Consider the following 564,598-nt stretch of genomic DNA (forward strand, 5'->3'; position numbering starts at 1 on the left):
CCGCAGGGCATCAGCCCCTCTGCCGCGGCATCGCGCCTGCAGCCACAGGCACGCAGCGCCGTGGATGTGGGGATTGAGCCGGAGTCGGGGACCCGTTCTCATGTCGGGGGGCTCAGGGCGAACCCGGGGGGCGTCATTGTGGTGGCCGGACGGTCAGGGCCCGTGGCCGCGGTGCTCGGTGGCGGGGCTGGAGTGCCACCTCCCGGGGGAGCCGCGACAGAGACGCGGGCGGCGCGGCCCCTGCTCCAGGCTTTAATGAAACCAGTCCGTTAACGAGTTAATAAAGTGAGGTAACGGCACGCGGGGAGGGCTGCCGGCACCCGCCACACTTAACCCACCCGGTCAGCTGCTGCGTGCGCATGCACCCATGGCACCCACACCAACCCACCCGTGGCACCCAACCAGCCCCTTGTGCCCCCACAGCACCGCTGCCCCACCAACCGGGGTGAGAGGACGGGGCCAGGGTGGCATGGGAGCACTGGGGAGGCTGCAGGTGGCTCTGGCCACATGCACTGACAAGGCAGAGAAACGAGCAGGGTTCGGGGTTCCCCAGTGCAGGAGCAGAGGCACAGGGGGGCTGGGTAAGGGGGTGCAAATCCCATGGTGCAAAGCCCAGAGAGGGCTGCACTGGCAGCAAGGGGATGGCCACCACCGAGCCCCCCGGGACCCCCGGCTGCCCCAGCTCAGCAAACTTTGGCACTACCATGATCCTGCAGGGCTGGAAACCGGCCCCGGCTCTGGGGTCAGGGCATGACAGGAGTCATGGACAACAGCCCCCCAGCTGATCTGTGCCTCTCAGTCCATAGAAGGGATGGGGATATGGACAGCACTGCAGGACCAGACAGGGAAGGAATCCTCTAAGCAGGAATAGGGTCTGGGATACAAGAGGGAGAGATGGCTCTTTGGGACCACTGTCCCCATTGCCTGTGCTGCATCCCTTCCTCCTCCACAGCCTCTGCCCAGCCCTGAGCCCCCGTGGGCAGCAGGATCCAGCCCTGTGTGCTGGTGGAGGGAGCTGCTTATTGCCTATGAGCCCCATGGGTTGCTCTTCCCGGGGATATTGCATATTAAGACATTATTGCATAAATATATATATGTCATCTATATATATATTGCCCTGGGAGCATGCACGGGCAGGCAGAAGGCTCTGCTGTGCTTCTAGAGGTGCAGCCAGAGCTGCAAGCAGAGAAACAACCCAGGCAGAGGAGGGTGAAGGGGGCAGACCCCTGTTACCCAGCCTGAGGGGGGCCTGACACAGTCCTGACACAGGTAGAACCACAATGGGTCTTGCCCCAACATCCCTTCTCGGTCCCAGTAGCAGGAGGGAGAGGGAGCCTTGCATAGCTGGAGCTGACCCTGGCTCAGCTCTGGGGCACCAGGCTGGACCCTGATGAGGAGCTGGATGGGGCTCAGCCTGGAGCATCCCCACCATGGCTGGGGAGCACTCAAGGGCCCAGGAGCTTGGGGGTCTCACCCCTGAGGAGGGGCAGGAGCATCCCAGCAGTGTGGTCTGGCCATGGAGCAGAGCTGCTGACTCCCAGCCCATCCCGGTGTGGGCGCCCCACTGCAGCCGTGCTCCCACAGAGGAAGACTTGGTTCAAGTAACGCAGTGAGGGCATCCCAGCACCCATCCCGGAGGCTGCACGTGGCAGGATCCATCCGCTGCCACCCTGCTCAGTCCATGTTGGTGCTGGCCGACCTGGAGATGCTGAGGGTCTGCGCAGAGACTGAGATGTCCTCGTGGTCCACGGGGCTGTGGTAGTCGGAGGTGATGTCTGGCTCGCAGGGGGGCACCTGCACAGCGGCCAGGCTGAAGGAGTTGATGGAACCCTTGCGGAGGCACTGGGAGTAGAGCCCAAGCAGCAGGTCCAGCTTGTGCTCGATGGACTGTACCTGCAAGGGTGGGCAGAGCTGGGGGGGTCCATCCCCATGGAGGAAGGACACGGGGGTGCCGGCTGGGGATGGTTTCAAGCTCCCGGGGGTGGCCCCCTCCTGACCTGTCTCTCCACCTTGACCACACGCCCCATCATGCTGAGCTCGTCCACCAGCTCCGTCTCCAGCGCCGGCTTCTCCACCTTCTCCCGCACCTTCTTGTCCACAGTGAGGGTGCCCCTGCCCACAATCTGGTCCACGCTGGCAGGGAGGGAAGGGGCACAGCTCATCACTCCCAGCGGGAACTGAGGGAATGAGGCCATAAGGGGCTCTGGGGACATGGTCATGACTAGTGATGGGTGACCCAGGCAAGCCTCGAGGGCAGCTCACCGCATCTGCAGGCTCTTGATCCTGCCCAGCATGTCCAGGTGACCGGCCGAGTACTGCTCGATGACATCCTTGACGTCATAGGGACGCAAGGTCTCCTTGAACTTCCTTTTGGCCACCAGGAACTTCAGGATCCTGCAGGAACACGGGGCTGGCACTGGGGAACCCCAGCGGGTCCATGCTGGGGGGGAGGGGGGAGCACTTGCGAAACACCAAGGTCCTGACCACTGCCCCTTTGGGATTGAGCCAGGATCCATCCCTGCTCCCTGCCTGGCTTGGGCACCACCATGGGCTGGACCGGGGCTCTCTGGACAGATCCACTCATCCAGCTGGGAATGGCAGCGCAAGCACTGGGGGACACAGGAGGGGATGGCCTCACCTGACCGCCCGGATGAGGGTCTTCACGGCTGGCATGATGTCCTCGCAGGTCAGGTCGCAGTGGGAGCTCTTCTCCTCGCCGCTGTCCTCCAACGGGCAGTCAGCTGTGGATGGAGCAGAGACCGAGGGCTGCAGAGACCCCTCTGTCCCCTGAAAAGCCTGCACCCCCCTGCATGGCCCCACATCTACATGTGGAGCCCACCAGTCCCATGGCTCACCCTCGACTGTGGTCCGCGGCTTGAGCCTCAGGGATGCTCGGAAGCGCGTCCGGTCGTTGAAGCTCCAGCTCTTCTGCACCTTGGTGGGGCTGGAGGCCTCAGGGAGGTCCTCGGTGCTGGGGGAGCGGTGCAGGGGGGGGCCGAGGTGCTGCCTGCCCCGGCTGCCTCGCTGCGAGCTGCTCAGCCGGATCCGCTCCTTGATGCCCATCCTGTTGCTGTGCGAGAAGAGCCGGGCGGGCAGGTCAGTGAGGGGGGACAGGGATGGGGACAGGGCAAGGAGCAGATGGATCCCTGCTGTGGAAATACCCGGTGCCCACACGGTGGGGGTGAGGTTGGGGGTGTCTGTGCCGAGCTCATGGAGAGTCCCTGGCACATGATGGGCACAAGGTTTGAGCTGGGCTAGGGGCAGGTGATGCCGTGTTCCCATGAAGGAGCGGCTCTGGGGTTACTCCTTGAAACACCTTTTTTTCTCCCCAGAAGCAGAGAAAGGAGACACAGAGAGGGAAGGAGAGAACAGAGAGGTATGGTGATGGGGAGGACACAGCAGAGCAATGGCAGAACAACCGGCCCGTCCCACAGGGAGCAGCGCTGCTCCTGCTCCATCCCTGCTGGCACGGAGGCACCCAGCCAGGCCTCTTCATCCTTCTCATCCTCCTCCTGGCTACACCACCTGATTCAGGCTCTGCTCCAACGGGCGAGCAGAGCAGCCCCTGCCTGCCCTAACGCAAGTTCTGATCCCAGGTCCAGCCAGGGGAAGAAACAGGCATCGTTTATGGAGGACCTACACAAAAACACCACCTGGAGCTCCCTTTCGTAGGATGCAGGACCACAGGCACACCTTGGGCCATGCAAGGAGGCCAAGCAGATGCACAGCCCCTGAGCAGAGGAAGCCAGAGCCTTTGGGAAGCCTCCTGCATCTCCTGGGGCAGGAATCCCAGGGCAAGTCAGAGGGAAAGGGAGGGTACTCCCAGTGCAGGTTACTGGTGAGCTGGTCCCAGGCAGGGCTGCCACAAGCCCCTGCAGTGGGTGTCATGCGATCCATGCCGGAGCATGGGAAGGATATGTCCTGGGGGACAAATGAGATTCAGTTTATCCAAGTGCCCTGTTGATGGCCATGGCAACCCCAGCACGGCCAATGGACCACGCTCATCCATGCTGCATGGGAGGGGAAACTGAGGCAGGGGTTGATGTGGGGACACTGGGGACAGGCAGCTCAGCACAGGCCATGCACAGACCCCTCTGCCATGCAGAAGAATCAGCCTGCAGCCTCTGACCCTGCTGGCTCAAGCCCTGGCCCCTGCTCCCTGCAGCCAGCACAGGCACCATGCAGGATGCTGTACCTCCGTCTCCAAGTGCCCCACGTCCGCAAGAGCCTCCTCTTGCCACTAAAGATGGGGCTGGAGGGGCAGGGCAAAGACACAGGAGAAAAGAATTAGCCCTTGGTCAGGAGCATCCCAGGCCCCAGTGCTCCAGGCATGACCCAGTGCATGGGTGCAGGGGCCCAGCCTGCCATGGTGAGCATCGCATCACCCACTGCACCAGCCACGGTACCCACTTGTGCTGTGGAGGCAAGAAGCACGAGTAACACTGTTTGTGTAGGTCCTACATAAACACTGAACGCCTGCCCCGCAGGGGAAGGGCCGGTTTCCCAGCAGTGGGGCTCTCCCAAAGAGCCATTTGGTGCTGGCACGTTACCTGAGGCGTAAGCACTTGTGAGGCTGCACATCCTCCTCCTTCCAGCTTGGGGGGTGAATGGGAGGCACAGGAGGTTTGGGGTGGTTGGAGGGATGGAGAGGAGGAGGTTGAGCAGGGCAGGGGAGGAGAGAGAGAGAAGATGAGATGTTATGAGAGGTGATGCTCACAGAGGAGATGGGGGCTTGGCCCCCCCCCCAGCTGGGATGGCTGGGGGGGGTTCAGTCCCTCCCCTGCCAGCTTCTGAGCCCAACAAACCCATACTCACCTTGGGTCTGGCAGGAGCTCCAGGTCCCCCAGCCCCACACCTCGCTGGACCTCCCATAGCCCCTGCTCCATCGTCACAGGGGAAACCGAGGCACGAAGCCTGCCTCTCCCCACCTAACCCTGACGCTGGCCCGGGTTCTCCTGGCACTGGAGCAGCTTGGCGTGGCTGCTGCAGGCACGGGAGCCCCCTCGGACGGGAGGAGCTGGGTTTGCTCTCGCCTGGCTCTGCAGCAGCCCCAGCCCCACGGGCTCACAGCACTGCCCCCGCAGGACCATTTCCAGCCTCTCTGGGCTGCCCTGCGCAGGGTCCTGGTGCCGCGAGGGGGAGAGGAGCGGCGCCAGAGGCTTCCCCGTGGCCCAGGGGGAGTCCATGGAGGCCGAGCGCGGCCCCGCCGGAGGCAGCGGCAGGAGCGGGACTCTGGGTTGATGCTGACGAGCACCGCGGTGGCACCGCAGGAGGACAGAGAGGAGCAGAGAGAGGGCAGAGAGGGGAGAACACGGGGCTGGGGCTGCACCCTCCTACCTGTCCCCTGAACAAGCAGCGGGGCTGGCGCTTTTCTGGCCAGGGGTGAAGGGGTGATAAGGCGGTGGGGCTCCGTCCGGCAACTTTTTCACCTCTGAATTCCTAAATCCTCCGTTGCGGACTCGGTGCAAATGCTCAAAGATAAGGACCAGTTCTCTGAGGTTGGGGTTAAATAAAAACATGGAGAAATTAAACCTTCCAAAGCAAAGGAGCTGAGCAAACCCAGGCTGCGCAACACCAGGCTGCCTGCGAGCCAAAGCAAAACTAGGGCAAAAGAAGCAGCAAAACCCAGCACTTTTCTTTTGAAAGACGGTTTCTTAACAGCTCCGAGCGCTGCTGCTGGCTCCTGGGGTGACAGAGCAGGGGCAGGGGTGCTGGGAGCCCCCCCGAGGGGCTGGATGGCTGCGGGCAGTGATGGGTCAGGCAGGGAACACGCAGGACAAACACCGTGCCACGGCGCGGGGACAGGGGTGCTCGCCTCCACCTGCCCCGGGGGCCTGGGCGCTGCTGGAGCAGCCAGGAGGGGCGAGCTCAGAGCTGGCTCTATCCCAACCCCTGGCACAGCGGGAGGGGCCGGTGGAGCCCCCGTGGTGCCCGCACTGGGATTGCCCCGCAGTGGTGCTGGGGAAGCCGCATCTCCGGGGTTGGGACCAGAGGGAAGCGCGCGCGGCTGGTGAGAGCCTGTCCTTGAACAGATGGAGTGAAACAGAACGCGTCTGTCACTGCGAAGGAGCTCGTGGATACAGCAGGGGCAGGACGTGCAGGCAGGGTAGGATGTGCAGGCAGGGTAGGATGTGCAGGCAGGGGCAGGACGTGCAGGCATTGTCGGATGTGCAGGCATTGTAGGATGTGCAGGCATTGTAGGATGTGCAGGCAGGGTAGGATGTGCAGGCAGGGGCAGGACGTGCAGGCAGGGGCAGGACGTGCAGGCATGGTAGGATGTGCAGGCAGGGTAGGATGTGCAGGCAGGGGCAGGACGTGCAGGCAGGGGCAGGACGTGCAGGCAGGGTAGGATGTGCAGGCAGGGGCAGGACGTGCAGGCAGGGGCAGGATGCGCAGGCAGGGGCAGGACGTGCAGGCAGGGGCAGGACGTGCAGGCAGGGTAGGATGTGCAGGCAGGGGCAGGACGTGCAGGCAGGGGCAGGATGCGCAGGCAGGGGCAGGACGTGCAGGCAGGGGCAGGACGTGCAGGCAGGGTAGGATGTGCAGGCAGGGGCAGGACGTGCAGGCAGGGGCAGGATGCGCAGGCAGGGGCAGGACGTGCAGGCAGGGGCAGGACGTGCAGGCAGGGGCAGGACGTGCAGGCAGGGGCAGACCCTGGTGAGCTTGATGTGATGGGAACACACAGGGTATCTTCAAGCATCAAGGCAAAATCCAGGGGCCCCAAGAGGGGAGAAGGTGACATGGGCAGGGCATGGGGCTCCCTGCCAGACCCCCACGTCCCTCTACTCTGCTGCCAGGCTCAGAGCCAGCTCCTGGCTGGCTGCAGCTCCATTCCCTCAGCCAAGAGGTCCCGTGGCACCATCCTCTTCCTTATGGTGATGCTGGAGGAAGGCTATGGATGGGGCAAGAGGGGACAAGGGTGGGATGGATCCTGGAGGATGGTGAGGATGGAGGAAGGAATCCCAGCCTGTTTTGTATTAAAAGAGCCTTAAAGCTCATCCAGTTCCAGCCCCTGTCACAGGCAGGGACACCTTCCACTGGAGCAGCTTGCTCTAAGCCCCTGTGTCCAACCTGGCCTTGAGCACTGCCAGGGATGGGGCAGCCACAGCTTCTTTGGGCACCCTGTGCCAGCGCCTCAGCACCCTCACAGGGAAGAGCTTCTGCCTTATCTCCAACCTGAACTTCCCCTATTTGTTTGAACCCGTCACCCCTTGTCCTGCCCCTACGGTCCCTGGTGAGGAGCCCCAGACTCCAGCAGATGCTGTGCTCCAGTGTCCCGGGGCTGAGCGAGGCTCCAACCGCGCTGCTCCGCCCCACAGAGCCCTCAGCGGCTGCACGTGGCCCCTCGTGGCAGGGTGTGCCCAGGCTGTGGGGCACCCCATAGCCCCACAGGGATCCCCTGGGACACCTGCAGCCCTCGGCCGCGCTGCCTACCTGAAGGCGGGCAGGAGGCTATCGTAGTAACACCAGGTGGCCGTCAGGTACGTGCGGTTGATGTCCGTCGAGTACAGGCGCCAGGCAGCCTGCAGGAAGCGAGGAGAGCTCCTGAGCCCCTGCCAGCCCCGCACATCCCTTGGCCACCACAGGCAGAGCCCGGCACCCAGGAGCCACCTCTGGTGTTCAGTGTTTGGGTTCCACCTGCAGCAGGCAGGGGCAGGCAGAGCAGATGGGGTGGGGGGAGAGTGGAGCATCCCCGGGAAGGGATTCGATTGGATGGGATATGCAGCCCTGTGCTACCTGAATCAGGTTCGCAGCTGGAGTCCTCCTCTTCTCAAAGTGCTTCTGCCGATGCTGCTCCTGCACTTTCAGGGCGAAGCCAGAGCCCAGGATCCCCTGGGGATGGGAAAGAATGGGGTCTGTGGGTGCCAGCAGAGACGGGGAAGCTCCCACCACAGGGGTGGATTTGGTCCCTTTGTCTCCATTTCTGTGGGGCTGGAGGCACAGGGACCTCTCTCTGCCCTACTCACAGCGGGCAGTGCGAAGAATGAGATGCCGAGCAGGGCGAAGCCGGCCGCCAGCATCCGCCCCAGCCACGTCTGCGGTGTCTTGTCCCCGTAGCCAATGGTGGTGAGGGTGACCTGCCCAGGGGCAGAGCAGGAAGAGGCCTGGAGGGAGCTCCCCCACCGCAGCCCCATCCCACCCTCCTCGTCCCCTCCCGGCACTGGGGGGCCGTGGCGGCCGAGCTTACCGTGCCCCACCACAGGGAGTCGGCGTAGGTGGCAAACTGAGCATTGGCATCCTTCTCAGCCAGGTAGACAAGGAAGGAGGCGAAGATGAGCACCAGGAACCCGATGTACCAGGCGGTGATGAGCTCCTGCTGGGGCACGGGGGGTGAGAGGGGCTCGGGGGCTGTGTGTGTGGGGCCGCACCGGGACCGCACGTCCTCACCTTGCTGTGCGCATAGACAACAGAGCCCAGAAGCTTCCAGGTGCCGCCGCGCCGGTCCATGCGCACCATGCGCAGGATCTGCAGGAAGCGCATGCTGCGCAGCGCCGACGTGGCGAAGATGTTGCCCTGCGTGCCCGCAGCGATGACGGCCACCGAGGCCACGCAGACGATGAAGTCTGGGGACAAGCAGAGGTTTCCCCACCATCCGCAGCAGGGGCTGACGCTGCCACTCCCCGCATCCCAGCGCTCCCACCCCGAGCATCCCGGTACCTATCACGCAGAAGGGCTTCCTGGCGAAGCGGAACCGTCCCCGCCAGCCGCGGTAGCGGCAGCAGCAGCCGGCGGCCCACACACGGATGATGTACTCCATGCCGAACACCACGATCATGACAAACTCCTGCCGGGGGAAAAGAGGGACACGGGGGTGAGGTGGGGGGTACTCGGCTTTGGGGGGGGCAAAGTGAAATGCAGGTGTTGAGGGTGCAGGAGGGAGAATGGTGTCGCCCTGACACAGCCGCGCTTGAAGCCATCCCCAGGGAATCAGGGCAGCGAGACGGGAGCCGCAGGCGCCGAGCCTGTGTGAGCAGCCCCGGCTCCTGCCTGTGCCAAGCTCGTACCGAGCTGGGTCCTTTTCCTCCACCGTCAGCATTGTCCTCCTGCCTCTCACACACTGCTTACTCGTGGAAAGTCACAAGGACCTTCCCAATTTAGTCTCCATCACTCGGGAGAACTCCGGCGTCAGCTCTTTGTGACAGTTTGGGGGAAAGTTGCCTTTTTTAGCCCCTCCTGCCCTGCCTTTTCCAGCCGTTTGTACCTGTCTGCACCAGTGGCAGTGGTGGGGCTCCCTGAGCTGACAGCTCCTGTCACGAACACCAACGACCAATAGTGATATCTGGGCTGGGAAGGGGTTGGAGGGGTTTTGTCTGTGATCTTGTCTTTTAGAGCGTAATGGGGGGGGGGGGGGACGGGGGAACGGACACACCCCAAGCACAGCCCTGCTCCCCACTTACCAGGATGAAGAGGCACTCGTTGGCCAGTTTCTGGTGCTCCTGGATGGTGGAGAAGACCGACAGCACCAGGCAGCTGAAGACGAGGAGGAATCTGGAACGAGAGCAGGTCAATGTGGGCATCAGGGCAGGCTGCTCACACTGGGGACCCCCTTGTGCAACCCCGGGCATGGGCTCGATGCATGATGCCCCCCCTGACATCACTCCCACTGGTCCCCCCATGTGATGGGGACCAGCCTTGTGTAGCACCCGCACATCCCTGGGCAGCAGCAGGAGGAGGACCAGGCTCCAGCAGCCTCATGGCTCAGCGCCAGGCTCTGCTGCAGCCTCTGCCCAGGGAAACCAACCACTAATTAAAGGCAGGGAGGGAAGACAGGGGTCCTGCACCACAGCAGGGTGCTGCTGCTGCAGAACAGGGACCAGAGCTTTTCCTGACAACTCCCAGCATCACTGCCACTGAGGGGATCCATTCCTGAGAGCTAGCTTAAGGCACAAGGGGCTTTGGCCCATTTAAAATAGAGAAGGGGGGGGAAGAAAAGAGACTGAAGCTGAAGCAAATGAAACTCCAAAAATACATTTTTTCCCCTGATCCAGCGATTCTAAAAATAGAAATAGGAGGGTTTGTGCCACCAGCCACGTGACGGCGCGCTATGGGCCACCACTGCCAGAGCCGGCGCCAGGATGGCACTGGGGCACTGGGCACTGGTAGCACCAGGGTGGATGGGGTGAGGCCGGCAGGACAAGTGAGGCAGCCTTGGCACGATGTCCTCAAGCGGGTGAGCACCCACCCTGCCCACCCAGCACCATCTCCCCAGTGCCCATGGGACCCATCAATGGTGTGGGGGGCACCCACTTGGGACCCCGCTCCCATCTCCTCTTGTTGCTGACATGGAATTTAGAGCCAGACCTGGACCAGCTGAGGGGTGAAACCAGACCTGACCAGCATCCCTGCCCCACTGATGGGGGGAGACCCTGGTTGATGCAGGGGAGAGGAGAGGATGCTCTGTGTTCTCTGCACACCCAGACAAGGGGGTAGCACCCAGCTCAAACCCCAGCCTGAAGGGGACAGGCAGGTCCCCTTCCCCAAAACCACGAGGAGGGGAAACAGGAGACGGGACTGATGGAAGAGAAACCCCGGGAAACAGGAGAAAGGCTGGATCCAGAGCACGGAAAAGGGAGAACCGGAGCAACACACCATGAGCGAGCTACAGGAAGGATGGGGCTGAGGGTACCGCAGGCTAAACACCACCCTGCCCTCGCTGCAGAGGACGAGGCTCCTCTCTCAGGCACTGCCCATCTGCAAGGCAGAGGCTGGAGCCAGTTCCTTCTCCCTCTGAATTATTAATGGAGCCCCTTTCCTCCAGCACAGCAGTTCTGCGTTAACTCCTCCAGCAGCCGATGGCACAGCCGGGCACATGAAGCCCCTGTCCTGCCCGTGCCAGCACAGCGGGCAGGGGGGCCACGGGCAGGGAGCACGCTGCCGGCTGCTGCTTCCCAGGCACCGTGGTCTGAGAGCAGCCCCAGAGCTGGTGAGCAGGACCTCAGCAGTGAGGATCACACAGTCGGGACTTAGCAGGCAATTGCATGGGCAGCGAAGCAGAAAAGGCAGGAATCTCCCAGCCTGCAAAGATTTGTCCCTCTCACCCCAGCCAGGAGCAGGAAGGGGGGGGTCTCGGTACCTGGGATGCTGCTCCCATGGGATGTGCTGTGGGTGACCCTGCCTTGGGGAGCAGCAAATCACAGTTAGCACCAAGCTGAGGCCCCCACTTCTCACCATGAGCAATGGGGCTGGTTGGTAAACCCGTGCTGCAGACACTTTCCACCCAGCCCCCGGCATCTCACAGGATTTGGTGGAGGATACAGGCATGTGAGGCCCCTTGGGGCAGGCTGGGAAAGAAACTTTCTGGGAACACATCACCTGCTTGGAATTAAATCATAAGCCTGGGCAAGCGCCCCGTCCCACTGCCGGCAATGCGTAAGCAGCTTAGCGAGAGGGTCAGATGCCTGAAGGCAGTGATGCCAGCAGTGCCAGGCTTCCCACCCACCAAGTGAGGCCAAGAACCCAGGAGCAGCACCAGGGAACATGGGGATGGTGCAGAGATGGTGGGGCAGGAGCCAGCAGCATCCTCACTGCCTCCCTGCTCCCCTGCGCCAGCATCCCATGGGATGCAGGGAGCAGATGCTGTTGTTGCTGAGCCGATGCATCAGCTCTCCCCAATTAAACTTCCCAGCTCCCAGCAGCCCCCTCCCCAAGGGGTTCCCACCACCATCCACACAGCTTCCCACCGACACATGTCCCATACAGAAGGGGACACAAGGATGGGATCCCTCCGGCTGCTCTCACCCCAGAGGGAGCAGAGCCTGGCTGCAGGAACATTCCTCCCCAGAATAATTAAAAATCGATGGGGGGCCTGGCTTGGAGCAGGCGAATCTCCTCCCATTAATCTTCATTACAATGGACTTTGCCATATGCTGCTGCCCACCCCAGCAGCGTGATGCCAATGGAGATCCAGGTGAGCTGGGAAAGCTGCTGAGCACAGGGAAGTGGGGCCAGGTCAGCAAGGAGCAGAGCTGGGCATGGGGGCAGCAACCAGCACCCAGTGCCCACCCAGACACCCCTGGGCTGCAGCCTGGTACAGCCCGGGAGAAGCTGTGCCACGGCACCACGGTCAGTGAAGGCACCGTGATGCTCAGAGCACGTGCAGTGGGATGGGATGGCACAGGGCAGCCCAGCTGCAGCCCCAGCCCCAGCAAGCAGCCAGTGTCCAGGCTTGGAACAGGGGTGACACTGGGCACCCCTGTGTCCCAGCAGGGCTGGCCCAGACCCCGTTTCACTCTCCCCCTGCGCAGGCAGCATAAGGGAGGCTCACAGTGAGCCCAGCAATAACTCAGCAGAAGGAAAATACCATGTGCTGTAGGATAAACAGCTCAGCCAGGGGATGAGCGAGCAACAGCCTCCTCCCAACGGCACAGCTCCCTTCTCTGCCAAACCTGACCCCATCCCGGTGCTGGCAGCAGTGCTGAGTGCCCACCCGGGCTGTACCCACTGCTATGCCACTGTGGGAACCCCGGAATCCCAGCCTGGTTTGGGTTGGAAGGGACCTCAAAGCTCCTCCAACTCCAACCCCTGCCATGGGCAGGGACCCCTTCCACTGGAGCAGCTTGCTCCAAGCCCCTGTGTCCAACCTGGCCTTGAACACTGCCAGGGATGGGGCAGCCACAGCTTCTTTGGGCACCCTGTGCCAGCGCCTCAGCACCCTCACAGGGAAGAATTTCTTCCCAGTATCTACTCTAAATCTCTCTCACAGTTTTAAGCCATTACCCCTGGTCCTCCCCATACATCCCTTGTCCAAAACCCCTCTCCAGGTTTCTTCTGGCTGTTTGGACCAACAGTGGCCAAGCCCAGCTCCAGTGGGATGGGGATGAGGACGCAGATCGTGCTTTGCTCTCCAGCCTCCCCAGCCCAGAGGCTCAGCTCCCCGAGCACCGTCTGCAGCTGCATAAACACAGTTTATAAATCCCCATCCCTCTGCGCAGCAGCCCATGGGCAGAGGTGGAGCAGGCGGCCTGTCTGCCCCGCGGGATATAAATAACCGGGTGTACTGAGCCTGTTTGCGCCCGTAACCATGGCACAGGGTCCATCCCGCACTGCAGAGCAGCAGCAAAGCACCGAGCCCTTCCCCACGGTCAGGGAAACCGGAGCTGGAGCCAGGAGCCAGCCCAGCACCGCTGCGGCACCGGCACTGCCAACCCCAGCACATGCTCAGAGCAGGGTCCACGGCCTGGTTATTGTCCATGGGAGAAGGAACGTGCTGCTCTGAGTGCCCTCCTCACCCCAGAGCCAGAGGTGCAGCAGGACAGCGCCTTTCCAGCACCCTGATGCAGACTAAAAGCAGGGCTGGGATGAGGAGCGGGCTGCAAACCTTCTCCTGCCGCCCAGCAGCACCCACAGCAGCAGCTCCAGATGACATCCCAAGGCACGCAGCAGCCAATGGCCCCAGCGTCCTTGTGCTTTGACAAGCAGGAGCCAAAGCCTGCAGACAGCATCACCCATCGCCCTCGCACTGCACAAGTCTGCACCCCCCTGTGACTCCCATCACCCCGCTTCACTGTCCCCACGGGGAGCTCGGTCACAAGGCTCCTGCGCACAGTGCCAAGATGCTCACACGGAGCGGCCGAGATAGTTTTGCTCTTGAATCATCTGGCAAGGAGCTGGCTTAAGGAGGGGAAAAGGAACCCAGCGTGTTTTCAGCTGCACCTTCAGTGCGTGGTGGGCTTTGAGCCCCCGGAGAGGGACTGGGGCTGCCCCCAGCTCCAGCACCCAGGGACTCCACAGGGAATGGGGAGCTTTGGGGGACAGGTGCATGGAGAGCCCCAAGAAGTCGAGGCAGGCTGAGACCCCAAGTGCACTGCACAGAGGGCAGAAGCACCCATGGGCAGACAGACGGTCAGGCCCAGGCACTAGCTCAGCCCCACTCCAACCTTCATCCACACAGAGTGCTGCTGAACATCACCTCTGCATCCCGCAGCAGTGGGGCATCCCCCATCCTCAGGTACCCAAACTGGCACCTCCTGCTCCGGGCTGAGGAGCAGCAAGAGCGGAAAGGGGAAAAAAAAGAAAAATAATCAATGCCCAGTTTCATATTGCGCCAAAGTCTCTTAATTTTATGCCCTGGTAACACTGCAGCAGGCTGGGAAGTGCTGCGCCGGCTTCTCCTCCCGCTGGCGTGTCCCCCAAATGCAGCTCCCGTTTCAAGCCCGGGGAGGTGAGCAGAGCCAGCCCCGCGAGCAGGACCCCTGCTCAGGGCACAGCCTCCCCAACCCCTTTTCTCTGGGCCATACAAGAGCAGCAGCACAGCAGGAGGCCACCAACCACACCAGCCCCTGCGGGAGATGCAGTGATGGCACGTTACAACCCAGAGCAAGGGGTGAAGAGATTTCCTGCAAACCCTCTGGGCCATGGAACAGCCCCGGATGGGTTGGCAAAGGGTTGGGATGGAGCTGCTGCAGACAGCGACCATGGGAGCAATGGCCAGCCTGGCGGGGAAAGCGCCCTCTCACTGCCCAAGTGGTGATGGAGGGATGCGGCGAGATGAGGGGAGCACGGCACCACAGCCCTCCTCCCTGCAGCAGGGACAACAAGACCCCTCCTGCACACCACAGCCCTCAGCCGGACCACAGCAGGACCGGAGCACCGGGAAGCTCAGGGACAGACCTGCTGTCAGCAGCCTGGTCCCCGGCCAGTGCTTGGGGGGGACCTGCCAACTGCTGCCCTGTGCCCATCAGCACCCTCTGTCCCTGCCAGCTGGGATCCCCATGGCTCCGAGTGAGGAGAGCCCAGTGCTGGTGCCTGGCATTGCTCAACCAGTGCCAGGGCTGCCCCAGGACCCAGCTCCCAAAACACACACGGGGACTTGACAGCACCAAATGCAAGAGCAAGGGTGCCACGAGCACCCCCAGGCTCTTTGCTCTCATCTTCTCCCTGCCCCGGGTACACGGTGACACTTCCACAAAGGCAATGACACCAAGTCAACCCAGTGGCACCCAGTGAGGTCAGGGTGGCAGGCAGGGGCTTGCGGGCTGTTCCCGGTGCTGCCAGCTCAGTGTTCCCTAATTTGCTCCAGAAGCTGTTCTTCATTAAAGCGTTCCTCTAGGAACCGGGGAAGTGCTGAGCTGCACTTTTGGTGCACCCAGCGGTTTCATAACCATCGACACCAGCTCCCAGACCCTGGCTCCCATCAGGGAGCCCCCTGGGGACCATGCTGGGGGGGGGGGGGGGGGGGCTGGCAGATGGCCCCAGCGAGCCCGGCTGCAGGGAGAAGCCTCAAAGTGCAGCAGGAACAGCTCGAACTGAAACCTGTCCAGTGCAGCTCCCAGCTGCGGGACAGCCCACGGCCGGGCAGCACCAGGCTGGGCTGGCAGTGCTGCCTGTGCCAAGGGCAGAAGCCTGCAGTGGGTCCCCAACAGCCCCATGCACAGCACAAAGCAGGAACTGGGTACGAGAACAGCCTTCCCCTTGGCTTAAGAGAAAGGGATTGGGAAAGGAAGTTTTCATTTTGCCTTCTGGCTCTAAAGCCTTTAGGTTAATGCACTGGTCACGCTCCTGCATTTGCTCTGCAAGCTCCAGGGCTGGAAACTGATTTCAAGAGGACAAGGCACAGCTCTGAAACCCCAAGTGTCTCTCCATGGTCAGCACAGGGTTAGAGGGGATGGTGCTGCCTAGTCAGCACCACACACCTCAGCCACGGCTCGGTCCCTGCACGGGCACCCACATTCACAGCGTCCCCTTCCTACAAAGGCTGCAGCATGGGAACGCACAGGAATGCCCCGCACAGGACCCTGAGGGGCCGTGAAGCCCCAGCAGCAGCTCTGAGCCCATCGGGCCAGAGCCCAGCACAGCTCAGGGGCTGCAGACACTGTGAAGCCACCAAACCACCCTGCATCAGCCCAGCCCCAAGTGCTGGGCACAGGAAGCTATTTGGGATCAGTTCTCCAACCAAGAGAGACTGGATTTGTCCTTTAAACGGTACCAGCTCACCCCTGCTCCGTGCTCCTGCCGTTAGACTGCTCCGGGGAGGGAAGCGCGTTGCTCATCAGCAGGTGTTCCCATCCTAACAGCTCTCAGCCCCATGGAGCCAGGCAGCGCTCAGCCCTCAGCATGGCCCTGAGCTCAGGCTCCATCTCCCCCGTGCCTCGGTCTCCCCTCACGTAGGGGTAACACCTCCCTCCTCTCCTTGGCACTCAGGGCTCACGTCCTGAGGCACCCAAGTTCCTGAGAACAGTGCCCTGCGCTGCTGTACACAGAAGAAACAGCTACTTTGGAGAGCCAGAAATGAGCCACGCTGACAGCAAACGGCTTCACGGAACATTCACCCACATCTTGCACCCACTGTGTCACCTTCCCGGCTCTGAAGCCAGCGAGTGACGCAACCCCATATCCTCCGAGTGCTCCACAGGCTTTGTTCCTGCTGCAGACCGGGCATCTCTTGCCCCCACAGAGCAATGACTGTCCCCTACAGCCTGGTGCAGGAGGGACCTGAGGCCCGGTGATGGGAGCAGACAGGTCTGATGTGGCTGTTCCTGGGGCAAAACATGCACAGGTTGGGAGGAGGAACTAGTGGAGGACACTAGGACACATGAGTCTCAACTGCGAGATGAGGGCATCTCTCTTCCAGCACCTACACCAAAGAGTCTGGTCCCCCTCCTGCAGCGGGAGGTTTTCGCTGCCATCGTTAATTCCCTGCAGGAAAAGCTCATTTGAGGGCAGGATTTGCAGCGTAGGGATTCTTGTGGAAGCTCAGGGCAGGCGTTACAAATGGCCCCCGAGCTCCTCTCCCGCTCCCCCGGGAGCTGAGGTGCCCTCTCAGCCAGTGACTAACTCATCCTGCCGCCCCGATGTGCTCACCTCGGCAGGACCCGCTCTGCTGCCTCCTAATGAGCTCCCGCACCCCGGTAACGGCCCAGCTCGGAGGGGAGGGCAGGAGGCAGGCTTGGCTCACGGTGGCACAGGGGGCTGCGCACGCAAGCACACAGAGGGAAACCACTTCCCCCGCCATGGCTGCAGGGGTGTCCCGGCAGTGTCCGGTGCAGTCCTGGGCTGGAGCATCCAGAACAACAGCCCCAGCATGGAGCCTCCCCTCAGCCCTGGGGGAGTTGTGGGTACCCCAGCTCCGCATCCCTGCTCCAGCTCTCAAAGCAACCCCAAAGGGCTGAGTTTGTTACTTAGCCCTGAGCTGCGCGTCGTGGAGAAGCTTCTTTGCAAAACCCATGGGTTGTCCAGGGAGCAGCGACACAAACTGCATGGAGCCAGGGCAGGGAGCAGATGGGGCCCTGGGAGCATCCCAAGCTCCATCGCTGGAGAGGGATGATAAAGTGCAGGGGATTGACAGCGGCCGTGACCCAAGAATGGGCACAGCTCTTGGGGTACAGCAGCCAGCGGCTGCAGGGACAAGGACACCCCTTCCCCACCTTCCTCCGTCCCATCCCGGCACAGCTCCGGGGGTGCCGGGCTCTGGCACTTCTGCCGTCCCAGCACTCCAGGTACACAACAAGACGAGGAGCCTCTTCCCACCCGGATCTATGCGGTCAGACTGTGGGGAGCTCTGCCTTTAAGGCTCAGAGAACCCGGCAGCAGCCGAGGGGGCAGCGGGATGTGGCCCAGCTCCGCGCCGGTGCCGCCGGGAAGGGGCTCGCTGCACCGGGGACACCAGGTCCCATCCCCCGGGACGCGCTCAGTTCCCCGCAACCGGAGCCGGTGCCACGGATCCACTCGGTCCCCGCTCGCCCTCCCCCCGGGATCCCGCAGCGCGCTGCTCCCATCGCTCCGACCCCGCTACCGGGACGAGCGGCTGGAAGCGGCACCGGCGGCGCTTCCCCGCCACCAAAACACGGAGAAACTTCTCCGGTGGAGCCCGGGAGCCGGAGCTCGGTGCGGGGCTCGCTCGGAACCACCCCTGCCCGCGGCTCCCCGCGCTCCCTTCCCCTCGGGCACGGGCACCAGCAGCGCCCGACCCCGCGTTCCCCCGGGACGCCGCTGCCCGCCGCTCCCCGCCCGCCGGCACTCACATGAAGACGTGGTAGACGAAGGCCCACCCGCGGGGCCGCTCCAGCACGTTGTACAGGCAGTTCTGGAGGCGGCGGCGGCAGCAGCGCGGGGACCCGGCGGGGCGGGGGGCGGCCCCGGGGCGCGGCCCCGGCGGCAGCCCCCGGCGGCGGGGCGGGGGGGTCCCGCCGGGCTGCCCGGTGCCCTCGGTGCGCACCGCGGTCAGCGCCAGCACCGCCCGCCGGTCCCCGCCGCCCTCCGCCCCGGCCATGGCGCGGCCCCGCTCAGGGCACCGCCGCCCGCTGCATTCCCCCCCCGCGCTGCCGCCGCTCCTCCTTTGGACGCGGCGCGCCCCGGTCCCGCTCCCGGTGCCACCTGCCTTTAGCTGCCCGCCGCCGGGCCCTCCCCCGCGGGGCAGGCCCGCCCCGCCGTACCTGGCCCCCGCCCCCGGGACGGGGCTGGAGGTGGGGGGAGAAGGAGCGCGGGGCCGCCTCCATCGGTTTCCCCGGTGGGAGCTCCGGTCCGGTTGCGGGACCCTTCCCCGTGAGGGTACTGGGGAGCGGGGACTTCTGCTGCCCCCCAGCAGCGGGCAGCGAGCCCCGGCCACGGTTGTGGAGCACCCCGGGAGTGAGCACCCCAGACCACGGGGTGCGGAGCATCCTGTGAGTATCCCAAGCCATGGGGCATGGAGCAAGCATCCCAAACCAGGGGGTGTGGAGCACTTCGGGAATGAGCATCCCAAATCAGGCGGTGTGGAGCACCCTGGGATTCAGCTTCCCAAACCCCATGGCATCAGAGATCTCTGGCTGGAGCACCCCAGGCACAAGCTCCATGGGGCAGCTGGCACCGACGCGCCCCCCCTGCTGCTTGACACAGAGCACCCCAGCCCAGGCCACCCCTTTCCTTTCCTTTGCTCAGGGGCCAGGAATTGCTGGGCACACCGAGGTTTAGAGAGACACCAAATACCTACAGGTGTGTTTCCCAGCGGTTTTCCCATCTGCCTGATGCCCCTCCACACAGCCTCCCATTAACCACTGGGGAAACTGAGGCAGGTGCTGGGAGTCCCTTTCCAAGCAACCCAGGGGCAGAGGAGTCCCGTCCCTGCTGTCCCCGTGCACCCTCTGCACCTTTGCAGCAGCGGGGTCCCCCCACCCCCGCAGGGCTCACTCAGAGCAGAGCAACCTAAAGCCTTTGGTTGGTGAATTATTTAACGTGGTGTTGGAGATCCTGGCACGGGCCCTCTGAGCACTGCGGTCTTGGGGAGCTCTGGGGAACCGCACCATAAAGAGGTTATTTTAATAGACAACAGCAAATGTTATTTACTGGTGCACAGGGACTGGTGCTGGTGAAACTCGCCCCAGGAACCAGCCCGCATCCCCTCCCAGGATGCTGCCCCATCCTGCTGCCACTCGGCCCTCACTGCAGCGAGAGCCGTGTCCATGGAGGCTGCGATCCTGTGAATCCAAGCCCAGTTCTCCCCAGGGAAGCTGCGGGGTCTCCTCTGTGCTCCCCTCCTGCCCTCACCCCCTCTGCTGGGAACGCAGCTCCTGGACCATGGCCCTGGCTGCGCTCAGGGTGCCCCCGGAACGCCTCGGCCCCGGCAGTGGGAGCACCTTGACCTTCACCGGCTGCCTTCGGTTCAGCGTATGCCCAAGGTTTAGGTTTCACCTGGTGATTGATTAAAGCCTCCGGGCTGCGGCGGGGGCAGAGGGAAGGTGACCTGGAAAGGACTGCGGCCAAGGTGGGCCCTTGCTGGAGAGGAGTCGGGGCGGTTGTGGAGTTGTTTCGTTGCTGCTGTGCTCCACCACTGGATGGGGAACATCCAGGCTGGTGTCCCGGGGAGGCACCGGCGGAGCTGTCTGTGGGTGAGGAGCTGCTGAAGGATTCCGTTTTAAACAAAGACGTCACTTCTCTAAACTGTGCCGGAGTCCGAGAGCTGCTCATGAATTAGGGGAGAGGGTTCGTCACCACCAGCTGCCCTCCCCGCTGCATCCGCTTTGGGGCCATGGGGTTGGGGGTCACCACATTAATGCCCACCCCTGCCTCCCAACCCTGGGAACCACGATCCATCGTGGGGCGGGGAGGGTTTGGGATGGAGCCAGGGAGCCTGAATCCGCACGGTGCTGACCCCTCCGTCAGAACCGGCGGAGGTTTTGGGAAGCCACCCCGGGGTCCCGCAGAGCATCCTTCCCATGCGGAGCTAAAGAGGATTCCCGAGGCCGGGCGGTGGCGAGCGGGGAGGCGGTGTGCTCAGAGCCTGCTGCCCCCTCGGGATTGAGCTCCGGTTCCTGGCACGGGCGGGAGGCCGGGATTTGCATCCACAGGATTTCCAGTAAGTTTTGCAGTCCTGGTATGCGGCTGCAGGGCCGCGGGCTGGGAGCGGGGCAGGCGGGAGGGGGGCGAGCCCGGCACCGGAGCAAAGCCTCAGCCTGGCGCCCTGGTCGTGGGGGGACGCTGGGGGTGGCATCGCGGTGGGGAGGATGCGGGCAGCCCCCTCCGTGCCAGGGAGATGGGTTCGGGCCTTGGTGGCCGGGACAGTGAGGGACGGACGAGGCCTCAGGGGACCCGGTGCTGGCGGTGCCCCAGGAGCCGGCGAGCCCCGGGGACAGCAGCAGCGGTGGCGGCGGCACGGGGAGGCTGCAGAGCACCTGCTTGTGCTGGGGCTTGGCCCCGGCCCAGCGCGATGAGCTCCTGGCTCGGTGCTCGCACGCGCTCCGACGAGCAAGAGGCTGGGGCGCTCCGAGGGCTCCATCCCGCCGGGGGAGCCCTGGGGGCCAGCGGGGCTGCTCGGCCCGGCCCCGGCGCTGCAGCCCCGGCTCTGTCGGCCCCCGCCTGTGCTGAGCCCGCGCTCGGAGCGGAGCCAGCACGGCGGGGAGCTGGGGCACGGCCCAGCGCGGCCCCGCGGGAGGAACCGGGACGCTTCCGCCGCAGCGCTGCCTGCAGGGGATGGGTCAGGGCCTCGGCCCCGCTCCCCAGCTCCAAAGGTGAGGCAGGAAGCGGGTTGAGGGCTTCAAGAGAGCTCTGCACCCCTGGCTCTGCGGCTCCAGGACACTTCACACCCAGATTCCTTCCGCGAAGATGCAGGAAATTCCCGCTCCAGCGCTGCTCCCCAGGGGCACGGCTCCTGCTGCAGGTGGGAGCCCAGACCCTGCACCGGGAGAGGCTGCGAGAGGGCAGCTTCACCCCCGCGCCTGGGCGAGGGCTGGCCAAGCACCAAACCCCACCAGCGCCAACCCCAGCCGCGCGGCTTGTGCTGAGCTCATCAGCCCTGAGGAGAAACGGAAACTCAAACCGCTGCTTCCTCATCAGCTTTCACCCCCCCCCCCCGGCTCCCTGGAGGCGTCTTGGCTCTGCCACCTCCATCAGCATCCCCTGCAGAGGGTCCCACACGTCCCTCAGCCCTCGGGAACGCGCCCGTCCTCCTCCATCGCCCCCCATCACCCGATTTGCCATCAGGCTCCCTCGGAAGATAACCAAAGTCCTCATGCAGGAGATCTGGCTCCCGTTAGCACCCGAGGTTCACCGAGCTGGGACAGACAAACGAGGTCAGCTCTCTCCAAAACACGCTGCTCTCTCCCCCTGAAATACTTTTTCAAAGAAGCGAGGGCACTCTGGAGCCTCACAGAGCCTTATCTCCATTATTAGCTACACATTAACACAACCGGCATTTACTGCCCATTAAATTCTCACACTCCAGGGCGAGATCTGTCTGCGACCATCGAGGCGATACCGAGCGGGTCAGAAGCAGCGTCGCCGTCAGCTAGAGACAGAGACTGTCGCCGGAAACCTCTCTCCTTCCAGGCGCAGCGCCTCACTGCCGTTCTCCGCCCCGCAAGCGGTTTACTCCTACTGCAACGTGAACCATTCCAGCCCATTCCCAGCTCAGCGCTCACGGGTGCCCTCTCGCGGCCGGTGCCAAGCACGGAGCTTTCACGGGAGGTTCATTTTCCCCCTCCAAGTTCATCATTTCCATGCACAGGAGATGCTCCTCCAGAGCCCTGCCTCTGAATGATGATGCCTGGGAAGGCGCCGGGCTGCAGCATCCCGCTGCTGGCTCGCAGGCACTGCAGGGCCAGGGAAAACACTTAAAACCAAGTAAATGAACTCTTACAAAGGCCAGGAGGTGCAGCCCGTGCAGCAAGGTCCCACGGCCGACTGGAGGAGCCAGCTCCAGATGAGCAGTTTCCAGCAGTGAAGGGCTGGAGAGGAGTTTTCCTTCCTCAAGCAGGACAAAGGGCACCCAGGGCTGCTCCTCACCCCGGGTCCCTGGGCACTGCGGGGGAGCGCACGACACAGATGGGCCAAGGCTCCTCCTCCCTGTGAAACCGCAGCACGCTGAGTGGCCCCAGCAGGCACCACACGAAGCTGCTCCAGGTCCAAGTGCCAACTGTGTCACAGCGCGAGGCTCTCAGACTCACACCCATGATTAGCTAAGACCTGAGTGAGACTCAGTGACCCAGCACCACTGGGGTACTCACAGTGTGTTCAGTTAAACCTGCCCCAAACCCCTTCCCTGCTGCTGGATGAGCAGGGAAGCTGCAGGGAGAGGCAGTGCAGCCACAGCACCCGCAGCTGAAGGCCTGCACTCAGACACTGATCAGTGCATGGAGCTCCCCTTGCTGTGGGAGGCAGCCACAGAACAGCCACCTCCCCATTCGAGCCCTCATCCAGCCCACCCTTAAACACTGTTGCTGGTTTCACTACTTCAGTGGGGTATTTTCCAGGGACTGAAGATGCTCTTTGCCTTGGCAGGTTGACACCAGGCCCTGGGCCTCAAAGAAAGCACACACGTTATCTTACAAAGGAGATTTATTTCATTTTATGAAGCTTATATTACATGCAGGGACTGCAGCTGGTACAACAGTTGACAGCAGGGCTGGGGTTTGTCCACACTTCCATTAGTGTTCCTGGAATAAACCAGGCCAAATTAAAGAACCTTTTGCCCTTAGAAAATACAGTCATAATGCAAGGAATGGGGTTTATTTGTTTTCACTTTAATTACTCCTCCCCTGCTCCCTGCCCTCGAGCTGCATGTAGCCAATGCTCTGGCTTACCAAAAAAGGAGGCAGGAGAGGAAAATCTAACACACACATTCCCCCCACTCCCCTAACAAACCACTGAGACGGGAGGACTGAATCTAGCTCTAGTCAGAGAGAAAACACAATACTGGGAATGAAGCTCTTACAACAAACCAGATGCAGCACCCTTTAATAATCGTACTAGGTAAAAACGTTTTACACGTCGTTGTTCAATGAGATGCTACAATCTCCTTTTGACGAGTTCTCTTTCAGGTTTTATAGGTTTGAACAAGCAGCTGAATACACAGAAATTTTGATTTCTAAAAATAAAAATATTGCATTCTTGGCAGTGTCTGTTGGATATTCCCTCATACCCACCAGAGGAAGGTGTACAGTGCACCGGAGAACGCAGCCTACTATAGGCTTAATACCGAGTACAGAGACACAGAAGCAGATGTATTCACCAGACCAGGGCGGGATGGCACATGTCAAGCTGGTACGTGCTCCTTCCTACACAGAGACAACTTGCTCCAAGGTCCCTGCTCAGTCCCCTGTCACTTGTGTGGCTTGGCCATCTGAGGTCTGGTTGGTGGACTGGATGAACATGGGCTGGGTGATGTCCTGGCCTGCAGGCATGGTCACTTGCTGGATCTGATAAAGTTGCTGGCAGAGATGGAAGGAAGGGAAAGAAATGACTGTCAGTTCTCATGACATCCAGCGCCAGCTCCCTCTGAGCAGAACATGGTGCATTAACCCCACAGATTTAGAGGTGGCCTTAACAACAATTCGCAGGTCCAAGTAAAATCCATCCCCCTGAAAAAACAGGCCATGAAATCACTGCTAGACATTTGCTGCTAAATCCTAACAGTCATCCTGTGAATTTCTGATCACAGAATCCCAGACTGGTTTAGGCTGAAGGGATCTTAAAGCTCATCCAGTTCAAACCCCCTGCCACAGACAGAGACACCTTCCACTAGAGCAGGCTGCTCCAAGCCCCATCCAACCTGGCCTCTGTGCCCAGACTGAGGTGGTTAGGACTAAAACAGATCCCACTCAGAGTGCAAGGGACTGGATTAACTGAGAGTGAAGGCAGTAGAACACCGGGAATGCATCTGAATTAAGACTGGCACAGCATCCACTTACGCTGCTCCTGGTCAGGGCTCGCCAGCAGTAGCAGGGTTTTACCAGGATAGGCAGATTTGCTAGAACATGCAGACTTCTGGACAGTCTTTCTAGTCCTTGACTTCAAAAGGGTGTAGTACCCAGGGACTCCAAGTTCTTACCTGTCCATCTGTGAACTGGCTGAACTGCTGCTGCCCTTGCTGGACTTCTGTCTGCGTTATCTACAAGGATAAGAAAAGGATGATCATTGACAGCACTTTGCAGAGGGTCAGAACCCCACTAACAATATTGTGCTGCTGCTTTTCAAGAGCTTTTAGACTCTTTCAAACATCATTACCCCACCACGTGGTAAGATACAGCTTATGCCACCAGCCCAAAATCATGCTGGTGCTAATGGCAAGTCAAGAACAAAGGACAAGGGATTCAGGCCTTACAAACCAGACACAAGCATCTCCTGACTTAGAACGTGGCCTTCAGGATCACAGAAAAGCAGCAGCTTTCCTATCCTCTGAAGGCAGAGAAGAATCCCTTAAGAGACCAGCCTCAACAAGAACATGAGAGAACCTTCTGGCAGCAACACTGGTCTTGATGTTTCACCTCTGAAACAGCTTTCCTGAGAGGCTGCACAGCTGCTTCTCCCTCACCCGGCCAGAAGGAGCAGAAGTATAAAGAGAAGGTTGATGAACTGGAGTTTTACTGGCAACCAGCTCAGAAGCAGCGTGAGCTTTGTACAGTGAGACACACACACACACATACATATATGCATGCACCTTTCCCGTACAGGTAAAGGAGGCTTCCTCTACGCTCCTTGCTTCATTACTGTGATGAACGTAAAGGGAAGAAAAAGAAATGCAGGAGACCTAGCCCAAGAGTTGGTAAATTCAACTGGGATTTGCAGTTTCAGGAGCTAGGGAACAACACTTTACCAGTTCATGTCAGCCCTGCTGTTCCCGTGCATACCTGCTGTGCATTGGTTGCAAGCGTCTGGATCTGCCCCTGGACTACCTGGGTGCCTGACACAGGTTGGGCTAAGCGGATATACTGCAGCTGGCCAGCATTCAACTGAACCTGGAGACAAGTGGAGGGGGCAGGGAAAGAAAATTAAACAGGTAACTGTAACCTAAAACACACAAACCTCCCTTCTCGTTTCCACAACAGGAGCCAGAGTAACAGATGACACCGGGAAGCTTCGCTTGATTAACGGTTTAGATGAGTAACTACCACAGACCCTGCCAAGCAAGAGCGAGCTCCACAGAACTCCTGCACATTCCTAAGGTAAACCCCTGAGGAAGCCCAACGTTACCTCTTGGTCCAGAACGGGGGTGGTCAGTTAGCAGCTGAAGCACATTAACTGCTCCGTTTCAGAGAGCTTTGAGAACACTTCTTTTTGGTTATGAGAACTGAATTACTATGATGTAGCACTTCACATAAAGAAAGCTGCTAGGAGCTAGCTGCACATAATGACACTCCTATCATATCCTGCCAAAGAAATATTACAGAATATATGGGATATTTTCACATAAATAAAGAGAGCAGAGATGACAAAACCCAAGGATATATTTGGAAGCTTTTAATGCAGCTCTCTGCCAATATACATCAACCCCCACCTGGCAAAGGCCGGCACTTTCTGTGTTGATGCTTTGTGTACAACACTGAAACACAAATTTATTTCCTACAACCCTGATCTTGCAAGGTGAGATGCTTGGGGGTGTGGGATACGAAGACATTGTCATCATGCTAACCTGTGATATAAACAGCTAATACACATCCGAGAAGCAATAAAAGGGTCACAGTATGATTGATACTACAGTTGAGTTTTTCATTTTGTGTTATTTAACTTCAGGACTTTTAGATGTCTTAAGGTTAATTATATACAGAAAAAGGTTTTGAGTTTTCTTCATTTTACAAAGGGGAAAGAAGGACATACAAAATACTTCACAAACCACTCACTGACCAAGATTCAAGTGCCTAGAACTCAGTCTTGACATTTACACAGAGGCTGCTGACTTCACTAGCCGTGGCTAAAAGCTCCAAGATTTTTTCAAGAGCAAATAAACTGCACATGAACATCAACATTTCAATAAAGAATTTGTTTCTGCACTGAGATCTGCCAGCAGATTTTGTTTTTCACACTGGGGGCTTCCTGCTTCCATTTTAACTACACCATGAACTGAATGGGTGAAAAGCGATTCAGAAAGCGTTCCATCAGCAGTGAGAGCCCGCTCCAAAGCCCAGCGAGGTCTGGTGAGACACTGGTTAAGTCTCAAACAAAATTAATGTAGTCAAACAAGTGATGACCATTTCACTGACACACACACTTCCTCCCAGGTTGTCTCAGTTTGTAAGCCACCTCTCCACAGGCAACCCGTGGTCCTAACTGGTAAATCACAGCAGAGATGGGCACATGGGATTAGTGCATGTGGGAAACCAGCAGAGAACATTGGTGAGATTCTCTCAACACTCCTGCAGTCGCCAGAGGCAAGACCAGCTTCATGAGAGTTGTGAACTGTCACATTAGTGTTATGAAAGATTCTTTGCTAAACCCTAACACATACCAGAGAGAAAAGGAACTATGAGAAGACAGTACTAACTACAAGAAGAAAGGAAACCCAGAAACCCAAGGGAAAAATCAGACAAGCACAGCAGGAAGAGCAGAATAGGCAGCAGCACTGAAGAGACCAAGGGCTGAAATTCTCACGAATCAAACAGGTCAGGGCATTACAAAGCATGTAGCAAACACACAGCTCCATGTCCTATTTTACTTCACTCTCTGAAGTGAGCAATGGGAAGATGCTTCCTTCAGCACAAACTTGATTCTTCAACACGTTGCGATTACGAAAAATTCTCTTTATTACAGTGCAAACAGCATCCCTGCTAGATCCAGAAGTGTGAATTGTGACTGTTTCATTAAGACACTGTTCCAAAGTTGCTCTGTTTTGGAGTCCTACAACTGTCAGAGACCCAAGTGCTCCCAAAGACAAAAGATACTACACTCAGCAGTGTAAGGAGCTTCTGAGGACCAGCTACATACTCTTAGATGCTCTCAAGCAAGAGGAAAGTAGAAACACATGCTTGGCCAAAAGCAGACACTAGAGAAGAGTCTCCAGTCTCACACTCCTAAAACGTGGGACCACTTGCAATGGGATCTACCTATGCAGAGAACAGCTCTTTCAGCAGGTTACAGCCCCCTCACTATAAAGAATCCCTTCTCCTAGTAGATGTCCAATCCTCCTCCTTTTAGTGAGTTACAGAATTCACTGGAGACAGCTGGAAAACAAGACTGAACTGTTCCTTTTACTGCTGAACCAAAGGAGAATGCTGCAATGTTCAGTGCTGTTCTAACGGACTCACTGAGGCTGGAGGTGGAGATCTCTTTCCAAAATGCTCTGTAGAACAAGTATCTCAGAGAGACTTTCATAAGAAAGGAAAAAAGATGTAAAAAGAAAGGTAGAGAAGATCACAGGGAAGAAAAAGGTCGTCCATAGTAAAGCACTGTATTTGACAAGCAATTCGCTTCCTTTCTGACCAACACCTTAAGCCAAGCAGCAGGAATTAGCTGGAGACTTCAAGAGGTGAAAAGAATTTGGAAGTGGGTAGGAAAAACCTGGCAACACTCACAACTGAAACTTTCTTCAAGACGCTGTGACAAAGCACAAGCGCTTCCAGCCATAGGGAGTGAAGCTCCACAAGTCTTGAAGAGCAGCACTGCTGTGAAAGCTCAGCTTAATAACAGAAATCAAAGGCAAAGTGAAATGTTGGTCTTGGTCACTCGCTCTGACCTTTGGCTGCTGGTTAAGTACACACAACTGCACAGATTTTTCTTTAAGAGGTGTGAAATTTTCCAGATGGGAACCAAAAGACCTGGCTTTGTTGTGAATGGAAGTTACACAGAGGGGGGAAAAAATGTGACTTTTTTGACCCACGTGTTTACCTAGGACACATGCCAGAATGTCACTGCTGATGGTGGGTACTCAAAATCCCTTTCTTACAGCCACAGCAAGTCTATATTGATGTGAAAGTGAAGAAGTATCTTCTGGCTTTGCAAAGCTGTTCCTTCAACCAGCCCAAAGTACTTGTAGAACTACTTCTTGTAGAATTTTATTAATAACTCACAGATGGCACCTCTCCCACTCAGTCTGCCCAGTCATGACTTCAGATTGCAGAGGCAGAACCAAGTAAAGGCAAAAGAAGTCAATTATGCTTTATTGAAACCATGCTGGAGTAAAGAACTGAGGTTTATCCAGGAAATTCTTATTGCTTCCTAATCGTAGCCATTTCACTCAGGGGCAAGTGCTGGGGGTGGGCAATGTGCCTACACTAGTGGGTAGATTTATTTCCCTCTTCATGTCACACCTGGTTAGTTTTCCTCTCTAAGTGCAGGAAACACACCACTCAATCCAAACTTGCTCTTCCAGTTAAAAAAGCACACGTCTGCAGTCTCGTGCCAGAACACCAGCAGACAGTTTGCTCTCAACACTGTGAGACATTTCTCCTGGCAAAGCCTTACCGGGATTTGCTGGATTTCTCCTGTGTTGGTGATGATCTGCTGCATGACTTGCATGGTCTGCCCCGTCCCGCTCTGAGCCTGCTGGCTCTGGCCTTGCGGCTGGGCCTGCACTATCTGTACCTGCTGGCCTTCTCCGACCTGCATCGTCACAGGGGTGGTCTGTATTCAAAACAAGGATAAGGACCAAGCAAGACTGAACATGAGCAAAACAGCCACAGCATACAAGGATTACAACAGACAGATTGCTTCCCAGACCCACTGTTACTTGTTGATCCATAAATCACCACAAATGGAAGCCAGGATCTAGATGATCCTTGTTAGTGAGGTATCTGAACACCTGGTTGTGAACAGAACACACACTTTTGGCCTATACTCGCTGTTCTGAGCAGTGAGAGCAGGACACTGCAGTACACACATGGGTGAGGTGAGGGTTTCACCAGCTACACTGACCTGCAGAGCCTCTGAATGCTGCTCATGGCTCACCTGCCCTTGCTGAGGCTGGGCGATGATGATCTGTCCTGGCTGGATGGTAGTTGTAGACGTGGTGGTCTGCTGTCCTTGCTGTTGCCCCTGAACCTGCACTGCAGCAGGCTGCTGGGCAAGGGTGAAGTAATACTGCACAGGCTCAGCTGGGGTCACAGCCTGACGTACCTCTTCCTGCAGCAGAAGTAAAAGCCAGGTAAACAGGGAGGGAACAGATCCATATCCAAGCCCTCCCCAGCTGGAACATCTGCCCCCTAAACACAATCTATGGGAAAATACCTTTAATACCTCGTTTGAAACAGTTTAACCAAATAAATATGAAATTATAAATCAAAACAGGGTTTCCTTATTTAGTCCAGCTATGGGGGTATCAAAACCATTTCCAGTACCCTCTGTATAATATGCAGTCACCAATTTCATTAAGAGAAGCAAATGAGTAAAATTACCATAGCCGAAATCCACACAACTCCTTACCAATGAATTCTATCATCGCCTGTTACCTTAACTCAGAATGAATTGCAAATGCACCAGAAGACTTATGAAGCCTCATCCATTACCAAACCCTTGTCTTAGCCTAACACAAATCTCAATCTAGCTCTGACATTAAACCCCTGGGAATAAAAGCCACGTACTTCATGTACCCTGTTGTGCCTTTATTTAAATCCAGCTTCTCCAGAATGGTAACAATTTCATCTTGTACCATAGCTTAGCAGCCTGATTCTGCTGGTGGCGGGAGTATCTCAACAGTGTGAAGAAACAAAAGGCTCTGCTCTAGCTCACTGTCAGAAGCACAGGCTGATGCTGCTGGTTTGTTTTATTTAAGTATGTCTTTAGAAGGGAAAATCCCCTTGTGATTAACAGAGTTTTAGGCACAGAAGTGGATTTTCAGAGCTGATGTGAAGTGCAAGCTGTTAACGCTTAAGAAGCCAAACTCTTAAGCTCCTCAGAGGAGCAGCCAGATCCTGCACACATGGAAGCTGCGGACACAGACGTTCACTCCATGGCAGAAGGCGTAAACAATCCTCTCCCAGCCACCTCGAGTTCACAGCTGAGAGTGTAGGATGTTTACACGTGCTACAACATGGTAGTTCGCACTTACACCAGGCTGCTTGGCTCCCCTGTGTTAAATGAGGCTTGTTCATGGGTTACCTTCAGTATATCCAACTGGACAGGAGAAGAAAAATCCACATTACACAAGATCAATACATGTTGGCTAGACGGGCATCAGGCTTGAGTAAAAGCCTCTTTGCTTAGATGCAGGTCTCTCAGAGACAGCAACTAAAGGAAAGACTTACTATTGGGAGGTTTTTAACAGCCTACAGAAAATCACCCCCCAAAGATGAAGCTGCTCACAGTTGGCTGTAATCAAGATGCAACTTCTAAGCTTGGCTCTCAGAGCAAACATTGATACTATCCCATGGTACTGCACACCACTGCAATCAGATACTCACCACACTTCCTACATATGGGAGCTTGCTGATTATTCCCATTTGCTTCATCAAATCCTTTGGGGAGGGATTAATAACAAATTTAAAATATATATGCAACAAGCCATATCTCAGTCAACCACAAACTGCACGCATAGGAGAGCTGTGTCTGCTTCTGTATACCCCAGTCCTCAGACATGTTATTTCTAGAGTGCTCCAACCCTTCATTCCTAGCTGAATCCCGTAGCAACTAAAGCAACTGAATACTTCTGTAAGCATCTATTCCAGGCTAAGCTGCATTTGCTACAGGCAAAAATGGCTTTAAATCCAAATCTGCTTGAACTACATTGTATCACATCATTTACATATTTTATTTTCCAGCCATGGCTTCAGTTACCAGAGCAACATAACAGTGATGGTTTCATTCCCAGCTCTTCCACGTAACTACCACTAACTTGTCAAACAGTGGCAGAGAGAAAACACAGACTGTGCCCCCAGGCAGAGGTGCAGGCTGCGAGCCTACGGGCAGCCACTTTTCAACGCTCTTGAGGCAAAGGAGTGTCTTCCACTGCAAAGTCCTAACTACATTCTTATCAGGCAGCTGCTTCTTCATTAAACTTCCCTTCCAACAGAAGCATTTCTCATGACACAGCAGTGCTCACAGCCAGTGGATGTATCAGTGACAGACAGATCTCTAAAGCCTTTTTCAAACCAAAACCCAACAGTGTTTCACTGCTGATGCTGTGCAATCCAAAAGACTGATGTATCATCAAGACACGTTAACCAAGCAACCTACATGCATCTAACGCACTACTAAAATACTTCAGGCATTCATTTGAATACAGAACTCGAATGTTCCATAATCAGAACATTCTGATGCGAGTCAAAAAACTCCAGCAAGAAGATATGGGCAATGTTCTCCCTCCCAAACATGGAGTACTTCTAAAAATAGCTCTACAAAGTAGAATAACCAAACGAAGCACCTAAAAGAACTGAATCTGCAATGTCAGAATTAACCTGTGCTATCTCAGGCTGCTTACAGAGCAGAACAAACCAAACGTGGGTTTTCTTTCACCCCCCGTGAAGTGAAGCATCATGAGCAGCTGTGCAGGCTATGCTTCATTTTTGATGTGATACAGAACTCATGATCTTTGGCTAAATCATCTCTGCTGCAGGGAGAAAACAGGGAATGCGGGGAAGGAACTGTGCCACGCTCCCGTATGTGATGCTCCCTGTTATGTGCAGAGCAGAGCTCCAAGCACACCCAGAATGAAGCCTTGGGATGCTGCTCACTTTAATCCCAGCTGACTGCAGCAGCAGCATGGCCTGTCCTGCCTAGACTGTGACACAAAAGGTGTTTTCCTTGCCAGGAAGATGTTTTCCAGCTTCTCCAGTGGCACTCACTTGGGAAGCTAAAGGACCACTTTGGATTTTTTCAAGGACTAACACACTGCAAACCTTCCAAAGCAGCAGAAAACCAGTTGAAGGAATTGTAACAATCACTGAATTGGTGACCTTTCAGCAGCAAAACACCACATTTTTAGGTGAAGGAGAGAAATGAGTCCACCAGGAGCTGTGTCTGAAGCAGCAAGACCGAGCTTCAACCCCACCTCATTGCCTTTTCAGCACTGTCTCAAGCATGGAGGGAAACAAATGCTTTGTAAAGCAAGCAGCTTGTGAAATTTCAAAGACCCTGTGCTCAGATGAGTGTGGCAGCCTGCTGCTGTAAACATCCGACTGAAAGCTCCCTTAACACCTTAAAGCTTCCAGTCAAGGATGTTTACAGTAGCCAGGACTGCCCCAAAGGAAGCAGAAGCAAAGGAGCCTTTTTCTCCCTTTACAAGTTAAAGGATGTAGCTTCAGCACACTTTCTAAAGTTAATTCTTTAACACTGGCAATATTGGGCATGAGAATTATTTAGCAGTTTTCGTCCCCATGTCCGACTTCTGTCAATCTCCTCTCAAGCTCTATTTCTACTAAAAATCTGAAGAACACGAAAACTACTGTAAATACACATGTAAAAGAGAGAGGCACAAACCTCATGTTTAATCTGATCCTGTACTGTTTTATCAACTCTGTTTAACTACAGACTGAAGTCACCCCAAGGAAAGGACAAGCCATAAGGCCTGTTTGTGTCTCACCTGCCGCTTTGGAGGTTTCAGTTCGTCTCTTGGAACAATATCAATAAGAAAGTCAAACTGGTCAAACTTTGTAATGGCCATGGCAATGTCATTCCTCTAGGAAAAAAAAAAACAACAGAGAAAGACATTCTTCAGCTTTAGAAGTCAGGTTTGCCTCTGGATAACTAAAGTTAGAGCTTGTTAACTGAGTCAAGTGAGGCCTCCAAGATGCGCAATAGAAGGTGCTTTTACAGCCGTCTACTCACCCACCAGGCCCCATCAGGCTGTCTACAATATTACAGCTGTAATTCACCACTGAGGGCTCATGACAACCACCATAAGCCTTTTAGCACATTAAAAAACAGGGCAAATTCTTCTAAAAAAAAACATTTTAAAACCCCAAAGTGAGCTAAAATGAAGCTTTACTGGATGGGTGCTCCATGGAGCAACGTCTGCAGAGCCTCTGAGCTAGGCAGGGATTAAAAGAAAGAAAAAAATTAAGTATTACAGGATCTTATTCAAGGCAGGGGAATCCCAAGAGATGCTGAGAACAAGCTTCAGCATGTGGATGGGCAAAATGGGCAGAAGAAAGCATGAAGATTAAAACGCACTCAGCAAACTGGCCAAACATGTATCAGAAAAAGGATGTGCAAGAGCCAATGAGCTTCTGTGAAAAACTGGCAAGGTAAATGTCTGCTCCAAGCAGCTTGTAACTTTGCTTTCATACCGTGCCTGAAAAAGAAATCTAAAGAATAGCATTAGGTCAAAGCATTAAGGACCTGCATAAACAGTAACCCAGCAATAAGCCATCACTTAAATGTATATGCTTAAGATCTGAAAGAACCCCCATGATAAAAAAGCTGAATTTCTTAATAAAACCACAACAAAAGAAGTACTGTGTCATTTTAAAACCCCTGCAAGCCTTTTTACAAAGCTGGGCTAATTGAAGAAGCTGTTAAAAGTCTCATTAGCGGAAGATAAATCTGTAAAGCATATATGTATTATATATATACATGTATATGAACAAGATTTGAGACACAGATGCCCATGCTGCCTGATGAGGAGGTGAAATCTGAAAGACCATCAACCTTCTCGCTTTGTGCTAGTTGACATTTCTAAACCTCACACTGACTTTGGCATTTAACTGCCAAAGAGTGATCACACACAAAGCCTGAGAGACTTCCTTTGTTCTGCAGGCAGCACGTGTTACAGAAGTGTCTTCACCAGGAAGAAAACTTGGCCTGAACAGACACAGCTCCTGTTCCATTCTCCCTGCTGAAAACTGGCTTCAATCCAATCTCCTCGGGAACACACTTCCATAACTCGGACCACTCCAAGTTTTCTTCCCAAGTACTTGATAAGCAGCAACTGCATTTCTGCAGCTGGACTGACCATGTGGAGAGCAGCTGCTGGAGAAGGCAAGACAGCAACAAAACCTGAGACAATTCAAGGTCTTGCACATTAGGATCAAGTTTTAAGTACAATTCTGAAATAAATGGACCCATCCAAGCTTGAAAACTGTTAAGAGGAGGTGCCCAAGTCAGCACTTCTACTTACAAAGCATCTTCATCATGGAATATCTATCAAACACATCCTCTGACAGTGACTGTGTTAAAACCTGAATTAAGCAAGTAGCATTAGCCCAGTTTACTGAGGATTGAGTGGCTGGATGCCAATAGGACAACTTTGGACTGAAATCAGATGTGTCTCTTTGCCACCACAGCAATCTCAGTGCCAGGGTACAGGAGCGTGACATGGTCCTGAATTTCTCACCTCTGATCTGAAGGCCTGAACTGATTGTTGGTGTAGTTTCAATTCTTAACCTTAAAGAGTTACAGTTTACTCCTGAACCACTAAAATATGACTATTATTGAGGGCCCCTCAATCCAGAAGAAACAGTCATCTGTCCCAGAGGAGGGTTTTTTTGTTTTCATCTCAATTTAGACATACAATCATCTACAAGTTTACATTAGAACTACTACTGAAAACCCAATCAACCCCAAGTTGACCACCACAGCTACCCAAGTCCTCACAGCAGGTCAGTTAGCTCACAGCTGCAGCTCTGGTTTGGTTTTGCTGTTGTTGCTTACAGCATTTCGGTTGCACTGCGCCCTGTACGTGGTACACAGGTTTGTACTGGTAAACACAGACACTAAAGGTACTGTCCACAAAACATGCTTCATATTATGGAAACAAAGAGCTGGGAAGTTGGTGAAGCAGCTGAAGGCTGGGTGGGAGCAGCTCTGTTACCTGCAGCGTCCTGCGCTTGTTATCCTCTGTGTGTATCCACGCTCGCAGAGTCAGTTCTGTTATAAATATCTGGGCAGCCTTTGCAAACAGCACCGGAGCTTCTGCGCTGATCATCTGCAATCAGAGTCCCAAAGAGTCACCACATGCCAGTTAAACACACTGTGAACAGGATTCGGCATCTAAAGTTTGCCATCCAAGACTGCTTCCTCTGGTCAAATGTCAGCTCCATGAGGTCATGGAGACCCTGTCAGCCTTTAAAGGATGACTATAAAGAAGATGGGAACTCCCTTTGCACAAGGGGTCACATGGAAAAGACAAGGGGTGATGGGCACAAGTTATTCCCAGGGAGATTCTGACTAAACACAAGAGGAAAATTTTTCCCAGTGAGAACAACCTGGAATAATCTCCCGAGGGAAGTGGTAACTCCCCAACACTGAGCACTGTTAAGATTCACTGGACAGGGTGCTGGGCCATCTAGTCTAGGTCATGCTTTGCCTAGTTAGGTTGGACCAGATGATCCTTGAGGTCCCTTCCAACCTGGGATTCTAGGATTTGATGGTTCTATTGTACTTCGTTATGGCCAGTAAACAGCATCAGTGCACATTCACCAAGATGGTGTCGAACAGCAGCTTCTCCTAGCAGTGTCCTGGCATGTACATAAGGGATTTGGCAACTGAAGAGGACAGACTGAGGGCTCATTGTAAAACCTGGCCCTCACTTTATCGTTACATTTCTGTAGTTTGGAATGAACACCAACCTGCTCTTCTGCGACTCCGTAACTGCTGAAACTGCAAAGGAGGTTTGGAGGCCTGAGCAAGGACTCTGCCTCCTCTCCAAATTCCTGTTCCTTAAAAAGTCTCTAGCTCAAGTTTACTCAAATTAAGCACTTTCATTATTAGCTGGCTTGGCATTCCTGCTTACTTCTAGTACAGCCTTCTGATTAAACAATGTTCCAGGCCAGAAACTTGCCCTGCCCTACAAATCTCCTCTTCCTCTTCATCAGCAAAAATGTGGCACTCATTTGGTTCAGACACAGATCTGGGACCTCAGGCCTGGGTTTGTTCCCTTCCCAGATGAATGAATGGCTCGCTTGTACAGGGAGACAACACACACCTCCTTCAGGATCTCGTTCAAGTGTTAAAGATTGTCCTAACAGAAGGATGGTGTCAAACTGGGAAAAACAAGAAGGCAGTGCAGCTTTCATCAGTGAATGCACTTGTTATGGTCATCAGTCACACGTCAAGGGCTCAGCTCCAATACCGGTATCACACCCCTGTAACCCGCCTGAAGTACTACCTGTTTTTTCCATAAAACTTGAAACTGTAGAGCACAGGGTTAAGGGCTATCACTTCATAAAGCTTTATAGAGGGAAGAAATGGGAGAAACACAGAGGACACATGAGCAAAGACAAGCAAGCGCTAGAAAAAAACAGGAAATATCCAAAATTACACAGAAAACTGATCTTTACCAGCAGAAAGCAAAACTGACAGAGTCTTGCAAAGCTCCCAAATCAGTCTGCTTTCCCAGCTCTGTTTAATTACACACCAGCTACTACTGCATTCAAGGCAACTGTTCGAGTGTGCTTTAAAATAATAATAAATAATGCTGGTAAGAAATAATGAATTGCAAGGAATTGCTACAATATCCACCAAAGGATTAGCAAAAGTCCAGAAAAACCCATGAGTCTACCTTCACATCTTCATCTAGTTTCATTATCTTCTTAATCCGAGCCAGAGGGAGTTCTTGAACCCTGAAGTCTTTCTGCAGAGAGATGCACATTTGAGAGACACTTTACTGACACTTAACTTAAAACAAAGGTAAAATACAAGATGTCAGAACAAGTCTGAATTGACCAGAACTGGCTAACAGATTTATACAAATAACTTATTTTCTGTGAGGCAGAGCAGATTCTCCTCAAGCCTGAGAATTCTCATCTGCTTTTCTGTATTTGGTACTGATAGAATTCTGTTAAATCTCCTGTCAGACATTTGTATTTACTATTTCATCTCAAAGCTGCAGCCATTCTGCAGAACAGGATGTTTCTGATGTTAGACATTTCTGCATCTATTTATATTTGAGGCAACTAATTCAATTAAGTGTCTTGGGACCCGGAACCACTGGAATTTACCAAAAGCCACAAGAGAAAATGAAGGCAAACAAAAGCTATGTGGGGGCCACAGGATGAAATCTTCTGGGCTTTATTTCCACTTCCCCATTGCCCGATACCAATTTTGGTGTTAAAAACCTTGCAGAAGTCTCCTCCATAGAAATCTCTTTTCCTGTTTTTAGCTGGATTTCTCACTGTTTTCCAGCATCTGTTGCTCACTCCAAGTGGTGCAGCGCTGGGTTCAGGGATGGAGAGTGAGTGCTGCACTGAATACTCCTGCTCTGCTCAGCTGTTAGCACGTACCCAACAGGAGCAGCACTGGAAATACCATGACATGTCCCTTGGAGAGATCCTCTCTGCAGAGCTCTCGGGGTGAGGGAAACTGCTGAGCTTCACTATGAGCAGTGCTCTGCCTCCTCTGAAGGGACAGAGAGGAATACAATAATACAAATCCACAGTGTGCTGTACCAGGAGCCTCTTAAAGAGTGAGAAAGGCTGAGCTGATGCACCACTGCATCAGGAATGAAGGGTCCCTTCAAACAAAGGGCTTTGAAAACACATCTTCCCTTCTTCACCAAAATGTTATAGAAAACTCCTTTCTCCAGGGAAGGAAGCACTGTGAGACAAGGCAGTGAAAGAAAAGAGAGAGGAAAATCCAGAACTAATCTGAGAGGTGGGGACATTTCCGCCTGGTGGCGTGCTGAGGGCTGCCTCATCCATTGCTGATCACAGAAGTTTGGAAGGATTTGGGGGCAATGAGAAGAGGGCAGCCAGGGCTGGGACCTGTGTTTGAACACAGAGCGTGCTCAAGGTGGCATTTTCAACCAGTAACCGTCACACAAGCAGTGTAAGGGGCTCCAGGGCATGGAAACACATGCTGAAGAGGGGGGTGTTACATTTTTTGGTTTAGTTTTTAACATTTTTTAAAGGTTCTTTCCTTTTTCAAGAGCCTGGTGAGCTTTGAGCAAGCCTTACAGACAGATGAGGACAAAGTGTCTTGTCTGTGAAGCTCTTAACAGCCTTAAGCACATCAACTTCTATGACGAGCCGAGCTGCAAGCAGAGCTGCACAGGTACAGCACCATTAACATCTTCAGGGAGGAAAGGCAGTGGGAGAAATGAGAAAAGAATTAAAGCTCCTTTATTCCTTTAAGGCAGACAGGCAAACGCCACATAAATCACCGTTAGCACACAAGCATGGTGGGGAAGGGAAGCACGACCAGCACTGGCCACCTCCCAGCACAACAAACCTCACACACCAATTCTTCATCTTTTCTTTTTCCCAAATTAGGTCTCTTCTAACTCCCCACAGCGCTGGGAAGCTCCTTCCAGCCTGGTTCTGTTTCCCATTTCTCCAAGCCCAGGCTAGAACCCTTTCTGCTGTGGTGGGCAAAGAAGAGGGAACTCCGGTTTGGACTTCAAAAGCAGCTCCCATGTTTTTTCCTCTGAACTGTAGCTACAAGTGGCACATGACACAAACCCAGACAGAGCGTGCCCCAGAAAGCAGGTTTCCATCAAACAGCTCTGACCTCTACTATAGAGCACATGCAGAAGAGGCTGGAGATGGAAATGGTGAGACAGTTTTAAGTTTACTTACGTCCACATCCATGGGATGCCAATACATTTCAGGATTTATTACACATGGATGTTTCGCAGTTATCCTTTTTCCTTTCCAACTACTGTCCCCAGTGCAATATTCCTAGCTTGCAATGCAATAAATTCACACGACAGTTAAAAATGAAGCTGCCCATACTTGATAAGCTGCATAATAAACCTCTTTCATGTGGGGATGAAGACAAACTACAGCTCTTGAACACAAGAATTCGCTGTGCTCAAAGAGGAAAGTCATTAATTCTGGTTATACATACAAATTTCTACATCTGTTTCTTTAATCAACTATCTATGCACAGCCTGAAAAAAGCAGCTTATCTTCAGGCTGGGGGATTGGGGTTTTCACTTTGAAAAGCCCGTCTTCCACTGGAGCTCTTTTGTTTTGAGCTCCATTAGAAGCATTGGAGTGTGCTGTCAGGACCACTGTATCACACAGTACGATATCAGTCTCTCTTGAAAAGTCACTTTTATTATATGCCCTTGTTCTCAGGCACATCTCTTTTGGGGATGGAAAAAAATAGAAGCCACTTAGTCCAATTCTTCTTCACAGCCTATACAGGATTTTTCTAATCAGATGTCTTTAAATTAATAAAGCCTGTGATAACCATGCACTTGGCATTCAAGTGATTTTCAGATTTTTCAGGCTTGTCAAAGGAGATGTTTCTAGAAGAGGGCACAAGAGTTCTACGCAACAGCCTAAATCTCAAAATTCATTTACAAAATTGGAACTGTCATTAGCCAAGTGTTTGAATTTCTGAAGGGGAAAGGACTAAGCGGCATTTTGGACAGTAACATCTCCCAGGGTGTGCTGACATGGCCTGTCCTTCAGCACAGACAATGCTGATTCCTCATTTACATTGGAGTGTGAACAGTAGTTAAACAGCCCATGGAGTATAACCCAAGGTGTATTCTCAAACCCTTCAGCCTCTGGAAGCTAGAACAGCACATGGCAGCTACACACCATGTAGCTATTTTAAAATCACTTCCCTTTCCTTTGCAAACAGCAGATAACTCCTCTGCAATTCTCCAGGCAGCAGCCATGGTCCTCAGGCAGCCTGTTAAAAGAGCCTTCAGAATAAGCTCTGTTGTCTGGCTCAGTCCAGAACGAGCTGAAGGTACACCTGGTGCACATCATTTTGCTATGAGCCTGAGCCAGCCCTGAGGTGTACACAGCAACTGGATCCCACGAGCAGCAGGGATTTTCAAGCTGAATTATCTTGCTCACAGGCATTAGCAGGCACTTTTCAGCATCAGTTCTCCAGGAGAAAGGCAATGGACGAGGACACTCACCACAGTCAGGTTGCGTATCTCCTCCATGACTCGCGGCCAGAAGGACTGGAGGCTTTGCTGGGCATCGCTGTTCCCAGCTGTGCCAAAGCCACCGTCCGCAGACATCCTGGGAGCTGGGAGAGAGAACAACACATGTTAGCAGTGAGGGAGGGGGGGAGGCAAAGGCTCCCCGAGATCCCCCCAAGCCCCAGGAACACAGGAAGGGGGGGATGCATGCTACATCATGCTACAGCAACAATGCAGACACTCACAGGCTCCAGAGCTGCGTTTAAAGTTTTATTTATTTTTCCAAAGATTGAAAAAGAACATTAAAAAAAGATATAATTGAAACAAAAAAACAGTCTATTCCCCTCTCGGAGCTCTGCGTTTCCACAAGGAGTTACAGAACATAACTGATGCCCAGTCACAGCTCCCACTCCAGTACACACCTATTGTAAAATCATTTTCCTCTTGCTTGTGCAGGATGTGGCAGTAAATCTCCTTCAAGCTGAAACCAGAATGTCAATGTCAGCCTGATATTATAGTTAAGAAGTGAAATGAAACAGTTGATTCTGTGCCTATTTGAAAGGTGTCAGTTTTTGTGGCTTGATGCTAAATTTACAATACCTCTTCTCCTTGAGTACAATCAACAGGAGGAATTAAGAGTCTGTATAATGCAGAGTGTCAAAAGCACAAAGTGAGATTTAAAATTCAAATCTTAATTGAAACAATTGTAAAAGCCCCACAGCTGTCATTCAGTGCTCTGCAAGTGCAGGCTGCTCAGCAAGCCTGGCTGTTATTAAATATACACTGGACGTTGCCTGTGCATGAAGATGTGTATCGTTGCAAATACTGTTATTCACAGTGTGTATCAGTGGCAGCAGGAGAAAACAGAGCGACAACAACAGTGTTCAGGCTTGCCCCGTGCCTGTGCTGAGCTGCAGGGGGTGGAGTGCTCAGGACACACAGCATGGATCAACCTGGCCCCTTGGTGACCAAGGTGGCACCAGCCCCTGTGGCACTGCCCAGGCATAAGGCAAGTTCCAGCTGACACAATTCTTCCTCCCCCCATAACCTCCCTGACCAAGTTGTGCCTCTCTGACAGGGAACTCTTAGGACAGCTCTAGTTAATATTAAAATGAAGTCAGATGCACACCTTTGGCACCCCTCGGAACACCAAGGGCAGTCTTGCTGGCCTCCTCCGTGTGACAGCAGCGCATGGCTCTGGCAGGATTCCCAACAGGGAATGCAGCTTGGAAGGACAGAGCAGACATGCCAGAGGCACGCACAAGACCTGCTGAGACACAACCCAGCAGGACCAGACTCGGTGCTTCCCGGGCACTGGAAGCATCCTGGTGAATGCCAGCAGTCACCACGCACCACTCAAGTGAGGCTCTGATGTTAAACGCTCTTAGGGTCACCCAGAGCAGCTGTGAGGCTGCCATGAACGACAAGCACACACCATGTACAAACAGTGTCTGTGTCTAACAGCAAGAGAAAGGTGCTACACCTTCCATAGGGAAATATCTCCAGATATGCAGGTCTTTCTGTGTCGCCATGTAATGGAAAAGGACCCAAGAGCAGATTTAGCTTTGACACAGACAGGCATAATTTCCATTTGCTTTGGATTCTTGGATTCACTGTGTCAAGGTTGATTTCAGTCCTTCCTCAAGCCAAAGGGAAGCAGGGGTAACTTACAACACACCAGAACACTGGTGATACTACTGGCAGTTGGCTGCTGCCTCCCAAAATCTACTATTCCAAAGCAGTGATGATCCATAAAACCCCATTATCAGCTCAAAGAGGTGACTGTCAGACAATGAGCTGGTTCCCTCCTGCAGCCCGCAGCTCCCCAGGCTGCCTGTGAACAGCTGCATTTCTCTTTCATCAACCTGAGGAGAGGACACGGAAAGTGTGGGAAGAGCCAAAGGGGATTCTGACAGGGGATGACAAGGAGGAGGTCAGAAGTGCGCATCTGCAGTCTCAAAGCAAGACAGGAGGAACTCCAAGTAAGGAACCTATGGAAATAAGTGACTGACAAGTTGCTTGATGACTCTCCCAACAATGATTTGCATTATAATACTATCCACCTACAAACTCAAGTATTTCATATATTTATAAGAAAACAGAGAGAGATATACGTTCCAATGAGAGTGTTAAAGTGGCATTTGATGCTTCCCAGCTTCCCCCTCTTGATCTGCATTGTCAGACGTAGACAAGAAGTAGTTTAGCACCTAAACAAAAGCTAATCCTTGAAATCTGCTTGGTACTGGCAGTGTTTCAACACCAACACTAGACGGGGTCTTTTCTGCAGCTGGAGATGCAATTCACCCTGCAGACAAGCCACAGAACTTTTCAAGGCTTTAGTTAAAACTACAAATTACTTAATTCAACCCACTTAAATGCTGGACTGGAACATAATGCTCCACAGAACCCTACGAAATAACAGGTTGAAAAAAAAAGGGAAAAGCTAATGGAGCAAACAGGAAGAAAATTCCACCACCACCACTGCTTTACTTCCTACCGCAGGCAAAAGCAACCTTCTTGCATTAAATATATCATAAATCCCAGACTGGTTTGGGCAGAAAAGGACCTTAAAGCCCACCCAGCTCCAACCCCTGCCACGGGCAGGGACACCTTCCACTGGAGCAGGTTGCTCCAAGCCCCTGTGTCCAACCTGGCCTTGAAACACTGACAGGAATGGGGCAGCCACAGCTTCTCTGGGCACCCTGTGCCAGCGCCTCAGCACCCTCACAGGGAAGAGCTTCTGCCTAAGAGCTCACCGCAGCCTCCCCTTTCTCATACGCCTCCATGGTACTCATCCAGACTTCAGGAAGAGCTAGCAATGGTTTACTCCAGCCATCTCGAGTTTTAAAAGCCCTGTCAATGAGTACAAAAACCTTCCTTTCTTCAATGTAAGCACATGACTGGTTCAGAGCCACCCCAAGGGACAACTGCTGCTTTAAGTGACTGTTTAAGATAATTGTTAGGAATTGTCAGAGTAGAAACACGAGTCAGCAATAGGCTGATTGTCTGAATAACTTATAGAATGATATCACTATAAACTCCAAAATAAAAGCCTAAGCAGGTTGAAACTGCTCAGAACATACTGGAGTATTTTCTTCCCATTAAAAGAGATACACAAGTGTCCTTGAAGGTGCTTGCAAGCACTAAGAAAGGATTGTAAGAAAAAGAGAAGCCAAACCATCATGCAAAACTACAGAGCTGGCTCTGGGAGACAAACTAATGTCCACTGAACCCATTCCTGAGCACTTAGGTAAGTTCCTTTACAAGGGGAAGCTGTGTTCTCGTCTTTTAAGAATGCCTCGTATCAGGATTAGTGCCAACAAATACCAAAGCATCCAACAGAAGATAAGCCCACCAAAGCTGAAGGGGGGCAGTTCCTCTGCTTTCACACTATTGGTGTCTAAAACTGATCGTCTTTTTTGATATGCAGTTTGCTGGTGACTTTTAGAGCTTCCTTATACTTTATCCTTCCTCCTCTGAACATTTCCTCATCAGCCCCATAAGAAGGGGAGAAGTGCTTTGCGGATCCCTGTGCTGCGCTGTGGATTAGAGAGCAGACCAGCAAAGCACAGCCAAGAACCACCACATCAACACTCTGCAATTAGAGCCTTGCTGCTCACCAGAGCACAACACCCTTTACCAACATAAAATTCACAAAATCCCGGGGCAGCTCACAACCGCTGAAATGCTTCAGTGCATCGGAGCACAAAGCACGAGGACACCTCTGGTGTCTGTGGTTTATGTGTTTGTGGTTTTTTCTTTCTTTTTTTTTGTTATTTGGATTTTAAACAGATGCTGGTTTGTGCTCTTTAACGCTGTGGGAAGGGGGAAGCAGTCCAATGAAGCTCTCTCACCCTGGATGCCTACAATCTGCAAGCTTGTGCAAGAACCTGCTATTGAAAACACAAGGTACAGTATAATCACAAATAAAACCTTGTAATTCCACCTGGAGGAGGTACCCAGGGCTTTTTCTCTGCCAAACCCATGGCCTGGAGGAGCCCACCAGCCCCAGGAGAGCAGGAGCTGCCAGCCCCCACCATGGGACATTGCCAAGCATTGCGGGTGCCGCTCACTAAGGGAGCTTGGGAACCAGAGAACAACGTTCCCGATGAGCCAGGGTCATGTCGCAGCTTCTGACGTGCCTACTTTTAAGTTGTTCCCAAGCTCGCCTTGACTAAGAAGCCAACCAGAATCAGCTGGGTGGAGAGCAGATCCAAATGAACTTTATCCAAATATCCAAAGGGATATGCAAAGGGTGTGTGCCAGGGGCAAGCACTGAAGGGCCTCAAGGCTCCCGATGAAGAAGGCAGTAACTCAGTAACATCATCAAGTACCACAGGCTCTGGTAATATCTGAACCGTCAGCTTCTTTGCATACAGAACTGTTGCATTCCCATGACTTACGCTATGGGAAATAGCCCGTTTTACACCACGCAGTATTACATGGCAGAAGCAGCATATTCCATCCAAGTGTCTTAAAAAAGACAGCTAAAACTGAAGGTGGAGGCTAAAAAGAAAGACAGAAGCTCAGGCAAACGTTTTGCCTCAACATCCTTAGATTATAGCTACAAATCAGGGTAACACATAAATATTTGTGAAAACTGACACTGCAAAACCAAATCCCCTGCCAGAGGGGAGACTGAGATGAGCTCTTAGGCAGAAGCTCTTCCCTGTGAGGATGCTGAGGCTCTGAGTAGCAGCCCCATCCCTGGCAGTGTTCAAGGCCAGGCTGGACACAGGGGCTTGGAGCAAGCTGCTCCAGTGGAAGGGGTCTCTGCCTGTGGCAGGGGTTGGAGCTGGAGGAGCTTTAACGTCCCTTTAACACAAACCCATCTGGGAATCTATGACTCTACCACCATACAGATTCACCACCACATGGACAATGCTTAGAAGGCTCTCACACCACAACCCCCTCTCCCCCTCCAACTCTTCTTAAATACTCTCGGCTTTGCACCATCCACTATTGCCCCAAACTCCCTACTTCATTATTAGGAAGTAGTGCTACAGGAGACAACAAGCAATGGAGTTCCTCTTTGGTTTAATGTACCACCTTCACCAGCCAAGAATAAACCCTGAAGCCACAGCACCCAGAAAAACCTGGGAAGCCAAAGAATTAAATACAGATCCATAGAGCTGAAAAGTGACTATTGTGAATAAATCTGAATTCTGTGACGCTTCAGTCTGATGTGCTCTCCAAACAGCAGCGTTCCAGGGTGGGAGCCTGTCCCTCGATTTACAAGGGAAATGTGCAGAGCCACACTTGCATGTCTGAAGAATGAGCTCTGTGTAGCAGTGAGCACCAGACACCCGATCCTGCTAGGATCAGAAGGAACAATCTAGCAACCAAGAACTAGTTTCTCAAGAATAATAATTATGGGTTTATATGAACTTAGTAACACATTTCTGTAAATGTGAGGAGTCCCCAGTGCAGGAGAAAAAGCCAATGCCTTCCTGAGATGCTGCTCGTTACTTCAGTTACAGCAATTAGCTACCTGGTATCCAACACCTGACTTGATAACAGAATATCACAGGATATACACAGAGTTGGAAGTGGACTACCACAGAACTCTGCTCTCAGCAGCAATCACAGTGGCTGAACCAAACTGAAAGGTTGTCTCTGCAGTGCAGGTCAACATCACTTGGTTTGTATGTATTGCTGTCTTAATTCTAAAACAAACCTTTGAGTTTGGACCTTTAATGGTCTAAAATTGCTTCCAGAGGTATCACACCTCGATTCACTGTACAGTAGTTCTGCTTCAAGATCTACTCAAGTCAACATAGATAATTTCAGGTGAGTTTCTTTCATGAGACAAGGTCAAATTCATTTCCAATACAGTTCCAGTAGACACATTCAGTAGGCACAGGCCAAGCAGCATCAGTGCAGAGCTCGGCTACAATACAAAGATGGCAGAACCCCAGCCAAGAGCTACTTTTTCTTGCTTTGGTGGTGGCAGTGATGGTGTAAGAATGATTCTGAATTGCTTGAGCTGTGAGAACTCACCTGACTTCTGACACAGCAATGAGAGCAGGGTCTAAGCTGGGCACACCACCACTGTCACCCCCTGCAGAAGGCTTCTAGCCAGGGAACATGCGCTGCAGTTACAGCCCCATAAAAACCTGATGAAGAATTGGCACCAGTGGCAGGAGCTGAACCAACCAAGCTGGAAATCCTCCTATAGAGGTCTGAGAATTAAACAAACAGCAGCACTGTGGTAGATGGAAGAGCCACTGAGAAGCTCTGTGCCCGGCCCTGCTGAAGCAGAAGGAAAGACACAAGCTGCAGCACGCAGGGATCCACATTACGACACATGAGCCTTTGGCTCTCGATGTCTTGAATGATTCTGTGAGAACTAACAGTGAACACATCCTGGGAATGGGGCTTGGAGAGACCCCAGCTGGGGTGCGCCGTACAAAGGGGTCAAACACCTTCCAAAAGGAGGAGCTGCTTCCATGTACACAGCCTGTTGAGACCCAGCACAAAACTTGCATTATTATTCCTAATTCATCGCCTGTACATAAACAGCTAAACCATAGGCCCAAAGCAGGTATCTTAGACTGGACACTAGCTTTATTTATGCAAAAGATAGAGGGAATCTCTTTCATTTCTATAAATACAGCTGTAAAATCTAATGCAGCTTTCAGGTGGTGGACAAAGGTGCTGAGCACAAACCCAGGCAAGTCTGCAGGTCTGCTCAACCTTTCAACTTGTGAACAACCATTTGCGGAGGCTGTCAGTAAAGCAGCACAATCCAGCACATGAGCTTCCTTCCAGTGGGTTATTCTAAGGAACTTTTGCAATTACTTGCGTTTATTTTTATCTGTTCCCTCTTGCAGTACCACATACACACAATCCACTCAGCACATAGGTGGTACCAAGAAAGGGTTGATTTCAGCTGATAGGAGAATCATTCTAGACTGTTGGATAAGGGGTGTTTTGCAGGTCTCTCTGAACGTAAGCAGGTAGTTAAATGCTGCACCAAGTTACCTACAGAGGGTACCAAGTACTCACTGCTAGGGGGTTTTATGAGCAGGTTGCAAAAAGGGTGTTTGGGTCAAGCTGATCTTGCCTTAAGGCAGGGAAAAAAAAACCCAGACGTCTTTAGGTGCCTTCCAGCCCTTTTTCCTATGAATATTTAGCAGCAGATTATTCCACCTTCAAAGTTTGAACATTAGCCCCCTAATACCGGTAACGCATTACTGCCATTTTCATTCTCACGAGGTGAAGCATTTGATTTAAGCCCAAATCAGTTACAAATCCCGGGATCTTCCAACACCTCCAACAACCCGTTAAACCAGCGACGTTGGGTTTCAGCAGCCAAATCTGCTCTGCACCACTCCCATGGCTCAGCTCCTGCTAAGAGCACTGCAGTCTGTGTTGTGCTGGATCACACGACTCCTACTCTCCCCTTCTCCACCCTGGTACCTACAGCAGGAATTCTGCTCCTCCCGTCTCCCATCCCCAGGCGCTGGGTTTCAACAGCCTCTCCACTACCCACTCAATGACAGCATCACAGAATCCCAGCCTGGTTGTGTTGGAAGGGACCTTAAAGCGCATCCAGCTCCAACCACAAGCAGAGACACCTTCCACTAGAGCAGCTTGCTCCAAGCCCCATTCAACATGGCCTTGAACGCTGCTAGGGATGGGGCAGCCACAGCTTCTCTGGGCATCCTGTGCCACAGCCCCACGAACAAATACCACCAGAGCTGAAAATTGCCACTAGATTTGGAAATAACTGAAGCACTTTCTGAATTCCATTTGTAACTGAAATTTTGTTTGTATTTCAGGCAGTAGCAATTCCATCATGCAACATACACATTTCCTGCTCTGGAGTGCAAGCACAAGCAAAATGCCTGTTCAGACAGCAGGGATTACACACGCTCAGCACGGAGATTTTATCTTTCTAGTTGAGACTCTGAATTTAAAAATAGTTCTGCATTAAATTAGAAGTTCCTTGATACAAAGTCTTCTTAGCGCCCTCCCGTTTCCTCCTGCTCCTGACAGCCATGGAAGTGGCTGGAAGAGCTGAGCTGGGCACTCACTGTAACCTACTGTCACACAGGGACATGGGTGGCATCTGGAGCAGATGTGCATCATCTACCCCTGCGCTGACACCCGGCTGCTGCAGCACTGTTAGGCCAAAGGTACTAAACCACTCGGTTTAGTGCAGTTGAAACCTCACATGTTTCTTGGTCTTCAGCTGCATTTTTAAGGCTCAGCCACCACCGTGCTGCTGGAGAGGGGAAGGCAGAAAGAGTGACTCAGACCACAGCAGGACAGAGCAGGTACAACCCAGAGAACCCTGAGTGACAAACAGGAGTTATTCACAAGAACTTGAGATGGTCTGAAAGCGGTGAAAGGCTGAACCAGCCTCTAATATCTGCAAACCTCATTATTCTGGGTAGAAAAGTCAGATCTACCTACTGCTTTGAGGGGGCTGCAAGGTTATTGCTCTATAGGGGTTATCAGGGATACTGTTCTATAGGGTTTATTCTAACATGCAACGTTCCTGTTACTTTCTTTACTCACTGTTATCAGTTAAATAATGCAAAAGCGAAAAATAATTCTTTCATCCAACCATAAGCTTTTCACCTCCTGAGCTCAGCAGATCCCATTTAAATGGAGCCCAAGTGCACTCTCTAAGGCTGATGGGGTGGCTCATCAGGCCCTTCTTGCCTAAGTAGGTATTTTTATTTGCTGTATTACAAATCTGTAAATCTCTAACCCTCTGCATCATCTTCATGGAGGAAAAAAGACAAAGTGACCCATGTGGATTTATCAGGAAGCAACCAAACAGGAAAGCAACTTACAAAGTGAGGTCTCAGCAGGAAGAAAACCTGACTTTTTGAGCACAAACCAAAGAACTTCCTGTAGCTCCTGGGCAGCTCTGTCAGGTACCCTGGAGCTGGAGCTGGCTGTCAGTGCCCCTGTCACAATCACAGTTTCTGACCCTCTGGAACACAATAAAGTGCCTGCTTTACCAAAAGGTACTCATGAAAGCATTTAAGTGAGCAGCCATGCAAATGTAACTCACTTGCAACACGGGCAGATCAGTAAGCCCTGAAATTAAGAAACCATGTGCCAATGCTATTAAGATGCAGATGTCACCCTGCATTATAGAAATGTAAGATCCCAGTCTGATTAAAGCCAATAAAATCACTCCAACCCAAAGACACGGCTTGAGAGGTGACCTCCTGCAGGCAGCCAGCACCCTCCGAGCAAGGCGCACACACATCATCCTCCTCCTCCTCTTCCCACTCCAGGCCATCGAGGTGCTCAACCCAGCGCTTTCCCACATAAGCTTGTCCTTCACACCTCCGCTGCCTGCACTGCCAGTTAAGTCAGTGCAAACCAAGCAGGGAAAGTCCCTTCACCAAGAAGATGCTCCCGTTTTCTGCGCCTGCGCTTCCAGCCAGTACCACTGGAGCCCAGGGATGGAGGGGACACAGTACTGACTGCTCCGAGAGGCAGAAAATGGGATCCAAGGACCTTCCCCTATGGCACTGCAAGAAAATTCAGGAACTGGCATTATTTGTTACTAAATCCCTTTCCGGTGCTACCAGAGGCTGTAGGCTTTACCTGCTGCTCTTGACCTAGAAAGATCAAGCAGCACCCATTTGTACATGCCGCGAGCTTAAGCAATGAAATACGATAAACGCTGGGTGTAATGAGACTTCTGGAGGATTTCTTTTTTCATCTTGTGCTAGCTACAGATTCCCTCATGTTCTGCCACCCCTTCAAATCATGTAGCAGCTGAATATAGCCTCATTTCAAGGAAAAAATCAAAAGATACCTCGTTTTTGCTTAAAGATGCTACCATTGACCTTCACACAGCCAGTAAATCCCCCATCCTGGCCAAGAGCCTGCGGCAGGAGCTGCTGCTCTTCCATAGACATACCGGAGCTGCCACCATTATTAATAGATGACTTATGGTGACGCTTCTCATTCTGCCCCTTCTCAGACTGAAATATGTCCGACACCATCAGGAGCTGGATAAGCTTTGCCTGGGCCAAGGTGATGCTGTTCCTCAGCCTTAACTGAAATTAAACCACCCACAATAATACTTGACGACTGTGGCAATTCAAAGACCTTTCAGGGTGAGGTTCAACCCCAAGATGCAGCCCTTTGTTAGGAGCTGACAGCAGCATGAGATGAGGTTAACATGTGCCTTTCCTAACATCCACAAAAACAGGCTGCACAATGGAATCACCTCTCATTTGCTACACTTTTAAGGTCAATCAGGGAAGGAATAAATAGGGTAAGAGCAGGACTGAGAACACTGGAGCACGTCACCAGCTCACCCTGAGGAGGCAAGGACAGCACCAGCGCTGCTCAGCATCTCAGTGGGAGCGGAGGAGAAGGAATGTCTGCAATGTGATCCGGCTCCTTGCTGAAAACTAACTTCAACCCTAACCTACAGCCTACCCCGCGCTCCTGCTGCCCCCGGCCACCGGCAGCAGCTTTTTGCCACTCGGATTCTCCCTCCTTTTATCTCCCATTCAGTCCAAAGTGCCATAAACAAACTTTGTCCTTCGCTCTCCAAACTCGGAGCAGCGGGATTTCAAGGTCACTCGTGCTACGAGGGAAGGCCCAGCCCGGGCTCTGACGGCGACACCGGGCAGGAGGAGCCCGGCCCCACCAGAGTTCGGGTGTCACCGGCAGAGCCGACAAAGCCCTTTAGGCTGGAAAACTTGGAAGCTAAGGCACACTCCGACCCGGTTCCTGCCTGTCACCGCCGGGCTGCGGGGCTCCCGTGACCTTCAGCGCTTATTTGCAATCAGAAAGGAAAACAAAGGGCTGCTTATGCTTGCCGGAGGGTTGGCGGGGGTTTAGGGGTGATGGGGGGCCAGCTGCCTCCCAGAAGCCGCGCTTCTGACCGGTGCCCGCGGGCGGCTCCCAGGCAGCCGGGCAGCCCGGCCAAGGGCAGCCGGGGGAAACTGACCCACCCCCTCCCCTGGCTCGGCGGCGGCCCCGGGAGGGGGAAGGCGCTGCCATTTTGTGTGTGTGTCCCCCCTCCGGTTATCGGCCCCGGGGCGGCGCTCCCCCACAGCGAGCCCCCTGCCATACCCACAGCCCCGGGCAGCGCCGGGGGCTCAGCACCGGGCTCCGACCGCCGCCATGTACCGGAGCCTCCCGCCGCCGCCGCCGCCGCCCCCCCCGGAGCTCTCGGGCTGCCACCCCCCGCCGAATCCGCCTCCTCCCGCCGCACAAGGCCGGGGCACGGAGGGGCCGGGCAGGCAGCCGCCGCCACCGTGGCCTGCTCGCTCATCACCGGGCCGGGCCACAGCCGCCCCCCGCCCCAGCAGCGCGGCTCCGGCCGCCGCGACTGAACTCACCGGGTCGGGGCCGCCGCGGGCCCTGCCCGCGGGTCGGTGGCGCGGGAGCGGCGGGGAGCGCCCTGCCGCCATGGCTTTGTCTTTGAGCTGACCCCTGCCTGCCGGGACTCCACGTCCCCGCCGGACCGGGACGCCGGCCCCTTTAACAGCCGCCGCTCAGCCTGCCCTGCTGCGCCCGCCCCGCCCTCTCCCATTGGCTACGTGCCGCCGAAGGAGGGCGCGGCCCCGCACGCTTATTGGCTGCCGCCGGCGGCGCAACCTCGCCGTCCACTTCCTGTTTTAAAGTTACCTTGAGAGGCGGCGCAGGGGTCAGAGCGGCGCCCGGCCGCGCGCTCCCCGCCCCGGCCGCCTCCTATTGGCGGGAGGGCCCCATTCAAACACACGGAGGGGTGGGGGGGCGGCTGCTGATTGGCTGGCACTCCTGCCACTCCTCCCGCCGCCGCCACCGGCGGGTCACGTGCACGGCGCGGGCGGTACCGGAATCAACCGGGGCCGCACCGGTGCATCGGACCCGACCGCGCTGCCGCCGCTCCCCGTGCTGTCAGAGCCTCGGGGAGGGGACGAACCGACCGGCAGCGAACGTCCGGTGGGGCGTCCCGAACCGGCACGAATGCGGGCCCCACGGCCTCAAGAACAAGCTGGGGGCCGGGAATATCCCCTCAAATCGGGGTCCGCGGGTCGGGGGAGAGCCCGGTGCCGGGAACGGCGAGCTGCCGGTGGCATCTGAGCCCAGGAAGTTACCGACGCTCCGAAGTACCGTTGGGATTAACGCGGAATAAAGAGCAAAAGAGGGAAAAATAGCGCGGGGCTGAGCCAGCGCTTCCCTGCTCCGGCAGGTTACCGGGATCTGAGGCCAGGAGCGAGGAGGGATTAAGTAACAAACCACCAGCAAGACCTATTTTTATACGTAAATGGTTAAAATGTGTCTTAAAACAAATAATAATCATCACACTTGGTAACCTTTGTGCTCTTCCCAGTAATGACTGGTGGAAAAGTGGAACCCCCGGGCCCCAAATGAATTTTGGGAACACTGTGGTAAAGGATTCATTGCAACCGCTGCAGCTCTGGAATCCCACAGGGCATTAAGTGTCCCGGCGTCGTTGAGCTAACTTGGGAATTGCCAAAATCCCACTTGAAGGTTTCACTGCAGAGCCAAAGGGAAGGGAACGCTCTAACCCCGGACCTGTCACATTCTGGGACCTGCGGCACTTCCAGATAAGCCCCACGGGCTGTTGGGGTGTGTGGGGAGAACAAAGCCACTGATTAATACCCAGTACAGAACAACACAGGGAGCAGCTGGGCCGGGCAAGGGGCTGTCTCAAGACTGACCCACAGCCGGGGTGAATACACCCAATTCCCAGGCTTCACTCAGAGCAAACAGCTCTAGGTGCTGCCCGGTGCCCATGAGCACCCCTAAACACCAGCATCTCACAAGTGCCCTTTTAAGAGCAACACAAGCCTCAGGGCAGTTACAACAGAGCGTGACATCAGGTTGTCACCAGCGCAACCAGAACCTAAGCGACAGCTAGCTGTGCCTGGAGCACGGTGCAACTGAGGACAAACAGACCCAGCAGAAGTAGCCCAGTCCAAACCCATAACCTAATTTGCCAAGGGCAACAGCAGCAAAAGGTGTTTGATGAGCCAGGAGTCTACTTTCTGGATGTAGGACTAGAAGAGAAGGTACCCACGTGCTTGCTCCATATTGCCTGCACTCAGCTACTGAGACAGACAAGAAGCATTTATTCCTAAGGACATTGAGAAAACTTCACTCAACCAAAGTGTTTCAAAAGTCAACATGAAGAGTCACACTGCACAAGAAGTAGCCAGTGGTAACTGTTTTCTATGAGCAGCCTGCGAGAGCTCCAGGTTCTGGCGCCAAGCCCTGGGACACAGCACAGCCGACCTGAGGATAAACTGGTGCTGCCATCCCAGAGCTGTCCTGTGCCCCAAGCCCCAAACACCTGCACAGGTAATCCCAGAACGGTTTGAGTGGGAAGGGACCCTTAAAGCTCATCCACAGGCAGGGACACCTTCCACTGGAGCAGCTTGCTCCAAGCTCCTGTGTCCAACCTGGCCTTGAACACTGCCAGGGATGGGGCAGCCACAGCTTCTCTGGGCGCCCGGTGCCAGCGCCTCAGCACCCTCACAGGGAAGAGCTTCTGCCTAAGAGCTCATCTCAGTCTCCCCTCTGGCAGGTTCAAGCCATTCCCCTTGGCCTGTCCCTACATCCCTTGTCCCAAGCCCCTCTCCAGGTTTCCTGCAGCCCCTTCAGGCGCTAGAGCTGCTCTCAGGTCTCCCCTTCAGGAGCCTTCTCTTCTCCAGGCTGACCCAGCCCAGTTTTCTCAGCCTGGCTCCAGAGCAAAGGGGCTCCAGAGGGTGAATGGACCTGACTGAAACCTCAGTTCGTGCCCTACTCCTACTGCTTTTAGCTCACAGCACTTCACTATCCTTGGGGACATTTATGTCATTTTCTCAGCTCAGGGAAAAGCAGAATTTAGAGACTGTGTTTATGTGCATGTATTTTCACAGCTCTCTGTGCCACCGGGCTTCAAGCACAGATTAAACAATCCCTCAGGTGTCTACCGGAGACTCACAGCTCATCTGCAGCTGAACGGTAACACGTGGCCTCACCGCTCTATCAAACCGAGCTCTCCCACACTGACCCCTGTGCGCGCCCTGCAGGCCCCGGTCCCCTCCAGTCCGCGCGGGGAAACGGCTCGGTTTCCGGTCCTCTCCCCGGTCCGCTCCTCGGTATCCAATCAGCGCGCAGCTTCCTTCACCCACCTCCCACAGCGCGGACCAATCAGCGGGCGCGGTGCTGCTGTGCCAATCGGCGCGGAGCCGTTGGCGGGGATGGTGGAGAAGAGGGGGGGAAACCCCTGAGGCCGCCCCCGCCCCGCGCCCCCCTCACGGGCCGCCGCTCCCCCGCTCTCTGCACTCACCGGCGCTGCCGGTGCCGCGGCCTCCGCCTCGTCCGCTCGGCGCCCGCGCTGCCCCCGGCCCGGCTGGAGGGAGGAGGGGGGAGGGGGTCACGTCCGGAGCAGAGCGAGCGCCCAGTGGCCGCTAAACAAGATGGCGGTGGGTCCGTGAGGCGGTGGGGCGGAGGCTCCGCCCCTTTCCCCTGCGCGGCCGCAATGCGCAGGCGCATGACCCGCGGCTGATCTCGCGAGACTTACGGCGGGGCGGGAGCCGCCGGGGGCGGGGCGGGCCGGGCCGTGAGGCGGGTCCCGGAGCAGGGTCGGGTCCGCCGGGCTGGGCGCAGCGGGAGGGCCCCGCTGGGGCGCGGAGCGGAGGGGAGCGGGGCTGGGCTGGGCTGTGCCTCGGTGTCTCCGAATCCCCGGCTCCCCAGGCCCGTGCCCCTTGGTCTGGCGGTCGGAGCTCGGCCTCCCTCAGCCCAGCCCCGCGGGGGAGCTGCTTCTCCGTGAGCCGGGTCTCGGCTCTCCCGGCGGGCTCCGTGCCTGAGCGCTGTCCAGGCTGAGCTGTCCAACCCTCCTCGTCAGCCCCCAGGCTGTCATCGCATGGGAACGCTCTGCTCCCGTCCTGCCCGAGCTGGAGCCGCCTCAGGCTGCAGTCCCGCTCGTTCCCCAGGGACCGCACCCCGGCTCCGGGGCACGTTACACCGGAGCGTGACTCACGCTGCTCCAGTGCTTTTCCCATGAAAAAGCCCGTCCTGAGCAGCGGCTCCATCTTCACCTCCCTCCGGTCCTGCTGGTGCACAAACCTGGTGCGTCCAGTTTACAACTACAGCAAGGTTTTGCCTGTCAGGTGCTTTACACGTCATTTATATGGGGAAAAGGAAAGTTGTGTCCTGCTGCGCTACCCTCACCTTTCCACAAACTCAGCAGTATCTGCTGGTGGAGTTCCTGATGGGACAGAGAAAATCCCTGCTGCACCTTGTGAACAGGGCTCAGAGCAGTGATTTCTGCTGTGGGACATTTGCCCAAAGGCAGGAAACGGGACACATTTCTCCTCATGCTGTGGGTTTGGAGCTTGGCTGTGTTGGCACTGAAGCGGGAGAGATCTTGCAGCAAAGGCCTGCAGTTTTATCCAGAGTCTTGCAACTTTATGATCTCAGGGCACTTGCAAGCCAGCCAAGAGAAATAAAAGCTGTGCTGGAGCTGGGATGTTGTTTTCAATGCTAATTCTCACCGTGCCGGAGCCAGCCTGGTGATGGTGGTGCCGCTCCAGGGCGACGATACGTGAGGCCCCTCTTCAGAATGACTCATTTCTAAGTCAGTTACCCGGCACTGCTGCTGACTTTGCTGCTGGCCGCAGCTGTGAAACCCTCAGCTCTGACTCCTGCAGGATCCAGGCCCTGCTCGAGGGGGTCCTGCACAATTCCTCCACTCTCCTCCCGCTGAATCCCGCTGTGTGCCGCTGCTCCGCGCTGTGATCTCCCTGTCCCCCACCTGCGCTCTCGGCTGCAGTGATTCATTGTCTGGAGCCGCTCCGCTTCCCCAAGCAGGGTCACAGCCATCCTCAAGCACAGAGGGCTCTGTGTCAGCCTGCCCAGAACGGGGAGGAGCCAAGGAAAACAAGAAAGCGGGGAAAGAAAAGCACTTTTCCTGTCTGCTCTATCAGAGCTTGCACAGGTTTCTTTGTGGTTTGTTGCTTTCCTGGTACCTGCTGAGGGAATCCCTGCGGAGCTGCACCACAGCTCCAGGAGCTGCGCTGGCTGCGTCCCAGGGCCGCTTGTGGAAGGGTTGATGTTTGACTTTCAGAGCAGAGGGGGCGTGCCTGACCCCCCCTCCTCCTCGGCTCAAGCCCATCCTGTCCCTGGGACTCCGGTTACAGCCCATCCCTGGACTCATCCCAACCAAGCTGTTGCTTTGGCGCAAAGAAAAGTGTCAAAAGAAAAACCTTGGTATAAACGGTTTATGGGCATGCTGCTTTGTGGATTCTGGGGGGAAAGATGTTATTGAGAGCCAGATTTTGAGGCCTGTTAGTTTTTACCTTCTCTAGAGCCCCCAAATATCTGTTGTGCTCCCTGTTTCTCCCAGCCCAGCTCCAACTGGGGACCCATTCCCAGGAAAGCACCCACATCGTGCCGGCAGCAGGGAGCGGATGCAGCTCCCAGGAATGGGATTCAGTGCAGCTTGGTCAGTACCACTGCAGCAGGGTTTCCCAGGCAGGAGAGACCTGGAGAAACCTCTGCCAAACACATTGGGTTTACCCAGCCCCAGCATAAAACATGTTCTCCCCATAACCCTGCTCGAGGTGCAGCCCTCACCCCCCAGATACCCAGCCCAGATCCCTGGGGCCACCCCAGACCCCCAGGCACTTCTTCCCCCTCCTGTGTTCTGCTGCCCATCCCATCCACGTCTCACTGGGACAAGCAGCCACCACAGCACAGGCAGATGCTGGCCCATGAGGTCTGCAGAATCCCAGGGTCACCCCTGCAGGGACAGCAGGGTTTGGGGTCCTGTGACAGCCGGGCTTGCACCCACAGCCAGCACACTCACCCCTGTGCCACATGCTGCCGGTAGCACCGCAGCACCACCAATCCTCTTATGTGGGGCTTTACCAGGATAATCGCATTAAACCTTCCCTTTCGCCGGCACAAACCCAAGACGCGAAGGAGAAAGTGGTGAGGAGCTGACAGAGCAGAGAGCTGAGCTCCTTGATGGGTTGACATCAGAGGTGGGATCCCAGCACAAGACCAAGTCCGGGGCTTCTGTCCATCCCAGGGGATCAGTTCAAGCCACCAAGTCCCTCCCAGTGGGAGGTCAGTGAGGGATCCTGGAGCAACCTGCCAAGGGAAGCGGAGACCCAGAGCCGGTCAGAAAGTTCCCTACCAATCGAACTGAAAACTTTGTCATTCTTGTTTTATTATTGTCATAAACTTCACGTTTTACCACCAGAATGTGGCAGTTGAAAATGATGCATTAACAGGAAACACTTGTCTCTCCTGAGACACGTTTCGCTGTCTCTTGCCCCCAGATAGCCTGTTCCCAGGACTGACGCTTTCCCCACAGAGCTGGAAGTTTGCTCTGATGAACCAGCCTCCCCTACTGAGATATTTTCAGCTGCTTTTCCTAGCCATTCCTCCGAAGGCCCCTCAGACAACCTCTCTTCTCCTGACTTTGTTTATATGCTTTGACTTCTGTTAGGAAACCATCTCCCTACTTCAGCGAGGTTTTATCCAAGTTTCCATATTTAGTTCTTTCAGCTATTCCTGCTCTCTATCCAGCTTTCCCGTGCCCAGCACTTGGACCCGCCGCATCCTGGCTCTCCCCGGTGATCCCTTCCCTTCCCACAGCTGGACTTCCCTTTCCCATCCTCTCTGCACTGTGGGTGCCCATTGAGCACCCAACTCACCAACCCACCCTGGGGACACTGGCCCCGAACAGCCCAGGCCCTGACCCCACCACGGGGGCTCTGCCCATGGGGACCGGGTGGTTCCCTGCACGGGTGGGCCCGCGGCACGATGAGGATGGGAGCCCATCGCTGGGGAATCCAAGCCCAGAGGTGGTTTAGGGAGGGACAGAGTTAAAGGCAGTGAAGGAGGATTTCCTCCCAGCACGTGGCTCCTTGTCAGCCTCAGAGGCAAGACAGGGAAAGCGCTGGAGGAATTTACCACGAGTGAAGAGATGCTGCTGAGAGGGAAAGGAGTGTTTGTGTGCGGGGAGCCAAGGTGAGTCCAAGGGCAGCGGGAGAACTGGGGCTGCCTCTGCTCCAACTTCTTCCTTCAGAAGGAGCCAGGGCCACCCTCTGCTCCAGTGGCAGCTGAAGGGGCCGGAGGTGGCAGGTTCCTGTGTTCCCAAAGGAGCAGGAGCTGAGCAGGGACCGGCAGCAGCGCTTCAGGCCTGGCTGGGGGCTCCCGCTGCCCTGTGGACAGCCTTGGGGTCCGGGTGATGGGCCTTGGGTCCGGTCAGCAGCTCTTGGGGTCCAGTTGGTGGGAGAAGGGTCAGGGTGGCAGCTCGTGGAGTCCAGCTGATGGGTGCAGTGTCTGGCCGGCTCCTGGGGTCTGGCCCATGGCCGTGAGGTGCAGCTCTTGGTGTCTGTTTGATGGGCTCAGGGTGAAGCTGGAGGCTCGGGGGTGCGCCTGGCAGGTGCAGGCTGCAGCCGCCAGCCCTCGGGATGCACTGATGGCTGCGCTGTCCGGACCTTGGCTTTGGGGTCGAGCTGGCAGCTCCTGGTGTGCCCCTGCGGGAGCGGGTGCAGGCGGCAGCCCCCGGCCGCGCTCTCGGGGGGACGCCGGCCCCTCTCCGCCGTCGCCCGTCGGGGCCGGGCCCGGGGCTCCCCCGCCCGCCGCTCCCAGCAGCCCGCCGGGGCCGAGGGGAGGAGCGGGCACGGGCGGCGGCGGCGGCAGCGGTGAGTGAGTGCCCGCGGCGGCGGAGCGGGGTTGGCGCTCCCGGAGCCCGGCGCGGCCGCGGCACCGGCTGGGTCCGGCGGGGAGCGGGGCCGCACCTGCCCCGAGCATCCCCCGGGAGCGGGGGAGGAGGCGATTCCGGGGATGCCGTCGCGGCTGCGGTACCACGAGGAGCGGGATGGGAGCGCCGGGGATCGGGGGGGGGCGAGGGAACCCGACCCCCGGTGGGACAGCCCCGGTGCTCCCGCTGCACCCCACGGCTGCGGGCAGGGCGCACCCGGGACCCCTAAAACACTCCCCAGGCTGCAGCCGGGACGGGAACACCCCCAGAACATCACTGCACTGCGAGCATGGGGGCTGCGGCTGCGCTCCCCCAGTCCCCAAGGGCTCCCCGGTTGGGTGCTGCCGGGGCCGGTTCACCGCCCCCCCCTCCCGGCTCGGGGCAGCGATTCCCAGGCAGCGGCTCGGGAACGGGAGCTCTTTCCCGTGCCATCCATCATCCCCGCTGAAAGCCCTTTGACGTCAACCCCGTCCCGTGCACGCTGGGGAACCGGGGGTCGGAACCGGTGAAACGGGGGGGTCCTGCTTTGGGGAAGTGGCACCGAGCAGCCAGCGCTCACCTCTCCAGCCGGTGGTTTCGGCCACGGCTTTGGCTCGGCTTGGTCCATGATCCATGATGCTTCGGGCAGGTGCTGTAGGGAAATCCAGGACAGAACTGGTGAGGAGGAGTGAAACGATGCCCTGGGATGGGCAGAGGGGCTGCGCTGCTCCCTGCATACTACAGCCGGGGCTATTACAGTGGGTGGGGAGAAGCCTGAGAGCAGCGTGGGCATCGCTTATTCCAGCTGTAGGGAAGCACTGGGGTGGGCATGGGCCTGGCCAGCCACAACAGTCCCTAAAGCCAGGGCCACTCGTGGGTGCTCACGTTGAGCTGCAGAGGTGTCCCCGTGGGAAGTGGTGGCCGTGCTGGGCTCTGTGATGGCCAGTGCCTGCTCCTGGGGGTCCCGGCAGGACAGCGAGCAGCCCTTGGAGGCTGAGCAAAGCCCTTGGCCCTGGGCTGAGTCGCATCACTTGGTGCACAGGGAACATCCCGTGGGGCTGTGCTGCTCATTGCCTTAATGTGCTGAGAGCAGGAGCCTGCAGGACCCCTAGGGCCACAGCACGAGGATGGGCTTTGCTTGTGGGCCGTCCCTGCACTGTGGGACGCGGGGCTGCCTGCCCAAACAGTGCCCGAGCCAGGTAGGGGCTGCTCCCACGCCTCTTGTCAGGCCCCAGCTCAAACATGTCCCTGTTTCCCCCTACAGCAGCACCCCTCGGAAGCCAGCCCTTGTGCTGTGCTCACATCTCTCCTGAAGAGCGCTGTACATGCTCCAGCACCCTTTGTGAGGGCAAACTCCTGCCACCTCCCATGTCCCAGGTGCTCCTCTCTGCAGTCACAGCGCTCCCAGGCTCGTTTCATCCCCATTTTCAGCCCCATCCTCACAGCACCGGTCACAATAACCTTTACGGGATATGGACAGGGGATGATGAGATCACAGCATCTTGGTCTGCTTCTTCCATGGCTCCTTGCATCCCAAGGCAAGGGGCAAATCCCCCCCCAGTTTCCCCACATAGTCCAGCTTCATCCTCCCACAGGTTCTGCTGCCCCTCAAGCTGAGCCAACCGGTGCCACCGAGCCCTCCACCGGCTCTCTGCTGCTCTCACTGCAGCACAGCCTACGGGAAGCATCACACTGATGTAAGAGACACTTTAAAGTTAGGAAAATGCCTAATTTTCCTGCCTGTGAAGCCCAGGCCGTGTGGCACAGTCTCCTCGCATCCATTTCAACTCACTCCAAATGTTCTGTCACAGCACCTCAAATAGCAGGAAACAGGCTGCTGTAGTAATGACTTGAAAGTGCTTCCGTGCAGGATTGACAGCCCTGCTGCCACTGTGCTCACTGCCTGCCAGGCCCACGGCTCCCAGTGCTGGACCATGGTGGGAGCCTCCCGGCTCCTCACCCTTCCTGCAGACAAAGGAACTCCAGAGCTGGAGTCCTCAGCCTGCATGTGGGGACTTGCACCTATTTTAGTTGTTGGGTGGTGAGTGACGCGCTCCAGGGTCCCATCATCCCATCCTGCTGCTCTGCCAGGGATGTGGGTGCCGGTGCTGCTCCAGCCACGGGCAGTGCCAGGCTCCCGCTGTCTCTTGGCATCGCTCCGGCTCACAGAAGCCTTCCCACAGCAAGTTTTCTGCTTAAGAAGCTTTGCTGGAATAGTGCTGTCTTAGCATTTAAAAAGCAACTTTTTCTGCAAACAGCCTGGTCCACCCTGACTCCCACTGGGAGCAAGCTGGGACCTGCGGCTGGACGTGTGCTGGGCAGCGCAATTGGACCTGGTCAGGCAGAGTCAGGGCTGCTGGCACCAAGCTACGATGGGGCCACATTTATCATCCTGTGATGGACGTGCAGCTGGGGAGATGGAGGGTGGTGGTGGTTTCAGTCACCCATTCTGGAGCTGCAGGTCCTGGGTGCCTGCAGTGTTGGGCACCTCTGCTGCGGGCAGGCTCCAGTGACCACAGTGCCTTAATGGGACCCCGAAAGGACCCCAGAGCTCTCAACCCCTGAAAGGTGAAGAGAGATTTGCAGGTGCAGAAAGGGGAGGGAAAGAGGGGGCTGGTGGAAGGAGAGTGGATGCTCTCTCCAAGAGGAGGATGCCGGTAGGAGCAGTGGAAAGCAGGAGCTGACAGCAGCCGTTCCCCTGGAGGAAGCAGCTCCATGCAATATTGATGGGATTCACACACACAGACAAGCTGTGTGAGCTGCATTGCAGAGCTTGGAGCCGTGCAGCCGGGAAGGCAGCAGCTGCTGGGAAACGGGAAGAGCTCCTTCCCACAGCCCCTCCGTGCTGGGGAGAGCTGCACCAGCCCCAGCGTGGCAGTGCAGGGCAGGCACGAGGCTGAGCCCAGGAGATCCCATCCCTGGTCCATACTGGGGGGCACCAATGGCCCTGGGCTGGTTTCCTACGTCCCCACTGCCTCCCCATGGAAGTGGCCCAGTTCTCAGGGCCGCACGCCTGCAGCATCGCGCTACCCAAGGCTGCTGCTGGTGGTGGCCATGTGCCTGCTCGGGCACGTCCCCAGCAAGGTTCTGCTCCCTCCCAAGCTCCGCATCATGGCCAGAACCAGCACCAGGGTGCAGCCAACACAGAGGCACCGAGCTCTGCCCTGCAGGAGCCTGTCCCTGCCACGTGCCTGTGGGATGGGGCTGGACAACCAGGGATGTGCCAGTGCTTGCTTCAGTGCCATGAGCCCTCGTTGCCAGACAGGTGACCTGGCAGAGCTGCCCGTCCCTCGCCGCAGATTTTGCTTGGTGGCTTTTGCTCCTCTGATGCTTTTTCGTTGCCTTGGAAACGATGGGATTCGGTGCAGATCTGATTTAACCGGGCGGCAGACGTCACACAGGGAAAGGGACGGTGTCAGGGACATAGTCGTGGGCGTCTCAGAGGCCCCAGGATCAGGCCACCAGGCAGGGGCACGTGTGTGCCACCAGCTCCCATATCCATCCTCCCACCCGGTGAAAGATGGCCACGAGGTGGGTGCAGGAAGGTGCCCTGTTCCTGCCTGTCCTGCCTGGAGGGACTCAGTTCCCTGTCCCACTGCTCCCGGATGGAGCCAGGAGCATCACTGCAGCTGGAGTGGAGGTGACAATGAGTTACCGTGGCCAAGATGCATCTGGACACAGTAGGGATGAGGAGGACACCTGCTCCTGCATGGGACAGTTGGTTCTTCTGTGGCATCGAGGTGCTGGAGATGCGCACACAGGGCTGCAGCTCCGGTGGTCCTTGCTCTGGGTCCCAGTGGTGCTCCCAGTCCATCCTATGCCCAGGAGCAGTGCAGGGGAGAGCAGCTGGAGCAGAAAGGCTGCTCAGACCTGACCTGCTCCTGGGCTTGAGGAGCACCATCCCACTGCTTATCCTGGAAGAGAGGTGATGCATTGCTTGTGTTGCTGGAGGAGCTGCTCGCCATGAAGCCATCTCTCAGCCCTTAGGGACACCCACAGGCCACAACATCAGACCCTGTCACTACATCCCACCAGCAGGTCTAGGGGGAGGAACCAAGCTCTTCAACCACAGCAGCACTTCCCATGCCAGTGGATATCATCCAGCTGCCTCAGACACACCGCTAAGCTCCTCTTTTCCTACAGATGGAGCCTATTTGGACCCATCCTTTCCACAGAGGTTGTGCAGGAACTTTAGTGTTGTGTCTGCAGCAAGCGTCAGCCAGAATCACTGCTATAACCTGCCTGAGCAATGAGATGCTCAGCTCCAGTAGCTGGAGTTGCAAGTTCTCAGCTCACGTGCCCTGATTTATACCTCTTGCTGGGCAATTAAATCTCTATGAGCAGCTGCCTATCAAACCTGGAGCAATTAATGAGCATTAAGTACTTTTAGGGAAATAACCCCTTGCTTTACTTGCTAATATCAAGGAGGAACACATGCTTGTGAGCAGTGCTGCTGCTTGCCCAGGGTGCTGTGCCCTGCTCAGGACTGGCAGGCCCCACAGCAGCAGCCATAGGGAGCTTCTCTTCCCCCCAAACCGATGATTTTAGGTCCTACCTGCTCCAGATGTCAGCAGCATTGCAGTGCTCTCCCTCCCTGCTGGAGGCTGCCCCGCTGCTGGGGCTTTTAGACCCCATCTCTGCGTGGGAACACTGACCTGGAGGGCTTTGAGGGAGCACAGAGCTCCCAAACTCCCTCTGCCTCCTTCCCCTGCAAGCCACCAGCTCAACCAGCCCCACCATTCTCATTTATCACCTCATCCTCCTCCTCAACCCACCTGTGTGTGGGCTCCCGCTGGGCTCCTCCCTCCTTCCCCAGGGCCTTTGCCAAAACACCCGATTTTTTGTAGAATCATGGAATGGTTTGGGTTGAAGGAACCTCAAAGCCCATCCAACTCCAACCCCTGCCACAGGCAGGGACCCCTTCCACTGGAGCAGCTTGCTCCAAGCCCCTGTGTCCAACCTGGCCTTGAGCACTGCCAGGGATGGGGCAGCCACAGCTTCTCTGGGCACCCTGTGCCAGCGCCTCAGCACCCTCACAAGGAAGAGCTTCTGCTTTATCTCTAACCTTCCCCTGTTTCAGTTTGAACTCGTTACCCCTTGTCCTGTCACTCCAGTCCCTGATGAAGAGTCCATCCCCAGGATCCCTATAGCCCCCTTCAGACACTGGAAGCTGCTCTAAGGTCTCTACGCAGCTTGTCTTCTCCAGGCTGAACAGCCCCAGTGTTCTCAGCCTGGCTCCATACGGGAGGTGCTCCAGCCCCTGAGCATCCTCATGGCTTCCTCTGGACTTGCTCCAATAGCTCCATGTCCTTCTTATGTTGAAGACACCAGAACTGCACCCCTTGCTGCAAGTGGGGTCTCATGAGAGCAGAGCAGAGGGGCAGGATCACCCCCTTCAACCTGCTGGTCACCCTCCTTTTGATGCAGCCCAGGATATGGTTGGTTTCTGGGCTCAAGCACGCACTGAAGCCAGCTCATGCTCAGTTTCCCATCAATCAACACCTCCAAGTCCTTCTTCTCAGGCTGCTCGTTACTGGTCTCCAGTTTTCCCATCAATACTTTGCCCCTCATGTCTATTTCAGTGGGACATTTGGGGCTCTTACAGCCCTGCATTGTTGCTCACTACACGCAGCTGCAGAGGCCCTCCAGTCACTGGAATGCACCAGTCCCTGGGGTCCCCTGTGACCCCCAACCCTCCATGTCCTGCTCCCCACTTTTCCCAGCCCCACCATCACCCGGCAGGTCCATGTTGTCCAGTTGGAGGGACCCAGCAGGGTCATTGGGCACCCAAAGCCCTGCACAGGGATGTCCCCAGCCCGGGCGAGGTGCATCCCACCCCGCTGGACCCCTCTGCCCGTGCTGGGGCCAGGAGGAGAACTGGGTCAGGGATGTAACCATGGAGATGCTGGAGGAGATGCTGGAGGAGATGCTGAAGCAGCGGCACAGCCCCGCTCTCCGGAACCCTTTAAAGATTAACCAGCCCCGTCACCTCCGTCTCCGGCCGGGGATGGGTTCTGGAGCTGAGCCTCGGCGGGGACAGCGCTGCCCGCTCCTCCCGCACGGCCGCAGGGCGGTAAGGTGCCTCCCTCCCCTTTGCCTTTGAGTGCCGGTGTGGGGAGGGCAGGGTCCAGCCCCGGCCGCCTCCAGGGGCTCGGGGGCCGCAGCAGCGATTGCAGTGCAACAGGGAGCACGTTTTGCTGCCGGTTGTGCACCGGCGCCAGGCGCTGGCTGCGGGCAGGGGGGGATGCTACAGCCATGACAGCGCTGCTGGGTGCTCCCGGCGGCTCCGTGCATCCCACCCCCATCCCGGCCCGCTCCGGAGCCGGGCCCGGCTCGCTGGGGACCGCGGTGCTCGGGGCCGTGTCCCGGGAGGACGGTGCGCGGTTTCGGTAAGCGCCGGTGGCTCGGGATGCGTGTCCGTGGTGGGGAAGGAGGGGACGTGCATGAGAGCCCGCTGCCGCGGGAGCCGCGCGGCCGCGCCGAGAGCCCCGGTGTCGTGCAATATAGAGATAAATAAAATAGAGAGCCGGGGTGATGGGAAGCGGGTGGATTCCCTGGATCCCCCACCCGCTGCTGGGGCAGGGAGCAGGGGCAGCCCTAGGATGGCTGTGCCAGCCGGGAATGCTGTTGCGGTGCCGAGGCCGGCTCGGTGCTGGGAGCCACGGGCTCTGGTGCTTGGGCACGGTCTTGGCCAAGCTCATCCCGGCAGCGAGCGCTGGCACCTCCTTGATCTCCCCATCCTGCACCCACCAGCAGCAGGTTGTGGTGGGAGAATAGGCGGTAAAACCATGGGCATGGGAAAGAGCATCCTGTGGGTTGAGGAGCGTGAGGGCCGCATCCTTTGCGGTGGCTTATCCGTGCGTGTGATGCATTGGAAATGATCCCATTAGCGCTCCGCTCTCCTCATCTAATTTGCTTCCACCAGAGCCCGGTGCTCTCCTGGCAGCTGAAGCGCCAGAGGGGAAAACAGCAGCAGGAGCCCTTTGTGTTTCCTGGCCGGGGCTGGGCTGTGCCGCAGCTTTCCTTGCTGGAACACCGCTTGGGGAGGCCTGAGCCAGGTGCTGCACCCGCCGGGCCCCATGCAAAGGGCTGCGTGTTTCCTTAGGCACTGCCTAACGCCAGGCTTGCAGGTGGGGAAACTGAGGCACGGGGTAGGGAAGAGGCGTGGAACATGGGGAGCGCTGAGCTGTGCTTGGGGCAGCGGGTGGGATCCATTCCCTGCAGCAGGAGCTTCCTAGAGAAAATCCCCCCTTGTGAGGGGCTGCAGCAGGTTTGGAGCCCGGAGGGGGCTGGAGAGTGGCCCTGGGCATCAGAAAATGCTCATCCCAAAGGGCCTGGTTCTTCCTCGAGCAGGCGCTGAGCACAGGACAAGTGCTGCTGGCTGCTCTCGCCTGGCCCCGCTGGCCATGGGCACACGCTGTGTGGGATGGCTCCAAGCGGGCGCTTGGCCCTCAGCAACGGCTTTGTCCAAAGGGCCCAAACCCTCGGGGCAGAGCTTGTTCAGCAGCAAATGGAACGTGTGCACAGGAGGGGAGCGTGTGCTGCTGCTGGGGGCACCCCAAATCCCACTGGATCGATCCGGGGTCCTACTCAGCACCGAGCACCAACGGGGATGAGGAATGGAAGCGGCGCCTGAAGGAGCCTGGGCAGAGAGGGAGAGAAAACACCAACCAGGAGGGAAACGTGGGCTGGGTGCTGCTCTCTGGGAGCCCATCAATGATGGCAATGACTGATTACTAATTGCCCCTGTTACATCCGTCCTGTAACTGATAAATCCATGAGCTCAACAGTGCTGGAGCTGAGCCCACGGCTCCCCTCAGGGACTGTGCCCCTGTGAAGCTCCTTTTCTGGGTGGCAAGGGGCAGCAGAAGCCCCCTCCTTGCCCTGCTCCCCCATTCCCATCACTCATCCCTGCATTCGCAGCCATCTCTCTTGAAAGAGAAATGTTTTTCCAGGCGCTGCCTCCATCCATTATCATAAACTGGCTTCACTTGGCCTGGAGTTAATAATTCACCTTTCTTCAGAAGATGGATGCTCCCCTCCCACTGGAGTTTAAATATTCATGGAGAAGGGAAGGCAGCAGCTGCGGGAGGTCTGGCTGTACCTGAGCCTCAACGTCCCCTCCTTCCTCTGCTCACCGGGCATCACGGGCTGATGGGGGTTCCTGCACCCATGGGTGGGGAAAAATGGTCCCAATGGGTCGTGATGCCGGAATTCCATGGCTTTGTCCCCCCCTGTCTCCCCCGCAGCTGATCCCTGCCAGTGGCTGACCATGTTCAACGGGGATGCGGCCGCCGGCGTGGGCAGGAGCGTGGTGCGCAGCTCCAGCATCAGCGGCGAGATGTACAGCGCCGAGAAGAGCGCGCGCGGCAGCGCCGACGCCGGCACCGCTGGCACCACCAGCAAGAAGCGGCGCTCCAGCCTCGGCGCCAAGATGGTGGCCATCGTGGGGCTGTCCCAGTGGAGCAAGAGCACGCTGCAGCTGAACCAGACCGGTGAGCGCTGCCCCCCCCGCCCCGGGCCCCTCAGCCCCTGGCACAGTCCCGGCTGCCCAGAGCTACCATGGAACCAACTGGGCCGGGAAGACCTTTAAGGTCAAGTCCAACCCTTGCCCCAGCACTGCCAAGGCCACCACTAACCCATGGCGCTGAGGGCATCATCTACACAGTGTGTGGACACTTGCACGCTCTGTGTCTGATGAAGGCACCTAAACTTGCCCGTTGGAACCCCTTCCCTGGCACACCAGCACTTCTCCAGGTGCCAAAACCATTTGCAGACCTGAGGTGGGGAGGTTGTCTGGTCTGGCCTCAGCTCCCCCTCCTCCCGGTAACAGCCATTCCTGGCCACAGGCACGGAGGGATCTCGGAGAAAGGACTTGTCAAACAGCCTGGCTCTGGGAAACATTTAAGTGCTTAAAATAGCTTTTTAAAGGGCGCGGGAAGCGAAAGCTCAGTTTAGTGCCGGCTTTTCCTCTTCTGCTTTGTTATTCCCCTTCTTGTTGGCATTTTGTGATTGGGAAATGTCCTATAAAGAGAGGAGGTAAAATCTGGAGCCCTCCAGCCTTGCACGTCCAAGGTGCTTCTGAAGGGGTATCATTGTCCCCCAAACCCAAGCAAGAAGTGATGGAGCCAGGCAGGACCCAGGGAGGGCAGAGCCGGGAGGCCCCTGCTGTGGGTACCCAGAGGAGCAGCACCCACTCTGGGGGGGCTCCCAGGACCAGAAAATCACTTCCACGGGGGCAGCCCTGAATGTGGAGACAAACCCGCCTGCCCCAGAGCACCACGGCACCGGCACACACAGGCTCACACGGCAAGAGTTGGGGCTGCCGGCGGTGCCAGGGGGGATGCTCGTGCCACACTCCTCCTCCTGCCATCTGCCACCGCGTGGGACGTGCGGCATTGGGGACAATGTGTCTGCGGGAGAAAGGGAGACATCAGTGTTGGGGCTGTGCCTGCTTCTGGCTTTGAGGGTGCCGGTCCCCACTGGCACAGGGACATGGGCACACGTTGATGGGGCTGCTGGAGGCCAGGCGGTGAGATGCAGTGGGCTGTACCAGGGAGCAGCACACGGGGATGCTCTGGCCATACACAGTGCTCCGGTTCTTGTGCCTGCTTTGATGGGTCTGGGTGCAGCCGGCGCTGCCCAGGCTCACCCCTGCCTTGATTCCAGAGGGTGGTCCCAAAAAGCTGCGCAGCAACATCCGGAGGAGCACGGAGACTGGCATTGCGGTGGAGATGAGGACCAGGATCACCCGGCAGGGCAGCCGGGAGTCCACCGACGGCAGCACCAACAGCAACAGCTCCGACGGCACGTAAGGCACCGCGGGGTGACAGGGGCTGGGGATCCCACTGCAGCCCCGGCTGCCCGACGCTCCATGAATCCCTCTGCTCTCCCTGGCACAGGTTCATCTTCCCCACGACCCGGCTGGGTGCCGAGAGCCAGTTCAGTGACTTCCTGGATGGGCTGGGGCCGGGCCAGCTGGTGGGACGGCAGACACTGGCCACGCCACCCATGGGTGAGCCAAGGGGTCCCAAATCCAGCCCCACGGAGCTGGGCAGTGCATGAGGATGCTCCAGTGAGGGGGAGCAAAGTGGCTGGTGGGATGTGACCATGGGGGTGGGTGCCGAATGCGTCTTGTCCCTCCTCCTAGGCGATGTCCACGTTGGCATGGCTGACCGCAACGGGCAGCTGGAGGTGGAGGTGATCCAGGCAAGGGGACTTATCCCGAAGATGGGCTCCAAGTCCATCCCTGGTAGGTGCATGGGAAGGGAGTGGGTGCGGGATGGAGGGGGAATGATGGGGACGGGATCAGTGCTGGGACCACACCGGAGCCTGCTCTCAGCTGGTGTCTGTCACCCGTTTCCCCATGCAGCCACCTACGTCAAGGTTTACCTGCTGGAGAACGGCATCTGCCTGGCCAAGAAGAAGACCAAGGTGGTGAAGAAGACCTGCGACCCCTCGTACCAGCAGCCTCTGCTCTTTGAGGAGAGCCCCCAGGGCAAAGTCCTGCAGGTGATGAACTCCCCCCGCACAGCTCCCTGGGGGGGGGGGGGGTATGAGGCAAGGGCAGGGTGTAGGAACCCAGCATCCTCATTGCTGTTCTTCAGCCTCCCTGCTCCCATCATGGCCGGTCCTTCATGCTTGGACATGCCGAGTTTGCCAAGATTTCCTCAAAATCCCCACCCGCTGAGCAGTGCCCCCAATGCCTTCTCTGCCCCACAGGTGATCGTCTGGGGAGATTATGGGCGCATGGACCACAAGTGCTTCATGGGGATGGCGCAGATCATCCTGGAGGAGCTGGATCTCTCCAGCGCAGTCGTGGGCTGGTACAAACTCTTCCCCACCTCCTCGCTGGCTGACCCCAGCATTGGTCCCCTGACGCGCCGCCTCTCCCAGTCCTCCCTGGAGAGCTCCACCAGCCCCTCCTGCCCATAGGGGCCGGTTGGTGGGGGAGGCTGGGAGGGGAAGGGAGCCCCTGCCCCAGCAGAACTGTCACTGGATGCTGTAAATATCCTGGTCCTCCCCCACCCTTTTTCTTTCTCTCTTTTCCACCCTCCCTCCCTGCTCCCCACACGCTCCTCCCTGAGCACATCCCGGGATGTTGGAGATGGCCGAGGGCCGAGCGCTTTGAGGCAGGGGGAAGGAGAAGCAAACCCCCCCCTCCATGATGCAGACCAAGGGCTGCGGCTGCTGTCCCATCCCAGGACTGTTCCTGCACCTCCTCCCGTTGGGCAGGACTCAGAGCGATGTGGTTCTGTCCTGCCCACCCGGCGGGAGCATCTCGGGCCGCTCCATCCAGCGCTGCTGGAGCAGTGCAGTGATGGGGTTTCTTTTCCCTGGATTCCATTCCCTGCCTCGGAGGCAAAGCTCTTCAAAGAGGAAAACAAGCACTCGGAAAGAAATCCAACTCAGCACTACTTTTGTTTTCCAAGGAATGTAGCATCTTCTATTATGTAGCTTGCCACGTGCTGACACACACTCACTTCTCTGCAATATCCAAGAGGCTCCGGACTGACCGGACACATCTGCCAGTCACTTCCCATTTGTTGGTTTTCTGACATGAATCCCACGACACGAACAAGCACTTCTGTGGCCACTTTGCTTTATTTCTGATTGTTTTGTTTCTGGTAGTAGCATGTAGCCTGTGACCAGTGACATTGCCAAAGCAAGAGAGAAGAGAAGGTGCACTCACCTCACCTGAGCACACGCTGGTTTTCTCCTCGTGTTTCTCCACTGACCCTGGTCTTGTACGGCCAAAGCAAGACCTAAACTGCAAACTCTGCAATGCCTCACGTGAAAATTCGAGTCAGGAGAAGGTGACCCAATGGAGCAGGAGCTCTGTGATGTGGTCTATCGCCTGCCTCCCAGCCCCTTCCTCCTGTGAGGTCTGGGATGCTGTCGCTGGGTCCAGGATGTTCTCCTTGGCTCTGGGATGCTCCTCTTGGGTCCAGGATGCCCTCCTCAATACTTGAATTCCAAGTAGGAGCTGAGGGTTTACCAGACCCTGGAGCCAGCCCTTTCTCTAACTCTCAACTTGTTGGTACACTACAGGGGAACATCTCAACAGCATCTTCTGCTGATCTGGAATTAGGGTGACTGAGAGGTTACGAACAAAGGACTGGATGCTTGGAACCTGTGATCAGGATGAGTGTTTGGGGTTCTTTCTGTTTGTATGTTTTGTTTGTTTGTTTTTAAGCAGCATTTTGGTTCCCTCCACGGGACCGGTTCTTGTAGCAAAACCGAGAATTCCGGAAGCTTTTTTTGAAGGTGCCTATGAAATTTGCTGAAAATACTCAGGGGAGACACCACTAAAAACTCTGGTTTCTTCATAAAATACCCTTAACGCAAGGACTGGCCTGAAGGATCAGTTTCCAGAAGAGAAAAAACCCAGCACACCAAAAGAGGAGCGGTCCCGAGACTGGAAGAGGACAAAAGGTTAACGGGGAATTTCTGCCACGCCGATGGCTCTGACCTTCAGCCTTTACCACGGCTCAGCCCTCAGCACAGCTGGGATTTTGTACAGTTCTCTACTGGCGAAGTGGAGGGTTTCCAATGCACAGAGCACAACAACCCCAGCCCGTGGTTCTGGTGCCACCAGGGCCCAGGAACCAGCTCGAACCCGTGGCCACAATGGAACAAAACCAAACCTGAAGGGAAGGACTGTTGTGATGGAGGTGATGGAGCCGTCCCCTCTGCAAACCCAGCCTGGGTCGGCGGAACGCCGCGGCTCAGTGCCTGGTTTACCCAACCCCACCACAGGGTCAAGCGGCTGTCGTGGACTTTGGGTCTTTACCAGCTCAAAATCACTGCAGGCCTCTGAGGAGAGAGGAGGTTGGATGCTGCTGACGGGGGGGATGGAGAGGGGTCAGCTTCAGGCTCCCAGCAGATTCAGTCCTCGTCTGCTCGGAGCAGGGCGCCCGGATTGCTGAGCTCTGAGGCACGGGACCGCGGGATGCACCAACAGCCCCGAGTGCTTTGAGGAAGCAAACTCGGTGCCCTGACGACTGCAACGGGAACAAACAAAGGACTGAACACGACGTTCCTGCCAGAGCACGAAGCAGCTACATGAGGTCAACAGTGCCTGGATGAGGCTAAACCCTCTCTGCCCTGGCATGCTGGGTTTTGAATCTATGTGAGGGAAGGCATCCTAAGAGGCAAAGCTTTCTGCTCTTCAAGTTAATGGTATTGCTTTTGCTTTACCAACTCTATTCCAGTGGAAAAACCCACCTGGGGCAGGATAACGACCATGTCCTGCAGAAGGGGAACAGCACCATGGGCAGAGCAGTGAGCTCTGCCGGTATTTTCTGCTCACTGGCATGGATGCAGCATCCCTTCCCCTTCCACTCAGAGCTCACTGCCTGGGAATCCCTCCAGCGAGCTGCAGAGCTTTAGTGCTCCTCTCTCAGCAAGCAGCATAGAATAATGGAATGGTTTGGGTTGGAAGGGACCTTCCAGTTCCAACTCATCCAGCTCCAACCCCTGCCTTGGGCAGGGACACCTTCCACTAGAGCAGCTTGCTCCATACATGATGCTCTTCTGGAGACACATAACAGAAACAGATGAAGAGCAGCAGGAACAGGAGGTGCCTGAGGTCCAGCAAAAGGCTCACTGGTTCTGCACCAGCTGGAAAACCTGCCCTTGCTGGAACATGGAAAATCCGTGGGAAAGAACATTCTGGAAAACACACCAGGGAAACCCCAATACTTTGGCTTCTGTTCCACCATGGACGCAGTGAGGATGCACTGGAGGGTGACAGCGCAGCTCAGCAGAACAACCTGGGCCCTGGCTCGCTTTCAGTGCTGAGTCCTCGCTTGCTGCAGTGTGATGGGTTCATGGGAACAGCAACTCCTGCTCATGGAGAGGCTGCCCAGGTGGGGCTTCCGTGCCAGCGGCTTCACGATTGTCACTCACGAGACTGAAGCCCATCAAGACCTTCAGTTCTTCACCTCCAGCATCCGGTCCCCTGGGAGCTGCAGCCCTCTCTCTTTGCTGGAGAAGCCCCTTGCACTGGTGTGTTAGAACTGAGATGGGGCGAGCCTGTCCATGTCCCCACATCGGCTCTTCCCGGTCCTCAATCCCCAGGCCACGCGTCAGATGCTCTCCCTCCCCGAAAGAACACAAAGCCTGGATGCGCGGTTGCTTCCTACATGGACACAGCAGAAATCCCGCAAGCTGCCGGACCTCAGGTTGTTTCCTGGGGGATTTTATTGCAAAGGGCATTTTTTAGTGGTCTCGGATTTGCAGACGGCGGCTGCACTGACTAGGGGGGAGGCATTAGGTTATCCCCTCTCTTTTGTCCATCATGAAGGGAAATTCAAACCATTTGTCTTTCCAGATGTTTTGCCCTAGAAAGAGTAATTCACATTGAACTGACTCAGCTTTGCAGCCTGTTCTATACCCAGCACCAAGTGAGGAGCAAGCAGCACTCACCTGAGACAAGACCTTACCATAGCACAGCTGACAGGAGATGCTGGTGTCAGAATCAAGGCACCCAACTTGAGTAATAAGGATGGATTTTGCCAAAACTGCCTTGAAATGATACTTAAACATCCCTTAAATGCTAGAAACAAGAAATCACAGCCACACAGCAAAGCACAGAGAGCACTACGGGATTTCATGCCCAGGCCTGAGTTATTCCTGGGTTTTCTACAAGCCCAGAACGGGCTTCATTTGCCAAAGCTGAGTGAAAATTTTCTGGGACATCAGCTGTGGGCTCAGAAATCAGCTCCTCTTCCACCAGTGTCACTGCACATTGCAAGCACAGGGGGAGGACGCTCAGACATCGGGTTCCTGACATCCAGTGAGACCTGACCCAGCTCTCGGCCAGCAGTGACAAAACCAACCGCAGAGCAACGGTGAGAGAGGGAAGCGTTCCCACCACGGGCACCTCCAGCTCTGGGAGCTTGGACCTGGTCCCCGGAAGCAGTTAGAGATGCAGCTCCTGGTTGCAAACACAAGACCAGGCATTCCTGCAGGCACGGCTCAGGATTCCCTTCCCTGTGCAGTTTGGTGCCCGTGAGAGGAGTTAACACCGTGAAACACCTTCGCTTGGTCAGGAGGGACTGCAAATACTGGGCAGCAGTGAGTAGTTTAAGGGTGTTTCCTGATGTAAGACCATTCACAGAACAGCACCGGTGATGGGTTATTAAGCATAAAGGTTTCACCTTCTATTTTCTTCCAGCTGACTCAGACACTTCTTCCCAGCTTGATGTGAAATGCTTGGACAATGCACGCCCATAAAGCTCCTTAAGGAGTGCATTTGGTGACCGAGTTGGAAAATCACTGCATTTTAAAGGTCAAGGAACGGTTTTCAGTGCTCCTCAATGCCTGAACTCAAAGTCCAGATGTGCTTTGCCTCACAGACTGACAAAGATATTAACAGATCTCCTTGATTTCCTTTGGGTTCTTATGCCTCCAGAGTGAGCTGTAAAATTACCTTTGGTAAGAGCAAGGTTTGCATCCCCTGATGTGCCAAAGGCATGGTGGCCCGTTCCACAGTTTCTCCTGCAAAGCTGTTTCAAATGGAAGTCTTCCTCCTACTTCATGTTCACCTGGGAACACCCCAACCCTTGACTGGTTGTTAGAGGTGCAAGAATTATGGTTATGAGCTAAAAAGAAGGTTGAAAAGCTGTAGAAGAGACTTGCTAGGGGGAATGAAGAGCCTGTGGTGAGCATGGCTGGAACTGGGGGGAATGATGTGCTATAACAGAGCACAGAAGAGACGGTGACCAGATGTGACAATGACGCTCACCTCATCCGAGCTGGTCTGTATCTGGGGTAGATGAGGTTTTAGAAGCAGCTTGGAAGGAGGTGAAGAGCCTCAGTGTGTGTCTCACTGCCCAAATAACCGCCACACTGTTGAACCCCGACCCTCTGCCTCGGGCACCGCCACCAGGACACGGCACGGGAGCATCTGGGAACCCAGGAGAAAGCAGCGCCCTGCAGGAGCTGCCACCGAGCCCCAGGAGCCGGTGCGACCGCCGTGCCTGGGCCCGTGACCAGCGCTATACCTCATCCTTTTGTTGTTCTTTTGTTCTCCTCCTCCTTTTTCTCTTTTTTTAAGAACCAGAGCTTAGTGCACTCAATCACATTCAGGTTATTTTCTGTTGTAACTGTGCGATGCAGAGCAATCATACAGGGTGTGCTTGTACCACCTGCCCCATGCTGGCTCCTGCGAGCCCAACCGCCGCTTCATTCAGCACTTGCACTATTGATTGCTGAGCTAAAGGGCAAAGGAAGCAAGAGGCCAGAGTGGGAGGGATGATTCCATGGACAGTGGGTGCCCCCCCGTCATCTCTCCTGTTACAAAGCACGCAGATAAGCAGCGCTCAAAGGCTGGTTGCAGCCCTGCTCTGCTGCGGTCCTCCCCTCCCGTGAAGGGCCGGTGAGGTGACGAGCATCCCTGACGTGAGGAGCTGAGGCCAGTGCTGCTGCTCGTGGAGGGGCACCAAGCCCTCATGAAGCCTTCGCCTGCAGCGTGGACGGAGAGGGACCCTCGGAAGCAGGCAGAAGGGGCGTCCCACCAGCAGCACAGGTACTGAGCACTGACCCCATTTCCTACCACAATTCACTGTGTATGGATCTGCTAGAGCACCGTGCTTGCTAAAGGAGGGCATTTTGTGTTAATCCTTGCAGTGAGAGCCGTGGAGTGATGCGTGGTGTCCGACGGAGCAGCACTGCCCTCCCCGTACCCGACCGCCTGGGGACCTGCTGCGGACGCCTCTCGAATGTTCGCACTTTGAAGTCGGTGGCCTTGTTTTCTTTAAAGGGCTTGATCTTTTCATGCAGTTAAAGCTAAATGACCTTCCCCATCACGTTGTCCTAGTGCCCACCTCGAAATGAAGCTATGAACAAGCACCGGGATCATCTGAGCGATGATCCGGGACTCAAGAATCTGTCATTAATCTCAGAAGTTTATACCTCAGATATGAAAGCATCCAACTGAACTGGTACCGACACTTGGGAAGCGGCAGCTCCAAGTCTGAATTGACGCTTGTCCTTGAATTTGGTCACTGACAGCAGCAGACAAATAACACACGAAACCCCAACCGCAGAAGCACACAGAGAAAAGCACCGAGGAATTTTTGAGAAGCACCTGAAGCATTCACCCCATCAAAAAAATCAGAATTTGTATTCCCAAACCACGCGTGGGAGGGGTGATTTTAACCTTTTAACCTTAGAAACCTTTATACACAGCCTATGCCTTTGAAACTGCATTAGCTCCCTAAAAAGAATGAGGGGCATAAATGGGTCTGCTACTGTTAAAGGCACAAGGCAGATGCAGCCAGGCAGTCACCACAGCCCCTCTCCAGGCAGCTGCCTCAAAGGTAGAAGGACAGGGATGCATCAGAGTGATAAAACCAAGCACGGACACGGGGTTCTATGCTACTTCACATCTTCCGTGCTAAAGTCCCCCCAGGAGAGCCCCGCTGGGTTGGGAAGTTGTCAGAACTCCATTAGCCACAGTCAGCTGCTATCAAGAGCTGACCCTTCAGTCTGTAAGGGAAAGGGCAGCAGACACCTCACCGCTCGAGGGGCACACATCAGCCCCACAGCTCTGTGTGCATCCATCACCCAGGGGGAAAGGCAGAGTCAGGGCAGGACAGGCACAGGACTGACACTCACCCCAGTAGCTTTGCTGGAAGCCAGGATGTCAGCACACGGATGAACACCTCCGGCTGCCCTCACTCGTGTCTTGCGATAAACTTTGCTTTGATGACAGATTCCATTACATTTAACAGCTCCACCTTCCAATAACCGCCACAGAGGGGTGGACTAGGGGGTCCTTAAACCCAGTTCCATGTTCAAGACAAGGGGACGGGCTTGTGATGGAGACTTGAGAGTGGGAATAGATTTAAAAAGCAAATGGCAATTTTATACCTGTGTTCTGTAATGTTTTATATGTGCGTGGTCTTTCTTAATGTAAAACTCTTGTATTTTTGTGGTTTATATGCAGCAGGACTGAGGGCTGTGAGGGTGCACGCTGTTTTGTAGAATATTCTTAGCCAGTTTTCCCCAAGGAGGGAGACACTCAAGTATTCACCTTTTCATTGGCTTGTACCTGCATGTACAGTATCGGGGCAACAAGTGAAGATGATTAAAGCCAGCTTGAAAACTTTCTTCTGTGCTTGAGTTGAGCTCCTCCAAACATCCACAGCCCAAAATCACTTGTGCAGCCTAAAAAAGTCAACTCCCCCCCCCCCACCGAACAGATGAGCTGGGGAGGAAGGGAAGAAACCCTCTTTTCAGGGAAAAAAGAGCAGGTTTTGACTTGAGGAAAGCACCACCACCATTGACATGCAAGCAGAGTCCCAGCAGCTCCTCCCTCCTCTGCAGCTGCACATCACCATTCACAAGCAGAAGGGAAACTGGCCTCGGGCTGTGGCCTTTAGGGACTCCTGAAGCCCCGGCCTTCCATGGTCTCAGAGTTACCGCTTCCTGTAAAAGCTTTTGGATGGGCCTTGGCCAGGTTTTGCTGAGCAGGGCTGTGAGGCTGCAGCGCCAGCATCCAGCTCTCCTGCGGGCACAGCAGCAGGAATGCTGCATCCCCCAGCTGAGCTGCGAGGCTCTCTTGTATATACAAGTGTCAACTGACCTGACTGTGCCCTGCCGAGCCTGGTTCTCTGCACGCTGACAGCCCTTGGCTTGCACAGACGCTGCTCTCTGCTGACATTTGGGACACGGCCCTGCTCCAAAGCAGATGGAGTTGGTGCGATTTGGACGAGAGGCTCCAAAGCCCACACCTGAAGTGAACAACTCCCAGCAGTGACAGCAGCATTCAGCACAATCTGTTGTGCTGGTGAAGAACACGGGAAGCAGCTGAGGTTTCACTGCAATGTTTTATTGGGAATTTACATATACACAGGGTAAAGCAGACTGCAGAAGTCTGACTTCTTGCTCACGCTGATGAGTTGAAGCAGTTGTGTTCTACTGAAGATGAGAAAAGAAATCTGACCCACCTACTACTTATGCCTAGATTAAAATGTCAGAAGCCACCTGGGAAGGGGGACTGGGATTACACAGGAACAAAACCATAATAGGAAACCAGTATAAATTAGGATGTCATTTTAAAAGAGTAAGAAAAGTGGCGGCGGGCTCTCAGCCCTCCGTAAGTTACCTCTCGAGTTAGACTGTTAAAAGTTAAATACTTCAATACCACATTTTAGACAGAAAAGCCACTCAAGTGCGAGTTTCACATTCCACAGCTTGCCCCACGCTGCGCGAGAATCCGGCTTGCTCAGGGGGGAGGGAGAGGGGTCTTCACAATGACTTTGGTTCCAACGAGGGTTGGCGAGCCAAGGCCTCAGCTCTGGAGAACTCCGCTCAAGGCAGGAGGTAGCAAGGCTTGCCTGCCCCTGGGCTCGGGTTCAAATCCAGTTCCTCAGCACCAAACCAGGTTCCCACCCCTCTGCTAACCACAACCCCTAATACTGACATTGAAGTGACTCCTAGGAGGCCTGACACCGCAGGCAGGATTAAGTGCAGACTTCCCAAGTCCCTCAGTCACACCTCCGCCAAGATACCCTGCAGGACACCAAGTGCTGCCCAGAAGCATTGGTGGAGGTTTGTGCAAGGAGGGGCCCGCCCCAGAAGTGTGCATTGACTGTGCTAAATACAGGGGAGCTCATGTTCTGATCACTGAGGTTTCACCGTGTCTGACAGTGTCGAGGCAGAGATGGGTCTCGGTTATGGAAAGAGGCTCAGGCTGAGCAGGCAGCCAGAAAGAAAAACCCTGAATGTCTCATGGAGCAGTTTTGAAGAACAGAACAGAAGGCAGAAATGGTCACAACGCAAGGGCTCATTTCCACATCTGAGTGCTGAGGGACTGATTGCTTCCCTGGGCACCTCCTCCACCCATTGACTGTCCATATCCCATCATGCCATTAGCTCCATAGAAGTTCATCCCAGCCATCTGCTGGGTCATCTGCAAAGAGGAGCGGAGAGGAGTCAAGGCTACGTCAAGGACATGGGTAGCCCACAGCAGTCAAAAGTAAAACTATTGCTCCCCAACACCATCACAGGCTTAAGGCAAGTTCTAGAGAGCTATGGTGAACAGAAGTCACTGGCTCCTCAGGGGTACAGCCGTTAGCAAGCTGAGGGAGTTTTCCTTTTAGCTGCCATTGCACCGACTTTTGATCTCCACCAAGCACCAAGAACTCTGGACAAGTTACTCCTTTGCGATCCCTCACCCAACTGCAGGAGCCAGGCTATGAAAGCCCTGAGGTATCCAGTAACAGGCCAGGTTCAACCACAGGAGCCTCCCCTGCCCTCCATCCACCTCTGCTCTGCAGCAGATCAGTGCCTTACCTGAGCAATGTTCCACTGAAGCTGCTGTGCCGGCTGCACACCATAGACAGGCTGGGGAACTGCTGCCATGCCAGCTACGTAGCCAGCCTGCTGTGCAGCCATCATCCCATTGGGAACACCAATGACAGCTGCCTGCACATTACCCACATATCCAGCTGGAATGGCCATGGGAGCCACCATCCCGGCAGCTCCAGGCTGGGCCATCATTCCCACCGACGGTCCCATCATGCCTCCCATCATGCTGCTGGAGGGGGCTACTCCTGGAAAGCTAGTGTATGCTGCTGCAGGATATGCCATCTGAGCTGGGGCCATGAACATTGCTCCTAGAAGAAGGCAGAGAGGTGGCCAAGGGAAGAACTGTCAGGGGATTAAATGCCAACCTTCAAATCAGGGACTATCACAACATCCACTTGGCCATGACACCCAGGCTAAGCTGCTCATTATGCTGCTCACCAGATCTCAAGAAGGACCACTTACCTTCCCACATCTTTCCCTGTCAGCTATCAGGACACCCCACCCTCTCTGCACTGACGTACTGCCGTTCAGCAGCTCTATTCTGAGATCTGTTACCTTGCGCAGGCAGCTGAGGTGTTTGAGAGCCGTACAAGGAGAGGATGGAGTCTTTAGAGAGCTGCTTCTTCCCCACTTCCTCCCCTTTGCTTCCTGGCTCAGGGAACAGATTCAGGTTTTCAGGAACAGAACCAGCACTTCCAGAGGTTGGCATAGAGCCAGTGACCTGAGACAGAGACAGCAAAAGCACATCAGCCACGTTCAGCACCAGGTAAGACAGATCCTCATCAAGCATCAAGCACTGATGTTCCCCACTCACCTTCCTGGAGTCAGAGTTTGATCCCACCGATGCAAAAAGATCAAGATCCTTCTCTAAGCTGCTCGGCCTGCCGTTTGTCACTGTGCTTGTCACAGGAGCATCTGGAAGAGACCAAGCTCTGACGGACGTTCACACGGATGGCCTCGGGCTGAGGGCAGCCTCGTTGCCAGCATGCCACTCAACCCAGCGGCCTGACCTGTAATCTGCTGCAGCCAACACATGTTGCCAGCTCTTTGCTTGCCCTTTGGTGCTGAGAAGGAACTGGCTCAGGACCAAGGATGTGCACTGTGCTGTATCTGCCCTATTAACCTCAGAGCAGCCAGGAGCCACAGTGTCTGGAGATCACCACAGCAGCTGCTGCACAAGCACAGGCACTGTACCGGCAGAGAGGAAAACAAGGAAAACTGTTTCTGCTCCAGCCTTCAGCACTGTGCTTGAGTTGCAGTGGAGTAGTTAATAAAACTCTAGTGTTCCCATCAGCTATTGTTCACCTGACATGGAAAGTTGAGTGCTAAAAGCACTCACAAGATCAAGGCTGGGGTGTATGGTCATTGTAGCACCTGCAATAACGTTGGAAAGGCTCTTACCAAGTCCTAGCAAGTCCATTACTGGCTCAGTAGATTTAGGAGAACTTTTTCTAGACTGCTGTGCTTCTTCTTTCTTTTGAGGCTGGGGAGAAAGAACAGCAGAGGCCTTGGTCACATTATGGATTTACTCTGATACATTAAAGGTTTTAATGAGAGATTAACCCTTGAAATCCTTGATCTTCCAGTGCTTTCAAAGCAAACAATTTAAGTATTACACGGTTGGTTTATTGTCCCACTGTGTTGGAGCCCACTGCCAAATTCAAGCATGCTCTAAACTAGGAAAAAAGGAACAGCTCAAGCTGGAAAGCTAAGCAAGGAGTAGGTGGATTCCAATCCTCTGCGCTGCAAGGCAGGACACATCTGCTTAGTATCTGGTTGATCAGAGAAAAACAAGCCACTACCATTAATGTGACTCAATGCACCCACTGCTGTGACTGGGGGCAGAAAAAATGCTTCCATATCAAGCTGGATTACCTCTGTTCTGCTTGAGAGAAGTCTTTACAATTGATCCATGACCATGCCTTTTGGTCTTACCATTTTCACCTTCTCAAAGATGATAGGTTCCAGTTTTCTTTCTGATACTGGTTCATTACTCCTTTTCCATTTGTCATCCTTTTCTTTCTGGAAGGAAAAAAAACCACTAACGTGAGGGTCAAAACTAATGTCATTTACCAAGAGAAAGTTCACAGAGTTCAGAGTTACTACTCTATAAAGCCAGAGGATAGAGCTAAAGAGCTACATTTGAAGCTAGCCCTGATCTGAGGAAGGTGCTGGCCTTCAAAGGTCCCCTCCAGTTTAAATTCGTTCTCCATAATGAGTGACTGCAACCAGCCCTGGAGAAGAGATTAGTCACTAATACAGGAAACATCTAAACTCTATTCTCAGAGGCACTGCTTACTCATCAGACAGACACACACATCTTAACATGCATTCAAGCTTCTGCAGAATTGATTAGACACTAACCCTAAAAGCACTGATGTCAATACTTCGGTCCATGTACTTCTTCTTCTCATATTTATCCCGAATGAAGCTCTCCACAGCTCTGCAAGCAGCTTGTTAAAGACCAATGATTCAAGAATAGAAGACTTACATAGATTATTTGACATGTGGATACAAGGTACAGGCTGTAACTAAACTAATGACTGTTTAAAGAGCACTTCCAGCAGTAACTTTCTTAAAATAATTTAGCGTTGGTTCCAACTACTTCAGCTCCTCAATTTTTGCCCTTGAATTATTCCAAGCATGACAGTGCTATAAAAGGTACATCAAATCAGGGCTTAAATTCCTGGTGTATTTTCTTCCCTGATGTCTATTTATTTCAATCATCATCTAAGAGCATACATGTCATTAGCACAAATCAGGCAGAGAAGTGAATCCTGCGTGTACAAAAGCACCTCAGCCACCAGCTTAAGCCACAAATGATGGCAGAGCTGCTCCTGTGTTTCTTTAGGGTCACATCTGTGCTATACTCCTGGTGCACTCAGTACCTACAAACCCTCCTGTAAGGCAGAATTTTTCAGAAGTGTTAAACCTTTATATCTGCCCCCACTGAGACTTTAAACTCCTCAGCACTTTTGACAGCCAACCTTCCTATCTGCCACATAAAGTGCATCTCATGCCATAGCTCCAGGTTGTAACATTCATGTTCCAGTTCTGCATCCTTCGAGCTCAGAAGCAATCCTCCGAGCTCTCTCCTGCTCCGTTCCATAAGCACGCAGCCACGCTCACAGGGTGCCAGGCTAGGAACTCAGTCCTCATTCTCACAGCTGATGCCCAGGCACATAAAGTGAAACCTCCTGTGCAAGGAGTGCAGCTGCAAAGCTACAAGATGAAAAGGCTCTGTGTTTCCCCAGCAGCAAAGGAAGACAGGATGCTGATCCGTTTGAGGTCTCCTGAAGTTCTCTGGCAGGTAGGCTTCATAAAGACGATTTGCTTTGCCATTTCCCATCTCTTGTATGCACTGCAATTCAAAAGGATTCTTGTTTGTTTCATAGACATTAAAGCTCTTACATATGCTAACACACCAGGCTACCAAGCAAGAGTCTATCTGTGTTAACTGGGAGGTACATGTAGACTTCTGAAGCCTGTTCCACACATGAAAGCCACCCTGCAGGGTTTCAGTGCCAACCTCCAGGCTGGGAATCCCTGATGCTGCTCCTACGATCCCTCTGTCCCATACAACTGGTCAATCCTAAGCCCCACAACACAGTGTTTGTCTGAAGACAAGATAAATATCACATTAGGAACCTAAAGTCACTCTGGAAGTCCAGGATTTGTCCTCAAGACCACCTCAAAGAGGAGGTGTGCAGCAGCTCCAGACAACAGCAGCTTTACATACACTTGCTGAGCATTTGTCCTTCCCCCTGATGTTTGCTGAGCCTGAAGTGATGGCATTTTCCTTCCCAACCTAACCTAGCTTGGAATCTTCTTCCTGCTTCACTTCCCACAGCTTTGGCCTATTCAGACTTTCACTTCCAGGTTTATGAAGCCCCCCTAAGAGAACACCACTGCTGATGTTTCACTCACCTGTATCTGTTCTTGTGTCCACTGGTCCAGATTGACAGATTTTACCCTGGATATATGAACTCCTAGGTTCCTGTGGATCCCAGCACAACGAATACAGATGAATACACCGATGTTCCAGGATGCCCATCGTGGCCCTGCAAAGAGACACAAGTGTTTCATACCATGAAGTTAACCTGTGGCTGCCTTCAGCAACTGAGAAACTGGACCAAGTGAACTGGGATTGAGGTGTTTACATTTTCATCCCCATTAGTAACTGGAATTAAACATCGGTGGCATGTTTAAAGGTTGTCTCCCAATCATATACTTTTAGAACTGGTATTTTATTGCCCCCCTCTTCCATTCTGAGAGCTCTACACAAGACAGACAATTCTAAGGGGAGGAGGGAAGAAAAAAAGGTATCTAAACCACCCAAGACACTACAAACCCCTGATTTCATCTTGCTTAGCCCATGGAATAGTCATATCAATGTAAGTCTGTGCTCCTGCTTTAGCAATGGAGAATCTTTCCTGGAGAACCATATTGCAGTGGAATCAGCTCCAGAATACCCACTACTGCTCTAGGAAAAGCAGCGTAAAATACTCAGCACTTGACATAGGGATTGCATCATGAAATCTTCTGCTACTCTTATGCAGGAAGCTACAGCTGAGCAAGGAGAGCAGCACAAAGCCCAGAACCTTGGCCACCAAGGTGCAGAGCCAGTGGCAGAAGGCAGGCTGCAATCCTGGCCCAAGGCTGAACAGTTCACTCTGCAGTTTCTACAGCTCTGAGCACCCCAACGGGTTGCATGCGGCTTGCACGCAGGCAGGAGAGCTCCGAGGTGCGGAAGGGAAATCATGCCAAGGAGAAAAGACACAAGGGAAAGACTGCCAGGCTCAGCTTTACTCACTGCAAACAGCTCCCTGAAGGAACCCCAGCAATGCATTGCCCAGAGGACAACAGGGGTCATAGGGACTCCCACCACTCGCAGCTCCCCCCCAGCCAGGACCAACAGCCCCTGGCCAGCAAAACCCTCAGTCCTGCTGAAGGAAGACCAGGAACATGCCTCTCAGTGCAAGACAAGCAGGTTTTTAAACTAAATCCTCCAGCTAGAGCTGCCATCCAGGGGCTGGATGTCACTGTCAACGGCTAACCGGCCAAAGAGGCACAGCAAAGCCACATCCTGAAAAATGGAGCTGATAGTCTCCAATAAACCATGCCAGCTCTTCCTACAGGCATCACTGCAGATGAGTTATTCTGTCTTTTCTTGCCACAGTTAAAATAGCAAGCCTCAAAGCTAATGAGACTGAGGTGGGAGGGGGAAGAGGGGGAAAGTGTAATTTCAAAGCTCTAAAAAAGCAGCACTGCATTTGACTCTCCTAGATATGTTAGATGGTTGTTAACAGTTTCCTGGCAAAGTTCAGAGCACCCCAAGGGATTTGGGGCTGCTGAAGCAATTGGTGGCTCATGGTCCCCTTCAGGGCAAAGACATGCACTTTCTAACTTGCCTCCAGAACCTACCCCAGCTAACGCATGTTATGATTTTAAGAGTGTCTCTTAAGCCTTCTGGCCTGTCCTGCCATTGCCTTCTGCCTTGTCACTAGAAGAGTGGCCCTTGAGAATATTTAATGAAGATTATAAAAGTCACTTTCCAGCTTGGGAAGAACTCTTGGTGAAGACACTCTTACCTATACCTCAGCCCCTTTATTATACCTACCAAAATCTAGGACTAACTGCACCAAAGCAGGGGCCCATACATTTAGCAGCACCTAAGTAAGGCACAGGAACAAAAGGCTTGTTCAGTGTTACACCTGTAACAATCCAAGGCGAAGCCAGGACCCTGCTCCTTCATTTGATTTATTCATGGAGCTCTCTCCCAGTGACACCCTGAAGCTCTAACGCAAGAATGCCAGCAGGATTAAGCACAGGAGTCAAGGTTAGATTTAAACTCTAGATATATTTAGCCTTTGTAGGACTAAAAGGATTAATAGGCAGCTAGATACTACATCAGGCTGTAGTAATCAGCTCACTGGTTTATCACATGTGCTAGCTCAAGCCACTGCAACCTCCCACCCTGCGATGCCACATAAGAGAGTGACTCAGTGTAGAGCCTGTGACACCCATCCTGCTTCAGCCTTACCTCATCTGCGATGCAGGACCTGAAATAGCAGGAGCTGGGTACAGGAGGAACAGCTGACTGATGCTGCAGCTCCCAGCTCTGGAAGACTCCAGGACTGAAGCAGCTTCCTTATGCCAGTGAATGTTTAAGAGGAAAAAGGTACAGGCTTTCAAAAACCCTCCTGGCAGCTAGCATTTGCTTTGGTGATAAACATGTATTACACAACCCAGGGTAGGTCTCTTCACTGATGCTATTCCAGCCAGGGCTTGGCCATGCTCGCAGTGTGCTGAACTGGTGTCACAGCCTTCCTTCTGGCTCTGGACAAAACTCCAAGCCTGCAGCTACCTCTGCAGTCCTGCAAGGCACATGGATGTGAACTCTATCCAAAACCATGGTGTGTTCAGATAGAACTAGTAATGTCTTTAGCCCAGTTCCACAGCCCTGTATTCTATCAACACTGTGATAAAAAGAGAAAAGAGGAACAAGACATGGCCAGAGTGAAAAGCTGCTTTAAGATAAGGAGCTGCACAAGAGAAGCACTTCCCTCAACAGCAGCAGAGGGCTGACAATACACCAGGGTGAGAGTCATGCTTCAATCATCAGCACTGGTCAGAGCAGTGGCTTGTTAGCAGCAGTGTGAGGCAGGTGAAACTTGTCCTGCTGAGTGAAGCTCCAAATAACTCCATGCTCATTAAAATCATCAGTTGGTGTCTTGGGCTGTGATGGACATCACAAGGTTTCTACTGCTGAACACAAGAGTCTCCCAAGCAAGACAGCCTGTCCTAACCGGGCTGCCAGCCAGGAAGCAGAGACGTCCCAGTTAGGTTGGGTCAGATGCAACATGCAGAGGCACCAGCCCAAATACATGCCCTCACTAGACCTTCAGCTTTGCTAGTATCTAATCCCCCAGTCATTAAGCTAAACCAACATTTTTACCATCTCCTTTCTCACAAAGCACTTTGTTTAGGGGCAAGAGGGAAGGGTGTTGCTGCACACGTAAACAAGCCTCCCACTTCCCTCTTTACAGGCCACAATGATGGAGCTTGCACTAGAAATCAAATGAGGAAGTGCCCAGTGAAGAACTTTGTCCACTCAACTTCCCCAGCTTCACATGCCCTTCTCAAGGTGACTGCCTGCAGAAAGCCCCAGGTGGTATTTACAGATGTGCGTGCAGTCAATGTTGGAGCTTCTAACTTCCCACAGGCTAAACCAAGCTGAAGATGTACCAACGCTCCAGTGACAGAGCATTGACAGAAGGGCAAAACCACCTCAGCAGACGTTAAGGGTAAAGTTTCTCAGAGAAAGCTGGTTTTATCTCAGTGAGCAGTGTTTATCAGCATTCCTAGAGCGCTATCTGCCCTTGCAGCCTTTGTGCACACCCCAACACTCACCACTAATTGCGTGCATAGCACACCACAGGGAGCACTTTACCCTTTGGGTTGAGTGATTCATGGAAACTAAGGCTTTAGGACAAGGCTAACAAGCATTCAGCTTGTGAAACCACTAGAAACATGAAAGAAATTGGTCCTTGCATGAATACTCTTGCTAATGTTATAAAAATAGTTCCCCTGAGGAATCATTTTATCCTGTCCCTACAGCCACCAGATGGCTTTGGAGCTCAGGCCTAAAGTCACCTCCATATGCAAAACTGGGAGTTTGCTGCAATGACAACCAGCAGTTGCTTTTTTTTCAGTGTTATGGCTAATTTTAACATCCATGGTAAGCAAGTTACTTGGCAGTGACCCGAGCCGGGCATAGCTTGTTCTGTGCTGATTTAGTACCTCGTGCCCCTGTACATCACCCCATCTGCACACAGATCCTGTGTAGAGGATGCCAACCACCTGCAGGTGAACATGAGGTCAAAGAAAATGAGTTGTAAGAATCGAACCAGATTGAAGAGCCCAGCTACACTCGGTTCTGGCACAGTAGTAAGGATAGATCAGACCACATTGGGATATCTTCCTAGCCTGGCAGGGGTTGCTGGAAGATCACGAGCTTAAAAGCACCTCCTGCTCAGTCAGCTTTCATTTGAGAAAGCTGCACTGAATACCTGAGTGTATTCCTGAGCGAGGATGCGCTGCCATCCAGCAGAGACTGGAAAGCCATGTGCAAGACACTCAGCTGCTCCATCAGTGCTTCCATGAGCCTGTTTCACAGCCTGGTTTATATCCCAGGCTGTCAAAATAAACCCCGCATACCAAGCTGCTCATACTGGCTTAAGTTAGCATCTAAGCTGGCATCATTAATGCCTACAAGGGCTGCCTGAATGATCTGCCCTTATGAAAAGGCTCCAAATTCCCTTTAAAACCCCAGCACGGCATGGCTAGGCCATTTCACATTGTGTCTTAGTCACTTGCTGAAAGTTCACACCCTTAAGTGGTTTTAATGAAGGAATCCCGAAGGGATTCACTCCTCACCCTTTATTCAGGAATTAGACTTTGGCTGAAGCTACCCAGGCAAGTTTCTTCTGTAATAACCCTCCAGAAGGCATTTAAAAATAAAACAGAAGTTGGCTGCAAAGCCTCTGATCTTCTGAGAGGGGGGGGTCAGGGAAAAAGAGCTGCTTTCATGGGCAGGAAGGAGGGAGCACCGCTATTCAGAGCCTGATGAAATATTCTTGGTGCAAACAACCCTTTGCCTCGCGGGCTCCCTGCCTGGGAGAGCTCCAGCAAAGCCCAGCTGTAACAGAGAGATGCTCCTGCTCTGCCCATTGAGCCCAGCTAACACTGCTACATGTGTTGGAGCAGGGCTCCCTACAAGCAGCCCCTCTCAGCACTCGCAGGGGAAGTGGATGTGGGAAACTCTCCTTGGAGCCGGATAATCCCTGTGAGATGACGGTCACATCCTCAGTGAGTCAAAGTTGAAAAGCTCTACTTTTTCAGAGCCAAATGAGGAACAGCCAAGTATCCAAGAGCTGCCTTTGACTTGTGGTTTCCTTACTCTGGAACGAGGTTGCTTAATGACTTACTGAAATGCATTCTGCTCATAGAAAAGCTATGACAAAGGCTGTCTTACAAAACAGCTTCCTCTGCTCTTTACTGTAGATGTCTGTTCTACAGTCAAATGTCCAGATGAGCCTGGGGAAACAAGGTAAGCTCTGCTAGTGAGTGAAAAGCACAGAAACTCAACTTCAAGAGCTCCAGATTACATTATTTAGTTATTAAATAGCAATTTAGTTATTAACACATGCTAGTTAGTTACTGGCCTGAGCATGCACCCCAATGCAGCACTCATGGCCCTACCCCAGATCTGGACCCGCGTGAAGCACCACTACCTTCCTACCACTACCCCCAGATGTAGTACCAGACTAAGCTATTTGTGTAGCTTTCAGGAAGCCATTGGAACCCAGAGAAACAGGGATGCTAAAGCCAAAATGCTTGGTAGGAAGGGAGCTTGATAAGGGTATATGCCTTGTCAAGTAGCTTAGTGGTTCAAAACTTCAACTTGATGCCACCTTTTGGAAGAGGAAAGGGCTGGTTTGGAGGTTTTTCTTTGTCTTAGGTTTGCTTCTGGTTCTTCCCCCTGCCCCCGAAAAAGATCACTGCAGTAATTATAGGCTTTAACCAGTCTCTGCAGAAAAAAGGAAGAGAAAGAGCCAGAGACATCTATAGGGGTTGAAAATACTGCTTCCAACAACAGCTTGGAGCTTTGCCTTCAAGTCTTCTTGGCTGTATTAGCAACAATGGGTATACCCTCTCCTCCAAACCATAATGTTTGCTACAGGTACCTTACTGACCAAGTGAGACCAAGCTGACCAGTGCTGTGATTCAATAGTCTGCTGATGAAGGAGTTATGGCACAACAAGCTTTCGGTGAATATGAGCAGTATGGTTTATATTAATATTAGTTTGGCTGGACCAAACCAACTAGGATAAGCTACCTCCCCCATTCCATGAGAAGTCATCCTTCCTTAACTGCACCTACTCTACCCCAAGCTTTTTATCCTGCTCTTCCTGCTTCCCATCCAATGTTTAACCACCTCTGCACAGGTAGCTTCAAAGTTCTCCCCCTCTTTCAGAAAACAGCAGTTGAAGAACTCAGACCTGGCTTTGCATTTGGTAACAAATGGTTTCCCACCCAACCACTGAAGTCAGAAGGGGTTGATTTGGGCACAGAACCCACAGCTCTCACAACACACAAGGGATGAAGGGAAGAGTCAGACAAGCCAGGAAGAGCACAGGGCAACCTTCACCGTGGACAGAGATCAGTCCTCGCTGGTGCTGCCTGCGCAGGAACCTGCCATTCCAACGCCAACACAACTGGATCCAAGGAGCCTGTTGGATAGATAGGACTGGAAGAGTAGAGGGGAAGAGTTTGGGAGAAGAAGAGAATCAAACAGAATTAGCTGTACATTACACACATTCAGCCCAAGCTCCAGAGGCAGAAATGCAGAGAAGAATCCAGTTAATCTCAGTGCTACTCGACAGAAGACACTTCAATTTACTGGAAGCATCTGAACACTTCGTCAAGTCCAGCTTGCACACATTATACCACATCCCTCCACATCTACATTGCAATTTCAGCCTCCAGACTCATTCTGATGTTCAGCAGTGCATCTTCTGACAGATACTCAATAGTCAGACTGCTTGAGAGTCTCACCATCTCTCACACACGTGAAATCACACCACCACAACTGCCCCAAGAAGGCCCTTTGCATGAGGAATGCACAGGTAGAGGAAATCCCCCTCTCACTCAACAGCTTCTTTTAAGGTGTTTTGTCCAAGCTATGAATACAAAGGCCTTCAAAAAGAGGATTATGATAATCCCTCACTCCAGCTTCTAGTGAAGACACTGCACCACCTCAGCCATGCTGGGCAGTGCTGAGGGCTGAGCTGCACCACTGCAGCGCTGCCAGGACTCCACACAGGACCATTGCTCTGGATCAGCACCACCTGTATGGTGACAGCACTGAGAGCTGCACATGAAAACAACCCAGATGAGGAAATCTGCTGTTCTGTTTGTGCCTAACACAGCTGGACCGTGTCCTGAAAGGCTGCCACTGAGCTTCCAAGTCCTGTTTTGATCAAGTAATGAAGCCCCCCCCCCCCCAAAGATCTAAGCTCCACTGCCAGAAAGCAGTCGAGCCACGCTCTGCTTAGGCACAGGATGTACTGCTCACTACCTGCCACACATCACCCAGTTTACCCAGTTACTTTGGGCCCAAAGTTTGCAATGCAAAGAGGAAGAAGCAGGCAGGGATCTCACCCAACTTCCTCCACAAGAGCCTCTAACCACTGCAGTTTCACTGTTGTAGAGGCAAAACACCCTGAGCTTGCTTTCCCAGTCATCTTATCCTTCTTCCCAAATGCAATGACTTGGATCCAGGACATTAACAGCTGTCTAGGGAAGCCAAAGAGGCTCATGTTTCTGCAGTTAAAGATATGAATTGGACTAGGAATCAGTTGTACACACTGCTTGATGGTAAGCAAGTAGTAACAAGAACACAGAAGACCTTCTCCCTAAGCAATCATGCTGATGAGGGTAGAAGAGATGGATAACACTCAGCTGTTTACCAGCAAGAGCATGTTTCCTATACTGACCCCAGAGTGCAGGGCCCAGCCAATAGCCAAGAGAGCTGATGCTCCTGAAAATGTGACTTTTACTCTACCACAGAGAATGCCTCTAGAGCATGAAGTCAAGTGGGTCCATACCAGCCCTGCAGCTTATGCTCACAGGTACTGCAATCTTGCTTAGTTCTGCATATAGAAGAGGGGGAAAAGACAGTAATGAAACCCAGCAAGCAGTTAGGTCATTGGGAACAGGCATAATGGAACAGTGGGTGGCATCTGAACAGTCTCTGCCTATGTGTCATGCTAGCTTTGAAACGCTCACATCAAGCAGGAAACCACTTCAAAATTCAGTAACTTCAGCAGAAAAACAGATGGTCAAAAGCCAGGGTTTTATTGTCACTGTCCTGATAGGTGCTGTATGAGCTGCCAGTTCTTACTCTGCCTTCAAGCAGCATTCTTTGTGTGCCTCAAAAGCAGCATAGCCCGAGCAGAGCAGCAGGCAGCTGTAGAGAAGAGCAGCCATCCTTCCAGGTAGGCCTGGGACTGCTGACAGGAGGCATCTGGAGCTAGCAGCTACCACGTGGCCTCTCATTAGCACACACTTGCAGTTTTAGTTATCAAGAAGCCATACATCAAATAAAATGTGCTCTTTGCTGGAGTACACCTGGGGCTCATCTCCATATGCAAAGCAGAACCTTGCAGTTACTTTGAGCAGCAGTAAGAACATCAGGCCTTTTTTGCCATCATTGCTGCAACCCAGTTCCAGTGCCTTGCTGGGAGAACACCACATTAAGCCATGGGAACCAAAGTGCAGCCCAGTTTGATGCTTAGACTGGCACCAACTACCAGTTGCATGCCTGCCTGAGAGCGAGTGCATCTACCCCTCCTGTGGCCACAAACTCCATCTGCTGCCCTCGAGGAGATTCCCCATCTCCATGAATCCCATTAGTATAGTGGGTAATCGTTTCGCCAGGCACCTCAGTGCAACAGAAGTCCACTCTTCCTGACTGATGCAGCCTTGCTTCCAGCTTTGGTGGCAATGCTGAACTGCAACACTTGGACTTTAATGCATAACTAACTGGGATACTGCACTTCCAGGATGTCCTATGAACAGGAGAAGCTACGTGATCACATCAAATAACCTGGAACTGTGAGGAGAATTTGTTTCCCTATTGTGTACACTACTGTCTCATGCCTCAGAAGACAAGATAAGCAGCTATTCTTGCCCTTGGCACTGTTGTTGGGTGCCAAGAGATAAGTGATTTCCATGCGAGAGGAACACTGTGCTCTCTGCCAGCAGCACCACCTTCAACCTACACAGTCAACCAAAGGCAGTTGTGAACCACGTCTCAAAGTAAGGCAGGTTGTTAGGATGAGGTTCCTGTGTCCGAGGGCTCCTAGAGCAGGGCTGCAAGCACATCCTACCAACATCACGTTAATGCTGTGCAGCAGTGCTCTCTCCAGTTTTTAGAGGTCACCCTGAGGTGAGTCTCCCACATGGACACAGAAAGACCCTGCTCTTAGTTCATTTATTGCAGCTCTCAGGAAACAAGCCTCAAGTTCAGATCCCCAAATGATTATAAAGCTCATTAAAACAGGATTTTAGCAAGGCACGGGCATAACCTTAACTCTTTCACTACAGGAAAGCAAAGCATTTCACAGCAGCAAACCACAGAAGGGGATCTGGAACAAGGAACAGTTGTTCCATTCATTTGTTTTGTCTTCTGGAATTCAAACATCCGCATCTGACTCTCCTTTAGGAAAGATAAGGACTGGATCCCAACGTGCCTTGAAAGCAGCGGCAAAGGAAGCACAGGGCAAACATCTGAAATTCCTTCAGTGGTTCCAAGGCTCCAGTTCCTTCCTTTCCCTTCCACACTGCACCTCCAAACACAGCTCCGGCCCGGGCCCCAGGCACCAGGGCTGCTTCCCAGGATGTGACTCCTCGGCGGGGATGCCCTCCAGAATTACGCAACGCGGCCTCCAGGTTCCTCTGAGCACGGGACCCTCCGGAGCGCAGCTCCCACCCGGAGGAGGGGTTCCCACACCGGCACTTGGGGCCCAGCAGATGAGCTCCCACAGAGCGATGGGCAAAGGGGGCTGGAGGCCCGCGGGGCCGCTCCGGGGCTGCCACAGCGCTGCCGCGGCGCGCACCGGGAGCTCAACGCGGCTGAGCCCAAGCCTGCTCCTCTGCTGGGGGCTGCAGCAGGCACCCAGCGCGGCTCAGCCACGGGGGAACCGCCCCCTCCTGCCAGCCCCAAACCCCCGGCCCCACCGCAGCAGCCACAGGCAGCCCCTGCCCGCAGCCGGCTCCTTCCCTGCCCGCTCACGGGGGGCCGGAGCGCGGAGCCATCACCCCCTCCACGGCCCAACCGGGCCCGTCCCTGCGGCGGCCCCCAGGGAGGGGGGACGCGGGGGGCACCGTGCGGCCCGGCCCCTGCAGGCCCCGCCGAGCCCGCGCGGAGGCGCCGGTACCTTTGGCCTGGCAGTCGGCGCAGAACTTGTTCTCCTCCTCGGCCAGCAGCGCCGCCAGCACCGCCTGGTACCGCTCCACGTCGCGCACGGTCTTGCCCGTCATGGCGCGGCCGGCGCTGCCCGCCCGCGGGTCACGGCGCCGCCGTCCCGGGCTCCCGCTGCTTCCGGCTTCCGGCCCGGCGGCGAAGGGCGGGGCGAGAGGAGGGAGGGGCCAATAGGCGGGCAGCGCGCGCTTCATAGCCTTACCCCGCCTCGCCCTCTAGCCGCTGATTGGCTGAGGAGAGGAGGCAACGCCCGCGGGAACCAATCGGTGGAGGCGGAGCGGGGGAGGGCGGGGCGGGACGGGGGACGGCGACTTATGAATGGGCAGGGTCACGTGACGGGCTGAGCCGGGGGCTTGGGGGACCTGGGGATGCGGGGGTGCAGGTTGTGGGGTGCAGGTGGTGGTTTGGGATGCAGGTGATGGTTTGGGATGCAGGTGGTGGTTTGGGATGCAGGGGGGTGGTTTGGGATGCGGGGATGCAGGTTATGGGGTGCAGGTGGTGGTTTGGGATGCAGGTGATGGTTTGGGATACAGGGGGGTGGTTTGGGACGCAGGGGGATGGTTTGGAATGCAGGGGGATGGTTTGGGATGCAGGGTGGTGGTTTGGGATACAGGTGATGGTTTGGGATGCAGGGGGGTGGTTTGGGATGCAGGGTAATGGTTTGGGATACAGGTGATGGTTTGGGATACAGGTGATGGTTTGGGATGCAGGGGGATGGTTTGGGATACAGGTGATGGTTTGGGATACAAGGTGACGGTTTGGGATGCAGGGGGATGGTTTGAGATACAGGGGGATGGCTGTGGGATAGAGGGGGTTGTGGGATGCAGGGCGGGGCTGGCGGCTCCCTGGAGGGGGCAGCAGGAGGAGGAAGCCAAAAGCAAATGCTCTTTTGGATCCCACAGTAAAATTAATGGGACAAAGTCTTGAGTCTTTTGGACAAGATGGAGATGATGAACTGAACCCCAGTATTCCCATTGGAGAATGGGAGAAGGGGCAATACAGGAGAAGCTGCAACCAGATGAGCAATTGCATCAAAGGGAGACAAGAAATACGTCACTGTGTAGTAACCTGAGAGACACTGCAAATTGCGTAATTCCTCCAAAAGTGACACTCGTGTCCCAGAAAGGCGCCAGGCCAGGTGGCAGCGCTGGGAAGCATCTGCCTCGGGCACAAGCAGAAATATCCCAATGGCTGTGTGAATGGTGAGGAACCAAATTTAGATGCTCTGAAAACAAGGAGCTCTCAGCCAGGCAACGAGAGGGTTTTTGTCCCAAAACACCGGGTTTTGGTGGAAGTGCTTCCAGGAGGGGCTCTGGGAGGGTAGAAGCCTGTCGGCCTTCCCAGTGCCAGGCTGGGACATGGGGAGACACAACTGGAGAGGAGATCCTAGCCCAGTGGTGCATCCCCAGTTCTGGCTGGTCCATAGGCAGGGATGGTCCCCTGCCCATAGGGAGGATGTGGACCCCCATTTTGCTGCCCCTGATCTGCAAAGGGGTGCAGGCAGCAGCCTGCCCACTGCTGGGGGGCCACTGAGCTCCCCCAGTACCAATGAATCAGTGTTCAGTAGCTCATTGTGGAGCCTTCAAGCCCTCCATGAGGAGGAGGAAGGAATCACTGAGATGAATCATTCCCATATTCCCGTGGAGTTGGTGGGGGTGTGTGTGTGAATCTGGGGGGTGGCTATGGGGAGCTGTGTATGGGGGGGGAGGGGGGGTGTTGGTGAGGAGTGGGGCATCCATTCCCCCATGTTCACAGCCTCATGTCCTGCCTGCAGAGAACAGCCAGTGGCCCCCCCAGCACTGCCTCCTCTCGTCCCAGTGCCAATCCAGCCACAGGCAGTGGGGGTAACCTCAGCCCCAGCCCTGGACACACAGTGCCCCATGGCCTGGCATGGGCAGCACACTGGGGACATCAAGGGGACACCCTGGGGATGCCCACGCGGCCGTCCCGGCTGGAGTCTCACCATGCAGCTCCACCAGCAGCTCCCCAGCTTGTCACCCTCATCTCCCAGCCCCTTGGTCTGCATTAAAAGCCCCTTTGTGCCACCCGTGTCAAATACCTCCACCACCATCCTGCCTGACCCTCCACCTCCAAATCCTCACATCTACCACTGTGAGGTGTTGCTGCCCACGGCAGGGGGTCGGAACCGGATGACCTCAAGGTCCTTTCCAACCCAAACCATTCCATGATTCCAGGACTCAACGGTTCTATCGTGTCAAACCCTCCAGCGGGGTCCAGCACAGCACAGCCACAGGCTCACCTGAGCAGGGGCGGGGGCCGGGGCTGCCGCCTGCCCTCATCCCACTGCTCCATATTCATGAGCCCCTCCTGCTCCTGCTCCTGCTCCTGCTCCTCCTCCTCCTCCTCCTCCTGCCGGGGTCCGCTGTGCAGTCGGGGCTGGTGCCGTACCTGAGCGCAGCCGGACGCGGCCCCGCCATGGCCGGCGGCCCCCCCGTGCTCCAGCTCTGGCTCCTGCTCCAAGCCGCCTGCCTCTGCTTGGCCCAGATCGTGAGTTCTTTGCTCGGTCCCGCTCCGCGCCGGGCCGGGATAGGGGACGGGGAGGGCACGGGGAAGGGATAGGGAGGGGATGGAGAAGGGATAGGGAGGGGATGGAAGGGGACAGTCTCCATCTCCCCGCCATAGACGCTCGCTCGCAGTGCTGGGACTTTTGCTTCTTTTCCCAGCGCCTTTCCCTTGATTTTCCCAGGAATGACCCACTATGGGGGGTGCAGCAGCACCCAGCCGGGACCCCCAGCTCTGACCCAACTGGGATCTCTCCATGACGAAAGCTGCCTCCAGCCCTGCGGGCCAGGGCCAGGGCTGGGATGCACTTGGGGTTGTTAGTTGACCGGTTGAGTTTTCTTCTCCCCTTGGGCAGCAATGGGGACTCTGCTCCTCCCCTCCCCAGCAGCCGCCGATCTTGTGCCTCCCATCACCTGGATAAATGCTTATTCACTTCTGCTTTGCCGGGTTGAGGGGGGCTGAGAGGGGATCTGACCCTCTCAGGGCTGTGCTGGGGTTCTATGGGTCTTGCCGGGGGGCAGTGAGAGGGACACCAGCAGTGGAAGCACTGGGGATCCCAGCAGATTCTCCCAACTCACCCAGGGGCAGCAGCAAAAGGATTGGAAAGGAACGAAGAGAAGGTGTCGCTCTGCCCCTCGGGGCCAGCGGGCAGGCAGGGTTTCCCCTGGGATCGCACCGACAAGAGAAAACTCTCCCTGCCTTGCAACTCCAAAAATCAGGTGTTTAGGGAAGATTTCGGGATAATATTCCCATGTGGCTCCTGAGCTGCCTGCTGGCACAGACACGGCACAGATGTGGTACAGATGTGGTACAGACAGGGTACTGACAGCATCGCTGCAGAGAGCTGGAGCAGCTCCCTTCCTCTAACAGCCCCCCGGGATGCCCATGGGCTTGTGGTGGCAGGGTCCGGGCAGGGGAGCGGGCTTTGATAGGAGCAAGGGAGCTCCTGGAACAAGGATCCAGTTGGAAATGCCTCTGGCAGGACAAAGGTGCCATTCACGGGTGCTCCCAGGGCCGGGTGCTCGCTCCCAAGGTGAAGCCAGGGCTCTCCTGGCTCCATGAACAAACCAGCATCACCCCTCATCCTGAGATAAATGAGCCTGGAAGGAGGTGGCGGATCGCAGCCATCCTGTCTGGTTTCATTTCCAGGAACACCAGGATTCGGTCTCCGGGACTGGAGTCTCTTCCCCCCCAAACACCCCGTCAGGATAACAGAGATTCCTTTGCAAAGCCGCTCCTGTGGAGTCCTGTGCAAACCTCAGGGCTGGGGCCAGGCTGTGCAGGCTGAATGGTGCTTTTGTGCGCGGTGCTGCGGGCAGCGAGCCAGCCCCGAGCAGGCAGGAGGGAGCCCACGGAGGGGCTCGGGGTCCCCGTTCCATAGGTTCCATAGCAGGGCACCCAAATCCTACCGGTGATCTTAGAAATCCCAGTGCTGGGCCTGAGCCCCGGGCTGAGAGGGGCCATCACCCCATCGAGACCCCGCACTGCTGGGGCAGGAGGGAGCTGTGAAGGGATAGAAACCGGGCAGGGGATGGGGAGCTGCTTGTGCCTCTGTGGGGCAGATTCCCTGGAGTTCTCCATCCGTTTCCTTGCTGAGGGCACAGCCAGGCAGCTGGGGCACACCTCGGATGCCTTGGGGTGCTCGTTCCATCCCAGCTCGCCGGAGATGGGTCCCCATCGAGCTCTGCGCGCTGGGCTCCCTCCGACCCCAGCGTCTCCTGGGGTCGGTCTGATCCTTCCTGACGGGGGTCCCATCCCTTTTTCCCCTTAGCGAGGGCCTCCGGGAGAGCCCGGCCCGCGAGGCCCCCCCGGTCCCCCAGGAGTGCCGGGAGCAGATGGCGTTGATGTGAGTACGGCCGGGAACCTGTGCAGGCTGGAGGGAGGGAAGGAGGGGACCTGCAGCACAAAGAGGGACATTGTGTCAGGCAGAGGCGCTGTGGAGGGCAGGGAATGCCGGTGCCGTGCGGTTCCTGCGCTGAGCTGCTCCTGGGCTGGGGCACATGGAGCATCCCTGGTGTTGCTGGTGGCCTGGGTGGCAATACTGGCATGGGGGAGCCCAGCTCCTGCACCGTGGCTCCATCCACCTCCCTGGGACAGCAGCCTGTGGCTTCCTGACCACCTCTGGAAACGGGGCCTGGAATGGCTTTTGGGAGCAGAGCGCAGGGAGGTTTGGGTGCAGGATGCTCAGGGCACCCCTGTGTGAGCAGCAGAGGATGCTTGGGGAGCCTGGGTGAAGGGCTCAGCCCATTGAGGAGCTGGAGCTGGGGGGCTGATGGGGATCAGGACTCCCAGGTTGGGTGTCCACAGAGCGGACCTATGGCCAAGGGCCGTGGCAGGGGGCCGTGGCTCCAGATCCTGCCCAGAGGCTCAACAGAGGGATCTGTGAGCAGCAGAAAGGGCCCTTTCTTGCCCCAGGCTGTTATTTTAGTGCTATTTCCACCCGGAGCAGCCGCAGCCCTCCCTGCACCCAGCGCAGCCCTCGCCTCTACACACCAGCCCCATCCGGATGTGGCTCCTGGGCTGAGGGTTCCAGTGTGGGAAAGGGGATTGGGGATGCGGGTCCCAGCCCCCTGCGCTGCCTGGTCAGGCTCTGTGGGGTAACGGACCCTTTACAACCTTCATCCCTTTCCCCAGGGTGACAAAGGCTCTGCCGGAGCCCCGGGGTCCCTGGTAAGTATCCCCCCCCCCCCCCCCAAGTCATTGACGGTCTCTCCCTGCCTGGAGGAGCATCTTTCAATCTGCCCCTTGCCTCTTCTCTTTTAAAGGGTGTCAAGGGGGAGCCTGGAGCCCCTGGTCCAGATGGGCCCGCAGGGAAGCCAGGCATCGATGTGAGTACAGCCCCCGTGTCCCCCCTGGGTTGCAGCAGGGTCTCAGCAAACTCCTCTTCCTCCCTGCATGAGCATCCTTTTATGTCACATATAAGAAAAAGCCCCAATCCCTTTGTGCAGGAGCTGGAAGCACCTTTTGAGTCACAGCAGGAAATGCAGGTAGAGCTGGGGCAGGGCTGCTGCCTCCCTCCTGCACTGCCCAGCTCCAAAAGCACATCCCCCTCCATCCCACATGGGCAGGAGCCGTGCCAGGAAAGGCACGGCACCAACACCCCAACATGGAAAGGCTTTTCCTTGTCCTGCACTGCAGCCACTGCCCTGAGCCCTGGTTCAGCTCTCCTTTCCTCCAGAACAAACCTGGAGCAATCCCGTGCCCCAGAGCCACCCCCTTGGTTTCAGAGTCCTTGGGGTTTTGGTTGTTCTTCAATAATAAATGAATAGAATAATAACTGTTATTATAAGCATGCATTATTCATCAGGCTGAGCTGCCTGGGAGAGCTTGGCTCCTTTGAACACTGAGCCGAGCCAGGGGCTCTCTGGGGATCAGCCCCTGGGTGATGCTCAAGCCAGCATCCAAACCCCAGCACGAGCAGGGGCTGGGGGGCAGAGGCCTGCAGTGACCTCCCGCTGTCTCTCCTCCTGCAGGGCCTGACGGGAGCCAAAGGGGAGCCAGGACCCATCGGCGGGCCAGGAGTTAAAGTGAGTGAGGAGCTGCTGCAGGGCTGTGCCCCAGGCTCCCACCTTTCCCCATGGATCCAGTGGGGCTTGGCCGGGCTGGGACCAGCCCCACACTGTGGAGGGGATGCACAGATGCAGGAACTGGGTGATGGAGCATTTGGCAATGAAGGGGCACTGAGGCTGGGTCCGGGGAGGGGTGGATTTTGGACGCTGAGATAGCAGTGGAGCTCGGGAGCACTGAGAGGAGCAGCGGAGCAGTGGGGCTCGGCAGGGCTACCCCCTCCTGTTTCAGCTCCTGACTCTCCCCTTTTGTCCCTGTAGGGCCAGCCCGGACTTCCAGGGCCACCGGGGCTCCCCGTGAGTATCCATCTCTCCTGTGGGCACCAGTGATGCTTCCACTCCTGGCTCCGGCAACCATGAGTGGGGTGGGAGCGGAGCAGGCATCCAGCCCTCCTGCTGCATCCTTGCTGGCAGGGTGGGCATTGCCCTGCTCAGGGCAGGGATGCTGCTGGGTTTGGGGGGGGTGGAGGTTTGGACCAACTCTTTCTTTTTGTTTCAGGGTCCTTCACTGCCAGGACCACCGGTAAGTGCTGCTTGTGTGGGGCTGGGGCACACAGGATTCTGCTTGGAGTTGCACTGGAAGAGCTCAGGTCTCAGCACCCCACAGCAGGAGGCTTGGTTCTCAATCTCTGTAACTCAATGAACTCCTGTCTTCTCTTTAAGGGGCTTCCAGGCCAGGTTGGGCTGCCAGGAGAGATCGGAGCACTGGGACCCAAGGTAGGGGGCAGGAGGGGGCACAGGAAAACCTTAAAACTCCCATCTTGGCATCAGCATCCACTTCCCTGCACTGCTGGGCTCCTGGCATACACAGGGGTGACCCTGTAATGTGGGGGAGGGGGATCCTACAGTGGGAATAGAGGGTGATGGAGCAGCCAAGTCCATTGGTGCCACCCATTTGCTCCCAGCTCACAGCCAGGGGATGCCCCAGTTCCCACTGTGGGTCTCTGGTGCTCCATCACCCTCTCCATCGGTACCTGCCGCCTCCCACCCCTCCATCTCCTCACTTGGGCTTGTTCTTTCCCAGGGTGACCCCGGACCCGACGGCCCGAGGGGCCCCCCAGGCCCTCCAGGGAAACCCGTGAGTACCTCCCCAGTCACCAGCATTGGCTGCAGGGGGAGAAGCTTCCACCTGGGCCCGGGGCTGGGACTGGGCTCCGCACACACCTCCCCGTGCCCCCTCCGTCCAGGCAGAGCATTCGCTGCAGCACAGCGCTGCTGTTACACCGGCGGTGCTGACCGTCTCCTTCCCTCCAGGGCCCCCCGGGACACATCCAAGGAGTGGAAGGCAGCGCTGACTTCTTGGTGAGAGCTGCCATTACCTTGTCCCTGCGCAGGGTAGTGGCTGCTGGGAAAGCCCTGGCCCGAAATGCAGCCACCAGTGGCACGGGGTAACGGGGCTGATGGGGCAGGAGGAGCAGGGTCCCCAGCCAAGGCCATGCTGCGAGCGGAGGGTCCCCTGTGCCAGCGCACAGCCTGGCTGCGGCGCAGGAGCCCGTCCTTCCAGCTCCCCTCTGCGAGCTCTGGGGCCTTTCCCAACCCAACTGTGCTGCTTCTTCCCACCAGTGCCCAACCAGCTGCCCACCAGGACCTAAAGGCCCCCAGGGACTGCAGGGACTGAAGGTAAGGGAGCCCTGGAGGTGCCAGGGAGTGAGCAAGGACCTCCTGTGTGCTGAGCAGAGCCTGCCCTGCTCTGGGGCATGGGAAGCTCGGGAGCTGCCCTGGGAACACAAGGACAGGCACACAGAGCCCTGCAGCAAAGGTGCTATGGGAGAGGTCCCCTGCAGCTCCCCAGTTCCACCCAGCCCCTTCATTTGGCCCCTGCCAAAGCCCCAGCCATGCAGCTCCCTGTGCTGGAAAACCAGAGCATTAAATCCAGTGAGCAGCCCCACTGCATGCCCTTGGCTGTGGGATGCTGAGCCCCACCATGTCACCAGCGGGCACCCCAGGGTGGGGTATCCTGGGCACCGTGGCTCCGGGTGATGGGGCCATCAAGGCGCTGCCTCAACCCTGCTGCTCTGCCCAGGGATGCTCATGATCTTCCTCTTCATCCTTAGGGTCACAGAGGCCGCCCCGGTGCCCTTGGGGAGCCTGGCAGGCAGGGCGGGCAGGTGAGAGACCTCTCTGGCAGCTTCCCAGCAGGAACCAGGAATGCCTGCCTCTGGGAATGCTGGGCTGGACCAGAGGGCAGGAGCTCTGGGGAGAGAAAGGGGGAAAGAAGGAAAGTGGTGGGAGAGGGAGGAGGGAGATCGGGGCTGGGACATGGAGGGCAGACAGGGTGATCTTCCCATGGTGTCTTCCTGGATGGGGACACCCTAATGGGTCCCAGTCAAGGGGGCTGTGAGTGCCCAGGGTGGTTTGTATCCCTGCTGCACCCCAACACTGACCTTTCTCCATTCCTTGCCAGGGCCCCAAGGGTGATGTTGGTATCTCTGGAGAACAAGGAGTCCCAGGGCCCCCGGTAACATCCTTCTCTTTGCAGCTCTACTTGGTTTGTGCTTGGCCCCAGACATGGGGGGGGTCCTGAGGATCCCCTGCTTCATCCCATCCATCTCCCTCCTCCCAGCCATGGAGCTGCTACCAAGAGGGTGGCAAAGCCACATCCCAATGGAGGCCCCCACAGTCAGCACACATTCACATGGATAACTCGACATCCAGGGATAAATCTCTCCTGTACACTGAGCCCTTACCCCTCCTGATTGGGGGTACCCCATCCAGCTCACTGCAGGGATGCGGGGATTAAAGCTGTTTGCTCACACTGAGCACTTTGAAGAGGAAAAGCAATTAATGGCCTGCACCCTCTGCTCTGGGAAAGGGCAAAACTGCTTTGAAGCCAAGAGCTTTGGCAGGGGAATTGGCACCGGTTTGGTCCCACTGCCATCATCGAAGTGACAACTGGAAAGGTGCCTGCTGGGGGGCTATGGAATGAGGGGGCTGAAAGACCTCAAACACCTCCAAACCCGCTGGTTTCCAGGACTGCTTCTGCTCTAATTGCACCTTCCCCCAGGCTGCTCCTGGGGCCGTTCCCAGCTAAACTGGCTGCTGTTTCCTTCCCACAGGGACCGCAGGGCTTGAGGGGTTACCCGGGCATGGCAGGACCCAAGGGTGAGGCGGTAAGTGCTGGCTCCGGGGTCAGGGCACCCAGCTCCCCTGGCCGTGCTTCCCAGGAACATCACCAATGCTGCTTGGCCACCTCGGGGAGCTGGATGCTGTGTCTGCCCAGTGGGATCAGACCCGACTGGGCTCCGAGCCTGGGATGAGAGGAATCGATCCCCTTGTGCTCTCTTTGAAGGGTCCTGCTGGATACAAGGGGATGGTTGGGACCATCGGCGCGGCCGGGCGGCCGGTGAGTGCCCTCCCTTGTCACCAGGGGCCGTGGGGCAGGCAAGGATCCCCACACTTTGCTGCTCAGCCCTCGTCTTTCTCCCTTGCAGGGTAGGGAAGGCCCCAAGGGACCACCCGGGGACCCTGGTGAGAAGGGAGAGCTGGTAGGTATCCCATCACAGCCCGTGCGATGCCAATGCCCCTTCTCCCTGGCATGGAGAGGGGCCCTCGATGAGCAGCTCCTCCCTCTCCCAGCTCCAGCGCCTGCCCCAAGAGGGCGGCTGAAGTGACACTTTGCTCCCTCCTGCTCTAGGGTGGCCGAGGTATCAGGGGCCCCCAGGGAGACATTGGCCCCAAGGGGGAGAATGTAAGTACAGCCGGTGGCACCCGTGCCCACATCTAGGGCTGAACCCCTAGCAAAGGGAGCTCCGTCCTGTTCAGGGCTATCCCGTGTCCTTGCACCCTGGCTCAGTACAAGCCTGGAGCTCTCCTTTCCCTTCCCATCCTTTTTTTGCCCCCACCACAAGCCTTTGAGTCCCCCTCGGAGGTGTCAGACCCAGCAACTCCTCCCCCTTTTGCAGGGTCTCCCAGGCATCGATGGCAAAGACGGGACCCCGGGTATCCCAGGAGTGAAGGTGAGACAGCAGGGCCTGCGCTGGCCATGGGGAATGGACACAGTCATAGAATGGCTTGTGCTGGAAAGGACCTTAAAGCCCATCCAGTTCCAGCCCCTTGCCACGGGCAGGGACACCTTCCACTGGAGCAGGTTGCTGCCCCTTGTACCAGTGCTTGCTAGAAGTAACAGGAATGGCGAGCGGCATCCCAGCCCTTGATGCGGCATCTCCTGGCCAGCGAACCTCATCCCCACAGGGTCAAGGGCAGTGCCCCACCTCGGCCAGGAGCCCCTGTCCCACCCACGGACACCTCATTGCTGCGCCTTTCTCTGCCATGCAGTAACATCCTGTGTCCCCCACAGGGCAGCGCGGGACAGGCCGGACAACCGGGAATACCGGGACACCGGGGACAAGCTGTGAGTAGGGGACGGCGGGACCCAAGGCAGATCTCCATTACCGTGGGGTGCCACCCCCATGCCCAGGCAGTGCTGGCACCCACAGGGATGCTGCCCCCATTGCTCTGCAAGGGGTTTGATCCTGGCTTTGTCTCCACAGGGCTTGCCAGGCCAGCCGGGAAGCAAAGGGGGCCCAGGAGACAAGGTGGGTCTGGGGTAGCAGAGCTGGAGTAAACCCCTTGGAGCACCCATGCTGCAGCCCCACTTGCCCTACATGGTGCACTCTGACCACCTCTGTCTGCCTTCACAGGGTGAAGTGGGTGCTCGGGGCCAGCCCGGTGTCACCGGTGCCCCGGGGCAGATGGTAAGTACAGAGATGTCACCGTGTTCCCCCTGGCACAGCCCGGGGTCTCTCTCCTCCTCTCTCCTGTTCTATTTTCCCCATTTGCTGTCAAACAAAGCAGAGTTGGGCACTTTATCCCCCAGCCCTCCTCTTCCCCCTGCCCCACAGCAGTACCCTCATGGGGAACCCCCTGGGGCCATATCCCCAGTACCCTGGTCCAGCACCTCCTTGGCCATGCAGTGCAGTGGGAGCCAGGAGCACATCCCTGGGGCAGGACGAGGGGCAGGTGATGATGTGCAAGAGCAGCAGCTCCTCTGGGACTTTTCTTTCTCCCTCCTAGGGTGAGCTTGGACCTCGCGGTGAGCAGGGACCTCCAGGTGTCCCCGGGGTGAAGGTGAGTCCCTGGGGCACTGTGGGGATGGGGACAGTGCCAGGAGCTGCCCCTGACTCTGCTCCCTTCCTGGTTCTCCGCAGGGTGATCGTGGAGAACGTGGCCCCGTGGGTCCCGCTGGGGAGCAGGGGAAAGCGGTGAGTCAAGGGCTTAAATTCCCATTGAACGGAAGGTGAAACAGTGGCAAGTGCACTGTCTCTTTCAATGGGAAGCTTCAGGGCAGGTTGGGAACTGTGGGGCAGCCAGAGCTGCTGGAGGGGATGGGGAGCTGCCCAGGCATCTCATTCCCTTGGGAAGGATGCTCTGATGGGAGAGGGGGTCTGCCCCCCACCTCTTTTCACTCATTTTTCTCTTTTTCCTGTGTTACCCTCACTTCCAGGGGCCAAAGGGCGAGCAGGGTCCACCGGGGATCCCAGGGCCCCAGGGCTTGCCAGGAGTCAAAGGAGACAAAGTGAGTGCTGACTGCAGGGGCCGGGCTGCCCTGGGCTCCAGCTCAGGGACACTGCATTGACCCCCCCCCTTCTCCTTTGTCCAGGGCTCCCCAGGGAAAATCGGCCCCAAAGGCAGCACTGTGAGTACAGCACCCTCCTGCCCGGGGTGTGTGGGGGGTGTCACTGACACCCTGTTGGGCAGGGCTGGCACCCACCAGCACCAGGAGCTTTCTCCAACAATAGCCCAGTGTCCTGATCAAGTTCTTGGTGGAAGGAGGGATGAAAGCAGCTGCGGAGGAGGTGGGTGCTGATGGTGAAGGTTCACATTTCCCCATTGCCTTTCCTGCAGGGAGATCCTGGTGTTCATGGACTTGCAGGACTGAAGGGAGAGAAGGTGGGTTCCTACAGGTGGTTCCTGGATGTGGGTCTCCTGCCCAACATGGCCCCTGACACACCAGCATCGCACCCCAGTGTGCTCCATGGGGTGCCCATATCTCCCCCAGGCTGTGTCTCTAAATTCATGCTGTCTCCCCATCTCATTCCTTGTGTTCTGTCCCTAGGGAGAATCAGGAGAGCCAGGACCAAAGGGACAGGTGAGAGATGGGGACTTGGGACCAACCTGTACCTTCCTGCTGGGTGGCTCTGCGGGACCCTCAGTGGAGAAGATCCTCCTGATGAAGGCAGCAGTGATCCACGGAGCTGGTGCATGCTGCACACTGGTGGCCTGAGGAAGTATTTGCTCTGGAGACGGGCTTCAGTAACCGCGTTCAGCCCTGGATTCAAGTTCAGACCCTGCCTGGGGCCAGATCCCGGCTGCGCTGGTTGATGCTGGGAGCGTTCAGGGTCTTGGCACAGGGCCGGGCTCAGCTCCTGATGCCTCTCTCCATCCCCCCTGCAGCAAGGCATCCAGGGAGAGCTGGGCTTCCCCGGCCCCACAGGGGACGCTGGTGCCCCCGGTGCCCAGGGCTACCCGGGCCCCCCCGGGCCACGAGGACTCATCGGGGAGCGCGGGGTGCCCGGGATGCCCGGCCAGCGCGGAGTGGCGGTGAGTACCCCAGTACACACAGTACCTCAGTATCCAGGTACCCCAGTACTGCAGTACACACAGTACCGCAGTACACACAGTACCGCAGTACACACAGTACCGCAGTACCCTACTACCACAGTACACGCAGTACCCCAGGACTGCAGCAAACAGTGCACACAGTACCCCAGTACACACAGTACCTCAGTATCCAGGTACCCCAGTACTGCAGTACACACAGTACCCCAGTACACACAGTACCGCAGTACCCCACTACCACAGTACACGCAGTACCCCAGGACTGCAGCAAACAGTGCACACAGTACCCCAGTACACACAGTACCTCAGTATCCAGGTACCCCAGTACTGCAGTACACACAGTACCCCAGTACACACAGTACCGCAGTACCCCACTACCACAGTACACGCAGTACCCCAGGACTGCAGCAAACAGTGCACACAGTACCCCAGTACACACAGTACCTCAGTATCCAGGTACCCCAGTACTGCAGTACACACAGTACCCCAGTACACACAGTACCGCAGTACCCCACTACCACAGTACACGCAGTACCCCAGGACTGCAGCAAACAGTGCACACAGTACCCCAGTACACACAGTACCTCAGTATCCAGGTACCCCAGTACTGCAGTACACACAGTACCCCAATACCACTGTAGACACAGTACCCCAGTACCCCACTACCACAGTACACACAGTACCCCAGGACTGCAGCAAACAGTGCACACAATACCCCAGTACTGCAGTACACACAGTACCCCAGTACCCCAATACTCTGGTACCACAGTACATACAGCCAGCCCCTCCTTACCTACCCCACCGTGCCGTGCTGCCACCGACCTGCAGGGAAACTGCCCCGACCCTTCCTTACTAACTTGTTGCTCTGGGAAACTGCTGTTCTGGTCAGGAGCAGAGCTGCTCCATGAGCAGTCCAGGAGGGCTGAGGGCTGAGCCCAGCACCTAAAGGGGATTAAAAAGAACCTGGAGAGGGGCTTTGGACAAGGGGAATGGCTTTAACCTGCCGGAGGGGAGACTGAGATGAGCTCTTAGGCAGAAGCTCTTCCCTGGGAGGGTGCTGAGGTGCTGGGGGATGGAATTTTTCTGTATAAGCCTCATTTTAGACTTGCAAAATGGGGCTGCAGAAAGTTGACACCATGAGCAAGCTGCACCATGAGCTGAGGCTGGAGCACATGCACTGGGACCAAATGGAAAGTAAAGAAGGGTGGGAACACCATTGGGTGCAGGGAGGTGTTGTGGACCGGGATGGCACCAGCTTTGTGGGTACAGATGGTGACAGGAGCAAACTTCCTCTATGGCATGTGCCTCTTCTCGCTGCTGGCAGGGCCGGGATGCTGGGGACCAGCACATCATCGACGTGGTCCTGAAGATGCTGCAAGGTGAGGGGGTGAGAGGGGCACTGCCAGCTGGGTGCTGCCGCCCCATCCCGCCCCACATCGGCCTCTCTCTGCCCTACAGAGCAGCTGGCAGAGGTGGCTGTCAGCGCCAAGAGAGCCGCCCTGGGAGGAGTGGGTGCCATGGGACCCCCCGGGCCTCCTGGTCCTCCGGGGCCACCCGGTGAGCAGGGTCCACACGGACCCATGGGACCTCGAGGTGTCCCCGGCATCCTGGGTGCTGCTGGGCAGATCGGCAACATAGGACCTAAAGGTAGGTGGCGGGTGGCCATACCCACACCGTGCCGGGCAGAAATCCCCCGCGGGGCTCCTGCCGCCCTCGTGCGCCAGTTCAGTCCCCGCGCAGGGGCAGCCCCTTCCCCTGCCAGGTCCGTGTTTCCTGCCGCAGCTCCAGTCCTTCCCTTCCTCTTTCTTTCCCGCAGGGAAGCGAGGCGAGAAGGGGGAGCGGGGAGAAGCTGGCCGCGGCCACCCAGGCATGCCGGGCCCCCCGGGCATCCCAGGTAAGCCCCTGCGCCCCGCTCGGACAGGGCGGGCAGCAGCATCCCTTGTGCCCCTTCAGCAGGGCGCTGGCAGCCGCGGGCTCGGGATTCCCTGCCCCATCCCTGCAAACGGGTCCATCCCCCACGTCCCCCGCCTGGAGCAGCCCCCGCTCCCCGCCTGACGCCCGCGCACCCCTTGCTCTCGCTTCCCACGCCCCGTGCCCGGCTCTGCCCCGGGCTCGCAGCGCGCCGACGGCCGCTCCCGTTGCAGGTCCCCCCGGCAGCCCGGGCCACGCTGTGGATGGGAGGCCGGGCGAGCGGGGCGCGCCGGGCTCCCCGGGCCTCGCGGGCCGGCCGGGCCTCCCCGGCCCCACCGGGCTGCCCGGGTTCTGCGAGCCGGCCGCCTGCCTCGGGGCCTCGGCCTACGCGGGTGCGCGCATGGCGGAGCCGGGCGCCGTCAAGGGCCCCGCGTACTGAGGAGGCACCGGCGCCGTGACGGACCTGGGCAGCAAACCCGCGCCGGGGCTGGCAGCGGCGACCGGGACACTGCGGACCCGTAGGGACGGCCCCTGCCCGGCCCGGCTGCGGGAGCGCTGGGGTCGGGGTCGGGGCCGCGCCGGAGGGGAGCCGCAGCCCCGGGAATTTACCTGGAGCAGGTCCGGGGGGGGACAGGGAGGAGTAACGAGAGGGCACCCCGCGTCCGTCCGCATCAACGGGCTCCGTTACCTGCCCCCTCTGCCCGTCCTCCGTTCCCCGTGCCCCTTCCCAGAGAAATAAATCGGCTTTTCTACAACCCCTCTCACTGTTCTGTCCTGTCCTGCTCGGTGCTGCACCGGCTCATTGCCTGCTCCTTCCCCCCCCCATTCTTTTCTTTGTTAAACAAAACATTGTGGTTTGATTATTTAAGAGACTCACCCGAACCAGCCTTGTCCCCGCAGGGCACTCGCAGAGCTGTAAATCTTTGTAAAATAGGATTATTTTGTAACTATGAAGAGAAAACCACCAACTTTGTACAACTGGACAATAAAACTGGGATGGATTGTTAATGAACTGAAATGACGCGTTGAGTCCTTTCAATCAAACCAAGGCTATGCTGGTGGGGGGTTATTATTTGAGGGCTGAAGCTGGTTTTCCTGTTGTTTCAAGCCCCTCGTTGGGTGTCTCAATTGCTCATTCCCATCCCTGGGGACAATTTTAGCCTCTCAGAAGTTTCTTTAGCAAAACCTCTTCCTTTTCTCACCCTCTTGCAGCAGTGCAAAGGGGATTTGCCACACCTGATCCCCCCACCATGTTGGAGATGGAGCAAATTTGCCAGCAATGCACCGAGTACCTTCAAATGAGGCCAAGTGAACCTGATTCCCCTCGCAATCAAGTAGCCAGAAAGCTATTAACAGCGTTGCAGCTGGTATTGATCTCTTAATAGTTAAAAAGGAGGCCTGTGGCTCCAGGAGGATCCGCAGGTGTCTCTCATTACTGCCATCGACAGCAGCAAGGATTAAAGCTGTGCAGCGGGAGCAACGGGGCCTCGCTTTGTAACATAAATAGAAATCAATTCAGGTTTATTAGCAAAGCATGTTGGGTTTGGCAGCAGAACAGGTCCTGGTGGGAAAGGCTGGTGGATCCCTCCTGCGGCACTGAGCATCACCACCTCCACCAGGGACATGGCAAAGCATGGCCAAACCAGGGCTCAGGCTGCTTTGGCAGTAGGGGGCTAATCCTGGCAGGGAGGAGGCCCAAGCCCCAGTACTGCTCCCTCCCCCTACACTGGGTATCAGCCATTTTTCCATATGGATCCTTAGTTTTCCCCATGTCTCCAGACTCCCCAGAAGGGCCCTGCACTTGTTACCCACTTAAATTACCTTCTCTGTGCCCTTTGCAGACCTCTGCCTTGCACTTAACGTGCAATCAGCCAACTTTAAGGGGCCTGTCCTAACACAAAAATGGAAGGCACTTGCAAATGTTGTATTTGCAAGCTGGGATTCAATCAGGGAATTGAGGTGGTTGCATATTAATTACAGGCCAGACTCTGGTTGTTTCCAACGAGTGGCAAATGCGCTCCGAATCTGCCTCTTCATCAGAGACCTTATAAATATTCATCCCATAAACAGCAGCTTGAATGCCGTTAGAGACAAGAGGGATTGAAACCCAAGTATCTGTGGAAATGAAACAGCTGGAAAACATCCAATCCCTGCCCCAAACAACAACAAATCATTATTAGGAGAGGTGAAGAAATAGCCTTGTTGAGCACTTGTCTGCATTCGTGGGCAAGTGAGGAGATTCGTCCTGATTCTAGTCAGGGAGGAATTCAGGTTAGCAAACGCTTTCTGGGACAGCCCTAGGCTGAGGCGGTCGCGGCTCCAGCTGTGCAGCACATCTGGGGCCGCAGCACGAAGCCGCTTCAGCTCGTTTGAGCTTTCCCCCACGAGAGGGAGCTGCCTGCCCGCGAATTCCCCCTTCCCAGGGCGCACACGAACAGAGCGGGTTGGGGGGGCTTGGAGCGAGCTGCTCTGATGGAGGTGGCCGTGGCCGTGGCCGGGGTTGGAGCTGGAGGAGCTTTAAGGTCCCTTCAACCCAAACCAGGCTGTGGCTCTGTGAAGAGGGTGACCCCCCCTCACTCAACCCCTTCCCACCTCCAGGATGAACACGGCAGGAGCACCCTGGCAGAAGGGAACCGGGGGGCAGGGGTTTCCTGCAGGGACAATGGCGCAGTGAGGGTCCAAGGGTTGAGAACTGAGCTGTGCTCCTGGAGCAGGGATTGGGCACTTCCCATGGAAAGAGCAAGGGCTGCCAGAGGCAGGGAAAGTGCCACTATGCCCATGGGGGGTCCTGGGCTGCTCGGGAGGATGGATGCAGGGTCCTCTGCAAGAAGCCCAGGGACTCCTCACTGTTGCATCCAAGTGTGCACATGCCCAGGAGGGCTGGATGGGATGGAGCAAGCTCTTCAGCGCTGTCAGGGACACGGCTATTGCTGCCCCTGCTGCTGTTCAGTGCTAATTGCAGCAGTGGCCAAGCTCTCCCTTAGCAGCTTTGACCTTCAGCGGCTCCCCAGTGCAGCCAGGAGATGCAGCAGGACCAGCACAGCTACAGCCAGGCTCTGTGCAGCTTCAAGGACAGTGCCTGGGCAGATTAAGAAGATCAGGGTTTAATTAAAGTGCCAAGGAAGCAGCTGTCTGGAGCTTTTGCTCTTTTCTTTCCCACCTGCTTTTCCCTGAATTGGATATTGTGGGTCTCCTGTGGCTGGGGCCTCAGGGAGCAGGCTCAGGTCCTCATCACCTTGCCTGTCCCACCATGACCAGCAAAGGGCCTAGGGGCTTCTGATCTGCAGCTCAATCTGTTCACTATCCCCAGACGTGCAAGCACCAGGGACCAGGTTACAGCCAGTCATGACTTACTTTCACTATAGAATAATGTGTGGAATCATCTGCAATTATTCCAAGGGGTTTAAGAACCTGATCCCAAGCTTGTCCCTGCAGCTACAAGGACTCCAGGAACTCGGAGTCAAGCAGCATCACCTGCCTTTCATGGGATGAGAAAGACAAAAGAAACAAAAGGAAATCAAGGCAGATCCTTTTAGGTCACAGCAATTGTCCCACCAAACCTGCCAACCCCTGTAAGGTCACAGCTTTCCTTCTCCTCTGGGGCAAATAAAGTCCAATTCCTGCAGTGTGGAATAATGAGGGTGCCTCTGATTATTGCCATCCCAGGCTGGTGAGGGCAGCAGTGCTGGCTGCAGTTTGCATTTGGAGAGAGGAGGCATTGCCTCCTGCTTGCTCATCTACGGTCACCCACCAGCATCATCTCACATCCCACCAGGGTGACATTTCTGAGGCGCAGGGGCCACCGTAGGTGCCCGTGGCATGAATAATTCAGGCAATGAGAGAAAAGTTTCCTTGAGCAAACTAATGCATTGATTAGACCAAATTGCTTCCCTTGCCCTCGAGGAGCTAGAAACGAGCTCATCACCGTTTGTTCTCTCTTGATAGGTGATTAACCACATGCGAATATAAAACAGAGCACTTGGGGCACGTAAATTAACAGCTGAGAACTAAGTTAATTATTGGAGGCGCCATAAACCTGCTTATTTTTATTCTTGGGTTATTGCTCGATGTTTTTGCCTCTTAAAAAGAGGGAATTACTTTGAAAATGGCTTGTTCTCTGCTGCTCCTGAGCAGGAATACCGGATACAGCTGGGGCACGCAGGGTAAATATGCTCCATCAGCAATAAATATACAGGGGAAATAAATCTCCCCTCTCCTGCAGGGAATGATGCTAGCAGCCTTATCCGTGCCCCAAGGCAGGACAAGCAGGATGCCCAAGGGCCATGCAGGCAGCTGGAGGAGCTGATCCCGCTTCTCCAAGGAAAAGGTTAAATTTGGACACTGACTGTACCCAAAGCAGCAATGAGGTTGTACCAGAGCAGGGACACAGCAATACGGTGTTGCAGGGAATTGACTTTGTTAATAGCCCATTCATTTAAATGTAAATGCTGAGCCTGGCTGGTATAATGAGGCTGGGAAATCTTTATTAGAGAGCAAAGCCAAGGTTTATGGGTGAGCGTGTGCAGCAGTGGGGCTGAATGTGAGACGGGCTGCAGGGCAGGAGTGTGCTGCATGGGGGGGCTCACACCAGGCAGAGAGCTAACACACTTCATAGAATCACTATGGTTTGGGTTGGAAAGGACGTGAAGATCATCCAGTTCCAACCCCCTCACACTGGGCAGGGATCTGGGGTTAGAGGGATGCTGGAGGCGAGATGTGAGGGGTTGCCTCCTGCCCCTGCTTTTGCTCTGTGCCTGTCCCACGGCTGATGCCGGTGTCTGGAGCAGGTGGGGAAGGAAGGTCACAAAGGGTTGTGGTCTCGGGCAAGGTCACCCAGCCTTCAAGGGGTGCACGTCCCTCAAGTCCTCCCTGGGGATTGGGGCTGGAAACAGCCCCCAGGCAGATGTTGCTGCAGGAAGCTCCTCGCAAGCAGCCCCGTTCCTCTCCAGCTCCAGTGAATGGTGCCCATGGTGGCACTGGGCCACCAGCGCAGCGAGTGCTGTCCAGAGAGCTCACTCCCCGTCAGAGGGGTCCTGCCCCGGCGCTCCCACACCCGGCACAGGGGGAAGGAGCTGACAAAAGGCCGATTTAATTACTGGAATTGTTCTGATTACAGCCTGCAAACACTGTTATCTTGTAATTATTGCCAAGAACATGCCATTAGTGCATGATTAAACACAACGTCTTGTGGGCTGCTAGCTGATTGTCTGATGCCTTATGAACTTAATTACCTCACGCAGATAGAAAGCGACTGGGAGGAGGGAGCATGGCAATGGCTTGGGAGGGGAGCTGGGGCACCCCACAATAAGGGGACCTTCAGCTCCCTTGCCTGATGCTCAGCTCATGCTCTCAGGTGTACTCATGATCCCAGCCCTTAAACAGCCCCTGCAAGCCTCAGCCCTTTTCTTGCTGTTAGACGCCACCTATCCTGTTTTAAAGTTCATCGTCCTGAAGCAGGCAGCAAACACAGGGCACCACCTTTCTGCCCATGTCTCCTAGGGTTCAAGAGTCTCCATTCAGCAGAGATAAACCCAAGACTTTGCTCAGTACATGCTGATGGCAAGGTGGCATTGTGGTATATGGAAACGCAGGAGAGTCCAAACCAGGCTGTGTGCACAGCCCGGGAGGATGGGTGCAGGATGCTAATCCTCACTCAAGCACTGCTGCTCCAGGACACTGCAGGCAAAGCAAGAGGAGACCCTGCTAATGGTGGGTAAAGGTTCTGCCTGCAGCCCAGCTCCTCCTCCCTGGGAACCCTCAAGGACAAACTCAGCGGTGCCTCGCAGCAGCCTCCAGCAGCTTGGTTTCCTTCCAGGAACATTCCAGTGTCCGCCTGCTCAGGGACCCCTCAGCACCTCTCTCCCGCTGCTGCCCTGCCCCGGTGACAAGGACGCACAAACCAATGCTGACATCTCATTAGCAGGATTAATCCTCAACCTCATTCCTGTCTCGGCTGAGAAATTGGCACTTCCATTTGCCAGCGCTCTGAGCCTGGCTGCCCTGGCCAGGGATGCTGCAGAGGCACTGAGCTGCCCTGGCTCCAACTGAGAGCACAGCAGGGAAACAGCCACACCTCTCTCCTGCTTTCCCTCTCCCTCCTGCCCTGGCCAGCCCCTGACCCCCTTGGTAATCCCATTTTGTGCTACCTACTTGCAGAGGAGCCTCCACCTTCCTCCAGGGTCCGCACCCCCACAGCGGCGGGGTCTCCCTGACCTCTTTCAGGCATTCCAGGCACTGAACTCGTGTAACCACCCAATGAAGCTGCTGCGGGTGCTCAGCACAGGCTCTGTCGGCTGTGGGACAGATCCAGACCCTCCTAATGGAGCTCAGCTCCCTGCCTGGCTGCATTTATAGCAGAGCAGCCCTGCGGCTGCAGCTGGGATGGGGAGGTGCTGCAGTGGGTGCTGCCCACCCTCAGGTGCTGCAGGAAAGGTGTTAATGCCAGTGATTGCTGCCAGGCTGATCACCTGCATGGAGGCTCCCACTGAATCCCAGCCTGGGTTGGTTTCGAAGGGACCTTAAAGCTCCTCCAGCTCCAAGCCCTGCCACGGGCAGGGACCCCTTCCACTGGAGCAGCTTGCTCCAAGCCCTGTGTCCAACCTGGCCTTGAACACTGCCAGGGATGGGGCAGCCACAGCTTCTCTGGGCACCCTGTGCCAGCGCCTCAGCACCCTCACAGGGAAGAGCTTCTGCCTAAGAGCTCATCTCAGTCTCATTTTCCCCCTGTTTCCTCACCCTCTGCCAGAGGCACCAGAGTGATGTGGGTGAACCATCCTCCGCACTTCCACAGCATGAGAAAAACTCCAAATGCGAGTAACAAATCGGCCCCATGGAAGGAAAAGGAAAAGGGGGAACACTTTGGAAACCGGTCTATTAGCCCATCCTGAGCGCAGTAAAGCATCCATGAATAAAATATGAAAAGCACGGATTTTTAATGGCTCATAAACATTTAATCCCCTCATGCAGAACATATATATATTTTTATATCCAGACATATGGGCTGCAGAGGCCTCTATTTATGGAACTGTGGTCTGGGTAAGAAGCCTGCTGCAGGGCGCATGCAGATCACCGGGTATGGAACCACTGAGCTTGTCCCATGCTTGTCTTCCCACAGAGCACAGCAGTGCATGGACGAGGATGCTCATCCATCCCCATGCCCCTGCCTGCTCCACTGAGGTGCTCCCGGGATGAGGGCTTACATGGCACTGGGAAAAGTCCTTGGCGACACGACCCATGTCGCTGCTGCAGGGCTGGGGCTGCTGCTGGGGCTCCTGCAGGGTTTACTCCATGTAACTCAGGGTGGGAGCTGCCTTCCTGGCCTCAGAAGTGCAATAGGGGTGATAATGGAGAAGAGCAGAGGCTGTAGTGAAGCAGCCCTGGCTGCGGGGGGTGCTGGCCCATGGGATGTGGGGCAGCCCTGGCGTGATGCTGGCTGAGCCCTGCTATGGCTCCGGCTCCTGAGCAGTGCTTGCATTTCCCTTAAAAGATGATTTCCACGCAGTAAGTGCTCCTGTCAGGCGGCCCTGGTGTCAGATCCAGCTGATGGCTCGCTCAGAATGCCTTTTCTGTGCCTGCTCCTTCCCTCCCTTGCTCATTTTGCCCTTTAGTTTGGCAGGAAAAGGAGAGAAAATCCCCAGCAGATTTGCTGCTTATAGAGTCGTGTTCAACAAGAGCAAATCAATGCAATAAACTGAGCGCTGTGATTCCGGGCCTTGAATAAACAAGGTCCCAGGCAATTTAGCCAGGTGCCTGTCATGTTGAGGCACCCTCCGGATCACCGCCTCCAACGAAACCAGAATGTCTCCTTGCAGTAGTTAATCACAGCCCTTAATTTCTCATCTCTCTTCACCCCAGTGATGCACTGGGTGGCTTTGGGTCATCAGCAAAATGGGCTGGAGGAGGCATCCCAGGGCTGGTGTGTGTGGGCAGTGAATTATGGGGAGGCAATGGGGACATAGAGTGAGGGCAGGGGCAGGGTGGAGCCTGGCTGGGCTCCGGGAACACTTTGAGGAGGGCGATGCTGCCCAGCCAGGAGCCAGTGGGGCCCTGGGTTGGGTGCTGCTGCTGAGATGCTTTATCCTGTGTGCCCAAATCCTTGCTGGCGTGGCATCGAGCTCCTTGAGTGTGGGGTTGCAACCATTCCGTGCAAAGATGGTTGGACCTGAGCCTCGGAAAGGGGCACTTGGCAGAACCAGGTTTTGCTTCCCTGAAGTCAGTCCCCACCACCAGCTCCTGCAGAGATGTGGTCAGTGGTGTTGTGCTCAAAGAGGCCGTGCACTGGCTTTGCTCCAGGCACACGTGCTGTATGAGCCAGCAATGGGTTGTGAATTACACCAACAAAAGGGAACAACTCTCACCAGTTACCAGCTTACAACAGCTTTTAACTGGTTCTTAGCCTGGTCTCCAGCAGGAGTGGTAGCCATGGGAGCAGATCCATCAACATCCTTTGGGTCTGGTGCTGGGCACATCACCCTGTGACCATGAGCATCCATTTGCTTATGTTTCCGAAGCCCTTTGAGATGCACAAATGAACGGTGCTGTAGAGAGGCAAAGTGTTATTAAACCCACAGACAAGCTGACAGTCACCAGGCCCGACTGTTGCAATGGCTTATTTCTCATTGATGGCATTAGTGGTGCTGAGCTCCCAGCCAGATCAATAGCCTTGACAGTTTCATCACGTCAGGTCACGTCAGCTTTCATTGCCAGAGGTATGTTTTCCAAAAGAAACTCATTTCTAAACCCAAGAAGTAAAGGTGTTGCCTGCATCTTATACACCTTCTGCTCCAAGGTGAGGTCTGGGACGGTATCTGGTGGTGGGACCCACAGCAGCCTTGTGGGTCTGTGATAAATCAGGAGGCATCCCCCATTTCAAAGCTACAAGCAGGGAGAGATCACTCAGCAATTGCCAGGCTTGGTCTGTCTTGGAGCTGGTGGCATCAGCTCCATCGGACACGGGGGAAGCTTCTAGAACCTCTCACAGAAGCCACTCCCCTATCCCCCCCCCCCAAACCCCTGTCATCCAACCCCAACACACTGTATTTAGCAGTCACACTTCAAATTGCTGCCTGAACTAAAGGACTGGATTGCAGTTCAAAACCAGACTTACTGTGCTGGGACCTTGATGGGGACCTGCTCAGCGGGGCTTTGGAGACATCTTCTACTGAAGTCTCTCTGCAGGGGCTTTGCAGGGGTTTGCTGCAGCTGTAATGGTAGGTGAGCCACGATAGGAGTGCAACGGTAATAGGGGTGCAATAGTAATAACGGGTGCAGTGGGGCAGCCCCCTCCCCATGGCACACAGCAGGCAGTACGCTCAGGCTCGCAGCTCCAGAATGAAGATGGAGATGCCCAACAGAGCTGCAGCATCCCCCAGCTCCCTGCAAAAGGCAGAATGCTGCCCCAGGTTTTCCTGCCCAATGCTGGGGTGAGGGAGGAGCAGGAGCAATTGGTCTTAGGCAGCGGCTTTGCTTCTTTCTCCTGTAAAGGGGTGGCAGGAGCCCTTGTAAAGGCTGCTGTGTGCTGATGATCCGGATCCTCCCCCTCATCAGGGCTGTGCCATTGTCTGGGCTTTACAAGGTCCTGATCTCCCCTCAAATCTCCTTGTGTGCATGATTAACCCTTGTCTCCATGCCTGTAGAGATGGATTTAATGAGGATAATTAGGAACCGGTACAGAAAACCCGCTCAAGCTACAAGCAGTGCCAGCAATACCCCTGTTCCTTTTTCTGCAGCAGGAGCTCCCGAAGCACCAAGCAGGGCCCTGTTCCCTGCCCCTGTCACAAACAAGGTCCTGTGGCCTTACTCCTGGAAATACCCTTGGGAGCAACACACTCTTGAGCTGGACCTCTCCTGCCCCAGCCTGGTGCTTGCCAGCATCCCATGGGCTGCCGAGAATGAAAGGATCAGCGGCACCTAATGATGGCTCATCTCCTGCAGCACCCTGGGGCTTGGCCTGCCTGCAAGCCTTCAGAGCTCCTCTGGGGTTCATGGGCTCTTGGAAGGCCCCGTAGAGTCTCCCATTAAAGAGAAGGATGCTTTGGCCTGGTTTTCCCGGATGGATTTGTGCTGCACGAGCAGCCTGAATTCCCCTGGGGACTGCAATCAGATTTGCTGCTCTCATTTCTTCCTTCTCAGTGCCTGTGTGCCCCAGGGGGTCACTTTGAAACCAGAGGCTGTGCTGGGAGAGAGATTGGAAGGGGGGTGCTGGTGGAGAGAGTAATGGGCACCCAGGGACATGGCAAACAGTTTGATTTCAGTGGTCAGCGTTATAGGCACAAAGTATTGGGGAGGTCCAAACTGAGAGATGCTTCTTCTCTGTCCACTGATGGTGGCTCCTGGCTCCATCAGCCCATCTCTCCGTCACCTCTGGGCTGACAGTGCATTCCCAAACTTGTATTGCAAAGAGAGCATCTTCAAAGACACTGAATCACCTCTGCCCACTGTTACACCAGCTTTTCTTCCAAGCTCAGCTCTCTCTTGTTCATTTCCAGTCAGTATTTTCCCCTTTGCAGCTGCAGAAACACTAACATTTTGAAATACTCCCATTCCCTTTGCCTTGTTTATTTATTCATTGCCCGCATGGAATTAAATCCTGGATGTGTCAGCTGCAAAGCCCATGCTTCAGACACACAATGGCCAAAGGTGCTTGAGGAGGCTCTGGGATGTGTAAGAATATTTTTCCCCAAGGATTTGGCTCAGGATGGAGCTGGATTTTCATGGCTTGCCTCAACGTGAAGAGATTTGCATGTGCATAAATACTGATGCAAACTCAGGGCTGGTGGCCCCAGTGTTGGCACCACTGTATTGGTGGGGGGGAGGCAAGTGAGAATGGAAACAAACCGTGTCAACAGCATTGTAAGGAAAGAGAAATACAATGCTTCCGGTAAAAATCCATCTTTCCATAGAGATGGATTGAAAGGTGCTCTGCTGCTGGGATAAACCCACTCCCTATCTCCAGAGAGCAGGCACAGGGTTTCGTGGCACTGTAAATCCAGCTTCAGGGCTTCTAGCACCAGATAAAAGCCTCTGTGCCTGTATGACATAACACACTGATCCCATATATATTCACTCTGCCAGGTCCTATTTGCTCAGGCGGTTTGGAGAGGCTGGGTCTGGGTGACAGCTTCATGCTCGATCGGTGTCACAAAGCTGCACAAAACAGGACGACATTTCCTGTGTCTGCTGAGGGCAGCTCCTCGTGGGCTGCTTTGCCTCTCAGTGCCACAGGTTCACATCCTGGTTTGTGCTGAAAGGATCTCAAAGCTCCTCCAGCTCCAGCCCTTGCCACGGGCAGGGACCCCTTCCACTGGAGCAGCTTGCTCCAATCCCTGTGTCCAACCTGGCCTTGAGCACTGCCAGGGATGGGGCAGCCACAGCTTCTCTGGGCACCCTGTGCCAGCGCCTCAGCACCCTCACAGGGAAGAGCTTCTGCCTAAGAGCTCAGCTCAGTCTCCCCTCTGGCAGGTTAAAGCCATTCCCCTTGGCCTGTCCCTACATCCCTTGTCCCAAGCCCCTCTCCAGCTTTCCTGCAGCCCCTTCAGGCACTGGAGCTGCTCTCAGGTCTCCCCTTCAGGAGCCTTCTCTTCTCCAGGCTGCCCCAGCCCAGCTCTCCCAGCCTGGCTCCAGAGCAGAGCTGCTCCAGCCCTCTGACAAAAAAAAAAAAAAAGTATTTGAAAAGAGGGAAAAAAAAAAAAAGGCATTACAAAATAAAAAAAAAAAGGGGGGAAAAAAAAGTGGTACTTAAAATCCGGGGGTTTTGTCTCTAAAGATAAGGGGTGGGGGCCGCTGGGCTCTGTCTCCCCCACTCGCCAGCCCTGCAAACTTCGGCATCTCCTCCAGGCAAAACAACCGCAGTGGGGCCCTGCCCCGGCTCCGTTTCCATGTGCGGAGGTGGGACAAGCCCCACGCTCACCAGGAGCTCTTTTGCACCCAGCTTCTCCCACCGCAGGGCGCTTGTTCCGCCCTCAGCACGGCAGGAAGGGAGCCGCTCCGCAGGGCTGAGACATGGCTGCTGCCGCCTTGCTTGCGGCGGATTCCCAGCAGTAAAGAGCAGCGAGGACTGGATTGATTCTGTGCAATCTCCACGCTAGATGCAATTATACCTTATGATCTGGTAAAAGCCAGGATTTATTTCCTACTTTGATAGGCAGCCTTTCTCTTCCTCTAGTGTTTTAGCCATAAATCTCCCTCTCTCCCATTACATTTTATCACCATGCAAACAGTTTGGGGAGAAGGATATTTTAAACCCTGAATTAACACACAAATGTAGCACAACACCCTCCCAACAAACACTCAAGCCCCATGCCCTGCAAGAGCACAGAAACGGGGAGAAAAGTAATTGTGCATTAATGTTAATTGAAACAGAGAGGGCCCCACTTAAACCATTCTGAATATACATCAAGTGAATAAAGAATTAATGGAACTTACTAAAATATATATCCTGACACAGAGCCACCCTTTCTTTTCTTTGGCACCATTAACACTGTTGAAATGTTTTACATCCTGGGAAAAATTGTCTGTTTGTGAGGGAGACTTAACCCGTGACTCATCAGATCATGGCAGAGCATTCCCTTTAATAGTTATAATAAAAACTCTTACATTTCTTCATTATGAGGCTGGCACAGGGTGCCCAGAAAAGCTGTGGCTGCCCCATCCCTGGCAGTGCTCGAGGCCAGGCTGGCCACCACCTCAGTGCAGGATACCCAGTCATGGCTACATTAGATATATATTATTATGTATATGCTCTGTCCAACCTGGCCTTGAACGCTGCCAGGGATGGGGCAGCCACATACAAATATATCAGACTTTTGTCTTCTCCCCTCCCCAGAGTCCCTCTGTGGAGCTGGAAGAATTCCTCCAGTGGAATGTAAAGAGGAGCTTTCCCGTGCTGAGCAGCCTTGCCAAAGCCTTTCAGCCAAGCCTGAGCAGCCCAGCAGAGCCAACGACGAAGGAGCAGCCAGGACCCAGCGTGCTCCGGCACCTCAGACCCCACGACATCATCTCCAGGGGTTCTGGGCTCCGGGCTGCCCCTTCCCCTCCATCCCCCTTTACCCAGTGGTTTCTCCCCCGCTGCAGGGTCCGTCCCTCCGCAGAGCTGCCCGGGGCTCCAGGGCAGGGTCCCGAGGCTCCCCCGCACCGGTGTTTGCGCGGAGGGAGCGCCCCGAGCTCGCTGCTGCCGCCCCAGCTCCCGGCGCTGACCTCGGCACCGCAAAGCGGCGGCTTCCCGGTGGATCCCGGCTCCACCGCTGCTGCTCCTGCAGGGCAGCCCAGGGGCGCTCCCCGCGCTGCTGCCTGCAGCGCTCCGTGGGCCCGCAGCACCCTGCGCTGCCCCGGGCTCCCCCCGCATCCCCAGCTCCGGGGTACCTCATGCAAGCATCCTGCCCGTGCGTATCCCTTTGAAGCAGAAAGAAAACAAACCCCAACCAGGGCACTCCAGGAGCCTGTTTTATGCAGCTCATTGCAAGGCTGTGGTAGCCTTCAGGTGCCTTAAACCAGCCCCACCACTCAGGGTGGTGGGTGTAAACTGCGTGATGAAGCCGATTTCTCCCTGCTGTAGGCATGGGCTGCGGAAAATCAGGCACTGAGGGGCCTGGTGAAGCTTCCAGCTGAGCTGGAGTGTGACCACGATCAATGCCTTTGCTTTCAGGAGGCAGAATGCTGCACTCCAGCCACCTCCTCCGCACCTCTTGCCTCCGCTGTCATCTGGGAGGTGCTTGCTTTCCAGAGGAGGGTGTCTGAGCCACCCCAGCCTTCTCCTTGCCTGGCTGCAAGAATTCCATCCAGGCAGCTCCAAGGATGCTCACAGCACTGTGCATCCAGCCAGCTCCGTCCCTCCTGGAGCTGGGCTGAGTGCAGAGCAAAGCACTGTGTCTGTGGGCAGCAGATCCCAAACTAAGGCAAAATCAGCCATGGTGCAAGGTGTGCACAGAAAATCTGGATCTTTGCCCTTCCAGGGATCTGTAATCTGTCCTGGGCAGTGATGAGAGGCTTATTCGCCATGTCCTCTCTATTCACCCCTCGAGCCAGTGTGCACCCTGCTGCATCCTGCCTGGATGTAGGCTGTGATGTGCTGCACCAGCACGGGAAAGCTCTCGGAGGTGCTTGATGAGCACAAGCCTCATGAAGCCCCACCGCAGCTGAGGGTACAGGGCAGACCCCCGTGCCCAGGCAGCCTGGCAGGCAGGGTTAATGCATCTCTGCATGCAAAGGAGGGGGCAGCTGTTCCCTGTTTGCACATGGAATAATGTTGACTGGACTCCCGATGCCAGCTTGCTGCAGAGCTCATCAGCCACCAGGCACTGGGCCTCAGCACATGCTGGAAGGGGTCAGATCTTGGCGTTCCCAAGAAACCCCATTCCAGGGGTGCAGTATTCCTGCACCTTACTCTGTCGTCATTTACCCTGCATCAACCCCCAGCCCTGGCAGCGCTGTCACTTGCTGTTGTCCTCTCTTTGGGCAGCAGGCAACATCTGAATGTGGTCCCTTTAAATCGCTCCGTGCTGCCAACGTAATTTTGCTCCCATCTGTTTGCCAGGGGTTTTCCAATGGAGGTCGCCACAGCCCAGCTCCCACTTGGCAGCACCGGCCCGCTCCTAAGCCTCTCTGCCCATCATTCGGTGCAGCAGGGGCAGGTGCTGCGCTCACTGGGCACCCCCTGCGCGCCCTGTTCAGGCTGGGGAGAGCTCATGGCTTTGCTGTGAGGAATGGTACAGGAGGGAGCTGCTGCTTTGGGATGTGGATGTTCCCTGCTTTCCTTCCCGTGCTCCCGGAGTGAAACGTGTGCCAGGCCGGCAGGGCTGGTGCCGCCTGAGCCGTGGGTAAGGGAATGGCATCAAGAGGCTGCCACACGTGTCCCACTGCGGAGCATGGAGCAGGAAATGATGAAAACCAGAACATTTGGAAGCCAGAACCCTCGGGGGGTTCAGTGCCAGCAGGAATGAGCTGTTCCCCGCAGCACTGAGTGATTCAGACCGAGGTGAAGGCAGAGCAATGCCTGGCTTTGCCCATTGCAGCGCTCAGCTCCTGCAGATGTGACTCTGTGCTGTTAATCAGTGCTTCTGTGCCCGTTTTTGGCTCATTTAACATCGCTCGGGTGGGTCATGGAGCATGTTCCTGAGCCATTCCCATGGCAGCTTATGAAGCCCCTCTCAGCTGATCCTGTTCCTGAGCCCAAAGCACTCCAGGTTAAAGCAAGCTCAACCCTGTCTGCATCACAGCTCTATTTCTTCCTGGCCATGCAGATGTGACCCTGGGATTATATTCCCAAGTCCCTGGGCTGGCTGTGTTTGTCTACCTCTTGTTTAAAAACCATGGCGAAAGGGATGCTTCATCTTCATTGTCTGATGCACAGCATCAAACAAGGCACAGGCCTGCATGTGGCTTGTGAGCTCTTTGTGGTGCCTGCACAGGTTTTAAATAGCTCCTTTCATGGTTTTGATGTATTTTCTGGTGGGACAATGAGGTTACGCGCAGGTAAACTGGCTGCTGAGCTCCTGCAATTACAAGGCTGCCCCAGAGTGCCTATCATTTGCTACAGCAATGTTTTCTGGGCAGCCAAATAGTGGTGGAAGTAGGAGAAAATCAATAGCTACAATCCCATTGGCTTGATTGCACCGATGAGCCACGCTTTCCACTGCAAAAACTCCTCTAACAGAAAATCACTTCATGGAGCAGAAGGTTTCCAGTTGGGCAGAAACCATTCGGCGTCCGGAAGGGGGGAGGTTCAGTGTGGAAAACTCCAGTGAGCTTCTGAGGCTTTTAAAGGCAAACTCAGTCAAAACCACGCGATGAAACGTGCAGGGCTGCGGTCCCCGTCTGCTTAACCCAGCTCCTCACTCGCTGCTCAGCAGCACTGCCGGGCTGGAGTGTCAGCAGGGAGGTTCTGGGCAGTGAGAGCAGAGCGCTTCCTACTCAGAGGGACGTTTGGGGTCTAAATCCTCAGCAGAGCTGCTGCAGACAATGATGCCTCGCTCCTCATGGGGTTTCTGCTGCTCGTCAGCCTGGTGAGGAGCAGGGCATCAGAGGTGCAAGGGCAAAGAGTGAGGAAGGAAGACGCCCTGATGGTTACCCCTGGGAGGACCATTGGCTTTGGATGTGAATTAGCCCTGCTGCTGGTTGAGGTTACCCTTCTCATGGCTCCGTGCCTCAGTTTCCCTTCTTGCTCTGTCTTGGTTGATTAAAATGTGAATTCTCTGGAAAAAGAGCAGTACCTCACTCTGTGAATGATCCACCCGTTGCAGCATCCAAGTACAAGTGAAACTCTTCTCTGGTGATTGATAGCCATGTAATCAAGAAACTGTCGCTGGACTATCACTGGGCACTGAGATACGGCAAAACAGAGCGGGTGGATCTGGTAACACAGGGGGCAAGGCAGGCAGGGCCCCTCCTCTGCAGCAGCTCTCTTATTAAGTCTCTTTAGGGCCTGAACCAAAGGAGAGTTATTCCCCCACAGGTCAGACTTGGGGTACTCAATCTTTTCTAAGCTGCAGTGCCCAGGCACAGAGCCAGGGAAGCAGCCCCAGCTCTTCCAAGGAGGCTCATCAATGATGCAGCAGTAACACAACCTTAGGGTTATTCAGAGACTCCACTCATTCACCACTGGGGGACCCATTCATCCCTCAGAGCCCAAAGGCTGGAGGGATCGGGACAGAACCAGCCCAGGATCTGATGGTCTTCAACTCCTGGGGATAGGGAACGGGCTGAATAACCTCAGTTCTGCTGGGGGGAGCACCAGCTCCGCTGTGCTGGCATTCCCATCTCCCAGGCTATTCACGCAGCACACATCACTGGTGGCGATGTGGTGGACCTGGTGATGGTGACAGCCATAAACCCTAAGGCTTTCTCTGAAGACAGGCTGGCACTGCTTCCTTTTCCCTTGCAAAGGAGGCATGGGGGGTGAAAGCGAGCGTGTGGCAGGGCTTCAGCAGAGGATGCAGGGCATGGCTGAGACAGCAGGAACAGGAGGCAGAGATAGCTTTTATGGAGAATAAATCACTGTTACGACATGTAAATGAAGATCGCTCTGTGCGGGTGGCTTTTCCCAGGCACCGCTATGGGATTAAGACCCAGACATTTAGAAATCAAAGGGATCTGGATCTTCTTTTAGTATCTATCAGATGCTCTGTGCTGGGAAATCTGTTCCTGCCCAGGCTGAGCCCAGCAAACACCTCCTGTAACAGCCTTGGCTGCGTGGGGATGGATCGCATCGCACTCCTGCTCTCTTCCCACAAAATCTATTCCCAATACACTGCTGACTAATTTCCTGCTTGTTTCTTCTCTGCAGCTGGAAAGTGGCTGAGAATAACCTGGGAAGGCCGGCTCGCCTTTCAGATGGAGACCTTGGTGAGCCAAGCAGGCGTCCTGGGGACAAACCTATTTAGAGCCACTCAGTGCCATCGGATTCACAGCAGTGGGTAGGAGCTGCTGGTCAGGGGAGGCAGCGACCAGGATCCAGTCACAGTACGAGTCCTGGGATGCACACGGGTGTCTCTAATTCTCCATGAACCAAAGAAATAATGACAGCTCCCATCCCTCACCGTGGTTAATGGCTACACTGACGTTAACATCAGGGAAGAGCAGGGCTGTAAACCCTGCCCGACCTTATGCTTTAGGGCATCTGCAAGGCATCAGGAAGGGTATCATCATACTTGGTATATGTTAAATAAGTTATTCATGATAGTGATGCGTGTCTGGGTTGGGGTCAATGGAATTATCTTCCTAAGTCTGCGCAGAGGTATTACACCTTCTTTGCAGTATGGAAATAAAATGCTCCTGCTCAGTGACAGAATCAGCCTCACTAATACTGCAAAGCTGCTTAATGGCAGATTTGCCTCCTGTAGCAGACTTGCAGCATCAGGAGAGCCCAGCTCGCCTCAAACGCCAACTGTGCTGAGCTCAGCTCTGCTGGTGCCGGGCACCACGAGCCTGCAAGAGGATGTCCTCTGCTCAGAACCGTGCAAGATCCCCCCTGCCCAGCACAGCCCCGCTCGTTCCTTCTGTTCCCTTACAGGGAAGAGCGGTTTCACTCCTGCATGGACACCCCTCTGCCCTCTCAGGCTGGGCCCTGCAGCACTCGGGGTGCCCGAGCCAGGCAGCTGTGGTAATACAGGTGCAAGGTAATCTGCACCGTGTGAAACTTTCATGGGGACATTACAGGGACCGAGCAGAGCCCATCCGTCACCCAAATTATGTTTCTGGCTAAGACGGAGCCATGCACGTTGGATGGAGCTGGGGCCGCAGGAGGGGGCAGGGGATGGCAACATTACAGGTGGGTTTGGTCACCGTTCCTTTCTCAAGATAAAGCTGCTGCAATGAGGCAGCCACAGGGTAAACATCAGGTTCCCTACGTAGATGAGAGAGCAGGAATCCCCTGCCCATGGGATAGAGGGGATGCAAGGGGGTTTGGGGGGCCCTAAGAAGTGGTAGATGATGCTCCTTGAGCTGTTCCAGGGAAGAGGCCTCTGCCTCTGCCTTGGGTGCCCTTTTGCTGCCTCTTCCACTTAACCTTCTGCCAACCTTATTCCTCTCTGAAAGGTGCAAACACGCCCCTCCAATTTTTGAGGCTTAATTTAATAACCCTGTTGATGTGCACTGAAAACCTTTAATGGAGGGAGGCAGGGGATTGCTGCATAGGTGAAGGATTTCTAAGAAGCCAGAGCGATGTGCTCACTAATAAGCTGAAATGACTGTTTAAAAGGGCAAATGGAGCAGTATTTCCTGAGAGTAATTCTTGGACACTGCATGCCCCTGCCTCTACACAGCCTTATCTCTCCATCTTCAGGCTGAAGGGCTAACATACCCTTATATTTAATTTATAAAAGGAGCAGCAGTAAATCGCAGCTGGGAGAAACCACTGTTGCAGTCCTTTGCTTTCCTGCTTGTACTTTACTGTGCACACAGTCATTACTCAGGGAGTTTTCCATGGCTTGTTTTCACTGCAGCCTGGAGTATTTTAGGGTGGCAGATGGTTGTTTTAGCTAAGTTTTAGCTTTGGGGGGTTTATTTTTAAATACAAAAATCCTAATTAAAACCATCTCCTGAATGCCTGGGACGAGGCAGCCGCTGCCACTGGGGCACAGACCTGGCTGCGGGCAGCAAAGGCAGCTGGGGCACTGCAGTGATGCGGGAGGTGGAGTCCCCCCATGATGCTGGTGGTGAAGTCCTCAGCTGTCCCTCACCTGCTTCCCAGACCCTTTAACCCACAGCTCCCATCTAAGAGTGTCCGGAAGAGCCTTTTGCAGGGGCAGAGATTTGCCCTCATGCACAGGCAGCCTCTGGCATTGCTGGGGCTGGGGGATGCAGAGCGGTGATGCCTGGAGCCACCAGCCAGGACATGGAACCACCAAACCCCTGTCTGCATCCTCATCTTCTTCACCTTGTGCTCGTGTGCTTCACGTCCCCACCACGGTGGCTCTGCTTCCAGCTGCCCACCGGTGGTGGACACAGGGCAGGTTCTGCTGGGCTGCACCAAGTACTGTTGTGAGAAGGCACTCCGGGCCGCGCGGCACGTGCATTTTAAATTGCCCTAAAAATGACTTGGCTACAGACTTAATGAAGTGTTAATATATGAAACCCTCTCATTAAAAAGCCAAACTGCAGCAGCTTGTGATGAGTGGCTGGTCAGACTCTGAACTGAGACCAATTAGATATGCAAAGTTCTTCCAGAGTCCTTGGCTGCCGTGCTTGCCAGCCCTTCCAGCTGCCACAAGCTTCTCTTGTCATCTTTTCTTCCCCCCCGATGACTTTCCCTGGGGAAGAACAGGGGCAGCACAAGCGGATGCTTTGTGCCTGCTGGTTCTGCACTGCTGTGGTTTTATCAGATGTCCTTGGGCAGGGATGGAGTGGTCCAGGGGGAGATGTGGCTGGAGGGCTGCGTGAGAGCAGAGCCCAAAGGGCTGGGGTACACCCAACCACACCAGGGGACTCCAGGGATCCCATCCTCTTCTGCCATCATCCCTTCCTGCTTCACGTCAACGTGGTCCCCACGGTGCCTGGCTCCATATTGCCATGTGCCTGTTGAATAATTCATTCCCACTGCCCCCACAGAAGATGAAATAGAAAACACTGTTATTTGGCTTGGATTTTATGTTCTGTTTCCCAGGGAGGGCAATGGCACATTTACTTTTACTAGATGCCATAAAACACACTCTGAAATCCTCCCTCACCACTGTTGGAGGTGGGCACACGGGTGAGGGCACAGCTGCCCGGGCTCCTTGCACAGGCACTTGGGATGCTCCTGCTCACCTGAGCATCACTCCAGCACCCTCTTCAGTCATCCAGCTCTTCCAGGCTCCCTTCATTTGCTCTCTTTTGCAGGCAATTAAATTGCCTGTTCTCAAATGACTTTTCCCTTCTCCTGTTTTTAATTACTCAGGTCTTTGCCATTTGCATAGGCAGTGACTTTGAGAGGCTGAGCACAGCTTGTCCCTCTGCAGAGCCTCATCCGTAACAGCAACATGGCCAAGAGCATCAGTAGGAGTCGGCTTTTCAAGAGTTAGGAGGAAAGCTGGTTTTGAGGAGGTAGCTGTAGACACAACCTGCTCCTGGCAGGGCTCTGAAGCCCCCAGGCAATAGAGGGAAATGGGGCTTACGAAAACAGAGCTGTGATTCTGCCTTCAAATCACTTCATCGCAGTCACTTGCTGCTTCCCCACCTGGGACTGTCGGGCTCTGTGCAAATACAGATGACTCCTGACCACTCTGGTGAGCAGCTGGCACTGTGTTGAAATGAGTACAAGTCTGTGGCCTGCCTCACCTTGCACTGAAGCTGCTTTGCCTGTTTCTGGTAGAAGAAGAGAGAAATGCATCAAACCCCATGGCTTTTATTTCCTCCTGCACAACAAGAGGCAGCGGCGGGACCACTGGCACTAACAGCATCCTCTGCAACCCAGCGCTAACACACATTTAATGACACACAAAGGGAGAGGAATAATGTGCACGAAGCAGGCACTGGCTGCACATCCCACTTTGCAGGCCACTAGAATACGGGAGCAGTGAAAGAGCCTGAATCCAGGCAGAGAAGGCAGATGCTATTAGGATGAGTCTCCAGAGAAAATCAAGCCAATCAGTGAGAAATCGATTCCCTTCTCCCCTCCTGAGAAGGTTTTCAGACCTGTGTATCCCTGTATCCCTGACAGCAGGAGCCCAGAAAGCAGCAAGGACAGGGGTTATACACACAAATCAGGACAAAGTGGCTCTGTTATCTTTAGATCTAGCGCTTTAAAGACTTCCAAGTGCTGGGTGTGCTCAGCCCAGCAATGGGGACATCACTGTGTGGCTCATGCAGAAATGGAGAGCAAGAGGCGGATCCCTACCCTGCACAGCAGCCCTTCCCCAGGGAATGAAATCCCAAAGCGGTAAAAGGGAGTTAGAGGACAACTTGAACAACTTGAAGCTGATGCTCAGAAGTCTCATGGCAAAGCCTGATGGGTGGTTTGAAACACCTGCATGGCCCCTCATGGCCATTTCCTGCCGTGCGTGGGATGTAGGTGTCTGTATCTCCAGAAATCCCAAGGGTTTTGCTTTCCACATAGCTGAGGAGGCACACAGGAGAAAGACCCAGCGACCATCATGGCTGGGAGCTTAGAAAGGGAATTAATTCATTGTTCTTCAAGACCATTTTAGGTAAGATAAGCAGGCTCAGGTTAAACTGCAGCAATCTACTGCAGTATCTACTTAGAGCAGATAGAAGGGAAGATTCCCACCTAAGAGAGGCTTAGACAAGCTCTTTAAGTCCTTTCCTCTGTGTTTTAATAAATCATAACATTTATCCTGTGCAGATCTTGCACCTATGCTCCCAGGAGCTGTCCTAGCACGCTCTCCCGCAGTGCCTAATGCCCCATGACATCCATTAGCACCGGGCTCAGCGCTCGCAGAGATCTGCTGCTGTGAACATGGGGCATTAAGCACAGAAACTGTTGAGGTTTCTCACCCAAGTCCCTTCTGAAAAGGGAAATCTCAGCCCAGGCTCTCTCTGGCTTGTGGCCTTTCACTGTGAATGGAAACAGTGAGAGGGTTTTGCTGAGGTGCCGGCATCTCGTCCTCCTCCCACCTCCCCCTGCCTCCAAAAGCCTGTCCCCCAGGAAGGAGGGACTCCAAATGTCATTGTCCGCAATGAGGACACCTCCACAAGAGGGATTCAGGAGCCCCTTGTCTACTTGATGTCCCTTTTCTAGGAAACCCACATTAAAAAACCCCAAACGCCTAAATCTAAACTCAAAAGTAAAACCCCCTGAACAAATCCAGTGAAGAGAGGCAATTCCTCACTGCTCCTTCTCAGCCAAAAGACTTTGTAGAGGAAACTTCTCATGACGGACACGTGGCTGTACTACTGCTGACAAGAAAGCATTGCAATGGGTGTATTAAAACTGGCATCCTGTCAAACTTCCAGCTCCTGAATGATTGTGCTTTCCTCAGAGGATGCACAGAAGCATTGCACTTGAAAATTACTGTTCTCCTCCACTGGAGAGCCAACAGGTCTAATTATCACCCAGCTCTGCTGAGGCCGGGTGGCATGTCAGCGGAATGCTATGGGATAATTAAAGTCCCAGCTTTCTCCAGCAGAAACAAGCAGCTTCTCATTAGAACAGCTTTTCTCAGCTTCTGATGCCTGCTCCAGACGTAGGAGTGAGCAACCTGCCACGTGTCGCTGCTGGGCTGGAGCTAACCCCAGATCCACCCCAAACTGGACAGGCAGCAAAGAGAAAAGCCCTGTCTGCAACCAGAGGTTGGGTGGCAGTAGCAGAGGTGCTCTCTCTTCTGAAGAATAACTCTCTCAGCGGTACGTGCATCACAGGCTCCCGTGGTACCCACTCAGCGTTCCCATCTGCAGACCATAGCAGCACTCAATAGTGCTTGACCGCGCAGCATCTGAAGGCAGCTGCTGAAGGTCCAACTTGGGCCATGGCCAGTGTCTAACTGGGGTAATTATGTTCTGTTCCCAGTTTAAAAAGCCTCTATACATTCATGGGGATAGATATCTGTGCAGTGTGCGTGGGCACAGATAGCAGTAACAACAACAATTAGGTTAGCACTAGCAATGCAAAAGCATTTAAACCTTCTTGCTGCATACTGAAGCAAGTAATGCACTACTAACCGCCTCTCCCCCAGTACTGGAACATGTCTGCATTGTATTACAACTGTAAATTTGCTCTGGGGTGTTGTAATCCCATATCCTGCCCTCCAGCCCAGGCACTGCATCCATCTGATAATGCTTGGAATGGGGCAGGGAAACTTCTGGCAGCGCAGGGCCTTAATCGGATAACACGGTCCTGTATTGCTGGAGGTTACCCCTCTGGCCCTGGTCATTAGCAGGTTTTGAGCAGGGAATGTGTGTTACAAACCTCCTCAGGTGAATTAACTGAGGGCTTTTTGTGCTTCAAATCTGGAAATGTTGTTTAGAAAGTGAAAAAGAAGCTTAAAAAATTAGAGATATCTTCAAGAGCCAGTGAGAATAAATCATCCCTTTTGTCACTCCCTAATTGCTTCGCTTTAGATGAAAGTGTTTTTCTCAAAGAACCATGGCACAGCACATTTGTGAGTGAAAGAAACACAAATCAAACCGAGCACTACAGCCAAACCTCAGAAATCTGCCCCAAAATGTTCGGGCACGTTCCAGTGCCGTGCTTTGATTTGTTCTGGACTGTCAGCAGGATGCGAGCTGTCCACAGCGCGCGCAGCCCAAACCAGGCACCACCAGTGCGATGGGAGACCTGGGAAGAGTTTACTTCCAAAGCTCACGAGCAGCTACAGCTGCCAGATAAATCCCTCCTGGTTTTTAAACGACAGTAAGCAGTTATTTACATGGAACATGTACATTGGTTTATGTGCCCGTGGAAGAGCGCAGCCGTTATCCCCAATGAGCTGATCCAGGTCTGTGTTTCCATAACCAGCCGATGGGGTGGGCAGGCAGCGTGCGCAGGGCGACGTAGCACCAGGGATCTGATTAGTTTTTATGACTGTAGTAACTCCACGGGTGGACCCGATGCTATTAAAAATGATGAAAGTCTTACCTCTGCGATAATTATTTTCCCTTTGAAAGCACATATGGCTGCGTGCCGGCACACACCTATGGCTGGAGATAAAAGGATGAGCCCAAGGGATTAACTCTGAATATCAAATCTGGATTTATTTTGTCATTTCACTTTTAAGCCATGAATTTCACAGCATTTGGGGGGTGTCACAGGGGAGGGACCTCTGCACCATTCACCCTGCTGGATTCCCAAGGGCTCCATCCTTCCTGTTGCCCGCCTGTCAGCACAGAGGTGACCCACAGACCCTGTGCACCCCGAGGCCATGGTGGGGACTTGGTAACTGTTGTGGCCCTGGAGCCCCTGTCCCTGCTCCTGCCATGGGGCAGCGTGACCTGGCACAGCTCATGGGGCACTTCAACCCCTCCATGGGCTCTGTGCCCGCCCTGCCCCATGCCCATGGGTGGATCATTCTGTGCCTCTGTCCTCTCCTGCCCTTTTCCCATAGCAAAACTCCCCGCGCAGGAGCAGGGACTGCCTCCTCTCCCACGGCCAGCGCCGCGCAGCCAAGCTCTTGGCTGGGACCGCTGGGATGAGCCTGATAAGGAATCATAATCACTACCAAGTCCTTTGGCAGATACAAAAGCAGAAAGCATTTGTCCTAATTACATCGCTGTGAAAGAGATGGGCCGAGGCGTTTCTGGGCTGCTCATGGAACGGAACAGGCATTAACGTGCACAGCAGCTGGAGGCCGGAGAGGGAATTGCGGGGCGACAGAGGCAGACGGAGCTCTAATGCTTTCAGCTGCCTCTTTAACCCAGCTAACAAGCAGCAGCTCTGGCATTTGTTGTGACAGCACCAGCCCCTTGCTGGGTCGGGGAGCGCAGCGGCAGTGACAGCCCCACCTCCCATCCGCCTCCTCTCTGAGGGGCTCAGAGACGTGGTGGCAAAGTGTGGGGCGGTCACTGGACACGATGGGGGTCTCTGCCCCCTGGAGCAGCTCCTGCACGGGTCAAAGCAGCCCCAGGGCTGCCACTTCCCCGTTCTCTCCTCCTGGTCCATCTGGTTTCTCTCGGACTCTGACGGAAGGACCCTTTGCTCAGCTCTGAGCTGCTCCCACGGCCAGCGCTGCTCCAGCGGTGGCAAATCACTGCTGCAAAAGGCCCATGGATGTTATCGGTACCCACCACCACCTCCCGAGCACAGAATGGACGGGGTCAGCAAAAGCTGCGTGGCCGGTCCTGGAAACCCATCTCAGCTGGGCCGACCTTATCAGGCCCGGGCACCACGGACCGACAGAGACCCCCCGAGGCTGCCGTTTATCTGACGATGCTCTGGGTGAGCAGAGACAGGAGAAGGCAGAAGGATTCGTTTTCAGCTCCCCTGACCCCCACTGCACTTTGGCCCCTGTCACAACAGTTACTGATGAAAGATCATTGCTAGCAGATTGCAGGACTGGGGGGACCGCGACACGATGCAGCTGCTGCAAAGGCAGCTCAGGTCACTGCCTGCAAGGAAACAGAGGAAGAAAGGAGTGAATCAGCATCACCGAGAGCCCTCAGCGAGGCAGAAGCTAAAGCTCCAAGCTTCTGCAAACTGCCACTTCTCACCCATCAAGCGGTGAATGCCCCAGGGCCCCTGGACCCAGGGACTCTCTCAGCATCTTCTAAGGGGGCCCAGCAACAGCACCTGGCCTAAAAGACAAAGTTCTACAACCCAGCTGTACACATTAAACTGTGAGCACTGAATACAGTGCTGAGTCTCATGGGTTTGGATGAAGTCAAGGGTAAAACACTCATTAAATTACCTGACTAGAAGTAGGTGTTCTCATTTGCAAGAAACTTCTATTTCTTGATTTCCTTTTGCACATTAACACAGCTATTGCCTTGTCTTTACACTGCAAATGAGCGCAGCATCCCTTTTGTTAATATTTAATAGCAGCCTACAGCAACCTGCTACGAGGAAGGAGGCAGCATGTGGGTTGGCTTTGCCTGATTTATTATGTTATGCCCCTGCCCAGCTTCAGATCCTCTCTATATCATGGTGTGATCCATAAATCTGCCAGCAATTGTGGTTATTTGGTGTGTCAAGCTTCTGCTCTTGCTTTGCTTGCAAGCTTTCAGGAGCTGGTGTGCACGGGGCGCTGTTATTCCTCCATCCCTCCTTATCAGCATTGCTGCTGGAGTTATTTATTGCTCTCCGTTGAGGGTAATTGCCAGAAAATGAAGCTCTGCCTGGCTGTGCCAAAAGGAAGGGAGAAGGAAGAGGGGATTTAGCGGAAAGCGGCGGTTGCTGCGTGGTGAGAGCCGGCTCCCCCCGAGCCCTCGGCAGGTCCCTGTCCTGATACGGCAAAGCCTGGCTCCTCCTGACCAAGCCGCGCTGCGCTCCCGGTTAGAGCGCTCGCTCCTCCAGTTTGATCTAAGACACCCGAAGCTCTCTGGGGTTTCAGGCAATCCCGAATTCCCAGCCCAGGGAAGTTACCGGGTTTCGAGAGAATGAGCTCTGTTACAAGCTCCTCCATGCTCTACATCTGGCTGAACTCCACCACTAGAAGGACACTGGTGTGCAGAGCCACATCCCCTCCGTGCCCCCTGCCCAGCTCACCCAGGGCTGCCCATCAAACACTGCCCTGCACCCCAACAGAAACCACTGCCCTCTCATCTCCTCTTTGGAAAGATGTACCCAAGGCAGAAGCACTCTCAAAGCTGCTCGGATTCTCTCCATGGCTTTGCACCAGACCCTGGATATCTCCATCCTTCAGCACCCATTGCTATAAAGCCCAGCAACTCCCTGTAAATCCCTCCCCAGCCCTAAGGAGGAGCAGAGGCATGTGTTTCTATTTAGAGCATTGAGGAGCGCGTAGATGTGATCTGCATGAAGTTTTTCCCTCTTGGATGTGCGTGGTTGGAGGTTTTCTTACTCTTAAGCACCAAGAATAAGTTAAGAGAAAACAAGAAATAAACCAGAGAGGCCCCTTCCTATGGCAGGGAGGGACTGGAGCCCGGGAGGGAGGGTGGATGTGGTCGGTCACAAGCTGGATACCAAGGTAAGGGCTGGGGGAAGCTCATTCCCTGCTGCCTGGTGACTGCTGGGGATCTCCCCGGGCCGTGGTGCCGGCTGAGGTGTCGCAGGTTACACGTTACCAGGGTCCCCCCCTTGCCCCAGGATCCCCAACACTCGTCCTGCCCCCCCCATTTCAGCCCTAAGTGCTCTGGAGAGCGGTTGACTCTTAAGTGTTCCCCTTCGCGTTCTGGTCCAGGTCCCATCAAAGCTGCTTTGCTACCTCCCTCCTGCAGTGGGATAATGGCTTTCCTCTATTAAAAACAAATGAGATTCTCTTGTCAAAAGCTAAAACTGCAGGACTTTGTCACCAGTAGATCAAAGGACTTGCATTAGTCCCATTTTGAAGTGCTCTTTACAGCTGGATGACAACAGAAGGACTTCTCTGCTCCCTGCATTGTGCCTATTCACCCTCTGAGGGGTTTTTATGCTGATGTCTCTGATCAGAAATGAACTTCTCCCGGGGGAGCTATTGAAGAGATACTAAGATGCTATTAGGACATCACCTTCCCTGTCCTTTAATTTGCAGACAGAACTAACAGAGGAGAAAATCAGCTGGTGCAGTGGAAAAGACCCCAAAGTCAGCTGCCAATGGCTGCAAATACAAGATGATGCTAAAGAAAGTCTCAGTGTTAAGCACAAGTACCTGAAATGTGCCTCTGCTTGGCAGTTTTCAGATTATTTATGGCCTTTAATGCAGAACAAGCCTGCCTGCTCCGCAGGCTGCCCTGTCAGCTGGCTCGCAAACAAGCTGACAGGAATTGCTGTATGAATAACACATGGAAACAGAAAATAAGACGGATAACACAGGGCAGAAGGGAAAAGAGAGTCACCATGTGAGTGATTCTGCTGTATTGCCACCTGTCCTGCAGCTGAGAGCAGCAGCATCCTCCCGGTATTCCTGTCACTGCTGCAGAGCTGCACTGGCAGCGGCGTACCACAACCACCTTGGGCAGCCCCTCAGTGACCACAGATGTGCTTTTTAGGATGTCGTGGAAAAACATCCCCTCCAGCCCGTTCTCCCCTGGCCTATTTCCCCCCTCTGGGTTGGAATGTGACACTGTGTTTGTCTCTCCCCATGCTGAAGCCACCAGCTCTGCTGGATTCACGAGCCTTTTCCTGCCATCCTGTGCTGTGTTTGTCACCCTGCTGCACTTCAGCATGTCCCTGTGCTGCTCAGCAGAACCATGGCAGAACTTGGACCACTATTTTGTTATGAAACACGGAAAAGGGCAGCATTTCAGCATGGGAAAACCCCTGTGAGGTCCTGCTGAAAAGAGATCTTCTTGAAAGCTCGTGAAAGGGTCAGTGGGCAGATGAGGTTCCGTGTGCATTTAAGGTCAGAAGCTCATCATCCTTTGGAAATGCATTCTGTCACCCTCCTGTTATTGCCTTAAGGAATCCAGAAAGCATAGGGAGAAGCTATCCACGCACTTAAACATCACTCTATGCAGGAAGCAGGGGGATTAGATGCTCCTGGTGATGAGTGGTACTGTGCCTGGCCAAGAGCACCTCTGCAGTGACATCCCCGGCATTCACACAGTTAAACCCCACGTCCTTGCCTTAGCCAAGGATCCAGGCCAGCAGCACAGTTCAGAGCCATTTTGCCATCATCCCTCACACCTTGCAGCACCCTAAAAAGCTTTAAGCTAATGGAGAAACCAGGCAACGGGTCATCATCCCGCAGTGGCAGAGCAGGACTGAGCCTGCCTGGTCCCTAAGCCCAGCCCTGCGCTCCAACCAGCACAACCCATGCCCCTGTTCATCCAAACCACACACTGGCCTCACAACCAAAGCCATGAGAATTATTGTGCCTATTACCAAAAAAGCATCACTTAATTCTGTAAGTGATAGTGTGATAGCTTGTCGTGGTTTAAACCCAGTCAGGTAATTCGTTCGCTCACTTCCCCCCCTTCTTTCCCTCCCCCTACTCCCGGAGGGACGGAGAGGAGAATCAAAAAGAATGCAACTCCCACAGGTTGAGATAAGAACAGTTTAGTAACTAAGGTATAACACAAATCACTACTGCTACCACCAGTGATAATAATGATAAAGGAAATAACAAGGGAAGAGAATACAACACCTCAGCACCAGCCGACCGATCACTCGCCCCCCAACCCCGACCAAGCTCCGACCGATACCTCCTCCAACCCTGCAGTCTCCCAGCCCTTCCGGCTCACTCCCAGTTACATCCTGGGCATGACATGCTGTGGTATGGAATACCTCTTTGGTCAGTTTGGGTCAGGTGTCCTGTCTCTGCTTCCTCCCAGCTTCCCCTCCTCCCTGGCAGAGCATGAGCCTCACAAAGTCCTTGGCCAAACCAAAACATCGCTATCAGCTCTGTTCCCAAGCTGAAAGTCAAAACACAGCACTGCACCAGCTACCAAGAAGGGGAAAAAATGACTGCTACTGCTGAACCCAGGACATAGCTACAAGTGTCTTCCAGCAGAAAGTGCTACAGAACAGTTTTGGACTGGCTATCACAGCCCAAAGCGCTGCAATTCGTTAATGTTGTTGATTCCCCCCCAAGCATATGTTGCAATGTGATTACATCCAAGTAAATCTGTTTGTCAAACATTAATAGCCTCCTTCCATTCTATTACTCTTTTTGCTAGCAGCACAGCTATTGCATATAAATATTTCAAATCATCTCACTCCATAAAGCCAGTCCAAGGGCATCACGACCTGATGGTTTCACATTGTTATTGGCATCCTTATTGGAGGCTGCTGCGTTGGCAGGGGGCTGCCCGAAGCAGGAATAAGGATGCAGTTAGAGAGCAAAGGAGGGAAGCCAAGCACAACAGCCCCAGAGAAAACGGGTATTGTGCTCTGTTGGTTCAGCACTTGTAATCAGTGACATACTCCTCTGTTTGTACTAATGATGGGGATATGGAAATAATCCTGTCCTATGGAATAGCATCCTCTCTCTCCTTCCTGTCCCCATTAGCAGTTAATGTTCCAGAAGCCCCTGGCCTAACCTGAGATAATGCTTTTCAGGAGACCTTGAGTCAGATCAGGGATGTAACTGGGATGCAACTGGGGGTTGCCATCCCTCCTGATGCAGGATCCCCTCTTACATGCTGGGAATGGGATGGGGGACGGGGGGAATTCCTTGGTTCAAGGGGCTCAGATCCTTGAAGGCCACCCAAAATAACATAATTATTTTGCAATGCCCAATTTTGACTCCCGAGAGCTGACGCTGCCTGTACCGATAGCAGGAACCTCAGCTGCACTGCTTCCCTTGCCAAATTACTCATTCTTAATAACAGGGTTTAATTGGTGCTAATTAATATGAAAGGCAACAAAGCAAGAGTTCCAGTAGCCTCCTGCTGCTTTATCCCCTCAGATTCACTGGTGGCAGCTTAATCTGCACTGATCAAGGCCATAGAGACAGCACCGGCTTCTGGGGTTGGATGTCCCACGGGCTGAGGTGCGGGACCACACGTGCAGAGCTGTAGAGGTACCTGTGGTGAAGACGTTGCTGGTGCCAGCACGGTGTGTCCTGAAAGCTGGCCAGAGCAGGGGCTGCGGTGAGCTGGTGTCATCCTGCGTGCCTGCAGGTGGAAAACAGAACGCTTCCCCCTCTGCCTCAGGAAGCAGCAGCTGGATTCGTCCCCACGCTGAGGCAGCACTGCTGCGGGTGCTGTGGCCCCAGTCTGGCAGACAACAGGAGTGGGTATGCAGAGTCCTGAGCCCCGGTCCAGCCCTGCCAGGATGAGCTGCTTCAGATGCAGGTAAAGTAAACTACAGTCCTTGCAGGAGTTAGTTACAGGCTGTAACTCGGACACAGGAGGGAATGCCTTCCAGACTGGATGGGTCTTGGAGGGACGGGATTCCCTAATGCACAATGTTTTGTCCCTGTCTGTGGCAGGGGGCTGGAACTGGATGAGCTCTAAGGTCCATTCCAACACAAACCAGTCTGGGATTCTACGATTCCTGCTTCTCTAGAGAAGGGGTAGAAAGAGGGAAACGCTGAACTCCCCTCCAGCTTGTTGTCAAGGCCTCTCTGCTCTCCTAAGAACAGAAATCATGTGTTTAATCCCTTTCTCCTTGCCTCACCTTAGGAGCTGATAGCAATTGCAGCCACAGAGCATCACACGGGTTCAGAGGAACTCATGGCTTGAAATGGATTTGACCATGTGTGAAGGCTGTTCTGTACTGTTTATACAGGTCTGGGATGAAAGCCACCATCCGTGTCTGACTCTCCATTCCTGGATCCATCCTCTGGAGCAGTGGCCCCAAACCCAGGCCAGGAGCCAGGCCCTGGCCCTCGGGTCCTGCAGGCACCGACTCCATCTGGAGCCTGGGCTATGGATCAAGGATCTGCCCTTGCCTGAAGATCCATCCGTGGATCAAAGCCACCGGTTGCTTCTGGGCCATTGCCTGGGGCCGTGCTGGGAGCAGACATCTGCCAGCTCTGCCAGGAGGGAGCTGCATCCCTGCTGGGAATGGGAATCCGCCCACTCGCCCCTCACCGGTTTCCTGTTGCCTTTGGTCACATCCCCTGCTGCCACATCACTTGGTCCGAGCGCATCTCCAGGAGCCTGCTTTGTCCCTGCTCCCCCTGCAGCTTCTGGGCACCAAGCCTGGAGGGATGCTCGGAGAAGGGCTCTGCTGCGTGCGGAGGCTGGGAGTCAGGCTGCATGTGGTGACCCCCAAAACCCAGTGCATCGGGTCACAACTACCCCCATCCTTTCCACAAGGAGCAGTGCAGAGCCTAATGTGGGTCTGAGCATGAAGAAACCTGCCCCCACAGCTAACTGCAGCTTCCCAGTACCCTGGACCAGCTTCTTGCACGTCATTAATTCACAAAGGCTTTATAACTTACTTCTTTTTTTTCCCCTCCAAAGGCTGCTGGAGCTTATCAGGAGATGAAAGATCGAAGGAGATGCATAATGAATGGCCTGGCTTTATCCAAATTGTTCCATTCTGCCATCACATCTGCATTCTTCAGGTATGGCTTTAATTCTTTAATTACAGAAGAGCCACAGTGGAAAGAGCCTGATTAACAGTGGAAAATTAAGGCTGGGCTGGAGTGGGAGAGAAGGATCTGTCAATACAGTAATAAGAATATAAAGTAGTTTGATAGAAGAGGGAAAAGTAAAGAGTAGCTTCAGCTTGGCAAATAGATCTACCTTAATAGCCCTATATCCCAGGGTATTTCCAGGAGGATTTCAAGAAAGCCTGAGGGATCCCATGAATTAAAAGGCCCCTTTGCAGGCTGAAATTCCCCCCTGCAGCCTGGGCAAGCTGAGGGTGATGCCCACCCTCTCCTCCCCCCAGTGCCACAAGCCTGATGGGTCCGGGTGAACCCCGCAGCATCCCAAAGAGCAAGGCTGACTTTTCACAAGGTCTTGCAGACATCCTGCTCTGAATGTGGATTGCACAGGGCAGAGCAAAGCTCTGGGACCGAGAGGCCGGGTCTCTCCTCACAAGTCGTTATTTCAGCTTCTAGAAAGGAGGGACAAAGGAAAAAATCCCACCTCAGCTCAGGAGACAGGTTTTGCCAGCAATTATCCAAGGACCGGTATTGATGCCAGCTGCAAAGACAGCTCTTCCCCTTGGCTCTCTTCCCAGCCCAGCACATGTCCATGGAGCACAGGGGCAGCAAACTGGGACGGCAGCGGGGAAGCAAGAAGTCAAAAAACTAAAGGGAATAAAAATGAGGATCTGAAAGGACCAAGCAATGGAGCTCCAGCCTCCTGCAGGGCAGAGAGCAGCCAGTGCAGCCGGGGGGGTACAGAACACCCTGTTCTGGGCTTCCTCCTGCTCAGGGGCTTTTGTTGCCCCTGGATCCCATTTTTCAAGCTTACCTTTGTTTTGCCCTCAGGGTTTCCTGGGTTTGTTTTGCTGGTTTGTATCTGAATGAGGGTTTTCAACAGGTTAAAATGTAAATCTTGGAGCAAGGGAAGACCGGCAGAGGTTTGAAGAAGAAAAGCAACAGTCCCAAGGGTTTCAGTGCTCCCTTCCAGCAGCTGGTCAAACCAGCTGGAGGGTTGGGAAAAGCTTTGGGAGCAATCCAGATGTTATTTCCTGTGTTTTGTTTGGGAACCACCCCGAGTGTTCTGCGCTGCCACTCAGCATGGAGGGGAAAGGATTTGCTCATGGCTGTGGGACACGGTTAAAGCTCCCAGGGCACTTGGACAAGGCAGTGACATCCTACAATTAACAGCCAGGCACCAAGGGTACACAGAGCCTGGAACAGTAAATGTACTGGTAAGATGATAATGATTCATTATCTCACCTGGCTACAAGGGGAATCATTTTCTCTTTACTGGAATAACTAAACCAGCTTCATTTATAGCAGTTTGCTGTCACACAGCATCTTAAATCCAAGCCCTTTAATTTGGCTGACAAGGACACGAGGGTGGCTGAAGGACTCCCCTGGCATTGCTCTGCCCACCCCCACAATCCCCCTCCATGGGATTTTCATATGCCCAGTTCACAGACACCTTCCACCCACAGCCACAAATAACCCCCAACCTCCTCTCTGCTCTGACAAATACTTCTTCTGGTCTTCCAAAGTCTGGGAAAATGAATTATGCATTTCCCCCCCTAGCACTGAACTATTTCTCCTTTTAGTGCTTGGAACCCTTCTGAAGAGGCATCCTGGCTGCTGCTCCCCTCCTCCCTCTGGATGCAAGATCCCAGTTAAAGAACACAAAGATATGTCATGCTCAGGGTTTTCACTGAGGTGCAGATTTACTGTGGTTGCTGCTCATCCCACAGCTCCCTGTGATGGATCTGGTATCACTCGTGGTCGGATGAGGATGGGAGGATTCTGCACAATCTCAGCATCCTCCTAGGAGATAAAACCAAGTGTGTTTTACCCAAGGCCTCGGTGTAGCTCAAGGAGATGCAGCATAATCCACTGCAGCTCAAGTCCCGGGAACCGCTTCCGACTTCCGCTCTCTGCATCCCTTTGGCATCCCCTCATGCTCCTCATCTTCCCAGCCCCCCAGGTAACTCCAGTAACTTTTCTAAGGTGCTTTAACTGCCCCCAGCTCCCCAAACCATGGCTCTGGAGGCTCTTTACAGCTGTTCCATACCAACCTCTTCTAAGGTTTTCAAATCCTCCAGCCAAGAGCACCTTAGGTGCAGGAGCGAAACCCTGAGCACCTGCTTCAGAAAGCTACAGAGCAAGGTAAAACCAAGCTCAGTTTCTACTGCTCTGAGGGCTGAGGAGTGAAATCAGCGCAGCCACTACACTGCAATTCCTTCCTCCCAGTGCACCAGCCTCAGGGTGAGGAGGAAGAGCCATCCCTGCCCAGACACGGACCTACGGACCCCAGAGCCAGTGGCATCCATCAGTACACTGCACTCCACCAGGGCTGGAGGCTGAAGCAGACAGGAGCAGTGCGGCTGCTTTCTCAAACTGAAACAATAAGCACAATATTTGCTTTCTTCAGGCTAAACTCTGCCAAAAAGCAGAGGCAGCCAGAGCCGGGAGGAGGCTGCAGAGTTGAAGAGTTAATCACTCATTTACAAAGCACTGATACAAATTGCTGTTAATTAGCTCTGTAAATGCTTGTTGGGCGGGTTAAATGAGTACCTGCTGGAAGGGGGGAGATGCACCAGTGTGCTTTAGGCATTTATTTCTCTGCAGAGGGTTTGGGAGCCCTGAGCAGCCCTCTCCCACTGGGACACTGCTTTTCCATGCACCTTCAGCTTCTGCTGCCTCCTTCGTGACTGGCTGATGTAGGACAAGTGGCTGTGGGGGTATGTACAACACTGCATGCACACAATGCCCAGCGCTATGGGATCTGGGGCTGAGCAGCCCCACGGTGCTCATTTGCACGCTGAGGATGCCAGCAAGAACCCCAGAGGATGCACTCTGAGGAGGACACTAAACCCTCTGCAGGAGACTCCGGCTCCAGAACCCAGCAGCAATGCGATGGCTGGCAACTGGGGAACCACCACCCGCACGGATCAGGTGGAGAAGAGGGAATGTCTCACCTGGGAACTGCAGACACTCAACAAGCAGCTTCCTAACATGCTCTCAGGGACTGACAGACTGCACGGCTCTGGCAGGGGCACGGAGCTCTTCCGTCCAGGCTGATTACAACAGCAACTAAATGACTGGTTTGTTGCCTGGCTGTGCCTTTCTCTAGGGCTTAAAGAGATTGAAGTTTTGCTCCCTTGCAGATGTTTCAGTTTACAGCCTTGGCTTTTAAGCTCCAAAACACCTCATTTGGAGTCCCAGACACAGGAGAAGGAACTAAGGGGGGATGGAAGCACAGGGTTGTCACCCCATGGTGTCACTCTGAGCAGCATCATTCCACCTTCCTGACCTTGGGTGTGGAGGAAAGGCACAACAGGAGACACAGAACAACATATTCAGTGTCCCTTTCCAACGAGAAAACTCTGCCAAAGTAACTTCCAGCTTAAAAAGAGCAAGTGAGAAGAGAGGAGGGCACCAGAAGGGACAGCACACGGATGTCACAGAATCCCAGACTGGTTTGGGCTGGAAGGGACCTTAAAGCTCACCCAGTTACACCACAGTGGGTCCCAGCTGGGAGGGAAGAGCTTGCTGATGGCAAAGGGGTTTGGTCTTGCCTGAGTTCTCCTCCATCCACTGCTGTGGGGCCTTCACAAGAGCTGGGGCACGAGGCGAGCATGTGTGTGTATGAGCAGGTCGGCATCTGGAGGGCCCTAGAAGAAACCTTTGGCAGCTCATGAAAAAGGCACCAGGGAATGTAAGAAAAGCAATGCAAAAATTTATATTTTATTTGAAGTCAAAAATTTAAAATAGCTTTCAAATTCAGTAAATGCCTGAACACGAGGGGAAGCCTCATATACAGAGACAGATAAATTAAACTGGATATACTGCAGACAAGCTGGTGTATGTATAGATTACATATGTACACTTGGATGTAAACCAGATTTATACATTTTATTACATTTACAAAAAAAAGCTGATCTTCCACTACTGTTTACTACAATAATGAAAAAACATTTACATTGTGTTTTTTACCTGTACAAACTTTTGATTCATAAAAATATATCTCTGTACAAAAGAGGGCTTTTTTTTTTCTTTTTTAAATTATTTTTTCTTTCTTTTTTTTTTTTTACCTTTTTTCTTACCTTTTTTTTATTTTTTATTTTTTTAAGCTAATGCAAGTTCTGGGCACAGGGATGGAGAATGTCACCTATGGGGTCCCAGCCAGCTTGCAAAACCATGGGACAACACCCCGGGACAACACCCCTTCCACTTCCTTTGTGGCTTGGGCAACAGCAGAAAATGGAACTGAATGGGTTGAAAGCAGCAAGCTTGAATGGAGCCTCCCTTCTCTCTGCCTCGGTGGTAAAACATCGCAGGTTTGTTTTACACACCTTGAACCACGCCTCTCCTTGGCCCTTCCACTGAATGAGGGGGATTCAGCAAGGTCTGGAGGGCAGATGTGGGATCTGCTGTTGGGGTGGGTTTGAGTGGAGACAGATGGGTGTGCATGGGTGTGGGTGCCTGGTCCCCCAGCTGTGTTATGGGGACAAGGGCCAGGAGAATGGGCTGTGGGCTGGCCAAAGGCATGAAGCGCAGAGTAACTGAGGCTGGAAGGGACCTAGGGCTCAAACATGGGCTCTGAGAACAGCCCTGAAGGCAGGAACCAGCTGTGGAAGATGCAAGCAAAGGAACCAGGGAATGTCCTGGTTCTGCCTTCACTGCAGCCACTCAACTGATGAACTGCAAGGCTCTCCCTTACCCTTCAGCTTGCTCTGGGGTCTGTGTCCTGCAAACCGGAGATGCCCAGCGAGGAGCGGGCACTGCTGCCACCCAGCCTGGCTACCCCAAGGAATTCAGTCCCACAGCCAGCTGGGAGGTGGAACCCTCTCCACTGCTCTGTGCATTCTGTCTCCCTGACTGTCCCCTGCGAGCAGGGCTCTCGCTCTTGCACCCACCTCTCAGGACTAAATCAGAGCACCCTGGCAGGCTCCGGGGAGCAGAGACGGCAAGTTCAGGCAGGCTGCCTGCTCACCTTCAGGCTGTAGGATGCTGCTTGCTCCAAGAGTGCCAAAAAACAGACAGAAGTAAAAAAAATACAATCTGTTTATACATATACACACACAGAGTGAAAGAAGGAACAAATGAGGAAAAACCCTGCCCTGTGGTTTTCATTAGACAAAACCTCAGCTAGGGGAAAGCCAGGTTTGAATGCAAACGTGGATGTAAACACCACCCCATTTGTTTTCATTCTGTTTTCCCATCAAGTCTTCTGTAAGAAGCAGCTGCTGGCTGCCACACAGTGCTCTACAGCAGCACCACATCCAGCTGTGCTCCGTGGCTCCAGCCTGGCCTAGGAAATTGTGACTCAAACTCAAACCAAACAGAGCAAAGCCCAGAATCAACAAGAGCAGCTCCCCTCTTTAGGAAAGTGGAGGACGGCGCCATCTCCAAAGCATCACTCTCATCAGGGAGGAAAAATGTCAAGCTGCCTTATCTGCTCTCATGAAAGCCAAGGCAACCTTTCTACCCCTGGGAAATAAAGGAAACAGCTTTGGATAGAAATTAAAACTCTTATTGCATTGCCATTTGGAGGATCAATATGGAAAGGGCAAAGGCTTTTGAATGCTACTGGGGGGAAATCACTATTTGTTAGAGTTCTTTCTAAAGAGGTTTTTGTCCCTTTGTGTCTGTCAGCAATTTCCTCATTAGGGTGTTTGGGCACAGCTAAGATCAACAAGCTGCTGGGACAAGGCCAGAGATAGGGGACATCTCCTCACCAGCCCCGAGAGCTGCCTGAAATGAGAATGGGGCAGAAGAAACCCAGCAAGGATGCCTAAAGGAAAATTAAATAGAGGGAAGAAGAGGAAAGCTTGCAAAGGGTCTCACTGAAACGGGCCCATTGAGAACTTCCTCTGCAAAAACCCTGGGTTAGAAAAGACAACGAAGAAATGAACCACAGAGAACCCCCAAGTAAAGACAAAGCAAGTGCTCATCCTGTCCCACCCTGGTGCTCACCACAAACCCCACTCAACACCTTGTGCACTGCAAACTGCTTTTACCTCTGCGCTGCCCAAGCAATTCCCAAAGTGGGTGCAGTTGGTGGGACCCCACAAGCCCCACTGCTGCCTCCAGGAACACATCACCACGAGCAGGCGGTAAGAGCCCTCCCATCACCTCACCTCCCAGGTCCTCCACTTCCCCACGTCTTGACATCGGGCTGAGACCCATCAGCAGGCTGGGAGAGGGTGGCTGTGCCGGAGCAGACCTTTGGTTGGCTTTGTTATCCATGGCAGGATGAAGAGGGTGGCTGAGGACAACAGAGGACAACGCAGCAGTCTCTCAGAGCTAACACAACATCCAACGAGGTGTAGCAGCTTCTCCACAGCCTCAGCAAGGTTGGGAGGAGGAAGATGGGGAGGGAATGGATGGAGACTCGTGTGGTGAAACACAATCATCCACTAGACACCGACCCTGGAGGGATCTGGGGCAATGGGAAAGGAAGGGTGAGAGGAGAGAAACAGCTTGTTATTACACACAGAAATGCTAGGAAAGCCTGCAACGGCTTCCTTATCTAAGAACATTCCAATCTAGAAGTGCAGTTACAGTCATAGAATCCCAGACTGGTTTGGACTGGAAGGGACCTTAACGCTCATCCAGTTCCAACCCCTGCCACGGGCAGGGACCCCTTCCACTGGAGCAGCTTGCTCCAAGCCCCTGTGTCCAACCTGGCCTTGAGCACTGCCAGGGATGGGGCAGCCACAGCTTCTCTGGGCACCCTGTGCCAGCGCCTCAGCACCCTCACAGGGAAGAGCTTCTGCCTCAGAGCTCATCTCAGTCTCCCCTCGGGCAGGTTAAAGCCATTCCCCTTGGCCTGTCATTGTCAGAAGCCCACAGGGTACTTTGGTTTATCAAGTTATTTCTCTGTGCCTCTGCAGTAAATCTTTTAACCCCCTGCTTTACCCTCCTGTGATCCCCGTGCAGAGCACCCTGGCTGGAGTCACACAGTGAACCATTTCTGCTAGAGACGCCTTTCCCCCTTCCCCCAGTGACTGTTCTCACCATGGGCCTTTTGGATTTGCTTTGCCACTGGTGCCCAGGAGGTCCTGCCCTGGGCAGAGACAATCTCCTGGGCAATGTGCACCACTCTGGGTGCTCCTTTGAGCCCCTGCTCCACCAGAGCATTTCCAGAGGACGCACAGGAGGAAGCGGCGGCAGCGCCGCACTCACCACGGAGGGGACGGCGCTATACGGCTGTGCACACGGTGCTGACTGTGAACTCCGTCTCGTTGGCCATGATGTCTGTGGGCTGCAGGTTCCGGTCATACATTGGGTTCTCAAACGTCGCTCGGACGTTGGTGTTTTCATGGCCAGCGTAGCCATTGAACGGGACTTTTGGTCTTCTCCTGCAGGATGCCAGAGAGAAAATCCAGAGGTCACAGCTACTCCTGCGGGAGCCACTGAGCAGCCCAGACGTGAAGTCAGCGGGGAGGACAAAGCTGCTTCTGGAGAGGGTAAAGGCAGAAGGGATCTATAGAAGATGTTGCTCTAGGTCTGTAGCACAGCAGCTCCTTGGGCTTTGCTGTAGCCCACAGCGTGCTCCCTCCTCAGAGCAGCCGGTCTGCGTGATGCTTTGCAGTGCAGCGACGTTTCCACAGCAATGCATTGATCAGGAGAAATCACTAATTTACACCATATGCAAAGCCAGCTTGAACGCTGAAGGATGAAATTTACTTTGCCTTCTCCTACTTAATGTTGCCACAAATCTTATTAACGGTCATAAAAGCCCTCAATGCTCTCTTCTCCCGACACCCTTGCCCCTCCATGCATGCTTGCTCCATCATTTTTTCACTTTCTGAATTCAGTGAGAAACCAGACCTAGGGGAAGTGCTCTTAAGACAAGCTCACAAATACTTCTGCCAGCCCCTTGATTTTGTTTCACCTTCTGGCATCATTCCTGAAACCCACCTGTGTTTGTAGAGATAAAGCACAAACCCTGCAATAATCAGGGCTATGAAAGGCACAAGAATGGCAGCTGCCACAGAACTGCTGTTTGATGCAAAATGGTGTCCTATTGATTCTGGATCATTTTCCATCATGCTGATGTCTGAAACACAGCAGAAGTAAACACATTTCACAACAGCACTGTAGGAAATGAGGTTTGCTTTGAGTTACAGGTTATATCCTCAACAACAGAATAAGGGGCAAGGTAATCAAAAGCTTCTGAGCTGATTTGGAGATCCAGCCTAGCTCAGGCACCATCATTTATTTAGAACTGCAATAAAAGAAAGATGTAAATAGTTTTATCTTACCAAAATGCTCAAACTTGGATGCTTAATGTTAGGCTTTACGGGAGACTTTTAAAGGCTGCAATAATGAGCATCTAATTCTCTGTAAAGGTGACAAGACTCCAGAGTCAGGTTCCAAAATTCCTAAGATACTGCAAAGCTCAGCGCACATTTGGAGAGGTATTTAGGAGCTTAGGCCTTGGGCTGCCCAAGCCCAAGTGCCTCTGTGATTTCTGAAAGTCAGATGGAGACACTTCTGGTAGCAATGGGACCTGGGCTTTTGGGTCTGGCATTCGGCAACATGGAGAAAAAAGGCCCAGGTGCACTTTGTGGCTCCAAGCTCCTTGTTTTTCAACAGAAACCTCTATTTCCCCCCTGGGGTACAGAGATTTGAGGGCACTTGACTGAGTGGCTGGGTTGGGTTCTACCAGCTCCTCTTCCGAGAGGAGTGGAAAGGGTTAGGTTAAACCTGATGGCTCAAAACCAGCTAGAAAGATGTGGCCCAGCAGGGCTGATAATTAAAGCCAGGGACAGCAGAAATGTTCCCTGTTTGGAAACCTCCACTACAACCAAAATCCTCCTTTCAGCACTCAAGGGAAGAAGCACTGAGTAGAGGAACTTTACCAAGTCTCTGAAGGCCAAACTGCCCGAAGCCTTTGCCACGCACAAAGCCCTGGTACACAAACGTGCCACTTGAAGACTCTGACGAGACCTGCAAGGCCAGGAGAGCAGAAATCAACAGATGCGTTCAACACCTCCCTGGGTTTTTAGCACCCATCTTAACACGGTCTCCTTCAAGTTCATGCATAGCATTATTGTGATTCGATTCCCCAGAAAATTGTGGCATTTCTCAAGAAGTCTGACTGCCCAATAACTTGCTAAAACTCTCACATCTCAAAGGAAGGAAACTGGGGTGAGAAGTTGGCTCCATAAGGGAACATCAGCTCTTCCAGCTCGATGTTTAACAGACATAAAACGTTAAAATGGGATTAATCATGTTGGTTTCTCCTGCAGCGTTATGCAGAAGATTTGCAGGTTTAAAACTGCAGGGCAATAAAAAGCCATACAGCTGCAAGGGAACACGAAGAGCCAACTGTCATGTCGCGTGCTGGAAGAGTGCCGCATGTCCCCTTCAAGCAAGCAGGTCACTGAGGACAGCAGCCTCATCTTGCCACCAACTAAGGGAGTTATTTCCTCAGCTTCAGCGAGAGAAAAGCTGGGATTGTGACAGCAAGGGGAGAAGTGGTGTGGGGGGAGCTGGTGTCTGAGGAGCCCGTGCACTTACGTGTCCATCTAGAGCCCATTTATCGTTTTTGAACTTGTTGACAAAGATCTCCACTGGCCCCGTTATTTGGTAAACCTGCAGAAGCAGGTGCACGTCTTCTTTCTTGTAAATGCCTGAAAAACAAGTGATTCTCATGTCTAGATCACAGTGATGCTACTTGAGTTTCAAGTACCTGACTCTCTACATGAGAGAGTAATCACCTCATCACCTCAGAGTGGACAACTCCTCCGCCTCCTACCCGTACAGGTGCTGGGAACACACCATGAACACACAATCCCATGTCCACCCCCCAGGATATTAAAGGTATTTTACACATGGGAAGAGGCTCAACTATTAATGCTTAGGTTATGTCACTGGATCAGTAACAATCTGGTGCTCCATGGAGGCCAAGACAAGGAGCACTCGCATCATTTAACCTTGTTTATCTTCAACTCCAAGTCCACCACTCCAGCACAGAGGGAATGGATGATGGACTGGGCAGAGCTGCCTTTCAGGTAGAGTCAAAGCAAACTGAGGTACATGAGTTTGTTTGTCTTGGTCCAATCAAAAGACTGGAGACTTCAAACCGGGGTGGTTCTGTACAGCTCTACCAGAGCATCAGCATCAGGCACACAGCTGAGCACGCTGCCCCTCACTCTGTGACTGCACTTTTACCACGTGTAGATCCCTAGAGATGTCTACATCAACTCCCTTACCAGACACCAGGAGCTCCACGCCACTGTGGTCTATCAAAGTGGCATTGACTTTACTGGTGGCAGGGTCGAAGCTAGTGACAGACAGCATCGCAGGCTGCTTCTTCCCCAGGTATTCATAGGAGCCTTTCCAAAGGGAATTCTTTGCAAACACATCAGCAGGCACTGGAAACCACAACAATTGGGGATGCATCAAAACAAAAGCAATACCATTTATTTCCATTTCTCAGAAATCAAAATAGAGCAGATTTCCTTCTTTCTTTGAATTCACAAATACATATTCAAATATCTCAAATCCCACCCACTCTCTGTGTTATTATCCCTGAGTACGAAGAGAAGGAGAGGAGAGCAAACAAGCTGATGACTTTAATTCTGTTGTTTTGACAAAAAATGACACCGGAGTTTTAAAAACAAACCAAGCCCCAAAAGAATTTCTTAGGAAAAGCTAATAAAGCCCCTTTTTAAAAAGAAAAGGTGCCATGTAAACATCCTGGAGGGCTCGGATCTCCAGAGTGCCAAGGGGAGGGCAGTGGATGGTGGTGCCTGACTCCTCCTGTCCGCTCTCCATGAGCATGGCTGGGATGGGGCACGTGGGCTGCTTGCACCAGCCCAGCAGTGTCAATACCCACAAGGAACAGCCGGGTTTCTGGACAGGAAGGGAGGGCCCTGGTAAGGGTGAGATCGAGTGCTAATGTGTCCCATGGAGGAGTGAGCCCTGCTACGGTACCTGACACCCTGGTGAGCGGCGGGTCCCGCGCGGTGCCAACCGGCCTTCCACTGGGGCGAACATCAGCTGAGAGAGGGGGGACAAACCACAGCTGTGAGTATCATGGCATCACGGAATGCTCTGTGTTGGAAGGGACCTCAAAGCTCACCCAGCTCCAACCCCTGCCACGGGCAGGAACCCCTTCCACTGGAGCAGCTTGCTCCAAGCCCCTGTGTCCAACCTGGCCTTGAGCACTGCCAGGGATGGGGCAGGCACAGGGGACTCCTGGCCTGCTGGTGCAGGTCTAAGAGGTGAGCTGTCTTCTCTGGGGCTGCAATGCTCCCCCCTGCAGAGGAGCAAGCACACGTGAGAGCAGAGCTCTCAGCGCTCTTACCAAGGCAGATGGGTGGTTTTCCTGTCCAGCTGCCATCTGCTTTGCAAGTTCGATGCTCGGATCCTCCGGTGAGGTAGAACCCGCTCTGACAGGAATAGATCAAGGTGTAGCCCAGAGATGGCAAATCCAGAGCACCGACGTTAGCGTGGGAGGGGGTCTCTGGCTGCTTGCAGTGGTGAGCTGAAAAGCACAAAGAAACAGATGAGATTCACCACCCAGCTGTACGCCAAGGCAGAAGAGTGGCACCGCGACGTCAGCAGGGAAAGAAATCTCTTAGAAAAGCTTCTGTCAGCAAAAGCTGTCTCTGCTCACGGAGGGACACGATGCCACGCCTGGACTTTTCCCAGCCAGATGAATTAACGAGACAGCTTCCTGTGCTTTGTGGCTGCTTTGCTCTTTCTGGCTAAAGCTCTCACGGGATCCTTACCTCAGTTCCAGCTTCCACAAACAGAAAATGAGGATTTTTGACTTTCATTGGAAAAATGTCAAAACCAAGCGATGTTAAGGACACTTTCCTCCTTCCTTTGAACTGCGTCCCAAGTCTACCTGAAGACTAAAAACTGCCTTCAGGGGACATTAGACCCAGTAAGTTAAGCCAGTGACTGGAGCAAGTGTGCTACAGACCTGGTTTTGCACAACTCCTCCTCATGGGATCACTGTTCCAGTAATAATTTGCACCCACCTGCCCACAGGATCACACAGTGAGTCCTCAGAAGCGTGCCACAGTCATCAATTCCTGTAACTCTCAATAACTTTCACGATGTGGCCACAAAAATCAAAGCTAAGCTTGTCCAGCTCCCTGCCACCAGACTGAGCATGTGCCCACACTGCTCTACCAGGTCCTGCTGAAGACAGGCCTTTCCTTGAGGACCTACAACACAAATCACGGAGATGGGAACCTCCCTCACTGTAAAACTGCCCTGTCTGTAGCTCTCAAGCTGCTCATGAATGAGAACAAATCCTCAGCAGCCTTCATGGGGCATTATCCTCACCCCTGCTTTACAGAGGATGAAATATAAAGCCAGGCTAACCCAAACCTGCGTGGTCTGGGACCGCAGCCCAGCTCAGAGATGGAGCTCAGCATGCATTAGCAGTAACTTCATCCAACAACGTGCTGTGGGGGGAGAAGGCTTTACACAAATCCCAAAAGCAACACCTCAGCAGACCTTGCTGGCACGGGTAAGCCAAAACCATCTTCTCTTTCAACCCCCCCAGCACCCCCTCTCCCCTCATGCTATGTGCCAGAGTTGTTGCAGCTGGTGTCTCAGTTGGGCCGCTCAAAGAATAAGCACCTATGGGGTTTGTTAGTGGAAAAATATCTCACCAATAAACCACCTCGCAAGGGAGAGGCAAAAGCTTTTTAATACTTAGGATACAGAGGCCGTGATGGATATTACCACTTAAACACATTAAATTAAACTCCTTCTGGTGTAGCTGGGAAAAGATGATAGATGGCTTAAAAGAAAGAGCAACACGTTATTAAAGATGAGGAGAAACACCGCTCTGCTCGAGAGCCCTTCTGGCTAAATGTTAACCTGGGTCCCTGGAGCGTGAGCTCACATCTCAGCCATCAAACGCGTTTCCAGAAGCACAAAACAAAGTTTCACCTGAAACTACGCCTCTGAGGAAGGAACAAGTCAGAAGAACCCATCTGCGATCAGCAGCGGCTGCTGGTGTGGTCACGTCGGGACACACCAGGCTGCGCCATCCCCCTTTTCTTCAAGAACCTGTTTTCCCAGAGCTCCCCCCAGGCCCCAGCAATTTGCACAGTGAAGCACAGAGCCACGCAAGGCACAGCGCGGGGAACGGCACCCGTTTCCCTTGGCCAAGCCTCTCCCAAGACTTACGGACGCAATCGGGCTGCACGCCGCTCCACGTCAGGTTGGGGAGGCAGGTCCTGGTGGTGGAGCCCTGCAGCAGGTACCCCTTCTGGCACTTGAAGAAGATGATGCTTCCCACCTGTTACAAGGGGAGACAAACCTCTGAACGCGCCAGCACAACGTGGCTCGCCCGTGACCGCAATACAGAAACACTTCTATCACTTTTCCATCTCCTGCATGCTGGAGAGGGCAGTCACCTGCTCTCTGCTCTCACTGCCCTGCCAGCCTGCTGTTGAAAGCTCCCAGAGTCCCTGGAGAGCTGCAGCTTTAACTGTGCACGGAGTTCCCCTCCTTCAGTGACAGGCAAAGCTGCTCTGCCATTTAAATATACCAAAGCCAGCATCAAACACAGGTGCTATTAGAAAGGGGTGTGATTTCTGTCTCTCTGGCATGCACCTCTCAGAGTGGCACCTCTTGTCAAAGTCACAGTTACAGTGTCTCAGTACTAATTAAGCACTAGAATTAATTCATTAAACCCCAGGATTAAGATAACTAATTAGCAGAAAAACTGAAAGATCCACTCTGGAGGAGTAGCCACATGAATCAACTATCCTGGCCCAGTCACAGCAGGGAAGGGACATCCAGGGGGATGGTGGTGGAGGATGGAGACGGAACACCCTGAGGAGTTGCTTTGTTTTTTTCCCTCCTTTCTACTTGATTTCATACCATAGAGGAGCTGAGATTAAGAAAACCACCTACAGAATTTGGTCTGAAAATTAATGGAAATTATGTCTCCAGTGTGAATACTGATTACACCAATAGCTATTAATCAGCACCGTAATTAATATCATAAATAACACATCGCTAGTTAATCCCAGACGAACGCGCTCTGGGGTCTAACAGAGCACGCTGGGATGTCCTGCTGCAGGGAGGACACGTTAATCCATGCCTGGACTCAGACGTGGGTAACCACAGCAAGGACTGGGGTGCAGCTGCGGGACCCTGCTGCCGGGGCAGTACCTGGTAGCCCTGGGAATTGTTCTGCATCCCGAAGAGAGGAACGCCGGGGTCCGCGCACGTCGTGAGGCTGGGGTCTGCAAAGGAAAGAACAGAGCCAGTGTTCTAGAGGGGCTGTGGAAGCCACGCCAGAGCTTCCCTTGCTCTCCACACAGGATCGTGCTGTGCCTTTGCGACAGGACAGAAATACCTTGCTACTGAAGGAATACACAGCAACTATGGACAGTACATGGATCTTTTTGTTTCTTAAATCCCTGCCTGCTGCAACACGAACTAACCAGAGGCACTCTGTCACCGGGGAGAAAACAAAAGAACAGAACTCTTGTGTCAGGAACAACTCTTCCTTTCCCCTGACCTATACATGAGTGAAGCACCTGCTCACGAGGGCTGTGCCTTCTCCTGCACCCAGGGCTGCGGTGACCTGTCCTCTCCATGCCCTGGTCATTGCCTTCACCCTTCTGGGCTCAGCTTGGCCACTGCACCTTGGAACCTCGCTATCCCCGAGTGATAGAAGGGGCCTGGAGATTTCAATGTACCTCAGACACATAATCTCTCTTTATGCCTCATTTGGCCTCAATGTATCAGAAGATGAACACACACAATTCAGAGGAATACCTGCTGCCACCCCTCTATAGGATCTATCACTTTCTTTTCTTCCCAGCGCATCGACAATAGCAGGGCATCAGTGGAATTAAGGAAGAGATGCGTTGTCATTATTACAGCACTCCAAACTTCTGTCTCAAAGGCAGTTCAGCAGCAGCAGGTTCTCTGCTTCCTGGGATCACAGGATTGAGCTAATCTGTAGTGCTAGCCACAGGGATGCTCTGGTACCCAGCCAGGGGTAGCTCCCTTAGCAGGGAGCTGGATCTCAGAGAAATCAGATGAGAGTCTGCTCTGGATTCCCAGCCTTCCTTTTTCAACTTGCTCAACAGTGCTATGAGAAGGATCATGAGCCCTACAACAAATTCCTCTCTAAATAACTCAAAATACTCCTATTAATAGGACTGTGCAAGACAAGAAATACACTAAGGAAAGTTTCCACAATCCAACAAAGCAGGACAGAAGCAGCTGGTCACTATATCCTGCAGCTATAGCACACTGGAGCACAGTATCTGCACCTAAAGGGCACGGTGGCTTATTTTTATGCCTTTATTCTTTATGATCTGACTAATCAATCTCTTCACACTGCAACATTATGCACTTGTTGGTGCTGTTCCCAGGTCCTTGGAGCTGCAGTGAGTAACTAACAAGGGATACAAAATGCGGCCAGTGTGGGGCTGTGAAGCACAAGCTAATTCATCTTCCATCACTCGGTCCTGCTGAGCTTTGGTCATTTATCACTGATGCAGTTTCCATGGAAGCCCCCCGATAAATCAGTGTCTACAATAAATAAAGAGCCCCCTCGCTGGATGAGGTAGCAGGTGATGGATGGCAGAGGGTGGAGGGCAGAGCTGGCTGCACTGGGGGGTCTGTAGCTCTGGTAGTCTAATGGATCTCAAAACTGGGTGAGATCTGAATAAATACAACACTTTGTGTTCAGCTGCTTGTGTCAGCACTGACTCTGCAGGTTAAGGTTTTGTAGACACCTGAGTCTTCTCCCTGCTCATAGTTTGTTTTAGGGAGACAAATTGTAAGTGTGTTTCAGCAGCAGCATGAACAGCTGTATTTACTGGCTTCAATCCCAGACAGCTGGTTTGGGTTGGAAGGGACCTCAAAGCTCCTCCAGCTCCAACCCCTGCCACGGGCAGGGACCCCTTCCACTGGAGCAGCTTGCTCCAAGCCCCTGTGTCCAACCTGGCCTTGAACACTGCCAGGGATGGGGCAGCCACAGCTTCTCTGGGCACCCTGTGCCAGCGCCTCAGCACCCTCACGGGGAAGAGCTTCTGCCTCAGAGCTCATCTCAGTCTCCCCTCTGGCAGGTTAAAGCCATTCCCCTTGGTCTGTCCCTACAGGCCCTTGTAAAAAGTCCCCCTTCAGCTTTGCTGTCAGACCCTTTAGGCATTGGAAGGATTTGCAAGTAAGTGATGAATCATTTAAAGCCAGTATTTACAACACTAGGCAGGTGCTCCCAACTCTTTGTGCGTGAGAAAGCTCCCAGTGAAATCAGTTGGGAACGTGGAGGTCCTGGCCACGAGTCTTTTCACATTCCTCTAACTGGTGATGTACTGAGATGAGCTGGAGTGGTTGAAACGGCAGAGAAGAGCTGGAGATGTGTTTCTGCCCCCAGTGCCCCCATGAAGGGATGATGGTGGTGTTCAGGCACACAGTTCAGGTAACAGCACACAGCCCATGCAGTTTATCTCCACAGGAGCCATGGAGTTCAAGAGTGCAGCCAGAGGTTTAAACAAGTGAAAAATGCTGTGACTCATGATGATTATAAACTTCCCTGGGGCTCCAAAGGGTTCTGGAAGCCCCAGAAAACGGGCACCTGAAGAATGTGGCCAAACTGCATTTTCAGCCCCATTGCTACTATCGATGGGTTGGAGGTTCCCAAGGAAGCCTGGAAGCAGCACAGAGCCCAGCACTGTGCAGCCAGCAGCCCTCACACCTTGCAGCCCAGGCTGCAAGTGTTAATCTGGAAGTCCTGCAGAGACACTTCTTTGCCCACTGGCTGGCCAAGGAAAGTGCTGAGCAGGAACAGGGAGGAGATCTTCTTCCTTGGACGCCCTGGGGTACTGACCACCATGAGGGGCAGGAATGATGGCGACAGGCACTGAATTGAAGCAGCAAGCCTCAAACGTCACCCCTGTGCATTCTGAACGCAGGGGGAGCAAGTGCTCATTTCTGCAAGCCCACGAATGAAACCCAGTTTTGCTACAGACGGAGAAGCGAGGTGACCGCCCAGAGCTCTCTTCACGACAGAGAGGTCTCCCCTTACCTATGCAGCTGGGCTGGGTCCCGCTCCACGTCCCGTCGGACTGGCAGAACCTCCGGGCTGATCCCACCAGCACGAGTGGGGCTACGCAGGAGAAGGACACGGAGGAGCGGTACGTGAAGCCTCTGTCCTCCCTCCTGCCCTGAGCAGGTATCCCCGGATCACCGCAGAACACAGCTGCAACAGGCAGAGACAAGCGGATTGCGATGAACCTCCGCAAGACCGAGCCACGTTAATAAGCTAATGATGGGTCTATTAATGGGCCAAACCTTACCACTCCCTGTCATCAAGCTCTGTGCTTGCCTAGGGGATTAGCCGCGGCAGAAGGCATTGCTGGCTACTTTCCTTGTAATTCTCCCTTTTTGTCAATTCCTGTTCATTAACTTCCACCTTCTTCCCCATCTTTTTTCTTTCTTTTTTTCCCTAACAGCATGCTTAGCTTTAAAATGTATCTCTAATTGCACGATGTCAAATTACTGGAGGGTTCCGTGTCACACAGAAAGCCCACTAATTATACAAGATCCAGGGAAAGGTGCAAGGAACACAGTGAGGGCTTTGTATGATTTAATATGAAAATGGCTATTGTGCAGCTGCCAGCCATTCAGCCTAGAGAAGAAACTCCAATCTGCCTTTAACATCACAAGACATTTAACTATTTTTTTTGCATTAGCTATTGTATCAAGCACACAGGTTTCACCCAGCCAAAGCTCTGCCTTCACAAAACATTCCCAACTTCTGCTGCAACGACACAGCGCCTTTTGCCAAAGTTCTTTTTCCTATGGCCTCTGGCTCTTTCAAGAGCTGTGACTGCAGAAGACTCAGTCACCGGGGAGATACATGGACCAACAACCAGTTGTAAAGATGCCTGGTGGACAGGAACACGCAAGATGGAGACCAGAGATGTCAAAGAGAGGGCAACCAAATGGGTTTAAAGCACAGCCCTGCACCCAGTTCATGCATGAGAATGCTGGTGGCTGCCTACTCACGGAAGCACTGAGGGATCTCCCCGCTCCACGTCCCGTTCCCCTCGCAGGTCAGCACGGCGGGCAGGGAGAGCTGGTACCCCTCCAGGCAGGCATAGCTCACACTGGAGCCCCAGCTGAAGTCCGAGCCCACCACTTTCCCATTGGGAATGGCTTGTGGGGATTTGCAGGTGATAGCTGAAAGAAAAACAAAAGCTCGTCAGTTCTCGTCACTTCTCAGCATCGTTATTTCCACTATCAAGCAAATCCACCTAGGATCTAAGTTACTTCCTGCTCTCAGGACAAGAGCATCACCTGGCACTGGCCTAGCAGGGGCTGAACAGACTTTTCCAGCTGTGTGCGCAGCTGTAAACCCCATGATTTCACTTTGAAGTCTGGACTTAGCCACACCCCAAATCTCCAAGGCAGATTTCTGAGTCAGTGCTCATTTCAAGGCAAGAATCTACTCTGACTCAGTGTGAAAACTCATCTAAGATGCCTTGAAAGATTCATACACTTTGGACAACCGGGCTGAGCTTCAGATTAGCAGCTGAATCAACAACCAGTCTGTATTTCATCCGCTCTAGGGCGTTCTGAGGTGACATTTTTGCAGCACTTTGCGTTCCAGCTCAGGGGAGCACTGGGAAAGATGCTCAGCTCATGCAAATTGGCCTGGCCTCCAAATGAGACCCTGGCCCCATTCTGCATTATTCCTGCAACATTAGCTCAGTGGAGAGGATGAAAGAGGAATGTAAGAATTGCTCTTTACAGGCTCTGGAGCGTATTTGGAAGTTTCTGTGTGGTCTGTAGTTATATCAGAATCATGACAGGTGAATTTTCCAGACTGCCAAAGAAGTACAGAGATGCTGCTACAATTCTTATCTACGCTTTGTGGGTAAAACACTTATGGAAGAGATCCAGCCTGTCCTGCCACTGCTCTATTATTTCCATTTCCTATCGCTGAACTACAGACGCAATCTCAGAACTGAGAAATAATGAAAGGAGTTGGAAGAAATAATTTTCAGACTTCTGGAGGATGCCACAAAGTGGCTGCTTGCAAAACACAGTCTTTCACGTGAGTTTGATCTGGGGTTTAGCACGGAGTAAGTCACTTTGCTCTCCGTGCTTCACTTTTCCTTCTCTATCACAGGGATAACAGCAATTCTTCCTTCCCAGGCACACTGTGATTACTGATAGACCTAAAGAGAGCAAGGTGTTCATGCTATGTTGAGGAAATTGTGCAAGTGCCATAAACACAGGGGACAGACTGAATGACAAGACCAAGCAACAAGCAGGTGGGCTCCAGGCACGCTGCAGTAGCTGCTGCCTATCACCGTGTTCCAAGTTACAAGAAGTCTGTGGCCTGTGAAACTTGTATCCTCTGATACTGAAAACAACCAATCTTACCCTTGCAGGCAGGTTTGGTGCCATTCCAGGTTCGGTCTTTCGTGCAGGTTAGAGAGGATGCCCTGTCTGACTCCATCATATACCCAGGTGTGCACTGGAATACCACAGTTTTATTGTAGGTGAAGTCAGTGCCCAGCCTAATGCCATTGGCTGGCACACCAGGGTCACCGCAGTTGATCACTGCCAAAGAAAAAGAAGCATTTCTGGCTGATCATCCCTTGTCTCACACTTCTAAGATCTGCAATAAGTACAAACCTGAGGGTTCTCAGTGTTTCAATGCAGGATGTAACCCCCTCATCATGGAGAAGGAAGTATTTGTTGCACAGAAGATGTGGAGAGTAGCACTAGCTATGGAGCAGGCTGGGCTACAGCATAGGGAGAAAACTGTTTCTACCCAGTGGACCAAACAGTGGTCTTAATGGCACACCAAGCCCTTGCAAGATGAAGTATTGACACACATGAAACATTAAAGAAAACCTGGGTCAGATCTGGGCTAGGTGGAAGAGAGTTTGCCAGTGGCATCCCTCTCTCTGCCCTAGTTACTGTCTCTTGTGTAAGACCACATTTCCATCACCCACGTTCCTGCTGCAGGCACCTGTGGGTGGGAGCCATGAGGAAACACAACGCGCTCACTGGGGGCTCTGAGCAGAGGCTCTGCCCACACGTGTCCCAGTACCAGCAGGCAGGAGTGCTCACGTTCAGCAGCAGCCCCGCAGAGCCCCTCCAGGCAGGCTGACATTTACTCATGAGGTTATTACAGCGCTCCCTTCATCCAACTGGAAAATAACAAACCCAAAGCAAGAGCTTTCCATTAGGTACTTGCAGAGGCTGCAGGCTGAGGTAGTTTTAGCTGCTGTCAGTTTAACAGAGCTCCTTATCACACATGTGTGTGTGCACATCTACAGCGAGCATCCAACGTGCCCTGACAAGCCGTCCCTGGAGCCTGGCAGCATCACTCACCTCATCTTCCAGGAATCATCCCAGCGCTCACCTGTACACTCCGGACTGGTCCCAGTCCACGTCCCGTTCACCGTGCAGTGCCTGCTCAGCACTCCCGTGGAGTAGTAGCCTTCCCGGCACTGATAGATAATGGAGCTGGAGAAGACCAGGCCGTCATTAAATATAACCCTGGCGTTGCTGGGGGTTCCCGGATTCCCACAGGATATCACTAGAAAGCAGAATGGCAAAGTCGTAAAACACCCCCAAAGCAAATGACAAGGCTGTCACCCTGCAATGGACTGCTCTCAATCAAAGTGAGATTAGCTGCAAAGCCCCTGGATCAGCTCAGACAGAACACGCTATTCCATGGAAAATAAGCTATGCCAGTCCAACAGGATCCCAAACACCACTGGCCAGCCTGGAGCAGGGCTCTGCTTTGGCAGGCAGCAAGTCCCAAAGCTCCGTGCACCATCCCGGCCAGGGGACTGAAATCAGAGCTCCGTTCCTGCAGCCGGTCAGTCCCGAAGCACCAGCCCTGCTCCTCTCCCGCACGGATCCTGCAGCTCACCACCAAGCAGCCTGGGAGTGACCTCTTCCTGCTCCTCCAGGCTGCAGGAAGAACTTGGGCCCATTTTTTCCAGGGTCTTATCCCAGCTCTCAATATCACATCCGGTCCTACAGCTTCCTAAAGCAGGTGGGGGCCAAGCCTGGAGTCTTTCCATCTTCCAGGAGTTTGGAAGCCTGGACCCCAGTGAGCCACTTTGCCTCTGGCCCCTTCACAAAGCCAACAGCTTTGTAAAATTCAAAGGAATGGAAGCAGGAAGGGAGCCTGATGATCTCCCACTGTGGCACTGCTCCCTGCCCAGCTACAGCCAATTATGCTTTCAGAGGAGGGAGAATGCTGTGGGAATACAATTACAGGTTTGTCAGTGCCCAAGTTTTATGCCTAAAGTACATCAGCAATAAAAAGGCATGGCAGTGAATGCTGGTGCACAAAGCCCTGTCATGACAAAATAAGCACCTGCAGTAATTGCACCCACCCTCATTTACTCTGAAATTGCAGGACACAGAAGAAAATCACATGAACAAGGCAAGGCTTAAACCACAGATCCCAGCTCTTTGACAAGGAAATTCCAATCCCACCCCTCCCCAGCAAAATGCCACAAGCCCTGCGGAGCACTGGCCTGTGCATGCAGAGGGTGAGCCATCCCTGCCCTCCCTGCCACAACCCTGCAGTATTCCCAGCTACGCTCCATGGGGAGATGCAGCTTCACGCCACAGCAGGGAAGCAATGAGCAGAGGCCACCAACGCAAGGAGAGTCTTCTTCTGCCTTGTTGCTTAGTTTGCTGACAGCCTGTTAACAGAGGAGCTTGTTGCAGGCGTATCTGTCTGACAGGAGGAAGCTAATAACCATTCTGGACTGTGTGCACATAAGCTCTGCGTGGCTCTGCCATCATCCGAGGTGCGCTCTTGTTACAGATCTCTCCTGCAGCCAACGTCTCTGTGATACACGGTGTCATTTCCAAGAGATGCTGGGATAAAAGTCAGAGTCTATCAACTCACAAAAAGCTCTAAACTACTGTTTCCCTGCCTGCTCATACGTTCCCTCCTGCCCAACCTCCTCTGCTTGTGCATGGGGCCAAACACACGCAGATGACCCGAAAATACGATTTTTGTGACTAGAGGGACTCATGGGAATGGTTTAATTGCAGTGTGCATCAGCTGTGACCTGTACAGGGTAGGTATAAAAGCAGCCATAAATGTAAGGATGAAAGGTTTGAACTTTTAAAATCGTAATTTAAATACAAATAGGATTTAATCACACAAGTGAAGAGTAAGGGGGTGAATAATTCCCTTTGGCTTCAGTGGCGGATGTAAAATGAATCAAGCCCCAAGAAAACTGCATTTAGCTCTGGTTTTTGAACAGGGCATAAATCCTAAAGAGCCTGAAGTCCCACGGCCATACCCACTCCCATCTCCTTACAAATCTCAAACCCAATCACATTTAAGCCGAAGTCAAAATTGAAGAAAATGATGTGAAAATCAGCAGCATCAGATGGGGATTTCTGCGAGTTGCTGCTGCTTTACCAGGGCAGGGCTGCAGGAGCGATGCTCAGCTGAACCGACTGATGTGACAGGGGAGGTTGGACTCTCTGCTGCAGCAGGGAGTGCACAGAGTGCTGAGACCCGACCCATCCAATCCCATCCCCTCACCCAGGGCTTGGATTCTGCCACGCTGCAGAAGACCCAACAGAGAAACCAAAGGGGACCAGACCCTTCACACCCCAGCCAGCACACACATCCCCATCCGTGCCAAAGACCCAAGACAGTCTGTAGTGCACCAGCACAGACCTCTGCCAAGCTACGGTGCACCACCAGGCACTCCTACAATGCCAAACCCCACTGAGCTATTTCAGGCATCCCTGGGACTTAAGAGATTGCTATAGAACTCCCCACCGAGGACAGCCAGAGCTGCTCCCTGTGATCCTGATGTTGCTGGGGGGAAGCTGGGAAGCTACAAAGTGGTCTCTGCTATATAAAACATCACAAGGCTCAGAGGTGCTCCAGAGCTCAGCAATAATTCATTTCATTCCAGTCCACACAGCCTTTTTTCTGAAAAAGCTCGTTAAGATTCGCCCCTTGCCATCCTTTGCTTTTTTCCTACATGTTTTATAGTGAGAAACTGCTGGGAGCAGGGAATTTCTCTGCGCCCTGTTCAGCTCGGAACCAGTGATGCTCAGGGTATGGTCAGATGAGGCCACTGAGCTCTCCCCATTATCCACAGCAGCATCATCCAGAGCAGGGCAAGGGGCAAGTGCTGTTACCCACTCTACGCTTTCAGTTCCCCCAGCCCTGCCCAGCAAATTCCTCCCTGAACACCATGCGAGGGGCTTGTTTCAGGGCCCTTCTTTCACCCACTGCCAAGAGAAGGCACATTTCTGCAAGGAGCAGCAAGCCCTGCTCCTCAGGAACTGCAGCAGGGAAAAGCTGAAGGCTCATGACTGCTATCAGTGCACGTCTGACTGCGCTCGAGGTGGTGTGTGATGCGGTGTCCTCTGCATGCTCCCCTCCTCTGACCCAATCTTTATTACCAGTGGTACTTCTTTGGGGCTCTGCTGCCATCTGAAACCCTCTCCTAATGATGTCTGACACATCAGGCACCACCTCCTGCTGGAGTAAGACACAGCTGAGAGCCTTTGGAGTTTCAAAGCCTTTGCTTCAGGGCTGGTAATTTCCATGCTGTTTAATTTAACCAGTAACTCGTAACCCACCTAACTATGCAGACAGAGAAAGGAAAAAGCAGCTTAGACCCAAATCCCAGCCTTGCCACCTCCCGTGTCCTCAGCAGTCAAATGGGAACGAGACAAAACTCAGATTCTTTTCCCAGTGTTATCACTTAAAACAAGCACAGTTCTGTCTGCTGAAGCTGCCAAAGAGCAGCCAGAGCCCCATCCCATCCCACCTCATTCTGGATGCCGTTTTAGTTCACTTGGAGAAACAATAAACATGATAAAAGCAAACACCCTGCTCAAGTTCTCAGAGAAGCAGGGAGCACAGCAGAGTGCAACTGATGAGCCCCACTCCTGCTCTGCCCCTCAGTGAGCACAGATGGGCATCAGGAAGAAGGAGAAAGAAGGAAAAAAGCATCTAAAATTTCATTTACACTTTAAAAGCTTGCTGTAAATTAAAACAAATGAGGCCTGGGAAGCTGCTCTTACTGGGGACAACAAAACCAGAGCTATAAACCAGACTGGAGCAGGAGTCCCAGAAGGAGTCCCTGCAATTAACTCACTTCCAAACCATTTGTACGGTTTGGAAAAATCAGTTGCGACTTCTCCCTGCTTGCCTACCCCTTTGGATTTCTTCACCAATGTTCTAGTGGGTAAAAGGCACTGGGATTAAGAGCCCACGAGCGTCAAGGTGACCCTCCAACAAGTCTGCTGCTCCCACCTGCACGATCAGAGCTGGACTGGTCCTGGTGCAGGAGGAGACGGTCAAACATCAGCCCCTTGACTCAGAAGTCAAGCAGAGGCTTTGTGGTTGAAGCTATGAGAGCAGCACGCTCGCTCACTCTGCAATGGGGAGAGCAGCTCCTCTCTCCTGTTTATGCTGTGGGTTTTGCACCACGTCCTCTGTCTGCCCGGGCTCCTCAGCCGTGGGTCCGTGTCGGGGCTGAGCCCCTCTGTGCTCCCCCAGCAGCAAATCTACAGAGCAATTTGCACCGAATCCCCTGGGCAGGCGGGTGCCAGCAACCTGTGGAGCCCCATCAGGGTTGATTTGCCTCAAACACGAGCAGCAAACAAGTGGCTGAGTCACAGACCTAATGCACCAGAGCTGAGTGGCTCTGGGCTGTGCCGGAGCTTTCCATGCCATTCCTTCCAAGCACCTGCCTGGGCACTCCAGCTTCATCTTCAACTGCCCTGAATTCAATCCCCAAATTAATCTTTCCTCTCCCTCTCCTACAAATACCTGCTGCAGAGTGTTGAATATAACCAAGTGCAGCAGAACACCGCCTTGTAGTGCTCGAGACTCGCTGTGAATACAAATGAGAAGCCCAGCACATGGTTTATCACTGTGAATTACTTCTCTATATTGGCCAGTCAGCACTTAACATTAAACGACTACATTATAGGTATGATGTTATTATTATGCATAAAGAATGAAAAAAATTCTTCCAGGGATCTGTATCTTGCTGCCTCCGGAAACCTGATGGGTTATTTCCCCTGAGATTAATGAACAGAGCCTTTCCACTGAAAGAACAAGAGAACGGAGAAAACCCAAGACCCGAGTGTATTAATAACATGATTTAGTGTCCTTTCAATCAAGAGCTCCATCAATTTGGAATGTATTTCCAATTCGTTTATAAACTCTGAGCTTTTAGCTTTTGAAGCAGCTGGAGAGAAGCACTTGCCCAGGCCTCCTTGCCCTGGGTACCCGCTTCATTGCAGCTTTTGTTCTTTCCCCAGTTTGTTTTTAAATGCTTTTCTGTAACAGCCGCAGTGAGCAGCAGAGCTCAGAGAATCCAGCTGGGGGATTATTAGATTGGATTGTAGGGTCTTACTTGATTCCTTCAAATGGAAAAATAAGGGGTTTGGGGCTTTCAAATACTAAAATATGCTTACTGGATTATAATTTGCCTTTTGCATTTCTGCTTAGGGTAAATGACTCCTGCATGGGCCAGTTCCAGCTCTATCAGAGATGTGAAGCTATTGGCATTTCGCATTCTGCTGAATTTCCTCAATAAAGTGATACTGAATTAGTCCAGGATACCCACAGGCTTTAGGCCAAACTGGAGCATTTCCAATCATCAACCTGGATACGTGATGTAGACCAAGAGACGCGATTCCTGCAGCGAGCCCCTGGACCTGGGGATGACTGGATGTGAGGACCAGTTCCCAACAGCTCTTCCTACTCTCCATCTCAGCCCAGATGTTGGCACGAACCTGAATGGCCTGAAACCCTTGCAAAAACGTGGCACATCCTGTAGGCTGAAAAAGGCCCTTGTGAGATGTGACCTGCACGTGCTTGGAAAGGGGAACTCTGAGGCTCCTCGACACACGCAGCATTTGGAGGACACGACGAATAACAGCATTATTCTCACTGCACCAGGCCGTCCCTGACAATCGACCAGAGCGTAGCTGCCGTGACTCTGCGGTAAGGCTGGGGACAGGCAGTGACACAGGAAGGGGATGTGGGGTTGGGAAAGTACCTTCGCATTCCGGCTGAGTGCCGCTCCAGGAGCCGTTGGCTTGGCAGGACCTCTCGGATGAACCCCGGAGCACGTAGCCGGGCTCACAGCTGAACCGGACCACGCTGCCCACGTCAAAGTCATCTCCCAGCCCAATGCCGTGAGAGGGGATCCCTGGGTCTCCACACAAGCCCTGGCTGCCTCCTGTGAAGAAGAGAGCACAGTATCAGCAGAGTAAGCAAGTCACGGGGCTTGTCTCTTCTTCCCTCTCAACTGCATGTGCTCAGGGGGCCAGCGCAGAGGCTTGGATTGTGACTGACTGCATTCACCTCTGCCTGGCTCTCAGCAGTGGGGAAGCTCCAGGTGAAACAGCCCCCGACCCCAGGAGCCTGCTGGTTTTACGCTGCCTGGAAAACACGGCCATAACTCCTGCATCTCAAGATGGAGCCCTCACCAGCTTTCTGCAGCAGCTGCTCCAGCAGGCAGCAGCTCCACTGCCAGCATCAGTCATGTGCATGGTTCCCCTCCAAGCAGGAATTACGACACGTTCCCAGCCACCTCAGCACGCCCTACTGTATCTGCAGAACAGGAAGCTGCTGGGTTTGGACACCGAGGCAGGAGGGATCCAGCTGAGAAACATCCGCTCGTACAAGTTGTGAGCACTCGGAGCTGCTGGCGGGGAGTGAGGGGACAGGAGGGAGGCAGCAGCTGCAGCGGACGCCTCGCAGGGGTGCTCTGCAGCAGGCTGGAGAAATGCCCACGTCCCCGGGGCCTGACACAGGCTCACACCGTGTAGGCTTGCTCTTGGCTTCCTTGCTAACGATCTGTGTAAGCACATCCACCCCCAAGCCAGGAAAGACTATGTCTCTCCTGCAGCTGGTAATGAAGCTCCTGGCTCCTGGACCTTCTGTGCCTTGCTGCAGGTACAGTCTTTGCAGTGTTATGTGTAATATAAAACATAATGAGTGCATCCATCATCTAGGGAATGTGCTTGTTTGTAAAGAGAAGGGGGAGAATGCTCCAGGTTCACCATTTCCTTTCACGTAATGACTTACATCAAAGTCTTTTGTTTCATCTTGCAAAAGCTGCTGTCACATCGTGGGACCTTTCACAGACAACGGAGAACCTTTGGCAGTAGATGAGCAGAGCTGTATTCTGCCTCTTCACTGCTTTTGTCACTGTATTGCCTGAGTTTGGTGTAAAAGAGGAGCCTCTTCCCAAGCCCTTGGGTGGAAATAGAGGTTCTGAGCATTCACCTGGCCCCAAGTCAGAGAGAGGCTGTCAAATGCCATCAGCCTTGGTCTATAGCTGCCTCCACGAAGTCATTCAGAAAAATCCCACACAACACATGTCAGTAGGAACGAGTCAGAGTAACACTGAATGCTTCCAAAAATCCACCCCCAAAGCTGACGGGAGAGACAGTGAAAACCACATGGGGAAAAGCATGAATTAGAGCAGAAAACCCTTCCGAGCAGCTACAGCTCAAGGAGCCTGCAGAGACAGCTTCCAAATGGGAGGATGGCTGCTTGATTTCCTTCTCCCTTCCACAGCAGAGGTTAAACTTGGTCAAATGGAGCTGCTAAATCTAAGTGGCATAATTAAAAATTAACACTTGTCCCATATGCTTTGCTCCAGCAAAGTTCTTTCATCTGCCCCATGCTCTCCAAGGAACAAGCGACGGGATGGCACAAGGAGGGCTCTGCACAGCATCCTGCACCCCTTCTTGTGGAGGCCATCAGTGGAGATCCCAGCACCCTGACTTCAGGAAGGCTTGGCTTTTATTGGAATGCATGAGAAAGGTTGCAAGGACCAAATTTTTTGTGTTAGATACATTCATCCTTTACAGACTCTGCATGGAGAAAGGTGTAAAGCAGCAGGCTGCAGGACACCTCCCACCACAAACATTTGCTGCAGTGATTTACTTCTCATCTTGCAAGCTGAGTGGTTTACTCTCTGCCAGTGTTTATCACCCAGCTTGCAGGAGCTGAGACGTGAGGATTTTCAGACTCTTCCACAATCTCCCTGTGTAGCCTGTGCTATTTCTGCAGCTCAGCAAAGCACGTCAGGCTGCCCGCTCACAGCACAAAACGGGGTAGTGGAGGACAGGAACGCCCCATCCCGTGCTTCCCAAAGCCCCCCTCACCTGAGCAGTGCGGCAGGGACCCGCTCCAGCGCCCATCCAGCTGGCACATGCGAGTGGCGTTGCCGACCAGGGTCCGCTTCCCGAGGCAGCTGTACCGCACCACCGAGCCCACGGTGTACTTGTCACCCGAGATCTGAGCGTGGGGTGGGGAGCCCGGGTGGCCACAGGAGACCACTGGAAGAGACAGAGGCAACAGCTTCAACCACGAGGAGCTGCGTGCGATGCAGCAGGTACACAGCAAGGTACTGCATGTTTGAGGGTGCTGCATGGGTCTTGGCAGCGTAAAGCCACTGTCTGCCTCAGAGCCCTTCTGCAGACATGAGCTCATCCTGTCCCAGCTGACAGGGGTCCGTGCACAGACACCCAGTCTTGACACCGACAGGCATTTTGCAGGCTCCTTCTTAAACACGAGTATTTCCATGCACACGGCCTCCCACCCCTGGCAGCACCAGGTCCTGCAGCACAGAGCTGCAATCGATGCCGTGTCACACCTGAGCAAATTCCCTTGGCAGATTCTGAGCACTGCTCACTCGACCACTGCTCGTAAAATACCACCACTAACAATAATTAATAGGTTTACTTTAGCTCAGTGATCAGAGCGGAGACAGGGAGAGGCTGTTGACAAATACACTGACAGATCTAGGGGCTGTGAGACACGTCTGGATGGGGATGCTCAGTGTAAAGACCATGCACCACTTGCTTTCTGAAGGAAAGCATCAGTAATGGATATCTTCTCTCCCTCTGCTACAATCTAAAAATACCAGTGCTGGCATTAGGTAGAAAACATGATGTATGCTTCAATAAAAAGGAGAGCTTGCCTATGTTTGGGCACGAGGGCGTTGAAATATACTGGTGCAGAGCTGTGGCTAAAACCAAGGGCGCTTTGCAAGGAAATGGGTTTGATAGCTAATACTTAAACTCACACTGTAACTAACAATTTAATAACAGATACTCCAGCAGCGTCAGCTAAGCTTAAACCTGGGCTGATTTGAGGGTTTTTAAAGGATTTATATACACAGGGGGAGAACTGCTCCTTCCGATGCGTTCGGCTCTGCTCCCATGTCCTTACTGGGCTCGCTCTCCCACTCCTCAGAGGGGATCAGCTCTGGTTTACTCCCTCCTCAGCAACAGGCATGAGCCAACATCTGCAACCTCAGCTTGTCTGGCACCAGCCTTCTTAATTCCTGCTTTAGGGACTGCCTGGCAATTTCAGGTGCCCAGCTCTACACACTGTAAGGGGCTATGGGATTCAGCACGGAGCACATTGTAAGCTCGACACAGAAAACAGACATGCAAGTATCTCTTTTTTTCCCCAAACTATTAAGCCCATGAATCCCCATCATCAGTTGCAAAACTGACCTGAGCTTCCAAAGCTTTGAGAATGCCCACAAATCCTCCGAGTCAATGGATGCTCAGCATTTTAAGGAAGGAGATCCCTTTTACTCAGCTGGAAAGCTGTGGACTAAGGGAGCCTGAGATCTCACGCTCCCAGGTTTTAGAAGGTAACTACCCCCAGGAGCCCTGCGGCTGTGGTAACACACTGTTATCACTTGTCAGTTCCCCATGGCCTGTGCAGGGTGCTGCGGATGTGAGAAGGTGGCATGCTGCTAACAAAAGGAAAGGAAAATGTGCCGAGAGCTACTGTGTATGACTAGGTGTTGAAGGATAATACAAGAGAAAACAGAAACAATCATGGCTTTGGAACAGCTACACTGGTTTGAACTTCAGGGGCTCCATTTCCGATTGCTGTAGTGATTTGTTATGCCACATAAGGAGCTCAGAGCTGCTTTGGTCTCCAGGACACAAGAGCTGTGCTGGCGGTTGCTCCGCCACTGGGCAGCCCCACTTCAACTCTAAACACACTCTGGACCTCACCTTCCCCCCGTGTAAGACAGGGACATCACCACCAACACCCTTCAAACAATGCATGGACCGGGTATTATCACCACAAGTATTTCCTGTCTTTGTATCCTACTGGAACTACCCCTTAAGCCAAGCCATCACCCAGAACCTCCCAATTCTCTGCAAACCCCAGTGGCAGAAAGGGCCAGGATACTGTAAGAAAGGGGGAAAAATGCAGAGCAAGGGCCAGGAAGCAAATCCTCTTCAGTACCTGCTCTGCAGCAGAGCAAAGCTGCATTTATTTCACTGTCACATGCTCATTTCCCTCCCCTAAAGCCTTGGGGATGGGTGGGTGTATGGGAACTCAGCCGTGCCCTGTCCTCAGGGTAACAGCATGCAGCTCCCCCTGAAGGAGCGCTGCGGAAGTTCTGCTGCCCCTATCCCCCCCCAGTACTGTCACTGGAGCTGAACAGAACCAGTAAAAACTCGGTGGGAGCTGAGGGAACCATCTCTAACAGCGTTTCTTCCCTCAGACCACAAACTTTCCTTCTGCGGGCAGGATCCACAGGCCGTTGATGCTGATGGAAGGATTCCCATGGATTTCAAAGGGCTCTGGATCCAGACTTCTCACATAAGGGTCCAGCTAAGCATCAGAGAACTACATGGGATGAAAAGCTGTGGTGGATGGGAATTATTCCAAAGAACTTACAAAGACACTGTGGGAGGGCACGGTCCCAAGTGCCATCCCCCTGACAGGTAAGGACATGAGTACCCAACAAGTAATATCCATGGCTGCACTGATATGAGACAGTTGTTCCAAAGCTGAATCTGTGAGGACCACTCGGCTGCACTTGCCGGATGCTGTTTTCCAGGTGCCCGGGGTCAGTACAGTTTATGACTGCAAACAAACAACAAAAAAAATACAAAACAAAGGGTGTAACAAAGAACAAGGGATTCTCCAAAAATGAGCAGGCAAAGGGGAAAACTGCAAAGCACATTCCACAAGTGAAGGGGCTGCTCAGCAGCAGAGCCCTGCTCTCTGGCCCCAAACTGGGACTTGCAAGTTAGGAATAACTGATTTCTTGACTGACACAGCAACAGTATCGAGAGATACTGGATTGGAGTACAGAGGGAGGGAGTGCAGGGAGGGAATCTGGCAAGTGAACTGGAGTGCTAACACCAATGGAAGCAGTAGGGCAGCCCAGAAGGAGAAAGGGCTCTGCACAAAGAGCATGGTGTTTGCTTTGAGTGAACTGGTTACCAGTGTGACCTCTGCTAAGGGTCTGGCCTGACAGCCTTGTGTCCTCCTCACTTATAACACTCACTTGGAGGATGAAACCCTTTACTATGAGGGTGGTGAGGCACCAATACACATTGCCCAGAGAAGCTGTGGCTGCCCCATCCCTGGCAGTGTTCAAGGCCAGGTTGGACACAGGGGCTTGGAGCAAGCTGCTCCAGTGGAAGGGGTCCCTGCCCGTGGCTGGGCTTGGAGCTGGAGGAGCTTTAAGGTCCCTTCCAACACAAACAAGTCTGGGATTCTACACACAGCTGAGCAGGGTCCAGTAACAGCTCTGAGTAAAGCCCACAGGATAATCGTGCTTGTTGCATAAGATTTACACAGGCCACAGAGCTCAAACATCATCTGTACATCCCTGAGGAACCACGACATTTGCTTTACATGGATTTACAACAGTGTCAAGCAGGACTTTAGAAACCCAGAGTAACCAAGAGAGTTCACTGTGCCCCATCCAGGGCAGAGGCACACACTCACCACGACAGGCGGGCAGGCTGCTGCTCCACTGTCCATTGGCCAAGCACTGGGACTGAGATGCTCCTTCCAGGCGGTACCCAGTGTTGCACACAAACTTGGCCACATCATTCAGGTTGAACTGGTTCCCTTGGGTCAAGCCATTGGCAGGGTTGCCAGGGTGGCCACAAGTGATGGCTACAATTAAAAACCAGAGATATTATGTTTTTTGTCTGGATTATCTATTGGAAATAATTCCCATGAAATGGGATCATCCCCCCCAATCAACCCTGAAACTCACACCAACCAAGGATTTGTGGCCAGCTCTGTTGGAATACTGAATCAAGTTGAGAGCAGATACCTTTGTTCATTTTACTGGCATAAGAAATTCCCTGAACCACTCTAAGCAGCTGAGTGCCAGCATCCTACTGACTTAGACTGTAAATCCCTAGAGCTCCTCTTCAAAAACCCCAGCTACTGCCATTAATCTAGTGCCTTACATTACCCTGGGCATCACACAGAGTGATGAAACCTGATGTCTTCTTCCCTCTCCCTAGCGTAAGTCGGATGTATGCTCACTGCAGTATAAAGTAACACCTGCAGGAACAGCTAAGAGAGAGGAAAAATATGAGAAAAACCAGGTTTCCTGCAGATGGCCTAAAAAGCTTCAATCTTCTTGCTTTAAGTTTGCAGAACTTTGGGGAAAACCCTTTATTTCTAAATCCCTGAAATAAGGGGTTTGTGTAGTTCTTGTTTCTGTGGTTGATGTGAGTGTGGGTCAGCGACAAGGTAGAGGGTGAAAGGGAACTGGTCTAAGCTGCTCTGACATCACTCAGGGATGGTGCAGAGGCAAAGGCTGGAGCAGCAGTAAGCACGGGCAAGAAGGAAATTCACAGTGGTTTTGCCTGGGCTGCTCTGCTGGCACCTGGGAAGAGATGGGTGATGCAGGGAGGATGCAGCCCCTGCCATGAGCGAAGCCCAGAGACCTTTGCAGCGAGTTCCACTGCACACAGGAGAAGTCAGGACACGCCACGCAGAGATTCTTGGCTGCTTAAGGAATGTGACATCTTCTGACAGCAGAGGACAAAGCAATATTGATCACTGCCACGCTGAAACAGGGTAATGGTCCATCAGTGGAAGTCCAGCAGCTCCGCTGTACAGCTGCCAAAGCCAGGAGCTAGAGGGAAAGATGTAATTCCCACAGAAGATCCATAACACATTTGACTGCCAGGGCTGGACTGTACCACAGGGATGGGAATTTATTCCTCATGCAAGCTGGTGACAGGTACAGGTCTGAAACACATGAAGCGCTCCAGCCTTTCGGTGCTGCAGGAAGCAGACGTCAAACTCTTCGAGGTGCTTCTAAATATGGTTATACATGCTTTGAAATAGGTGATGGATTCTGTCCCAGAAAAAAAGGCTCCCCACAGCTGGCATGGACCAAAAAGGCCCATTCACACAGAGGAAGCAACTGTAGCAGGCTTAAAGAGAAAATAGCAGGACAATAGGAAATGATAATGTGCTAACACACAGTGTCCTGAGCTGCTTCAGAAGCAATAAAGCCTCCAGGCATCTAATTTCAAAGCCCAACAGTGCTCTGCTTTAATGACATGAAATTTATGTTATCCATAAGGCCTAACGTAGCGCAGTAACTTCAAGGGCAGCTGCTGCACATGAGACACCTCCACACATCTCTGCACAAAAGCTTGGTGGGCTTCAGGTACCCGAGCCAGGAGCCAGCACAAAGCAGAGCCAAGCAAAGGAACCTGTTCTGGTTCAGCTGTCAGAAGACAGATACAGATGAGCAACATTCACTGCCTTGGTTCTAATGGGTTTGGTCCCTCCCAAAAGAAACAAGATGAGCCATGCAAATGGATGTTTAGAAAATCCTGCATTTCCATCAGTCTGCCTGTCAGCAGGAGGGACCCATCACTATGATTTCCTGATCCAAGGTTACTGTGTATATAGGCAGGAAAAAGTGAATTGATTTTTTTTTCAACAGAGCATCCTCAGACATGAGAGTAAATTCAAACCTCCCGACGGACCCAGAGCCAGCCTTTCCAATAATTCTTTTCCTAAAAAGCTTGTGCAGAATCACAGACATCCTCCAAGTTCTGGAGTCCCTGCTAACCTTGATGAGTTAAGTCTGTGTGTTATTTTTAGGCTGGAATCTGTGTATTCATTGATCGGTCATTCTGCACTTTGTATCCTGCTGTTACTATTGTGCCTCAGCACATAAAGCTCTAAACCAGACAGGAGAGATTGGAAGCAAACAGCTGGAGAATCATGATACAAAATGCATGGATTGTACCGTCCAGTGATAGGAAGATGCTTAAACTTATTAACACCTAAATGCACCAGAGACTTACTTCATTAGCTCATTTAGTGGAAGGATAATGAGCAGGTTGTACAAGGTGACTGGCGATCAGAGGAGGAGAGAGACAGACGCGCAGAGCACGGGTCTCAAAACAGTGACTGTGCAGTGCTTGGTGGGGCTACATCTGCCTTCAACCTCCCCTCACCCTGATAAAGGGTGGTCTCCTCAGACACCAGACCTTCCACTGGGCTCAGCTGCCCAGAGAAGCTGTGGCTGCCCCATCCCTGGCAGTGCTCAAGGCCAGGTTGGACACAGGGGCTTGGAGCAAGCTGCTCCAGTGGAAGGGGTCCCTGCCCGTGGCAGGGGCTGGAGCTGGAGGAGCTTTAAGGTCCCTTCAACCCAAACCATTCTATGCTGGAAAACAGGAAAGAGAAGTGGAATTCAAAAAGCAGAGGAAAAAAGTAAAGCAGCCAAAGCTGCAGCGCTGCCACTGCAGCATGCTCACTGCGTGCGTGCAGGGCGACCCAGCACAGCCCGGCTGTGCAGACCCTCAACATCTTTACACGCGCTCGTCCTCTGGCCGCCGCCAGGGCTATAGGAACGGGACAACGTACTTACGCACACAGACAGGCGTCTTCCCGGACCAGCGGTGGTCCTGCTGGCAGATCCGCACCGACATGCCGATGAGGCGGAAGCCGGGGTTGCACTGATAGACCACGCTGCCGCGGTAGTTGTAGTTCTCGCCATTGATCTGCCCGTTGACGATGGGACTGGGGACGCCGCAGTGCCCCGCTGCAGGAGGCAGACAGGAGTCACCAGAGCTTGCTCCTGAAGGCATCGCACGCCACCCGGAGCCCGAGCTCCAGGCTCCGCACTTACAGACGAAACCGGAGCAGCAGCAGAAACAACAAAGCATTCTTAAAGCTCTTCGGTCTCAGAACACCTCACATTACTGAGCACGTAAGGAATCAGTCTGCTGCCTTATTGTATCTACTTCGGGGTTGTTTAGTCTGGAGAAGAGAAGGCCCACGGGGAGACCTTACTGCTCACTACAAGTGCCTGACAGGAGGTTGTAGTGAGATGGGGTTTGGTCCCTTCTCGCAGGTAACAAGCGACAGGACAACAGGAAACAGCCTCAAGCTGTGCCAGGGCAGGTTTAGACTGGACATTATAACAGTCTCTTCACCGAGAGGGTGCTCAGGCATCAGAACAGGCTGCCCAGGGCAGGGCTGGAGTCACTGCCCCTTGAAGTGGGGCAGGGTAGATGATGCCCTTAGTGACATGGTTTAGTGGTGGCCTTGGCAGTGCTGGACTTGATGATCTTAAAGGTGCTTCCAACCTGCTCGATTTTATGATTCTACAGCTTCAGTAGCGCTGAGTCCTCACTCAGCTTCCTTCTTGAATCAGCACCTAAAATCCCTACTCCCTCTCAAAGCACAGCCAAGACTCCTTCCCACCCACCATCCCGGATCCTCCACACGTACCCAGACATCTCACTTCTGCTCCACTCCAGAGCCCGTTGGCCATGCACTCCCGCACCCGGGAGCCCACCAGGGTGTAGCCGGTGTTGCAGGAGAAGATGGCTGTGGCCCCGTAGCTGGTCAGCGTGCCAATCTTGTTCCCGTTCGGGGGGGTCGGCAGGTCTCCACAGGAGATAACTGGGAGAGATCCAAAGCACAGGACGTGAGGGCAGGCAGGGAGCTGTGGTTTTTATAGAGCAATGCACTCAGTGACACCACCACAATTACTACCCAAGTCAGAGAGGGGTAGGAAAGCTTACCAAACAGTTACGTGGATAATCAGCCCGGAGGTCTTCCCACAGGAAGTTTTTAACACGGGAATATTCCTATTACTAACCCATTGCTGGATACAGGCAGGAAGCCTGACTTCCCGCAGAGCCACAAACGGCGCAGGATCTCCAACCAGAAACTGGAACACCAGCACTGGCCACCCAGCTTCGTGTCACACCATGATTTGTAGGACAGAGACCAGAGCCACAGAGGGCACCCCCCCGACCCCTGGTTTGTGGGTGCAGCTGGAGCCTGGCAAGGAGCTCCTGCAGGTGCAGCTCCCAGCCACAAACTCCAGCTCATTATTTTATCTACCTTAAAGCCCTGCAAACCCTCCGGAGCTTTTGCACTCAGCAAGAAATCAAGGGGCTCACGCTGGGTGCTTCTGACCCCAGCGCATTGCCAAGATCCTGTCGGCTGAATTTAGGTGGCAATAACACTGAAGAAATACAACGAGGTCAGGCTCGTGCTCCTGGAGCTGCCTGAAGAGCTTAGCAGGGGTAAAACTACATCTGTCACTGAAGTCAGCACTTGCATCTCTAGAAACAAAAGGAGGCAGGAGGGAAGGGAGAGCTGCCATTCTGGAGGAGAACCTTCCTGTCTCTATTGGCATTTAGAGAGAAAAAACTTCCACCTTTGACAAGAGATCCAAAGCACAGCGGTCACGTCAGAAGAACTGAGGGAGCTGCTTGTTTGCCAAGAGTGTGTTTGATTTACAGGTGACACTGTTACCCTTAAACTTGGCATTTGCATAAAACTGCAAGAGGTCAGGTTTTAAATCAGAGTTCTTCATTTCATTTCTTAAAAGCAAACTTCAGAGCATCTGGCAGCAGTGACAGGTGAGCTGCTGGGACCCGACAGCAACAGAGGAGCTGGTGTGCTGGAGCTCTTGCAGAACTGTTTATCAAAGAATCCCAGCCTGGTTTGTGCTGGAAGGGACCTTAAAGCTCATCCAGTTCCAACCCCTGCAGATTTCTTGTCAGCCCCTTTGGGCACTGGACGCTGCTCTAAGGTCTCCCTGGAGCTTTCTCTTCTCCAGGCTGAACAAGCTCAACTCTGGTTTAGATTCTTGGTTTAAGAACTCCCTGCATCCAAACTCTCTCCTACCAGTGCAGCTCTGCAGCCATGCTCTCAGATGCTGCCAAGAGTGGCCAGGGCTGGGATGTGTTTGCAAGCCAACAGCAGGGCTTGCACACCCCCCGGAGGGTGAAGAGAAACCCCATCCCCTGCCAGGCACCATGTGAAGGCGCCTGCCCCAGTGCAGCTCCTGAGCTTCACGGCTCTTACTTTTACAGGTTGGCATCGGTTCTCCTATGCTCCACTTCCCGTTGGCTTGGCACTTGATGACCCGCTGGCCCGTGTAGTAGTACCCAGGGTCACAGATGAGCATCAGCTGGGCGTTGTAGTGGTACTGGATCTCGTAGGTGAGCCGCCACCGGCCATGCTCAACTGCAATGCTGTTGATATCGGGACAGGTGACAGCTAAAAACCAGATGTGGTGAGTCAGGGAAAAGAAATGAGACAGAAAGAGGTTAATAGGTGTTTGACTCCAGGGACTGGGGCATTTCAGCAGGGGAGCTGGCTTTTTAACAAGGGGGCCAGCATTAGCATCTCTGTTAGAGGTGGGAAGCCAAGACACCATGAGAGGGGACATCAGACAAAACCTGGTGCAACCGTGAGGCAAAGCTGTCATGCCGGAGCTGGAAGATGTTAATAAAGGGATCTCCCAAGCTCCCCGTGGGACCGCAGCACTGCACACACTCACCTACACACTGAGGGGGCTGGTTGCTGTTACTCCACTGCCCCTCCTGCAGGCACTCGGCGCTGGGCTCCTGCCCGGGCTGCAGCTGGAAGCCCTGGTTGCAGTGGTACACGGCTCTGGTACCCACGGTGTACTCCTTGCCGAAGACAACGCCGTTCCTCGGGGCTCTGGGAACTCCACAGGAGAGAGCTGGGAAGGAGGAGAGTTTAGAAAACCAGTGCCGAGAGATCAGTCAGCTCCCAGGTTTACCACGGATTTGGGGAAGCCAGATCCCAAACTCTCCTGTTTACGAAAGCTCCAGCCCCCAGTGAGCCCCAGAAGCTGCAGTGAATGCCCATTTCCACAGAGGATCAGATTTTCAACTCTTGTCAGTGGGGTCACAGCAAAGCCAATGCTGAGCACCAGTTTCTACTGGAAGAGACCCTGGCTTGTCCTTTCTATAATACCTGTAACACAAAATCCACCAACACAGCATCCAGACGTTCTCACACAGAGATAACGGATTAGACAGCAATAACATTTTGTATTTACATCCCACAGCAGCAACAACCTGAAACCCTTTCCAGCAGCACTTTTGGATTACGTAAGGCAGCAAATTGTGTAATTACGTTGTGGCAGAAGGAAAGCTAAATTTAGCCTTGGGCTGAGAAGGTAAGGGGGAGGGAATTCAGGGGAAGCAACTGATGAACAGGCACGATGCCAAACGCCTGCTCAAGATGGCAGCACTTAGGAGGAGATGCTCTGCACCAGTGCTGCTGAAAGCCTCAGTTCTGCAGGCAGGAGAGGATCAAACTGGGCAGAATAGGTCACAGACAGGGACAGGCAGGTCACAGAAAGATGAGCAACAGCCAAGTACAGAGAGCTCAGAAGCACGCTCGTCTGTGCTGCAAGAGTTCCACGAAATGAGACACGTCCTTTTACCCTCTTCTCCACGTCTGGGAACAGCAGTGCCTGGAGTCTGTCACTCAAATCTGTTTTCCAGCATTCAGGAGAGCTGGGAAATCAACCCCAGACCTGGGGCTCCAAAAGCACCACGCAGGCTCCCACCCCTCTCCAAGGCTTGAGGCTTGGGCTGGAGAGGCACGGGGTGGCAAAGGGGAAGGAGCAGCCTGGACCTGTGAAGCTGCCACTGTGAGACTGCCAGCCTGGGGGCTGCCAACAGCCTCTGTGGGGCACCGAGATGAGCAAAGCAGCGATTTGGAGGCCAGCACCTACTCCAAACAGCTGTCTGCATTCAGAACTGCTCTGGAGGAAATGCACTCCTTCCTGGAGCAACCCACGCTGCTCCCACTCCACTTCTGCATGAACCGGCGGCTGAGCCTATGTCTCCTGAGCCATACGCTGACACTTGAACACACGTTCACCTTCCTGTTATTCCCTCTCCACACAAATGAGGGCTAGAAACCCAGCAACCTTAGAAAAGTGACCTTCTGGTGACATGGATCCCACTGAGGGCTGAAAAGGAGAGACCTGTGAGCAGCACCAGCACAACCTCCAGAGCTTTCTACGACTCAAGGTCCAAGATGCTTTCATCCCACTCCTGCTCCAAGAGTCGGCCAGAGCCCCAGCCTGGAGCACAATTACACAGCCCCTCGCAGATGCTGGTGTTGCTAATAGGTGTGAGTAATTCAGCAGGCTCGTATGAGCACAACCAGGCATATCCCTGGTTGAAATGATAATCACATGTATGTCACTTCATTGAGCTAAGGAGCTTGGCAAATCTCTCTCCAAGGCTGGGTGTCTAGACAAGCAGCCACGCTGAATACCAATTTCATTCAGAGGCAAAGAGGGGGCCTGGGGAGCCCTACCCTGTCACTTCCCTCCAGCCATGCTCCGATGATTTCCTGATGTTGCATCCAACCAAAAGGGCTTGTAGGAAAGCTGCTCCCTTCCCATGCCGCTGCTCCACAAAGCCTTCCCCATCCCCTGCTGCAGCCTGATGCGTCGCCACAGGCACCGAGGCACCGAGACTGAAAGCTGGAGCCATGGGTGCTGGGGCCTCTGCCACCCTGCACCCACGGCAGGATCCTTCCTTCCCTGCAGATCTGACACCCTTGAGCAGAATGTGGCACTAGTAAGTTTGTATTTACAGAGCCCTGCACAAAGCAGAACAGCCTCATTTCTGGGGTGGCAATAAACTTGACATCTGCTCCAAAGAGCATTTCTGAGGCTCCAGCTGCAGGTACCGCCATCCACCAGGACCAGAGACCATGAAAGAGTTGTTCCAGGGAAAAGCAAGCCAGCATTTGGCTTGGAGAGACCCATGGAGAGTGTGGTCCAGGGGAAAAGGCGAAGGAGCACTTAATGGTACAAAACTCTGTCTGCAGGAGGATGATGTGTTTGGAAAAGGAACAGAGGCTATGCAAGCAAATCTGCAGCTGGGATTCCAAAAACAAAGCAGCTTAAAAATAGGCAGCAGAGACAGAAAAGGCGTATTAGATCATCTTGTGTTCTCCCTCATTGTGCCAACGCAAGATTGTTCCCTGCAGAATATTCTCTGCTGCTCCCACAAATGTCAGCTAGGACGGAGCACGTAGTAAAGATTATTCAGAGGGGATGGGGAAGAGGATTATGTCCTGGCAGAAAGGAGCGATGGGAAATGCCATTTAACGGGACCACGTGTCTGCAGGCATCCCAGCTCCCCTCCTGACTCTATGAGCAATTTACGCAGTTACAGAGCGAGTTCCCAAACCTCTGCCACGCGTTCCCGGCCACCACAAAGGATGAGAAATTGAGCTCAGCCCAGGACCAAAGGTTGCCAGCTGGCTTTGGGAGCAGCGGGGGGAATAAAGAGGATGCTGGATTCCATGCAGGCGAGGTGGGAGCACGAGCAGAGCCAGCCCTGGCTACCGGAGGCCGGGGGGGGGAGCTGCTCTGCCGTGAAATCCCCGACAGCTCCAGCTCGCTGCCACTCGCCCGATTCCATCCCGAAGCCCTTGGTAAGCACGGGCCAGTGTTAAGATTCCTGATGCAAATACAGGGAAACAGAAGAGGAGGCGACTTGCCCAAAGGGGCTGGCTCAGCCTCAGGATCTAACGTGACCCAGCAAGCTCTGCTTCCACTCTTCCAGAGGAACCTCAGCACCAAGATCCTGACCAAGCTGCCCCATGTGGTCAGTGAGGACACACACACTGCTCCAAAGCGGAAACCGGTGTGAACTGGCCCCCAGGTTCTTCCTGTGTTGGCAACTGCTCTGGAGTGGCACCAGACTGTGCCCGTCGAGCTCCTGACATGTCACAGGTTCAGCTGGACCAGAACAGCGCTGGGTGGGTTTAGTGCTTCTCATGCAGATCCCATGGGAAAGCCTCTTCCCACCCCCCCCATCCCACAGGAAAGGCCTGCGGTGCTCAGCATTCCCAGGCCAGGTAGGGACAAGCCACAGATGGTCTGGCTCCAGCTCCCTCCCTGGTGCCTCAGGAACTAGTGCTCAGGGACTCATTTCTGCTTTGAATCATTCTGTCTGGTGATACCTCATCCAAGCACATCCCCTCTCTTACCTCCTCCCCACCTCTGTGTTTCAAACCCATTCCCCACATGCCACTATACCTCTTGGAAGTGAATATTGATTTTGGAGCTGAACACAGGCCCCCGGTGGCATTCCAGCACACCAGGACAGTAAAGACCTAGCAGCATTTGTACCTATTCCTGATTACAGGATTTTCCTTAAAAAGAAGCATTACATCAGAGAAATTCCCTGCACTGGGCTAAGGATTCGGGAGGCACAGTTGCCATGACAGCCCCTCGCTCCCGCAGGTCTTGCTGTGTGCTTCATCTGCTCATTCCAGTGCTCGGTGTTTGTCCCCCTCCACGTTATCACAGAATCACTACTGGAGCTTGTGCCCAGCTTCCCAGTTTCCCCTTGCAATGGGGCTGGGTGGCAGGTCCCTGGTTTACTGCTTTCCACTCACCTCTAAATAAATACAGCCTTGAGAGGGCTCCAAACGGATATAAGCACCCACAGCACAAACCCACCCATTAGAGGCAGGACCGCTTCCACCCCTGTGCAACTTCCAAAGAGATGAAGCGATTCAGGAGCACAGAAAGGAGTTTTTCAAGGCTTTTTGGTGCCTCCCACACTAAATAATCCTGCTTTTCCTTACAGCTTGCACTGAACAACAATAAAGAAACTGCAATGAGACTGCCTATGCTGTCTCTGTTCCCTGGCCAGTTTCCAGGGAAGTCAATGCAATATTAATCCCCAGCACTCGGTCCCCTTGGAACACGGATGAATGTTCAAAGACATTGAATGGCTTCAGCAGAATAAAGATGGGCATTTTATCAACACAAATGAACAGGGAGGACTGGCGGATTGAGAAGGTGCACTCAGAAAGTGAAAGCAGTGAGGGAGAAGAACAGCGTGGAAGCAAAGCCCCTGGGGCACGGAGCCCTGTCCTCCCCGCTCCCACGCCTGGAAGGAGCCCTGTGCTAGGTCTGATATGTCACGAAGATCACAGCTCATTAGGAGGACATGTGGAAAGAACAGCCCTGTGCCTTCATCTTAGATGAAGCCAATGGAAACGAGGCACCATGTGAATGCTGAGAAACTTCTCATCCCCTATTGACACGTGCAGACCTAAGAGGGCACTTCCAGAAATACCAAATGAAATTCCAGTCACTAAACCCCAGCAGGAGCCGTGCTCCCGCCAGCCTTTCCAGGCTCTTCCAAGCAATGGCTTCTCCCATCCTTAACTGAGGCTTGGCTGTGTCTTTACTGAGCGTTCCAGCACCTCTACAGCGGTGGCCTTTACACAGATGCTTTTCTTCTCCCCCATCCCAAAGGCTCCCAAAATAGTCACTGCCTCCCCTCCTTGCCTGCCTGTTCCCAAGGACTTGGATACCCCCCATGCCTCCCTGCAGCTCCGCGCCTGTTCTCAACAGGGAATTACACCAGGTTTTAACTTCCACCGCGTTTCCCTCAGTCCTCCCGAAGGACGCTTCCCTGCTCTCACCTTGGCACAGGGGGATCGCTTTGTTCCAGTGGAAGTAGCCCTGAGGGTGCTGGGCACAGGTGGTGGTGCTGTGACCGACGAGCCGGTAGCCGGCGTCGCAGCCGAAGCGGAGCGTGCTGCCGGGCTGCAGCCCCGTCTGGCTCAGAACCAGCCCGTGCGCCGGGGCCCGCGGGAGGCTGCAGTATGGGGCTGAGGGGAGGGCAGAAGGAAAGAAATCCATCACTGCATGGGCAGCAGCAAGGCAAATCCCCTTCCTGTTCCCAGGAATTACAGCCTGCTTCCCATACCCTGAGGCTGCAGAGAACGTGGGATGGATAAACACAAAGCCAAAGGGGGAAGGAGTGCAGGGCTACTGTCCAAGTTCCACTCAGCTCTAGAAATAAAGACTAATTCCTGATAATTAAATATTACTTAATTCATTTACTGAGTAAAGTCATTATTTATTTACGACATCCTGGCAAGTTTTCAACCCAGTTTTATAACTTCCATTAATTAAGATTTGCTAAGTTTCAAGCTACAGTAATCCATTTTAAGGAATTCTCAGCAAATATTCAGTATCCAGCAGCAGGTTTGTGCTGAGTGAGCAACCAGGTCTCCCCAGCCCTGCTCCTGTGAGAGCAGTGGCAGAATGCCTGAGCAGCAGCACGATGTGTTACAAAGTGCAAATGCTGTAACACCATCAGCCTCATGCACCAGCAGCTCCTAACACAAACCCCTAGGTTTTGTGATGTTCATCTCCAAACATCTCAAAATGGGCTCACTGCAAGGACACAACAATTCAGTAACATAGCAGTCTTTATGGTGGATTACCCAGGATGGGTCTCATCCATCCAGAGCCACGTTGCCTATGGCTGGATGTTCTGGTTCTGATTCTTTAGAGTGGTGGAGGAAAAGCCACAGCCTCGAGGTTTCTCCTGGAAGAAAACCTGCCTTCCCCAGCCTCACCAGCTCAGAATGAGCCCAGATTTGGGAGCCTTCCCAGGCACTGGCAGCTTCTGCCCACACAGATGGCCCATACCCCTCTGCAGCCATTTCATGGTGATCCCTGGCTGCAGAGATGGCCACGTTCCTGGCAGAGCCACCCAGCCTCTTCCATGTGCTTACCAGAGTAGCGGATTTTGAAGCCTTTTCTGTTGTAGGCATGATCAGAGGACCAGCGGAGATAGACTCTGTTCCCGCTGCTGGTGACGGTCAGAGGGGCTGAGTAGTTCCCACTCAGTGACAGGAGCAGTGGACTCTGGCCAGAGGGACCTGCAAGGAAGGAGGGAACAAGTCATGTCCCAGCAGGCAACCACAGGAGCATCAGCACAGCACTTGCATTCTGCATCTGGTTACAAAGCTGCTGCACTGTGAATACTGACAGATCCCCTCTCGGTTCATGGGCCCCAAAAGCCTGGTCTGCACGGCTTCAGGGATGAGAATTCCCACCTTCCCAACTCGCCCCTTCCCACCAATCTCTGCTACAATTTCTCCCAGGAGCTTGCTAACTCCTGCCACTTTCAAAAATGCTTTAGATCCATCCAAAAATCAAATCATTGATCTTTCCTTATCCAGAGAATCAATGAGTCTTAAGAGGAGCTTTCTTTTAAGTCCAGCATAAGGTTACAGGTGGAGTGGTGGAAAGCTCTTTGCAGAGTGTTTTGGGAACAGAGATTAGCAGCTAAGAAAACTCTGCCATCTCCTTCCTCCCCCCTCCGTCCAGTCAAACCAGTGAGTCTCTTACCATCAAAGATTTCAAACTCATCATACTGCTTCTCGCTCAGGAAGTACTCAATGGTGAGGGAGATGTTGTACCCAGGCTCTACCTTCACCACCCAGGAGCAGGTCTGAAAGTGAGGGTAACTCCCCAGGAAGCTCTGGCTGAGGATCACGCCGGTGGAGTCCGTCAGGACCTCATTCATCGGGCACTGCACTGCAGGGAACACAGCAGAGAATTCACTTTCCTGGTTTGCAGAGGAGGGAAGGGAACACAAGATGCTGTGGCCGTGAGGGTCTGCCTTGGGTTAGGTCAAGATTCAGCGCAACTCCCACCTGCGCGCATCCACTGCACACCTTCACCCTCCCAGAGGATCCCCAGACCCTGATGCATTTACTCTCCACAAAAAGCATGCCGTGCTCCCACAAACCCAAGCAACAGCCCCATTTAAAGGCAGGGGCTAAAAGGAACAAAGCAAATGAACAGTTTCAACTGCCGCTTGCATCGTTCCACATCTCCCACAGAATGAATAATGCTGCAGCCACAAGACTATTCTCAAGTTGCAAAACACTCCCCGGGGATCCCTGGAAACTATTATCTGCCTTAGAACAAGGTGTAGAACTAAAGGCTCAACCCAGGTCACCTATGGACTTGTTAACCAGGACATAAGAACTCCAGTTCCTTTCTCTAATCACTACACCCCACTGAGCTTCTAGAAACATTTAATCCAGCTGAAGACACTACACAGAGAGATCAGCAAAACCATCCCAGAACAGGAGGCGAACACACAAAGCAAGCAAAAGCATAAAAAGAAAGGGATCTTTATTTATCCACAATCGTCACTTAAGTCCAGTGCAAACACTATACTTGGATTAATAGAAAAAAGCCAGAAGTACCCAGAAAGACCAGTGTATTCTTTCCAAATCCTTAATCCCATCAGTGATTTTTTGACCTCCACAAATTGGTGGCCAGATGTAATTTAAGCAGTCCCTTTACCCCCAGGCTAACAACCACCAGTAAATAATTGAATGACCTCCCTTTCTATCCTTCAGTTCATGCTATTTCAGAGCGAATAAAGCTATAGAAAAATATCCTATTATATGGTAAAAATGTTCAGATAGCAAGGAATGAAGGACATGAAATAATCACGGCTGGAGTGAACAGAAGTACCAGCAGGAATCCAGAGGATAAATAAGGCAACATGGCAGCATGGAAACATCTCTGGGAGCCCTCCTGAGCAGCAGCAAGGTCTACAATGCAGTGGGCTCGGGGCTTATCATTCTTCTCCCATGTAGTACATTCTATGGCACTAACAGAGAAGCTGCTGCTGCAGGACGGCCTGGCTGGAGGGGCTCACTCCGCTCCAGCCTCCTCTTCCTCTGCCTGTTCACGGATCACCGGCAAACTCTCAGCACAGAATTCCTCCCCACCTCGCAGGGTAAGGACGTCTGGGTGACTTACAATGACTGGTGAAGGCAGGCAGATACACATGGAGGGTCAGACCTCTCCTCAGCCCTTTAAAGGAGGTACAAGCTCACAGAGGTGCCTTGCTACCCTCCTCGCAAGGTCCTGATGGGTGGTTTTGCACTACTGGGACCCTCGAGATCTGAGAATTAACCCCAAAGATGCAGTATGTGCAGGGAAACCTCCTCTAGCTGCCACCCAGCTTGCTCCCTCCCATAGCCCATTTTGCAGCAGTCTCAAGGTAGGGAAGCTCTGGGTGCCACACTGGGCAGTCCTGCCTTTACCTTCACACGTGGGTGGAGGTCCTTCAAACTGGAGATGGGTGCCCAGTTTGCAGGTCAGGATTTCATTTCCAATCAAGGTAAAGCCAGGAAGGCATCTGTACCTCACCACATCACCTGCAGATAGAAACAGAAAACACTGACCCAAGAGAAGGATCAAGTCATTAAGGCTGAACCTTGCTCTGGGTACCATGGGGCACAGAGACCTCTTGACCATGCCTCTGCCATTGAGCTCTGGCATGACCATGCAGAAATAAAAGGGTTAGAAAAAGCCTGCTGGAGCCTCGGTTGGGAAGAGCTGCTCTCATGCTGCTAGACTATGATGATTTGTGTGAGCTATTTCAGGTGGAGGGAGCAGCAGGGAGAAAAGCTGCTTTAAAAAAAAAATCACGGCTACTTCACTGGTTCCAGAAGCACTTAAAATGTGGATGGAAGCGTGAGCAACAGCAAAAACCACACAAAGCACAGCGCAGATGGGTGAAAGGTTCTCATAAAAAGACTAAGGGCCTCTAAGCTTTCACACAATGCTTTGTCTGAGCCACCTGAAAACTGCTATTGTGGCAAAGACTTCTGAACGTTTCCAAACAAGCTCGAGGCTTTCACAAAAGCCAAACCACTTCTGTACTAACAGGGAGGAAAAGCCTCAGGACATCAGATCAATCTGACTCGTTGTGAATGCTGGGTGTTGAGCAAGGGCATGCAGAACCCAGTGTCCTGCAGAGTTACACACGTGAAGATACGGGGTGACCACACAAATGGGTCTTCCTGTGGGCATCCCCATCAGTGGATGTTGGGGGCAAGGAGGGCTCAGAGGACAGGGAGAGGTTACCTATGTTAAACTCTTCATTCTCAGTGATGATTTCTGCATTGGGAACGATGGTGGGAGGCTGGCATCTGAAGAGCTGGTAGGCTGGAAGAGCAAAGAAGAGTACCAGATGTTAAGCTGGGGGCGAAGGTGGCCATGGCCATCTCAATGTGAAGCATAATGGACATCAGAGCAAATCCCCTCCACAAGCGGAAGGAATTGGCAAAACTGCAACCAGCCCTTTCCCCCTCCAAACCCGACAGAGATGGAGCGAGGTACTTGCGCTCCAAAGCAGCTTCCTCCAGTTTCTCACACCTGAGAGGAAACAGATCTTGGTCAGCCCGTGGAGACGGAGGTGCCCAGACTCCGTTACTGCATTTGGATGAACATGGAACAATGCTGATGGGTGCTGACGCGAGGCACCTCTTGGAACACTAAAGGGGAAGATCTTGGTGATCTCAGTGGAATCAGGTCAATCACAGAGGAGGGAGAGTCTCAGACTGCTCCAGCACCAAGTAGATGACAACGATTGCTCAGAGAATTTCATCCTTGCGCCCTGTCCTTGACTGGAGATCACAAAACTCACAGATTCATTTTGAACTTGGATTTATTCATTAACTTCTCCAAATAACTCCAGGAGTGCTCAGGGGTTCAACTGTAAATCCTACGTGCTCCTGCAGTTCACAAAGTAACCTGTGCAAGGCTGACACCAGTGCCTCATGGAAGGCAGAAGAGAGCAGACCCTGCACTCTTTGCTCAACTGGGTGTTTCCTTCATGGGTACCATGGGGCTAAACAGGGAGAAGAAATCCAGCTGATGAACAGGAACAACTCCTTCTGGCTCCTGCACCTGACCAACACATTGCAAATAGTAGATGTGCCACCAAACCCAAAAGATCAGCTCACACCGAGCAAAACAAATGCACCACTTACAAGCATGTGTGTGCATAAGGCTTGAGCACTGTGCTGTGTACTGGAGAAACACACACGAGCTGTGAGCACCATTAAATAGAAAATATGGGACTGGGAACTAAATGAATATTAATGAAAGACATTTTCTGCTATTTGCTCAGCACTTCCCTGCATCTTTGCTCCCCCTGCTCCTGACCCTGGACAAGCAGAACTTCCTCTGAAATTTATATCAGCCTTTTTATTTGAGATCCTGGAGCTCAAGCTGCCACTGAATATTAATTCTTACTAACTCCCCAGTGCTGAACTCTTCACACCACAGCAAGGCTGGCAGCACCGTGGGGAGGTTTATGACATGTTTTACACATGGACAGATGATGTCCCATCATCCTCCCCTGCATTCCTTACCCCTTAACCTGGGGAAGGAAAATGCTTTCCCAAATGGCATCTGGAAAAAAGGGATGTTTGGAGATCCAGGGAATGGGCTGGAGGGGACACAGGAGCTTCTGGTTAATGTGAGGGATGGGCTTATGCATCCCATGTGTGCAAGTTGGGTAGAAGACAAGCAAGTGCTTACTACAGTGAGCTAAACTCAGCTGGGATGGGGGCAAAGGGAAGTGCCAGGTCTAATTTGGACAGTTGGCCCCTGGGGGCAGGAGAGCCAGCAGGAGAGGGGAGGCAGCAGGGACACAGCAAAGAGCCACCCCAGGAGGGAACGCGCTTATCTGGAATCTTTTAACCGGATGGCTGACAGCGGGGGGAAGAAGGGAAGGAAACTGCAACAAGAATTGAAATTAAATGCTATCTAAAAAAGCACTTGACAGCATCTGCTGCAGTGGAAAGCCAACCCAGCATTTACAGCATTAAACTCTCCCCTAATGGAGCGTATTTCAACAGAGAGCTGTGATTAACATGGCTTCGGCATATGGGTGATACAGCAGCAGTAAAGCTCCTTTCAACAGCACATCCATTTGTTCTCACCACGACAAACCAGAGTCCTTGAAACCACAGTGGGACCCCCTGAGTTACTGTGCCACATCCCATCACACTCACACATCACTGGCACCTGAGCCAACCCGTCTCATACCAGGTGCATCAGCCTCATTTTTCAAGGGATGCTACTGACTCTTTAAGCTCTGTGAATCACTCTTTTGTTTCCATTCCTCCACCCTAAGGAAACGTTTCTCTGCAGGCATTTGAAAGGGCAGTGGTACTCTGACACGGTGCTGATCATCGCCATATGGGAAAAGACAATTTAAAGCAGAAGGAGGCCTCTCCTATGTCCTAGATCTACCAGGATGCAGACACAGAAATGAAAAAGTACACTGCTGCAGGTCCAGAGGAAACTGCATTTCCTGCAGTTACATCCCAAAGTGATGACCAAGATTTAACTGACTGCACTGCCTGAACCCTCTTCCCACACCTTTCCTGGTGTGCAAGGCACCACACGTAGAATGAGAGCCTGGGAAGGAGGGAAGAATGTCATCCTGGAGGCAACCACCTCAGTCACTTCAGTCTTTGGGGTTAGGCTTTGTACCAAAGCCCCATGTATACAGGGAGCAATGAGGCTGTAAATGACACTTCAATAAAAGGCAGAGCAGTTGCCAGCGTGCCCAGATGGTGAATGGGTTACAAATGACTGCAGAGTACCCCGATCCCTACCAGCACCAACCCCAGACCTTCCATGCCTGCGGTGGCTTTATACCCCACCTATCAGCTAAAGAAACACCAATATGAAGTGCTATCAAGATCAGAGAACAGCAACATATGCTGATGGGCTCTAACCACAGCAATGACAGTATCTAATTCATATTACAAAGGGAAGCATTCACTGAGCTGCAGCAGTGTTTATATCCTCCTCATCTCTGAGCCAAACTGCCTCAACCATCATTCTTTGCGTAACTGTTACATCCATGCCATTGTCTGGCAAAATAAAGCTTACAGTGTTCTGCAACGCCAACCAATTCCCTCCGAAGCCTAGCAAACATCCCTTACGTTCAGCCTACCCATGTAATGTTTGTCTTCCAGAACCCAACAGAAGCTGAGCTGTTCTGCACAGGTTCATGGTGTAACTCACGCACGGCTCCGCTACGTGGTTGCCAGCAAATTACCAAAGCCAGAGGAGGTCTCCATTTGCACATTCCAAAATCCCAGCACTGCCATAGGAACTCGTTAGCTAATCTGATTTAAAGTGGGGCTCTTGTTTAGTGGTGGAAAGCAAATGCTCTCATTTCAATGTAATACCCAACATCTCTCTAATGTGAGCTGTGCTCACACCAAAGAATCCCCAGGTAATGCAGGGATTTATGGGAATCCCTTTCGACCCCAGAGAAACGGAGCCACCTCGCAGGTGGGGCACAGCTACCGTTTAAAACAGGCCACCAAAATCACAGAATCAGAGAATCATGGAATGGTTTGGGTTGAAGGGACCTTAAGCTCCTCCAGCTCCAACCCCTGCCACAGAGGCAGGGACCCCTTCCACTGGAGCTGCTTGCTCCAAGCCCTGTGTCCAACCTGGCCTTGAACACTGCCAGGGATGGGGCCTCAGCACCCTCACAGGGAAGAGCTTCTGCCTAAGAGCTCATCTCAGTCTCCCCTCGGGCAGGTTAAAGCCATTCCCCTTGGCCTGTCCCCACAGGCCCTTGTTTGAAGTCCCTCTCCAGCACACGAGAGAGCATCCTCCTCCCAGTCACCTTTGCTTGCCACAGGCAGGACAATAAAAAAGGAATCTTCTCCTCCCCAGAACTAGTCCTCCCCACAAGCCCCTCAATACCCCATGCACAGGTATAAGGCACGTGCTGCTCAGGAAGCAATACAGACCATAGAAATAAATGGCAAAGATCCCTCCATTGGCTGCATCACTGTGGAATTTCATCAGGACCTGATTGGAAGAGCTTTGGGCTGATTTCTTAGCAGAGTTGCCAGTGAAGACACCAAGCTGTGGGGCTGTTTGCTGTGGACCATCCCTAAAATCGTATGTCAGAAACACAAGAAAAGAGCATTATTACATGTCTTTAACGGTAGGCAACAACCAGCCTCCTACACTGCACGCCCAGGAACTCCTCCACACTCTTCCTCCCTTGTCCTCCCTTTTCTACATCCTTATTACAGCCTCAGCAGCTCCCTGCACAGTTGAGCTGGACACCCAGGCCCCCTCCCTGCTCCATTACAACCAGGATCATCTCTCTGGCAGTGCAGTGCTCACCCAGCAGCCAGCTCCAAACACCAACCCCATTTTTAAGTCTGTAAGGCTCTGGCAGTGAAGAAATCAGTGCTACTTCATTAAGCACATCAGAGCTGCACCCATTTTACATCAGAGGTCACAGTTCCCAGATACTGCTGTTTAAAAGGCCAGTTCTGGTTCTAATGCCATCCTGGCATTCCCTTTGCAGCCTGGGAAGTGGCTTGAATTGCAGAGCTGTGTATTGTGACTGCAAAAAGAAAACCCAAAGAAGACACTGGTAACTGTGAATGATTTCCCAATGGCTTTTTCTTCATTCAGCCTCTATCCATACAGGTAACCACAGATAAAGTGCAAAAGGAACAAAAAATGAGCCCCATTGAAATGCCTGTCAGAGAAAGCAGCAGCGAAAGGCAATTCCTGTTATGCAAGTACAAACAAGATTAATTTCATCTAACTTCAGCCTGAGATAAAGACCCCATTCACCAGTCATAAAGTGTCTTCTGTAAAGGCCCTTCGGCTTCCCAAGAGATGTTCCCTTATCCCATTGAGCACAGCATTTTGGAGATGAAGGGACAGGCTGATGGCCCAGCAGGACACAGGGGCTCCTGCTGCAGCCAGGCTGTGGCTCAGCTCAGCGCCTGCTCAGGGTTACTGAGGCAGAAGCACTGCAGGGGGCTGATGTGCTTCATTTTTAACTGACGACCACAGAGATGAAGAGCAACAAAGACCTACAAGGTCTGACAGGTGCTGCTGTAAGGCCAAAGGTGGGACTACCTGTGAGCTGCACAACACGGAGGCAAAAGCACCACGAAAGTGAAGGATTCCTGTACAGACTCCCCTCCAGAGCCCAAGGGTGACATTTCCACCCCTTGGTACGAGCAGCAAGTGACCATCCCCTTCACTGTCCTTGCCCTCCCTGCCTGTATCTTTCAGGAAGGCAACATCAACAGTGTTTGGAGACAGTCTCCTGGCCATTTTGCCAGCCCCTTGCACCACATGGTCTTTAATCCAAAGGCTCTATCTAGCATCCAGCTTAAAAAAATTCCACATCCTCACCCCAGAAGATGCTCCGGCTCTCAAACACACCACAGCAGTGGGTGCTCTATTTATCAGCAAGAGCATCTTTCTGAAATGGAGCCTTAGTAGTGACTCCAGTCAGTCCTCACACCTCTGCTATACCCACCAAACCGTGATGAAATCGTTGTAGGGCTCTGTCTGCAGCAGAGTGAAGTTGAGATGGATTCCGTATCCCACGGGTACTGTGAGAAGCCAAGTGCAGTCCTGGGAACTGGGGTACTGGTTGGGGAAGCCAGGAGAGTACACTGTACCATTTTGGGTGGTGACGTTCCCCCCACAAGGCACTGCAGGTAATCAGACAGAAACACAAACCTCAGGAAGAAGCAGTAACTCTCAAAGATCCGCTATTTCCCATTTGTCCTTCAGGTTTCTGGATGAGAAAAGACAGCAATTCTGGACACAGGAGGATCCAGCCCCCAAGCCTGCCCCAGCTTGCCTCGAATAATTCCTATCTGTCACAGCCCCATCACACATTTTCACTTCATCCCATTACAATGAATTTATTAAGTGCCTCCGAGCCAAAAGGAGCCTGGCAGGGCTGTTTGTACAGCTGCAGGAGCCAGGTGTGCAAATAAACTTCATCTTACACCCTAGTAAGAGTCTTTGGGTTCCACCAGCTGCCTGCACCCATGCATGGAAAATACATCTCCTGATGAGATCACACCAGTAGGCAAATCTACCCACTTGTTCATACAGCATGGCCTGGACCAGAAGCACCGAGCAGCTGGCTTTTCACAGAGCCCATCTGAGCAGGGGGGAAATGATGATTTGCATGACAGCAGCATCCAATTCATTAATCAAGATGACAGTTCTATTGCACGAGGTATCTTCCAGCTCCAAATGAACTTGTAGACTAAAGAGAGGCAATCAGAAACAGCCTGGGCAGTGGCAACCTGGGACAGGGAGAGGACATCCTGCTGGAGCAGTGCAGGAGGGCCACAGCAGGTCCCTAGGTCTGAAAGTCCAATGTACAAACACCAGCTTCTCGACCTCCCTGGTGTGGAAGTTCAACTGAAATGATGGTAACATCTGCAGCGGGTTACTGCAACCTGCAACAACTGCAGGCACAGGTCTAAGTGCAGACAGTGTCATCTGCATGAGCCAGCACCACTCCAGAAGCCATGTAGCTGTTTTAACCCAGTCCTTGGCTCCAGCTCACACACTCTCCCTCCCCACACACCTTATTAATTCAGGCTCAGTGCTATACTAACAGAGCAAGACACGCTCCTTTCTGTGCAGGACCAGCTCCACAGGCTTCTGCCGCCCTGGCCCTGACTTGATGTGCCAGACGTAAGGTTAGAGCCAAGCTGTGGCTCCGCTCTGCTCGCTCACATGGTTTGTCAAGCTGAGATGTGTATTTATGTAACTCCCTACACTCATTTTCTGAAACAAACACCCAAGAAACCTGCGAGGGCACATCCTTTCTGCCCTGCAGAGCAGCAGCAGCCTGCTGATCACTGGAGAGCCTCCCTGGAGTGGTGCTGGGAACCTTGGCCTCCGTGCATTTATTTCAGCATTACAGCTTCTCTTTTAATTAAAAGGGCTTTCAGCTGTGACCTGCGAGGGAAAGGTGAGCTGGTTTGCCCAAGGCAGCGAGTCCTCCCTGCTTCTGCTGTGTAAAAACGGATCATCTGAGGAAGCAGCTAGAAAAGGAGAGTTCTGCACTGCCTTCAACAGCACTAACAGCTCACCAGATGTGCACACAGAGAAAAGCAGCAAATGGTCCAAAAGCACCTAACCCCTTACCCCTCTCTGCTACTGTAGGTGCTGCACAGCAAGAAAGCTACTTAAACACAGTAAAGAACTGGACGGTTGTAGCTGGCAGAGCTAATGCCTGAGGGAGATAAAGGCACAGTCCTGTTACCACAGAGAACTGAAGTGGCAAATCTTCACTAAGGAGCCCAGAACTTCTTCAGGGTTCACATGGAAACCTTCTGCATGAAACCCCACAAACCCCAGTCCACTGGCCCAAAGGATGAAAGGCTGAAACAACCATGCTGGGGTTTGAAAAGAGAATCTGGACATTTGAGCTTTGATGCCTAGAATGCAGATCCACTCCTTCAGCCTGCAGTGTCCTCCCAGCACATCCACGCTCTTCAGAAAGGAGACCAGACAAGGCTACTGCAAAACTCCTACCTGGACAATTTTGGAGATGTTATCACTGGTACACTAAGGAGACTGGATAAGGACACAACCTTCCCACGCTGAGAGTCCCCAGAGCTGCAAGGGGACTCTATTTATATACCAATGCTAAATCAATGGAAGCTGGACACTGCTGAAGAAATAAGGCAGATGAAAATTATTACACTGACCCTGGACAGCTTCGTGCTGGAAGCACAGCTCCCACTGGCACCAGCACTGAGAGCCCTCACCGGGAGCACGACATTCAAACACCTCCTCACAAGATGCACCTCGCTTCTGAACTGTTCAAACTGCTCCTTCGGACTAGGCTGCAATATGCTGAGTATCAGCTCATCAAGAACACACCTCAGCACCTCGGTGCTCATTCCCAGCCTGCCTCCAGCAATGCTGCTGCTTCCAGAGAAACTTGCAGCCCAAGTACAAAACAACGACTCAAAAGGAGGCCAGAGCAGTGTTGAAGGTCTTTCTCTCCCTACAGATGTGGGTGCTCTCAGGGTGACCCAAAGCCATACCTTCACACCTGGGCAACGGGTGGTCCCAGTTCCTGTTGGTGCCGTGCTGACAGGTCAGGACCGGGTGGCCGATGAGCTGGTAGCCAGGCAGGCACTCGAAAGAGATGGACTGGCCAACGTTGTAGCCGGCTCCTCTCACGACACCGTTCGCAAAAGGCTCAGGGTCAGGGCACTCCTGCAGCTCGTAGGCTGAAAAAAAGCCCCAAAATCACAGAATCTCAGCCTGGTTTGGGTTGAAGGGAACTCAGCTCCTCCAGCTCCAACCCCTGCCACGGGCAGGGACCCCTTCCACTGGAGCAGCTTGCTCCAAGCCCCTGTGTCCAACCTGGCCTTGAGCACTGCCAGGGATGGGGCAGCCACAGCTTCTCTGGGCACCCTGTGCCAGCGCCTCAGCACCCTCACAGGGAAGAGCTTCTGCCTAAGAGCTCATCTCAGTCTCCCCTCTGCAGGTTCAAGCCCTTGTTCTATCCCTACAGGCCTTTGTAAATAAGGAGGAATGTTTCATACTTTGTATTTTCTCCCGAAAGCAGGAACAATGCACTCGTGTCCTGCCTGGCTGCTTCCTCCTCATACAACAGCTTAATCGCAGCGGCTACACTTGAACAAACCACGCACACATCTGCTGAGGGAAAACCCTGCTGCAGGAGCACTGGGATGTGCAGAGCCCGTGCCCACACAGCCACCCCGTACTTCCCTTCCAATTGGAAAACCTGCCTTGGTTTCCACAAAACATGGACAGCCCTGATGACGAATGCAAGTCAATGAGTTAACGTGTTCCACTTGGCATTATAAGTGACTGGTCAGCCTTGCTAGAGCTAATTTCCATAGCTAATTTCCATGAGATTACCCGGAGTGCCTCACAGAGCACATCCCTTCCTCCGTTGTGCAGCAGCCCATGAATTATGTGGTGCAGGGACAGGACAGCCAAGACAAAATTAATGTTTTCAATTAAGTATGAGTAGCAGCTTTTACTGCTGCTTCTGGGGAGGGAGGCAGTCCTTTGTCAGTCCTTGGCTGCATCACATGCTGGAGACACACGCTCCATCATTCCCACTCCTTGGATCTCAATCCCAGGCAGTAGCTGGATCACTTGACTCTCAGCTGCTGCCCAGCAAAGCCCACCCTGAAGTACAGGACCTGCCCGTGGCATCCTTTGCCCCTTCATATTCGCCTATGCCAAGGACAGGTGGACAGAGAAGACGACTGCTCAGGACAGGGCTGGGCTGCAGCTAAGAATGCATCTGGACTTCAGCTGAGACTGAAAAGCAGAATTCCAGAGCAAACTCACGGCTGCTGAGGACTCTTCTCTTTGCACAGCAGAGCCAAGATGGAGGTGAATCTGGCTGGAATTAATTCAAAGGCATTTCCCTGTCACAAAGCACTTCAGGAACATTTGTTTTCTGCCGCAGGCAGAAATCTGGGTGAACGGATCCCGGATGAAGCACGGCCTTCATGCAGCACCTTCCCACTCACTGGATTAAGTCCTCACGGAATTAGCTCAACAGAATAGCAACAGCCGTGAACCCAGTGCCCTCCCTCACTGTCAGCACCTGGGGACAGGATCGGCCCGTTGCTGCTCGCGCCGTACCCTGGTATTCCAGCTTGAAGCCTGGCTTGTTCTGGGAGTGGTCGCTGTGGAAGTACACGGTGGTTTCGTGGGACGTGGAGAGGAGGGAGCCGGGGAGCTCGGTGCCGCTGAAGCGCCCGATGACGTTGCTGGTGTCGTAGGGCCCGTTGCGGATCTCAACAAAGTCGTGGTTCGGCTCCGTGGAGAAGTTCAGGAACTGGACGTGAGCACCTGCACGACAGGAGGGAACGCTCTGCCCCTACAGCCACAGCGGCACCGCTCACCCACTGCTGCCCAGGACAGCCTGGTCCAGCAGCACCAGTGCATTTTCCATGCTGGAGGGAAAGGGTCCCGTAGTATACAGGTCCTGCTTGTTTCAGACAAGCTGAAGCTATTAATGCCTGCAGCTCCACGCTGCTGGAGCTCCTGTGCCTGCCTCTCCCCCTGCCTGACACCACCCAGATTAGGAAGGCAAGCACAGAGCCACACGGATCACCTCATGCCAAACAGAGCGCAGCCAGCTGGGATGGCAGGGCTGGGATGGCAGGGCTGGGATGGCAGGGCTGGGATGGCAGGGCTGGGATGGCAGGGCTGGGATGGCAGGGCTGGGATGGCAGGGCTGGGATGGGATGGAAGAGCAGGGCTGGGATGGCAGGGCTGGGCTGGGCTGGAAGAGCAGGGCTGGGCTGGAAGAGCAGGGCTGGGCTGGAAGAGCAGGGCTGGGCTGGAAGAGCAGGGCTGGGCTGGAAGAGCAGGGCTGGGCTGGAAGAGCAGGGCTGGGCTGGAAGAGCAGGGCTGGGCTGGAAGAGCAGGGCTGGGCTGGAAGAGCAGGGCTGGGCTGGAAGAGCAGGGCTGGGCTGGAAGAGCAGGGCTGGGCTGGAAGAGCAGGGCTGGGCTGGAAGAGCAGGGCTGGGCTGGAAGAGCAGGGCTGGGCTGGAAGAGCAGGGCTGGGCTGGAAGAGCAGGGCTGGGCTGGAAGAGCAGGGCTGGGCTGGAAGAGCAGGGCTGGGCTGGAAGAGCAGGGCTGGGATGGAAGAGCAGGGCTGGGATGGAAGAGCAGGGCTGGGATGGCAGGGCTGGGATGGGATGGAAGGGCAGGGCTGGGATGGAAGGGCAGGGCTGGGATGGAAGAGCAGGGCTGGGATGGAAGAGCAGGGCTGGGATGGAAGAGCAGGGCTGGGATGGAAGAGCAGGGCTGGGATGGAAGAGCAGGGCTGGGCTGGGATGGCAGGGCTGGGCTGGCTGGGTAGGGATGGGATGGCAGGGCTGGGCTGGGCTGGCTGGGCAGCCCCAGTTCTGCATCCCCAGCAGCACACGACTGCTTCCTCAGGAGGAGGAGTTAGTTCAGGAAACCCAAGGAGTCAGCACTTCCAGGCGTGCAACGCTTCCACCTCCTGGCAATGAGGCACCCTCATGGGGCTGGCCTGGAGAAGAGTTGAGGTGGAGGTGTGCAAATATCTCTCTTAGTAACGGCTGGGGAGATCCTAACCTTGGGTGTGCTGATGCCTCCTGAACTCTGGCTGAGGTAGGATATAACCTGACCCAGGCTTTGGGCACCTGTAGCACTTACAAAGGGTGCTGCAACAGGTCATGTCTTAAGGCTGTTACAACTGGGAGTAGTTAAGACAGGGAAGTACACAAGCACACGAAGGGAGGACGTTACAGCGGTGTGTCCTGACTGTTACACTCCATGGTGACCTGCAGCCACATTACTTATCATTTCACAGCACCATATATGTGCATTTTCAATGGCAAGTGTGATTAGGCGGTCAAACAGTAATTTCTGTAACTCATCTTGGCCTCTAGCACTGACCGTGCCCAGACTGAACAGGGACAGTATCTTCCCATCACCTCTCTTGTGACAGCACCAAACCCAAAGCAGCTGTCTCACCAAAGCCCACAGGCAGCAATATCCTCCACGTGCAGTCCAGGTTGCTTGGATAATTTCCTGGGAACCCTGGGCTCAGGAGCACTCCTTCCATCTCTTCTGCTGTTCCTCCACACTGGGCTGCAAGATCAACAGTGTCAGTGGTCAGGATGGCTCACGGGTCTCTCGGGGTGCTGGTCATGGCCAGCTGTGTGCGAAATAAAGCTACTAGAAACCAAGAAGGGAAACAGGAAAGCCTGCTATGGAACTAGCACGGAGCTTGCCAGGCACTGCATGGCCGCATTAGTGATGCACGCGCCTTTCTCCTGCCCTCTGGAGATGAAAGCCTGAGCCCAGAGATTCAGTTCTGACAATCCCAGTGGGAGAGATGTGAGCTGCAGGAGAAAAGCTGGACGCTCCTTTCTGTCCACAGCCACCACAACAGCGCACACCACGCACACAGCACTGCTGGGAATTTTTAACCACCGAGAAAACCGACTGTGAAGAAACAGTCTGATCCTGCCTTGACTCCAGTTACTGCTGCTGCTTTTTCTTGTTAACCGATCTACCTTGACTGCTACAACTTGTCAATCTCTGGGCAATTACTGGGAAATACAGAAGAGAGGAAACACTGGAGGAAACAAATTCCCTACCAAGAAGCAATCCACAGATGACAGCACAAAATACGTTTACAAAAGGCTTCCTATGAAATTTAAACACAGACAGCATCTTCTCATGCTTATCTGGATGACCTCTACCTTGTTATGGTAACACCATCCAACCAAGTGCACCCAGGTGTACTCCTGCTCCTACCACGTTCTGACAGGGAAGGGGCAGATTCCCTTTGTCAGATATGTCATTATGTGTGTACTTGCTACTAACAAGGTTTCTCCCAGAAGATTTCTCTTTCTTTTTCCTCTTAATGGCTCTTTAATAGAACTACTTCTAAATGATTTAGAAGTCAAGCATCTGGATGAAGCGGACCAAAGGAAAATCAGCACATGCTGCCAGGGAAGCAGGCTGTCCTCTGCGCAGGAGAACAACCATGTGGCCTACAGCCAGCCATGCTCCGGACACTGTTGAGACAGATCAGTGCATGGTTAATGCAGGACAATGAGCACCATTAGCACTGGGTGCTGCATTTGCCCACAGAAGATGATGGTCGCTCATGATAGTCTTCACTTGGCTGCAGAGATATGTTTATGCCCCCCTGAAGTTCATAGAATCACAGATAGGTTTGGGTTGGAAGGGACCTTAAAGCTCCTCCAGTTCCAACCCCTGCCATGGGCAGGGACCCCTTCCACTGGAGCAGCTTGCTCCAAGCCCTGTGTCCAACCTGGCCTTGAGCACTGCCAGGGATGGGGCAGCCACAGCTTCTCTGGGCACCCTGTGCCAGCGCCTCAGCACCCTCACAGGGAAGAGCTTCTGCCTCAGAGCTCATCTCAGTCTCCCCTCTGGCAGGTTAAAGCCATTCCCCCTTGTCCAAAGCCCCTCTCCAGGTTTCTTGTTGACCCCTTTGTTGGTCACCCACTGTTGGATGACCTCTCTCAAGTCGAGCCTGACACAAGCTGAGGGGTATGAGCAGACGGGTGGCTGGGTGTTTGTAGCACTGCACTTGGCCATCACCACCCAGAACAAGGCATCTGAACTAAACCGTGCTGGTGTTTACACTGGGGCAGTACCGAGCAGGCACAGCTCAAGCACACGAAATCCTACTGAACTGATTAAAAGAAAACTTGAATCACGTAGTGATTCAACACAGGGATCTCCTCCATGCCGGGCTCTCCCACTTCTAATGCTGAGCTTCTGATTTCTTTCAGAGCAGCTCCCACGGGTATGGGTCCTTTAGCTCAGTCATTCTGCTCTATATGTCTCTGTATTTATTCCTGGTCTCCAGATCATCAGATAAAAGAACTGTTAGCTCTTATAATTACTTTAAAGCAAAATGATGTAAGCTAGAACAGCAGGAGCCTGAAATAACTGTTAACTAAAGCTATTAAATGCATAAATGTCTCTCTTCGAGCAGTAAAATGTGCAATATGAATATTAAACATCCAGATTGGCTAAAAGCAAACTACTGAAAAGAATCAAACAAAGCCCAGCAGGTTCCCTTCACCCTGTGCCTCTTCTCCAAGGGCTCCCTTCCTTCACAGTGGACATGAGCAACAACTGCAAGGTTTTTCCAGAACGTATCCCCATTTCTCTAACTCAGACCTTTCCCCTTGTTTCCGAGGAGAGCACTGTAAATACCTGCTAGGTATGACAGAAAAGGGTCCTACCGATGCAAAGCGGCGGCGGGTAATTCCAGCGGCGGACAGTGCCCGGCATGCAGGAGATGTGAGAGTGGCCCTGGAGGAGGGGAAAACAAGCTCAGCATTTGGAGGGTCTCCCAGTGTTGCAGGCGTTTGCCGTCATCCCCTGCCGGGAGCGGCGGTACCTGCAGCGCGTAGCCCGGCTCGCACTGGAAAGAGACGACGTCGTTCACCAAATAGCGCTCCCCGATCTTCAGCCCGTTCCCAGGGACAGGGGGCTCCGGGCAGCTGGACAGACCGACGGCTGTGAAAGCAAGAGGGACATAAGGGCACTGCAAGGCAAAGACCGGCTCATCCTCAATGGCGCATGTATCAGAGCACTCACCATGAGCCCTCCCCATCCACGGTCCATATCTATCCTATGCCGTATGCACCCTGGTTATGGCAGCAACCGACAGAAGATTGGAAAGGATGCAAGAGGGACCTATCTGCTGTCCCTCGCTTGCAGTATCAAGGGCATAAGTAGGTGCTGCTGTATGTAATTTGTCCCCTTCTGGGCAGAAGCAGCACGGTTTCATTCTACAGCCCTATTCTTCCTGCTCTCGATTACAGACTGAATTCACCATGAGCTACAAGCAGCAGTAAGCACGGCCGGTCCTTGAGGTGCCTGTGGAACCGCCTGCAGGAGCCTCACTCAACCCATTTCCATTTGAGCCACATTCACAACCGGGAGCACCCCACTGCAACCCAATTAGCGACGGCCACTGTCACGTGCTGGGGCCGTGCTCTCCTTTACCCCCCCCCCCCGCCTTCCAAGGGGAGATGAAAGGAAGAGCTGGAGTCTGCAGACACCTCCCTCATGCTCTGCACCAGCAGCTGCCACTAACAGATAACCTTCTGCATCGCTGCAAGGGCTAAAGCTTTGCTGAGACTCCGCGGTCTGCAGGCTGAGCTGAAAGCAGATGAAAAGAAGAAATAAGAGGAGATGCGGATTCTCCTCCAGAAACTCAAGTCAGGCTTCCAGCAAGAAAACATGCAGTCCCTCCCCATACGTGCCTGTGCTGCTTGACCTCCAGAGAGACAAGAGAGAAAATAGCTTTAAGCAACGTCCTATTCAGATCAGCAGGCACTGAGTTTCATTCAGCCCTAAATTGTTCTTGCTCTGGTTTGGCTTTTGAGCATGTAGAGATAAGAGCTTTGCTGGAGGAATTCAGTGAAGGAACAAGGGAAGCAAAGAAACCCTGGTGGCTCAGCTCATGTCTCAAAACTTCCTTGCAGCACCTCTAACTGAACAAAGGCAAAACCTGAGGCTCAGAGCTGTGAAATTCCAATTGTACAAGCAAAACAAAAGAATACATCCTTCCCAGCTGCCCTGAAAAGCAACACTGTTCGTTTCCTCAGCAAAGAAACCGAACAAGCCTGATAATCCCAGACCTCATGAAAAACCTGAACATGATTGCTGCAACGGGGTGATAGGATCCTCATAGACCTTATTGATCGAAACAGAAATGGAGAAGAGACAGGGTCACAGCAAGAGAATTTCTCACCCAACATCCATTTCTGCAGCTCTCAGAACGCAATCTGGGGCACGCTTCCTCTCTCCAGTCTTGCTGGTTGGGTCCTTTAGCACTAACATGTGAGGTGTCAATCTGCAAAGCCAGGAGAACCTGGGAAGCCTCGTGCCAGCTGGCACTCCCTGAGCACACAGCCTCTGCAGGCCAAGATCTGCGCCACTGCTGTGGAAGTTTTACAGAACTTCCAAGCCTGTTTGCTGCCTTGGGCAAAAATAAACAGGACACTGGCTGGCTTCAGAGACAAACACGAGATGTGCGATCAGAACCAAGCATCACTGTCCAGCAAGAACAGTTATGTTTGCATTGCCTCAAGGAAGATGTGTGAACGGAGACAGCAGCCCCAGCACATCTCTCATCACCTTACCATCACTGCTATGAGCAGAGCCAGAGCATCACCACGCATCAAGCAGCCCCTGAGGGCTGCCCAGGGACCAGCCTGGCTCCTGCCCCACCACACCTGCATCTTCAGCACACTGCAAAATGCACGAGCCTGCTTGCTCTCCTGAGTGCCAGCTAAACATTTAGTTTAGATGCCCTGAAAAGAGCCCGGAGCTCCCACTCTGCACCCGCTGCTGTGCTGTCGGGGCTGCTGCTGCTGCACTGTGTGTGAATAATTCAAGCCCTTGGTACAGTACCACTGGTGAGATAACAGCCACCAATCACTGCGGCCCACTGCAACCTGGCTGTAGCACACCTTTCCTGAATCGGCATCTGCTCCAATAGCAGAAATCGAAGCACAGACATGAGGAAGAATGCATTTTTGGCATCCTTATCCAACCCTGCAGCACTCTCCCAAGAGACTCTCTTCCCTGTCATGTCTTCCAGTTCTACTCTTACCACTGACAAGTTCTTTTTATAAACACAGTCTCTGGGTATCATCATATGTAACTGATGCTCTCAGGTCTGTGCACCCAGGAACCGAGAGCAACACTGCAGGGACCTGCTGGAAGCAAAGTGCTGCCGTTCTGTCAGGGTGTCAGCATAATCCACGTGGATGAACCCACTAAACTGTCCAGCACAACAGAGGGGAGGAAAGGCATCAGTGCCTCCCCCCCGGGAGCCTGATCTCAAAGCTTCCCATCTAGCTCATGCCACCTAAGCCAGCCTCAGCCTATGGTGTCCTGGGCTGTACAGACAGGAGCACAGCAAGCAGATGGAGGAGTTATCTCCTCCTCTACCCAACATCCATTAGACAGCACCTCAAATACTGGACCAAGTTTTGTGCCCTACAGCATAAGAAAAGCATTGATAAAGTGGACCAAGTCCAACAGAAGAGCACCAGGATGGCCAGCGGCTGCAGCACTCGCTCAGTGATGAAAGGCTGCCCAGTGCTTTGCAATCTCCATCCTTGGAGCTTTTCCAAGCACAGACTGCATAAAGATGTGTAAAGTGAGTAATCTTGTTTTATCTCATATCTGACCCTGCTTTCAGCAGGAGGCTCAATGAGATGACCTCTGAGGTCCCTTCCAGCTGGCATTATCATATAAAGATCTGTCTAGCTCTGCATGCTGTGTCCAGCAATGACTGATACTGAATGCAAGGAGCAGGCAGTCCCTCCCAGCCTCTGGCAAGCAGCATTTCAGGCACTTCCTGAGCACAGATTACAGCGCTGTGTTGAACAGGAAAACTCCCCATGAATTTTTCATAGTTCATCCTCCACCACTCTCCTGCCCTACAACACACAAACCAAACAGGTGCCTCAAAGTGCATCAGCAGCAGGATGAGGGTCACTCCATGACCCCTCATCTCCTCTACTGTGCCTATTTGATTCTCGATTTCATGTTTACTCCCTCTCTGCAACTCGAGAGCAGGGAACCACGTAATCATGGGCCTTAAGGCTCACCACCCCTTTCCACTAAACAGCTTCCACTTCTACAAGGCAATGGCTCCATAACCGTTTCCCCATCACTCAGAGGAACCGCAAGATCAAGGCTGAATTGCTCTTACTTTTGTATTCCAGGTGAAAGCCCGCAGCGGAGACACTGATATCCGAATAGAAATGCAGATAGAGCTGGTTTGAAGTGCTGTTCAGCAGCGCAGGCACTGTAGTTCCTGGAAAAACAAGAGGTGCACAGAGATACTGAAGAGGATTCTTTTTTCCTCCTCCATGTCCTCGGAGACTAGCTGCAGAAGAGGCTGAGAACAGAAGTCCTTTAACTTAACAAGCTCTCTTGGTTTTCATCAGGTTCTAATGAGGCCAATTGAGAAATACCCAAGGCTTCTCTGCAATGGCCTTTTCAAAGCCTGCTGCTGAATTTCATCATGTGAAGTTTCACCACTTACAGACCAGAGAGATGAAAAGCATCAAGAAGGGAACTGGCGATGAGGAACAGTGTGGGTGGAGCGCAGGTCACCTGTGAGGTCCTGATTCCTTCTCCCACCTCAATCCCTGGACGCTGTTGCAGCACCAGCTCAAGGCAGCTCTATCCCAAACACAAGCAGTGGGAGCAGAGCCTGGCAGTCTTTGTGCACGACCTTTCCCCTCACCAACCTCAAAGGACTTGTAGCACACGCAGCTCATTAAGTAAGTAAGAATCAGGGCCATCAGCTTGCACGTGGCTCTGCTATTTGAATGTTTTATAATGCTCTTGGGCTGCTTGCTCATCTGTGCTTTGCTGAAAGCCACCGGCCCCACTGCTGGGCAAAGCAAAGGTGGGTTTTAGCTCTTCAACCACTGACCCTGCCAAGCGCAGAGGTCTGAGCTGTTCCCACCAACCCAGCAGCGCTGTGGGAACTCCCATTGCAGGCAGTGGAAGTGCTCCTGGGTTTCTGAAAAAACCCCAAGTCTAACCCATCGGTTTTGTGTGCAAGGCTGTATCAACATTTTCTGCAGGAAGACAGAGTCAAATTCCCAACTGAACAAGACAAGAGATTCCCTTTAAGCACACGCTTAAATCTACTCAAGTTTCTGAAGCACTTAAGCATACGCTTAATTTTAGGGATGTGCTGCAGTCCAGCTGATGTGAACAGGAATTAAGCATGCACTGATGGGCTTCCCCGAACGTGATGCTGACCACGTACCAGAGAAACTTCCCAGCATGGTGGCTGTGTTATCTCCTCCATCAAACACTTCCAGGGAATCCCAGTTCTGCTCAGTAACAAAACTGATCACCTGGATCTAAAGAGAAAAAAGACAAAACAGTACAACTGCAATCTTAGAATCACAGAATAGGCAGGGTTGGAAAGGACCTTAATATCATCGAGTTTCAACTGAAAAGAGCTCAGTGCCCTGCAAACCCTGACTGCGCACACACGCGTACACGCATATGCAAGTGCATGCACACACTCGCACACACGCGCTCACACCCTGACCTCTGACCATTCTGTGTCCCCCACTCCCCATTTTCCTGCAGTGCTCTCACCCTGTGTTCACTCCTGCACTCCAAATATCCCTCTTGCATTTGCCCTGCTAAACAGCAAGGAAAAAATACATATTTAAACATGTAATAAAACCCCTCAACTCCATTACTTCTGCCATTTTAACCTTTTTCCTCCTTGGTTTCTTCTGAATAATAAAGCAGGCTATAAAGTTCCTGCAAAGTCTTTCCCCCCCGCCAAATAAGTGCAGTTCATCTAGCTGAACTTGCAGTGACCCCCCCTCCAAAGCCATTACTGGCCACACTGACCGAGTCAATACCTTTCCCCCGTATAACTCATAATGATGCCCCTATTGTGATTTACATCATTGCAAGAGAACGTGGACTGAGATGGTGCATTTTGTTTGCTCTTACATTTCCTAAATTATTTATTCTCCTCCCCCCCCCACAACTCAACGGAATAAACATTTTTAAGGTCCTAATTCTAGTCTGACATGTGGATTCACAAGGGATCTGCATCTATTTACTGCCATGTATATAAATTAATTCACTCAGGAAGGTTTGCTACAGGGATGAATAATTCATGGCAGAAGTGCTGGCTCGTACACTCATTACATAAAACTCCTGTTAGTAACTCGCCGCTACCAAGAAAGCTTTAATTTCACCTCCTCCTCTGATTTACAGTTGTTTAACCTTTAATTGTTGTACAAAATGAGGGTAAACTGATCCTTAAATTGGTATCTAATATGTGAGAATGTTGCACACAAACACGGGTGACCGGGAAGCAGAGCCGATGGCAGCGGGGTGGGTTACACAGTTGGTCCAGCTCCATGGTGGCCATCACCCTGCCTCTGGGCTGCTCCCCAACCCACAGCTCCTGCACAGGGCTTCACTATGGCTGTTTCATTTCCTGCAGGTCAATCCCTTTTTCCACGCCTTCTTCCCCCACAGAAGACTTCCAGTGGAAGCCCCAGGGTCAGAAGCTGCTGTGATTGCGACCGGCCCATGGGTCAGAGCAGAGCTGAGGGGTGGCAGGTCCCTCATCACACAGACCCGTGGGCTAAGTGGCAGCCAGGGCATCATTCAGAACACGGCAGTGCAGAGCACAGGCACCTATTTACATCTCTTTAAAAACTGAGTGAATTATCACCCCTGAGCCCAGGAGTCCCAAGCACCTTGCAAACTGCCTCAAGCAGTCCAATGTTCGGCTGAACGCAATGGATTCTCCTGCTTGGGGGGTTTGAGAACAGCTAAAATTTCAGATGAACAGGAAGTATCAATGGTGAGCAGTGAGGCTTTTGAAAACTCTATTTTAAATGGCTTCAAAAGCAAGGAGGAGAGCAGAATTTGCTGGACTGGACATGGCAAAAGCTTGGCACAGGGCTCAAAGCTGCTTCACTGTGAAGCCCCCAGTGCTGCTGGACCAGTTCTGCCCATCCCAGACCTAAGTTCAGGCTTTGCTCAGGAGTGATGGCGGTGGCACCAGGTGAGACTCCCCGTCTGGGAGGGCAGAGCTGTAATCCAGCAAGGCAGAAGTGATGTTTCAATGAAACCACTGAGAGAAACACAACTGCTTCATGCCAGCAGCTGTGAGTGCTGCAGAGGGAGGAACCCACCTACAAATCCATTTGCTGAATCCATGATAGAGAAATAAAAGCACTTAACGAAAAACCCCTGCAAAGTGGTGCAAAGAAGAAAGAAACCCTCTGATCGTGAGGCCTGTGGAGTGAATGAACCCATTACAGAGACCATCTCTTGGGTGTCAACCAACATCAGCATAACGCAGGGTGAGATGCTTCCTGTGAGGACAAGGCACGTATGTGCTGAATGGGGACTTTATCTCAGGTTTGGTCTCTGATGTCAGGCTTAATTCTCAGCATCCTCTTGCAGAACTCTTTCTGCAGAGGAACGATAAGGACCGCAAAAAGACCTGAAGAGAGAGCTCATTTACCTGGAGACAATGAACAGCAAAGCAGTAATTGTATAATCATACTGCTGCAACTCTGCTGGCATAACAAATCCACACAGGCACTCTGAGCAAGCAACTCTGCCTTGGTGTCACTTACATTGCTTTCAACATTGCATAATTAAGTGGTATAGAGAGATATGCCCAAAATACCACAATTATTTTGTTACACCAGAACAGCCACAGAGCTCCAGTGCATCTCCCACAGAGAGTGCTTTCAGGAGGCAAAAATCCATTGAAATATTACCCACTTTTGGCGCTCACAGTATAAATGAACGTCTGATTGCACATTCAACTGATCTTTTTCCTGCGAGGAGCAGTAACTTCATCACACGTGGCCTCTTTAGGCGCACCAGATACTGCGTGTTCTCCTCTCCAGCCCCTGCCGCAGTGCCAGCTGCTGACCCCCTACCTGTATCCCTGCTCCTTCGGGGACTGTTATCTTCCACACGCAGTTGAGGCTGTTCAGGTAAGGCTCGGGGAAGCCAGGGGACAGAATGGTTCCTTTGCGCTCAGTCAAATTCCCACCACACGGCACTGCAATAAGCAGAGGACCATTTGGAAGAGGAAGGACTTGGCTTTATGCTAAAAACATTCTCTTTAAAACATCTGTCCACAGGCAAGAAAGCAATCCGAGCTGGCTCATGATTTAAGGGCAAGATTTGTACGAATAATCCCCTTTTTAGTAACTCTCTCATACAACTTCTAACACCAGCAGCGTGTGGTCCTTAGCTGTGGAGAACACTCTGTTCATCAGCCCATGAGACCGGTTCTTTAGGAACTGCTCTCCTCCAAAGAAGGTGAAAGCAGCTTTCAGACAGATCTGATTTATTCCAGATGCTGTCCCAGATCTCACAACGAGTATTAGATTAAAAGGTCCCTGCCCTGACATTCGGGGTTAACTGCCCTTGTTCATAGACAGGGACCTCAAAGCTCCTCCAACTCCAACCCCTGCCACGGGCAGGGACCCCTTCCACTGGAGCAGCTTGCTCCAAGCCCCTGTGTCCAACCTGGCCTTGAACACTGCCAGGGATGGGGCAGCCACAGCTTCTCTGGGCACCCTGTGCCAGCGCCTCAGCACCCTCCCAGGGAAGAGCTTCTGCCTCAGAGCTCATCTCAGTCTCCCCTCGGGCAGGTTCAAGCCATTCCCCTTGGCCTGTCCCTACATCCCTTGTCCCAAGCCCCTCTCCAGCTTTCCTGCAGCCCCTTCAGGCACTGGAGTTGCTCCCAGGTCTCCCCTTCAGGAGCCTTCTCCTCTCCAGGCCGAAGCCCACAGAACAAGCCCCACATCCCAAGGATACCTACCCACACAGGTGGGTACGGAAACGTTCCACTGCGCCAGCGCGCCGGGCATGGTGAGGCACTGGATGCTGCGGGAGCCCTGGAGCGCGTAGCCAGCGCTGCACTCGAACCGCACCACCGCGCCCACCGCGAAGTCGCTGCCCAGGCGCCGGCCGTAGCGTGGCTCCGGCACAGAGCTGCACTGGGTGGCACTGGTGCGGGGCACCGCTGGCGATGCAGGCGGGAGGGACCAGCAGGCGGGTGCGATGCGGCAGAGCAGAAAGAAAACCAAAGAACCCGTTAGAGCAAACGTTCCGGTGATGCTAAGTGCCAGAATTAAACACCCATTAACAACCCAGCAACCTGATTCACCTGAACCCACAGGGATGCGGAACCCAAACATGACCACTGAGAAGTAAAGAGCATCATTTCACTCAAATGTTTGTCAGTTCAAGTGATACTTGAAATAAAAGCAGCTGGACCATTACAGAACCACGCACGCTTTCTCAGATGGGGCTGTTTGTCTTCTGGAAACCTACAATCACATCTGAAAGGTCACTTCTAAAGAGGGAAACCGAGGCATTCAGCAGTGACTTTCCAAACGCTGGTTTGCCGTATAATGCTAGAGCCTCAGCAGAAAACCCTTCAGGTTTCTCAGCTTACTCAGCCTCATTCCTGTAACGGACATCAATTTTAAACAATCTCCTTCATGATGAGAAAGGTAAAAGCAAGAAAAGGGGAATTTAAGCTGTGATGCTGCACCGTGAGCTGTTGAAATTGCCTGCACTCCTGTTCAATTCTGCAAACTACAGTCAAAGAGAGAAACAGAGCACCTGACATCTGAAAAACGAGTCAAAGAAATGTCTATTGCTAAGAAATGAATTCATCTTCTTCTCTTGCTTTATAATTTACTAGTGCTTAATGCCTGAGTTGCTGGGAGGGAAAAAACATGGAGATGATGAGCACATTAGCTGTACTCCTTGATTTTAATTTGATTCAGAGGTGAATGTCAAACCCACTGTCAGAGGCATCACACAGATGATCAGCACGAAGCTGAAGTGTGTCAGTGGTCTGGGGAGGGGAACATAGAGGCAGAAGGGAGCCACTTGTGAAGAAGCAAATCCAAGGTAGCCAACACACTTACGGATCTGTCCCCTGCTCAGGTAACCCCAGATCAGCCGTTTGGGTGGGCTTGGCCTCTTTCCAAACCATGGGAAGAATTGTGCCTGACCCTGCAGCTCCGCTCTCCAGCTCAGGCTGCTTTGGGCTTACCAATTTCTTGCTCCTGGGGAGCTTGTCCCATTGTGCATCACTGGATGGGTGAAATTTTGGGTGAGAAAACTCCTCATTTGTGTAAAAATGAGAGTAAACAGCATTAGAGCCTGGCCAGGCAGAGCTGAACCAGCGCTGGCTCTTTCTTTTACTCCTGCTTTCCCTGCAGTAATCACTGCAGACTCTCTACCTCATAATTACCATGAAGAAGGGAGGAGGTAATCTTTCCTGATTTCATCAAAACCTTTGCTTTGCTGAAATCTATTTAAAGATTACTATCAGAACTACAGTTGTTTTACAATAATTAGGCAGAAATTCAAGGGAACTTATCTCTGGCCACTAAAACCCAAACCATCCTTCACTTTGCTTCCAGAGAAGGTACAGGTTGCCCCTGCTGCCTGTCCCCACTTGACAGTAATGTGGGTGCAGAAGCTGGGCTGAACCACAGACAGCGGTACAGAGCGCGTGGGTGAGAAAGCCCTTCTGTTTTCCCACTACTGTGTGCATCACTTTCTATTTACTACTTTCAGATCTCTAAGTGGGACTTGTTCAATGCCACGCAAGCTGTTACTGAGAAGGATCAAGGGCAGAAGTTTGACAGCAGGAGGGCTAAGCCTATGGCATGCCAGAGGAAAGATTTTACGGAGCTGCTAGACAAGTGTTCAGCTGCTTACACTGAGCAAGGTGCTAAAACACCACTGGGAAAAATAGCTGGCGTCTAAGTCTCAAGAACTCACTGGGTACCCAGGGCATGATTCAGCGAGGTACTCCTGATACCAACCCTGCCATGTGCGAGGGTTGAGGCAGAGGGAAAACAGAATGTCTGAGTACGAAGTACCTCCAGCAGCCAGACAGCCCCAACAATCTTCATCTCCTGTGATACCTCCCATTCAGACACGATGCGTGCAAGGACCCACAGACACCGAAAGCAGTCCAGGATGCTTCGAGATATCACTGTACCTTTGACCGGTGTGAGGACACCTCCAGAACAACTGTACTCACCTTGGTAGACAAAATGAAAACCTTTGGCTGTAGACTGCCCCTTGGAACTGAATTTGATGAGAATCTGGTTGGTGGTAGCTAACGGTAGCGATTCACCTAATGAGAAGAGATAAAACACGAGAGACAGAGATTACAGCACCAGCTACGCACAAGGCTTTCACAGAGCAAGGTGCTAAACAGCAGCCTGTGTTTTTAGCTGCTTTTCCCAGCAGCAACAGGGACACGTTCCCTACCTGTGTGAGAGCCTGAGAGGGAGCTGAGGAGCCGGGAGTGCTGGTTGGGGCCATCATGGACTTCAATGACATCGTTGAGTGCAGTCTGGAAGAAGGCGAACTGCCCAAAGACCACTGTGAAGAGAGGGAGATGGTCAGGACCATGGCTGTGCCCATGCAGCCAGGGGCTGGAGCTGAGGCACTTCAGCTGCTCTTGTTTCAGGAGCTTGGCACAGGTAAGAAGGGCCTGACTGACAGCCCTGGGAGATGGGAGCCCTTTATGTATCCACAAAGTAGGCATAATAGAAGCAGCAACCAGCCTCCCCCATGTTCACTTGCCAGTACGCTTTAACACCGATTCACAGGCCAAAAGGGATTCTTCTGTGAATCATTCCATTTGTCTGCCTACATACACAAGGTATATAATTTCACTAACTGCTAATGATTATTCATTATTTGTGTTGAACCTCTGTCATGAAGCTGGCCCCCACTGCATTAGGCACTGCACAAGACACAAACAAAATAATCCCTGTCCTGAAGAACTCAAATGTCTAGACTGAAGCTCTCTGGCCGGGGAGGATGGCTGCTAGGGAAAGAGGACACTCACAGATTCATTACCAGCAGGTCCTAAGCCTGTCCAGAGAGATTGCAAAGGAGGAAGCCCTGCTCTGCGTCTTACTGCACATGCTGCAAAAGCAGCCAGGAGCAGGGAGAGCTTATAAAAGGGAGAAAATGATGAGAGGATTAAAGCACTTTTTAGCTGGAGCAAGGAGACTTTGCCTATTTATTTTTCAGAATATACCAACAGTTTATTTCCTCGCAACTCTGCACTTGGAAGATTTGCTCTCTCCGCTCCTCTCCTAGCTTTGCATTTGCAAGTTTTAAGTGCCCAGTTGCAGATTCCCAAGCTGAGAGGTCTCTTGCTGTGAAATTCATCATCCACCATTTGCTTCCTGCACATTCAGGTTTCCAGCACAGCGCTGACGTTGGGAACACTGAACAAGTGACGATGGCACACCCTGATGCCTGCTGTACACAGAACCCAAGAAGTGAAGGCCATGGGAAATGTGCAACATTCACTACTAATGGTTTTCCTGCTGGCTTTTAATGAAGCTATTGAAAGGTAGCAGGTGGAAAAGAGAAGCTAATTTAGCTCTCATCCCTCTGCAGGCAAAAGTCAAACTTGCAGATCAAGACTGTCTATCCTTCTAGCTATCGTGTTCCTTAAGACAGTATCGAGATCAGGTACAGTAAAACAGGTTAGCTGTGAGAGCAGTGTAGGATTTCATCACTTAGCTTGAGGAATGGAACCTGGATGCATGCAGGCAGAAGGGAATTCGAGTGAAAGGAGTTCATAACCGATGTCTGAACACGGTATCCTCATTTCACACCTTGCTATCGTAGCAAAGGAAATCACAAACAACTGAAAACACCACAGGGACTGACGAGATCAATACAGCGCACTGAGCAGCAGCATCAAATGAGAGAATTTAGAGACCTTCACCTGCCAGAGCTGTCAGTGCAAGTGCTTTTAAGAACTTCAAATTCCCTTCAAACAAGAAAATATGTTAACCAATATTAATATCCAGCTAGCTGCCTCTAAGGCTTACAGAGCATCGATCACTCCTGTATTTCAGCTCTGACCAAAATGCCACAGCACTGGAGCCTGTAAGAATGAGAGTCCATGTAAATGGAGCTGGCTTTTGTTTGGATCTGGGTTTAGAATGAAATTTACATACTATTTAAAACCAAAACCTGGCTGCACCCCCACAGAGCTACACTTACACATGCATCCCAGCACAGGTTCTTTAGCACCGTGCTCAGTGTGCGTTTATGGTGAACACATTTTGTACTCTCAGAGGTCCTCTGAGTGCTGCCTGCATTAACTGCCATGAGTCGTTTTTCGCTGAACTCTATGAGAGGATATGGTGCAGGAACTGGAGGGGGAAGCACAGGATGGTGGGTTTGTTATCTGGGGGTTTGTACTTGGGGGTTTGTTACTTGTGGGTTTGTTACCTGTGGGCTTGTTACCTGTGGGTTTGTTATCTGTGGGCTTGTTACTTGTGGGTTTGTTATCTGTGGGCTTGTTACCTGTGGGTTTTTCTGATTTTTTTAAATTCAGAAAATTCCCATTATCCCTGCAGACTACACCAACGAATAAACAGCATCCAACAGTGCTACTTGCTATTTTCCAATCTCCCTTATGTCCATTTACAGATGCGCTTATTCTACCACTCTGTTAAAACCCAGCCGAACAAGGGAGCTGCACAAGAGCAGAACGGTGGTCAAAGCCCAGTACCGTAGTCCTTCGGCACGACGATGAAGTACAGGCACACCTGGCCACTGGTGTAGTTCTGGGGATAATTTGGAGAGAGGACGACGCCGTCCGAGCCTGTGTACTGACCACCACAGGGTGCTGGAAGAGAAAGGGGAGAAGAGATTCCCGAGCGTGCCCGTACCCAAGCTATCCATGGAACATCAGCCTTCTTCCTGCTGCTCTTGAGATGCGCCCTCCGTGCCCTGCAGTGGCACCTGCCCCAGCCACCATCCATCCCTTGCTTTGGGCATCCCAGCTCTCACGGCAAGTTCTTCTGAAGGAAAATAAAGCTTATCCCTGAGCTGAGTTCACGCCTGCTTCACACTTCATTAGCGAGTGTGCCAATGCTGAGGGATGCTGTGTATGGTGCTGTAGGTGAATGTGCCATCTGCACTGCTCTCCACACAACCTCAAAGCTCAGGACCTGTCAGAAGTGGCTCCTATGCTTTTCTCTTTCTCAGCCTGGCTCCAGAGGGCCCACGTCCTCCCTGCCAGCACCTCTCCAATGCAGAGGTTTCATTCTTCCAATCAGCACAGACTGACAGCTATCTCTTGACTCACTTCTCAGCTTAAGCTCTGACTGCAAATCCATCACTTAAACCGTTTTCTCATTAAGGCAGAAAACAAAACAAAATAACCGCAAAAGCCCTAAGAAGAAAATGCTTTCTCCTTTCTCAGTAATCTCTGACCCTGCTCAGGAAAGAACACGCTTAAGGGCTTTGATTAGAAGGGATCAGGTTAAGCAAATGTTGAAGTGACTTCCTGAATCCTGCCCTGCACTAAGGACACAGGATTTGCCACGCACATAATGTCATGCACATAATCTGCTGTGTCCAGGTTTGTGTCTCTCTCAAAAGAAGGTTGAAGAAACCTCACATAAGTCAGCTCTTCCTGCCCTCTGGGTGTTAAAAAATCATGAACACTGAGAAAAACCCTTCTGTCCCTCTGCGAGCAGCTCTGCCCAAAACTAACATCACAGTTTTGATGAGGACAAACTGCTGAAGTATCTGGAGATAGGTAAATCATTCTTTACTCACTGTCTCCCCTTGGACTTTACCTGTACAGGTAGGTCGAGGTTTGTTCCACGTGGGTTTTCCATCCTCTCCCATTATGCACGTCAGCGTGGAGACCCCTTCAATATCATACCCACCGTCGCAGTAGTAGGTGATGGTGGATCCCAGCTTCAGGTCCGTACCCACGCGGGTGCCGTTCTTGATCGAGCCAGGGTCGAAGCACGACTCCCGGGGATTCTCTGCAAGAGAGGATTGGAACGGCCGAGATCTTCACTGGTCTGATACAGCTGCTCTAGGATTCTGGTCAACGACACGGTCCTTGGCGTTTCTCATCTGGGAATCTCACGTATATCATAAAGACTAGCACCATTTGGAGAGCTTAGATTTCAAGCATGATTTGAAGAGCTTAGATTTCAAGCATGATGAGCTCAGATTTCATGCTGCTGAATCTAGAGAACTGCATGGGCAGATTCCGGTCCAGACCTTTCCCTGGTGCTCAGCTCCAGCATAAGTACACTTCCAAGAAGGAAAACTTCAGTTCACAGCCAATTACTGGCACCCAAAACCCAATCAAACCCATTTAACAACCTGCACTTGCTCTCCCTTCCTTGCACAGGGGACAGGCTGCAAAGAACTTTGCAAACCAGGGCATAGAAACACAAATTGAACATGAAACATATTTCAGATGTGCCACATCTGTTCAAGTTACTTCCCTGGCACCCATCATTCCTGTATCTAGGAGCTGTCTGTTCTTGCCATGGAAATACATCGTGCCATGTGCTAGCTGGTTGACTCTCCAGATGTGCAGCGTGGCTGCAATTATGGCAAAATGATAACAAGCAGTTAGACAAAAATGAAGACATTTCTCTCTCTGTTCACTATGCCCTGCAGAGTTAAAAAAACCCATTTACATATGAAAATTCCAGTAAAGACTACGGAGCTGTCAGGACTTGGGTTTTTCTTTCCTTCTTCTGAGGGCTTTTTCCTCTTTTTTCTTTTTTTTTTCCTGCATGAAATACAATTAGAGGCTTTGATTAATCCTGCTCTTTTGTCATTTGGAAATTGCTCATTAAAGATGAGGGCTTTCCTGAGAGCAGTGGGTCTGTGAACAATTATAATGTGTTTAAGCATTAAATCATGGGCTTTTAGTATTTGGGGAAAGGGTGGAGGGAGAAACAGAAAAAGCCCCCAGATCTTGCTTTTGTGTCTTTGTTTGCAGTGAGAAATAGGCTTGGTTCTAGGCTTCCCTTTACACAAGAGCTGTGCCACCAGGTGAAGAGGGCACGAAAGGATGGGAAATGTTTCCACCAGGAACAGCTGCCCTGAGCTGGGGCACTGGGTTTGCCTGGAACACCAGTTCCCTGTTTTGGAGCCAGAGGCTGGTCAACCCCCAGTGCCCCTCACAAAGCATCACACCAGACATCAGTCTGTACCATCAGACTTTAAATCATGAAGTCCGGCTCTCCTCCGTGTCAGTGGTGTCCTGGCGCATGAACTTTGGACAACCAACCCTGTTCTCCAACCACGTAACTTGTTCCCATTTATCTGATCCTGGGAAGAGGCACACACGTGCCTAGAAGCGTAACTACTGAAGCATTCAAAAGAGAGCTGTGATACTCAGAACGTGACGGAGAAAACTGATGTTCTAAGACACAAGAATTCAACAAATACTTGTATCCATTATTTCTTGTGTGGGATCTGACGGTAGGTCCTGCTGAGACACCAGCTAGACACAGAAGAGAAATCTTGATCACTGTGAGTTAAGGTATCAGGACCAGAAACCAGTTTGTTTCAGTCACAGCATCAGGAAGCAAAGCCCTTGGCTCTCTGGTCAGCTCAGATGAACACACTCCCTCCTCATTTATCCTCACGCTTGTGAGACACCGGCTGTAGATGGAGAAGTGAGACTTTACCATTACAGCAAGTCACTGGAATACCCAGTGCAGGCTGATCACCACAGCCCATGGAGGTGATAAACTGCTTCTGGGCATCAGTCAACCACGGCCCTGAAGATGAGCAGCGCAGCTGCATGGCACAGAGGCCACTGCAGCACAAAAGCCATTTGCAAGTGTCAATGCTTTGTCTGCTTGTCCAAAACATGTTTTCAATCCCCAAGCCTTAATTTCTCTGAATTACTAATATTCACTTTCAGACCTTTCCATACAGAAGCTGCACCCAACAGCTTCCTTCTGACCACTTCATGCCCCTTGTGTTATTTTGAAGTCTCACTGCCTTTCATCTACCAAGTTGATGCGGCTTCAACTTGTCAGTCAGCCTCCCACCTGGCTGTCAAACGTCTCAGCCGTGTGCTTGATCTCAGCCCCTGCATTTGCTTTGAAAAATCATGACACTGCATGCTCAAGTCACTGGCAACTGCTGAAAAAGGGCTGGTGGCTGATTGTGGAGCAGCAGCCCCACTGCTTTGGTTGTGTTCTCCTCATCCCTGACTGCTCCTGCTCCCTTGAGGGTCTGTGCCTTCAGGGACACTGCTCACCTCGGAGGACGATGCATCCTGACACTAGTCCTATGCATGTCTCCAGCTGAGCACTCCTCTGCAGATGAGCTGCCCCGAAGATCCTCAGCAGTGGGCTACAAACGGAGGCAGGAGCTCAACTTTAAAGAAGTCGTTGGTTGCATGGTGACTGCAAAAGACTCATAGAGGGATGTGGGAAAGCCACAGCTTCCCCAGCCTTTGATTCATGAGGCAATGAAGTGAGTACAGCACAGCTTGCCCATTTAGAATTAACATTTTATTTCCACCCAGACACTTCAGAAATCAAGGACTTTACTCTGATGTCCCAATTAACATGGATCCAGGCTGCCAAATGTTTAGAAAAGATCAAGACAAAAATGCCATGAGGACTGGTTCATTAGTCCACAGAAAGCAGCGTTTCCTGTGCTTCCCCTCTCTTGTCCCAAGGAAAACTCTAAGCCTGCATAAGCTCCTAGGCCGGGAGGTCAGGCTTTCACCTGCACATTCGAGAACAGCTTCACCCGAGAGCTGTTGTTTGCAAAGCGCATCATGAATTCCATAACTGAGAACATGGGGAAGCCTTTATTGAGAGCTAACCCTTACACAACCCCAAGAGAAACTGTCTAGAAGACAGTCCTGCACAACAGACATCTATACTGAAGACAGGACAAATTATGTCAGGGTTTAAAGTCCAGGTGTAGCCTGGGCACCCCAAGCAGCTTGGCTACTCCGTACCAGCTGGCCAGGAGCCCAGCATGCTCCAACTTACTCCAGCTACATGGAACACCTTTTCCAAAGGCCTGACCTGCTTTTCAAATGCAAACTGTTCTAGGATCAAGCATCATCTCCTATTTCTGACTGTTTCAACAGCAAACAGTGCTGGGTATTTTTTAACAGCTTGCTTTGCAATGGATTTTACAGTGTTTCCGTGGGGAATCGGTACCTTAAATAACCCATAAATAATCCTGAATGTACGTTTATAAGCTAAGGAAGGGCAAAATAGTTCTGGGGAAATAAGAATGGATTTGAAATAAGGCTTGGGGTTTGTTTTAGGTTTTTTTCATTCCTTTGGAAGGGTGAAAAGTAATCAGTTTTGCTTCATTTGCTTTCAATTTCACGCCTCTTCGCTTCTGGCCCACCACAGCAACAGGAAGCACTGAAACGCGTGGGGAAACCTCCCGCTTTGGAGCATCCACCCTGGAAACTCCTCCTTACCCTCTGCCCCCAGCACGAGCACCAAACCACCAGCTCATCAGGGTGAGCTGCTCGGATGGAGGCAGCAACTGATGGGGTTTGAGCCACTTCTGTGCTCATGGCAGAGGTCCTCAACACACACGAGATGTAAGGGGGGAATAACGTGGGAAAAGCTCTCCAAACAACAGCCTACCCTTCACACTGCCAATGAAGTGCGGTCTCCATCTGATATCAGTGCATGAATACACAAAATTTATCTTAATGAAATGACCAGCACTGGTGAGTGGTGAGGAGAAAAATGCACCTCACAAGCCCCCTAATGAGGTTTCATTTGTTAACGGCTTTCTGGCTGCCCGAAGAGAAAGTGGGAAAGAAGAAAACCAAAGACTTCATGTTTAGTAAAATGAATTCTAATGACAGCAGAAGAACATTAATCTCTTGGCTCTTAAGCAGTGCTCACAGTCCTGTCGTTTCCTAACTTTGCTAGAGGGAATTTCATCTTTTGAGGGTAACTGAGAGGAATTGCCATTTCATTACCTTTTAACCTCTGGTCAGGTAAATTCAAAAGCAGGAACCACAGACTGGAAACAAGGTTATGGGAAGAGAGAATTGCCCAAATACACAGAAAAAGCAGCAGCATCAGCAGCCCATCAGCTCTCCATCACGGGTTATTACTGCTCCCACAGCACACAGTTGGGCCAACAAGACTCAACAGCCTGTTTCAGAGTACACCACGATGCAAAGCCATGTTTCACAGTGGCACACATCCAGTACAGCTGAAGCCATCGATGTTTTTTTCCCCATACTGCAAGCTAGTCCATAAAGGCCAGAGCAGGCTGCAAGAACCATTTCTTTCCAGCCCTGTTTTTTCCCCAGTCAATCTTCTTTCTCCATTCTGTATAATCCCAGCTCATCAGATCCAGCTTTTCAGAGCGTATTTTCTACTACAGTTTGTAACACCTCCATTCTTCCACCCACCCTAGGCACAAACACGAACATACCTGCCAAAGCCTCCCTTTTCCCCCCATTTCCCACAGCAGCAGTGCCAGGTCTGTCACTTCTCAGCTTGCTCCACTGACAGACAGCTAAAAGCACCCAGGGAAAACTCCAACCACGTCCCCTGTCTCTCACCATTACTGCTGAAGCCACACAATGTTTTACCTCATCCTCAAGCAAGGAAGGCAAAACCAAGCCGCTGCTCTAACACCACTGTGAGCTATTCTGCTCATTTTATCAGTTATTACTGACTTTTTATGTAGATGCTTTAGAATCTTCAGTGAAGCAAAACTCACAGGTTTCAGAAGAGCTCCACTGGCTCAAGAGCTCCGAGCATCCACGTCCATGACCCTCACCTCTGGATACAGGCACCCAGTTGTGCCTGGAACACTCCAGAATGACAGTATCAGGAATTGAGACCGAGATCCCACACTGGGTATGTGTGCCTGCACCCCCTCTTCTTGGACAAAGCAGCTTTTGCCACAATAAATTAATCTCAAATCCATGGCAATGTGGAGCATTCCTAATAACCAGTTAACAGTTCAGCACACTCCAGTGCTCCAAAAGCTCAAATCTGCAGTGAAGCAGCACATTCTGCTCACTAAAGACAGAACTACCTAAATTCAGTGTGGAACAAGAAAGATTATACAGAACACAGCACATATATCTGTTTTCTGAGGAAGCTCCCTTCTTTTCCTTTAATAAGAAAGAAAAACTGATGGAGTAACTTTCTTCTCTGTTAATGAAAGCCCCACAAAGAAGCAGCCGCATGTGACTGATCCTCAGCCACGTAACAGTCCTTTAATGCTGCTCTTATCTACCTGGTGCCCTGGCTCTTCTGCCAGCCTGCAGGATGCCCTTCTCTGCAACTCCCCATTTTTCTTCCCATGCCTCTTAGCCAGCTGTGGTGGTAGCAAAGCAGGCTGCAGGATTACTGCCTGAAGAGAGGCTTCCACAGGGTCTAGAGCTGCTCTCACTTGGTTCAGTGAGGTGGTTTAACCTGAGAATTTGGCAGGTCAAGCCCCGTGTGTTTGCTGAGGCAGCATCCAGGGCCAGGAGTACCCCAGAACAGCTCTTACCTGTGTAGTCAATGACAAATCCAGTGTTGCTGACTGATGCATCACTTCGGAAGGCGAGGAAGAGGTTGTTACTGCTGCTCTCTATCCTCTCGGGAAGCTGGGAGCCGTAAAAGCTTCCAATCAGGGGGCTGAGTGAATCTGGTCCATCATAGATATGAAGGAAATCATAGCCAGGCTCCAAACTGAAGCTGCAAAACCAAAGGAAAGGTGCTGGAAGTATGAGCATACTACTGCAGCCCCTAGAGAACAACAGACTGTGGTCCTGATGGGTACAGCCACAGAGCTGAGAGACTGCTTCTGCCCCAGACAGCTCCTCAGCTCAGTGCAGGACATTTCCGCCTCCATTCCACATGTAAGGAGCCACAGACTGGTGATGCAGTCAGCAGCACAAAGCATAAGGCAGTGTTGCTACAGAAGCTTCCTGTGCCGCACCAGTTACATGGTTATGTTCTGTAAAAACCATGTGTGTATCAAAAAGGAGCTGCAGGCAAAATACGTGTATCTTCCCTGAATTATGGTCATGCCTGAGAACAGACTACTGAGGATGACGGGACAGTCCTACCAGGGCTGGCTCCTTCAGAGAGGAAAGGACCCACGTGCAGACCCCGCTCACCCAGGCTGTACCCCACCACTGGTATCCCCTCCCTGTCCCCACAGGCAGCCACAGCCACGGAACCAGACAGGTCTCAGGTACCTACGTGTTAAACACCAGGGCAATGACATAGTCAGGAGACACGGTCAGCTTCCAGTCGCACTCCTTCCCTGGCGGGTAGGGCTCCGGGTACTGCGGGGACAGGATCACGCCTGCCGGTCCCGTCAGGATCCCTCCACAGGGAGCTGAAGGCAACCAAGCAAAGGGATGAGGCTTGGTCTTGGGGAAACGTCAACAGGAGCAGATGAGGTGCAGGAAGGGAGAAAGAGAGACAGACAAGGGGACAGCGAGGCAGCCTACAAAGCTGTCCAATACCAAGACATGCATTACAAGAGCTTGTAGTGGCCCTCACAGAGATGAGGGCTCTGTTACTCCAGAGAGCCTACACCTATACACACACAGAGCTATAGATGCTATTGCGATCGTCAGAAGATGCGTAAGTGAGCAACCAGAAGGAGAAGATGCTTTCTGTTTTTCTGTTGTGTTTATTTAGGCAACTGCTGGTCAAAGTCTGGCTGGTGCTAAGTAAGTGAAACATGTTGCGTGGACTAATGGCTTGCTCTTGTTTATTACAGTTACCAACACATTAAATGTCAAGCTGATTGAAAAATCAATTATTACTTTTTTAAGGCTCAAAGTGCCTGCATATATTTCCACTGTGGCAAACACTCATGGCTGACTGACAGCCCTTCTGCGGTCTCTTCACGAGGGTCGATGCTCTATGATTTCCTCCACTGCTCAGATCAATCCTCCTGGATCTGGGATGGGGTGAGAGCAAGGGCAGCACAGCCCGTGTTCAACATGGGTGTCTGACTACAGCACTGGGAACACCGAGCGGGAGATGAACCAGTACGGGACAGAAAGAACAGGATCAATCTTGGGAGGATCCTCCACGAAGGAGCGACCTTGTGTCACCCTGCCTGGGGCAGGGGGTTGGAACTGGATGAGCTTTAAGATCCCTTTCAACCCAAACCACCCTGTGACTCTAGGATCTCATGGGCTTTTACAAGGCCCTGCAAACACACAAGAATCTCTAGGTTTCAGGTAAAATGCAGTGTGGGTTGTTCTCTAAAGATCACAGTAGAGATTCAACTAGAGACCCTTCTCCAAGGCCCAAAAGCAACTTCTTCAGCCAAGCCCAGTTGCAGGCTACTGCAGGCACTGACAACCATTACCCCTCTCAAGCAGAGAAGGAAGTCACAGCATGGACAGCGAAGACTTTAGCTGAAGGTCATGCACAAATAACCTGAAGAGCAACAGGCACCTATTCTGTGCCCGTTTGCCTTAAACCTTTAGGGCGCATTCCCCTTCCAGACTGGAAAGGCAGGGGAAAGCTCAGAAGAAACTAAAATACACAGACTAGTTTTGACATGCTGAAGGGGGATGACTCTGCAACACCCTCCCATTCCTTTGAAAATCCCACCCACAGTCTCCAAAGGATTTAAACCAGAAACTGGCCCAAGCTGCAGCTGTTTGGAGCTGGGTCGGGATACAGACTTCAAATACCCCAAACCTCTGGGGGTTGTTTTAGTGGAGGTTCCAGTTCAGCCCACGTTGTTCAGGGACTGCAGAAGCTGTACAATAAAGATGTGAAAAAGCAAAATAGAAATATAAAACCCCAGGCCCAAATTAAACCCTGTTTTCCAACTCAGCTCTAACCAGGCTGCCTGTTATCAGTTGTTACAAAACTGGTATTATCTGGCCACTAATTATTCCTCCAAATCCTTTGTCACTGAATGGAGGGAAAGAGCAAGGCACTGACTTCAGCTTCTTCAAAGGGATCATGACTCCTAAACCAAGATAGTTCAGAAAGGACCCAACACAACATCTCCAAGTCAAACTGGAGACGACCCATGGGAATGCATCGCACACCAAGATTAAAGCACTGGGTCTGAGAGCTCAGCTTCTGCTGTGAAAGAAAACTCAGCAAGAGAATGACGAGACGGGCATGACATGCAGCAGTATGATTTAGTTACAGCTCCAGGAAGACTAAAAGGACTGTCTCCATCAGGCTGAAAGGGTGCCACACTAGATCATCAAGACAGTCATTCAGAAACCAAGTCATCCTGCAGGGAGCATAAATCCCGTGCATGCTGTACAAGTTTCCTAGCTGGCATTAAATCAGATGTTAGAAATGGAATTAATGCGGTTTATTGCTTGAGATAACAGTGCATAAACAGGAATGAAGGTTACAGGTAAGTAATTTGTGGTTAGTATTTAACTGGCCAGCAAATTTGATGTTTATTGCTCCTATGTGCTTGTCATGACTATTTTTATATGTTCTGGACATACTAAAAAGAATCACTTTTACGAGCTTCTTTTATTACTTTATGAGCTCAAAGAAAATGTCAGATAGCTCTTTCTCCTGACAGAATTTGCTGTCTCCTCATGCAGAAATTATTCACCTGTGACCCAATCCTCTCCACCAAGCTGAGTTTTAAAGAAGCCTTTAATTTTGACTTGTCAGATTAAATATCATCACTTACATTGCAGTATATCCTATGAGCTTCCAGCATGAACTGGATTCTCATTGTCCCAGACGCTCTGGGGATAAACCTGAAGAGCAGTTCTAGGAGACAGCTACCTGAGACATACACCCCTCGTCACACACCTCCTCAAAGCAGGTGGGACTCACCCCTTCAGATACAGAAGTCTTGCAACAGAACAGGGCAGGGAAGGCAGTGCAGTGGAGGCTGGATGTGCTCATACCTGTGCAGGACGGAGGGTCTGGCTGCCAGAAAAATCTGTTCTCAATCTGCACACAAGTGATTTTGGCCTCCCCTTGCAGCGCGTACCCTGGATTGCACTGGAAGATGATGGAGTCACCTGCCTCTTTGCTGTCACCACTCCGGCTCCCGTTCTGGGGAATTCCTGGGTCATTGCAGGAAGTGGCAGTGGAAACTGAAAGTGTTAAAGAATACGTATTTCATACAGATAGATTTATATTTAACACAGGCTTACAGCACCAGCTGTACTGGGACTCTGTCCTTAAACACACATCAAACCAATGACTTCATTCTCCATCCCTCCTCCTTCAGTATCCCCTAAAGTTGCCACACACAAGAACTGGCTTTTCCTTTGCACTGAGCATCTGCCACTCCAGCTGGTGAAGGCTCTGGGGAACGGCAGGTTCAAGTACACTACACAGAGTGCAAGCCTGATGCGTAATTGTGCACATGCATGTTTGCTTCATGAGTCCCGACACCGCTGATCTTACACGGCAGTTTTACAGAGCCGTGTGTCAGACACACGCTGCAAACCAAACCAATCCCCTGGCACCTCCCGCTTCCCCGGCAGGGCAGAGCGATTTAGCCTTCAGCCCTGGGAAGCACCAAGCCTGACCCGTCAGAAACACTTGGGTTTCCCTCCCAGTCCTTCCGCTGTGCCCCTCTGGGGTGAGATGAGCTCCTCAGCCCCTCCTCAGCGCAGGGCAAGCAGCAGAGCTTCACTACTGACTGAGCTCGGGGGCTGGCAACACCACAACTAAACAGTACGGAAAGGCCTGGAGGGATAGGAGATTTGCAAGCCTATATAGATCATTAAAGTTCACAAGATCCAAAACTGTGTACTTTTGAGCTTAGGTCTGACTACTCAGTCACACCTTGTGAACAAAGGCTTTGAGCAGGAGCATTTAAAAAAGAGCAGCTCTGTAGTGGGCAGTGGAGCAGAGCTTATTTCCTGCTAAGTTGAGGAGAGTCTGTTACACCCAGGCAGTTTAGAGAAAGCTCTTCTCAAAAGAGCCAGAGGAAATCCCCCTCTCTCTTTCTGTGCAGCTTGAGATAAGCAAGCGAGCAGCCCAGAGCAGCTCTTCCTAGCAGGAGACACAAGCCTGACAAAGAAAGAGGACAGCAGAGCTGTGCTGGGTGACGCAAAGACTTCCCTCCTCCTTGGTCACCCCAGAAGGTCTTGTACCCAGCACAAACCCTTCCCAAGGAGCTGGCCTGCTCTCCCAGCCATGCAAGGCACCCTGAGCAGAGAGCTATGGGCAGAAGTTTGGGAGAGACAAAATGAGCTCTGATGCTTGGATACGTCTGAGTCCCAGGAGGCTCGCATCACCGTTCACTCAACAGCCTCCCTGTTTACTCCCATCGCCAAGACAGCCACCTGGCTACTGGTCATGCCAGGGAAGGCCTGCAGCCTGGAAACCTCTGTGTCAGTGCTGAAATACATTACTCTAATAGAACTGAAAGGTATGTGTTTGCAAGGCCAGATCTTAGCTAACAGCAGCCAGGACTGGGGCACTGACAGACTGCAGTTGCACTACACGTAGTGCTGCTGTGAGCAATGACATCCCTATGGCCGACAGAGCTTTTCATGGTCTGCATCTCCAGGGATCCAATTTGAGGGTTTGTAAATAGACTTGGTTTTCAGAGCCCACTGACCAACTGCTCTCAGAACACCCAGGAGAAGCTGCCTGCATACTGGTGTCTTTAAGGGACCTATGGGAATGTGATGGAAAGTATCTGTAATTCCTTCTGGTGTATTCCACAATGTATTGCTCCACATCTTGCTGCCAAGTTCACAAGTTCACCACTGTGAAGGTGACTGTAGCAGAGGGAGCACAGAATTCACCTGCATTGCAAGGACAGAATAGCAAAGTTTCTCAATTTGCAGAGACTGCAGCCAAATCTGGTAGAGCACAAATGGCTGGAAGTCCTGTAAGACAGCACAATTGCTGCTCCTACCGTGCTCAATACACCATCATCATCATCAGTACTTTGCAGATGGACCTGAAATCACTTTATCAGCAAAGCTGGGCTGGGCAGTGTTGAGGAAACAATCTAAGGCCTACCTGAAAACTGAATAGCAAAGCCCTGCTTGCTTGTGAAGAAGTCAGTGTTGAACTGAAGGATGACCGAGTTGAAAGTGCTGTGGACATCACTGGGTAAGCTGGACCCGCTGATCTCCTTCAGGAGGATGCCATTCTCCACTGGACCATCCCAGATCCTCAGCACGTCGTGGAACTCCTCGGTGTGGAAAACCATGAAATGGAGCCTGTGTGGCAAAATGAACTGGAAGTCAGACCACAAAGAGCTCTGCCTTTATGTGGTCGGTACCAGCCTAAGGTAGCCTGACCCACAAGGAATGTGCTCTCTCCTGTTACCTGAACTCAGCTTGAAAGCCCTCCAGCAAACTTCATCCACCTGTAAGCCCCAAGATCTCTTGGTCACATCCATAAAAAACCCCAACTCAGTCATGGATACTAATGTTTTCTGAAAAGCTGGGTCCTTTCTGGTGTTTCTGTCCTAAAAATCCTGAGGAACAAGGTACAGGTCCAAAAGGCCATCGTGGGCAGTTAGCCAGAATGTCACAGCTGGTTTTACACTGAAGGTGCTCATTGCAATAAGCAGCTGTCACACAGACAAAAGGCTCAGCCAAGGACACATAGGAAAGCTCCAGCAGAGAGGTACAGGGGCTGTGAAGGAGAGGACGGGGTTTGTCTGTAGTTCCACTGAATTCTGTAACAGATGAACACAGAAGTATGCAGAAACTTACTCGAAAAAGAGATTTAGCAGAAAATGTGCTGGGGTCCGTTCACAACTCAAATACATTCATCCCACTGTCCCTGTGCTGCACACAGCAACAACCTTGGCTGTCCTTTAGCTTTCTTTTTTGTGTCCTGCAAAGAACCGCTCACTGGCAAGAGCCAGCATCTACTGATAAAACGCATTGATTTTTGTTACCTGCACTCACAGCAAAGCATTTGCTCCTGGCACCAAGATAATCCTGTGTGTCAGGGGGGTGGGGGGATAGAAGAGGGAAGGAAACACCCAGCACCGCTCTTCATTAAAGCTGGAAAATAAACCCTTACCAGGGTGTTACTGCCCCAGAGGTGAACAGAAAGGGGCAGGAAAGGGTGTTCAGAAGGGGGGCAAACGGGGGTACAAGTTCTGAGCAATGGACTGCAGCACCTCCGAGGATGTGGACACACTTCACAGAGTTCTGAATAGTGCAGAACTGTACCTAGATCAGCCGACACCCAGATCCCTGCTATCCAATAAACCCCCAGTGCCACCTCCAACTGGGAAGCACTCGAAGGCAAGTTTCACTCATTTTCCAGAGTTCCCTCCTACTCCTCCTATTTCTCTCCAAGTCCCACAGACAAGTCATTTCAGCTGCAATTTTAGGTGCGTGTGCACGTGTCTGTTTGCACATGCACAGGATTAATCCTCTCTGAGTGCAGCCCTTTTAACTTTCATGGCAATAATGAGCAGAGTAATTTTTCCATCTTTCCTTCCCTCGTTCTGTGCAGATACAGCTTTATTCAAAAAGCTTTGGTGATTAATTTTAATGTAAGTTATAAATGAGAGCTTTATACAATTGTATCATGCGTGAAGAGGATTATTTTTCCAATGGATTACCATAAAAATGAAGTTGCTGAAAATGTGCGCTCTCAACTACCCAGAGATCATCTGCTCTGTTTGAGCTGCCAAATAAAGGCGCAGAAGAAGGGAGCTCTCATCTCTGATGAACAGCAGGGTCACAAAGGTGTACTACTGTACCACTGCCTGGCACCAGCGCAGCTCAGCCCTGGCCCCTTCCAAGCCTCTGGCTCAGCCTGCAAACACAAGCTCCTCGTTCGAGTACTCTTACAGAAGCAGACAGGGACTGTGCGTTAGTGAATTCACTTGCTGAAGCAGTCACTTATGCTTCTGGGGGAGGAGGAAGAGGGGGTGTTTGCTGTCTATGTTGTCCCATGAAAATCTTAAGAAAAAAAAAAAAGAGGAGATTTCAACTGGAAGTTGCCTGTGTAGGAATTAAGCTGCATTGACGATGCTCTTTGTCCTGTGTTCACACCAGAAACCATCCATTATTGAACCACACTGAAGAGCAGAGCTAATGGAGAACATTTCTCCATTAAGTAACATGAAAATACCGGACCAAACCTATCTCCAGCATAAACTCATCATCTAAAAGCACCCTAGAGCTGAACATAATTAACAGCCTCTGTTGAAGAGGTGATGAGTGCTGATGTAGCAAGAAGGCTATGGTGGAGATAAAAGGGCACTGACAGTGAAGTAGTGTAGGGCTGGAACAGCAACAGGTCTCAGGTCAGCAGAGAAACAGGGCTGACACACCAGCTAACAAGCACTAGAAATTATGATGGAAGATTGTGAGAGAAGAGCATTACTGCTGAACTTACAATCTACATTTCTCCCTCTCAAGTCCCACCACTTAGCAGACACTTTCCTTGCCAATATACTTCAGTTTTCCGCTGAAGATGGCTTTAGCTGGACTGCAGTACGTGGGTACACACAGAGCAGCACTGAAATGGCTTGGGCAAGCTTCAGTGTGGGAACAGTGGCTAAGCAGCAGCAGAGATCACAGATGAAGTACCACTGAGCAGGAAACTGCCTGGATTCTGCTGGTGACTGCACTAACTTTATGAGCCAAATGTTCTCAGCACCATGCTTACCTAAGTGCCAAATTCACAGAGCTCAGAAAGAGATGACATTTCAAACTGCCATTTTCCAACTGGAAAGCAGCAACAGGACAATAAGGAAGTCAGAGGAGGAGGAGGAGAAAGGAGTCTTTGGTGTCTGTACAGACCAGATGTTTAGAAACCAACCTGAGTGTTTCCTCTGGGAGGATAATTACATTGTATGTGCTCTATTTATTATTAAACCAATAAAAAGATGTAATTAGAAGATGAAGGGTAAGTGCTGTGGTCTCAGTTTTCCAGCTGTCGACTCACCTCTGGCGGCCCTCACACCTGACTCTTCACTCTCACAACTGCAATGTGACAGAGCTCATCCCTTTCCATGTTCAGTGCTGGAGGTGAACCAAACCCAGAACTGCCTCTATCCCTTCCTGGGATGTGATCTTCCAGGAAATTTTATACATACATTATCACTTTAGGATTCTGTCACTTCGACACATATTAAACACGGTCGGGAAATTCAACATTAATCTGGTGGAGAAGATTTGGTCCTGAATACATCACTTTGAGGGAAGGGGTTTACACTGTACATGCACATAGAAGCTCTTGGATTTTATTTTAATACAGAAAGACTACAGGCAGCAATAGCACATCATCTGGTGTCACCACTCACGGCACAAGAGCTGCTACAGGCACAGTCCAAACAGGGCTAAAAAGCTGAAGAGAAAGAAGCAATGCTACCTCTGTCCAACCCGGCAAGGAGATAAACCAGCACTTGTTCCCTCGTTTGGGATTATCAAGGTGACAGAGCATTCTCTCTGCTTGCCTTGTATAGTTATTGATCTGCTTCTGGGAAAATAAGCCGCACATGGGAAGAAAACCAGGCTACAATAACCCTGTCCCTACTCACCCTATTGTGCAACCAGCTTCTGCCTCTATTGTCCAAATACAATTCAGATTATGATCGTAGGGTGTTGGGTAGCCAGGAGACAGTATCCGTCCTGACGACTCTCCTTTGATAGTTCCCCCACACTCAGCTGAAAGAAACATATGGGTTAGTGAGAAGATTCATGACATATTACAGTTCTTACTTGGCAACAAAGCAAATCTCATCCTACAAATACAACAGGGAGTATTTCTTGCCATTTAAAGAGATTCTTAAAGCCTACAAAACAAAGATAAAGAGAGTCATTGAATTCAGCTGCATTTCTGTGCACGTTCCCAACACGTGACATGCTGTCGAAGCTCCCCTCCACCTTTCTGACTTTGTAGTGAGTAAAGGCAGAGCCTGCCAGCATCCGGCTTTCCCTGATTCACACATGTGGGGTGAAAGAGCTCAATTCTTCTGCTTGTACCCGCAGAACATCTGAACAATTCATCAGTGTGACAAAATGAAGAAGCCAGCAGACGTGTGTGTCTGCTGAATGAACCTGAGGATTTTGAATACATCTTCATAACGTAGCCATTCAAATTCTGTACGTTTCCACGGGCTCAGACGTGACTATTCACATGTAATATGTGTACAGCAAACAGGGGGACAGTTAAGATGATGCATAAATCACAGAAATCTGTCTTTCTACCTCAATAATCGAGACTAAAATTCAGCAGAGAGTTCCTGCATAAAGAATGTTCCTAACTCATGGAGGTGCCAATGTCTGAGCACATCAATCACAGCCATGAAAGCAGCCTCCTGCTTGTTGAGATCTCTCGGAGGACTAAGTCTGTAAGAACTTCTCCATGTCCTGGATACAGCGGCTAATCATGAAGCTGTCGAGTAACAATCAACAGCAATTCATTCAGACAGAAAAAAGTTAGCACCCGAATTTTCCAAGCAAGAAGAGGTTCTTCTGGAGAGCTACAGGTAAGAGGGGACTCAGGACGTAGCTAAGAAAAGACAGAGGGAATTAAAGCGTCTCAGAATCTGGGATCAGACATCATGTAGCTCTCAAATAAACACGACTCTGAACTGTCAAAAGCCTGGACACACGTTGGTGTCTGCCATTATCAGCAAGTGGTGCCACTTCGTTGAACACATTCAAGTGAGAGGACAAGGACTGGCAAAGCAGCAGTCTCCTTGCAGAAACCTTGTCAAACGTGCTTGGAGCACAGTGTTCCACGTTCAGGCTGCTTGCAGAAGTTTTTCAGAGATCATAGCATCACTGCTCTCAACCTGAAGGTGCCTTACCTAGCACCCTTATCAGTCTTTATTAATGTAGAGGGGTGGAACCAATACCAGAGTTAAAGTCATATGTATTAGCAAAGGAGGAAGAAAGGGTGCTCAGCTCAGCATGATGCCCACAAGGGAGTACTTGTAAGAGGTTGTTTTCAAAGCAGGAGTTGTCTCACCTACACAGGTTGGCAGGGGTTGATCCCAAGCTCTCCGCTCCCCAGTCAGGCAGACCAGCACCCTGCTGCCTCGCAGGGTGTAGCCAGGGTCACAGCTGAAGGATACGGAGCTGCCAGCAAAGTGTCCCTCGTCATGTACCTTGTATCCGAACTGTGGGATGCCAGGGTCCTCACATTTAATGAGTTCAAAACCTGGAGTGGGAGAAACAGCATCTGTTTTAATCTGATACTTAACAGCCAGGAGACATTAACACGGATCAGACCATAATTTTCTTCTCAAAATCATTTGCTGAAGAGAAAAAACACCATATTGAACATCAATATTTTTTTAATTACTATTTGAATGAGATCCCACAAATCTGGTATCTCAGCTTGGATCCAAAGTTTCTGCATCCCCACCGCCTCATTCACAACTGAAAAGGCTTGCCAACATTATCATCTCTCCCACTCCAACTCCACTTGAGACTACAAGATCTTTCTGGGAAGGACTCTCCCCTGGTCATGCAACTGCAGCACAAAAATACAACACGGTACCTCAGACCCCCATCTCACAAGCATAAGGGCCTTAGCACTTACTGGAAAACTGCAGCTCAAAGCCTTTACTCGTGTTCTCAGCGTTGGTGATGAACTCAAGCCACATGCTGCTGGAAGTGCTGTTGATGCTGGTGCTGAGCATTTCGGAGCGGCTGAAGGAGCCCAGCAGGCGAGCAGAGCTATTGTTGCCATCGTAGACCTGGCAGGAACAAGAAACAGAGTCTGGCAAACATCTTTCATTTGCTACTTCAGGGACCAAATCATCCCTATGCAAATGGGGACAGGTCCTTTGAAGGCAGGGAAACTATCCCAACTAGTGATGAGAGTGGTGCCACTCAGCTGAGGAGCAGGATTCACACCCTGGAGGATCCACATCCTTCTCTTTACACCTGAGCTTACACTGCACCCAGGGCTGTGTTTTCTGAACCAAGCTCTTTCCAAAGCACAGCTACTGGGAAAACCATTTTCTCCCTACACTGACTCACAGATGTGCCTTGACCCTGCTATTATTTAAGAAAACACATTTTTTTATCCCTTTCTTTTAGATAGCATGATTCTCTCTGAGGATAAAGAGCAACTTCTCACTAGTGGAGATTGATAGCTCCTTTCCTCAGGAGCAGATGAGAAGTTGATGACAAACCTGTTGAGAGAACATCATTTCCTCCACAACGAGTATGTTCTCTGCATTGGCTGGAAATCTCTCTCTCCTTCCAGTCATTTATGAGCTGAAAATATGTGGATTACACCCATCTTGCAGTGCAGAAGTATGGCACTTAAATAAGGACAGAGGCGTTCTCTGGGAAGATGGCTTAGCACAGCAGCACACATCTTGTAATATTAATGTCTGCTACAAAACCCATTTCTCTGTGGCTAACAAACAGCCTGGATTTGTCTCCTCCAATACAGAGCCCTGAAACTTGTAAATGCAGATTGATCCGAGTGTGGGAATGCTGCGGAGCTTGTCTGGAATTCTGCATTTAAATCAACCCTTTTTTGGGGACAAATCAGCCTTGATTCTTAAAAACACAAAAATAATGCTAAGCACCTCACACCTCCCCATGTGTTAACAGCTCCTCTGTACAACTACGCAGACAAGAGCTGAAGTTTAGCTACAAACTAAACTGGCATTCCAACAAATGTGCAGATCTCAGGGAAGACACCACAGCAGAAGGTGCAGTGATAAAGCAGAGACATCTGCATTTTAATGGACAGAGGGTTTGTTTATGCATCCATCTGCAGACTGAAGCCCCAAATAAGCAGCTAGGCTGAAGTGCACAGGACACTCACTGCTGCTTCAGTACCAGAGACTGCTGCTGCTGGTGATGTTCAGAGGTGCTGATTCCCTAAAATTACACAGTATGTTTTGAAGCACAAACTAATGCACAGCGGTGACACCCTGCTCAGCGTCCCTCGGCTGCAAGATACGTTTCACACCTTTTGCCTCTCGCTCTAACCTTAGAGAGGATGCACACAGGCTGGTTTAGCCCAGCTGCCCTGCCTGAAGTTCAGCCGGCTCCACGGCACCTTGCTGCTGTGTTCAAACCTGCTGTGCCAATCACAGGACGATGCAGCAAGCCATGCTTCACTGCTTGAGACACAAGAATTACCTTGAGGACATCTCCTGCCTCCAGTTCAAAAGTCCTGGCTTTCAGCTGGATCCCCTTTCCTGGCTGGGTCTGGATGGAGTAGATGCACTCATGGTTGTTGTTATAGTTTAGTGGATAGTTGGGGGACAGCAGAACACCTTGGGTTCCAGTTACAGATGAACCACATTCAGCTATATAAAGACAAAAAAACACATTTTAATTATCCCATTGTACTCCAGCCATACAGCACATGCAGGTGATTCCAACATCAGCCACAGATGCTCTCTCCTTCCTATACCCATCTGCTACCATATCCACGGGCTCTATTTCCAAGCGCAGTCAGCAAACGAAACAGGGCTTAACAGCATTTCCATCATCGTTAAACCTCGGGTGCCTTATGAGAGAGATTAATGCCCTCTCCTTATGCAGACAGGGAAACTGAGTCACAGGAAGCTGATGTGCTCAAATGATTCTAGAAAGAAGGAAATAAGGAAGGAAAGAGTCCTCTCCCTGTTGTTATTCATCCACCACGATCTGCTGTCTGTCCCTGTTCCATCACATTCTTCTAAGTAAGACTTCTCTCCTCCTTCACCAGATCTGCTTCCTTTTCTACTCTATGTAGTGTGAACAGCATTTGATTTTAAGCCAAATTTGAAGTTAGAAGATTTGTGAGACTCTGAACTTGGCAGAAGGAGCCTTTTTAGAGAAGGAAGGGAATGGCAGCTTTGGAGGTTCAACCTGGCTTGGGATGTCAGCAAATCGCAGTTCAATGCTTCCAGAAAACAGCAACAACCATCCCTCACCTTTGCATTTTATGTTTTAATGGCAAGCTTTTAAGACCACAATCTCTCCCGCGTAGGACCATGCCACTGTGAGTGTACGAGGACTGCTACAGGCACGTCCTCTCTCCATGAAGCAGCGAGCAGACACTCAAGCAGCAGCACTGCTGCTGTCAGTGACAGCGCTGAGCTCATGGCACAGTGTGAGGATGAACTCCTACCTGCTGCTAGCCCAGGGTGGAAGCAAAAGTCTGCAGTGCTTCCACACAGCTTGAAGGCTTGCTTGCAAAATGGCATCCAAAGGACATTCTCCTGTTGCCAGCAGTGCTGCCTGGTCCCAGTGCCCGACTACAGCTGGTTCACTGTATCCGCAGTCCCTCAACATGTGTAAACCTGCCGTGCCACCACCGTGTGCTCAGGGTTTTTCGCTACTCCCTGATTAGCTCCCGCATGAGCAACCACACACCACTGTTTTCTTGGCCTATTTACCCTGGAAGATTTCCAGCTGTAAAACACCAGCTTCCTGTTCCTTCGAGTCCGGGTGTTTCGCATGCACGGCTGGGGAGAACCACGCCAACCTGCCCTGGAAACAGCTTTCCTGATTAGCAAGCTCTGCCTCATCTCCATGAGCCCTTCACAGCATACCGTTGCTGGAGCTGAGGGAAACCATCACTGTGCAGCTGTCTGCATGGACTCTGCCACCTCTGCTGGTCCTCCAATAACACACTGGAGTTAAGTGAGGATTACGCCGGGGTTAAGTAAGGAAGCAGCAGATACACCAAGAGGAGGTACTTCGGAAGCAACTTTCTCCTCGTCTCTTGCCATGTACGAAAAGCAGGGATGATGCTGGAGACCTCACCACTTGGGATCTGAGGAAGCAGTTGGTGGGGAGCATCCCTACCCTGGAGAGAGGGGTCAGCCAAAGGAACAAGCTACCCGTATTCTTTCCAGACCCATTTCTAGAACAGGAATTGAATACAAAGCGTCTGGTCCGTCTGGCAGAAACAAAGCACCTGTGATCTTAAGGGGTACATCTCCAGTACCATTATATATCCAGGGTGAGTACACAGATCTAAGTGTGCAGCAGGGACGTTGTGGCCAAAGCTGTCACTCTGCCACCAGAGCTCTATGCAAACCAGAACTGAATTCGACCCACCATTATACCATCAATGTACTACCTCAAACCAGCTGCAGGAGGGGACTGGGAGGTGAAGCCACTGTGTCCACTTAATGATGATGTCTGAGGATCAAATTTAAAGCTTTGTTAGGATTCTTTCTGATGTCTATTCCCCTGATTAGCTTTCTCTGCAACCTGATTATCATTCAGGCCCTGAAGAGGCTGCTTGTCACAGCAGGATGATGCAGCCCTGTGACCTACGCATTATGCAGTGCTGGGAAATGAATCCGGACGGAGAAAGCAGAGCAGCTCTTGCTGGAATGTTCTATTTGCAATGGCCCTCAAAGGTCACTACCACAGATCAGGAAAACCTACCCAGCAGGCTTTGCCAGAGCGAAACCAGGTAAGAGATCTGGTCTGCCTCATTTGAGTGAATCCCTCATGGCTCTGGGCAGCAGCAGAGCACTGAGCAGCTTCCTGCTCACTGAACTGCACAAGAAAAAAGCATGGTCACGATTCATCCCCTCATGCAGTCACTGGGGCTGCAGAGGCATCGGGTGTCCCCTGAGGAGTGACCCAACCTGCTACGTGCTTGGTGGCCTGCAGCTCAAGAGAGAACCACAGCCTTTCTGCCTGTCCCTGCCATCCCACACACACCTGCAGGGCTGAAACCTCATTCCAGCTCCCTCTCCCCCACCTCTGCACCAACCACCCTGAGAGCTGTAAGACCCCATCCTGGGGAACGCCTCCCACCCCTGCCCACCAAAACCAGCCAGCACAGCGTAACCAACCAAGCAAAATGAAAGCACATGACCACCTACCAACACACCTTGGCAGAGGCGAACTCCACACACGCCGTCTCCCCCCGAGGCAGGTGATGCGGGATGCGCCCTCCAGCCGGTACCCAGGGAAGCAGGAGAAGGAGAGGACATCCCCCACACCGAACTGCAGGCCCTTCCTGATGCTGTAGGCGGGGACCTCCGGCTCGTCACAGGGCTCCAAATCATATTCTACAGGGGATAAAGGGACATTCGTGGAATGGGAGGGTGAACCTCACACTCTGCTCTCCCTGGTGATGGCACCCCAGTCCCTGAACATGAGGATGAGGAGGAAGCTCAAAGTTTGGATCTTGCTGCAGTGAAGCTCTCCAAAGGAAGCGTCCTAAGGACGTGCATCCTGTTTCAGCCACGAAGACCAACTTGGGTTTCACTCTCAACATGCAACCCGCAGGACATCACCAGGATAACCACAGAATCATCGACCCAACTACGCTGGAAAAGACCTTCACGATCAAGTCCAACTGTTACCCCAAGACTGCCAAGCCACTGGCGTTCTGGGTGATAGTCAAATACATGCCTCCGACCACAAAACATTTGATGGAAAGCTCTTTGAGGGCTGTTTTTTGAGAAACAACAGACCTGCAAAGTGCAAGAATGCACACATATATCTGAAGAAAGCTAAAACGTAACTGATTCCCATTTTCATTTTCCAAGATAGGAAAGAAGTCTCCAAATACAGGCACTTACACAGACATACAGTATATATTATGTGTATAGTAGTTACAGTACATGCAGTTAGAGGCAACCTTTTTAAAGGCAAAAAGCCTTTTCCATGCATCAAAATGAACTGGAAACTTTCTGACTAGTTTCCATAGAATATGGAAAACATATACCAGTATATACTAACATATATACCAGCTTCCATGCGAATCCCTAACTTGAGAGGCCAGAACTAAAGCACTGGAAGCCAGTTCTCAGGGCAGCAGGTTTGATCTGCATCTATGGCAACAGAGCTCTGTCTGTCAAAGGCAGTGAGCATCTCAGCACCGAGCTCCACAACAAAATTGGCCATTTCTCTTCCACACCAGCACTCTGAATCTGCAGCTGGTCCCCTCCAGATTAAAAGGGATGCCGAGATACAGGGAAGAACTGCCCCAGTGCAAAAAGCTTCTGCCCATTAAGTGATTGCTTTACAGAACAGCTCATCGGGGCACTCGAGCAGTGCAGGTTTCTGCAGTGTGTGCACAGACAAACACTTCAGCAGTCATCTGCTGGACTTTGGGTTAAAGGACACCTTGTGTGCTTCAAGCAGAGATTACCACATGAAGCAGTTATTTACTGGTGTGATGTCTGCTCTGCATAGGCAAAAGTGCCTTTCCCTGGGCCTCTCTCCAAGAGCACCACGCACACGCTGCTCTTCACTGACAACTTCTGAGGATACAGGACTTCATGTGAAGAAACCAGCGTTTTGTGTAATCGGTCAACGGCAGCATCAGGAGTGGCTTGGCTCAGGAAGCACAGGGCTGAATGGGCTTACTGGAGGCTCTCGGGGCAGAGGCCAGATCTTCAACAGCACAGCAGGGTGAGGAGGCTTGTGAAGCCAGCAGAATCCTGCCTCCCTCAACGCCCTGCCCTGTGCACCAAGAGGTCTGCTCTCATCTGCCATTACAGCAGGTCGGTTAGAGCCCAGCAAGAGGAAACGCTGCTCCCAGCTCCCCAGCAATGCCAACGGGCTCCTGGAAACCTGCCCCAGGCCGCAGGAGGCATGTGTGACATCTAGGACAGGCTGAAGCCAGCGGCAGAGGCTGGGTCAGTGGATGAGCTCCAAGTGGAGCAATGAACCAAAGGAAAAAGAGAGACCAGACGGACAATGGGAGTAACCAGCCCTGCCTTGCTCCTTATCCAAGAAGTCCAGATTGCTCAGCACTGCCTTCCAAAAGATCCCATCTGTCCCAGCTTCCCATGTTAGAAATGCTGTACTTACTGCAATGATTTTCCTCTGATAAACAGGGAAGGAAAGCATCAGGAGGGAAGAGGGACAGCACACCCCAAGAAACATGAGCTGACACTCAGTCCGTAACAGAGCAGAGAAGATGCCCGGGAGAGGAGAGAGAAAGCAACAAACATGTCTGTAGTGGGATTTAATTCCAGTGGGTTCAATCCAGTCATCTACTGGGGCTCAAGGCAAAACTGCTACATCTGGTGACACGGGGACTGCAAGGAGACTACTTTTGGGGTCATACTGTGGCTTCATGCTAGAATAATTTACTGGGGTAACAAGAGGAGTGAGTGTCAGTGACCCAAATCCATGTAACTGCATCAACAGAGAAACACTCCCAAGATCTGCAGGAGAGCGGGAAGGGAAACAATGAAGTCTTTGCCCACCCCTGTCCTTACCTGAGAAGGTGATGTTGAAACCCTCATAGGACATGGAGAAGTCGGAGATGAAGCGAATCTGAGCAGAGAAGTTTCCAAAGAGCCCTGCACTGAAGGGGGCAGGGAGCCGAGAGCCCGTCAGCTGCTTCAGGGGCTGAGCAAAGCTGGTATTTTCAGTGATGAGGAGGTAGTCGTGGCCGTTCTCCAAGTGAAAGGTATGGAAGGTGAAGAACACACCTGCAAGGGAGGAGAAAGAGGTGTGGTTGTGTGGCACCCCTCTGGCCCAGAGCCAAAGCCCCTCTCCTCTCCCTGAGAGGACACCAGCATCAATTCCCTATTTCCCAGCAGCAGCAGCCCAATCAAGGAGGAAAAGCACACTGAAAATCACGGACGTGTTCATGCTAGAAAGGAAACAGATGAGAAAAGGAAAACGAGAATCTGAGAAGCAAAGTGAACCCTACACCTCTGTGCCCATTATAGGCAAAAATAAACCCCACAACATGCCCAGCTACAGAAAAAGCAGGCAAACAGTGGGTAACTATTTTGTTTCTGCTTCCAAATTCAATTTCAGCTTTTTGAAACATTCTGGTGAGAAGACTGTGACCTTGCAGCATTTGCAAATGAACAAGGAAGGAGTAATGGATTACTTAAAGCATCCTTCACACCTACAGACACAAACCAGTGAGTACTTCAGGCCTGTGCAGAGGCCTCCAGCTAGGTGATTTTTCATGCTGGAATTCAAATGCAATTAGAAACACTTATTCTCTGGAAAATAAATTCCATCTTTGGAAAAAAAAAATGGCAGCGGCAGCTTTCAGAGAGCAGAGCAAGGCAGGATCTTGTACCAAAACCCCTGTCACATCACCGTCACACAAAGTTAACAAGCTAAAGCAATGCCTAGCAATAAAAAAGCCTCTTTGCATTTACATGGCTTCTTTCATCCGAGGATCTTAGCACGCTGAGCACCACGGGGCAGGCTCTGAGCCCCTGCTCGGGCTGAATGGGGCTTTGCTCTCCTCACACCACCACTAAACCCAAGAGGGCTATCTGCAGAGACACAGGCTCCCCCATGCAAGCCCAAGAGCTGTGATCTGGTCTTCACCAGTCACAGCCAGAGCCCTTCCTCCTCACACAGATCAGGAGTGCCCAGTGGCATGACCAAGTTATCTCAGTTAAGCCAGTGATTAACGACATGGAGCCTGCCAGGCTGCTGAGACCCAAGGGCTGTCTTGCTCTGCATCCCACCCCTGCCAAATTACAGCATCAGCTGCTTCCCAAGCGAGCACGGGCAACCTGTACATAAGGATCAGAGGAATAATCTCCTCCTTGCTCCCCATTAATTTCTGGAGATCAGGATGTGACCAACCTAGAGACTGATTAAAGCTCTGGAGCATGAGATTTAATACCCATCCCAACAGGTTTTGTCAGCATCAAATTATAACTCTGAATATTCCATTTATGCCTATGCCTATCCAATTTCTTTCTGAAGGTTTATTGGTCACATGCAAGCAGTTTCCTTTCAATAAATGAAGGTCAGAGGGGCTGGTAACCAATACAAAGCCTTTCCCACAGAAATCACTGGATTGGGAAGGAGCAGAGCACACAGGGCATCTCCACAGCCTTCTTTTCTCTTCATCTTTACCCCTGCACAGCAACTCCTTGCACTTTGCTCATCTACAGTGTCCCAGGCAGAAGTATTTGTGTGCCCCACTACTGAGTGATGACTGAAAGGGGTCTCGACTTTGACAATTCCTTCCTTATACCCAGGTAAATATCATATGGAGCCTGGCAAAGACGTTTTAGTTCCACTGTTCCCCATAAAACTCTGTAAAGGTAGGAAACGTGGAATGGTTTCCAAATGTTTGTTACTCTCACCAGCAGTACAGTCAATCAGAAATAGTACGACCTGTTTTGGCCTGAAAACCTGGGTGAGATGCAGTGAATACAAAATGCTTTCAGTTTTCCCTGCTTATCAACTGACATCCTTGGTTTTACAAACCCCAGCCTAAGGAACAGGAATCGCTCCACCAAAATCAACGCACCGACATAGGAACGCAAGCGTAATTCAGTCCTCAGGACCAGGAGGACAGCCCCGTGATTCCAGGTCTTTTAGAACAACTCCTGTCACAGGGCAGGAGGCCTCTCCAGCAGCAGAGCCAGTTAATGGCTGTGCAACTGTAGCCATAAGGGCTAATTACAAACTCATTTTAAAGGATTTGTGACTCCGATTAAACCTTTGCTCTGCTCTGAAATTTACTGTGGCACAAAACGTCTCTGCAAATGCAGGCTTGGTTTTGGTTTCTCCCCCCCTCCTTCTGTAAAAGAAAACAGCAAAACAAATTATAGGGAAAATAAATCACTTTGAAGTTCTCAGATTAAAACTAACAGCCTCTTTTTAAACGTTTAAATACCTTTAAAATTAAGCTGCTTTTAAACTCAATTTGTACAGCTCTTGAGTCCATAAAGTAAATCAGTGTCTGCAGTCATATAAAAATAACTATTATAACAACAGCTTGTTTAAATTAGGGGACTCGTGCACTGGCCATGTGCGAGATGTTCATAAAGATCTGGGAGTGAATAACTTGAGTCCAGGTTTTATGGTGCAGTTCACCCCTGCTCAGCCACTGGCTCGGCAGGGAATAGCTGGCTGGACTGGGAAGCACAAGCTCTGAGCTCTGTTCTGGCTTTGGGGAGCTGAAAGCCTTCCCGTGCCTGGGGCAGCAGCAGCGCTGCAATTCCAAGCAGTGTGGCATGAGCAACGTGGGTGTGGGAAACCAGAACAAGAGAAATGAGGTACAATGGCAAACACTTCAGTAAATATAACACCAAACGTCCCCAGTGATCACGATACGCCCCATGGTCTCCAAGAACAGGGACCTGAAAGGCAAAGCACAGAGAGAAGGCTCTGCACTGATGATGCAGGTAACTGGGAATGGTGCTCAGCTCCCCTTTTTCTGAAGCCTGTTCTGCTCTCCAAGGACTGCATTAATTCCATTTCAGTGGTGCTGGCTCAGGATCACACTGTTCTACTGCTCTTTACTGAGGAAAGAGAAGGAACGTTGCAGGAATGCAGAAGAGAGCTGGGAGAAGCTTGTTGCAATGCATTACACAGCAGTTAACAGTGACAGCCGGGAAAGGAGCTCATTAAGGAAAGCAGGATATTGTTGCAAGAGAAGGGATGCGGACGTGCACATGTGGATGTGTACGCATGCTCTCACCAGCACAGCCCAGCAGTTAAACACATTTCAACATCTCCCACCAAACAGTGGAGAAAAGGGCATCTTTGGTTTTCATCTCCTTTCACTGCACTGGAAAATAAGCACGGGGTTTTCCTAACATGAAGTCTGTTGCGTGCCAGATTATTGTAACTGTGCAGCAACGTCCATCCAACCTCTCCTCCCGCCCTAACCTCTAACTGGATTTGGAGATTTCCTGCATCCAAGCAGGGTGAAGCTTTCCTAGCCCAGAAAGCTCCACAGGCACAAGGGTGATCCTGCCAGGGATTCCTCTATTCCAAACAATGTCTTTTCTCAGAATCTTATCCTCCCCTTTCCAGCACAACCTTGCAGGTAACGAGCAGCTGAAACTCTTGTCAGAGGCCCCTCTACGTTCTCCACCAGCTGGATTCACAGAGCACCTCAAGGTCTGATCTTCCAATATTCACTACCCGCAGCTAAGGCCAGAATTCCTAGAAAAAGCTGCCAGGCTTCCGCCTGCTAAAGCTCGGATCAGCTTTTCAGAGAGCTCAGCATCGGCTTCCCCCAGTGTGACAAACATGGTCCAGCTGAAGATGGTGACATCCAGACATCAATTCTCTGGCTCATGCAGAACTGCACCACACTGAGGAAGGGGTGTTTCCTGTACTACTGAATTAGCTACACCAGGAGCTTTTACAGGACAGGGGACAAAAGGCCCCTAGATTTATGCACACATACCCCTGCTAATACCCCTGAAATACCCCATACCCCTGAAAATACTCCGTGTTTTATCAAGCCTCGCTTAGCTTGGTCAGGAGACTTTCTTTTGCTGTTGTCATAAAAGCACACAGGCCATCAGACCTGCACTTTCTCATATGAAAGAGTGTCAGTTTGCTGTCTTATGCTTAGCTTAGCTACAGGATAATGCAGTGCCTCATCAGAGAGCTGAATCTGAGGCAGAGTGGATTAATGAGGAGTGGTGGATTGCTGCTACTCAACAGAATACTTTTCACAGCATGTGATAGCTCCCTTAATGCACTGTGCTGTTCATTGACAAGTTTATTTGCTGTAATACAAATGGTATTTGCAAAATTGGCTCATGATAGCTCCCGTCGTGCTGATATCCGGTACAACGAGACAGTGGCATAACAGCCATAAAGCTCCATAAAGGGTTTATACCCTTTGTGCTTAGCCTAGGCAGATACTGACTGGATCAGGAGAAATTACCCCCTGCCCTTGTACATAAAACTTGCTCTCTAATCCTCAATGATCATTTTCTTGACATTTTCCTGCATGATAAAAGACTGGCCTGAGCTGCACAGGAGATTGGACTAAATAGATCAGCACTTGGCCTCTATGCTGGCAATGCTCCTCACTAGTGGGGAATTGAGAGCTGCAGAACTAGGACAGAGCTGGAGAAAGAGAGCAAGAGCACGTCCCATGATGGTACCCACCATTACTGAGAGACAAACTCCTGGTTTACACAGGGAGCACTTGCCTCCCACCGACCATCATCCTCCAGCCCATCTCTAAAACCACTCCACGCTAAAGGGGTCTCACCTTTTCCATGGGATGTTTCTATTGTCCACGTGCAGTTCAAGTTATTTGGATAAAAATCAGGGAAGCCTGGGGATAGGATGGTACCACTGGAACCACGAATGTAACCTCCACACAGAGCTGCAGACAAAAATAATAACGAAAGAATTAAGCAGTTCCAACTCCATCATCAGCTGGAAGAACCTCAGCTCTTGCGAATGGCAGAACAAAGCCCACCCATCAAAATCAAACACAGGCCAGAGGTCGAAGGGCACCGTGAGCTGTACAGCTGCTGCGTAGCTTCCGCAGATGAAGCGTTTGCCACCTCCTGCAGATGTTACCCCCGAGCTCCTCACCCTCGCAGCTGGGCAGTGGCCGGCTCCACTGGAAGTTGGGCTCGCACTCCAGCGCTTCGCTGTCGCTCAGCGTGTAGCCGGAATCGCAGCTGAACGTCACCAGGGCTCCCACGTAGAAATCATTCCCGTGGCGCTGGCCGTTGACCGGGATCCCTGGATCCAAGCAGTGGTCCGACTGGAGCTTCACAGCTGCGGCAAACAAACCCACTCGTGTCAGAGCGCCCGGCGGCTGCAGAGCTGCGAGGTGCTGGGATTAAACTGGGGGAAGTTCAACTCCTCCTATGAGCTCACAGTCCTCCTGGTTAGCCCCAAAGGAAGAGGATGAAATGGATGGAGGAACTCAAAGCTGCCTCCTAAAATCGGTAATAGTCCATAGATGCTAAAATAAACAGGCAAACTCTAAGCAAGTAAGTCAGGAAGCACAACCGCTCCTTCCCTTGCAGCAGCTTCACGCTCTCCAGTCACTGCAGCAGTGCTAACTGCCTGGCAAAGGGGAAAAGGGAGTCCAGTGGCTCTGACTGAGAGCACTGTGTGCTGGTGAACATGGAATTACATGAGTAACTTCCACTTACTTTCATATCGGATCTGAAAGCCTATGTCAGAGTGGCTTTTGTCAGTGGTGAAGAGGAGGTAGAGGTAGTTGCTGGTGCTGATGAGGAACTGGGGCACCTGAGTCCCATCATAGACACCTATCAACGGCGAAGAATAGGACCGGCCATCTCGCACTTCCAGGGTGTCGTAATTCACTTCTGTCTTAAACCTGAAAGGGACACAAGAACAGTTCTGTGAAAAACCAGCATCACTAACTTTTCTTCACTGCAGTTCTGAATGTGCCCTAGTGACTGGAAGGCAGCGCATGCCATGGGGTGAAACATGGTTCTGTTTCTATGGTCTCACCTTCAGCTGAGGGAGCATCCTACCGAGAACACGCCATTCCCTTCCTACCCATTTCAGCTTCTGATCCTTTGCCTGCTTCATGTGCTGACACCAAACAGCCTTTGCAGTAACAAATGTCTTCTGCTAAATGCACAATCACCTCCCAGGCACAGAGACCCAGCTTCAAGACAGCTCAGCCCTCCTCAAACACGAGATCCAGGGCAAGTCAAGAGACTCGGCACCCAGGATCCTCACTGCTGCTGCATGCTGAACCCGTGGGAGCTCAGCCTCCACAAACATGTCCCATGCAGGAGTTAGTCAAAACAAGAAGGGAAAAAAGCCCCACCATTTCCCACCTTTTCTTCAGGAATGTGAGCTGAATCCTAACCTCTTTCAGGAGGTAATCAACAAAAGGAAAGAGAAAGAGAGAACGTGGCTGCCGAACACAGCGCTGAGCGCTTCGGTCCCTTCTCCTCTGCTGGAGCCAGGGAAAACAAGCCCAGAGAGGAACCCGTTGAGAAGCCCGAGGTGAGTACCTGTCAAACGTGATCTTGATGGGGTAGCCCGGCTGGGCCTCTATGACCCACGCGCAGCTCAGCGAGTCCTTGTAGAAGCCAGGCCAGCCCGGGGAGAGGATGGTTCCGCTGGGTGACGTTAAGTGGCCCCCGCAGGGTGCTGAGGACAAGGACATGACAGGATTCAGGCATGATCAGGAGCACTCCTCCCCCGGGCAGTCTGCCCTGCCATGCAATAGCTTTCATGCACTACTGTTTCTCATGTGTTATCAAAAGTCAGCTCCAGATGATCAACCTGCTCTAATGGAAGGTGTCACTGCCCGAGGCAGGGGGTTGGAAGCGGGTGAGCTTTAAGGTCCCTTCTGACCCAAACCATCCCATGATTCTATGAAATAACATCACTAGCTGGTAGGAAATTGCCTTTTCAGCTTAAACTGAAGCTATAGCAGCCTGCTGCTGTATCTGTGGGAGTCAGCAGCCTGACCTTGTGCAGTGGCTCTAAGGAGACAGGGTATAACAATAATTATTAGACATAAAACCAGAGAAAACTGCAAGGTCAGTTTGCATTTCAGCAGCTGCAGGTGCCAGAAAATCTTTTGTATTTGTGGTAATTGAGTCATGTCTTTTCTACCACGAGGGACATCACAAGACTGTGGCATTTATTCCGCACTGTGGTCCCCTGTGCCATCAGCAGAAGCTGAAGGCACATCATCATCTCTTCTGGAAAAAGCACACTGGATCTGATGGACCAGAGGTACAAAATCCTATCACCCTCAATAACTGCAACATATTGTCCTCTAAAGAAACCAAATGGGATGGAAAAATGTGTCTGCTCCTGTTCCGTGTCCCCCACCCCAGCACTCTGCAGGATTCAACACCCTGGTGTTTCTTTATGTCCAAGTCCCTGGCGCTGCTCACACGGGCCTTGTGTGGCTCTATAAACCTCCTCCTTCTTTAAAAAGCTAATTAAAATGTTCAGTTAACCGAGTGCACAGTGAAGGGTGAGCCAGAGAAATCACCACTGTGATCACAGAGAAAAAGCACAAGTTAATGGCACAAGGCTATCAAAGCTTCCCCAGATAAAAGTTCATTAGAATTGTATTATTTAATGTATTTTTCCTTCCTATACTTACAAATACATAAACTTCAAGGCTTATGCAAGCAACGGCAACCCTGACTCAAACCTGCAGACATTTTAGTGCCTGCTGATTGCCAAAGAAAAATTATACAAGATTATAAAAAAGTTCAGCATCTTTTATGTGAAAGTTATTGAACACAACTGACACCTTCTTCTTTCAATCTGAAAGACAATGGGGCTGATTGTGCAATTTCTGCTGCTCATCCACTCAACAATGCAGGACCAAATTATTTCTCAGTTTTACAGTACTATTTCTCAATAGCACGGTACTTGTTATTCAAATTACTGCAAATACCAGAGCAGGGCATCACTGCCCTGGGAATAGAGGGCAGAGGAAGACTTTTCACTGCTTTTTTTTTTCATTTTTCCATAGTAGAAGCCTTAAAGGACTAGGAAAAAGCTGTGAAATCTGGATTAAAGCCTTTCATCCAAGCCACATTTCTGGGTTAGCTATTGTAGCTGCTGTAGCAAAGACATGTAAATGCAGAACTTGTGGCTCTCGACTGTCAGAGTCCATCAGACCGGACTGATACTGAGGAAGACATGCTGAAGGTACGTGCATGTTCACTTCTCACAGTCGAGACCTGTGCCTTTTGCTTCTTTCATTATATAAATATTATACATTTCATTATATAAATATTATACATTTTACATGCACCAAAAATCAGGACAGGAAAATGTCACTGGGTATCTTTCCATTTTCCTATTCCCTTCATGACAAGAATAGCAGGGAAGCTTTGAGTCACCAGTAAACCAAAGCCTTTTATTATTGTTATTAGCAAAATGCCTGTTGCAACAAGAACTGAGCTAATAAAAATAATCCCCATCATTATTTCACAGAAAACTGAGTTCAGTGCTCAGTGGCTGCTGGGCTGGCTCTGCCTCCTCAGCAACCTCTTCTGTGCCGACAACACCTTCCAGAGCTGCGTGAAATCCTGGCCATAACTGACAAGCTGAAGGTTAGAACTAAGTCCAGGAGTCCTTCAGCTCTCAACAAGAGCCTCTGCCTATATGATGGCAGCACTGTGCACCCTCCCTATGGGTTATCTGACTGGGACCTTGACAGAACTGTTATGCCTTTTCCCCAAAACACCAGGGATCATTCTCCCTCCAGGTTGCACATACAGACTAGTAGGAAAGATAAGAGTCACCTTCACATCTGAGCACTGCGTTGTTCCAGACCACGTTTCCTTCCTTCAAGATGCAGGTGATGGTTTCTGAGCCGTGGGTCCTAATGAAACCCTCATCACACAGGAAGGACACTGAGCTGCCAAGCTGGAGGCTGTCACCAAATCGCTTTCCATTCACAGGCACACCAGGGTCAGGGCATTCGTTGTGCCTAAATGCTAAGAGGGAAAGAAAGAGAACAGTGAGTTTCTGCCTCTGTCCAATGCAAAAGTATGCTGGACCACACACTTAGCAATTAAGCAATACTTTCTATGTAGGCAACAGTACTTGTTCTTGCCCCTTGACACTGGGACAGACTCAAAGGGAAGACCAAACAACATGGACTTGAATTTGACCCAGCAAAGCCACTGTGTTTTGTGCGGGCAAGTCAGTCTGTGCCAGATACACATCACCACCTCTTCTCTAAGACACCCAGGTGCGTGTTCTCTCCGTTCAACTTTTCATTAGGTTGAAGTCACTTAGATTTTTTCTGTCCCCTGTCTCCATTGCAAGTGCTCATTTGCACCCCGACAGAGGAAGGATGAGATTAAAGCCATCTGCGTCTAAGAGGTGCTGGGATACAGCAGCAAGAGGGGCCAGAAAGGAGCCTGCAGAACCAAACTGTTGCCTTAGCCATCTTTCACATATGAAAATACACAAATACTCAAAATAAAGACTTTAAAAACCTCAAAGGCATCTGCACAGAAGGACACCAGTTAACCATTAAGGAGAAAAAATGAAAGCTTTAAGGCCCTGTAGTTAACAGTAAGGGTCCTCTCAGCATACTCTGTGATTGACTGCTGTGTACCTTGCTTGTCATCATTACCAGGATAAAATGAAGGACACACAGCAATTACCTTTCCAGGTGTTGCAAAGCTGCATGTGGACTTGCACAGACACACAGCTCTGTCTAAAGGCCTGCCCTTTTCCAGCAGCTAAAAACTAGGCCAAAAAGTAAGTCTATAGCCTTCACCCCCCATTAAGTGCATAATTATGTACTAGATCTTCACATGCTGGGAGGTGGTCTTCAGAGATGAGCAGCATATTAAAGATTAAAGCCTCCAGATTAATTACACACACACGCTTTTAATATCTTTAATGCACTTGACCAAATTCAGATGAGTTCTGGATTTCTTACAGAGCATCATTACTCTTCTAACAATCTTGTTAGATACACTGCTGAAGGGGAAAACACAGGCTGAAGCTGTTCTTTGTGCTCTGGTATCTGTCCCTTGTAGCAGGATGTTGTCTCCTCTCTCATACCTGAACTGGGATGGCAAAGTATCTGAGAAAGACTCAGCAGTTCCCTTTTGGTATTCAAGCAGTCAGAACACATTAACTGATGCAAACTTAAGAGTCATTTACAACAATAAGAGAATTTGCTTTAAGATTGTCTTCATTCAGGAGGACAGCCACAACTCCCAACATGGGCACGTAGCATATCAGAGACACGTCCTGGAGGGACCAGCAGCGTTCTGGGATGGGCTGTCTCCCCCTCACAGGATCTATAACTCAATCCTGGCTATGTGATACTACCATACACAACCCAATTCATCTGATGAACCTTCTGCCTGCTGTAGTGTGGCAAATGATTTCTTAAGACCTCTGATTTTATTTTTTTGAATAAAGAGGATTTGCAATCATGGCTCCAAGGGCTGTTAATTCAGCTGTGCCACTAAAGGCTATTGTAACAAAGTCATTTATCAGTTCTGCTGAATAGGTTTAATAATGCTCTTTAGAAAATTATAGGACAATATGAGGATAATATTACTATAGCATCCATCTGAGATTTGAAGGCTGGACTTAGGTGAAGTCAAATATCTCTGTGGAAGTTTCAAGGCCTTATATGCTAAGACACTGCTACACGTTTCCCTTTATCCCCAACGTCTTGCATGCTTTTAGGTGTCAGGAAGTGGTGATAGGACTGACTGATGAACGCAAGCATCCGACATCGAATACGCCAAGGTCCCCACAAAGCAGTGTCTCAGCCCAGTGAGCAGAACAGAGGTATGAGAGGAGAGCAGAAAGCCCACGGAATGCAGCAAGCTGTGGGCTGGTGGGAGAACAGAAACCCTGGCTGCTCCAAGGATGGATAATCCAGGGGCAAACTATGGGTTTCACACTGCTGGACAACACTTAAACTTCACAGCCAGGAAGAACCTGAGCAATCAGCTCTAAGATCCACACCAATCCTCAATTACCCAGCTGCAAATCTGAAGTAATCCCTAATTTTGGGATTTCCTCGGGAATTGCAGGAGTTTGAGCGAGATCAAACCCTTGCCTATCAGTCTCCACCGAGAGTTCAGAGCTTGAAATGAAAACCAGGAGGAAGGACGGAGCACTTACTGGTGAAGGTTATGTTGAAGCCTCTCTTCTCCATGGAGTGGTCGGTCTGGAACTCCAGCCTGGCTACGTGACCGCTGCTGGTCAGAGAGGAGGGGATCTGGTTTCCTGAGAAGGTGCCCAGCACCGGGGACTCGGCAGTGCCACCATCCTTCACAGCCAGGAAATCAAACTGGGGCTCCACATCAAAGTCATTGAAAGCCAAGTGAATGCGGCTCTCGGGTTTAGCTATAATTAACCAAACACAGTGCAAGCTGCTTCCGTATTCTTCAGGGTAATTTGGTGACAGCACAATCCCAGACGGGGTGGTGAAGTTGAAAAAGCAGGAAACTGCAACAAGAAAGCCGCATCAATCACATAGCACAGCTCCTACAAGCTGCTCTGTCACGTTTCCCCCTCCCCTTATCCCCTGAGCTGGGAGATTCCTGCAAAGTCCCAATTGCTTTGCTTCTCAGAGACAAGTAAAGAAAGGAAGGGCTCAGTGCTCCATTCACTGCCTGCGGTCAGTGATTTATCTGCATGGGGAAGACGTGACTTCAAAAGAGCCTCCAGTCCCACTTTGGGTTATTTGCCATTTTCCAGCCTAGCACAGGTTGCTTTTGCTGCAGGAAGAAAACGGCACCCAAGCAGGTGGGGATTTGCCAATTTACAGGTGAATTCTCCTGCACGCCCCTGAGAGAATGCCCACACAAGAACCAACGTGGGGCGATACCTAACGCAAAACAACATCAGCATCAAATGCGTTGGCACAACGTAAACCTGCGGTGAGGAATCAGCTCACTGCGCCCCCATGCTCCCCCCCGGGCTCGTCTGCTGCATCCCCACCCAAGTGCTGGGTAACCGTGGATGCAACTCTGAGCACGGGGCAGGCTTTCCAGGGGATGTTTTACAACAAGTGCACTTTTAGCTTACTTTCTATTGGCTAAATACGCTTTCCACCCGTGCTCCTCAGCAGATGTGACTGCACCCAGGCAATCCCATTGCACATGGACAGACTCCCCACATTCAGACTATGCTCATCCTGCATTAAATAACTGCACAGCAATAAAGAATAATGCATTAAATAATTGATACAGCAATAAATTGTCAACGCTTTTGAGAACAAGCTGTGAATCGATTTCCCTCTCTCTCTGTCTCCTTGGGCAGCTGTTTACACCTGGCAGTGAGAAACAAAAGCTGTTTGGTTTTGGCGAGGACTCTGCTGCATCAGGCAAGGAGCAGCCCAGGAACCATCCCAAGCTTCCCCCAAGTGCCAAGGGGCTTGGGGCAGCTCTGGTGGGCTGGAACCTTCCCCTTCCCATTGCAAATAAATCACTGACTTCTGCTGGCTGGCAGCTTACCAAAAAGAGGCACCAAACCTACTGCCATCCCCAGGAAAAATAATTAAACCCAATCTCTCCACTGAAGTTGAGGGGAACAGTGCGCATGGAGGAACCCTTCAGCTCTCAAGGGTTTCAATATATACTGTATTTCAGCTGACAAAGTCCATTAATTTGAGAAAGCAAGGCTGCCTTTTAAGTGGTACCTATCCAATGTTGGTCTCTTACATACGTATGCTTTACTCAGCTCCTTCCCCACCATCACCCTTGGGAAAACCCATTACTTGGAACACGCGTCTCACTCATTCCTGGCAAAAGGATGCTGCACAGAGGATGAGGCTGGTTCTAGTTTGGCATTTACACAATTATTTGGTTCGATGCTCACCCTCCTTCTGTTATTTTCCCTGTCTTCCTTCAACACTTAATGGTTTCACATCAAATAAGATGGACGTTACCATGACGTTATCAAGGCTAAGAGCTACACAATCTATTTCCTGCTCTCAGCAACAAAGAGAAGAGATTAAAGAGAAAACAAACTGCAAAATATCCTCAGGATTTGGGTTCTTTACTAGATGCTGAAATATTAAGGGATGCTGTCAAATAATTCTGCCACCATAAGCTTGGTATAATCTGCCTAGGAATAGGTATTGAAAATAACTGCACAGAGAAAAGTCTTAGTGGTAGGAACTCCTCATCAAAGGGGTAAATCAGCATTCATACAGGACCTACAGTATCACACAGCCCACAGCAGAGAGGTACGGTTGCTAGCACAGCTATTACAGCACAGAGCTGCCGGCTCCTTTCGGGAAACAACAACAAAGAACTTGCTGACAAAAGAGAGAAAAGCAGAGTGAGGGAAGAATAGAAAATTAACCTTTGCTAAGATGAAACACAATGACACAGAAACCCACCCTCGCCAGCCTCCACTGCAGGGAAGCAAATGACACTTCTGATCTTCCATAAAGTAATGAGTGATGCTGACAGCCAAGCTGCAGGAGAAAGGCCACTGCCCCACGCACCCACAGCCCCGGCCCATGGCCATGGTACCCGTGTCCAAGCCCCCCTGCGTGCAGTGGGGAGCTGGGCTTCACCCCCAGACAGACACATCCAACCCAGGAAGCAACAAACCCCTCAGCAGGTTCATGGACAAGCTCATGGGGTCTGTGATATGAAGATTTTCTTCATCTTTTAAAGCAGGGAAGGTTTTTCTTCAGCATGAAAGGGGGTTTTTGGTCTGCGGCTGCACCAGGATCCACATCAGCCTCCACTTTCTCAGAGGTCTTTGCTGGACACTTGCATAAAAGCAGAAGCTGTTTATGTAGATGTCAGACACTGAAATGTGCTATCGAAAGGAAGAGGACAGGACCCTCGAAGGAGGAAGGCAGCTGAGCGCTACCTGTCTCGGGCTGCTCTGTGCATCTGAGACAGCTGGGAACAGAGAGCCCCTGAGGAGCGAGCAGCCACTGCAGACGTGACAGGCAGAGGTGAGTGCTGCTGCCTGCAGCCTGCCCGTCAGGATGCCTGAGCTGGGAACACCCGTCACTCCTTCAGCTAAGAGACACGCGTTAGTATTTAGTACCATCATTCTTAGATGTTACGAGGCCGTTTCATTATGTGCACAGCACAGGTTCACATTTATAACCTAAACTGATCTGTGTCAATAATTATCATTACTGATCAAGTACTGCAAAGGCAATAAGGAAAATCCCGTTATTAAATACAGCAGAATAAACGACAGCAAAACTGGGTACACAGAGAGTACCCACCACGGCCAGTGAGAGCCATGCCACTAATGAAAGAGTACAAGGTATTTATTCAAGTCATCACACACAGTATCAAGATTCTGCCTTCATTTAGAGCAGTAAAACAGCAAAGAAACAGCTCATTGCTTCTTGTGGCAGCAAGTCAAGTGCACACATGGCTGCGGCTTGAGGATGCTGCCCTGGGGTCCCCTCGCAGCGTGTGATGCTCGTGGCCAAGCTGGACACGGAGGTTATCTGACAGTTCTTCACCAGCAGAGCTGCTTGTTTCTGCACCTTCACCCAGGAGCAACTTCTGCATTTCTCTGGGCAGGCCAAGCACAACTTGATTCTCTTCTCTTCTGCCTTCAGAAGATCCTGCCTCCTCACAGACTGCCTTGCTTCTCCTGCAAAACGCCTGGTGGCCCCAGCCTCTCCAACTCATCCTGCACATGGGAGACCAGGGCTGATCCCAGGAGAGGGCACCAAGCTCAGGAGCTGAAAACCAAGCCGGGAATCACTGGGATAACTGCAGTCTCCATAGAAACAATAAAAATGCCTGACTTCTCTGTCAGCTTTCAGGTATCATCCCCACAGCCTCGGACCGATGGGAGAGAGCTTGAAGGCAGCAGCGGATTCGCTGCCTTACCTTTCCTTTTGAAGAAGATCCCTCCTCTAGGCATAGCTGGTTATGGACTGGAAAAGCAGGAGCTCAGCAGGAGCCTGGTTACTACCGGCATGCCTCGCTCGGGAAGCATACATCCCAAATAGCTGAGTGCTGGGAGCTCAGGGCACTGTTCCAGCTGTGAGGAAGTGTTTTATATCCTGTATTTTCCTCCTTCTGTATCTGTTCCAATAAACATATCTCCATCACAATACATCTTCCTTCTTAGAACCCCAAAGCACCAACAGGGCAAGGGGGAGGTGAGGGAAAGGAGTCTAGACACGATGCTAACTGGGAGAACTCCCCAGCTAACTCAGATGGAGCAGCTGCCAGTGCCAGCGAGTGGCTGCCAGGGGCAGGACAGCAGGTAAATTAAGAAGAATGAAAACTAGGCAGGTTTGGGGTACCTTGAGGAAAAAATTATCAGTGAACCTAAACCAGGCTGTATAGGAGCCTCTGTGCACAGGGAAGAGCACTGAAATACCAAAGTGGGTTTCATTTCTATCCACTACAGCAGGAACAGTGATGGGGTTACTGGGAATAAGACAAGTTCCTAAAACTTACTGGAAGATGCTGATCCGCACCAGGACAGCGTCGTGCTGCTTGTCTGCCAGCGTTCTGCAGCCATCTGTTATTCAGGAGGTGCTCCAAGGCATGAAGACAAGATCCTTCCCTGTCTGCCTGTTTATTTCACATGGAACTCTCCCCCTCCCTGCAGTCTCCCTTGGGAACTGGTGGCAGCATCCACAAACCCAAAGTTTAATTGCCACTTTTTGTCAAAAGCCCCAAAGCAGTCGAGTGCTCTTGCCATGTACCTCTCCCTTGTGGCTTAGCAGAGCATCCTTCTGCTGCTGCAGTGCTCGGAGCCATCCCCAACTGCTGCAACACATCCATCTCCTGGAAGCTGCTCCTGCAACAGGCTGGGACTCAGCTCCACACAGCCCCATGGCCTCAGCACAGTGCACTGCAAAGGGTGAGGCACTTCCAGAGCGTGTAACTGCAACTACAGCACCTGCACGCCATGAGGAAGGGCAGCAGAGGGTGTGTGGGCAGGTTCAGCCACATGTGACATTCTGCTCATGGGGAACAACTCAGGGAGACTTGGAGAGAAACTTGCACTCTTGGACTCCACTGGCAAACTGGAAGTACCCCACTGCAGCTTCCTCAAACATCAACCCCACACGAAAAACATTGAAGTAAAACAGGCATTAAGAAACTTCTCTGCAGAGCAGATTGAAGATGGCAACGTAAGACTCAAGATATTTCTGCTTTCTGGATATTGAGACAGGGGAAGGGGACAGAGACAATCTCCTTGCCTGATGAAACCAGTGAGTGTCATTTCAGATCCAGGCTCATGTGAAGAGAGGCAACCCATCATGCTGAGCAATTGCTGTCAGGAACATGGACAGATGCCTTGGCACAGGACAACTCATTTATAGCAGCATGAAGCCCTATCAGGGTAACAGTTCAACTGATTCAATCAGTAAAATAACAAGGATGGAGACAACCCAATACACTGCATCCTCCCAACCAGCAGTGAGCACACGGCTGGGAGCACCTCAGATGAGCTGGAGAGAACTCACTGACAGTAACACCAAGGAGAAAATAGGCTCTGGTTCAACCCAGGTGCTTCATGCATCCAGCTCTCCATAGATATGGACACCAAGGGAAAGTTCCCTTAACTGACAAGCAGCATGCTGGAGGATGTGCAGCTTGAGACAGCTCTCAAGGAAGAGCAGGAAGGCCTGGGCTGGTCACGCAGCCCTCTTATAAAGTCACAGAAAGGGAAATGGGAAATTTACATACAGGTTACACCTATAAAATGCCTTGGGAGCTCATGGGGGACAATTAGAACTCAATTCATTGCCATTGAGAAGGCTCTTAGGCGCAACTAGTGCCCAGCCGAGCACTTCAGCATGTATGTCTGCTTAAGCAAACATTTAAATCTCAGCGCTTTGATAAACTAGGGCTGCAATGCAGAACAAGGGCTTTGAGGGAGAGTGCCCTGCTTAAAATTAAGAAGGGAATGGTCTTACATGGCTGCAACCATGAAACAAGGTTGTTAACAAAAGCTACAAATCCCTCATGTATATAGAGATCATGGTAATCCTGCCTTCATTTAATTTGCCTCCCTTGCTGCCAGAGAAAGACCGGATCTCAGCAGCTCCTGGGAACAGGCTGAGCATAAAGAGCATTTCACCACTGATTTGCTGCTCTGAACCCAACAGGATCCAGGGCAAGCAGAAGGTGCTAATGGGTCCTGAAGGACACGCATCTGTTGCAGAAGCCATCTAAGCCATGGACGTGGCCTCGGCAGGCACGGAGCCTGGTTCTTGGCAGAAACCCAGGATGCGAACGGCTGCTCTGCAGCGCCCAGAGCTGACGTGGTTTGGAACGTTAAGGTTAGCTACCAAGTCCCTGTCCCAGATCATCTGGCAGAGATAACTGGTGTCTCTGCCATTCATCATCAGGAGAATCATCTCAGGGTGCTTCATAAAAGCACTGAAAAGAGAAAAGCATAAGAAAATAAAGAGCCAGACACAGCAAACCAGTGGGGAAAGGAAAATTAACGGAATCCTGACAGTTCCTCCAAAATCCACTCAAAGCAACTGCATCTGGAAGTCCAATGTCAGCTGCAAAAACAAGACCTGTTTACAGCAGGAGGGAGAAGCATTTTGGGACCTGACATAAACTATTCCATCAGCACTGCAAAAAGTAAGAGGAATGAAGGATAAAAGAGCACACAAAGGGTCTGGTTTCATCAGAATGAGGGCCCATGCTGCAGTTCAAAAGCCTGAAAACCTCCCTTATAATGAAACAACTACCATTTCCTTTAAAAGAAAACCTTCTGGAAGTACTATTAGACAACAAAGGACCATTGTGATTATCTTAACCATCCACCTCCTTAGTGCAGACTACAGAACAATTCCTGGTGCCTACGGATGTCCAGAAAGGAGCACCCCCCATCTCAATCTATAAATGACTAAGGATGGAGAGCCTGGCACTGCCTTCAGCAGCCTGCCCCAAGGGTTAACCACTCTCTCTGTTAAAAAGCTATTATTTTTAAATGGCAAACTATGCTTTTATCACTGCTAACTTATAAAACACACTTTCTTCCAAATTACTCTTCCTCGGGAAGGCTCCATAGGTTGCTGTGAATAACAGGTAGGAAAAGAAAAGAGAAAAAAAACAAAGAAAGAAAATAATGACCAATTGACAACTTAATTTAGATCTAAATGAAAACCTTGCCAAGTGATATGAAATTACAGGGTTCTGTTCAGTACATTGCTGGGAAAAACATCTATTGCACTTTGCATTTCCAGCTCCTAATCCTGCCTGTTTGTACCAGACAGTGCACACAAAGGTTAGCAGCCCAGCCCAGAACTAACATTTGTGATGTCTGGAAGATGAGCTAAGATTATGCAGCAGATACAATAGGCTGATATGGGATTAATTAAAAAAAAAATAAGAAGGAGTAATCAGCACTAAGGAGAAGAGAGATTTTATGTTGTTATTAAGGAAAATCAGATGTTTAAAAGAATGGAAAACCCTACAAGATGAAAATGCCTGATGAGGATGACTGATGCTGCGAGGGCCGGGGCAGCTCTGCTCTGGAGCCAGGCTGAGAGAGCTGGGCTGGGTCAGCCTGGAGAAGAGAAGGCTCCTGAAGGGGAGACCTGAGAGCAGCTCCGGTGCCTGAAGGAGCTGCAGGAAAGCTGGAGAGGGGCTTGGGACAAGGGATGTAGGGACAGGCCAAGGGGAATGGCTTGAACCTGCCCGAGGGGAGACTGAGATGAGCTCTGAGGCAGAAGCTCTTCCCTGGGAGGGTGCTGAGGCGCTGGCACAGGGTGCCCAGAGAAGCTGTGGCTGCCCCATCCCTGGCAGTGCTCAAGGCCAGGTTGGACACAGGGGCTTGGAGCAAGCTGCTCCAGTGGAAGGGGTCCCTGCCCGTGGCAGGGGCTGGAGCTGGAGGAGCTTTGAGGTCCCTTCCAACCCAAACCAGTCTGGGATTCTACAGCTGTGTTAGTGCCGTACACCTGCACGGTGATGGGGATCCTGAGCTGTGCCAACCTCCTGCTGCTGCCAGCTCAAAGACAACTCTCAACAACACAAAGGGGTTCGCTGCTGCTCAGCTTGTCCGAGAGAGTAAATGCCCCATTTCCACCAAGCCAGCACGGCCTCCAGCGGTGGTGGCACCGTGCTGCTGCTGGCTCCTGCATGGGAAATGGGCTGTGGCTGAGGCTTTCAAGTGAAGAAGGGAAGAAAGCTTAACATCTGCTCCAAAGCCAGAGAAGAAAACACCATTTAGCGTAATTTCAATTGGAAATGCTTAGGGAAATGCCTTCTGTTCTGCTTAGAGGAATATTATGCATGACTACTGCTCTAAGCAGGTTACAACACAAAATGCACTTACGATAACACAACAAAAAGGAAGTCACTGGAAACTAAAGAAGCTCCTAAAGCGAGACCAGGGCATGACCAAGAGCCCTGTAATGACTATCACATCAGTGGACATAAAGTGTCTGGAGGTGTCCAGAAGTGCTCTGAAGCAGTACAACTCGAGCTACAGCCCCTCCGCATGAACATACGAGTGCTTATACATCTACACACACATTTATCCCCAGCTTCCACAGAGCTGCAGTCAAGCAACGCCAAACAAACACCCCTCAGGTCAGTGCAGAAACCTCCCTCCCCGGTTTGCCTGATGCACTGTGACCAGTGCATATGAAATGCTGCTTTATTTCCCTCTGGTTTATTTACCTTCAGAACACGGGACGGGTCCAGAAAACCTGAAGTCTGCAAGTCTGAGATCAACGAGCTAAACCTGGGTCAGAAATTCAGCAGGTTTCAGAAGGGACTCGCCCAGCCCAGCTGGCAGAGGACAGGTAAAATGAGGCAGAAGCTTTTCCTTTATTCAGCAAGATGGTTACAAATGATGTATATTGCCATGACAGTTCGTATCATGATCATCTATCACATCAAGTGACGGCACTGCTTGGCGCAAGTCAACCATTCAGCTAAAGGTGCAAGGACAGAAACCTCAGGAGTTGTAGGTCACAGGCCCCCAGGGGCAAGGGCTGCAGGAGGGGGAGGAGGGAAGGAAAGGGAAGGGAAGCTGCTGGAGGAGAGTAGCAAAAAGCCTTGTAAGTAAGGCTTACTGAGCCCTGCAGAAACCCTCGGAGAGCACTGTCCCCCTGCAGGGGATGCTAGCTCTTCCTTTCCTTGGCAAGGAAACACATACCTCGTGAAACAAATTTTGGTCATAGAAAATGTTTTGTAGCAGGGCTTTCCAGTGCAATAGTTCACATAAAATCAGGTAATGAGTGCTCCCCTGCTATAGAGGAGTATGTTTAAACAGTAATTCCAGCCATGTATTTGGAAGTTATGGCACTCCCAAAACACCCTGCTTCATGACTGCGTCTATCCACACCTTCATCATTCTCACTGCTGTAACTGAACAGCTCACCAGCTTCCTGTTATAGCTGTAATTATGGGCTGGCTCCCCATCCATAAACCTAATAATCTTCTCAGCCACAGGTAACTGTAGACTTCAGTTTGAATATTATTTCCCTTATGAGTTCTTACCATCAGAGCACAAACTTCATCTAAGTAGCACAATGGTTTTCCTTAGGTAGCATTTATCCGCCTGACATCTCCTAAGGCCATTCTGCTGTCCTTCAAGGCTTCAAAACTGAACATAGCTCTGTATGAAAGCAATGGCTCAGGTTATCCTGGGTTATGAGAACTGCCTTAGGTTTGACAGATAGCACAGTTCTGTAACTTTGAAAATGCAAGTGTCAGAGTGAACAACAGTAACTACAGGGCTGATGTGAGCACTATGAGGTGCTGCAGTGTAGGGAGAAAAAGAGGTCTTCAGTATCCAGCCATCAACCCAGACATCCACACTGCACAGAAGCAAGACACCAAGCTCAGAGCACAGACAGACAGATGATTGTGCCACCCAATCCAGCTACAGTACTACAGGTTCCCAGGCTCCAGTGTAGCTGTTTCAGGCCATCAGAGACAATCTGAACACACACAGCAGGGCCAGGGGCACCTTGCCTAGTAAGGGGTTTGCAGAAGACATGCATGAAGGAGGTCTTGCAAAGTTTCTCAAGTACCCTAAGTGCTCACCCTGGACAGTTAAAGGGATGCAATGACAACAGAGGATGAAGATGGAAGGTCTGTTATCATGAAGGCACAGTCACGAATTAAGAACCCATTGCAATAAGCAGATCTATTACTTAAATGGTTTGTGTTGCTTTGTCATCAAAGCCCCAGGAAATGAGTTCTCTACAATAGATTCTGTCTGCTCATAAATCATTTGCTCAGGACAGCAGGATACACCACAGTGCACTGTTTAATCTCCATCTGCATTTGCCACGCATTTGCAGCCAGGATCAGCAGCACTGAAATGTTTGCATATTCCAACCAGCAGCACATAAATCAGTTACCTTATTTTCCCCACCTCATGCCCAATGCATTTACCGGTCTCCCAATATTTACACAGAGTTATTGCTAATCCCACTAGAGATTTCACACCAGGTTACACGTTTTGTCGTGTAACCTCTCTTGATTCATGCAAACTAATACGATGCTGTCCAGAATAAAGATAGGGGAGTAAAGGTATAGGGAGGCCCATGAAAGACTTTTCCCACTACCTACTGCCTTCTTGATTTGTACGTATCCAAAGCTGGAGGACCACAGAGAACACAATACAGTGGAATTACTCTGACTTTTTAAAAGAGTCATGCCTGTGCTGTGCTTTGCATGGACTGTGGACTGGGGCTGGATTTGGTGCCCTAGTTCAGTATCTACCTACCAAAAAATAACCCTACTTTACTGGAAGGTCTCTTTTCTGTACTATTATGAAACAACACTCCCAGAACGGGCACAAACTATAGGCTCAACCTCACTGCAAACTACCAGCAAGAAACTCAACCAAAACCTCAGCTGCTCAAATTCATCTGAATTTCTGGGAAACACAAAACCCACCAACTTCTGATGTTAGCACAGGGATGTTCTAACCCTTCCCACCTCAAAAATAACCAGGAAAACTCCATTTTCCTCATCAGCATCTTAAGGTGCTTTGCTTAGAAAACCGAGCAGGAGGGGATTTGTGGCATCTGGGAAAGGCAAACCTCACAAAGCAATTGCTTGCTTTCCCCAGATAGGAACTTCTCAAATGCTCAGAGCTTAAATAAGTGTTTTAAAGACAGGCCCTTGCTTGATTGTTTCCCACAGCCTCCCATAAACTGCCAGTGTAGGGATGCTAAAGCCTCGGCTTCGAGGAACCCACATCCAGCTCTGGAGCAACAAGGTTTGCTCCCTATGCTGTGCAATCTCTTTGGCACATATCAACTCCTGCCACACTACAAAGGAGCATTATCTACTGCAGCATTGAACACCAGCCTATCTATTTATTTCACATCAACACACACTTCTAAAAATTAACATTTCTGGGGTTTATATATCCATTTTCCCCCCACTTTTGTCCTCTGCTGCTTAACTGAATTTTCCTTCCCTATTATTTTGTTAGATTCAGTCTCGCACCCCTACACCACAGCATCTGTTCAAAGACTTTAACATATCCCACTAAATAGAGATGAGACAAAAACAAGAGCCTGCTTATCACCAACTGAGGAAAATACGGGTACTTCTGTGCGTTTTGGTAATGCCCAAATTCAACACGGTTTCTGAGTGAAGGTTCAGTCAATACAATAAAGCAGATTGACCAGTGCATCTTCAAAGGACACTGAGACCATTAAAACCCAAGAGGAACTGCACATGTAACTCCCACTCCCATCTGAAAATTGTATCCCTAAGTCACTACTGAGAGCACAACATCCTGCTTCTGCTGAGAACTCATGCAACAAATTAAAACCTGAGGCCCAGCAGCAGGGAGCCTGCACACCATCAGATAATGAAGGGCAGTTAAATGGGAGGAATCGAGTGAAGTTTTACATTCATTTCTGTGTGTGTGCCCGTGTCCGTGCCAAAGCCCTGCTCTCTCTCCAGAAGCGATCTGAACACAAGAACCTGCCCTATCCCTGGTACCCAGCACAGAGCACAAACACCCTCTTTACACCACCACCTCACCACAGGGTGTTTTAGAGCCGTCTCCTCACTGACTTACAAACACAAACTGGCTTCTGAGCAGACCACTGGCTACTCTTTTGGCAGGTAATTGTTTTCTGTCCCTTCAACTCAAAGGCAGGCTGGCACTCAAACTTCAAACTGTCCCCATGGCGAAAGGTGGATCCTTCTCTCCTGCCGTAGGCTGGGATCCCGGGATCACCGCAGCTCCCTTGGTCAATCTCTGAAAAAGAGAAAACAGAAGTTGCATGGTGCACAGAGCTGGTGCAATACCTGGCTTGTGTCTGTGCTGCATCCTGCTGGGCAGCGTCCCAGCACCACATCCCCAGGGGACAGCCGGTCCCCTCGGCACTGTCCTCCATGGGAGGGGGGCCTGCAGCAGCACAGAACACAGCCAAGATCTCTGCCGTAGCACGTGGATTTTACCACTGAGAGGCCCTCCTAACAACCTCACTGCTCCCTCATCCCTGAATTAATCCCAGCTGAATGGAAAATACAGCTGCGCAAGGAGATCCCACTTCAAGGGCCTCTTGTGAAGACCACGTCTCACTAAACAAGACCGGCAAAGGGGACGCAGTTTGTGATTGCCGGATTCCCACATCTCCTGTCTCCCCATCCCCACCTCGCTGCCGTTTCTGCCTGTGGTGCCGGAGCAGACAGCTGCCACCTTCCTGCACAGAAACACACCGTTAATCTCTCCCTGCACTTGTATTTTGACTTCAAATAAATCATGAACACAATTTTCTGTTATCTTCCGCTCTGTCCAATTTCATCTCAAAAGGGCCCCCTGCTCTGTATCACTGTGTGCTGCAAAGCTTCATTCCTTTACAGCCTCCTTAGTGCTCCCACATTATCTGCCTCACATTCATCTCATCTTCCACGTTCTCTAGTTTCTATCCCCATCATCTGTGATCAGCCTCACTGTCTGTTCTCCCCATTTTCAATTTCTTACACCAAATTGGAAGCTTCTTTTATGACACTTGCTTTACAGAGGAAAACTGCATAATCCAAGATTTGCATGACTCCATCTAATATTCCAATTTGGTTTGAGTAACAACAAGCTCCTCATTATTATTCTGACTTGAGGCAACTTAGATACAGGTGTATTTTGAATAGAAGTCACAACAAGGCACCTAGCTTCTGCTACTGCTGCATGCATCCTGAACTAAAAAGTCACTGCCAGGTAATGAAGCATCCCCAAAATAATTTAGCATAGATTAATATTAACACTAAAGTTATCAGGAAATAGGTCTTTTTGCCTGTCAGTGAAAACAGTTGGCCAGGATTTAGGTATTACAGAATCATGAAATGGTTTGGGTTGGAAGGAACCGTAATGCTGATTTTTGTTATCCCTTTCCTTCCCACACCTGGAAGTGCAGAGATACAGGATTAGCAAGCAGCAGCCATGGTGAGCTGTCCTGCAGGGTGCCCAGAGCCCAGTGCCTCCAGCTCCTGCCACCACTGCAGCCTGTGACACTGGGTGCCACGGGAAGTGAATGTCGAATGTCCTGGCACCAGCCTGGCTGCTGCCGCTTGGTCAGAAGCTAACACAGGTCACCTCCCAGCCCACCCTGTGCCCGGCACTGACGGAGCCATGGGGAGCAGAAGGCTACACTGCCACATTCAGCTGAACAGACACTCACCACATTCCTGCTGCGCTTGACTCCAGGGAGGGAGCCCTAAAGCCTGTGGGAGTTTTGCCATTAGGTTCAGCAAGGCTAAACCTGCATCAGTGGCCGTGGAAACTCCAGCCAGGGGCTGCAGACCAACAAGCAAAGCAGCTCCAGCTACTGCAGGAGCCAAAGGGAGCCACAAGTGTTTGGAGAATTCATTGCTTTTGTGAAATGAGGACAGGCTCAGGACCAGACCCTGAGACAACACACAGCCATCAGGGAAAATCAGTCCCTTCGACCCTCTGCTGAGAAAGAATAACGGTGGCACAGATGCTCTCCACGTACTGATTGAATGGTCTCCTCCCTCCCTGGGCTCCCCTCTTGCATGTGGAGCCCTTTTGTGTCACACTCCATGAACCCAGCTGGAACATCTCTACAGAGTGATATCACAGTTCAAGAATGGGAGAGAAATAAGAACCAGAGCTCCCATTCTCCACTGTGCACACGATGCCCTTGTTAGCAGCAGGCAAACAAAGGCAGCAGGTTTGATTCCAGCACAGAGGTCAGAAAACAGAATTTCTGTCCTGAGAAAATCCCCTGGCTCCTACATTTCTGTTCATATGGAGGAAAATGCATGAAATATTTAGCAGGGAAGAAATCCCCAAAATGAATGATTCGGAAGTATCAAACCACATTCCTTCAATAAGGCTGAGACGTTTCTCCTGATGAATGTTTAAAGTAAAATCACTTCCACATTAGAATAATAAAAGTCAAAACTAAACAAGAACATCTAAATCAAGTATTTTGACATTAGTAAAATGAAACAAGTTGACATGAGTCTCTCAGAACTCCTCCATCAAATATTATACCATGCAGATAAGATTTTGACAAAACAGCCTTTTCTAACAGAAGGTGTTTCACCAGACTTCTTTCATCAGCTATTTATGCTATTTGTCTTCTGGTGGTGGGTGGGAAACTGGGTCCCTTTGCTCAGCGCAGAGGCAGCAGCCCACACTTCCAGTGTGAGTAATGAGAGCAGGAACCTCCCATACACATCTGTACAGGAGCGCCGTCGGCACCCGGATTTAGGCCACCCTTCTCCCGGGGTTTGGTGGGAATTTCCATTCTTGCCTGCCTGGGTTCTGGAGCAAAATGAGAGGTTTGGAGCTGCAAGCACGCACAGCACCGGGAAAACTCCGCTTCCCAGAAAAAACATCCATAAAATGTGGGATCTGTGGGCACTCAGAGACCACACAGGAGGAAACCACCAAATGTTCCCCCAGGCAGAAAGGACCCTCAAGAACATACTTAACCTCACACACGTTATTTCATGCATGTATTCATTTTGCTTAAATGACTGAAAGCTAACGGTGTTAGGTACGTAGCCTAAGGAATCAGGATCGGGCTGTTCCTACTGCCTAGCTCTTTTTGTTGATTCCAACAATGAGGAAAAAAAGATCTAAAGAGGAAATCCTCTAAGGAGGATGAGGGGATAAGCTAAGAAGGAAAGGCCCTTTCTGCTTATCTCTGCCACATCCCCAGGTCTACTGAAAGGTATCCCTGCTCCTGGCAGGGGGCTGGATTAGATGATCTTTGAAGGCCCCTTCCAAACCAAACCATTCTATGATCTAAAACACTTGTGCAGGGTAAATGCACAAGCTGAATCCAGCAGGCTCATTAAAACCCTGTGGCATAACATCAAATCACTCCTGCTGAGGTTTACCCAAGATTCAAATACAAGGAATGTGACCCTGGGAGCAGTTCAAGTCAACCCATCATAAGCTAAAAGCCTTCGTGGCTGTTGGTTCAGCAGTATTTCAGCGCTCCTGTTTTATGACATGAGTCAATACATTTAATGGAAAAGCAGAGCAGGAAAGATATGAACACTTAAAAGTTTTCTGACAGAATTCCACCATCAACAATATCGGGGGGTTCGGTAACGGAGACCCTAACAAAACAAGTAATAACAACTACAGGTAATCCAAGAAAGCTACCTGGGCTTCTTGGTGAAACCTGCGAGCACGTCACTAGGCAAAACCAATTCAGTGCTGCATGCCAGAGAGCCCAGCTGACCTGGGAACTTCGGCAGAGCCATTTCCATGGCTGTGGAAGGCATCAGCTCCAAGGAGAAGGAGCCAGCTGAGATTGAAGGAAAGAAGGGAGAAGATAAGGCCCCAGGAGGCTGCGCACCCTCTCACAAGTCAAGCACGGAACTGCAGCATCCATCAGGTCGCTGCAGTTGTGCGAAAGAAAAGACTTCTCTGGCAAAGTGGAGCTGAATACAAATTTCTTGTGACAAGCACTGGAAGTCCCAAGCCATTGTTCACCATTATGAGAGAATGTCTACTTAGAAGGACGCAAGTGGCTGCAGTTGAGACACGGCAGATTTAGAAGTAATCTTCATGAACATTAATGAGCCAGATCCTCAGCTGGTAAAGACTGACATGGCTTAACTGAAAATCAATGTTGTCACACTGAGCATTTCTTCCAAACACATCCCATCTTGCAGTGCAGATCTGGATAAATCTGAATCCAGATACCTTGTGCTTTGCGTCCTCTTCCTTTCCCTGTACTCAGAAGTGAAGCAAAAGGACCTGGCTGGCTCCCCCTTCTTGGGAACCCTCCATTAAAAATGTGATGGCATGCTGCCCTCCTCAGCATGGTCCTTCCAACAGGTCCTTGAGTCGGTGCATCAATAAATCTCTTGGGCATAACTGCTTCAGCCCTAGCAACAGGCTTTATGATTGCACTACACTTCAAATGAACACTAAAACTCACATGTTATAGGATAGATGGCTATTTAAACATACTCTATAAGCAATACTCTGCCCTTGTACTAGGCAGATTTTTGGTCTTGACTTTATATAGCTCCATTAGCTGTAATCTTCCTCTCGCAATTAGGAAGAAGCATGGCCATAAAACTGATACTGAAACTTGTTAGTAAGTTGTATATAATTTCATAATGTATTTGGCAAGTGCTAATTGCCTCTTACTTAAACGTCTCTTGCTTTGTAACTCAAAGCATTTGCAAAAACTAAGAGAGTTTTACAGCCTGGCTGATGGGAAGTTTGCTTAACCTCAGGATAGCACCAGCATGGGCCTCAGGCATGGAGCGTTTCTTTGTTCATGCGCAAATCCATTCTTCAAGGTCAGCGAGGTGCTGTACAAAAAACCATGAAGATGGCCACAAAAAGACAAGAGATTTGAACAATGGGCAAAGAGCAGCCTCTACTCCTAATACATGCAGAGGAGAGATGCTCCTTGGGAAACGTCCCTCCTGTAAGGCTCGCCAGGGGCCAGCAGCGTCACAACACTCCCTTTTTCCCCTTCTCTAGGAGGTTATGGACATTGAAGAGTACAGCTAAACAGGCAGCAGCAGCACAGGTAAAGCAGGGAAGGGAGAAGCACATTTGACATTGGCATCTCCTACAGGACTCCAAACCATGAATGATAATGGCAATACCCAAACCCAGTGCTGAGGTCAGAGGGAGCAAGAGCAGCTCAGCCTTGCTATAGATCAAGTACCAGTAACATCAGGGCAAGTTAGAGGAGGGAGAAGTCATGCTCCTCCTAGATCCAGAGTTCACAGAAGATGAACAACAGTGTAAGGAAGTCCCTAAATCACGTGCTTTGCATCTTTATGTACTAGTATAGGGTAAACTGAAGATGTATCAACAGACTGAACAAATATGCCCACACTACCCTTAGGATGACACTAACAAAGCAGACAGGATCTCAAAGCAGAGCTGGAGAGTGCTTCCACCCATCAGAGCAGGGCTGGGTGCGGCAGCACGTGCTGCCAAGCTGCCAGCCATCACCCACAGACAGACGTGGCAGGAGACAGACAGCCCAGCACTGCAGACAGCAAAGCTTTCACACTGGAGCACTCACAGCCGCTGAGACTGATAGTATCATCATGATGCTCCCCAGACAATCTGGCTGGATTTGCCTTTCCTTTCCAATGCCATTATCTCTTATCTGTCCCCCTCTATGCCTTTTCTGCTGACCTGGTCCTGCCATCCTTCAAATACTCCAGCATCATGAGCCAGTTCCCCCTCCAAGGTACCGCTCAGCCTGACTGCACAGGCTGGCATTTAGTCTAGTTTGGTTTTCTGGAGGTCAGGTCCCTTCAGACTCCTAATGCAGCATCCATCAGCAGCACTCCGAGGGGCAGGTCCTGGCCTGAACACAACTGATACTCCCCTGAAACACGGTACGTCCCAGAGAAACCTTTTTAGGAATGAATGAACACTAATGTGAATTTAGGACCCTTGAAAGGAGCAGACTTAAATGTTACTGCTGATGTCAGTGGACGCTGCTGGTACTCAGATGTTTCAGAGCAGCCCCCATGTCTGGGTGAAGGTTTGTGGGCTGACTTCTAGGCACCAGAGCCAGAGGAGTAAGCCATCCTTGGTGCTCACCCCAAACGTGGAGACACGAGACGGAAATATCTGGGAAAACCCAGAAACTCAAAGCAGGAACCTAAGAAGAGCTTCAGCCTGAATCCCCAGGCACTGATGTGAGTTAGAAGGAATACTTCACCATCCCACTTTCTCTACCTCTGCAAATACCTATGACAGCAGCAAAAGCAGAGGCTTCTGACACACTTCAGCATTCACATCCTAATGTACTTCATGAGTTTCTGTTGAAAACTCCCAGCAATGACTTCTATTTCACTGGCACTACTCCAGAGTAGGCAAAGTTTAAAGCAGTCGATACCACCCCGCTCCTGGAACCACCCATTACTTGATCTATTTTCTCTCGCAGACGCAGTCTGTTGCCATCAGCTGAAATTCACCACTTCTTTTCCAACAAAGCAGATGAAATGGCAACGAAACATTACCCACCCGGCCTGCTTCCATGCAAAAGGGATCAGGAAAGCTGTTCTTACTGGAACAAAGCTTCAGTTTTAAGGAAAAAAAATCTGCAGAGCTTCGATATATTTCGAGAAGCATCTTTCTTTTCTCCCCAACAGCTGCACCCGTCTCATCCCTGCTCCTTTTAAACCAGGTAAATTCTGAGGTACGGGCTTGGATTTACCTTCATACGTTGCTTTGAATCCCAGCAAGTTGCTGACACTGTCTGTCTGGAAGAGGAGCCACATCTGGTGGTGTGTGCTGACGATGAGATCAGGCACTGTGGTGCCTGTCAAGCTGCAGAGATAAATAAGAACAAGTAAACAGCCTGTATGTGTCCCCAGAGTTATCTTCCCACCAAAATAAAGCCCACATATACCTCTGGAGGAGCAGAAAACAAGAGCAATGCCAATGCAATTAATAACAACCCCAAAACAGAGCACTGTCCAAAAACCTGATAGATCTTCATGACTGATGAGCCTCTCAGTATGTTTCTGCATGCTACCTAAACAGTCTTCTACCACAGCGGAGAGCCCGAGTTATCTTCATCATCACTGTAATAATTTCATGCCATTATTACAATATATTATCCAGCAGCAACAGCGGTGACTTCCTTGCGCTGAAACCAAACATAAGCAAACAAACAGAATTCCCAGAGCCCGGTGACTCAATCCTCTTACCTGCCTTCATTTCTAGTATTACAAACACTGACTTTCAGCACATCCTCTGCTACCTTTCTAACCTGACACAGGAGTTTCCACAGGCGCTCCAGAAGCCCCCGGAAGACAAGGCACAGCCTCAAATCTGCTGAATGCCCTGGGAGCCCTTGAAAAGTGCCACTCCTCCAGGCAGCAGTAGCGGGGGATGATGGGGACATTGCCTTCAAGGATACTCCTTGGAGAGCTGAAGGGATTTGGAGCAATATCACCAATGTACCCGTGCTAATGAGCCACGCGTGGCTCATTCAGCCTTCAGGATTAATCCCCTCATTGTGGTTCAACAGACATTCATCCCCATCCACAGGAGCACGGGTGGAGGCTGAGCACAGCTCCTCTTCCCAAACCAGAGCAGCGGAGCGTGGGAAGGGATCCTTGTTGCAGGACTGTGAGCGTTGCAGCGCCTGTCTTGGCGGCAGTGCTTAGTGTTGTTACTACGCTGTTTCTAAGGTATCACATGTGGTGAGTTTATAAAGTCCCTTAAGCACAGCTCCTGCGAGCGGAGAGGTGGGGCTGCCTGCTGTCACGTCTCCATACATGCATATGGGCACTGCGCCTTCTGCCTGGCACCGCTCTCAGGTACAACAGCAGCACCTCAGAGACTCCTGGGTAAGACTGATCCCTGAGCTCTGAAGGCACAGTTACTGCAGCTCAGTACTGCAAGGGCAGAAACCAGCAGCTGTGTGTTGACAGCATCCTGCAGACAAATGTAACTTGCAACCTCCAGGCGTAACTGGTGCAACTCCCGGTTTCCCGCGTAATCGGAGCCGGTTTGGCTGCTCTGCCAATTGCCATTTGCTCAGGATGAAGTCGAATGACTGCTTCAAGGCTTGTGCTGCTTACTGTACCTGCGTGACATTCCTAACCCTGGCTACCTGCCGGGCTCTTCCCAAGAGCCGTGCTACCTAAGCTAAACGGGCCCAACCTTGCCGTGCACCTAACTCCCCTCCCCATTCCAGAGACTCTCACCAGTCACACACCCACTGGGCACCACTGCAGCCCTGAAACCTGCCACTGCTCAAGCTCTGCCCATGGAATCTGGAGCGTGGTTTTGCCTGAAATCACACTCGTATCGCCCAAGCCCATCAAGGCTCTCGAGCTCTGCCCCCACCTTCACTCTGTTCTGGTTTTGATCTGCATCAGAAATATTATTGATCCCAAAGTGCAGGTAAATTAAGAAATAACCTTGTTCTAATGACTGTTTCGCATCCAGGGAGCGTGATACAGAGTGCAGAAGTGTTATTGTTGATTCTTATCAAGTCATTTAAGCAGCAGCCAGGCAGGAACGAGGAATATAACCAAGAGAAAAACCTTCAGAGGTCTGTTCATGCTTTCCCATTCCTCTTTAACAAGCTGAATGATTGATTTGGGTGCTTGTTACTTTCAGGAATAAAATCCTCTCTGCAAGTCAGAAAGCTCAGCCTAACAATCTGTTATGTTCTCTGAGATGCATTTTACAGGCATGAGAGTGAGACTGGAAACAAATGGTCCTTCATACCTCCATTTGGGATAACGTCAGCTGCTATGCAAGTGGATTCAAGAGTATTTCTTGATTTGAAAGGCTGCAGGACCGAGTTCCTCTTGACTAGCCAAGAATAAATGAAGAGCAGCGAGAAAACTGGAACTCCTATCTTTAACAGGATGCTGAGTTCTCCAGAAACCCAACTTGTATCCAATGGGTGTATCTGATACATGGCATTACAGCAGCTAAGAGGGCAGCGAATGCCGAGAGAAGTTGTCCATGGCCTTTCAATGACATTCATTGCAAACGGAGTATTTCTGTGCTCTTCACACCTCTAACACAATCACAGAATCCCAGCCTGGTTTGGGTTGAAAGGGACCTTAAAGCTCCTCCAGTTCCAACCCCTGCCCGTGTCCAACCTGCCCTTGAACACTGCCAGGGATGGGGCAGCCACAGCTTCTCTGGGCACCCTGTGCCAGCGCCTCAGCACCCTCCCAGGGAAGAGCTTCTGCCTCAGAGCTCATCTCAGTCTCCCCTCTGGCAGGTTAAAGCCATTCCCCTTGGCCTGTCCCTGCATCCCTTGTCCCAAGCCCCTCTCCAGGTTTCCTGCAGCCCCTTCAGGCACTGGAGCTGCTCTCAGGTCTCCCCTTCAGGAGCCTTCTCTTCTCCAGCCTGCCCCAGCCCAGCTCTCCCAGCCTGGCTCCAGAGCAGAGCTGCATCAGCAATTCAATGGAAAGTTCTCCTGCACTGGGATAAAACACCAGACCTTACACCTTGTGCAGTCTCAGCTATTCTCGGTTTGCATTAGCAAGGTGTTGAGTGGCTGATACGGAGTGAGAAAATGAGGAATGATTAAAATGAGATCTCGGAAAACCTTCCTGGGCTTCAGGCAATGTGGGATCATTTCAGCCATTACCAACCACTCCCCTGGCAGCAATTTGCACATTTTGACCAATCAGCTGTGAAATGTTCTGTGGCACTGCAATTACAAACACTTCTGCAATCATCACCTCACACTTATATACAGGTCAGAGCTCCTGACCTGAGTGCCTGTGCTCATCCTCTGCGAAGAAATGCACAGGAAAACAGCCCTCAGAGAAACCAGCTTTGGGAAGAGAAGCAAACGAGAAGGGAAAATGGAAGTGGGAGATGATTCACTGGGAAAAACAAGAGGGAGGAGGAATTCAAAACCACCGTAACTCTTCCCAACTCTGCCGGGTGGAAAGAGCACAGCAGCTTTGCTGAAGCAGCTTTTGGAGACCCGTCTGCTTTTCTGTTTTGTACTGGATAGGGAAAACAGGGCGGCTTTCAAGTTCAGACACAGCTGGGTGCTGGCAGCCCGGTCCCAGCACCCATTCACGTATTCCTTCCAAAAGACACCGTGCCTTTTCCCTGCTTCTGCTCCAGCACCTGCCCCTGCAAGTGCCCTCGAGGGTCTGAGACTTGGACACGCAGCACTGGCTCACGTCTCCGCTCACAAGAGGCAAACCTCAGCCCAACAGGGCACGCAGCTGCGCTTCCAGGAGCCCCCAGCAACTGAGCACAGTCAAAGGCACGACTGAGCCCCGAAATACGGAGCAAAATACCTGCAGGTGCTCCAAGCTCACCTGTACCAGGAAGCTGAGGCAGCAGCAACCTTCGCACTCCCACTTCTACGCACAGCTCCCACGCTGCACTGCTCCCACGCTCTCCTGGCTAGCTGCACACACTGGCAGGGCTGTACCACGGAACTCCGTGCCTGCAGGACGGAGCTGCACTGCTCAGAGCAGGCTTGCCAAGAGATGCATTTCCTGAAGTACCCAAATGTGCAGCACCCCGAGGTCTCCATCGGCTTTTAGACTCTGGATTTCCATAAAGCCCCGCAGTATTTGACTTGAATGACTCAGAGAAGCTACATCAGAATCACTTTCTTCAGTGAAATGGATCTGAACGATGCACAGTTACCACAGCTACATTTGAATGATACACAAATGGATTTCTCACTGACCCTTCGGAGAAGGAACAGACACTTGACTGGAGGGAGAGCAAACAGAAGCCATCAACATCAGGCTCATGAGAATAAACAGCCTCGTGAGAGATGTTCGAGGCTCGCTTATGGCATTTATGACATTTTCTAGTGGCTACTGTAAAAGATCCTGACTTACCCCTGTGCTACAAAGGGATCCACTTCCCTTTTATTTCCTGTGTTAGCTGCACTATAACATAAAGCACTCGGTCACCAAACAATAGACTGACAACACAGCAATCCTACAGTCTAAAAGCTGGCAGCATCAGAGATTTCACCTCTTCCTTTGGCACGGCTGCACTGGCCCTGTGCTGGTCCAAAGTCCTTTCTTCATAATTAAAACTGGGGGAAAAAAATATCAAACCAAACCAAACTAACGAAAAATCAACCCCAACCAACCTCACCCCCATGAAAAAACGTATTTAGATGGGGAAAAGTGATACAGGAAGGCCTGGAAGGAAAACGGGACTACCTACACTGCTTCCTCTACTGAAGAAATTGCCATAGAACAGCAAATCTGCAAACTAAAAGGTATAAATTGAGGGGAACCAACTCTCAGCCTTGAAGCAGCATGCGGCATTGCTTACACAAATGCACAATGGGTGCCAAATGCTCAGGGTGTCACTCAAGGAGAAGGGATTTACACTTTGCAGTGTTAGAAATGACTGCACAAGGAGGACAGCACAGGAGAGAGATCCAAACAGCTCTGTTTCTGCCTGATCTGCATTCGCTCTTGTACCCAAACTTCCATCCTGTTCACTCAGCTCCCAGGACAGCCTCAGCCTCTCCCTATGGGACCCGACAAAGGCAGCTCAAGAGAAGCAAAGCAAAGAGGGAAGAGCCTCTCTGTCAGCTGAAGGCTGAGAGAATGCGACAAGGGAAGAACACACCAAGAACAGTCACACCAGAAATGACAAGCAGCACATAAACCATCCAAACACATCACTCACATCTTGTCAGGCAAAACACTGCCATGTGGGTTTCTCACAGGGACAAAGGACGTGTTACTTACACATAAAGCACCGTTTTCTGATCTCCGACTTGTCCTCCATCACCCACTGTCAGAGTGTCGTATCCTCTTTCTAGTTCAAATTCTTCAAAGGTGAGTTTGATAACCTGGCAAAGATGCAGCATGTTAATAAGAATCAAGCGCCGAGGCAGGCAGCAGATCCCCTTGTCTGGTTTATTTATCTGCTTGTCTATCGAGGAGCAATTTATAAGAGCATTAATATCTTCAGGACATCACAAAGGTGACCAGCCTCACTTTTTACAGCACTGTAGCAATTCTTCCCAGACAGACTGAGCTCTCACTGAAATTGCCTCTCAGATTTTTCTGCTTTATCTATTGATTTTCTAGATGACTTTATTGATAAAGATATGCGTGCTGGGATTTCAGCAAGCTTTGTTTCAGCGGGCACTGCTACCCTTCCCTTCACAAACCTGAGGTTATGGTCATGGATTTGAATGTGCATCCAGGCAGCATGCTGGTTACATATGGTGCAAGCACAGAGCTTCTTTTCCTCTGTGTTGCTCAGAAAGTTCCCCTGGTTCAGTCAGATCAAGAAGGGCTTTATATGAATTACTTCTGGGGTAGCCCAAGGACGTGGTCCCAAGCTGTCTGCAAACACAATCGGCATCACATCTGTCCACAGCTGTTTGCTTCCTGCGTCTTCTCTCCTGCTCTATCCAAACCTTCCACCCCACTTGATTTATGCAGCCTCTATTTTATCTCTTAGGAGCAGAGGTCCCATGGAAGCCAAGAGGTTTGTGTTCAAGTCTGTCAGCTGCTGCTGAAATCCCCGATTTTCAAGTAGCTGAAAATTACGATGGGATTTAGGGGACAAAGGTCCTCAATCCAGTCTCAGACAGAACAAACAGCGAAGGAACAGAGCTTTTATTTACAGAAATTCTTTACGCCCACAACACTGGAAGAAACCAACAGGAACTTTTTTTCTTCGAGCTTTTTAAGTGACTGGATCCAGCAGAGCACATGAAGGTTCCCACACTTTTGTAGACGCCTGTAAACATGTTACATTTCCTAACTTTCAAATTACCAACTTCAGTTTCACACTGCTTTTTTGCTATTTCAGACAACACAGAAGTTATCAGAAGTATCTAAAAAGTAAATAAGGACTTAGACAAATGCCAACGAGCACAGACACAGGATGCCACCTACACTACTTACACGGGAGCAAGGCCCAGAAAAATCCAATCTTTGTCTTGTAATTTACTGCCTATTAGAAAAGCAGCATCTCCTTAAATAGCTGGAGCATGTGTGCAAGGGGGATAAAAGCCCCAGAGTTAGAACCAAAAGCAGCTATTAACTGCGTTAGGTAAAATGTGAGCCTGCCTTTTCAGTGTTCTTGTACAGACTCTGTAGGAAGCTGACAACATTTGTCTGTCAAGAGCCACTCAACTTCAATCCCTTAAGAACAAAAAGGTAAGTCAGATGTTGATGTATGCACTGACTGCACTACCACGTGCAACTGTCTTCTACAGATAAATCAGAGGGTGGTTTGGGTTGGAAAGGACCTCAAGATCATCTAAATGAAATTAGTACTTTTGAAATGCACAGAAAAGGACAGTAAGTATTTTAGCCATGAAATAGGGTACTACCCCAAAGCCTCAGGAGCGCAGAACAGGAGCCTTTGTGATACTTCCTAGAAGTCTGGAACCATTAATTTTAGTAGTAGCACCAAAATATTAACCTGTGCCAATTCTTATTAAACCATGTAATGGAGGAATAATGTAATTAATACAGAGAACACAGCGCTGTAAAGCAGCACACATCATCAGTTACATCAGTCAAGTAAACTGCAGCCTAAGGAGGCTGACCCTAATGAAATAACTAATTACACTTCAGTATTGTGAACACCGCAACTTCGTGGCACAGGAACTGGATGCTGAATGCAATATTTATTTATCCATTTTCTTATTTCCTTTTTGGTCTGAAAGCTGAACATTATTTCATGATTCATTAAACAAGAGACCTGCCAGCACCACAAACACAGGGCTGCCACAAAACCTCCATTTTAAGCTGCTGAAGTGACAGGAAGCAATTAGCAAAGTCATGCAAATAGGCTGGAGGATGACACCCGATTTTAAGGCTTTGTACTGCAAAATGATGTGAAGTGCAGGTACTTTCCTAGGAAAAATCCACATCATTCTCTCCCCGGAGAACAGCACCTCTTGCAGTGATATTCAAATGCTTTACAAGCACACATTACTCATTGCCACCCCCTTCTCCCTAGTTGCCAGCATCTACCTTCATTTGGGATGAATCATCCCCTGGAGGAGCCCATCTCTGCCCACCGATGACACAAGGAGCTTGGACAGAGCTTTATTTGGCCACCTAGACTCCAGGTGAGAGTAACCCCAGGAGAACACCAACCAGGAACATCCATTTCGTCAAGAAGGTCCAGAAATAGTTTTGATGCAAATTCACCAATTACCACATGCATTTCTCAGCTCCCAACTGATTTACTTTTCCACTGTGGTTGAAATTAATTCCCATGGCACTGGAGACCAGCAAAAACCTCATATACCCTGAATATCCCCTGAATGGCTTTGATGTCACCCTCTGTAGAGGAAATAATTCCAAGTTGTCAGCTGAAGAGCCCTATGCCCATAACAGTGTTTCCGAGCAAACTTCGAGGGGATTATGTAGCTCAGTGAATCTGGCTCACAGTCCTCTTCCAAATATAGAACAGATGACTTGCAAATGAGTTCTAAATTCAGCTCAGTGGTTTTCCCATCGCTCATATTAAAAGCTTCATGTAACAGGACCTGATCCAAAGACCACTCAAGTCAATAGAAGGCTGCTACCAACTTCATCAGGTTTCAGCTCAGGCCCATAGTGCTTTTTATCTTCTAAGTATTTTACAGGCATTTTAATGAATGCATCTTCAATCCTCCCTCACCCATGCTGGGGAGCGTGCAGTGGCAAGATCATCCATCCCCATTGCACACAATGGCCACGTGAGCCAAGGAGGTGAATCCTCCCGTCAACACCACAGCCCTGGTGCTGCTCAACTAACACGGGCCCTGCTTTAGGTAAGCAAGAGAGAGTTTTGACACGTGCTTGTCAGAGGCAGCACTATGTGACTTGTTAGGTAGGAATACCAGTGACGGGGCTGGCATTAAAACACACACACCAGGAAATCCCAGTGCTGTGCTGAGGAACAGCATCTCGGCAGCTTGGAACAGCAGCTCAAGGAGACACGAGCAGGCAATGGAAGAGGTGGATGCTGCAGTGGCCTTCCCAAACCCATCAGTGCATTTCCCTGAACCCTCCCTGCTTCACAGAGATGGAGAGTTTTTCCCTACCTGTAAGTTACGCTTCCAGGAGGAAACATCCCAAACCCCTTCAGAACCTGGTATCACTGATTAACTGTTTCTCACTTCAAAGAAAAGAAGAAGGCAGTCTCTTTACAGAGGTAACACAAACTGCTGGGCTGACCGATCCATCCTTGCTTCAGTTGTGCTACACTTCTTCACAGTGCACGACCTTGCAGCCCACAAAGCACAAACTACACTTTCTTGTCCTAATGAATCTCTGCTCCAAGTTGTCAACTGCTGAAATTCATGGAGTTTACCAATCTGAAACCCCTTTAAGAATTATGAAAGCTGAGGACTTGCACATTCTGGGGTCTTTCATCAACAGTTTGCTATTACTCAGGTTTGAAAGCTGAGGAAGGAACTAAACAGGGGAAAAGGAGAAACCTTCCCTAAGTGGGAATTCACAAAGACAGTGAGATTTTGGGCAGTGAGGCAGTGTGCCCAGGTTGCTCAATGAGGGGAGCCACTCATCCCATCACAGTGCTGAGGAAGAGCACAGGAAGTCTGTGCATGAGGCTGGCAGAGAAGCAAATGAACAGAGCTGAGGATTCAACTCAATATTCAACACAAAAGCAATGCGACAAAGGGTCAATAAGACAGTGGACGTGGCCCATGAGCATCTCTTGACAACTGATTGCCATCTCCTCCTTCATCATTTGTACCGGAAAACCTAAGTGGAAGCGTGAGCCTACAGAACACCCAGGGCGCATCTACATCCAGCGCACAGCTCCTGTCACACACAGAGGTCTATTTTATATACTCAAAAGCTGGATTTTGCTGATGTCAGAAAGTCAAAGCTGCACAAAAATACAAACACATGTAATACATACACCACAGGCTAAGATGCTGATGTATTCAACAACCTGTCCATGCTCAGCCAATGTGTACCCAAGGGTCTGCAGGCCACAGGCTGAAAAACACAGCTGACACTTGAGCAGTAATAGCTGCTGTTAGATGTGGTCTGTTCTCCACTTGCACATTACCCTGATGAAGGAGAACCTCCTGGGTCTGATTAACCAGTAAATCACTCCTGATAAATCAGCACTGAAAAATATCCTGATTCCACACTCCAGTTTCCCAGAATTTGGGTCATTACTACACTCCCATGCAGCCAAACCAAGACATCCGCTGGATGAAATGACCAGCTAATGACAGCCCTTTAAACACAAACTCCTTCTGAAATTGGAACACAGGAATGCTCCTCATTAAAATCATAATCCAACAGCGATCTGCCCTTATTAAAGGCTTGAACTGGGGGGGGGGGGGGGGGGAGAAAGAAGCAGAACTCCACAGGTTCTGCAGCCAGCCCATGGCAAGCACTCCAGAGGGAAGTGAGAGCACAAGATGCCATCCCAACAGCGAGAAGGTTACAGCTGTGGGTGGTTCCCATCATCTCTAGAATAGCTGAGATCCTGGGATACCAATGTGTTTGTGAAACACCTTCCTTGGATCAGCAGCTGAAGGCTGAGCACAAAAAGCAGGTTTGTAAGAGGCAAGGACCATGGTGTAAGGGACCGTAAGTAGAGGAGCTCAGCAGAGGAGCTCAGTGCCTTGGCTCATGAACTATTGGAGATGATGTCAGCAGGAACCCAGACAACTGAGAAGAATGAAACTTGTAGTCTTCTATGAGCAGAAGATGATGAAGAGCACCTCAGAAAGTGCATTTTGAGCTACACAGCAAAGTGATTTTCGTCCATGTGTTTAGTTCTTGAGAGAGGATCAGGCTGAGTTTGCAGGGCTGGAAGAAGCTGATCATTGCCCTCCCTCAGCCAGTGGGAAATGAAAGGACTTGATCTTACAAAGAGCAAGGCAGTCAGGCATCACTCCGCATGATCAGTGACACCAGACTTGAACTGCACATGCAAACCAGTAGGGAGATAAATCCCACCAGCCTCCCTGCTCCCAACCTCAGTGAGCACCGACAGGACTCGTCTGTACCTCTACTATACTACAGGGGTACAACATCAGAGACCTGAAAGGCTGAATTCAGGGACCAGTCCTCTCGGAAGAAACACAGCTACACAACATTTCAGCTAAAGCACTAAAGCAAGGACATGGAGAGGCAGCTCCAAGACCTACCTTGGCTGGATTGAGTGCAGTGATGACCCACACACAGTAGGCGTTGTTATCGTACTGCACAGGGTAGTTGGGAGAAGTTATCACACCACTGGGACCACGAAGGTACATGTCACACATCCGAGCTGTGAAGAGGACAACAAGACAGATGTGGGAGTGAGGTCTCAGCTTTGGGATGTGTGCTGTGTTCTCTGAGGAGGAGGAGAGGAGTAGGGATGCAGACATATGGAAGCAGGAGAGAATTACAAATTGCTGCTCTGTGTTGTTCTCGCTACCCAAAAGATTCCTCTTTTCCCATGGAACAGAGATGAAGGATTTTCTGTGATGAACAGATGAGAGGGGTGCTTCCAGGGGCTACATCAAACAGTTGGACCACCAGACCAACCCCCACCAACCCACTCTCTAGTGCTCGGACTGATTTTATGTTAAAGCCCTTACAGAAATACTTTCATGTCCAGGAGAGTGAAACCAACACGACAGGATACCAGGAAGGATCGGTTCCTTTTCAACATCCTCAGAAAGCCATTTTCCTTTCTTCATTATAGCCCCCCCAAAACACTGCACAGCAAGTATTTATTTGGCAAGGGTTGGCTTTGTTTGGTTCTGAGTCCACACTCATGTCCAAGAGGGCAGCTCAACTTCGTATCTTAAAAAGGTAAAGCAGAAGCTGGCAAGTCCTTAAAAGCAGGGAAATTTTTGTCTATTGTCTTTTGTTGTAATATTTAAGCAGAAAACATGAAGAACAGCACCTTGGTTTTGTGACTGCCCCTGCTGTTATGATGGATCCTCAAAACTGATTTATCTCAAATCTCAAAGGAGCTACATTTGCACACGTGGCATCTGCAAGGCCTTTCCCCCCCTCCAAATGGCAGTAAAGCATGGAAAATGATCTCCTGGCCAAACTGTCTGCCTGCACGCAGGGGTGGTCCCAAGGGAACATGAGGAATGCTGAGAAACAGCTCAGGAAGGAGCTGAGGGCATCAATCCATGATGCTTAAACCTCTCCGCTCCTTCCCCCTTCCCATGTGATCCCATCCCAGGATCCAGAGGCAATCTGCTGTAGACAGGGAAGCTCAAAACCAGCCTCCAAACAGTGGCAAGAGGTTTGATCACTGGGTATTAGAAACTGCTACTCTCCAGGGGGCTGAAGGCTGGCTCAGCAGGACCCTGCCTTCTGCAAGTTGAGGGGAACACAACAGCCACCAACAGGATGGAACAGGCAGAAAACCAATGACTTACAGCAGAAATAAAAAGCAAATGGAAAATTTTTAAAAAGAGAAAAACCCCAAAAGTTAGCAGTTTAAAAAAAGAGTTGATTCACAGAATCCTACTAATGCAGGCAAATCCTTCCTTATCTCCTGCAAGAGGCCACCATAAATTTCCTTTATGGTGTCACATATTTATGCCAAATATCCTCTTACACTGATTCAATTTATTCGAGGCTTGTTTCAAGAATTAGATGGGATTCCAAAGCCTTGAAAAAAACCTGTGGATGAAATTACAGAGAAAAGAACTGAAAAAAATACCAATTTCTGACTTTAAGAGCTTTAGAGGGATTTAATTAAAATTATTACAAGTTGTTCATTATGAGCATTACAAATATCATAATTATGCATGTGACTTCTGAGAGAGAGCGAGGAAAACAAAATGGCCAAGGGCAAAATGGGCATTAGTGGGTTTCCTGCTGAAAGGAAACTCCATTCACTGTCAGCTCCTGGCTGGGCCACAGAATAATCGGGATGCTGCTGGTGAGGAACCACAGGGCAAGTAATCCCACATGGCTGCCTACCAGCAGCAAGTTCCAGTTAAAACAATCTCTATCTTAGCTTTCCCAGACTTTATCTCAGGTTTTCACCTTTTCTCCCCTCTCCTCCTTATCCCACAAAAAGAAATACCTGGAATGACGAGAACGGAAGGGGACAGAAAGCACTGCTAAGAGGATGTAGTACACAGCCACGAAGGACTCAAATATCTATATGGTGCAGAGCTAAGAGCTCATGAAGCTCCGCAGTTAATGGCAATTGCTTTATGAGTTCCATCATGCACACAAAAACGTGTTTTTCTTAAAACTTGAATTTCTGGAATCAGGCAAAGGTTCCTCTCTCAGGCCTGTGCTGAGAAGACTGGAAATCTGAACTCATATTACACTCGTGCTCAGCCAGAAAACAAGAATGTCCATTAGAAAGCACCAAAGATCCCAGTGACTTCTGACCACAGAGCTGGCAAGACCAAATTCCCATTTCCAGGAGCACAAATGCACTCAGTGCTGTGCTGAACACAGTGGTGCAGGGCTGAATTTTCCCAACAGGCTGTGAGCATTGAAAGGGGCTCATCCAGCTCTGCCCTTCCACGAGGCAGAGTTTCAAAACGGAGCTGGACCCCATGAGGTTGAGAACCAAGCGATAACAAGTTGAGGGTGGAATGGGTGATGCACGAAGGTGACGTTAAGGAGATGGATTCTCTCATCAGTTCTAACTCAATAAAACTTGTCTCCTCACCTCTGCACACTGGCCTGTGGTCACTCCACGCCACGATTATGTCGCTCACTCTCTTACAGGTGATGCTTTTGGACCCTTGCAAATCGTAGCCCTCGTTACAGGTGAACTGGATGCTGGAGCCTAACCTAGCGGGCAGAACAAAGCGGGAGGTTAGCAGCTGCCACGCTTCTGCAGCAACAGGCTTGTCACTTACTTTTTGACTGTCCCAGTGATTCTCCAAGTTGTGAACACAGAGTTCACCAGCCCTCCAGGCAACAGCAGGGATGAATGAGGGGCAAACCTGTGCCTCACGCATTTGCTTGTGCTGGGTGCTGTTTGCCTGAGGTGGTGATAGTCCAAGAACAGATCTGAGTCCTTCAATGCAACTTCAGTGGGAATTTTATTCAGTGCGGGAGCACAGACTGAGCCCCAAGAGATGACACATTCAGCATTCTTACAGAGGGAAAAATACATCTTTATCTGCTTTGTTCTTTAGTCCATCGCTCTGGATTCAGATCCTTTGCTGGTTTAAGCCAGTGCTGCCTTGTTCACACTTTACTGCAGCTGACATTTATCCTACAGCATTTAGGGACTATTGGGACCTCTCTTTCCTCTGCCCTCACCCCTCTGATCCATTTTCCGGATTTCAGGAAAATTTGATAGACTCCAGTTAAATTGAAAGATACTTTTAGTGAACAAAACAGTCATCGACAGCAGAATGAGATTAAATATTGATTCACCATTGCTAACAGCAGGCTCATTTTTTCCTGCCTGCTTTGAATGAATGCAAGCAACTAGAAGAGAATAACAGCATTGTTTTAAACTCTGTGAGAAAACAATTATCTAGCACCACGTGTACTTATCGACAAGGAACTGTACCAGTGCTTTGGGAAGTCACCTCAAATTCACCAGGGGCAGGGCCATGCTGTGATTTAAGCTAATTTGAGAAGTGATTTTTTTGCTGTTTAAGACAGTTCTTTCTGCACTTAACCGGAGGAGGGAATGACAACAAACATTGATTATATGAGCCTGGCTAAATGCCCATGGTGTGAAAAGAGAAATGCTCTGAAAGAGAGATCATTACAGATCCTCACCTGGGCCACGCTCTCACATGTGCACATTTATACACACTCATTCTTCCACATCACGAGTCTCAGCAAGCTTTCGAGAGAGAACACATTCAGAGGTGTGCACATGGTCTGTAAGAACAGACTACATAATGCCAAGGAGCACACAACAGTTACAGACAGTAGCTTTGCAGCATGCAGAAACACACACAGAAAAGGTTCTTACCTAAAATCGTTGCCTATTCTTTTGCCTCTCTCTGGAATCCCAGGGTCTGGACACATATTATGTCCCTGGGACACACCAACCTGAGTTACTACAAAGCAAAAACAGCACATACAGAGACAGAATAGCAAAAGAAACATTCTTTCATCAACTGTCTTGGTGGATGTGGAGAGAAAATGGCAACTGGTAGCTCGAAAACCTGAACGTGTTCCATTTGGTTTCAGAAAACACACAGCTTTGGAAACAAATGTAACTGGAACTGTTTCAGCTCAGTTTATACACCCAAGTGTTTCTAGGAAATGCCAGCTAGGGACGCAGTTTTCCCTCCGTTCCACTACAGAAGTACCTCTGAAAAGAGGGTTCATTCCATTCTGCACAAGGACACCAATTAAACAGCCCATTTCCGAAGCCTGTGATGCAAGCAGCCACCCGCAGAGGACAAGGTGACAGCTACCACCCTCCAACCCCCCCAGTGAGAAAACAGCTCGGTGAAAAGGCAGCTGTATGATACCAGGGCAAGAACCAAGCACAGGACAAAAGGGAGGAAGGAGAAGGGAAATGTAAGTCTGGCGTTTTAAAGCAAGTCATTTAGTCTGAGTATGAAAAATTCGATGGAGCAACCTCAATGTAACTGCCAACAGACATGGAACCTGTGAAGTGGTCAGCAGCACTCAATAAACACCTTCAAACCTCATCCTCCATCTCCCCATTTCCACCTTCCCCCTGGCAAATGGCACAAACAGGAATTCAAGCACTCATTTGGGGTGGCTCCGGGCAGGATAAGGTGAGATCTGGCAACAGACAGATTTCAATTCTGAATTCCAGTAACTGCCAAAACACACAGTAATATGGAGCAAAGTGGGGGCTTTGTCACGGAGCTGGAGAAGTTGATGTGACTGAGCTTTCTGCATCACTAAGGTAAGGACACGAAGAAAACACACGCCTTGGCAATGATGCTGAAGCAACAAAGCATGAATCTGCAATGAGCGTGTTTCTGCTTCCTCTGCCTAGCACTAAAGGAAAATCCCAATTACACTCCAGAACACACTGCGTTAGCACAGTGCCCCACAGACCACTGCCAACTGGAGGATGGTTCAGTGACAGGCATGTTTCTCACAACAGACGCTGGCTCAACAGTCCGAGATGGGCATGGCACTGAGCAGGGTGGAAGACGTGGAGGAACGTGCATGTAAATATCTGCGTGGGAAGGTAAGCATGTGGAGTAGGTACAACAGACACAGGCTGCACAGTGCAAACACACAAAAGCACGACTCATAATCACACCCTGTGTCTTGAGGCACTACATCTGGAAGATACAGTGCTGCTCCTAGGAGGATGGAAGGATCACGCTTCTGCTCATGCTGGTACAGGGCTTTCATCTGAGCATCTACACCTCACTGCTGGCTTCCCACGGCTCGAGGTGCTAACATCTCATCTCAACCCCCCCCGTTCTGAAAGGGCCTTTGTCTCTCCTGGCCCCCCCTTCCACCCCACCGCAACAGAGCCAGCCCCCTGCCCTGAGCACAGCGGACGGGGTCAGGGCTGTCCCTGCTGCTGCTGCCCAGGGCTCGGCGTTCAGCACGATGCTTTGGTGCTCCTCCACGTGTCAGAGGCCACAAGAGTCAACAGAGATGCAGTCTGACGGGAAACCAGGCTCCTGAGAGGTTGCTCTCCCTCTTGCATATTCATAACCTCACACCTCACACTACTCTCAGTCACGAGGACAGAGACAGGAGCATGAAAGCAGCACACGGCACCTTTTGATGGCTGTGTTTCGTAGGTACAAAGCTTTGCTGCCACCTTTCCCAGTCTGCCATGATTCCAAACGTACGAGTCGGGAGGAAGTGAGCCCCTGTCCAGGGAAGGGATTCACCTCCAATGTTTTCAGCAGCGGTGCCCCAGTAACTGAAGCAGCCATGGTAAAGTCCTGCTCCAGGAACGCGTTATCTCCAGCAGGTCTGAGATGCAAAGCAATTTGGTAATCCTTCTGCAAAATGAAATCACCAGCTCCCAAGAGCCCTTCTGCTAGAGCCTGCCATGATATAACTGCTTCTGAGGAAGGAAAGGTCAGCTGAGCAAAGCCCACAGGGGACAGTCTTCCTTAGGGGTTCTTAAATCACTGCCTACCTACGCAAGCATGATGACTGTGCATGCAGATATCTCCAAACAAAGTAAAGTTAACACACAGAGTGTACAAACAAGGGTTGCATGGCACAGGTCCATGAGGTATTGAAGCAAAAGTGCTAGATTTCTCATCTTCTATACCTTCCCCAGAGTAAAGCCACACCGAATGAGATACGCCTGTAAGGTACATGTGCACAGTTACAGCTCCTATAGATATATCTGCATTCAAACACCTGGATGCTGCTTCTCACATAGCAGATTACCCCATTCCCTTTCCACATCAGAATCTTTCTCCCATGGCCAAAAGACTATGCAGACAGCATCTGTCATGCCCACGTTAGTTACTCTGCGCTGATACCACACCCATTTATGTCCCATACCAGATGACAGCGAACCTCCAAGCCTCTGGTTCAAGCTTTGGGAGGAAGCAAGGCTACAGATGACCACCCAACCCCACAGGCAGGCTGTCAGTTGCCAACTGCATCTCCAAAGACTAAAACCAGTTCTCATTAGCTAGCATTATATTAATATCAATATATCACATGTAGATAAACCAGAGAACAGCTAAGATAAAACAGAGCAAGGGGGAAAGGAAAGATATCTCCATTATCTGGTTGGGATAGTTGGGGCATTTTATTTGTACAGCAAAAGAAAAGGAGGAGATGGATTAGATGGTCACTTATTTGTTCTTCTATCTTTTGTTTTAAACACACACACACACACACACACAAATATAACTAAACCAAAGGTTATAAAAGGTATTTGTTATGCTGAGAACTTGCTGTCAGTACAGTGCTCATCTTCCTGAAGGTTTGACTGATCTATGCCTGGGCTGGAGCCCTCCAAAATGAATTCTTCAAGGTTACTAGGAAAAACAATAGCTCTTAAAAACTGTGATGAACTGCTCAATTTCTCCATTATAGGCTCAAGGATTCTCTCCCCCAAGCCACAGAACTACTTTTCCACCCCTTCATTCTCCTCCTGAGTTTTTCAACAACCTCTTTCTCATCATGCATTCCCTAACAGCCAGTTATGATTGCAGCGTTTGGCACAGTGATTTACTCCATCTGTTACAAGAATTGAGAACCTTCTTTAGTTGTCTGCATCTCCCCATGTTAATACAGGAAGTTCACTTACAGAGTCCCAAGGGACGATTTTTTATTGAATTTAGGACTGTAAAATATCAACTACAAAACAAAGCAGCCTCTAAAAAAGGTTTTACAAAGACTCCACATTTCTCAGCAAGAGAAATACGGTGAAAGGCAGTGAGCTCTTCTGCTGGCATGGGGAGAGGGAGGGAAGCACTGTGGCAGCAGTTAGCTGTTTTAACTGGTCATCGTTGTGATCCCGCTGAGGATGGCGGTTATTCCACGCAAACATCAGGTCAAGTTAATGGGTTACAAAATTCAGCCCTAAAAGCAGCAGAGGTGACCTACTGACAGTGTGCTCACCCCAAGGACGAGCTGGCTGCCCTTCCGATCCAGGAAGGTCGTTCTGCACCCATCAACCAAGTCTCAAACATCTCCAGGCCTCACGATACTGATCCAGATGTTAAATACTCACGTGTCTAGTGATAAGCAAGAGTGAAAAGGGGACAGACTTGGGCTGTGAGGCCCTAACCCTAGAGAAGGCTATGCCCTGCTGGAAATGCAGCTGGGGAATTCCGAGCCCCTATTTCACACCTTGCTGCAACCTGCACACAGAAGTAGGCACCTTCAAAAACATTCACAGCCCTTCAGATTTCACAGACCATTTGCAAAGGCTGTGTGTGCAGCACTGCCCTACTCAGACCACACACAGCTCCTCTCAAAGAACCCCAGGCTGGCTCTTCCATGGCTCAGTACTCACTGCTGCAGCGCCGAGTACCTAGAACCTACCACACACTTTGCTGAGAACTACGAGTGGTCAACACCTCCCAACTGACTTTGCATTTGTACATTCAAAATAGATCTTGGTAAGTCTGAATACACAGATCTTGTCCTGCTTCGTACAATCCCTTCCAGTAACACCCAGCAGCGCACCTTCAGGTATGCCTCCTTCAAAGGTCAGAAAAGCAACAGTGATGTTGTTTGGTAAAGCAAAGCACCATGTTTTTCCCACTGTGTGACCTGGAATACGTACATTTACACAAGAAAGAAGTGATCTGCTAAATGCAATCTAAAATCAAAACTATTTTTCCTATCTTGTTCCCTAGAGCAGTATTATTTTTCCCCTAAAAATGACTAAATCAAGATGTCCAAACCATGTTAGGGATGGTGAATTGTGCAAGGCACTTGATTTCAGTTTCAAATAAATACGTCTGCAACCCAACACAACCAGTACCCCCCAAAGTCTGTATTTTTATGTATTTTCTGAAGTAGTACAACAGGTGATACGTGGCTATGTGCTGCCTCCATTCAGACACATAAAACATACAGGCTTTAATCTGGCCAGGTCCATCCAGGCAAACACAAGTCCTTTGAAAGACCTGCAGGGGAATGAGCTGCCTTATTGTGGCCACGGATTCTTCAAGGGAGAAGAGCACTGGAAAACGCTGCTGGTAAGAATGTCCTTGAAAACAGAGCACGGCTCAGCTGTGGCCATTACCAAGAGACACAGAAATTCCTGCTTTGCTGGTATTTGAGCCAGATGAAACAGAGCAACACCAGCGACCTTCACAGGTCGTTAATCAGCCTGTCCCACCTGCATAATCATCTCTGGTGCATCCGCAGACTCCTAAGCTCAGGAAAGCTGAAGAGGAGAAGGGGCCCGGCTCACCATGCAAATCTAAAGAGCAAGGGGAAAGAAGAGAGAACGTTTGGGGCTCCATTTCCTGAAGCCACCTTCTCTGGAATCAGCACTTCTGAAGCTGGAAATTGACTGTGGCAGAGGTGTGACAGCAGAAGGCTGTGCAAGATAGAGGTTAATCCGGGTTTACAACCCAGCCCTTGCTGAGAGCAGTGCACACGGAAGGAGCTGAAGGCAAGGGGCTGCGGCAAGCACCAGGAATTTGGGCCACAGCACTATCACCATCTCTATTATTACAGCTTAACAGCTTTCAGGCTAAGCTGCCTTCCTATGCTCTGTTTTGCCTTATCAACTATGACAAGATTAGCACTACCCAAGATGCTGAATTGACAGCTTTGAAGACTGGAGCCTGCTCTCCATTGGGCGAGGATAAACTGGGCAGAGACAACACAGACTTCCTACAGTTTTATCCTCGGAAGCAGAGTAGGACTGTGACAGAGCAGTATACACCAAAAAGGGAACCTTGGTCTGTCTCTTACTTGGCCTTCAGCACCTTTCCCTTACAGCCCCTTGCAGGGACAGTCATTAAGAATGTTCATTAGCAACAGTAAAACCACAAGGACCCAGCTGAGCACTGCCAAGAAGGGCAACCAGGAATCCTCTGTTCTCAATACCAGAATACTTGTATACAGTAAACCAATGACTCCACACCAGGCTAGCATTTCTCACTCGGTGAAGACTCCATTCCCCACATTATCCAATATCCCAGACAGTGCATAACCCACTCCAAACACATCCTTTGTCTCCCGTGCCCATGCAATCAGAGCTAGTCCTGTTTTCCAACAGAATCTCATTCTCAGTGAACTGCAGTGTTTATCACAATGAGCTGTTTCTTGGCAAGAACACATCAACCAGAGCATCTTGCAAACAGGGGCTTTCCCTTAAAAATGGAATTCATTTCCTCTGAACGCACCTCGCCTGTGTTCTGCGCTGGAGATGTGGGGCAATTTACACCCTGCTCTTCAGCCTCCTTGTTGGGCTCGCTCCTGAAAACCCAGAGCCCACGAGCACTCTCATGTAGGCCTGCAAGTGAGCTGCTTTGATTTCCGCCAGCCAGTTCAGCCACGGCACTTAACTGACTTCTGCATCCAAAATTCAAACGAATGAGATGCCCAAAGAGCACCTCTTGGTGGGTGTAATGAACCGTGCACACAACGAGCCATCGCCTCTAAAAACTGATTTAAAATCATTCTGCTCCTCTCTGAATTCGTATAAAACAAAAACTTGAGTTAATTCAGACCCCTCCTGTTCAATCTTAGAGCCCCCTTAACAGCCCAGGGGCCTGTCCACAGTCACACACACGACAAAACTCCAAGTCTTGCTTCTGAAAAGAACCTGAAGTAAAGATGAATGGACCTAATGGATTCACTTCCTGCAAGAGGAACGTGCAGCAGTGACCAAGTGGCATTCTGTGCACGCCTCCAACACATTGACCACTAAATACACTGGAAGTAAGTGAGAGAGAGACCGTAACAACTGGTATCACGAGCTCTTGCACAGCAGTGGTTTGATTTTTCTGCAGGGACATAAAATGCAAAGCCAAAAAGAGAGAGACTGACACTGCCTCTAGATTTTCCAACAGGTCTTTTTTGGTGCGGCTCCTTATCCCTACTTCTCATTTTACAACAGTAACGATAATTCACTTTGCAATATTGTTTGGTTTGACACTGTCCACTCTAAAAGACAGCAGAAGTCATGGACCCCAGCCTGTCCCTGAGCAGGAAGCATACAGTATATATTAAATGCACACACATCAGTCCCCTCCATTCCCACTTCAAGGAGTTAGTATATGCTTGCGAATAGAGCACTGGAAGGAAGTGATGCAGGAATGCAGAGGGAAGAGAGGGAAAAGCATTAAAACTTGAAAGAGTGACAAAGTCTTAGAGATTACTGGAAAGTAAATGAAATGTTCAAGGAGATCAATACCCAAGAGACAGCGTAAGGAGGAGCCAAAAAACTTACACACTGATGTCTTCTGGTTGTTGTCCTTGCTGGGCATCAGCTTCACCCCTCTGGACTTCAGTTCCATTTGCTTTTTGACTACAGAGATTTAAAATAAAGACAAGGAAAAGAATTAGCTGAGCTTTAGGAATGACTTAAAAAGAAGCAACAGCTATATACGCTGCAGGACATCCTGCATCCATCCCTCACAGCTTCACTGATCCCAACCCCTCAGAACCACTGGGGTTTCCTTTGCATTCACCATGTTAGGTCTGCACTAGTGTCTTTGGGGAATCTGAGCCAAGCTGACCTAACCTGAGTAATACAAACAGGACACAACGCCCTTCATCCCCAGGTCACAATGCCATTTCCCTGCACACACTAAACCCAGCAAACACAAAAGGGAACTTCCACGAAACTTCAGGGATCCTGGGAATGAAACGCTGAGTTAGGTTCACCCAGTTCTACTGATGCAGTTATTCCATGAACACATTGTGCTGTAAAGCCATTTTCTGCTTCTGTGGGAATACAGCGCTCAAATGAACACCCATAGCCTAAGGACTGCAAACATGATCTGCGTGAACAGTACACTCAGAGATGCAGTAAGATAGCAGGAAAAAGCAGAGCCATATTAAACCCATATTACTGGCAAAGGATAAATTCACAGAGCTGCTACCAGTAGCCACAGGAGCATCAACGATAAAATCTGCATCGTGGCTCTACCAGAGGTGCTGCTGCGACCATCCCCTTTAAACATCATCCAGAAGATGAGAAAACACAAGGGTAGCATCGAGATTTCCAACCATCCATCACCAGGGGAGTCCTGTCCTTCCTCCCAACATGAAAATTCACAGTATGCTACAGATTGGAAGGGACCTCGAAAGATCATTCCCCATGTAACCAAGCAGCTATTTGTTTTTATTATCTGGACTTGGCTGTTACCGAGGCTCTCTCAACACAAGAGGGTTCTGCACAAACCCCACACTGTCAAAACCATCTGGATACCGGCAGACAGACAGTGGCTTCCTGCAGCACGCACACCAGTAGTTTTTACTAACACACAGGATTCGTACTGGCACATTTGAAGTTAATGTGGTTAAAAAACAATCTCCCAGCAGAAAGCATGATGTCCAAACCACTTTATAGGATCCTTTTGCTGATGAGCCAGTCCTTATCTATGGAGGAAAACAGCCTGTCTTCCACTTCAAACTGTTCTTTTCTTGTTCGTTATCTTGTCATACTTTCATCCCTAAATTAGCACATTTCTAAGACAAAGTTGTCAAGAAAAATTACTGATATAACTAACAAGGGGGTTTTAATCATGCTTTTCTTGCCTTTAAGGAAAAAAAATCTGTTTATAACATCTGTTTGCAGGAACTTCAGACAGGGAGATGTCAAGTATCATTCCTTGAAGCTTACCTAAAGTAGTGCTTTCCGGAGCTAGATGCTAGCTTGGAGCTTTTTGTTCATCGTTTGGTTACAGCTTTCTGCTTTCTCTTAAAATAAAGCAGTTACAGCTCACACTGAGAGCTGGATCAGGACTCGGGGCACGGGGGTCTCCCCAGAGCAGAGGGGGAGAATCCCCTCCCTTGACCTGCTGTTCACGCTCTGGGGATGTGGCCCAGAGCATGGGGGGTTCTGGGCTGCAAGTGCTCACTGCTGGGCCCTGGGGAGCTTCTCCTCACTCCACAAAATACTAGACTGGGATTGGGAAGAGTTTGCAGGGTGCTTCCTACAGACACTCCACAGCACTGAACCCATCGTCAGCACTGAAGAGGTCCTGCTCTGCTCCGCCTCCATAGCGCTGCAGTTAAAGGTTCTCTGGCACTTTCCAAACAAGCACAAGGATAACCTCGGGGGCACGGCCAGTCCTCCCTCCCAGTCAATAAAACACAGAGCAGCCCAGGTACCCCAGGCTGAAGTTGAGCTCTTGCAGGATGCACAATGGCTCGTGACTGCAGGATCTAATTCCCTGCGCTCTGAGGTCCTTCGGGGCACAATCGGTGAGACAGCAGCTTTATAAAAATAATCTCCATTTTTTACATCCTCCGCAACTTCCCATCCCAAATTCCATTACCCAATTAGCTGTGATTGTTTCCCCAAGCCACACACAGAGAGGTGCAGGGCTGCTGATTTCTGCATGATTAAGTAACCCTGCGCATTAAAGGACAAGGAAAGCTTTCCTATCACGTGTCTATGCCCCGCACCAGGTACCCATGCTGACCCCACGGATGGGGCAATGCATCCCTGGGAGGGTCAGCTCCTGTCCCCAGGGAACGGGCTGTTCAGCAGGATCTAAAGCAACCTGCAGTGACTTCAGAGGGCTGCTCATCATCACAGAGTCCAGCAGAAGGCAATGGGCACCGAGGTCACAGCTCCAATACATCTGGACTGCACTCTCGTAAGGACATACTCATAATGAAGTCCATATTCCTTCCTGCCTTCCGGAACCTGCGAGCAGACAGAGCCCCGCTCCGAGTTCATGGCTAATGGAAAGCCCAGCTCCAAAACACCCAACAGTAATGAAAACAAGCAGCAGAAACCAGACATTCATTACTAAGGATCAATCCTAAAATACAGAGACTAAACCGCATTACCCATGAAGTATATGCTCCCCTAATTGCATCGTGTCTCTTTGAACAATAATTGATAAAGAGAGATCACTACAGACTCTCCTCTTAATCCCTCATTTTGTTTGCAACATGGAGACGTAATGATGAAAGTCAAGCTTTACAAATGACTCAATTTAGATTAGAACAAGTCAGAATACAGCATCACCTGCTTTTTAAAATAATAAATAAGAACAATTCTCCTCTTCCGTGCCCTCAAATTTCTGCTTTATGAAAATCTATTTTGTTTAGAAATCAGAATGTGGAACACGACTACAAAGGACTGTGTCAGGATAATTGGATGAACAGAAATTCCTCTGTTTTCTGGAGGGGTTTTGCTGCTCACACGTATCTGATAGATCTAATGGAATACTCAGCGTCCTGTCACATTTGAAAGATGACATTACGAAGCTTTCCCAGCGAGCAGGCAGTCTGTGGTGTTTCTTTTAAACCACTTCATGTTGCTCAAAATGAGGATTTAAGGAGGCATTTATTTATTTTTAATTTGGAAAACAGCATTTCAGCAAAAATCCATTCCAGGAACCTCTGTTCCCCTTGCTGGGGAACGCTATTAAATACAGATTTGCCTGAATCTCTTTTCCTCCTCCTTGGGGTGATTTAGTATCTTAGGATCAGAGACTGGTTTGGGTTGGAAGGGACCTCAAAGCTCCTCCAGCTCCAAGCCCTGCCACGGGCAGGGACCCCTTCCACTGGAGCAGCTTGCTCCAAGCCCCTGTGTCCAACCTGGCCTTGAGCACTGCCAGGGATGGGGCAGCCACAGCTTCTCTGGGCACCCTGTGCCAGCGCCTCAGCACCCTCACAGGGAAGAGCTTCTGCCTAAGAGCTCATCTCAGTCTCCCCTCTGCAGGTTAAAGCCATTCCCCTTGGCCTGTCCCTACAGCTCTTATATCATGTAGGACACTATGGCAGGTTGCTTATAGGGATCCTTACTTGAGATGTAGGTGAAGAGAAACACCCTTGAATGCATCCACTTTGAAACTCTTCATTTATGCCTTCCACCAGCTACCCTAAGCAATGGCTTTTTAGGAGTCAGAGCCTACAACAAGCACCAGGATTTTCTCATCTCTGCCTCTCTCAGGATTGCCCAAGAGACCTAACAGGTTGCACAGCATAAGCCATAACCCCTTTGCAGCCCAAGCTGTGATTCAAGATGGATATTGACAGATCTGTTAAAAATGAAGCATTTATATTTATAGACACATATATATCCTTAAAAGCCATTTAAGTGGTGGGGTATGTGCCACAGATAGTTCATCAGAGCGCTCCTCAGGGCGACAGGCCTGTGGGTATTCTGCACTGTGCTATGGGCAACACTCACCCTCATTCATCTTCCCACCAGAGCGTGGAAGACAGAAGGGGAAGGGAATGGGGTGGGGAGATCAATAACAAATGTAATTATGTGTTGGTAAATCAGCTAAAAAGCAATTTGGGATCCAACTTGTGTCATAAAATATGTGGAGAGATGGACTACAGCAGCCAGAGCATTACTTAGATCTGTTTAGCATCGCTTTAAATTCAGCAACATTTTCATTGCCTCATTTACAGCCCCTCATCACTATGTGACAGGGGGATGACACCCAGCTGTGCTGTCACCTGCTCCCAGCGAGGCACTTCGACCTTGTTTTCTTACCACATGCAGGTTTGCTTACCACCTTTGGGGAAAGAAGGCAGAAGGAGTGGGAGGAAGGAAAAGAGATCGATGCACTGATTTCTCCACAGTCCATTTTATTTGCTTTTACAGGGCATGGGGAAAAAAGTATCTGCAGGAATGCAAGATTATTTTAACTCTCCCTGGAAGGGAACAAATTGACTGTATTGAGCAAAGAAAACCTGTATACAGGCTGATTATATCTAACCTTGCTTTTATATTCACAAAGAGATTTCCAAATTAGGGCAAGGATTAGGAAGAGCCGAAACAGAACTTCCGTTCTGCTAAAGCTGAGATTCAACATTAAACAAACTGGAAAGGAAACTATTTTCTTATAGATTATCAGCAAAGCCAGATACTGTCACAGAGGATATAAGATATTGACAAATTATGTACATATATGTCTTTGGAAAACAGGCAGGTTCATCCTAAGCCTCTCTTCCTTCTCTCGGACAGCGCTGGGGCTTGCTTCAGTGCTACTGCTGAAACACATCTTAGCTGCTCTATTTCCTATGGTATTACACATCCTCTTCTGGATGTATTTATTTCCATTAAAGTACTTATGTTCAAGCAAGGTCACGCTCCTATGAAAAGGACGTCACGTTTTGAAGTGGCATTGGCATCTCAATGTTCTACAGGCACAGCATCCCTGGCTGCAAACATCCCGCCTTTATACCCGGTTTGCTTCTTGTTTTAAGTACCGAAATCTTCCCGAACGTAAAGAACCTGACAAGCTCCACAAAAACCGGCTCATGTGTCACAATCTCAGCGTCAGATTCCCTTCACCAGGAGGCAGAGGTTATTCAGTGCCATTTCAAGAGCACGTTTTCAAGCACATCTTTTCAACGCTCAAAACACAGCAGCACAGCTCATTACCAACAAAACAGTTTCCAGGGAGTGCGCTAGATTAGAACCCTCTGACATTTACCTAATCAGAGGAAATTATAACAGTAATCTTTACTGTTCTATTTCAGAAAAAAGCATGATTCAGACAGGTGTTTTAATAGAAAGCAGCAATCATGACAGCAAAGGAAAATGTCACATCAAAAGCCATCGGCTGCACAGAGTCATTTGTTACACAGCAAAACCAACGGGGTTTTCCTTGGAATTTCAAGTGGTTTGTATGTTAAAGGAAAGCAGGGGAAGTTAAATAGCAATAGTGATTCATAGAGTAAAGCCCACACTGGGGCCATGACAACACTGCTAAGTCTAAACAAGCAGGGAACGAACACACAGGGCAGGTCTGGAGATTTAGCAAAGGAAACTCCTCTCTCTTCCACTTTATTCCTTTAACATCCTGGTCTATAGCTATGGCACTTCTCATCAAACTCCTATTCCTTCCTTTTCAGGAAAGCTGAACGGCACTGACACAAACCCCCAGAGGGTGGATAAGGAACTGGATGTCATTCCTGCTCCTTCCCTGCTTCATTTTCCCTCTCCCTGATCCTGCCTGAAGCAACGCTGCACCCACAAAGTCCTTCTGAGCCCTCAGAAAGGATGGTGTCAGTTGTTGAAGGCATCCACTAACCCCCTGCTTTGGTGACCATTTGGTCCCAGACAGGCTGCACCAATGGGATGACCAGTAAAGGCAAAACAGCTTACACCTCATTCACAGGCTCAGTTCCCCCCCTACCTGAGCAGCATGTAAATGTAGACAACAGTCTCTGTGGGACTCTAGACAGCACCTCATCTGTCCCACGTGTCCCACACAGAACCTTCCACACACCTGCACATAAAGGAACATCTCTACCAACAGAGTATACAGTGAAAACGAATATACCTGCAGCTCTCGTGTTTGTGCTGCCAGCAGCAGCTCCCCTCACGACAAAGCCTGGACACCCGCTTGGAAAATGACCAGGACAGAAGGAGCATGCAGGAAGTTAGCTGGAGATTCCTAGGGAGAAGCAGTTCGGCTAAACACACCCTGCGAACAGTGAGCGCTCACCTTGATACTGGGCGCTGAACCCCTTCTGCCTGTGGTTGCCATCGGATGTGAAGTGAAGCCGCAGCCAGTTTTTACTGCTGATAACAGGGGGAGGCAAATTCATCCCAGTAAACCTGCAAGAAAGCACCAACAGGCAAACGTTATGACTGAGAATTACACCCCAAATACCTCTCCTTCCAGGTTATCTCCTGCTAATGAATGCAGGGAATGCCGAACGAGAACCAGGTGCTCAAAAAGAACACCCCCCATACCCCCCACAGCTGTTTCCTTCCCACTCCTTTGCGTGTCTTCCCATCTCCCAGTTACACATTTGTAATTACTGGGGTTTCCATTCCTCCCTGCTAAGGCAAAGGAGCAAGAAGCAGTGCTGTATGATCTATCCCAATGTGGAGAAGATTACAGCCATCAAACAAGAGGTGGAGAGCCCCACAGCCCATTAACAGTCCTTCGGCAACTGTTTCCTTTATACCTCTTTATACCTTTCTTTTAGAAGAATGTATTAAGCAGTTTGCTTTATTAAACTCCAGCTCATAAGTCTTGGCTGAGCTGTCACATGCCAAGTCTTAGTCCCAAACAATGTTTACCTAAGGCACAGCACATCTGAACTGAGGTCTGAAATGGTCACATTGACCACAGTGAGGGGAACAACACGGCCATGACAAAAGCTATTATGGAATCCTATTATTGTTAATGAAAGCCCAGTTCAGGTCTTTATGACAGACGGTCACTTAATTTAAAATTATTGGCTTCCAATACCTGTGCTTCTTTAGATGAAGGTAAAAGGATCCTGGAAATCTATGCCCATTCAAAAGGATACCTCACATTTCATTACCACACATTTTCAACAGCAGAATGGACAGCCGAGGAAATGTTTCACAAGTCCTTTGCTCAGCTACCACCTCCAAAGGTGAACGTGCCTTTTGCTAAGGCAATCAGCAGGACGGCAGGATGGTGCTCAGCAGCACTGATTAATGTAGATGAACCACAACGTCATCCTGCTCCGCTTGTTAATGACAGTGGGGACGGTTACACGGCATAACTAATGCATCTCTGCCACCTACAGTACGGCTTTAAACCCCGTGCTACGATTCTGCAGCATCCCGCCACAAGACGAAACCTGACTGGGAACATTCTTCACACCCTTCAATTGTTGAAGACTTCCTGTTCGTTCCCCTATTGATCATCTTCATCTCACTTTGGCAGAGCCCTCTGAAATACAAGGGGGTGTAAAAACGGATTCCATGTGGCCTCCCACCACCCTTGGCTAACTCAAAGCCAGCTGAACCAATTTCATGTGAAGCTTCTCTAAACTACTTACTTCAAACAAACATATTTGGGGCTGAGATCAAACCGGGGATCCTAAACCCAACTCTGAGAACGTTACTATGGCTGGTTGTTATGACAACTTAATACTCTTACCCCCAAAGGCTATTTTATTACTCAGTCTGAATCAATAGCCAAACTTTCATATATCATCTTTAGGTATGCCGAGGAAATTTCACTTTATTAACTGTGGGAACCCAGTAATTCAATTGCCTGATATAAAACCCAGAAAACAATAACATTAACTTGCCTGAATAAGGCAGAATTTGACTCTTCTGTCCTCAATTCCACTGCTTGTTTAAAATATACATACCCTTTTGAGAAGGGGATTGAGCAGCCTGCAGTAATCTGCTTACACACACTTCATTTTAGGTACATGAACAGTCCAATACTAACTTCCAGGATCCTGCATATGCAAAGTGCCTGAATCTCACCAGCTGAGGCAATTAACACATTGAAAATCAATTAGAAAAATAATGGATTGCACAACTTGCTACCTTTGCAATAGCAAAAATTATTAATAAAGGCAAAGCAGGAGCAGAGTAAAATAATCAATCATAACCACAGCGCTCTGACCCACTCTGCACTGTTGTAAAGAAATAGAGAAGATTTAGGGTGAACAAAAATGGTCCCCGAGTTTCCTGCATGGAAATCTTCATCAGCTCCGTATGTCACTTGCTTAAGACACTGTCAGCTTTTTGAAAGGACCAAATCAGCCAAGAAATCACTGCCAGGTCCTCGATTCCATATACACCACTGCTCAAAGTCAGCACACAAACCCACCATAGCCACCATGGCTCCAGTCTTACAGACCCCCTTTTTCTCCCTTTTGTAGTCCTATCCCTTTCATCTCCGAAGTTAAACAGCTCATTGTTAACACCAGGCTGCAGGTTGGGGTACTTAGAGCTAGTTTAGATCCCAGCTCCTGCTGATCATCAGTGCCCGACACAGGACAGCCCAAGACACACCAACAGTGACAGCAAAAAGAAAGAAGCTGCTTTCTTTTTCACATGCTCAGGCTAAATCATGAGGTTCCAGCAGCAGAGCAGCTCTGCACGTGTCAGGAACCCAAATGAAATCACTGGAACAAGCACATGGAAACCGACCATGCAACATGTGGAAGTGTGGGATTTGAGCAGTTTGGGGTTTTAGCTGATTCCAGTTAACAGAATTACTTCAGGAGAATAAAGGCCTTACTCTTTGACTAGTTTTGCTGCTTGCAAAGCTGTAACTTCAGGATCTGTCTCTGCACTGAGCCCCAAACCCTCCCATACATCCCCCATGAGGGGAAATCTCTATACAGTGGAAAAGGAATATTTAATCTGTGAATGCCAGCTTGGATGGGGCTTGGAGCAAGCTGCTCTAGTGGAAGGTGTCCCTGACCATGGAGCTGGATGAGCTTTAAGGGCCCTTCCAACCCAAACCACACTGGGATTCTACAATGTTATTTCTTAACATGGCTGGAGCTAGGCATTTAATGGAAAACATCACGCTCACCTGCGGTTAACTACCAGCTTTTCACCATGAGGCTCCCACAGCTTGAAAATAATGATGAGGAAGTATTAATGGTTAACTGATAATGCAATACTTAATTACAGATAAACACAGTTGAACTGAAGCAGCTGCGTGGCCTCTGAATGCAAATGCCCCGGGCTGCTGTCGATGAATCTCAAATGAAAGGGGATGGATGCTCAGTGGGCAGGAGTCCAAGAGCAACCACCAAACCCAGAGGAGCCCCCCAAGTCTCCTGCAGGAGCTACCGGCTCTCTGGCATGGGGGCAACGCCAGGCAGCCCCAGGTAGCACTGCCAAACCCAGAAGCACAAGACAAAGAGGCAGATGACGACAACGGCTGCGACAAGCTCTTGGAGAGGATGCTGATTGTGCCGTGACACAGAGCACACAGTGTCTGCGCTGCCAACTTCTCAAGGTCACAGTATTTTTCTTTATAAGCCCAACGCTGCCTTGCTGGCTTCAAGAAGAAGGAGGAGCCACGTTACAGAGACCTAGAAATGCACAGAGCTCATTAAAAGAAGCCGAAACTCCCTTCTGCATTCCCCAGCACACTTTTGTGCTACATTATGTGCCCGGAATTTTCAGCACCCACCATTAGCTCAATAAATGATTGAATTTCTAACAGTCCAGTGAGTCATGTAAATAAAAGCCCTTCTGTTCTGGAGCCCTGCCACTGCAGTCGTCAGTATTCCAGACTTTTCTTCTTCTCTTTCTTAAATAAGTCTATTAGTAATTTGAAAAACTCCTCAAGCCTCTGTATGTCCACTTCCCCCCTCCTCCCCTTCCTTGCTGCCATCACCAGGAGATATGAATCACTTGATTAAATATTCAGCTTCCTGAATATGGCAACACATTATCTGAAATCTGAGGCTGTGGAATGACTAAGTAGCCATGTAAGAACTGTTTCAGTACAATCAATAATCAACCCTCACTGATGGGAATTTGGTACCCGTTTTACATTGAGCATCTTTTTACTTCTGGAGTCACTTGGAGAACAAGATGAACTGAGCTTCCAGCTCAGGATGCTAAGGCAGCAAGGACAGGGGAGAACCAGGCTCTTCACCTGTATCCCTGGCCTGGAGATTGAGAATTTCTAGAACAGCCTTTCCCTGAACATTATTTCACCCACGCCTTCATTCGAGCCCCACAAGGACCTTGTTTTGGAGGCTTTCTCTTGTGCTCTACCCATGAGAGATCCTTGAAAGCAGAAGTCACCACTCAAACCACACTGAACACTTTGCATGAGGAAGAACCCATCAGAAGATGCCCAGCAGTGCAGGGTCTGTAAGAAATGAAGTCAACTTGGTCAAGTTTCGAGTGTCTTTGACACCAGTGTCAAGCAACCAGTGCACTGAAATCAATGCTCAGAGAAGACAGGAACCCTTGTCACTGCTCGAAGAGTCGTTGCTTTACCAGCCTCAGAGAAACGCAGTGGTGGTGAGGATTTAAAACCCCTTTTCTTGCTGCCTAAGCCTGACTATCTTCTCCTGCCATTAAAGCTCATTCTATGCACAGTGGATAGAGAACAGATTTTAGCTTTTCACATTTTCCTCTACAGACATTAGGAACAGCCCTTCTGTCTGCCAGCACTGCTCTGAATCCTCGCCCTGTCCCCAGCCCCTCTCCCTGAACGCTGTCTCCAAGTTCAGACGGCCTGTGAAAAACGTGTCTCTGAAGTAACTGATTTTATCCCAAACACTTTCCAATATTGTTTTAACCAGAGCACTAAAGCATCTTTGACTTAACTGAAACCCAAGCCTCCGCAGCGAACACAGTTCCTCCAACTCCGTAATTGCATAATACAGAAAGGTTAATGGTATCAAAACTCCTCTTTTGAGGAAAAGCAATGAAGTGCAGCTTTCAACTAAACTATTTTCTTTATTTCTTTTCTTCCTCTTGTATTTCACATTCGATTCAGGCATTAAATATTTATACCATTCTCTCAGCTATTTGTCCCTTGGCACAATTAGTATTACTGTACACGGGTAGCACTGATTAATCTGCATTCACGCACCATTATCTATTTACAATCCCAATTCCTGCTTTAATTTGGATCCACATGGAGAGCAAGAAAGGGGAAGGAAAAACCAAAAATCAATACAATGTCAGAAAGGGAGCTAAAAGCAGGAACAGGGGGAGATCTCTGCAGACAGAAGGGCCAATTTTTAGCAGCCTACACAATTTGATCAGCACGAATTTGACCACAGCACTTCTTAAAGAACCCAAGAATGACGAGCGATTCATTGTGTGGGTGTGACAGGAACCGACTGCAGGAGAGTCAAGGCTCACAACTAGAGGTAAGAGCTCCACTTGAAATCACATCATGTCAAGTGTGATACTTTGAGATAATGGATTTAAAGCACGACCTTGAAGGCACGCGCGTGCCCTGATGCTGTCCAGAACCAGGATGCAGTCAAACACCAGCCTCGGTGAGCCCAAACAGATAAAAGGCAAAGGGGCATCACCGAGGCTGCTTCCCCCCACCCCTGAACTCTTCTGGTTTGGGTTCATTTTTCACCAGCGAACAAGCTGAGCTGCAGAGAGCAGGGCACAGACCCAGGGTCACACCAGCACCAGCTCAGGGCAGGGAGCTGAGCTCTGGGCTTCCACGGTTCAGCTGCTCAGTGTCACCAGCACTGCCCAGGGTACAGAACTGACACCAGCCCAAGCCCTGGCACCCGCAGCACTGCTCTGCCACCTCAGCCTTGAGGTGATCTCCACTTCCTCATAGGCTTTATTACACCAAAGCCTTCCAACTATTCAGAGATTCATCTTCCCTTCAGTACAACTGGGCCAGACTGCAGCAGCTCTTCAGATCTGTGTTATTATTCACTTCACCTGTATTTTTAACTTTTCATCCAAGCCTCTACTCAAATTATCATGAGAGCTGTACCATTAATTCTGAACATCTTATTTGAGCATGTCTATTCTCTTAAACAAAGTATACTTAAGCACCTCTAGACCTCATTTTCTGGTCGCTAGAGACATCCCATCACAATGGACTTTTACAAGGAAAATGAATAATTAGATCAAGTTATTGTTCCTTGCTAAATGCTGCAGGGATGGAAAGAACACACCTGCATCTTAAGTCTGTTTCAGAGGCACAGATGCTGAGGCAACGCAGCAAGATCAGCTTCCCACGTCACCCCACGCCTTTGCAAGTGTCAGGCTGTTGACACGTAGATCCCTGGGGACTCCCGACTATGGAGCACCCTGCAACAACACAGCCTGCAAACAACAAAAATGAACTTCCTGGACCAGTCAGGCTTGTGTCTTGTCATCAAACGGAGCAGAGACCACCTTCAAGGCTTCAAAGTCCATCATCCGCTTGTTCCTAAGATCCACAGTGGGGCTCCTGGGCCACCCTAACCCCCGGGGAAAGGATTAAACAAGCTGCTGTCTGCAGGAGAGGCAATACTCTCCCAAATGGAACACAGAGCTGCTGAAGAGGACAGGTTCTTTTAGAAAGGGAAGTGTGGAAAACTTCCTGGCATGCTCAGACATACCATGACCCTACAAACTCCAGTGAACTTGGCATCCCAGACCAGCTCACGACACTGGAAATGACAGAACAAGAGACGTCTGCTCAAAACCCATCTCATGCAGCAAACGCCACCGTCGCTGTCTTAGGGCTGTAGCACTGAAAATGACAGAACTCCTCCAACTGGGATTTCACCTCAGTCTTAGTTTCTGGATGAAGCTTAAGGGTAAATCCCTCTCTGATGTAACCAGGTCACAGCACTTCTGGCCTCCAACCCCTGCCACCTTCTTTTCTCCGAATGGACCTACACTGATCTTCTAAGAAAAGAATTCAACTTGAGCTCGAAGAGCAACAAACCAAGCCCACAGCCTCGCAGTTACAGCAGTACCTGCCTTCACTCCTTCCAGAAGCTGGTGCTGGAAGGGAAATCTGATTAATTCATCACTTACAGCTTGCTTACCCCTTTTTCCTTCTTTTTCTGCATTCCATCAGAAGATGAAAGTGTTTCCATGCGGCAGCAAAACTTCGCTCATGGACATCAACTTTAATTACTGCTGCTCCCAGATAAATTTGCTGGCTAAACCCGAATCGATACCTGGGTTTTCTGCAGGAACCTTCACACTGTTCTTGCTGCTCCATTTTTTTATGTGACATTTTCCTACTCAAAGGAGTGTAAACCAAATCCTTGGCTGATTCAAGCAGCTCAGCTCCATTGGAGACAAAGCCAAACTAATTGGGGATCTCACAAGACTCCTCTGCTCTCTGCACAGTTATTTCAGTCTCATTAGTTTGGATTCTCTTGGATCTCTGTTAAGATTAATTGCAGTCACTTGAATGAAAGAAGTGATTCATTAGTCCACATGTGTTTCTGAGCTATCACAACAGAGCAATTCAACAGGTAAAATGGTCTATGAGGAATTCCTATTGAATTTAGCAGGTTTTTATGCATGTACCCACCCACTACCAAGAATCAGTTTCCTAAACTGACTGTATGCAGACACGGTATTACATACATACATACACATATGCAACATACATGCACATGTTAGATATAAATAAAAGCAAAGGGCTCAACTTGCAGGCAAATACTTTGCTTTCAAGGCATGAAAAGAATTTAGATAGTCACTTTCTGAGTAAAATCCTCTCCGGCCCAAAGGCAAATCTTCACCTGCCACGATGAGCAAAATGCAGATGTGCATAAAGGCAACTGTGAAGCACTGGAGATGGCCATGACCAGGAAGCCGGGCTGTCTTCACTGTAATGCAGCTACAGTCACGTTACAGTCACGTTTCTGAGGTCACAGCGTCACACAGAATCACACACGGGTTTGGGCTGAAGGGACCTCAATGCTCACCCACTTCCAACCCCTACAGCGGGCAGGGACACCTTCCATTAGAGCAGCTTGCTCCAAGCCCCTGTGTCCAACCTGGCCTAAACCTTCCACCCAACCTTCCTCCTGCACAACACGTGTCAGTGCCTGGGACAGCCCTGCCTACAGGCAGATTCTGGGGACTACTTGCAAACGGGAAGAAAAAGGCCCCCCCCAAAGGAAAAGAGCCTTTAGTGCCTCACTGCAAACTGCTTGAATAGAAGGAAGTTAACTAACAGAACAAGCATGTCTCTTTATGGCTCAGAGAAGCAGGGCTGCAGGAGCACAGCCCATCAGCTGCGGTGCCTGGGACTGGGAAAGGACCATACTGCCGAAGCCATGTGTTTGATTACATGCAAGCACTTTCCATAATACTTTTACTGTGGAAATAACATTTGGCTGCAGTCATACAAACAGAAAAAGGTAACAAACACGATTATATTTATTCTATCCAGGAGCAAACAAACACTAATTCAACACAACAGAAGAAAGGCTAATGCAATTGAAGCTTACTAATGCTGCATTGCAAATCCCCCAAAGAAATCTGCTACAGCTTTATTACAATCTCCTCCAAAGCCATTCTGCTTTACTATCAGTGCTACAGAGATTGTTTTTCCCAGCGCAGGCAGAGCTAGATGTGTTGATAACAAGGAGACTGTATTTATTACTAGATAAACAACAACCATTTCCATTGCTGCACGCACAGATACAACTCATGGCTCTGTCAGCCTAATAATGCACTGAAGTTCCATTAAATCTGGACTCTATCCCATAGCAGGGGGGTTGGAACTGGATGATCTGAAGGGCCTTTCCAACATAACTATTCCATGATTCTATTGACAGATGAGGCTGGAAAGCCCGAGAGCAGGTCTGCAAACCATTCAGCCCCCAAAATTTTGCAGACTGAGAACCAAGGAGCTGAAAGACAATTTGAACCGATGTCGCCCTGCACTGCCCAGCTCTACAGTGTCACAGGAACACTGGAAGATGCTAAGCTTAAGGGATAACTGGAGTTGGACTGAACCTCAGCCGTATTCAGACTACACGCAGAAGTTCATGACTGTCCTATTTTCTTCTATGGACTCTTCCTTCACAGCCTGGCACTGTTTGCCAGCTACCGGGCTACTTGCAGGTATGCTTTCATCAAACATGAGATGGGCACTGAGGAATTAAGAGGAGACATATCTGTGCCTGCTCTGATAACCTGCCAGGCTCCTGAAGAAAGAGCATCCTTAGAAAAGAGGTGGAAAGGAGACAGTCACCCCTCTGAAGTCCCAAGGGACGCTTACCAGGTTGAGCACCATATCCACAAGTCATCTGTCAGCCACCATAGTGAGGCAGGGGACATTGGCTGCCACCAGACCAGCCCATGTGCCACCTCCTGAAGACAACCTGAAGCCCTGGCTTTTCACATTTGTTTTTGCAGTTCCTACAGAGGCTCTTTCACAGCGGAGCAAAAAGTCACAGAAACTCGGGAGAAAAGAAGATTTGGAAAGGGAGGCTGGGATTAGTGACAGCTCCATGAAGACTTGTTAAAGCCACAACAAAATTAGAAATCACAACAAGATGCAAAGCAGCCGCAGGAAGAAAGGAACCAGAAACTGCAACTTCTTTGAAGCCAAGACTTATTTTCTGGCTTCACATTTAGCACAGTGGGATGTGGAGGTTACCAGAGTTTCTACAGGAGACTGCAACTTAACGCTGCTAACAAATAATGGCACCCAAATGCTGAAATACAGCTTTAGAGGCAGGGTACCTGGGCCTCCCTTTTAGAGATGAAGGGAACTGATGGGCTGTGTAACAAGGTGAGCTGGTAAAGCCCCCAGAGAAAGGTAAACCAGGTCTAATGGCTGCTGCCTCCAGGCAAAAGTCTGAACTGATCAAGTGATGAATGGCCCCTGGGTGCCAGTGCTCGGCAGCAGCTCAGTTCCCTGCTCTTCCCACCAGCTCCTCCAGAACAGGACACTGATGGATGACAGCAGAGCAGAGCTCAGGGAGCAGCACATCCTGTCCATCCCCCTGCCTCCATCAACACAGGAGGCTGAAGGCTTTAATTACGTCTATTGTATCTTGATCATCTTCAAGTGTGCAGGAGCCTGGAATTGAAGGCAACATCCCTCCTGGCCCAAAGTTACAGCTCCACAGATTGCTCATGTGGTGGCTCAACATTTTACTGTATTGAGGGTTCTTGGCTCTTGCTTAGACCATGAAAAAAGCACTGCTTTGTTACAGAAGGCCTGCAGAAAGATGGAGCTGGGTCCACCACTTCTGTATATTTACAGACAGAAACTGCATTTCCCATCTTTTTAGCAGACAGAACAATTCTGAACTATCACGGTCAAGACTGTTTTAGGTGGTAACTTCCAGTTGCAGTAGGGTGACAGCAAGACTAGAATCTTTGTTGAAAAGAGCTTAGTGGAACCATCTGCTTATTTACTCTAGATATTAATTCAGCATGAAGTCCAAGATATATGAAAAGCAGCATAATGGCTTCAAGCCAAATCCACAGAAGCTGCTTTGTCCCCAAACTCCAGCCTCAAACCTGCTCTAAATTCTTTAAGCAAGGGCCTTCCTGTACCCTCTCTACAGCGAGCACCAAGTACAGCAGCATCCTGAAGCAGGGCACGGCTCTTGGCCATTTCTAGCATTCAGCATCACCACCCAGAGCCAGAGTTAATGCTAAACCAGGGATTCTTACCAAAGTCTAAGCCCAAGATCTCTTGCGCAGTAATACCCAGATCCAAGATATAATTTGACCAAATAATACACTCTAAGGCAGGATTTCCATTGGCAGGCTTTCGACCAGACTCTAGGTTTTGCTGCAAGTATGTCTTACAAGAGGCAAACCCAAAGGTTTACCACTCCTCATGCAGAGTAGGCCAAGAACAAGCTGGAGTCTGCTCCATCATATACACTGGCTGATTTTGAGTAGCAGACCCAAACCTGTCCTCATTCACACTCCACCTCCGCAGGATCACACCCCCAGGCTAGGAAGTACAGGTCTCATCCTTAGCCTCCCCCAGAGCAGCACACAACCTTCCCCTCTTCAACGTCTCTATTTGACATTGAATCAACACTGTTGTTTAGCAACCTCCTGTGTTGCTTAAAGCTTACTGTGACAGGTATGCAACAGTTTCTTGCGCTAACTTTCAGCTACTACCAAGAGAATGCAGTTTCCCCTCCTTCTCGGTATAGCCACGTGTGTTCATACAGTGACAGTATGCGCCTTCATCATCTCCTACGTTTATTTCCATGGTAATTTCCTTCTCCAGACCTCATTAGCTGTCTTTCTGGGAATTTGTTTCCGATCTTATATTTATACACAACTGGCATTCCCTCCACACACGACAGCTGCTGGAAAGTTATATATATCCCATTAGCAAACAATAAAACAATGTCTGAAACATCTGTCTGTAAAGCTTGAAGAGCTTTGCTGCAAGTTGGGATCATTCTTTATTATTAACATTAAACTCCAATTTCTGAATATTCTAGCTGAAATTTGTCTTCATGGAAGATGCTCTGGTAGACGGGTGAGGTGGACTGCAGGCCAGCTGCAAAGAAGCTGCTCCGTATTGCCATACTGCTGTATCCAAACCCTTGCACACTTGCTCAAACTTCCATTCAGAAACAACAATGAGAACCCTTTCCATTAAAGAAAACTGGTGCTTCCAGTCCCTCTTTCCTAAGCATGCTCTTGTGTCAGAAGCAGCAGGGACAAGAGAGGCAGAAACCTCCCCAAGAACCACCCCCAGCACCATTCAAGAGCCATTTCTGTCGGTCAGTACCTGACCGAACACCGCAGTGCGCACAAACCAAACTGCCTCCTCCTTTCTAATAGCAGCACTCGGGGTTTGTCCTTAAACATCAGTCTCCTGGAATAGCTTCCTCAATCACAGAAATTACCTCTCTGCTAAACTTCAGCTGCCAAAACTGAAGCTTTAGAAATAATTAACTCGATCTGACGGTTACAAGCACCCGTACTCAGATGGGAGAATATGTAAAAATACCTTCCCCTGAATGCTAGCAGAAAATATTCCGAGTAATGATGCCCTTGAAATGAGGCAGTACAAGGAGGTCAAATGAAAGCAGGTCCATTAGCAGCAGCCAATATTTCAGAGCACAATCTCACCAACTTCAACACAAAGTGCATGGAAGGCTTATTACAAGACAGAGGTGTTCTGGCACCTTGGTGAACAGACGTATGAGGGCAACCTTGCTGTGAAAGATGGAATAAACTACAACTTCCTCTGCACACCAGCACGGGCACTGGACTGGGTGATCCCTGCGTCTCCCACTCCCAGTATGGGGAAACTACAGTATCGGAGAGATGCGGAGTAGACAGAGGATATGCCTGGTCTGCCTCAAGTCCCCCAGATAAACCATTTTAATTGTCTCAAGGGCTTATCTGCTCAGTATTTAATAGAAACGAGACCTGAGCTCAGCCAAGCACTGTATCGTAAACCACCAATGAACAGAGGAGGAAGTTACCCGCTCTGGGTCAGACCTGCTCTGCATTTCACCCTCCTCCGCATGGAGGAATGTAAGGTAATGGAAATTGTAATGGAAACTGGAAACGTCATGGAAAAAGCCTTCAGCAGCAGTGCATCGTCCCCAGAAGTCCATGCAATGCCACAGCTCCACAACAGCAACAGGAGCATGCCACAGGTACGGCAAGTGCCACGCTGAACAGCACAGCAACACGCAAACACAACTACATCCACGTGTAACTGCAGGCACAGCATCAGTGCAATCCACACCGAAGGCAGCAATTCCAGGAAGTCCTGTCTTACGGGAAGCCCCTCTGCACCTTGCTATTAAAAGTTAAATGTCTGTCTCCAGTATAAACCATTAATATTTTATGCCTGCAAGGTGGCTGCAGGGGCATGGGAGAAAAAGAAGTTAAATTACTCTCCAAGGTCATTCGAGCAGAGTCATTTACCGAGGCCTCCCTGAAGATTCATAAAGCTGAAATATACATGTCCTGTATATTAAAACTTCAAAAAGAGAGAGAGCTCAAATATTATTAAAGCTCTAAGTGAGAGCCATAAAAGGCAGGAAATCCAGTGTTAAGTCAAATGTTGGATCAAATTCAAAAGGAGCAGAATGGAGGAGAAAACGACACAGATAAGGATTGTTTCACGTGTTTACCCTACTCATTTCTGATGCTCCTATGCTCTGATCGAGGTGCTGGAGACTGAGGGAAAATTAAACCCAAGCTAGGCACAGTTCCCAGAAAAGGGGCCTGGGAGCACTGGATCTTCCCAGCCAGCCCACCAGTAAATCTCTGTATTGCACAAAGACAAGGCCAGTGTATGATCTATGATACCAAAGGGGGAAGTGGCCAAGGTGACACCATGGGCCAATGGCCCAGAGTCCAGGTCCCCAAGCCCGTATCTGGTGCTCTTTTCTCATGTGAGTCTGCTCAGAAGTCCAGACATGCCTGTGGTAGAACCTTGCCCTGGAGAAGTCATAAATAAACGTGGATTTATTTGTTCTCCTGTTTCCTGCGTTTTATGTAGTATATAAAATATTTCTGTCCCAAAGTTCTTCCAGGTCCAGAACTGTATCTACCCAGAGGCTGGAGAACTGGAACAGACCAATTCAGCATATTAATGATGAACACTGCAGGAGCTCCTCTCAATTTACCAATGCCATAACTGCATCAGCCCTTTCCAGTCATCTGTGACCCAGCTCAGCTCTAGACAGTATCAGGCATGAAGGCTTCTCTCATCCCAGCTCCCCTCGGCCTCTTCCTCCCTTCTCCAACAAGTACATCAATCCTGTCCTCGGAAACCAAGTCTTTTCCACACCTCCTTCCTTCTCCTCAGAAGGGGAGTGCTGCTGTTGCTCCATTATGCTAATAAATAAAAGACAAGCAACAAAAAAGATTATCTGTGGCAGGAAGAGAGGAATTTTTATGAGGGAGCAAAGATTCAGTAATGATGATGTTGAAGAAGCAGCCGTTTGTGCAGAGTGGTCCCCCTGGTAATTTCTGCACTGACTACACAAGTATGATGTATAGGATTCTTGCAGGGAAATCTCTCATAATGAAGCAGAGCCTTAACTTGGGTTGACACTGTCATTTTACACCACACTATTTAATGTGAGACCTGCAAAGTAATAAATACTCATTCTGTCCAGATATCAAAGCCCTCCGAGACGTGCCAGCTACCAGCTAAAGCCACAAATTGTTAAGTTAGATTCTTGGTTTCGCACAGAATCCACGCGGTCCTCACTGCCTGTTTGGAAAGACAAGGAGTTACATGCATAAACCATACAGGAAGTTCTGAGACTGCATTCAGTAATAAAGTAATGCCCCAGCCTTACTGCAATCCAGCAGCAGAGACACGAAAGCCCCTTCAGCAAAATCCAGTCAATGAAGCTGTGGAAGAAATACAACTTGTTTCCCCCTTTGTTCACCCTAACACTTGCTTTCCCAAGGCAACATTAATGGCTTTAGCTCTTCCTGTCAAGAAAGACATTTGGAAAGGTGCTTGCAATATCATGTAGATTTACTCGGCGAGCAGCTGAATAACTGGAGCAGAAGAGCATTAAACAAGCCTGTCCTTATCCTTTTTGGTGCATTATTTAAAAAAATGAAATCCATTTTCAAGGGGCTGGTGTAACAAAACACTTGGTTGTTAAGAGAATTCCTACCATTTGATCCAAGTAAATAAATTATTGTTCCTCAGGATCAAGTGGCACATTCTCAGCAGCAAAGGGAGGGCTCCTGTGCCTGTCTTAACACGCCAGCACATCCAGGAACTGAGAAGTAATTACTTCAGAGATTCCCTTGCTGAAAGCTTTCAAAAAGGAAACCAAACTCATTTCCAATCCCCCCCGCCACTGCTCTCCCAACCTCAGTTGCTGAGGTACTTACAGTTGGGTTCACCCAGTTACTACCAGTGATGCTTGCTGCCTCCTCACAGAAGGGACCGCACCACCCTGGCCAACCCACACCAGCCTTTAGAGAGTCCTGCAAGGGCTCGATGCATGAGGGAACCAGAAATCCCAACACATGGACCCCCTCCACTGGGCACCTGCCCATTTCACACCACTTCCCCTCTTTGCACATCACCTCTGCTGATAAACGGGGGCATCTGCTCTTGGGATGTGCCCACCAGCAGTCTCCACACAGAACATTTCCATCTTCAGAACGATCAAAGCTTTTGTACTGCATCAGCCTTGCCAAAGACCTTATGGTATAAGCTTCCTCAAGAGAAGCTTCATCTCCGGTCGCTCAGAGAGGCAGCAGATGCTCCATCCCTGGAGACAATTAAGGCCAGGCTTGATGTGGTTCTGGGCAACCTGATGTAGTTGAAGATGTCCCTGCTGACTGGAGGGGGGTTGGACTGGATGACTTTGAAGGTCCCTTCCAACTCCAACTATCCTATAATTCCAAGGGGAAGACAGGTCTGGACGCTACTGCTGCAGTATTCATCACCCCCAAGAACTCAAAGCCATCAGCAGGTTTTGAAGAAAAAAGGTCTTGATGGACTTGGAAAACACCCACAGCTGGGGTGATGCTGGTACCATTCTATCATGCAAACCACAGCACGGCAAACTCATCTCAGCCCTTGAAAATTTAATGTCTGTAACAGTCATTTTACTTGCTGAACCAGCTGCGGTTAAGATAACACTACAAAATTATCATAAAAATCTCCATGATGTGAACAATTCCTATCACAATCTCAAAAACCCCTCAGGATGGACCTGTGCCTGCGGGCAGTAACGGCAGTGACACAGTCTGTCACATCCCCAAAGAGCCTGCACCTTCCACACACAGGAGAAGCAGGAAGGGAATTAACCAAGGTCACACAAACGGGCTGCAGCAAGCTGGGTGGCAGGAGTAAAGCAATAAGCAATACATTTAGAAGTCAGTTAATGCACAGAACACAGAGTGCAACCATGCACCAGCCGCCTGCAAAGCACCCGATGGTTATAAAATACTTTGCTCAGTCAGAAGTCTGGAGGAGAGAGAAGGATTTGTTACTTTTGGTTGTTTCGTGCTGCCTGCTTTAATATCAACCCGTTTTGCCTGTGTCTGTTCTAGTGCTGGACCGAGAGTGTAACAGAGATTTAACTGGCAGGGATCCCACAGCAGCCTCTGCCAGGAGCAGCTGCTCCCTGTCTGGGAGAAAAGCCATTCTTCTTCCCAGAGCGCTACAGCCTTGGGATGGAAAGGACTCCGAAACCTGCGCAGTGCATTTCTTACCTTCCTGCTACTTTCCAATAGCGAGATTTTATGGCATGGGAAAAAAAACTCACTACTGCCATTACTTCATTTAATACCACGTAATGGCTGAACAAGCCTGTCAGCTACTGGGAACAGAGAAAAGGCAAAGTATAGTATAATTGCATTAAAGTGAAAAACATGAGTAATTACTCATTTTAAAAAGGACCAGAAATAAAAGGCAACACAGTGTGAATTAGAGAGAAAATAAATAAGTTTATGGCATGCTGAAGAACTGGCATCTTTTAGCAAAATCTTCAAAGCCAATTCATAGAATCCCAGCCTGGTTTGGGTTGGAAGGGACCTTAAAGCTCCTTCAGCTCCAACCCCTGCCACGGGCAGGGACCCCTTCCACTGGAGCAGCTTGCTCCAAGCCCCTGTGTCCAACCTGGCCTTGAACACTGCCAGGGATGGGGCAGCCACAGCTTCTCTGGGCACCCTGTGCCAGCGCCTCAGCACCCTCACAGGGAAGAGCTTCTGCCTCAGAGCTCATCTCAGTCTCCCCTCGGGCAGGTTAAAGCCATTCCCCTTGGCCTGTCCCTACAGGCCCTTGTCTGAAGTCCCTCTCCAGCACACAAGAGAGCATCTTCCTCCCACTCACCTTTGCTTGCCACAGTCAGGACAATGAAGGGGGAATAAAGAGCAGGGGGAGTCGAAAGCATGCGCTTCACAGGGCACGTAAAGGAGATAAACTGGGCTCATGTACCGAGTTAGTAGGTCAGGGACAAGGCCTCTCTGGAGCTGTGACTCCCCTGCAGGGAGCTGGAGAGGTGCTGCATTGCAGCACCAACATCCGCTGCAAGCGTAGCCCTGGTGCTTTGCATTTTGATAGCCTGGCAGCCCAAAGTCTTAAAGCTCTTTAAGCACCAGCACCCCGGTCAAACAGCCCCTGTGTGACAGGGGCACGCTGAGCTCCCAGCCTGGGGGCAGGAATAAGGAAACTGGGGAAAAACAGCAGTAAAGGCTTTGGAGAAGCAGCAGGGATGCCCTCAGCAGGGATGAGCGCAGCCGTGCAGCGCAGCCCTTTGTGAGCTCCTTACTCCAGCCTGCAGAAGCCCAAAGTCAAGTCTCAGACTCTGGAACTCAGGCATGATGATGACTGCTGATACCCACAAAGACTGGAGCGAACGTGCTTCACCTTCACAACAGAGAACAGCAGGAGCGGCAGGAACGTGCCCCATTCCCATTTGCTTTGCCAGGTTCTGGGCACCAGGACAGGCAGCAAGATTTGCCACCACAGAAAGAACTTATGCCCCGGTGTTTTGCTTAAAGGACCCATATGCATGTCAGCTAGAAAGGGAGCTATTCTGATTACAGTTGAGTCTTTGACCTTAGCTTTACGCAACTGAAAATATCGGTGTCTCTAATAAGTGCAACGCATCCCCCCAGCACCATCAGATTATGAAAGGTAACATAACACCTCTATTTACCTTGTGGCTTTTAAGATATTATGTGCAGGACCTTCTGCAATCACAAATCAGACTCCAAGAGCCGAAGCTGTTAAAAGCATCTCCAGATTCACAGTGTATAATTACGATACCAAAAGACAGACAGTGCTGAACCTTTTCCTTCTGCTCTTACACAAATGTTGAGCTCCAGACATGACACAACTTTTCTTCTCCCTCATCATGCTTTACACAGCTCCTCTACACCTTCGCACGTGCCTGATCTTTTCAGCTGAACTCTCAAATGCCAACATCCATTTACCTGATAATTAACATCATTATGAGCAGTGACATTTTTCTCATCTTTCTGCTTTTCTGTGCCTTGACGCTTCCTGTCAAGGGGCTGTTTGCACTTCCAGGGTTTTAAAGCAGCAGCAAGAAATTGTTATTTCACACCAACAGCTAACGCACATTGCAGAGATAACTCCTGAGGAGGCAGTAACCTCGAGCGTGGCTGGAAGCGCGCTGACAACACGTTCACCGTTACATTAATGGCAACTCATGTGGAGTTTTCCACTTTTGTTAATTTTCCTGTGTTGTCCTTTTTTTTCCATCATTCCTTCCGGCATGTTCTCACCTGCCACAGCAAATTGGAACCAATTTCATACTTTAATCGATGCTCATTAAGTAACAGGCAGAGAGGTAAGGGCTGAGATGTGCAAGCCACTTCAGTGGCCAAAGACTGTGAGGGTTTTCTTTTATTTCTTTTCATTGGAATGTCAAAAAGTACAGAAACAGCTTTAAAAGTTCTGTTCACTCTTTATAGATTCTGCTTTTCACTTTGAATCCAAACAGGTCCATGACAAAGGTCTTCTGCCAGGACTGGTGGCAAAATCCTTTCTCCATGATTAGCTGCCTGCAGCCTCAGGATGCATTCCTAACTCTGCACTGACTGCATAATGGCAGTAAGCAGGTATCCCAGAGCATCCAGGGCTTTGTTCATGTCCAGTGAGGAAAATGGACAAAACCCCACTTTAATGAACTAGCTCAGGAGGGCTTTAGGTATATTTGTATTATAAAACAAGCACCACCACCCCAACCACCACACAGTCTCCTGACCGATCTAAAAATCATCATTTTACACAAGGAGGCACAGCAAACACTCAGCACCAATGCATGGGGGTAATTTCCACATCTCCACCACCATGGCGCAGGAGCATCAACCCATCACTTCCAGCACATAAACCGCTGGCAGCAGACAGAACCAAGGAACCTGGAGATGCTGAAACTGCTCGCCAGTACTGCATGGTACTCTTGGCAGCATGAACCAGGTTTGGTCCCCGCTCCCCTTCCCCCCCCCACTTTAAAATGTGTGATTCACATTTCATGTATTAATTGCATGAACAGTCTTCAATTACAGTGTTTAACACACATGGACTCTCTGCATGGGCTGTGGGTCTGTCACAGGCACTTCTAGGCTCACATTCATCAGGTGCTGCTTCCGTTTCTTACCTGGGTAATTCCAATTACTGACGTTTGCATGAAGTAATATTTTAAACACATTTTATTAATCTGATCTTTGGGCTTAGAATTCATTATCCATACAACCACAGAGCCAAGAGCCTGCTGGTGTGAACACAGGGCTGGAACTATGTCCTGATGGCCAAGTTCCTCAGCACTCAGCAATCTCAGTCTCAAATTCAAGCACATCCCAAGCTGGGTTTTGCTGCCCACAGATGATTTGCTCCTAACAGTTACTATTCCACCCAAAAAACCTCTGGTGTAGAGGAAGTTACAGTAATAAAGCTACTTTATTAATAGGGCACTTGCCCGCAGATGCCCCATGGAAGTGGCAGCTCATTAAACCCCACCACACACTCCATGCTGGAGAACAAACAAGATAGATGCCCACATCCCCACCCCACACTGACCTGTGTTTACTCCAGCACTCCAATCCCAGATTTATCTGGACAGAACTGGCCTATTCTGATGAATTATGTAGGTAATTCAGGGACATGAGCAAACATTCGACTGAGTTCAGATTAATGGCCTCAATTCAAAGTGAGATTTATAGATGACCTAAACCAAGTGGGACACGCACTGTCTCATGTGCATCTTAACACAATGCACTCCTTAAGCCAATTTTACTGAATATCATCAATTTCACATTTAAATGAAATTCCTGGGGAAGAACTCAAAGAACACAGATAAACGAGGCTAAATAAACCAAATCAGGGAAAGAGCAAAAGAGTTTTATTTGTAGCTCCTGAACTCTGGGAATTGGGGAATCTGAAAAGTCTCTTAGGCTGAATTATTGAGATAATAAAGCACCTGCTGGAGAGATCTCTGAATGCTTTAATGAAATTATTTCATTGCCCCAGAATAATCACAAATGCAGGTTCTCTTTTGAGAGCAAAAGAAACAATGCAAAGGGAAGCAGGAGAGATAAATGGAATGCAAATCAGCCTCTCCACTCAGAGGCAGCAGAAAAGAGCCATGACACGAGAGGAACGTGCCTCATGGCACTGCAAACAGGCTGACTCTGCTCCGATTTTATTTACTATTGCAGGGTCACTTGAAAACAACCAAGAGTAAATACAGAAGGGGAACAGAGACAAAAGCACCATCACATTGAAGCGTTTTGCCTAGGCTTGATTTTTCCACAGGCTCCTACATGAAGAGAATGGTTTGGGCTGAAGGGACCTTAAAGCTCATTCCAGTTCCCCTGCCATGGGCAGGGACCCCTTCCACTAGAGCAGCTTGCTCCAAGCCCCTGTGTCCAACCTGGCCTTGAACACTGCCAGGGCTGGGGCACAGCCCAACAAATCACCTGCCCCTAATCCAACATCATTAAGCAATTACAGAAGTCCTACTGGCTGCAATGGAATTACGCACTTAGAAAGTTATCCATGTGGAATACAGGGATGGCTCCCTACTTCCAGCCTTCTATTCCCTCACCTTTACCTTTCAGAAAGACAAGTCCTACAGAAGTAGGATCTGTTTCATAATTTAACACTTACGCAATCTACTACATATGAATATTTAACACTACTGGGAACTTCAATAAATCACCTTGTACTTACAACCAATGGTCAAAATCTCTATTTGTTTTATTCATAGTCCTGTTCTCAGTCACAAGCATTGCGAAGCAGACAGAAAAGCTAGCCATTTCCTGGGAATAACTGATTTAACCTTTTAAAAACAAGCCAACAAAACCCAGGAAGTTTGTTTCTTTCTTTTATTCCCACCCAAACCCTGCAGAACCTCATTACATTTTCATTTACTGAAATGTAATTAATGAAGGCTTTTAAACCCTCAGAACCTTTCAAATTAACGAAAAGTCCACCCAAATAAATTAGACATGTAGTCCAAGAGCTGCAGAGTTAAATAACAGTAGTTATCCTGACAGGAACCAAGAAACAGCTGTCACATACAATTATTTTTAGGGCTGCTACTGAACCATTTTCACATTATGAGCTGCCACCTCTCAGCAGCTAACAGCAGCTTCACATTTTATCATGACAAAAAATTAGAGGCAACCCGTTATCTCCTTGGCTATTACACACATCTGTAAGGCACGGTGCATTAAATGGAGCTAAGCCCCAGCGCCGGGGGGAGGAACACAATCCCAGGCCAGCAGAGAGCTGCTACATCACCCCAGCTGTGACTCCATCCTACCCCAGCAGAGTCAGAGGAAGGAGATCCAGCTCCACCCTATTGGCTCTGGGAACTTGATGTCATAAGCGCCCAGTGAAGGCATCACCAGCGCTCATCCCAGTGCGCTCCAGCAGCCACTCCACCAGCTGGCGAAGCCGCCGCCTCCTCACCATCATCCTGGAAATCTAACTCCACCCCAGGTGTCAGCCCATCACAGCATGGCCAACCCTCCCGACGAGCTCCAAGAAGATAAGGAGACAACTCGTGTGCTGCTGCGCATCTCCATCAGAAACACTGAGAGCAGCCAAGAGCCTGAAACTGGCCAAGAGACTTCAAAGAGAAGGTCAGGAAGACAGAAATCCATGTCCAGGAAGGGCAGAAAGAACTCTAAGAAGAGGGCAAAGCACCACAGGCCAAGGCGCTCAAAGAAAAGGGCATCAAGTGCTCTGAAGGGGGTGAGGAAATGGCAGAGAAGGCGGCAGAAGAAACAAGTCAGCTTCAACATAGACAAGCAGCCACTCCCTCCTTTCTTTCTCTTCATGGCAAAGAACCGTCGTAAGCTTCAGAGATCAAATCCACAGCTGAGAGCGGTAGAAATGGCCAAGGCGTTAGGGAAAATGTGGCACCAACAGCCACAGAGCGACAAAGAAATGTACAAAGAGCAGGCTAAGAAACTGAGGAGGAGAAAACTAAGGAGACGAGAATAGGTCAGGGCATGACCCAGAGACAGCCAGGAGAGGAGCTCCCAGCGGACAAACATCCATACAGGAAGGAGGGAATAAATAAAGACTTTGATGCTCTGGCTTTGCTGGTAAGACTCTGACCTTCTGCAATTCCACCTCATCACTTGTGCCACCGCAGCTCCTTGTGTAGCTGCAGTACATTCATAAACCTCACTGAAATAACTGCAAACACGAGATAACCACGAGGCTCAAGGCAGGGCAGTAATCCAGAATTAATATAGCTGGCTCTATACTGATGGCAACAGGAAGGCTTGTGCAGGCTAGAGATGGATGTTTCCTGCTTATCCATAAAGAAAACAGCAATGAGTCTTCTCTTCCTCGTCCTTTCTTCCAAATGACGAGTTAAACACATTGTCCTTCACATGGAATTCTGGTCCTAACTTAGGCAGTCCTGGAGCTTGGGACACAACAACCAATGCAGCCTTGCCCCAGGGAAAAACAAGGTCCTCCACTGCTGCCAGGGCTCTGGGGCTGGTGACCTGCTTGTACTACACAGCAGTATGTAACTTCTGAATGCAGGGGTGGTCCTACATAAACCATCTGAACAATTAAATGGAAATAAGCTTGCTTGTTCTGCCTTTTGTCTGCAACTTTCAACCTTCTGAACAGCGGCATCGCTTGGAAAGGAAGGCTGGGAATAACTAGCAGCTAACTGCAGGTCAGAGAGGAGAGGAGAGGAAAGCCTTGGGAAGGTGCACAGCCTAACCCAAACCATCCCAGGAACCCACTGAAAGGCTGAAGTATCAAGACATGGGCCAGAGAGCTTTCTCCTCTTGACCACAGCCTTTCTACAGGTTCCTAAAGGAAGTATCACAGCCCATTTCACACCAGTTCTTTAAAGAACTCTGTCTCTTTTCCTTTGGCTCAAAGGGAAGTCTAAATTTGATCTGTAGATTTGAAAAACAGATCTGTAATAGTGAGGCTGATGTCCCAAGCTATTTATGAAGTGAAATAACCAGCAAACATTCCTTGGGCAAGAGGTCATCCAGCTTCAGTGACATCTGGGAAAGTCTGCACTTTAGGGGCAGGTCAGCTGCTTTCCATGCTCTACAAAGTGTCCCAGACAAGCCCAATGCTCCACCAGCTGGTCCAGTCCCTGAGCACAGCCTCTGTCCTCTGCTCCCTGCTCGGGCACTTCTTCAATGTCTTTTTTCCTGTTTTTAACAGGAAAGATGGCAGCAAAGAGCAGGGAAATGGATCATTCTTCAATGCCACCTCGTGTACTGTGCTCAAGTCCGGCTGGACACAGGGGCTTGGAGCAAGCTGCTCTAGTGGAAGGGGTCCCAGCCCGCGGCAGGGGTTGGAGCTGGAGGAGCTTTAGGTCCCTTCCATCTCTAACCATTCCATGATTTTGGACTTCGTTAGGCTCTTAGCACCATCTACTGTGATACCAGGAGATGGAGTCAGCGGTTGGCAGATCCCACTGATGAAAACTTAAAACCCCAGGGCACAGCCCTAGTAAGCCAGGAGTACAAATGCAGGCAAATTGAGTAAAAAACTAATACTCTGCTATGACTTGGTGGCAGAATGTTTAAGTGAGCAGGGACAAGAAATATCACTTTAATGGTTCTCATGGCTGCACGGCCGCTAACGGCTTGACAGTATCCATCAATTAAAATCTATTCCCAGCAGCACCAGTGATGGCCACAGCAGACTCTGCAGCTATTTTTGGCACATTACAAATATGAAGTGGTTAACAAAGATGCATCAAAAAGGCCCAAGATATTACCCATCCAATTATACTTTTAATGGAATCTTTGTGTCCTCCATCTCTCAACTTGCTAAACAACTGGCATTCAGGCAAAATCATGCTCTGTGAAGCTGGCACACAGGTTCCACTCAATTTAGCACATCACAGTCTGTTCGTGAGTAATGTCTTCAAATACCTGCAGCACTGCCTCAAAACACACACTGCTTTGCAAACACACACTCCAACCACCTCCCAGTATGGCCATTCCCACCAGCCTGCGAGGCTGAGGGATGACCCTGGCTGCCAGCTCAGAATATACACCAACATTCCAGTTACCTGCACTGGGAAATCTCTTACTGAGAGGAAACAGGGCCTGGAAAAGAGGACACTTGGAACTGGTGGAGGTTTTCACCTGCATCTGTTTTCACATTAATGGCATATAGACTATAGATGAAAATAACCGTTAGAGCTAAGTATTAATAATGATAAATAACACTTCTGGAGATGCTTACAGCAACAGGGAGGAAGCTATGGACTTTGAAGAGCTTGTGAGCAAGTGATGGCAAAAGAGGGGTAAATGAATAATATGACTATTATGGGGGGAACATCCCTTGGAGGCCTGCGGTAGGTTCCTTCACCTGCTTTCCACACTGCAGTGAAAGCATGCAATAAAACTCTAGGTGAAGCTCATGGTTCCTTTCAGTATTGGAACAATTTTGGCTCACTACAAGTCTTTGCACACTTTTCATGTACTCAAACCCAATGTTAATGATGTTATAACAGACCTGGTAATGTAATTTTTATTGTAATGCCGCCTGTGTTGTCACTGCTAAGGGAACAATGAGTCAAGAACACCTTGTAATTCCTGTGGGAGAAAATAAGCTAGACTGTCTTCCCTGCAAGAAAGCTGAACGAGCCCATCAATGGAGCCATCCGGAGAGGGTTTGCTTTCCCTGCCATCTCCATGCGGAGGCTCCACAGGGGCTGAGCCAGAATCGCTCAGTCTTTATCCACAGCCTCCAGAACTCCACTCCCCTGTGCTCTGGCCAGGGGCACGCACACACATCTGTCACCAAGCAGCACTTGCTCGTGTTGGTCACGGACATTACATGCTTGGGTCAGACTTCAAAGTCTGCATGAACAACCCTGAAAGCCAGAAATCCACACACTCCACTCACCATTTACTTATTTATCTGTGCAAACAAAAAACCATGCGATCTGAGCCCAGAAGCAAAACTATCACTAAGGAGACGTGGATGCTGCACTCATACTTCGACTGCCATCAAGAGAAGCCCATCTCTGTGGATATTCCCTCTTGTTAACTGGGAACAATGGCACTTCATCCTATCTCCTCATTTAGTCTTCATTCTCCTATGCTAGCAATCTTCTCCTGTGAGTGCAGGAGACATAGTCCAACAGCTCTCACCAGCAGTGGAAGCACTAGAGTATTTCTCAATAGCAAACTCCTTTAATAGATGCTCTCTGCAGTAATGCTCCTACACCACTGCCCTGTCTGCTGTGTAACACAGCCACGAGAGGTCCCGTTCACAGCAGCTCACTGACACACTGGGTGTATCACACAGGGTGGGACTAAAAGCAAAACCACCCCAGAAACACAAAGCACTGTGATTCTCTCTAGATGCTTCAGTGAGGAGTTGAGCCTTTGAAAGCCTCTGTTTGGGGCTGTGGGTTTTTTTAGTAGAGCAGATGCATCACTACAGATCTGGCGTCGCTCGGTGTATTTAGTAAGTTATCAAGCCTTATTCACATTTCACAGCTAAAGGAAACAGTAGAACAACACAGGATTAAGTGATTACAGCAAAACCCCACACCAGCCACAGCACGCTCAGTCAGCCCCTGGCCGTGGCTGTGTCACAGAGGATGGGAAGCAAGTCACTCCGGGCCCCTCTTCTGGCTCCCAGCAGCTCCAAAAGGGCTTTGGAGAACAACCTGCAGCAGCCTGGGTCAGGCAAAGCCTGGCAGAGACCTCCCCGAAACTCTGCTTCGTCAGGAGCAGATTCATTCGTGATGACTCCGAGGCTCTGTAGAAGGGCCCTGGCATGAGTTAATTGAGATGTTAAACACTTAGAGAAATCAGAAACTGGAAGAGTTCTTTGCTCATCAACTGCCTGGCAAAGAATCTTTGTTTTAGAGAATCAATAACGTGCTTCTGTTCACAGCTTGGCTTTAATGCCACCAAAAAGACACCAAGTTACTAGAAGCGAGAAAGCCACAGGACCACGGTGAAGAGCAGTTAACTGCTGCGAGTCCGTCTTGCACCAAAGCACAGACTGAGCGTCACAGAGAACATCCCCATCTGCACGGATCTGAGAGGCAGGCAGTGCATCCTGTCACCCTTAGCAGCTTCGATGTAGCTCACAAATTACTGTGATAACAAACTCAGCCCCTGCATGCCGGTACAGCACGTAGCTGCTGCTCTGTGGATGCTACTACAGCTTTACAAGCTCCCTCCTTCCCCCTCTGTCCAACAAGGAAATGTATTTAGCACAGAGGCTGCCCGTTGACCTTGCAGCTCTTGGTGAGAGGGCATCTCCATTCCAAATTAGAATGAAGATAATGAAATAGGTCTTCAAAAGCGTGCCACTCCCCCCAAACTGCAAACCCATCTGCTTCCGTTGATAACAGCTACCAAAACAAGCAGGTGTTCAGTTATCAAAGTGCAATTAGAGCAGCAGGTTGACAGACACAGTTCTGTCTGTCCCAGAATTCATCATTTAGATGGATAAAATAAGCATCTGCTTATGCTCTCCCTAACCCTCAGGTAAAACCACAGCAGGTATGTTCATCTGGGCAGACAGAGAAGACTGGTGATTCTCTAGGGGGTGATCTTATGCATAAAATACCACAGAATATGCATAATATGGTTAAAACATTAACTTCTTTTGGGACTCAGTGTTCTTTAGGTCCCTTCCAACACAAACCATTCTATGATTTTCTACATGATAAATCAAAATGTCAGCAGATGACCATTTAGGAGACCACAGCCACCAACTGAGACAATATTAAATATGCTCAATAAATTGCTTGATTCAAAGTCTGTTTTCCATCACTTTCACTGAAAAAAAAAAGCTTTATGCTTCCTAGAACAGCAAACAATGGAAGTACACACAGAAGTTTACGTAAATTAATAATAAATTCAATGTATAACTACCTACTCATCAATCTACACAACACTGGAGAACCCATCCTACAGCAACTGGAAATGAAGCATCAGCTGCAGAGCCCCAGCGGTTGCTTGTAAAAAGAACTTGACTGAGACAGGGATGGCAAAACCATAGCCTCACAACTGCCTGTTACTGGAGATTAATTTATTTGGCTGATCCACTATATTGGCCAGATGAGGAGGGTAAAGATATTAATTCCTCTCCTGGGCACATGCTCATGAACACCACCATAGAGGATGCTATGACCCATGCACGAGAAGAACAACCCTCACAAGCTGGTTCAGCAAAGATTCCGTTTTAAGGGATGGGGAAATCCCAGGACACCCTCATTCCTTGAGAAATCACTGCCTGACTTCATCCTAATCCTGAAAGAAACACAGCCACGCATCCCACACAGCTAAGACAAAACAGACACATCCATCCTTCCTCAAGAGCAGATCTACAAGGGCCTGACACAGGCTGAGCATCAGAAGTCCAGACTAAGGCTGAGGTTAGTGGCAGGGCCTTGCCAGTCTCTTTCCTCCAGTGAGCAGCAAAGGGAGCATCACTCCATGTGCTTTCTTGGTAAGATGAAGGGGCCTGGAAAACCTGAGCAGACATATTGAAGTTGCCAAGACAGCAGAATAAGAACTGTACAAGAGCAGAACATCCCTTTTAAGACGCCTGTGGATGACCTTGACACAATGTGAAGTCTTCCAACTGCAGAAACCGTTGACTACTTGAAAGCCCTGGCAGTGGGGTTTTCTTTATGATTTTTTATACCTGCCTTCTGTGTGCTCTTTGCTGCTGTAACAGTTCCTCTTGCAGATTCTCACAGGAGATCAATCTGCATCTCTTCCGCTCCGTCTCCTCAACTGATGTGGATTGTGCCACTGGAGATGATTGCTCCACGCTTGCCTATCACTCTGTATCTCCAAGTGTTTGATCAGATAAGGAATCCTGAAACACATACTTCAGTCTGATATTAAACTGACTATGACAGCATTCAGAGAAAGGCAGGAGACATGAAGGGTCCATGTTCTGCTGCAATCCACCTTTACACAATAGCATGGCCAATACTGGTTTCTCCCTTCATTAATGACCTGGATGATGGGCCAGAGCAGACACAGAGCAATCCTGCAGACCACAGTAACTGACACAGCAGGTGGGTGCTACCCTGAGGGCCCGCCGCAGGGTGCAGAAATGGGCAGACAGAGCTCCCGGGAGGTTCAAAGGGAAACACAAAGCTCCAGCCCAGGGGAAGAGGAGCTCCTGCATCAGCGCAGGCTGGGGCTCGCTGCCTGGAAAGCGGCTTTGCAGAGGAAGGCTTGAGGGTCCTGGGGGACAAGGCTCAACATGAGCCACTAACATCACCGTGCAGCACTCAGGGCAACGCCGCCCTGGGCTGCAGCCAGCCCATGGTCTGCTGAAGTCCCCCCTGTTTCATGAGGACCCGAGCATCTCCCCTGCAGTTCAAGGTTACGCTGGCATGGCTGTTCTAGAGATGCCGTGGCTCAAGTGGCCTCACAAAGCAACCTTGCAGCTTCACTACTGAAAGCCACACTGTACATTAATGGGTTTATGAGCATTGCTACCTATAAGTCAGAGCCTGGTGCAGCAATTATAGCTCCATAGCAGTCAAATCTTCAAGGAAATTACCAGAATTATCCACAGTTTAGATGAACTTTCTACCCGTTCAATCAATAAAGAGCCATTAAGAACCAATTCCAAGCTGTCCACTGTTTACAGCACGAGAGGCTTGCTGCAGCCACGGCAGACCCTGCAGCCTCTTAAGGACATTCCCACTTGATTGCATTCAACTCTGGTGCAATACAACTTTGCTGGGCACAGCGTTACAAACCACTACGTCTGCAAACCCCGACATGCTCTAGCCTACAAGGCAAAGGAGGTTTCAAAGCTCTGCTGAGGTCAGGTTCTGGTCTCATTTATTCACACACCCAGATTTATTTTTCCATTACTTTCATTGCCACCTATAAACTGCTTAAGAAAAGGATCCCAGGAAAAATATTTAAGGAGGAGAAGAAATGCGAAATTCACAATTCCAAACACTTTGGGCTGGTTTATGGTTCAGGTAAGGAAACCTCACAACTTCAGGGTGAATGTCAGGATACAAATAAAATCCAGTTCAAGTCTCCTGAACTTCACAGCACGAGCACCTCCGAGTCTGGAGGTGAACAGCATCAAGTCTTTGGTACCAAAGATTCACTGCAGCCTTTCAGAGATTTAAGATGGATTCTTGGTAATTTGGCATAAAAAGCAAACGAGTTACTTCCTTGGCAACTTATTAAAATCAGAACTTGCACAAAGAAAGAGCAGCAGTGCCAAAAGCAAAGCTAACCTTGGCATCCACAGCAAACACAGAATCTATTCCTGTGTCCCTCTGGACTCAATTAGTTCAAAATTTACAAGGAATAGCACCCATAAAGATGTTAGACATTAACAAAACCTCTGCTAACTTGCTTCAAAATGAATTTTAATTGTAAGCGCCGTTTTATCCACATTCCAGGCTTGCAGAATGGAATGGGTGTTTTATTCTGCCCACAAAAACACCAACAGATTAATTTCATGCTAAAAATCCATAGCTCCTTAAGAGGTCTAAGGAAGAAGCCATCAAAGCCAACATGCTCTGAATAACAGCCACTTGAGGTCTTCCTACTCTTGAGTTTCTTGTCAAGGGGCACTGGGAACATGGCAGGCACTGGGCAGCACTGCAGAGACCCTCCTGCTGCAACGTTTGCTGGTTTAAAGCTGGTTTCAGTTTTAGACAGGATGTGACCACACACAGGATTATGAACTTTCTTCCTTAAACCGGAGGCGAGGCTCAAGTCAGAGCACGCACATCTGAGTTTAAAGAGAGCCAAAGCTTTTTACTGTGAGCTCTCCTGTACCTGCAATGACTGTGCATGCATCCAGCAAAGCAGGCAGAGCTGCCCAAGCTTTCTGTATGGGATGTTTTGCAGTCAGGAGCTGCTTCCCACAGTACACCTCCTACAGTCCGCTACCTACAACAAGAAATCAGAGAGCCTTTAAAACCCCTGCGCTTGGCTTGAAGTAAGAGGCCCTTGCACTTCTGGCACTGCTTAAAAGCATAAGATGTAAAACTCACGGATGGCTCATTGGGTGTTAGAGCACCAGTGCCTGGGTTTGCAGTGGGACATGGGCACAGTGACCAGCAGCAGCTCCCATCCCAAGGATCACAGAGCACAGGAAGGTTTAACAACCCCACAGAGCAGGAGGAAAGCAAAAGGAAGAGCAGAGCAGAGCCCTGTGATCCGAGCATCACCCTGTGCCACCCCCTGCCTGCTCCAGCCTGGGAGATGCTCCCTGCAGTTCTGAAGCCAGCACTTGGTCACCCTTTCCACCCTTCTACCATTACCCGGGGGTCTGAGCTGCTCACACCACGCAGGTCTGCAGCACTCAGTCATCCAACAGTGCCCATTCTGGCTCTGAAACCTCTGTCAAGAGTTTGCCTTTAGTTTTCTCTTCCCTTCGACTTTCTTCCTAGCTCCAGAAATTCCACCATGGCTTGGAACAAGCATCCTTTGGTTCTTAAATCATACAAAGCATTTGTGACTGGGCAGAACTCATCCTCCCCGTGCTCTCCCCCCTGCCCACCCGGCTGTCTCAAGCACAGGGCACTGCTCCAGGATCAATGCTGGTAATTTATTCTCTTACATTAGAGGGAGAACAACCTTATTTCAGGGTTCCTTCGTGCCAGCTTCCAGCCTGAAGCTCTTTTATTTTTTCCCTTTCAAGAACAGCTGACTTATCAAAAACAGGTTTTTCTAACCGAAACCCACAAGCTAAGCCACATTATGGTAACTGAAGCAATTAATTACCTTTATGCCTTTCTTTTTAAGGGAGATCTTTAATGCAGGTAATTCTGACTAAAAGAGCTAATTTGAACTGCTCCATCATTTAAAAGATGATTATAAAAATCAGAGAAGTGCAGAATGAAGACAAAGGGATAAAGGAAAGAACAGAGATGGGTATTTCCCCTGTGCTCCAATTGGGAAGCATCAAACCAACATCCCTATTTGAAAAGCATGGAGAAGGACCATTAAGTTTTCCAGTCACTGCTGACAAAGCAACTCTTAAGAGTTTACTGACACATGGCAAATCGTGGGTCACGACAGTGGTAGGGAAGCAGCTACTTGTGCGCTGCCCTTTTGGACTCCGACAAGGCAGGAATTGCCCTTTACACAGAACAGCATCAGTGGAGCACCATAATCTACTTCTCCAGTCCTGGAAAATTCCAGCTCAGTGTGGACAGAAAGAGTCATCAGCTGCTGACAGCATTTTCTCTGTTACTAATCCTCTGATATTTACTGATGCACTGGCATCTTTCTGATCTCCACCATCAACCCAAGAAAGGTCCCTGGGAGGAAGAATCAAAACATCCATATTGTAGAACAGCCAAGACTGTCAAAACCAACCTTGGCATGAGCTAAAGAGAGCATGACCTGCCCTGACAAAACAAAATGCTGCCAAGCAGCACCAAACTACAGCAGCCATGAGAATCCAAACCCTTGATTCCAGAATGCGAGTCACAGAATGGTTTTGGGTTGAAATGGACTTCAAAGACCATTTAGTTCTAACCCCCCTACCAGGGGCAGATGGATGTCCCCGTACGCTTTTGTACTCCATCATGTTTGTCAAGACACACGTCACATATAGAGATACGTCAGGATGTCTTAACAAATACAAGGGACTAGCTCTGAAAACACACTAATTCTTAACCTGAATAGTTCTTCCATTCCCATGGCTGCAACAATGGTCCTGGTAACACCTTAATGAATCTGTCCCCTTGAGAGGAACTGCAGGGAAACACATCAGTGTTTCTCTGATCTCTGAAACACTGCAGTTTTCCTCCCGATCTTCACATCTACTCTCCACCTCCCCACCTCTGTCTCTAAGAACACATAGGGAAGGGTGGTGATGCTGTTCAAGTGTGAAGATCAGACCAGGAGCTTCTCCTAAAACAGAGTTCCTCACTGTGCCTGTGTACAGAGCGCACACCTGCCTAGATCAGAACCACAGAACCAACTGGGTTGGAAAAGACCTTCAAGATCATCAAGACCCACCATTCCCCAGCACTGCCAAGGCCACCACTAAACCGCAGATTGAAGGAACACAGCTAATATCAGCCTCAGTTTGCCGAGAAGCACAACACGAGTGCTGTCACAAAACGACACTTCTCAAGAGCTTGAGCAAACCATGGCAAATTCAGTTCTTCCTCAACTTTCATGAATTAGGATATAATGCAAATTAGAAGGGAGCTGTAGCGTAATCACAGTACATGAGACACGTTAGCATCAGGCATCCACACATCAATTTGAACTAGAGAGATCAATTCAGCACCAGACTGAGCTTCTCGGTGGTGACTCCACTGACAGCACACCAAGAGCAGCTCCAGGAGCTGGGCACAGGTGGGAAGCAGCTGCAGGGAGCCTGAGGAAGAAAACGCAGCAGGCAGAGATCATTTCAAATACATTTAGTGCAGCAGGTGACACCCGAAGACAAAGCACTCCATTCTTTAACACAACACGCAAATACAAGCGAGCATCCACAAAGCACGGGTCCACACAGGAACCCCAGCAGAAAGATGTCTCTGAAAGCACGGGAACAGCTGCAGAGGTGTCGCTGCTCCTTCACTTCGAAGCTGCAGATAAGGGTGAGCAGTGTAAAACATGACTATTATCAGCTCTGGCAGACAGATTTTGACACGCAAATGCAACTCCCTCAACACAGCAAACAGCTCTGCAAAGGGAGGCAGACCCCTCTGCAGCTGCACCTCCTCAGCTGGCTCCAGCAGCGGTGGAGCTGGCCCAGCAATGGCAGGAGTTGGTTTCTGAACAAGAAGAAATACAATGGGAAGGCAAAGACACGTCTGGAAGCACCTTTAAGTGAAGCCAGTGATCCTGCCCACCAACATGTGTCCAAATCCCTGCCTGAACTGGGAAATCAGTGTCAAGGACACGGTGCGTTAAAGAGAACCCTGGATGTCCAACTTTTTACAACCTCTGACATCATTTGCACATCCATGAAGCCTCCTTCCCCTGCCAAATAGCAGTATTATTCACCAGCTTACGATCAATACGGTCACTTACACGCTGGGTCACGTCCAGAAGGTACTCTTGAGATGACCAATATTTTTCCCAGCTTTCAGCCCATTGTGTTACCCTGATCTGCACGAGGTCCGTTTAACAGAACTCTTTAGCTTGCAGGTACTGAGGGTTCTTGCAAACAAGCCTTTTTTTCCCCCCTTTAACACATGTTTGCATCTAGCACCCAAATAGCTAAATACTAATTCTGCACTTAGTAACCTTCAGGGATTCTCCCCCACACTACAGGCATTCCCACACCTCATCCCTTGAGGTGCCATCCACACAACAGTAGCCTTCACACTGGGTTCACTCTGCTTCCGAGGTGACCAAACAACAAAGGAGGACAAATTAGGGTAAAAAAGGATAATTACAACATGATTGGGGTAATTTTCAGCCTAAAAGCATCTTTTGCCATGGCTTAAAAAGCCAGCCTGAATATTTATGAAATGCTCTCTGCTATCTAGCAAATAGAATTAATCATATTAATGCATGGAAAAATAAGATTAGCCAGAAAGCGGTATATGAAATCTAATCATGTTTTATTGAATGAAACATGAGTGGGAGAGGTCAGGAGGGCCTCTCATTGTCATCTGTCACAGGAAGCCTCTCCCTGCCACGCGAGCAGCTCGCTCAGGCTCTGGGAAGCACTGGGAGCAGGCAGGAGCAGGGGAAGCAAGTCCTGCACCCAGCGCTCGGCCACACTGCGCCTTGGGAAGGGGCTGCATGGATTGGCAGCAGAGTCCTCCTCATCTGGGGGACAGCTGGGATCTTCCCTTCCCTGCCAGCCATACCTGCTGCGCTACGGAGCATCTTTAAATGCCATCTTACCCTGAGCACCTCACTCTTCTGGAATTTCCCAGTTGCTTCTGCAGTGCAAGAGGCTCAGGAGCTCCAGGACCACGTGCAACACTACAGAAACTACGTTGTACAAAGCATCATCAATCCTTTAACTCCAAAACAGCCACCAAGATGCTCCTGAATGGTTTGCATCCACTAAGGAAACAACCAGCTCTGCCACTCAGCTACCACCAAGAACCAGGCACCGCGTGCCAGGCATCAGATTTCTGACCTATGAAATCCTGCTCTCCGTGTTGCAGATCTGTATTAAAATTAAGGCCTGAAGAGTCAGACAGCAACTACAAAGGCTGCTACATCCCAGGAACACACCAGAGGCAGCAAGGGACCACCACAGCCCCAGCAGCAAGGAGAGCTGCAGGCTGCCTCAATGGGGACAGGCCTGGTTTCCAACAACCTTCCCAAGTGTCCCCAAGAACACACCTTCTAGGAGAAAAGGGGAACATTTCCACTAAGGCAACGTTTCACAGCTTTGAAGCCTGTGTAGGATTTGTTTCTAATGAAAAGCATTATAAATGCTTAACGAGTGAAAAAATAGAATCAAACTGCATCAATCAAATGACAAAGTCTATTTTCCAGATCCCAGAGAACATGTAACTGGCTTTCAAAAGCCATTTCAGACACGTTTCTTATTCACTCCTAGTCCTATACAAAACATAACCATGGTAGAAAAACAGCTGAGTATTACAGATAAAGTACCCATTAGTTAACTAGGGCTTAGCAATAAGGAAGCTTAATTCATTGCCCAGGAAAACTTTCACACTTGCATTATAGAGCTTTAACTAATGATGAAACAAGTTATTTCAGACACACAATAATGCTCCAGTCCTCAGCCCCATGCAGCCTGGGCAGGATCATGCTTGTCAGTATTCAAATGAAAGCAATTACTGACTGGAAATCAGAAAGGAAGTGGCAAGGGAGAGATAAAGCCACTTTAAAGCAGCCACCAGGCAACCTGCTTAGAGAAGCCCTGCAAGGAACAGCAGCCACTGGGGAGCGGGCAGAGGGTCCCTGTCCGGCTCCCACCCATGCTGGCAGTTGGTGATGGCCATGCAGAGCCTGCACGATTCCTGCAAGTGCTGTCCCATTAACCTGAACCAGCAGCAGATGCAGACCCAGGGCTCCAGAACTGGAATGTGGCAGCCAAGGAACCACTTCACTAAGTGACAATTCACCAGCCCTTTGGAGCCAAAGTCTTCCCATTGACTTCAGCAGAAATCAGCTGAGGTCCGAGATGAAAATGCATGCTGAAAGCTCCAAGACTGCTATCTAAGGATCAGAAGCTGCTTTGATATAAAGAAAATAGCTTGGTTCATTAGAAGCACACACAGAGGAGTCTTTGCCAATTGACGATCATCATCTGAAACTGTGACCTTAAACAACAGGTACTCTAATCTCTTAGAGGAGAGCACATGACGTGCGACACATTAGCCTGGCCAGTGGTACCAACTACCTGGCATCAAGAGGGAAGCACAAAGCAGATCTCGCACAGAAGAACCTTAATGAGTATCAGAAACCACTTGGCAGACAGACAGAGGTGGTGGGGAGGGAAGGGTCAACTGCAGATAATGACAAGGGAAGGAATAAAGTCAGCAGCAGTGAAGAGGAGCTGGGAAGCACAGGTGATTCCTCCACCAGTTCCTCCCCAACTCAACTCCCTGCAGAAACACAGCAACGAGAGAGAACTTCTCAAATGCTTTTCCATAAAGGGTGATGCCTGAAAGGCGTTGCCTGTGCTCAGCTCCAGAAAGGAAGATGTTCTACAATTAACCAGAGGAACCTTAAATCCAAAGGTCCTCAGCCCAGAGAAGCTGTGGCTGCCCCATCCCTGGCAGTGCTCAAGGCCAGGTTGGACACAGGGGCTTGGAGCAAGCTGCTCTAGTGGAAGGGGTCCCTGCCCGTGGCAGGGGTTGGAGCTGGAGGAGCTTTAAGATCCCTTCCAACAAAACTACGTTATTTTTCTCCTCAGAGGCTCACCCCAGCACATGGTCCCTTATATCCACTGCTCAACATCTGCACCATAGCAAAGCAGAACAAGATGCCCGTGTTGCTTTCACATCAGACATCACTGGGCTAGAAAAGTCATACAAAATACACATGCATGCATCGAGGCACGCTTGCTTCTAGGAAATTAAGAGACAAAGTGAAACCAAATTCTACCCAAATTAACTGCAGAAATAGTCCTAAGGAGAAGGAAAGCACTTGCGCGAGACAAGCAAAATACGGCTCCAAGGCTGAAAAGTCAAAATGAAGATGAGAGACTGAGGAGAAGAGGATTCAGACAGGAATAAACTCCCCTGCTTGGCAGTTACCCACGTGCAGCCCTGCTTCTCCGGCTGCATTCACTTAGCATGGGATTAGTTACAGAAAATCAGGGAAGTGACAAGGAAAAGCTCACCGAGTGGGAGGGCAGCAGGGGCAACATGACAGAGGGTGCAACCCCCCCAGTTAGACCTGCGTTCCATCAGGTAGAATAACTCAGTCAAGAGGAGGATCACAGGGAAGCAAGAGTCACCTCACCTGCTTCAGCTCTACGGGAGTAATGACTGTAAAAACCTTCTTTGCTAAATACCTGCATTATACCCAGCAAAACGCACACTTGATCTTCCTCAATTCCTGCAAACACACGTAAACTGGATTATTAGTCACTTCCTCCCACCACCTTCCCTGGCAATAGCAGCACAATGCTTTAATAATCATAATGCAAGTCATTATGCCTAATATTAGACACAGGTCCCAGATCAGCTACAGGAGGTCTGAATGGATGACAGAAAGAAGTGCAAGAGACAGACAAGCACATTTTCCTTGTTTGCATTTACTTAAACTGCAGCAAATATGCCCAAACAGAGGAAATGTGCACCTCTGCCTCCACAGAAAGCAAGAACTTACCCTCCATTAAGCGTGCTCAGAGTGCAGCCAAGCAACTGCTCCACAGCACAATCCTAATTTCTCTACAAGAACAGTATTTTAAACCAAATCAAACCGACCCAAGGCTCCAGAGAAATCACCGAGCTATTAAAGGGAAGATGAGGTTGGAACATGCCTGCCGCAGAGGGGGTTCAGTGCTACCCAGGACCAGCCTGGAGAGTTCCTTCTCATCAGACCCAGTCTTGGCACATTTTGGGTGCTCAGCTTGAAACCCTTTGCTATTCTCAGTGGAGCTGAGCCGCCACAGGGATGTTTGCCATGGAAGAAAGCTTTAAAAGGGTACCACAAACAGCCGTAATCCACAGATATTCATGAGAAGCATCCACCCAAGATTTAGTGAGCTCTGAACAGATACTGACACAGAGCACAACCCTCGGGGACTGGAGCCCAAGCTTCTGAGGGATTTGCTTCTTTTACATGTATTTATGGAGAAGAATGTCACTGATCCTTTCTGGTTTCTCAGCTAGTAGAAAATGAGGGGGAAGAGAACCCCAAGTCTTGAAGACAAGAAGAAGTCTGGGAACAATGACATAACATATATATATACACACCACATACCCCTCTCCAAGTACATCCTTGCCCTGGTAGAGACGGGCTGTGATTGAGAGGCCACTCCAGCCAACCTCTAAGGAGAGGAGGGCAGCTACTGCCACCCTTCCAATTTCTCCTTTCAGCCTGGAGACCCCCCCCCCGTCCTTTCTAGTCTGACAGGCTCTTTTGCACACTGCTGTTTCCCTCCCCTCCTGTTCTCCGCTCAGTAGAATTTTATTTCTCACCTGTCAAGGAAGCCCAGGCCCAAGGTCCCATGACAGAAGCTGCAAGAGCAGTTAAAAGAGCTGTAAATGTGTTATTTTATTAATATGTCTCAAATAGCTACTCAACCCCTATTGCTCTGCTTGACACGTGGATGCTTAGACCTGCAATGCCCTTACTCTTTCAAGACTTACTGCAGGATTTGGACACAGCTGTGGCGACTGCTGAAGGCAAGAGGGTTAAGGGAACCTGGTTCATCAAAACCCAAGAAAGCATCTGCTTTTAAAGAGGGGAGGATGAACAACAGTGCAGGAGATTTCCAGTAAGCACAGGCCAAGTCAAGCTTACTTAATGCACCGAGTTAGGGGTCTCATAAATACCCCCATTAGAGGATATTCCACAGCTTGGAAATACATCAGAGCTAAACCCCAGCTGAAAGTTCATTTTATTTGGGTACATCTCAGACAAGATTAAAACTATTTATAATGCTTAGGAAATGAAATATTTAGCTACAAGATGCTTCAACAGAACACTTTATTTGGCTGCAAATCTTTCTGCCATATTACCAATAATTAAAACTAGCTTTTCATAGACAGAGGGGAAAAAAGGGTTTTTGCTATATGTTCAAGCTGAATCATATCACAACATGCTTAAAGAGGAGATAGGAGCTCCAGTTTTTCCCCCCCTATGGGCAAAAATTATTGAAAACTGAGTAATGTGAATTTAATTATCAGGCTCTGAGCCAAAGGCCAGCTCTGAAAACTGGAATTCAAAATAAGACTCTCTGTAATTCTGCTTATGGGACTGAAAAGTTTCCTCCTCAAGAATACCAAATGAGATCCCATTGAATTGACTGCTATGGTTATCTTGCCTGCGTTTCCTGGTGCTAGAAAGATGCAGGATGAGCCTCAAAGCAGAAACAGCTGCATCTGGGAGCCCTGGATGAAACTGGTGTTCGTGTGACCTGGGTTTTGCTCCCTGACCCAGCACATCTCACCTGGACCACGCCATCGAACAGGAGCCCGCTGCTGTTACAGCACCCAGAGCTCATCCAGCTCCCACCAAAAAAACATCTGGAGGAAAGGCATCATTACAGATGCAGGACAGGGGCACTTGGTGGGGAATAAGGAAAGAAAATATGCCATTATCCCCTCTGACAGGCCCCCAGACTGCTGTCCATAGAACATACTACCTTAAAACAGCTACTAGATCTCTCCAAAGGACTGCATGTGCACATACAAGCACTACTGAAAGTCAGAGGGCTTCTCTTTCTAAGCTGCCGTTTTTAAAGTTCCACCATGCTGTATTTATGGGTAGTTTATTAATTTCTTTGCAGCAGGTTCCCTCTGACAGGCATTGTTTTATTTTGGGTATGACAAGACACAGTACTGCACTGGCAACACCTCCAGGCTGAATAATGTTTCTTAACTAGCTACATTCATCTTTACCACACACCACAGACGACTGAGCCCTGCTGCTGTACATAATGGCTAAAAACCAACAGTGCCCTAAAATATTAATACATGCTAATAAACCCAGGGTCTTTTTCCATGAAACAGCAACATCTAATTTTCAGAGGGTCCTGGGAACAGTAAACAATTGGTACATGGTAAGTGGCAACTTCTCTCCCATCAATACATCCTAAACATTCAAACCCTATTTGCCCATAATTGTCAGCCACGCATAAATTACTTAAATGAACATTATTTGTGGCTGTGACAGAATCCGCATAAATAATCTTAATTTAGCTTCCTGCTGAGATCCCAGCAACACCTCAGTATTTCACAGGCTTAATTCTTCCCTTCCAGAGGGATGCCAGGTTTAAGGCTACTCCCTTCATTTGCTGCTCACCAGGGCTTTTAGCTGTTTGCTGAGTGCACTCAGTGCAGATCACCCTGTCTACATCAACCAGAGGCAGAGCTGTCCTTTGCTATAAAAGCAACATGAGCAATACATCAGACTCTGCAAGCCCTCACTTCAGACCCCACAGCCCTGACCATTGGGTAGCTCTTGTATATCAGAAAAGAGTGTGGCATTCATTATACATAAAAGCACTATCTCTGAAAGCATTGCTCAGACAAAGGGAGGAGGGTATTGGAATTCCGTGCACAGCCTCTGCCTAAAGGACAAAACCATCTGTAGAAACGCTTGCCAGAAGTTCATTAACAGTAAAGCCAACTTGTCAGCATCAGCTTTAGTCATAATCACAAAACCATTCAGCAAAAGCAAGGTTTGGGCACGTCAATGTCTGAGGGGCTTTTCCTGGGCTTTGAAGTGTTGGGTGGTTGCTTTGGTTGCGTGTTTTCAAGCCCCTCACTTCCTCTCAGCAGCTACATTATGAAATCTTACCGCGCAGAGCATGATTTACAGGAGGTAACTGTCCCTGCAAAGTTTACCAAGGAAACAAAAAGCATCCCAGGGAGTTTCGTTACAAGGAAGCAGCTGTGACCCGTGACTGCAGCTAACGGGGAACTGCCCTCCTTCAGGCACAAACTCTTCACTCTGAACACGCTATAACATTTGTATCTGCACACACAAAACACGCGCGGGTACTGCATGACTGCGAACTGTGGGCAGCAGTAACTTACCAGAGCGAAGATCCCTCTGTTCCAGCAACTTCTAAAACATCATATCCATCTTCCAGCTGAAAATCCATGAAAACCAGAGCAATAGTGTCTCCGGGTTCGGCGAGAATAGTCCACGTGCAGTCTGCATTATTGCCATACTCCAAGGGAAAATGAGGGCTTGAGATAATCCCGCTCTGTCCCCGCAAAGTCCCTCCGCAGGCATCATCAGCTGCAAACAGAGTGTGAGTTGATCAGATATTGCAAATGCATAACACAGAACATCAAAAAAGAGAAAGCCCAAATCAAATCAAAGCTCCGAAAGCCCCATCGTTTTCATCAGGACGTGTTTTACTGCACACTATTAAGAGACAACGATGTTGGGAATGCAAAATCCAGTCAGGTCAGCCAGTGTCTCCTGGCAAGTGCCAGCTTATTCCCCACCACACACTTACTAGGGATTTGTTCAGTCTCATTTCAAACCCCCCAACTGACAGAGCTTCTGGTGGCTCTCAGCCTCGCACGTCTCACTGCCAGGATGCTATTTCCTCACGTTTTTGCCCAAGCTTCCCGTTCCACCCCTTATTCCTGATGAGGATCCTCTGCGGTGTTTCCCATTTTCCCTCCTATCCGTGTAGGGAGCCAAGCAGGAGGAAAACCACCAGGAATTCAGTGACCAAGAAAGGATTCACAGGTATGTGAAAACTCACAGTGGGGACAGAGGCTGGGTTCCAACCCAGACAGATCTCAGTACCTTCATCAACAACAGCAACACCCCAAGGGCTGGGACAACAGGACCCTGAGTACAAGCATGGTATTTAACAGAAATCTAATAGAAAATTGTGGAGCGTCCCACACCACTGCCTTACGTGTCTTTATTTGCTCTGATTTCTTTTTATGTTCTTACCAAAATCGGTGGTAAAAGTGTAACTAACTCCTTGCTCAGCAACACAGCAGAGACACTTCCCAGTCACATACTGGATCTCCTGCTTGCTGCAGGCTCTTTCATTTTTATAACCTGAATTTTATCAGCAGGAGCAATTAACAGAGGAGCATCTCAAGAGAACATGGGCAGGAAGAGAAAGGAAACCCAGGGATTCATTTGGGTGGCTCATCCTCTCATACATAACAGCATCAGCTCCGCATTTCTTTGGAACGCGGCTAGGAAAAGCCTGTTAACTTTACAACGTGTTACAGAGCAGCATTTCAGATGCTTTAGTCAAGGAGCTTGGGGCTTTACATCCATTTTTTTTCAATACAATCTATTTTTAAAACAAACCCTTCCAAACAAATTTAACACAGGGGAGAGCATTCGTTGAGTGCAACGGGGTCACTGGCACCTAGGGAAAGGGCAGCACAATCCTGCAGAAGGGTCTTCAGGTTTTAGACCTTCCCTGGTGTTAGTGCCTCGTGCTGCCAGTGGGGTTTATCAGCAGAGCCGAAACCTGCAGCCGAGGACTCAAGGAACTTGACAGAATCAGACAAGCACAGACGCCAGCTTCTCCTGCCCCGGCCATCTGCTCTCCCAGGGCGCCCAGCCACCCGAAGCAGCAGAATGAGAAGTGTCGGAGGTGCAGGCACCTCTAAGTCCTGGTGGACACCCCGGCCCTTTGCGACTGCTTCTGTGCTGATGGCACGTGCAGAGCTCACAGCAGGCAGGGAAAAATATGATTACAACACCCCAGATACGCAGGCAGCTACAAAACTGCTTCTGGGCCATTCCAGCAGCCACAAAACTGCTTCTGGGCCATTTCAGCAGCCACAAAACTGCTTCTGGGCCATTCCAGCAGCCACAAAACTGCTTCTGGGCCATTCCAGCAGCCAAAACCAGCACTGAAAAATGCCACAGAAATCCCAATCAGTGTTCTACTACAGAGTTATCTATGTTGCAGCAAATTAAAGTTATCCACAGACACTGAAGCCCAGTCAGAATCATGGGTTTAGGCTGAAATATCTCTCATCTAGTCTGAGCATCAGAAAACCCTTCAAACTTCAATGCATCACACACTAGATTGAGAGCAGGACCTCCAAAGAAGGTCCATGCAAGAAGTGAAAGGGCTTCTTCCAAACGCCTCCCCCTGACAGGCAGAATGAGAATGCTTTTTGGAGGATGAATGGATCCCAGCCAAAGGAGATAAGCACAATTCACCCGTTTACTGGAATGTTCAAATCTAATTTCTCATGAATAACTGCCCCTGCGGATGCTAGAAAGAAAGAGATGCAGAAAAGATTCCTCGCCAAGTGCATTCCCAGACCATGCGCCCAGCAGCAAGACCGGCAAAGCAGGAGCAAGGTCATTACCTGCTTCAGCAAGGCACGGGTATAATAAGCCATTTATTCTGAAGATACACTTTCCTCCAGAGGGGCAGTTACCTCCTACAGAACACGTCAAACATCGCTGTTGCCTGCCTGGCCCTAGGCAACCATTCAAAGAATCTCTGCAGCAAGGTCCTGCTAACCTACCATGAAACAGATGCAAGCAATCCAGCCTCTGCACACAAACACCAAGTTCAAGGGCACAGGTGCTCTGGGCCCGACACTTGCTTCTCACTGTGATCATGGATTCCTGCAGCCCAGGTCTATAGAGAACCCTTAAACACACCCAAGAGCAAAGGCAACGAGGATTTGGAAGCAGCAACTCCTATCAGCAAGTTCTCAACCACGTTTACTATGGGGGTCTGGGAAGTCTGGGGCTGGTAATTTAAAGCTGTTCTTGCACTAGAGGAGAGGATGGAAAATACGCTCAAGGATGCAGACTCAGTGACAGGTTAGACATTTTAACCACGGGGACTTTTCACATGACTAAGCTACCTTACAGCAGCAGAGGATGCAGCAGCACCAGCAGTCTGCTGGGTTGGGCCTTTCTGGTTTTATTATTAAAGGAAAGGTTTTAATTGAATTCCCTGAAAACTTTTCATTGCAAAAGGCACCCGATGGAAAGCGCATTCCCTTCCCACCCGCTTCTAAACAGACACTTGCTAATTCTGCAGAGGTTGTTACTGCTTAAACCGCTTCTAAAGTCTTGTACAATCTTCCTGCACAGCCCTTCAATTACTCTGGGCTCAGCGCAGGCTAAGCAGCTGTTTGAGTTCCAGTAAGACAGACCCCTTTTAATGAGATTATACATATTTGATATGCTTAAAAAGCAGCTCTGCAAGCGCTCAACTGCTCCGCAGGGTTACAGGCTCTGCGCTCAGCGCCTGCCACAGCCACAAACCTATCAGTTCTAGTTAAAATCAGCGAGCAACCTGGGCAAGGTTTCCCTGCACGCGCGTGAAGGTGCGTTACAAAACGGCTTCGGATGTGCCCAGGTACCCTCTGCCCCTTTCAAATGCACCACTTTGCCTTATTTGCAATAAACAGAGCCAGGTGAGGCTGACCTTCTGGGGCTACAGCAGAACAGAAGCAGCATCCCAAGACTGCTGGGGTTTTGCCTCCAGCACGCCAACTGTCAAGATAAAAATACAGCTTGACTTGTAGGACTGCTTAAAGCCCCGTTCAGATGAAGTCTGAGGCCTCATTTCACTCTCTGCATACAGAACAACTGGGCAGAGAGCTTGTAAAACCACACAAAACACAATGAGGAAACCATTCCGGGTATTTTGGACACGGGGAAGTGCCAGCTTAGTCCAGATTTCACAGCCTGACCCAGACCTGCTGAGGACCTTCTGTCCTTGAGGCAAACCCGAGTTACACTTGGTCTACCAGGCACAGCCAAGCTTCTCCTCCGGGCAGCCTCAGCTGAAGCACCCAGCTCCTGCTCCACAGGCCAGCATGGAGATGGCATTTGCTGCTGCTTGGGTGCTCCCTGAATGAGATCACTGCCGCTTAGTGCCTCCTGCCACGTAAGCAAGAAGCATAACTCACCAGAGCAGAGTCTGTGCACTTGGAATTTACAGTCTCTTTTAGCTCAGAGTGCAAGAATCAATTTTGATATAACTGAGCTTTCAAAGCCACTGGCGAGCTGCAGCACCAGCTCCCTCACCACCTCTGCACAGACACATCTCACCAAGCCATTCTTCCCGCATCTGGAATTCCTTCCTACTTCCCTTTCTCACCGAGGCTACACTTGGCCTTCATAAAAGCCCAACTGTATTAACTGAGCATTGAGTAAAGGGAGCGCAGACCAACCCTCTGCAGAAAAAGCAGCCGAGCTGCAGCACTCCTTCAAAGCGTCACTGCCATGGCACATCCTCCCAAACACCTTTGTTGCATACTCTCTTCTGCCACGCATTTGTTTGCATCTTCAATTATTTCAATGCATGAAGGCTGAAAGAGACAAGGCCGCTAATGCAGAGAAAAGGATGTACCAAAGCAGAAGAGCAAAATGAAACCAGAAGAGGGTATCAGCATGGTAGAAATTTTCTGTTATATCAACCCTTATCTCACCATTATAGTGGAGAGGAGGGGAAGGATGCAAGGGCAGAGTCCCCAGACGAAACACTGGCCTCTGCAGTGACATTGGCCAAGTCTATTCCCAAAGCAGCTTCTGGGATTTTAGCATCAGTGCTAAGGGACACTTCTTGCCTCCATCTGTCAGGATCTGACCCACCAGCGTGACCCATCCCCAAAGCATATTAGAAAAGAATATGTACTAAGACATTTAACAAACTTCCAGGTGACAATCACCAGTAAGCCATTATTAATAATTATTTATGATATTACATTAGTAATTAATACTATTATCAATTATAGCTATGAAGGCCTTTTCTCAGGGAAATACATATCCTCCTTCAGGCAAGAGCTCGAAAGCATTATCTTCCCTGCAGAAGGTGGCATAGAGCTGTCAGGATGCAAAGCCTTTTGCCCCTTGCAACAACTACAGTCTGTTTACCAGCCAAGCACAAACATCTGACTGCTGAAAGCCTACTGCTGGGGGAAGCAGTTCAGCTGATTTTCTCATTCAGCAAGTTCGTTTGCAGACTGTCTTTGCTACTTTCTGCTTTCCTGGAACTAGATATAAATGTTACATGAGAACATTCTGGCTCCTGCTGCCAAAAAAATGCCTTGCAAGTTTTACCCGAGGTAAAGTCCTGAAGGATGGGGACCAGATCTGTGAGAAAGGCGCAGCAACCTCCAGGAACCTGCAGGCACTTTGCTACACAGCGCACCCGAACAAGCGCGTGCTCTGCTGCCATCAGAGCAATCCCCACAGCACCGAGGCGAGCACCAGAACTGAGTGTTCCTCTATTCTGAAGTGTACCAGAACCCACTGTCACTGGGGGCTCTGGGGCATCAGTTTCGACAAGGGTCTGCAGGGACAGGCCAAGGGGAATGGCTTTAACCTGCCAGAGGGGAGACTGAGATGAGCTCTGAGGCAGAAGCTCTTCCCTGTGAGGGTGCTGAGGCGCTGGCACAGGGTGCCCAGAGAAGCTGTGGCTGCCCCATCCCTGGTAGTGCTCAAGAAAGGTTGGACACAGGGGCTTGGAGCAAGCTGCTCCAGTGGAAGGGGTCCCTGCCCGTGGCAGGGGTTGGAGCTGGAGGAGCTTTGAGGTCCCTTCCAACCCAGAATCACAGACTGGTTTATGATTACTGCTGTGTAACCGATTCAAGCAAGCATTAAAAACACACCAAGCAAACAATATTTGCTCACTTTAAATTCAAGATTTATGCCACAGCTTAGAACTGCTGATTGATTGCACAAGCAGAGTCAATAAAAAGAATCAATGTAAGATGCTTTGCTGAAGTACACAAGGAATTGAGGCGAAAAGACTTCAAACAGCAGCAACTGTTTTGGTATAACACCACTGACACTTCCATGTTTACAGATTCCCTAGTTCCTCGTCACCCCAGAGGATTAGCAAGAAGGTCTCTATCCTGGTCAAGGAATCTAAGTTTCCCTACTTAAAAGGGCTCGCAGGAGAGCTGGCCAACCCCTTCAACCACAGCCAGATTTCACCTCCGTACAGCATCCCTCGCCCAAGGCTGCTGCTGCAACCCCCCAGACAAAGCACCACAATGCCTGTGGAGCGTGCCATGAGGGAAACCAGCCTGACACTGTAGAAAGCAGTAATTTTTTTTCTAGTATTTCATTTTCTAGTACTTGAAAATTCATTTTCTAGTATTTCAGCTACAAAACCCGCACGATCTTGGGAAGGTGCCTTATCTTACAGATGCTCCTCCTGCTTCCCCCTCCCTGCACGGACTTTAGGCAAAGAATCCCTGACTGGTTTGGGTTGAAGGGACCTTAAAGCTCCTCCAGCTCCAACCCCAGCCACGGGCAGGGACCCCTTCCACTGGAGCAGCTTGCTCCAAGCCCGTGTCCAACCTGGCCTTGAACACTGCCAGGGATGGGCCAATTCTGAAACTGAAATGAGGAAAGAACTGAAGACACTGAAGTTAAAGCAGCTGTGCAGCACTTCGAACACACTGAGCACTTCAGAGCCTCCCTATCATTGACACAAACCCTGGCAGTTTTAAGGAATCCAGTAAAAAGGAACCTCAATATTAACTACAGCGTGTTTAGTTTTCAAGTCTTTTACATCAAGCTTACAGTCCATGAAGCTTTTCCCACCCCCAAATAGCTCCTTAAATCCAGGTTCACTGTGGCTTGTTCCCGGCGAAGAGAATTCACTTTACCTCTGCAGAAGGGGAGAGGAAAATCCCAGGAGGCACTGTTTTCCGAACCGGCCTGGCACGTGAGCAAGGCGTGTCCTTCCAAGAAGAAGCCTGGATTACAGCTGTACCTCACTTTGTCCCCGATGCTGAACGTGGTCCCTTGCTGAATCCCATTCTGCAGCCTGCCGGGATTTCCGCACGTATGACTTGGTAGAACTGCCAAAGAAAGTTGTTTCTGGTTAGAGACAGCGCATTGGAACCGAGCTGCCAGGTGAAGGATCCCAAGGGAAGGCTCAGCCCACAGCAGATGCGTCACTTACAATGTGAAGAGCAAATAACCACAAAGCTCGCCCCACTGGATTGCACCCACGTTCATCAGCCCAGTTACCATTAACATTTAAGTCCCATTTCTACCAAGGAAGCAAAATTCACTCCCCGAGCTTCAGTCAGAAGCAAGATCCAATTTCCTGACCAAAGTTCCTAAACCAAAGGCTCCCTCTCCCCCCTGCAGTTCTATTTAACACAACCGCAGGTGACTGTTTCTCACTCAGCCTTTGTGGGGCACTTCAATGTGCAATGTAAGCAGAGCTTGTTGTACCTTAGAACCACACAGAAGACAGTTGCTAATTACTGGTTCTGCTACTGCCTAGGCAAAAGGGCAGCATTTCAGCCCACCAGGATTTATACTTCACTGCACTGTGGTTTAATCCACGTTTCATGCATACGCATCAAACCGGACTCCCAAGAATGGACCCAGCTCCACTGAAGGAAAATACAGTCCAAAAATAGGCTGCATTGGAAAGAATATAGAATACTTGAATATGAGGTGGTGAAGTTGCAGCTAAAGTGCAGGTAAATCCTCAACCAACGCCTCTTACAGCAGTTTCACAGAATTTAAACCAAACTCTATAGGCTTCCACAAGCCACTTCCAAAAGATTCACTCAAATCATGGATTTAGAGCCCAATATAAAACCCAATAAGGACAACCAAGCCTAGGAACGACACAATCAAATTTGAATCAGGCCCATCTGCAGCATCTTGTATTGTAGTTCTTTTTCATTAAGGCTGAAACATCAGAGGAAGGAAAACATGGTCATTCAAAGCTGAGAGATGGTTTCTCACTGGAAGCAATTTTGTCACGGGCACGAACAAAACCAGATGAATTCCTACGAGCAAAGGGAGGTTTAGCCTGCAGCTCTGCCAAGGAAAAGAGGAAGATTAAAAGGAAAATGATATGCTAGTGTAGACAGCATGCAGCAGAATAAAATACAACCCAAAGTGTGTGTAAGCATGTGGAGTGAAGCATAAATCCCTAACGCTAAATGATGCAAAGGCTCTACCTTTTACCTTTCTGTCCTGCCGGGGTACAGTGCTTTAGGATTATGGGATCGAGATTGGAACATTCCCTGCTTTATCTCCCTCCACCAGCAGCCCCCAGCTGCCTCCTCAGGCTGAGCCCCAGTGCCAGAGAGTGCTCTCTAAGGCAAGCACACTGACAGCATCCCTCACAGCAAGGGAAATTACAGTCTAATCTGTAATGAATATAGGATTATGCTGCATCCAGCCAGACCACCTTGTTTTCTAGCTAACCCACTTCCACATTAAATACAACCCTACCACCTTAACCTTCATTAATTTTAATGGCACATTCATCTCCACTCCTGCATTGCTTCAGCTCTTTTCATTTCTGCTGTGACCCCAGGCTCTCAGCACCCACCTGCATGCAGAGGAGCAGCCCAGGAGAGCACAGCCAGCACCCCGAGGACACAGCACTGGGCTCCTGTCTCCCCAGGCCACCTTCCACAGGTAAGGCTCCAAGAGACAAGGCTCTTTCCCCTGCTCCCTGCTCCAGAACACTATTTACACCCTTGCACAAAGCTCCTGGAGCTGCGAAGTTCAGCAGCAACTTTCACATGGTCGTTACTATTTCTGTGCAGGGTTTCGTAAGGGGGGATGCCATCAAACACATCAGATGGGTTGAAAAGCAGTGCAGAAACGTTTCATTTTCTGTAACGAGACTTCAAACCCCAATTTAATTAAATTACCCATGCCAATTTTTTTTAAATGAACCCATTCCTGCTTTATGCTTCCATCCTTTAAAATGAATGACTAAAACTTCACTATAAATAAAAACCTACCATTTCTAAAAGTCAATTGCTAACACTCGCTGCTCTCAATGAACTGTGAGGAATCAGACAACCCTGACCTGCAATGGTATCCTCCAATCGCACTCCCGAAAACAGGCTCTCATTTAAAAATTCTGCTTCATTTGGCTGCCTTAACTAATGCCTTGTTACAGGACAGCCAGCGCACACGTGCTCCCAGAGGGAGCAGCGCGAACTCCTGGATTGCTCTGCATTCCGTGGGGCTACATCCAGAGCTGGGCTGAGCACAAGTGCTGCAGAGCTGCCCGTAGGATGCGCTGCCAGTCATGCCCCTGAGGCACTTGAGCAGAAGATGGATTTGGGCAGCCCCGACCATGAGCTGATGGAGGTCACCATCCCTGCGGTGGGATGGGGAAGAGTCCAAGGACAGAACATCCCCAGCTTCCCCAAACCCCTCCCACAGCCCGGCTGCGAGGGGGAGTCCAAAGAGGCTCTGGAGAGGTCCTCCTGAACCCCAGCCCAGCACGGGCAGCCCGTGCCCTGCTTCACTGCCGAGTGTGACTCCCCGAGCTGGTGCAGTCGCTGCTTTCACTGCAACGGATCTGGGATTCTGCTCCAACGTTCCTGAGAAGAGATAATACTATTGCTCATACTTGGCTGCCTCTAACAGCCAGGCTCTGATTGCTCGAGAGATTAATAGAACTGTATTATTTACATCAGATGTCGCACAGAATAATATTATTAAAGCTTTGTCTTACCCATTTACCAATTCCACTGTAGATTAGTAGCATGGATTTTCTTCCTCCCCATAAAAGATTTGTTCCCGGCAATCAACATAATATTTTCCAGTGATTGTATGGAAATGAATGCAGCCACACACCAGATTTGTACAGATGAATAGAAGGTCCTGTTAGTCATTTTGTAGCTAGGTCTGTTTCTTTCCATGATGAATTTAGAGCAGTTTATTTCATTTGTCTTGATTTGAGCAGCTGCCAAACTGTTATCTTATTTTCTGACAGAGGAAATAGGATTATTCTACTGCAGTTGCACCTGGAGAGGTCTCCAACATACCTCAGACATCACTGTCCCAAGAGCTGTTCAGATATACTGCCCTGGAGACCTCACTTCAAGATGACACAGTAAAAGAACCATAATCATGGTGTTAATTGTCAGCACAGGCACAAACAGAACCAGACCAGAGAACTCTGGAGAGGAGACTGGTGAGAACTCCAACTGTCTCAAGAGGCGATGTGAAACACGATGATCTGAGAGCAAGGCAGAAGTGGCATCTTTTCAGTAAAAACTCTGAAGTGTGAGGACATGGAAAACCAACCAAAACCTAAAGCTTTCCCACCTTCTGCAGTTTTCAGTCTAACCTTCAAATCCGCTTCCTAGCCAAAAAGAAACCTGTAGGGCACAAGAGCAACCTCTGCCCAACTTCATTCGTTCTGCTCCAAATTCACTCTGCTTTTCTATCTCTTGCCTTTCAGTTTGGGCCCCTTTTGTCCCGTCCTTTCAAACCCACGCATGCTCCACTGACTTATCTCTTAGCCTTCATCTCACCCTGAGCACATCATCCAAGACCTGCATGCTGCAGAGCTTTTACAGAGCAATGAAGATGTGCTTCCCTCATGAAGCCTGATCTGTTAGTATGAAACCAGAGGTGTCTCTCAGATTTCAGTGCACTGCTTGAAAACGAACTGAACAAGTTGGAAATGGAAACAACAGATTTGAGAGGTTTCCACCATCCACTGCTGGGAGCTGCTAACAAGTAGCTCAGAGCTCCCGCAACTGATCTGCACCAGAAGCTTCATTCCATTCACTGATTTCTTGCCTCATTTGTTTCTTCCCTTCTCACCAGGCTCTTCCCCTCTCTTCCCACCCCCTTGCCCAGGATCACTACCCTGGCAGTTTCCAACATGAGCTTTCAAACCCCAGTTCTTGTCAAGCCGCATCTCCTCGTTCCAGTTCATTCGAAATTAATTAGGAGTTTTGAAGTCATTAGATGTGACTCAACGCACCCTTGGCCAGCATCCCACCATCACCATGCATCCAGGCTAATTACATCAGCCTCTCCCTAAACCCCATCGCTCTTTTTGTCAGGAGAAAAAGAGGGAAAGAGGCAGAGAAATGGTTCTCATCCGGCTCATCACACTGAGAGCTTCCTGCTACCTTAAGCAGCTCAGGGACTTTCAAACCACGCAGACTCCAACCCATCCCTCGCTGGCTCACCACTCCAAAGAGAAATCTTCTCCCTTTCCTATTCAAATTAATTTTCAGCTCCATTTTCTCTATATATTGTTTGAATATAAAATAACCCCAACATTTAATACATCCAGATCCTGCATTCCAGTCTATTACCCTATTTACATAGCTAAAAGCAGCTTTTTTATTGCTTGAATTATCTATGGTAGTTTACAACAGATATTTCAGTGCTATCATTGTTCTAACCTTGAAATCTTATCTAGAAGTGCAACTTTTATGATAAGAGGCCATACATTATCTCCTCATTCCCAACTGATTTTCATTCCTAATAAAAAACCAGCGAGGAAAGCAAGCAAGCCATGCCAGAGCAGGCACTTCCAGCTCCTCAATGCTGTTATTACAGCAGGAATAATTTATAAATCCCAATGAAAGGATGCTACACAGACCAAGCAAAATAACAAAACCATTGACTTAAACTACTTGGCTCAGCCATCACTGCACACTCGTCTCCAAATCAGCCTCTGCTACGCTTTGTTTAGCCCTTCTCTCGGTTCTCCTGCCCTTCCTGAAACTAGAAGGGGTGGGAAGTCAAGATACCCAAGGGAAACAGAGGTCCCTTCTGCCACAGATCCAGGCTGGGCTGAGCAGGGCAGGATGTCACTGCACTGCATTTGTTACCTTCCTAGACATTAAAGGAGAGAAACAGATTCTTGAAGGAGAACCTATTTCCATCACTGCTTCCAAACTTAATCAGGCTCCCGTGCACGATGTGGACAGGGCACCTCCGGCCAGCGCAATGTGAGCTCCAGTGGCAGAGGGAGATCCACAAAGACCGATTTCCTCTCTCTCTTCATCCATAACTGTTGGGGCAAGAACCACAGGGATACTCCATGACTCCCTAATAGCTTCCACTGGGGTTTTAGTGCAATCTGCTTTAGTTCAGAAGATTTTTAACCTTCAGAATAAGTAAGTGTCCAGTGTGTGCTGCAGAAAAGGAAATAAACGCTATCTTTTTCATTTCATTTTATCCTTTTTTATGTCATGATTTGTTTCCAGTACAGCCAACAGAGATAAAGCTGGATGGAAACCTATTTTTTCCCCTCTAATATTTCTTTGTTCACTAAAGAGCAGCTAGACAGTTACTTTTGGATAATAACAGGCCAGAATGGTTCATCATCCATCTTTTTTGTGGTAGTATTCTAAGGCTCTTTTGGAAATTCATGTTCAATTTTCAATTTACCTTCCTGGAATGTGCTGCAGCAACTTCAGTGCAGCTGCCCCGAGTACCCGGCGAGCCGAGAGAGGATTAATTTAGATTTGATTTAGTCATCCCACTATAGCAGAGATTTAAAACGTAAAAGCAGTAAGATCCTGGGATACAGCAACAATCCTGGGTACCTTCAGGGATGCACCGAGCAGGGATCCTGCACATCTGGGACGTCACAGCTCACAATTCATACTTTCAAATGAAAGTCATTGCTTGGTGAGTGCAGTAGAGGAAGCCTGGCTGGAACAAAGACCCAGCCACTGACCCTGGCTGAAGAGATCTTTTGCTGGGCCCTAAAGAACATGGCTGTGCTGGAAGACACTCGAACATCGGCAGATGCTTCGTTCCCAGCCCCAGTGGTCCTCACATACCACCCCAACCTGGGATGCTCTCCTGCATCAGGAGCCTAATCAGCGAGGCGCTTGAGAATGTGATTATCTTTGTGAACATGTTCCAGTCCTGCCGCTTTCCAGTGCCACAACACTTGAACACAAGCTTAAATTAAAGTAGGTGGCTAAGTGTTCTGCTTAGCAGGAATGGATTTAAGTGTACGTTTAAAGGCTTCATTGAACTGGCGTTTAACAGCTGCAGAATAACTTGAAAAAACTTCCCTGGGGAGGAGGCTGCTTTTACATTTCTTTTCTCTCTTCCTCCCTGAGCTGGGGTTAACAGCTCCATGGGAAACAAAGACCTGCACCTTGCTGTAACATAAAAGCCAAGCCAAGGAAAGCAACCCTGCAGTGGTTATCAGCACCAGAAGACAACTGCAGGAACCAAACGAAAGCAGAATTAAAACCGCAGCCCCGGAGACTTCAGCTGCCATAGCAGATTAAGCACGTCACTGTGGTGTGCACATCAAGACTGAAAGCCAAGGCATCAGCGTGAAAAAAGGGTGTCAGATTTGGGAACCCAGATTTGAACTGATTCTATCTAGACACTGGGTGCCAGTGTTGATCCGCTCTGCGTTGTGCTGGAGCATGTCCCTGGACAGGGAATGCTCTTTGTTCTGGTTAAAAAAGAAAGCCACTTCCAACTTTAGAGACCACATTGTTTATCTGCCTATTGATCTCCTCGAGCACAGAGAGCCAGAAACAGAAACCGTAGCCAACTACATCTGTTTCAATAAATATTTCACAGCAGAGGAAGGGCATTCACCACAACATCACTCCTGGTTGCTCCAGCCACTTCTCTGGAGGCAGCAGGGACTGCAGGGCGGCAGCAGCCCCTCCTGGGGCCAGAGCTTGCTGGGAACCCAGGGTGCTGGTGCTCCTCAGGTCTCACCTACAGCACTGTGTTATCCCCGCATCCGAGCACAAGGACCTGCAGAGCCCGCATCAGCACCAGGCAGCTCCACCTTCTTCTAATGGCTTCCAGACATCTTTCCTACCCCTCACTCCTGGCTTTCAGGAGCCTTTGGAGGGGCAGCTATTAATGTATTCCTTCTTACAGTTCTGTTCTATACCTTCTTTTTACAAGGGCATGCAGTGACAGGACAAGTGGGAATGGCTTTGAACTGAAAGAGGGCAGATTTAGATTAGATATTCACAGACTCACAGAACAGTTTGTGTTGAAGGGACCTCAAAGCTCCTCCAGCTCCAAGCCCTGCCATGGGCAGGGACCCCTTCCACTGGAGCAGCTTGCTCCAAGCCCCTGTGTCCAACCTGGCCTTGAGCACTGCCAGGGATGGGGCAGCCACAGCTTCTCTGGGCACCCTGTGCCAGCGCCTCAGCACCCTCACAGGGAAGAGCTTCTGCCTCAGAGCTCATCTCAGTCTTATCTAAATCTTGGCACTGAACAGGGCTGGCTGGGGTTGATCTTTAAGGTCCCTTTCTACCCAAACCATTCTGCGATGGGTTAGGAAGCTTGGCTGCTCAACACCAGTAACTGCCAATACTGCAGGCACAACGAACTGGGACACCAGCCTTACAGAGCAGTACTTTAACTCATCAGTGATATCCATGGTTTGTGGGATATCACCCTTAAGAACAGGAAAGGTGAAATATTACACCAGCGAGTAGGTCCACAGTAAAAGCAACCAGGAACACTGAGCTCACAGCGCCGACACCTCCCATCAATAACCAGAAAGCAAACACGCTTCAAGGATGGTGCCACGAAGAGCCCACGAGCAGGCACAGCAATGGGGTGGGTTCTGCTTCCAGCACCACAGATTCATTATCAATCTGTGGTCATAACTGATTAAAGGAAGCCCCTGGAAGGTAATTTTATCTTCCTCCACTGAAAACAAGGCTGAAGTGATCTCATTATGTCACAAAAACACGCCTAGGGCTCAGCCCTGTTTCCTGCACTCACAGGTGCCTATCTTACAAAATCTGCCACAAGCACAATTTTGCAAGCTCTTCAGTAACATGCACTCGTCTCAGAGAACAAGGTTTCGGCCCCACCTGGGATCTCCCCAGTGCCTGAATACATTCAAAAGCAAGAGCTTATTCCGATTCCAAGGACCTTACTCTGATTTCAAATCCTCGTCTGGTACTCAAAGGTGGATGCTGCGAGTCACCACTCCTAGGCAGAACCGAAGCACATTAAATAACCATGCACAGCACTCCTCAAGTGAGGTTTTCTCTGATACAAACACTGGTCACTTGAAGCAAACATCCTGAATTTAAATGGGAAGGTGACTTCCCTGTCACTTCTGAGCATGTGGCTTGAAGGACGCGGGTGTAATTTCATGCACTTTCTAGACAAGGCATGGCTGAGCTGCCTCAGACACTGCCAGGCCCTGCGGGGACACATGCAGCCCTGCCAGCTCACATCACCAGTGGTCCCTGTTGAGACCTCTGCACTGACACGGGCACTTGAGAGGGAGTGAGAAGTGTCCAGCCATCCACTTAACACTTCCGCAGCTCCAGTGGCTGCTGGCCACCCTTCAGAGATGGAAAACTCTTACCACCACCACCAGCAGCAGCAGCGTGAGCACACAGCTCCCGTTCTCCCATCTTATAGCAGGGGACTGCAGGAAAACCTGGAGAGACCGCTCATTACACAATGAGCATCCCTTCCATTACCAATGAACATCCTTCCATCGTCCTCATCAGTGACACGGCAGGAATTCACCTTGTTTAACCTCTCCCCAGACAAGACACTGGGAAGCTCTACTCGAAGTTGGCCCTATAGATCCAGAAATGCTCATTTAATTTCTATCTAGTATCATGGTCTAAATACTTCAAGGAGACCTTAAAGACACAAGGAATTGATGCAAAGAGATGTTACAAATGAAAAAAATCCATCTGTACATGCTACAAGAGGCATCCATTGTATAAATGTTGTCATGGCAACAGGATACAGGTTTGCTTCACAGGACTCTCAGAGCCCCTTTGTGGAAAGGGAAGGAACCGGGACTGAACCTTGAGAAGGAAGATGCCTCACAACTGGCCTGAATCCTGTTCCACTCCATGCAGCAAACCTGTGCCTTGCTTAAACCTCACATTACCACTACTAAAAGTCAATTTTTTGGCTTTGATAATACAACTCTACAGTGAGAAAGAACCGAGTGAGGGTTCAACTGTAAGCACACAAATACCATGTTATGTTCCCACATGGAAATAACACAGGAAGGAAAGCATTCAACATGAAATAGCTCAGCAGTACTTCCGTCCACTTCCATTCTTCCCTGTTTCTTCAATTACTCTTCATATGCAACACAAGTCCACCCTCTCCAAGGGCAAAGATGCAAACCCTACTTTAACCTAAGGTGAGGAGCAGGGGAAGCAGAGGTTCACCCAGCCAAGACTGCATTCTCCAATGCAGATGCTATTTAATAGAAAACCCTAAATCTTAACCTAAACAGCCTTCAGCTCCTGAACCCTTCAAGCAGCCAAAGCACACCCGGGCAAAGCATGGAAATTCAACCCCCTCAAATGCCCACACTGGGAAGAAGAATTCACACAGCACCTATTTGACATGCAACTCAGTCAGAAACAAGTAAACCCCCTTCCTCTGGAGTAATGCATCAGGCACTCTGAAGGAAAACACCCGAGTGGGAAAAAAAATGGGGTCCGTTATAAAAGATAAAGTAGCAAAGGTGACAGACAGGTAATCCTCATACTCAGCAAGAGCTCACTAAAGCTTGCAAGAGATCCATGTAGAGGACTTCTCCGTGACTGGCACCACAGCCTGCACTACACTAGCTGAGCCGAAACAGGTATTTTTAGGCTAAAACCTTCTATGAGCTGCTCGTCTTGCTGCTGCTCCATTCCATTCATTATACTTTTAATCATGTCCAAACAACCGAGCTATTAAATAAATTCCAAAGTGGCACAGCAGGCTGTGTCTTATGCAAGCTAAAGATCAGAGCAGTCGGAGAGAAAGGCTACTCTGGCTGCAGATTAAACCTCCCCATTCTTACAAAGCACAAAGCAACTGCTGGACTCAACTGCTGCACATTCAGGATTATGGCTATTTCTCAGCCCCATCTCCTGCCGACATCATAAAAGGCATTTGGGACATGATTTACTTTATAGAAGTTGCACAAAGAGGGCAGAAAGTTATATAAGGAACCTTTCAGTAATGAAGTCCCTGCTGCCAACACCTTTGTTCCCCTCCACGAGAGCATCTTTTAAGTGCAGATTTCTACACTGCAGCACTTGAAGCCTTCCCAGGCAGCTTCAGCATCTTGTAAACTGTCGTGAAAGGAGAAGCTCTCCTGTGCTGTGACCACGAGAGATGCTGCCCTGCACACCTTCCTTCCTTGCAGCAGAGCCACTGCTAAACTTGGAGAGCTGTTCAGACATCCCCCACCTGCTTCTCTAAACGCTGCAAGGTTTTACTGACCTCAGGGATGCTGTGCTACAAGTGAAAAGGAAACCAACATCCCGCATTACAAGACCAGAAAGAAATTGCTATTGTTCTACAGCACATTCCAGTTTCATCAAGCAATTCCCACAGGGACAAAAGATGCATCTCCCTTCTTACCAACCCTGGTATTTGGGAAGGGCAGTCCCTGAGCAAGGTCTACAACCCATGCCAGCAACACAGCACACATTCTGTTCCCTGCTTTGTTACTAACAGAGGCCTAGACATGGATTAAACACCTGAAGAATATAAATGAAAATGCATTTCATAAGCAAGGATAAAGATACTATCTCAGTCATGGAATTACGCCTGCCATTCACCCCATCCCACCTCAATTCCTCATCTTTCAAAGGCAAGTAAACTCACACTATTCATTCTTACAGATTCTTTGCTCCACATGTGAGTCAAGCATTTTCACCCATAACTCCCATGCCCCTTTCCAAATCACTGCCCCCAAATTCTTCCAAAAGGATGAACTAAGCTCTACCAGATCTTTGCTCCAACAACAACATCAATTCTCTTGACCAAAGGCTTCAAAGCTTACTTGACTCCCAGTTTTAACTCTGCTCCTTTTGCCCCCCAACTCCTCTGCTGACAAAGCAGCTCCTGCTGAGGAGCTCCCAGGAGATCTAGACCCGGAATAGAGCCTGAGCTAGGCTCATCCCAACAGCCCCACGGGGTGGCCCAGGCAGGCAACGGCTCCCTTCTGCTCTCACTGGGATTACAGACAGTGGTCTGCTGCAATTCCAGCCATGACAAAGCTCCCGAGCACTGGAAAGCTACCCGAGGCTCTTGTGAAACCGGGTATATTCCACAGTACAGAAACAGAAAACCTAACAACATGTGGCATTTATATAATAGTTTATATGTTCCAAGCATCATTTAGGCATTACCTGCAGCCCAGGGCACTGGTCAGCCAGGCTGGAAGTCTATTTAGCATTAGTTCTCATGGGATTTCTGAGAACGGATTCTTCACTTGGGCCAGAAATGCCATAAAACACATCTGCTTAGAGGCAGCACAGTCCATAAGCTTTCATTGCAACAGCCTCCAAAGACTAACACCACACTTGTTCAAGCCCTAAAAAGTTTTCATTTTAATTTGATTTCTAAACAAAAACTTGGGACAGTCTTTCCTTTTATCAGACACCCGTCTAGTTCAGCACCATAGCCTGAAACAAACATTCCCAGGGAGAATTAATGGCTATCATTTCTGTACACACAAGTTGCTCCAGGCTTTGCTGTGCTTTGGTCCAACGCACTTGCAGCTACTGAGATTTTTCTATGAAATACCAAAATTACAGCTGGTTTCCCACTGAGAATCTGCTCATACATAATTACGGACCTGGAACAAGAAAACTTCCATTAAGTTTTGCTTCCACCGACTTAATCTACCAGCCACCTGAGGCTACCAGCTTAGGAGGACCCTGACACACAGGTGGCATCATTTAAACACCAGCAGATGAGGGTGCTGGAAGATAGGTTTGGATAGAGGCACCAAGAGAGCACGTACAGACAACTCAGTCATGTATTCACAACAGAGCACAACTGCTAATGAGATTACTATGTGAAATATGCTAGCACAAACTCATTTCCTCCCACTGGATGTTCCTGCCAGGCTGGTCTAATTTTATAGGATGAGAGGTTGCATGGGAGGAACAGGATAAAAGCGACACCAACGGCTGTAAGAAACTGTAATCAGCACAAATGTTCCTCTGCGTTAGTTTACAGAATTAAAGAAATAATCATGCCTGGAAGATGCATTTCGGGAGAGCCTGGGACCTGGAGCTCTACCCGGGACACTCTGGAAAACATACATGCAATGATTTCTGACGCAGCAGGCAGAGCCAACTGCTCGCTCTAGAAACTCACAGGGGAACTTTGGCATCGCCCGTACGTCACCTGCACCAGGACTCGAGCAAATCTTGTGCTTCAAATACTGTCTGCTTCCCTCGCGGCGAGGGGGCTTACGTGGTTTTTAATACGAAGTAAGTACTCACTTGATGCCAAACTACAGCATCCGCTCTCTTAAGATACAGCATCACTCCGAATGCTGGGGCTCAGACATTTCTGAGGTCTCGCCAAGTACGAAGCACAAGCACTGAAGTGATTAGTCTGCAGGAGGTGAAAATCCATGGAATATAACGATACAGCACTGAAAGGAAAGCTCCAGCAGTGAGTGCTCAGGCTGAGTGAAAGAAGGGAAGGGTCTAAAAAGGATAGAGGGGTTGGAAGAGGCCGAACCATGAGCTGAGCCCACTTTCAGAGAGGAACGGACAGACGCTTGCATCTTCGGCTACAGAAGGTCTGCAACTGAACATGCAGTCACTAAAACCCATCACCCCGGCTCACAGAGCACAGAACCAAGTACAGATAGAAAGAAAAGCAACAGTAGAAGAACCAAACCAAACCCTGTGAATTTTTCTCCTCCATAAGGCTATGGGAAAACAATCATGGAATTAATGTGCTCCTCACCAAACACACAGGAGATACCATTGTCACACATGCATCTCAAAGCAGGGCACAGGGAAAGTTACCAGTCCTGCAAGAGAAGTACCCCAGTTACATCTCGGCCATTACATGCTACATAAATAAGCATCTGAAAGACTCATCTTAAACACCATCAGACAGAAATAACAAGGAAAAAAAGCTCAACAACTAGCCACTTCTTCCAGCAATAAGCTCTAATGGATCAGTTGGAACCCGTGTTTTTACGCTTTTTATACCCACCCTCTTTCTTTTCTTCAGCTTTTGTGTGAAGCTGAAAATATCCAGCCATCCCAGCCCTGCTGTTTATGGAGGCAACAACAGAACTGCCAAATTCCCCACCCTCCATTCTCAATTGCTTATTATCAAGAATGGAGGCCACAAGATTGAAGAACCAATGTGTATTTATATCTCTTTGGCAGAAAGATCTGTATTAAATGAATGAGCTCATATTTTTCCCAGTCTGAAAGTACCAATGGCATGTGATTTGTCATCTGGACGCAGTATTCCCAACACAGAAGTACCTGGATATGAAAATATAACAGACAAGAAACAGCTGGATTCACACCAATGCTATAAAAGCACTTTTAATAGCTAAAATCGCAAATTCTTTCATTACTATTAGTGCAAGTTGTGCATTAAACTGTTTTGGCCTTAAAATTAGTTAAAAGATTAGGAAGAAATAGAACCTCTAGGAAATACACCAACCCAGCACTGAAAATTAACAGAAAAGGAGTTCAGTGCATCTCCAACATGTGCTCAGCAGTTGACGCCATCAGCCCAGGCCAAAGACCACGTAGATGGTACCTTCCCACTGCAAAAGCAGACCAGCTCTGGGGCTGCGAGATGCTCCTAGGTAGGAAAACCCCAAGGTCAAATCAGAACAACCGTATCCAACGTGTATAAAACCAGGAGGAGTTAATCCTTGAAGTGAAAGGGGTTTTAAAGACCTGGCCTGTCAATCAACTATGACCAGGGAGGATGGGGGACGACTCCAGTGAGTGAAACAAGGAGGGCTAAGCCCAACTGTTCTGTTCTATGCTCACAGATGAGATCTCGCACTGTGAAGCTGCAGAGCTAAAGCAGAGCACAGCATCCCCCTGGGGCAGGAGGCAGCCGCCGCGCCCTTATCGAGTAACTGGTTATAATTTTCATGCAAATAACAGGAATAATCAAGTGCCTACTGCAGCTGTGTCAGCCTGCAGAAAGCAGCAGCCAGGAGCTGATCAAAGCGAGCAGATGACCTCGCAGGGAGCACGCTCACGGTGTTATCGCCTGCTTTGGTGTGGGCTAAATATAAAATCAAAATACCTCCCAGTGCTGGGAACTGCAGGGTGAGGCAGCCCCAGCCTGCCCGGCAGCAGCCATGCAAGATCATGGATCCTGACCAGTCACAGAACCCCAGCCTGGTTTGGGTTAAAGGGACCTTAAAGCTCCTCCAGCTCCAACCCCTGCCACAGGCAGGGACCCCTTCCGCTGGAGCAGCTTGCTCCAAGCCCCTGTGTCCAACCTGGCCTTGAACACTGCCAGGGATGGGGCAGCCACAGCTTCTCTGGGCACCCTGTGCCAGCGCCTCAGCACCCTCACAGGGAAGAGCTTCTGCCTCAGAGCTCATCTCAGTCTCCCCTCTGCAGGTTAAAGCCATTCCCCTTGGCCTGTCCCTGCAGGCCCTGGTGCAGGACAAAGTAGAAAAAGACTGAATAATCAGAAATAGCTTTTCAGTGGGTCGGTCTGGGGGGTTGGTTTGCAGGTTATTCTCCTTCCAAAGTTGGCCTCTTTTCTCCTCTGATTGTCCACCCTCAGGACAGCAGCACATGAAGCTGAGCTTTCAGACATTGGCAGGTCTATTTTACTACTGGTTTAGTTAGAAAAGCTTCACCTTTCCAGACTGGTCACGGCTGTGGCGTTGTTGCTTTCAATGTAAAGCTCCCACGACATGACTTATTTTTACATCACTTAATCTTTATTAATCTTAGTGGAAGTACTGCATTAAAGAATTGTTAGTCTACACACAGAGGGCACAACTGTATTCCTCATGTCTTTTGGAAACCAAGCTAAAAGAACATGAGGAATTTAATGATGGGGATCCTACACAGCTAATAAAAATTTACACTTAAGGAAATAAATACCATAAATAACACATTTGGCTTTCCATCTATTGCACAAAATAAAGGTCACACACTTAACTCTTACAAACTAAGTGATTTCTCTTACAATGACATTTACACAGCATGTTACAGCACCAGGCTGGGGCTGCAGCCATGGGAGCCTCAACTGAGGCAATCTGGTTTGACCTGCTACAGTCAGTCGGGACAAAATATGCACAGTCCTTTATATCAGAACCTGAACTAATTCTAAGAGATGCTCAGTTTCATTCCTTCCAAGTGGGCAACGGTCATATCATACAAACCCATCTGATAATTAAGCACCATTAAGTAATTAAAGTTTTTGCAGTAGGAATGCAGAACAAGTAGACAATCATTAGGGATTAAATACTCCCAGTACAAAAGAGAATGTGTAAAAGCCAATTTTCAGGAACAAATTGGAACCTGGTGCAGTTTTCCATACAGACTTGGGGAGGGCAGACTGTTCACATTTCACTCTCTTCTGGGAGTTTTCTCCACCAGAACTATTTCTCACTGACCACTTACCTGGCACGACAAGCAGGATGAATGACTTTCCCTAAGTATTTTAATCTGTGGGATGTTCAGGTCAGCTTTTCCATTTCATTTTAACTGATGGATCGCCTGTTCTATCTCAGGCTGTACTGTTATGTAGACAAAGAACACGCTTCCCAGGCTCAGTACAGCCTAGCTACAGAGAAACACGGGTCAGACCTATCGGTACTCCCACAAGGTGAACACAAGCCACGTCCTATTTATTTTGCTCTACATTTCAGGGATTACTGATTGACAGGCTCTATTCTTATGAATAATAATAATATCACTGACCCTTCCTGCGCCTGAAGAACCATTTTTCCTCTCTAATAGCACGATAGGGCTTACATGGAAGACTCGAGCATTGAGCCATAGTGACCTTCCCCGCCCGAGCTGCTGCTGAAGCGATAGCTGATAAAAACCAGTGGATAATGCTCCAGCCATTTCATCTCCAGACACATCAGCCTGTAATGATCACAGTGATAACAACCACCCCAGACCAGCGACGCTCCCTCCTCCCCCCGGCTCTCCCCCGCTCTTTAAGCGGCACTTCATCTTGCTGTCCCTAATACTTGGGGAAAGAACCAATTCGTGCCTTCTGCTCTGGTTCCACGCTCCGAGGCTCCCCGAACGCACCCCCAACCACCCTGAGCACTGAATCGTCTCCGTCTGGTCAGCAAAGCAGGTATCCACGTGAACGTACATTTCCACCTGGATACTGACAGTGTTACACAGGCGCTGCTTCCTGCCACCTCCCTGAAGCCATCAACAGTCTCCTCACACAGCTCTGAATGAGGCATCGCAGCTTTTGCTCGGGCTCACAGATCTGTCTGTGGCACCTTCCAGGCACACGAGCTGGGAGCACATTCAAGTGAATGCCTTTTCCCTCCCCAGATTTTAAAGATGGCAATGAACAGCAGGAACTGGAAAGGCAATTGATACTTAGGGCACAAAGAAAATACTAAATCAGGAGGAAAAAGAAACCTTCTACCCCTTGCACACATCCACATGCACCCTTTCTGGCTCTACACAGGAGCTGAACCAGACTCAGCACTGCCTGTATCTGCACGCTTCTGTACAGTGCAAGACAAGACACTTCAGTTTCAGTCAAAGACCAGAAAAATCAGTACAACCGAAGAGAGCGGTCAGCCCCTGAATCACTGCAGCTGCCGGAGAGCCCTCGCAGGGATGAGGAACGGCAAAATTGCCCAGCATCCTTCAACCCAAGTAGTTTTGCCGGCGTCAGCCGCATCGGCCTGTGGCTGACTGTGCTTTGGGGTCTCGCTAATAAAACCCGCTCTGTGGAAGTCGGAGATTAAAGCAGAGCAGTACAGCAAAGAGCTTTTTGCCACACTGATGCTTTACGTGCATCACGGACACAACAGCTCTATTTCCTTTAACCTATACTCAGTCCTCCAGACTGCATCCCGAGTGCCTCAACTGCAGTAACCAACATGCTCAAGCGAAGAGCAGCTTCCATCCTTCCAGCCCTCCAAAGCTGTGAGCAGCCCCACGGTTTTAAAATCACCGATTTCTGTGGAACACAGCCTGCAAGAAGGAATATGTTTTAAAGGAAGGGCTTGTTTTGGTTTTTTACAGCTTAAATGCCTGACAGCTAATCATACTGCTCTCTTCATTAAAACATTATTCAAGGTGAGAACGCACGGTAATCAGAGACACAGATCACCACATAGCATGTGCATTTGCTTCTGGAAGCAGAGATAAAGTTAATTAAATACTTGTTTAATTTGAATGAAGATAAGATTTGCTCTACTTGAGCTGATCAAACCCTAACCCAAAAGGTGTGCTGCATGGAGGAGTAGCCTTTTGTTCTTCAAGCTTTCCTGAAGATGCATTAATTGTATAGTCTAATAGATACATACAGGCCTTTCTTGTATCATCTGCTTTAGCTCTCAACAACTCCCCTGCTTTCCAAAGGGTAATGGAGGTGACTGAGCACTACAAGAACCCTGCCCTGCTCCTCAGGGGACAGGACCACTGTTTAAAGAGCTCTTCAGATGCACCAGTATGGCACCACGCAGTCCACAAGTTCTGTGCGTGCAGGAGAGATAAAAAGACCAAAGAAAATGAACGTAAAGAAGGAGATCAGAGGGCAAAGCAGAGAAGTACAACGCTAAGAATCATCCCATTCCTACTCAGTGTCAGGGTAAGAGTGACCTGAACACTGATCTGCTCGCCTTGGACCAATCCCTCATCCAAAACACAATGCTTTCTGCTTAATGTAGCTCAGGTCTATGCACACCCAGAAAGAGAACAGTCCTTCACCACCATGGAATCCCTCCTGTGGCCTCTGTCTCCATGGCCTGAAGAGGAGCCCAGAGTCCTTCCACTTTTCCTTCTCTCCCAAGGAACCACCAGCAATTCAAAGCTGAAGCAGGGCTCTTCCAGTAAGGTGAGCCCAGCAAACGGCCTGGAAGCTACTTACTTATAGTCAGGTTTTACTTGGACAGATGACATTCTAATCTCAAAAGTGGAAAGAAACACCATGGGGTAATGAAAAGGGGAAGGAATTACCGTCCAGGCTAGGTGGATTTGAACAGATAGAGAGGAGACGTCTCACAGGAGCTTAGATCCAATCAGCACGTCAGAGGATTTTGGGGGGTAGGTTCTCTGTCAAACAGCCAGAAGCTCCCTTTCGGTGTCTCTGCAAACTGCTTTCTATTTCCCAGCCCAGCACTGCTCTGAGCAGTAAGTCCAGTTCACAGCAAGCTACTAAAAGCAATGCTGGTCAGGCAAATCACGTCCTTTTCCTGCAGGAGCTGCTTTGCCTACAGGAAACTCAACTCTCCTCCTCCTGATGGGGAAACTGGAGCTTAAAGCTAATGCTTCCCACCTAAACTGCTGCACATACACAGCTCTAGTCCGTATTTCTGGCAATCCACACACACAGCTTCCTCTAAAGCGTCTACTGATCTGCGTATCAGGTGCAAGATTTACCTATGTGCCTAAATTAAGATGCAGACACTCAAAACACACATCCCACTACAGAAAGAAATGTGGCCCATGGAAAGCGGTTCAAGATGATGAGGATCCTTGCAGGAGCCCCAGCTGGTGCCAGACAGGCACAAGCTGATCTCTCCAGCTGAGCACCAGCCCCTCTTCCTTTCTTTACACACAGAAAGGAAATGATGAATTCTATAACCACTACACAGTGACCTCTCAAACCCCATTTGTGAATCCTGGGGCACAAGAAACGTTTTCCAGGCTGGTGGATTCCTCCCGCAGCTCCAGGAATGAAGCAGTATTCAAACCTTTGGTCATCCCATAAAGGCCAAAATAATAAAACCTGCAGTTATAAACAGCTCCCTCCCTCGCCAAGGTGCACAGAGCTCTGTACATCACCCTGAATGCAAATTAAAGCACAGTAAAAACTATTAAACCTAACATCGGTTTGGAATACAAATGGACAGAGGAGTTCAGTAAGGAGCCCTGACACCAAGAATGCCACAAGTGGCTCAGCTGGTGACTGGGGACCCCTGGAAACGTCAGCCTACAGAGAGAACACAGGATGGGCCAATGGCTAAGATCAGAGACTGGGGTTCAGGTCAGATCGCTCACCACAGCACCTTCCAAAGAGGGAAAGGGAAGCCCAGGATTCGGGTGTTCAAAGTCAACAGAACTTCAGTGGCAATCAAAATGGGACAAACTGCCCAAAACCCTCCTTAACACTGCCCATAATGAGAAGACGATGAGCCAGGTCCAGCTACACAAAGAATCTCCACAGCTCTTAAGATCTTTCTTAATCCTCACCACCTTGCTCCACTGAGGAGATGTCATGGGGAAACCAACATAAGCAGACAGAAAACCTAGAGCAGAGAATAGCAGTTGCATTAGCAGCAACAAGGGGTTCCAGAGCTGTCACAGCACCCTCAGCATCTCACCTTCCTGATCAGAGCTGCCGTGGCTGTACCTGCTCCAGCCCATTGTGATGGGTAAGGATCACACGGCACTGGAGGATGGACTGAAGCCTTTTAACCAAATTGGCTTGGCAGCAAGCTGCAATTTTCACACAGCTCATTAGTGGTGACTTTTTATGGAAATGTATGCTGAAACCAGCCCAAACGCAGCTAACAACTATATGTGCTACAAATAGATTCCTTGATTGAAAAGAAATGTGTCTCTATTATATGTGAAAGATAAAAAGGGGCGAGAAGGGAGGAAAATTAAGGTTTTTGGAAAGAAGAACCACAATGAGAGTCCTTCATAAAGTACCCTCACAGCGCTGAGACTGCCACATACCGATTTTTTACACCTTTCTCCTGTCCAGTCACATCCAGCGACCCATCTCAAGCACTAACACCCTCCATTTCCAAATCCCACAAAAGCAGAGCAATCTTCAAGTCTCACCAATTCTTTACTGTTTTCTGCACTACTTTACATGCTCTTCCCTAAAACAGGCTGATCAACAGAGCTGCACTGCGAGGGGAGTAGCTGTAGGACCCCACTACTGCAGCTGAGATAGTGTCACTTGATGCTCAAATGCTTAACACTGGATCCTATTTGCAAAGCATTAGCATTCCTGCTCTCCTGCGTCTGCACTGATGGATCTCATTTGCATATGCAAATCAAAAGCCAGTATGAGACACTTAATATTCCCTCAACTTCATTTACTGCTGCAGAAACATGGGTCAATATCTCACTCCATCCCCTCCTATGAGGGGAGGGTTCAGCTGAGTCAGCAAATGCTAATAAAACTTTGCTGCTTTCAAGTCTTAAAATCAATTAGTGGTATATTAAAAGCAAACTTGCTGGAAGCTCATTTAAGTAATAAAAATCCTTTGTATAGCTAAAGAGAACAAGAACAGGAAGGTTGCCTCTGCCCCTTCCCCAGGGAGTTGTTTTAATCTGAAGCTGCAATGGGAACGGTGGCATCTGCCCCCACCTTTGGGCAAGCAGGGAGCTTCTCCTCTGCCAATTCTGCCACCTTCAGAGGGATAAGGACACCCCAAACCCAGCCTTTAGTACCTGCTTCTCCCCTCCCCTTGGCTGAAGAACATTACCATGCACAGGCAGCAAGAGGATTTCAGAGCAGCCAGTAACCCTCTGCCCTCGTGTCCGTGACATTAATCCAACACTGACACAGCACCTCGCTTGCACTGACGTTTACAGCGCAGTGGCTCCAGGCTGTCACAGAGCGGAACGGAGCAGCCCAGGCTCCGGGATCACCACCACAAGCTGCTGGCAAGAGGCACTGCCACGAGAAGCTGCACGATCAGCTCTGGCACAGATCACACTGAAACCCCAGCCTGCAGCCTGCCGTTCCTATGGCCATCACCCACCTACAGCGGAACCCCCCAAAGCCCCACACTCTGTGGGTGCTCAGCATCAGCAACACCCTGAAATTAGTGACTGCCCCAAGAAGATCCATTCAGATCAGAGCAGACACGGTTTAAACCGGCCGAGAGTCAGAGTCATGCAATGGTTTGGGTTGGAAGGGACCTTAAAGCCCATCCAACCCCAACCCCTGCCACGGGCAGGGACACCTCCACTAGAGCAGCTTCCTCCGAGCGCCATCCAGCCGGTCCCTGCTGACAGGGTCCGTGCCCGGGTCTGGCTGTGCGCTGCTGTCAATCACAGCTCCGCAGATGAGGTGCGGGCAGCCCAGTGGAGCTTTCCACGTATTCCTCCTCAGTGGGGCCTGGCTTCTGCAAGTCACCAGGGCCCCAGGCTTGCGGCTTTAAGCCCCTGCTGCCAGCAGCCACACAAGTACCTGACCTTGAGCACTCCGCAGCGGCTCTCCTTACTCAAAGCTGACCTGCGCCTCGGCTGGCAGCAGAGCCGGCTCCAGCTCCAGCTCCATGCTCCGGGAGGCACCTGCACCTCCACACTCCCCCCACCGACGGAACCCTGCTCACAGACAAGCGCAAGCATCCCCAGCCACGCATCCCAGGGAAGCACAGTGGCCAGCACAGCTATTTCTTCTTATTCCTTCATCTTCTCACCAAGACGCTTGTTTTATGACACCTGATGTAGCACCGAGTTCCTGAACACTGCGAGGGGCAAACACCTGGCTGTTTGCTTGATTTTACTGCAGCTAATTTATTGGCCATCATCTGCAGGATGAGCCTGAGCAGCACTTACACCAGCTCCTGCCAGGGCTGTAAAGAATAACTGAGTCACCACTGCCATGCCAATTTGCCATTCATTTCCCTCTCAAGGCTACAAAGCCACTGATGACTGGAATATGCTTCTGACCATGACAACGGCTTCCCGTATGGAACAATAAGGAGTAAACAGATACAGATAACTGGAAATAAACAGCAAAATAGGGTTTACAAGCCAACACCAGTTCTTCCAGCGCTAGCACAGGCCAGTAGCAATGGGTAGCAAGAAGCACTGGCAGGAACTCAGGCTAATTTGGGATATAAAGCCCAGCTGACCAACTCCTACCAGATACTTTACTATTTCTCCCCTCAGGTTTGCATCCACAACTCCAAACACGCGCCTGAACAGAACAGTTGACTGTGCAAAATCACTCCTTTCCAATATGCATATGGTTCATTAAATGAAACAGTAGCTGCACACTGCAAACAGCTGATGACAAACAGGGAACACAGCTACAGAGCTGAGATATTGTGGAAGCATTCCAAAGAGCAGCCATAAGAAAAACTCCGAAGCTGTATGATGGGCAAACCGACTGCCAACCAGATTTTTTACATTAGATAGAAACCACTTAATGGGAAGCAGAATCAATCCAAAGAATTGCTTTAAATCTAATTATAAAACTACTTCTTTTCCAGATGCTACACTGTGTAAAACAATCCTGTCACTCAATATTATTGACACTGCACTGCCTTACTGCTCATTTGGTAGCTTAAGTTTATCAGGTAATCTAAGGAGTAATACCTTGCAAACATGAAGCAAATTAAAACAGGCCGGGCTGCCTGAATAGCTGCGTGGTTTGGCACACACATTTGGAAGGAAGCGCAGTGTTAGGAACCCTAACAGGAGAGCAGTGAACATAGCAGGGCACAGCATCCTCCTCCTCCCCACGTTCCATTACAGCAAATCACAGCAGAGCAGAGCCGCTGCAGGGCTCTGGTACCCATGAGCTATTCATCATCGCACGGTGTCACTGCATCGCTGCCTCCCTCCCTAGCCAGACTCCAGCTCCCTCTGCTTCCCTCCAGGTTTGCTGCTACTTGACAGGCAGCAGTGACAACAAGAGGGATAACACCTAGTTTTTGTTCCTATCCTCTCTTTCAGGCCTGATGTTCATTATGATCAATCATGCTTTTTGTAATCCCCGGGTATTAAAATGGATGGAGACATTGCAGACATCGGAATATCAACATTCAAACATGATCTGCAGAGCTGTTGCTTTGTTTCTAGAACAATCAGTTCTTCTACAGCCATTTGGAAACAGCAACGTGACTCAAAACCAGCCAACTCATTCATAAACCTAAGAATCATAGGATCACAGGCTGGTTTGGGTTGGAAAGGACCTTAAAGCTCATCCAGTTCCACCCCCTGCCACAGGCAGGGACACCTTCCACTAGATGAGGATTTAAAACATTAAGGATAAGATCCAGTACCCATAAGTATTATTAAGAAGTGCACAAGGCCAGCAGGGCCAATTTAGGATCTCTTTGGCTGGTTTGAATGCTCCAAGCAAGTTACTGCAGCAAAGTAATAATCCCATTTTTGGTATATAGGGTTCGATAAAAACTCCAGGGTCATCTGCTACTGTCCTCTGACTTTCCATTGCTTGCTTACTTTTCCCTTTTCAAAGGAAACATGCAATGCCACTACATTCACTGCTAACTCAGTGCTCTCTGCTGACTCACATTCCTACCTCCCATCAGCAGTCTGGGATTTCCCAGGGACTCCATGACTCCAGCACGACCCTGAATCTTGTGAGATACAGGAGGAGGAGGGAGAGATGACCCTGAGGGAGACAAAGCTACATCCTCCCCAGGTCACAAGTGATACTAAAATTAGGAGGCATAGTAAACAAAGAACAAAAAGCCACTAGAACAAGGTACATTAAGCACAGCGGATAAGGATGAAATGGCAAAAACCACAGGAACAGTTGACTGAATGGGAGGTAAAGAGCTGTAGCTATTAAAGTCAAGTCCTAAAAGGAACTGCACAGTCCTTGAAGGCTTTATAGTACCCACTCAACATACCCAATACTAAGCAGACCAAAGTAAAAGTAGCTGTTGAAGAGTCAATACCCTCCAGCATCCAGAGTTTTACACTGAAGAGTCATTTTCAAAAGACAAAGGATCTGTGCTTCCAGATTCCTCCACTCTGCTCTTGGAAAAACGGGAGCGCTATTCCCCAGTTTATCAGAGGGTTCCCAAAAAATGCACACTGCCCAAGGCCTTGGGGATGCCCATTTCCCCCTCCCAAGGACAACGCCGGCCTTCACCATCACCGGGAGCTGATGTGCACAGTTATTATCTGCTTTTATGACAACCTTCACTGTTCTGTTCCTAAGGACAGAGAACTCCAAGTGACCAATGTGGCTTCCATCAATGGGGCAACTGCTACCGTAAAGTCCAGCAGAGATGGGAAAGCAGAAATGAAGCAGTTTCACAGCTCCGGCTGCTCCGTGGATGTCTTGCAGTCAGGAAACCTCATCTGGGTTTAGCAAAATGAATGGTCAAAAAGGGACAGGAACCAGTTTTTAATTGTATTTTCTAAATCAATGTATGCCCAGCTCCACAAACAACCCTCTAAAGAATGAGATATTTGTGCTTGAGAAAGAGCAGAGTATTTATTATGAAGGAAAACAGCACCATTTACTTGGGGCTGTTTCCCTCTGTATTTAAGCGCTTCTAATTTCTTAAAATAAGCAGTGTTCTTCTAGGCATAATTGTTTCTTTTCAATCAGGCACTCAGTGTTTGCCGCTATCAAATTTGCTGCAGCTGTAATCAAACACCATGTCTTGGGGAGGAAAATCTTCACCTACTGCTAAATTTTGCTGCAGAAGCACTGCTGGGAAGTGCAACAATGGAGTCCAGAGGCCAAAATGCCCCAGTTCTTCCCAGGGGTTTCTGACTGAACTTGGCTTTTGGAGAACAGAAAACGAACATTAAAACTCTAAAAGGTACACAGATGAGGGCTCCTGAAGCATGCAACATTACCACATCCCTCTGCTTTCATACTGCACTTCTCTTGTTAGAACCCTAACACCAGGAATGAACACATAATTCCATCTGAGACAGAGAACCCGAGGCACAAAGCAAAACCGACCGAGACCCCTGGCAGTGCTCAGGGCCAGGTTGGACGGGGCTTGGAGCAAGCTGCTCTAGTGGAAGGTGTCCCTGCCCGTGGCAGGGGTTGGAACTGGGTGAGCTTTAAGGTCCCTTCCTACTGAACCCAGCCTGGGATACTATGATAATATAACAGGACAGGGACAACGCTAAAGGGAGAATCCAATTCCTTCCTGATCCTACCAGAAATCCACTGGACAACACTGGTCTAGCCACAGCAGGACCAGTCTCAAGTGAGAGCCCTGTGCCTTCTCCACACTTCAGCACTGCCTGAAGAAAACATCTGGTCAGCCAACAAAGGAAATGCCATCTCTCCCCCTTGGGATACAGAAGAACTCCAGCCCTGACTGCTCGCTTAGGGTTTGATGAATGCTCACCGAGTCTCTGCAAGAAGGATCTGAGCAGCCTGGAAAAGCATAAAGCTTCATTAGGCTCACGAGCCTCAAGTGCTTTATAGCACTGCTCTCTAGTCATGTATGATGAAGAGCAGGTTCAGGGATCCTTCCTTAAATCCCTTTCTATTTTTCCTACCCTCAGGGCTAACAAGGCAGCCAGGAGGTAATGGCTTATAAGCAGTAATTTTATGTCTAAATTAGTAAACTAAAAACCCCACCCGCTATTCATCAGGAACAGTTATTAGCATTATTGAGGAAATGATGTGGAATTTATATCCATTTTCCTCTCATTGTAAAAGACTTGCCCAATTTGTTTTAAATGTCAGCTTGCGATGCATTCATCAGGTGTGCGGCAGCAGTGATTGCAATTAATTTCACACTGTAGCCTGGGCATGTGCCTTCCCCCACCTTCCAGGGAAGCAATAAATGGGAGCATTGGTCATTCCTGGTCATTAAATCTCCAGGAATATTTCTCACAAGATGAAACTGTCAGGATTCACGTCCCAGTAAAACTCTAACTGGGATTATTTATAGCTGCCTCTCCCGCAGTGCAAATGAAATTCTTCACAGCAGCTGGTTCAGGGTTTGGGGTTCTGGAGAACCACCAGTTAGTTATAAAAAAAGGAAGGAATCCCAGAGTCTGAGGGTGAACAGGGCTAATTGGGAAATCAGGCTGAATTCAAAGGACTCTTCAGCAGGGAAAAATACAAATTTAACGATGCTAAAAGCATGAAAGCACTTCAGTATTTTCTAAATGACACATTCTGAAATTGAGCTTGGTAAAAACTGCTGCTTTTTAGTAGAAGAATCTCTTAAGTGAAAACATCACCTTCAGATCAAAGCATTGTATTCAAATGGAAATGAAAGTTTCTGGGTTTAATTCAGCAAAAGCTAACCATTTCTCATGCCCAGTCATACTGAGATGGTCACCCCAGTTCCTCTTCCCAAATCATGCACTGAACGACATGTATTTGTGCTGATCACATCGTGTCTCCTCTCAACCTGTGACATCGCTGCCGGTTTTCCCATGTTCCCAATGCCACAGGGCAGCTCCTGAATGCAGGACATGCATTCATGAATTGACCCATTCTGCCCCTGTCTTGCAACTCAGAAGCTGGGAACCAGACTACACAACCCAAGTGTAATCATGCAGAACATCTGCACCACAGCTGGGAAGAGAAGCCAGATTTAAAGCTGTCACCCTGTGATCTGATGCCTTAAATCCAGAGATGCAGCACCCCCAGCCTGTTTGCTCTCAACACTCTCTTCCACAGCAGAAGAATGACTTTTAAATCCCTGCTGTTTATTGAGCTCTGAAACAATATTTGGAATCTAAAGAAAAATCACAACAAACAGTTCAGACACTGGAGAAGATGAAGAAGCAGACAATGAAAACCGACAGAAACAAGCTGGCAACACACTAGAAACTAAATGAAGAAAGATGAGGAAATCAGACAACAAGGAAGAGAGGATTAAGGAAGATCCCGCAGCCAGGCACAATAACACACAATGGAGTCAGAAAACCATGAGGTCAAGGAGGAAGCATCACAGCCCAGCAGCCCCGAGCTGGCTGCTCCTCAAATTCCACTGCTGGCACTCGCCTCACCTGGGACTTGAGAAAAGGCTCGGCAGACTTTTCACCCCCCACTCTGGCCCTGGCTGCTCTTACAGCATCTCTAACCCCTTAGAGGTTTAACAGATCCCACCAGCAACGCACTTGAGCTCTCCCTTGTTCAGCCAGTGAATGCAGAGCTGGAGTGTGTCTCCTGAATGAACCAGAGATGAAGAAACGCATCCACAGGTATGAGCAGAAACGTCTGTGTTGTTTTCAAGCAATTGCTTGTAAGAGATCTTATCACGCAGGCATCATACAACGAGATAAGCCAGCAAGATATTAACTCAGATAAAGGCCACCTCCATTTCTGCATTTCCCAGCGGGGCAGGGTAGAGCAGACAGCGTGAGCACAATGGGTTTGTGTCACTTTGATGCCTCCAACTCCACACGTTCTTCCTGTCCTCCTGGAAAAAAGTTCCTGACATCTTTTGTTCCAATCTTAAAATCCTGTTCCTTTCGGTGCATTTCCCACGATTGCTTAAAGGGAGGAGAAGAATAATGAACATGCTTTGATAGCGGATCATAAAGGAGCCATTTACTGCAAGGGCTCTGATGCATTGTTCTGTCTTTAAACATGAATTATCGAATCACAAGCTATTCGCCGAGTCGGAGATTGCCAATGAACTGAAGGAGCATCACGGCCCTTGGATCAAAACCACACTTGTCTCCTCCTTTAGTCTTAGTTAACAATCCAAAGAGCAAGGAGCTTGTTTTGAGGCTGGTCCAGGGCAGCACTTCCAGCAAACTGCCCCTCTCCCTCCCTCAGAATGAAGCTTTCATTTACAGGTGTGCTCTGTGACACTCACTGCCACAGGTTAAGTCCGTTTCCTTTCTCCCCTGGAGATGCACTCAGTTACCTGCTTTAAAGCCTCCAAATCACCAGTCAAATAAACTTCACATCATTTTTAGAGCTGCGACTAAAGGGCAGCTTTGGAACAAGCCTGTGTACCAGATTACCTGCTGCATAAGATAATAAAGAAAAACATGAAAAAGTGTACAAGCAACTGTGTGTAAATGCCAAAAAATGAACTCTAAATGTCAAGAAAGAACAAAACCAGCTACGTGGAATTGTAGACTCGCAGAACAGTTAGTGTTGGAAGGACCTTAAAGATCAAGTGTCCTCTGTCACACTGTTGGAGAGCAATAGCAGACAGAGGTTGAAGTGCTCTAGCAGAGATTCTGCCAGTGGACAACAGGATCAGCCCCTCATTCCCACACTGCTGCGCTCCCCTGGCCTGAGCTCCCCACGCACCACCAGCAGCCCCAGCCAGCACTTACCCTGTGGACGCGCAGAGCACGGACCTGAACACCCGTAACACACTCATCGCTTCCAGCCCAGCAAACACATCCTGGGTTTTCATCAGGAATTAGAGGGGATTTAAACACAGCCACCCTGAACAAGTGCACAGGCTACAACAGCATCTGAATGAACGCATCTGCTTGGTTTCATGAGTTGGGGAACTGACCAGTAGGACCCATCACAAGGGATTATCACTGAGGCTGGGAACTTCTAAGGATTCCAAAGAAAACCATTTCTGAAGACACAAAAACATTCTAGGTTCAATAATCAACGTGAGTACAGCCCGAATTTTAACACTTTCTGCCATTCATGCAGCAGTACCAGGTCACAGCCTGCCTCCTGTGAACAGTTTTTCCAGTATCTAATGACACCACTGTCCAAGATCCTCAGAAGCTACAAAGCCTCCACATTACCCCCACACCCACCAAACACTGGACATCATTTATGACAAGAAACACAGGAGATGAAGTGAAGTTCTTGGGGAGGAAGGTGCAGGAAAAAGAATAACAACAACTACACAAAGAGAACGCAAAGGGAAAATGCACCGATCTGAGCATCCTCTGCACTGCTCTGTGTCTCCACTGTCTCAGCTGTAAATCCCAGTGGCTACCCAGGGCACCGTGCTTGCTATTAACAGATTTCACTGTCAAATCCCACATTCCCCCCCTTCCCAGGCATCCTAGCTTTGGTGGGAGAGTAAGCTTTGAAAGATGTTTGGAGAGTAGATGATGAGAGGAAAGAATACCTTACACTGGGAAGGAATCAGCAATTTGAATTCCAAAAGAATGGATCCAATTATACGAGAACCAGGCACTCCTCTCTTGGACTGAGCATCTGCATGTGTATATATCCTGCTGTAAACTCTGCACCTCAGTTTTCCATCCTACCATAAGCCAAATGCAGGTAAAACTCAAGACAACCACTGAACGGGGCAGACTTACCTTCGTAGCTTGCCTGGAAGCCTTGAGCACTGACCGCGTAATCGCTCACAAGCCACAAGGACAGCACAACCCCTGTACTCACAATGGGAGCAGGCAGCTGGAAACCCGTTAACCTGCAAGAAACCAAGAGGAAGGTTACACTCACCACTGTGCCCTTGCTAACATATGCCACTGGCCAAGGCACCACACAGGGAGGTTCAGAGCACAGCCTGGTACAGCTTCAATTCAGGAGGTGCTCCGCAAGTGATGGGAAACCCACCCCAGGCTTTTAACACCTTCTGGGTTACTGGAATAACAACTGATGTCTTTCCTCATAGACTGTTTAAAACCGATCAATCTGCTTCACACCCCAGCCCTTCAGAGTAACACTCCCCATCCATGAAATGGGAGCAATGTTCAAGCTTGCTGAGCAAGCCCAAGAGATTATGCCATAATGCTTTTAACATGTTCTGAGAACCCTGGAGTAGAAATATCAGATAAGGGTCCAAAGCATTACACAGGATAGGTTAAACTGAACACAAACTGAAATAGCATAAAAGAACAGGTGAAAACCTGATGTCACCAGTTAACTAAAGCCCATCAAGGTGCTGCCTGAAGAGTATGTGCTCTGCAGTTTCACATGGAGAAGGCTTGAAGTTTCTAGGAATCCTCCCAGCCTGCACCCAGCTGCCCCTGCAAGAACAATCCCAAGGACAGCATTTTTCATCCTACATGCTAATATCTAATACATATCACAGGGAAGATTGTGTGATAACACCTCTTTACTCACTGAAGAAATCAAAGCCCACAGACACAAAATCATTTGCACAAGAGGATCTTAGAGATGTGCTGCAGGAACTGCCTAGAACAGAGACAAGTGCCCAACGGAGTAGAGAGAACTGGATGAAAAAGGGACAAGGGAGGTGAACAGACCAAAGACAGCACTGCAGAAACCCACAGCCATGGGGTCTCCCCTCCCACCTGCTTTCCTTGCAGGCTTAGAGCTAACTGACAACTGCATTATTGCAGAGGTCTGTTTAGCAGTGATTTTAAGCTCCATTATCAGACCTCAAATCCTCCGTCCCCAGGTGCTGCAGTGACACAGCTCAGCAGCAGCTGATGTACATTTCTCAGGCAATTACATTTTTATAACTGAGAAGCCTTCTCCACACACTTGGCTGAGGTGCCTTAGATAATAGATTTACATAAGGAACATTTGGCTTAAACCAAACTCATCACAGATTCTTGCCTGCCATTACCAAGGACACAAATCCTGATGCAATCCCTAAAACCCCGACTTCCACAAAACCTCAGGAGCAGCACTAAGTGAAGGAGCTCCCTGCAGCGTGCTATCATTCAGGATCAGGAGTATTCAAGCTGGATCACAGGGACACGAGTACCACAAGATAAACAGGCTATGGCAAGTTTAAAGCTTCACACACACAGAGGCTTATCCCACAGCTTTCTCTATAGCAGCTGGTCTTTCTTAGGGAGAGGGCAGAAGATCACCCATGATACAAAGCACTCTGACCCCTTAACTGCCGGTATTTGATTCAGAGTATTTCCTCCTCACATACTACATGGAATGGAACAAGCACCCACAGAACTAAACCAGATCTTCCATTCTGGGGTCACTATCCTCTCTCCAGCCATGCAATAAGGCCCCAGTACACTGCAGTTTCCAGCCCAAGCAAGCTCTCCTTTAAAGTTGCCACCAGCCCCCAGCAGCTTCCAGCAACAGTGAGGAAACTTCCCCACTGCTCTCACTCTGGCCCTAATTTACTAAAGCTAACTACGATCCTATGACTTCAAACAGACTGAGCTAATGCAAGCTGACGTGCGCTGCCCAAGAGCCTTAGTACAGCAAAATCTCCAGTTATTGGCAAAGGTCAGGCAGTTGCTCACCAATGATGCTTTAATGTCAGCAGAGAAGTACAGACCCACTCTCCACATAAACCCATCGTACAGGCTGGAGGAACAATCGCTCCTCTTTATGAGGCACACAGGTTCCAGGACTTGTAAGGATTCAAGGTCGTTTTACCTGCACAGGACCGCGGAAGAGTCCCACAGCTCTTACTAATTTATTCTGCAGTTTAAGTAAAGAGGCTGCCTGCCCCCTTCCCACGCTCAAAAACCCAGGACACGCACGGACCAGGCTTGGCAAGGACAGCAGAACCCATGCGGTGCTTCGGCGTGTCCTAGAACGAGCCAGCAGTACAGGGGGTTTCTGACATCCAAAGCCAATCCCTTCTCTCAGACCTAAGGATCCTGTTCAGAGCCGACGCACGAGGAGGACCCCACTTTGCAGATGCTGCTTTGAATTCAGGGCAACACTTGCACCTCTGCTGAGCAGCGAGCAGGTACACGTGTCCCACAGGAGTCAGCGGGACCCAAGTGCCACCTGGAATCACGCTGCCCTTAAGCGTGTATTTGTATTTCCTAGTTCCAGGGCCTTACAAGAAAAAGAATTCCTGTGCAAAAGGGCATGAGACCGTAGCTGCGGCTTTGTTCTGTGATTCCACACTGCCTGAAGAGGCAATTGTCATGGAAACCTCTGGACTTCCTCAACCTCTAAAACCAACCCCCTCTGCAGGCCCTGGACTTCGGAGGCTCACCTGTCCCTCGAGCGTCCCTGGGCAAGCAGAGGAAAACGGGATGCCCGACAGCACAAAACGTGACCAAACACCGCCCTCCCTTCACATCAAGCATCCTTGCTGCCAACAGAAGATGGAAAGTGCCCCCATTAGTGCTAAAACCAAACTCAGTGAGAAGGAAGCAGGAAATACTGCTTCAATAAGAAAAAAAAAAAAAAAAAAATCTATGCAGCAACTCCTACCCTCCCCTTCCTGCAGGGAAAACCTGCACCAGACGAGACCGCTCCTGCTCCTCACTGCGAGCACCTGCAGTCAAAATAAACATTATCCTTCCTCTTCAGCCTTCAACCAACGCGCACAATTGAAATCCTTGCCTTTTCCTGATGTTCTTTGTTTTCTCCAAGCAAGAGCACAGGCAAAATCCTCTTGAGAAGCAGCAATTTAACAGGACTGATGCTCAAATCACTGCTGTAAAGCCTCAGAACTCCTGTTCCAAATCCCCGGAACAGTCAAGCTTGGCAGGAGACCTTGCCTGGGTAACGCCCTCACGCCTTCCTCCCTACATCTGCCATCCGCAGGCCAGGCAAGTTTAAAGCGTGGGGATCAGGAGGATGGCACAGACAATGTGAAATCCTTCCCCCACGGCCTCACACATAAGCAGCAATTCTGACATCACTTGTATTCGGTGTAGCAACAAAAAAAAATCTCTACATTAATGAGAAAGAAAAGCAGCAAATTCTGATCCTGGTTTTTCCTCAAGGGCCCCAGCAAGGAGGAGAGGGTGGTAAGAACAGCTCAAACAATCATCTTCAATTTCTTCTGTACCTCTGGCCAAATGGACCGAGTGATTATCCCTGAAGTTGCTTGGAGCCAACACTGATTGTGTGAGATTTTCAATGTGTTTTTCATTGGCTTAATTCTGCTCCTACTGTGAGGAACCAAACTAAACCAGTGCCAGAAACACCACTTCATAAGCTTGCTCCACAGCACAGCAAAAATCAATATACCAAAACAAATCAACACCGAAATCCTCTTACTCTGTTTGCATCCTTCTTCATTCCTTGCCTCAGGTTTGCCACCAACACGCAAATATCCCTGCTGCATGGCTCCCCCTCACAGCACAACAGCAGAACCTCCTTCTCAACATAGCTTTGCTAGAACCGAGGGCAGTGAAAAATAGCTGCTGTTGTGACCACATCTTCAACAGGTTCTCTGGAGTGCCACAAGCACCAGCACCCATCAGCACACCAGGAGCTGCCCGGGCTGGGATTGAGATGAGCTCTTAGGCAGAAGCTCTTCCCTGTGAGGGTGCTGAGGCGCTGGCACAGGGTGCCCAGAGAAGCTGTGGCTGCCCCATCCCTGGCAGTGTTCAAGGCCAGGTTGGACACAGGGCTTGGAGCAAGCTGCTCCAGTGGAAGGGGTCCCTGCCCGTGGCAGGGGTTGGAGCTGGAGGAGCTTTGAGGTCCCTTCCAAACCATGATTTACGGCATCCCACATCTCGGGTCCTTTACAAACACTTTCACCTCCATCTGTTGCGTCTGACACTGCTCCACTGTATCAAGTACAACTGTACCGTGCACTGTGACGCAGGCTCCCACTTTGGAGTGCAGGTGCCATAATTAAAACAGAGCACATTATTTTTCTGGTAGGATGCCCACCATCAGCTCAGGCTGCAATCAAAATAGTTATTGCAGCTGGCAATCCAACAGCCTTTAAAGCATAAATGCTGGAGAAGTGTCTCAGAACATCTAATGAAAATGCATTGGATTGCATCGTTTAACCCAGCATTAAATTACACTACACCATACTTCAGTGATTTTCTTCCTGCATGTAATTTAAAGGCACCTATTAAATAAACTTTCCCACCAAATGAACCACTCTCTTCACTATATAGTTTAAGTGACATGGCTCTGCAAGTGCTAGTCTGACACTCATGCACTATCCCAGGACAGTATTCAAGCTAAGTGCTGGGAAAACAACAGCTTGGAGTGAGAGCTGCCCTTTGGAGTCTTTGGGAAACAGCCTGGAATGAGCATGAGAGTCCCCTTTCACACTGCCCCAGCTAACAGGGCAGGAGTCAACCCAAAGTCATTTAAAAGGTGCATTCATGAACTAACTATTCAACTAAGCCATTATCAACTGGGGCCAACACAAAGAGGACAGTAACTTCAAACTGACTGTGAATCAAGCTTTATAAGCCTTATTCAGCCTGACAGCTGAATGTGCACACAGAAACAAGGAAATTCACTGGTTTCAGTGGAACACTTATCTTCACATTCACCCTTCCCTCTTAAATATGGGCATGCGATGAGTGCTTTTAACCATATTAACAGAGTAACTGGTACCATAAGTGTTCTTATTAATCATCAATGAAACAAGCAGAGCATAATGTGAGAACACTTCCAGCCCATGCATGCTGCAGACACTTAAAAGCCAGCTCTGTCTGCGAGGCAGAACTCAGTGGTGTTTCTTAGACAGTTGTCCTTTCAGTTTGATCCCCGTGAGGCTGAAATGATGCTCTGGACCAAAAAAAAACCCAATCTCAGCTAGCCTAAAAGGCTCCTGTAATGATATAAGAGAAACAGTATCAGTTCCCACTTGGGTTTAACTTGTTGGAATGATTTATGCTCAAAATCAAGCTGCTTTTGAGTCAAGCTATGAACAGATCCTGAACGAGTATCTTCAGAGGCCCACTGCAAGCAGCAGTAGCTCCTTGTGTATCCCGTTCGTATTTCAGCAAACAGCTCCAAGCTTCTTTGCTGCCAACCAATGCCACATGTCCCATTTTATTCCATATGACTTTCCAACCATCCCCTCTGCCCAGCTGCCTGATAATGAAGTAGCTTTTAAGGTAATACAATCCACTAGCTCTGACATACAAGACTATGTTTTTGTTATCAAGACAGTAGCAAGCACCAGGGAAGAAGCTTTCTTTGTCCCTTAGAACTCGCTCACAATGACATCCACTGCACCTCTGCAGACAGCTCATCTGGCAGCTTGCAAACAGGTCCCTGTCTAACACCACACAGCCCAACCCCAAGTGCCAGCCTGGCTTAGGCATCAACTGCACTTTCCTCCCTTCCCCAAGCCAAGAATAATTCATCACACCACAAGAGTCCTTTGCCTACCTCTGACACTGACAAAGGCTTCATTAACTAACACAGTCCCTGGGGACAGCCACAGGGCTCATAAATTCCAGCCTGGATGGATTTCTTCACTCATTTAAAATGGGGTTTGGGTCAATTCCCACTAGAAAAGCGTTATTTATAGAGCCTCGAGCCAGCACAGCTGTCTCAAATGTACGAGGCCTTCCCGCCTCACGCTGGGAACAGGTACTAACCATCAAATCTCAATAAATTTCATTTTCCATACAATGCAATGGAGTAGGAAGACTTGGATTTATTTTAGTATTTGTATCATGTCTCTTCCATGCTCATTTTTCCTGCGCTCTCGCAGGCAGCAGGGAGATGCGAGCAGGTATTTGACACAATTCAGCATCTGTATTCTCAAGTCTTGCTGTTAGAAAAAAGGAAGACAGATTCACAGAAAAGTTCCCCAAATTTTAGTTACCTCTCAGCAAATCCAAGCGGATATTCTGAGCGAACGAAGACAAGTTTGGATGGAGCCCAAGGACGGCTCAGCAGAGTCAGTGCAAACCTTGGCAGGTTTAGGTTATTTCTGACTTTCTTCAAGGAAAAAAAAAACCCAAAAAGCTATCAGGGGTGTGAAATCCAATAAATGGGAAGAGTTCACAGGAGCCCCTGGAAATCCCACAGGGCTTATTGCTAAATGCACTGCAAGTGGTGCACAGAAAGGCATCACCATAGCAGAGGTGTGGTGCACACCAAGATTCACACCAGCCTTCCAGTACCAGGAGGTGCTTTCTCTAGCTAAAGCTATACAGCAGAAAGAGCCAAAGCTGATGTGGAGAGTGAATCCAGGTCTCCTCTGCCAAGTCTGTGCACCTCTTTTTATGCATACAAAATCAGGGTTTGAACCAGACTTTAGTCATCAGTCTTAAGACAGTCTTCAGTACACGCAAGTGAGAATTAAAAGCCACAGCATCAGGCAAGCACTGCTCTGCCAACACAGCCCTGGGACAACAGCAGAGATCCATCCTGGGGACTTGCAGGTGAACTGCACTCTCACTTCCTCCCACAACACAGGTCTGCCTGCACTCACTCCTTAAGATCTTCATCTGTAATAATATATAATGAAATTTAATGGCAACAAGAAAGAAGGAAACAGCAGAAATTTGCCTCCTATAAAGCTGAGAGTTCCAAAGAAGCATCCAAGCAGAACAACTAAACCATGCAAGCTGTCTTCCACAGCCAGCACAGCCAAAAAAAGGAGGTTAATAAGAAATTTCATTTTTAGATGCGTTGTATGATGAGAAAAGTGAAACAAGTCCCATTGTTCCTGCCCATGAAGATTTATCCAAGGAGACTGTAATATTGATTCATGTTATATCTAATTCTCTATTCACCTGCACCTTGTGCTGAATACTGAGCAGAAGCAGGATAAAAATGCTGCTCACTGCTGATGCCTGCAGGAGAGCCCAGGAGTGCAGAAAGCCCTGGCTTCGAATCCAGCCCGGCAGAGCTACTGCCTGCCCTGGCATTTGGCACTTCCTTCTGTTTCCACACTCCTCCTTTTCCACACATACATAAGCTGGGAGCAGCTTCAGTGAGAGGATGCCTTGCCATCCCTGGATAGCTAAGGGGCCTGATTTCAATAGCTAAAAATATATTACAGAAAAATGCTACAACTACAGCATTTTGCACTTCAGTTTACACACGGCTCAGTGACAACATAAGCTACTGAACAGTTCAAAGGGAAATACTGATCTCCTTCCTAAACCCTTTATTCCACTATAGCAGCTCTAATCGGCTGCAAACCTAAATATTACACAACATGCTGAAGATGCGAGGACAGTTACTGCATTGTGGGCCAGCAGAAGTCTTTGTGTGCTCCAAACAGCCACAATCACATTCTTTATGAGGAAGCACCAGACACCAGCAGTTGCTCTGGCAGCACACCTAAATCCAATTCCTAGCAGGCCAAGAGGAGCCAGGCCACCCTCTGTTGCCCAACTATAGAGTCAATGGGCACCAAAGGCTCGTCAACCTCCTATTTGAGCCTGCAAGTAATAGCACTCCACAGTCCCATTGTATCTGCAACCATCTAGTAAGATCCTATCATCTCCTGTGGGCTTCCATTAATTCTGATAAGAGGAACACACAGTCTGAAGAGGAGCTTTCCCCGAGAAGCTCTCAAGGTCAGACCTCAGAGATGCAAGAACTTCTTGATCTAAAGATTCGCTGCACGCAAAAGATAACGCGAGCGCACGTCCATTTCTCCTGCCTCGGGACGATGAGCAGCAGGCACGGCTGGGAGCCCTCCCTGCTCCGCGCTCGGATCTGCCCCCAGCCCCGCGCACAGCCCCTCCAGCCAGGGCATTTGCAGCACCTTACAGGTCTGACTTGCAGACATCACCCCTGATGCCCCTCCACAGGCCAGGAGGCCCGAGGTCAGTGACCTGCCCCGCGCCACTGAACGAGGAGCTGTGGGGCTCAGAACAGGACCCAGAGCCGTGTCCGACTCCCGCTGGGTGAGGGACCACCCGCACACCCCAGTGCCCTGCCGGGGCTGCTTCAGTCCCCACCTCTGCACATCCACCGCTCCAGGGCTCACAGCAGCCTCTTCATGGGAGACTGATGCCAATTACCAGAGTCCAAGGCCACCCTGATGCTAAAGATATTGACAGCTATTGACTAAAAGTGAAATTCTTCTTGAAGACCCAATTCTGTACCACTGAAGCCAAGAGACATTTGGCACAGGTTCACACGCAGGCAGGATGAGACCACGTCCACCCTCTCACCACTCAGCTCTGCAGCTACACAGCAATAATAGCTATCCCCTAATAACTCCCTGTGCTGAGGCAACTCGCTGAACTTCCCTGGGCTGCTTTCTCCCTTCTGTAACAATAGCAGACCTGCTCCTTCTCAGAGCACTGTAATCTAAAAAACGAGCAGCCCCATGCAAGGGCTATGGGTTAGTTCAATTTCTCTCTCTCCACTGCTAATAAAAAAAAAAACCCAAAATAACTCTAATCTCACTTCCTCTGACCCAAAAGCTCACCCAGTGCTTTTATAAAGTGCCACTCCTGGTAGGAGAATAAAGCAGCTCTGTCTGAAAGAACCCACTCAAGAAGTCTATGACAATCAGTTTAAATATCACATCCATCCATGCACAAAAGCATGATAAACTTTCATATATACAACAGTTATTAGTAGAGTGCCAGCAGCTATTGTCTCCATCATTACCCAGCAATGTCTTACAGCAGGGTACATTATGGGCACCCTCCCCTTCCTGCCTTTCATAGCTCATCAAAGGAACAGGAGGCTTCATGAGCTGCATCGGCTTGGGCATGGAAGACTGAGGACACCAGGATCCTCCCCACGATTTCTACTTATTACTTCAACCCACCCCTTGAAAAGGTATCTATCTCACTGACTAATGGCATCCCATGCTCACAACAGACGGTGCCAGAGCAGAGGCTTAATTAAAATCTCTTAGATGGTGCCCAATTACAGAACAAACTTTCTGCATTTAATCCCCTTAGCATACCTTAATATGAAGCCAGAGGCACTGCCAAGGTTTGCCAGTAGATTTTACCTGTGAATGTGGTTAGTCAGCAGTTTAGAGGGGAAAAAAGTAGTTGAAAAAAACAAAATAAGATTTGAGTAACAGCAGCACCTTAAGGCCCAGCAACAGACACTCCCCTGCACTCAGTGCAGACAAGTTACGCTCCTAATGTCATGAGAGCAGAGGCTTTAACCCTTAAACCAGGGCTGAAGCTCCTCCATCACCCCAACTCCCCAAGATCAGGCCTCCTCCAAGCCTGCTGCTTTCTGCATGGTGCAGGGGAACAGCTCCCACCCCCACCTCCTCAGCAGCTTTTATCACTCATCCTGATGCATGCTCTCCTAATAAATACGGAAGAACTGAACACAGCCTCTCAAATCTGAACAGCCGCAGATGCAGCTGCATTAACTCCATTAGCTTTCCTGGACCAGCAGATCTAATTCCATCAATCATCTCCAGATGAAGTTTAAATACTCAGCATTCCCTCAGAAGAGAGCAGCAGGACCTGTTGAAAGGCTCTACCGCCACTGCAGCAGCTCAAACACAGCCCTGCCCGGGAGAAGAAAAAAAGTGTGGTTTATTCTACAAAGCAGAGAACACAAATTTAAGTGTTCCGGGTCTTTTTTCTTGCGGGTTTTTCCCCCCCCCCCCATGGAGTTAACGTGAAGTGACAAAAGGGATGCAGGATCCTGAGGTCACTGCAGATGACAAAAGGATTTAGCTGCCCCTCCATTTTATTTATCTTTATCCTTAGCAAAAAGCGCTGTAGTCACCTTGGAGACATGAGGCAGCTACAAAGGAATATGTCACAGGTCCAAAGGTGGCTGCACACAAACTGTATTCAGCTCTGTGTACTACCAGATGCCAAATGCCGTTTCTCCAGGAATTTCTGTAATGGCATTGAACCCCAGCATGCCCAGTACCTGTGAAGCCAGAACCCTGGAATGTCATTGTAAACCGAGTTTGTGTCTGCAAGTAAGAGCATATGGCATATGGGGACAATTCTTCTTGCCTGTTCTCCCTTCTGTTGTTTTTAAGAGCAAAAGCTTTGCTCTCTTGTTGGTAATTAAGTACAAGTCACCCAGCCCCATTTTTCAAGGGGTAATTAAAAGGTTATCAAGGAGAAACAGGCGAGATACAGGTACTGCTGCTGTATCTGCAAACAGGGCATTCCGGCAGATAATTCACTCATCACTAGTATCACACAATTTCAAGTTCAAACAAAATACTTGATCTTTCAGTCAATTAAATATGGCCAAAGAGATCCTTTGGCTTTTAGCTGCATACACAGCGCGTTGATGGCAATCCTCCTCTTAACTCTCCAGCCACTTGTCAGGGAAGAAGGATCTGTAATAACCAACAGCAACGTCCACCACACAAGACACTGCACACAATGCGAGATGTGAGCCAGAAGATCCGTTACGCACAGTGCCAGGGAGCTAACAGCACTGCAGATTTCTCCTCTGCTTTAAGGATGAAGCTATCGCAGTAATGATGTGCAAACACTTTCTCTACACACTCCACAGATACCAGAATGGGACCACTCCTCACCGCTGTGCAAATACACACATCCTAGTGACCTCTGTGGAGATGCAAACTGCCCTAAACAGACCAGTCCCAGCCCCAGTCCCTTCAGGAAAACAGAAGCGGGCACGTGAAACAACTGAGTTACCAGGTAGATCCTGAATGTATTTTCCCTGAGTGCAGGCCTAAAACTTCAAATAAGGACACGAGCAACTAATTTAAGATTCGCACATTAGAAGTGTCCTGCAAGTCGTCAGCAGATCAAAAAGCTTGAAGCTGTCACATGGCTGCCTTGTTAACTGCTGTCTGCTCAAGTCACAGAAGAAAATCTAACACAAAAGGGTGCAAAGAGGCTCCCGAGCCCCACAGCAATCACAGAGCCATAAATAACTCCAGATATTCAAATCTGAGTCAGGTCTCTGCTGAGCTCCTGAGCCCAGCGCAGTGGGAACCCAATCAGGAAACCAACCTGATTGGAGCAGCCTCTTGACAATGCCACAATCAGCAAGGTACAATGGGAACTCGCAGGAAGGCCGCTCTGGAGCAACCACAGCTTTCAGGTCTCCACACGCATGCCTCTGATCCCAGGGCAGAACAGTTGGGAACTTGAAGGATGAGCAGCTGGGAGGGGTTGGTCAGGGGTAACGAGCACAAACACTGCTTAAGAGAAGGGAAAGCCACGCAGAGGCGCGGAAGGGAACTTGCAAATCTCATCTGACCTCGTGAAAACGCAACTCCTACGCCAGGGAGAGAGAAATCTGCAGCCATCGCTGGTCTCTGCTTTCAAGCAGATCCTGTGCCCGTGGTCCTGCTGAAAGCCAGTGTGTGGTGAGGGGAAATAAGGGAATTACTTGGGAGAAAATGAAGGAGCAACCACGCAGAAGCAAGCTCCGATTTTAGCAAACAAAGCAAAGTCATGGCACTGAACGATGACAACAGCCCCGGACGTCTAAATTAAGACATTGAAATGCATTTAATATTCACATACTCATCACAAATGCACAACGCAAATTTCCTAATATACAGTAAAGCAGTTTATTAGCAAATGTCTCGTTGGATTAAATCTGCTCTTATTCTATTAGAGAACTTTCACACCACATTAAATTGCAAGACAACAGGATGCTTGCCAGCACAGAAACACAATTAACCCCTTCCCTGAAACACACATAGACATGACACTGACATATCAGGCCAAGGAAGCTCTTAGGAATATATGGCTTAAATGGAAGCGCAGGGTATTGAGACAACAAACCATTCTCCATCCATCAGCGTAAGAACATGTCAGGAGAGCTTGCTTCTCCCAGCCAAGCAGGTAGAACCCACTGAAATCCATCAGTGATGCCCAACAGTGGGAGAAGCACAGATACAGTTTCTCTGTTAACCATTTACCAGCCCTGAACATGCTGATCTAAACAGTTACCTCCTCTACAAGAGCATGCTTGAGGTTGGGTTTTTTCCTTCTTTTACACTTGCTTACAGCTTATTTTGGCCTGCCTCCTGGTAGCAGGAGCTTTGATAAATGATGAACAGTCATCCATCTTCCAGTGCTGCACTTTGATGATGAATTGAGTACATTGGAAAAGCAGTCTGAAGAAAAGCAAAATTGATAGCCACAGGAAAGAGGAAAACAGGGAGAAAGAAGAAAAAAAAGAGAAAAAACCCCAATGTTGGGCAACAGCTACAGAGTTTAATGAGCTGAGACTGATGTACACAAAAAAATCTTAGATGAACAAAGAAGTGAGACACCAAACAGCACGGTGGAGCAAGTGCCAGGTTTTGAAGTCACTAATCTAGAAACATCCAGGGGAAGAATCCAAGCATCCATCATACAAGAGTCCATCTCATTTACTTTTGTAAGCCCTTCGTAAGCACTTTCAGACCTCTAGAAAGCCTCCTCAATACCTTTCCTTGTTCCAGTTATTTCACCTTCCTCCACTGCACTACATACACACCATTCCCTGCACAGCTCATCTCCTCGTCAGAGATGGAACGTTCTCGCACTGCTTTGTGCTCCTGGCTTCATCACATAACTTACATCTGTCTACCCAAGTTGCACGTGAAGTTCACACCGGTGATGCAGAAGGGAAAGCCTTATTCATCTCCTCCCCTTTCCCCAGGGCACAAATTCTCAGGACAGGATTCAGGCTCCATCTCACGCTGTACTGGTCAACTGGCAGAAGATGCCCTATTACATCTATCTGTAGCCTTCTCATGCTCACAAATACTGGAGCAATACCGGGATGCAACTGGCACACAGTGCCTTACTCATTTACTCCACCGTGACCCTGCTTCTGAAATAACAACGTGCATGGGTTTTGCTTCTTCAGCAGAACCTCCTTCTGACATCTAGAGGGCAAAAGGAAACATCTGGCACTGCTGATGAGCACAGCAATTTGCCAAGGGGCTTCTCAGCCCAACAGCAGCACTGGCTACTCACCATACAAGGTTTCCTGAGCAGAATTTGCCATCAGATGTAGGCATCCTTTACATAATACGCAAAGCAAAGCGCTGCGCTACCTCCTGATTAAATGATGAGGTCCCATAATTAAGATGATTCTCAAGCACAGTTGCACGATGAAGGTATGATTTATTTGCATAACTGAAATCATCTACATAAAGAGCTCATTTTCAACAGTGCTTCTTTAACTCTGATTTTCCAGTTGGGTTAGACACGACACTGAGGTCAAAAGGATCCTTCCTAAGCTGAAGTGATTTAAAGTAAAACTGATATCCAGGACTGTCCACGACTACAGCATTCTTCCTAGGGATTCTAACTCTGGATGCTGCCACTGTTTCTATTACTTTTTGAATATATTACTGTCAGACTTCAGCTGCAATCAGGCACTACATCAGACAACGGCAGTCATGGCACAAGTCACTAAGCTGATTTCATTTATGCCTCAGATCTGGAGGTCTGAGATCACCAACTGCTTCAAATGCTGACACAGCATCACAGAATGGGTAGGTTGGGAGTGTTTAGTCAGATGTATGAGCATCTCCCCTGTCCAGCTGGTGAACAAACTGTAAGATAGGAAATTACCCAAATGCACCCACAAAGCATTTAGCAGAGCTATAAACTGAAACCCATTATCCATCCTCCCACTCTATGAATCTCTTCTGGATTGAGGGAAGCTCCTCTGCACATTAGCTCTGCTTCCCTCTTGCTCCATTTTCTAATTAACTTCTCTGGATGTCTAGAATGACTCTTGATAAATCATTACTGTCAGGCACTCGCAGAAACATTTCAAACCTTATCAGAGATAAGAAATCAAAACAACTATAAAAGAACTGCTCATGAAGAAGCGCTCCCAGTTTATTGCAGCATGAATGTCCAACTCAGCTTTAATCCCAGTGGCAGAAATGGGAACATGTTTATAAACAACATTCCTGTTATGAACAACGTACCTTGTTCTCAGATTCCCCTGCTGAGGCAGTCCATCGTAGATAGATAATACATCAAAATCTTCCTCTAACGCAAAGGACTGGAAAACAAGCTGTATCCTGTTCTGCTCCTCAGCAGTGATTGTCCACGTGCAGTTTGCATAATTTGGATATCCGTATGGAAAGCCTGGACTCTGTATTGTCCCATTTGGGCCCTGCAAAACGTGACTGCAGTTCTGGGCTGGCAAGAGAAAAGACAAAAGTACAAGTCAAACGTGTAGGATGCACATGTAATACATTGACCATCAAATACATCATACAGGATTCCTTCCACTGAATTCCTTCTCAGAGTCCCACAGAACAGATAAAGGGAAAATCTAAAGATGTATCTTTGTCCTCCCTGCAGGAACTTGGACCCCAAATACCCATCTCCTGTGTGCTGCTCCCTCTAGCTGGAAACATAATGGGCTACTAACAGCTGGATTACAACAGCTGCTGACTGTAACTGGCAGACAGATGCTTGCTCACACCCCCTTTCACTGCACACCACAGACTCCAACACACTCAGCCATACACTGTGCATGACCATGCTGCATGCCTCAAGCACGAGGGGCTCAGAGACCACAAACCAGCAGAAAGACAAGGCCAAAGCAGACCCTCGCTTTTACCCTTAGCACACTTGAATAAGAGACAGAAGATCAGGTCCCAACCGTGCAGACAAAGAGACAGACAACCCCCCTCACCTTGGAAGACCAAAAACTGTAATGGACATAATACATAATGAGGAACTGAGTCACCAAATGAGCAGTACGTCTGGACAAGACTGCTTGGAAACCGAATGGCAAAAGATCAGGAATGGAAGTTGTCCTGACTCCAGAATGAGCAGGACACGCTCAAAGGCTTGAGCACACAAACCAGTCTTGAGCAGTTATTTGGAATAAAAGAAGAAAACACAACCTATCTCTGCTTGGCTTTCCCTCAGCCAGTTCTGGAAGCTTTCCACTCCTCACCAAGCTTACCACATAGCAACTCCCTGCCACTCAGTATTCCTAAGGACCTGCTGTAGAGCTACATCTCCTGAGAACAACAGCCCGGTCCTGTACCCACCAGCTAAACACTTAACACCTCCCTCCAATCTCTTTTCCTTCCCCCAAGCGGTACCTGTGAACACTCCATCCCAAAGATAAAGATCAACTGCCATGATGTACAGTTTCTGGGTTTATGAGATTTTTTTTCTCTCTGGGGAAGCAGGTACATAAATATGGGTTTGGGAACAGCCTAAATGACAACTTCTCCTTAGTGTTCTCCTCTCCCTTCACTGCTGCTTTACCTGGATGTCTTCAGAGGCACAAAAAACCCACTCTAAACATACCGGTGTAAAAACCCCACTGGTTTTATTGGAATAAATCCTCCACACCAAAGCTAAATTCCAGACAGTTTGCAAACTGCTGTGAGGCCAAAAGCAGAATTGCCCCTTTACCCTGTGGCCAGCATCAGAGCTGATCACCACTGCCTGCGTGTGCTCTGCCGTTAATACTGGTGCTGGACTGTTTACCCCTGCTTACATAGATAACCGAGGCTTTCAAGTTGAAATGAATTAAAAGTTACTACTTTGATTTCTCACTGCTTTTGCACAAAGGCAGCGATGGCATTTGCGCTGCTCAGTACCCACCAGCTCCAGGTAGAGAACAGCAGCACAGTGCTCATTACAGCCAATCATAATCACATTGACCTACTTCGAGGCAAAAATGCTTAGTGGAACTTCTCTCTGCAAATCAAAGATCACAGCTTTATGAATCTAAAACGGCCAATCAGATTTCCTACCCAGGGAATCTCTCTGTATCGTGTTTACCATATCAATGAGAGCTAGGCCAGGCCTATAATCCACCAGGGATTAAAACTGAGCTGGGCACGGACGTCTTAACAAGGACAGACTAACACACTCTGCATTGCTATAGCACCTGCCATGTGCCCCACTCAGTACACTGTCAGCTCATAATACATACATGAGAGAGATCTACCTCCCTCCTCTTCAGCTCCATTTATTTGTGGGGTTCACCGAGAGGATGTATTAGCTCCGTGCCAGAAAGCTGCACAGGACTGGGAATATTACTGTTATCAGAGAGGTAAAATTAGGCCTAGTTTGGCTTAATAACTTGGAGACTGGCGAAGACCCATAAGCTTCAGTTCTCTAAAATTCAATCAAATCCTCTTTTCTTCAACCAGACAGGCACTCAATAGGCAATGTGGGGATATTGAATCTGTCTCCACTGCACATTTTTTAATCATAAGTAAATGTCATCAGAACAATTTAAGAAAATTGGGAAATTAAAGAGGCTGTATCTCTCCATTTCCTGATGGTATAAAAGCTACTGATGCTGCATGAAGTTCAGAAAATAAATTCAAGGTCAGAAACATCAATGTTCCAAACACTTCCAAGGTCGTGAAGATGGCAGAAAGCTGTAAGATCAATAGAAATCCACCTCATCCTTGCAAAATTAGTGAGCAAAACAGAGAACAAGAAAGGCCAGCAAGATGTACATCATTCACACCTAGCTGGAGAAAAACTAATACCCAGTAGAACACAGGACACTGCTTCACAACACAGCAAATCCATCTCCTGAAACATCTGCGTGTTGATGACTGTGATGAAGGTGCGCACTGGACACAGCTAAAAGAAAATTGCTCACTGCAAACAAAAATCAAATTTCTCAGAAGCTGGCAAATGGGAAAGCAAAGCATTGTCCATGAGCAGGGGCTGCGCTTATACTGGACACTGCTGGGAAGTCAGCAGGCACCGGAGAGAGATCCAGAGCGCCCAAGAGAATCTATGCATCCTGTAATTAGCTGTCAGGTTCGAGTCACTTCGGCTCAGGCTTGACTGACAAAACCTCACCTAAAACGTAAAGCAGATGACATGAAACACCCCGTTTCTCCTCTGAAGACCTGCAAAAATAATTGTCTTTATCCCTTTGCCCCAGGAGCATAAGAAGGAAGCTACGAATGGGCAACGCCAGTGCCTGTGCTATGAAATTCCAGGTGAGTTCACACTTAAGGACAACACTCATCCAAAACCCCCGGTGTGTTCTCTCCCACCCAGTCAGACAGGAGGCACCTCCTCACACCTTACTCAAGCAATGGGAATGCAGTGCACCCCGCATGGATTGAGAGCCTGCCCTGCCTGCCCTTCATCCCAGCCCTACTGGGGCCATGCCAGGTGACCACGAGGAATGGCAGCGATGGCAGGACAAGCTGCACCCAGGGACCACCTTCCTGCCCACCTCTGCAGCTTAACCACCAGCCCTGGCAGCAGAGGAACAGTTGCACTTCCCCTCTCAGACTGCCACTCTTTATTCAGAAGCAACAACAGTGAACGAGAAAGGTAAATACACAAAGCTGAGGGATCAGATGTCATTCCCCAGAAGGCTGAATAAGGCAGTGTAAATATTTATGTGGTTATTCCAGCTTCTAATGCTATTATTCATGGACTCGTACTTTCTGCAGGTGTAATGCCAATGTGAAACTCATCAGCGGATATGTGTTTGTGGGCACGTGTCCTGGTTTGTGATGGAGATGACCAGCCTGAGACTGGAGCGAATTCTAACGTGTCCTCTGCCAATGCAACCTGCTATTTTCAATTCTGGAAAGTGCTTTATTATAAGAGTATATCTTTTTAATGAATGCATCAGTGTAATTTTATTGCAGTAGCACTTCAAGTTTCCAGACAAGGACGAAGGCATTATCATACTTGGCACTGCTCAGTGGACAGAGCTGTTCTCCAAAGGGATCAGTCTAAGGAAGAGGGAAAAGAGAGAACCTAAGGAAACCCACACCTGTGGTTGTGGGGCTTTGCAGAAAGACATCTTCATCCAGGGAACAACCATTTCCTCAATGACAGAGCTTAGAAGTCAGCTTCACCAGTCTCCCCTCAAGACTTGTTTAGTGGGATATCTGCTGGAGCAATGCACACAGACTGATCACCTTCACTGCTGGCTCCTGCACACAAGGAACGGGATGAAGTATTTACTTTGCAATATGCTCACAGAAGAACCGCGTTTCTAACAGAAGTAAGGGCTGCCTGTGGCATTTTGTAATACACAACTACTCCACATGCCTCGAGCTTAACACGACCGGACACTTAAGCAAGAAAACAAATACCAGCTGAACAGAGCTCTGGCTGCCGCTTGCTTAAGCAGGGATGCGGCAAGCCCTCAAGCATCACCCTGGGTAAGGATCAGCCTCTTGCCACGAGGAGGGCAGGAAGAATGTCCTTGTGCTGTAACACCAGGACTCCTTCGCACAGTACAAGCTACGTGGCTGGAGACAGGAGCTGGTGGGAGGTTTATTCATGCTGTATGTCTGAAATTGTTTCGACACACAAGCACGGGAGTGTGCTTGTGACCGTCACTGCAGCTTTGGAGCAGCCCATGTCCAACACTGAGCCGGGGAGCAGACCCCATTCATCCCACTACGGCTGCAGTGTGGGGAACACTAACTGCTTCTCACATCTTTGCAGCCTCAAGCCTGGCAGTGGTGATGGTCACTGCACGTTGAGCAAAGCAGGTTACATTCACACAAGAGGAGGCTCAATCGTTCAAGCACATTCACAGCAACCAGGTTTTGTTACTTCCACCAAGTAATGAGCACTTACAGACAGGAGCAAGTTCCCTTGGCTGCTGAACCCATCAAGCTCCCTTGGCTGTCCCTGGGCTGCATCAAGCCCCTGGCTGGAACTGGGTTGCATCCCTTCACATTGAATTCCAGCAGCTCCACAGATTCAGATGAACTCCTACATTCAAATTCTGTCACTACAAATCTTCACCAGGCTGTCAGAAGCTAAATAACAAAGGCTTTGCCTGGCATTACAAGTGCAAAGAAAATAGGTACAAAACATTATCTCCCATCTCCTTCCAATTCCTTAAACTTACCAGGCCAGACCCACAGCGGTGCAAATCAAGGAAGGATTTTAACTACAGTGATTTACACCATATGAATATCTAGAGGGAGCAATACTTCAGAGAGAGGAAAAAGGGACTTACTTCTGAAGTGCCTCCTAAAGCATCAGTTGATGCACTTTGTTTCTTAGCAGAAATCTAATTTAGCAAGCATTGATGTATGGTCACTGCACAATTCAAAAGGAACATATCAGATCACGTACAGCTCTCACCAGTATCATCTGTTGGTGATACATGGCTGCCTTCTCCTTAATGCAGTAGCTTTTGGTATTGTCATTTTCTTTCGTTATTGTTACTTAGGCACAAATGTTTCTATTTTGTGTTGTTCCAGCCCATTCAATGAAATAGATGAGCATAAAAGTCTTTCCCCAAGAAAACTGAAATCCATATCCTGCAGATGACACACAAACGTTCCATCTGGCCTAAAATCCCAGGGACAAACCCTGCAATAGGTTCTCAATACAGCAGCAATTGCTCAATCCTTCCTATTTACAGTACCATCCAGAACTTCCTAGTGTCACTGCCCCATCCTCGTGCCTTGCCACACTGCTCTGTGACCATGCAGCTTTTCCAACATAGCTTCAAAATGACACTTCCAGATCTCAGATGAGGGAAAATCTGAGCAGAGGCATCGCAGCTCTCCATTCCCTTAATGTCCAGCCCAGACTCACCCTGTTATTACTTCAGACCATGGCACTTTCTCCTACACCTACATTGGACTCAAAGAACAGTCAGCTCACTCCATGCATGCATCTCCTCCTGAGCCAGGTGATTTTCAACCCACAGCTCACAAAGCCTCTGGGCACCTGTGCAAGGCAAGAAAGGCAAACAGCCTCATGTCTGTTCTTTTCAATTCTCTGGACGTGCAATAAGCACCTATAGAGAAATAAAGGCACCAAACACTGGAAACGTTGGGGTGAACACATGCAACAACGGTGGGAAGCACCAGCCTAGAACAAATGAACCCAACCTGTTCAAGGCTTCCTTGTTTGATGATGTTTCTGAACCCCCGGTGAGGCTGGGGGCTCTCCTCAGCTCTTCTGTCTCTGCCCCGAAGCATGAAGTCAAGAACTGGCCAGTGCTGCAGGTAAAGCCAATCCCCAGTTGAATCCCCTATCCACATGGCTGGGATGCCAACTGCCACCCCCACCAGCCCAATGCCTCCTCTACACCAAGCTAACCCCCCTCCTTTGAAGAAGGAAGCTCTTCTTTACGATACTTTGGGATTGCATTTCATGCTTGAGCCTTGAAAGGTCACAGGCGTTCTGACACGCTGTACAGAAAAAAGGAAACATCCCATTTCAGGTAACATCAAAAGCCATTGCAGGACAAAACTTGAAATCACAAGAACATGACACTGCACATATGTCCTGTCTTACAGCTGCACTGCAGTCCCCTGACATGCTGAGAGGCCAGAGACTTCAGCTGGAGAGTAATGCCTCATTTGGCTAAGCTAGAAATTGCCTAAGTGAGCACACTGGTCACAACAAGCTGCCACATCCTCCCTCGAGGCTGAAGTCCTCCGCTCTTAACAGCATGGCATGCTGACCTGACACGGGCTGTCTCCTGCCAGCCTGCCTCAGTCCTAGCCCAGAACAGCCTCGAAACAGAAGGGACTCGAGTCTTCAAGACCTCCATCAGATTTATTATTCTTTTTAATTAAAAGACTGCTGTCAATCTTGTTAATCTTCTTAAAGATCAAAGCCACACTACCTGTTGTGGAGCTGTAAGAACTCGAGCTGTTCTGCAGTCGAGTACCAGGACACGCATCCTGTTGGGTTATCAAACAGGCAGCATGGTGTCCTGCTGGCTTTCCCCAGGTGCATCCTGTATCGTTCTCAATCACTCCTGTAGATTTATATACCACTTTACCATCTGTAAAGCTTACAATCCAAACAGAATCAAAGCAAGCTAGAAAACAGGACAGGTATTTAGGAGTAAAGACTTACACATAGTGAGGGGAAGGGAGATGGATTCCTTCCAGTTTTCCTGTCACAAAGAGAGGCAGGAGGGAACAAGGACTAAGAATAGAAAATACTAAAAAATTACTCTGGAGTTCTTCCAGTAAGTACCTAGAACCCCCCCCAGTAACACGTTCTTTTTACTATAAGCTGTACCAGAGTAAATATTAATACAATCTGTGCTCATCAAGACATGCGAATGAATACACATTTTCCTGTTTACAGCAGTGATGTAAAAAAAATACTGCCTTTTGTGTGCCCTAACCCCGTTTAGGTACTTGGAAAGACACGGGCCCCACACCACCAGGTCCACATCCAGTGGACAGCAACACATGAAACGTGAGAGACCATTTCAAGCACACATAAAGGAAACGCTGCTTGGCCCGTCCCGAGGGGCAGTGTCAATGACCACATTACAGGCTGCTCCCCAGCACAAACACCTCACTACCTTTTCACATCTCAGTTTTCCCCATCCTCCGTGAAGCCCCCGGTGACAATGGCCACACTGATCCCCTCACCTGGAAGGCTCCTGAGCCATGCCCATCGAGCAGAGGAGTCAAATGGGCTCTGCCTGCTCTGGCTGTACCATGAAAGCCGAGATTGTCCCCACACTCTATCGACCTACAGAGAGCCAGGCGAGCAGAGTTTGTTGATGCAAGGAACATACACAGAGAGAAGGAAACCCCTGACCCTTTTAACAGGGAACAAAGCACAGGAATCCTGCCAGCAAGGCCAAACACCGCCCAGCTCACCCCGCTTTAAGCCGAGCTGAGCTTTATCAGTATGAAGACTTGCCATGTTGGCATCTCTTTGTACTTGCTTCAAACCACAGCAGAGGACTCAAGAGTAAGATCCCTCAAGTAAGCTGAAGATCTGTGCCTCTTCTCACTCTATCCCATACAACGAACGTCTCGCAAGCCCAAAGGCTGGGCTGTATGGCCACATGAATGAAGCATCTGCAGTCAGCACCACACACAAGCACAACCAGGCATTCCTCGCACCTCCAGGCTGTGCCTCCTCTGCAAGAGGGCGGTGATACCCCCCAAGTCCTTCGGGAAGCAGCCTGGTTTTCACTTCCTCAGATCTGAAAGAGAAGCACCTGGAAAAGGGGCTGTGCCGTTGCTGAGCTCCACTTGCAAGTCTTCACACAGCCATTCACAGGGAATCCAGGGGGGTCTGGGGCATACGTGGAGCCAGACTGAAGAGCCTCCTCCGTAACTCCTGCTAAGCTCCTGCAACCAAAGTGCCACGGGCTCAGCCATCAGACAGTGCCAAGACACATACCCAGAGCTACCACTGAGCTGCTGAGCCTGCCACAGGGCGAGTCCAAGCCTGGCTGGGGTACCCAGCGCCCCATCCTGGCACCCCGCGGTGCTGGCACAGCTGTCCCCTGATGCCATTCCAGCCGCCCTCTCCGGAGCACGGTGCCACCGAGGGCCGGAGGGAGCACTCTCACACCTTGCTGCTCTACACAGCACGAACGCGCCCGCTGACTGCAAATCCATCCCGGAGACAAGCAGGGTCACCAAGATCCTCACTCCTCTGCCGCTGCCATCAGCATTCTTCTGCATGACCCGCCCACCCCATCTCGCAGGGGCACAGAGAGCCTGGTGACTTGCTTCAGGGGTGACAAGAGGGAACACACCACTTTGTGGAGAGCAGGCAGGAGTCCTCCACTAACAATGCACTCAGAGCCGCCAGCAAGGGAGAGGCTTTCATCTGTGCAGTGTGTATACATAGGTATATGCGTGTGTGTGTATATGTATGTCCAGATGTGTTCAGGATTCACACATCTGCTACAGAGCCCAACGCCCAGTGCTGCGAGCTCCAGCTCGTGTCTCTGTTCGGCATGAAGCTCACTCTCGGGTTGCTGCCCCAGAAGCAGCATCCATTTCCATGGCAGATGTTACCCATTTTGAAGTCTTGCCCTCTGTTAATGCAGAAGAGCATTACACACAGCAGCTTCAGATGCACTTGACGTGATGGGGCACTGGCTGTGTCACAGGACGTGTTCACGTGTATGTAGTCTACCCCACCCCAAGTGGTGGTATCATCGTGCCTTGCCTGAAAGACCACTGAAAAATCTTTCCAAACACACCACGCAAAGGTTTAGCTACCAGGCAGCCCCAGCTTGCCTCATTTCTGCAAGGCAGCAGCAGAAAGCTGCCTGGAGGTATTCAGGAAAGCCTGAAGGTCAAGAAATGAAGAACAAGGCTTTGGAAGCCTCCTGAAAAGAGGCTGTAGCATCTCTCATCACAAATTACCATTCTGACCAGCTCCTGACAGCCAGCGGCTCGGTCCCACTCGCTGACGTTGCTAGGGACAGTTGCTAGGCACAGGCACACATGCAACAGCTCAACCGCGGCTTAATGCAGGGCAGCCTTGGCAGAAACAGAAAGGGGAGGGGAAAAGCCCTTGGCTTTATGTACACAGACATTTCTTTGAATGCTGAACAACTAGGTAATAGAGTTTGGCAATACTGCAGACAAACTAGCTTGCTACTCTCTGGCTTCACTAAGAGTCACCATTCAATTCCTTCCTTCCCTTCGCAACAGTCATGCTTTTGGCATGCAGCGACACCAATTGTTTGGGGTTTTAGCTCAATACCAGGCACTGAGGGAAGCCAAGAGCAGCAGGAGACAAGGGGAAAGAGAAGTGACAGCCCCACAAGCAAGCAGGAGTGGCTGTTCTTAGACAGGAGCCTTGCACAGTTTGGACCTGAATTTTGGCTCAGGCTTCTTCATAACAGCAGTGATTTAAGCAAAGTCAGAGGCTGCAGGAGCTCCCACATGCCTTCAGGACACAGGATGTGGCCTCTTCTCTCCAGCAATCGGCACAGGACAGGAGAAGCTCTCCCTGGAATCACGTATTTGATCTAGATGACACAGTATTGGCCACCTCCAGCACCACAACTGTGGGATGCTTTTAAACAGCAGTAACCAAAAACCTGCCATCGCCCACAGATGAGGCATCAAACTAACCATGATGTGACCTCCACACCCCAGACAAGCCTGAACACTGCTGTGCTGGTGGTTGCACAGTCCCACCCCTCGCAGCAGCCACTCCACAGCCTAAAGAACAATAATTACCTGCAGAAGTTCACAGCCGCATTCATTCCCGATTAAACCAGAACCTTGCACAGACCATCCATTACTTGAAATCATTCGCTCAGCTCAGAGGAGTAACGGTTATCCCAATGCTCAGCCAGAACGGCCTCTTCTCAAGGGATGTAATTTTCTCCCTTCAAAACTTTCCCTTTCAGAATTGTCTCTTAATCAATTTTGACTGCTCCCCGAGCACCACAGCTCCTCGACACAGCCATTGTCAGCATAATAATAATACCAAGCACTTATACAGCTATTTCCAGCTTCAAAGCAACTCACAAGCATTAACCAATTAATGCACGGCCTTCCCAAGCTGTCTCCAGCATGAGGAACAGCCTCACTGCCTCTGCCTGGCACTTCCCTTCATGGCTTTCCAATTACCCCAATATCCTTTCATCTAATCCCACCATCAGTCTCCTTTCAAGTGCTTATGCTTCATGTTTCAAAGTGAGCCACAGAAGTGCCGCCCCATGCTCCAGTAACAAGAGAACGGCTTTGCAGCACCATGCAAGCTTGCACACTTGACACTAAGCTTAAAACAAGGCGGTTTAGCACATGGTTAAGGCTCCGAGATGGAGCCTGGGAGGCCCCGGTGTGACCCTGGCCTCATGGCAAGGTATCGGTGAGATTGGGTAACTCCTCTGTGCAAGACTTCTCAAAACCAGAATGAGTTCACGCAGGGACCACAAAAGTCCCTTTTCAACAGGAATTAAAGTGGACCAGGTTCACAAACACCTTTTTATAACCAAAGAATTGCAGACCAATGCCCTGGAGCCTTTACAAACGCACCTGAGTTCCACTGCTAACATATTCTCTTATAAAAGCCCACTGGGCAGCTATACGCTTACTCAGGCATGCAAACATCCCTGCAAATCTTGCCCTGGGAGTTCAAGACTCACTGAAAATGCTTAGCATGATTCAAAGGCTTCTTGAAAGATTACTCTTATTTTCCCTGTGCATCTGTAAAATGAACGCAGATTTAGTTTTTCCTCAACTCCGTTCCCACCATCTGTGCGCACGGCACAGGGCAGGCAGGGTCTTCTGCTGTGCCTGCAATTCCCAACATGGGAGTTTTGTGAATCTCAGATTTTATCCATGTCCCACAAGCCTGGTGCTTCGCCCAGCAGTTACCTCAACACAGCAGAAATGAGGACCCGGAGAAGGGAAGTTCAGTTGATGGGAAACTTGTGTACAACCCCCTGCAAACGGACTCCACTCACAAGCAGCATCTTCACCCCCTCTCACTTACAAGGTGCTAATTATTACCTCCAAACCAAATTTCTCAACTTGTATCCCAATTATTTTCCAGATGGAGAATATTTGCATTTAAATGGCTTATCTGTTGTGCTCAAACAAACTCATTTTCATCTCAGGTGTTAGGACTCCTTTATTTCAAGGAATGGAAGAAAGGTGAACCAAGGTTCAAGGTGAAATCCATCTCACAAACCACACTGAAGGCCTCATTTAAAGACATCCTCCTGATAGCTTTTCATCATTAGTCTCTATTCCACCTGCTACCAAATCCATGCTACCATGAAAAGACTTAAAAGCAGCTGCAATTTCATTTGCCATTCCTTATGAAGCTGTATCCCCATCTATAAAGCTCAATGTTCCCTCAAGGCCAGTGAGGATGGAGCTTGCCCCAGGAGAGATCTTTGACCCAGCTACAAATCTCATCTCATAATAATTTAGCAGACCTTGGTCCTTGAAACTCTCACAATATTAACAATTTCATCATTACACTGCTAGAGAGCCACCAGTTTAAAGAGAATAATGCATTGGGTATAGAAATACACCTGCCCTAAGCTCAGAGGGAGCCGCAAGTATTTGCTCTCCTCCCCACCATACTTAAGTTATAAGCTAGGAACTGAAGCATCAATAGATTAATGTGGGTATGTTTTCATGCATTTATAACTACATGGGAAGTAGAGAAGCGACACAAGTCTACTATATATGTACTACGGGAGTTGCAGTGAAGCCGCAGTGCCTTTTTAGCATGTAGGGCTCAGTACAAAGATAGAGAAATTCTATAGATGATGACACTGAAAAACTGACGTCTAATATTCAGCTAATGCCATAAGCAGCAAAGCAGCTGTCACTGATGTCCCGATCTCAGACCTTCAGATATTAAAGAAATAGAAGAATCCTGAGTAAGCAGAGCCTGCACTTATTAAAAGCTCTTCACTTCTGCCACAGTTCTCATTTCCCTGCAGTCTCCACAGAGAAAGGTTCTATACATTTTACAAGTGCTTTGAGATCTTCCACCAAAACGCTCTGCCAGGCATTTGCCTTACAACAGCTTGCACTTGTATTATCATATCTGAATTACAAAAAGAGGCAAACAGAAGGCAATTTCTCCAGGGAATTTTTGTATGGAAATAAATCCAAGTTTTACTTGATTCCGTTAGCAGCACTTTCCCATTCACTTCCTTCAAGTACTGCTGCACTTGATATTTATTACCTAATGCCTACTTGTCACCTTGAGCAATCAATGGAAGTCACAAGTTGACAGTACACAGGAAAGTTAATTCAGTTCACCCAATGGGACAATAAATAGCTACAAAAGGTTTTGAATAGATTCTCCATAGAAAAAGGGAAACATTTCAATCGCATTGAAATTTTCAGTCCCTTTACACATGAATTGCACATGTACCACAGCCGAAACACAGCTCTGCTCTAAGGATACCTGCCCCTTTGTCCAAACACAAGCTTGGCAACTGCCGGATGCTCGGACTCGGCACCACCAGGCTCACTGACCCAAGGCAGAACTCACTAGGGACCAGCCTGCCACGACTTGGACACGAACATCCCCCCCCAGCTCCAGGGGCTCAACCTACTCGTATGCAAAGTCCAAGTCATTTCCATACAACTCCAGCACCCTGTGGACTCCGCCTATGTATAACTATGGAAAATAAGAACTTATTTCCATTACCACTAACATTATGTTGTACTATGTTTTCTTTCACCTCCTCCATTTAAAACCTCATTTTCACTCTTAGACATATTCTACTTAATCTTAGTTTTCAAACCTAAAAGCAGATCAATAGCTTTCTTTTTCAATCTACACAGCTCTCAGGCAAAGACTTAACAAGGGGTGAAGGGAACTGACCTGTAGGTTCAAATTGGGCATTTCTCGTCTCGTTTGCTAACTGCACTCATGATAAAAAGGGGGAAACTCCCCATACCAGCCCTCAGTGTCAGATTCCTGGGCAAAGAAGGTCATAATTTGTTTGCTAATTTAAGACTGTCACAGCACCTAGTAGGAACAAATGACAGACCCTCCCATAAAGCATTTTCTAGAGCACTTCAAACCCAATACAGCTGCTTTACCATCCTTTGAAGAGCTACATGATTTGCACAACACCCTTTGATCATTTCCGGGCTGCTGCCTTTGGAGGTTGAGAGTTAAACCCAACGCTAGAAATAAAGCCCCAGGTCTTTCTTTAGGGACAAGCTCCCTACCCTTCCAGTGCTCATTACTTCAGCAGGTGGACATTATTTTAATACGAACAGAGTGAGTTCTTCTCCAAGTGGTGCTTAACTTTAATGAAAACATCCCAGGATGGTCGCTGACAGATGTACAGTGTCCACAATCAGTGCCTAACCTTTCCCTAATGGAGACAAAACAACAATAGAGGGATATAAACAATATGCTGCATGATGCAAGCAGCATCTTTAAAAATGGCATTGACTTTGGAAAAGCACCAGGCTTCATTATCCTTCTGAAGATTTCCTTTCTAGGAGGAAATACATTTTTCTTGATACCATTATCTGGTGCATTAAATGGGAAAAGAACATTGAATTGTGCCTTTTGTTACAGAAAAAATGAGCCTCCATTTTCCGTACCTCCAACTTGGCTTTAACTGCTCACCACCGTCAGAGCAAGCCTCTAACAAATGACCAGATCCTCCTTTGCCCTGCAGCAATGAGGGAAGAACCCTGCTGACAGTAATGGAGCTGCAGGGTTGGGACTGGGCGACCTTTAAGGTCCCTTCCAACCCAAAGCAGTCTATGGCTCTGTGATTCTATCATTTTCCACTCTATAGACAAGAAGCTGAAGCTCACCCAATTTAAGCAACTGCTTCAAAGCCAAAGAGTCTGTGGCAGGTTAAAAGCTGAAGATCCAGACAATCCTTCCTGCCAATACCCCGCTCTTCCTGAAGACCGGCATCCAATTCCCTGCTGCTTCCAGCAAATTCTTAGCCTGCTTGATTATATTTCTGACTTTTAGTTTTCTACCATGAATACTTCCTGAGGTTTGGTAGCAGACAGACAGCTCCCACCTCAATGTCATTCACAATTAATCCCAAATTGTACATTAAATGGTTGAATTCACTCCAAGCAATCAAGGGAGAGAACCAAGAGCATAAAACTTGTGTAGCTAATCAACCTAGAGCAATTTGTATCTGCTGAAAGATCCTCACAAACATCCCCAGATCTCTCTGCAGAATAAATCTGTGAATCGTTGTAGGATTCTGCAGGTTCTCCTTAGCCCCATTTTACAGATGGGGAAGCGAAAGGGTATGACTAAGGCTCACCTCCCCAGGGATCTGTGAGTGCCAACAAGCCATGGAAAACAGCAAGAACTGGGCTTTAATGACTTCTACAAGTCAAGACAGAGAGTGCGCAAATAACAAGAGCGCACTGAACCAGAAAATCCCCAGTTGTGGTTAATTCTCCAGCCGTGATTAACTCATCTTTCTTGTCTATTTTAGTACTTCCTGCACCTTCCAATGCAACTGGCCCCGGGCGCTGGCGGCACCAGGATTACCAGGCTGTGCCCCGGGTTTGGGGACTGTCGACATCCTGTTGACAACCCAGAAGCAGCTAAATTCTTCTCCATGAAAGAAATGTAGGTGGCACTAAGGCAGGTGATGACATTCAAACAAAGCCATTTTGTAGGCCACAACACACTAAACATTCCAGAGCACTAAATGCAAGCCAGAGGCCAAAAGAAGCCATCTTCTCTTTCATTTTAAAGTTTTCTGGGTAAGGACACCTTTGATATTCACTGTTGTTTTACCCGCCTGGAAAGGGGAACTCCAGACATCTTGATAAATGGATTGAGAAATTGGTCTCTTTCAGTGAAACCACTGTAAAACACCTTCCCATCCACCAGCGCAGACACAAGGCAGAGCTCATCTGCACAGAGAAAGCATCTCCAAAACCTGCCTGTCGGAAGCACCAGCACGGCGCTTCTGGGCTGCTGCCCAGCAGGCAGCAACCCGCAGCAGCGAGGCCACTGAGCCCGTCCCCAGCTCTGCAGCCAGCTGCTGCATGACCTTGGCTGAGCCCTTCTGCGCCTGGCTCTGCCTCCCACCTCCCCTGTGCTTACAGAAGCTGCTTCTGCCCACTGCCTCCTCTTAGGGGGCTAATACCAAGGCAGGAGCAGCAGTGCCTCCTTTACATGCAGGGCAAGAAGAAAGCCTTGCCAGCAGGCTACAGAATGGTTAGGGGTGGAAGGGACCTTAAAGATCATCTATATAGGATGCTGTTCGTTTCCTTCCGGTTGCAGATGTCACCAAGAATTCCTCAGGTGGAAGCCCACGTGGCAGTGAAGGTTGAGGTCCCAGACTTTCACACGAACTTGGGGCAGCTCCAGCCTATGAGTCCTGCACAGCAGCATTCCTGTCAAGGCCAGTCCTATACATGTCCAAGTAGAAAGCTGTATCCTGGTGACACTGGTTGCCTTTCTCAGGCACTGGTCTTGGACAAACCTGGCTTCAGAAGCAGACTGCCAGCAGTGCAGGCAGGAAGCCCATCTGTGCTATGGCATCCACCTGTCTTCACAATCCTCCAACCCTCAAGAGTTATGTCCAACAATCACTGATAGTGAAGACTGGACACTCCTACAGACAAGGGCTGCCTCCAGCTGTACAGCTACATCACACTAGACACATAAGAATGACTGCTCGGGCAGCTGCCGAGTACACCTTACTGTAAGTTCCCCTTCCTTCGACTGTCTGAACACTCACCCCCCTACCCAGGTCATGAGTTCATTTTCAAGCAGATTTTCACAGTCAAGAATGGCAAGGACTTATTTAATTACTCTCCTATCACACATCTCCCTGGCAACCAGAGCTGCTCCAGGCCTCACAGTTGCAAGGTCCTTCTCCTCTTCCAGTGAAGGCACAGACCATCAGATCTCCCTACTCCACGATGATCTTGACCTCTAGGAAGTTACCAGAGCCAGGACTCTGACACAGCCCCCAGCTCCCTTTCCATCCAGCAGACAACAGTGGTGTGCACCCAAACCGGGCAGTTAAGGACTACAGTGGGGATGCTTGTACCTCGTAAGGACAATCCCTGCAACCACTACCGCAAGGGGCTGAGCCCGGGAATGCACCTCACACTGGGAAGGAAGAATGAATACTACACTGTTCATTACAAAGTCACATTAAATAAGGGCGGGGGGGAACAATCCCAAAACCTTCTTTTCCACTTTCATGCAAGGGAGACAAAGTATTACATCCAAGCTCCCTGCAGCACGGTGTCTCCATTCCGGCTGGCTGTGTCCATGGCAGCAGCAAAGAGACTGAAACAGAGTTAATTTGATTTCTTTAATCACTGGGATTTTCCCAATTACACATTAACCACTATCACACCAGCCTGCCACTGCACATCATGGCAAAAGCACATCTATTTTACAGATTACTGCACTGCATCATGTTTATTGCAAGCAAAGTACATCGATTTCCATAACCACACTGTACTTCACTCCTCCAGAACCAGTGTGTAAGCACACAAACTGTGGGTGCTACTATCACTGTGCTGAATCTCTGTGCCTCGATTCCTTTGAAAGCCATGCAAGTGCCTGCTCCTCAAAGCAGGCGCTCACCCTCCGCAGGAGGCCTCAGAAACAACGATGCTCCAGCCAACACGGTGGTGGCCCAACCTCATACCTACAGGCACATGCAGACAGAAGGATTGGGCCTTATTCCCATCCACCTGAGGATCACCTATGTTACACCAGGGTGAAGCACAGAAAATTTGTGGTCCAGATGACATATCCTCTTCTCCCAGGCCCAAGGACAAGGTACATCAACATGATGCTATGTTCCCAATCCAGGGAGCAAGAAGCCGGCCTGATCCCAAGAGCTGTACCCTCTGAACCTTTTCCATAAGTGACTCCTTCCCAGTAACAAAAGACAAGAGCAAGACACGAATGAGTACATGGAAATCATTCATTCAATTTAGCTCCGATATCCTCACTGCTTCAGCAATAGTGGGACTTGGATCAAAACTATATACTCAGCTACTGCCATAAAGTATTGTTGTTCCATCATATGCCACAATCAAATGTAATCAGGCTAGCGACCATTCCCTTCCTTCCCTCCTACAAAAATACACCTACCCACCTCTTCAGAGAGGTCATGTCTCATGCCCTTACCCCTGGAAAAGAAAAATATACTCAAATCACTGAGTACTGCACCCTGAAGCTCCCTCCTTGAAGAGAAAGTGCCCCTGAATCACTCTTCATCGTGTGAAGGTAAGAGTACAAAATAAAAGGATGATTTACAACATAAATACGTACATCAGAATCCATGAGCACCTTCCTGCTCCTCCCCTCTTCAGAGGAAGAGGCTGCCCCAAACTATTTTCCATCAAGAAAGAAAATTACAGTGGGTTTAAATTGGTTGCACCCTATTTCAAGCCGGTGCATCTTTCTGTAACACAGTGCAAAACAAGATGCTGACCAGCAAGGCAGAGTGAGTGAATAAAGGTATCGAGACCCCTTTTACAGTTGGTCTTCCAAAAACATTGCATATGTGTACAGTCATGCAAGCCTGGACAATACATACCCTAAATGCACCTTCTACTGCCCATGCATAGCTAATTACTAAGGAGAGAACAGAAAGGAAAACCATTCCTGATCCCACCCGTTCTGACAACCAGGAAACACCATTTCAGAGTCCTCACACACACTGCATGATCACCACCGGCTCGCAGCCACAGACCAGTTCAGTGCCCTCTGCAAATCACTACTGTGCCCTTGAACCCTTAAATCTGAAAGGGGAAACGATACAAACCACTTCCCCTCCCCTGCTCCCCCCATACACAATGAACTTCAGCATTCACAAACCACCACCTCCCTACAGCTCGGTGGGCTTTTGGCACAAACCAGCTCCATGTCTTGCCCTCAGACACAGAGGCAGCTGAAGAACGTACATGCTTGTAGGCATGTTTTAGAAGGGCATTACTGGGCACTGGGACGACTGCCACAGCACAGCTGATGTGCTGAGAGCAGGGCTTCTCTCCCTTTTTATTTCTAAGCCAACAAGAGCTCCTAACGGGTACTTTCACATATACAGCTCTACTGCCACACTATGGGTACTCTTGGTTATTACTGCCTACACCAACCCCAAGAACGAGCGAGGTGAGAATGAAGCATCTCAGGAACTTTGCTCCACAGAGGTTCAGCATCTGCTCAGCGAAGGTACTAGAAATCCAAGCCCAGACTAAAGTTACCTGCTGGGACTAAACCCTAAAAGCACCGAGGAGGCTGTAAAAGGTGGGTGCATTCACTCTGGGTGCATTCACTGTTATCTGGGTACCGAGCACCAAGGCACTGATTTCAAAGTTGGTTTCTTGCTTTGACAAAAAGATCATTACAGGATTTCAGAATTTGTTTTAAAAGGGAAGCTATCGACCAGTGTCTGCAGCTCTGATGCAAACAAACATCTGAGGTCTAAAAGGCTTTTGTAGATGATCACCTCCTCACACAGAAAAACGCTGAGCACCAAGCTGCAGGTGAAGGATCCAGAACAGAGAGCACTCTAAATGCAGAGAGAATGGAGGAGCTAGGGGCCTGGGAAGAACGGATTATATCCTGGGCAAGCATACAGAAAGGAGCCTGCAAGACCTAGTACAAACAAGCTACAGGCAGCTTATAAGAAGTAGAGAAGCTGTAAACCCCTGATATAGTGAATCATGTATTGAGGTATCTCTGCATCCGTCTACTTGTACCAGAAGAGCACAACAGAAGCTGCTGGAATGGTCCTCTCTTGTGCAAAGGGTAAATGCTCCTGCTGAAGGAAAAATACTCACCAAAGTAAATACTCATCCTTAAGTGGGACCTGCAGGTTTTTGGGGGGTTTTATACTCCTTGCTAACAGACACCTCCAGTTAGCAAAACTCTTTGGGTCCACTGCAAGGGTCCCCGGAGGAGCAGTTAATGCTTACCCTGGATCTGCCCGACACCATAGCATCAGTGCTCCATTCCAGATAAAGTTTTCCCAGAAACCCCAAGCCCACGAAGCCTTCACACACATCAACACAAACACGCATTCCTCCAGCCTAGAGACAGCACACAAGACAAACGTTACTTAGAAACTCTGGGAAACCGGGGCACGGCACAGTGCTGGAAGCAGACGCTGACAACACGCAGCTCTCCCACTCGTCCCCCTCCTACACACAGGACAGTCCCTAAATATTTGCTGTTTACACCAGAAAAACTTCAGTCCTTAGATAGGCTTTTGCTACAAGGGCAATTGCAGAAACCAGGGAGGAGCCATAAGCACCCCCCCCCCCCCCCCCCAAATTCAAGTCTTCTCTTGCTATCTTTCCAGTCAATATATGCCTGTTTCACAAAAACATGATGCTGAGGTCAAAGAGCTCATATAAGAGACAATCAACATAAGGGCAGGAGGAATAAGAGAAAAGTGTTTGCATCTTCATGCAAGGCATTCTAAACCTTTTTTATCAGCTATGGACAAACACTGAATTAAGATGCAAGGAAAAGAGGGAGGGAGAAACCGTGAAGGCATTTTTCACAGTCATCTTCCATATCATACAGCAACTGTGCACAAGTGATTTGACCCACCAGAGCAGCGGAATGCAATCAAATAAAGCCACCTTCTATTACCCCATCACTTGAAATTGTTGCTCCCAAGGGCTGCAGAAGGAAACTATCTTGCACAGAGCTACAAAGGTCTGAAGAAAACATCCTCCTTATTGAACACGACAGGGAAGCATGTGCTGCCACACAAGTGTATGCACACACACAGTCATCCCCCCCCACCTCCAAAGAGGATTAACAGTGCTCCTTTGATCTAAGGAGCAGGAGGGAAAATGCCCCTAAAGTTGCCAGCTTTCTGCATTCCACTTACCAGTGACCGAGACCGTCAGCAGCCCCACGGAGAGCAGCAGCACCCGGCTCCAGGAGCTCAGCTCCACCGTCATGACAGCAAAGATCCCCAATTTCCCCCAGTTCTCTCCGAAGCTGCAGCTGCATCCCGGCTCGTCCCATCCCAAGGAAGGTTGCATGTCAAAGGGCAGCAGGAATGGGGCGTGCTGGGGGTTGGCTGCTGTTGGGTTTTCCCCCCTTTTTCTTCCCCTTGGCTCTGGGCTAGTCCTCGGCTCGGCTGGATGGAGAGGAGAAAGGGAAAAGGGGGGGAAAACAGGTCAGGCTTGGGAATATTCTTTTTTTTGATTTTTTTTCAGCCCAGGAAAAAAAAATCCCACCGCATGGAAGGCTCTGAGCTGCTGCAGCTGGAATGAACCAAGTGTGGCAGCAGCTCGGGGAGAGGAGAGGAGAGGCAAGGCAAGGAGAGGAGGGCTGGCTCGTCCCTCCCGGTGGCTGTCTCCGAGCCAGCTCCTCGGCATTAGCAGCACACAGTCCCCAGGGATTTATACTTTTTTATTAGCCAGTTGATTAATCATTCCCGTATCTTTGCTCTCCTCTTCACTAAATGCTGGGGAGGGGAGAGGGCACGGCTGTTGCGAGGGGCTGCTCTGCAGCCACCCAACAGATCTGCCTCCGTTTGGCTTCCCCAGACCCGGCACAATCCTCCCACCAGCACCCACCCTACCCACATCAACAAGCCCCACATTAGGCTTTAGCACCGTGCTTATGTGGAAGGCACACTACAGGTTTCTCGGGTAGGAACCAGTCCCAGAGCCCCCCATTTTGCCTGGATCAGAGCGTGGCATGCATATGTACACACACAGACACGCAGCATCGCTGCTATTAAGACATCTGCGAGAGCAACACAGGCTCCCGGCACCCCCCATCCCTCCTCCGTGCTCTGTAAACAACTTGATGGTATTGACACTATTTTTGTGATGAAGCAAATTTTGCTACAAACACAAGAGACATCAAGAAAGAGCCATTTTAACACCCCCAGTCTGCAAGTGGTCCTCACAGCATGGATCCAGCAATGCCCTGGCAATGGTGGGAGTGGGTCAGGAGGTGTTCTGGAGGTGAAAAAGGCTGTGCTGGCCCCTGAGCCAACAGGCATGCTTGGCCATGGTGCTGCTGCCCCCACAGAAGGGGCGAGAGGGGTATTTCTCCACCACCCCCCTTTTTATTTAAGCATCTCTTAGTACATTTGTCTCTGCAGCTACATGCAAGATGGGGAAAAATGCTGTCTGCTAAAGGCACATTCAGGAACTTAATTATCTTGGTAATGATGCTCAGTTCTGTGGATGAGAAAAATAAGTCAAATGTGACAGCAAAGCTTTAAGAAAAAGAATAAATGTAAGAGATACCCTCCAATATCCTCCCCCACCTCGGCCAGAAGCTGCTCCTGTGCTTCCCCTCTGATGCACAGACAAGGAGCAGGCCCTCTCCCAAAACCAGCAGTCCTGCCAGCAGACAAGGGGGGGTTCCAGAGCGAGACCCCCTCCTCTTCCCCCTGCCTTGCCCTGGGAGGCTGCCGAGGCAGGGCAGCAGAGGAGCCCAGCACCAGGAGCCAGGAGCAGGACCTGGTGCTGAGCCGCCCAGCACCCAGCTCACCCCATGCTCCCCACCCATCCCCCTGCCTCAGCGCTTTGCGTTTGCTGCGGTTCCTTGCTGCAAACCCCCCTCCAGCCTTGTTCCGGCTGCCCTGAATGAGCTTATTTGACAGCTACAACCCAAATTATATCGAGGGCTTGCAAACCTGTCCCTCCACCCTCAAATCAATCCTCTCTCCCTCACTTTCGCTAGGTCCCCTCTGCATTTCAATCCTTCCACTGCCTACATTGTGAACCGATGCCAAGAGCCAAGGCAACCAGGGCTGTTACATGAAAGAGTTGCTTTATGTCTGTTTAAACTGCAGTATCCTATTCAAATAGACCTTATTGTTCAAAGGCACAGATCCAAACACAAAAGGATCAGAGACCAGGGTACCACACTTCACAGCTCCATACACTGGTTCTCCCTTATACAGCCCTTCTCCTTAAAGAATCCCCCCATCCCAATATTGCATTCAGCTGAAGATGTGACTTGGTTGCTGCGCATCCGCAGGGTACGGGCTGAGCCAAAGTCAGCCCTGCATCAGGAACAATCTGCGGGCATAATAACATCATTGAGGAGATACAATCCCACTTTATGCCCAGTTCATATAATCATACCTATTTCAAATCCAGAGTTTCCTCCCAAGTAAGTTCCTTCCTCAAAACCACCACGATTTAGGGTCTAACTCCCTCCCAAAAATACTGTATTTGCTGAATAGACAAGAGTGATGAATGCAACAGGAACCAATCACCGACTCCTTTGATTAAACTCATCCCTAACAAGGAGGCACTTGCATGTGCTGGTCCACAGCCCATTTCTAACCCCTGCCGCTCCCTCAGCTTCTCACCCTGCAGAATCACCCATGCTAAAAGGGAAATCAAATCCTGCCTTCAGTGCAAGCACCGAGGTCTGCTCCGCACTGCCACCCGCAGTCACAGCTCGGCCAAGGGGACTCTGGTCCCTCGCTGCTGCCTCCACATCCTCTGCAGGTATTCAGCCAGCCTCTTTACATTCCGTTTTTCCCACAGACCCTCACCCTCCCTGCCAAAACAGCCCGAGCTGCTCCGTGATTCCTCCAAAGGAAATAAATGGCAGCAGCTGCAGCATGCCCGAGTTCCAGGTTAATCCACAGAGCATTCCTGCATGCATCATGCCCCAAAGACCACAAACAAGTGCTCTGGCTCATCACCGCAACCACTGTGGTGACAGGGGGAACCATAGAGGGCACTGGGACCATGATCCTGTTCCATACAATTTTAAGTACTGGAATTAGTAATTTGGTATTGGGGGCACCACCCAAAAGCCATCCTGCCAAATGCCACACAATTAATTTCATTCGCTCTCTCTTAACCACATTTTATCACTATTAGGGGGAAAAGAACATTTATCCAGGCATAACCGTGAGTTAAGGGATAGCTATGAATAATGCCTTTATTAGCAAGGAACTCCAGTCACCATTTAACTTACATGACAGGAGAGTCCAGTTCTGGATTCTCTGAAAAGAGTTCAGCACAGAGCCAAGACCTCAGTGTACAGTGTAACGTTTTTCGGTAGCAAAAAATATAGTGCTGTATCTGAGGGTGCGCACCTATCTTTGATATTTAGAAAGATACTTTGCCTTGTATTTTCACACTGAGCTCAAGTTTTTTAGCCCAGCACGCAAAATGCCACAGAGGATGTCAAAAAGAATCTGTACCCAAAGCAAAATCCCATATCCATGATGCTGAAAAATAAGCAAGGTCCAATACTAAGTTCTTTTTCCATGGCAGTGAAAAGAAGAGCTTACATGGGGACTAAAGGGATGGAATATGGTACTAGATGGGCCAGACACAAGGATGCTGCTTCTCCTCTTTGCGCTATGGCAAAATAAGAGTAAATACTAAGGAGAACACCCTCGCCGTCTGCATCGCTTCCCTCGCACAAGGCCTCTGCTCATCACCTCCGGCCAGGGGGAAGATAAGGGACTGAGGGCAAAAGAAGTGAAAAGGGCAGAGGAACAGTCCTTGGTTCCGAGCTCCACAAGGCTCAAGCCACCTGCAGACACAGCAGGAGCGGTCGGGAGCTCAGGCGCAGCTGAACCCTGAACACTGGAGCCTGTTTCTGCCAGCGAAGGCTCTCAGCCGTGCTGAAGGACACAGCCCTGTCCCGGGGCTGCAAGGGACCCCGGCTGCTTCCAGCTGCAGCGCTCCTCCAGCTGCCCAGCCCCAAGGTTCCGCGGTTGCCATGGCTCGGCAGAACCAACACAAAGCACCTCCTCCAGAGAGACCGTTGTGGATGCAAGAGGCTGAAGGATGCTCCCTGGCAGGAACAGCTTTTCAGCTTCAGCAGAAATATCAGAGGGCCCGTTCCCACTGGGACCCTTCCCGAGGCACATCTGGATCCACAGTAACACTCCCCAGGATGGCTTGGATGAGACTTGCCATGAGATCTGGAAGCGCGTCCAACGACTGCCTGAGCAGCTGCAGGCACCATTGCTGGTGGCCCCGCTGCAGCATGGGCTCTGCTCAGAGCTGCTGGAGAGCCCGTGGACAGACACCACCACATCCCAGAGCAAGTAAGTGCCCTTCAAGCGGTGCCCAGGCTCCAGCAGAACAATCTGCTCCCTTCCTCTCTGCACCTTTGCAAAGCAGGCTGTTGCAACCTGTTGAAACAAAAGCCTGGGGCACAGCCTACACTGACTGCCCCCTCGTCAGGCAAGTTATTCCCTTTTCCTTTCCACTATAACAAATATTCTTTGGGGGGGGGGGGGGGGGGAAGCATGCCCCATGAAATCTGACTACTTCAAATTCTGAAGCACCATAAAGCAGCTGCTGCATTCACTTCCCCACCACATTTAAAGAAAACCAACCACACATCAAAATATTTACAGGAAGAAGTGAAAGCAGCATTCAAAGGAGCAAAATCGAAAATTAAAGTGTTATAAGGAAGCTACTGTAAACAGCTGATCTTTACAAAGAAAAGCTGGATTTAGCACTGAAAAATTTATGCCAAATCATGTTTCACAGGACAAATAATGGTAAGAGGGAAGCGTGCTCTTCACAGTAGTGGCACAGTATTTACTGTGGGCTCCCGAAACAGAAACATTTATAAACCCAGCAAAGCTTTAGCACATGTCCAGTTCCTACCATCCACACAAACAGCATGTGGGCCTGACCCACCTCGCCTGGTACATGAAGGGGTGTAAATGGTCATTTAACATAACTAGCTTCACTGCTGGGGAAATACATCATTTCATAGAGGAGACAAGGAGACACGGAAAGGGAAGTACGTACAGTGATGTCAGGCAGAAACCAGGAATCACAGCTTGGAGTACTGGCTCCTTCCCTTTCTCCTCCGTATCCTAAATAAGCTGAGATGTTAACAGTCTCCAGAATAAATACAGGAAAAGGGAAAATGGGTAACTGCAGAACCACCAGGAAGCCCATGGAGATGCCTATAGTGGTAGGTTAAATTACACAGCTGAAGTATCTTCACAATTAGCACATGCTCGTCAGCCACAGATTGTCTTAGGAAAGACAACATCATACAGACCAGTGAAGGACTATCGCATACCAACGTTCCTAATAGCATCATTTAAAACATTTTGCTCTTAAAGCAATACAGATCTGGTCTTTAGCAGTCAGTCTAATGGCCAGCTTCACCAACGTAACTTCTGGCCCACTCAACATGCAATTACAAGCAAGTGCAAGTGGGCAGACAGCAGATGAAAACAGATTTTGTTTTACTACTTCAATGTAAGTTATGAACCTTGGGATCCCTGCAATGAAGGCAGGGACTAAGGCAAGCACAAAGACCAGAGACAAACCCAGCAGCTTCGGTTTAGATGAAATTAAAAAGACAGCAAAGTCCATGGGTGAAGTACCATCCGTGAGCTCAGAGTAACGCTCCTCTACCCACCCACTGAGCTCAGTTACCTCTGGCAGCTCCTGAGGGCACTTCACGGAGCAGAGCTTTCTGTCATTAGCCAGCAGAAGTGCCCTCTGCACACACACTCTACAGCAGGGCACAATGATCATCACTTGCTCACAGACCCCAGACACTGCACCTTCCACCAACAGCCAAGCTGGAATGCTAAAAATGTACCAAATGACTACCAAGCTCAAGGAAATGCTTTAGAATAAAGGCAATTCCAGTGAGACAGCCATAAAGTCAGTTTGCTCCCTTGGAGTAGTACTCTGACTACCTCTACTACTCCTGAAAAACTTAGGGAAAGACAAATTAAGAAGCAGCTTTCAGTATATACTGTCACTAAAGCTGGTACCCAATTCATCAGCTGCAATAGCATCAGTGGCCAAAGGGAAACAAGTGTAGTTGTTACCTCAACTCTCCCCAACTACAGTCAGGGCACAGTGAGAAAGGTGAACTTTATTCTGGTTGAAAAGGAACACCTGAATCTTACATAGAACACTCGAGAAATGTAAGGCTTAGGAATCTTACTCAGACTCAGTTTTTAGTCAAACCTCCTTTAACAACAGCCATATTCCACTTTCTTACAGCAACTACTTGCTAAATGAACCAGAGGGACTTGAAAGCATATACACGGCAATGATTGGAAAAAAAGAACGGGAGATGAAATTAAAAGCTCTCTGTGATGCTCAGCTTTCTGCTAAGTCCGTTATCACCGGCTTTCTGTGCCCAGCAAAGTCCCACAAGAACTCCAAGGGGCTGGAGGATCGCAACGTGACAGGCACCGGCAGCACAGAGAGCAGCAAGCTGGAGGTGCCACTGGTACTGAAGGACACAGACACAGCCAAAGGCACAGGCAGCCAGGCAGTGGCTGAGGAAACTAAGGTGGTGAAGGAAGTCTGCCCTGCCAAGAGCACTACAGCTGCGTCATCAACAGCAGAAAGCGAAGCCCCAGGACAAAAGGAGCAGCTCCCACAGCTTGCCAAGACTTGCCCCCAAACCAGTTTCGATGCAGTCACCAAGAATGCAGGTATGAATCTGGGCATGGTCCCTGAACATCACCTGGGAGTCATGGGAAAACTAAGGCATGAAGCACAAGCTGCCCTATAGCAATGCCTTTCCTAAGCCTCATGCAAGAGGCTGAAAATATGCCCAATGCTCATTCCATCCGAGAATCCCTATATTAAACCATCTCCCTGCCCTCTAACCAGCACCTATCCAGTGTCCTTCTCACACACTGAAACAGAGTGGAAATAGGAAGATCATGATTATAGAGATTTTGCCCATCCTAGAGGCCTGTTTTGGGGCTCACAGCACAGTTTTGGGGTCAGTGTTATTTTCTGGGGGGAGGTGCTGTTTCTGACTTTTTTCAGGGGGTTTGTTAGGGTTTATTTTGTTTGGGGTTCCTTTTTTATGTCATGACTTTTGGGTTCCTATTGTGAGACATTTAAAAGATCCCGACTGTAGTATCCCGACATTTAAAAGACCCTGAATGTAGCATCAATAACTACATTCCTTAAAGCACCTTAGAACAGGAAAAACAGTGGTCCGTGTCCAGATCTACTGTTTAAGTTTCTCGGCTACAGTAATGAGACACAATCAAAGCTATTCTCTGTCTCTGTTGCAATATTCTTATCTATGAGTTCTGAACCGTAGGCAAATGTTCCTGTTCTGTCCTCGCAACGTGATTTGCTGTCATGGCTCAGGCAATTGGCTTTAGTCCAGCTCCTGTGGGTCACAATACAACAGCCCCCAAGAAGTGAACTTGCACCACTCATTGCTGAGTTTGGGGCATCGTGTCGCAGAACTACAGCCCGCAAAGCGGCAGGCAGCTTAGATGTTGCTTAGAGGCAAATCGCGTCCTCGGAACTGCAAATGTTCTACGAACGCATGAAGAGAACGCATGTTTATTAACAGCTTTAACCTTGTTTTGTTTTACAGTGACTACTGGAACATCGGATAAGAGAGGTGTTAAATACAACGCCAGTACTTCAGGCTTTATTACTGCTTCAGGGATCACGGGACTGAACCAGCCGGTGTGGCAGAGTCTGAGCTTCCCTCTATTTCCCATCTTTCCCAACCACTTTCCACAGTTCCAGGTAAACAAAAGTGACCCACATTTTGTGAGAAGAGCAGAACAGCCCCACACCTCTCCACCTTCACCAGTTCCCTTTTGCATCTTTTTACTGACCAACACTTGCATCTTCTACGGTTTCGAGCCCTTTATTTACAAATCGTTTGCCCCTTGACTTGCAAATATTTTAACATAATTTATTACAAAGGTTTCTCTGGTAATAACCATGCAGCCACAGCTTTCCCTGGGCTGTGCTCCCCTTGTTCCCTTTGACACCCTCTGCTCATCCCACAGCTGTCAGAAGCTGTCACCAAAGAGACACAGAGTGGGCACACATTTTCCCAGATGGAGCTCCCCTGAATCCAAGGGAGTCCAAGAATTTTCCTTTCTCCCTTAAGTCAATGAGTAGTTGGCACAGCAGATACCTATTCAGCAGAGGACACGCACCCAACCCATCCACCTCCCAGCAGTCACCTGCGAACTGGATACATCCAAAGGCAGAACGGGGAGCAGGAAGCAGACCCTTACTCTGGAGGGCTCAGACTTAGGAGACTTTTGCCCAAAGCTAGGAAATACACTTACCTCTGAGCATAACGTCCCCATAAAAAGCTCACACACAAGTCATTCATGGACCCACTCAAGACTAGTTTAGAAATCATGTCTCGTATCTGCTTAACAGGGTCTGTATCCAAGAGTGAGGATCCCATTCCAGCAAGCTCTGCACCCCTCCTTCGCATGCTACTCGGGACAGGTACGTCTCAGTGCCTATGAACATGCTTTAATCTGCAGAGCGCAGAGGCTGAGCACAAGAGAAGCCAGAGCAGTTTCTCATGTGTCAGGACTGACGTCGCTACCACTGCAAAAACAGATTTGGGGACGAGATGCTGAAGTGTGAGATGTTAACAGTTTGCTGGAGCACTGTGTGCTGCAAATAGCTCGAGAGGCCTTGAGCCCCTCACTGAAAACACTTCCTGCTTCTGCTCCAGCTCTGTATAAAACGGGGAGACACCACGGCGTGCGTGTGACAAAGTAGTTTTGACAACTCGAGTTTGCACTTGCGGCCTTCCTGCCTCATCAGTGCTCCTGCCCCACTTCTTGCTTCTAACCGCAACCTATTCCTCTTTCCTCCCCAGGTACCTCTGTACAGCCCACAGCAGATGTTCCCACCACCTCCCGCTCCCATAGTGAACTACATCACCCTGGTCCCGCCGCTGTATCCGTACCAGCAGATCAGCCCAGCCGCGCTGCACAGCAGCATCCAGGACCTGCCACCGATGGCCGGCAATGGGATCCAACTCCCGTTTTCCCCTTCCCAAGGGTACGGCCATGCAGATTTGCTCCCTGGTGTTTAGGGGTGTGCGCTAGCTGCTGTAAACCTGCACAGAGCTAAAGATTCACTCAGCAGTTGGGTTTCACAGTTACATTCCCACCAAATTCCAAATCCAAACCAAAGACAAGACTTACTAAAGTCTAAATAGCAAGATAATTGAGATGTAAAACCACAGTAACTAAAGTGGGGTGAAAGAATCTGCAGCACTGCGCTATAGGAGATGCCACCTACAACTTCCAATCGATATTATGGATTAAAAGTATAAACACTAACTGAAAAAGAGAAATGCTTCAGCATGACAGGAACCCAAATATTTTGACACTGTCAGAATGAAATTAAAGGATTCATTTTGCTGCCTTTCTATAAAGGCTGCAGTTAAAAAATCAACATATTCCAAAGGTCTGGGAGAATAATCTCTGGAAATTCGAGTTGTGTACATCATAGTCTGTTAAATGCTTATGGGACAGACAGGAACAGCACATACTTGCATACCTCCCCCATAGAGCGCCTTTCCAGAAATCACATCACACATCCAGAAAAAGGATCTCCAAGAGTTCCATTATTAGGAGGGAAAAGCAGTAACTTGGGAATCAGATGCAACCCCTGAAGCTTGACTGTGTTTTCTGTTTCAGGCTCGGTGCCATGCCTGGAGGAGCTGTGACACCTCACCTCAACTACATTACCAGCAACAACCCAGGAAAATTCTAAGTGAAGCCTGGTTTTCTACCCCAGTATCCAGAGAACACCCTTATCTACCTGTTTAAGTCCTAGGGTCCTATGAGGATTTCATGTTTTCCCCAAAGTGACTATTTCCATCTCGAATAATCCCCTATGATTTATATAGCACGGAACAGCTGCATGACAATTGATCTGAAATGGGTTTTTCTTAGGATGACAGAATAAAAAGGGGCTTTTTTGTTGTTTGGAAGACGAATACAAATAATAAAAATGTTTTATTTATGACAAATGCCTGAGCTGTTTAGAACTGAGTGTTGGTGCAATAACGATGGTTGATAGAAACGAGTCTTGGCCGCAGATTTCAGAGGCAGCAACTCCAGTAGCATAGTCAAAGAGAGATTAACACAAATACATTCAGTAGCTGGGTGGTGCAGCTCCACGTATGACACATTCCTGTTATTACCTCTAACGCTAATCCAGATGGGAACCTGTTTTTTACTATCAAAGAGGATCAAGCCATAAACCTTGTGTGGAGAATCCCGATTAACTATATTCCATGGTTATTTAATTGAGGGATTTCCAGGCTCTAACATTTGCCAGCGAGCCCTCGCCCCTGCAAAATACCTTCTGGAGCCTGACACTGGCTGTGTGTCTGCTGGATTTCAGCCACAGGCTGCTGGGTCAGAAGCAGAAGAGTGATTAGATGGGATCCTACAGCCTGCATGATACACGTCAGAACAAATCACCACAGCAGCCTCGCCCAGCCTTAAAACTAGTGATTAAGGTCTCTGTCACCAGGATCTGACAGCTCGCAATCACCCAGCACTACACCCAGTAGTAGGCAAATCAGTCTGCTCTTACATTCAGAGATTTACACTTTGCTTAAAATTACCGCACCCATACACATCGATATGTGAAATTAACTCTTTACACTGTGTAACAGAAGTCTGGGCACATCACAGACAGCTACAGGTCCTACAGGATGCAGAGCACCATTCAGTCCTGGAGGAGCTGATGGGACCAAACACGCTTAACCTCTGCAGGCATGCAGAACTCGACCCTTTTTCAACTCCCTTCTAGTACCTCCCATTACTACCTGATGCCACATGCTGCTCCCTGGCCCAACCTTGTATCTTTTGTAACTCATCCATATCCTCCATTATATCTGTTGCAGGCTTCTTTCAAAAAGAATTTCACAGAACAAAATAATTATTTACTTATGTTTTTCAAAACCTAAACTTGGATCAGAATTTGCTTTGGCTGAATTCAGACACGTTCTGCCCCAGTAAACTCCCATTTTCTTGAAGTAGAATAGAAGATTGGATTTTTCTTCTGTTAAATCCACTGGCTGTTTTTCTCCAATATTCCTAATGCAATTAGCATAACAAGATAAAGGAATCATCAAGCCCTTTTCCATTTTTCTTCCTTTATAAAAGGACTGATGACAAACTGGAAATCAGAATCTGTATTGAATTACATTTGCCACAAAAGAGTTCATTAAGTAATAGTACATAGTAAAAATCGTCTGTCAACTTGAAGGATAGACCAAATCCACTTAACGAAACAGCTGGTTATTTTCTAGAGCACTCTATAGCTCATACAGTCAATACGAGCAGGGAGAAAGGCTGAGACAAAGGGAAATAAGAAACACTTCAGATATTAACATGCTGAGCCACAGTGCCAAGACTTTTGTCTTCTGCTCAGTCATAGCATCACTGTAGGTAAGACTTTGCCCGTGGTACACTGATTTCTCCCTCATTTGATCAGTGGCAACAGGCTTTTTTACCAGGAAAAGGATTACGAGGCGAAGCGCATGACACACCATGAGATGCTTCAACAGCTGGAATATCATCAGGGAAACTAAATCTGAATCTCACTCCAACTTATCAAATGCTGCATGATGATGACAGAGCCAGGGTCAGATTTCCTGCCCCTAGCTTCCCTGCACAAGGCTGGAGCTGCACTACCACATCCTAGTGGAGGAGCAGCACTGCTCCCCCAGTCTCCCCAGCCAGGAAACTCAAGTGTGAAGGTGTTTCTGACTTAAAGTTTGCGCTCTCAGCAGCAAACCTGGGAAGAGAAAGCAGAAGCATCAGTGATAGTCCTTCACTCTAACAAGCTATAACGGCACCCGAGAGGAAATATGCTTCCCTTTCCATAGTCAGCTCACTCACCAAATGATCCAAACCCATGGAAACCACCTGGACTGCTCTGGCTCAAGGAATTTGTTCCAAAAATCCCTGAAGTCCTGTAACATGCCACATACAGTGAGAGTCCCACAGGTAACACCCAGTGCCATAGGACAGCATGTTGGGAGCAAAGGGCACCCAAGACACAGCATCGCTGTGATCTGCACTGCCCATCTTGCATGCATTTAACAAGTCTCCCAAAAGCAGCTCTTCTTAAAAGGGATCATTTCCATTTTACTCTTGTTGACTCTTCACCATTCATGAATTTATTACAAAGATGCTTTCAGTGGTCCTATTCTTCCGCATATGTATGGAGGTTTTAGAGAGCAGATTTATACAGTCCTATAATAAAGTCTCAGAAGAGAATGGATGTAGAAGTCCTACTGTGGCCTCTACTTGACTGCACACTAGATCCTTCTCAGACAACCAAAGCTAGTTGGGAATGCTGAAAGTAATCTGTTACGCTCTTCTGTCTTTAAGTCTCACATGGAAACAGACAGGACAGAACTGCAGGCCCAGCAGGGTGATGACCACAGCGGAGCCAGCCGAGGGGCACCTCTGGTCCAGGCAGAGCTTTGGAGCTTTACAAAACCCGAGTGTACGACGAGCATGGACACCACCACCACACCAACCTCCCACCTGAGCAACTCCTTCTCTAGACCTGCTCTGCTCATTACCTGCTGGAATGGGCCACAAGCCACTGCAGTTTCCAGCTTTAGATGCAAGTTTTCCCCCTTTCAAATATGCCCCTGTATTGCCCTGCTGCTGAGAACCACAGAGCTCCTCAGTGAGTAGCAGTAAGTCCTGCTGAAGATGTCCCTCTCCTGGGTGAGGATCCTACCCTTACTCTCCTTACTGGAGCAGCAAACTGGAAGAATGCAACCAGCATTTGTCAGAGCTGCAGGTCCCTGGGTTATTTTGGAGCAGAGCCACCCTCATGGGCAGGCACTGAGCAGCGTTTCCAGAGTCATTCAGCCCAGCTACCCAAACCAAACTCATACAAACCTGGCTTGCGTGGTTCCCAAGCCCATTACACTTCAGATAATGTGGGGAGGGGGGATTGATGGAATAGCTATTAATCAGAGGACGGGATTTATTCTCATGATGTCGCACAGTGCAGAAATGGGGCTTAAGCAGTTTATTAAATTACAGGAATGCCATGAAAAATAGATGGCTTTAATAACACATTTTTGCCTATCTGTTATATTTTATATGTAGCTTGCAGAAGAATTAAAAACTTTTCTATGATATAAAATTGCCATTTTAAAAGAAGAAAAAAACAACCAAAACAGATTCTGTCACCGACAGAGAACACAATTATTCCAGGCTAAAAAGTTCATTCTTTTGCTCACATGCAAGCTTACTGCAGCTCAGACCTTAGGGGAGAGGTAAGAAATGTCTCTGAGCTTAAAAGCACAAGTGCATTAGGTAAGAAAGAACAGCAGCCACAGATGCATCACCCAAGCAGGCCTGGCTCTGAGGGAGAACGCTTTCAGGCTGGTTTACCTGGGCAGCGCTCTGCCATCGCCCTCACAGGCTGGACACACCAAGCACCCAGGTGTAACACATGCTGCTGGAACAATGGAGTTCTGGGATGCCTACATACTGCAGCAGCAGCCACAGGTCAGCAGAGGCATCTAAAGGAGGAAGAGACCTGGCCAGAAACCTTGACCCTTCACCAAGACCCAGCCCATCCCAAGAACTAGGAGATGTGTTACTGAGCAGTTCCAAGGCCTGTCTGCATGAAGAACATCCGCCCGCTATCCACAGGCACCCTTCAGCAGGGACAGCCCTCCTCCTCTTACCCATCTCTTCAACTATTTCTACCTCTTAACTAAGAGTTCAAAGAGCATCCCTCGCTATATTCCCAGGCCCACTAAAAGCCAGTGCTACCTCATTCTTTTCTTACCCTCCCACAATCCTACCTCCTCTCAATCTCCAAGGCTCTGCTGTGACTGAGCATACACACACCCATCCCAACTCCTGCAAGCAGCAAAGTGAGTCACATCATCTGGATGGAAGGTTTCCAAAGCAAACGCCCAAACAGTTGACGAACAGAGTTTCTTTCCTCTGAGAACAGGACTCGGGAACGCTACCAGGGGACCTCGTGCTGTGATTCAAGATGTGGTATGTCTAGCATAGCAAGTAAACATGAAATTCTGAACCCATACCCTTCAGAACTGACACTCAAATGCTACAAGCGGCAAGTCTGGCGTGTTTGAGATGGCTCAGTTATGTTGATGAACCAGGAGCCAGTTTCCACATCTTAAATTCCTTCAGTCTCTCAGCTGCACTTTATATATTGCCCTCCAAGCACTGCCTTGCAAAGATAGGCTCTTGTAAGTGTGTTGTACTATTAGGATCTCTTAGTAGGGAGCAGACTACATGAAGCCTATATTTATCAATCTAACTGCAATTGCATGGGGGTGTCTATGCTATTTAAGGAGTAAATCCATCTGACAGAACACTATGGTTAGGGATAGCCCAAGGTTAGGAGAAACACACTTAGGAGCACATCCAACATGCTGGTATGCAAATTTAATCTCCTTTTCATATTCTCCTCTCAAACATGCCCCTGTTAATCTTCCACAGATGCTTCTACCCATCAGAAATGAAGTGTCTTACTGAATGTGCACTCCCCTCACCTCTGAGAGCAGACTGTGTCTCCCGGGGTAGGGGAAGTATCCAGCTGAGGAAGTGAGCAGCAGGAAGCAGTCTATACACACTTTCATGTTTCACGCTGGGCTCTCCTGTTCCTCTGGGGCAGGGTCTACGGAGCTCTCTGCCCCAGCATTCAGACACACACACAGAATACAAGGCTAGAAGGAAATTACAGAGGTCACTTAGTCCAACTCCTGCCCTACGGCAGGATCAACATTACATGAAACATCTGCCTAGGTGATGTGAATAGGGTTGACACTGATCCTGCCTTGGGCAAAGAGATGGTTTATTGCACATCTGAGTTATGCATGTTTACATGGCATGTCTTCTTAACAAAAAGGAGCCCAACTGCCCACCAAAACGTCCCTTTCCAAGCATTCACTGCCAACACACCTTGTCCCTACACAGTGACTGCCAAGACCAGCTTCTATCTTACCTGTGCAATTGCCCCTATAGGTGCTGCGACGTGCCTGTTTGGGGAACAGTTACCCAAACTGAGCACCAGCGTTTTACCAAATGCAGTGCACCAGGGAACACTGGTTCGGGTTTAGTGTGTTTGGGGGGGTTCATTGAAAAGACTGGCTCGTTTTGTTAAAGACAAATCAGCACAGGATTAACAGCTCAGTGCTTTGTCCACCCACTTCCTACAGTCTCTTCTCCAGTAGAAAGAGTTTGTTCCTAAAACAAGCCCTGTTTTTCACGCAGAACTTGCTGCTATCAATGCACCTCGAATGTTATTTTCTCTTGCTCATTTGTTCAGAAGAAAGCAGATGAATTCCTGCTGCAAGCTCACAACCAGCTTCACCTCCTAACTCCTGACCCATAGAGAAAGATTCTGATGCCAGCTTCCTGCATGACAAACTGTTAGAAGTTTGTTGCCATTGGTTATGAAGACTCAGACATGGATTCCAGAAACGGAAGAGGGGAAGGAGCACTTTCCATCCTGGTCACCGCAGCATTCCCGTTCTCCGCACATCTCACAGACACTGCCATTGTCCTGAGTTTGTTTGGGCAGAAGCTACTTCACTGCACTTCCCAAGCCACGAAAGTGCCTCTGTCACAAAGTCTTTTCCAGGACCCCAGCAAGTGCACACCAATTCAAACACACGACTCCGGGCAGCAACACAAGCCTGCAGAGGCTGCAAAGACTCTTTTGACCCATCTCTGCTCTTCAGGTTTCTCTCCAGAGCTCTCTCACTGAATTACCTCTTTCCCTGCTAAAACCGCTCACAGGCGGGTTCCCTCCAGCAGCTCAGTGACACCCAGGAGTGCTAACACACTGTAAACAGATGGCAACAGACGGCATCACACCTTATGGAGCAGGAGGCGGTGAAGGGCTGCGCGTCTCAGCCTCTCCAAGCCAGCTCATCCCACCCCAGCGCGGAGCACAGGATCCACGCCCGCTCTCAGACTTCCCTGCACAAAGAGCAGCTCAGAGCTCCCATCATTCTTAATGTACACAACCAACAGTGAAATATTAATTCTTCATCAAAGCACATCTGGATAGGCACGAGCCTCGAGGAGTAGAAAAGCTTCACAAGGCAGGATAACACCACTGCAGGCAACAGTGGTGAGTTCAGAAGCACAAATCACTGCTCTGGCCACTTGAGCTCTGTGGGGTTTCTTTAAAGTCTGTGCAATTTGTTACCCAGTCATTCTTTTCCAATGGGCTTGTTCTGCAACTCATCTGTATGCACTGAAAATTGGGATCCATTGGGCGGACGCAGACAGTTACTTCCCTCTGTCAGTAAGATCTCCTGTACACCACACAAGTGACTGGCAAATGCTCACTTGCGGCTGTGGCAGCATCATTTGTACACCACTGAATAAATCTTATTAGGAAGCATTAGATGCAGAGCATCTATTCCTAACTTCCTTTCATTTGTATAAATATGTTGCTCTGCCATATTCTCTAATTGCTTAACATCTGCTAGAAGGAAGAGAAAATAAACACATTATGGCAAGAACAAACTGTCAAACCCTTCTAAAAAGTGAAAATGTAGAAGTGTTTTATAGGAAGGGTTGAGAAAACCAGGAATACCAAAGCCAAAAAAAGTAAAAGCCATCCAACCCATCGAGTGAGACATCCTCATCATCGAGGCTCCCACACTAGGACAACTCAGTTCACTCCATTCAATTTCAGCTTTGGATTAAAGTGTTCATTCACTGTAAGTGGTGTTTGGCCAAAACTTGGTTCCTATGAAAATGGGAAAGCCCAAGAGCCACAAAAACCATGGACAAACAAGAGCTACAAACCCCCAGGTGTCTCCTACAGCACAACTGGCAGGGCATCAGGGCACTTCTGGATCTCAGGTTTGTGTCACCTTTGGTTTCCCATTTCCAGGCTTGCTAAAACAACTTCCTAGTGAACCCACCTGAGAGAGACATAGCTTACACTAGAGAGAAGCAACCATGATTCACTGGCTAGGTCCTCACACTGGCAGGAACAGAACAGCTGAAAAAGCCTGAATTCATCCGATTTTGCCTGCTCAAGACACGCTGCTCCAATCTCTCCTTTTCTCTCCAGCCTCTATTTTAGCTCCCGTTTAAAAGAGGAAAACAAAGCCTAATTTGCCCTAAACCCCTGTGAAGGCCCACGGTGCAGTCTGACCCTGCTGCACATCCCTCACACCTTTCCACCCCACCCTGACAGAGCTGACGGCACAGGCAGATTTTACTGCACAGTTCCATGAATGACTCCTAACCACAGGCACAGGGGCCTGAGAACAGCATCTCATTCTTGTGAGCTTTGATAGTTTCTCTGCTGTTGCCATTCTTTGCCTCACACAGCAGCGCGCCAGGTACACCCACAGACTAAATCATGTGCAAATGAAGAACTTACTGGCTTTAGCCTTTTCCCCTCTGTATTCTGTAAGCTGAAGTCAAACCATTCACTGATAGAAGCAGCTTGTAAAAAGGGGAAAAAAATACCTCACTTCCAAAAGATATTTCATTCAAAATACTATTCATGGAGCCTGATGCTCCGAGACAAAGGCAGAATGGCACCAGGAAGAACAGGGTACGGTGCAAGTCAGCTCACACGCTGGCAGTTTTAGACTCTGCACCTCCCTGTACCTTCTCAAGCCATACATGAAACACTTGCAGGCCCAACTTGCAGGAATTAAGGATAAGAAACATCTATGCTTTAAAAGCCAATAGATCTTCTGGTCGGCTGCCTTCAAAGATGTCTTATTCTTATACCACAAAACCAAGGCCCATGCCTATGGGAAAAGGTGGCAAGACAAACAGCAGTGGATGAAGATCACATTTTTCAGTGTCACCGTTCTGCATATAATTCAGTCGCAAATCCACAGGAAACAACATAGGTTATTAGAGTGCAGTGAGCAACTGACTGCATCCAAAGAACTGACCTGGTGGTGAGAAAGCCAACACAAAGCAAACTCATTCCTGATGCAGTTGTAATCACCACAGCAAGGGGAAAGCCACAACCCCCAAACACTCATCAGTGTCCACAGCAATATGCAGAGAGGTGCCAAATCCTGAGCAGTGCCATGCAGCATCCCCCAGAGGGAAAGGGCACAGGAGCCACGAGAAGGGCTGAGACATCACACGGGCAGCACTCGTTGAGAGAATTCATGTTTCATGATCAGGCTGGCACCGTTCTGCAGGGACTCCATGGCTGACACTCACTTTGCACGTCTGAGCAAGCACAGGCTGAGGTCCAGATTAGACAAACCTCTGAAGCAGAAGTTTACTGGACTGAAGGAACACCATGACCACACAAAGGTTATAAAGTTAAGCGTGATCTGCAGCAAAGGCTGCACTAACAAGAGCTACCCAGGTTAAAAGGAAGGGCAAGAATCACAAATTTCAGGTTTTCCCATTACATTTCCACGTGAGTAAATATCTCCTGTTAGTTACTAGAAGTAGGTGAATGAACTGGAAGGTGCACAGTGAATGGCAATGGCCCCTCAGGTCCTGCTCACAGACATCGTGCAGATAACTGAATCTGTTCTTCACTTGTTTGACCTTTACTCTCAGCATCCTCAAGTCACAACCACGCCTACAATCTGGCCGATGGACACCATTTCATTTCTCCACCCTTACTGGAGAGACACCAAGATAACCAGCACAACACGCGCTGGGGTTTCTCCGGATCAAATTGACCATTTGTCTCCTGTGGCTATTCAAAGCTTTCAGGCTGCTCTTTACCTGTTATTTGCTCTAAAACATGAGCACTTGGATTTTCATCAAAAAGTAAGCTCAAGAGACACTTGCAGCTTGATGAAGACAAGGCTGAGGAAGAACGAAGAGTCTAGACGAAAGCAATCTGTCCTAGCTTCTGGCCATCAGTGTGTAACAACACAGCTTAAAGATGATGGGACACTATCCTGGTATCAAGTAACGGGCAGAGGCTGAGCTTGCAAGAGCTCACCCTTCATAGGCCATGGAGGCAATTCACATCCCTGTTCCTATAGCAGGGAAAAGCCAACTCACCCAGTGATTACTTGGTTGAAGTCACACGAGCTCTTCGCAGCACAGATTTACTGCCACTCTGAGCCACTGCCACAGAGGAGAGCACAGGGTGGCCACAAGACCTAAGCACATTCTTTCTCCCTGGCCCTTCAGGAAAGCCTCCCGGGGAACCATGACTGTCACCATGCTCATCAGACACACTGCAACTGGGCAGCACCCTGTCACTCTGGACCATCTTTTCCTTGCCAAAGGACACACTAATTCACACACGGGTTCATGGTTGCAATCATGTCGCTTTTAAAGCCCAATTCCTTACCAGGGGGATGCCTCTCCAGGAACACGTGAGAATTGCCGCTCAGGGACTCCTGTCCCAGAGGACGGGGACCCAGGGATGCAGCTCCCCAAAACTTCTTCCATACACAGCAAGATGAACTGCAAAGAGTTGCAGAAAGCAATCTGTGAAAGCCACTCAAACGTTACGAATGCATCAAACAGGGCAAACGAGCTTCCAATTATGCTCAGTATTTGTCCTCTTTGCACGCCTGGGAGGAACACATCCTGCAACTCACCTTCACTTCACAAATGGCCACACAACAGGGAAGGAAAAAACAATGAAGCGTGAAATCCAAACCCTGCATCTGAAGTGAGCTGTGAAACAGCGAAAGCAGCACAGCTGGATCCAGGTGAGGGCTCTGATGCGGAGCACAGAAACCCAGTTTAGTGGTGAGGACCGAAGCATCTCCCCACGCCCAGCAAACCACCCTTCAGGAAGGGAGAAGGATTCAGTGCAATAACACACAGGGGTTTGGGTAGGAAGAGCTGTGCTGAAGGCACAGGGTGGAAAGCACTCAACAGCAGCAATTTGTACCAGATTAGAAGTTAACTCTTGGCAGCAGCAGAGGAGCAATTACAGGCAGGAATCTGGAGCCAGCTTTGGCTCTCCTTTGTTCCTGTGGAAACAGAGCAACTTTAGGGAAGTTACTGGGCTAATGCTGAGGAAAAACGCTAACAGCAGACTGCAGAGCTCTTCTGAGCCTCATCGGACAAACACAGAGCCTCCTATTTCACTGCTGCTCTTTTACAGTCATTTGCTAACTGGCACGGGCTCCCGGGAAAACGCCAATGTTGCTGCTCAAGACCTGCATGTTGGTTGTCCTTTGTACACCAACCAACAGGAGCAGGCACATTTTCAATCACGCAAGCCAGGCAGCTCACAGACAGCTTCTGCTGCCTGAGCTCCCGTGCAAGCAGCAGAGCTTTACAGGTATGAAGACAGAGAACACCTGAACTGAACCGCTCTCAGCTCGGAAAGGATGTGAAGTCTTGGGACAGCTCTGTCCTAGCCAGGAGGTGTTACTGAGCAACCACAACTTCAGGGAAGCCTCACTGATACCAGCAGAAAGAGAAATGCCTCCACAGGGCTGCAGACCAGGCCAGTTCAGGACAGTTAAAGTGAGGTACCAGCCCCAGCCCCAGAGGGGTAGGGGCTTTTCCAGATGCTGTGGTCAAATGGGAGCCAGAAAGAGCAGGTGTTCCTTCAGAGCCATTTCTATTTACTACAGCAGACACTGATTCAGGATGAAGGGAGGCTGGCGATGCTATTTGGATCAAACCTGGTGGGAAGGCAATTGGCTCAGCCACCTGGCACACTGGGAACAGGAGCAACCTCAGGCAGGCAGCCAAGCTCACAGCGCAACAGAAGGGGGGGTTGCTTGTTTCTTTATTGCTAGCACGGATGGGACTGGGTTGGCAGATGGAGACAGCAAGGTTTACACCGGTACATAACCCGCATGCTATGGACATCAGTAGTTTGCAGAGATTTTTGGACTGTGCAGAGCTTAGCGCTTCATCTGTGTCACTGCTTCGGGCACACACACCATTTCTGCACCTGCACTGGAGCTGTACAATGCCTGGCATCACTCAGAGAAAGCTCTCCCTGGGGTTAGGACACCTTCCATCGCTGACTGCTAGTTGGAAACACAGCAGTTCTGGGCAACATGGCAATGCCATCACTGCCCCCTGCTCCTGTGGCTAGGAACAGGCTTGGCCCAGAGCCATCCTGCTGGAAAGAAGCAAGCCCAAGGTGAGACAATCCTGGAGAGCTGCTGAGCCCAGAGCCATCTTACAGGCCTGCAGTGCATAAATAAAACGGGTATAATGACCTGAAGAAGCAGGTGCATGTTTTTATAAAAGCATATTGCTCATCTGAATTGGATCCAAAACTCTTCAACCACTTTATATTTAAAAATGCAGCTTCCCATTGCTGCAACAAACAGCATCACCTGCCTTTCTGTACTGCCTGTTCTTGAAGGAGATCGGCTATCAGCTATCAATTGCAGTAGCAAGCATCTAATTTGACTTTGGCAGTGAGATGACAGTGTCTTGAATGCTAAATTACATCTGCAAAAAGGTCAAACCCATGGATACCTGAGCATTTACATAATTCAAGCAGCTCATCATCAGTTGCCTCTTTTTTTTTCTGAGCTACTCTAAGGCAACAATTTGACATGACTTTTGGGAAAGTGACTTTTAGTGGGTAATGTTCTTGGGTTTGACCTTGCTTCTATAGTGTTAATCACTGCCCGTAGTAACTGCTTGCATCTTCAGAAGGAAATGAAGGCAATTACTTGTAGGAATCAGCCCTCCCCTACAATCACTGTAATAAACCAGGAACCCCTGCCCCGGAACGAGCAGCATTCTGCTGCCTACCACAACCTCCCAGACCCTCCTCCCTTCATAAAACAACATGGAGCTATTCAATAGACTGTTACATTGAACTGGCAGCTCCTCTGGCAGTGTAAAGCAATGCACAGTGCTGAAAGGCATGCTGGAGCAGGCACCACACAGGAGTGCAGCAGACACATTCATTTCTCAGCAGTGCCACCGATTTCCTGAGCTACTTTTAAAAGCCCTAATGCAGCAAACACTCAGTATAATGCAGAAGGGTTGCTGTGCCCTGCTCAGAGCAGGGCGCACAGTCAGGTCTTCCAGGTCCCAGCCCCACCTGTCTCATTTTCCAGATAACAGATCAGCCACTTTCCCTCTCAGCGCCTCAGTTTCCTTCCTTTTCCCCAGGCTGTAACTTGTACCATAGGCTGACTGCTTGGGTGCGCAGTTCCAAGCGTACCTCACTGCTGCTAACCTCTTCAAGCTTTCCTCGTGGTTTATATTTTGCAGATGAATTGCATCTTTGTAATTAATCTTCCTCCTTATAACTCTGTATGTTAATTACCATGATTATTTCTGGTAATTCCATTTTATAAATGTTCCTAAAAGTGTGAAGTGCTGGCTGCACTATCTGAAATGAAATCTCTGCTCAGGAAATGCAATGAGAGAGCAGGGAGGGCAGGGCAGAGTCTTTAGAAACTGAAATGAAATTACAGTGAGTGACCAGCATTTGGTTCCCTACTGAACTCCTCCTGTCTCATGGCTCCTTAGCCTAATGACCATCAATCAGAGCAGGAGCACACTGACCTTGCCTGTGCGCAAGGCAGAGATCACTCACACACAGACCATTCCCTCCCCATCATGTCTATGGAAAGAAATCAAAGATAAACCAAAAGAAAGTTACCTCTGAGCAAGTGCATTCCTTGCTTGCTTGGGAAGGGAAATTCAACAGATTCCAAGTACACTGAACACCTGTGCCATCAGCAAAAGAAACCCATCACCCAGGTGTCAATCACCCTCCCTCCTGCAGCATCACAGCTTGTCATGTTATGTAGCACTTGTTCCAGTGCCACCCATCCAGCTATAGTGGTCTGCCTCATCAGCCCGCCTGCCACTTCCCTCCCAGCTCATTTCTTCACTTGAATTCTTCCTTCATCTGAATTCCAAGGGGTTTCTTTCTTGTTTGAGACCTGAAAGCCATGTTTAGGGTTAATAAGTATCTCTATCAATAGAATATTCAATCAGTATGAATAACCATCACATCTCTCCCCACCCTTCTGACTGGTGATAGCTAAATTACTTCTAAATATAGCCCTTAAAATCTGCATTAATCCTGTCTGCTCAAACACATTGGGTTTATTGACAGCACTAAGATACAAACCAAGCACCTGCATGGAACAGGAAATAAGAGCAATCCAGATTAAACGCACCTTCTATTAACCTTGTCTTTTGGGGTTTACTTCTCTGAAAGCCAAGACTACCACCAAATAATCATTTCATTTCCAGTCATTCTGGGCTTCAACCTAACTAGAAAACTGTACAACAGTACCACTTCCATTATATTTATTATATATATTATTATATATATTTTGTATGTATTATTGTATATAACTACCATTATATTACTTGGAGAAACATAACCAGGATGAGAGCTTACTCAGAACACCAAGAGGTTAAGAACAGTAATAGGAAATGGAATCTGAGAGTTCTGTCCAATTAGAAAGCACTAGCAGCTCCATGGTACCCAAACACCGCAGCCAGCACAAGCAGTTCACATCACAGCAGAAAACAATCCTATTTAACCAGCTTTGGGGAGATCTTGGAGAGGCAGTAGGCAACAGGAGTCAACTGTCTATGACCACATCCGTTTATGCCCAACTACACCCAGCAAAGCAGCCCTGATCAAGAGCACAGTCTCACAGGTCTTTCCATGTGCATACAAGCACAGAACATGCAGCTATAGGCAGTTTTCTCTGCTATTTACAGCACAGCAAAAACCAAGGCATCTTCCACAGTGAACTGACTTGTCTGGAGGAAGCCTTTCAAAGAGGACAACTCAGGAGCAGGTAACACTGGAGTCTTCAGCTACTGGCCTCAGCACCATTTAGCTGGTACACTGCGCTTTCAGAAGTCCACCATAAGCCTATAGATAACAGATCTGAAGTCAGTCCTGGTTTGCTCTGGTGTAAATTACAAATAACTCCATTAACTCCCAGAGTTACATCAAAGCAAGAGGTAAATAAGGCCCTGATCATGTTCGCTCTAAGGACATCCTGTCCATCACAGTTTGGGTTAATGCACTTTGCTGCTAGTTCTGGGCTATTCGCCATCAGTAGTAATTGGATTGCAAGAAAGGCAGGTATCTGGTTCCAAATGACATTTTTATCAATATCTGTCTGTTTACAGGTGTCTGTCATAACCTTCAAATACACTTAAATAACTCATTCATCCAAGCATTGAGCATATGCTGGGAAGAAGATTCATCAAGCAAATGCACAACTACTGCTCAAGTTTTTGCCTTCTAAAAAAAACCCACCTGAATGGAAAACCTCCTCCTGCCTGAAACTGAGCGGCAGCGTGGAGCACATGGCCGAGAAACACGGAGTACGTGGGGCTGGGTGAACCCAAGAGGGGGTTTCAATTCCTGCTTTCTTTTCAGCAGGAATTATTATTCAAGGCTTTCAAACAAAAAAAAAAAAAAAACACAACTTCCAGGACAGTTCTTTGTTTCCTTACAAAACAGCAGTATTTTGGATCCACACGTACTACAGCACTACACTGTGAACACCGGAGCCCAGCTCTACCACACGCTCACTGCAATGCAAGGACAAATAATGACCTCTATTCAATGCAAAACCTTGGTACTCCATCCCTTCTGGATTCTGATATGGATAGATAAACCTATTAACATTCAGAGCCAAACCTTGTAGCCTCTCCTGAACCAGAGAGAATCAGACCTTCTGGTGCCCAGCGACCCCAGACACACCTGACACTGAACTTCTACCCCAACGTCACATCTGTCAACACAGCCCCCAGGACAGCACAAGCCATGCAGCACGGCCTTAGTCTGTAAATTCAGGTATGCATTAGAGGGAAGTCCCATGATGCTGGAAGGAGAACAGGGGATCCCAGCTCTTGGGCTGGCACTGCAGACTCCCAGAGCACAAACAAGTACAACTGCCACATTTGGCACCACTACATGCAATGCTGTTCAAATGCCAGGTTTAGACAAAAACGCTGCCAAGCCCACTCAGCAGACAACGTGCTCACTTAAGGAACGGCCCCATCCTTAAAATGCCAACTCCTCAAACATTCCAGCCTCCACAAACTCATTGCTATTTATTCTGCCTCGCTAATGACCTCACAAATTAGAAGGCGGCTTACGTGTATCAGATTAAACCTCTATGACGATGTCTTCCATGTTCTAGTTTAATATTAAATCTAATTAGGACAGCAAGGAGGTGGTGAGGGGGGAGGACCGAAACCTGGAAAGTGTCACCAGCAGCTCCTTTTCAACATCTGAATTGGAATGGCTTTCAGCCAGATGAGCAATTACTCCAACAACAGACAGGGACAACCCATGCATGCGAGGCCCATATGTTCCTGCCTAGCCCCAGAGAGAAGCACTAGGAAGTTCTGTCACTTCCCACTGTTCTCCACGCAGCTCCAAGAGGCGCCCCATGCTCACATCGCTAACCTCTCCACTTCCAGATCCTTCTGTTCCTCTAGCTTCCGAGGCAGCTGCCAAGTGCCACTTGCAGGAGGCAGCAGGGACGGAAAGCCTGAGGTTTGTGCCATCTCTCTTTGCTCTGGCTCAGTGGGTAGGATGCACTCAGAGCAAGCTTCCTCCAAAGACAGGCAGCACCGCAGCCAGCCTCAGCTGGGACAAACAGGCCAGCAGAGTGGGGTGAAGTGACCCGACTTAATGCCCCCCTCAGCAAACACACAGGGTAAAAAGCAGCCCTTACAATAAGCAGCACAAGAGCTCCTTGCAGCAGCACAGATGTTAACGACGATGGCACTACAGAAGAGCTCCTCTCCAGAGGGGTCCCAGCCCTTGCACTGTTGGACACGTCCTGGTGATCCCAGTCACTGTGCCTCGGTGCAGACAGGTTGCTGCCCTGCGAGAAAGGCAGCTTCCCAGCCAGGCCAGCAGCAGCTCATGCCCTTCACACTTGTTCAACACAAGGTTAGGCAGCTTTGTCTCTATGACATCCTTGCTGATCCAAAGTACCGCAAGATCCTGTCCTGCAGGGCACATACAGCCAGCCACACAAGAGCTATAACTCAAACCCCGTCACTGTCATCAGGGCAGCAGATGACAAATCTGTATGTGGACACTCATGGATGAGGTACTGCTTGATCAGCTGAAGTTAACTGTGCACATGCTGCTAGCACGTTGCACTAGCGCAGTAGCCACTCTCTCATGGATTAAACTAATACTACTTAGTAACTGATGCACATCAAGCAACCGGCAGCTACTGACAGGCTGTGGTCCCTGCAGTTAACATAATTGCTTAAGATACGGACTCACTCTGACAGCTGGAGTGATCTGATCGCCCCCAAGCAGAGGGAAAAGAGGCTCAGAAGCCCAAGTCTCACATCCACCCCAGAAGGCAGTAGTCTTCAAGTCTTCTGCCTCATGTGACCACATCATAAGCCAGGTTCCCAATCTCTCCTTTTGAAAGGAGAGCCACCACAGTGATTCTTCTAAAGCACCTCATGTCCCCAGTCCACATGAAATCAGAACAGCTTGCATTAATAGTAGCTGTTGCATATTACATTTACACAGAGCCCTTTGTCCAAGGATTACAGACTCTTCAAAACTTAATTAAGCTGTATGCCCCCCCATAATGCATTAAATTCTGTCAGCATTTTTAGACTAAAGCACTATTTTGCAGCAGTTAGTAATCGGCTGTAGGTTTCAAGTTCCTCACCCAGGGAAAGATTCAATTCCTGCCTTTCAAGCACAAAGCTTAAAATCAGGATTCTTAGGGCTTCCAGTTTCATGTTCTGCCATTGGCTTGATTTCCTGACATGAGGCAGCAGATAGGTAAGAGATTAAAACAGGGACCTGAGAACAACTGGCTACCTGCTAGAGCCTCAAGTCTGAAATCAGCTGTTCAGAGCTAACTCTTCCTCTGGATGCTCTGACATCATGTCACAACTGGTTTGTTTCTCACTGTGCTAGCAAGCTTCATCTTGGCCTTCTTGATTTATCTGCAAGGCTAGCATGTAACCAAAATGAGGTTTGTCCTGATGCTCTGGCCACCACAGATACTACAAAGACACAGGTACCACAAAGGCTCCTGGGTGTCTCCGGTCCAGCCCTCTGATGCCATTTGATAAGTCAGGTTTGGCTCTCACTAAACACCACCTAACACAGCAAGAGCCCAACTAAGATCTGACCCCCCAGTGCCACTACCATAACTACACTGAACTGTCCCACTTTGCCGCCCACTCCCACCTGAACCTTCTGTTGCTTTTGCGCCTTGCCACATCAAGTCTTCTTTCCCATTCATATTTCTAAATGTGAGCAGAAAGTCAAGGTAGTCAGAACGAACAAGGACAAACCAACCTCCTTACTGCAGTGTTCTGACCTCCCATCAAAGATCAGGACAGAAAAATCCACTTCACCGGAGCAGCTACACAAGATCCTTTCTATTGTGCAGAGCTGTGACCATGGCCTCCCATCTGCAGCTGAGGTCAAAGGGATTTACCCACGCACAGCTGAGACCTCACATGCCTCAATTCCCCAAAGCCCAATGATCTATGGGTTATGCTGACTAACCTTTCCACACATCATCATATCCTGAGATCTGCGAAGGTTTTTCTATGTGACCTGTGTCACAGTAAAAGTATTCCTTATCCTCTGGGGAGATCAGTGGGATTGTTAGAGGATACACTGTGGAAAGCAGCTCTGGTTTCCTGCTGCAAGAGAAGCAAGCAGATCATTTTCAGGCCTGCTAGGGAAGTCAAGTGAAGTGGAATCCACAGATCTCCAAATGACTAATGATCTAAAATGACTGCAGAAAGAGTTGTGAATGCAGGGAGCACATCTACTGCCATCTGGACACAACACGGTCTGGGGGGAAGTCTACCAAGCAGCTGGGAAAGGGATTGCCTAAAGAAAGAACAAAACACACCAACTGAGATACAGGGTACCCTGGGCAGAACAAGCCTCCTTCAACTCTCAATCTAACTTGTGTTGCCATGGGCCCCACATAGTAAATGGTTTCATGTCAGAGCATTGCCACCGGGCTCAGCACCAAGGGTACAGCCTGATGGGCAGAAGCAGAGTCCCTGCTTTCCTTTGACCCAGCCAAACTGGCTTCCCACTTACAGAACCTTGTGCTCAGCCCTCAGTAACTCAGTGCCACGGTGAAGAGATGCCGTGCCGCTGGGAAGAAAAGGGTTATGAGGACAGGGTTTAAAAATAAATCAACTTTTGTGTTGTTTTGGAAGTAATCTATGAAAAAGATTTGGTTGTAAAAGGCATTGTATAAATGGAGGCACTATTATTGTTTGACAATAAAAAAACCAAACACTTTTCTTATATTTGCTTGGAATAAAACCACCTTGCAGATGTCTTCAGACAGGCTTTTTAACTGCTTTCCGCAGCTTAATTTTCCCTTTTAGGTTTTTATTACATTTAAATTAAAATTATGCCTGTAAGCAGTCAAGGGCAACTTTTAACAAGTTTATCATTGCTGAACTTTTCACTGCTCATCTCCATCACCTTTGCTCAGGAGCCTGGAAACAAAGCTTACCCCTTTCCCCATACCCCTCCTCCTCTCCGCTTAAGCGGGAGTGATTCTCCCACCCTTTGTGCTCCCTAAGAAGCTCCTTCTCAGGGCACCTTATCACCCTAATTGCAGGAGCCCTTCTGTATTGCCAGCCGCAACAATGCTTTTTACAAAAAGCTCTATCCCAAGAGTTAGAACCTAAGGAAAACATGGAACAGAGAAAGCACCTTTTCCACTGAGAACAGACACGGTCAGGAAGAGCAAAGCCAGAAATACCACCTCTTCCCAGTGCTAAATTTTAGCTTAAACAAATAATCTCGGAACAGGAAAAGCTCTCTCGAAACACCGTAAGTGACCTGCATTCTCAGACTCCACCGAGAACCTGGCCAGTAGTTCGGTTACTACCGACACACACCACCCTCCGTTATCCCCTCTCCTGCCTGCCTCCCTCCTCACCAGCACTTCTGGAGCTTTCTACTGATTTACACTTTCTGAAAATCAGGCCCAGGGCTGCAATGTTGGACCGCATCCTCATAAGAGCCAATGAGTGGGACTGCCCCATAACAGAGCTTATGGGGGGACTGAGGCTTCCCAAGCTGAATTCGCTCAGATTCCACCACAGAATAAAAACCATCCTGCATCACAGCAGTGCCCAACAGCAGACAAGGGAGGAAACGTTCACCTGCAGATTGTGTTCTGTCTGAACAGCCTCTCCTCTACCTCCGCTGGGACACAAGAAGAAAGCAGCTTTCTTTTCGGAGTACTGCTTTGAAGTAGCCCGAGTACAACTGTTTGGCAACCCCTTTAAAATGAAAGCTGCATCTAAATAACCACAGCACACTGAGCAATACCAGTGGGAAATGCCTCCACAGAGACTGCCTTCCTGCTCTTGTACCTTTATTTCCAAGGTTCTCCACTTCAGTGGGGGCAGCTGCAACTGCTGTAGGCCAAATTAATGTGGCATGCTAAAGAGGAGAGCAGCACACCTGCTCTCTAATGAAGATTTTACTTCTGTTGCTATTTTTATTCTTGTTTCACTCAAACTGAATTAAATGCTATGCAGACTGGAAGCTGCTCTTTGCTTATGGGGAAAGCACGAGAGCCCCCAGGTACATCTAAAGCACAGAATTAGGTAAATAATTAAGTTACCTCATATACTCTCCTTTAATCCCCATGTCTGGATTTAGTTCACATTTTCTGGGTTGAATATGTCTTGTTCCCTTAGCTATAACCATCCCGTTAAAATCATCTTCAGACTGTTTGGGGGTTCTCTTGATTAATGAAGCTTCCTTGGGTGGATTCTCCCAGGACCAACACGTACCAGAAACAAGAGACACTTCTGTGTATTTAGCAGTTTTGCTGCCAACAGATGCACTGCCAGGGCTGTAAAGCTACACACACCTCAGTCACAAGGACAGACTACATCTAGAAATGGTTCAAGCAGCCCTGGCAGAGGAAGCTCCAGCAATTGCTCGCTTTGCTTACAGCCCAGTTGAGCTTTGCAACAGGGACCACTTTGGGATAAGAGCTTTGTCCCTCACCACTCACCTTAACCATTCCACCCTTAAGTGCCTCTGAAATGTGCCCGAGTGCCTGTGCTTCCCCCAGGTCCGTGTTCTGTGCACAGATTCATTGGGTGTTCCATCTCTAAAGATGTCATTATGATCTTTACTGGAATGTGCTTCTACATTGCACCAGTTCTATTGAAAACTTTCACACAGATCTGTAACACTATATCCAATGTACCACAGCCATTCCCGGAATAAAAACAGGTTTCAAAATACACTGAAGAAACATAATGCTGGTAATCTCTGATTTTAGCCATAAGAGGTAACCAGCAGATATTAAAATGCAACTTGAACAAAGTGAGATTCTCCATATGGCTTCAAAACCCATCCTATTTGCATGTTTCTAAGCAAACCGAGATGCTCATCAGGGATTCTTTCAGATGCTCACACCTTTCCGCCCCAGGCCCCCACCAGAGTAAGCCAACCTGCACTGCTAGCTTTATTTCCCACTTCAAGTGGAACAACTTTCCTTCGCTCACAGCTCTCCAGTGTGAGCTGGAACTCAGGCAAGCAACATCTCAATACAGAAAATTATAAACACAGACTTCGCCCTAGGTGGTTATTTCAAATCCAACCCCAATTTAAAGCTTATTACCAAATAATACCCACACGGCCACTTCTGTCCTGTGCCCCTTGCACTGCCTGGGAGCACTTCACAGAGCTAAGAGGTTAGCACTGTGTGATTGCTCAGCACTGATTTAGAGTCCAGGTCAATACTCACACCTCGCGCTAATTTTAATAGTGAATGACTGTGGTACTCACTGAGGGCTCAGAAAAGACGTCCTCAGTAAAACTGAACAATCCCAGTATGCACCCAGGGGATTTTCAGGCCTGCCTTCACTTCCCCCAAGAGATGGGACAAATCTATTGTTCTTCCTCATTAACTCTTTCTTTGTTAGCTTTTGCCACCAACAGCCAGCCATTTGTCCTGTAAGCTAAGAAAAGGCTCACAGTATAAATGAACAGAAATGGTATTTATGAAGTTAAACTAAGTATGATGAATGAGCAGCACTGGAATATCAGCTGGAAGTAAAGCAAAGCATCACTGGTTCATCAGCTGGGAGGGGATGGGACAGAGAAGAATAGGAGCCCTACTCAGCAGACTGTTTAGATAGCAAACATTAACTCTGACAGGTTTTGGCTATTAGGAGCTGCAGCAGCTCAGCGTGGAGGCTTGTGCTGTTTACTTTGCTTATTAACACTTGGGGTGCATGTTTGGAGAGGCTGCCATGGTGCACGCATACTAACAACCCTGCAATTGACTCCAGTGAGGCATCCCTGGATGCTGCTCAAGAACTGCAGGGAAGGAAATGCCTCCCAGTGGAGCCAGCAGACTTGCCAGGGATGCGTGCCCGGTAAACCCGGCAACCCACCCTGCGCAGCAGCCACCCATGCCTCCAAAATCATCGCATCCCAGACTGGTTTGAGCTTAAGGGACCTCAAAGCTCCTCCAGCTCCAACCCCTGCCACGGGCAGGGACCCCTTCCGCTGGAGCAGCTTGCTCCAAGCCCCTGTGTCCAACCTGGACTTGAACACTGCCAGGGATGGGGCAGCCACAGCTTCTCTGGGCACCCTGTGCCAGCGCCTCAGCACCCTCACAGGGAAGAGCTTCTGCCTCAGAGCTCATCTCAGTCTCCCCTCTGCAGGTTAACACGCACCACATAAATTACTCCTGTCCTCCCCATCGGAGCCTCGGACAAGAAGCCAGCAGCCTACTCACACGAGACGCCGTAGGAAAACCACGGCTCCCACAGCCCGCTTGCTACAGCGGGCGGCATCCCCGGGGCCCGGCCCGGCCCGGCCTCCCCGGAACGAAAATAAAGCTTAAACCGCACCTTGGAGCTCCAGACGCGCTCCCCAGGCACCGCCGCGCCGCGCGGAACGTTCCAGACGCGCTCACCCCTCGCGCCCCGCTCATCACTGCCGCGCTCCTCCTCTTCCTGCCCGGCCGCTCCCCGGTGTGGCCGCGGCGGCGCTGAGCTCGCGCCGAAGCCCGCAGGAGCCGCGGCTCTTTGCGCCCCTTCAGCAGCGCCTCGCACCTTCCTTAAGAGCTCTTATGTAGTCACTCATCGGCTCCTTAATGGCCCCGCTGGCGCCTGCGTCCGGTTACAAAGCGGTTGCACCTGAACCCACCCAAATATAACCCTGCCCCCAGGCTGCTCTTGCCTTGTTTGCCCTGAAGCGGCTGTGGCCGGGGTGGTATCGGGGAGCTTCTCGGAGCTGGCGGCCTCGCAGCTCCACCACGGCTCCTTGGCTGCTGGGACCGGGGCCCTGGCTCTGCTCGCCTGAAGCAGCTGAGCCCTCCTCAAGAAGAGCCCCTTCACACGGAGGCAGGGGTGAGTCCGTGTGCCTGCTTGTGCCTTCCTTCGGGGGTCAGGTGGATGTTGTACTCTCTGCTGTGCCTGCTCGTGCTCTGTCCGTAGGAGTTTATCCTAGAGTGGGCCTTGTGTAGCCTTTAGGCTGCAGAAATACTCATTCATAAGCAGCCGGTGTTCAGCCCACAGATAGAAGCTGTGAATCACGTATTAATTCTCAGTGCAGAGCTCAATGGAGAACATGCTTATGGCTTTTTAATTTTGCCATGCGTGTAATGTTCAGGTATTTCTAAGTGCTTGTCTAGCTCATGGGGTTTTGCTGGGCAGGAGCATCCAGGCGCTGGTGAGAGCAGGCTCCTGGTGTTGCCTGCCTTTGGTGTGCTTTGCTGGGCAGGGACGTGCAGTGTCCTGTAGGATGCTCGCATGAAGCCAGTGCTCACCTAGGGAGCAGAGGCAGGGAGCGGGGTCTGCCCCCCTTGGCTTTTCATCAGCAGAGAGAAGAGAGGCAGTGCATAAAGTGCCACTGTTCTGTGGAGTTCCTGCCTGTTCTGAAGGTGGTGCTGGAGGTGCTGTGCAGGGGCTTCGTGGCCGTCTCTGAGCACAGCGAGGTCTCTGCTCTGGCCTGCACGGAGATACTGTGTCTGACCTGTGGAGTGAGGGTGCCTTAGCCCAGCTCGGGGCACTGTGACCTGCGGCTGCTGGTTCAGGTGGTGGCTGGCATGCGGCAGCAGCTGAAGCAGGTTAGAGCTTAAGGAGTGTGGTCCAGCTGTGTGATATTGCGTTATCACCCTCTGTACAGGAATAGAAATAGTGACCTAGAGCAGAAGTGCAATGTAATCAAGGCTTTAACAGTTCCCACATGTTTCTCCTGGCTGTACTGCTTCATTCGTGCTTCCAGGCATGAGCCCCATTTCTACCTGCCCCCATAAACCTCCTCCAGCTTTATAAAGCAAGTGCCCTGGCCCCACGTGGGACTTGCTGCCCTGAATTTTTCTCCTTATACAGAATTTCTGTAACTTCTCTCTTGAGTTTAACATGAATGAAAACATGAACAGTCTTGTGAATAGAAAATGGGATGCTGCACAGTACGTTTTTAGCACTCTGCATCGGGGATTAGATGCACAACTCCTGTTGCCATAGCTTTCATCCCTCTGAGGCTTAAATGTGTCACATAAGCTGAATGAGGTACGCAACCAAGGCAGGAGGAAAGAGGTGTGCCACAAAGGAGGGAGCCACAAGCGAAGCAGGGATCTTTTCTTTCAGTTTCAGCCTAATGAGTCAACATTTATGATGTCAATAATTTTAAGCTGTAAACAGCAAGCTAACAAAAGCCATGTGGGGGAGGAAGTTGGAGCTGAGCTCTGGATGACTGGCACTGCAGTCACTAGGCAAGACCTCCTCAAAGACCTGCATGTCCATTACGGCCTCTTACCAGCACAGGCATCTTCCCAAAGGAGATGCTAATACCAGCACAGAGCGGCTGTCCTGTTTGGTCTCTTGTGCAGTGGCCAGTGCCCGAGTTTGGGTAGCAAAGGCAGGCAGTTCCTCCTGATTCACATGATCATTCACAGCAGTCCCCAGTGCACGCTGCTAGAGGAGGGGATAATAAATGGGAAGGTCTCTGCAGTAGCTGGATTGCTTTTAGTTCCTCTGCGGAAGGTAAATGGGGGAAATTCCATTTGAGTCAAGGGAGCTTCCCTGGGACCCTTACAGATGAGTAACAAATGCTTCTCTTTGGCAGTGTTTCTAAGAGGTGCCAATCCACACTTGTGCTGTTAAGTAAGTGAGTTCTGGCATTCCAGGTGCCTCTGCTTTTGCTTGGAATGAGAAGTCAGCCACAGGAAAAACAAAGCTGGGAGGGAACCTGAAGGGGAATTCCCAGTGACTTGGGGTAGGTGGGGGAGCTGTAACAAAAGGAAGGGGCAGGATTTCTTTCTCATCTGCTGCTTGTGTCAGTCTTTCTGGTGTTTAAATGTGAAACTTTCACGGCTCGGAGATCACTGCAGGGTGAAGCTCTTGCTGTTTGCATCAGACGATGATTGCATGTGTCCTGCTTAAGAAGCAATGTCCAGGTAGTCACGTTCACCCGGTCAGGTCTCTGGGTAGCAGAGATGCTGGGCTTCACTTGGCTGAACCTCTAATATGTTTCAGTTGTGTTTTTTCATGCAATTCCTAGGCTTGGCTCCCAGCAGCCTTGGGCTGGTCCCCTTGTTACAGCGTGTAATTGAAATGAAGTATGTGCAAGTCCTGTTACGTTTGGACTCTGAGATCTCTGCCACAGCGTAAATAATAATGGCTTCAAATCATGTCTTTGAATGCTTTGCTCTACGCTCCTGTAGCAGTGCCTAATTGAGCAGGGGTAGGCACTGTCATTGTAGTTCAAGGAATGGCAGTTGCTCGGGGTAAGTCAGTTTTTAGTGAGGCGGTGGAAGGCTGTGAAGGAAGTGTGAGAACGTTAACCTGGGTATTCAGGCACTTGTGTGTCTTGAGCAAATGGTCTCTGCTTCAGTACTGTGGCTCAGGATCAGGTTTTGACCTGGGAAAGAGTAGCAAGACCCCTGTGCAGCCCAAGCCTGTGTTCTGATTTCCTGTTACTGTCTTCTGACTGTAACATAGCACATTTGCAGCTGTGGGCTGGGTACCGTGCTTCAGGCTTTGAGGATCAACATGCAGTAGTGCATCTTGGCCCTCCTTAGGTGTCCCCTCTCCTAAGCAGAGGTGCCCCTTGCACACCCACCTGCCCTGCTGCTCCTGCCTTTCTAAACGAAGCTCTGACTTACACGAGGAGGCTGTGAACTAGGGAGAGGGAACATGTAACTCATTCCAGTCCTCCCCTGCTCAGACAAGAGCCGTGCTCAGGCAAGCAGTCACCATCCGCTGTTCTAATTGAATATTCTGTTTTCCCTTCGCTGCAGCTTCATTTTCATGTACCAGTGACAAACAAGAAACTGCAGCACGTGCCTGTTTACACCTTGCTCTCATTTCAGCATCCCTCCTGGTAGCTCTTGTGCCCAAAGTAAATGCAGGAAAGGGAAGTGGTATTAGAGCTACTGATTAACCAGCCCTGTGTGATTGACTGAGGTACAAGCTGAGTGGAGCAGCAATGCTGGGGGAAAGCTTTCCTCACCCCCTTCTTCCAAATCATATATTTTTCGAGTTCACATCAATTACTTCCATTTCCAGCTGGATAAACCTGAATGAGAAAGCTTTCTGTCACTGTGCTGACACGACCGTGAGGCACTTTGTTAGTGCCTCCTGATGCAATCCAAATTGGGTGTTTGCAGGAGAGAAATCTGGCATGGACCTAGGGAAGATTAAACAACAGGGAAAGAAACAATGGGAGGATCTGAAGTCAGAGCCTGTGTTCGGGTTGTGGTTCTGGTCTGTTGCGCAGGGAGCACATGCGTGTCTGAGAGTACAGCTGAATGAGCTGTAAATATGCTTGTGAAGCAGAAGGTGCCTGTGTGCTTGTGTGGCTACTTCTGGTGGCATTCCTCTGCACGTTGGAAGTACCAGACAACAGCAGAAACCGGTTGTTCTTTGTAAGCTTCCCCAGGCCTTGACTGCCCAACAGAAACCTCAGTGAGACCTGCCCGAGTCCTCTGTTGATCCTGTGATGGCTTTAAGCAGCAGCAACCATCTGTACTTCTGAACATGTTACATGGCTCCATAGCAAATAACATTTCCTGCCGTAAGGAGATTAGTATGAAAATGGATGGGGATTTAATTCGGTTTTTGAAACTAGAGAGCTCTGTTTCTCATTTCCCTGTGCTTTCCATAGTGAGCTGCTCCCATTGCCGCTCCAGCAGTATCAAACTCTGTGGGAGGTTTTTTGCACAGAACCATTCCGATTTTCTTTGTGCTGGGGGATTTTGACTTGTGCACCGGTGTAGAATAAAGTCTGGCTGTAGTGGGTAAATATTGTCTGGTTTGTACTTCGATGCACAACAGAGCTGCCGTTTCCCTGCATCATGCATGTGTGTTATGGTTACAACACGAAAGAAAACAGACTGATCTTTCACTGTAGATGTGGTCTTAAAACATGAGTGCTTTAAAATACAGCTGGGGATGCGTGCCTGGGAAGGCCAGGGATACTGCAGCTAAAGCACTAAGCCGGGCAGAACAGAATGAGATTCAATTTCCCGATCTGGTGCCGTTCGCCTGGGAAGCGTTATTCTGGATTGTTTAACGCCCAATCCCAGCTTGCTTCTCTCTAAATCACACAGACTTGGCACCTTTCGCATGTTGAATCTAGTGAATGACAGTCCACAAAGTTCCATGGAAAATGGGTTTTGTCAGAGTGACCTGATTTAGTTATTTGAGGTTATGAATTTGGTTGACAGTGGTAACGGCAGAGCTATAAAAAGCTCAGGCTATTTTAAGGTGTTTGGCTGCAAACTGTATGATATTGTGATTAAAAGTTGGTTGAACACCCAATACATGGCTCAGAACTGTGGAATGGGGATTGTCCTTCCTAGTACAATTCCACAGAAAAATTGTGGTGAGGGTAGAACTTCAGGAAGGACCACGAGATAGTTTTGTGCTAGTTCAGTCTTCATGGGCTCCTTTCGTGCACTGGACAGGGCAAGGAGTTGGCACATCAGAAGCCAGACTGACAATGAATACTAGGCCCAGCAAATGGTAGTGCTGAGTTGCAGTGAACCTCCTGCTTCCTGGGCTTTTACCTAAACAGTTTCAGTATTAGGATACTTGACATTAGCTTCCTTCTTGGTATAAAGCCTCCCATAGCTAATACCTGTGTGAATCACTAGCAAAGCAGGAGACTGTTACTCTGTTATCAACAAGGTCTATAGCAAAGAAAGTCTTTCTGACCTTGGATTTAGATTATTTCTCTTTGCTGTCATCCCCTGTTTGTGATTTTCCCAAGGTGCTTGTGCTGAGCTAAGATGCGGTGAGAGATAGGAGCAGGTGATAGTGTGAAGATCACCTGTTCCTTGTGAAAGTAATGAACCAGCTTATCTGGGATTGAGAACTGTGGAGTCATTCCCGTAGGAAGGAAAATGGAGAGAGACTCCATCAGAAATTTGCTGCAGCTTTTAAACAAAGACAATTGTAGAAGAAACAGGTATGTTGAGGGATAAGGCAGTGGCATTTGTTTTACTTCGTGGATTGATGCTGAACTCTTCATTGCTTAAGAAAAACTAGGGGTAACGGGACTGAAATGTGTGTGCATTTGTTGACTGGGATTTTGGGTTTAATGCTGGGTGGTTTTCCACTCAGCAGTGTGTTTCCAGAGGTAATAAAACTCATGCCTTAAACCTGAACCTTTCAGTGAGTACAAGTCAGGAAATACTGCAAAGGCGCTACCTCTCAGATATGAAAATAATGAAGGCAAGATAGAACTGGCACTGAAGTGCCTGAAGTCAGTAGGCAAGGCCAAGTTTGAATCTATTCAGAACAGTCATTTTTACCGTTACTGCCTGAATGGGATCTTGGTTTGTACGAGTGGGTTTCTTACTGTGTGCTAAGCTGAAACATCTTTGGAGAAAGGATTGTTGGAGCGCATGTTTGGGAAGCGATGCATCTCCTTTGTCTTCTACTGCCTCCATCAATGTGAGATGAGAGAGTATGGTTGGTGACAAGGTCACTTGTGCTGCTAAAACAGCAGTGATGTCAGTAGCACTTCAGAATTGTAAGAACTGCTGTGGTTCCTGAGGCTCCCACAGCAGCCTTGGCTTCAAGTGTTACTGTGGACTGTTAACCTCTCTGTTGGAGCCTTAAAAAGAGTTTGAGTGCTTGAGATTTGTCAGTGCTTGGTGTAGTGCAATATCTCTATAATACTTCAAGCTCAGTTCATGGGGACAGAGGGGGTCCACCAAAGGTAAGACGTTTCTAGTGCCTTTTTTGCATGGCAAAATGGATAGAGTGGATGGGAAGGCACGTAGCTTTGCCATTTTAGCATGGGTAACTGGTGCTAGCTAGGAACTCCCCATCATCTGGATATGTTATATTCCTAGGATGTTTGTGGATTGCTTGGTTCATAATCTCTTTGTGTCAGTTGTTTGTAAGTACATGACCACTGCCTACTATGGTGCTGCTTTTGCGTGCCGGAGGATGAATAATCATCATAAATGTGGTGCAGTCAAAATACACCTGCGTTTTGGCAGAGGTACATGAATATTTTTCTTCTGAAACTAAATTCATAATGGATAAGAAGAAGAAAGCTTGATCCAGACTGTTGAAGACTGCATCCTGACTCCTGCCAAGGAGAGACACGCCACACTTAGTCTGTGGCACAGACTGTGGAGTTTGTTTGGCAGTGGGTTTGTTTGTACGATGTTGTCAGTTCCTTTTAAAATAAGATGCAAAACTGTCTGCGGTGAATGACTAATGCTGGAGGGGAGCAGGCTGGGGGCTTGAAGGGAGCAGGGCAGGGAGGTTGGTGCATTATTGGAGCTCTGCAAATAACCTTAGTGGATGCTGCTTGCCCCTGCCATCTCACTGAGCAGCTCCATTATGGGAGGTGACAGGTCTGGGGGTAGGAGGATATGGAACCTGTGAAGTTAAAAGCTTGACAAACTGTTGCTACAACAACTTACCTTTGCGCACGAGATTTGCCATAACAATAAACTTTAACAAGTGGGATTTGGGGACCCGTAAAGCCTCTCAGGCTGGCAGGTGTTTACTGCCTGAGGCTTTGGGGAATGGGAGAAATTCAGCAGAAATTCAGGCAGCCCTTTAAGAGCTTGTGTGTGTGTTTGCTTTGCTTTTCCTGTGGTCTCCCTGCACAGAACTTTCCACCTTTTTTGCATATTGAATTTGAAAATCAGCACTCCATAGGAGCTGCCTCTGCAGATGACTGCTGCAAGGATGGATTCCGCGGCCGGCATCAGCTGAAATCAGTTGTATGAACTTAAGCTACAAAGGTGCAGTGTCTTAAGGGTCAGAGGAAGGTTTGGGGGGGGGTTCAGGGAAGGGAAGAGCAGGAGAAGCTGCAGCTGTCTCTGCTTTTCTTGGGGCTCTGTGTTGCATGAGGCAGTTGTGCTGCTGCGGAGTGCAGACGGTGATTGTGCTTGTACTCACAGCCCAGCTGGATCACTGCACCAGCATCATTCGCTGCCTCCTACGCTCCTTGTGCGCTGTGTAGAGGATGCCCTGAGGAGGAAAACATAAGATGAAAACCACATGAAAAATTCAAGGATTTTTTTATTAATAACAATAATATCCCCATATGTTTGCATTGTTATTAGAACCAAACAGTTGCCTTGGCTCCAAGATGTGAAGGAAAAGTAGAAATGGAGTGTTTCTATGTTAGGCGCTAAATTGAAGTCCCTCTCCAAAGCATTGCCTGTAGTGCAAGGGGAAAGAAAGGAATGGTGCAGCGTCTTAGAGGCTTGGGACTTCATATGTTGGATGTGAAAGCCTCTTCCTATGTGTGAGGTACAGGGGCTCTGCCTTCTGGGAGCTCCTATAATAACTTTCTGTCCTGAAGTGGGTGAATTGGCCCTTGAGGAGCTGAGAGATGTGAAGCAGGCTGAGTACCCTTACTAGCAGCTCTTTCTTCTTGATGTTGAGCCCAATTCTGTCTCACTCTTCAGATCTTTCTACATTAGTTTCTAGCACTTCTTCGTTACTGCTGGCCCTATTTGGACTTCGGGATCCTCGAGTTGTTAGTGCCACTGGACCTCTGGTGTCCTTGTTAGCTAGAAGACTGGTTTGTTGTGGTGAGGTTTTTTTGTATATTGAGCCTTTAAATATCTTTCTTATCTCATCTCCCAATTTCATTTTCCTCTTTGTAAAAGAAATGTGAGGCTGAGGCAAAGACAAGGAAACACCGTGCTCAAAATGTAATTTTGCCTCTGCTGAGCATCCATGGCAAAGGCAAATCCATGGCTGGGGACTGCCTGAAATAGTTTTCTGTCAAATATAAAGCAGAGTGATGGGTAACTTGGACTCCTGATGTGAAGGGCTGAGGAGATTGAAAGGCGAGCAAAGCACCATGGAGATGCTGGAGTCTGCCCTAATAATAGTGGGATGGTTTTTGTCCATCCATATGAGACAGGCATTTGCTGCCCCTGCATGTGAGATGCCTTGTCCATGGGGAGGGAATTCCTACACTAAACTGCGGGAGATGTGGAAGGGCAGAGCACTTGGACGTTTGTCCCTGAAATGGAGCAATGGGCAAAGGCTGCCACAAAATCCACAGGAGTTCCTTTCCTTTAGTGTGGGAATCGATGTTCTGCAAGGAGCCAGATCCCCTGCTTATAAATCAGTTCCGTTTGTAATATCTGTCGAGTGTTTGGGGACACCTGGGTATCTGCTGCTGTATAAATGTCAGTTGTTATTACAGTTTCTTGCTTGGGTTATTGATTTCTCCCCTGCTGTGCTCACTGGGATGGAGTGAGCTGAGGGTTCTGGTAGCTCGGTTCTTCCTCCTCCAGCTTCTTGTCTACACCATACTTTGAACCCGCTTTCCCCGGACCACACTGTAGTGACCACGTCTCATAACCAGATACAGCTTTCCCTGCTGTAGCTTTTTGTTTCCCTTCAGCCCAGCAGGTTAAGCAGTGCCCAGCTCCTGAGTACTTACCCTCTGGGGCACAGAATGTCTTCTGTGATTCTTGTAGCGATGCTCTGTGGACTTTGTACCCTGCTTCCCCTCAAATGCACACATCCGCACCCGCTTACCCTTTATCCTACAGATTCTGCTCTTGTTTGAATGGAAGTATGTTCAGCCCCGTTGTTTTAGTCTGAAGGACAACGTTGTCTTTCTCTCTCCTAGCAAATGCACTGCCCTAACCTTTGAAAGCTCAGCTGTGAAATATGAACCTCTGACAGGATCTGATCCCCCTGGAATCCCTGCAGTGTTTTAGCTTTGCACTCAAAGCTGCTTCAGTTAAGGGCAAAACATTCCCACCTCCAGGAAGACTTCCCTGCCTCCCTCTTCCCTGTCATCGTGTGAAGAAAGTTTCTTCACTACTCTAGAAAATGATGAGCTTTTAAGGGTGCAAGTGCCCAGTTTGGGTTATTGAGGCATTATTTATTGAAAGCACTGATGTACAAGTCCTTCTGTTTTCCAAAATCAGCCATGACAAAGGCAGAAAGACACTGGAGCTTGCTGGGTGGAGATGAATGTGCTGAAGTTAATCAGGGCAGGTATTATGTTGAGGTGCATGTTCTCTGAACCTCTTTGGTGCTTTTAAAACCTTTCCTGACTTTCCCAGGTTACGTGGATGCTCTGCAAGTACCACTAATACAGCACTAGTGCCGGTCTGCTCTCCACTAGCCACGCCAGCAAAACTAGGGTTAAAGGGTACAGTGAGTGTGTGGGGTTTTGGGTTACCTGTGAGCAGGTCAGTCTGGTGTCAGAAGAGACACAAGGCATGGTAAGGAACAGATTCTCAGCTGGTGTAAATGGCTGTATAGAAGTAGCAGGGGATGTTGATTTATAGACCCGAAGGTCTGGTGTGCTCATCTTTTTAATTAGCATCTGATGTGCCTGGAAGCCCTCCTTGGAGCAGTGTGTAATGACATTCCAGGTGCTCTGGAAACACAGCACGAGGCTTCAGGTCCCAGAGCACTTGCAGTCTGCGGGGCAGTTGCTGGAATTGGAAAAGCCGCTGCTGGAATCTCCTCTGCTCACAGTTGCTGTGCTAACACGGAGCGCAGCTTGGATGACTGCCCTCAGTATTACCCAGGTAAATCTTAGGACCAATACTTCCCACCGGTAACCTGCCAGCTGTGCTCGCCTAAACACAGGTTTAAAGGCTCTGTGCTGTATCAGCTGCAGTTGTCATGTAGTGCTGCGCTGCGCTCAGAATCACAAGCAGTTTTGCTACTTGACCAGGACAAAGAGCAGGTTGGTGTCAGGCGCAGGAGCAGAAATAACATTTCAGGCTTGCATCCTGCCTGCTGCCTCTGTGCTGGGTCTGGGCTTCATCTGCGCTTCCTGGCACAGCATTCAAAATAGAAGCGGTCCCAACAGAGAAGGAAGGGTTTGTGGTTCCTCTGCTTGGCAGGCAACTTGATAGAAACGCAGGGAGGACAAGAAAGGAGTCATGTTCACCTAAATGTGAATGAGATGCTTTTATGGGCTTCTCTCCCTTTGCATGCACTGGAAGCAAGGGGTAATAAATCGGAGGACTTTTATGTCTCGCTGACATTGCTAAAACATCACATTATCACAGACTGCCATCAATGAGCTCTTCCAAGAGACACAGCTGGACTCTGGGAATATGGAAGCAAAGTGATTACCAGAAGCCATCAGCTGGTACTGGAAGGACTGCAGGAAAGTCAATAACTTATTAGCACTGGTTTCTGGGTTACCGGTTTCCTAAAGAGATGCCCTTCCCACTGCTCAAGTAAATGGTTTGGTTATGCAAAGCCACAGGTTGTCATCCCCTTTCCTGTGCCCTGCTCAAGGTGCTGGTGTTTGTGACAGAGGGAGAATAGGTCTGAGAAACGCCAAAGGCAACGCAGTCACAGCTCGGGCTTTGTTTAAAAGTTGCCGCTTTTTGCCCTCTCTGTGCTGCTTGGAGACTGGATCTTGTTCCAGAGGTACCGGGCAAGACCAAGAGCACTGCTTAAAGGAGCTGCCGGCAGAGCTGTCCTCTGCAGCGCCTCTGAATTTCTCCGGTAATGATCCTTGTGGGAGGGAAGGGGGTACCTAAAATACAGCAACACCCTGTCCTCACGCTGCTCTGAACAGAGCCAGGTAACGCCGTACCTGTGGCAGAGCTTTGGACACTGCTCCCGAGGAGCCTTGCACTGATGCTGTGCTTTGGGTTTAAGAATGGGTGATGCTGTCCACAGGAATGTCTGGATAATCAGAGGGGGTCCTAGGAGGGGGATGTCCAAGCCAGTGTCCGTGCTTAGTCTTCATGTCTTCTATGGTTTGGATTGCAATCCACAGATGTTCTTTCTGGCTTGGGACTGTTGAAGCACCACTTCTGACGGAGCTGTTTGATAAGGGTTCTTGGTGTCTAAATGTGCTTTGAAGATAGTGAAAAACAGTTGAAGGAAGTGAACAATCTCCAAAATAAAGATCCAAGGCAGATAGAGATAATCCCTGTGTGCTTAGAGCCTGAGAGGAAGCCATGTGTGCTGATGGTGAAGTAGCAGGCAGGAATGTGACATTCGTTGTCTTTTTGTCTTTTTGGGTGAATCTCTGCATTTAATCATGCTGGGTTGGGTACCAGATGTGCAAGGAAGAAAAACCATTTAACCATTCAGACTTGAGGGGGAAGAGGTGCTGTCCCATCCCTCCCAGAGCCTTCTGACATGTTGTGTGGATGGTTTGGGTGCTCTGGAAAACTCTTAGAAGCTGTACAGTGGTAGTAGGTAAGAAAAGAGGAGCTTGATCCTGGGATACCGAGTTGCACAAGGGCAGTTCTCCTTTCCTTCTGTCCTCCTTCACATACACTAAATTAATTTACTTGCTTAATGGACCATAATATCTCTATCACCAGTGAAGCAGAATGTATACAGCTTTTCATATACATTTCTTGCACCATTAAACTAGTCTCCCTATGACAGAACCTATGAATAAGTTCCAGTGGGTAACCTGGAATGTTTTAGGGCGCAGCTTCTGCAGTAAATGTATATCTGCACTTGGGAACTCCTTAATATGCAACCCAGTAAAAGAATGCACACTTAGGCTGCCGTGGTGATGAAGAGGTGCTTGTATTTAACACTCTCGCTTTGGGATGGGATGGGAGAACGTGTTGCTCAGAACCCTTTGGTCCTGAGGGTCAGTGTGACTTGTGAGATCAATGAGGTTATGTAGTGGAGGAGGCTTGTCCAGAGCAGTGTGTTTGTAGGAGCAGCTCCGCTGCATTCCCAGCTGCTTTGAAACCTCTGAATGATCCTGGCCAGGTCTGACCCAGCGGCTTCCCACTGCCTTTGAAACTTGCATGTGCCCAGGCAGTGTCCCCCGTGGCTGAGGTGGGCTCCCAACAGCATCGTCCTCCCTTCTCCTCCCCATCCCACACCAGCACATTACAAAATAGGGGCAGGAGCTGGTTAACAAAATTTGTTTCAACATTGAACATCTCTGCTGCTGTTCCTTTGTACTGAGTACACATGACAGGGTAATTTATGTCCTGAAACTACAATCCATATGAATTAGCCTGGCACGACTACATCTCTTCACAATAATACACACAAGATGTTTCAAGGAGTGATAGCAGCAGCCCTTTCCTATATGTTCTGCTTTACCTGCTGACTAATTATCTAATTATTTTCTTGTAATGATATAAAAGGATTTTTATTCTCCCTTCCCCCCCCCCCCCCCCCCCCCAATGCAACAAGTGCTGCCTGGGAGCTGTGCTGTAAAACCAAGCCCAGAAATAGCACTGGTAGATTGACTTCTGTGCTGACACAAGTGTGCATGCTGGGGAGGGTACCCTATCCAAGGTGAGGCTTTCTAGGGTTGTCCATGTGGGGAAATGGGGTATCAGCTGCTGTGATGTGTAGTTTGGGATAACTTCCTTCTCCTTCATATCAGGAAGGAAAAGCTTTCCATTTATTGCAAGGTGGGATCTTCAATGTGAGTGGTTACTGGGGGACCATTTGTGTTTCACATGCTCACTTGCTTTGGTTATAGCTTGTACTCCTCTACCTGTACTTCCAAGAGCTGACCTTTGTTGCTCTGTGGTTTGTTTGCAATCAGAATTCCTTATCAAAGCTGCCTCCTCCCTTGTGTTTTGCATTAGCAGTGGAGCTGCTAATGAGAGGGGAAAGCCCTTGGCTGAATCACCTCTTCACCTCCCCTGGCTTACTGACCAGCCTCTTTGGCTCTGAGGCACGTGGTGGTAGGAGCTCTCCCCAGCCCACGTGCAGGACCTTGCTTGGTCCTGTTTCCATGCCTGGTGTTACCATAGTAATAAGTACTGATGAAGAAACCTTTGAATTCTGTTTAATAATGCAGAGTCCTTGCAGAGCTAATGATGAGAAGGGGCTGGGTGAGCATGCCAGGGCTTGGGGTGTTTCCTTTGCCCACAGCATGGAGGGGGCAAAAGTCCAGCCAGGATCCTTGGAGGATCTGCTGTTAGGAAGTGTCAGTGCTGCTCCAGGCCATACCTGCTGTTTGCTTGGCTTGAGGTGAGCTGTTTGTGAGCATTTTTGAAGTGCTTCAGAGATGGGTAGTGGAGAAGGGCACAGCTCTTCCATCTGCAAATAAAATGGAGCCTCTTTTCCCAGGGGTGTGATTTGGTCCAGTGCCTTCAGAAGTCATAGCTGTATACAGTGCAGGTGTGCTTAAATGCTTTCCAGTATTGGAGCCTCCTCATGCTCTAATTCTAATTAGAGATGAATTGCAGTATGATTTCACCAGGTTTCTTTGCTTAGTGGCTCTTCCATGTAAGTTATCAGCAGCTTTCTTACTCCTTTTCTCCCTTCTTCATAGCTCTCATGAGAGAGCTGCGGTCATGCTGATGCATCTTGTATGATGCTGCCAATTTATTACCTCCCCAAGATGTAATAAACATCAGCCAAATGCTGCCCAGTTTGAGGATGAAGGATTCACCAATGCATGAGGGGCTGCAAGGGAAAGCGGAAAACAACTCACACAGGTTTTTCATCAATTGTTTAACCTTGTGGCCTTCCAGCAATAATGGAGTGAGAAATGAGTTCTGTTCTCCTTGTGCTCCATGCTGCAGTGACCTTGCTGGGTAATTACCTTCAGGTTGTCACAGCCACCTCAAGTACGCTAAGAGGGGGAAAGAAAAACCATGTCAGATGCCACTTAGGTGAACTGGGAGACAAAGCGTGAGCAGTGAAATCATGCCTGAATAACCTGCTGACACCATTAATAACACCTCATAAAGAAGCAGAACAAGGCGATCAGTTTGCTCTGTCCTTACCCCCTTTATTTGTGGTGTTAGTGGTTTCTGCTGTTAAGAGCTTTTTGCTGTGCTTGGATATGAGGGTCCTGTTTTCATGGCAGCCTTACATTCCGAGAAGCCTGGCAGACCAAAGGAAAAGCGAAGGCTGGAGGCACAGCAGGACCTTCCCAAAGCTGGAGAGAAGGTGCAGAGCAGAGCTGGGAATTTTAGGCTAAGAAGCCAGGGTGTGAGATTGTGATGATGTGAGAGTTCATTCAGGCAGTCACTGATGTAGTTATATTTAGTACTGACTGATTTAGCCCACTCGCTGCTCTGGACTGGCTTGATGAATTCGATGTTTCTGCAGCAGTTTTGCAGGGCTCCTCCATCCACAGTGACAAAGAAAAGCCCATGGCAGAGGTGTTGGTGGACCAGCTCTTATTTAATATTGTTGGATTTTGCTGTAAGGTCCTGGGCAGCTTTGTGTGACTGAAATACAAAATCCCTAACAACAATACAAAGCAGTCAGCCTATCAAGTAACGTGCACAAACTTAACCAACCACACTGTGAAGCCTTTCAGTGACACAAAGTTAGTAAGAAAATACATTGTCATGAGATGAGTTGCCTTTCGTTGTGAATCTAAGTACATTAACAGAGGTACAACCTCAAATCAATTGTGTATCTCCTGGCTGTGTGGGTTCCTAACTGAGATTTGAACTCCTACATACTATTAGCATCCAAATCAGAAACAGTGGGAAGAATAATAGGAGTGATCTTAACCTACTGAACTACAGTAACAGTACTGCAGCCAGAAAGGAATGATCCTGTAAGAAAGATGGCAGTTTAACAGAGTACAGAAGAACATGCTTGCCCTGCCTGGGTGTTTGTGCTATATTATAAGCTATGTGAACACCTCTTGTACCCCATTGATGCTCTGTGCAAATACCTCAGCACTGAAAAAAGTGTGAAAGAAAATGACTTTGAATTGAGACTGGCTAACCCTCAGTGGTTTCGTTTCAATGGCACTGCTGCTAAGCTGGGGTTCTCTGCTCTTTTCTATTCCATTATGTACAGTTTTAATTAAAAAGACAACCACTCCAGCTAATAATTTGCTTGATAATGTATCAAAGCCTCCAGTACAACAGGGATGAATTATGCGCCTCCAATAGTCATGAATTACTGATGAAATCACTTCAGCCTAACTTACTGAACTGAATGTCAGGGTCAGGCCCTCTGCCTTCTCCACTGATGTGCCCAGTGGGGAACTGAAACCTTCGTTTTAAGTGCCAGATTCTTCCAGACTCCGCTGCTACTCCTGCCCGTGAGGGATGGGGGGAGATAATGTAAAAGAAGCTCCTTATTGCGTGTTCAAGGCTTGACAACTATTAAGAGCTTATTGTGTTTAGCTGTTGCTTTCAAATGAGGCTGTGAGACTGAGCTGGCTCCAGCCAGGGTTTTCCCATCAACCTTAACACCATTATCTTGGATTTCTAATGACATGTCCATTCCTTTGCTCCTGATGGTCCACTTTAGCCGGGGAAGAGCATTATCATTCTTATTTTATTACTGTTGACAGCCTGAGATTTTTCAACCACCTGAAAGCACTGTTTGGCTGATCACTTGGTAAGTTATTGGGTTATTGTGAATTATGGGGTTCTTTCCTTCTACTCCTAGCAGATAAAAGTGCATTTCCTTGAAGCTAATCTTGATGTAAAAATCAAATCCTGTCTCCAGCTATAATGTGTGATGTGATCTAAGCCCAGGCTGACATAGGGGAGCCTTCAATGAGAACAGCAGCCATCAGTGCCAGGTTTGGGGTCTGATTCTGTTCTCTTTGGGGGCTGAACTCGTCACAGTCTCAACTTGTCAGTGAATTTGATGGGCCCAGTTAGAGAAGCTTTTCTAGAGGAGCTGAATTCCTGGAGTCACTTGTGGAGTGTTGGTTTGGCAATCCCAATGCCAGCTTTCGTAACAATGACAGCCCAATAGAGAACTTCTGCTCCACACAAGTATTTGTCCACAATCCCTTTCTGTAGGGCGGAGGTGCAGTTGTACATAATTATTTACAAGGGTATAAAAGCCACCTGTGGTGCTTAATGCAATACCACTACAATCAGCTCTTGCTTTGTTTTCTTATCAGGGTTGAATATTAGGACTGGCAAATAAACTTGCTCTCTCGTCCCCTTATTTGTTGCCACAGTTGGATTAAAGTGGGTTTTGGTGGGTTTTTTTTTTAATAAATAAGTTTAAATTGCATTTTATTTCCTTCCCAGCTGCTCCCTCGGAGGCAGATTGGGAGATCACTTATCACAGCAGTGAAGGAATCTCATTTCTCAATATAATTTATGGTAATTCCATCTTCTCTGCCCAAGAAGCAAACAGTGCTGGCCACTTTCCAGAAGTGAGCTTAGAGCAGCAGAACAACCCTCCCAAACCAGCACCACCAGTGTAGTACAGCAGCAAGGCCTCCTCGTCTTGCAGGGATGCCAGAGGTGGGAGTGCAGTGCTTGTGTGCTCTCAGAGGAAAGTCCTATGGCAGATTCTGGAATGACTCTGGGCAGGGAAATAACCACATCTGAATCCCGACTGTTTGTGTCTGCCTTTTATGGAGGAATACGGCTTTTGGAATTATGTTGTCTGGGGTTTACCCAGCTCCAGAGCATCAGCAGCTTTTCATAGGACTTCATTGACCATAGTCTAAATGTCGGATTCATCCCTGTGTCTGTCACCACTTTTGTCTCCTAAGTGTCCAAAACATTGGGCATGTTCTGCTGCAGGGGATGCTAGGCTTTAGCATGGGGGCTCTACTCTGGAACACAGGAATTGTGTGAGGGAGGTTGGTCTCTGGGTGTTAGCAATGGTCAAGATGACATATGGCAAATCTGGCTGATGTTGTTTCAGGATGACAAACGTTTCCTGGGTACCGCTTCAGTTACTGGTTCCTATGGGTTTGTGTGGAGTTGCCCCCAGATCAATAGAGCTCAGGACAGGCTGGGAGTGTCCCATACTTAGGGTTGTAGAGCGTGTCTCCATCGGCATGTTTCTGGCCACACGGTGCTGGCAGGGGCTGGTGCAGGCTCTGTGGCACACACTGAGGTCCACATGCACCTCTCATGTAGTCATTTGTGATCCGGAGCAGTTTATCGACCCTCTTAATGGAGGGAATTGAGGCAACTGTTCCATGTGCATGATGCTCTTCTCCTCCCTCCCAGCCCTTGTGGCACTGGGGGCAGCTCCTGGAAATGCATGAAAACACCTCAATATACCTGCTCAGCACATGTGGTGCCACTGGGGCCTCTTGGGTTGCGCCATCTGGCAGGGGAGGCCGAGACCCTGAGCACTTTCTGATGTCCTTTGCTGAAGTGTGGTGTTCTGTGAGCGCTGCCATGTGTTTAAATAATGAAAATAGATGGCATGGCTAAGTCAGGCAGTGGGGGGGAGGAACCAGCCGAGGCTGCACCGCTTGTTCTCTTCATTTAAACACTCGGTAACTGAATCTCCCTTCACATCTACCAGCAATGCAAATAGTGCAATTAATTGGCAGTAATTTAGAAGTCCTCCGTTTCCAAAGCCCCAGGACATGCAGATTGGAAGCAGTGCATCTCTAGATGTCAGCAGCGGTTCTGCACAAGGCCTGAGATGCAAACAAGTGGAGAAAGGGTTTTGCTTCCTTTTCCCATGTTATTTATGGCTTGTTGTCACACCGTGACAGCACATCATTGTATGTGCCATAAAAATTCCTTCCCAAAGCTGGTCACATTGATTTCCTCCCTTTCCTCCTTGCGCGAAGCAAGAAGTCATTGTATTATTTTCAGCGCAAAGTGGACCCTGGATCCAGTGGCTCTTTAAGCCATAGCACAAACACTTGAGGCTCTCAGGGAACACAACAGCATGGAAGAGGCCACTTGGCAGGTCACAGCTTTTTCTTTTTTGCTTGTTCACTGAATAACTGCAATTTCTGTCTTTTTTCCCTTACATTTCTACAATCGCTGTTGTCCTTCGCAGTGGCCATGGTTTTCCATGTTAGAATTGAGACCCCTATTCTCCCAGTGACAAGTTCCAATAAAGGCCACATCCTGCGTTTCTGTGCAATTTGGGGCTGTGCTGCTCTAGTTCTGTACTAGCTGGAAGGAGCAATACCTCCTGACTCCGCAGTGCTCTGCCTGCAGAAGCAGCAAGTGCCTTCCAACATGCATGGGTTGCACAGGGTAGTGCATAACAGGAGATACAGAGCAGTATTTCAGTAGCAGAAGTTCAGCAATAGATGTGGTAGTCGGTGTGCTACCAAATCTGTTTAAATGTCAGTATGGAAAATACTGTGATTGAGACACAAAGCAGGTACAAGGCTCTGCATGACTTTGGCCAAGCGACTTGCCATGTTGGCACATGGAGCAATACCACCCCTTTTTGTCTATTCAGTTTGCAGGCATCTTGGGACAGACTTGCTGTTGCGTGAATGTGCTGCACAGTGGGGTCCTGGAATTGTTCATCCTCGTTTGGAGCTGCTCTGTTATAAATAACAGTGGTAGGTGAATTGGCCAAGGGCCTGTGAGAGCCTATTGCTTTGATGTTTGGAGTGGGAGCTTGCTCTGTGCAAGATGCTTTCCTGGAGGCTATGAAAGTCGGTGCAGTTAATGTTCTTTCTTTGTGTTAGCAAAGGCAGGACCTGCCCACGCTGTTGGGTGGTGCTTGGGGATCTGCACAGACTCCACCACATTCTGTGACATTTGCAAAAGACTTGATTGTTTGCACCTCTGAGCATTTAGGCCTATAAATATTTATTAACCTTCTCTCAGACGTGTGTCGCAGCTAAGGCAGAAATGACCTTCCCTATGGCTGTGACTGGGGAAGAGGGGAACCCCTTCCATGGAGGAGCTGGACAGGCACAGGACTCAGCCCCTGGTACTTCAGCAGCGTGCTGCAGAGCAGAAGAGAGCCAGGGGAAACAGCAAGGGTCAGAAAATGGGAGATGAGGGACTTCTGAGAGCAGGAATAGTTCTGAGCTCAGATGGCAGCACACCCAGGCTGAAATGTGGCTGCAGAGCTCTGCCACTCCAGGGTTGTGTGGGCTTTGAATTGCTTTCCAGGGCCTCTTCATTTGTCTTCACAGCTTTTTGGGAAAGGGATAAACTCTGTTCACCTGCATAAGAAGTGTTTTAGTTAACTGCTGGTACTAAATAATGCTGTTGTTTCTTTAGTTTCAGCTACTGAAAACCCTTATTTTAAGCCTCCTGGATGGCTGCAAGGGATTATTTCCTTTGCCTGAAGTAAGCACTTATTGATGGTAGAATGAGAGGTTGGTGCCTGTTTCCACTGGTGTTGGAACACATGGACTATCAAGACGGGGATGGTCCAGGTGCCATGTAGAGCACTTGCACAAAGAATGCTGTCCTGGCTGCTGGTGGCCCTGGTGGTGGGCAGGAGGCAGAGAGGGAGCCCAGAGCCCCAGAGGAGCTGTGTTGAAACCTGTCCTGTGAGGATCTCAGTGAGTCAGTGCATTGACGGGGGAAGTGGTGGAGAGGGCAGAAGAAATGTTCTTATTTGTAGAGAAAAGATAAATTAACCCAGGTGCTGGAGGGAAATACTTACTGACTTCTCAGCATAGCAGTCAGCATCCTTCCATCTGCTGTGCCCTGAGTTAAAACATCATATGTGCCAAATTAGGCTAAAAGAAGTATTCCCCTTTGCTTTAGGGGAGCAAAGATGGTGCAGAATGACATATACAGAGGAAACGGGAAGCCTTCTCACAAGGTAACTATCGATTGTTTAATAAGATGATAAACAACAGCCTACAGAATAGGTGCACACATAGGCTGCTTCAGCCCGAGCTGGCTGCTCTTTCTCAAAGCAGGCACAGGACCGCAGGCACGGGCAGTCCCCAGTCACCCAGCCTCGGAGCCTGGTCCCGGGAGAGCACCTTTGGATCAGGCACACTGCAATAGAAGGTAGTGTTCCCTGGCTGGAAAACCCTGTTGAGCTGTTACCAGGTTTCAGTAGGAACAGCTATTTCTCAACCCTGTGTTGAGCTATGGGTCTGTTCCTGTTGACACCATTTCCAGGGCTCTACAGTGACACATTTATTTGCCTCCTCCTGTTCTAACCATGCACTGTGCTCCAGGGTTTCAGCGGTGCTAAATCACACGGGCCTAGTTCTTTGTACCTTCACAACAGCTCCCACATAACCTGCTTATGTAGTACGTAAGGAGGAACTTGGGAATAATATTGCTTTAGAAAACCTAAATACATGAAGAATAGCATGTATACCATAGAGCTGAGGTTGTTGCAATATCCTCGTTATTGCTGTGACTTGCCAGGGATGCATCCAGATGTCTGTGTGATGTTCATGTTCTGTCCATTTAACCAAAATGCTGCAGTTATAAATGCTCAATGTCAGTGGTTTGTCCTGACGTGAATTGTGGCTGCAGGTTGAAGGCAAGAGGAGGATCATTTTGGACCTGGACCCAACAAAAAGTGCATTTGTCTTTGGTGACACTGCAGTGGTGGCCAGTAACTCCTGTGTATAATCCAGTATGAGCTTGTGCTGCTTGGGACTGCTCCCTTGAATGAGTTTCCTTCTGTTGGTTATCTGAACCTTGAACTTCAGTTGAGGGGAAGGAATTGGAACAGAATTGCACCAAAAAAAGCCGTATCTCAAAAGATGCAGACAACACACAGCTAATGGAGACTGCAGAAACATTTTGATGCTCATGTGCTAATTGCATTCCACTCCCTTCCAAACTGCAATCACCTCATTGTTTTTGTGCTCTGTGTTTTTGAGAAGATTTCATTGAAGCCTTTTTAATGAGGCAGCCACAAAATGAAAGAGGTGTGTTATGGATGGAAATTTCTTGTGGGTGCTCCATGTTAATTCTTCTTTGATTTCGCCTTAGCAAACTTGTTCACTTTACAGGCAGAAACCAAAATTGGTTTAATTGGGAGACCAGCCAGTTCCAAACTGGCATCCTCGAGACAAGCTGAGCTCCTTCTGTTGTGTGCTGGGCTGAGCCATCGGTCAGGGAGCCTCCGTGGGTACCGCTGTGTTCTGAGCTGCTCCTCTCCCTCCTGGGATGCAGGAGGAGTGTTCCTCTCCTTCAGAACGGCTTAAGGGCCATGCCCTGGCAAACCCACAGCCCCTGGGAGATGCTGCATGTCCGTAGCAAGTACTGTGCAGGTGTTGCTGCTGGATAGTGCAGCTTTGCATCACTGCAGTGTAGAGCCCAAGCCAGGCTTATGGGTTCTTGGTATATTCCTTCTGTGCTTTGGTTTTGTGGGGGCTGGTGCAGCGCAGAGAGCTGCTGTGAGAACTGGTGTGACTGCACGTGTGCCTTAGGGAGTCCTTAATGCCATTGATTATGATGTCTATAGGCTCTTTCTCAATTCTTTGCATATGCAGACAGTAACCCTGTGGGCAGCAGCAGGACTCAGCAGCAGCATAAATGTCTTTTCTTTTTTGTCATCTTAACGTGGTGCCGCAATTAAAAACATTAATAAATGAGAAGAAGATGAGGCTGTTGCCAGGGAAGGATTCGCTGAGGTGGTTTCTGGTTTGTCTGTCTTGGTTTAATTTCTTTCCTCTGTTTTGTTGCTGTTAGGCGAGAATTCACATATGAACTGTGCGATGTGTAAGCGTAGCGTGGTAAAGATGGTTTAGCTGGAATAGGAGTGGCCCTAAATCTCTAGCAGGGGCATGATGAGAACCCCAATGCTCCCAAAACCGCAGCAGAGTTGGAGCAGCTCTCACGGTTCTCTGTCATTTGTAACACCAGGTGCTAACAATTGAAAGGACAAGTCTTGTAGCAACCAAATGTAGAAGACACCTGGAATCTCATGAGATTTCCAGACCCAAATGTTTTCGCAGTAAGTAGCTGCAGTTTCTGCCTCGAGGGTGGATTCACATCGGAACATGCTTTCTCCTAATTTTAGCACATGCATCTTGGGAAATGATGCTGCAGAGTCTGTGGGAGTCTGAGATTTTTAGGGCCAGGCTGAACTCCGAGATCACCTCATCTGACAGCAGCACAGTGCAGCACTCAGCAGTCACTGCACCAGGTTTGGTGGCTGGAGCCCCGGCCAGCAAATCCTTCCCTGTGCAGGCAGTGATTTAGACTTCACATGAGCACAGGTCAGCCGTGTTTTGAGCTGGGGGGTCCAGGAGTCCAGTCCTCGCTCTTTCCCTAAGCCTTTGGGATGCAGTTATCTGTTGGGAGTGAATATAGCACTTCTGCTGTGTAAGACAGGTAGAAGGGTGACAAGAAGTCCAGGGGAAACTGCAATAGCAGTATGAGAGTGTAGCTGCGACTCCTGGCTCACAATAATGGCCCGTCTGAAGAAGAAAACCACCCTTGAAAACATTCTGTTGTTCCCATATGAAGACAATACATCTGAGTGTGAGAAATCACATCCCACTCAGCCAAGTCAAAGCCTTCAGACTCATCAGTTGTCTGCTTGCTTCACTCCTTTTGACACTCCTAGATCCCACCCCCACGAACACGCTCCCTGTTTTCCCTTTGGAATCATCAAAGACAGGCACTGCTGTGTTTAAAGAACATAAACTTGTGATTTGATGGCATTGTGATCAGCTGAAGACAGGGTCCTTTTGTTCCTGTTTCTTTGCTTAGACATGTGCCAAGACAAGTTGAAATGTAAAAATAGGTGTCCTTGTTTAAGCACTTGTGTTTAACGAGGCTTGGCTGGAAGTGTGTTCTAGGGAATGCAAGAGGGTGAAAATTGAAGGACTCCTGGCCTGGCTTTGTGTCTGATTTGTCATTTGGCTATGACTCAGTGGCAGAACAAGGAATTCATCGCTGGTGTAGGTGTGTTCATTCTCTGCCTATGAGCCCTTTCAGGACAGCAGAGAAGACCTTGAAGATCACTTGATACCTTCTTAGTGCCTTCCAATGTATGAACACATCCAAGAGTGCTGAGCTCTTAGTTTTGAAATAGGTGTTTTATTAAGTTACAAAGACAACTCTTGTATCTACCAGCCTGTTTGAACCATAGTGGTTGCAGTCTCTAGTCCTTACTGTAATATACAACTTGGGAGAGGCTCTTGAGCCATCCAAGAGAATACTAGTGCACAGTGATAAGGGAGAGTCAGACCTTGGCTGGGGCTTTAAGGGTCTCTTGGTCAAATGACATCCCATGAAGTAAATAAAAGCACATCGCCTCATTCCTTACGGTGCTGAGATTTCTCAGAACAAGTCCCCAGTTACTACAAAAGCTTCTCCAGCACTGAACATCTGACAAAACTGTGTCTGTTCCCGGAGCTGACGAAGTTGCTGCTGTTTGCTCCCTGTGCAACCAAAAAAAAAGCCATTTCCCATTTAACTAAACTAAAACAGTGGCAGTGGCTCTGTCACCAACAGGCACAAACAGCAGCACAGCCGCCTGCACTGTGGGAACACATCAACTGACACTGATCCTTCCAGAAGGATGGCAAATAAACCCCCGTGTTCTCTCGGCTCTCTGCACAAAGCTCATTGTAGTGTCATGTAAAATATTGATGGCAGATTCGTTTGGAAGCTTTAACATTATCCATAAATGAGTTCAAAGGAACCTTTTCAAGCAGCATTTTAGTTTTGAGCAGGGAAGTGTTTTACTGTCCTCAGTGTTCCAGGGTTGGATGCGCACCCCTCCAGGAGCAATTCACATTGCAGGGCATGGTGTTTACATATTTATTCCTTGTCTGTTTGGGAAGTTGGTGTCCTTTGGGTTTGTTTTCCATGTGAATCTTCAGCCTGGTAAGAGGAGCAGAAAACTGACATTCCGTTTCCAGTCTTGAGCTGGGAATCAGCTTTGATTTTCCAGTTCTGCCTTGGGCTCCTTGGATTTCCTTGGGCAGACTTACCTGCTTGCTGAGCCTCTGCTGGACTTCATTAGCAGCAGATGTTCATATCTTGTAGAGTTCAGTTAACTGATACTCATTGGATGTGCCTCCTGTAGCTGAAAACTACTGTTATCTTCGGTTTATAGTTAGAGGAGCCGAGAGGCTCCGGGGCCCTCCTACACAAGGATATTAAACAATCCATATAGCAAAGATGAGGATTCAGCGTTGGCTGCAGCCTTGCTGACACAGGTGATCAGGCTGTGCTGGGTGTTGTTTGGTTGGGTTTTGTTGAATAAGATGTTAATCTTTCTACTGATTCTTAAACAGTTTTGTGTTGACTTTTTACTACACCCTGTTCTCTGCTGTGGAGTTCAATGAGCTCTTGTGGGCTGACAGCCCATGGTCTTGGATCTCTGAGGCTGCTCCAGCCTAACCAGGGCCCTGGCCTTTGCTTGCTTGGGTGCGACTGAGAATAAGTTGTGATTGCTGCAGTGGGAAGATGAGGGGAAAGGAGACCTGCAAGGAACCAGGTTGTGCTTTTCCCCTAGTTTGCTTTGGGTGGAAGTCTCCTGCCAGCCATGGATGTGCAGTTGGGTAATTCAGGTAGCAGTAGCTGTCCTCTGTGGTGCTTTACCCTCACATAGACTGTTTTCAGGAACACAAGGTGATGGAATCTCCATCCGTGTTCGTGTATTAAGGCTTCTGTTGCTTTCCTTAAAGGTCCTGGTGGTGGTTGTTGGTGCTAGAATGGGCCCTTTATTGCCCTGACTCAGCCTTAGGAAACCTTTTTAAACCACCCAAAACATTGAGCTGATTCGCTGGTGGCATTTCCTTCCCTTCAATGCAAACACCTCCATCAAAGAGGAAATCAAGTTGGACCGAAAATGGCCCTTTGCTGCATGCCCCAAAACAGCCGTATGGTGAGAGGATGCTGCTGCAGTGATAAATATGCTGCTTTCATGACTTTAATAATTAAAAATGCGCTTTAAAAAAATCCTTCTGCACACACTATAGAAGGTCTATTGCATTTATTGTAGCCTCTCATGGATCCTTAAGGTTTTATGGGCACTTTAAAGCAGAAATAAAGATCTTTTTTATATTCAAAAAACAGATGTCTTTCAAAGTGCCATCCTATTCCACACAAGTGTAGCTATTTTCTCTTTAAGATGTTGCATCTGGACCCCAGTCTTTTGCCTCTCCTTTTCTAGGGGTGTGCAGGTTTAAGGCCGAAGAAGTATCATGGAAGATCAGAGGGGATCCTCAAGTGGTGCTGTGTGCTTGTTGTCGCAGTCACAATGTGGATGTGGCACATAGCCCTTTGCTTCCACTTCCCATCTGTAAAATGAGGGTAGTACTGTTCTGTTCCCGAGCGGCAGCTCCTAATGAAGCTCCTGGGTCCTGCAGAGTGCCCAGCTCACTGTGGCTTTGATTCTGGAGTTATCCTGGCACTGCAGGGAGAGGAGGTACCCGAGATTATTGAAGCAGCAGACACTGCACAGCTTCGTCTTAAACTGCTTGCTTGGGCTGCAGAATGTCAAAGAGTAAGAAACCCCAATGAATTAAAAGAAGTCCTGTTCCGTAGCAGAATAACGGATATGCACTTACTGGAGATTCATCCGGGAAATCTCCCACAGAAACAGAACTCGTGCATCTGGGCTGGGATATATGTTTGTTTTCATTACGACTTTGTGGCAGAAAATGTCTTCCAGAGGCAATAGAGGAAGACAGTAGATGAGAAGAATGGGTGACTGTTGGGAAATGGTTTCCTCCCACCTTGCTGCTTGTGCTATCTTTTGTGAGCTGTTTCATTGATAGTGAAGTTTCTTTAAGTCTGGCAGCTGAGGACAGTTTGCAATGCATCAGCTGCAGTGCAGAGGCGCCGTGGTGAGTGCTCTAGGAAAGCACAAGGAAAGGAAGGCATCAGTTCCACTCATGGGATGGGTTTGCTGACAGTCTTTGGTTACATTCCCTCTACTATGAGCAGGTTTGGTGCAAGGGGTTTGCAATGCCGTGATCACCAGCGGGTGGCACCACTGTCAGTGTGCTGGGTGGTGGTGACCTGCAGCCATGCTCTCCCCTTCAGCTTCTTCATCCCAGCCAGTCCGGTTCTCCTTCCATGCACGTTGAACTGGTTTTCAAGCACATGGCATGTATTTATGGGGCTCCCCTTAAACTGGTTCTGCCTTTGACTTCCAAAGTAGGATGGAAAAATCCCTTCAGCCCACTACTGTGATAGTGGGAGTGCAGAGAGGATCGTAAGCTGGATTCCTGGAGGAAGCAATAAATCAAAGCAGGTAGTTAAAATGATGGAGAAATTAAAAGAGACTTCTTTATTACTAGAAACTCTTAAGTTTTCAGCAAGCGAATTGGGAATAAGGAATGCAATGTGCTCTACCACAGTCCTTAAGAAAAGGATGTAGATGAAATCCCTCCTGAGAAAATAATGAGGTTAATAAGGATAGCTGCGCCTCCCCAATTAGGGAACATGAGGGGCCAGCCAGCCTGTTACAGTCTTGGTAGAAGACACTGGGATGTCCAGTTGGGATGTTCTAATGGCTTGAAAGTCTAATAAATAGCATACAAAAATGTCTGTAATAAATAAAATACATGCTAATGCATGGAGGGGATTTTGCAGCAAACTCATGTGCAAAGCTACATGTAAAGGAATCCATTGCCTAAAAAGAGACAAAACTCTGATCGACAGTGTGGTTATAGTTGTGGAATTGCATGTTCTTTCCTCCCTCAAATTAGATGTACTTTTTCTCTTAACATGCACTAATATATTCAAAGCTAACATTGCTTTGCAAAGCTGATGTGCCACTGCTGCCTTTAGTCATGGAGGAGCAGGGGGGAGGTTTATTTTTATAACTGCCAGCAGGATATGATAGTGAGATTTGTATTTATTTCACCTGAAGAGGCAATGCAGAATGATGAGGCACAACTCCGTGAAGAGCTGAGCTGACCTTGATTTCCCTGCAGCCCGGAATGGAGGTTCTGTTATCACTGTACTGTCTACAGGACAGAAAGGGTCTTGCTGTGCTAATTGCCTCCAATCCCATTAAGAAATGACTTCTACTGAAGTCGTGCCTGTTTTGAATGGTTCTGGGAAGAATTAAAAGGTTTCAGTGGAAGCAGTTTATTATTCCTGTCACCCTGCTGGAAGAGGACCCTTTGAGGTTTGGTTTGCTGGTTGGGGACCTCTCCTTCTGGGCCATACTCCAAAGCGAGTGACCCTGGCACAGCCCCATCCCCTGTAGCCCTGACACCCCGCACAGCCCAAGCCAGTGTTTACCACCCTAATACTTGAGACCCTCACTGTCCCATAGCAAGCTTTAGAAACACTCCAGCCTTCATTTCTGGTGCACTTTAATGGTGATGGGCCTATTAAAATTGCCACTTTAGCTCCCTCAAAATACATGATGATGGTTATATGCTTTGAATGTAAGTAGCTTTGTTCCTCATGTCACTGTCACAATCTCTATGCTAGATGCGTAGAAGAAAACAGCAATATAGCCAAAAGCTACAATCACTTTCTGCAGATATTTCCTCTTCTTTCTTGCACTTCTGATATATCAGATTACCTTATCAGAGCCCCTGGTTGAATTATAATATCATTTATTATAGCCTATCAATCAGATTCCATCATGTGCTATCCCTGTTATGCAAAATGTGCCTTTCCTTCAGCAAATGCTGTAAAAGAGGGGAAAAAATAAAGGCAGGAGAATTGCTTTTGGCAGGGGGGGAGAGTTTATCAACCAAGAATTTGTCCAAAACATGACACAAAGAGCAGTGGTTTGTGGTCTGCAGGAACTGTCTAGATATTTAAGGGGAAAAAAATAAAACCCCACAACCCCAAAGAAATCTGCTCTTCAGAAGACAGATGATGAAGTGATTTATCCCCTTGGGTTGCTTTCGTAAAGATTGTGGCCTCTACAATTCAACAGCTCTTTGAAATGAATGTAGGAATAGGATGTTCTATATTACGGTACAATCGGAGATCAACGTGTCTTGCTGTGTTTGACACAGCTCTGGAGTATCGTGGCATTCCACAGCAGAGAGCAGGTTTAAGTTGTCCAGTTGTGTGTTACAAGCCCGGTAATGCACTCAGCGCATTTTGAGCAGCGCAGTTCAGGCTGGGTGATGAAGTGGCCGGTGGAGGGTAAGCCCATCTGTGGTGGTGGTGGAGAGAACGTGAGCTGAGTGTGGCATAGACCGAGTTGAGCTTATCAAAGAGGTTCTGCAATTAGTGAATTAGTTTTCCTGGCCCGATCTGCACCTTTACAAGCAATGTGTAACCGTAACCCGCTCTAGATAGGCGGTTTAAGGTGAGTACAGAATACTGCAGCTCTCTTGGTCTGTTTACTGTCAGATTCCTTTAATGGAAGGAGGTTCGGTGTTTCCTTTGTAATGGACGTGCTCAAACTCTCCTGGAGAACACAGACAGCTCTTCAGTTTGTGGGAGCTGCAGCACGTTGCACCCTGCAGCAGCTCATTGCGGGAGGCAGGAGCAGGGAAGTTCTGTGTCAGAACTGGAAAGGGAGTGAGCGGTGCAGGGGTCGTCTCTGCAGTGAGACGCTCCCGTGCAGTGCAAGAAATGCAAATGCAATCATCCAGCTTTACCCTCCCCTCAAAACAAACAATCAGCAAAGTGGCTCTTAGGGGCTGACAGGTAACAAATGAAGAAATGGGCCTGACCCTGGCAGTAACTGACCCGAGTCCCCGGCAGTAACTGACCCGAGTCCCCGGCAGTAACTGACCCGAGTCCCCGGCAGTAACTGACCCGAGTCCCCGGCAGTAACTGACCCGAATCACATGCAATAACTGACCCGAGTCCCCGGCAGTAACTGACCCGAGTCCCCGGCAGTAACTAACCCGAGTCCCCAGCAGTAACTGACCCGAATCACATGCAATAACTGACCCGAGTCCCCGGCAGTAACTGACCCGAGTCCCCGGCAGTAACTGACCCGAATCACATGCAATAACTGACCCGAGTCCCCGGCAGTAACTGACCCGAGTCCCCGGCAGTAACTGACCCGAGTCCCCGGCAGTAACTGACCCGAATCCCCAGCAGTAACTGACCCAAATCACATGCAATAACTGACCCGAGTCCCCGGCAGTAACTAACCCAAATCCCAGGCAGTAACTGACCCAAATCACATGCAATAACTGACCCGAGTCCCCGGCAGTAACTAACCCGAATCCCAGGCAGTAACTGACCCGAATCACATGCAATAACTGACCCGAGTCCCCGGCAGTAACTAACCCGAATCCCAGGCAGTAACTGACCCGAACCACATGCAATAACTGACCCAACTCCCCGGCAGTAGCTAACCCGAATCACATGCAGAATAACCCCCAGCCCTCAAACCAACCAAAACTGCATCCCCACTGCCAACAATGTGTTAACCTAAGGAGAGAATTGCTGTTTGCTTTAGGCTGGATGCTTTTGGCCTCTTGGTGTGAATCTCACCAATGTTTTTAACTGTGGTCTCTCCTTGTGTTCATTGTGACATGATAGAGAGAAACTTCAGAGCAGTGGTAAGGAAAAAGGAGTCATTATTTTTGATAAATTATGTTCCATGGTCAGGGTAATGAGTAGCTCAATCCATCCTTCCTCTCTTAGGGCTTAAGCACAAAAGGAAAACAAGATTTCAAGCTTTTGAACATTGAATCAGTGACAGCGATAGTGCACATACATTTTAAAGTGACATTAAGGTCACTGAGCATCCATTCTTGGAGACAGGGTTATACTGACATGGCAATTATTGATTTATTTGTATTTTTTTATTTAACCCAGAGTCTGTCTCTTCGTGTGTGTGTTTGTTCATATCTTACTCTGGTTTTCCCTCTTCCTTGTGCTTCAACCTATTGCCATTTTCAGGTGAATAAGTTGCAAGTAGAATGACCAAAGGTGTGTGGAATGTTTCACAGTGCAGCCCTTAGTGGCAGGGATGCCCTTCCCAAACTGCAGCCTTACCTGCAGCCTGAGGGGCTCTTCAGTAAATGTGCCTGCAGGTTTGTGTAGTCATGGCTAATCTCAGGGAGGGATTCGTAATTAACAGTGTCTGAGTCTTGGGGCTAGACTTAAACTGATACAAATCCTAAATCCTCATTGGCACCAGCTGGAACAGAAGGGTTTGGAATAACAGCTCCAAACAGGATGTGAAAGGCAAGAAGGACCCTGGGAGCTGGAGAAGGCAAGGGCTGGGGCTGTGAGGATCAGCCAGGGAATGTTAAGCACATTTACGGCTGTGGATGAGCTTTGGGCTGAGAACTAGACTCTGTGCCTGATGCCGCTGAGCCATCGGTGGGTACAGCACTGACCAGCACTGGCTGGCTGCTCTGAGCTCTGTGGACAGGCAGTAGTCAGAGGGGTGGCTGGTGGGAAGAAGTGGGTCTCTGCTGGGGGTCTGTGCAGACCCATGTGTCCTGCTGCCTCTGTGTGCTCCATGCTGGGTGAGGGGCTCCAGCCTGGTGCTGCTTTCAGATAGGCTTCTGCTTTGAAAGTGCCAGTGTAGCACTTCATCTCCTCCCGCTGAGCCACCCAGGGTGTCTATTAGCTCGATAATTGCTCACCAAAGTTCCTGTTTTCAGAGCAGTGATAACAGTTGTTAATCACATGCTGTGCTAGGATTATACCTCCTATGCCAATCCCATGCATTGTGCTGGAAACTCCACACACACCAACCCAGGAAGTTTATTAATGCAACTGCAGCAAGTCATTGAGCTTTACTTATGGTGGGCGTTAAGTGCCTGAAGATGGAAGTCACATTCAAAGACATCTAATGAGGAATCACAACAGCTTTGTGGGCAGCAAGTTCATTCTTCAGCTTTTCATCTGGGGAAGAGGATTGCAGCTGGCAGAGAAATGGGATGAAAGTGGCAGTAAAGAAGAGAGCAGCAGAGTAGCACAAAGACAATGCTGGGTTGTTGATGAATTCTGAAGCTGCAGGGACTACTAGTGTTGGGCTGTGAGGAAAACTATTAACACTACATGGACTGGACAGGGTTTTCTGAAGCAGAGGACTGAACTGATGTCATTCGTGAAACAGCAAGTGAGCTGATGCTGCAGAAACCAGGAATTATGAGAACATGCTCTAAAAATAGCATTTAAATCAGTTTGTGTCAAGTGAAGTAACAATAGAGTAACTGCACCCTGTCCATCTGCTACCAGGTGAGAAAAGAAAGCTACCCAGACAAATAGCTAGCCTATAGGAAAGGAAAATTTGCAGTAAATCTCCCTGTGCTTGTAGTGAGGCATCTCTGTTTCACCAGCATAAGATGGAGGGCTCGTTTCCGCCTTACATCTGCCCAAGCATAAAACCAGCTTAAAATACTTGTCAGCAAAGTGATGGCATTGCGTGAGTATCTCATAGTGCCCCCGAATGTACGTGTGCCATGGGATGGTCATGAGATGTTGAGGTGTTATTGCTCAGTATTGTTTATTTCAAAGTCAGATGTAGGGGAGAAGGGGCTGAAGGGTCTGTAAAGCTCGGATGATAAATGGGAAGGGAAGCTTGCAAAAGTCTTGCATAAAAGATGTCAGTAAAATCTAAGCTATGGGGAAAAGAGATTTCAGTTCTTATCTACTTACTCCCAAGGGTCGTCCCTGCTGACAGGCCTTTCAGTGCCCAGTCCTGAGCAGCTTTGCCTGGTGGGCAGGAAAATGATAAGCAGGAATATGCCAGCTAAAATGTAGTGTGGGATCTCAAGTCTCCCACTGGGAATACAAAGCTAATTTCAGAGTGGGATGTGTTCGTTAGACCTGCCCTGGTTATGGACCTAGTCAGTATATATCTGTATCTAATCTGCATGTAGGTCTCTGCAATTTGATTCATTCTGGCCTTCAACCTGAAATTCCCTGAAGGATTTCCCTGCAGCCTGATGTTCTGTTCAGGTGCCTGGAATGTGCTATGGTGGGGATAGAATCTCTTGCTAAGCATCCAGATTATGTGGCTGGTTTGGAGATGCCAGAGACGAGTAAGTGATGCAGGTGAGCTTAAGCCATTAGGCAGAGTTGCTGCTGAGGAAAACAAGGGGTTTCTTTCTTCATTCTGAACCCCTGAAAGTAAATCCTGAGTCGAGAAGATCCAGCTGGAAAGGAAACGTGGACATTAGCTCAGGGGTTAAACTCGGCAGCAGAGTTTTCCCCTTCAGTTTCCTGTGTTTGGTGTCCTTTAATCATCAACAGCACAACAACTCCAGCGCTGCAGAGCATCTTCCCCTCACAGAGCAGCAGGGAAGCAAGCCCAGGGAGGACTTTTGTGCAGTGCACAGCAGAGCAAGGCTTCCTTCCCGTGGGGCTGCCCCAGTGAGCAGCAGGATGTGTGAATGGGGCCCTGTGCTCAAGGTTGCTGGCTGAACTTTCTTTTGTGTTTATCCAAAGCAAAATGCAGAGGGGAGAGGAGGGGAAGAGACAAAGCACAGCTCAACAGCAAAATGACTGCTGCAGGGAAGGAGAAAGCTGCTTTTAGTGGATGATGCTGGCACAAACAAACAGTTTTCTCCCCCTTTTGACTTAATTTTTCTCTGCTGACTTAATTCTTCTCTGCTTGTGTTTTGCATAATAAGGCTGCGGATCTGCTGCTGTTTCAGGCCAAACTGGGGGCAGTTTCTCCTTTTCCTTCTCCTGCTTTTGTCTGTCAGGAGGGTTATTCAAGCCAGCTCAGAGGGGCCTGGTTACGACGTGGTGGACCCAGCCAGCACATCCTGGCTGCAGGAGCTGATAGGCTTTGAACGTGGTTTGGCAGCACTCGTTACAGATAATGCCTCAGGTTGGTTCTTTGGCTCTGCCACACACAAATACAGATCTGTTCACTATCCCTGGGTTAGGAAAATCTCCTTAAGGCTGCTCTCCAAACAAGAAGGGATCATTTTGAGAAACCTCTTTGTACTGTGTCTGCCTTCCTTGGATGAATGGAGATTCACCCCGCATTGTTCTTCTTTATATGGCATGGATGAGATGAGGGAAGGACTGCTGGAAGTACATCCCCAAGTGCAATATTGTCAAGATTCCTGCTGTTTTCCCCTTTATTTCTGTGGTCACAAAGTCTTGCTGCCCAGCAGTGACCGCCTGCCTGACTCCTGCCTCCCAGGCTGCGTTGTTCAGGGAAGCAGGAGGATGCTCACATATCTTTAGTGTCCTTTGGCTCAGCGTGAGGCCTTCTACAGCCAGACGTGAGCAGGCTCTACTTTGAGGGGTGGCTGTGATTCTTGGTGAGAAAGCCTATCAGAATGTTTCGGGAAGTCACAGCTGGAGATGGGAGAGCTCTTTGTCTACAGAGAAGGTTCCTGTACTTGGTAAACCCAACTGGAGAGGCCGATTCCGATGCTGGACTCGGAGAAACCAGAACCTACTTTTCTGCCTTACGCTCTGCAGCAACAGTCATCTGGAGGAAGAGTAATGAGGTCAGGTGGAAACAGGCAGCGAGTCCACAGCTGTGCCCAGCCAGCTCCGAATGCTCGATTCGGGAATGCAGCATCAAACAACCGACGTGTGGGACCGCGGTTGTCATGTCGAGGGTGTCATTCCCAGCAGCCTTGCCGAAGGAATCAGACCCTTGTCCACTCTGTCCTGCAGCTTCAGAGTAAAGAAATCAAGTAGGTACAGGACAGATGAGGAGCAGGGGAAGGGCTCTTGCAGGGGCACTGTGCCCCGGTGCTGTTGGCAGGGTTGGGTAGTGGCTGTCACTCAGAGCACGAGGGTGCCTCTTCCTCTCTCCGCTAACCTTATTGCCTGGCACCCACAAAGCAGTGGTGGCTTGCCAAACGCAGAGTTGGGGATAAACAAATTTGTTATGTAAGTTTTCAGTTGCCAGGAAATGTGATGGTTTTTGACTGCTGCTGCCTGACTTGAGTAATGGCTCCAGGATGGGGAAGGTGCCTACAGAAATGAGAGGCTTTCATTTATTTCAGGCCACAGTTGACATTGCAAATAAACTTACAAGGCCAAAAGCTGCAGTTAGGGGTAAATAACCATGACTCTCTGATCTGGCCTGTAACATTGCTAGTGTTTATTTACCATTAGAACTTAAATTGTTACAGCAAACTGCTTAATAATTGCTATGTGTGATGCCCTGAGCGATCTGGCTGGGATGGACAGAAGCCACCATGCATTATTCACTGGTGTCCTTTGGGACCTGTCTTAGAAACCTCCCACCCTGCCGCATTCATTAGCACAGATGATGGTTCTGAGCAGCGTTGCTAGTTGCCTCCTTTCTTCTGCATCCTCTGGCTGAATTTCTAGCTACAGACACCCTGGACACAGCGTTTCTGTTCAGCCCATGATGGGACCAGATTTACCAACGGGCTCTGTCCAGGTCTCTGTGCGAACATCCCTAGGTGGGAATGAAGAACTTGAAGGGCTCTTTCCCTGCCTGGCTGTGCTGCAGTTATCAGCCAGTCCCAGTGCCTCAGTGTCTGGTGGCCGTTAAAGACTGCTCTTCTTTTACTTTGCAGTCAAAGGGAACATTACAATAAGTTATTTGAGTTTCTGAAGCACAGGGAGAGCAAAAAGTTGCTATCTAGATGCAAAATGATTTTATTTGTCAAAGCTCTTTTTGTTTAACTTATGCCTCATCACCGAGGTAGCTGAAAGTGTGTAATAGTCCATAGAGCACTTGTGCGTGCTTGATGCATTATATTTTTATGTACTATTTGAAAAATTACAAATGGAAGGGTTTACTTGCTTTAAAACGCTTTCCACTTAACTGGCAATACAGCTACATCCGAAACAGATGATTTTGTTATGAATAACAGAAAATGAGCGAATAGTATGATGTGACTTCTCTGTGAGGTTTTGAAGCTCCCCATCCCAAAGCACTTATCAAAGCTGCTAGGAAGTAGTTTGAGTTAATGGCTAAAGTCACTGGTAATGCAGTGATTGTTAAGCACCCGCTCAGGTGTGATGAGGCTCATCCTGGGCTGGCTGGTCCAGGTTGTACTGAAGTAGGAGAGGGATCAGCTGACATGGAAGTGTTCAGAAGGACTCCAGTGCTGGTACAAAGTACACTGGCATAACCCTGAGAAGGCACTTGTGGAGTGCAGCAGGTGTGGGCTTGCAGGCTTGGGACAAGGTGAATCAGTCAGGCAGCAAAAGGGAAATTGCCACTGCCTGACCAAGTCAACTGATGATGCTCTGGGCTTACTCTGCAAGGTGCTGAGTACTTTGGAGTCCTGCCTGCCATCCACAGGAGCCAAGGGCAGACAGCCCCCCTCCAGGCTCAGACACTTTGTTGTGGCCCATCCAAATAATACTTGAGAGAATCCTTAGAAACAACTTTCCTGAAGTCAAACTCTGGCTATTAATTGTAATTTATGTCAGGGCAGTTGAGCAGGCTCCTTGCTTTTCCAGTGTGTAATCAGTCATGTTCTGATGTGTACAAACAAAATAGGGAAAATGGGAAGGTAAAAAGCAATGACTAATGATCCTGTGCTCGGCTGTGGATGCTGCTGTTCTAATTCATTCCCTGCCGCTCCAAGGTAACCTTCTTTCCTTTAAAGACCACCAAATCGGGAAGCTTCGTTTCCGAGGGATATGAAGACCTTACAACGTAGCAGTTGTGTGTTTCTCCCTTGGTCTGCCTTGGTGTGAGCTGGGGCAAAACGCACCCCAAACTGTCCGGAGTTCTGCAGAACCTGGATCTTTACTGCTGCGCTTGGCCACGTTCCCAGGAATTAAGACTGGAGTCAGCCACAAGATTAAGGCTCATGCCAGATGAGGGTCTGGGCCTTCACCTGCAGTGTTCCAGCTCTTCCATGGACCACCGTCTCAGAGCCAGCCTTCAGCCTTTGTCCAACTCGGGCAACATACACCATGCTCAGAATCCCTGGGTGAGCTGTGAGAGACTGGGGAGGAATTGATGGAACTGCATTGCTCTTGATGTGAACTAAGATCAGCATCGGACTTGCAAAGAGCTGGCTTTGCAGTGGGCTCACAGGGCAGCCTCTGTAACAGCTCTCTGCTGTTAGGGTGTTTTCTGTGGCCCACTGTGGGCTTCAGGTTAACTCTGCTGGTGCAAGCCTCCAGTGTAGGAGCTGGAGACAGCCCCGTGCCGATGCAGCGCCCATTTTAACACCAGCATGGTTTGCGTCGGCAGCTTTCTGGCCTGGTCTCTGGGTCTGATTTTACTTGTGAGGGTGTGTGTGACCAGTACCGACCGATGCCTCGGGCTGATCTCCTGCCCTTGGTGCGGATCCCGGTGACAGCTCTCACGTGCTCGCTGCTTACACCACTTCCCCTACAAAAAACCTCGGATCTTGACAAGCTCAAAGAAATCCACCCTGAGCTCTGTGGGCAAGTGCTTGTGTGTGATGTGCACGCGCGTGCTTGCACATGCGATAGGTGATTTGCAAAGCAAGATGCTGGGTGACACAGCCGACTCGGAGCATCATCTGCTGGGGAGCCCTGAACAGCTTGTGTTTGTTTTGGGGTGAAAATCCTCTCCGTGCCTTGTGTCAGCCCTGTAACACATCCCAAGATGCTGTGCTGCTGGAAACCGAGGCTTGCAGTGGAAGGGGCTCAGCACAGGGCTAATGTGATTGCAGAGATAAAATGCCACGTTCCTAAACTCGCCATGTGCGGAATAACTGCGGAGTGGCCTGGCCCGGATGCTGATGTCAGCTCCTCCGGCGCATTTCCACTCCTTCCAATGGATTATTCTAGCTTTGCACTGGAGCCTGGCTTCTGGCCAAGAGCTTTGCCTTCGGTCACATCAGACACGTTGATTCTCGAGGACAGACGAGACCTTGCAGATAGCAAAGCACCGCTGTAACCTGCTGCCTTTTCCACGGCGTGGGAAGTCAGTGCGGTGCTGTGGGTCCTGTGACCTACCCAGGAGGTGAAGCCGTGGGGAGATGGCTCCTGTCCCACTGAGGATCTGAAGCTTCATCTTCGGTTTGATGGGGCCACCTGTGACTGCCCGGAGGGTTTTTGTGTTCCGTTAGCGTGACCTCCTGCAGTGCCAAGTGTTTGTATTTGCGTGGAGGCCGGTGCATGCAACCAGATGGGTAGGCAGTGTTTCCACAGGCCGTGCATCCCACGAAGCTGTGCCCTTAGCTGAGGTGTCAGGACAGGACGGGGCTTGCTGCCTGCCATGCCCGCCTGTGGTGCTCCAGCCATCAACCTTAGACCCTTTGGGCAGGGGGAAGTGTCAGATCTGAGGAGGTGTAAAGTCCTTACTGAGCTGTTTCTGCTGTGTGGGTGACAGGCAAACTGACCCAGCGTCACAAATCTGACTGAGGACGTGGTTGTTCCTCACCGTGGAGAGCTGGGCTGCTCAGGCTGCACTTCTAATGCTTCTCCAACTTCTCAGCGTTAACGAGGAGCAGAAGGGCTCCTCATCAAGGATGCAGTTCCTGTTATCACACTGGAGAGGTAGGGATGTGACACAAGACAGGGCAAACGTGTAAGGACACTTGAAAGAATACCTGCAGTTTGAGGGATCTGTGTGGAGCCTGATAATAACACTGGGATCATCATAGGATCATAGAATGGTTTGGATTGGAAAGGACCTTAAGATCATCCAGTTCCAACCCCCTGCCATGGGGGGGGTTGTCTCTTTTCTGCTTTTATTTAGACCTACCACACTTCTGGCACTGCCTCGCGGAGCTCTTGTCTTCCAGGCTTCTTTCTCTGTAGTGGACCTGCACAGTGTCACCTATTACGATGACGAGGTCAGGACCAGCAGTGACAGCCGCAGAGCTTTTCCACCCTAATGGGTTCCTGCCGTTTTTCCTGTCCTGCTGCCATTCTGGGTTGCTGGGAGAAGGCTGAGGTAGGCAGCGATGCTGAAGCAGAGGAGAGTGGAGAAGGTGGAAATGGGAAGGAGCTGGGGGAAGAATTCCCAGGCTGCTTTGGCTCAGTGTCAGTCCTTGTGTTGCCAGAAGGAAATTGTGCTACAAAGAAGACCCTATCAGGAAACTGGGGGGGGGGGGGGTGTCTCTGAGGGTATGTACTCGTAGGCAGGTTTAAGTAGTAGTTTCCTGTCCACAGCATGAGCAAACGCGGTGCAGTGGAGTCACAGGGCTGGGCAGGAAGATGTTTGTACTTCCAGCCAAATGTAGGCAGGAGAGACCAAATAAACGATGCCCTGTGATATTTGTGCAGCCAAAGATGGTATTTGTCCACCCGAAGCCAGTTGTTCCGTACTCGCAGGACAGCAAATGTGCAATAAACTTGCTCTTTAAAAGTAAGTTTTTAATTTTGGAGCTTCTTTGAAAATCTGGCCTGTATTTTCTGCTCCGAGTGGCTTCTAAATCTCCACTGAGCAGCCATACATTACAATTCATCCCTTCTAAGCTCTGCTTTGGGGAACTGAGCAAGTTGAATCTCTACCCTTTACTGCATATTACTGACTGGGTAGGGTTTTCACAGTCAAGCTGCTTGAAAATAGTAAATCTGAAAGGAAAATCCATTTTTAAATCATTAAAAGTATTAAAAATGAACTTTACCTGCTGCAAACGTAATCCGTTAATAAAGTGCCTTGTACTGGACAGATAATGGGGATCTTCCACTCAGGGATTAAGGGATTGTGCAAACTTGGAGCTGCTCATTTGCTGGGAAAATATGGAAATTCCTAAAATCAGAGGTGGACTGTGCAGGCACTAATACAGGACACACATCCATCTTCACAACTGCCTCTTAGAATGAGTGTGCGGAGAACTTGGCATCTCTGAGCACGGGATGATACAACTTTAGTTATTAAGAGTATTTGCATCGGGATAGCATCCCTTAAACATGGATCAGGCTCCCTGTGTTCTTGGGACATATTTAAGGTGGCTTAAGTTCAGGTTGCTGGTTTATCTTATCTTGCTCTCCTATGTTCTAAAGGAAGAAAACCCAACAAATACACTATATAAGCATGAGTTACAGTTATGAGCTGTAACTCAAGGTGTGTGCAGTGTGTAAAGCTTGGCAGCCTTTACAGTCAACCTCTTCAGTAATTTTCTACTGTTTATTTTCACACAGGACACGAGTGCTCACCTTGTAGCTCTTGCCCAAAATAGGAACAAAGAGGCTGTGATTAGGGTTAGAGTTGGGATTTCATTGTATGCTTCTGGAGTAATAGCACAGGCAGGATGGATTTCCCAGCTGTAAGTGAACGTGGAGAAGGCTGGGGATGTTGGTGTTGTCACCCTCATCAATCTCAAGTCGCTATTGCAAATGGAAGTTAAATGTTGAGAATGTACCAAGCGGTGCAGACAAAACCTTGCACACCACTTCCTACAGCTGAGGAGGCTTCGTGGGCGCTGGGATGTGTCAGGTTGATTTATCACACAGCTTCTGGAGAAAATCAGCAGTTCTGGTGGCAGGACACAGCTTTCCCCGTTGAAGAGCCATCACATTTGCCAGGGCAGTAATGGGCTGGGAGACAGCCCTGGGGAGCAGGTAGGGCCGGGGCTGAGAGCTGCCTGATGAAACAGGAGAAAACAGATGTGCTGTTCTCTGCTGCGGCTGCCTGCCCCCTCCTAGACAGCACGAGAAAACAGACCAGCTGCTCTGAATAAAACCTCCTGTTGGAGGGCCTAGAGCATTTGCTTTGGGCAGCTGGGGCACAAGTCCAAGTGACATCTGCCCATCCCGTGTCAGCCCCATGAGAAGCACATTTGGAGTCCCTTGGAAGTCCTCACCCTTGTTATGTGGGTGGCAGCGTGCTTTGTTCCTTCTCTGATGCACCTTGAGTCCAGCCTCATGCTCAGGGCTGTTGATCCAGCATCCTGTGACCTCTGTGCTGCTCCAGCTCCATCCCATATGGCTCCCAAGCTGATGTAGTGCTGGTGCTGTGTAGCTGCCAGCGCAGCCCCAGTCTGGGGTCTCCAAGCACTATTGCCTTTCTAATAGTGATACAGGAAAAGTGTGTCCAGCTCTTCTGTCGAGCCTCACCAGGGAATCATCCTGGTGATGCTCATTAGATTTCTTGAGATGAATCTCCTCCCATTTATTTCCTGTCTCTTCACAAGACTCATTCTGAAGACAAGCCTTGCCATAATCCCCTCTCCAAGCGAAAGGAATAGTAAGGGCTGCTCTATGAAAGGTGGAGGTGACAGAAACTCTACAGCCTCTTCAGAGGAAGCTTTATGTAATCAATTAACACAGGGTTAACTCTCGAGCGTGGCTGTGTAATTGCATGTGTCTGTGCTCTTGATATTTGCCTGTGTTAATTATGCCTGAGTGTGGCTGAATGGAGTCCTCCCAGTGCTGCACAAAGAGCATCCTCTTCACCCTGGGGAAAGGCTCCAAACTGAGAGAAAGAGGCCCTTTCCCCTGGGTGTGATGAGTGGAGCATGGGATGGGGGGATGATTGGCTTACAGAACTGATGAATATGGAACAGGCTTTCTGGAGATTGGAGCAGAGTGTCCTGGAGGAGGATGCCACATGCGTTTAGGATGAGGAGCAGAATATAATCCTCTGTACCAGCAGGTTCTTCTACAGGATGTAAATACTGTGTCATGTTGGCGTGTGTCATGTTTTGAATGTGTTTTTAACTGTGATCAAAGGAGCCTGGCCTAACAGGGAGGGTACCTGGTCTCTTGTATTTCTGTCTGACTCATGCATGCTGTTAAGTGAATTGTTTTGTCTTTTCTCCTTTTACTTTCATCTCTACACAGACTGAGATCTTTCAAGCAAGGGCTAGTTTTTGCTGTACTCTTAAGAACTGCCTAACGCAGCATTGTCAGCTGGTGACTGTCTGTGGACCTGGCTAAGATGTAATTGCATCCAAGCTGTACTCACCTAAGGATTAGTCCTGTGTTTTCTTCCCTTGGAAACCAACAGAATTTACGTTATCAGCTACTTGGAGATCAGTGATCTGCAGCCACCAGTAACAGACAGTACTGTGCTATAGAATTGTGCTTCCAGAGCCTGGACTGTTATCCTCATGGGAAAAATGGATTAGATTGGTGAAAACAGTTCCCTTGGATCCCTGGTGAGCTGGCAACAGAGTAGAAGGTGAATCCAGGAGTTTTGGTGGGGACTTGGGAGCTTTCTGTTGCACTCGGCAAGTCAGCAGGTTCTTTGGAAGGATGCAGACTGGGGTGGGGTGGGAGAGACAAGAGCATCTATTCAGCCAGAGCAGCCTGCTGCGTTTTCTGGTTTCCAGCTATCCATGCTCCTGGGTACGTATGAAACCCATGGTGCTTTTATTGTCAGTAGGGATTTCCTGAGCAGCTTAAGTACTTAAGTCTCATTAAAATCTAGTAGGAATTGGGCCTTGCCAATCTCATTTATGTCTTTGAAAAATCCAAACCTTGCATTCTCTCTAGGTAAGGAGTTTTTACTCCTCCTCTGGATGGCCTGTGCAGCACCTAGGACTCTATGTACTTGGCTCTGCAGTTTCAGAGCTGCTCACAGGGCACAGCTGGGCTGGTAAGTGATGCTCCAGCCCATTACTGAGGAAGGATGGTGCAAGGACTGAGTCAGTTAAGTGATTATCCCAGGAATGTATGGGGGGATAAATGTCTCCCTTGCTCATAACCCAGCAGCTAATGTGAAGAGATACTGCCAGGCTGCTCTGCTGTTGCTGGGCTCTACTGCATTTAGATTGCAATTAGGTTGTATATTAAAAAAAAAGGCAGAAAAAGCACAGTTCAGCTGTGCTGTAATTCATGGAAGGTGAAACTCACCCCTGTTCAGCAGTGCAAACAAAAGCCTATGCATTATTCATGGTCTTGATAACACTGACACTCTCCTTTAGGCTCCTTGGCCACCAGTTGTCTCAAGGTGAACACCTCAAACACCAGGTTTGACTGCAGAGGCTGCTTTTCAGCCAGACCTCTTGTGTTTGGAGGCAGTGGAGTGTTGTGATGCTATTTGTACTGCTGGAAGCATCATGAAGAGCTGGACGCCTTGTGCGGTTGCGGAGCAGATGGAGGGTATGTCTGTACTGCGAAGCTACTCTTTGGACCCAGATGTCCTGAACTGCAGTCTAGACTTGATATCAAGCTGACAAGTTCCTTGAACCCCAAGTGCTTGGGACGCATTTAAATTCAGGTCTCCTATGCAGTGTGACTGGACTAGTCCCTAGATTCCAAGTTTGTCCCAGCCAGCCAGCACCCTTTAAAATGCAGGTCGTCCTGCTTCCAGGAGTGACCTCTCCTCTTTAACTCCCCAACTTTGGCCGTTTACAGTCACATTTCCAAGACTTTCTTGAAAGGCCTGAGGATGGGAAACTCCCTTTTTGTTCTGTCCTTTGAAGGCTGTTTCTCATCAAATAATGTTATAGCAGGAACCGGGAGCAAAAACATTAGTGTGTGATCAAACCTGGCATAGGCTGTTAGATTTGGGAAATGAGCTGTTGATTTTTATCCATAGCAGTGATCGCAGAGCTGTGTCTTTCAGATCACACACAGCTGAGAGCTCTGCTTTGCTTGACTTTCTGTGGGTAATGTACGCTTGCAGGGTATTGTAAAAGTCGGCAAAAAAACAGCCCTGAAACTCCACCTTGAAGACTTTAAACGTCTCTTTCTTTGCGTGCTGTCCCGGATGGGCAGTATGAGCATGTACCAAGCTGGGCTGATGCAAAGAGCTGTGTTTCACTAAGTGCTTTATGCTCCTTCAACCTGCTCTGAATGTACAGGCTCCCTAGTGCAAGCCAGGGGGTTCGCACCTCTGAGGCCAGTGGGACTTGCTCTCCTCTTCCTGGTGTAAAGCAGCAGTGATCACTCTCCAGTTGAGCAGGGCTCATTTTCCTCCTCCTGGATCGTTGTGGTACAGCCACTTGGGCTGAGTTCCTTGCTAGGAAGGAGTTGGGATGAACTAAAATGAATTAAGGCCTCTTTAAGCCTGAAGAGGAGGGTTTGTGTCATGGTCTAACACAGTTTAATCTACTTTAAAATTAATTTGGTTTAATTTTCCTCAGGGCCCTCGTGTGGATATACCCTTAAACACCTAGAATAAATAACAGGTAACTCAGCTGTAAATCACCAGCAGTAATTGTGTACCTACTTGCCCGTTGTAAATCAGCAGTGACTCCAGTGGGGCTGGTTCTTTTTGTGTGTACCTGGAATAAGGTGTAAGTAAGGAATAAGGTGCTGTAAGTCAATAAAGCTAATTTCCTTGTACTTCCCTGGAATAAACCAAGAGTAAGTCCAGGGTAAGGAGCTCAGCTGAGAGCAAGTCAAACCAAGAAGGTGCATAGTTTTGCTCCTGAAGATAAGTAACCACCAGAACAACTGCGTGGGACTGCAGGGGGCTCTGAAGGCAGGCGTTTCTGATCAAGTTCAGCTCACTTTCTACAGCTGCTCTTGTTCAAGCAGGCATTAGTATGGAGGAGGGCCTCTGGTCTGGGATGGGCAGAGGATGGTGCTAAATGAGCGCATTTACTCCTTGCATGCAAACCTCTTGGCTTATGAACCCTGGAAGGCCCTGGGAAGGTCAGAAGCACGCACTTGGTTTTGGAAGTGCCAGGCAAGGCTCATTGTGGTGGCTGAGGAGACAGTAAATGAGCCATGCAAGGCTGAGATAGGATTAACACATTTCTCTTGGCTCCTGCAATTGCAATAGCCATGTTCTTGCTCAGAGGGAAGAATTAGTATGGAAAAACAAGGAATTAATTCATGCCTACCACTCCTGCATGCAAGTAACTTGCAGTAACCCATTGAGGGCTCCTTAACGGCTGATTGATACAATAAACTCATTCCTTGCTTCTGCAGTTTGGCCATCTCCGTAAGCCCCAAGTAGGAAAAAGAAGCTGCTATGAGAAGTGCGTGCTTACAGGGATGGTGGTATACCATGTGTTACTTTTTCCTCCTTCTGACAATACAGCCTCTGGCAAATTTTCCACTCAAGTCTATAAATTCCATCTTGCAGAGCCTGGGGCTACGGATGCCGTTTGCACCAATTCGAAATATGACATAAAGAGCAAACCAGCAGAGAACATAATTAGCCAAGTGATTAGAAACCCCATCTGATGGGGTGGCATTTCGCACCCTATTTACACAGGAATTAACACCTTCCCTGGCATGCCTGGGACACTGCATTGCATCTGAAGAAGGATTTGTCTTGACTAGGACATTGGTTTCAAATCTCCTGCTACTACTCCTCCTTGATGGGGTTCTGTTGTGTTCTCCCCTTGGGGCTCACAGCTCCTGTGCAGGCATCTCCAGCCCCAGAATCACTATTTTCTTAGTAATTTGGTTCAGCCTTGCATTAGTTGGCTGGATTGATGGCTGTGACTCAGAACTGAACTGCAGACTCTCCGGGGGTTTGTCTTATTTGTGTGGATAAACCCAGTGCTGCTCTCATTTGCAAGACTACAATGCCAGCTGCTCTCCATCCTGTACCCTTCAGGAGAGTGCTCTGAAGCCTTTCCCTTTATAGCATAGTGATGGGAAGGCCCAAAGTTAAACTGGAGTGAAAAGGGGCTGGTTATTGTCAGACACTGTTGATCAGAGATGGACTGGCCTCTGCTTGCATCATGTTCATCATCTGGCCTTAGCGTTGTTAAATTGGAACCAAGAAGGGGAACAAGGCAAAGAGCTGCTTCAGAAGTGGCTTTTCTGCTGGGGATCTTTCACCTCCATGATGAGTCACAGTGGAAGATGGATAGAGGGAGGTGAGAATGACTTCACATGCATGACTACCCTTAGATGCGTGCCTCGTGTAAAGTGTATTTGCAGATAAGGAAGTTCTAGAGACACTGTACGTGTATTTGTGTGCACTGACATCACACACATCAGTACACGTGCATGCAAACAACTTAGTGTGGAGTGGAAGAAAAGCTGCATCAGTGCCTGTATGAGCAGAGGCTGTGTGCATGCGGAAGTGTGGGAAAGCTCTCCAGGCTTTATGCACACTGGAAGGATATAGGCTGTGCTTTTTGTTGTTGGCATAGATAAGCCCCAGGGAAAGCTCACCCAAACCCAGCAAGCGCAGTCACAGTGGCTGAGGATGGACTCGGGGGTCCAGTTGAATCTTTTCTGTGTGATCCATACAGGATGCTTTCAGTTCTTTAGTTCAGTTTTCTTGGAATTTCTCTTCCCTTAAGCTAGGCTTTCTCTTCTCTCATATAAATGTTTCTCTGAGTCTCTATTTCTTTGTACTTTCTCTCCCTACTCTATTTGCTTGTCCTCTTGCTCCCCCAGGGTGCATTTCTGTACCTAAGAGGGATTTTGCAGCATGCTCCGTGTTAGGCACTGCAAATAATAAGTTAAAAGCACAGCTAAAGCTCCTGTGGAAGAAGTGGCTGGAATGGTATTTGGCACACTTGGGATTGGCTTCAGCAGTATTCCTGCTGAGGCCAGCTCCTTAGCTGGAGTCCCCTCCAGCCCCACCACCTTCCCTTCCGCAAGAGATGCTGTTTGACAGGTCTGATCCTCAGAGTTAGAAGTTTATTCCTCCATCAGCACATTAATGAAATGAGAAATGTAGCTCGGGGAGGAAGGCTTCTGAAAAGAAAATCAAACTAAATCTATCAATTCCCTGTCCTGAATAAATGAATCTATTAGCTTCTATGTGAGGTTAGGTGCCTGGCAGATAACGCGTGCTCCACATAACATCAAGGGGAAGAAACCCAGGCAGCCCTTTTCAGAGCAGCCCTGAGCACTGGGCCCGTGGCTCCTGCGTGCTCTTGGCTTTCCCATCCGAGTCACAGTTTTCCTCTTGCTGCCTGCAGAGAGACCGCTCCTGCCTGCGGGTTCACCGCGAACGGAAGAGGTGCCGAGAGATGGCGCTGAGGAACGCGTGGAGGTGCGGTGGGGTGGGCGGGCGCGATGGGCTCCGCTGTCTTCGGGAGCGGCGAGTAGGTTCCTTTATGAGCTCCTTTGCTTAACGGGAAGCACAGGGGCTGTAAATGCACCCCCTCAGGCCCCCAGCCTCGCCTCTTGCTCCCCCACTTGCTCTCGCTCTGGTTTTAAACAAGACAATCTGTGGAGATAAGCGGGGCAGGTAAAGCCGGGTCACCGAGGAGCTGGCCTGGGAATAGTGTGGGTAAATAGCTCTGTGCTGCCTGCTGTGACAGCAGTAATTTGTCTCGGGCAGGGAAAAGGTGCTGCTTCCCGTCCCGAGCAGCGAGGGGCATTCATCACTTTTTGTTATCCTTACAGCAGGAGAGAGTGTGCTGCTGCCCCCCCGGCCCCTCCAGCCAGCCCCGGGGGACAAATGAGCTGCTCTGGGAATGGATGAGCTCAGGGGTTAGTTTCACTTGTCTTTTTAGCAGCGTAGCTGAAGCCCTCGGTTCTGCAGCACTGCCTCCAGCAGGCTGGAAACTGCACGGGGAGAGGATGCGCCAGTGTCTTCCATTGCTGGCTCGACAGGTGACTGCACGTGAAAGCCTCTTAGTGCATCTGAATCCAACATGACATCCAGCATCCTGCAGAGCATGTATGGTGGGGAAGCTTTTGGGGGCTCTCAGAGCAGAGACCTCGCTGTTAGAAACAAGGGCTGCCTCTTCTCCTGGGGAGAGTCAGATCCTGCACCAGTCAAAGCTCTCCATCCATTCGTCATGGAACACACAGTTCTGTCTCGTGATGCTGAGCTCTCTGTAGCCACGTATGCTCTGTGTATGTATACGTACAAACATCTCCATGTTTTGTCTCCTGGTTTAGTTACATGTATGCATGTACATTTATACAGTAGATTACTTTTGAGGGAGATCCACTGAACAGATGCATGTTTCCATTGCCCTACAGCCCTGCTGGGGTCTGCTATGCTGGGAGAGCTGTTGTGCTCCTGCTGTGCCATGAGGTGTTGGGGTTTTGCTCTTGTCTTCAGGATTGAATTATTTGGGCACTGAAGAGCTGTATTCAGACAGCAAGAGAGAAGAGTGGCTAGCAGAGACCTTCAGCATGATACAGATGCTACATGATCCCTTCATCACTGAAGGGACGTTGCTGCAATTACTCTGCCAATCACCTGTCTCTCAGCCTGTCTGTCAGTTATTGTACAGTGAGGATTCACTGCACAGAGTAGCCGAAAGTGGCAGATACCTAAATCTTGAAGAGGCCATTTTGCATAAATCTGTGCACAAGGGAACAGAGCTGGGAGGCTGGATCCCATTTCCATGGGAGATTTCAAGCAGGCAGGTGAGGCCTTTGATGTGTTAAGTTACTGGGACATTGCAGATTGGGAACAGTTTATTCGTAATGGTAGAAATTGCTTTTGTCTCACGTGTCACTCCAGTGAGTTTGTTCAGAGAAAGGACAATGAGGAGAAAGGGATGCTCCTTTCCTCTGCCTTCCCCCCCAGCTCAGAGGTTTGGAGCTGCGGTGCATACAATGACAGAGATGCAGCTGCAGGCAGTGTGTTGCTGGGATAAAAGTTGTTGCTGTCTGGTCCTGGTCAGTGCATGGTGAAGACTGGAGGGTGTAGGTTAGGGCAGCTGCCCTAGCGCTGCCTTCCAAGGTAGAACTGGATTCTGGTTTGGGGGTTTTTCTGTTCATCGTACAACAAAGCAAATCATCCAGCCTCGGTTGCCTTGTCAGTGATAGAGTGGTGGTTACTTATAGCAATTCATAATGACTTGGGGACCCGCAAAGACCATGTACAGCTACTGAAGGCTTTTTGAAAAGCAAGAAAGGGGCTAGGTCTTCTGGGGAATCAAACTGGCACTGTTCCCTCAGCTTCAGGGAGCTCCATTGCTTTGTACTCACTGTGGCTATGGTTCAGGGCTTCTCCGATAGCCTCAGTAATAGAGTCATTTGTCTCCCAAAATACTCATTGGCTTCGCTGAAGATTTGTGGGTTCTCTTCATTATTAGTATCATTAATTCTTATTTAGACAGAATTTATGATCCTGTCCAGTGAAGCTTCTCCAAAGTGGTATCCTGAAAGTGCACTTGGAAGCTTGTGGAGGACAGCCCGGTGGTGAGTGTGTGCCCTGCCCCAGGCTGGCTCTGACCTGGGCTAAGCTGGAGGCCCATGGCCAGGTTCCTTTGGGGATGGTGCGAGTGAAAACTGGAGGCAGCTGACACAAAACATGGTATGAGCATGTAGATGGGATTTAAGCTTCCTGAATATCACTCCAAGTGGTACAAGTCTTTGAGTATCAGTTTCCTATTGCCTTCTTCCTTTGAGGGTATGTGGAGAAACACTGTGCAGGTATAGATTGGTCAGATCTAACAGGGAAAGAACAGTATCGCTGGTTTTTGCCCTCTTAAACACAGCTTTTTCCCTATAGATATAAATCATGTTGCTCTTGTAGCAGCTCTTAGACTAAGAGAGGCCCTCTCCCTGCTGAGCCCAGCTGGGGCAGGAGGCTGTGGGCAGTAGGGTTGAGGGCAGGCACCTGCATGTGCTCATACCTCGCCCTTCCTTTGCCAAAAATCAATACTTCTGTCTCCTTGCAAAGCTGGGGCTGCTGGAGGCGAGCAGCTGGACATAGCTCTGGTCTTTGCTGGGACCACAACCCCAGAGGATGCGGATTCAAGCCCTGCGGTTGTGCGGAGCTGGCTCGATTGCTGGGAACCCTCCTGCCGCTTTGGGGTTTTCTTACATTCATTCTTCCACTTCGTTATCCCTGCCACTTGCTGGGACTGACAGCTGCTAACAAACACCAAGGGATTCCACACAGCTTTGCAGACTCTCTTTGAGTGCCTCAGGCAAAGCCTGGAACGCACACAACATGAAAATAATCTGTGCTGTTCCCTCACGGGCTCGTACCCTCCTTCTTCCCTGGGGTGGGCAGCAATGGGGAAGCTCAGATCCAGCAGGTAGAGGTGATTTTGTGTTTGCAAGGGCCTGGACTTTCATTTGGGGCTGGATTTTTATTCCTGCTGTGGTTATTCATTAGAGACCCTTGTAGGTCCTGATTTGGGAAAGTAACCTAGTGTATAAGGCATGGTGCAGGCTGGCTGTGCCCTCGTGTTCTCAGCTTGACTTCGAAAGGAAGCAGAGCTGATGTGATCCTGGCCTGCTGTGTGTATCATCACACGCGATAAAGAGCTCAGGTATACACAGTACACAAGCCTCGTGCTCTCACACAGCTCCAAAGTGTGAGACCCTGACTGATGGCATTTCTCTGGGGCACAGTGCTTTTGTTTAGCCTTGTATAGTACTGAGCCCAAGTTTCATTGCTTGGGCCTCCCAGCGATGCAGGGAAGCAGATCCTGTCTCCTTCCATCCTCAGCCTGGGAGCAGGGATCCCAGGCTTTGATGGTGCAGTACTTGCCTGGAGCTCAGTGAGATTCTTCATACTGGTTTCTGGCTCTGAGACTGCTAAAGTGTGCTGGTCAGGTTTATCCTTCGTAATCCTGCATTATTCAAATGGGCTGCTCTGTCTTTCATGTTAAACAGACAAACAAAAAGCCTTAGGAAGCAAAGTCCTGATTTGCTGATTAGACCCAGCGCTGCTGGAATCTCATCCTAAAACCCATCTGAGTGCATCTGGTAGGCTCCCCTGGAGAACTGCATTAGTTTGAGACTTGAAGGGCTGACTTGAAAAACATTTGTCATCAAGTACAGATCAAAATGACCTGAAAAACCCAAGCACAGGTCAGCTGTCTGCAGCATGACTTTGCTGAGCGGTTGTAAAAGAGATTGTCAAGAGCATTAGTGGAGGGAAGCAAAAAGAGCAGGTATGCCAGAATGTGTTTTCTTCTTTCTGTTGATTAGCAGTTAAAACACTGGTGCATTCCTAACGCTTGTCGGAGTTTAGCCAGGAATGAAAAGAAGTGATTTGGCCTGAAGAAAAACCAGTGCTCAGGGAAAGAAAAGACTTCTTTCTTCCACACATAATCTGGAGAACATGGAAGAGATGCCAACAGGCATGCACTGCATGCACTTCTTGTGGTGGCTAAAGAAGAAAGTCTCCTTAGTTCTTTCAGTTTTTCCTTCTCTCTCTTCAGTGAAAGGTACATCCCAATATTAGGTCCTATAAGAGCTATGACACCTGAGGGAATTGTTCACTTACTGCTGCTGTGTCCTGTCCAGTTTAAAAGGATCCCTTTCCTGTTTCTCATCAGGCACCGCCTAATGCGTATGCATCCCTGCGAGGAGCTTTTGCCTGGTGCTCAGCTTAATATATTCTGTGCACAGTTTTGTCCCATTATTCCTAGTTAAACTCTCTTGGATCACCCAAAACATGAGCAATGCGCAGCAGCTTCCCAAGGTACAGCATAATTAGCTACTTCAAAAACTACCTGCAAAGAGTGATGCCCTCATTATGCCCAGCAGAGGCAGTCTGCTGGGGCAAGATGTCTCCAGGAAGAAGATGCATTTCACTGCTGAGAAAGAACAAGAGGCACCATTGCCCTCCTGCAGTGAGCTTTATCACTGATTGCCTGGGGAGCTGGGCAGCACAAGGCAGTGCCCCATGATGAAAGCAAACACCTTCAAACATCCATTAGCTTGTGGTCATTAAAATAAAGCTTTGTGGTTCATAGGCTGCTCTGTTCCTAGGAAGTAACTGCAAATGTTGGTTTAAAAACGCTTGCTCTGCTGTTTTGCTAGGAGTCCTCCAAAACACGAATGTGGGCACCACTTTAATCGGCTTTGGTGCTGCAGTGGTGTAAGTAACCCCTTCTCTGCCACCATAGTTAAAGCGTGGCTCACCAGTTCCTTTGCTGATAGAGCACAGAGAGCTCAAAGAAGCCAGCCTCGGATTGAGAGCTGGCCCTTTGTTTTTCCCACTGTCTTCATGGAATCTAGAGCTGGCCAAGCAGTTTCTGGTGTGTGCCTGTGTAATAGCAGCAACACTCAATGTTTCTGCAGCATCTTTCATCTAGGATGCCTGTGTGCTCTGCAAACAACAAATAAATAAGCTTACTGTCATCCCTCTGGGGTAGGTATTATGGCATTCACTTAACGCCTCTGTAAACAGAGGCTCAAGATTTTCGTGTTCAAAGCACTTTGAAAAAGCACCGGCTCAGTCCTCACGCTGGCCCTGTGCGGTAGGTGTCGGTCTCCTGCAAGGGCAGAGCGGTGTCGCTGCCAGGACGCCGGTCTTGAGGTGCCACCCTAAGCAATGGGGTCCTGGTTGGCCCCAGCTCCAGGCAGCCGGTGGGGTCTGCTCAGAGCCCTGTCAGGAGCCCTCTTTGATGCTCCTTAAAAGCCCAGGCTTGGAGTCTGGAATAGCTCTCAACAAGATCTGGAGTCAGGCTCGGATGCTGTCACTCATTACAGTGGCTATTTTTGACCAACTTAAATCACCTGCCAGCAACTCCAGTCATCAAGTAGTGAGTTACATAGCTTTAATACATGTATTTCCAGGGTATGTTACAGCCCATAAGGTTTGCAAAAGACTGTCTGGATAAAACTGTACTCTGAGACCAAAGGGCTACATATGCGTACAGTGTCTGTGTGTGCATGTCTGTGCTCACGTGAAGTGGGGTCAGGATATGCTATGGGGTGACTTCCTGAGGTGACAGACCAGCATCTCCCTGCTGAAGTCAGTGGATTTACATTAGTGGATGCTCCGATCCCATGAGTTTTTAAAGCTCACATCCTGGAGAGCACTCGAAGGTTTTATTAGCCTTTAACAAGACAGAGTTATGCCGAGTTTGTTCAGCATTAATTATACTTTCTGCAGTGTTCTACCTCCACCATCAATTATTAATTAATCTCACTCTATATTTTCAGCTGTTACCTGTCCCTAATCACTTTGCTGTTAGAACTTTCTGGTCTCATGCCAGCGTGTGTTGCCAGACCAGTTGAAGACATTAGTATGAATGTAATTACCTCTTTATTGCTGGTGTAATTGTGAATCTCCTATGTCGATTACATTAGACATCCTTCGCGGACAAGGTGAATGTATTTTTCCTGTGCACGTAGCTGTATTTCTTTCACACCAACACTTGTCCTTGCTCTGAGACCCATGTGTCACAGTCTTGAGCAGCGAGCTGGATGCTGTGAGCCAGCTCCAAACAGCCATTGTGTAGTTGTGCTACTGCAAAGCTTACTTCATTGAGTAAGTATTGAGTAAGCTCTTCTGCAAGCAGCGTACGAGCTCTCCAGCACTGCTGTGTGTCTTCCGGATGGGAGCTGCTCAGCTCCAAAGGCAAGTGCCGGTGCCTGCAGCCCTTGGGAGCTCTGGAGAGAAGCTTTTGCCATTTCTGGCCTTGGACATTTCTTTTCAGCCCTGGCTCTGGTTAATCAGTGCTCCCGAGCCCCTGTCTTCATCAGGAAATTCCTGCACGTGAGGGCTCTTTCTGCCTGCCAGTTTGGGGAGCTGTCACGTCATGTGGACGTGACAGTGTCAAAATGAGAGCACAAGGGGGACAGCAGCTCCGTGCAAGCAGCTCCCTGGTCCCTGTGTTGAGGGATTCGGTTTATCCTGTTTCCATACTAAATTCCTCTTGCCTCTTTCACCACAATCATCACGTCGCGATGCTGCCACGAGCTTCTCTCAGAGCTTATTTGTGCCTGTTAAATCCTCCCTCCCGGCTGTGCCGCTCGCAGCTGTGGCTGCGCTCCCGTGCTCGGGCACGTCCGGCGCTGCAGGTTTCCAGGCGCAGAATTAAACCCTGCCAGGGAGCAGACTTCCCAGCCAAGGCTGCCTCTCTCCTGCTTTCCGATGGCTGCTTCCCCACTGCTCAGCTACCTGTTTGTGCGGCTGAGCAAATGCCTCCACAGCTGGTTGCGGTGGTCATTGCTCGGAAGGAGACAGTTACAGAAGAGGCTGATGCTGAAGTTCCTTCCCCTCCGCAGCTGAGCACAGCTGTGTTTGTCAGATGGTGCTGGTGTGCTCGGGGTTGCAGAGCCAGCTTCAGCCTGATGGAGCTCTGCGAAGGTCAGGCCCTGGGCTCTGATACCAAGTCCTTTCCTGATTCCCTCCCGAGAAGCACAAAGGGCTGCGGTTGAAGCTATTCAGCCGCTGGCCTGTGTCAGTGTGTGTGCAGGGGGAAAGGATGGGTTTCCTGGGGTAGAGCTGCAAGAGGGGAATGTTTTTATTTGCAAGGGGAAGTGGGAAGGAGAGCAGAGGTGATCCAGAGCAGTTTTATTACACAAGCAGGCACACATCCATAGCTGAGGGCTCTGTTTTGACTTTGGAGAGATTTAGGTTAGCTGTAAGGAAGAAATTCTTTACTATGAGGGTGCTGAGGCGCTGGCACAGGGTGCCCAGAGAAGCTGTGGCTGCCCCATCCCTGGCAGTGTTCAAGGCCAGGTTGGACACAGGGGCTTGGAGCAAGCTGCTCCAGTGGAAGGGGTCCCTGCCCGTGGCAGGGGTTGGAGCTGGATGGGCTTCTGTGATTCAGTAACTGCTTTGCAAACTAAAATCTACGCAGAGGAAATGGAAGATGTCAAGGGGAAAACGTGGGGACCATCCACGCTGAGACGCAATTAGTGCGGCCCATCAGAGCCAGGGCAGGATCGTCCAGGCGGGTTTGCCACGGTCAGGCTGGCAGTCCCACTTGCAGGCATCGCTGCTTGCAGGCAGGAAGGCTGGGGAGGGAAAGGCAAAATTGCATGCAGGAAAAATGCAAACCGCATGGGGCTGGGGCTGGGCTGGCGCAGATCGTGGCGCGGGTTTGACATCAGTGGAATTGTACCTTTCACTGAATAAAACCTGGCCCGCTCTTTTTGCAGTGCTTTTGATGGCTGACTTGGCTTTGGCGTTTCAGTGGTGCTGATGTGTTCAGTTCATTACGGGAGCTGGGTTTGAGACTGACTGGAGCTTCGCAGTCACTCTTCTGCAGAGTGATGCGGTTCTGTTTTCCCTCAGAATTTGCCAAATCTGTTTGCAGAAACAGTGTTTGATTTGGAGGGATCAAGGCAGCTGCTGAATGCAGCCTGCTTCGTGGCTCTGTCCTGCCTAGATGTGCTTTAGAGCTGGAGTGCCTGCCCCGCAGCCCAGCCTGCTGGAAGCACTTGAGTTCTGGCTCCCAGCTCTGGTTCCCATATGGTGCTCCTCAGGATGGCAGTGCCCCCTCCATTCACACAGAAGTAAAAACATTCTTTCTGCTAAATGCAGTGGTTGCTCTCCATCCAGCTCCAGTGTGAATTCCTTGGTGCTGGGTAGGGTTCCTACTGCTGATTCCTGTGTAGCTCCAGCACAGCAGTGTCCAGAGCTGCTGCAGTAGTTATACGCTCAAGAGATGTGTGTGAGTGATGTTGAACCAGGTGACCAGCTCTGAGAAGCCTGTGAGGATGCAGGGATTGAATTCCTCCAGGCTCACATCTCCACGAGCCACATCCCAAAATACCAAAATCCTTTTTGGGTTTTTTGTGCTTCTTGCCTGGAGCTGGGGACTTTGCAGAGCGAGGACATTCCCACCCATCACCAGTGCTTGTCAGCTTTGCCATGGAACATCAGGATCTCTGAAGTCCCAGCAGCTGCTCTGCTGTCTCTGTATTTTTCTCTGCTGTCAGGAGTTAAACTGGGAGGCTGTGAAGCTCTCCTGTACACGGGGAATGGTGCAGAGGGCTTGAAGGGTAAAGGAGAGCAAGGACAGACTCTGATGCTCATTTACCCCTACTCAGATCTTTCAGTTGGCAAAGCCTGGCCCCTCCTTGCCTGGTTCATCACTCTCGTTTCAGAAGGATCTAAGGGAAACAAGAGCAACCAGAGAAAAACCCCTTTTGCTTTCAGTGGGGCATTAGCGGTCAGCATGGATCTGTTATCCTCTAAAGGCATCCACACAAACCGATAGAGTCTGGACAGGTACATTCTGTGCCTCTGATGCTTTCACTGGGCTTAACTGCTGAGTTTGATGGCAAAACCATGTGACAATGCATATGTTAAAAACGATGAAGAAGTTGGTAAAGATTTATGGCCAGGCTGCAAATGAAATGAAGAAGGAAGAGCAGGGAAGTAATTGCACTGCGTGGCCTTGCGAAGTGACGGTGATACGTAGCAGTGTGATGACTGGGCTGGAAAATGACAGTTGGACCTCTTGGGCTCACTCTCCCCTTTGACTGAAGCGGTTGTTAATAGTAAAGTGAGTTTGAAAGTCACCCTGTTGACAGAGCCAGGAGGCTCCTTTCAGAATCTGTAAGGAGAATAGGAAAATTGCATTTGAAGCTCCGGGAACGAAGAGGACAAGACAGCCTTAAACCCCTGAGAACAGAGCAGAAAGACTGAGAGATGCAGATTTCCAAACTTGGCTCTAAATAACCTTTTCATCTCTTCAGTCAAGCTTACTTCTGGTCTGACCCTGACAGCTGTAAATCTCAGAGCTGATTCTGAAGAGATGGGAACAATGAGGATAATTGCCCTGTAATTCAGAGCCTTGGTGTGGGGATGGAGGTATGCGAGCACAGGAGGGACAGGAATAACTCCTGTTATTATAGGGAGAAGCAGAAGCTCTACTTGTTATTAAAGCTGAGTGACAGCCCTGCTTGAACTTCTTCATGCCTCTGCCAAAACATGGATATATGAACCAATACACAGTCCTTCAATAAAAACCCCTGTTCTAATAAGTGATAACAAAGTGGAATTCCGATGGTTCTGTTTCAACACTGCAGTTAAGTGCTCATTTTCTTGAACCTTTTCTTTATGTATAGTTTTGGGTGGTTTTTTTGTTGTTTTTCTTTTGCTCCCATGGATCCACTGCTTGTGACAGCAGTGAGCCCCATGGGGTAAACCACCCCATGGTCAATAAACTCCGATTCTTTCTTTATCACGTAACAAGGCAAAGGTAATAATTGCTGCTCTGCTCCAGGTGTTGCTCAATCCCTGATTAATTCAGAAGTGGGCCAGTAGTGAACATACACTTGAAGTGCTAGCACAGTGTAATATGAAGTTTGGGTTATTGTCAGATTGCTATTAATAATGCTTGTGATTAGGCACTGACTTTCCCGGAGCTGTTTAAATGTCACTGCCGGAATCAGAGGGTGAAAGGAATCTAATCTCTTTTCCCCAACCCTCGCCCTCTGTATCACAGGAACTTGGAAATGTGCAGTTTTTCCTATTGTTCTTCAGTCTATTGTAGATGTGCTGCAGTGACTAATTCCTGCATAAATCATTGCCATGACAACACCTGTAATACATACTGTCAAATAGTGCTGAGGTGCTGAGATTGCTTCAACCCAGCCAAAAGGCTAAACAGATACAAGTGTGGGCTCTTTTCCTTTTGCTGGACTGCATTACTGACAAAGGGTTGATTCTCATCCCCTGGGAAACAGGCAAAGTTGGGCATTGTGTTCAATTAAGGACTTTAAAAGAAGCGCTTGTGAGGTGATCAATATTAGGACAGGGTAATCTTGTTTTGACTTTTAAATGAGGTGGATTTGATCTACGTCATCACCAGGGCTGTAAATGTGTAGCAGTGAGATGTGTTGTTCACTGGGTAACATCTTTTATGATAACCCAAAGCCTAGCTCCAGTCTAATAGCAAATATATCAACCCATTTTTCTGCTGTTCCGAGCTTTTCTTTATTCATTCTAAAGAGAAGGTCTGTGAAGGAATTGAGCAGAGAGGTTACAGATTGCTTTCTACAGCCTTGTCACAAAGGAAAATTTAGTAACACGGGGTAACGTAGGAACAACTCACATTTAACAAATCTCATCAGAAGTACTTAACAGGTAGGACTGGATGAAAAACGAGGTGTGACTTTTAATGCCAATATAGAATCCATCTGTTTAGGTCCATCTACTTTTTTCTTATGCTTTATTCATCCCTGTTGCATGTGAAGTCTCTGGTGATATGTGAAGATCTCAGCTTCACCTCAGATTAAAGGCAAGACTTCTCTTTGGATGGTTGTTTCCTACTAACGTACAAAAGGAAGAAGGAATGGGTACCACGTATAGAAGAGTTGGCCCCTGCAGTGGCAGCACACTAGGGGTTTATTTGAAGTACGCTCCTATGGAGTGACTTTATTTATCCAGAGTCCTGGCTCTTGACCCGATTTTCTACTCCACACAATCTCCTGTGGTCACTGACATCTGAGCGTGTGAACACGTTGCTATTCTAGTTTCTCCGAGTATAATGAGCACTGCAGAGTAGTGGGGAATAGAGGTTCAGCATTGCACCTTCAGTTAATGTGAATGCTCCAGAGACCATAGGTCATTTTGGATGGTTCCCTGTCTGACCTATTCCTAAGAAGCTCCTGTTACGGAAAGCGTAGAACCTCCCTACATAAAGATGAAGTGGTAACTAAAATACAGGTATGATTGAAGGGAAGAGGGCTCGGACTACATTGCCCAAGAAGGAAGGGGGTAGACTTTGTTACCCAAATGATTCTCAACATCTGGGCTGTTTCTCACTTGTTTCTGTGCTCGAGTCCTGAGAGCTGCAGAGCTTTACCTGCAGCCTCACGGTGACTGTCCCAGCTGTGACGGTGCCCACAGGCTCACCCTGGGGCAGCAGGCAGGAGAGGCACTGAAGTGTGAATGGAACCTCCTCTTCGGATTCAACATCTGGACCTTTGTGTAGGTGCATCCCCTAGAGGGACGGAGGGAGAAGAGCCCTTCTGGTGTGAGGCATCGCCTTAGCCGCGGGCGGTGATCCGCAGGGAAGGAGAGCAAGAGCAAACGTGGGCTCCTAGCAGCAGGCAGACCTCCCGGTGCCTAACAAGCAGTGCCTGAAACTGCTTCCTTCCTCCCCTCTTTAGCACCCACAGAATTCATCCCGACTGAAAGCCTTTGTTTTGGCTAGCGAGAGCGGGCAGGCTGTCTGCAGGGTCACCAGCAGGCCTGGGGACTTGGTGTAACAAAGACTTTACTCACCGACAAACGCCGTTTCTGAGTGGGAGGAGGCAAAGCTGTTTGTGAATTTGGGTCAGATTGAGCGAACAGTTGAAAAAGAGAAAGCCAAAAAAAGAGAAACCGAATCTTTCCCTTTATTGCTTTTCCAAAGAAAGAGAATATTTCATTTTCTATTTCCCAAGCAGCAGCAAAGTAAAAATACAAGTCAGATTTAACATTCTCTTTTCACTTGGGAGTATCCCACACTGAAAAATACAGATGAGCAGGGACATCCGCTCGTGTATAATTTCTTAGTTAACAAAACCCGTTGTTTTTCACAGTTAAATACCTGCACGGCTGTGATGGAGATGGGCGCACGTGTTCCTCCCCGCTCCGAGGGGGCTGGCTGGTGCAGGGGTGGCTTTTTAACGTGCCGTTCGCTGTTAAGAGAAGAAGAGCCAGCAGATGGTGCTCGAGAATATCCACCCTGGCTCCGGGACGTGCCTGCTGTGAGCCAAGGGCGCGCCCCCGCAGGGGTCCTGGGGCTGGAGGGGCAGGCTTGGGTCCCCGGCTGAGCCATAACTGCTGGAACCCCAGCCTGGTTTAGGTTGAAGGGACCTTAAAGCTCCTCCAGCTCCAACCCCTGCCATGGGCAGGGACCCCTTCCACTGGAGCAGCTTGCTCCAAGCCCTGTGTCCAACCTGGCCTTGAGCACTGCCAGGGATGGGGCAGCCACAGCTTCTCTGGGCATCCACAACTTCTCATCTGCTGGGGCTGAGCAGGTTGGTTTTGTTTGTAGCAAAAGTAGAAGTGCTCATAGACTCTTCTTATTCCCCCCTGCTGCATCCACTCCCTTAATGTGTGAATTAAGCACAGGGGAAACAAAGATGTACAAACATCTGTCCTGTTCCCCCCTGCCTTTGTGGAGATGCTGTATCAATACCGTTGCATTCTGTGTGCACTTGGAACACACGGGGCTGCGATTTCTGTGGCTGCAAATGAAGCCTCTGATGTCATATTTGAGGATGAAGCAATTACTTTCTCCCCATGCTCACTCACTCTTCAGGCTGTCAGCACTCACAGTTTCTGAAGATGGTTTGGAGGTGAAGGCACTGCTGGCTGGTGGTGGCATGGTGCGATCACATCTGACTTGTGCAGTCAATTCACACTGCTGGTACAGGGCAAAAGGAGCTGTGTGTCTGGTTTTGCACCTCTGAACCATACACACGTGTGCATACCTACGTACCTGTACTAAAAACCCCGTAAGGTCTGCGGGCTTGATACCGAGCTGTGCTCATTGGTGCACAGTGAGGCTCTGAGCTGTGCACGTGCTTGTGAACGTTCATATGCAAAGGAATCTGTGAGAGCCCTCACCCTACAGGCAGTGCTCCAGAAGAACTGGGAAGAGTCTGACCCTGTCTGAGACAGCCTGCAGCACAAAAAGACTTGAGGGAGGGCTCTCAGACGCTGTTCCTGGTATTTTGTGCTTGGGTTGGCTGCTGTGGTGGAGATCAAATCATTTGACGGTGATAGTCTTCCAGGCAGCAACAGTTTTGCTCGCTCCTGCTATCTTTGTTCATGCCTTTCTAAACCGTATCTTCTGAGGGGAAATTCTAACTTGTGTGGACCAAGGTACAGGATGTAGGCTAGTTCATCTCCCAGGAAGGTTTGTGTTTTCCATAGGCAGTGCTCAGATAGCCATAGTGCCTATGGAGTTAGGGAGGCTGTTAAAATTCATCTACCTGGTTTCATGCAGTCAATGAGCTGAAGAGGCAGAGAGCTGGCAATACCTGCTCTGACCAATTTCATCTCCTCTAGGCTGTGATTACCCACCCTGCGTTTCCCATGAGGGCACTGAAATACATTTAAAGCTGCCTTCTGACACTCCGGGTAACTTACAGCTCTTGCACGCTGAGGATATTCTACAAGGTGGAAGCTGTTTGTACCTCTCCTGAAGTGCTTTCTCCCTTTCCTCTGTGTGGAGTTTGTGTCCCCCTCCATCACTCCCCAGCCCAAGAGCTTGGTGTGGTCTCCCTCCTCTCACTGAAGCACAGTCCTTTGCAGTGATAGCCTGCAAAGGCTATCCGAATAGCCTTGCCAACTAACTGTGCATTTAAATGGGGGTGAGGTGGGAGAAAAGACTCTTCTCATTCAGGAAGGGGGATAGGATGGATGCGCTTTGTTTCAGGATTTTTATTTTATTTTATTTTAACAAGAAAACCCATCAAAATCAAATTCCTGTCTCTGTGTATCAGTTGTGGGGAAACCACTGACCCAGATGGGTACACCACTTGCAGTCAGTGCAGAGGCAACTTCTTTATGTCTCCTCAGGAAAGAGCAGGAAGCATCCTCAGGGGATGTGCTGCCTTCTGCAGGGGAGCCCTGCTCTGAAAGGAAAGGCCCTTGACAAGTGTATGAGCAGTAACTGCGTGCTCCCCACTTCCCACGTTGTGCTCCCGGCTCTCTCCCTCCCCAGCAGCGGTTCCTTTTGGCCGTGTCACCACATCTGGGACCTGATCTCGTGTTAAATCTCACTTTCTCTGACAGAGCAGAGCAGTGCTCAGCAAATGGAGGGGAGGACCTCAGCCACGTAACTCACAGCATTTCCCTCTCTGCTGGTACTTTCTGCTGCAGCAAAGCCTCTTCTTGTTACTTCCATAGGGAGCTTTCAGTGCCCTCGTCTGTTGTTCATCTACATCTGCTTCACTGGAGTCTGTCAGTAACCTCCTGGTGGGTTTAAGTTTTCTCTCTTACATTTGCTGCATGTCCAGTCGTCAGAGAGACAACTAAATGACTGCTGTACAGAGCAAATAGCAGGTTCCAGGGTTACCTGATAATTTTTTGCTAACATATACAGGGTGCATCTTTCAGTTAAGGGAAGTAACAGCTTGAGCATGTGGATAGGTCCCTCCAGCCCTATCGGAGGGCAAAGCTTGGAGACACACACAGATATGGACCCCCCGTCCTCCTTGGTGTCAAGAAGCGAGGTGGGCTGTGCCTTGGAGGAGCAGGCTGCCTGGCTTTGCCGGGTGTAGTGGTGGCTGTTCCAGTTACTGTCACAACCAGAAGCACTGTGCTTGTCCTCTAGAACTGGGATGGCTGTTAGCGAGAGGGGCTGGAGGTGCTCTGCTGGACAAAGCTTATGGGTAAAAAGCGGCATTTTTAAGGGTCTTCCTGAAGTAAGATGGAAATCAAAGAGGTGCTTTTGTCACGAGGCCAGGCCCTGAGGAAGTGTAACCTGGCTCTGAAGCCTCCCGAGGAGCGGTGCCAGTTGATACAGCTGAAGACCGGCTATGATACTAAGACAAAACAAACCTCATTTATCCTGTGTCCTTGCTGGCATCACAGCCCAACTGTTAATGCCATGCAGTCCCAAAGCCAGCTACAGCAGGGCAGTTAAAAGGGGCAAAGGGGGTTCTGTGTGTTTGGGGTTTTTGGCCTGGAGGAGTTCTGAGCCTGTGTTTCCTTGGAATGCACACGGTGAGAATGCTTCCCTGCTGCAGGAGCCCGGAAATAGGCAGAGAGCTTCCGAAAAAGGCATCGCACTGGGAGATGCAGAGAACTGTTCTCATAGGGAGCAAGGCAGAAACAAGCCTACCCCGGCAGCCCCTTCTCCCATTTCCCTGTCTGCCGCATCCCAATCCCAAACTTGCACTCCTGGAGTTCTGTTGGTGTAGAACAGCTCACAGCAGGCAGTGGTTCATTCACAAAGCCTCACAGGTGTTTTGAATGGCACTGTTTTGTCTTGGCATTAATTGTTGTCTGTCAAGTGCTCTCATAGTGTCAGATGGAACCTGCTAGAATGTCCCTGTCCGTGTGGTTTTCCTTACCCACTTCAACAGGAGGAAGGTGACTCGGGTGCTGTCAGGCTCCAAGTGAGGATGCAGAGCTCAGCTGGACGGCGTCTGAGCAGGCACGGAGAGAAAAGCCATGCACCTGCACACGAAATCTGCTTTTCCCCCTGCCTGCTCAGGAGCAGTTAATTTACAGCTCGCTCCTAAATGGTGACTTTTAATACCGTTTTCTTTCAAAAGCGTTACAGATAAATTTGCTGTACCCGGTGTAAAAGTGTCTGCAGGCACAGGAATCGTTATTGCTGGGCCGACTGTGAAGGAGTGATGCGTTTAGAGAGAAAATACACATCCTCTCCAGGATGGAAGCTGGGACTGTGAATTACATTTGTCAATAAATATGGAAATGGTTTCCAGTTCCCTCTCCTACCCCGTGCTGCTGAGAATTGGTTGTTCCGGTGCCACGTCACTTGTGTGGGAAGAGAATCGACCGGTTCCTGCCCCGGCCGCCGTGACAGGCTCCCGGTGTCGAGAGCTATTGCCACAGCCTTAGGTCAGCGGTTGATTGTGCATGCATCAGCGGCAGCAGCAGCACAGAGGAGCAGAGTGTGGAAGAAGGTAATTGGATTTAAGGAACTCCGAGAGGCATCATGGGCTGCTCACCTCCCTAGAAATGGGCTGATGATGGAGTCAGCAGCACAGAAACATCAGGCTTTGCTCCACACTGTACCCAGACACAAAGTGAGCCCCGGTGGAACTTCGTATTCTGGTGCCTAGTGAGGAAGCTCCTCATGGTCTCTGAGCTCCGCTCTTGTGCTCCCGTCCCTAAGGAGCACTGTGTGTAGGTCGTGTTACTCTGCCTTTGTGTTGTAAAGGTACAGTTTGAGATGGATGTGGTAAAGTATTGTGATGGGTTTGGGTCTTCCTGCCTGCAGACAGGTGTTTGTCCCCTGCAAGGTTCATGTACCCCCTGAGAACCAGTTCCTTGCTTAGGCTAAACCAGTGCAGTGACACTGGTATCCCTAGATCGGTCCTATGTTCTTTAAGCTTGTGGGTTTGGCCTTAAATGTCTCTTGGATGGAAGGCTTGCATGTGAGTGTTTGCAGAGCAGGCTGTCCAGATGCAGTGTGCTGGTACTGGAAGCTAGATTTAAGAGAAGTAACTTCTGGAGAGAAAGACAGGAAGAAGGCACACTCTGAAGACATAAAACCAAGTAATAAGATGTGGTTTAGACCCTCAGGTCGTCCCAGGGGGACCAAACAAACTCAGAACTATCAGAAATGTAATGAAAGCCCATCACTTTGATAAATGGAAAAAATCACCCCAGCATCAGGCTGGAAAGATAATTCCATTTTCTCACCCTGCGGTCGTTAGCCGGGAGAGCAGAGAGCTGAGCTTGGGATGCCATTGTCTGCCTGGCAACTCGCTGCAATCCCATCAGCACCGGCAGCGGTGCTTTCATTTTTATGTTTTAGCAGATTTTGGGGGCTTTTTGATTTCTTGGTTTGTTCAGATGCTCCTTTGCCTGCCTGCCATAGCTGTCCTCCCATCTGATACACAGCTGGGCTTCCTAGGGTGAGAGGTGGAGCTGTGCCGCTTGATTACATGATAGTTGCATGGTCTGTCTGTAAGTGATGGGCCTTCAGGAGGTTGTGCTCTTCCCTCTACAGGTCACCTCAGATCTTGTTCTGGAGGCTTGTGCTGCTTTACCTGCAGGTCAATGGGGCAGGAGAGGGCAGGATGGACCCTGCAGCAGGGAGGATGGTGGTGACGGCTCTCCACTGTGGATGCTGTGTTAATGATCTTAAAGGTCTTTTCCAACCTAGTTAATTCTATGAGAAGGCACAGAATAAGGATAGAGAGGGCTGGTGTGCAGTGAGCTGCCCATCTGTCAGTACCAGGCTGCAGTTGACGTGGTGACAGACACGCTCCCTTCGCTGTCGCTGTGCTGCTTTGCAGTGTTTCCGAGAGACGGAGGAGCAGTGAGTGCTGAGTCACTTCAGCACCATCACTGCCTTTGGTTCTGCGGCTCCCAGCTCTGCTGTGTCCCTCTCCAGATGTCTCGGTGTCCCCCAGCTGTTGTTCACCACTTCCTCAGCCTTGGTTGGACCGCTTTTACAGCTCACCCCAATTGCTCTTGGATCCTCCCCAGTCCCCAAAGCCTCTGTGCCCCCTGCCCGCAGCCCATCTCTGCCTCAGGACCAGCCCTTTTTCCAATTTGCCTACAATCCATCCGTCTTCTCCCGGGCTAAGCACCACGGTTTTACTGAGGACTGCGGCCAAACCTATTTCAAGTCTCTGAAAGTCCCCTCCTGATGTCAGTGAGGCTGAGTCCAGCCTGATGTAAGTTCATGGATTGGTGGCGAACCTCCAGCCCTTGCAGGGCTTAACCGGACGGATGCTCTGTGCCAGGAAGAAGCTCCATCAAGAAAGAAAACAAGTTCCTTGGGGAAACAACGTTAATTCCTTTTCCCTGCCATGCTGCTGGTACCAGCCAGGATCCCAGGGTGTAAACTGGCCTCCCTCTACCTACTTGAAGAGGTCTGGGTTTTTTTTTCCCTTCCCCCTGTGCTTTCAGATACAGTTAATTGTAAGGAGCTGTGTGCCAAACTCCAGGCTTTGGCTGAGAGTTAAACACCAAGAGTTAAACCCAAGCCGTGGAGTTGTAGAAGGCTCTGCTTTATCAGAGGAGTGTCAGGCTTCCCCTCGCTGTGACTGCTATCAGTAATTAGCACACCCTACAGAGCCTGCTGCTCGACAGTCCACATGCTGAATGCTGCTTTGGCATCAAAGTACAGTAGCTTGTAACTAATTACATCCCAGCTTTATCTGGACCAGTTCTTCCTTTTAAATACACTTAATAACTCTGCCTTTGAATGTTCTAGGCATAAAAATAACCACTTCAAATAATCTCCTGAAGACACATGCCACATTAGGTATAGAGCTGAAGTAGGCACCTTGGATTATCCGAGCAAAGCAAGAGCTCTGGGCCCCTGCTAGGACACGGGTGGAGAGCTGCAGTTCTGGTGTGCTGCTTGTGTGCTGGAGAGGAAGGCTGGAGAGCCAAAGTTCACGTTTTACAAGAGTCCCGTGCGTTCGTTGTCGTTAAAGATGTGAGGAAGGACAAGTGGACTGTGCCAAAACAGAGCTGTGATTTGTCTCAGCAGTGACTGACCTGAACGGAAAGACCAACAATGTCAGGGCTAAAATGCCACAGTAGTCCCAAGGCCTCCTCCATGGCCCATAGACCATCCGTTTCTCGTCCTAAATCACCTTTGAATGTTTCCACTTGCACTGGATCCATGAACTCTTGTCTTCTGGCACGCTCTGCTCTCCCTGACCCTGTCAAAAGCAACACCAAAGAAAACATTCTATTTTCCTGATCTTGGAAGTTCCTGTGGGATGGGAAACACCTTTTCAGGAGGAAGGGCTGCTTGGGGTGGTGTGGAAACTGGACTGGAAGTCATTGGTGGGATCGGGGTGCATGGACCTGGCACCTGTAGGAGTGAGTCTCCACAGGTCTGTTTCAAGACCATGTGGCAGTCATTGAGGCCGGTGCTGTGGAGCCTGGGTACTGTGATAAGGCACTCAAATATCCCATAGGGCAGGGTCATATTTTGCTGTACCTGAGTATTTTTGTTCTGTAATTTTTATTATCACTTAGTTTTCTGTTGTGCGGTGAGACCATAAAGCCCAGTGATGCCTGGGCTGGGTGGGAATGTGCCAGTCTCTAGCAGCAGTTTCTGTGTCTGTGAAGTAGGGAAAAGGCAGAAAATTCCAAAGCAATCCATGTAAGTACCTTGTGAGAAGGGAGGAAAAGAGCAGGACCCTGGGCTGTGGGCCCTCATCCAAAAGCAGCAGCGCCAGCAGTGAAAATGTCATGACTGCAAAGCACCGAGGAGGAAATCAGCTTTAGGAGGTAGCAGAAGGGGAACAGAGTATGGCACTTTTAAATTAAAGGTGTTTGGGGGATTCCTGGAGGGAAGAGGCTGGGAGTTCGGAAGGAATTCATTATGGAGAGAGTGACTGTGCTGCTGAATCACCTCTGTAGTCTGGGTCCATTAAACTCCTGTCTCTCCATGCCCTCAGAATGCAGAGGGGATCACTCGGTGTCAGTGACAGCCTGTTTGTCTCATCTCAGATGACCTTTAGCAAGGGAGGCTCCGGAGGCAGGATGAATATTCACAGTCCAGCATCTTCCCTGATTGCAGATAAAGGGGGTGTTTGTGGTCCTGGCTGGTGTTCAGCTGGCTGCTGTGATTGAGTGGCCGGGGGGTTTTAATGGTGTTGCCCGTCGTCAAATTCAGTGGTGTTTTCTTTCGTTTGAAACCAAAATGTAAAGGAAGGGAGAGCTTTGTGCGTGATACAGAGAGGCAGCGGGCAAAGGCTTCGGAGGACTTTGATCCAAGGAGCCTGTTTTCTGTTCAGTTGGGATCAGTTCAGGATCAGCTCCAGGACTGAAGCACATCTCCGTGCCTGTGCTCTGAACCGGCAGCACCTTTAATAGAGCTATCGTGGATTTATGTCTGGCCTAACCCCAGGGGATTCACTCCATATTTGCATTGTAACTCAGCCCTGCCAGCCTGGACTGTCTCCAAGTGGCTTCCTTGGCTTTGATGTGTCATATTATTTTCAGCCATTTCAAGTGTGATTGTTAATGGGTATCAATACAGAAAATGAAAGGAGTAAACTCAGTGCTTGTGACAGATCAGAAAGCCAACAGCAGGCAGGGCTGAGCACTCCCCTGTGCAGCTGGGCTGCTGTTCCCTGTCCTTACTGCAGCTCCTGCCCTGCCAGGCTTGTGCCAGGCCACCGGCAGACTCAGTGCCAGGGATACTTTGCTGTGATCCTTCAGGACTGTTCATCCGTGGCCGTTCTGCCAGCTCCTCCTTGGCTCTGAGGGTGACAAAGCCATCGCTACAGCCTCATGTGAAGGAGCAAGAGGGAGGTGACCGCTCTCGTGGGCTTCCCACAACAGCTTCCTCTCAAGTGCCCCTTTGGTCGTGGGCGCTCTCACCTACTCAGACCCCAAGTTCCATGAGGAATGATTTTCAGTGGCTCCAGGCCCAAGCTGTTATCAGACCTGCCTCCCCTCAGTAACCTCATGCCTCACGGGCTGTTCTGCTCTATTACTGAAGGCAGTAAAACGTGTCAGTTTTCAGCTTTAGGTAGCTGACAGTTTGCAACTTGCCACAAAAGAAGAGATTGTTTTGTCAACACACACATATGGGGCTGTAATTAATTATGTGAGTCTGCTGTCTATCTGTCAGAGCACTGGAAAGAAAAGCTTTGGGAGGCATTGTTTGTTTAATCTATAGCACCTTTTGTTTGCTTCAGAATGTGGATATCTTTTCCATTTATTTCCTTTTTCTTATCTTCCCCCTTTGTACAGCTTTAATTCCTATAATCGGAATGCTCTCTTTTCTCTCATGCTGCTGATCAGTTATCTGCCGGAGATTAAATGATCCTAGAGGGAAGGGCAGCAATAAATGCAGAGCTGTGAGGAACCCGGCAGGGCAGGAGCATCCCCACCAGGAGAGGACTGCATCCTCCCGGGGTGCACGGTCCCAGCTCTCAGCGCGGGAGGGACACAGGAGTTAAGGGGCACAGCTGGGTCAGAGGATCATGGAAAGGGACCTTAAACCATGGCAGGGGAGTGGGACTAGATGGTCTGTAGTGACCTACATAGACGAGCTCTAAGGTCCCTTGAAGGGGGCTCTGCGGTGTTTGCAAAGCACTTGAGCCAGTGCCCTGCTGGCTGCTGTTGGAAACGCTGTGGCTTGCGCAGACGGGGAACGATCCGGTCAGGAGTGGGCTCTGCTGTCCGGAGGAAACAGATGTTTTATTGCTATTTCTAAGGACCTCTGATAGTTGTGTTTGATGCTGGGGAGCCGAGGGCAGCAGCGAGGTGCCCCAGCCCGTGCTGCAGGACTGATTTATGGCGAGGAACATGGCTGTTTGTTAGTGCAGGGGAGAGCTGGGCAAAACATTTCCGCGGGCAGGGGAAGCATTTGTGAGTGTTGGCTTGCTCCGAAAGCCCTGCACGGACTTGGCTGGGGCTGTAGCTGCCGTTATCAGCTGCCCGTGGAGCCTGAGAGCAGCAAATGGCTGTTTCCAGAAGTTTCTTAGAAAGAGATTCGCTCGCGCTTGACAGGATGTGGATGGAGGCTTCTTGTGGGTGGCTGAGATTGTGTAGGGAGCGTGTCACTGGGTGCCAGGCTCATCACAGCCACTCCCCGGGCTCTGGAAGTGCCGCCAGCAAAAAGAGGGCTGGGGGATCTTCACCTTCTCCGTCAAGAGTAGGTCCCCTCCTTTGCTTCTGGGGCTAGCTCAAGGACAGGTCACCCCCCAGTTACACATAAGGGCCTGCAGTAAAATGATGCTTTTAAAATCCTAATAAACCAACCCCATGTAAGGTGTGTTTTCCAAGCCTTTGCCTGGCTTTGGAGTCAGGCTCTACATGATTCCCAAATGTTTTGCTTCCAAAACCTTAATGTCAAGTCTTCGAAGTTTGAGTACTCATCTGCATACAGATTCTGCTTCGCTCAGGTCTTTATTTTCTCCTTTGATTCAGTTTGCAATGCAGCCTTCCATGCAGGGTATTAATTGCATTTGTTAACCAGCTTCTTTTATCCTTGAGACTTGAATGCCAGGCACCTTGGGGCAAACTGGGTGGCCACAGGCTGGGAATAGTCAGCGAGTGAGTTCAAAGGCACTAAAAGCATTTCATCTGTTCAAAGACTGCGGTAGTCCCAGCTGCTGATGGTTTTAGGGGTTCTCATAGAAACTAATACTATTTCATTAATAAAAGTTTAAAAATAACTCTTTCATAAACAGCATCGAAGGGGTTTGGTTCGAGCTGCTGAGGAGGTAAATGCCTCTGTGCTCCCTCCCTAGCACCACATGATGGGAACCATCATGGATGTGGTATTTCTGTGTGGACTCGGAGCAGTGCTCAGGGTGTTTTCTGTCTCTGGGGGCCAGTTGGTGTCATTGTTCCAGAGGTAAGAAGTGGGACGTTACAGGAAGAAGCTTGCTCATCTAATTCAGTGTCCCACTGACCCCGGCTTGGATCCCTGCAGGGGCTATGGGAGTCAAGGAGGTCTTGCCTTAGGCTTTGTAATTAGAGCATCTTTACAGCACTGAATCGTGAAGTTTGCTGTCCTATCGCACACTTGTATTGTTACTGGTTGTACCTCTGGTTCTTCTTGTTCTCTGTACAAGTATCCCCAGCCCCTTCAGTCTGTTTATGCCTGGAAAGGTGGCCCTCTGTACCTGGAGGCAGGGCTTTGCATTGCAGAGCACGGGCTGGCTGATGTCTGCTGGGATGCCATGACAACTGGAGTGGGGAGAGATGGATTTCAGCAGAGAGTTTCACAGCTGTTTAAAGGGCTTGGATTTTATTCTGATTCAGTATCTTGCATTGAACATCTGAATTACAGCACAGCTTTGCAAGCCTGTGTCCTTGGCAGGCTCTGTCGCACAGAGCTTAACAAGTTGTTTTATGAGACCATGAGAACTTTGCATCCATGGCATCCTATGGCTTGGAGAACCCCAGTTCTGCATGTTTATATTTGAAAAGGCATCTCCTTTGCTTGGTTTTGAATCCAGGTGGGACTGAGCAGTGGGGTGGACCACGGTCTGCTCCCTTTGTGTTCGCAGGCTGCACAAACCAGGTAACAGCCCGTGAGGTCTCAGTGCTCTCTCCCAGGGCACATGGGAAGGTGCAGCAGCATCCAAAGCCTCCTCTCTCTGCTGCTCCACCATCTGAGCCCGGAGCTGCAGGTTTCTGTGGGACCGATGGAGCAGTGAGCGAGTGACCCACTGAGAAAAGCAGTGTATTTGCAGGGGAGCAGACAGCACCCACCAGCTGCAGTCACAGCCAGGCTGATCTTTAAGGTAACTGTTATTTAAATTACTGTATTTCAGCTGCTGTGGGAGCTGCACACCCCAGCTTGGCATGCTAAATATACCTTATTAATTGCCTTGCTCTTTACATACACCGGAGGCTGGTGCATCATTAAGTACACCAAGAACATTTATTCCTTGAGGTTTTGTTTCTTACAGAAGTATTCCAGTTCTTAGTGGCTCCTGTGGTTGGGATCAGGCTGGACCTGGACTATTGCAGTTTGTCCTGGTTTTTCCTCCCTCACCAAAGCACAAGAGTGCAGCGTCCCAGTATGTGTATTGAAGTACTTCATGCTTGTACAAAGCAGCATCGTTAGGCTGGAGGAGCAGATTCCTTCCAAGAGTGTTCAGTTGTGCTATTTCTCTGTATTGCTGCATTATCTAAAGGCTGCAGCTGAGACTATGCAGGGAGAGAGACAGCCTCCCAAAATGTGGCTTGCAATCCGAGCAGGCAGTTGGACAAGTGTCAGGGTATGGCCCGACTGCAGGCCAGGAGCCGAGACCCTTCCATTCAGGGCAGTTCAGAGCATGACTCCCTTCAGAAAGCACAAGGAACAGAACCCAAGTCCAATTTCTTGCTTATTGCCTTGGCTGGAAGTCGGGAGCTGCTGCTTTCAGACCAGCATGTAATTGGCCCAGGAAGAGAATTAAAGAGCGGTGATGAGCTGCTCCAGAACCCCACACTGCAGTGGGTTGGAATGGAGCCTGTGTCTGAATACTTCCATGCACTGCCTCTGGGCCTGGGAGCACCCATGGGAGAGCATTCCCAGGGGTGGTGGGAGCTGCTGCTGCAGCTCTGTATCCAGAGTGCTGCAGAGGAGTAAAAGCTGGAAACTCTTCTCTTCCTGATGGAAGCAGACCTGTCCTGGAAGATAACCTTGACTCCAGATCACCTAGGAGCATTTGGAGGGAGGGGATTGCTTCACTTAAGGTAGGAAAAAAACCTTCGTAGAGCATGTTCTTTGTTGGGAGCCTCTTCCTTTTTTACAGCCCTGTTTGGTTTTGCTGTAAAAGATGGTGAAGCACCTTACACTGCAGTGCCAGTCCCACACACCAGGTTGAGCCAAGCCCTCTGTTCCCTTCCAGTGCCGCAGGACATGGGGTTGTAAGGAGTGCTCTGCCATGGGACAGGGCCCCCAAGGGCCCCTCGCAAATACATTCCTAGGTCAGGCTGCAGTCAGCCTCTGGAGCATCTCCCATTTGCAGAGCCTCAGCCCCTCAGAAGTCTTCTTTATACAGCTGATGTCTTCAGGCAGTTTCTAGTCTGCTTCCATCCCTGACTGCATTGGTAAAGGAAAACACAACAGCAATCACCAGACAACACATTATTGTATTATTCATGCCCTATACTTGAGAGTGATTGAGGTGGGGAAGAGGAGGAGAAAAACCCTGCAGAATTCATTACAACTTCAACACCACAGAACCTCGTGGGATTGGGGATATTGTGGCTTTAATCAGAATTAACGGGTCCCTGTTGCACGAGCCATGGCTGCTGGAGTGGTGGTGGATCAGAAGCAGAGGTGCCTGGTGCAGGTCTCCAAAGGAGAAGCCCTGGGAGTGAGCTACGGCAGTGACCCACACCATGGCCCAGGGCTGCTCTCCTGGCCTCTGTGTCACTTAACACTTGATCCATCTTCTCTGCTGAGGCCTCGGACTGTGGGGCAGAGGCTTCCTACCCATTGCCTCCTGCAGCGCCCAGCATGTTCCGTCTCTGATGTCAACACTTGCTGCAGTGTTTGGGTGGAAATACAAAGCAATTCCTGCAATCCTGTTTTAGCATGGACATGTTGTGAGCACAAGCATGACTTCTCAATTCAAGGCAATAATTTAATTGCTGAATGCTATCTGGAATGTTCTTTTTTCAAAGCATACAACTGTTATATTTCCCTGGTCTTTAGACAGGCAAGGAGATGCCTATCTATGCAAGGTATTTATAGACCTCATTATCTCAGTACCTGGTATCTTACGTGTTTATCCATGCACTGCCTGTTGGTTATTAGGCAGAGTTGTTTTCCCCCTGTGCAGGCTGTGAGGAGAGGGGAAGGTAAATGTTGAGTGCTGTAGTGGCTTCTTCAATGAGGAACTTACGGTGGAGCAACAGTCCTGTGTCTCCTAGAGCCCTCTGGTCACTGGGTCATCGTCCTCCTGTACCGCAATCACTGAAGCTTCAGTCCTGCCACTGAACCTTCAGGTGCGAGTCCCGTGGCCACGAAGAGCAACAGCTTCCTCCCAGGAGTCCTGCCCGTCAGCAGCACAGCTGCCTGCCTTCCGTGTTATTTCCCATTCACCACGGGCTCTGCTTCCCAGCTGTGTCCAGCCGTGCTGCTGATCGCACCAGTGTCAGGGTGGCTTCTCCCAGCCACAGAAGGTGCCATGGGTGGATGTGTTTGCTGAAGAGGGCTCTGCAGTTCCCCATCCGGCGATGGGAGATGGCTGCGTAGGGCAGTGCAGGAGGTGGGCAGCCATCAGCAATGCTGGTTGCTGCTTCTCTCCTTCCAGCATGGCTGAGAGCGAACTCTGCCTGACAGCAGGTGAAGCTGGAGGGTCGGTAAGCGAGGCTGGGTGGGACTGGTGTCACCGACACCCCTTTCAAGCACGGTTTCCCCCACGTTTAACTTGACTGTGAGTATCAGCACGCCGACAGAACGCTGCTTTTGAGATCAGGCTTCTCACAGTAAATGGTTATTTGTTTTTCTGCACAAAAATATTGGCTTATCGGGGCTGATACAGTTCTCTCTCTCTCCTCTTCCACCTTCACCGCTGCCTGATTTGTGTGTGTAGTTTAATTAAAATCATACAGTATTTCCACAACTTGGTACGTCTGTGCTGCTAGCCTTGTATTTGATTTATAGACAGCATTCCAGTGAAACTGCCTGGAAAAATTAAATAGACATGAATCAACTTGCCACAGGCTTTAGAAATCAAACATTTCACAGCTAACTCCCTGCGGACATCTCCTTTCAGCCTGATGCAGGATAAATGTTACTGTAAGCTACTAAGCACAGGGCTGCGTTAAAATGCAGCCATTAGGTTTGGGTTTTGTAATTGTAGCTGTTTGCCAAATCATAGCTTAGGAGCCAGGGAGCACTTTGATTCATTACTTATGATTGTATGATTATTAAAAAAGAAGAAAACCCAAACTACTTAGGCTGTTAGACTTCAATTTGTCTCGGCCTTTGGAATGATTCTAAACAGGTAGCAAACATCAGATATAAAAACAGTCTCAGCATAAGTGTGTTTGATGAAGCTATTGCAGATGCTCTTCCTGGCTGTGTTTTATCTGGAGGGTGGATGCTTTTTGGAGGCTTAGTACATCATAAACAGAGTTAACTCATGAGAATCTCAGCATCAGTGTTTAGCAGTGTGACTCAAGGCAGGTATCACGCAGAAGACAGCCCGGAGCACGGGTGCTGCCTTTCCCCATGCACATACGTGCTTTTCTCAGGACAAAGACAGACCGTCCCAAAGCGACAGCCAGTTCTCTGCCTTACAGCACAGAGCCTCTGAGCGTGGAGCCCACTGGCCCTGCACATCCTCCATCAGCAGTGCTGGGGGGCTGGCTCTGGCCTAGCAGCACCTCAAGTCTTGTGCTGAATTCCCAAAAGGATAAGCAGAAAGCAGCCTCCTTTGTGCCTCCTGGGTTGTCTGCTGGGAGCCCAGCGGTTCCCATGCGCAGCCAGGCACCGAAGGGCACGTTTCATTCAGAGCAAGCTCCTCTGGTGTTAGGCACCATGGAGCTTCTAAGATGTCTCTCGTCCTTTCCTTCCTCACGGTACATGGGAGTTAATCAAGAATTGCCAGCATTATGGAAGACAAAGGGAGCCCGCTGTGGGATGTGGGCTCAGCTGCGTCCTTCCAAGGATCTGTAGTAAGTCTTGGGCTTTAATAATCTAATCACAAGGATTTGGGGAAGGAGGGAATGAATTTGTTTGTTTCCTCCCAGCCACAGGTGATATTACAGTGAATGAAGGAAAACTAATCCCCTTTTCTGGTTTGTCTTATAAATGATATGCAAATAATATTCAGGGCTGATCAAAATGGCAGTGATTACTGGATGGCTGAAAGCAGATACCGGAGCAGGCCCTCTGCAAAGCAGTGCCATCGTGACTCCTGAGTGCCAGTTGTGAAGATCTCTTCTGCTGTTAGACAGCAAAATGCTTTAAGGTCATCCATGGAAGTACGTTGGTCCCATCAGGAGAACTTGGTGGAGGGATGCAGGGAGTGGCCTTGGTTAGGACAGTTTAGGCAGACTGGGATGCTAAACGCGGTGGGCAAGAGGTGAGCTGAGCTCCTTCAGAGGAGTGCAGAGCGATGCTTGAAGGAGCAGGGGGTGCAGTATCAGACCCAAAGGTGGTCACAGCTTCATGTTGTGAGCTGGGCTGTGGGAACTCCTCCTCTGTGCTGTCGGCTGTCACAAGCAGGAAGGGGGAGAGCATCGTGTGTGCCCTCAGCGGTGGTTTGCAGCTAGGAGGCAGTGGTCTGAGCTGGCCCGATGCGAGGCAGCGCTTAGGGAGCCCAAACTGGGATGCAGTGGAAGGGAAGAGCATGCGGTGAGTGTGTGAAGAGCTCCTCATGTGCTGTGCGGGAGCTGGAGGGGTCTGAGAGGAGGGTGTCAGCCCTGCCTGCCCTGCTGACCCCCGGGCATCCTGCTGCAGAGCACAGAACCTGTCATCTGGGGTCTGCAAGTGCCTTTCAATTGAATACATTTTAATCAGAAAATTAATCAGGAAACACCAGTTCAGCAAGATAATTGAACAATGAAGAGACACGATAATTACTGTTTAGTCTAATTAACTTTGTTAAGTCTTTATTGGGAACAGAGACTTCCTGAGTGAAACTTATTAAATGGATCTCCCTGGAAAACAGAATCCCTTTGTTCCTCACACTGTGCATTAGGAACTGGGTGCCTGTGTTTAAATCCTGATTAGAGAAATCAGTAAGTTACCTTTCAGTCCAGTCTTCAATTCATTTACATCTCTTTAATCCATTGCTGTCCTCCTTGCTTCTTCTCAGGTAGGCAGGATTGGATTGCCAACAAAACCTACAGGGTTGTGAGCCCTGTGATGCAGCATCCGTGTTCAGCTTCATTCCCATCTCTCATCTTCAGGAGTGTGGAAAATGGACAAGTGATTGGGGATTAAAGCAAAGGAGGCTGGGGGGGCTTTTCTTTGCTGCAGTAAATACGTGTATAAAAGCACCAAAGTCTTTGGTAGGGCTCTGACAGGATGGAGCTGCTGGGGAGCCTCTAGCACTTGACAGGTACATCAAGGGGGTCAGGATCACAGGGTCTGCGGAGGGCCAGGTCTGAGACAGGGAGGCACCGGTGTAATGGGCATTGTCAGGGCCATGCTGTGACTGCTGAAGATGTGTGCAGGGCCAGAAAGTGTAACCCTGGTGAAAAGCCTTCAGGAATGAAACCTGCCTTCGTGTCTGTTCTGTGCTCCTCGGCTCTGACCTCTGTGCTTGCAGGCTTTTGGAGGACATCAATAAATAAGCTGTGTTCACGGGAGAATATTAACAGGCATCAGGAGCAGTGTGTGCATGGGCACAAATTAGCATGAAAGAGTGGGTCTGTCTGGCCCGGTCTCTCCGCTGGTTTTGCTTTGCTTTGCTTTCCTGTGGCATTAAATATTTATCATTTCAGAATGGAGGATTAGAAATAAATATTGATATGAACTTGATTGGCTTTTGATCTGCTGAGAGAGCCCTTTGGCTGGCCGCAGTCCAGTGAGCAACTGACCCACCGGTACCTTGTGCATTATTCATATTAGGTTAGGTCAGGAAGATGAGAGAGACTCAGGATATGAGCCCTTTAGGAGAAGCATGAAGGAATGTGATTTAATAATCCCTGGCTCTTGGGGTTATTTTCCTGAGGCAATGAGCTATGAACCAGGGGGAACTCAGGAGCTTAGATCCTGCTCTTAGTTTCAGTTGTATCAAACCCGAGACATCTTTTTATAGCCAAGGGATTCACATCCATGTGGCTGGGCAGAATCCAGCTTCCCGGGGGACAGGAGTGCCTAAACCAAGCTGTAATCCTTGCCAATTTAAGGTGAAGCTGGTTTGTTTTCCATCAATAGTAATTGTAAGCCACAGAAACACTTTTGCAGTGGAGCAGCTCTGCCTTCTCCAAAACCCAGGTGTTTTAATGAGAGATTTTGAATGAGAAAAATGCTCTGAAAGAACGTTTTGCTACTTCTGTTTCTCACAAGCTTGATGAGCGCAGGAGTACCTCAGACTGTGCCCACTGCACTCTGCCTCACTCCAGCCCTTAATGTTTGCATTACAGCTGAGGTACAGGATTGCTCCCCACAAATCCTGTTAACTCCTCCGGTTAATTTGTGCAACTAATAGCCTGAGTGCTTTGAATTCTTGTTGGTGGATGCCCCTGTAATTGAATGCAGAATTGATTGGGTCCAGTCTGTAATTAAAACAAGTCCTCTCACGTGTAATCTTTGCACGTTGCTCTTGGGTTTTCCCACCCATGCCCTGCTTTGAGGCTGCGTCGTGCCCAGCGCCAAGCACAGGGGAGACACCTCCATCGCTCCTCGTGCTTTCCGGTCACCCAGCCGTGGCTGCGTCGTATCTTCACAGCCCCAGACGTGGGTCTGCTGGGAGGGAGCACTGCTGGGCAGAGCAGCCTGGCAGCCTTGCCTGCTTGCTCATCGCCTCCTTCCCCTCGCTTGCAGTTAATTAGCGTGCAGGCCCCGCTGGTTGCGGTGGGATCGCGCTGTGGATCTGGCAGCAGCAGTTGCCTTGCACCAGGGAGAGGCAATTAATGGGGTTTCTAGAGGGGCAGCTCTTGAGAAGCCTCCTGCTTTAATTCCTCCTCCCGCGGCGTCACAGAGCAAATAAAATTGCTGGAGCTTTAAAGCGCTTCCCCGGCGAACACGGGAGTTAATTATTGTTGGAGAGGGACAATTGGGCAAGGTTAAAAGCTGTGAAATAGAGGAGGAAATAAAAAGGTGAAGTCGCAGAGGGAGGCGGAAGGGAAGAGGTGCTGCTTGCCTGTGGCGCGGGACTTGCATGGAGCAGTGTTTGCAGTTTGAAGGTGGAAGAACAGGAAAATAATCCTTTTTTTAATTCCCTTTTCCTGCAGCCCTTCCAGGACAAGTAAATTGTGCGTTTCTCCTTCAGAAGGAGAGACAGGAACTGGTGAAAGCACTTGTTTTGTTTCAGCCCCGTTGGTATCTCTGCAAATGACTTGACTTGAATATATATGCCATTAACCTTTGTGAAGCCAACTGTGGTGCTCTGCAAATCACACCTTAAAACTGCTCTTGGCTGGGCTGCCCTAAGAGTAAAATCCCTGTGGCAGCGACTCCCATTTGTCTTGTGTCTTTACGGCAGAGAGCACAGCAGGCAGGATTCGAGAGCGGGATGGAAAGGGCACGGGATTCCCTCGGCACCAACACAAAGCAAGTAGTTAAGGATATCATAAAGCCTTAGCAGGGGCTTGAGCCTGTTCCTCGAGGTGGTTTTGCCCCTGGGCACAGGCATCGTTTGGCTGTGCTTAGAAACCCCCAAATACAGAGGTAGTTGTGCTGTGTTCCATCTGCTCCCCAGATCTTGGTCCACACCTTCCTTCTCTTACTTAGCACCGACCCAGACCTGACGTTGTCTATGGGTACACAGACCTTGCTCGAGCAAAGAGCATGGCCATATTTTTGCCACCAAAAGCTGTTGCTTCCTGAAGTCCCAAAGCCTTTGCGTTTATGCTGTGACAGAGGAGACTTACCTCACCTCGCTGTTGAGAGCCACAAACACTTTTAGTGCTCAATAGGCAGCGAGTCACAGTCTGCTGAAGAGCTTGCACCACGCTGCTCGGCTCCATCCTGCACCCTGCAGAACAGCTTTTTCACAGCTCCTTGTGCAGCCCATTTCTTTTGTCATAAAACCTCTAGTGCTGCGCCTACAGCACTCACCTGCGTGTCTGACTTCACATCACTGTAACAGGCAGGCTACAGAATGTTGAATAAATGCCTGTTGGTCATTAAAGCCATATTTACAGAGACTTAACAGCTTTCTAATAGGCATAGAGCTTGCTCTGCAGAACTGCCACTGCATAAATATACCAGGATAAGCAGCTGGTAGTTAAAAGCTTTGTAATGTATGGAAAGCTGTAATTTGCTGATTAACAATGGTTGATTGCTGTTGTATTGCAATACCTATTTCCTGGCACCGCCAGGAACCTGACCTGTCTCCAAAAGGGCAAAATGAAAGGAAAGCACTCTTAGAGCTGCAGGAGCATGACCGGTAGCTGGAGGTTTGAGCCCAGTGCTGGGTTGGTGGTGGTGAAGATGGGTCCTTGCAGTGCTGTAGGCTGGCTCGGGCAGGAGCTGGTGTAGGTCCATGTGCGTCTCCTGTCACCGTGGCTTTGCACCAGCTGAAGATCTGCTTCTTTATTGCTGAAGCCCGAATCCATGGAAAGCCAATAAAAGCCATTATTTCTTTTCTATTCTCACTAGTTTTCCACTGCTGATTTGTTGAAGTTCCTCAGCCAGTCACTTGACCCCCGTCTATCTCTTCCTTCTGGGCTTTGCCCTTCCAGGTTGCTGGCATTTCAGGATGCTGTTTGCTCGCATCCTGGCCTCTGTGAAACTTTATTTTTCTGAAGCCTCCACGTACCTCTGCAGTGTAGATGAATATAGTGATACCATCTTTGTAACTGGCAGGCTTTCAGGAGGATATAGGTTTACCTTTTGCATGAACATTCTCTTCACCCAAAGGAGTCTCCAGAGTCTTTTAGTCCTTATTCTAAATGATGGTATGTCTTTGTTTGAAAAAAGAGAAGGGGAAAAAAAAAGAAAGAGAAAAAAAGAGGAGTCAGGAACATAAATTAAGCCTTCAAATGCATGTGCAGTTCTCTGTGACACAAACTTTGCTCTTGGGGTTTATGATGCTAATAAAATACTGTTCGCTGCTAACAGCTCTTTCCTTCCTTGCTTCTCCAAGTGAGACAAATAAGTGCATGTATTGAAGGAGTTCACATTTTATGTCTCTTTGCATCAATATGGCCCTGCTTTATTGACATTTTTAGGTAGAAACTGGCCAGTCATGCCTGGACTACATTAACTATTATTTATTCTTTGGACTGAGGACCCAAGCCCTCCGTGTTCTAGGTGGTTGTGCATACAGATCGAAACTGTTTGTGTCCCAGAAGGCCTCTAAATATTATGAGAGGCAAGAAGTAAGTTAAAAAGGCCAAGGAGCAGCGAGCCAGTTTGTGTAATGTGTGATGGGGAGCAGCATGCACAGCCACCATGAGTGCAGCCCCAGCCTGCGATGGGGAGACGTCAGGCAAGGGTTCAAGGAGGTGGCACAGAGGTTCCTCCAGGAGAACCTTGCCCACATGCACAAGGAGCAAACCCCAGTAAATGGTTCACTGGGTCCCAAACTTGACCAAAGGGCTTGTATTTCTGCTGAGGACCTGTCCAACCAGGCCGGGTTAGAGCTTGGGACAACCTGGTCTAGTGGAAGGTGTCCCTGCCTGTGGCAGGGGGTTGGAACGGGTCCCTTCCAACCCAAACCATTCTGTGACTCTCCCTTGTATCCTCTTAGATTTGAACTGTCAGGTACCTGCAGTTGTTGTAAGTGCTAAGCAAGAACAATTTTTTATCATCTTGGAAATAAATGATGTTAGGAAGTGAGCACCGTCAGAGTCTGGGCACGTGCCCTCGCTGGCTCCATGGAGCGTTTCATGTATGGAGCTATGTGAGGAAACCACAGTGGAAGCCCAATGCAGAAATCACCCCTCAAATGGAATTAGCCTTCAGGAAGATCGAGAAAGGGGTTTGTACCCTGCAAGGTATCCTGTGAATCACTGACAATACAACCAGGTTCAATCTCTGTACTTAATTTTCTGTCTTTTTAGGGCCTAGACTTGTTTCTGAAAATAGAGCTTTATTCTTCATGTTCACTTCCTAAAGGACATTAACAGGAGGGGGAGAAAATGCCATAAACTGGGACAGTTTGTTACAATATTCACTGCACATCTGGGAGCTCTTTTGGTACATAATTGCTGCATAATGCTGTTCACAAGGTACAGCCTCATACACGTCCTCTTGGAAGCTGCTGTTGTGATGCTGTATAGCCCCTGCTTTGGAAATGGAGCGTGACCTGTCGGCCACGTACACAGCTCACAGAGTGGAAAACTCCTGGTTCCTTCTCTTTGCTCTGTGAGGTCTTGGCCAGGCTGCTGTTGTGCAAGTGTTTGAGGCTCTAAAAGCCTCATTGCTCCCAAATCCACTGCTCAGCAGAGGGAAGTGCATTGTTTAAGTCCTAAAGGTAGTTCTATGGTGGGACTGAATGTGTAGCTCTCTGCAAGGCTGTGACACTGGGAGCTGGGGGGAAGGGGATACCTTCATGCAGCCTTTGCTCCACTTGCTAGTGACAGGGAGACACAGCATGTTTTGGACATCAGTGTCTGGCAATGGATGAATACAAGTTTAGAGCAGCAGTGATTGAGTAAACAGCTACCATGTTAACTTGGAAGTGGTGTGCACATGGCAACGATGATAAATTGCAGTGAATCTGTGATCTGGAGCCATCAAATTTCCTTCCTGTCTCTCTCAGCCTTGGGACAAATTAAATCAAATTCTGCTGTGAGGCCTAAAGTCATAAAATGTGTGTGCTGTAACAGTATATTCTGCCGAGCAGTCAGAACTCCCCGGTAGTAATTACTTCATTCCCTAAGTTAAACAAATGATGTGATATCTCGATTGAGGGGGAAGCCACCCAGGAGTGGATAAAGGATGCAGAGATGTTCCTGTCAGTGAACACCTAAACTCTCCATGCTAATTTGCTGTGGAGAGCAATAATCTGTTCTGAAGCTGCCTCTATTCCTGAGTGATATCATCCCAAGGATGAGCATCATTAATAGGACTGCTTGAACAATGCATCCAGACAGTAACCACTTGTGTGCTGAGTGGGGTGGCTGCTCCAGGCCCTTCTTTCCATTAGCTCTGCTCTTCTGGAGTGAAAGTGTCTTTCCAAGAGAGCCAGGCCCAGGCTGGGAGCAGCAGCTGCTGGAGGCTGCCGCTCCCGGGTTGTTCCAATGATTCATTATCCCGTTTAGAGGAAAAAACGCAAGCGTTATTTGGAATTCAAATCTGGCTGCCTTTAATTCCCACTCAAAGGTTCTCTCTGCTCAGCGCTGCGAGATTAAAGAGCTCTCGCTATCTGATAGTTTCTTCCCGTGAAAGTGCTTGTGCACTATAATCAAATTATATTTTGAATTTCTTGCTGATAAGTTAAAGACATTAATCTGTTCACAGTCTTCCTGCTGAGGCGTTGGGCTCCACGAGTCAGAGGCACGCGTGTGCCTCCTCAGGTTCCCATCTCCACGTTTGTGTCTTTCAGCAATCCACAGATACTGCAAATAGGTGTAGTGGTGGTAAGCTGAGCTCAGGAATAGCCTGGGGTGCTGGTGCTGGTTTGGGTGCCCATGCTGGGCCCAGGACATCACAGCAGGATGTCAGAGAACCCAGCTGCCTGCATCTGGCTGCTGGGGGTGAACCCTGTGAGAAGCAGTTGTAGTGTTTGAAATGAAAATGCATTTACAGCAGCACCTTTCTAATGCAAAGCTGTTATTAATGAATCTGGGGGAAACCAGGCAGAGAGCTCCTCATATGTCTTGATTTGAAAGGCTTTTTCACTGTCCCTATGTCTCAACTTCGATCTGTCATTTTATTTTCCCCTCTGCTGTTTCTTCCCTTTCTGGTGGAAGATGGAGAGCAGGTGCTGTGAACAAGGTGCTAAATAGGCACCTGATTTATTGCCTGCATTATTTTACTGAAGCAGCTGTGTTTAGTTTTACCCTCCAGGCGGTTGGGGCTTGTTTGTATTCAGTCCAGTGCTAAGATGGGTCCTGCACCAGGAGCAGGGTGCTCCTGACCCGAGGGTGCTCCTCAGCCTGTTACTGGGATGACCGTTTTGTCCAGCTTCCTAAATCCAAAGCGAAGCTTTCAAGGATCTCGAAGAACTCTTTTTTATGAAGACCATAAAAGGGCCCAGAATTGGGGCTGGTTTTAGAAAAGATCAAATATTAAAATGCAAAACAGGGAAGAGAGGCGAGGTGGCCGGGGAAGTTGCTCTTGCAGTGTGATGCTCAGCTCATTAGAGCTCTGTGCCCTCAGCAGCGTTGCACACTTGCTCTGGTATTAAACTTAATTTATACTGTAGAAAACCAGGGGGAGGGTGTATAAAGAAAAAGCAAAAGCTCCATCCTGCCAGATGCTGAGTGCTTGTGAAGTGCAGAGTTGGCAGAAGTCGGAGCTGCTCAGCGCCTCTCAACCCTCCTCCTCGTGCTTTATTGTCAGTCAGTCTGCAGAGCTGGCCGTAAAACAGCACGGGAGATTTCCAGTGGAATGAAAGTCATGTCCAAGTGTTCAGATGCGGATGCTTCACTGGACACAGGCATTCCAGAAGGTGAAATGCTGATTTGTCATCAACCCTATGCAGAAGGGAAAAAAGGACGTTATTGTAGATGAATACAAAGCTCCTATACCAGAAGGGTGGCGATGGTGGAGGGAATAGCCCAAGAGGTACATCCACAAAACATCTCTTTGTGCTGCCCCAGCTCTGTTTGCACTCACTGCTCCATGGGTTGTGTCAGCATCGCTCTAGGAGTGAAGAGGCTTTTGAAGGAGTGTTCAGACCTTAAAGTCATCGCTCAGAGTTACTGCCATGCGTCTGGCCCAACACTTGCTGCCCATGTTTATAATGCAGAGCAGCAGCCAGCATCTCCTGGGAGGTTTTAAAGCTGAAAGTAAACTGTAGGTACATAATGCTGCAGCGTATATAGGGCAATGAAAAGTCGGGGGGGATGTGATCACTGCCAGCTCCCTCTGTACCTGCATGGGAGGAGGTAATCTTCTTCCAAAGGGTTACATGTGTCTCAGTTGGTCTTGGGGATATGCAGCACATGGTAGATGATGTCCAGCTCTCCTGGGAATGATACCTGGGAGATAAAAATGCTTCTGGACAAAAGGTGCCTCGGGCTTTGAATGTGATCCTTTAAAACCAGAAAGTGAAGCAGCAAGGTGAGTTTTACAGTCTCACAGTGCTCCAGGAAGCACCTCGTGCCTACAAACAAGCCCCCCCATCTCTCCAGGACACCATAAAACCCTTCAGTAATGACCATCATGACAACTATAAATCTGTTGTTTCCGTTCTCTGTGATTTATTGAGCTGGTGGAAGAGGTGGGGCTGCTCTTTTGATTGGGATGATCAAATGTTTGCAGAGGCAGAATACAATCTGCATTCCTCCAAGGCCACTTTTATACACTGAATCATGAATACATTTCCTTTCCCATTAGCAGTTTAACATTGTAGGACACAGAAGCACTTCTTCAGTGTAATTTGTTTTGAAGCGAAGTCCTGGCTCCATGGGAGTGGATGCAGGAGCCCTTGCAGCCATGGGAAAGCTGATGAGCCTTCCCCCTGGATTTCATTTTCCTTAGTTTTGAAAGTTGAGGTTTTTGTTCCTAACTGGAATGAAGCCCCATTGCAGAAGGCCGGAAGCCTCCATGAAGCAGTTGCCTTCTCTCGACAGCTCTGAGAGAGATAATCCTGCCCTCCTGAGCTGCTGACCACGTGCCTTGGATAATGGGGAACAGGGGCAGTCGAGCAGGCACAGTGTGTATGGGACAGCTGAGAGCAGAGGACTTCGGTCCAGAGAGAAAGGAGGATGAAGGGAAACAAATCCTTCGTGTCTCTTGTGCTGGGTGAGCCAGGCACAGGCAGGGAGGAGATGCATGATGCACGGGGCGAGCGTGGGTTTCAGCCTTGCACTGTCTGGCCATTTCTCTGTGTTAAATACTTCTCACTGTTTTCTGCTGAGCTCACAGCCTGCACAGGTACTCTGGAGAATCTGTGTTTAATAGTAGCAAATGTGCAATCGAATACAATTAATAGTGGTAATTGTCGTAACCAGCGCGCTGTTGTAATTGACCTAAATGTGTCTTACTAATTAGAACAACTAGTTTAGAAATCCTTCTCAGGCTAGAAGCAGTACTTCACCCTGGGAAACGCAGTCTGTGACACACCTCGGTGTTCACACAGCAGTGTCCCAGAGCAGGGTGTATTTTGGCATTGGATTTCTTTGCATTTTCTGGGGCTGTTAGAGCTGGATGGACCTAAGGAACCGTTCCCGAGTGTTGCAGCTTTATCTCTTGTTGAACGCTCCCCTCTCTGTCCCTTCACAAGGGATGTGATGCTTCTTCAACACAGATGTCACCCGGTCACGCTTCCAGCACAGGCAGCGTGTCTGGATTCATTTGCTTAAACGATTCAGGATCTTTCCCCTAAGGACAGCCATAAACCTTCCTCCATCTTACATCCCTGTTGTCATTCATACTCCTGCAAAATGAATATGAAACACTTCAGGAAAGTGAAGTCAAATGAGAATTTCTTCTCGAGGGTTTATTTCTGGTTTGTGCATTGAGATGAATTGTTGGGGACTGTGCAAAGCAGAATTAACCCAGGCCCAAAGCCTCTGTGTCTGTGAATCCCCCTCTTCCAGGAGCTCCACTGTGACACCTCAGTCCACCATATGGGAGGTGTGAGCAGGCGGCTCGCGTAAGGACTGTGGGGTTTGTGAGTGCTGGCAGCTCTGATGGGCTTTGATGTTCAACACCGTTCAAGTGCTTTGCTGGACAGAGCCAGGGCACTGACTCCTGCAGCCTTGCTCCTGTGCGGTGCCCTCAGCCCCACGGACCTGCCCAGGTACCCACCAGAGGAAGCAGCACTTCACCAGCGTGGATCACACATCACGGCCTCCGTGCGTGGAGCTCATCTCGGCAGTGCTGTCACGTACACCGGCTCAGAAGGAGATGCTGTGGGCCAGATCCCGATGGTGTTACTCAAGAGTTCCACAGCTGGAGGTGGAAGTGATGGGACAGCGCCAGCTGAGGGTGGCTGTTTGCCGGAGAGATTGCTGTGCTGCAGGACAGCAGGTCCCCCGCAGAGCAGTGCCACCGCAGCCATCCCTCACCCAGCAGCTCTGTGCAGCACTCGATGGCTCCCCCAGCAGAAGATCACTGCCCCTTCCCTTCAAGGGCTGGCTGAGGTGAGAGCAGCCCACGCTCGCACACAAGACCCTGGGAGCACTGAGTGATGCGACTCCAGTTGCCAGGGAGGCAGAGGTTGGCTTTGCAGGCGAATCAAAAGAGAGCAGTTAAAGGCCTTGACAGTTGGTTGCCCAAAGCGACCACAAACATGTGTCTCGCCCTGGTAGGTCTCATCAACACAACTCAAATGTCATCTGATGCTGACAAGTGAGGGAGAGGAAAAGGAGACTGTCCTGGCTGGAAAATAATGAGTGTGCTGCGGGGAGGGAGGGAGCAGAGGCCAGTCCCAGTCGGGTTGTGTCTGCTTTGTGTTCCGGCTCTCCCGCTGTTTGTCCAAAGGTACTGATTCGGGGGTTAAAACACATGCCAGTTTTGCAGCGGCACTGGTGCTCCCCTGTGCCAGGCTTTGCAATTCATATACAGGAGGAGAAAGCACCAGCCCCTAAAGTGGCTGCTGCGCAACCAGCAAAGGCTCGACACAAGCCACTAAGCACTGATCCAGATAGGCTTTAGGAGATAAAAGTTCAATTCCCAAATTTAACATGCACTCCTCTGTGTGATCTCTGGACAGTTCTCTTAATCCCTTTGTGCCTTACTTCTCCAGCTTAAAGCGTATTAGAGATGGTTTCGGTAGAGCTGATCCTGCACTGGGAGGATGGGGCTGTGTACCAGGCGGAGTGGGAACAGCCACATCAGAGGGTCAGCAGCCTGCATGGACTCGCACCCAGCTAGAAATCCAGAGAGATGCCAGAACCGGTTCCTTGTGTGCAGCATTCAGCGCAGTGAGATGCCATCTCCCTGCTGGCCCTGCCTGGAGCTGATCATTAGCAGTGCCTCTGCATCACCTCCCACTGGCCAGGTTTGCTCCTGCCTGTGGGATTCAGCAGCAGGTCCAGCTGAGGCGGCTGCACTGGGCTCGCTGTGTTTCCCCTCACCACACACCCTCACTTGTCTTTTTCACTTCTAATAGCAGGCTGAGGCTGAAGCACAAGCACAAAGGAACGTGTGTACAGGACAAAGCACGGGCCACCCTCTCTCTTCCAGCTCAGGGCTTTGTTAAACCCTCTTCACATCTCTGCACACTGCTGAATAATGGTGCTCCCTCTCATAGAAATATGTACTGCTTCCTCACTGCATTAAGCGTTGGCTTCAAGTGAATTTCTTTCACAAGCAGGACTAATAAAAGGACTAAAATCTGCCAGATTCCACTTGACAAATGGCTCAAAAGAGGACATCTTCTGAATACTTTTAGCGTTTGCAGTGATTGATCAGGGTGGGCTTAGAAGCAGTTGACCTGTTGAGGGTTTTCAGAGGGGGGATGATGGAGGGATGATAATGTTCCTTTCTTCTTGATCACTGTAATTTTTGCTTTTCTGCAGATGACATAGGCAGTGTCCAGAAATCACCACCTGTGTTTTGGAACTAGCCCAGGAATACAATTTAAATCCATGCGTACTGACTGTGCATCTATCTGTCAATTCACTATTCATCTTAGTCACATGCTGGGCATCAGATGACACGTGCTGTGATTGCTGCTGTAGGCGTGGAGAGAGAGAGTCCTGCCTCAAAGTGCTTTATGGTCCGGAATGAAGGTCACACAACAGCTCGGATCAGAGCCTGGCATCCGTCACTGCAGCCAGCTCCAGCACGGGCTGTCTGCAGCCTGGCACTCACTCTTCATTTAAACTGTGTCAGTCTCTCCTGCAAAAGCTCAGGCAGCCCGTGCTCAAAGGTGGACGGAGTTTTGCTTAGCTGGAGCAGGCAGGAGAACCTTCTGGAGCAGGGAGCTGCTCCTGCTTGGCACATCCAGCGCAATACAACCTGGCAAAGCCAAACTGGGTGTCGTAACTGGAAAACTGGAAAGGCCGAAGGATGAGGGGCCAGACCCTGCCTCTGATCGCGGGCAAGTCCCCTCCTCCTAAGGAAGCCGTATTTCTCCCTGTCAATAAAAACCAGAGTGTGCTCCTCCCACAGTACTGCTTTGAGATCCCTGAACATCCAGGGGATCTGTGCTAGCTCCTCTCAGCCAGACAAGGTGAGGCAGGGATAGAGACGCAGAGTCTGGACGTTAACTGCTGGAGTCATCCCATAGATCTGTCTCGTCAAACACATTTTCAGGCCCTGGTGACAGTTGTTTTCACCTAGATAACTAAACTTCATTCATTAAACGGAGCCACAGCATGACCACATCAGGAACCCGGCCTTTTCCTCCTGAGGGTTTCAGACACTTCACCTCCCTGGGGATCACAGGAAACCAGGCGTGTGCTGAGTCCAGACCATCAGGTGGAAGAATCCATGGCTCTTCCTTGCGCTGTCTGTGCAGGTGAACGCTCTCGTGTTTAATTGATGTCCTGTTTACTGTTGAAGGGTCGCCCTTTTTTTCTTCTCTGTTTCTTGCTTCTCTGCCCAGGAGCCAGGATTTGGTTCAAGGATTGGCCATGTGAGATTAGCAAACAAGCTGAGAACAGTTGCTCTGGAGCGTGTTTGAAAGCAGGCAGCTCGTCCTGACCCGGGTCTTGTCTCCCTCCCTCCCAGCGGCTTTCCCTGAGTGCATTTGGAGACTTGGTGGGGACTTGATGGAGGTGGATTTTCCCAGAGAGCCAGGAGCGCAGCTGCCTGATTTATCATTGTGTGCAGTAGATAAAAGCAATTTCGTGTTAAACTCTGAAACCCCTTGTTCGTTTTACGAATAACTCCTGTAAGTATCACTTCAGAAGCTTATTCAGCAAAGTGAAGGAGAAGGGATACACATGGGATGTCCAGGAAAAAAAGGGAGACCAAATTCTGTCTGCAAGTTGGATGCCTGGGGGTATTTTTGTAACTCATCCTGGTGCACAGGGAAGAGCAGAGCAGGAGCTGCAACCGTACCTGGCACAAAGCCACTTTTGCAGCTTCTCTGTGATGCTCTAAAGCACAGCTCTGTGGAAGCAGGGCAGCTGGAGCATGTTCTCCACTGCCAGCTGTTCTACATCCTTGCAAAGCCCTGCAGGAGCTGTTAAGGTGAGATGTAACTGGAGTTCATTTAGCCTTCTGCAAGCTTTGAGCAGCTCCTTTCAGCCTCCTTTCCTCTGCAGGAGACTGGCCCTGAGATTTGGAGGCTTTAGATCCATGCAGAGCCTCTGGAAGATGGGCCAGAGGAAGCTCACCCATGCCATCACCAAGGACAAGTGCCAGGAGAACTGGCCGCATTTCAAGGCTCTAGAGGAAAGCCACCTCTTCCAGGGAGCGAAGTCTTACGTTTATGACTTCCCTGGGGGAACCTGAGATGACTTTTCAGGGAGTTCTGACCCGAAATGGCACATGAAGTGTTTGCTCCTTGAGGAGCTGAGTAACACACTGAGTGCGAGACAGCTCCTGCTGCTTCCCGTCCGATGGGAATTAATCGTGCTTGTGTTGGAACAGACCCAGGCTGAGGGCGGGCTGACTTCTCATACATTGATTAGGGCTTAAGCTTCAAGAACGTACAATCGAACTGAACTTCTCAATAAAGCCTGAGCCAGGAGTGATGTATTGGTCAGGGAGAGCTGCACCGAGATCTGTCCCTTGAACAGGAACTGAGCTACAGCTGAGCTGTTGCACCTGGAACAGTACTGGTGCCGCAGTGCTCCCACTGATGCAAATGGAGACACGTGGGGTAGCGTGGAGACTTAGTGACCCCGGCATTCACAGCCTGATTTACCTCAGGTCAATGCCAGAGTGTTTATCGCCGATGAACCACGTTGGCTTAGGCTGGGACTTGGCAGCACACGGGGTTTGGGTCAGGAAAACGTCTTCCCAAGGTTGTTCTTCCCCAACTTTCTGCTCTGGGTAAGGAGCTGGAGGTGTCAGGCAGGGGCCGTCAGACCACAGAGCCACAGCATCACCCCTGAACAGGGACCTGTCCCTCTGTGCCAGAGCTGCATGTCTGCAGATGCTATGAAAGGAAGATCGGCACTAGGCTGCCCTCCTTGGCTTGCTCTTGTCACTGGCACATGCTTAAAGAGATGCATTTGAGATTGACCCTTTAAAGCCAAGAGCCATCCCAGTGCTTGCTGCTCTTGCCCTGAGGAGCCCTGATGGCAAAGCTGCTGCTGCACAGGCAGGAGAAGCCAAGTGAGCATTCTGCAGGCTGAGCTGGACCCTTCCCTTGTCTTCTCACAGAGCATTGATCACATCCCTGCTTCAGCAGTGCAGACCTGCCCACAGCCCCATTACTTATTGCTTAACAAGTGCATTAGTGTAAATCAAGAGGCATGTTTCAATTATCTAATAGAAGAATTATTGATCCCCACTCTCATTCTGAATGTTCAAATGTTCCAGCAGAAGAAACAGTATTTGTATTCGCTATAAAAAAGTCTGAAGTGTGTTTTTATGTTTCAATTTGATTGTGCTACTTAGATAGCCATTTCAAGATGCTTTTGTGGAAGCAGCTGTGGCCCAAATGGGGTCCACAGCCTGGGTTCTGCTGCTGGGATGCTGGTTCTGCTTGTGGCCAGTGGATTGTGCAGCAATGAGAGCACTCGATGACATTCCATCCTTTAGGATGTTGTGCAGGGGAGCCCAGGGCTTCGCCTTTAACTCGTTGTCCACTGAAAAGAGTAGCGGTTCTTCAAAATGCCAAATTTAGTGTAAGTACATTAAACCGTAACCATTTTCTTCCCTTCTCTGCACTGTGGATCTGAAAGTTGGGGGGAGGAAGGGGACTGGTGCTTCTTGAAGCCATGACATGAGTGTGAGGAGCCTTAAGCACATGGCTGATAAAGCATCCTGCAGGAGAGTTAATACAACAGTGGAGTTATCCTAAACCTTCTGGCTTTTAGTCCATTGTCCTTTGGTAACTGTGTAAAATGCAATTGTAGGATGTTCCTATTTCCCTTTGATATGAAACATGGGGCTATTTTAGAAACTTAAAGCCCATTCCAGGCTCTTCTCAGCACTTCTTTTTAAAGCAGCTCAGCTCAGCTGTCAGTCCCTAGCTCCACTTCAATTAAAATAGCTTTGTAGCCTTCACTGACAAGCAAACATCTACAGTAAGTTGCAAACTGTAGAGCAATTCTTCTCAGCTTAAGAAGGACGCCAAATAAAATGTCACTTGCCACCTCTCTGCGAGAGCTCTCTCTACTTAAGAATGAATACCCAAATAACGTTGTCACCTGGGAAGTTGCTGCTAACCTTTTTGTGGGACAGGAAGCTTGGATGAGCCGTCATAGCAGTTGTCAGCGCACTTCGTGCAGTCCCAAAATGTTGCCAGAGACTCGGTGGCCCTGATGGTTTTGTCTTGCAGTGGGACTGTTTGAGCATTTCATTGTCAGACCGGGATTTCCCAGCTGATACGAGGCACCTGATGAACCTGTCACTGCTTTCATGTTCTGTTTATTGAATACCTGAAAACACCCTCAGCAAGCAAATAAGATAAACCCAGAACAAACATGTGCAGAGCAGCAGAATCCTGCCGCAGGTTTATTACTGTCACCACTATTAATAAGTTTCTTTCCTTAGGCTGGCTGTTTCCTGTTGTGTTTTTCAGTGTTTAAAGCTTTTAAAGTCCCCTGAAGGTCTTAAGTTAGGGGAGGTAAATCTCTTCCCGCCCTGTTTTGGGGGTCTTTAAGGAAACCCGTGCAGCTCCAGCCAGTGCCAAGCGTGCTGCCTCCCAGGCGATGCTCGCAGTCTTCTCTTCTGCACTGAAGGTTGAATACTTGCGAGGGCTCCAGCAGTCATTTCCCAGCTCCTTCCTTCCCCACCCCTGGTTCGTGCTGCTCCAGTTCTAACCCTGCAGGTTATTCTACACCCCTCTACTGAGCGCAGCGCGGCGTTGTTGATCTCTCCAGGTGGGAAGCACAAGGAGAGGACAGCGGTTGTATTTGCCCTCTCCTGTTTACACAGTTTAATTAGGAGGGTGCTTTTGATTAGCCAAAGGAAAAAGAAAAGGCTCTGTCAAAATTAATTTCTCTCCCAAAATTTGCTCTGTGCAAAGTTTGGGTGGTTTGTTGGGAGCTGGAATGTGGGCAGTGGAGTGAGAGAAATCAATTTTCCTACCAGGTCTAATCATGACCAGTGTGAAATTAAGTTGTCTCACAGTACCCCTAATATGCATGTCTAAGTGCCTGTTCAACTGTTTGCTGAGGCAATTTGCAGGAACCTGGTTCTTTTCGATCCCTTGCACTTGAACCAGACTCCCTTGTTATAAAACACTTACGGGTAAACCGCGATGTGACATGTTGACACCAGGGAGGTACTGAAGTTTCAGAGGAGAGGAGGAGGGCATGTAATAGCAATATAAACTGTTATGAATCAAGAAGCTATTTATGAGCCATTTACTTACTTAGCCCTAAAAATAGCTAGGGCTGTATGTGAAGATAAGCCTGTGATTGAAATCAAGCCCTAGACATGATGTAATGGGGAAGGGGGGGCACAAAGACAGATGTAATCGGTTATTCTATGAATAGACCTGCTGTCCTCTCCATGGATGGGGCAAGAGGCTCTTGCTGCCAGGTAATGCATGGGTGAGTGTGGCTGGAGGAACTGCCTCGGGGTGGACCAGAGTTTGCTGCCAGGCTGAAGGCAACAGGAACACCTCAAATCCCCAGCCATTGCCACCAGGCTGGAGTCTCCTGGCTGGTGGTGTCCTCAAGGATGCAGCACTTCTGCCCCAATAGGATGCTTTGCTTCCAAATGCCATCTCTCTCCCAGCGGTAAGCCCAGGAGTTCATCCTGGGGATGTGTGGATGGATGTGCTGTGTTGTCAGTAGCATGTGGGTGCCCAGGGGGCATCCGAAAGAGTCAAGCTGAGCTGCCCTGACAACACATTGGTGTAGATACCTGCAAAGCAGGGATGCACTCAAGAGGGCCACGGGGCTTTCAGTGAAGTCACGAGTCTCTCCTTACCCACACTTAACTGCTGAGTTCTGCTTGCTGGAAAGAGCTGTCTGCAGTGTAGCCCCTTTGATCTCCTGCTTCCATCTGGAATTGTATTCCTCTTGCAATGTTTAGCTGTTCAACTCAAGAGGTGGCATCCTCCCTGTGACCCACTGTGCTCCTTCGGGTCCCTGTCAGTGCAGATGTGTATAGTCACCAGTTCTGCCTATGGGCGGGGGGATTTGCCCCATGACACTTGGACTGTTTTCTTAGAGAGGTGAGAAACATAACCTTGCTCTTGCCACAGCACCATTAAATAGATCCACTGCTACCGCTAAGTCTTAAACCCTGTAAAATACAGCTCTTCTGTCCTGCTGCCTTTACAAAGAAGTGGTTTCACACAAAAGGGTCCAGGTGTGCGTCTGTGCCGGAATGGCTCGTGAGGACTTGTTGGAAGGGCTGTTGGAATGCTTTGGCAGATGTTGCTCCTGGGCCGGGGGATCTTGGTGCAGGGAATGCAGTCTCTGGACAGGGGGATGCAGAATAACGTGGGCTGAGAGCCGCAGGCACTTTGGGTAGGGGAGGGACGGTCTGGATTGTGACTCAGCTGGCAGAGCATCCCCTGTGTGCTTGGGTGCTATGGCCTCGCTGGTGCTGGAGCAGATCCTTTGCACGGGCTACAGGGGCAGCCCTGGCCCATCTGCTTTTCCTGTCTTAAGCACAGCAAAAGCAGGGTGCTGTGTGCTGGTTTCCTTTGAAATCAGGGGAGCTCAGCACCCCTGGGGCTGGGGAGAGGGAGAGGGAGTGGAGGCTGAGCCGTGGTGCTGCGGTGCGAGATGGGATTTATGGCTTCTGACTGGTTTTCAAGTTAAAATCATTGATTTTTATATTTTTGCCCGGTTTTTCTCTTTGAAATGCAGTAAATCCCCCGAAGCACCTGGTTTCCCAGGGATCCAAGGCCATTTCCCTCTCATGCTGTGGAGCTGTGCTGGTTGCTCTGCAGCCAGAAGTGCTGGAGGTGGCTGAACACTGGAGCTGCAGGGAGGACACGGGTTCTCCAAAGAGTCTTTAGATTCAGTTTTTCTTCTCATGGCCCTCCCATTTTCCCTGCAGCAATTCATGATCCACCAGGAAGGAAACCCATGCTTTGTTTCTGAGCTTTATCCACCAGGAAGGAAACCCATGCTTTTGTTTCTGAGCTTTCTTTGTTAATGCCAAAACAGTTCTGTTTTTGCTGCCTATTCCAATACAAAAGGAAATGAATTCTTTCTGTGTAAACCTGCAGTTATTTGCCCTGAAAGAGCTGTTTTGATGCTATTTGAAAGGTTGCAGAAAGTTCTGTTGGTAGGTGCTAAAGCCATGAAGTGCTTTTGGGCTGGAAAAGGCTACTTCTGATCAATCCTGCTTCCTCCTGCCTTTACAAAGTTAATATGCCAGGCACAGCGTTGAATTTGGGGGAGAGAGCTTTGACACTGCATATCTCTTACCCTCTCTGAATAATGGATGGTTGGGAGACCTGGTTCAGTTGTTAGCTCTCCTGCTAAGTCACATACCATCTGTGATACTAGATATAAATGGGAATAGCAACATTTTGCTCTCCAAAACGGGAGCTGAAGATTGATTAATACTTGTGAGCTGATCAGAGAGCTGATGAAACGCACTGCGGGCAAACAGATACCGACAGTTAGGAACTGGACATCTACCTGGGGATGACAGGGTAGTTGTGGTCCTCCCAAGCTTATCCCTGATCCCTGTCCAGTGCGAGAGCATACATCAGAGAACCTTGGTGGGCCACGTGTGGGGGCAAAAGAAGACGATGAATACATATGGATTTTAAAAGCACAATTACTAGTTCAAAATCAGAATGACATGAATTAAACCCTTCATGTGAGAAGGAATGTAGGCTATTACTGCTCCTTAAAGAAAGGAAAAAGTATTCTGAACTGAAATAGTCAGTGCCTTTAGATCTCTTGATGAATATTCTCCTGCAATTACTCAACTCTGTTATAGTTTTTCAAACATTTTTAGATCCTGAAAGAGAAATGCTGTTTATCACCTCTAATTTCCACAACTGGGTCTGAAAACTAATTAGTAAAATAGACTGTGCCATATGCTTCCTTGGTATGTGCTCCTGCTAGAACTAGTTCTATTTTAAGTTGTTTTTTTTCTTTGTAAAATTGCTATTGCTTCTAAAATGACTTGATTCTACCTGTTGTTGGGTTATTGTGCATCGTATTCTGCTCCTTATGTATCTGCATCTCTTCTTGGCATAAAGATTACCTGAGAGGAAGGAAACATAAAACAAAACTTAATCCTTGCCATTCTTCCTGCACAAACGTGTCTGGGTTCTATTCCTGGGGGCAGCTATTACAGAAAACATTGCAGAGTTTGCAGTAAGAAAGCAGCTCCTCACCCAAGGAAGCTTCCTCCATGGAGAGGGAACAGGAAAACGGGACTCAGAGTCCCTCTGTCCCCTCAGCCCTGAAAACAGGGATGTTACAGCCTGAACCCTGGGCTGGGGAGGCTGTGGAGCTGCTGTAAGTCACCAAGGCTGTGTTCGTGGCTATTGCATTGACCAAAAAGGCTGGCTTTTGGTGGGTTCGGACCCTGCTCGGAGCAGGACGGGATGGATGCTTTTGCCATGTCAAAGAATGTTTTGACAGAGCCCGCAGTGTTCAGTGATGCTCCATGGTAGAGATTTCCCCTAATACTCTGCTTAAATTTTCCACCACTCATTTTAATATTGTTATTCCTGTTTCTATGCTAAACAATTCTTCTTCCCTGCTGGTTCATGTCCTCATTGTGTCTGCTTTCTGGAAGAAAGCCTCTACTTGAGAGCAAAACGCTATCCTTAATGTAAACTCAGTGCTGAAAACTTTCCAGTCCTGGTTTCCAGCACGGGTGATGCTTCCCGGAGTTTGACTCCCAGCTGCACTGAGGTTTCTTTTGCAGCCCATGGGGAAGGAATTGCAAGGCTGTGGATGAGTAAGTGCTGACTTTTCAGCAGTGGAGTGAGCAGCGCTTCCCTTCTGAAATGGGGAACTGCAGTGAACTTGGCAGGAGAGCCATCATCAGGTGTTGTTCCTTTGCCCTGGCTTTGTGGATATAAATCCTGATTCCTTGTTCCATTTTTCAAGCATTATTTCTTTTCCTGTCCCATTCAAAAGAACAAAAAGGAGTTGTGAGCCTTCTGAGCTGGGGATTTAAGAGGTTTTGCTTGGTGATGGCGTTGCTGATTTCTTCCCCTCCCTTCGCATCAAAAATAGCTTTTCCTTTTACCTATGGACATGGAGGGGAGGAGGGAAGAGGGGAAGGACTGAAATGATGGTGAAAGCTGGAGGAGGTTTAACCTGAAGTAGTGACTGAAGTGGTGGGATTGTTTGAGCTTTCTGAGGGTCATCCCAACTCCTCAATAAGCTCTTGCTGTCTCTGCTTGGCTTTCCCTACCAGCTGAAGGTGCAGTGAAGTGCTGGATTCTGTAGTGACTGTGCAGTCACTGCCTCCCCAGTTCATTCCCCTCTCCCTGCCTCTCCAGCTGCTCTCATTTCCATTGGGAATATATATGGGATGAGAGGCATACAAGGGAGCAGGCAGGAGTTATGGCCAGCAGACAGCGTTTAGTACAGATGTGCAGAGCAGCAAGTATCGGTTGCCAGCAAACCCTCAGGAGATATACATCACAAGAGAAAGTTGTCAGCAATTCATTTTCAGAGGGCTAAACATCACCCATTTTTTAATAGAAGGGGAGTCTGAGGGACCACAGGGAGAATAAATCAGCAGGACTCATGGGAGGTTTATAGCTACTTTCCAGAGCATTCTTTCTGTCACTTTCTAATCACTTCCCGTGATTCTGTGGTTCTCCTCCTTTGCAACAAGTGAAACATTAACCACCGAGACAAAGCTTCTTAAACAGGCAAGACTCGCAAAGATAAATAGCATGTAAAAGGGCTTTTCTTTGTGAGATTCCTTCAATCATTCCCCAAAGAAGGATACCAAAGGCTCAGGTACAGGTCTGCTTGATCCTGTGGGTGATGTTTGGGTGCCACAGTGAGGGGTGGGCAGCATAGAGAAGAGCCCTTTTCCTTTCTTTCCCCTAGCTATGCTGGGTGGATATGGGAAGTTTGCTGGCAGGGTTGCGACTCGTCTCCAACTAGCTTATGGGTTGGTTTTCTTTCTTTGCAGCTCGCTCTAGCAAGGTAGCCACAGAGCAGTGAGGGAATCCAGTCTCTTCACTGCAGAGATGGCTCTGATTTAATGGTGGTTCATGGTTGTAGCTGAATCCCTGATGTTTAAATGAGTCTGTGTTAGGAAAGGACATTATATTCTTTCTGCAGAACCTCAGTTCATCAAAGCATTTCAGCGTTTGGTTAAACACATTGAAGTCCAGCACTACTGTGCTGTGTGTTAATGGCATGTAAGCATGTAACGCCAGATCAGTGCTGCCAAGCACAAGCTGACTCTCAGTGCGGTGGCTTTTCGTGCTGGTAGTTTTCCATTGCCATTAGCTTGACAATTCCCTTTCCATATTAAAAACCCTTCCTCCAACGAAGCACAGATCCTCACATATTCAGGCTGGCATGGGCAGCTCCCACCATTTCTCCCCACTTTGTGTTGCTCGGCTTCTGCAGTGCAAAATGTGATGGGTGGTAAAAGCTCCTGCAAGGCAGCAGCAGCCCTTTCGCTGCCATCAGCAGAACTGCCTTCCCCCAGGTGAGGCAGTGGTCTGGAAAGCTCGGGAGATAAAGAACTTGAGCAGAGTCATTGCCAGAGCCCCACTCTGTCATATTTCTCTTTATTACCCTTTCCTCTGGGCCGTGATGGGATTAGTGATATTGCCATTTGTCTGCTTTATGTATTTTGTTTTCCCTTCCTCTGAAAAATGATTCCAGAATGAAAAGTTTGTCAGGCCTTGGAGTTCAGCAAGAGGCTCTCTGGAATTCATTTCATGCCGTGGGGAGGGAGCAGGCATCTAAAAAACCTCTATTTGATTAAACTTTGCTTTCCTATAAGAAAACAGTTATTTTAGCTCGGCGGTGGGTGTAGGACACAGAGCTGTGTGGGAAAGGCAGTCTATTTATTTGTCAAATGCCTGAAGACTTAAAAACCGAAGCAGCAGTCACAAGCTGAGGAAGCAGAAGTTTTGCTGCACCTGCTTACTTCCTAAACATTAGGAATTCCAGGGCAGGAGCAGCAGCAGCAGCAAGTACATTGACCTCGAGTGAAGCTCAGGCATGAGCTGAGGTCTGCCAGAGCTTGAGGCCCCGCAGAGGCAGCCTCAAACGGGGCCGGTGTGAAACGGCTTCTTGATTTTATCATCCTCTCTGTAGTCTCTCAAGGCCTCGATCTAATTGGAGGGGTTTGTTCTGACACCTGCTGCAATCACAGCTAAAGACTTTCCATGCCAAATCAATGGCAGTAACGAAGCCTTTGCTGTGCTCTTGTCTCCATGCTGTGTCTTTAACACTGGTTTCCACTTGTTCCCAGTTGCAAGAGACCCTTCTGCTCCACCACTGCTTCCACTTGGAGCACCTTCCTGTAGCCACCTCCCAGTGATTTTTAGCCTGAAGACTTGTGGATCTTTCCTGCTCCCACAGTTTAGCCTTCCTCTTCTCCTGCTCACTTGTCTCACAATGTCCATAATCATATCAAAGTACCTGCAGTGATTTCTGGCTCAGCAGCAAGAGGAGGGATCCCATCTGGTCTTCCTACCTGGCACCATGGTGGTTTCCTGCTGGAGCTTTCAGAGGTGGAGGCACAATGTGCTGATGAATGTGGGATCCTCTTCCTTGGGGCTGTGCAGGTCCATGACAAGCAAAGGAAACAGTTTTTTCTCCCTCCACATTAGTGATTGCTGATGGGTGATGCTCCCTTCCCTTAAATTAAATAACCTCTGCAAGGACTGATGGTGCAAGTGTATGAGTGGTGGTGGTGTGGTTGGAGCTGTGTCACAGGAGAAGCCACACAATTATTTGCAAGCTCTTCCTGACGTTCTGGAATCCACAGGTGAACCCCAGCATCCTCCCTCTGCTTATAGCAAAGTGAACATTCATCAACTGGTTTCTCAGGAAAATACCATCACGTTAACTGGCTAAGCTGTGTGGGGATCTTTTCTGCCTGTTGCCAGGTGTGATAGGTGGATCACAAGGTAATCCTGAGCGGCTCCTCTGAGACCATCACCCTGTGATGGCAGGCAGGTTCCATGCCGTGCTCCTCATCCTGCCTCTTTCAAACTTCCTACTCTGGGGACAGTGTGGGGGAATTGGCTTCTTGCTGGGCAGGGAGCGAGGAACAGGTATTGGATCATCGATCCCCTGAGGCTGCTGAGCCCATCCCCAGCCCTGCCTGTGACCACTGTCAGCAGATAGACCCGGGAGACAGGGAACAGTGGGATCCTTCAGCTTTGGTCGCGTGTGATAAATGAAGCAACCACAGATAATCACTGGTACATGCTGCTGCTTTTAACTTGTGTCGCACCGAGGAGCAGAACCAGCATTTGAGCTGAGAACCAGGACCCCATCCCTGGAAAATCAGGTCTCTCCTTTCATGCTCAGGAGGGACTGGGGGAGTCTGCTGCCAGAGGGGTTATTACCTTGTTTTCTGTGACGGCTTTAGACCCTGCAGCGGAGGGTTCCCACAGTCATCTGCCAGTCCTGCTCTCCGTAACCCGCCGGGGCTGGAAGTGGGGGAATTGCGCTTGAATACCGAGCTCTTACTTCCAGTCAGCTGGAAAGGCCGCACACAAGAGCTGCGACGTCTGGGTGTGGGATTACGGGGCTTTACAATCCGCATGATTGTGGCAATCGTTCTATAGGGCTTAATGAAGCCAGTACTTATAAATGAGGATATTTTTAATTTATGGAGGTAAAACTCCCCCGGGAAGAGTGCCTTTGCTGCTGTAAGGCTTAGAGGTAATTATAATCTCCTTTTTGACACTGCACTGTTGGGAATCAGCGCCAGCGGTTCCATTTGAGGGTTTATTTGATTATTTCTCTCGTTTTGCACAACATTATTGCATTAACCCGCCACTCCTGACTCCTCATCCTGCCATGGCATTTATGCATGACAAGGGCTGTGTTCTGAAAGGAGCATCAAACTGAAGAATGCTCCATGATGATGGAAAGGCTCCTGTTTATCCTGTGCTTTTGGAATAAGAGCTGATTTTTGGCTTTAGAACCAAATGCGACCTAGTTTGGATCCAAAATGTAATCTGGTCCTTTATCCACACAGCTCAGCTCGTCATTGAGGGCTGAAAGTACTCGACTGGGGTTCGGGGGGTTATTTCATTTCTTTCTGTAGGAGAGCTTTTATGGCGTATACACACACACAAACAGATTATGCTTGGGGGGGGGACGGACGGACACGACGGACTTTATTTCTCCCTGCTTGTGCCCATACTTTGTGATACAGCCTTTAAGTGCAGGAGCATGTGCTGGGGTTGAAACTTCTCTCTTTTGGGCAGAATCATGGACCAGGCGATGTCCATACCCTCTGGGTGATGTGGTGGCTTACTGCAGGTGTGTGAGCAGGGAGAACAGTCCCCATTGCTGTGATGCTGGGAGCCCTTCTGTTGCCGTGTCCCAGCCCTCGTCCCCTCCCCAGCCCAGTTAAACCAGAGGGGCAGGAGGAGGCTGCTCCAGTGTGAGCCTGAGGGTGCTGAGGCGCTGGCACAGGGTGCCCAGAGAAGCTGTGGCTGCCCCATCCCTGGCAGTGCTCAAGGCCAGGTTGGACACAGGGCTTGGAGCAAGCTGCTCCAGTGGAAGGGGTCCCTGCCCGTGGCAGGGGTTGGAGCTGGAGGAGCTTTGAGGTCCCTTCCACCCAAACCAGGCTGAGGTTCTGTGAATCCATTCTGACCAGGCTTGCAGATGATGCCATTGGGCCATAGGAGAAATCTCACCTCACCAGGGCACCCTGCTCCTGTTTTGCCTTCCAGTCTCTGCACACTGAGCTGAATGCAGCTCAGTTTCTGGGTCATTCTTCTAGTCCATACAGTGGTACAAGCCTCATTTTTTACTTGCTTACTTTTAATTAAATCTCATTACTTGAAAGACCCCAAGGAAGAACTTACAGATCTTTAATTTGATGTTTATTTTCATTAAGCTAAAGCTTCTATGACAAGTTCCCAGGAGCTTTTGCTAAATGCACTTTGTTTTCCTGCAGGGCTGTTCTCAATAACAGTCCCATTCCTGCCCCAGGGATGTGGGCAGGAAGGGGATGTTCACCTGGTTTTTGTGACCCTGGTGACCTGTCTTTGTTATTAAGATTGTGACAAGCAGGGAAAGCAGTGAAACACTGCGTTAGGTGGAGGCTGCACCGCATGGTTTGACCTTTGGTTGTCACACATCGTGTTGGCATAAAAAGCCGGCGGAAGAAGATTCTTCACACAGAGCAAGGGATGCTTCTTGGGCCTTATGAGATTAATTATTTTATATTCCATAACTGAAACCTGTAACTCAGTGTAATTGGCAGGAGAGGTCCCACAGTAACAATCACAGGGCCTGTTATTGTTTCCTCTAGTACTCCACTGTGGGAATGCTGGAAAAACAGCCTCCCATTCTGGTGTTTATTGGCAAACGTTTCAATAAATCATGCCAAGCTTGTACAACAAGCTCAGCCATAAACAATTTCGTCTCCTGAAATGTGAAGTGTTGCAGGAGGGAGGAAGGGCAGGCAGGTTCTGTGGGACCCATTTAGCTGGGGTTGTGCTTTATGGCTTAGAAGAGCTGGAGGGATTTGGAAAACTTTGTTCTCTTCCCAGGCTGTCCATACCTTGCTTTGTGCCCGTAGCAGGGCATGGATTCATCTTGTCTTGCCTCCATATGCTGTTAAAATAAAGCCATAATAGGTTAAAATAACCATTAATGGGTTATTTTGAGCTCAATGGACTTGGGTCCATCCTCGTGTGCAGCAGTTGGTGCCGCGGTGCCTCTTCCAGCTGAGCCAAGCCCACGCAGGCTCTTTGCCACGCAGGAGCCGAGTGCTCACCCAGGGGCTGCTGCTGAGGCTCTGTCTCCGTGGCATGGGAATCCCCTGCTGGTCTCCTCTGGTGGCAGTGGGTGGTGAGAGGGAAGCAGCTTGGGAATGGTTGGTCAGCGGGAGCGGGCTCAGCCCTGCCTGGGCTCTTTCCCAATCCCAGCTATTGCTGATGATAGGAGGGGGAAGGAGCCTGTGTGCTGCTCATCCGGGCTGACACCGGAGCGGGGTGACACCATCCTGTGATGATGGCATGAGGCTATGTAGGTGCTCGGGAGGATGCAGAGCACCTCTGGGAGGTTGGTGATGGAGCAGATGTGTCCGGTTGCACAACCAGCTGCATCCCTGCAGACAGATGTGCTGGGTGCTTCAACAAGGGCCAAGGCTGCAGGCTGCTGACAGGAGATGCTGGTTAGGCCATAGAGCCTGGAAGCATCCCCAGAGAATGCTACAAAATCATATTTGTGGGGATCCATGGAGGGGAGTGTTTAGATGCAGCACTTTTGGCCAGCTTTGGGTCGGAAGTGTCCATCCTCACCAGAAGCACCATGCCTGTATCTCCCCCCTGTCTGCTGGGATTGAACAAAACTCAGGTTTGAAGCAGAACATCCTGCTCAGGGATTTGTTTGCACTTTGTTAAATCCAGCACCAGGGGATTCTTCCTCCCTTTGCTTTCAAAGACCTCGTTTCACCTTCCCCTTGGCTCTGGGATGCCAATTAAGTAGCTTGAAGCAGGGAGGGCTGTGGATATTATTGATTAGGGCTCTAATTGCTTATCTCTCCACGCTGTCCAAGTGAAATGGACTGTATGGAGATGCACTAAGTGAGATAGGGGTATGGCTGCCTGCCACTTGCATTGAAACGTGCATGGCTCCTCGACACAGGGATATTTTCGAGCTGTTGTTTCTGGGGTGCTGCCTTTGTCTCCCTGCTGTTGTCTCTTCCAACCTCACTGCTTCCACACTGTGATCAGCCAAGGGGGCAGCGGAAGGCAGCCCACTGCAGGCACATCCCGTTTGCTGCTGTGAGCACCTCCCCGCCAGCCAGTGCTGCAGCAGGGAGGCTGTGTGGCATCAATCGATGGGTAATTAATTTCCTTCCAGCTCAGAACCAATGCTGGGCATTTTCCAGGCATCGTTGCAGGGCAGCAAGGGGCAAGTTCACAAACGTCTCCAAACACAGAGCAGAGCCAGTGGTTAAAAGCCCCATCTCTTCAGTTACAGATTTGGGGGTTGTGTTTTCAAGCTAGGAGGTGATCACGGCTTTGTTCACTCAGTGACCCTGAAGAGGAGAGGAAGCCTCACCAGAGAGTGATGCAGTTGGTCACAGTGAGACGTGGACGGCGTCAAGAGCCAGGACTTCCAGAGAAAGCAGCCCTCTGCCCATAACCCTGGGCTGTTCCTGGCTTGGGAGGCATCAGGCCGTTAACAGCCAGGGGAAAACAAGGTTTGCTGTTTGTTAGTCGCTGCAGGACTCTGTGCCCCCCTCTGAGCAGGGGGATGACTCCAGAGCTGCCTAATTGAGCAGGCAAATGGTCGCAAAAGGATTTCAAAAGGATCCATATCTGAAAGAGCTCAAATTGACCGGTGAAGTCAAGGGAAGGCTGAATCTCATTCACAGCCTCTGCACAAACAGAGCCACCTGGCTGGGCATGAGAAGCTTCACACTGGCTCTGCTTGGGGGGCATTTCATTAGAATGGGCTGATAATTGCATTGTAAAGGCAGGGTGAATTTACCTTCGAGGCCCATGAAGGACAAGATCAAATCAACCGCACAACAGTACCAGACAAAGCATAAACACTGAGAGGACTTTGTGAACTCAAGACATCAGCCTTGTGGGTGTTCAAGGCCAATAGAAAGCCAGGAAGGTCCGGACAGGGTAGGGGATGCACGTTCATCACCGTAATGTCAGGACATTTTCATCAGGTTCATCAAGTGCTTCTCTTCTCCAGGGGAAAATTGGGTGCAATCAATGGAGTATGTCTTGATGTGGTTTGGGCTGTTCTCTGGAAACTGCTTTGTGTTAGAGGAGATCAGGGAGAGGGCTCAAAGCTGCAGGTAGGGCACAAGATGCTTTGCTCCCAAGGAAGCCCTTCTCCCTGCCTGGGCAGCTCCCAAGGGCTACCAGTGCTGCTTTCCAGATGTGCTGCACCTCTGGGGCAGGCAGAAAAGGCTGCAGTGCTGGAGAAGCCGATGAGGACGGTGGTGCCCTTCCTCCTTAGGGGACTCTTCATGTACGCTGGGTAGAAACCAGCAAGGACCTAGCAGAGAAGAGCAGATACATTCAAGGTGGCTGTGAGCAGCAGTGCAGGTATTGGAGGATTGAAGGCAGTGAAACTGTCTTTAGATAAACTTTTGATTTTCAGATCAGATCTGCAGATTTATCCCCTATCTACACGCACACTTAATCCCCAGTTGCAGTGGGACATGAGAAGTGCCTGTTATTTCAAGCTCTTTTCTCGGTGCAATTTCCTGTTGTTAATGCAGCTCAGTCCCTTGTTTCTATTCCAGTCGAATGATGCCCGTTGTCTTTTCCGAGGTCATTGTGCTGCCTTAAACCCCCCCCACACACACCTCTGCGCTCACAGAATAAAGAGCTCTCTCTAAGGAACTGCTGAGCCAAGTTGCCACAGCCAAGTGAGCACCGACCTGAAGGGGCATCTCCATCACTTGATTAGCTGCCAGTCCTGCTGCTCCAAGCACAAACACGCTTGGCTTCAGATGCATATAGATGTGTGGTCTGACTTTATTTATGTACTCTTCATATCTAGATAGCCCTTAGACTATCGATTTCTATAATGCAGGTCTGGGGACAAAACCTCTGGCTCCCTTTGCCTCTCTCCTGCCTGTTTAAGCAAGGAGGGAGATGGTTGAGGGGTGGGAGAAGGGGTGAGGAGTGCTGCCTCGCTCAGGAGCTGCTGGTCATGAAGGTGCAAGCACTGATGCTCAAGGGAGAGGGAGCAAGGCTCGGAATTCTACCAAATGGGCTGGATGGCAGTAATAGATGAAACTTTCTGCTGTTCTTATAAGCAAGCAAAATGTGGAGTGGCAAAGGTGGCTCATTTCTGCAGAGCTGCCTCTGACAATAAACACATTGAAGTGTCGGTGCGAGGAGCAGCAAGTTGTATTCTTGAATCTCTCCTGTGAGTAACAATACATTGTGCTTCATCCATGTTCAAAAGAAACCTGCTGTTCTTCTGAGGATCTTGTCCCACTTTGCAAAGTCTCTTTATTCTGCTTTCTGTGAGTCACAAACTGAGAGGGGAGGTCAGGGGCTGGGCTGGTGGTGCGATGGATCCAGAGAGCATCCCTGGCCAGCTTAACCCAGGGGTCTGCGTTCGTGTTTGGATTTGCTGTAACAAATCCTCTGATGAGTCCCCATCAGTGAAATGAACAGAATGGGCTCATCATTAGGTGAAAAGCAGATACAGTCACTAAGCACATGTTACCTGGCAGGACATTGGGTGCTGGCCCTTCCCAGGCTTGCAGCTTCTGCTCTGCCTGCATGGCTGGAAGGAGGAGGCCCTGCACCTGAAGCCTGGCTCCATTGGTGAGGTGTCTTTGTGCCTGCTAGAGGATTACTGAAGGTCCATTTTATCCTGTGCACACTGCTGGCAGCAGGCATTCACTGGAGCTGCCAAGCTGGAGAAATAAGTGTCTGCAGGGAAAATCCATACTCCCTGTGGGTACCTTCACCGCCTCTGCTGGCAGTTTCTCTGCACATCTGAGAGCTTTCAGCCCGCTGCCCCTGAGAGCCAGAGAAAAGGATGAAACGTTCTCACCACAGCAATGGCATTTTTCTCTCCAGGTTCTCTCATGTTTTGCTCTATGGTTGTTGATATCGAGAGCTGGAGATGTCACAGGTCGTGATGTATGGATGGACATGCAGCTGAGCGGAACAGCTGCGTGTCTGACTTTTCCATTGCAAAATGTGACCCCTCTTCTCTGCCATCACTTTGATTTCATGCCCCTTCTGACACCTTCTTCCATGGAGCTGGGAGCCATGTGGAATCTGAGGCTTCGTTTCCAGTGAGCTCATTGGGTCTCAGCCCACAGCAGTGAACTCATTGCCAGGATCAGCACTGGTGACCATCCCTCGATTCCAGATGTCAGCACATGGTGTGTCGGGGGGACCGAGCTGCCCTCCTGCTGCAAAGGCTTTTTTCTCCTCAGTAAGGCAGGGTTGGACTTGATCATCTTGAAGGTCTTTTCCAACCCAGCCGATTCTGTGTGGGCTCAGGCGCTGGGTTTCTCGTGGTGACACCGCAGGGCAGTGGGGAGTCGTGCAGCAGTGAGAGATCCCTGCAGGGATCCAGCTCAGGTCGTGGGCAATCCTCTTACACAGAAGGCAGCTCAGTGTTCCCCCCTTGCACTAGTGCAGATCGGGAGTGGTGGGGTTCAGTTGGATCTCTGGGATTGTATTCTTAGTGTGGCGCAACCAGAAATCCCAGCCCCAAACCCAGCAGGAGGGGATCTCAGCTTGGCCCCACGGAAGGACAGCACAGCAGAGCAGCTGCCTCTCGCATGGCTGCAGACAAGGACACGCTGGTGGCTCTGTGGGCCCCTCTCTGGACCCTGCTGTGGTTGTCTCTGCAGCACCATCAGCACCGAAGTGTTCCCTGCTGCGCGGCTGAAGCAGCAGAAGTACCGCACGTACAGCTGGAGCTGATGAGGCTCAGCACCCCCTCTTCTTGTTTCATGTTTAATTAGCTGGTGTGAAGGATGGAGTGGATAGAACAAGGAAGCAGGAGGGAGAAGGAAGGTTAATCTATCCTGTAGCCTTGCTGTTCCTTCTTCCTTGTGATCTTGTGAAGCAAGGAGATGATGTGTCCTTTGAAGTGCAAACTACTCCCCATCCTTCTCCCCGAAGTGGTCTCCTCCTCCTCCTCCACCTCCTCCTCCTCCTCCTCCTCCTCCTCCCAGCTTCAGTCCAGCTGCTTCCTGCAAAGTGCTGCTGATGGCTGAGGTGCTGCAAGGGAGGCTTAGAAGCAGGATTTTGGGACTGGCTTTTCTCAGCACCCTCAAAGCCGTGTACTTGTTCAGACAGGCCTGAAGCATCAGGGATCTGCCGAGATTGAGTGCAAGGAGTTTGGGGTCAGTGAACAGGAGGAAGAGTTCGGGCTGCTCAGGGGCAGGATGCTGGGAAGCTGCAGCATTACCTGGGGTCTCACCGGGTCCTCAGGTCTTAGAGAGCCATAGCCCGAGCTGGTATTTGTAAGGAGGAGGAGCTGGGCTCCCTCCTCCAGGGCTCTGCAATAGCTCTGTTCCGTTTTTCAGTGAACTCCTTCAGAGCAACAACTCGGGACCATCGGGACAGAAGGAGAGGGCTGTAAGGAACAGCCCTTTCCCAGGACCCGTGTTCTCCCCGAGTCATCGTAATTGAACTGCTTAAATATTAATATCTTCTCTGAGCCCTGCTGATGGGAGGGAGGGAGGGATGTTTCTTCCAAAATAGTCTTAAACTAATGCAGAAAAGTATGAATAAATCTCTCAGAGATTATAGTCCCTGGAAAGCTCCTGTGAATATCAGAAAGACATCCTTCCTGCTAGGGGAGGTTTGATTGAATTACAAATTTGAGGCAACTCCAGAGCAAACCTGATTAAGTCTTTTCTTTTTCCCTCTCTTGTTGTAGCTTTTTAAAGCGCTAAAGCTTTTTAATCACCAGAAATCCCCCCCGTCCTGTCTGTAAATGGTTCTCATTGGCATTGTGTCCGCACAGAGTTATGCACCAAAGCAGAATACTTGCAAAGCACAAGCCCGTTATGAGCAGCATTATCACTCATTATCTCCCAGGGAGGGTTTGTGTTAGGGGACGATCACCCTGGGGTTTGGAGAAGGCAGTGGGAAAGCGGGGTGATGTCCAGGAGGTGACCCCATGGGTGCTGCAAGGGCTGATGGGGAGAGATGGGGAGGGGGCTCCAGCGCATCTCCCAGCCCCGTGGCGCAGGGAACTGGGGTGGCACTGGGTCCATAGCTCTTGGAAGCGAGGTTTTTACTGGGGAAACCAGCAAAGCCCCCACTCCCCAGGCACTAAGTGCTCACGGGGGGAAACGGAGGGTCCTGCCCAGCGGGGCTGGCTCAGCTCTCCCCATGGGATGCACACGAGCCGTACCCGTGCCCGCAGCGACTGCTGTGTTTGGTAACGTTGTCACTGCGCTGCCGGTGTCTAACACATTGCTTTGTGAAACATTGTGGTGTAAAGACAGTATAGAAATCCCCTCATTCAGTTCTCCTCTGTTATACCAGAGATTAAAACAGTAGACAAAGCGAAAGCGTTGTCCCACAGAAGCTTCGCGTCTCCTGCAGGGCTGTCTGTACCGAGACAGCTGTGGTCTTTACCAGCTTTTGACAAGTGATTTTTCCAACAATCAGGTGGGAGAACATGCACCGTTAGGCTTATAATTGATAATACACCACTGCTGAAATATGCCTGTCAGTTCTGCTGGGAGGTAAAATCCTATCATTGAGATTTGAGAGCAGTTTTCACAGGCAGCATCTGAAACCACGTCCTCCCCCTGGCAGATAAAAGGTTAGACAGGAAGCTGTGTCAGCAGGAGCTGGCCTTCTGCCCCGCATGGGAGAGAGGATTGGAGCCCACCGCAGACCTCCAGCCCGGGCTTTGTGTGTATGGCAGATCACACACACGTTTGAAGCCTTTCCCAGGGCCCAGCAGATGCTCTGCACTGGGGGGATGCAGCTGGCCCAAAACCGTCTGTACCACAGAGGGGTTAAAATCCTGAATTCAGGTCATGAAGCCAGCTTTGCAAACAGAAAGGGCAGTCAACTTTTGGGCACTTGAGACAGTGAATGGAGATGTTACTCCAGATCTGGAGTCTGGAGGCAGGGAGGGGAGATGGCCCAATGCGTGCGCTGATTCGGGTCCTGCAGCTGAAAACACTGAGAAAGGGAAAAAGCAGATCTGGAGGGAAGAGGAACAAATGGTTCCCTTTCTGCTCCTGAGCAGGTGGAAAGCAGCAGGTGAGGCACAAGGTGGGGACCTGGCAGGGCTCACAGCTCCTCTTTGCCAGCCTTGGCTTGGGGGAAGGATGCAGCAGCCTCTGCTTTCTCAGTCCTCCCTCCTCTTTCTTTCCTTCCTTCTTTCCCTTCTTCTTCCCCTCTCTTTTTACCTTCCTTTATTTCCTTCCTTCCTGGCATAGAACTCGAATGGGTTGATTGCAAGAGCAGTTACATGACATTTCCAGCATCCCTTTTATTGTGCCCCTCTGGTGGGTGCTCAGCCCCCAGCCCCTCGCTACAGCCCAATGAAACCAGCCCTCACAGTGGCTTGAACGGAGGTTGTTCATCCACAGCCTCAGCCATTTAGGCCCCCAATTAGTGCCTTGCACCAAGACACCGGGCTCTGCCTGGCGTTAGCTGTTTGGGCTGCAACTTCTTCCCATTCATTAGTGTTACTAACATTTGGAGGCAAATTAAAGGCGTGTAGCTAATAGCGAGCTCAGAAATCCTCTCCAGGGTTGGCTGCACTGAGTGAAATTAGAGTTCCCGACTTCCCCGTTCTCCTCCCCCTTCCTGATTAGCCCTCTCCTGCTCTTAGAGGCTGACATTTAAAATGAACTCAGCTAAAATGAGTATTTTTGTCACCAGGCTTTTGGGTACCGGTAGGAGGAACACAGAGGGGAAAGAAAGTCCTGGCCTAGAGGGCAGCTGTGGAGGGAAGGTGCCCTGGAGAGGGTCCCTTGGGTGGATGCGTTCAGGGGGTGTTTGGTTCCTGAGGGAGGTCCCTTCGGCTCCCTTGGAGATGCAGAAGTCAGAAAATTCTGGGCCAAGTCTGCAAACCCCCGGCTGCCATTTGCCACTGACCTGACTCTGCTGAGCCAAACGCAGAGCACCAAGACATGAGTTCCAGCAGCGCTGTGTGACCAAGCTGCCGGGCTCTTAAACCCCCAATTTCCTGGCTTTTGAGGGGTTTAACTCAGGGTGGGTGTAATAACAATGCTAGCTGGCATTTCTGTGCCACTTTAACTTAAAAGCCCTGCCCAGACATTAATTCATTGCAGACGCAGGCAGCGTGTGCACATGTATGGCTGCAGATGCACCCGGCTTCAGAGCCACGCACAGCTTGTAGCCAGGAGTCTCCCAGCATGGGGGAGCACCCACGACATCTGCAGCAGCCCCAGTGCGGGCAGAGCGGCTTTGCTCTGGCGTTACCTCCAAGGAGGTGGCCCCGAAAGGTGGTAAGAGACAACCGGTGCCCGTGTGTGCCTGTAGGCGCAGCGGGGCTGGGGCCAGGGCCCCTCCTCATGCTGGGGCACGGGCTTGCTTCGCACCAGCCTACCGACAGCTCTGCAGGTAAGAGGAGGCTGGTGGTGGGTGATGCTGCCGTGTCCCTGTGTGTCCCTTTGTGCCTCAGCCTCTACCTGCCCAAGTGTGAAACCTGGCTACGTCTGCACCAGCACAAGGCATTTTTACTGCTGCCTGTTCCTGGCTAGAGAGGGGTTAAGCTTTGGGGGTAAGCTCCTGGTTCGGGGCAGTTTGCCCTGGCTGGGCGAGGCAGAGAATGAGTAACCAAGTCCTGCCTGCTTTATCAGCCTCCTTATGATTGTAGGTGTTACTCTTTTGGGGGATGCTGTGGTACCTAAAATTTACAAGCGATGCAGAGAAGAAAGCTGCCCATCTCCTGCTTCTCCAAAGTAAATGAAGCGCCCCAGTACTGCATGGAAGCTTGCTGTTGGCAGTTAGAAACTGCAGCTGCACCAGCCCTGCTCTCCAAACAGATGCTGCCCAACTGGGATGTGATGTTGTGTCTTGGGGATGCTCCATCCCTGCCCAGGAGGGAGGGAGGGTGGCAGCAGCCCTGTAGGAAGGCAGGCTCTGTCTTCACAACCTTTCTCCATCTCTGACCACATGGTGGACATGCAAAAGATCCCTGTTTCCTTGGAAACTGGTTCTTTCTGCATGTGCTGCAGTGAGTCGGGAAAGTTTGCCTTCATCAAACCCCCACCGTGAAGAGAATAAGCTCCAGAGATGCTGTCCTAGGGACAGCAGCCTGATTGCTGCTGCTTTCCTTATTTACATCCCTTTCAGAAAAGGAAAGGGAAAATGAAACCCTCCTGCCCCTCGCAGAGGAGTTCTCTCCTGATCCCTTGCTGGGAATCAGAGGAAATGACTTCAATCACAGACACATCACTGAGCACCCCAAACCCGTGCATCCCCTCTGCAAAGCCTGGGCTGCAGATGCTGCTCCCCTCTGCAAACTGGGAGCAGCGTAGGGACGTGTCAGATGTCTGCTGGCCACGTCTCTGACCAGCTCAGCACAAAGGGCTTCTTGGGAGATGCCCTCGCCTGCAGCATGCAGCAGGTTTGCATTTACCTCCTGCTTGGCCAGCTTTCATAGAATCACACAATGGTTTGGGTGGAAAGGACTTCGAAGCTCATGTCGTTGCAACCCCCTGGGTCCTGCCGTGATGCAGGTCCTGAGCATCCCAGCCGTGGCTGCAGCCAGAGCTGGGGGAGTGCTGCGGTGAAGTAGCAATGCTTACAGGGGCTTCTTATTGCAGAAACACACACAAAAGCTGAAGCTCAACCCCAGTTTATTCATTGTCTGAATATTTCCAGAGGGAGAACCAAGAAAAAAGGTCAAGTGTTTCTAATAATGGGGGCTTTGCTCCTGTTACTCAGCCAGGATTTGCCAAACTAAACCAAAACCTCCGTGTTTCAAGTTTTGATCCAGAGTGGGTGGGCAAATGTCATGAACATCTTTGCCGTTCTCTTGTGCTTGTTTTGACTGCCTGTACCTCTAAAGGCTTGTTTGAATCTGAGCAAGTTTTAATTTGGTTATTTTTACAGCTGGAAAGCAGTGGAGAATGAATAAATTCTCTTTGCTGAACATTTAATTGGAAAAATAGCTAAAAAAGCACTGACTCGGTGATTGAGTGATTGGGGTTGGGAATTTGGTTAATCACCGTTTTAAAAGCTGCTCTGGTACCACTCCGCAAGCTGAGGAACCTCATGGAATGTTCCAGTTGTTTTGCTGGTGTAGTTGTTTGGGGCAGACACTGTGCGGATGCAGTGGTTCTGGTGCTCGGGTGCAAACTGCTCCGGTTCCCAGTGCAGAGCGGTGCCAGTGTAGGAATGTCTGTCCCATAGGAGTGAACACCCACTGCTGCAGTAGGTGCGTGGCCAGGGGTGGTCTGGGTTGCGCTGTCACAGTTTTGACCATTTAAACCAGTGGTTTAGGTCTCAGCCCGCATTTGCACAGGGAGGAATGACCTGGATGGGTTTGGAACCCGCTCTGTAAATGGGACAAAATGCGACATCCACCAAAATCTTGTGACTCTTGGACATTCTGACCGTGCTCCCTACGAGTGCTGTGGATTTGCTGAAGTCACTGGCAGGTTTTCCAGTGATCACCTTGGCTCTTCTGCTGCCTGGTGCTCATGGGCTTAATTGGAAGAGAATCTGCTCCCTTTGAGCAAATACGGATGCGGGTTATGGAGCTGATGCTCAGCTGACTCCTTTGGTCTCAATATAAATCCCAGGCGGGATCAGCATGTTGCTTTAAAATCTTTGAGCAGCTCAAACAGAGGGACGGATAAAGAGGAATGTTTGCACAATCTCTTCACAAATCAAATCTTTAACGTCGTGCATTGCTCTGAGGAGGTGGAGGGGAAAGATAATCCCAGGTTTTGGCTTTGAGCTCGCAAGGCAAAGCCGTCCCTCAGTGTAAAATCAGTGGGAGTCTGTCCCGCGATGGAACCGGAGGATGCGGGGTCCGGAGACATCAAACCAGATCACACCCGATCTCTTTCTCAGCCTGGCTCCGGGAGGTTTTGTCTTGTGCCAAGCACACGCCGAGTGTGAGCGTTTTAACGTGTTCCCCTAATCCTGGGATTTAGAGAGCGCTTAGCGACACACACAGAAGTGATTCATTACTGCAGCAGCGCCGTGGCCTCAGATGCAAGGCAGGGAGAGCCACCGGTGGCTGCCCGCCATGGCTCCTCACCTCACATACCCCAGTGCTGATGCTCGTGCACAGCCAACGCCTTTTGGGGTTGTTTCTGGGGGCTCCTCAGGGTATTGCCCAGTGCAGAAGCTTCGTGACCATCGGTGCTTCCAGGTCTGGGCTCACCACATCTCCATGCTCTCTCTTGCTGTGTGGAAAAGGGAAGGATGTGCCAAGGGATGGAGCCGGGAGCAACCCTGGGGTCCCAGCCCCATCCATAGCATGCAGGTCCCGGCGTGCTGTCAGTGCTGCACGGAAGCCAGAGCAGCTTTTCACATTTTCCTCTTTACAAAACTGATCCCTCAACATCTTGCAATTCCCAGAATGTCTGTAAATTTGAAACACCGGCCCCTTCCTAACGCTGCTGTCCTGATTCCATAGGCAGTGAATAAATCCTGGGGGTTTATGGCTTTGGGCTGAGCTTTGGAGGGACGGAGGTGGTGCTCAGTGTCTTTAGGACCTTAAAATGCCTCCACAAAGCTGGTGCTTGGTAACCAGCCAGGGAGCATCACCCAGCGTGGTCGCCAGCCCGTGGTGCAGGGAACCAGTGTAACGCGCGCTCATTATCTCTGCCTTGCTCAGAAAGGATATTGTGATTTTAATAACTTCTTGGATCCGTTTTTTCCCTGGTAGCTCTTGTTGCCTTGGATACAGGCTCCGGAGAGGCTCAGCCCTGCTAAAGATGGTAGATCATTTAAATGGAATAGAAGATGAGGTGCGGATTTGCAAACCGCTTTCTGCTCTCGCAGAGCGGGCTGGGAGCGCTCCAGCAAAGCCGCGCTTCCGCGGGCCGTGGCAGCCTGTCGGCAAGGGCGCTGTTCGAGGACCGTGGTGCCAGAGCTCCCTCAGCACAAGGCTGGAGGCAGCGTCTGATGTGTCTGCGACAGGGCCAGGCTGGAACAAACGCAGCCGCGGCTCTGGGAGGCGGCGTTGCTCCGATTCCGCAGGCACCGTGACCAGGAGCAGAGCAGGAGCGTGGTGTCTTTTCTGAAGGGCTTCAAGGCGCTGCTGCCTTCCTCTCCCTCCTCAGGCACCGCCTCTGTGTTCCCTTTGGAATCCCCACGGGGCGTGCAGGGTGGGCTGAAGGCATCAGCTCTGTCCGCGTGTGTCCACAGCACCCCGGTTCTGGATGTGCTGACTCAAAGCGTGATCCCCGCACACCCTCGTTCCCCTTCTCCCAGCCCAGCTACACACGCGGTTTATCTATAGGTGAGCCATGCAAATCAGAGAGATCCTTGTTTCAGAGGTTACCCACCCCTAAAGGTCACCAAACCTAATAGAGACACCCACACCCACACACCCCCATGCCCAGGGCTTTGGGCACCTCATTTGCTTTGCTTTGGTCAGATTTGACACTGCTGTAGTTTTTGATGTATGCGCTTTGAAAGTCTTCTGCTGTGCTGGAGAAGGCTTGCTCGAGGTGCCTGTTGTAATCAAATAGCTCTAGATCTTCTGAGATGCCTTTCCTTCTTTTAATGACTCTGGGGTGTCCAGGCCCATCCTGATGGTAAACAAGCTAAATGAATTGCTTTTGCTTCCTGGCCCTCATCATAAACAGATTTGGCTATGACGCCCGCCCGACAAAGCATTAGGATCATTTGATCATTGTCAGAATAAATCAGCCTGACTTGAGACAATGCCCTGAGCCCGGCTCTGCTGCCGGGTTAGCAGCGGGGACGAGATGCTAATGACGCTGCTCCTGGAAATGAGTTCTTAATTGCCTTATAGTGGCTGGAGATCAAAGCCTGTGTTAGGTGACCTGCGCCCTCACAACCCAGCTCTGCCCATGCCCAGGGGCAGCAGGAGAGAGGCCAAACCCATGGGGCAGCTCTGGCTGAAGGTCCTCTCCCTGCACAGCTGAGGATACAGATGGGCAGGACCTGGAGAGATTCTTTCTTGTGGGCTAACCTGGGAGTTTCAGCTCCTTTGCCCTGAGAGCAGAGCCAAGGAACTCACAGAACCCCAGCCTGGTTTGGGTTAAAGGGACCTTAAAGCTTCTCCAGCTCCAACCCCTGCCACAGGCAGGGACCCCTTCCACTGGAGCAGCTTGCTCCAAGCCCCTGTGTCCAACCTGGCCTTGAGCACTGCCAGGGATGGGGCAGCCACAGCTTCTCTGGGCACCCTGTGCCAGCGCCTCAGCACCCTCATAGTAAAGGATTTCTCCCTAATATCACATCTAACTCTCCCCTTTGTCAGGTTCAAGCCATTCCCCTTGGCCTGTCCCTACATCCCGTGTCCAAAGCCCCTCTCCAGGTTTCCTGCAGCCCCTTTAGGCACTGGAGCTGCTCTAAGGTCTCCCTGGAGCAGAACAAACCCAGCTCCTGCCATTGCTTCCCAGTTTCTGCCCATGGATGCCCCTGTGCTGGATCAAGTCTCACCTGTCTGTGCCAGCCCTGCTATGACCTGGCTGCCAGTGGGAAGGACTCCCAAACCCCTCCAGAGTTCCACCCTTGGTGCTGCCCTGGGGACAGGGCAGTGGGGCCAGGAAGAGAAGGAGAACTCGGTCAGGAAGAAGCAGCAGAACAAAGAAGAAGGAACAAAACCTCTTTTCTTTGCTTAAAAAGAAATCTCATCCTTCCTGGAGAGGAGAAGAGAAGAGAAGGGAGGGAGAGGCACTGCACAAAGAGAAGAAAATGTGCTGAGAAACCACAAGGCATTTAAAAGCTCACACAGGAAACCAAACCCACTTTGATATCCCCTCTCATTGGAAATGTTTGAGGGTAGAATAATGCTGCCATGATTTATCACACAAAGGGATGAGAAAGTGAGTGGACCCGAGAGCTCCTTTCTGGTTCTTAGGACAAAAAAAACCCCTTTGTATTAAATTACAATGTGTAAGCAGAAGCCCCTTCATGAAATGTCTATTTGCAGGCATGTATTTGTTGAGCAGCGACACGTGTGCCCTGCCAGGAGCAGGCACCTGGGGAGGTGACGGCTGTTGTGCAGGAGAGGAGCCACCTTCAGCAGTGTGAGGACATCTCTGCACTGCTTAACCCGGCTACACAGCCCTGCGCTGAGCACCGGGGCCCACTGCTGCGAGGGGTCCCTCCCTCAGCCCTTGGGAAGGGTTGGCAGTCGCTGGGGGTCATGGCCAAGCGAAACTGAGGCACAAAGAGGGAATTTTCCCACGCCAGAGCCTGTGAATACAAAGGAACCCATGTTCCAGGCCAGAGCTCGTGCCCCAGGGCATTGGCCGTGCCTTAATGTCACCTCTCCTATCTCATAGGGTCCCAGCCTGGTTTGTATTGCAGGGTCCTTAAAGCCCATCCAGCTCCAACCCCAGCCACGGGCAGGGACCCCTTCCACTGGAGCAGCTTGCTCCAAGCCCCTGTGTCCAACCTGGCCTTGAGCACTGCCAGGGATGGGGCAGCCCCAGCTTCCACAGCTCACCCAGCAGTTCAGCTCTAGTTTCTGCTTGTTTAGGGTAACTTTATGCTCAGTGGACAGAAGAGGTGCTTTGGCTGGGTGGCCATTTCCAGGTGGGTGTCTGGTTCCAAGCACCGGGCAGCCGCAGCAGAGCCCATGGTAACTGCATGGAGCTGGGTGGGTTTTGCTTCTCCCCTCAGTGCTGCGTGGATGGGACCCGAGTCCTTCACAGGAGGAGAAAAAACTCAGCAAACTCTTTTTCCTTAAACACTCATCCAAATAGAGTGGAGCAGCTCCTGCTGAGCAAGTGAAATGTGGAGCTGCAGCAACCCCAACTTCTTTAACAGGGAAATGTTTGTTATATACTGTGCTTTTTTTATTTTTTTTCCCTGATGGAAAAGTGTCCAAAAAGAGCATTTTTTAAACTGATGAAAAAATCAATGTTAGAAAAAGAAACACTTAATTTTTCATTGAACGTGTCCTCATTTTTTAACTTCCTGATTACATTCGCAGTGATTTCTGCCCATCACGAAGAAGCTGCACCAACAGCTTCCCAGACACCTTGCTCTTTAGGTTATTCCAGCTCTGTCTGAAACGGAGGAAAGCTGAATTACAGCTCGCAGGAGGGGGATGTGGCTCAGATACAAACACAGAAAGTGAGGGGAGCTTTGGAATAACCCTTTTAATAACTGGGGGGGGGGGGCAGGAATGCTGTGGCAAAGCCATGCACAACACCCCGAGGATGGCTGGAGAAGGCAGTGGGGCACCTCAAGCCAAGGTTCCTGTCCCCACTGGTGACTTCAGGGGCAGGCAGATGGTGAGAGACCCCCCCTTAAAGTCCAGCTGATCCCACAAAACCCTCTCCAAAGTAATTACATGGGAAGGCGCAGGAGGCAAAGGCCAATTTGCATTTTGAACAGTGCTGCTCTCAGGTCTCCCGGTGGCCTTTGAAGGTTAATGGGTTCCCAGTGTGTCTTGTAGCGACCATTTGGTCCTCAGCAAGGTCAGCCTCAGCACGCAGAGCTCTGGAGAGGAGGCAGCTGCTGCTCCAGTTGGTGTCAGTGCGGGAGGCAGGGTTTAGGCGGGCAGGGTGCAGGATGCAGGATGCAGTTTGCTTTCAGGAGTCACTGGAGTCGAGCTCTCACAGAGGGCGAGCTGCTGGGCACTCGAGTGCTGAGTGAGGCACTGCAGAGCCAGCATCCGCTCCCCCGCCGGCAGCTGGGGCAGGAGATGCAGGTGACATCCTCTGTCACCTGCGCAGGGCCACAAACCCTGCCCATGCGGGATGCCTGGGGCTCGTCAGGTCCACGTTAGGCACTGATTTTCTTCTAGGTCTGACGTGCCTCCAGAGCAAACCTCTTGCGAGTGAAGAGCAGGCACTGCCTCTTCCCCGTCCCCACTCCTGCGTGCTGGTACGGTGGTGTCCAAACACGCACACTGTGATCCCTATTCAACGGATGCATTAATCCTGCTACTGCAGCTTTGGCCAAGGCTGTGCTACCTGCAGCCAGAGCCTCATTCTGCTCCCAGCTCCTGTGATTTATCTTTATTCCCTGCATATTCAATGAGGTGTAAAGCAGCCCCTGCCACCATCGGCATCACCTGGGCTTGATTTGTTTCAGCCAGAGAGTGCTATTTTTTCTCTTTGTCCTAAGCAAAATGCACATTCGAATGGGATTAAATCTAAACCCCTTCAAATGCTTAATTCTGACCGGAATGCAAATGGTCCCTGTCGACTGCAGCAGTGGTTCCCGACAGCAGGGTGAGGATGGCAGTGGTGTTATTCCTCCAAGATATTTTCTATTGCAAAACAAAAGTGGGAAGAGAGGTCTTAAATGATGTGAAAATAACACTGTTTGAATTAATGTGTCAGCCCTGACGGATGCTTCTGCTGCCCACAGTTTTGAAAGGGCTCTGACGGGTAAGATATTACCAGGTGAGATTTACCTACAGCCCTCAACTTCTAGTCAGCAAAATCTTAGATGAAAACCTATCCTTCACCCTACACTGACTTCCAAAGAATATTGAATCAAGATAAAGTCCTAGAGGGCCACATACAGAAAGGCATTTTGACATCTAAATCCCATTAATTTTGATGCAGGCTTTGGCATTCTCAGGTATTATCTTTCATTTAGTCAAGCAGAGGAGGGCCGGTGCTGATCCCATCTCCCTCTGTGTGAGCACAGGTGAAGGGCCGGGATGTGGACGAAGCTGCCAGCCCTGGAGCTCTCATGGGGACGGTAGCTGCGGGGGCTCAGGGTGCTGCACCAAGTGTATTGTTTCCCTGTCATCGTTTCAAAGCTGCACACTTGTGTATATGTTTTATTCCACATTTGTCTTCCTCCCAGAGTCAGAGAATGACCTACACTCGTAGGTGTTAAAGCCTGGAAGATGCTGGACTTTGTAAAACGGGTTGTATGAGGATCTGAATCAACAGCGCCCTGCTTCTTTCCAGACAGGCACATGCATTCCTGGATGGGGACTGCGCTTACAGGCACATCTTTCCTTCTTCCTCTGCTCTCTCCTCTTCCTCTCCATGCCTGGGTTGGGCACTGATTCATGGCCCTAACCCACAGAGCAGCCCAGAGCCTGGGGCCAAAGAAGGGAGTGAAGTAAAAGGAAGCAGAAGGCAAGGATCACAAGGTACCACTGGACTATGTCCTGTCCCTGGCTTTGGGAGGATGCCCGGGAAGGTGAGGAGGGATTTCTGCCTTCAGGCCAGGCCAGAGATGACAGAGCTGCATGCGGGGCCACCCCGAACCAGCAGCTCTGGAGGTGACACAGCTTTTGAGGCCCTGAAGAGCTGCCTCCGAGCAAACAGAGCTTCTGTTTATCTCCCCTTTGACTCTCCACGTGAGGTGAACTTCCTCTTTCTTCCTCCGTGGCACAGGTAGGGATGTGCACTGAAAAGAGGGTAAAAATAGTGCCGAGTGTTCTTCAAGGAGGAGCGTGCCTGCAGGGGTGTGGTGAGGTGGGAGCAGCTCGCTGGAGGTCCAGGCTTTGTTCCCCCCCTGCACAAGTGCGTTCTGCCCTTCGGCTTTTCTGAGTCCTTAGTGACTGCATTCTCCTTGTATTCAGTGGCAGAGCTGGGAAGGGAATTGGCTTCCGAACCCCGATGAGTTCACAGCAGTGCCCGTTCGCTCTCCCCTGAGCTCTCTGTGAAAGCCCCGCTGAGGTTTTCCAGGTCCTTTGAGGAGAGAAATCCTGGCTCATTCCCAGCACAGAGACTCCAGCGCGAGCCCCTGCCACGTCCCACGGCGGTGCCAGCCCTGCACCAGGGCAAAGGCAGCAAGAGGAGCTGGGGGGTCCCAGCCTCGGGGCTGAGCCCTGCTCCCCAGCCAGGGCCTGGGGCAGCCGCACTCCAGAATGGGAACTTCCCCCTCCATCCCATATGCAGGTCCTCTGCTGGCTTCTGCTCCTCGTGCAGTTGGAGGGGGGGGATTTGCTGGTTGGGGTCTCACTATTCCATGCGGGATCAGGGCCTCAACCCCCCCATGCCTCAGAAAATGCCATCTCAGTGTGTTCATCGTTCATGCTTTGCTGGTTCATCAACCAGCTCCTCTCTCAGCACTAAATCCTGGCTGCATTTGCAGCTTCCAGCATTTCCAGGCAACCACTCTTTGTCTGGGCTCTAAGAAAACTGGGCCCTGATTGCTGATGAGATGTAACCACTGCCAAAATATTGGGAAACGTGAACAGAAGTGAGAGGGAAAAAGTTACTTCAGGGAAGCGGGAGCCACAAAACAAACCACTAATAATGTATTATTAATGCATTAACGCCAGCATTAATAGCAATGCAATGCTTTGCAGCTGGTGTAGTAATAATGCTACAGCTTTATGTGTTAGGAGGTGTAGCAGTATTAGTGCCACTTTCTGCAATAAATAGCATGGATAATAGCACTGCTGCTCAGGGCTGTGTAAAACTTCTGCTTCTTGCACTTTCTGCCCAGCCAGCAGCACTGATGGGAAGAGTACACCCAGCGCAGCATCCCACTGCTCACAGGACTGAGGCACCACTGAGATGCTGCTGCATGTTTCCTGTGTGATTCCCATGCCACCAGCCAGAATCAACAGTTCTCTGGTTTTACAGCCTGAAGTTCTTTACTCCATATTCCTGTGCAGAGGGCTGGCTGCCTACTCAAGGAGAGGAGAGAAAGAGGCACCTGTATCCAATTACAACTTTCTGGTCTTCTTTTGAGGCTATGGGTGGGTTTCAGACTAGTCAGGAGAAGAGGTTGTGATAAATCAGCTGTATCAAGGCTCTGATAACAAGCAAATGAGTCCTTCCGCCCTGTACTTAGTGAGTGCTGCTGGGGGGAGCAGGTTCTTTGTAAGGTTGGTGGGCAGGAGGACATTGGCTGGGGAGCAGCCTGGGTGATGCTGCTGGGAAAAGGGGAGCATCCAACTGAGCAAACCCCAAATGGAGTTTTAATGGAGCTGTTACAGTCCTAAGTTAGAAAGAAGTGGATGGAGGATGCGTGGCTTAGTGCCCCACAGCAGAGGAGCTGAGTTACCAGCCGCAGGTAGGGTGGTGGCCGGGTGTGCTGGTGAGAAGGGCTGGCTCCGTGGGAGCTTTGCTGTGGTCCTGTGCTGGTTCTCTGTGAGCTGGGCAGGAAAGGTGCCAGTGACAGGGTCTGGAGTTCAGTGATGCAGCTGATGCAAGGGGCGGGCTGTGGTGTCTTCGGGGTGCTTTCATCAGAGATGGAGAATGTTGCAGGCACCCTGTGAGAACTGTGGGTTGGAGAGGCAGGATTTTACTGACCAAAGGCATCTGTCCCAGGTCGTGGCTCCTGCTCCTTGCGGGGTGGAATACCCAGTGCACAATGCTGTTGGGTACCATGATGCTATTAGCTGAAAATTGAGCTTTGTCACTTGGCTGATGGCTGGATCCTCTCCTGCCCCGTGCAAAGCTTCCAGGTCCTCACTGCTGGGATTTAGCCCCCAGAAGTCTTCTTGTTTGTGGTCGCTCTGATTTACAGCAAGGGGTAGACCAGCTCCAACCTGTTTTGTTGTGAAGAGCTTGGGAGCCTGCAGGCTCCTTGTTGCTGTTTTTTCTTTCTTAATTGGCTTTGAGTGTGGATGTGTGGATGTGCATGTGCCTGCCTCCCTCATCAGCAGCACCCCTGGTATTCAGCACAGTAATTAGAACATCTAAATCTTCCCTATATGTCATCCAGACTTTGTAAAATTAACTGTGATTACTGGCACCAGCCTGCAGACGTGCCGGATCCCACCCCAGCTCCAGATAAGCATAATTGCTCCTCATTGTTCTGCTGGAAAGTCTGGAGCTCGCTGCCATGCGCGGAGTTAAATGACTTTGGCTTTTGTTGGCTCTGAGAGGATTTATGAGGAGCTGCACGCAACTGAAATCAGAAGTGCTGCTTGATTGCTGAGCAAACAAAAGCCCTGGGTCTGGTGATGGCTCTTGAAATGATTCCTTCCCCTTCTCCTCCTTCCCTGACCCCTCGTAGGATTCCACACTAGGTTGAGCTGCCTGGGGTATGGTGTGAGACCTGGTTCTGCCCCAGGTACAGCCCATGGTGGAGCCCTGCCCTCTACCAAAGAGCCCTGAACCTCCCCAAGGGCACATATATATGTGTGTATAAATATATATATGTATATGTTTACTACATCTAAACCCAAAAGTCTCTAGATCTGAACCAGAAGTCTCTAGATCTAAACCCGGTGTAAACATGCAGGCTGTTTGGAGGACCCAGCTCGATGCCTTTCCCTACAGGACTGCATCTTCCACCACAAACGGCTGTTCATCCATTAGGATTGTCACCTTTTCCAGGTGCTACTGACCTGTGGTGGGAAGGTGCCACTTTGGGTGGTGCTGGCTAAGGAGTGGCTTGGGATCATTGTTAGGCTCTTGTTAAATGGGCTAGGACACTGACCTCGGACCCACTCCCTCGCAGCACAGGTGCAGTGGTGTGTAGAAATACAAGAATTCCCTTCCTGAAATTTGCTTTTCCTCCTTTTCCCTGTCCCAGCCCCACTGGCACCTAGACATCACCACACTTTGTCTTCCCAGCTCCATGGCTTTCCCGTTTCTCCATTATTTCCCTAAGGAAGCTGGACTCGATGATCTTAAAGGTCTTCTCCAACGTAGTTGATTCTATGCTGGGAGTCCCACGCCATTCCCGATTAAAAGTAAAAGGCAGGGAACTAACTTTGCTAATGACTTTGCTGACGGGAATCACTGAGGCGATCTCGGCGTCGTGGCAGCTCTCCTCTGCTTTCGGGAGCAAACCTGATTGCTGTTTTGTTTTAAATCTTGGACAAAATCCGTCATTTCCCCCGGCGTGGCTCGTCAGGAGCACCCACCGCTGTTCCTTGGGGTGATGGGGTAGAGGCAGGGGGATGAGGGGCCTGGGGCAGTGTTCCAGGGGCATCAAGAACCTAACTCCGGAGCACTGAGAAACCTGGTAATGGTGAGGAGAGTGCCTCAAAACTCAGCGGCAAGGCGGCAGGGGAGGTCAGGGAGGTCTCGTGCTCTGCTCTCTCTCTGCTCTCCTTATGTACTCTCCAGCTGCCCTCGTATATGCTTCATGGGTTAATGTTTGTGCTGGGTGCGCTTGGTGGAACCGTTAATGGCCGTGGGTGCAGTCCAAGGGGTCCTTCCCTCAGCCAGGAACGCTGCTGCTGCAGTTTTAGCCACCAGCTTTGGTAGCAGTTGCTCCACCGTTCACCCAGGAGGTGCCTCGAGACAAGAGGCCGGTGGGGGCTCAGGGCTGCTTTAGGGGCTCCTCCAGGAGAACCACCCCGAGACTGGGATCCACGCTTCCCCAAAGCTTGTGGATCCGAGCTCCTTCCATCCCTAAGCCACGCAACGTCCGAAGTTCCCTCTGGCTCCGTGCCTGTGTGGGATCAGGGTGCACCCGAAGTGCCTGTGGCTGGGGAGGCTCAAGCCACAGGCTCCATCTCTGGTTTTCACGAGTTACCAAGTGAATGCGCTTCCATTTGCAGGACATGGGGACAAAGTGGGATTTCGGTTGGTGGGAAGGGAGAGGCCATTTCCCAGCTCACATTAGCTGGTAATAATTGCTTTGAGAGCAGAGGTTTAATCTCAGGATTTCATACTCAAGTGCCACTCAAGCGGCTTTGCCGTGATGTCTGTTCTCGACCCCTTCCCCAAGTGCCGCATCTGAGGTCTCCTTAAAGGTTCCTGAAACCCGGAGCGGGGCTGGAGCTCCCACAGCTCCAAAGGCATCTCCTTTGGAGCAGCCAGGCCCGCTGCTCAGGGTGGGATTGCAGCCTGGAATCAGCAGGCAGGCACCCACAGGGGTACCAGTGCCCAGAGCAGGCTCCCCGTTTGCCTCAACCCCTGTATCTTTGCAACACAAAGGTCGAGTGAATTCATTACAGTGTAAAAATGAAGTTCTCTGATTGAAGGTTCCTCTTTCACACTTCAGATGAATGTGTTGGTTTACTTGATGGAGTGCTTTAAAGGTCCATTATAAAATACCCTTTTATGTGATAAGTAATTTCTTTACATCATTTTTCTTTTCCTTAATTTTTGTGGAACGTAATTATCCTTTCCCCCTCACCTCCTTTTCTCTTTAATCGATTTTTTTTCTTTTCCCTCCCCAGTGGGAAGCAAGCAGCATCATTTAAAGGGACACAGTTAGGATACAGTGGTATGATGGATACAGTGGGTGGAAGATGAGATGGATCCATCCATCTCAGACTTTCAAAGGCTTCCATCAGTCACTTGATTTCAGTCCCCTGTTTTCAGGGTGAGCAAAGCTGGAGGCAGTGGGGTGCTCAGGTTCAAAGCACCTTCCCATGCTTGTGCTGGGAAGGGGAGAGATGTTTGGGGGGGGGGGTTGTCCTTGGGGCTGAAAGCCCCCATTTCCCAGCCACTGTTTAGCAGGTTGTGTCCTGCTGAAGAGCAGTGGAATAATTCCTCAGGGCACAGTGGTGGCACCCACTGGATAATCTTCTTCACAATTAATTCCTCTGCCCTGATTTGCCTTGCAGAAAATCCTGAGCACACTGAAAAGAGATTTGCTGCCCATTTGTACAGTGCTGCTGAGCTGGGAAAATGGGGACAAAAGGGAGAATGATCCCATTTGAGGCTGGGTGAGGAACAGCTCTGGCTCAGCTCCGGGGGAGGCTGCAGCAGGCAGCGTAATTCATGCCCAAGTCATGATAATGAATGACTACGTCCAGCTAAATGGAGACTAAATAGGAGTGAATTAGTGGCATGAGCTAATGCAGGCCCAGGAGTTAACAGGAGCTGGGTGCTGAAAGGGTGGCTCTCGCCTCTTGGAGCAGCTTATGCTGATGTTGTCCACATCTGGGGGCATCCTGTTGCTGATTCCCAGGGATGAGGCAGGGATCTGTTTGCAAACCCCTGACCTGGGCAGCAGGCAGCAGCTTTGCCTGGGTTTGGCTTGAGCTTACCCAGACCATGGAGAGTTTAACACCAAAGCCCTGCCTCACTCTTACGCTGCAGTTTCCGCTCTGGTATTTGGGTAGCGGTGACCTTTGAAGCAGGAGTTTGGAGGGACTGTCAGTGCACGGGGTGGAAATGCACCCGAGGCCTCCCCTCCGTGCACAGTCAACAATAGCTTCAGGTAACAGCCAAACGGGGCAAAGCTGATGGACCACAGATTGCCTGCAGAGGAAGAGCAGGTTAAGGTGTGCTGGTGACTCAGCTTGAGCGATGCTCTGTAAAGCTGGGCTGAAGAGATCAAACTGTTCAAGCTCAATTAGTTCATTGATTATGACCTTAATGGACAAGAGTTGCACAGCCCTGGCCGGAAGGTCGCAGCCAAGCAGAGGGTGCAGGACGTGCCCCTGTGAGCGGGAGCACGCTGTGTCTGGGCAGAAGGTGGAGGAACACCGCATCCCCCCTGCTTGGGTTGTATGTGGGGATGGGACGTCGCTCCTTTTGGCAGGTGGGGGCAGCCTTGTTGATGTGTCCATAGAAAATAATGGGAGAGGAGATCCTGGAATTCTTTGCTCTTCCCTCCAAATGGGACCAGGCTGCAGTGACAGGCTCTGCCTCCTCCTGGGTGCTGTAGCCGGGTGTGTTGTTATACTCGGTGTTAGAAAACCTTGCTCTTTGTGAAGGTCCCTTGCCTCTCCCCTCTCCTGGAGCGGGGCTGGGTCCAGCAGCAGCGCTCCTGCTCTGGGGCTGGATGGAGGATGCTGTGCCAGGGCTGGGCTCTCCGCTCAGCAGGGCTGAGGGCACTGAGCAGGACAATGTGCTTGATTCCCGTATTAAGAAAAAGGATTCCCAGTGTGTGCTGGTGCCCCGGGGATGGCCACCGCGGACCTCGGTGTCTGCAGAGGTGCAAGTGCTTGTGCAGCGTGAGTAATGCTCCTTGTCAGCTCTGATAAAACCTGGAATCTATCACCCAGCCCTTTCCTCCAAAGGTTTTGTTGCTGAGAAAAGTAATTACAGTTTGTCCTTAATTCCACAGGTGTGCCTGGGAAAGGGCTGGGCCGGAGATGGGGAGGAGGAGGCTGGTCCAGGGCAGGGCCCTGGCAGAGCTGCAGCCACCTCCAGAGCAGCTTCCTTGGTGGCTCCTGGAGCTGCCGTGGTGCGGGATGGACAGGTGGGGAGGTGGCTGCCCTCGAGCAGGCCCTGCAGTGCTGGTCCTTCCGCAGCTCCTGGCCGTGCTGGGGCGATGAGTTGTCCCCCGTGAGCATCTCTGCAAAGCCCCTGCCCCGGGCAGGATCATCGTCTCCCTTGATGGGATTATGCAGTTTGTTTTTCAACCCCGGTTGTTCAGTGGAAGGGGAAAAGCCTTTTCTCTGCCTCTGGATCTGATGCAATGAGACATCTGACACGGAAGATGAATTGAGGGCTGCATGTGAAGTGCCAGATACATAATCCATCCTAAATAGGCTTCATTAGTGGTAACAATTAAAGTTACCATTGTGGATTGGATATGTTTTCTATTAACTTTGCCCTTGTCTGCAACTTGGACTCGCCTCATAATAATGAGCGGTGTCACTTCTGATCTATTTCTCATAAGAGCTCCTTTCTCTTCTAAATCTGGGCAAAATATGATTTATAGGCAGGGCCATCATCTCTGAAGCAGCCCTGAGCCCAAGCCTCCTTGAGCAGTGATCTACCTGCCTCTGGCTGAATATACCCATGGCCCCTGTCCCCTCGGAGGGGCTCACTCCTGGATGCTCCAGCACCCAAGTGAAGTTCTTCCCAGGGCAGGTGTTTTCCAGATATTTCTTTGTCTTTCCCTCACCTTTCTTGCTTCAGCTGAGCACGTGGGTGATGGCTTTCTTATGGCCGTGTCACACATGTGCCCAGCTGCTGCTCCCAGGCCCCAGTTCTTGATGCAGCCCAAGGGACCCTCTTTGCACTGGCCAGGACTGTGGGCAAGAGGATGGTTGGAAACCAGCCCCTGTGAACCCGCTCCTGTCCCCTCCACATGTGAATCCCCTCTCAGAAGAGCTCCTAAACTTTGCCAACTGAAGCGTGAGCCGCAGGAGTGCCAAAAGCCCTCCTGACAAACATATCCCCCCCTTGGGAAGCTGGCTGTCATCTCATTATATCAACAGTGATTAAGAGAGGAAACTGGCAGTTAATCCCCTGCAAGGTATTTTGATGATTAGATTGTGAGTGTCTGGTGTAAAGCTGTACATATTAACTGTGACTCTGGGTGGATAAGAGGGGAGGCAGCAGCGATGTGACTCCCTTCTCCATGTTTCAGGGGAGCAATCTCAGCCCAGGCACCTCCGAGTTGAATTAATTCGTTCTTATTTTTCACCGTGGCTCCCACGTTTCTTGCAGGCAGAGCCAGGAGAGGTTCCCACTTGGTGGTGCTGTCATGTTCCCCAGCCTGGAGCCTGCTTAGTCCTGGCACAGCAGCAGGACGTGATGGGCAGAGCTGTAGGCTGGTTGTCCGTGGTTAGCACACCCTGTCCCTGTGTGGGTTTGTGCTGAGAAACAACATGCAGGAGCTAAAAAGGATTGTGACAAATAGGTTTCTGCCAGCCCGAGCTAAGCAGACTGTGAGGCTTCAGGACCTTTCCTGACAATTAAAAACAACGTGGTGGCTCTTTGCTGGTGAGAGTTGATTCTGTCACTTGGCCTTAAAGAAGCCCCCTTGCCAGGCAGGGTCACCGGTTGGCACTGGGGTGGTGCTGGAGTGCTCTGGTGAGGCTGCTTGCGGTCACCTCCTCTGCACTGTGTGTGCACGGGCAGGCAGGGCTCGCTCCTGCCCCTGTCACCCTCTCCCTGCTGCTGGCTTGTCCCCGAGCAGCATCCGTGAGCAGGGCAGCATCACTGCCAGCAGTTGCCATGGCAACGCAGCTCTAACGGCCCCAACACATCATGATTGTTGTTTATTGTGTCAGTTGTGCCCCGGTCCACTGGGCATGGAGCAGGATGAGACCCCCTCTGGTCCTGTGTTCAGCTCTGGGACACCAACACAAGAGGGACGTGGAGCTGTTGGAGCAAGTCCAGAGGAGGCCATGGAGCTGCTGCGAGGGCTGGAGCAGCTCTGCTCTGGAGCCAGGCTGAGAGAGCTGGGCTGGGGCAGCCTGGAGAAGAGAAGGCTCCTGAAGGGGAGACCTGAGAGCAGCTCCAGTGCCTGAAGGGGCTGCAGGAAACCTGGAGAGGGGCTTGGGACAAGGGATGTAGGGCCAGGCCAAGGGGAATGGCTTTAACCTGCCAGAGGGGAGACTGAGATGAGCTCTTAGGCAGAAGCTCTTCCCTGTGAGGGTGCTGAGGCCCTAACTGGTTGGGGGTTGATCTTGGTTGGCTGGGGCTGAAGTCCCAGCATCGCATCAGCTCAGGCAGAGCCGTACTCAGAGCTCTGCTGAGCTCGGTCCGTGGCTGAGCAGAGCCACCCCATATAGCTGTGTTCCTGTGTTCCCCCCCCAAGCTCCAGTACCCCATATTAGCTGAGCATATTGCCTCCCTTGCTCTGGGCCTGCTGAGCAGCAGGGAAGGGGGGTGTAAAGCTTCATCAGCAGTCACCCCTCGCAGCGGGCTGTTCCCTCTGTAGATCATGCATGCAGTGAGGCTTTGTCAATGCCCACACACTGCTGTCCTGCTGGAAGCACATCCTGCACTGCGTGGGTACCAGCCCAAGGTCACCAGGATGTCACAGCAGACCTTGGAATTGAGATTTCATCTTCTTGAGCTGTTCAGTGCTTTGCTCTCAAAGCCATCCTTCATCCTGCCTAAGGGAAGGGACTGCCTCGCCAGAGGCCCACGGAGCTTTTCATGTACGCGGTATCAATCTCCGTAAGGGAAGCACTTTCCTATTGAAGATCTGATGGAGGAATAAATTCCCATAGAAGTAGAAAGCAGAAGCTAATAGGCTTTTGCACAATGAAAGAATAGATCTGCTGACAAAGGCATTTCCAGGGCATCAAAATAAAGTGTTTGCTGTGGAGACCCAGGCTCTTCCAGAGCTCCTTTGCCGGCAGCTCGGCTGAGAGCAGCCATCCCGGGACACTCAGACCTGGCTCCTGAGCCCCGGGGGGGTCCATGCCATCTGTCGCCCACATGGAGCAGTCCTGTGCCTGGTGCCTCTTGGGTCAGTTTGTCTCCCTTTGCTCCTGGTCCCTCTGCGCATCCCCTGCTTGCCTGGACATCAGTCTCCTGCATCCAAGCTGCCTTGTCAGAGCCCATCTGCTCTTGTTCCTCTCCATTGCAGGATTCCTGAGCCTTGGTCTGTTTTACTTTGCATTTTTTATCCCACTGCATTCCTCCGATTCCTTTTGCTGGCTCAGGCTTTGCTTTCTGTGTGAGTGCATCCCTGCCCTGACAATCATGTCCTGTGCAGCCCCTGCCTCTGCCCCAGGTCCTCCTGTGACCCCGCTCACTGGGCTGTCTCAGGTAGGGTTGTTTGGATCTTCCTTCTCCAGGGGATGCCCCGGTTCCCAGTATCACTGCGTCTTGCCAATGTTGTGTTCGGCAGCAGCTGCAGGATGGGGAAGCTCATGCTGCCCAGATAATCCTTCTGCTTAAGCCTCTTATCTGAAAGCAGCTCTTTGGAAGCGATAGGTAGAATTAGCCTTCAGCCTGCATCTTCTGCGCACTGCAGGGGGAATTCCCAGCTGGGATAGCCCTGCACATCAATGTGTCTTCTTTGCTGTCCCGCATCCAGTGCTCTGTGTGCACAAGGCTGGGGCAGGATCGTGCTGCCGCATCCATGCTCAGCTCCAGACCCCTTTTGCCTGGAGAGCCTTCACCCGTGGCCCTTCCTCTCCCTCTTCCCCATCACTGCTCTGTCACCGGTGCAGCTCTGACACCACAGTGGGAAGTGAGGACCCCCAGCAGGTCACTCCAAGCTTCCCATCATCCTAGTGCTTCCAAGGCTTAGGAATGGTTATCCCGAGTGGTCACTGGTTCCCCAGAGCTGCAGCCAAGAGGAGGGCAGGCTCCAAGCTCGGTTTCGTTTCCCCTTTTGAAAAACTACACGTTAATTTGTCTTTGCCATCAATTGATTTTGCAGTTAGAACTGCTCTCTGCCTGCCCTTCATTCCCACCCTGCAGGAAGAGCAGCCCTATAAAAGAAATGGATACCCCCGTTGCTTAAGAGACTAAAATTTACTGAAGACGTATGCGCTCTGGTCCCCAAAGGGGGCGAGGGGAAATGATTTGTTCAATTAATTATGAATGTTTTAATCTAAATGGCTAATGTAGAAGGTAGTGAGATATAAACCAGCAAACTCCTGAAGTGGTTTATGGGTCCTTAAAGACCACTAAAAGCTTGTTCTGATTCTGCTAAGATCACTCAAATGACTTTTCCTCTCGCGTTCGCTGGGTGCAGTGGGAGGCCGACGGGGAGAGATTTCCTGTTGTATTTTACATGCCTCCAGGCAAGTGGTGATAAACGCTGAGCGATTCCTTTCCTGGGAGCTGGGATTTGCCTTTGGGAAACAGAAAATGTTTCCTGTGCTGTGGAGAGGTGAAAAGAAAAGATGGAGAAGAAGAAATCTTCCGGGTCAAGGTCACCTCTTGCTGCAGGGTTACCGGGTCACTTACTAACTGCATTGTCTCAGTTCTTCCCCTCCTCTCTCCACACTGTCCTGCCTTGAGAAGCATTTTCCTGGCGCTCCGGAGCTGTTGCCCAAACTGAATGGCTTTTCTTGTCATGCTTCAGCAAAATCTCTCTTTGTTCCAGCACACCCCATCTCTTCCCAGGCCACACAGAAACCATCACAGCAGCAAAACACGTTTGCTCTCCTCAAGTCAATGTCTGGGGCTTATCCCTCAAAACCTGAAACCCCATTGGTATGACGCAAATTATTTCTTTACTCTCCATTACTGCAGGGAGCAATGTAGAGCAGAAACATCTGGGGAGGCCACAGATGCTGTCGGGTGCTCTGGGCCAAGAACATCCGTGAGGAGTCCTTGCTCTTGGACTGCAGACTTGTGGGTTGATGTGAGCCTGAGCTTGGGGCAAAGGAATTTGGGTCTCGTGATTGTAGAGGGTTGCTTTTCCTTTTGTCTTGAGTTTTCTTACCCTCTCCTGAAGAGGCGGATGCGAGCCTGTGGCTCTCGAAGTGGGTTTCTCACTGAAGGGGTTCGTTTTCATTGGTGTGGCAGTGCCAGCCCCCACCTCGCGGCAGGGGCAGGTGGAGGGAGCAGGAGCGTGTGGTGGCTGCGAGCTGCAGAGCGCTCTGACCTGCCTTGTTAGAAAGCACAAAGTCTCTCACAAATGGATTTCCAATTTCCCGTCTGCCTGCTTTGCTGAGGCAGATCTCTGGCTTTCTAATTACTTTCTGGGTACTCGCAGGATCTGGTATCCAGGCAACTTGATGCCTCTTAAATCCTCTTGTAAATCTGTGTTTTCCTGTTGATTTTTAGGTGTTGGAGAAACATCATCCAAACTCTTCGGGCACAAACTGCTT

The 564,598-nt window shown here is 50.1% G+C and overlaps 7 protein-coding genes across 13 annotated transcripts; 3 read left to right on the plus strand and 4 right to left on the minus strand.

Annotated features, from left to right (window-relative positions):
- Positions 1–240: 240 nt before the first annotated feature.
- On the minus strand, positions 241–18,208 carry KCNQ4 (potassium voltage-gated channel subfamily Q member 4). Of its 2 annotated transcripts, XM_061449768.1 has the most exons (14): positions 17,961–18,208; positions 9,399–9,489; positions 8,659–8,785; positions 8,389–8,564; positions 8,189–8,314; positions 7,968–8,105; positions 7,738–7,833; positions 7,435–7,523; positions 5,338–5,493; positions 2,856–3,070; positions 2,639–2,741; positions 2,263–2,394; positions 1,998–2,133; positions 241–1,893 (listed from the first exon to the last, which is right to left on the minus strand). In XM_061449768.1, exons 1-14 carry the CDS (start codon positions 18,206–18,208, stop codon positions 1,675–1,677), a joined length of 2,052 nt encoding a protein of 683 aa, XP_061305752.1. In that variant the 3' UTR covers positions 241–1,674. The 2 variants fall into 2 exon arrangements, with proteins under 2 accessions (XP_061305752.1, XP_061305753.1); XM_061449769.1 differs by lacking the exon at positions 17,961–18,208 and having other exon boundaries at positions 7,968–8,078; positions 9,399–9,518.
- A 4,520-nt stretch (positions 18,209–22,728) lies between these two features.
- Positions 22,729–54,333, minus strand: NFYC (nuclear transcription factor Y subunit gamma). 2 transcript variants are annotated; one of them, XM_061449782.1, is made up of 10 exons: positions 54,153–54,332; positions 39,872–39,984; positions 36,554–36,625; positions 34,865–34,978; positions 32,636–32,731; positions 29,068–29,241; positions 28,585–28,743; positions 25,038–25,145; positions 24,239–24,298; positions 22,729–23,618 (listed from the first exon to the last, which is right to left on the minus strand). In XM_061449782.1, the coding sequence occupies exons 2-10, from the start codon at positions 39,974–39,976 to the stop codon at positions 23,499–23,501; spliced, it is 1,008 nt and encodes a 335-aa protein (XP_061305766.1). In that variant the 5' UTR covers positions 39,977–39,984; positions 54,153–54,332; the 3' UTR covers positions 22,729–23,498. The 2 variants fall into 2 exon arrangements, with proteins under 2 accessions (XP_061305766.1, XP_061305768.1); XM_061449784.1 differs by lacking the exon at positions 25,038–25,145 and having other exon boundaries at positions 54,153–54,333.
- A 3,656-nt stretch (positions 54,334–57,989) lies between these two features.
- Positions 57,990–71,464, plus strand: RIMS3 (regulating synaptic membrane exocytosis 3). Of its 2 annotated transcripts, XM_061449771.1 has the most exons (7): positions 57,992–58,524; positions 66,812–67,057; positions 68,232–68,373; positions 68,465–68,577; positions 68,713–68,814; positions 68,935–69,074; positions 69,285–71,464. In XM_061449771.1, exons 1-7 carry the CDS (start codon positions 58,065–58,067, stop codon positions 69,495–69,497), a joined length of 1,416 nt encoding a protein of 471 aa, XP_061305755.1. In that variant the 5' UTR covers positions 57,992–58,064; the 3' UTR covers positions 69,498–71,464. The 2 variants fall into 2 exon arrangements, with proteins under 2 accessions (XP_061305754.1, XP_061305755.1); XM_061449770.1 differs by having other exon boundaries at positions 57,990–58,524; positions 68,713–69,074.
- Positions 71,465–77,382: 5,918 nt separating this feature from the next.
- On the minus strand, positions 77,383–93,069 carry SMAP2 (small ArfGAP2). Of its 2 annotated transcripts, XM_061449781.1 has the most exons (11): positions 92,891–93,014; positions 90,446–90,601; positions 82,812–82,945; positions 82,160–82,245; positions 81,249–81,327; positions 80,820–80,906; positions 80,286–80,367; positions 79,699–79,799; positions 79,440–79,605; positions 78,870–79,192; positions 77,383–78,486 (listed from the first exon to the last, which is right to left on the minus strand). In XM_061449781.1, exons 4-11 carry the CDS (start codon positions 82,231–82,233, stop codon positions 78,361–78,363), a joined length of 1,038 nt encoding a protein of 345 aa, XP_061305765.1. In that variant the 5' UTR covers positions 82,234–82,245; positions 82,812–82,945; positions 90,446–90,601; positions 92,891–93,014; the 3' UTR covers positions 77,383–78,360. The 2 variants fall into 2 exon arrangements, with proteins under 2 accessions (XP_061305765.1, XP_061305764.1); XM_061449780.1 differs by lacking the exon at positions 90,446–90,601 and having other exon boundaries at positions 92,891–93,069.
- Positions 93,070–95,282: 2,213 nt separating this feature from the next.
- COL9A2 (collagen type IX alpha 2 chain) lies at positions 95,283–107,986 on the plus strand. The gene is made up of 32 exons (XM_061449767.1): positions 95,283–95,442; positions 97,229–97,303; positions 98,092–98,127; positions 98,223–98,285; positions 98,931–98,984; positions 99,285–99,320; positions 99,523–99,546; positions 99,687–99,740; positions 100,048–100,101; positions 100,278–100,325; positions 100,587–100,643; positions 101,078–101,131; positions 101,428–101,481; positions 102,080–102,133; positions 102,313–102,366; positions 102,455–102,508; positions 102,658–102,711; positions 102,926–102,979; positions 103,321–103,374; positions 103,514–103,558; positions 103,664–103,717; positions 104,037–104,090; positions 104,171–104,224; positions 104,467–104,538; positions 104,623–104,658; positions 104,868–104,912; positions 105,079–105,111; positions 105,417–105,563; positions 106,906–106,960; positions 107,040–107,228; positions 107,398–107,475; positions 107,726–107,986. Exons 1-32 carry the CDS (start codon positions 95,371–95,373, stop codon positions 107,929–107,931), a joined length of 2,073 nt encoding a protein of 690 aa, XP_061305751.1. The 5' UTR covers positions 95,283–95,370; the 3' UTR covers positions 107,932–107,986.
- Positions 107,987–143,211: 35,225 nt separating this feature from the next.
- Positions 143,212–411,410, minus strand: CSMD2 (CUB and Sushi multiple domains 2). 3 transcript variants are annotated; one of them, XM_061449789.1, is made up of 72 exons: positions 411,353–411,410; positions 403,559–403,803; positions 383,454–383,670; positions 369,304–369,416; positions 340,300–340,494; positions 333,745–333,952; positions 293,934–294,046; positions 287,732–287,809; positions 280,862–280,949; positions 279,590–279,714; positions 277,095–277,216; positions 271,690–271,793; positions 266,679–266,791; positions 260,066–260,248; positions 248,210–248,536; positions 245,848–246,042; positions 243,580–243,718; positions 242,740–242,927; positions 242,168–242,356; positions 241,836–241,952; positions 237,100–237,315; positions 234,745–234,933; positions 232,049–232,218; positions 230,484–230,640; positions 229,908–230,099; positions 228,472–228,598; positions 224,973–225,175; positions 222,890–223,081; positions 220,227–220,365; positions 219,529–219,716; positions 213,831–214,025; positions 212,756–212,872; positions 210,478–210,591; positions 210,245–210,340; positions 207,995–208,198; positions 207,102–207,226; positions 204,428–204,524; positions 203,354–203,458; positions 200,018–200,136; positions 199,860–199,929; positions 197,605–197,721; positions 195,736–195,945; positions 194,148–194,336; positions 191,600–191,777; positions 190,053–190,198; positions 186,349–186,429; positions 185,523–185,636; positions 183,802–183,990; positions 183,183–183,329; positions 182,079–182,267; positions 177,133–177,318; positions 176,655–176,849; positions 175,062–175,235; positions 174,196–174,369; positions 171,285–171,458; positions 170,223–170,411; positions 167,672–167,845; positions 165,550–165,732; positions 159,891–160,067; positions 158,900–159,079; positions 157,517–157,690; positions 156,534–156,707; positions 153,659–153,732; positions 152,666–152,777; positions 150,819–150,998; positions 150,446–150,511; positions 149,722–149,883; positions 149,027–149,139; positions 148,366–148,453; positions 147,422–147,560; positions 146,680–146,859; positions 143,212–145,927 (listed from the first exon to the last, which is right to left on the minus strand). In XM_061449789.1, the coding sequence occupies exons 2-71, from the start codon at positions 403,713–403,715 to the stop codon at positions 146,700–146,702; spliced, it is 10,794 nt and encodes a 3,597-aa protein (XP_061305773.1). In that variant the 5' UTR covers positions 403,716–403,803; positions 411,353–411,410; the 3' UTR covers positions 143,212–145,927; positions 146,680–146,699. The 3 variants fall into 3 exon arrangements, with proteins under 3 accessions (XP_061305773.1, XP_061305772.1, XP_061305774.1); XM_061449788.1 differs by lacking the exon at positions 411,353–411,410 and having other exon boundaries at positions 143,212–145,937; positions 146,684–146,859; positions 403,559–403,973; XM_061449790.1 differs by lacking the exons at positions 260,066–260,248; positions 266,679–266,791; positions 271,690–271,793; ... (2 more) ...; positions 280,862–280,949; positions 411,353–411,410 and having other exon boundaries at positions 403,559–403,972.
- Positions 407,020–413,445, plus strand: CUNH1orf94 (chromosome unknown C1orf94 homolog). The gene is made up of 6 exons (XM_061449739.1): positions 407,020–407,722; positions 409,665–410,104; positions 411,016–411,173; positions 411,828–411,899; positions 412,282–412,466; positions 413,111–413,445. The coding sequence occupies exons 1-6, from the start codon at positions 407,460–407,462 to the stop codon at positions 413,184–413,186; spliced, it is 1,194 nt and encodes a 397-aa protein (XP_061305723.1). The 5' UTR covers positions 407,020–407,459; the 3' UTR covers positions 413,187–413,445.
- The last annotated feature ends 151,153 nt before the right edge of the window (positions 413,446–564,598 follow it).

The sequence above is a fragment of the Pezoporus flaviventris genome, unplaced genomic scaffold (genome assembly GCF_033815535.1).
Source record: "Pezoporus flaviventris isolate CSIRO_AGI_PZ_B2104156 unplaced genomic scaffold, CSIRO_AGI_Pfla_v1 ptg000008l, whole genome shotgun sequence".
NCBI lineage: Eukaryota > Metazoa > Chordata > Aves > Psittaciformes > Psittacidae > Pezoporus > Pezoporus flaviventris.

What these genes read in the sequence shown, in the direction of transcription:
- KCNQ4 (XM_061449768.1), bottom strand. Translation starts at nt 18,208, where the DNA reads ATGGCCGGGGCGGAGGGCGGCGGGGACCGGCGGGCGGTGCTGGCGCTG. An exon ending in GAAGCCCTTCTGCGTGATAG is followed by an intron (nt 8,565 to 8,658) that starts GTACCGGGATGC and finishes GCTTGTCCCCAG; the next exon opens with ACTTCATCGTCTGCGTGGCC. An exon ending in AGCCTCCTGCCCGCCTTCAG is followed by an intron (nt 5,494 to 7,434) that starts GTAGGCAGCGCG and finishes CCCCAACCTCAG; the next exon opens with AGAACTGGTCCTTATCTTTG.
- NFYC (XM_061449782.1), bottom strand. Translation starts at nt 39,976, where the DNA reads ATGTCTGCGGACGGTGGCTTTGGCACAGCTGGGAACAGCGATGCCCAG. An exon ending in TGAAACCTCCAAAGCGGCAG is followed by an intron (nt 29,242 to 32,635) that starts GTGAGACACAAA and finishes CTTCTGCTGCAG; the next exon opens with GAAGAGGTACGTCAGGCTGT. An exon ending in TTGCAACCAATGCACAGCAG is followed by an intron (nt 24,299 to 25,037) that starts GTATGCACGGGA and finishes TTATCCTTGTAG; the next exon opens with ATAACGCAGACAGAAGTCCA.
- RIMS3 (XM_061449770.1), top strand. Translation starts at nt 58,065, where the DNA reads ATGGGCCTTGGGTCCGGTCAGCAGCTCTTGGGGTCCAGTTGGTGGGAG. An exon ending in GCTGCAGCTGAACCAGACCG is followed by an intron (nt 67,058 to 68,231) that starts GTGAGCGCTGCC and finishes CCTTGATTCCAG; the next exon opens with AGGGTGGTCCCAAAAAGCTG. An exon ending in CCCAGGGCAAAGTCCTGCAG is followed by an intron (nt 69,075 to 69,284) that starts GTGATGAACTCC and finishes TCTGCCCCACAG; the next exon opens with GTGATCGTCTGGGGAGATTA.
- SMAP2 (XM_061449780.1), bottom strand. Translation starts at nt 92,993, where the DNA reads ATGACGGGCAAGACCGTGCGCGACGTGGAGCGGTACCAGGCGGTGCTG. An exon ending in CGCCGACTGCCAGGCCAAAG is followed by an intron (nt 82,946 to 92,890) that starts GTACCGGCGCCT and finishes GTCTCTTTGCAG; the next exon opens with GGCCACGATGGGCATCCTGG. An exon ending in CAAACTCTGACTCCAGGAAG is followed by an intron (nt 79,606 to 79,698) that starts GTGAGTGGGGAA and finishes TCTCTGTCTCAG; the next exon opens with GTCACTGGCTCTATGCCAAC.
- COL9A2 (XM_061449767.1), top strand. Translation starts at nt 95,371, where the DNA reads ATGGCCGGCGGCCCCCCCGTGCTCCAGCTCTGGCTCCTGCTCCAAGCC. An exon ending in CTTCACTGCCAGGACCACCG is followed by an intron (nt 99,547 to 99,686) that starts GTAAGTGCTGCT and finishes CTTCTCTTTAAG; the next exon opens with GGGCTTCCAGGCCAGGTTGG. An exon ending in TCGGCGCGGCCGGGCGGCCG is followed by an intron (nt 102,367 to 102,454) that starts GTGAGTGCCCTC and finishes TCTCCCTTGCAG; the next exon opens with GGTAGGGAAGGCCCCAAGGG.
- CSMD2 (XM_061449789.1), bottom strand. Translation starts at nt 403,715, where the DNA reads ATGCAACCTTCCTTGGGATGGGACGAGCCGGGATGCAGCTGCAGCTTC. An exon ending in GACCAGTCCGGAGTGTACAG is followed by an intron (nt 159,080 to 159,890) that starts GTGAGCGCTGGG and finishes TTTCTTTGGCAG; the next exon opens with TGATCAACTGCGGTGACCCT. An exon ending in GCCGCTCACCAGGGTGTCAG is followed by an intron (nt 149,884 to 150,445) that starts GTACCGTAGCAG and finishes TGTGGTTTCCAG; the next exon opens with TGCCTGCTGATGTGTTTGCA.
- CUNH1orf94 (XM_061449739.1), top strand. Translation starts at nt 407,460, where the DNA reads ATGCTCCCTGGCAGGAACAGCTTTTCAGCTTCAGCAGAAATATCAGAG. An exon ending in ACCACCACATCCCAGAGCAA is followed by an intron (nt 407,723 to 409,664) that starts GTAAGTGCCCTT and finishes ACTTTCTTACAG; the next exon opens with CAACTACTTGCTAAATGAAC. An exon ending in TCGCATGCTACTCGGGACAG is followed by an intron (nt 411,900 to 412,281) that starts GTACGTCTCAGT and finishes TTTCCTCCCCAG; the next exon opens with GTACCTCTGTACAGCCCACA.